The 557,419-nt window shown below is 38.6% G+C and overlaps 22 protein-coding genes and 1 pseudogene across 46 annotated transcripts in view; 6 read left to right on the top strand and 17 right to left on the bottom strand.

Annotated features, from left to right (window-relative positions):
• Nucleotides 1-14,586, top strand: part of jak3 (Janus kinase 3 (a protein tyrosine kinase, leukocyte)) — a 32,227-nt gene extending 17,641 nt beyond the window's left edge. For all 3 annotated transcript variants that reach the window (XM_077223615.1, XM_077223613.1, XM_077223614.1), the window contains exons 21-24: nt 1-164; nt 1,183-1,300; nt 1,509-1,622; nt 13,761-14,586. The exon at nt 1-164 is cut by the window's left edge and continues 9 nt beyond it. In XM_077223615.1, coding sequence (XP_077079730.1) covers nt 1-164; nt 1,183-1,300; nt 1,509-1,622; nt 13,761-13,880 — 516 coding nt within the window. In that variant the 3' untranslated portion in view covers nt 13,881-14,586. The remainder of the gene's footprint in view (nt 165-1,182; nt 1,301-1,508; nt 1,623-13,760) is intronic.
• A 13,662-nt stretch (nt 14,587-28,248) lies between these two features.
• LOC143732747 (N-acetyllactosaminide beta-1,3-N-acetylglucosaminyltransferase 3 pseudogene) lies at nt 28,249-29,404 on the bottom strand (annotated as a pseudogene).
• An 88,513-nt stretch (nt 29,405-117,917) lies between these two features.
• Nucleotides 117,918-133,430, bottom strand: LOC143731980 (N-acetyllactosaminide beta-1,3-N-acetylglucosaminyltransferase 3-like). The gene is made up of 2 exons (XM_077222600.1): nt 133,061-133,430; nt 117,918-121,032 (listed from the first exon to the last, which is right to left on the bottom strand). The coding sequence occupies exon 2, from the start codon at nt 121,022-121,024 to the stop codon at nt 119,870-119,872; it is 1,155 nt and encodes a 384-aa protein (XP_077078715.1). The 5' UTR covers nt 121,025-121,032; nt 133,061-133,430; the 3' UTR covers nt 117,918-119,869.
• An 897-nt stretch (nt 133,431-134,327) lies between these two features.
• LOC143732736 (low-density lipoprotein receptor-like) lies at nt 134,328-152,632 on the bottom strand. Of its 4 annotated transcripts, XR_013201165.1 has the most exons (14): nt 152,529-152,631; nt 150,865-151,215; nt 149,655-149,774; nt 149,102-149,227; nt 147,632-147,803; nt 147,322-147,537; nt 144,381-144,499; nt 143,135-143,274; nt 142,777-142,921; nt 141,258-141,368; nt 139,275-139,349; nt 138,349-138,503; nt 135,913-136,695; nt 134,328-135,794 (listed from the first exon to the last, which is right to left on the bottom strand). XR_013201165.1 is itself a non-coding variant. In XM_077224087.1 (13 exons), exons 1-13 carry the CDS (start codon nt 152,590-152,592, stop codon nt 136,681-136,683), a joined length of 1,809 nt encoding a protein of 602 aa, XP_077080202.1. In that variant the 5' UTR covers nt 152,593-152,632; the 3' UTR covers nt 135,905-136,680. The 4 variants fall into 4 exon arrangements, 2 of the variants coding, with proteins under 2 accessions (XP_077080202.1, XP_077080203.1); XR_013201166.1 differs by lacking the exon at nt 134,328-135,794 and having other exon boundaries at nt 135,905-136,695; nt 142,777-142,938; XM_077224087.1 differs by lacking the exon at nt 134,328-135,794 and having other exon boundaries at nt 135,905-136,695; nt 152,529-152,632.
• Nucleotides 152,633-154,233: 1,601 nt separating this feature from the next.
• On the top strand, nt 154,234-165,947 carry lonrf1 (LON peptidase N-terminal domain and ring finger 1). Its single transcript, XM_077223397.1, has 12 exons — nt 154,234-155,004; nt 156,289-156,404; nt 157,411-157,533; nt 159,091-159,291; nt 159,410-159,635; nt 160,030-160,138; nt 160,980-161,094; nt 161,561-161,682; nt 162,084-162,242; nt 162,333-162,495; nt 162,670-162,822; nt 164,374-165,947. The coding sequence occupies exons 1-12, from the start codon at nt 154,380-154,382 to the stop codon at nt 164,530-164,532; spliced, it is 2,271 nt and encodes a 756-aa protein (XP_077079512.1). The 5' UTR covers nt 154,234-154,379; the 3' UTR covers nt 164,533-165,947.
• A 365-nt stretch (nt 165,948-166,312) lies between these two features.
• On the bottom strand, nt 166,313-196,093 carry cabp4 (calcium binding protein 4). The gene is made up of 8 exons (XM_077222709.1): nt 195,967-196,093; nt 190,687-190,722; nt 190,414-190,606; nt 186,073-186,103; nt 173,428-173,571; nt 172,401-172,510; nt 172,095-172,242; nt 166,313-166,480 (listed from the first exon to the last, which is right to left on the bottom strand). Exons 2-8 carry the CDS (start codon nt 190,719-190,721, stop codon nt 166,452-166,454), a joined length of 690 nt encoding a protein of 229 aa, XP_077078824.1. The 5' UTR covers nt 190,722; nt 195,967-196,093; the 3' UTR covers nt 166,313-166,451.
• On the top strand, nt 166,694-282,383 carry doc2g (double C2-like domains, gamma). Of its 3 annotated transcripts, XM_077222706.1 has the most exons (12): nt 166,694-166,821; nt 166,933-167,033; nt 238,717-239,140; nt 239,832-239,911; nt 240,974-241,048; nt 249,106-249,215; nt 254,391-254,517; nt 254,652-254,708; nt 256,018-256,142; nt 276,475-276,556; nt 278,136-278,232; nt 280,261-282,158. In XM_077222706.1, exons 2-12 carry the CDS (start codon nt 167,007-167,009, stop codon nt 280,389-280,391), a joined length of 1,335 nt encoding a protein of 444 aa, XP_077078821.1. In that variant the 5' UTR covers nt 166,694-166,821; nt 166,933-167,006; the 3' UTR covers nt 280,392-282,158. The 3 variants fall into 3 exon arrangements, with proteins under 3 accessions (XP_077078821.1, XP_077078823.1, XP_077078822.1); XM_077222708.1 differs by lacking the exon at nt 276,475-276,556 and having other exon boundaries at nt 280,261-280,471; XM_077222707.1 differs by lacking the exons at nt 166,694-166,821; nt 166,933-167,033 and adding an exon at nt 236,543-236,794 and having other exon boundaries at nt 280,261-282,383.
• Nucleotides 282,268-288,453, bottom strand: serping1 (serpin peptidase inhibitor, clade G (C1 inhibitor), member 1). Its single transcript, XM_077222705.1, has 10 exons — nt 288,355-288,453; nt 287,976-288,024; nt 286,430-286,706; nt 285,983-286,324; nt 285,140-285,346; nt 284,908-285,051; nt 283,978-284,181; nt 283,749-283,888; nt 283,187-283,409; nt 282,268-282,686 (listed from the first exon to the last, which is right to left on the bottom strand). Exons 1-10 carry the CDS (start codon nt 288,390-288,392, stop codon nt 282,442-282,444), a joined length of 1,869 nt encoding a protein of 622 aa, XP_077078820.1. The 5' UTR covers nt 288,393-288,453; the 3' UTR covers nt 282,268-282,441.
• Nucleotides 288,454-293,310: 4,857 nt separating this feature from the next.
• igf3 (insulin-like growth factor 3) lies at nt 293,311-296,729 on the bottom strand. The gene is made up of 4 exons (XM_077223045.1): nt 296,522-296,729; nt 295,488-295,635; nt 294,466-294,626; nt 293,311-293,694 (listed from the first exon to the last, which is right to left on the bottom strand). The coding sequence occupies exons 1-4, from the start codon at nt 296,588-296,590 to the stop codon at nt 293,461-293,463; spliced, it is 612 nt and encodes a 203-aa protein (XP_077079160.1). The 5' UTR covers nt 296,591-296,729; the 3' UTR covers nt 293,311-293,460.
• A 473-nt stretch (nt 296,730-297,202) lies between these two features.
• On the bottom strand, nt 297,203-302,066 carry LOC143732223 (uncharacterized). 2 transcript variants are annotated; one of them, XM_077223038.1, is made up of 4 exons: nt 301,906-302,066; nt 299,475-300,115; nt 298,437-298,556; nt 297,203-297,851 (listed from the first exon to the last, which is right to left on the bottom strand). In XM_077223038.1, the coding sequence occupies exons 2-4, from the start codon at nt 300,081-300,083 to the stop codon at nt 297,519-297,521; spliced, it is 1,062 nt and encodes a 353-aa protein (XP_077079153.1). In that variant the 5' UTR covers nt 300,084-300,115; nt 301,906-302,066; the 3' UTR covers nt 297,203-297,518. The 2 variants fall into 2 exon arrangements, with proteins under 2 accessions (XP_077079153.1, XP_077079154.1); XM_077223039.1 differs by lacking the exon at nt 301,906-302,066 and adding an exon at nt 300,946-301,097.
• Nucleotides 302,067-303,142: 1,076 nt separating this feature from the next.
• Nucleotides 303,143-331,544, bottom strand: atp2b3a (ATPase plasma membrane Ca2+ transporting 3a). Of its 13 annotated transcripts, none has more exons than XM_077223032.1 (23): nt 330,962-331,423; nt 328,326-328,893; nt 325,889-326,086; nt 325,162-325,419; nt 323,696-323,821; nt 320,838-320,966; nt 320,482-320,547; nt 320,241-320,279; nt 318,990-319,154; nt 318,624-318,838; nt 318,235-318,477; nt 317,866-318,107; nt 316,704-316,938; nt 316,351-316,530; nt 315,669-315,756; nt 315,319-315,425; nt 314,700-314,891; nt 311,952-312,165; nt 311,577-311,788; nt 309,497-309,604; nt 309,209-309,391; nt 307,657-307,810; nt 303,143-304,245 (listed from the first exon to the last, which is right to left on the bottom strand). In XM_077223032.1, the coding sequence occupies exons 2-23, from the start codon at nt 328,531-328,533 to the stop codon at nt 304,220-304,222; spliced, it is 3,588 nt and encodes a 1,195-aa protein (XP_077079147.1). In that variant the 5' UTR covers nt 328,534-328,893; nt 330,962-331,423; the 3' UTR covers nt 303,143-304,219. The 13 variants fall into 13 exon arrangements, with proteins under 13 accessions (XP_077079147.1, XP_077079137.1, XP_077079146.1 ...); XM_077223022.1 differs by having other exon boundaries at nt 307,724-307,810; XM_077223031.1 differs by having other exon boundaries at nt 328,326-328,810; nt 330,962-331,420.
• Nucleotides 331,545-333,333: 1,789 nt separating this feature from the next.
• ugt5e1 (UDP glucuronosyltransferase 5 family, polypeptide E1) lies at nt 333,334-336,836 on the top strand. The gene is made up of 2 exons (XM_077223036.1): nt 333,334-333,605; nt 334,651-336,836. The coding sequence occupies exon 2, from the start codon at nt 334,654-334,656 to the stop codon at nt 336,247-336,249; it is 1,596 nt and encodes a 531-aa protein (XP_077079151.1). The 5' UTR covers nt 333,334-333,605; nt 334,651-334,653; the 3' UTR covers nt 336,250-336,836.
• Nucleotides 336,837-337,336: 500 nt separating this feature from the next.
• On the bottom strand, nt 337,337-345,719 carry dedd (death effector domain containing). Its single transcript, XM_077223037.1, has 5 exons — nt 345,544-345,719; nt 343,767-344,444; nt 343,543-343,647; nt 340,776-340,913; nt 337,337-339,355 (listed from the first exon to the last, which is right to left on the bottom strand). Exons 2-5 carry the CDS (start codon nt 344,326-344,328, stop codon nt 338,946-338,948), a joined length of 1,215 nt encoding a protein of 404 aa, XP_077079152.1. The 5' UTR covers nt 344,329-344,444; nt 345,544-345,719; the 3' UTR covers nt 337,337-338,945.
• An 88-nt stretch (nt 345,720-345,807) lies between these two features.
• Nucleotides 345,808-351,080, bottom strand: LOC143732224 (phospholipase A and acyltransferase 4-like). Of its 4 annotated transcripts, none has more exons than XM_077223043.1 (4): nt 350,978-351,080; nt 350,149-350,269; nt 347,189-347,508; nt 345,860-347,042 (listed from the first exon to the last, which is right to left on the bottom strand). In XM_077223043.1, the coding sequence occupies exons 1-4, from the start codon at nt 350,993-350,995 to the stop codon at nt 346,911-346,913; spliced, it is 591 nt and encodes a 196-aa protein (XP_077079158.1). In that variant the 5' UTR covers nt 350,996-351,080; the 3' UTR covers nt 345,860-346,910. The 4 variants fall into 4 exon arrangements, with proteins under 4 accessions (XP_077079157.1, XP_077079158.1, XP_077079159.1 ...); XM_077223044.1 differs by having other exon boundaries at nt 347,189-347,487; XM_077223042.1 differs by lacking the exon at nt 350,978-351,080 and having other exon boundaries at nt 345,808-347,042; nt 347,189-347,487; nt 350,149-350,426.
• A 144-nt stretch (nt 351,081-351,224) lies between these two features.
• On the bottom strand, nt 351,225-359,047 carry bgna (biglycan a). The gene is made up of 8 exons (XM_077224047.1): nt 358,857-359,047; nt 355,722-355,984; nt 353,976-354,088; nt 353,614-353,827; nt 353,307-353,417; nt 352,286-352,379; nt 351,990-352,128; nt 351,225-351,909 (listed from the first exon to the last, which is right to left on the bottom strand). The coding sequence occupies exons 2-8, from the start codon at nt 355,963-355,965 to the stop codon at nt 351,712-351,714; spliced, it is 1,113 nt and encodes a 370-aa protein (XP_077080162.1). The 5' UTR covers nt 355,966-355,984; nt 358,857-359,047; the 3' UTR covers nt 351,225-351,711.
• A 12,597-nt stretch (nt 359,048-371,644) lies between these two features.
• LOC143732035 (extracellular matrix protein 2) lies at nt 371,645-381,577 on the bottom strand. Its single transcript, XM_077222704.1, has 10 exons — nt 381,342-381,577; nt 380,568-380,699; nt 379,677-379,840; nt 378,249-378,783; nt 377,337-377,452; nt 376,528-376,660; nt 375,429-375,586; nt 375,102-375,241; nt 373,242-373,568; nt 371,645-372,441 (listed from the first exon to the last, which is right to left on the bottom strand). The coding sequence occupies exons 1-10, from the start codon at nt 381,493-381,495 to the stop codon at nt 372,261-372,263; spliced, it is 2,040 nt and encodes a 679-aa protein (XP_077078819.1). The 5' UTR covers nt 381,496-381,577; the 3' UTR covers nt 371,645-372,260.
• A 7,857-nt stretch (nt 381,578-389,434) lies between these two features.
• On the top strand, nt 389,435-399,188 carry tpk2 (thiamin pyrophosphokinase 2). Its single transcript, XM_077223651.1, has 8 exons — nt 389,435-389,658; nt 389,985-390,223; nt 391,567-391,630; nt 391,720-391,850; nt 397,621-397,739; nt 398,183-398,315; nt 398,583-398,679; nt 398,765-399,188. Exons 1-8 carry the CDS (start codon nt 389,595-389,597, stop codon nt 398,809-398,811), a joined length of 894 nt encoding a protein of 297 aa, XP_077079766.1. The 5' UTR covers nt 389,435-389,594; the 3' UTR covers nt 398,812-399,188.
• Nucleotides 399,003-404,081, bottom strand: rhoaa (ras homolog gene family, member Aa). Its single transcript, XM_077223653.1, has 5 exons — nt 404,024-404,081; nt 402,106-402,261; nt 401,181-401,301; nt 400,918-401,048; nt 399,003-400,708 (listed from the first exon to the last, which is right to left on the bottom strand). Exons 2-5 carry the CDS (start codon nt 402,259-402,261, stop codon nt 400,535-400,537), a joined length of 582 nt encoding a protein of 193 aa, XP_077079768.1. The 5' UTR covers nt 404,024-404,081; the 3' UTR covers nt 399,003-400,534.
• A 625-nt stretch (nt 404,082-404,706) lies between these two features.
• ndufb11 (NADH:ubiquinone oxidoreductase subunit B11) lies at nt 404,707-406,969 on the bottom strand. Its single transcript, XM_077223652.1, has 3 exons — nt 406,705-406,969; nt 406,066-406,199; nt 404,707-405,051 (listed from the first exon to the last, which is right to left on the bottom strand). The coding sequence occupies exons 1-3, from the start codon at nt 406,894-406,896 to the stop codon at nt 404,922-404,924; spliced, it is 456 nt and encodes a 151-aa protein (XP_077079767.1). The 5' UTR covers nt 406,897-406,969; the 3' UTR covers nt 404,707-404,921.
• A 775-nt stretch (nt 406,970-407,744) lies between these two features.
• def6a (DEF6 guanine nucleotide exchange factor a) lies at nt 407,745-421,143 on the bottom strand. Its single transcript, XM_077224606.1, has 11 exons — nt 420,915-421,143; nt 419,511-419,651; nt 419,038-419,217; nt 416,213-416,440; nt 414,777-414,923; nt 414,405-414,513; nt 412,229-412,527; nt 410,756-410,922; nt 409,672-409,870; nt 408,554-408,644; nt 407,745-408,185 (listed from the first exon to the last, which is right to left on the bottom strand). The coding sequence occupies exons 1-11, from the start codon at nt 421,008-421,010 to the stop codon at nt 408,001-408,003; spliced, it is 1,842 nt and encodes a 613-aa protein (XP_077080721.1). The 5' UTR covers nt 421,011-421,143; the 3' UTR covers nt 407,745-408,000.
• A 1,275-nt stretch (nt 421,144-422,418) lies between these two features.
• On the bottom strand, nt 422,419-438,078 carry sin3b (SIN3 transcription regulator family member B). Its single transcript, XM_077224102.1, has 19 exons — nt 437,533-438,078; nt 435,960-436,066; nt 435,715-435,868; nt 434,015-434,353; nt 432,722-432,874; nt 431,829-431,951; nt 431,617-431,706; nt 431,392-431,510; nt 431,064-431,274; nt 430,447-430,563; nt 430,126-430,364; nt 428,644-428,827; nt 426,976-427,669; nt 425,917-426,086; nt 424,969-425,142; nt 424,716-424,808; nt 424,479-424,570; nt 423,631-423,829; nt 422,419-423,454 (listed from the first exon to the last, which is right to left on the bottom strand). The coding sequence occupies exons 1-19, from the start codon at nt 437,641-437,643 to the stop codon at nt 423,221-423,223; spliced, it is 3,603 nt and encodes a 1,200-aa protein (XP_077080217.1). The 5' UTR covers nt 437,644-438,078; the 3' UTR covers nt 422,419-423,220.
• Nucleotides 438,079-438,642: 564 nt separating this feature from the next.
• On the bottom strand, nt 438,643-515,617 carry xpr1a (xenotropic and polytropic retrovirus receptor 1a). Its single transcript, XM_077222674.1, has 15 exons — nt 515,161-515,617; nt 509,280-509,331; nt 462,495-462,596; nt 458,813-459,033; nt 457,742-457,891; nt 457,464-457,547; nt 456,263-456,344; nt 455,913-456,100; nt 455,303-455,482; nt 453,148-453,316; nt 452,160-452,354; nt 444,724-444,890; nt 443,911-444,050; nt 442,869-443,090; nt 438,643-442,033 (listed from the first exon to the last, which is right to left on the bottom strand). Exons 1-15 carry the CDS (start codon nt 515,227-515,229, stop codon nt 441,976-441,978), a joined length of 2,079 nt encoding a protein of 692 aa, XP_077078789.1. The 5' UTR covers nt 515,230-515,617; the 3' UTR covers nt 438,643-441,975.
• Nucleotides 515,618-517,094: 1,477 nt separating this feature from the next.
• acbd6 (acyl-CoA binding domain containing 6) lies at nt 517,095-556,394 on the top strand. Of its 2 annotated transcripts, XM_077224527.1 has the most exons (8): nt 517,095-517,545; nt 518,186-518,250; nt 518,544-518,640; nt 520,398-520,480; nt 524,476-524,581; nt 531,064-531,153; nt 550,904-550,934; nt 555,938-556,394. In XM_077224527.1, exons 1-8 carry the CDS (start codon nt 517,270-517,272, stop codon nt 556,090-556,092), a joined length of 903 nt encoding a protein of 300 aa, XP_077080642.1. In that variant the 5' UTR covers nt 517,095-517,269; the 3' UTR covers nt 556,093-556,394. The 2 variants fall into 2 exon arrangements, with proteins under 2 accessions (XP_077080642.1, XP_077080643.1); XM_077224528.1 differs by lacking the exons at nt 531,064-531,153; nt 550,904-550,934; nt 555,938-556,394 and adding an exon at nt 530,068-530,299 and having other exon boundaries at nt 517,116-517,545.
• The last annotated feature ends 1,025 nt before the right edge of the window (nt 556,395-557,419 follow it).

Raw genomic sequence — 557,419 nt, 5'->3', positions numbered from 1 at the left:
TACTTGCAAAGTATGCGTTATGTTCACCGTGATCTAGCTGCTCGAAATGTCCTAGTTGCCAGCGATACACTGGTTAAAATCGCTGACTTTGGGCTTACGAAGATCATCCCAGTGGATAAAGAGTACTACCGTGTCACGCAGCCAGGAGAAAGCCCTATTTTCTGGTGACAATTACATCAAGCTCTTGGGAGTTCAGAAAGACAACATGATAACTGATTTGGGTAACACTACAATACAGGTGCACTAATATGCATTTTTTCTAATGCATATTAGACTAATGTACCGATAATCTTGAGTTAATGTGTGACTCATAAGATTCATCAACTGTCTGGTTACTGACATTCTTCAAAATATCTACTTTTGTGTTCAGCAGAAGAAAGAAATTCATACAGGTTTGAAACAACTTGAGGGAGTGTAAATGAAAACAGAATTTTTATTTTTGGGGTGAATTATTCCTTTAACACATTAATTTTCACTATAAGTTCATACTAGATGTTTATAGGGAATTAATCCATGATGACATATTTAATTAATAACAATTCATATATGACTTAATCTATTCATCGAATAGACTCTTTAACAGGTGCTGATGTGGCAATCATGTCTTAGTTCTTCATGAGTTATAGGCTACTGTACATTAACTCATTATCTGGGCATTAGTTAAGCAGGACATCATGCATATTAGTGCACCCGTATTATAAAGTGTTACCTTGATTTGTGTGCATTTAAACCAACAGTGAACATAGCACTGAATGTTAATGTTCTAATTGCGCAAATACTGTATATTATTTTACAAACAACAAGTACACATAAAGGCCAATTCACACTGTGCCGACAGAAAGCAACCGGGTTATTCTGTGTCAACTCAACCAGAGATTTTGATTTTAATTTACAAAAAAATTCTGGTAAAAGAAATGCATAAAGAAGAAAGCCAAAATGTTAAATGTCATGAATGTATATTTGCTGAGTAATCCACTACTTTGTAAAGGGGGGTCAAAATGACAATTTTCACCTGAGATTTGGAGCAAATTACAGGGGTATAAAAATGACTTTAGAAAGATGGAAACTTTATTCATATACATTATTTCATTTTTGCACAGAGATTGATTGGTCTATTAGTTAAATCTGTTTACTTAAGCAAACTTTGTTATACGTTTTTTCCATGTCCTGTTCCCTATTCAGGTATGCACCTGAATCCATTTCAGAACTGAAATTCTCCCACAAGTCAGATGTATGGAGTTTCGGCATTGTTCTACATGAGCTCTTATCTTACTGTGACATCAGTGGAAACCCCAAACGGGTGAGTAAATCAAACTCCATGTAATGATGCCACTATTGTATGAAGAGTGGATGAATGATTGTCACTGTGAGCTTCAATGGTCTCTTTTTGACATTTAATTTCAAATATTTATTTTTAATTCTGTCATGATTGTCTCACTGGACGTTGCCCCAAATCCTTTAATGTATTAACTTTATAAACCTGCTTTATTGTAAATCATTTCATGCAGTTGTGTATCCAGAAGATTGGAAGTTATGTCCAGAAATCATCCATGACCATCCATCTTCTTAATCTTCTCAAGAATAACTGGAGGTTACCGGCGCCACCACAGTGTCCACCAAAGGTACAAATAAAAACAGATTTGAATGCATTTGTATGGGTCACGTTAACCAATCGAATTTTAATACATTGTACATAGACAGCAAGTCCATGCAACAAACACAACCCCATTTCCATAAAAGTTGGAACATTTTGTAAATCAAAAATCTTTGATTTGTTAATTCTCTTGAATGTTTATTTAACTGACAAAAGTACAAAGAAAAGATTTCCAATGTTTCCACTGACCAAATTAATTACCTTTTTGATGGCACTGAATGAGAAACCATCATGCTACGGTGTTAAAATACAGCCACATGGGCTCGGGAGTTCTTTGGAAAACCGTTTTCACTTAACAGTCTGCCGCTGCATCAAGAAATGCCACTTGAGTCTCTGTTACGCAAGGAGAAAGCTATACATCTGTTCAATGCAGAGATCCTGCGGAGTTCTGGGCGTGAGCTCATCTCAGATGATCCAAAAGACAATGGAAATGTGGACTGTGCTCAGATGAGTCCACATTTCAGCTTGTTTTTGGGAAAAACTGACTTCGAGTTCTTAGTCCCTATAAGACGAAAAGGACCATCCAGACTTTCCTCAGCAACATGTGCAAAAGCAAACATCTGTCATGGTATAGGGGTGCATCAGTGCAAACGGCACGGGTGACTTGCATATGTGTGAAAGTACCATTGACGTTGAGGGATATATTTTGGGATTGTACAGAGACATATACTGCCATCAAGATTTTTCCTAGGAAGCAAGACATCCAGTATGGATGTCAAACACAGACTTTTGAGCTGATTTGTATCAGGCGAGATTGGGCAAAAATTCAACTTGCAAAAATGCAACAATTAGTATCCTCAAAACCTGAAAAATTAAAAAGTGTAATTAAAAGAGAGGTGATGTGACATAGGTGTAAACATGCCCCTGTCCCAACTTTTTTGGAGTGTGTTGCAGCCATCAAAACATATGTACAAGGAGTATGGTGAAACCAGAGCCATAGAGAGAAAGAGTTGCGACACTCCCATAGACTGCCATTGGAACTTTGGAATGCGTAAGTAACGCGTGTCGTGGAGCAGCCAATAGTTCCAAACACTGATAGTTCCAGCATTGAACCCCATTCATTTTCAGTGTTTCCGAAGTACGCTCGCTGGTAAATTAATGAAATTACTGTATTTTTTTACTTTTACACACATTAGCCGACCTCTCGTGAATCTAGTCAGTAGTTATATTTTATGTAGCCAGTTTTAGTTAATGTTTATTGGAAGATAATAGGTTAATTGCAGCTATAGCTTACGTGACACTAACGTTAGCTAACTTACGGTAACCTGATTTATATAATATATAATATTATTAATAATAATATTTTATATATATATATAATATTATATATAGGCTACATACACACACACACACACACACACACACACATACACACACACACACACACACACACACACACACACACTTGATTTCCATTACACGAGAGTAGATGTTAAAACTTCATGCTGATTTGTACTCTGCTTTCGCCAAGATAAGCACCAACTAAGACGTAGCTTTACACGCTAGTAACTCGCTAGCCGGTTAACGCGCCACCCGTGCGCTCAGTTATTTATTTTTTATTTTTTCTCTCGCGCGCCCGCGCGTCGGAGTTCATAAAAAGCCCAGGTGAGTAAGAATCAGTCAACAAACACGGTGAGTAATGTCTTGTCCTGTTATTGTCACCTGCACTTCATGTTACATGTTTAGCATAGCCTTCCCCGTCGGCAATATAGGGTTTATATGTGATAAATGCAAGGAGACAGTCAGGCTGACGGAGAAGATTTCAGAATTAGAAACACGCATCCAAACTTTAATTGAGGATAGTAAGTGTGCTAGAGCTTTAGATTCTACTTTGGATGCGCCTAGCATAGTGAACTCTTTACATGATTCGGTTCCGGCTGAATTATTGCCTGTGCAGCCAGGCAGATGGGTGACAGTGAGGGATCGCTCTAGTCACGGATCAAAAAACCACTCTTCCGTTCCGATTACCATAACAAATCGATTTGCCCCACTCAGTGAAACACCCACTGAGAATTCTGTTGATTGTGCCCTGGTAATTGGCGATTCTATTACACGGAACGTGAAAATAGGGACACCAGCCAACATAGTCACATGTTTGCCGGGAGCCAGAGCGCCTGACATCAAAGCAAATTTAAAAGTGCTGGCTAATGCTAATCGTAAATTCTCTAAGATTGTTATTCACGTCGGCACTAATGATGTTCGACTCCGCCAGTCGGAGATCACCAAAATTAATATTAAAGAGGTGTTTGAACTCGCAAGTACGATGTCAGGCACTGTAATTTGCTCTGGCCCCCTTCCTGTTCGAAGGAGTGATGAGATAGTTAGCAGATTGTCATCACTCAATGGCTGGCTGTCTAAGTGGTGTCCGCAAAATAATATAGAATTCATAGACAATTGGAAAAGTTTTTGGGGCAAACCTGACCTGTTGAAAAGAGATGGTATTCATCCCTCCTGGGATGGTGCTGCTCTTCTCTCTAGCAATTTGGCTCATAGTCTTAGAGACAAAACATGACAATCTGGGGATCAGGTCAGGAAGCAGACAAACTGGCTAAACCGACCGTCTGCTAGCGGCCTCGCGTCACCAAGGTCAGATAAATCCCATCACATAAAGCCTCTTTCACCTAGATATCATCATATAGAGACTGTGTCTGTTCCCCGAATTTGGAAATCCAAAAAACGTCCAAACCGATCTAAGGTTAAAAATGTAATTGATATTCAACAAATAAAAAATAGATATAATACAGATGAGCAAACGATAAAGCTTGGGTTGCTGAATATTCGATCCCTTACTTCAAAAGCACTCATAGTTAATGATATGATTTCAGATTATAACCTAGATGTGCTGTGTATGACAGAAACCTGGCTAAAACCAGACGATTACATTACTTTAAATGAGTCCACCCCGCATGATTACTGTTATAAACATGAACCTCGCCTGAAAGGCAAAGGGGGAGGTGTCGCTGTAATTTATAGTAATATTTTCAAAACCACTAAAAAATCTCGTTTAAAATATATTTCTTTTGAAGTGTTGGTGCTTAATGTAAAAATATATAATGTAAACGATAAATCAAGTTTGAGAATTCTGCTGGCAACTGTCTACAGGCCACCAGGGCACCATAAAGATTTTATCAAAGAATTTGCTGACTTTCTATCAGAATTAGTATTGACTGCAGATAAAGTCCTAATTGTTGGTGATTTTAATATACATGTAGATAATGGAAAAGATGCAATGGGATTGGCATTTAAAGACATTCTTAACTCTATTGGAGTTAGACAACACGTGTCAGGACCTACTCATTGTCGTAATCATACTCTAGATCTAATATTATCACATGGAATCAATGTTGATGCTGTTGAAATTCTGCAGCAGAGCGACGACATCTCAGATCATTATCTAGTCTCATGTAAATTACATTTAGCCAAGGCTGCAAAGCCAACTCCGTGTTACAAGTATGTTAGACCTATCACTTCTGCCACTAAAGATTGCTTTATCAATAATCTTCCTAATCAGTATCATCATCTCAGCATCCCAGATAGCTTAGAAGAACTTGATATTGCAACAGAAACTTTTAACTCTCTCCTTTCCAGCACTTTAGATACAGTTGCTCCGTTGCGCTTAAAGAAGATTAAAGAAAATAGTCCAACACCGTGGTACAACGAGCACACCCGGGCCCTTAAGAGAGCAGCCAGAAAAATGGAGCGCAACTGGAAGAAAACAAAACTAGAGGTATTTCGGATTTCATGGAAGGAGAGCTCGATTGCTTACAGAGAGGCTTTAAAAGCTGCTAAGTCTGCTTATTTTTCAACCCTATTAGAAGAAGATAAACATAATCCAAGGTATTTATTTGAAAGAGTGGCAACACTAACGAAAAAGAAAGCTTCAAGCCCAGAAGTTTCCAAGAAACACAGCAGTAATGACTTTATGAACTTCTTCACAGATAAGATTGATAATATTAGGGACAAAATTATAACTATGCAACCGTCTACTACAGCATCACATCAGGGAGTGCATTATAGTCTCCCCGAGGTAAAATTTGATTCATTTGTTGCCATAGGAGAGGAAGAATTTTGCAAACTCGTTAATTCATCTAAATCGACAACATGTATGTTAGACCCTATACCGACTAAACTACTGAAAGAGATGCTTCCAGAAGTCATAGATCCTCTTCTTAACATCATTAATTCATCTTTGTCTCTAGGATACGTACCAAAAACCTTTAAGCTGGCTATGATTAAACCGCTTGTTAAAAAAACGCAACTCGATCCTACAGAATTAGTCAATTACAGGCCGATCTCAAATCTACCTTTTCTGTCAAAGATACTAGAAAAGGCAGTATCTTCACAACTGTGTTCGTTTCTTAAAAGAAATGGTATCTGCGAGGATTTCCAGTCAGGATTTAGACCCCACCATAGCACTGAGACAGCTCTCATTAAAGTCACAAATGATTTGCTCTTATCATACGATCGTGGTTGTATCTCTCTATTAGTGTTACTTGATCTTAGAGCTGCATTTGACACCATTGAGCACAACATTCTCTTAAATAGACTAGAAAACTATGTTGGCATTAGTGGAATTGCATTAGCATGGTTTAAATCATATTTATCTGACCGCTGCCAGTTTGAAGCAGTAAATGAAGAGATGTCTTATCGATCACAAGTTCAGTATGGCGTACCACAAGGCTCAGTACTAGGCCCGTTGCTGTTCACTCTCTACATGCTACCTTTAGGAGATATCATTAGGAAACATGGAATTAGCTTTCACTGTTTTGCTGATGATACTCAGCTCTATATTTCTTCCAAACCTAACGAAACTCACCAATTCACAAAATTATCGGAATGCATAGTTGATATTAAAAATTGGATGACTAGTAATTTCCTACTACTAAATTCTGAAAAAACAGAGATTCTAATTATTGGGAAAAAAACTTCCACACGTAATAACCTAGAATACCGTCTAACACTGGATGGCTGCTCTGTTAAGTCTTCGCCGTCAGTTAGGAACCTGGGTGTGCTCTTTGATACCAATCTTTCATTTGAAAGTCATGTGTCTAGTGTCTGTAAAACCGCATTTTTCCATCTTAAAAATATATCTAAATTACGTCATATGCTCTCATTGACAAATGCGGAACAACTAGTTCATGCGTTCATGACATCAAGGCTAGATTATTGTAATGCTCTACTGGGTGGTTGCCCTGCACGCTTAATAAACAAACTACAGCTAGTCCAAAACGCAGCCGCTAGAGTTCTTACCAGAACCAGGAAGTACGACCATATTAGCCCGGTTCTGTCAACACTGCATTGGTTCCCTATTAAACATCGTATAAATTTTAAAATATTGCTGATTACTTACAAAGCACTAAATGGTTTAGCTCCGCAGTACTTGAGCGAGCTCTTAACGCATTATAGTCCTTCACGTCTATTGCGATCTCAAAACTCCGGCCAGTTGATAATACCTAGAATATCTAAATCGACTGCTGGCGGTAGATCCTTTTCCTATTTAGCACCAAAACTTTGGAACAATCTTCCTAACATTGTCCGGGAAGCAGACACAGTCTGTCAGTTCAAAGCTAGACTAAAAACACATCTCTTTGACCTAGCATTCACATAACACTCTATAGACTTCTATAATTTAATATTAGGCTGCTTAGATTAGGTCAGCCGGAACTGGGAACACTTCCCTCAAATCCTGATGTACTCGTTACATCATAAGAAGAATGGCATCTACGCTAATTTTAGTGTCTTTGTTTATCCCGAGGTTTTCCCGCAGCCTGCCGGATCCAGGCCGTTTCCAGATCTGACGAAGGACTTTCGCCTGGACCCGATGACAATGCAGTGCTGAAGTGCCAACTAGCCTCTCCCTATGGAGGATCCCTATACCACTCTACAGATAAAGAGTTGTGGAATTTTTCGGTTCGCGTACCTACCCAAAGTGATAAGATAAAATAAAAATTCTGCATCAAAATGTATAGACAAGTAGTTTGTTTAGGCATGGTTTGTAAGGAATTATAAACCTGCGCACATATATTCAAACGCACATAACTATAGAATCAATTCTTAATGCGCATGTGAACGCCATCAGCGTCTATCACAGGTTCACGTTTAAAGTCTGTTTAGAGAGAACGGTGTCGTCTTAGCGGCCCCTAATTTAATAACAAACTATCATTTAGATGGAAGTGAATCAATCAAAACTAACTTTAGCTGGAAAAAACATTTTTCAAGAGCCACTATAAAACCAAACCGATCTCTGTTACCTTAAATTATATTTTTATCTCTGTAAAGCTGCTTTGAAACAATCTACATTGTTAAAAGCGCTATATAAATGAGGATGACTTGACTTTACAGTAACCTATGCTTCCACTGGGGCCTTAATATGCAGTTTCAGTGGCAACGGTTCCGTATGGCATACCACCTACCGCAAAACACAATATCTGCCCAACCACCCGTCATTCACGCAATATACACAGGAACGTAATGATTGTAAATACTATACAACCTATACAAATAAACCAACAGTTGCTGCTGAGACCGAACCACAATCTCACAATCTCTCCGCAACCCAACCATACGCGCCAACCTGTTTGACTAAGGCTGTCGAGCCCCACTGGTGCATTAATATGCAGTTTCAGTGGCAACGGTTCCGTATGGCATACCACCTACCGCAAAACACAATATCTGCCCAACCACCCGTCATTCACGCAATATACACAGGAACGTAATGACTGTAAATACTATACAACCTATACAAATAACCAACAGACTCTTCAAGTTTTCAAGAATTCTACGAAACCGTAGCATGGCGGCCTGTACACAGCCAGCTAGAATCTTTCTGTCTCAACCACAGCCAGTTGCTGCTCCTTTCTGCTGCTTCAGATAAGTTCTTTACTGTTCGACGCAACTCGTGGCCACTGAATCCGACGTCTTTGAGGAACCGGGTTGTAGATTGTGCCAAAAAACTTGACAACCCACTTCCACTGGATAAAACTGGACTCTCCATCCTCGCTGTTCTGCTTCAGTGGCCAGATGAGCATACCGCAGTTTCTTCCTCTCATATGCCTCATCTACCGCATCCTCCCATGGCACTGTTAACTCTATCAGTTGAACAATGCGTGCTGATCCAGACCACCAAACAATATCTGGTCGTAGGTTAGTGGTGGCAATCTCAGGTGGAAAAATAAGCCGTTGATCAAGATCAACCAGCATGTTCCAGTCCCTTGCAGCTTCCAGTTGTCCTGGGCGAGAATTGGTGTTAGCACCTTTTCTTGGTGGTTGCTCGCCTGGGGCGGAGGAATATTGTCTTCTGCGTGTAATGTTTTGCTAGAACAGGCGGCAACTTATTGGTCATACTACGCTTGCCTTCCAATGCTAAAGCCAAACATCGCAATACTTGGTCATGGCGCCAAGTAAACCGACGTTGGCTAAGAGCCACCTTACATCCTGTCAAAATGTGCCTTAATGTGGCAGGTGATGAACACAAAGGACAAGAAGGATCCTCTTCTACCCAGAGGTTTAGGTTCTGCGGTGATGGGAGAACATCATATGTTGACTTAATAAGGAAACTGATCCTACTCTCTTCCATTGACCAAAGGTCTTGCCAGCCCATTTTGCGTTGTTCCACACTCTCCCAACTCATCCACTCTCCCTGCTTGGCCTGGGAAATGGCCTTTATACATCTCATCCTCTCCTCCTGCTTTCCCACCTCGTTGACTACCAGCGTCCTCCTTTGAGCTGGGCCTGCCTTGTGCCATTTAGGAGGAGCTAAACTGAGCCCAAAACCCCCTCTTCCATCCTGTACCTGTCCCACGATATCCCCAATTTGAAGGTCAGCCTTTGCCTCTACTACAGATTTCTTTGCTGACAACTTTCTACCAGTTTTTACCACAGGGGCTGCCTCCCTTACACATTTGTCGCGTGACTCTGCTAAAGTAATTTCCAGTCTGACCTTGGCACACTTAAACTCCTCGGTTAAAGCAGAGACTGGCAGCTGCAATACTCCTTTACTATAAAGTCCCACTCTGCTGAGGCAGCGTGGAACTCCCAACCATTTCCTGATGTATGAACTTATTAACGCTTCCAGCTTATCCACTGTTGTCAAAGAAACCTTGTACACAGTCAGTGGCCACAGCAACCTTGGCAGTAGACCTAACTGAAAGCACCAGAGTTTTAGTTTGCCTGGTAGAGCACAGCTGTTTATGCTCTTCAACCCTTCCACTGCTTGTCGTCTAACTTCTCCCACTCGAACTGTGTCCTTTAGATCCCCATCGTACCATCTCCCTAGACTCTTCACTGGCTTCTGAGAAACTGTTGGTATTGCCTCACCATTAATGAAGAATGTTTTATCTACTACCTTGCCTTTAATTATTGAGATGCTCCTTGATTTAGAGGGCTTAAATTGCATTAGTGCCCATTCAATATTATCTGTTAACTTTCCCAATAACTGATTAGTGCAGGCTACCGTTGTAGTCATGGTTGTCATGTCATTTATGTATGCTCTGATTGGTGGTAGTCGCATCCCAGAAGCCAAGCGCTCTCCTCCTACTACCCATTTTGATGCCCTAATGATTACTTCCATTGCCATGGTAAAAGCCAGTGGAGAAGTGGTGCATCCTGCCATTATTCCAACCTCTAAGCATTGCCATGTAGTGCTGAATTCTGGAGTTGAGAAACTAAATTGCAAATCTCCAAAATAGGCTTTCACTAAATTTGTTATCGACATCGGTACCCTGAAAAAATCAAATAATGCCCAAAGAAGCTATTGTGGCACTGAACCATATGCATTAGCCAAATCCAGGAATGTCACGTGGAGCTCCTTCCTCTCCTTTTTAGCTGATTGAATTCGTTGCCAGATAACACTGATGTGTTCTAAGCATCCTGAGAATCCTGGAATGCCCGCTTTTTGAACTGAAGTGTCAATGAAGCCATTCTTTAATAGGTAGGTTGACAATCTCTGAGCAATAATGCTGAAGAAAATCTTGCCTTCGACGTTTAATGGTGAAATAGGGCGAAACTGACTGATGCTTGTAGCATCTTTTTCTTTGGGTATAAAGACTCCCCCTGCTCGGCGCCATGCTCTAGGTACAACCTGCTTTTCCCAAGCCACTTTTATCAATTTCCACAGAATTCGTAGAACTCCTGAAGCACTCTTGTACACTCTGTACGGAACTTCATTAGGCCCTGGAGATGATGAAGCCCCTGCCTTTCTACCAACCTGCTCTATCTCTTTCCACTTAGGTGCACAGACCTCCATTTGGTATTCTGGTGGATTGACAGGTGGGATGTCTGACGGAATTGACATAGGCTCATGCCTTTTTGCATCTGTATGCGTTTCCTCCAAATATCTCTCTAGCTCAACCCTAGATGCTTTTAAAGTGCCATTCTTCTCACTGGTGAATAACTTCTTTACGAATTTGAATGGATCTTTATAGAAATTAGCCCTTGCACGCTCCTTCTTTTTGTAGTGTTTCCGTAGGCGCTCAGCTCTGCGTAATGTTGCAAGCTTATCTTTTATGGCCATTTGTAAGAGATTGAGTCCCTCCTTCTGACTTCGTTCCGCTCTTTTCCATTGCTTCCTCAGCTGTCTCCTTTCTCTAACTAACCCTTCAATTTTCTGCTGCCGTCTAGACAATCCAGGAGTAGTTTGTACTTTTTCCTTCCTTTTTTCCACACCAAACCTCTCACTTCCATATGCGTAAATGATGTCCCCAAATTTATCCAGCTTCTTTTCAACTGTACCAGTTAATCTTTACAATGCAAAACATAGATCTGTGTTAATCCGTGTCCCATGCAGTTTTCTCACAAGCTCTTGGCCATCTAACTCCAGGCCTATGTCCGTTGAGGTTCTTTTCTCTCTTATGCTGGTTAGTCTGACCGGGTTCACAAGAATCAATGGGTTCATCACTAACTGTGCAAACCCTCCTCTCCTCTATGACAGGGGTGCTGATATCCTGCGAATTGTGGTTTGCTTCCTGTCGCTGGATTTCATTCGACTGACTTGACTGACTTCGTAAGAAGTACTGATCAATGCAAGGCCCTTGTCCCTTCTCCCTCAAGCATTTCATTTTCCCTTGATGAATCTTCAAACCCCTGACCGTTGTGGCCTTGCTCCAGCCACAGACACAAGCTTGGAGTTCAATGGCTTTGCTAACTGCAGAACCTGAACTAGTCTTTTGTGAAGTACTCTCCATACTCATATCCGTTTCCATTCCAAAGTCGTTAACCATGTTGTCCACCATTGAGTCATCTTCCGCCCCTGCTCTCGCAGACTCTAGGGGTATTTTCCTCTTTAATTTTTCAGAAGCCTTGGGCGGGTGTCTCCAGCATCCTGTAAACACAGAGCTGGATACTGCCGACAAGGGTAGCTAACCCTTACCAGCCCCATTGGGCTCTCTTTCCTCCTGTCAGCTGTCTCTCCAGGCTGTCAAAAGGTCTTTCCCTTGTTGCCAGCAGCACTATTCACCGCAGTCACTGGACGTATCCAGATCTTCATGATTTCCATTACACGAGAGTAGATGTTAAAACTTCATGCTGATTTGTACTCGGCTTTCACCAAGATAAGCACCAACTAAGACGTAGCTTTACAGTAACCTATGCTTCTCCATCCATTTACGCTTCTTTCCATCTGGTGACGTGAATCTCCTTCTGTCTGGTGTTAATAGCTACAGTGTATTGCGCGTCAGCACACACAACGGCTGTAACCACAGTGCGGTCCCCCCATAACAACCCTCTGGATTGAACAGAGTAGGGAACATCTCTAGGGTCTTCAAGTGGGCACCTTCCGTCCTCAGTGTTTTGTCGACTAGCCCACGACACCTCAAGAGGGCTCGACAGTGACTCTGGCGTCCCAGAGTCACCCCCCTTGTATTGTACACACACACACACACACACACACACACACACACACACACACACACACACACACACAATTCATTTATTTAAATGGGTTAGGGTTATGTGTGTATATATGCATATTTGTCAAAATGTGTGTTTGTGTAATACATATAGGCCTACATAAATACACATGCATTCATATATATATATATATATATACATACACAATTAATATGTGTATGGGTTAGGGTTAGTTATGTGTGATTGAAATATTTATACATGTGTACTGTACACAGTGCATCGTATACATGTATTTGTGTGTGTTTTCTGATGAATGGTTTAGTCTATGATTAGGGTAGGATGAAGTGGTACATTAGCCATACTGAAATGAATCCCGTTAACAGTTATTTAGCTACGTATTTAGGAACATAGTTAATTCACTCATTAACTATCTCTCCGGTTTCATTTTATGAAGTTAATATTTACCGAACATTGCTGCAAATATAGTCGTTGCTTTCTACGTTATGGGAGCAGTCCATTTCCCTCCTAAATCATTCATTTGTACATGCACACCGTAATTATTTATGTTGTATGTTGGTTGGAATTCTGAACGGACCGCCACTGCAGACCTCTTTGCATGACCACGAAGGTAGGCTAATGGCTGAATCGGAATTTATAAGCAAGATCACGGATCAATAGCCTAATACAGCCCAGTTGTGCTAAAATAAATATCATGAGACGTCCATCATCAGATGAAAGCCGCTAAAGCCAGTGCTACTACACATGCAAACATGTACACTAAGCTTTTCCCTCCAAAAAAACCCTAAAACTTATCTAAGTAATATACAGAATGTTGTTGTCACCCTGCCTCTCCCAATGCAAAACTGACATTAACTAAATGCAATAATGCAGTAACAGCTGAAAAAGTACTTGGGTGTGTGTTTTATTTTATATTTACAGTTCAATAATGTAATCGCTGCTGTCTGTCCCATAGAAGAACATGACAGCCAGCGTATGTTTTGGAACTATTGGGGCTTACATGAACCACGTGACAGCCATAGCGGCGACATCAAAGCGTGTCGCAACTCTTTCTCTCTATGGCTCTGGGTGAAACTAACCAGGGAGCAATCAGTATCTAAGGAAACAGGAACTAAACTGCAAGGAAAACATAAGAAACACATTAACGAAAAAACAATAAAGTCTACATGACCCTGACACTAATGTAGTCAACTAATGTTAACAAATAAAACTTTATTGTAAAGTGTTACAATTTTTTTTTCAGGTGCACAATATTATGATGCAGTGTTGGGAGTTCAACAGCGAGGACAGACCGAGCTTCTCCACTATACAGGACCTTATTGAGAATATCCTGTTAGATGAGAGAGAGGGATGTAAGGGGTAAAGTCAGAGTAACCCTAAACAGACCACTTTATTTTTGACATACATGTATATTTAAAATATAATTGAGTAATTTTAGGACATTCTTACAGTAGTATTTTACTGTTTAGTACGTTGACCTTCAGACCATAGAACAGTTTGTATATTAGTAGTTTCCAGCACACTTACAGAGCTGGCACTATCCCTTTAATCATATTCCTTCATAAAATGCTTTGGATTTCCTCTGTCATGACAAAGAAATAGTCATAGTTAAGGCATCACTTTTTGTTGGTGGTGTTTTATTTTGCTGTGATGGTATTCAAAGCAGTTCTAATTAAGTGCAGTAAAAAATCAAACCAGTTTTTCCTGTATTTTTTCCTGTATAAGCACTCCCATAAAGAATATTCAAAACTGAAATAACCTGTCAGCCCACATCAAATGAACGTCAGATGTTTCTGGAGTGAATTTACAAAGCAGTATCTATTCCTGTCTTCATTTTCCATTGTAATTAGACAGTTCCTTAAAATAAGCAGAATTTGTTTTTGTGATGTGAAAGTGTAAAGTTGTCAAGAAAAGTGTCTAAAACCAGAGATACATATTTATCTTTGAACATCAGTTTTAATACAGTATCTCACATACAGCAAATGTATAATATTTTAATTATTGACTGGCTCCTAATCCTTCTATTGTCCTTAATTTTTATCTGTTTTCAGTAAACAATACCTTGGGTATTGAGGGTCTGAAGTCTCTTCAGTTCACCAAGGCTGCATTTATGTGATAAAAAAAACCACAAAAAAAAAGTTCATTGTGAACTATGAACTGTTTTGAAAAACACATATGAATACTTATGATTTTAATCTATTTTAAAATGTAATTTATTCCTGTGATGGCAAAGCTGAATTCTCAGCAAATCTGCATATGTGAATGATTTCTGAAGAAACATGTGACAAAATTCAGTTTTGCCTTCACAGGAATAAATTACATTTTAAAATATATTAAGACAAAAAAAACAGTTATTTAAAAAAATCATTAGAGATTAAAACTTTGTTTAAAAACATAAATATATGTTATGTCCTTGTCCTACAGTCTACCTGGCTTAAGCAGACGCAACAATATTTAAAGATTTAAAAAACTGGTCTGAGCCCTGCCTCAGCATTACAAATATCCAGGTCATTTTTTACAGGTTTATTTCAGCATTGACACACAATAACTTAACGGTTTCAGGAGCCACAAACTAGCCACAAACCAGTAGAAAACAGAGGGATGGCACCCACCTACTCACTTTTACACAATAGAGTAATGCAACCACAGGCATGCACAATAGTTTCTAAAACTGGGCTAGGCAGGACACAGATCACGCTTTTGAGAAAAGATTTCTCTTGACTTATAGTTCTGCTCTGCTTTTATGCTGGTTCCCTCCCGGTTGCTAAACGGGTCCAGCTGGGGGAGCAATCAGGCTTCCTGTCAGCGTGGAGGAGTGGAAGGAGAGCAGGAGACACAAAACAACAAAAGAAAGAGAACAAACCACAATACACCCTGCAGATATCACAAAATATACGTATCATATATGGTCTTCACACTTCAAAGACAGGACGGGTATTCAACACTTCAGGCAGCCACACCAAATGATGTCAGCTAGTCATTCGCCTAGCATCACAGAGAGTGAACTCAGAGCATGCAGCATGGACAACACTTCATACATGCAGTCAGAATGTGCCTGAGAGTCAAGCTACTTTCATCACCTAATACAGGTCCTTCTAAAAAAAAATTGCATATTGTGATAAAGTTCATTATTTTCCATAATGTAATGATAAAAATTAAACTTTCATATATTTTAGATTCATTGCACACCAACTGAAATATTTCAGGTCTTTTATTGTTTTAATACTGATGATTTTGGCATACAGCTCATGAAAACCCAAAATTCCTATCAAAAAATTAGCATATCATGAAAAGGGTCTCTAAACGAGCTATTAACCTAATCATCTGAATCAACTAATTAACTCTAAACACTTGCAAAAGATTCCTGAGGCTTTTAAAAACTCCCAGCCTGTTTCATTACTCAAAACCGCAATCATGGGTAAGACTGCCGACCTGACTGCTGTCCAGAAGGCCATCATTGACACCCTCAAGCAAGAGGGTAAGACACAGAAAGAAATTTCTGAACAAATAGGCTGTTCCCAGAGTGCTGTATCAAGGCACCTCAGTGGGAAGTCTGTGGGAAGGTAAAAGTGTGGCAAAAAACGAGAAGCACAACGCTGCACAACGAGAAGAGGTGACCGGACCCTGAGGAAGATTGTGGAGAAGGACCGATTCCAGACCTTGGGGGACCTGCGGAAGCAGTGGACTGAGTCTGGAGTAGAAACATCCAGAGCCACCGTGCACAGCCGTGTGCAGGAAATGGGCTACAGGTGCCGCATTCCCCAGGTCAAGCCACTTTTGAACCAGAAACAGCAGCAGAAGCGCCTGACCTGGGCTACAGAGAAGCAGCACTGGACTGTTGCTCAGTGGTCCAAATTCCTTTTTTCGGATGAAAGCAAATTTTGCATGTCATTCGGAAATCAAGGTGCCAGAGTCTGTAGAAAGACTGGGGAGAAGGAAATACCAAAATGCCTGAAGTCCAGTGTCAAGTACCCACAGTCAGCTGCTGGTGTTGGTCCACTGTGTTTTATCAAGGGCAGGGTCAATGCAACTAGCTATCAGGAGATTTTGGAGCACTTCATGCTTCCATCTGCTGAAAAGCTTTATGGAGATGAAGATTTCATTTTTTAGCACGACCTGGCACCTGCTCACAGTGCCAAAACCACTGGTAAATGGTTTACTGACCATGGTATTACTGTGCTCAAGTGGCCTGCCAACTCTCCTGACCTGAACCCCATAGAGAATCTGTGGGATATTGTGAAGAGAAAGTTGAGAGACGCAAGACCCAACACTCTGGATGAGCTTAAGGCCGCTATCGAAGCATCCTGGGCCTCCATAACACCTCAGCAGTGCCACAGGCTGATTGCCTCCATGCCATGCCGCATTAAAGCAGTCATTTCTGCAAAAGGATTCCCGACCAAGTATTGAGTGCATAACTGAACATAATGTGGCAGCTTGCGATCAGGAATTTACTACAAGGCCAGTTATGGCACTAAACTGGAATGAGATCGTCAAACAGTTAGAATAAATATACAATACAGATCGGCAACAAATGCGTCGTTATGGTTGTCAAAGAGACCCTCGTTCGCTGGAATGAGATCGTCCAACAGTTAGAATAAATATACAGTACAGATCGGCAACAAATGCGTCGTTATGGTTGTCAAAGAGACCCTCGTTCGCTGGAATGAGATCGTCCAACAGTTAGAGTGAAAGGTACAGATCGACGGTCGATGCCTCGTTCCAATAAAAGGCAGAGGAATGGTCGAAGACAGCTTGCAGAGGAGAATACAACTCAGTTCGGAAGCGCTCCAGTTCGAATGACTACCGGATGCAGGTAATCCTCACAGGACCATCAAATGGGTCGCATAAAGCCTAACAGCGCCCACAAAGCCTGCTGCAACACCTCCTGGCCCCCGTGTCACTGTAAAAATATAATACACATTTCAATTTAAGAAATCACCGTCTCGTGAACCTAACGTTAAAATAAGCTTAACATACCTGCGTATGGTAACTCGCCCCGCCCAGTGCACTTGATGGCGTGCCAATTATGGCCTCACATTAATAAATACTAGTTCGACGGGTCTAAAGTACTCCTCAGCCACACACTGTAAATCACATGAGTGTCAAATCACCCTTCCACACCAAACATTCATAATGAGACTTGCCACCAGTAGCTCTTACCTCCTGGACATAAACACGGCGCACAAGAAATGACGTCACTCCCAGGACCCAGAAAGACGCGCTTAATGATGTCAACCTCATCTCCTTTTATGTCCCTTGAACGTGCCGTATCCGCCCCTAATCACTATAAGGATTGATCGCATCACCACAATAATTATTTGAAGGTTGACTTTTTTTGTATTAAAAACACTTCTTTTATTGGTCGGATGAAATATGCTAATTTTTTGAGATAGGAATTGTGGGTTTTCATGAGCTGTATGCCAAAATCATCAGTATTAAAACAATAAAAGACCTGAAATATGTCAGTTGGTGTGCAATGAATCTAAAATATATGAAAGTGTAATTTTTATCATTACATTATGGAAAATAATGAACTTTATCACAAAATGCAAATTTTTTGAGAAGGACCTGTATGACTTATATTTTTTCCCATAATTATGTGCATTATAACCGAGTTAATATGTTACAAACTTACTCATGAGACTATTACAGTAATAAAGAGTTATGACTTGTTCAGGTTACACTTTCTTGGTTAGTTTGTTGTCATTAATTTGAATTTGATTTGTCATTCTGTTCAGATGTGTTCGATTAAATACCTTGTTTGACTATTGTATTTAAGTTCCTGTGTTCCTTAGTTGTCTGGTCACGTCTATGTTACAATTATGTTTTGTTTGCCTGCCTGGCTTTGAATATATTCACTTTAGATTATTAAAGTGTAGCAAAGTTCAGGGAAGAAGGTGGCGGGAACCGGCGAACATTCAAAATACTTTATTAAAATAAAACAAACACAAACCAAAAAGAACCGCCATCAGCCCCTCGCGGACGACTGCTGGCTACCAAAATAAAACATAAAAGAAACCGCCATCAGCCCCTCACGGACGACTGCTGGCTACCGAAAATAAAAATCAAACAAACAAAACACAGGCCTGTTCCTCTGTCGATCATCCACGTCGTCGCTCCTCCTTTATGCTTCCGCTCCTCCGTGAGAGATGATAGACCGGTGTGCTCACAGGTGACGCTGATTAACACTCGCACCACCGGCCTCGCGCCGTTCTCTCACGTCCTTCAGCCTCGTCCTGTTTGCCACAAAGACTTTTGAACTTGATTCCCTTATCTTTGTGCGTTTGTATACAGCCAAGTTGTGACGTATGCAATACCTGCTATAGGCCAGAACTGAGCAAAGTGCAAATAGCCTACTTTGCGAGTCTTGCACTACATAGCATCCCTTACAAAAAAAATATACATATTCTTCAAGTTCATTGCCTACAGAGCAGGCAACAAAGCAGGACTAACAACAGCAAGGGCCGACCTGCCCCAGGCCATCAAAGAGGCAAAGCAGTAACACGTTGCATGTGGCAGGGCATGCAAGCCATCACCAACTATAGGCCAACACCACCTGCATGTGACAGTCATACCTCCCTCCCAGACGTGCTGAACAACTACACGTTTTGAGGCACAGAATGACACCATGGCGAGGAAGATCAATCCTTCTTCCCGAATCTGACGACCAAGTAATGTACTGTGTACCACAGAAGGCTGCAGGACCAGACAACATTTCTGGCAAAGTGCTCAGAGGATGTGCTGAACAGCTGGCAGATGTTTTCACTGACATCTTTAATGTCAGTTGTTACGTCCATAGGGATGTAGTTTTTTTTTTTGTGTGTGATTTTGTATATGATGTGGGGCTTGTTTCTGTGTGCCTTGTGTTTGTTTCTGTGTTGCTCTTGCTCCTCCTAATGTCCACTTGACAGGATCAGGAGTGCCACCTGTTTCCTGACTTGTGTCAGACAAAAAGAACCTCAGATACTTTGATCTCCTGTGATATGGACACCACAAACACATACTGGCATTTGTCTCCACATCCCACAGAGTGAAGTTGCGGGAAAGCTTCCTTCCCTCCTGTCCTTCCTTAACATTTGTTCCTTCTCCCCCCACTTCTTTCCCTTTACACATTCTTCACTTCACTTAGAAAGATTATATAAAATTATAATGTTCTTTGTCAATATAAGTGAACTAACAGAGATGTTTGGTGTCATTTAAAATGTCTCAGTGCGACTGGTACAATGGTCTCATTTCCTCAGAAGTAAACCAAATAATAATAAGGGTTTAGAGATACTTTGCTTATTGGGTGTGCACTTTTCCCCAGGGTCCTTCCTCCAAACTACCTCCTGTTCCTCTACAAGGTGTGAACTCCCTCTGTCTATAACTCTAGTCAATGCAAATTCTTATTGTAAGTTAATTCCCCAAATTAGACTGAAGAGGCCAATAATGGGTTTTCCGTTTAGAGCAACAGAATGTTGTTAGACCAATCTAAATTCGGGTGAGCCTCAACCTCTGATTGCAGTATAAAATTTATTTCAGACCCAGGGGGATCCATACCACAATAAAACACACAGAGTAAAACATAAAAATACAAAACCTTCCACAATGTTCAGCGACTAACATACAGACATGTTCGCCAATGGTTCCACAGTCTGGAAGAAAATCTGATAGAATTTCATACAGGGCTAGCCAAAACTGTGATTAAGTCATTTTCTGACTCAGATACCCTACACATAAATCTGTACATCAGGTTATGTAAAACCGCAGAGCAGGTAGGTACCCCGGCACTGACTAACATATGGCTTGCACTGGAGCTTCTTGGAGCTCTTAGCAGCAGCCTCATGCTGTCATTTTAAGCCACTATGAGTTTTCTAATGCTGCCTAGCTTATAACGACACCACAGGTAGGCAGTATACAAAGGTGTACAATACTCTCTAAAGAGGGAGATCTTCACAGATACAGAGCATATGCTAAACTTACGACACAGCATGTTCGCTTGAGCATACAGCTTCCGACTCTGCCTATAAATATCCTTATCATCAGACAGGTCATTTGCAATAATATGGACCAAATATGTAATCTCTCTGGACACCTCAAGTGCAGCGCCAGACAGATAGAAGTCAGTAATGTTTGACTGTCTATCTTCTCTACTTCTGATAATCATGATCTTACTCTTTTTTTGCATTGTATATTATATCAAAATCAGCACCAGAATGTGTGCATATTCTCAGAAGCTATTGTAGACCAGCACTATATAGGCTAAAAATGACTAAATCATCAGCTACATAAGGTGATTAATTAGTGAGTCACCAACCCTACAACCTGTACCACATGTATTTAAAATCACAGACAAATCATCCATATACTGTACATATTAAAAAGAAAAGGGGACAGAATTCCACCCTGACGAACACGATTGGTCACTTGGAAGGGAACAGATGTTACATTTCACTCTTATTGTCTAATGCGAGTACCAATTAAACCAAGATTCTAATTAAAAAACCAGGGACCCCACTTTTAGGCAATTTTTTTAAAGGGGTGGTAAAACACATTTTTTCGAAGGCTTGATTCTGTTTGTGGGGTGCACTGTAACATGTGTTCATTATTATTATTATATTATTTTATCTTTATTCTACACTGACTGATAAGACTGATAAGACCGGACACCGTCAGGTCTAATTATCATATTGAGAGGACTCGAGCCTGCAGGCAAGGTACCTCCATGTTATAGAACCTAACAAATGTGGACAGCGAGGACCAGTCGGCCGCCGCACATATGTCTTGAATTGGCATTCCACTGGACCAGGCCCACGTATGCCAGAGAGATGGCATCCACTATCCATCTGGACAGTCTCTGCTTCATGATCAGTAACCCCTTGGTGCGACCGTCAAAGCATACAAAGAGCTGTTCTGACTGCCTAAACGGTGCAGAGCCCTCCAGATAGATTTTGTAGAGCTCTGACAGGACAGAGCAAATTAGCCTCCTCATCGTTTTCCGAGGGTGGAAGTGCTGACAATGTAATGACCTGCGCTCTGAACGGAGTTGAGAGCACCTTGGGTACGTAACCATGCCTTGGCTTGAGTGTGACCCTGGAGTCACCAACCCCAAATTCCAAGCAGGAAGGGCTCACAGCGAGTGCCTGTAAATCTCCCACTCGCTTGACTGATGCCAGGGCCAGCAGCAGAGCAGTTTTCATTGAAAGTGGTTTAAGATCAGCCTCAAAGATGCAGAGGCTCAAACGGGGGACCCTTCAGTGCCCCAAGTATCGTGGAGAGGTCCCAAGCCGGTATAGGAGGGGGCCGGGGGGGGGGGGGGGGGGAATTCATCCTCCTGGCTCCTTTAAGGAAACGAACAACAAGGTCGTTTCTGCCAAGTGACTGGCCAGCCACAGGAGCATGGTAAGCTGCTGGGGAGTGACCCGCATCCAGAAGCTCTTGTAGGAAGGAGAGTACCACTGACACCTCGCATGACTGGGGCTTCTGGTCCCAGGATACCCGTTGAGGGGCCACACATGGAGGGCCCATAAGTCGGGGCAAGGGTGCCAAATCGTCCCGTTAGCCTGCGTGAGGAGAACCCTCCTCACTGGCACCGGCCAGGGAGCAATGTCCATCATCTGCGCCAGCTCCGGAAACAACGCCTGGGTTTTCCATAGGGGATTACTAAGAGGACTGGGCATCTGCTTTCCTTGTTACGTCTGATGACCTGAGGGATCAAAGAGACTGGCGGGAATGCATATACAGGGCGTCTGGGCCAGCGCATCCCTGTTCTTCGAAAAGAACATTGCAAAATGAGTGTTGCTTTGACTTGCCGACTTGGCGAATATACTCCATATCAGACGAATCGTCTGTGGGTTGAGAGTCCAATCGCTCGTTGTCTCGAGATAGCATGTCCGCATAAAATTTTGGACACCCCGGACATGAGCAGCTCTCAGAGAGCGCAGGTTGGTTTGTGCCCAAAGGAAGAGTTTTCTGGTCATGACATACAGGTTGCCCGATCTGAGGCCGCCCAGGCGATTATATAGGACACAACTGACATATTGTAACATCTGGCCCTCTTCTTATCTGTGATTATATTCGCTGTAGCCTATGTTAAGATTTGACCAGTTAAACACAGCATAGTGATCAAGATGTATTCACAAGGGGCATCTATGGTGTACACTGTACATGTATGATTTACACTGTACATGTAAAGCGGGCCTGGGAGAGGTGTGCTCCCACGTGCAATAGACTCTGCTGTTAAACAGCTGGAAGACAAAAGCTGCACTGATGGGCCCAGACAGTAGGGACTTCCTCCTTTGAAAGCGGGCAAGGCTTTGTATGAAGATGGATCGGGAATATATTTCCAGAGGTGTCAAGTCCAGGGTCAGAAAGTAAAATTCCTCCTCAGTATTTTGTTCCAATCACCTGGATTTGCTAATTAGCACAGCTTTTCAGCCAGGAGATAGAACTAATTAGTGAAATGAGCTGGCTGAGTTAATGGGTGGAATAAACATATGGCAGGACTTTTACTTTCTGACCCCTGGAATTGACACCTCTGTTTATTTCTCAAATCCTGCAAAAAAGCATTGTGGTGTAAACAACAAAAGCCATTCAGGTTGTCCATCTTGGGAAAAAAGTGGGTGTGTCTGCAGCAGCTATAGAACAATTCTACAAGGCGCTGGATAATGCAACTCCAAACCCTTCAGAGAAGAGTAGTATCCTACACATATTGCCGCACTACTGTAAACAGTTTCAACCAAAGGTGGTGTCTCTGGGTCTACCGCAGCCCCTGACTGAGTTATACAGTGCTCAGAACCGGAAGCTGTCTCCCTCAGACATTGAGAAAAAATGTGATGCGGTATTCAATGATATGGAAGTCACACCAGAGCAGGTATAGTGGTATAGTGGCTCATCCGTCCTTTGGAAGTTAGTTCAGATAAGTACCGGTAACCTTTGTCATAGTGTCGTAGTACTGGTAAACTTTGTCTTTTTCATCTAGAAATAGAAGGCATCATGCTAGATATGTGGGCGTTTGTAAACGTTTATCTCTTCCTCCGGTGAAAATGTTGTTGCAAACGTAGCCGCCGCGTGTCTGTCGCTGTGTTTGGCAGGTGCTTGTGTGGGCGGTATAGAGAGAGCTAGGTAGACAGCCAGATAGCATAACGTTAGCATAGATAGCTAACAGCTAGATAAATAAATAGATAGAAATATATAGTAGGTAGATTGACAACGTAGAGTTGGTCGCACGTCAGAGGCGCCCGGGCCATTGGATGTGCAGTTGTCGCATATACTAACCTATCTATCTATATATCTGTCTATCTATCTATATCTAGTCTATCTATATCTATGTATTTATCTATAATCTGCGCTATCTGAATACTCTCGTCTACTACTCGTCTCTCTAGTCACTCTCAATGCTCTCAAGGCGGGCTTTGGTAAATTCTCTCCCCAAGGTGACGTAATGCAATGCATTGTGGGGGAAAGGCAAATTGTCTATACTCTTTGGTTTTAGCGAACGAGGGTCTCCTTGACGACCGGATCGATAGCGCGTTCACAGCCTTTGGTGACGCATCTAAATTTAGTCTTTAATAGAATTGACATTAAGACTTGAGTACAGTGGCGAGAAGCTACTGGTTTTGTCATTACTATTGTTTTATTATGAATATTATGTCACTGTGGATGTTGTTTGTAAATGTGTTTTCAGCATTTTGTTGTTTTGTAGTCTGAGATTACATTTTTATAGGACCACGCTGGGCTGACAGAGTTAAACAGAGTCAGCCAGTGAACGAATGTGATAGACTGATTCCTTCTGGCAGCATGTGATAAGTGTTTAATTGACAGACCATTACGTGAAATGTGTATTTGTGTGTTTGTTTGTATCTCATATCGGTTTCTCTTCCATTCAGAATTGGGGTTCCAGTATTAGCCAGAGTCCTGTGTGTGTTGGTGGTTCGGTTATCACAGCGGGTGATTTGGTGTTGTGTGGTGAGAGCACGAGTGGTTGCTGTGTTTATTGGACAGGCAAGATGAATCCCCCAATTCTGAAGTGATCATTTGTGTGTCTGTGTAACATGCTCCATGATTGAAGCGTTCCTTTTAATGTTTGTACATTAAAATATACCAGTTTTGTATTTTATTGTATGTATTGAGGAATAAAATCTGTGAAGATCCTTGTCTGATACCTGACTCAGCCACTATGAATCTGTGTGTCTTTACAATTTATCTGTGGGTCTCCGGCCAATTTCCGGGGTGGCGTAGTCGGTTTAGTGCCATAACTGGCATTGTAGTAAACTCTTGATCGCATATTGCCACAATTATTTTTCTAATTTTCAGATGGGGATGTGAACATCAACAAAAAGCCAGAGAGACGTATGAGGCTTACGCTGCATAACCTAATGCAGGACCTAATTGTTTGTGATGCCGGTCTCCCCATTGATACCTCCTGTCCCTACCTTGGAGCATCTCCAGATGCCTTGCTGTCCTGCTCCTGCTGAGGCAATGGTATTTTGGAAATCAAGTGCTCACACTGTGCCAAAGACCCCGGAGTCCTCAGTGCCACTGAAAAGAAACATTTCTGTATTGAGAACACAGATGGTACACATGCACTTAACAGAGATCATCAATACCACTACCATTCTACCATCTTCATTCTTTGTTTTCCGGGATTTTAAAAAATACTACATGATTTGTAAAGATTAAATATTTCAGAGATCCTAGTAGATCCTTGTAACGATTTGCGGAATGTTTTCTGCATTTTAATTACTGTATCATTACCCTTATTTAAACACCGTATTCAGTAGGCTTTAAATTAACTTTTACCAAATATTAAGATGTTAAAGTTCAGCCCATGAAGCGTTTATTAAATTGTCTTGAGTTAAAATTAAAACGTAATATCATTACGATAAATCATTGTACACGGACGCACTGTGTTTTGTTGTATGCACAGATTTTGAGGGTCATTTATAGAAAGATGTTTTCTTGTCTTTGTTTCGTGGCATTTTTAATTTAATAATATACATTTCAAGCATTGTGTGTGTGATTATCTTAAAGATACAACTTAAACTAAATAAGAGCATTGTTGAGTCGTGGTGTGAGAGTTGCATCTGTGCTGCTTCAAACACACAGATGTCTTCACATTTGGAATCTTTAAAACATATTTCTAGTTTTTGTTTTATACAAACAGATTTCTTTAAAAAGAAACAATGTTACAAACTTTGACAACATGTTTCATGTAAATGGACAAAAATGCTGATTGAATATTTTCGTATAAATGAGATTTAAAACGATTAAGTAGTTTTCTTTAAAAATTTCAACAATCTAAAGTTTTTCAACAGACGCTGTTTACTAAAAAATTATACTTTAGGTCACCGTTAAACAAAATCATTACAGCAATCTTCTAAAAGATAAATAGAATATACAAATGTATTAAAACTTTCAAGATTTAATTTAAACAATCTTTTCATTTAAAAGATCATATTTAAACTTTTACGATTAAGCTTTGAAATAAATTTAGTACGAACAAAACTTTCGCTCTGGAAAGTCGTTAGCAGACTAACATGTGACATGATGCACTGAGTCTCATCTGGGGTGCTTCTCATTTCTTATTTGTGCATCCTCGTTTCCTTTCCTCGCTTCCTTTCCTAGCGCCTCAGCTCCTCCCCCGGTAGGATGCTCGGGAAGGCTGCGAGGAAAGAAAATGAGGACGGAGGAATCGAATGAAAGCTTTTTTATACATTGGAATACTTGATCACTCGAGCTTCACTTCATAGCGTCATCAGCAGCGCTCAAAGGATCTGCCCTTATGTTGTTGAAGTTTGTTTATTTAAGAAATTCATAATGAATAATAATAAAGCAAGATACCCTGTTGAAATATGTGAGATGGGTTTATAAAAACAGCAAGGGTAAAGTACAAATTCAAATTATTGTCACCGATGTGAAGGGGGAGGAGATTGTATACGTGCGTCACGTTTAGTCAATAAAACACTTCCGCATAGGATACAGCTGTGTATCCTCGCTCATGACTCCTCTAAAAGCCTCCTCACTCCTCGATCCTCGACTCCTCACGGGGAAATTAGAGAATTGAGATGTCCTTCAAGATGGCTGTGCTTGATTGGTTTCCGGGTCATAGGATGGAGGACAGAGGAGCGAGGAGACGAGGAGGGATATTGAGAAGCACCCCTGGTCTGTCACCCTCTATCCTGAAGCTATCATTAATGATTGTCAAGGAACTTCTTTCTCTGAAGATGTGGTGGCGATCAGAAGGACCTTCTAAGCATCCCGTCAATGGGGACAACCTGAGGCATCACAGATTATAAATCTCTTCATTGTTGCTCTCTCTCTCTCTCTGAAGATATGTGGTGATTTTTCTTACAGAAAAAACTTAAGGAATTATTGAACATGTCAGATGGGTGAGATGACTTGACACTTTTCGAATTATTATACCCCTGATAAATAAAAATTATACTTTAATTTAAAGTCTTAAAAAAAACAAATATTCACAATGTTACATCCTGATCACTGAACACACCCCCCTCCCCTCTGACTCACAGACTGTCAAATGCTGGTGTGAGAGGCGCTTCAGGAAACACTCCCCAGACAGCAACATTGTGTCGTTCCAGATCCGGCCCACATCTGGTACACCTGGAATCCACACAGCCCAGATGTGGGCCAGATCTGGCCCAACACTATGTTGCTGTCTGGGTCAGGATCGCTTCAGGATCTTTTGTATTACAACTTTAAACTTATTGTATTTTTGTAAACCATATCATTCAATGCATTTCCAATGTCGCGTAAGGATCTAGCTCTTTATCTCGCTGAAAATGTAAGCTGTTTTATTGTGTGTGTGTGTGTGTGTGTGTGTGTGTGTGTGTGTGTGTGTGTGTGTGTGTGTGTGTGTGTGTGTGTGTGTGTGTGTGTGTATGCGTTTGTTATTCATCCTCATGATATGTTCTGTTAAATTTTTCCTTAATTTCATTATTAGAAAACCTCTTTTTCTCACTTCCACTGTCCCCAGCAGGGTGGGAGGGAGCTGATGCCTGCATGTGGCACACAGACCCAACCTGATGTCAGAGCTCAAAAATAACCCTCATGACCACCATTATAACGTCAAAATTCAAAAATTAATCAATGAACATATTATACTCACGAGGTCATAGACATTCCAATGGTCAATAGTCATACATTATTTTTATACCCGGAGGATAACCAAGGTCAAAGGTGACACTGGCATAGAGGGGTCAAGGTCATCGCTAGGGCACGACTTAGGTGGTCCGGGGGTCGGGGCAAAAAAGGGCAAGATGTCACCATCAATCATAGGATCATACATCATTTTGACACAAGGTGAATTGTAACACTACTCACACTCAGAAATGTAAAAGGCTTAATTTGTCTTTGCAGCAATCATTTAATGCTTTGTGTGCATGTGAATGCCAGTTAATCATATTACACTTAATATACTCTACTGATCAAATTAGATTTAAAAGGGCAAGATATAGATATTTCTATCTCCATAGAGAAGCCTTGAGAAGCACTCTCTGATTATTTAAAAACAAGCATGAAGACTACAACTACAATTGTTAAGAAAGGAATCAACCACTATTTTCATTTCAGTTAGTGCAATACACCACATCAATTTCAAAAGGCAATAATTTTACAAAACTACACTGTGGCACTTGAGTCATAATTTCAGTAATTAAAAACTATTTTAATCATATCGCTTCCACCAAGCAATTATATTTCCCTTAAAAATTTAATCATACACTCTTTTATTTTGTTTATGGGCTTACCAGAAGAGATGAATTTGTCTTTCCACATTGCAAATATGGGTTTTGTATTTCATCCCACATCACAAAAATCATGTGCGGCAGAAATCTGTGGACTAAAAGGATTTCTCTGTAATAGCAAGGGTGAAATTTGTCAACATTCCCAGCTGGGATGAGCAGACCAAGGGTTCTTACACCAAAGTGGGATGTAGGTTTGAGGCCAGCCTTTTCCAAACACATTCCCATGTAAACATCATCAATGGGCATAATAATTATAGAGTGAGACATGTTGTAGATTGTTCTGGCCGTGAAGCCTGAGAGTAGAAAGCCTCCTCCACCACAGTAAGGAGGATATATCTCAGACTCCTGAACCTGCACCGGGACAAAGTATTTACTTGAAGAGTATCTAGCAGGCTTTTCGTTCAGGAGGAGGTGCCCGGTAAAGAGATGTTTACTTCCATCATTGTCCTCTTGACCTTGAAGATACTCAATCATGTTAAACGTATTGGCAAAGACGTCATCGTCCCCGTTTAAGAGAAATCTAGCCTGTGGGCACCATCTTTCCATCCACTCTAAGAAAAGGATCTGCTTCAGTGTGAGGTTAAAGAATGAATCATTGAAGTCCCACTGTAAAATGTCCTTGTTCTCATTGTTCTCCAGCTTCAATAGCTTATTCATCCTGCGCTTCTCGAAGCCAGTTTTAGTTGTTCCGATTATGAAGACTCTACGGATCCACACACTTTTGTGCAGTCGTTCCTTAGCCCATGTTTTCCGCAGGACTTCTCGCCGCTCGTAGTTTTCTGGAGAACTCTTGATGACCAGCAGAAGGAAGACATCTGCAGAGTTCAGGGGTCCGCCACACTTATTAGGCAGGTCGAGCAGCATGGGAAAATTCCTACAGTGTCGGTAAAGCAGGAAATCTTGGATATGACCTGGCAGAGTAGAAAATCCAGCCACATTATAAGCCGACATATTCTGCTGACAATGTGAAGACAACGGCTGGGGAGTTTCAGATCTAGGCAAATGTATTTGATGACGAAGCATCTCATAGGTGTCTTTGCAATTTGATGTCACGTCGTCTTCAATGTCATTTTTGTTCATGATAATGAAGAGGCACACAGCACCTGTGAGACTTAACGCTATAGTCAGCATGTATTTCATTCTCCTCTTTCATTCGCACCTGTTTAAGAACAGAGACACAATTCAAAGTATGAACACAAAATTTCTCTCAATAAGGATTTTCATGTGTGTATATATATATATATATATATATACACATATACATACATATATACATATATATATATACATACATATACATTATATATATATATATATATATATATATATATATATATATATATATATATATATATATATATATATATATAAACACACCTTTATTTCAGACCCCGTCCCAAAATCCTAATTTTATGCTGTCCGAGAAACTTCTTTTGTGATCTGCAGAAGTCATACAGGTTTTAAAAAATCAACATGAGGATTATCAGAATTTCCATTTTTGTTTGAAAATGGATACACTGTGAGACACATTAATGTCCTTAAAGGGGTCATGAACTGAATTATTTTATCATTTTATAATGTCTCCTAGGATGCCCTTATAATGTCAGTATTATTTGTACATCAAAGATTTTCGTAATTTAGCAATAAATGCATTTTTCCTAGCCTGATTTTAGTCTCTGATTTGAACGCTCTGTTTGAAGGGACATGTCTGCAGTGAGACTTCAGTGTAAACATCCACTGCTGTGATTGGCTTACATGTTTGCATATGAAATAGCTAGCATAATTTTACTATGTTTTTACCATTACAGCTATCGAGATTAACAAATTGTGAGTATTTAAGTATTTAAAGCATTATATTTAGATATTTTCCCATCACATGAATGGTTGCAGTGATGAGAATTGATCAAATGACAGACAGTCTGTTGATCGCGTAAATAAAAAGATCTTATCATTGCAACACAATTTCTGCACTCTCACGAATGCTTTCACCAAATAACAATGCAAACACAATGTAAATAAAGTAAGAGCTTTGTTGTGCAGTGCAAAAGCGTCATTAATTTCATAACGAGTTTTGGCTAGTCTCCAGATAAACTCACGTTGTTTGATTGACTGCTTGGGCGAATGAAAAAGGATCGTTCTTGATCGCTTTCTGTATATATTTTAATCACAGTTTAAATACGATTATTTTCAACTTACTAAGAGAAACAATGTGAAGTTGATTGTTTAGTCAGTCACTGGCTTGATTTACAGATGCATAAACAGTATCGGTCATTGTCAGGTGACGTCACACTCGTGAAATTATGAGCGTAGCCGCCATTTGTAAGGTATCAATGCTGGTGTGTTCTGTTGGGAGAATTGTGTTGTTCATAAATGTGATAAAATGGTACGTTCTTGTTGTGTGATAGGCTGCAATAGTAAGTCTCACGACAGAAAGGGTCACAAACTAAAAGGGGAAAGGTTTTTTTTTAGCTTTTTTCACCATTTCAAGTGCAAGATCTGTAGACAACAACTTTGGCTGCAGTTGAGTAATATGTCAGACAATTTGTTTCATGATGATGAATTATTTTATTGGAAAAATGTTTCAGTTTTACTGTGTAAGGTATTGGTTTGTGTAATTAATACAATAAAGAAAAAAATGCATGAAAAGAGGGTAGTAGCCTATTCAAATTTATTTGACACGTTCAAAATAAACAAACCATCCTTTATCAGGCACTGATGATATACAGTTAACATGACATTATCATCATCATCATTACAGCAAACATACCTTTGCTGTTACTAGTGTTGTCGCAGTCCTTCGGTTGGAATATAAATAAATCCTGTACGTTACCCAGCCATTGCTGAAATGTCTGTGGGCTTCCATAGATTTATAGTTTTTAAATTGTTCACTCCTATATGCGCTTATACCATAAACAAGATAATTGACAATGTCTAAGTATGAGTATGGAGGTAGCAATGTGGGGTCAGCACTCCAACTTACTGCAGTCAGCTCATATGGATCTATGTTCAGAATGGATGACAATTTCTCCAAATATAGGTCCCAGGCATCTTTATCGAGTTTATCTCTGTACGGCCTTTTCTCAATTTTCTTTTGCTTCTCCAGGCTTGTGAGTTATATTTACTTATTATCTAGATAGTTATCTTATTAGTTGTCTTAGTGTTATCTTATTTACTTCTACTCCTGCAATCTCTTTAAAGGGTAACTAAACCCTAAACCAACTTTTTTTTGTTAATGATCTGTGAGAATGGGCCTTTATTAGTGCTGTTCATTGATTCAAGTAACTTTTTTGACATTTGGGTATAACGTGTTTTAATTCTACAATATATGGTGTAAAAACGTCTGAGTGCTGCCCTCTTCAGGTTGAACGGTGGCTACTGCAGTTGAATTTTCCTATTGGATGTTTGGGGTGGTTCGTGACGTAAGGGGTGGGTGGTGACTTAAGCAGGTTCAAGCTCACCACGCCCTTGGTACGAGCTACCACGCCCTTGGCAGTATAAAAACCATCTTGTTTCGTCAAAACCAGTTTCGACCGTCCCGAAATCTAAGCTGTTGTACCGAATCCCGAATCCTGCCCTGATTGTCCTCGAAAATTATTCTAAACAAAATCTTGAGTAGGCCTAGTTATTGTCTGATAAAACATTAAAAATTGTCTGTGGAGGTTGTGTCGTGAAGAGAGCGCAAGTTGCAGCAGCCGCGAGCTCACTGAATGAATGTGCAGGCAGTCTAAAGGAGTGATTGATTTGTCGCGGTACTGTGTGCCAAAAAATACTTCGGCAATGAACAATGGCTACATATTAGACTACACCCCTAAACTCTACTTTGCAGCGGCGTCTTGAGGTGAGTGATCATATTATCACAATTTATGGTTAGGCTAAAGTTTATCCTCTGGGGTCCACAAACGCGCAGGCTGCGTTTTTCATTTTGCTGGATTTTTTCACTAGCGGCTAAACATGAATATGCCTACATAGAGCGCACGCTATTGACATCAACTTGATAAAACTCATCGGATGCCGATTGCGATGCGCGAGTTAAGACCTCAGTTTGAGCCAGCGGCTCGAATTGATATGGCTCTCTGGCCCTGTGTCCACATTCAACATCCTCGACTCAAAATGACAGCTCTGTTGCAAAGTTACTTGCTTCACTTCAATCACTCTCCATTTGAGAGTCTGGCAGCAGCTGTCAATTAATCTCTCTGTGCGGGTCTCAGGTGCACGCCCTCCTGCTCAGCCCCGCCCTCGGTTCGTCCCCTCTATCTCCTCTGGGCTCTGCCCACTTCACCTGCTGTTAGCATTCCATTGACTCCCATTCATTTTGGCGTCACTCTGACAGTGAATTACTTTACATCTGAGGCGTCAAAAGACTTCATTTGTCCATCATTTATTTCTTAAGAAACACGAAAATGTATAAAAGGCTCCATTACTTTGTATCTTACGTTATGACCCCGTAGAAGTCGTTTTTGTAAAAATAGGCCAGCGATTTCGTCATAACCACGTGACTTTCTGTCGCACAATAGAGACATTACCGTATAGACAGGAGGAGAAGCTCGCAGGCAATCTTTTACTGTCTATGAGGCAATAGGGGGACATAGAGGCATAAAGTCAAGGGAGAAGCCCATAGATAGAGTCCATAAAAGCAACGGGACAAAATATTTCAACAACATTTTTGAGGAATTAGGTGATTCAGATTTGTCTTGGCACAGCTACTAGAAGATTTAAAACCGTCAGACTGTCGTCACGCTCAGTTTGAGCCTGCGCAGTCGCTCAGCCATCATGCAGGAGGTGCAATAATCGGGCTTTAGTCTTCTCCATTGAAATCAATGGGATCGCTGTGTCCTGGGTGAAGAGCAACTGCGCGCGACTGCAGAATCCGACACGTCCGCCTTGCGCTCGCGAGAGTTTTTTATGGAACGCGATCGGGGCCAATAGTCTTTAAGCGAAACGCGTGAAACTTGGCCGCGTCAACACGCACTGTTTGTTCGCGTTAACGCGTCAAAAAGCACAGTAGCCAATGAAATTGCTTTATTGGAGACTATATTTGCATATGTGACGCAATGGTACGTATGTCTCTGATTGGTATATACATATACAAACATCAGAAGTCATGTTTATTCATGAAGGATGTCGTAATGGTACACATATGCAAACATCAGACGTTATAATTGTTCATGAGGGATAATGCATTAGGCTTGTTTGAGATGCGCCTTGCCTCGCCTGAAATGTAGTCGAGAGTAGGCGGCTGCAGTGAGAGGAGGAGTGAAAAAAGCGCAGGCAAGCCGGACAGTTCTTGCTTCTCGCAGTGGATCTGACACCTGCGAGATCAATGATGGATATTGCGGGATTCACGGGATTCACGGTTGTGCACAGTGTGGCTTCTTCTTCTTCTTCTTGTAAGATTACGGCTGTGTATACGCTGCTGAGTGTATTACTGCCCTCCACAGGTCAAAGTTTGAACTAAATTCTTACATACAGTCCTGTGTCATGCAAGAATTGAAGAACTGCCTTGGAGATCAGTTTATGCCTGTCAGTGTCCAAACAAAGATAAAACAAAAAAAGCCTTAACTCCAAGTCCTGACAGTTTAAGGCGAGACACTACAGGTGAATAGGGTAAAATTTTTAAATAATAGATATCACCATGAAACCTCCTCAGTTGATTACTTGCATAAGTATATAAAAAAAATGTATTACAAGTTTTAAAAAATTTTATGTTTGATTATGCAAATTAGGCATTATCTCATTAAATATGCGCGATTTTGCATATATTTTCGGTAGATAGATCTGAACATATGATAAAGCCAGGTGCAAAATTCTTTTTTCATTTTGTTTACACACAAGATGAAAACAAAATTTCAGAGGGATTTCAGGATATATACTTTCATTACATAGGAAATCAAAATATACTGTTCATAGCCTTAAAAAATCGATTTTCGCCTTATTTTTTTTATTAAAATGTCACATAAATCAGGCCAGGAATGATTTATTAACAAATCCCTCTGAAAATATCTCCAGAATACTGCTAAGTGTATAACTGGAAAGTTTGGTGTACATAGGTGCTACACAGGCTGAGAAGTTTCTACTGGAGAATGACAAAAAACTCATTTTGAGAAAACGGCATTTAAAGATTTAAATAGGGGAATTTAATACATTTCTATTGGAAAACATTTTTCAAAAACAGAATAAATGCTCAGGCCCTTAGTAATAATAATATATAATATTTCAAGCTCATGAAAACTGATTATTTAATAACATGGCATGCATATAAGGCCTACAACGGCAGTAACTCAATTAATTAACATTGGTGTATCATGCACAAAGTTGCCGACAAAACCCACGCTGGACAGTTATGGACACAGAACAATACCAACAGTAGCTGTCACAGCTTTCTAAAGTCTAATGATCCATTCCAGCACCATATGTAGGTCCCTCTGACATCTCTTGCTGGTGCCTTTTCACTTTCTTGTCTGTGCTCACAAGTTTTCGTTTGCGTTTTGCACTTGCGGACTGAATGGCGTTTGCTTTGGACACCCTGAGCAGGTCTGCCTGCTTGATGGTGTTCACTGTAATAAGTGTGCTCTCCAGCCATAAGTTTGCCATCACATTAAGCATAGCTGAGGCACCCTCATTAAAAGTGGAGATGGCCATGCTTGCCGCTGCCTCGACCCTGTTCTTGCCTACAAAAACTGTTTTTGGGCAGCGGGCCCATATCACAGAATTGAGGCACTCATTTGCATTTTGTGTGCCACCATGCTGCATTCTTTGCAGCAAGCTATCACTTGACATGCGGTGATAAATGGGGAGAAGTTTCTGGCCCACCTCGTGGGATAGGTAGTTTGCAGTATGTCGTGTGTGGCTTTCGGGGGTCTCATTTTTGTCTTCTGCCCTCCGATACCAACACCAAGATGGATTGCACCTAGTATGTAATGGTGTTTCATTTGTTGACATGCAGTGGAGAAGGCCTGCCCATATCTCTGCTTTCATTGTTTCCAGTGACCCCTGGTTATTCAAAATTGCCCCCCTGTAATAATTTTGCAGTGTTTTGCATTTCTTTGCAGTCAGTTTCCCCAAACCCTTGCCTCCCAATTTGCGTTCGCCACTAAATTTTCTGAGCGCTGTGCCCATTCGCTTGTGAGCATGGTTTATACATTCCAGCTTTACAATCTCATGCCCAGGGTATGGGTTTAGTGACAGTACTTCCTTAAAAGCAGAGCTATCCCCATCTGAGAGCATCTCAGTGTACCGCAGCTGGTGGCGACTGACTGATCTAGCCCACATCCTCTTTGCTGCCTCTTGCTCCATTGCCTTACTAGACCCTGTGAAATTCTTTGCACAGTCAGTGTGCGTCTCCCTCCAGCTGTCAAATTCCTCCACAGTGATCTTCCCTTCATTCTTGGCACTTTGCTTTAGGACACAAGCATGACAGTAAGAGGATAAGACCTCAAAGTCAATGACAAGTCCTGTAAGAATGTCGATACAAACACCAATGCCATAATGGGAAGTGAAGCCTCTTTTTTGCCAGGTGCCATCAAAAGAGACACCAATGTTAATTACAGCATCAGCATCCTCCCTCAGCAACTCTGCCAACTCTGGATCAACGTCTGCATAGGCCTGTCTGATCTGCTCCCTAGTCTTGTGCAGTGACTCCAGTCCTCTCTCAATTTCCGCCACTAAGATTAAAATGCATGTTGTGTCAAGAACTGTTCCTTTTTTGTTGAGTTTATTGAAACAGTACATTTGAGTGGCAAATTTTTTTTTGAAAGGACCAGGGAGTAGACCATGCAGTCATAGCAGCCAATTGGACAAGCAAACAGTAAATGACTAAAGAATAAGGCCATCCTATGTTATACTATTATAACAGATTCATAATTGTGCGTGTATGTGATGCAGCCTACTGTTAATGTGTATGTGTATGTATGCGTGTGCGTGCGTGCGTGTGTGTGTGTGTGTGTGTGTGTGTGTGTGTGTGTGTTCCATCCAATAAAATATGTTCACTGTTACAACAACACTATGATAAATGTAACAGGTCATTAGACCTCCAAAATCAACATCCCTGTCCTATCCCTATTTCGAAAGCCTACCTGTGACTCTCTTGTCATGCCTCTGGTATGTTTTCAGGTGAAGGGAAGGGATCCCCAACACCTTGCTGACCTTCCTCATTGCTGCATATCCCATCCCTAATTCATGGGCTAAAAGCACCATGCGGACGTTCACGTCAAAAGCGACATCACCTCTCGTTTCGCTTTGCAGCCGTGTGGATGTGTAGATGCTTCGCCTATACACATTCTCCCCTTTGCAATTACTGCACTCTAGAAGCAAACTGCTACAAAATCCATGGTTCACTGGATCAATGTTAATAAATAGACTTGATGCAGCACAATTAGGGCACAAGAGATCATTTATTAATTCGTTCAGACGTGCGACATGCATAATCAGCCACTGCTGTGTCCCACAGTCAGCGGCACTGTCATTAAACCCACCCCGGTTTCCCAACGTCAGCTTACGGGCAGATGTGCTGCTTCCTGGTGTTTTTTCACCTAACCCATCTGATTGCTTTCCCTTTCCACATCTTGCAAAGCGCAATTGCCGTTTTTTTTTCCTTGAGATTTGCGGTGTTAGCGGCATTTTCGAAAGTCTCGCGGCAAGCTAAACACGGAAGTGTCAGAGTACACCACGTGATGCGTCTGAGCGAATCACGTTAGCAGAAACCAGCAGTAGCCAATGAGATTTCGTCATTAGCTTTAAATCCCCCTTTGGACATTCATGATTGGTTACTGATAGAAAGGAAATGCCCATATATGGGTTACACAGCGTTGTGCATGAGACCCAGAGCTTTCCAACGATACCGGTCATGACAGACTTCAGTAAACAGACGGAGCGCTGCATGTCGCGTTAGAATGCTAACTTCTTGGTGAATTCGGGAGAAACTTACTGGCGCAAGTAAACAAAATGTAATAAAATAAACATCTTAATGTATATTTTCAATGTTTTCTTTATAGCAGTTTGAAAGAACACACATTGAAGAAGTAAACTAGCCCAAAATCTCAAAACTGACCACTGCATAAAAAATCGATGTTTTTGCCTGCCGTGTCTCGCCTTAATAAAGAGTACATTTCTTTCTGCCCTATACTTTTTGCATTCCAGGAAAACATGCCCTACTGTCTCAAGACTCCCACATTCACACAAGCCAGAAACATGCTTCCCTACAATGCAAAAAGATTGATTTAACCCACAGTGCCCCAGTCTCAATCTGCACATTTTAACTGAGTCCCTGAGGGACAAAATGTTACATGAACATCTTTTCCTAACTTCAGGTTGTATAGAAAAGTAGTGTCCACCCCTAATTTCCTTTTCCCACCCTCTCTGCCATTCTTTTATTAAGCCCTCTTTAATTCTTTCTTTCAATTACACTCTCCCTAATAATACATGGGCATCTACTTTTCTTCCTAAGCTCTCCTTTGCAATGTTATCCACCCGTTCATTACCCCTCACCCCAGCATGACCGGGAACCCAGCAAAAACTGATGTTGCAAGTAAACCTAGTTCTAAAAACCACATTCAAGATGTCATTGACAATGTCAGGATGAGCTTTAGATTTTCCTACTTTTAAATTTTCTAGAGCACCTGCAGAGTCAGAGCAGATAATAACTTCTCTAGGTTTGACTTCCTCAATCCACCATAGAGCCCATAAAATTGCCATTAATTCAGTAGTGAGGACAGAGCTTTCATTAGAAGTACGCCAAACAATTTCCAACCCTAGCTGCTCCACATAGTCCCCAAATCCAGCTCTCCCACTAACTGGATCTCTAGATCCATCTGTAAAAATAATCATTGTGCTCCCAATAATTGAATTAAGATATTCCTCTATGTTTGGTGCCACTTCCCACTTATCTTTTCACTGAAGAAAACCAAGCTCAATATTCATTTTAGGCAGCACCCAATATGGTATAGGTAACCAACTTTTGTGCTCTACAATACCTCCCTGATCCATGCTCATCTTCCCTGCCCACTGATTTACTATGACAAAAGATGTATTGTATCTATTAGCTCCAGCAAACTCAGTCTCTTGCAACAGACACCTTCCTGGGAAGGTATGATTACACCCACTAAGTTTAACCCAGTACTGTATCCTCAACTTAATGCATTAATGCATCTGTAACCATAAGGGCATTTCTCCCATTTCAATGAGTAGGGCAGGGACTGGGGAAGTTCTAAAGGCCCCACAGCAAAGCCTCAAAGCCATTGCCTGCACAACAACCAACCTAGCCAGAACAGTTTTGGAAGCACATCCATACACAAAGCACCCATAATCTAGAGCAGATCTGATCATGGCCTGAAAAATTAGCAGCATCGTCTCCCTATTAGCCCTCCACTCACACCCAGCCAGACTTCTCATTACATTCAAAACTTTTTCACACTTCAACACAATTTTACCTATATGCACATCCCAAGTCATACGCTCTTCAAACCAAACACCTACAAATTTAAAAACCTTTACATTCTCCAATGGAGACCCATACATATATAGCCCTAGATTAGGTAACTTTCTTTTAAAACCAAATACCATATACTTAGTCTTAGAAACAGAGATTTTGAAGCCCCATGTTTTCCCCCATTCCTCTACCGATATTAACACTATTTGAATCTGTTTTAAAACAAACTCTACATTACGCTCCCTTTTCCAAATGTCCCCGTCATCTGCAAATAAAGATAACCCGAATCCTCTCTCTATTTTACCAAAGATATCATTAATCCTTATATTAAATAACACTGGACTAATTACACTTCCCTGTGGGGTTCCATTCTCTAAGCCCACAGTCTTTGAACTAACACTACCAACCTTTACTTGAATTGTTCTTTTCATTAAAAAATCCTTTATCCAATTACACAGTGTTGCTAATAAACTGGATGTAATTTAAGTTCTGTTGCTTTTAAATGAAAATAAATATAATGAACAAGACACCCAAAGTAGCCTACTTATTTGATTCCATTCCAAATAAGTGTTTATCAATAATTTTTATTTAATACAGACATAAGCTATGTGTTTTTTTGTTTTTATAATAAAATTACATTGCATAACCCATAGAGATCGCACTGTCAAAGAGTCTGGGAATATTCACACATAACGAGAGTTACGTATGTAACTGCGGTTCTATGAGTTCTGGATGACCGCCAGAGGCAGTGCTTCACACTGGATACTATCTCTCGTTGGAATGCATAGGTCGAGTCTAATACAAACAATGTCCCTCGTGACCAGGATGACTCGGGGCGCTCCCCTAGTTAAACCCCGTGACTTCCTGCAGACTGTTCCTACGGAATCTTCTCGCCTGACTCCGAGTGACAGAAAACTGTGGCGGTCATCCAGAACTCATAGAACCGCAGTTACATACGTAACTCACGTTCTATTTCGTTCTTCCTGACCGCCAGAGGCAGTGCTTCACACTGGATGACTTATAACAACAAGGTCACGAGGAGGTCCTACTCACCCTTAAGAGGAAGTTGAGGGTCCGGATAGGACAGCTGTTCCAATATTACCAGAAGCAGCCACATTTACCCTGTAGTATCTGGCAAAGGTATTTGTTGATGACCACGTAGCTGCTGCACAGATGTCACTTAGAAGGACCCCTTTTAATGCAGCCCAAAACGTTGATATGCCTCTTATTGAATGACATCTCACCCCCAAAGGCACTGGATATTTGTTAGATGTGTAAGCGTGGGTGATAACCTCAACTACCCAGTGCGACAATCTCTGCTTTGAGAGGGGCTGACCTCTTTTCGGGCCCCCTTAACAGAGAAAAAGTTGGTCTGATCTTCGAAAAACTTCCGTGGCCCTCAGATAGCCCTGGAGAGCTCTTACTGGGCACAGCAGTGTGCTTCCACTTCCTTCCAGCGTGTTTGACATTGGAGGATTAAACACTGCCAGCTCAATAGCCTGGTTTCTAAAAAGGGCAGAAAGCCGCTTGGGGAGAAATGCTGGGTGGGGCCATAACGTCATGACTGAGCCATCTGCGTTCCAACCCATACAGGATGTGTTAACTGACAACGCGTGGAGTTCACTCACCCACTTAGTTGAAGCAATGGCCAAGAGAAACAATGAGATCCACTTCAGCTCGCTCTGCTCTAAAGGTTCAAACGGAGGCAGTGTAAGAGACTTTAAGACTAGGCCCAGGTCCCATAAAGAAACCCTACTGGACTGAGGGGGGCGCAGTCACTGAGCACCTCTAAGAAACTGAGTAACAAAGGCATGAGAACCCAATTGCTGACCATCTATTCGTACGTGATATGCTGAAATTGGAGCCACATAAACTCTTAAGGTAGCAGCTGCTCTATTCTTTTCTAATAGTGACTGCAGAAAACGTAAAACCAGAGGAACAGGGCAGTATTCTGGGACCACTGCTTGCTCCCTACACCACTCAGAGAAAAGCTTCCATCGATAGGCATAAACACTCCTGGTGGAAGGTGCTCTAGAGTTCAATATGGTGTTCTGGACCCTTTGATCGCAGGCTCCAAAGAGTGGTTCCGGCCCCTCAGAGGCCACACCCAGAGCTGCAGGCGGTCTGGGTTTGGGTGCCAAATCTGACCCTCCAACTGCTGGAGGAGATCCTTTCTCCTGGGAAGGGTCCAAGGATCCATGTCTAGGAGCCTGTACATTAGGGTGCATCAAAAAACACAATTCTTGAATTTAGATATGTCTGGGTGCTAAAAGTGTTCCACTATATGTAGAAACAACAAATGCAAAATATTTTTCCAGTACATGATGATTTAGGGGTGCCACCGCACATCTGTTTTTGTTTGATAAAGTAGTTAACAGTGCTCAATGGCTGCCATGGAGATCTGAGGTTAACAATACTACAGCTCAAGAAAACTGAGGTGATCTTTCTGTTTGATGTGATCTTTCTGTGTTGGATATGTATTATTACAAATTACTATCATATCTGTAGCTGTGACCTAGCTTTCTTGGCCAGCATGAAGACTGACAGAGTGGCCACATTTGGTGTATTAGACAAAAAGGTGCAGCTCAAGGTGAAGCAGCGAGAGGAGCGTCAAGATGCCGCAGCAGCCAGGCAGTCCCGCTATGAAAAGAAGCTGGAGGAGATGAGAGCAATGTCCAGCTTGGAGTCGGAGAGTGATGAGGAGTCTGAGGAGGATACTAACACAGTCTATCCACCATCTGAGGGCGAACCATCCCACAAGCATAAGAAGACTGGAACAAACGTCTTCATTCCATATGACATCCTTAGCCCACCAAGTGTCGTGTCACTGGCTACAAGGTTGAAGATGTCACCAATGCAACAGGCTGCCTTCACGAGTGGTCTTGTTGCAGAGTCAGGCAGTGAATGTACACATCTCTCTGCATCTTACGCAACAGCTGACCGAGCAAGAGGCCAAGTGCTGGAGACAATCAGTGAGGAACAGCACAAGCATTGGACACCACCTCCATTGTGTACCCTACACTGGGACAGCAAGTTAACACCGATGCTCAGCAATGTGTGCCAGTTCGAGGAGCGTCTTACAGTGGTGGTTGGAGATGCAGAGCGGCTGAAACTGCTTGGTGTCCAGGCGTATCAGAAGCAGACCAATGAGGCATGTGGAGTGATCATTGCCCGGTTGACATGCAAGTTGCTGCAGGACTGATGCTGCGCTGACCAGGTAGTCAACATGACATTTGACACAACTGCTTCAAACACCGGCTATCTCACAGCAGCCTGCATTGCCATACAGCTCTCACTGGGCCAACCACTGCTTTGGTCTGGGTGCCGGCACCACATTGGTGAGGTCCTCCTGAACCAGGTTTTCACAGACCTGAAGGTGGAGTCATCATGCTCGCCAGAGGTGACCTTGTTCACACGTCTGAGAGAGAAATGGAACCTGTTACCACAAGAATCCAGCAGCCAATGGTCCCACTACATTCCTGGAAACACCGAGCAACCACTCCTGGGCAATTTACGTGCTGAACGTGTCAGGTGCGCAAAAGAAGTCACTGACCACAAGCGAGGTGACTACCATGAGTTTGTGCAGCTGTGTCTTGTGTTTCTGGATGCAGATGGCGAAGAGCAGACTGAAGTGACCTTCCGACGACCGGGAGCACTCCACAAGGCACGATGAATGGCCAACCTGCTCTATACTCTCAAGCTGGCTTTGATGGAGCAGCACATCGCGTTGCTTCCCCAGGGCACAATCACCACGCGGCAGCAGGTGCCGAAGATTCTGGCATTGGCCATTTTCATTACACACATCTATGCAAAGTGGTGGTTGACCTGCGAGAAAGCTGTAGATGCTGTCTGGAATGACCTGACACTGTACCACCACCTGCAGGCATACAAGGCTGTAGATGAGGGCATTGCAGCATCAGCGATCAAGGCGCTGGAGAGATATCGCTGGTACCTGACAGGTGAGATGCCACCCCTTGCTCTCTTCAGCAGCAAGGTGCCCAATAATGACAAGCGTGCACTTGCCAGAGCGATCTTGGAGCACAAGCCCGCTGATCTCCCCATGCACGTCCCTGAGCAGCGCTTTGGCACTGAAAAAACCCAGCAGCCATATCACCCTTTAGCCCAAGACTGGTTGCCCACTGAAGCTAAGCAGGGCTGAGCCTGGTTAGTACCTGGATGGGAGACCTCATGAGAAAACCAGGTTGCTGCTGGAAGAAGTGTTAGTGAGGCCAGCAGGGGGCGCTCACCCTGTGGTCTGTGTGGGTCCCAACGCCCCAGTAAAGTGACTGGGATACTATACTGTCAAAGAGCATCGTCCTTCGGATGAGACGTTAAACCGAGGTCCTAACTCTCTGTGGTCACAGAAAATCCCAGGATGTCTTTCGAAAGATTAGGGGTGTAACCCCGGCATCCTGGCCAAATTTGCCCTGTGGCCTCTGTCCATCATGGCCTCCTAATCATTCCCATATATATACTGATTGGCTTCATCACTCTGTCTCCTCTTCACCAGTAAGCTGGTGTGTGGTGGGCGTTCTGGTGCAATATGGCTGCCGTCACATCATCCAGGTGGATGCTGCGCATTGGTGGTGGTTGAGGAGATTTTCCTTTCCATGTAAAGCGCTTTGAGTGTCGAGAAAAGCGCTATATAAATGTAATGAATTATTATTTATATGTGTGTCCGACATCCGTCACTGCAGCACAAAATTCAGGGTAAGGCCACATGAACATGTCCATTGACCTCCATTCATTTTGTCTATCGGACAAATGAATGGAGAATCTTTAAAGTTGAATTCTGAGAAATGCCCAAGTTGCCCAAAGGGCAAACAAACAACTTTTACTTTGATAACCCTATAGAATATGTTAATGTATAAAAGTTCACTGTACTCAACATTTCCAGGTCAACTTTTTGGCAATTAGACTAAAAATTGCAAATTTTTCGAAATTTCGCCAAAGTTTATGTTTTTTTTATGTTAATTGGAACAAAATGCAATGCCAGCCAAATTGATATTTTTAAATTAAAATTTCCCATTCAAATTTGATGCACCCTACTGTACATCACTGGAAACTAAGGTCTCCTGTAAAAGGAGGCCCAATGGTATGACTGCTGCCGCCAACATACCTGTGAGCCTGAGGAAGCACCTGAATGGAAGTCTGGCCTGCCTCCGAAACTGTTGAAGGAGGAGTAGTATATTGTCCACTCGATGTCCTGATGGAGCGGCTTTCATCGACCGTGAGTCCAGCGTGAGACCTAGGAACCCCACAGACTGACTTGGAATTAATCGGCTCTTGCTGAAATTCACAGAAAGGCCCAGTCGAGTAATATGAGCGAGCAGCTGTGTGATTTCTAACACTGCCTGCTCCTGAGAGAGGGAGCAAAGGAGCCAGTCGTCCAAGTATGGAAGCACTTGTAGCCCTGTGGCTTGGATTGGAGCCAGTGCGGCCGCCATGCACCTGGTGAGGACTCGTGGCGACAGAGAAAGGCCGAATGGGAGGACGCGGAATTGATAGACCTGGTCCTGGAATGCAAATCGGAGGAACGGCCTGTGTTGAGGAGCAATTGGAACATGGAAGTAAGCAGTAAACCGTAGTAAACCAGTGCTGCTGCTTGACCGCCTGAAGAACATCGGTTATACGTAACATACGAAATGGTAAGATCTTCAGGAACTTGTTGAGGCCACGAAGGTCGATGGGCCTTACACCGCCTTCTTTCTTTGGAATGATGAAGTAAATGGAGAAGAACCCACCTAGCCGTTCTGACCAATCTACTGGTTCGATGGCACCTTTCTCTAGGAGTTGTGCTATCTCTTGTCTTAAGGCAAGTGAACTGTTGGGGTCTGAGACTACAGTCATCCTGACCCCTTTGAAAGTGGGCGGCCGCCGTCGGAACTGCAGCTTGTACCCTTGGGTTAGTGTTGATATAACCCATAGGTCAGAAGTTGTTGTTTCCCAGTAACTGAGCTGCTGATAAGAAAACTGTCCGACGGCCGGCCGCGGACCTTCAGGACCCACGTCCATGGCCTCTAGCATCCCTGGTGGGCCATTGGCCAGGTGCTCTACCCCTAGGGGCCTGAAATACTTGCTGACCCCGAGCCCGGGGCCGCTGAGCAGAATTTCCTAAGCGCGGTGATCTCGGAGGCTGGCCCCTGTGAACATCACCTGAGCGTGTTGAAAACGTAGAGCGTGGAAGTTCATACCCCCTAGAAGGCTGACTGTAATTTAAGTAAGCCTGTGGAACTCTCCTCAGGTCAGCAAACTGCTGCCTGGTCTGATTCAACTGGACACTACGCTCCAGTGTCTCCTGTGCAGCTGGCCCAAAGAGTTGCCCTGGAACTACTGGAAGGTCCCTTAGTGTTCTCCTACATGACCCAGACAGAGGTGATTGTGCAAGCCAGACTTGGCGGCGTGCTTGTGTGAGCGTTGACATCAGCCTTCCCAGCTCTCTTGTCATGAACGCTATTGCCTGAAGGGAGGCATCACTTAAGTTTTGGTTAAAAGGATTACTCCCTTATTATAGAAGGGATTGAGACAGGGCCAACATGAGATGGGAGAGAGAATTGCCAATGCGACCCATTCGTGCCGCTGTGTTATATGCCTGGATAAGATGATCATCTGTAATCCTACATTGAGGCCGGGGGCAACGAACATTAGGCCTCAATACCTCCTCTGGGGAAAGAACAAAAGAGGCAATAAGTGGATCAACCTTAGGCATCTGACCCAAGCCATAAATGTCTGCATCCTGCATTGCAGCCAATGCCCTGCTTGCACCAGTGGGGTGCGTAAGCGACCCAGCATCTTTGCGTGTGTTTGCGTGCGTTAGCCCAGCATCTTTGCAACTCCTTGATATAATCCTTTGATGATGGAATTGTAAGAGGAGAGGGTTGCGCTGAACCTCTGAAAAAAGCACTAGAAGAGGTTGCCACTGCAGGGGCTGTGTCAAGACCCAAGCGAGCCAATGCAGCCTGAAGCGCCTGCTTCACTAGCTCTTGTTCTGACTGTGGACCTTCTGCAGATCCATGACCAGCTTCCTGGGCGCCATCATGGGAGAATTGGTATTGATGATCAGATAAAATCTCCACTTCTCCATCAACATCATCATAGAATTGGCTCTGAGAAGCCGCCATTGAAAGGATATCCTCCTCCCCAATGGGCGACTCCATAGCAGGGGCTTCGACTGAGGATACTAGTCTCTTGCCCGGTTGCAACTTCATAAGCAATGACTTAATCTGAGCAAACTCAGCCGTCAGCACATCCACCTTCTTCCCTAAAGGGTCTTCCTTGGGTCTTTTACCAGCGGAAGCACCAGTTGATCCAGTATTTTTACGCTTACTTGTTGTTTTACGTGGTGGGGGTGGTGGTAGCAACTCCCCCAAAAGCCGTTCCACCATTGTTATCCTCGAAGTCCTCCACTCCCAAGACATGACGCTACAGTTCATGCAGGCATCTTCTGTGAGGCCCTGTTTAAGGTGTTCTAGGCCTAAACAGGAAGGGCAGCAGTTGTGCCCATCATCCGCCCGGAGAACAGCCATGCACAATGTGCAAGTATGAGGCAACTTTTCCATTCTGGTTCCGGAAGATATTTGGTAGGTCGAGCGGAATCACTCTGACTGTCACTGTCCTCAGCAAGCCAGAAAACTTACTAAAGAAATAATTTCTATACAATATATTACACACCACAATTATTGAAGTGCAAATGTAAATATACTACAAAAACCTATCCTATAATTATTGTGTGTATATTGTTATATATATATATTAGGGTTGGGCGGTATTATGGTAAAATCGTATACCGCGGGGTCTTAAAATAGCAACGGTATCAGTTTCAATACCGTCATTACCGGCACTTATACATGATATATAAATATAATTTATTGAATGCCTAAAAATGCTTATGTAGTTGTCATCAAGTGACAGTGTGGAGGAGAAAGAGAGAGAGAGAGAGAAGGGAGAGGTGGTAAATACTGACGAGGCAATTTGTAAATGTTGCAATAAAAAAGGTGACCGCGAGAGATGGAAACACCTCTAACCTAATGTCGCATCTCCGAAACAACAACCCACTCACTGCTGCGAGGATGCATTTTGCCCCGAGTTCATTAAATAAGCGCATTAGTTTATCTTTGTTAAAAAATTATAATGTTATTTTTTTTTTACATTGATAATGAAAACTGAACAGCACGAGTAAGATGGGATGCATCGGGAGTAAGACATTGACCACTTAATTAAGTTTCATTTTGTAAAAGGCCTTTCTTTAAAGTGAATTTCGTTTTGTATAAATTGTATCTTCATTTTAATATTTTTTTTTTTATCAACCAATTGCCTGGATTTAATAAATAAGAATCAAATATAGCAGACAACATAATCATGACATGCGCCGCGGTCACTTGCATTGAAATCTCATCATAAATTAACCGAAACTCAGTGTATGTCTCACAGACATGACAGATAGGCCTGTATCTAAATAAAGCTTGAAATTTCATCAAACGAAACAATTCAAAACGAAAAGAAATAGGCCACTCGCTGATTATTTAATCCATGATGTGCATTTCTCTCTATGGCGTTCATACGGAAATGGCGATCATCAAATTCATTAAACGAAACTATTCAAAATGAAAAGAAATAGGCTAGCCTACTCTCTGATTATGTAATACATGATGTGCATTTCTCTCTATCGTTAATTCACTATGGAGATGGCGATTCGTCAATTTCTCTAAACGAAACAATTCAAAAGGAAAAGAAATATAGGCAGCATATACTCTCTGATTAATCCATGATGTGCATTTCTCTCTATAGGCGCGTTCCCTACGGAGATATCAATCGTCAATTTCTTTAAACGATTCAAAACGAAAAGAAAAAGGCTAGCCTATACCTTCTGATTATGTAATCCATGATTTGAATTTCTCTCTATGCGCGTTCACTAGAAGATGGCGATCGTCAACTTAATCTTTGCAGCACCGACAGAAAAGTTGTATTAATAAAAATCAATGGACGCGTGTCACCGGATTTACAAATGCACTTCTTGCTTGTTGCTTGTTAATTTAATTTAAATTAATTAATAAAATGAATACTTTAATTGGCATAATTAAAATAATTATATATTATTAAGTGTCCCATTTTTGCTCATTTATAGATAGTATTTATCTACCACCCCCTCAGCACCTGGGTTAAAAAATGATTTGGCGCCACCATATTATAACGGCCCACGTATTAAAAATAGTCGAGTCTAAATAGGGCTCCGGCTCATAATTACATTTAATGCCGTCAGCCGGAATCAGACACAACGTGCACGGGACGGCTCTCCGCACCGCTTCACTAAAGATAGGTGCTAATTTTCAACGGACGCTGTGTCCAAGCCGCACCGTAATACAAAATAAAAGTAAATAAACACTGTAAATTTTAAAATAAACACCCTGTAAGGACTCCCAATTGTATTGCACACCAATATATCCTTGGTAGAAACCATAGACTGTAAGGTAAAAACCCAAAAATCAAGAACAATCACATCGGACAGGCAAATCACATGGTCTCGCGCATCCAGTCGCGTTGCTTCTGAAATGCTCCTGGTGTGAGTTGGCACCGCGAGGAGGACAGAATAAAATCTTGTTGGAGCCGTAATGCACTGCAGACGTGTGCAGTGTACAAAAAGGGTAAAGTCTAGAACAGTTCAGACGGTTCTCGTTTATAGTTATCTTATTCATAAGTGTTTAGAAAAACCCTGCACGAACGCTCAGTTACATAATCATCATTCAAATCACCGCTAGGGGGCTTGAGGTCATCATAGGGGGGGCTAAGCCCCCCCAAGCCCCCCCTTGATGCCGGGCCTGGGCACAAGCTTACCCTTCTCTTTTACAACAATACTACTGACAGCTGCAAGTTATTATGGCCCTTTCAACGAGCGAAAACACTCTGTCTAGCGACCAACACAATGCCAGGAAAACGACCCCAGCATAAATGTAAACAAACTCACCAGCCGTGCTTTATTTCATTATCAATGAATCCGTTGCAGCCTCTGGAGGACGCGCAGTCGCGAGACACCAACAAATGTTCTCTGTTGCGAAGCTGTGAAGAATTGATTCGAGTTATTTTTTTTTTTTTTTACATAATCTACGACCTGCATATGTGCACGCGAGAAGATTATAGGCAAAGTCTGCAGGAAGTCACGGGTTTAAACAGGGGAGCGCCCCGAGTCATCCTGGTCCCGAGGGACATTGTTTGTATTAGGCCGTTTCTCAATATGCGGTCTTGTCTGTACTTGTGTTCTTGTGGACTTGTGAAACGTCATCAGTCGCTGCCAAAGTACTGTCTCAATACACAAGTTTGCATTTTGGCAAGAACAGTTAAAAATCCCGGAAGTGTTCTTGACACGCCCATTTTACCGAGGATGCATCGGTTGGTAACTTGTGTGAACTTGACGGCAGAAATGTATCCCAGCATTCATTTCGGCATTCAAGGAAGGAGCGGGGAGCAGAAAGGCAGAACAACAGTAAGTCGTTTTTCTACAATTTTGTATGCTATTTCATCACTAAATTCATTTCTGAGAACATTTGATGCGAGAAATCTACTGTGTAGATTTCAAATATTGCCATTTTTATGAAAATTTATGGCGAATCGAAAATATGCTCAAACATTTTCGGTAGTGAAGAATCTCCATAAGCGCACGCGGGTGTAGCTAGTGAGCCAACCGGCCAGTCATGCTAAAAACCTGGCTGTTATCATCAATAATTCTTGTTATGTTTGGGTACTGAAGACGGCGCTGTGCGGGGGTATAGCGCAATACCAGCAAGAACACATCGCCTCAAACTGTCAGCAGCGTTCTGTGTGCTCGTCACCTTGTAAGTTCATTCTTCAAAGAACAACTAGCAAGAGCGTTCTCCCCAAGAACACAAGTCCGTTCTTTGCATTCTTGGTTTTGAGAAACAGCCCTAGACTCGACCTATGCATTGCAACGAGAGATAGTATCCAGTGTGAAGCACTGCCTCTGGCGGTCAGGAAGAACGGAATAGAACATATACACATAAAACATGATATCCGAGTTTTAAAATCAAACATTTTAAAAGAGAACAATACATCACGGTTGTTTAATCCAATCAACAGTAAGCTGTGTCGTCAGCAAGTCGTTTCCCATCATGCTTTTGATCAGCGCAGTCGGTGGAGAGCAACTGTGCGCGACTGCAGAATCCGACATGTGCGCGGACCGCTCTCGGACACATTTCTAATTTTTTTTAAACACATTTCTAACAGGCATGCATTACGCGCTGATCGGTTCTGCGCAGATTTTTCTCATCTCAAACAAGCCTAATCTGTCTGAACTTGAATAAACACACATCAGAAATCACTGATCACTGATAAGGCATTACAATAAATATGGTTACTTGCATGTTTGTGGCGTTGCTGGCATATCCATATTGTAAAAGTCGGTTTGCAAAGCCTGCGTCGAAATTGCGACTACCAAATAATCCACAGTGAAATGCACCGAATACAAACAAATAATGCACTGATGCTGAGACATTCACATTGTTGGGGGGGGGGGGGAAACACGTTCCTTGCATTAGGATTGTTTGGAAGGTAATGGTATTGATCCTGTTGTCGATCTTTTCTCGTTCTCATGTAACTATTCATTAACGCACAAGTGGGCGGAGCCAAAGACACGCTGATGTGACGTATGCATTGATATTTTATTTCAAAGGTGGTCGTTCGCTTCCCTGTGACATCAAAAGTCTCCACTTTTCAGATCCTGTAGTTTTCTAGCCTTGGTTACAATAAAAACAGTTTTTGGAATAACAAGGAACTTTGAGTTTTGAAACCTACAGGATATTTTTATAGTAGCTATAACGAATTCTTAACTGTCAAAAGATCAAGGAAAATTTGAATTATCAGTTCATGATCCCTTAAGTCTCTGCAACAAAATGAGGAAGGAGCACATGGTTGAATATCAGTTTCTTTGATCAAACACATGCAAGCCTGTGGATTAGGGAATGTTGAAACTCAACAACAAATGTAGAGCGCACTAAATATTAGTAAAAGACAACATCAGTATTTCCAGTGAATTTTATTGGGCCAACATTCTGTTACTTATTACCCAGCTGTCCAATCACTGAGGAGGGGCGGGACAAATAGCACACCGACCAATCACCATATCCTGCTTATTGTCCACCAAATTGTTTTTAGGCAACTGAAAATGCCAGGCATTCTTCTGAAAATGCTTTGCTGCAGGTGCTTCTATCAGCACTTCGGCAGCACAGCAGCTGTTTTTTTTTCAAGGCAAGTTTATTTATAGGCCTATCACATTTCATACACAATGGTAATTCGAAGTGCTTTACATAGAAGGAATTAAAATAATCAAAATAATTAAAACATATGCATATGAATTAAAAACATCATGCCTAAGAAATAAGAATAAGAATAAAAGTTGAGAATAAAAATTGATAATTACAACCGTTTTGAAAAAAAGGTTGATACATTAATAAAATGTAGTGCAATCAGTCTGACCCATAGACTGTAGAGTCGGTGGTTATAGCCATGGACACCCATAGACTGTAGAGTTGGCGGTTATAGCCGTGGACTATATCGGGCGGATGACGTGACGAAAAAAAAATATTTTAATTAAAACCGGGCGGGTGGCGGGCGGTTTCTAGTCTCGCGGCTGTCATCAGCAGCGCCTTGTATCAGCGGATGGTGGGCGGGTGCGGTTTTGAAAATTGGTCAAAAACGTTGGTGCGGATGGATGGTGGACGGATGATGAGTTCTGTGATGCGGTTGCGGATGAAATAATAGCTCATCCGCGCATCTCTAATAGACTGTAAAAAAATATGGACGTAGTGACCGTGATGTCGCCCGTAGGTTTCTGAAGAGCGTTTTTGAAGTCTAAAGTGGGCGGAGTCGGCTGTCGCCATCTTGGCAGCGTGTCACTCAATGGATACCAGACAATTCTGCTAAGATCAATGGTATGAGTGTGGCCACTATATCTTAGACGTTTTTAAATCTGAACTCCAAAAAGCAACGAAATTGTCAGACATCCATGAGTGCATGTTCACAGAGGAAAACAACTGAAGAACAGCGCTGGTTGTTCTTTCGATACTCGACAGCGAAGGAATCCAACGGCGTGGGCGAAGGTATAAGGCGTGTATTAAATTTGATGAAATAATCCCGAAAGAAGTATAAACACGGCAGAGATAAGTTGAGCAGCGGGAATTAGCTGAGGTTACATGACGCTAACAGAGAGCAGACAAAGGGCTAGACAGCAGCGCAATCCACCTGTCACTCAAGTGGCCACGCCCTTGATTATGCAGCATTTTAAGGCTTAATATAATTTAAAAGGATGAGTTATAAAAAAATTCACCCTCCTCACAGTTGTCATGAAGGGCAAAATTAGCTGTATAGACCAAAACAACTTTAGACACCAGCTGTAAACATATTATTTTCTACTGTAAAGTTGGGCTTTTTAGTACTTAGTAGAGTACAGAGTACCCTAGCAACCGTTTTGCAAGACCAATATCTCTGCATCAGAACATCGTATAGAGATGGGGGTTTGCTCTTTTGACTCATGCTAGCAAACAGGACTTGCTACATGCTACACATGCTAGCAGTGAATAGCTACATGCTAATATTGATTAGCTAAGTGCTAAATCCCTCTACAAACTCAACAGTAACCATGTTTGACAACTACCAACCACCTAGTAACACCATAGCAACCACCCAGATTACCCTAGCAACACCCTAGCAACCACCCAGAACACCCTAACAACTGCCTAGCAACGCCCTAGCAACCACCAGAAGACCCTAGCAACCACCTAGCAACACCATAGCAACCACCCAGAATACCCTAGCAACCGCCTAGCAACACCCTAGCAACCAACCAGAACACTCTAGCAACCGCCTAGCAACCACCCAGAATACCCTAGCAACCGCCTAGCAACACCATTGCAACCACCCAGAACACCATAGCAACCGCCTAGCAACACCCTAGCAACCACCCAGAATACCCTAGCAACCTCCTAGCAACACCATAGCAACTACCCTAGCAACACCCTAGCAACTGCCTAGCAGCACCCTAGCAACCACCCAGAACACCCTAGCAACCGCCTAGCAACACCATAGCAACCACCCAGAATACCCTGGCAACCGCCTAGCAACGCCCTAGCAACCGAGTGGCGAGTTTTGCCACTGCAAGCACCACTTCACATTTTCTTCTGGAAATGTACATTCTAGTTAGTGGTGCTTGCTGAAAGCAAGGCAACACTATTGTTATTGTCCATAGCAACCACCCAGAATACCCTAGCAACCGCCTAGCAACACCCTAGCAACCAACCAGAACACTCTAGCAACCGCCTAGCAACCACCCAGAATACCCTAGCAACCGCCTAGCAACACCATTGCAACCACCCAGAACACCATAGCAACCGCCTAGCAACACCCTAGCAACCACCCAGAATACCCTAGCAACCTCCTAGCAACACCATAGCAACTACCCTAGCAACACCCTAGCAACTGCCTAGCAGCACCCTAGCAACCACCCAGAACACCCTAGCAACCGCCTAGCAACACCATAGCAACCACCCAGAATACCCTGGCAACCGCCTAGCAACGCCCTAGCAACCGAGTGGCGAGTTTTGCCACTGCAAGCACCACTTCACATTTTCTTCTGGAAATGTACATTCTAGTTAGTGGTGCTTGCTGAAAGCAAGGCAACACTATTGTTATTGTCCATACTTATTATTCTTTTTAGTGGTGCTTGCCTATGGCAAAGCAACACTAGTGTTATTGTGCATACTTATTATTCTTATTCTTATTAGTGGTGCTTGCCTATGGCAAAGCAACACTAGTGTTATTGTGCATACTTATTATTAGTGGTGCTTGCCTATGGCAAAGCAACACTAGTGTTATTGTGCATACTTATTATTCTTATTCTTATTCTTATTCTTATTAGTGGTGCTTGCCTATGGCAAAGCAACACTAGTGTTATTGTGCATACTTATTATTCTTATTAGTGGTGCTTGCCTATGGCAAAGCAACACTAGTGTTATTGTGCATACTTATTATTAGTGGTGCTTGCCTATGGCAAAGCAACACTAGTGTTATTGTGCATACTTATTATTCTTATTAGTGGTGCTTGCCTATGGCAAAGCAACACTATTGTTATCTCACATACTTATTATTCTTATTCTTCTTATTCTTATTCTTCTGGCCACTTTTTGACGCGCTACTCCTCCCGCAGTTTTTGTCACAGAACCACGAATGAGGCGTCAAAACGGGAGCCTGTTCGGGAATGGTGTGCTATGACTTTTATAAGGGATCGGGGGTACGATGTTCGCCCCAGGGGCGAAAAACCGGCCGAAAAATCCCATAGACTTAACATTGCGTCAAACTTTGACGAGTCGTAGCTCGGAACGAGGATGTCGCAGAAACGTGTAATTTACCACATTTGAAGAGGCTGACAGACTCTGTAAGAACATACCACACAATGGGGTAAAAGTTGCACCCCTGGGGGGCAGGAGCTGCCCAAAGTTTCCCCATTGACTTACTATGGTGTATGTTGTTCCATGAAATGGGCCGTCCTACACCATAGAAACCGCTTTTATATTGAACATAACTCTGGATCACAGTGTCGTAGAGACAAAGGGGCGGGCTCATTTTACTCAGACAACCAATCAGTCTCTCAGGATCATTGTGAAGCTATCAAGCCACGCCCTAGCAACCATTTAGAGCACCTTAGCAACAACTCACATAGACTTCCATTGAAAGAGATCGAAGGGATATCTCTGGACTGAATTGTCATAGAAACATGAGGGTGGTCTCGTTTGACTCGGGGCAGCAAACAGCCAATCATGAATCACCTCAACACTTCCTAGCCACGCCCTAGCAACCATTGTCGAGCACCTTAGCAACCAAAATCCAAAGAGGGATATCTTCCATTCTGAATGTCACAGAGGCATGGGAGTTGGTTTATATCATTCATACTGACAAGCAGCCTTTGGAGTTTCATGATTGGCAGCTGCCAAGCCACTCCCTAGCAACCAAACAGAGTACCCTAGCAACCATTTTGCAAGACCTATATCTCTGCATCAAAACATCGTATAGAGATGGGGGTTGGTTTATACATTCACATTGACTTTGGAGCTTCATGATTGGCAGCTGCCAAGCCACTCCCTAGCAACCAAACATAGTACCCTAGCAACCGTTTTGCAAGACCTATATCTCTGCATCAAAACATCGTATAGAGATGGGGGTTGGCTCTTTTTACTCATGCTAGCAAACAGGACTTGCTACATGCTAAACATGCTAGCAGTGAATAGCTACATGCTAATATTGATTAGCTAAGTGCTAAATCATGCCAATAAAATGCTACAAACTCAACAGTAACCATCTTTGACAACTACCAACCACCTAGTAACACCATAGCAACCACCCAAATTACCCTAGCAACACCCTAGCAACCACCCAGAACACCCTAGCAACTGCCTAGCAACGCCCTAGCAACCACCCAGAACACCCTAGCAACCGCCTAGCAACCACCCAGGATACCCTAGCAACCGCCTAGCAACACCCTAGCAACCACTCAGAACACCCTAGCAACCACCTAGCAACACCCTAGCAACCACCCAAAACACCCTAGCAACCGCCTAGCAACACCCTGGCAACCATCCAGAATACCCTAGCAACCGCCTAGCAACACCCAGGCAACCACCCAGAACACCCTAGCAACCGCCTAGCAACGCCCTAGCAACCACCCAGAATACCCTAGCAACCGCCTAGCAACGCCCTAGCAACCACCCAGAATACCCTAGCAACCGCCAAGCAACACCATAGCAACCACCCAGAACACCCTAGCAACCACCTAGCAACCACCCAGAACACCCTAGCAATGCCCTAGCAACCACCCAAAATACCCTAGCAACCAACCAGAACACCCTAGCAACCACCCAAAACACCCTAGCAACCACTCAGAACACCTTAGCAATGCCCTAGCAACCACCTGAACAACATGAATAAGCCATATCTCAGCACCAGAACATAGTACAGACATGTTTGTTGCCTAGTATGCAATCATGTACCACACCCTAGCAACCGAGTGGCGAGTTTTGCCACTGCAAGCACCACTTCACATTTTCTTCTGGAAATGTACATTCTAGTATTGTGATTACTATTCACCTAGACAACTTCGGCACGCTACTCCTCCCGCAGCTTTTGTCGTAGACCCATGAATGAGGTGTCAAATCGACCGGTTCATTGAGGAGAGGTGTGCTATGTCTTTCCTAAGCGATCGGGTGTACGATGATCATCCGGCGGGCGATAAATCGGCCAAAAAAAGTCCCATAGACTTAACATTGGCACAAAATTTGTGAGATCATATCTTTTGACCAGGAGGTCATAGAGACTTGGGATTGGGCTCTTTTGACTCGGCATATCAAGAGGCCAATAAGTAGTGACATAATAACTTCATAGCCGTGCCCTAGCAACCACTTGGGGCACCCTAGCAACCATAAAACAACATTTACAAGCCATATTTCAGCTCCAGACAATAGTAGAAACATAGTCAGACTGTCAACTAGTCTTTAAATATCATCTCATAAACTGTATAAGCAGACCATAGCAACCATATAGAGTACCCTAGTAACCATACAAACACATGAATAAGCCATATCTCAGCTCCACAATATCGTACACACATGGTTGTTGGCTCGTATGCAATAATGTACCACACTCTAGCAACCGAGAGGCGAGTTTTGCCACTGCAAGCACCACTTCACATTTTCTTCTGGAAATGTACATTCTAGTTCTTATTCTTATTCTTCTGGCCACATTTTGACGCGCTACTCCTCCCGCAGATTTTGTCACAGACCCATGAATGAGGTGTCAAAATGTGCGGCCTGTTCGGGAATGGTGTGCTATGACTTTTATAAGGGATCGGGGGTACGATGTTCGCCCCAGGGGCGAAAAACCGGCCGAAAAATCCCATAGACTTAACATTGCGTCAAACTTTGACGAGTCGTAGCTCTGAACGAGGATGTCGCAGAAACGTGTAATTTACCACATTTGAAGAGGCTGACAGGCTCTGTAAGAACATACCACACAATGGGGTAAAAGTTGCACCCCTGGGGGGCAGGAGCAGCCCAAAGTTGCCCCATTGACTTACTATGGTGTAGGACGGCCCATGAAATGGGCCGTCCTACACAATAGAAACCGCTTTTATATTGAACATAACTCTGGATCAAAGTGTCATAGAGACAAAGGGGCAGGCTCATTTTACTCAGACGGCCAATCGGTCTCTCATGATCATTGTGAAGCTATCAACCCACGCCCTAGCAACCATTTAGAGCTCCTTAGCAACAAGTTCCATAGACTTCCATTGAAACAGATCATAGGGATATCTCAGGATATAAGAGTCATAGAAACATGAGGGTGGGCTCGTTTGACTCGGGGCAGCAAACAGCCAATCCTGAATCACCTCAACACATCCTAACCCCTCCCTAGCAACCATTGTCAAGCACCTTAGCAACAAAAATCCAAAGAGGGATATCTTCCATTCTGAATGTCACAAAGGCGTGGGAGTTGGTTTATATCATTCACACTGACAATCAGCCTTTTCAGTTTTATGACTGGCAGCTGCCAAGCCACTCCCTAGCAACCAAACAGAGCACCCTAGCAACCATTTTGCAAGACCTATATCTCTGTATCAGAACATCATATAGAGATGGGGTTAACACAAGTTTGACTCTGGGCAGCAAACAGCCAATCATGAATCATGTCAACACTTCCTTGCCCCTCCCTAGCAACCATTGTTGAGCACCTTAGCAACCAAAGTTCAAAGAAGGATACCTTCCATTCTAAATGTCACCGAGGCATGGGAGTTGGTTTATATCATTCACACTGACAATCAGTCTTTGGAGTTTCATGATTGGCAGCTGCCAAGGCACTCCCTAGCAACCAAACAGAGTACCCTAGCAACCATTTTTCAACACATATATCTCTGCATCAGAACATTGTATAGAGATGGGGGTTGGTTCTTTTGACTCATGCTAGCAAACAGGACTTCCAACATGCTACACATGCTAGCTGTGAATAGCTACATGCTAATAGCAATTAGGTAAGTGCTAAATCATGCCAAGAAAGTGCTAAGAACTCCAATAGTAACCATCTGTGACAGCTACCAACCACCTAGTAACATCATAGCAACCACCTAGAATACCTTAGCAACTGCCCAGAACACCCTAGCAACCACCCAAAATACCCTAGCAACTGCCTAGCAACACCATAACAACCACCCAGAATATCCTAGCAACCACCTAGCAACATCATAGCAACCACCCAGAACACCCTAGCAACCACCTAGCAACCTCATAGCAACCACCTAGCAACCCCATAGTAACCAACCAGAACACCCTAGCAACAACCTAGCAACCACCCAGAATACCCTAGCAACCACTTAGCAACACCATAACAACCACTCAAAACACCCTAGCAACCGCCTAGCAACCACCCAGAACACCCTAGCAACGCCCTAGCAACCACCCAGAATACCCTAGCAACCACCCAAAATCCCCTAGCAAAACCATAGCAACCACCAAGAACACCCTAGCAACCTCATAGCAACCACCTGAACAACATGAATAAGCCATATCTCAGCACCAGAACATCGTACAGACATGTTTGTTGGCTTGTATACAATCATGTACCACACCCTAGCAACCGAGCGGCGAGTTTTGCCACTGCAAGCAACACTTCACATTTGCTTCTGGAAATGTACATTCTAGTTAAGTTGGCTTGTGAGAGCCAACTTACTGAAATCCTATTTAAACTTATTATTATTATTATTCTTTTTATTACCACTAAAATTTTTGACTCTAACTCCTCCTAGAGCTTTAACTCTACAAACTCCAAACTGGGCTCAGACACTCAGACTGTTCTGACTTAGTGTGCTATATCTCTTCTAACTGATCGGACTTACGGTTTTCCTAAAAATGACGATCAATCTCGGAAAAAACTCCCATTGACTTAACATTGCGGAATGTTCAGATTTTCAAACTGGCCAACTGTCAAAAATTCAAATCTAAACTCCTTGAAGCCCTAGACTGAATCAAACTGCCATTCTATATACTATGAGCCATTGAGACTCATTTAAACTAATAAACTAATCTATCTATGACACTTTTCTATCTACACTTAAACTATTAAACTCATAATAAATTAATAAACTCTAAACTTGAACTCTTAGACTCATTTAAACTTATAAACTCTTAGACTCATAAACTCGTACACTTATAAACTCATACACTTATAAACTCATGAACTCTTACTCATTTAAACTTATAAACTCTAAACTCATAAACTAGTACACTTATAAACTCATGAATTCATACACTTATGAACTCTTAAACTCATAAATTAATAAACTCTGAACTCTTACTCATTTAAACTTATAAACACTAAACTCAAACTCGTACAATTATAAACTCATGAATTCATAAACTTATAAACTCTAAACTCATAAACTCATACACTTATAAACTCATGAACTCTTACTCATTTAAACTTATAAACTCTAAAATCATAAACTCATACACATATAAACTCATGAATTCATACACTTATGAACTCTTAAACTCATAAATTAATAAACTCTGAACTCTTACTCATTTAAACTTATAAACACTAAACTCAAACTCGTACAATTATAAACTCATGAATGCATAAACTTATAAACTCATGAATTCATACACTTGTGAACTCAAACTCAATTTAATAAACTCTGAACTCTTACTCATTTAAACTTATAAACTCTAAACTCATAAACTCGTACACTTATAAACTCATGAATTCATAAACTTATAAACTCTAAACTCATAAACTTGTACACTTATAAACTCATGAATTCATAACTTATGAATTCATAAACTTATAAACTCAAACTCATAAATTAATAAACTCTGAACTCTTACTCATTTAAACTCATAAACTTATGAACTCATGAATTCATACACTTATGAACTCAAGAATTCATAAACTTAACTCAAACTTAAAAACTCATGAATTCATACACTTATTAACTCAAACTCATAAATTAATAAACTCTGAACTCTTACTCATTTAAGCTTATAAACTCTAAACTCATAAACCCGTACACTTATAAACTCATGAATTCATACACTTATGAATTTTCATAAATTCATACACTTATGAACTTTTAAATTCATAAATAGTACACCCTAGCAACCACCCAGGACACCCTAGCAACCACCCAAAATACCTTACAACACCCTAGCAACACCATAGCAACCACCCAGAACACCCTAGCAACCACCCAAAATACCATCGAACACCCTAGCAACACCATAGCAACCATCCTAAATAGCGTAGAACACCCTAGGAACACCATAGCAACCACCCAGAACACCCTAGCAACCACCCAAAATACCTTAAAACACCCTAGCAACACCATAGTAACCCCCCATAATACCTTAAAACACCCTAGCAACACCATAGCAACCACCCAAAATACCCTAGAACACCCTAGCAACTGCATAGTAACCCCCAGAACACCCTAGCAACTGCCTAGCAACCACCCAGAACACCCTAGCAACCACCCAAAATACCTTAAATCACCCTAGCAACACCATAGCAACCACCCAAAATACCATAGAACACTCTAGCAACACCCTAGCAACCACTAGAAAACCCTAGCAACTGCATAGCAACCACCCAGAACACCCTAGCAACCACCCGAAATACCCTAGAACACCCTAGTAACACCATAGCAACCACCCAGAACACCCTAGAAAACACCCAAAATACCGTAAAACACCCTAACAACACCATAGCAACCACCCAAAATACCTTACAACACCCTAGCAACACCATAGCAACCACCCAGAACACCCTAGCAACCACCCAGAACACCCTAGCAACTAATATAAACTTCAAACTACTTTAAAATTCAAACTAAATTTAAACTTCAAACTACTTTAAACTTTAAACTAATTTAAACTTCTAACTACTTTTAACTTTAAACTAATTTAAACTTATTTAAACTTTAAACTAATTAAAACTATAAACTAATTTAAACTTCAAATTACTTTAAACTTCAAACTAATTTACATTTTAAACTAATTTACATATTAAACTAATGTAAACTTCAAACTACTTTAAAATTCTTTAAACTTTCTGGTCCAAACTTTCACAAGCCAACTTAAAGTTTGTCTCGACGAACTTTTTCTAGTTCTTCTTCTTCTTCTTCTTTTTCTTAACCAAAATTTTCTGACTCTAACTCCTCCTAGAGTTTTAACTCTACAAACTCCAAACTTGGGTCAGACCTTCAGACTGGTCTGACTCGAGTTGCTATATCTTTTCAGACTGATTTGACTTTCAGTTTTCTTAAAAATTAATATTAAAAACCATAAAAATCCCATTGACTTTCATTGCAACAGTTCAATTTGAGCCAAGGCTAAACTCCCTGAAGCCCTAGATTCAATTAAACAACCATTCTACAGTGTATGTACTAATGAACTTATCTATCTATCTATCTATCTATCTATCTATCTATCTATCTATCTATCTATCTATCTATCTATCTATCTATCTATCTATCTATCTATCTATCTATCTATCTATATAATAATCTTTCTTTCTTTCTAACTAATCTTTTTTCTTTCTAACTAATCTATCTATCTTTCTTTCTTTCTAAATAATTTTTCTTTCTTTCTTTCTTTCTTTCTTTCTTTCTTTCTTTCTTTCTTTCTTTCTTTCTTTCTTTCTTTCTTTCTTTCTACTTAATCTATCTTTCTTTCTAACTAAGCTATCTTTCTTTCTCTTTCTTTCTTTCTAACTAATCTTTCTTTCTAACTAATTCATCTTTCTTTCTTTCTAACTAATCCATCTTTCTTTCTAACTAATCTATCTATCTTTCTTTCTAACTAATATTTCTTTTTTCTAACAAATCCATCTTTCTTTCTAACTAATCTTTATTTTTTTCTAACTAATCTTTCTTTCTTTTTAACTAATCTATCTATCTTTCTTTGTAACTAATCTATCTATCTTTCTTTCTAACTAATCTTTCTTTATTTCTAATCAATCTATCTTTCTTTCTTTCTAACTAATCTATCTATCTTTCTAACTAATCCATCTTTCTTTCTTTCTTTCTTTCTTTCTAACTAATCCATCTTTCTTTCTAACTAATCTATCTATCTTTCTAACTAATATTTCTTTTTTTCTAACAAATCCATCTTTCTTTCTAACTAATCTTTATTTCTTTCTAACTAATCTTTATTTCTTTCTAACTAATCTATCTATCTTTCTTTGTTTCTAACTAATCTATCTATCTTTGTTTCTAACTAATCTATCTATCTTTCTTTCGAACTAATCTTCCTTTCTTTCTAACCAATCTATCTTTCTTTCTTTCTTTCTAACTAATCTATCTTTCTTTCTAACTAATCTATCTTTCTTTCTAACTAATCTACCTTTCTTTCTAACTAATATATCTTTCTTTCTTTCTAACTAATCTATCTTTCTTACTAATCTCTTTCTTTCTTTCTAACTAATCTTTCTTTCTTTCTTTCTACTTAATCTATCTACCTTTCTTTCTAACTAATCTATCTATCTTTCTTTCTAACAAACTATCTTTCTTTCTCTTTCTTTTTTCTAACTTATCTATCTTCCTTTATTTCAACCGAATCTTTCTTTCTAACTAATCCATCTTTCTTTCGTTCTTTCTTTTAACTAATACATCTTTCTTTCTAACTAATCTATCTTTTTTCTAACTAACCTTTCTTTTTTCTAACTAATCCATCTTTCTTTCTAACTAATCTTTCTTTCTTTCTAACTAATCTTTCTTTCTTTTTAACTAATCTATCTATCTTTCTTTCTAACTAATCTATCTTTCTTTCTAACTAATCTTTCTTTCTTTCTTTCTACTTAATATATCTATCTTTCTTTCTAACTAATCTATCTATCTTTCTTTCTAACTAATCTATCTTTCTTTCTTTCTCTTTCTTTCTTTCTTTCTTTCTACTTAGTCTATCTTTCTAACTAAGCTATCTTTCTTTCTCTTTCTTTCTTTCTAACTAATCCATCCATCTATCTATCTTTCTTTCTTTCTTTCTTTCTTTCTAACTAATCCATCTTTCTTTCCAACTAATCTATCTATCTTTCTTTCTAACTAATATTTCTTTTTTCTAACAAATCCATCTTTCTTTCTAATTAATCTTTATTTCTTTCTAACTAATCTTTATTTCTTTTTAACTAATCTATCTATCTTTCTTTCTAACTAATCTATCTATCTTTCTTTCTAACTAATCTATCTATCTTTCTTTCTAACTAATCTTTCTTTCTAACTAATCTATCTTTCTTTCTAACTAATCTATCTTTCTTTCTAACTAATCTATCTTTCTTTCTTTCTTTCTAACTAATCTTTCTTTCTTTCTTTCTTTCTTTCTACTTAATCTATCTTTCTTTCTACTTAATCTATATTTCTTTCCAACTAATCTATCTTTCTTTCTCTTCCTTTCTTTCTAACTAATCTTTCTTTCTTTCTTTCTAACTAATCTTTCTTTTTTTCTAACTAATCCATCTTTCTTTCTTTCTTTCTTTCTTTCTTTCTTTCTAACTAATCCATCTTTCTTTCTAACTAATCCATCTTTCCTTCTTTCTAACTATTTTTTCTTTTTTTCTAACAAATCCATCTTTCTTTCTAACTAATCTTTATTTCTTTCTAACTAATCTTTCTTTCTTTCTAACTAATCTATCTATCTGTCTTTCTTTCTAACTGATCTTTATTTCTTTCGAACTAATCTATCTATCTTTCTAACTAATCCATCTTTCTTTCTTTCTAACTAATCTTTCTTTCTTTCTAACTAATCTATCTATCTTTCTTTGTTTCTAACTAATCTTTCTTTCTTTCTAACTAATCTATCTTTCTTTCTTTCTAACTAATCTATCTTTCTTTCTTTCTAACTAATCTATCTTTCTTTCTTTCTAACTAATCCATCTTTCTTTCTAACAAATCCATCTTTCTTTCTAACTAATCTTTCTTTCTTTCTAACTAATCTATCTATCTATCTTTCTTTGTTTCGAACTAATCTTTCTTTCTTTCTAACTAATCTTTCTTTCTTTCTTTCTTTCTTTCTAACTAATCTATCTTTCTTTCTTTCTAACTAATCTATCTTTCTTTCTTTCTAACTAATCTATCTATCTTTCTTTCTAACTAATCTATCTATCTTTCTTTCTATCTAATCTATCTTTCTTTCTAACTAATCTATCTTTCTTTCTTTCTAACTAATCTATATTTCTTTCCAACTAATCTATCTATCTTTCTTTCTAACTAATCTTTCTTTTTTTCTAACAAATCAATCTTTCTTTCTAACTAATCTTTATTTCTTTCTAACTAATCTTTCTTTCTTTCTAACTAATCTATCTATCTTTCTTTGTTTCTAACTAATCTTTCTTTCTTTCTAACTAATCTATCTTTCTTTCTTTCTTACTTTCTAACTAATCCATCTTACTTTCTAACTAATCCATCTTTATTTCTTTCTAATCTATCTTTCTTTCTTTCTAACTAATCTTTCTTTCTAACTAATCTTTCTTTTATTGAAACCAATCTTTCTATCTATCTAACTAATCTTTCTTTTCTTTCTAACGTATCGTTTTCTTTCTAACTATTCTTTCTTTCTAACTAATCCATCTATCAAACTTCAAACTATTTTAAACTTCTTCAAACTCTCTGGTCCGGCTTTCTCAAGCCAACTTAAAGTTTGTCTCATCAAACTTTTTTTCTAGTTATTCTTCTTCTTCTGACCTCAAATTTCTGACTCTAACTCCGCATAGAGCTTTAACTCCACATACTTCAAACTCGGCTCGGACACTCAAACTGTTCTGACTCGGTGTGCTATATCTTTTTTAACTGATCGGACTTACGGTTTTCCTAAAAATTACGATCAAACTCGGAAAAAACTCCCATTGACTTAACATTGCGGAATGTTCAGATTTTCAAACTCCCCAACTGCCAAAAATTCAAATCTAAACTCCTTGAAGCCCTAGACTGAATCAAACTGCCATTCTGTATACTATACGAGCCATTGAGACTCATTTAAACTTATAAACTCATCTATCTATGACACTTATCTATTTACACTTAAACTATTAAACTTAATAAACTCTAAACTTGAACTCTTACACTCATTTAAACTTATAAACTCATGAATTCATACACTCATAAGTGAATTCATACACTTATAAACTCTTAAATATGTGTGTGTGTGTGTGTGTGTGTGTGTGTGTGTGTGTGTGTGTGTGTGTGTGTGTGTGTGTGTGTGTGTGTGTGTGTGTGTGTGTGTGTGTGTGTGAGCAAGTAACTGCCATTCTATATACTATGTGAGCAATTGAGACTCATTTACACTTATAAACTCATGAATTCATAGACTTATGAACTCTTAAACTCATAAATTAATAAACTCTAAACTCTTACTCATTTAAACTTATAAACTCTAAACTCATAAACTCATGCACTTATAAACTCATGAATTCATAACTTATGAACTCATGAATTCATAAACTTATAAACTCATACAATTATGAACTCATGTATTCATACACTTATGAACTCAAACTCATAAATTAATCAACTCTGAACTCTAGCAACTGCCTAACAACCACCCATAACACCCTAGCAACCACCCAAAATACCTTAAAACACCCTAGCAACCATTCTAAATAGCGTAGAACACCCTAGCAACACCATGGCAACCACCTAGAACACCCTAGCAACCACCCAAAATATCTTAAAACACCCTAGCAACACCATAGCAACCACCCAAAATACCCTAGAACACCCTAGCAACTGCCTAGCAACCACCCAGAACACCCTAACAACCACCCAAAATACCCTAAAACACCCTAGCAACACCATAGCAACCACCCAAAATACCCTAGAACACCCCAGTAACTGCCTAGCAAACCCCAGAACAACCTACCAACTGCCTAGCAACCACCCAGAACACCCTAGCAACCACCCAAAATACCTTAAATCACCTTAGCAACACCATAGCAACCACCCAAAATACCCTAGAACACCCTAGCAACCACCAGAACACCCTAGCAACTGCCTAGCAACCACCCAGAACACCCTAGCAACCAGCCAAAATACCTTAAATCACCCTAGCAACACTATAGCAACCACCCAAAATACCCTAGAACACCCTAGCAACCACCCAGAACACCCTATCAACCACCCAAAATACCTTAAAACATCCTAGCAACACCATAGCAACCACCCAAAAAAGCCTAGAACACCATTGCAACACCATAGCAACCATCCAAAATACCCTAGAACACCCTAGCAACCACCAGAACACCCTAGCAACTGCCTAGCAACCACCCAGAACACCCTAGCAACCACCCAAAATACCTTAAATCACCCTAGCAACACCATAGCAACCACCCAAAATACCCTAGAACACCCTAGCAACCACCCAGAAAACCCTAGCAACCACACAAAATACCTTAAAACATCCTAGCAACACCATAACAACCACCCAAAAAAGCCTAGAACACCATAGCAACCACCCAGAACACCCTAGCAACTGCCTAGCAACCACCCAGAACACCCTAGCAACCACCCAGAACACCCTAGCAACTAATATAAACTTCAAACTACTTTAAAATTCAAACTAATTTAAACTTTAAACTAATTTAAACTATAAACTAATTTAAACTTCAAACTACTTCAAACTTCAAACTACTTTTAACTTTAAACTAATTTAAACTTCTAACTACTTTTAACTTTAAACTAATTTAAACTTATTTAAACTTTAAACTAATTCAAACTATAAACTAATTTAAACTTCAAACTACTTTAAACTTCAAACTTATTTACACTTTACACTAATTTACATATTAAACTAATGTAAACTTCAAACTACTTTAAACTTCTTTAAACTTTCTGGTCCAAACTTTCACAAGCCAACTTAAAGTTTGTCTCGAAGAACTTTTTCTAGTTTAATTAATAGGTTTGTATAGAAACATTATAATGTTTCTGGCGACACACGCGACAGCGACCGTTTGCGACCGGTGGGGCGTGTCTGGCGACGCGACTAGATCTGTTTAACTTCATGCAAATGCAGAGCGACTTTCGGGAGCGACAACCAATAGGGGTGAAGTCAGTGGAGCGCGTCACTCTTCATTGCTGAGTCTGACCGAGGCAAATTGAACGAGAAGCTCATTTTAGCAGTCAGAAACTGTCCTATAGTTTATGATATATCTCCGTGTACATAAAGTGGTATTCACCGTCCGTGCCTCCGGAACCAAGATAGACCGGTATTTTCCCGTTTGCTGCAGTTAAATAGCCGCGATGGCAAAGAGCACTCACTGTTTCTCGTTCATCTTTAATATTATTATGCATTTTATGTACTGATTCCATTTAGACTTTTCCTTCCAAAATATTTGTTTGCAGCGGCAAGAAAACTTATATTGTTGTCTAAGATAGAGTTACATCCGTGAATGTCACTCACAAACATTACTAGGCAACCAGTAGGCCTAGTGGGAACGCCCTCCGGCGCAGCCACTGGCGACCTGCTTCACCGCCGCTGTATATCGCTAGGTTCTGTACTGTGAAGTCGCTTGTGGGCGTTCGTAGTGCTGTTTGGGGAGAACCTATCAGAGTATGACCCCGATTGGCCCATAGGTGGCGCTACAGCAACCAAAAGTACTAAATTGCTCATAACTCCTAGACCGTTTGACTTGGAATCAAGCTTTTTGCACCACTGTGTTCCTTGGCTCAAGACGGACAAGATGTTTATCTCAGATTCTCGATTTGAGCAACAAAAAAATTTGTTATGGCCGATTTTGTCCAAATCCTACTTTTGCGAACTAGTCCCTGGTTTTTTGCCTGATCGGAACCAGACCAGTCTAGGACAATTCTCTGGACTCTCTAGATCAATAATTATCAAAAAAAGTTGAACTTTGCCCTTTGGTTCACTGTAACAGGGTCGTTTAGAAAAGGGGGCGTGTCAAAATACACTCAAAAGCCTATAAATCATAAATAAAAACTCAGAACTTCACAGAAATTGGTGAGCATATGTGTCATAACATGGTGAAGAACCATGCAAAGTTTCATGGAGATCGGACCATAGGTGGCGCTATAACTGTTAAAAAGCTTCAAAACCATATATTTCCTATGGTAAATTGCCTGTATTAGCTGTAAATGGTCTTTTCCATCTACGATCATATAAAGTTCATATCATAATGTTTAAAACCATCATAAATCATTATAGAATGTGGCATATCATGGTAAATCATCCTATAACATGGTAAATCAAGGTAAACTAAGATAAAGCATGGTAAACTATGGTGAATCATGCTAGAATCATATTAAATCATACTAGAATGTGTTCAATTCTGGTAAACCATGCTAGAGAAGGGTAAATCATGGTGAATCATACTAAAACTTGGTATATCATGGTAAACTATGGTAAATCATGCTAGATTCATGGTAAATCATACTGGAACATGGTAAATCATGAAAAATCACACAAAAATTTGGTATATCATGGTAAATCATGCTAAAACAAGGTCTATTCCATCCATGATGTCAGTGGTTAAATGCTTGCTACATGAAACTTAATGTCTTTGATGCTTTTGAGCTTAACTGCCTTAACTGCCTTAACTGCTTGAACACCGCTAAATGCTGCTTGCAGCTTTAATATTATTTGTGTTTGCTATCACAAAGCTTTGGGTGTCTACAATGTTTATTTCCACTAGATGGCGCGTGTGTACTTCAACACTCATTTATTTCAGCAACTTTTAATCAGTTTAATCTGTACATTTTTATATTTCAACTATTTTATAATGCTTGTTGTGATTTATATACTCAACTGTTGTATATTTGAGCAATAATTATTCTTTCTAAGAGTTTTTTGGGTACATTTTATTTTGTTCCCATCGTGTCTTTGTATGTCACTTCCTGTTCTTGCCACGGAACAGAGTCAGAGCTGCGGTCGGAGTTTTACAATTCTGCTGATCATATAAAACATGATAAGTCATGCAATCAAGAAGCTTCAAGATGTAACCCCCTCTCTTAGCTCACAAGCAGGCAAAAGTGGTATAGATAGCAAGGTGACATTGATTAAATGTTGAAATTCCATCAGAATCATCATTTTGGTTGAGGTTGAAAATTCAGTGCTAAATAATATTGGATCAATGTTGAAAAATCAATGCTAAAATAATATTGGAACAATGTTGAAAATTCAATGTTAAAATAATATTGAATCAATGTTGATAATTCAATGTTTTTCAGTGTTGAAAAAACAAACATTGAATCAATGTTGATTTTTGGTCAGCTTAAATTTCTCCACTGGCAATTTGGTCTGTTGTAATACATAAATAAAATTGAACTTGAACTATTTATCAGATTAATGTTTCATTATTTCTTACCGTAGGCCTAGTAGCTTAGGGCTACTGCGCTGTTTTTGTCTTTGTCACAAAATGCCTTGTTTTTTTCTGAATGTGATATTTCCTGTTCCGTTTTGGGGCCATAAATAAATACATTTGCTTGTAAACTGAAGGATGTAATGACATTTTGATTAAAAAACATATTTAATGGTCTCTGTCTGAAAGGAGTCCTTTAAAAATTCAAGCATAGCACAAGCCTAATAAACTAGCATAGAATCTCGCTGTACATAAAGCAAGATTGATTTTATATCGTTTCTATGTTGATTCAATGTTAAATAACTGATTTAATTATGGTTGAAATGTCATTGATTTTATGACCATATTGATTGATTTTTCATCGTTGAAATAACATTATTTCAGGGTGCAAACCTGATGAAAAATCAATGTTAAATTTCAACATTGATTCAATGATCTTTGATCTTTTGGTTAATGCATTAACATTGATTCACTGTAGATTCAATGTTGGTCTGCTATCTGGGTATTTTCTGTTTATGTACGAGTTTAAAGTCATGTGTGTTTTCCATGACAGTATGACATGTTTTTGTTGTATATTCATCCTTTTAGTTCTACGGTGTTGATGTTGATGTATGAGTCCAGAGAGCATTAAACATCAGGTAAAAGAACCTCAGCCTTCGTGTTGTGACTAAGAGCGGTACATTATTAGTAGACTGCACGTCTGGCCATATCTATACAAAATACCATCACAAGTGATATATACAACTACATAATTTTAATTTGACTAGGAATTAGTCTCAAAAGAAACAATATGCTGTTGGGAGAGTGCTTTTATATTACCACAACAGTGTTCAGTGGATTAAATTAATTTACTAGATTAACGATCGATAAATTAAACTCACTCATACTGTCATAAATTAATAAAACGTCATTCGAATTTGACAAATAATCAATGTTCTTGTCCCTAGTCAACATAATGCAGGGGAAACTGTACAATGAACTGAAGCAGTACTAAACTTGCATCATAAAATTACACCACTCGAACTATAAATGTATGAATTAAACTCACTGAGATGTCGACAGTTTATTTTCCATGCATCATTTTATTATATCCATGTGTGGTTACAGTCAAATCATATTAAACAGTGAAATCGTCCTCGAACTCTTCTGTCCTGCCTGCACTCGAGACTGTGACGTGAGCTCGTGAAAATCGCTTCTCATTTGCATAAAGTTGAAATTTCTCAACTTTTGTCGCTTGACTCTTGTCGCTTGACACGCCCACATTCTGTCGCCATCGGTCAATGTCGCTCGTGTCGCCGGAAGTCGCCAGCGCTCCATTGAAATGAATGGGATCATGGGTGCTTCTCAATATCCCTCCTCGTCTCCTCGCTCCTCTGTCCTCCATCCTATGACCCGGAAACCGATCGAGCTCAGTCATCTTGAAGGACATCTCAATTCTCTAATTGCACCGCGAGGAGACGAGCATAGAGGAGTGAGGAGCTTCCAGAGGAGTCATGAGTAACGGTACTGATCCACTTGTCCGTGCGACACGAAGCGTGGTGTCGCACGCCTCTCCACATTTGTAAGTTGATGGGCGTTCCTCAAGTTTACCGCTATGGGCGTGGTTTTGACCCAGTGGCCAGTCTAGAACATAGGCCCCTCTATATCTGGAACTGGAATTATGACTAGTCAAAACTGATTTATGACTAGTACGGGAAGGAGTATTTAATGTTAAAACGGCTTGCCATAGCCCCTCGAGAGACTACTATTGGATAGACGCGTCGCGTTTGACGGATTCATTTGCATAAAGATGGGCATCGGCCAGCTTTTTGACGCGCAGCATTTTTCCAAATGAAGCGCCGCCTTCCCGGGATGGTTTGCGTGCGCGTTAAAGTCGCGTGACGTCACCCATAGGAATAATTCAAATTCAAATTTTTTATAAAGCACTGAATAAAACAACACAGTTGACCATAGTGCTGTACAAGCAGTAAAACAGTGAGCAGAGAAAAGACAAATAAAAAATATATCCATATATCTAAATAAGTAGTATAAACATCATAAAAAACATTAAACAACATATATTTATAAAAAAATGACACTAGCACCCTTCACACTTATCTTGATCGAACGCTATCATAAAAAAATATGTTTTCAGATGGCTTTTAAACTGACTGAGTGTAGGAAGATCCCTAATATATAAAGGTAAACTGTTCCATAGTTTAGGGGCTGCGACCGCAAATGCGCGATCCCCTCTAGTCTTCATCTTTGACCGAGGAACAACACGACGTTTTTTACTAATAAAGCGGAGTGCGGCGCGACTGAAGTGTCGCACTGACAAGTGGATCAGTAGCCTACCGTGAGGATACAAGGGTGTGTCCTTTGCGGAAGTGTTTTATTAACTAAACGTGATGCACGTATAAATTCTCCTCCCCCTTCACATCGGTCACAATTTATTTTAATTTATACTTTACCCTTGCAGTTTATATAAACCACACATCTCACATATTTAAACAGGGTATCTTGCTTATTATTATTTATTATGAATTTCTTAAATAAACAAACTTAAACAACATAAGGGCAGATCCTTTGAGCGCTGCTGATGACGCTATGAAGTGACGCTCGAGTGATGAAGTATTCCAATGTATAAAAAAAAGCTTTCATTCGGTTCCTCCGTCCTCATTTTCTTTCCTTGCGTCCTTCCCTCACAACCTACAGGGGGTGGAGCTGAGACGCGAGGAAAGGAAACGAGGATGCAGAAATAAGAATTGAGAAGCACTCCATGTCGCTTTGTCGCTGCGTGTCGCTGGCGGTGTGAACGGGGCTTTAGGTCTTGTCGAGCTGCGACTCTGCTTACATAGGCTACGTGTGAAATATGTGCGATAAACCCCCGCGCTGGGTTGCGCCTAGACGATATATCCAGAGATATTGTCAAAACGAGCATCAGCTATCAATATCAAGATGATTTAGCATGTCCAATTTATGCATTAAATTATTATTAGTATTATTGTATTAGCCTATCATTATTAGGGAAGGCTAATTTTATTATTTCAATAATTATTTATAATTCGAGGCTTCTGGTCATTCCTAGGATATCTAAGTCCACTAAAGGAGGGAGGGCGTTCTCACATTTAGCTCCTAAACTCTGGAATAGCCTTCCTGATATTGTTCGAGACTCAGACTCGCTGTCCCAGTTTAAAACTAGATTAAAGACGCATCTCTTTAACCAAGCATTCACTTAATGCTTAACCTTTAATACTACTGCTGAATCAGTTCGAATGCATTAACATTATGAACATCAGCTATGCTAATTATTTCCCATCTGCCTTTCTGCTGTTATCTCGGGACGCTAGTCCCGAGGTAAATAGCGTTCGTCAGCTCCAGTTTGATCCAGCCTCTCACGGAGACTTCAGATGCCCCAACGCCTGTGAAGAGACGACTCGACGCCTCTGAAGAGACGACTCAAAGCCGGCGATATGTTATGCCATAAATTACTACTTGATTAACTAACTGTATTTTTCTATGTACATTTCCGAAATGCACTTTCTGTAAAGCTGCTTTGAGACAATGTGTATTGTGAAAAGCGCTATACAAATAAATTTGAATTGAATTGAATTATTAAATTGATCTGTTATTATAATTAATTTGCCACGCAATAATTTCACAGCACATCACCTCAACGCGCGTGGGGATAATAAAATATTACATAGAAGCTTAGGCCTACTCCTCCTCAATGAAAATTGACTAAAACATTTGGGTCGATTACAATGAATTATAGGCATATAATGATGTCCGAACTCCGAACACTGCAATAATTAGTCATAATCAATGAATTTATTTCAAAAACATTGTTTAACAAATTAATAAAAGAGGCACGGTGTCTTGGAAGACGTGGGTAATAATTGGACAAACTGGAGGCAAGCAACAGTAATTTGTAGCTAGTTTGAACTACAGAACTTAAAGCTCTCCCTCTTTAAATTCGTCTTTTTTCTTTCCGTTTTTTCTTTATTATTTTTTTGCTGCAGATTGAACTGGTTAACATTCTGTTTTCGCGCAGGCGCAGTGAGGGAAAAAACACTGAGTTTAGGGCAATCGGTTCGTAGCTCTGCTTCAACTGTGCGATATAGTCACGAGGAGCGACCAAAATTTCTGACATTCATCCGACCATCCGAGTGCCGATCGGGATAGGTTAATCGCCTCTCGTTTCCTCCCTGTAGGCTACACTTCACGCGACAAACGACGCACGACAAAGCTGAAAATCGTCCAGACCCGAAAAAGAGTCGCACAAATCAGAATACGGCTCAAAATCGGACGAAAATCGCACAGTGTAGCCTACTTTAAGTAAAATATTATTTAGGTTACTGAACAATAATTTTTAAACTTACAATAATAGCCATTATAGCCTAAAAGTATAATAATTTGTGTAGGGAATTATCACATATTGTGTTTAAAAAAAGGTATGACACAGCATGACGAAGTTTCCAATAGCCTTACTTGAGCTCCATATAGGGACATTCTGTGCACGGTTCTTCCAGCGGAAAGTCATTTAGTGATTTTACGTTATCAAAGTCTATTATTGAAATATGTTTTTGGCTTTAATGATTGTATTGAGTGGTAACCATTTTATAAAAGTGTGCCTATAAACGACCTTCAGCTGTTTACAACACAGCACAGTGTCAATCGCAACTTACTTAAGAATCATCATAATGTCTATAAAAGAGCCCAACAGCACATCTTGTCTTCGCATTAGTTTCATTTTCTAAGAGCAACGGTCGAAACCCAAACTCATTTAAACGCATTTAAAATTAAAATACTGATATTTTTACCTATCTTTAAAATAAAAAACACACATTGTTTAGTTATAAAGAATGTTTTATCTTACCTGACAGTTAATTAGCTCCTTCTGATAACGTCAAAAGTAGACTAACATTTGAGTTTTTGTTGTTATATGTCGAAATACTGTATGCTTTAACAACCACCCCCACCCTGTATTCACTGCTGAAACTCTTTCTGCCTAATGTTGAAGAAATAAACTGTGGAGCCTCTAGGGTAGTTGCAGTTATCTAATAAAGGAATGTGGTTTAAAGATAGACAGAGGCAATGTCTCAAAACCTGATGTGCTGCCTTAGTTAATTAATAGGTTTGGATAGAAACATTAGAATGTAACCAAATTGATTTTTTCTATGATTCACAAAGAAACACAAATTTCTGTTAGTAACTCATAGAGAGGTTATTTATTTATTTTTAACCTTTTTAAATCAAAATATCATATTCATAATAGTCAGAGGTGGGTAACGAAGTACATTTAGGCCTACTTCGTTGCATTTACTTGAGTTTTTATTTTTAATTTTTTGGAGAAATTGTATTTTTAAGAGTAGGCCTAGCCTATTTAAGTGGGAACTTGTACTTACTTAAGTGGGAACTCGAGTACATTTCTAATGAAAAAACTGTAGGCCTACTTTTACTTCGTTACGTTGGGCCTCTCTTACTTTATTTTTAATGCAATACATGTTGTTAAATGTGTAGTTTATTCCAAGCGCGCTGTATCTTTTTTAAGGGCATGAGCGATGTTCAATTCACAAATGAATCACTCTTTTGAGTCGATTCAGTTCAAAGACTTCATCAAACATTTTTTATTTTTTTATTAAGCATTACAAAGCATTAAAGCAATACAGATAAACATGGAAAAAAACAAAACAAAAAATGACAACAAGATACATAGACACAAATAAGTTGCCAGGGTAACAAAAAACAAGAATGCAGATAGTTTTCAATGCTTTGGGATTAACAGAGCTTTGGATAGTTTCCATGTATCTGTCTAGATCATCTTAGAATAGAGAAAAGAGAGGTTTAGAGCCAGTAAATTTTTGCTTATGTAGGCTATGTGAAATTTAGATTTATACAAATTACACAAATTAATTATGTAATACTGTCCTGTTTTCTCTTTTGAGTAGTCAAACAAACAAAAGAAAACATCTTTAAAACAGAAAGAAAAGTCACTTACAAAATAAGATTGGTAAAAAATTAACAAATCTGACCAAAATTTGTCTGTGTGGGTACATTGCCGAAACAAGTTAATGACATCTTCCTCAGGAGATTGACAAAACAGCAGTTCACTTCAATGTCTGACTTACATCTCCTAAGAAAGGAAAATTAAATTTAATTTCTTTTACTTTATTGGTTAGCAAATACTTATGAGACAAAGACCACTTTTTCCCACGGTAAATTCTCTACAATATTATTCCAGTCTGGTATTACAAAAGGAATTGTTATTCTCTCTTTCTGGAAGAGAGCTCTGATTTTATCATTATTTTTTTTGCTGCTCTACAGAAAAGCATACATTTCCGATCATTGTGTCAGTTAGGTTCAGAGAGTAAGTAGGCTACATGGCCTTGGAAATGTAGAACCTTGCAACAGAAAAGATACTCCAGAGGGAATTGCATCGAAAACAATAGCATTCATTAGCAGTTATAGGAATTTTATATTTCTGTAAAAAATCTAAATAGTTGTAAAGTCTGCCCTATGAATTAAAAAAGCTGTCCAACTAAAATAATATCATTTTTGAACCAGTTGTCAAAAAAAAGTGACTTATTCTTGTAAAGAATATCATTATTGTTCCATAAGTAATATCTGTGTGGGGAAAAGTTGTGTTTGTGTATGAGGGACCATGCCTAGAGCATCTGCTTATGAAAGCTAGAAAGTTTGACAGGGATCTTTGTAACATTATAGTTACAAAGTAAGAGAAAATTCAGGCCACCTAATTTTAAGAAAATGTAATTAGGGATAATATTCCAAAGTGAGGAGGGATTATTAAGGGAATTTTTAAGCCAATTAATTTTAAAAGTGTTGTTTAAGGTAGTAAAATCTAAAAATTCCAACCCCCCCTGATTTAATGAATTCATCAGTACTGATTTCCTAATGAAGTGGGTTTTATTTCTCCAAACAAAATTATTTAACATGCTATCAACCTTTTTTAATGTTCCTTTATCAACCTCCAAGGAGAGAGCTGCATACCTTAGTCTCGACAATCCTTCAGCTTTAAAGAGTAGAATTCTTCCTCTTATAGACAAGTCTCTCTGCAGCCAAGAATTGAGTTTCCTTTGGGTTTTCATTATAAGAGGATCGAAATTTAGTTTACATTTTGTTTTTTGGTCTAATTAATTACAATTCCTAAGTATGTAACTTCGTTCACAGGGATATTGCATATAGAGGGAACATTACAGCTTTTAATTGACATTAACTCACCTGTGTTAATATTTAGATACAGACCCGAAGCTCTGGAAAAGGAATCAATCAATCTTAAAGCTTAAGGGATTTGAGAGGCATCATTCAAAAACAAAGTGGTGTCATCATCAGCCAGCTGGCTAATAATAATTTGTCTATTATCAATTGAAATACCTTGTAAATTACTGCTGGAAATATGTAGAGCTAAAAATTGTGAGGCAAGCAAGAATAAATATGGAGATATGGAGGCCTTGTCAAAAATCTAATCTTGGTAAGGTTCCGAATTTTAATTTAATAACACTATTATTATTTCTATACAAAGTCCTGATGGCTCTACAAAACGAATCTCCAAACCCATGGTATATGGAAATATGAAATTATGCTCAAGCAAGTCAAAGGCTTTGTAGAAGTCTATAAAAAGCAAATAACTATCATTAGGGATAAGATCCTCATAATCTAAAATATCTAGGACTATATTATTCGTAATGTGACGTTTTTCCATAAAACCTGATTGTGATTCATCGATAATATAGTTAAGGACATCTTTAATTCTTTTTGCTAAAATTAAAGCTAGAATTTTCTAATCATTATTCAAGAGGGTAATCGGTCTCCAATTTTCTAAACATTCTTTATATTTATTGGGTTTGGGTATCAAAGTGATGACCCCTTGACTCATGCTTCCTGGAAGTGCTTCCGATTCCAGACTTTCCTCAAACACTTTTACTAAGAAAGGGGATAAGCTCTCTGCAAACATCTTGTATAACTCAGAGGTTAAACCTGATCACAGCCGGGACTTTTATTATTTTTTAAACTCTTAATAGCCTGTAGAATTTCTGATTGGGATATATCATTATCACAAGCTTCTTTATCTTCTAAATGAATAACTTTATTTTGATTAATAGATTCAAAAAAGGATTCGGCTGAATTGTCACAATATCTTGATGTATACAAGTTATTATAGAATTTGGAGAAAAAAGAAGCTATTTCCCCAGGATTCTCCTGAACTCTATCATCTGTACGGAGAGGATCAACAGATGCATTCACAGCATTGGATCTTTACAAACTAAGAAAATAGGCTGAATTTTGCTCACCTTCTTCTAGCCACCTTTTTATGGATCTAACATAGGCTCCTTTAGCTTTGGATCTATACAGGTTATCTAATTTATTTTGTAGTTTGGAATTGAATATCTGTCAATGGTTCCTTAAATGAAATAGCAGATAGTTGTGAAAGAACTTCATCCTCTATTAATCTATTTTGCTTCACTATACTACTTACAAATTTTCTTAATAATTCATATTTTAAAAGCTCCCGGTTATGTCCATATGCTTTTTGTGATTTAGCCCTTTCCCAGTAAATTTGAATTAGTTCAATAATGTGTTGTTTGGTCCTTTCATATTTAAGGAGGGAGCTATTTAATTTGCATAGCGACTGTTTGCAGGCATTAATTGCAATATTTTGCAGAATAAGTCATTCAGAATTTTCCGTACATCTTCTCCTCGCTGCTCCTGAATACCGGACACTCGCAGATTCCACCTCCTTTTATAGGCATCCAGCTCCTCGCATTTATCACATAGCACGCAGTTTTCCCTTTCCAGTTCTTCCACCCTGTTCTATAACGAGCTCACCTTGCTTGATACCTCTTCAATTTGATTGCTCATAAACTCAAGTGCCTCAGTCACACTGTTTAACGAGGCCGTGTTGACTTGCCCAGTCGCCTCGAGGGATTGTATTCGATTCATAAATTCCAGTTGCATTTTTTCAACTCTGTCCAAAACTTCCATCAGGTTCGAATTGGAGGCCATCTGAATATCCGACGCCGCTCTTTCACCCAATTTTGACTTTTTGGCAGGTTGTCTAGGAGTTTCAGGTAGGGGAACTTTACCTCCTGATGTTTTATTAGCGTCATTCCCTTTGAGCGAGGCATCCAGAGATTTCCTTTCGTATGAATGCATGGCACCTCGAGTAGGCTTATCTTCTTCCATCGTGCTCGTTGAAAAGTTAGAAAAACGTAAGAACGAACAAAGACTTTCAAAGATCAGTAAAGAAATTATTACTTTGTGCCCTGTGCACTGAATCGTCTGAAGCGCTTTCAATTCACACTCGACTCAGAGTCGTAACAGGAAGATTTAAGAACATCAAGAGTGTTGGATGAAGTGGCCGTGGACCTACAATACGGTCTAGTGAAAGCAAATCTGCAAATGCATCATATTTTTGCCAGCGATGAAGATCTTTATTAGTTGAACATCTTCGTATGCTGTCTGTCACGAGGTGACGAATGAGAGACGGAACTAAAAAGTCCGTGGAGGGATGTTTCCACCCGGAGTGTTTTTAACTGAACACCAAACCGGTTTCGGTTGCGTCGCTACCATAGCAACAGCAGCCGCTGATGGCAAAGTGACAGCAGGTGCGGCACATTAAGTGGCTGTGTGACGATTGGGACAGGCCGCTTTTAGGAACAGATAAAAGCGAAACTTGGAGAGATCATGTGCGTGGGGTGGGATTGCTGCGGCATTCTAACTTTTCTTCTTGCTGAGAGAGACTGAGAGACTTCTGTGGGACAAATCGGCTGGTGAGATCGATCCGTGTGCAGGGAATCCGTTACGAAGAACTGGGTGACAGAGAACAGAGAGGCAGAGGGCGAAGTCATCTATGAACTATTATCGAGTTCACTTACTGGGGTGAAGATAAGTACCAACCTTCTACTGGCTGTATTATATGTGGTTTATACACGAAAAGATTATATATGAGGAGAGGTGACACGAGAAGCGGAGTCCAGACGCCTGAATGAGAAGACAGCTGTTTAGGATTTGTGATTGCAGTCGCTGAATTCTTCCGTTTTTCTACCCCTGCTGTCCAGAGCGAGGAGGTTGGCCGTGACCTTAAATATCACGGAGTGGATGAGAGTGCCTCGGGAGTTTTCTGAGGAAGAGATCAAGTGGAAACGGACTTTAAGACCACTGTATTCTGATACATTATTGATGCTGTTCTGGAGAACGGACGAAATCCAGTTACCCGCTGTTCTGAGTGTGTTCCATCTGAAGCACGCTGCATTTCGCCTCATCCTTGCTGTTGGGGAAAACGGAGGAAACTCAGGTATCTGTTGTTCTGAGTGTTGTATATCAAAAGCCGTTGTATTCTGATTCGTCACTGAGGCTGTCCTGGAGAACGGAGGGAATCCAGTTGTCTGCTGCCCTAAGTCTTTCCTATCTGACGCCCGATGCATTCTGTTTCATCATCGCTGTCATGGAGCACGGAGGAAGCCCAGGTATTTGTTGTCCTGAGTGTTGCACATCTAAAGCCTGCTGTATTCTGATTCATCATTGCAGTTGTGGAGAACGGAGGAAACCCAGGCATCTGTTGTTCTGAGTGCTGTATATCCAAAGCCTGTTGTATTCTGATTCATCATTGATGCTGTTCTGGGTGTTGAATATCTAAAGCCTGTTGTATTCTGATTCATCATTGATGCTGTTCTGGAGAACGGGGAAATCCAGTTACCTGTTGTTCTGAGTGTGTTCCATCTGAAGTCCGCTGCATTTGTCCCATCATTGCTGTTGTGGAGGACGGAGGAAAACTCAGGTACCCGTCGTTCTGAGCGTTGTGTATCTAAAGCCTGTTGTATTCTGATTCATCATTGATGCTGTTCTGGAGAACGGGGAAAATCCAGTTACTTGCTGTTCTGAGTGTTGAATACCCACAGCCTGTTGTAGTCTGATTCATCATTGATGCTGTTCTGGAGTACGGGGAAAATCCAGTTACCCGCTGTTCTGAGTGTGTCCCATCTGGAGTCCGCTGCATTGGTCTCATTATTGCTGCTGTGGAGAACGGAGGAAACTCAGGTACCCGTCGTTCTGAGTGTTGTGTATCTAAAGCCTGTTGTACTCTGATTCATTACTGATGCTGTTCTGGGGGACGGAGACAATCCAGTTACCTGCTGTTCGGAGTGGGTTCCGTCTGAGGCCGCTGCATTCTCGTCTCATCCTCGCTGTTCTGGGGAGTGGGAATAAACCCAGTTACCTGCTGTCCAGTCGACGCCCCTTATAGCCCTAAGCCTTCTGCATCGACGTATTGGGAAGACCAAACGTACGTGGAGTACCTTACCTGCTGATCAGTCGACGCTCCTTCACCTCCGTAAGCTTCCTGCACCTGTTGAACTAAGAAGAACCAACCGTATTGAGAGGACTTACCTGCTGCCTAGTTGACGCCCTTTTACAGCCCTAAGCCTTCTGCACCGACATATTGGGAAGACCAAACGTACGTGGAGTATCTACTTGCTGTCCAGTCGACGCTCCTTCGCAGCCATAAGCTTCCTACACCTGTTGTACTGAGAAGAACCAACCGTACCGAGAGTACTTACCTGCTGTCCAGTCGACGCCCTGTCACAGCCCTAAGCCTTCTGCACTGACGTATTGAGGAGACCAAACGTACGTGGAGTACATACTTGCTGTCCAGTCGACGCTCCTTCACAGCCGTAAGCTTCCTGCACTTGTTGTATTGAGAGCACCAACCGCACCGAGAGTACTTACCTGCTGGTCTAGTCGACGCCCCTTCAATAGCCGACTGCACTGCTCACTTACCTGCTGCCCCGCCGACGTCTCCTGCAGCCATTGGATGCCGAGAAAGAAGAAGTTTTAGATTAGGTTAAGATTTAGATTCAATTTTTACCCTCGTTGCTCTGCTTGGTTTCTGGTTTGCTCCTCAGTGGTACTGGCAAAAGGGAGGGGGTAGACTGAGTCGGCCCTCCCGACCTGTGACACTGTCTGTGAATGAATGATTCCACAGGAGGATACATTCGATTTAATTTCATTCAGGTAATACATTTTACAACCAAACAGATTATTACGCCACAATAGCACTACTACAAAGTATGACATTATCGTTTTTTTGGACATATACATTAATTTCAGAGGTGGGTAGAGTATCCAAAAACTGTTTTTTGGATACTTTACCCACCTCTGATAATAGTGAACAGTGAAAAGAACAGGCAGAACAGGCTTTTCTCTGCTGACGTACTTGAATGGAATTCTTCTATATACGAAGGGGGTAATCCATCAGCCAGAAACTGAAGCCTCCCTGGTGGCCGCCATTGTAGCAGAACTTCACCTGCTGTCAGCATTCCATTGACTCCCATACATTTTGGCGTCACTTTGACAGCGAATAACTTTACATCGGAGGCGTCCAAAGACTTCATTTGTCCATTATTTATTTCTAAAGAAACACAACAATTTATAAAAGGCTCCATTACTTTGTATCTTACGTTATGGCCCCGTAGAAGCCATTTTGTAAAAATAGGCTAGCTATTGCGTCATAACCACGCGACTCTCTGTCGCACATGAGAGAAATTACCGTATAGATAGGAGGAGAAGCTCGCAGGCAATCTTTTACTGTCTATGAGACAATCTGGGGGACATAGAGGCATAAAGTCAAGGGAGAAGCCCATCGATAGAGAGTCCATAAAAGCAAGCAGGTAGTCGGCAGGCGTGAATAACTTCTGAATAAGAAATCCACAATATAAAACATGTTGAGTAATTATATGTCCACCCTGCCTGCCATAGAGCGTGAAAGATACATCAACACACTTAATTTTGTCAATTTAAAAACATGCCCCTTCATTCTCCCAGCGTCAAATTGGTGTAACAACCCCACCCAGTGGTGTTATATATATTATAAGATATATTATAATGTATATTATAAGACATAATATATATATTTAAAGATGTTTACTTTCAAAAACGAAGTAAAATCATTCACTGGCTTACCATGGTTACTTAATGTCCGGGTAAGACACATCTGGCCACTGGGTGGGGTTGTTACACCAATTTGACGCAGGGAGAATGAAGGGGTACGTTTTTAAATTGACCAAATTAAGTTTGTGAACATATAATTACTTGACATGTTTAATCTTAGTGATTTATTTAGTTATTCAAGCTTGTCGGCTGTGTACGGACGTATAGTTTTGTAACGCTATTTTGTATTGAAGTCTATGGGAAGTCTTTTTTATTTTCCCCTAAAAGTGGGCGTGAATCTGTTCAGAGACATTCTCTGACGTTGCGCCGGTTGTGAGTTTGTGAGCTTGTAAACACAACACGTCCTTGGCTATGGTCAATGTGCTGCTGCTGCTGCTGGTGTCAGACAGCTGAATCATCCGTGTGAAATAAACTACATCTGATTGGTTAATAATAATCCTATGTCAGTATCTTGCCACGCTATTGGCTCGACTGATATAGTAGGCAACCGCGTTTGCCTGCATATTTACGATTGTGCACTATGATTTCGGGGGAAAATGTGCAATAAATGGGAGTGGCAACACTTTTCAAATTTTTGAGAATAAAACAACCGTCCCAACTTTACGAATTCAGGTTCTCCCTCCATGGGGATCATCGGTAACACTTTACAATACGGGTGCATTAATATGCATTAATTCATGTTTAACTAATGCACAGATAATCATGAGTTAATGTATGATTCATGAAGAACTAAACCATTAATTAATTATTACTGCATCAGCAACTAATAAAGAGTCTATATGATAAATAGATTAAGTAATACATGAATTGCTATTAATTCAATGTGTCATTGTGTATTAATTCCTTAATAACATATTTTATTAACTAATAGTGTAAATTAATGTGTTAATTACCACAATTAGTCAAAGTTATGCACTTCAACTACCAGTTGTCTGCTTTAATTAATGATTAGCTAATGATTTGCAAAGGTATGATTATGTTATGACTTTACTTGTTGAGGCACATCATTATTAACTAGTCATTTAGTAATTGTAGTAATTTACACATGAATTTGCACTAACAATGAAGTAATTAATCATGTATTAATGTGTACCTGTATTATCTGGAAGTTGAAATACAAGGCTTTGGCTCATTCTGGTAATTAACATATTAATTAACACTATTAGTTAAAAAAATGAGTTATTAGGGAATTAATTCACAATTACATATTTAATTAATAACAATTCATGTATGAACTAACCATACAGACTCTTAATTAGTTCCTAATGTGGTAATCATTAATGAATAGCTTAGATAATCATTAGTTACACATTAATTCAGTATTATCTGTGCATTAGCTAAGCATGAATTAATGCTTATTAGTGCACCCATATTGTAAAGTGTTACCGGATCATCCATTTAGAAAAGTAAAGCAGATACGGACCCTTTGTCCACCGTCTAATCGAGACACTGGCGGCTTCACTTCTCAAAGGGGCGCCGTCCATCTTTTTTTACAGTCTATGGTCCTTATTGGGAGTATTTTCCTGGCACCCCACCAGGGTGATGTAGTCGGATTAGTTTAAATTCTGATTCCTGTTTCCCTCCACTTGTTAATGCCACACATGAAAAGCTCTGCTCTGGCAACAAAGATACAGAAGATCCTGTACCAACAATTAATTATTGCATTGTAGTGCCTGACAATGTGCCCACTTCAATGTTACACAGAATTTTGTTTGCTGCAGGAGATGTGTTAGTCATGTACAAGACAGTCAGTTCAGGAACTTTAATTTCCCAGTTCTGTTCTGTTTCCATGCAGAGCAGCACATTTTTGCAAAATGTGTAATTTTGCTGCATGATTTACAGGTCTTGTTTAAAGCTGGGTGCTGCTTGGAATTTGCTAAATGGCTGCTGGAATCACAATGATAACATTTGTGTTCAGAATGTAAATTCATTTGACTCAGCTGCTTTTCTTATGTGCCTCTATGCACATTTATTTATTTTTTTCCTTGATTTTTTCCTGCAGTCTTTTAACTGATAATTCGGCAGGCTATGCAAATTCATTTGCATGTCCCATTGCATTTTCTACTTGTATTGCAACTGTCTAACTGTCACGGGTATCAGGCCAGCAGTATTCTCCTTCTGCATGAATCGCCAACAGGTAGTTCTCAATTGCAATTTCCAAATGAAATTGTAGGTTTGCCAGGACATTGTAAGTAGGAGGAAGATGAACTGCCATCCTCGTCACCGTGTGTTGTATAGTCACATAAATCAAGAGATCACATTCAGGTAACTCACATTTATCCTTGATGGACTCTGGACATAACTTCCAATCTTCTGGACACATAACAGAATGAAATAAAGCAGGTTTTTAAAGTTAATACATTAAAAGATTTGGAACAACATCCAGTGAATGTCTGATGACAGAATTAAGATTTTTTGATTTGAAAGTAAACATCAAAAAGTGACCATTGAAGCTCACGGTGACAATCGTTCATCCACTGCTCATACAGTAATGGCAATGCAAGACTGGAAAAACTTGAAGAACTGTAAAAGAGGCCTACTCTCTGAGAAAACAAAGGAAATTACCATTTGAACTCACTCTTATGTACCATTCGAGACGCAAGTCTTACCTCAGAATCATTCTAATCTACATCTCTTTGCCTCTACCCCCACTCTCTCTCCCTCGTGGTGAGATCACCCAAACTCACACAAGAGTCTATATGGTTTTAATGTGAACAATTGTCATACAGTTTTGTACATTTTTGGTATCATTTTAAATGTCTCAGTGCGACTGATACAAATGTCTCATTCCCAATAGGGGTGGAACGGTACACAGAAGTCACGGTTCCGTTCGGAACCCTCGGCAGGGTTGCCAACTCTCACGCATCTGGCGTGACACTCACATTCAGCTTCAATCTCACGGTCTCACGCTCAACAAAGAAATCTCACGCTAAATTAGACATTCTTCTGTACTGTATTTTTTTTCACTCATGTGCACTAATTTCCGAATTACTACTATAAACAAGTTCTGGCTCTTAACTACTCATTGGACTACCTCATTTTCTCACGCAGAGAAAAATCGCGGACAAAGAGGACACCGACAGACTAGACAGAGAAGGTTACTTTTGATATGGAACAAATTCTCAGCTGTCAGATTCTGTCAATATTTCCAACGTTTTGACGCTTTTAAATGTGACAATCGCTGTAGCGCGTCAGTTTAAACGGCACGTGATACAGTAGCCTACAACCCCCCGTCAACAAATCTCCCCGCCTAATTTGATCAGATCAATATATTTGTTTTCCTTAATTTTAATTAACACTAACTTTAGTCTTATCTGAATTATAAATAATTCATTTCTGTATAAAATAATACTACAATTAAAACACATTTGATTTTCTTTTTTAATCAATGTAGAATGTGTTACTTAAAAATAAACAGATTAGTACTCTGTTTGAGGACAAGAAATTTAAACCAATGCAAAATGATGAATGTCCAAAAGATGGCACCCACAGACTGATTTTAAATGGGTTGGATAAATAGATAAGATAACAGCTGTCATGACTCATGAATGTTTTGCTGGTCAAACCCCTCCCGATTATCTACAGCTCAGATCCAGAATTCTAAAGTGAAATAAAGTAGCGCTGTAATAATTATTTTATGAATTAACCAGAGAAAGAGAGAGAGACAGAGAGAGAGAGTGTGTGTGTGTGTGTGTGTGTGTGTGTGTGTGTGTGTGTGTGTGTGTGTGTGTGTGTGTGTGTGTGTGTGTGTGTGTGTGTGTGTGTGTGCGCGCGCGCGCAAGTAAGTAACCTAATATTGAAGCTTGTTGGTTTAATTAATTGTAACTGACTGGGAAACCGAAGTTTTCCCAAACTTGCGATCTTAAAGAGGCCGGCGGGCCTCTAACTCTTGTGGGTCGCCACCACTCGCCTTACTCGTCCTAGTGCTGCTATCTCTGACTCACTCAATGGACCGTCGTCGACTTGACAAAAAAACTGCTTAAGGTGGGGGTACAGACTATGTGTCCATAAAGAACCCGCGAATGTAACAGTAGTTCCGCATTACATTCATTAATTTGCACGTGAGTTTTATATTTATTTTTATACCATGTATTCTCAGTGTAAATTCATGCACAGAACCGTGACGCCCATACCGTTTCGGTTCAATACTAATACATGTATCGTTCCACCCCTAATTCGCAAAGAATTAAACCAAAAGGTAAGAAAGTTCTTAAGAGTTTAGAAATATCTTGCACACAGAAGGGGGTGACTTTCAAGCAAATGGTCCTTTGCACACAAAAGGTGTGATCTCCGAATGCAAATTACCATTGTTAGCACATGTTACCATGTGAAAGAGGTTCTGGCTATATAATGGAATGCAGCAAAAGGGCTCGGGGCCTTTCTGTATCTCAGATCAGCCCGTGAATGCTGAGAGTCGCCGAGACCAAGGTGTCACCACATTCCATCTGTCATCACAACTAGGTGGTTTTATAAGTCTCAAGGCCAATTCACACTGCACTGACAGAGGCAGACCAAAGTCGACACTCACCAGATTACAGCACGTCATGATGGCTTGTTTGTTAGAATTTTTGAATTCATCAAAGTAGATTATTACTTGGTTGTAACGAGTCAGCTCAGAGGGGAAATATTAATAATCAATATTAACTGGTTATGATTAATTATGAATATTTGGGTTAGTTAATTGTATTAACTTGATGTAGCTAACTTAATATTACAATCAATAAATCAGTTCGTCCAATGAACTCTTTTGATTATTCATTTATTCTAAGAAAAGTGGTATCTTCCATGGCTACATAAAATAATTATTTCTTAGCATGTACAGCGCTTTGAGCATGTAATAAGATCAAAATCGTAAAAGAGACGTTGTCTGCAAGTAGTGAATCAGAACCAAATACATATTGTGCACAAGTTTGATAAATCACAAACAAAACTAAACTAAACAAACATACATACATAAATACATAAATACATGTATAGGTAAAAGGGTGAGTGATAACATGGAACTGGAAACCGGAAAGGGAACTATGAAAAGAACCATCGGCTTATTTTCAAAGTACTTTGTTTAAATTGATACTTGCATTTGGTAGTGGGAACACTTCTTGAAGTTGTTGAAAATTGAAGCCGTTGATGGTTCCGTGAGTGTTCAAATGTGGGAGTTGGTTGAGAGTTCTCTCTCTCCATGAGCACATGGCTGGTGGAGTCAAGGCCTGGCCGGCTGTGGTCATAGCCTGCAGGGGCCATGAGCCGTTTGGGGGAGGGGGTCTCAGACACCCACCCGAAGTAAGCAGCCCGGATGTCCAGCAAAGCAAGAGTTGATCGTTGCCCGTTCAGTGACGGTAAGGTTGCAGTTTTCTGGATTGAAGAAAAGGCAGCCTGACTCCCTTTGGGAGCGTGAAAGCATGGCGGACGGTGTTGAGGCCGGATGAAAAAAACTAAGAGGGCGAGGTCACTGTGGACTCTCTCTAATAAAGCCTGAGAAAAAGTCCCACCTCTGAGCTTGCTTTACCAATGAGAAGGGTGGACTTTCTGACGGGAGTTTCCTCTGTGGGCAAGATTTTTGAGTCTTTGTCCTAAGTGTGGTTAGACCTGTGCCTTACCCTTTTTCTGTTCATTAATGCTCAGATAGATATAACAAATCCACACTGTATTCTAAGAGAAGGTGATGTACATCAAAGTGTGAGTCATTAAATGAAGATTAATTAGGTAGGAGACATGATACAGGTGAGGTTACATTGACCGTTGGTTGGTTGTATAATAAAATACATACCATAGTGTAGGAAAGATGTAAAATGTTTCTCCCAGCCTTAGGGGGGAGCTGTGTTCCATGAGTTTTGCACTGTGTGAGTGAGCCCTTATTCACATGTGTGGAGCTGTTGTTTGATTTAGTTTTATTTTCCTTGTGAAAAGGTAGGGAGGGTTTTCACTGTTCTCTGATACATCTATTTAATTTCTTTAATTGTATTGCTGTCACAGTGTCTGGTTTGTGTTTCCCCGGGTGTCACTAGAGATCCTCGTTTTCACGGTGTCCTTCACATTGACTACAATTCCCAGCATTCTGTCTGTCACTTATCACTGTTCATTACACTCAGCTGTTCCCTGTAATCATTGTCCCAGATGTTCATTGTTAGTCTTGTTAGATCTGTGTGTATATATTCCATGTCTGTGTCAGTATGTGTTACGGAGTCGTTGTTATTCGTCACTACACTTCTGGTCTGTGTTCTAACCTGTTTCTTGTTTTGTTTATTGTGTTTGGATTGCTAAAATGGACTTTGAACCCTGCCTGGATGACTATGAATTGGATTGCCCTAATAATAAATATGCTGCATTTGGATCTACCTGTTTTCCCGTGTGTTCCCGTGACAGAACGACTCCGTCCACAAATAGATCCAGCAGTATGGACTTTTGTGGATCTTCCCTAAATGCCGAGAAGGAGAGGAGGCAGCAGAGGGGGAATTCGCGGGTTGAAGAGATTCCCCCCCGTATGAACATTCATCAATGTTTTGCCTTATGGGCCCAGCTGACTGAGGAAGCCGCAGCGGCTAAGGCTTCAGCGAAATCTTCCATCAGAAATGGTGAGTCGTTTCTGGGGACTCGTCTGGCGAAGTTCTCCAGAACTCGGGGAGGTTGCAGGGGAGGAGGTGGTCGACAAGTTCCACGACACCGTCCTCCGCCTGGCGATTTTTCTGATCCGGAGCCGCCGGACTGGCCCAGCATAAGATCCTCGCCGCTGGTTCCGCCCAGCACAGGATCCTCGCTGTGGGCTCCGTCCAGCACAGGATCCTCGCTGTGGGCTCCGTCCAGCACAAGATCCTCGCCGCTGGTTCTGCCCAGCACAAGATCCTCGCCGCTGGTTCCGCCCAGCACTAGATCTTCGTCGCTGGTTCCGCCCAGCACAGGATCTTCGCCGCTGGTTTTGTCCAGCCCCGAGCCCTCACCGCTGGCACCGTCCAGCCCCGAGCTCTCACCACTGGCGCCGTCCAGCCCAGCGCCCTCTCGCACTCATGGACGGAGGAGGAGGAAGAGACACAGTCCATCTGCCCAGCCAGAGACCGCTCCGTCTGCCCAGTCAGAGACTATTCACGTTCCGTCTGCCCAGTCAGAGACTGTTCACGTTCCGTCTGCCCAGTCAGAGACTGTTCACGCTCCGTCTGCCCAGTCAGAGACTGTTCACGCTCCGTCTGCCCAGTCAGAGACTGTTCACGTCCCGTCCGCCCAGTCAGAGACTATTCAGGTCACATCTGCCCAGACAGAGACGGCTCACGCCACGTCTGCCCAGTCGGAGACAGATCGGGAGATGCCCATTCTCGTGGCCGGAGGGGCACTGATCGGCTATTTAGAGCGTCTAGCTCGGATCCTGGAGACGCCCTTCAGACCTTTAGTGTCTGCCGTTCCTGAGCCGGAGCCAGTGTCTGCCGTTCCTGAGCCGGAGCCAGTGTCTGCCGTTCCTGAGCCGGAGCCTGTGTCTGCCGTTCCTGAGCCGAAGCCAGTGTCTGTCGTTCCTGAGCCGGAGCCAGTGTCTGCCGTTCCTGAGCCGGAGCCAGTGTCTGCCGTTCCTGAGCCGGAGCCAGTGTCTGCCGTTCCTGAGCCGGAGCCAGTGTCTGTTCCAGAGCTGGAGCCAGTGTCTGCTGTTCCAAAGCCGGAGCCAGTGTCTGCTGTACCTGAGCCGGAGCCAGCATCTTTTCCTGAACCAGTGTTTTTTTCTGTGTTTGTGTCTGTTCTTGTGGCTGTTTCAGTTTTGGTGTCTGTTCCTGAGCTGGTGTCTGTTCCTGAGCCGGTGTCTGTTCCTGAGCCGGTGTCTGTTCCTGAGCCAGTGCCAGTGTCTGTTCCAGAGCCGGAGCCAGTGGCTGTTCTAGAGCAGGAGCCGGTGCCGTCTGTTCCAGAGCCGGAGCCAGTGTCTGTTCCAGAGCCGGAGCCAGTGTCTGTTCCAGAGCCGGAGCCAGTGTCTGTTCCAGAGCCGGAGCCAGTGTCTGTTCCAGAGCCGGAGCCAGTGTCTGTTCCAGAGCCGGAGCCAGTGTCTGTTCCAGAGCCGGAGCCAGTGTCTGTTCCAGAGCCGGAGCCAGTGTCTGTTCCAGAGCCGGAGCCAGTGTCTGTTCCAGAGCCGGAGCCAGTGTCTGTTCCTGAGCCGGAGCCAGTGTCTGTTCCTGAGCCGGAGCCAGTGTCTGTTCCTGAGCCGGAGCCAGTGTCTGTTCCTGAGCCGGAGCCAGTGTCTGTTCCTGAGCCGGAGCCAGTGTCTGTTCCTTTTCCTGAGCCGTGGTCGCCTGAGTGGTCGTCTTCGCTGCCATGGCCACCCGAAGGTGCTTCACCGCCCTGGCCGCCCGAGGGGTCTTCACCGCCCTGGCCGCCCGAGGGGTCTTCACCGCCCTGGCCGCCCGAGGGGTCTTCACCGCCCTGGCCGCCCGAGGGGTCTTCACCGCCCTGGCCGCCCGAGGGGTCTTCACCGCCCTGGCCGCCCGATGGGTCGTCTGCTTCGCCATGGCTGCCCGATGGGTCGTCTGCTTCGCCCTGGACGCCCGATGGGTCGTCTGCTTCGCCATGGCCGCCCGATGGACTGTCTGCTTCGCCCTGGCCGCCCGATGGACTGTCTGCTTCGCCCTGGCCGCCCGATAGACTCTCTGTTTTGCCCTGGTCCCCGGTTAAACCATCACCCCCTGTTTCGGTTCCCTTCCATGGACCTGGCCCACCAACCCTCCCCCTGATCCTCCACCATTCCACCTCCCTCCTGAACCCTTGTGTTTTGTTGTCGTGGAGCGTCTGGTAGCCGCTCCGTAGAGGGGGGGGGTTATGTCACAGTGTCTGGTTTGTGTTTCCCCGGGTGTCACTAGAGATCCTCGTTTTCACGGTGTCCTTCACATTGACTACAATTCCCAGCATTCTGTCTGTCACTTATCACTGTTCATTACACTCAGCTGTTCCCTGTAATCATTGTCCCAGATGTTCATTGTTAGTCTTGTTAGATCTGTGTGTATATATTCCATGTCTGTGTCAGTATGTGTTACGGAGTCGTTGTTATTCGTCACTACACTTCTGGTCTGTGTTCTAACCTGTTTCTTGTTTTGTTTATTGTGTTTGGATTGCTAAAATGGACTTTGAACCCTGCCTGGATGACTATGAATTGGATTGCCCTAATAATAAATATGCTGCATTTGGATCTACCTGTTTTCCCGTGTGTTCCCGTGACAATTGGCCATTCATGTTACTTGAAGAGGTGTATTGCTGTTGAAGATGTTGGCTGACATATATGTGTGAAGTTGTTTGTAATGGATGGTTTTGTATTTCTGATATTATTTAACGGGTTTTGGGTTCCATGTGGTGGGGTATATTTTTCTGTGTATATCTGTGATTTGAGGTTTAATATAACTGCAGCTAAGGCTATGTTTCGTTTTATAATTTTTTATGCATTTTTATTTTTGATATTGGTAACCAACAGTTTTATTTTCCTTGTGAAAAGTGGCTGATGCAGATAAAGAGCCCATAATAAAGCTCCACTAAAGTGACAACCACGATATTTATGTCCTCCTCATTCAACCAGCATCCCAACACAAGGCAGAGACATTTGGGGGAGCACACAGACGAAGAGGGTTACAATAGTATATACATAATAGTACACAAGACAGTAAATCATTCACACAGTTTCTGGGATGCAGATTCATTTATAGATCAGTTAGTCTACGATTAATGCAGCAAAGTCTGTATTAAAAACTGTTTCTGTCTTCCCATTGTCTCTCTCTTGCGCACGTGGCCACATTCCTTTGACAGCAATAAAAGCAACTTATCTGATCGTATCCATGGTAACACAAAAGCCCCCCTTGCACCCGCTAGGCCGGGGGATGGGGCCACAGGTCCCACCGTGAGCCTTAAAGATTATTTGTTAACCATAACAAATAATTGTGTCTGATTGGTCTCAGTTGCTACACGGTGCTGCTAGTGGCCCCACTCTGGCAGAACCAGTGTTGGTTCCCAGGGATGGTGCAGCTGCTGGCAACAGCCCTTGGCCAATTCCACTAAGAAGGGACCTCCTTTCCTAAGCAGAAGGGACAATCTGGCACCTTCAATCAGTCCCACCAGACAATCATTGACCCAGTTGCTACAAGTGGATATTTGTTGCTAAGCCCAAAGATTCTGTGTGTCCTGTAACATGTCGTTTAATTCATGAATCTTTACATGAGTTTAGAAAAAAGTGAAAGGTCCTGCTGCATACTGCATTTGATTTGGCTGTCACGGAATGAAAGGTGTGAGGACTCAAGTGTATGAACAATTGGTATATTTATTAAGTAATAAAAACTATACAAAACTACAAACAAAAACTCCCCGTGGGGGAAAACGAGGTAGACATCTGGCAGGAACAGGAAACACTAGGAACATAGACAATTAACCAGCACAGGACTGTAAACACAGGGAGACTAGGGAAGCAAACAAAAGAGGGTAACGAGGAAGGCAGGTGGGGCAAATTAAACAATCAGATAACAAGATGGGAGGGGCTAGACAATTGACATGAGAGCACATGGCACAAGGAAATACATGACAAGCCATGTGCTCACAACAAACCAGACTATACACAAACACATGACAAACCGGGAATGTCAGAGCTTTGTCACCAAACCAAGATATAAAATAGACAGAAGTGACAGAACCCTGACATTTTCTGCCACCATATAGGGAGAGGCCCTAGGAGTCTCAACAACTGAGGCTAAAGAAACAGGCATAACCAGGTCATCAGACTCTGCTGGTCCACAGACTGAAGACCTGTTGTAATAGGGCTTCAAAAGATTTATGTGACAGAGCTGGGTGGAACGCCTACGATTTGGTGTATAAAGTAAATAATTCAGGTCTGACACCTGCCGAACAATCCTATAGGGACCTGTGTATTTTGCCAGAAAAGGAGAATTGGCTATCGGCAATAATGGCAAAACCTGATCACAGGACTGAACACCCTTGGCTCAGCCCGACGGTGATACCAACTCTTCATTTTCTGTTGAACTTTAGTCAGGTTAGAAACAGGCTAGAAACAACCTACGACGAAAACCATTAACATAGTCCAACAAGTTAACAGGAGACTCAGCTAGAGGCCAACGAACTCTTTTGCCAAAAACCAAATCATTAGGTGAGAATCCTGTGCTCTCCTGGGTTACCTCTTGTGCTGCCAACATTAGCCATGGGAGCCCTTCCTCCCAGTCTCTGTTAAGCTCAACACAATAACCCCTGAGAAGCGACTTCAATGTCTGATGAAAACGCTCCAGAGCACCTTGGCTCTGGGTGTGATAAGCACTACTACGCTGATGTTTCACACGCAACTGCTCAAGCACCTCTCTGAACATGCGTGACACAAAATTAGAGCCTCTATCACTCTGTATAGTGTGAGGGATACCAAAGATGGAAATAAACTGGGAAAGGGCTTTCACCACCAATCTATTAGAGATTGTACGCAAAGCATAGGCAGCAGGGTTTCGGGGAGACTGACACATCACTGTCAGCATGTAAACACACCCTGACTTAGTTGGAGGCAATGGTCCCACACAATCAATTAACAAATGTTCAAATGGTTTCCCTATAGCTGGAATAGGGTAAAGTGGAGCTGGCTTTAACACTTGATTAGGCTTCCCCGTTAACTGGCATACATGGCACGTCTTAATGAAGCATGCCACATCCTTCTTTAGGCGAGGCCAATAGAAGTACTTCATAAGCCGATCATAGGTCTTTCTTACCCCCAAGTGCCCAGCTACATCCTCATGAGCTGTCTGTAGAACCAATTCTATAAACTTAAATGGCACTACCACTTGAAACACTTGGTCCTCAACCCCTTCGTCAGTGTGGGAAGACCACTTCCGGATCAACAACCCCTCCTGAAAAAAATAACCCTTCGCTGAACTGCGCAACTCCTCAGGTGGCAAAACCCCAACGAACAGATCTTTTAATGTCGCACTTCCTTTTGAGCTGCAACAAAATCACTATAGGAAAGAGAAGGAGGTAGATTAGAAAAAACAACAGACTTTAACTCCTTAGTCTGAGAAACATCATCATCAGACACACGGCTCATAGCCCGTGTCACTGCCAAAGCTGTAAAGACATCAGACAGATTCTGATGACTAACATCACGGTCAGCTGGAATAGAGGGATTATTCTTAACAACTACAGGGGGTGGTATATTACGCCAGACACGCTTTCCGACCAGATTGTTGCCCAAGAGGAGATGGACACCCTCTACAGGCAAAGAAGGGCGGACTATTGTTACTTCCCCCTGCACCAAACTAGACTGCAGATTAATCATGTGCAATGGAACAGAAACAATCTGTAACCCAATCCCCTGGACTAAAACATTGTTCCCAGTGCTCGAGTCAGTAGAAAAAGGCAAAACAGACTCCAAGATAAAGGACTCAGACGCCCCTGTGTCCCTAAGTATTTTAACTGGCACCTGGACAGAACTACCCACCAGTGAAACTAAGCCATCTGTAACAAAAGGAAAATAGCCATTTTCACCCGCTTCAACTGAATTAGCCCTACCGTTGCTCTCACTAGACCCAGCAAAGCTCAGGCCTGATAGCTGAAATGAAGTTACAACCACTACAGGTTTAGCTTCTGTCCCAGCCACCAAAACTTTAAAAGGTACACCTGACTCAGATACAGCAAGTGGGACACCCCTAACACCATCAGTACCATGTCTCTGTGACTTTTCCCCTTTAACACAGGACAGTCTTTTTTCTAGTGCCCCTTATCGAAGCTGTATCGACACACATCAGCATCCTTCTTAACTGGCAGATGTAAAAGCAGAAAACCCAGAATCTCTGCGAAAACTCACAGCACCCTTGCGTGTTTTATTAGTGTGTGAATCCATTCTACTCTGAGTAGGTGACCCAAATTAACCTAACAAAGAAGACCCCAAAACTCCATTGAAACGTCCAAAACGTTGTTTCGTTGTTACCAGGAACTGGTAAGCAGGCTCCTTCACACTGTTCTAACCTTGCCGAAGAGAAAGGAGCTTGCAATGTTTTCCCACCATCTGATGAGCGGAGGGGCAGGGAGATGGAAAAAGGAAGACACCCATTGCTTGCTGAGTCCTCAGTTGGCTGGTTCGTTCTGTCAAGGAATGGGTTTGTTGTGGAAAAATTAATATTTTAGTTTTCATTTAGACATTGTGTGGGTTTTCTTTCGGTTCAGTCATGTATTTCTCTTATGGAATGTATGCCTGTAGGCCACAGGAACAAAGACACACACACACATAAGCAAATGGTCAGACAGAGCCTCTGTATTTGTTAGCATGGGTGATCAGGAAAGACAAAGGGGTTGTCAGCCTTTTGACCGCACAGGTGTGAGGACAGTAACGCCCAGGGGGGTGGGGGGCTCACCTTCTTCAGAAAGACTAAGGGGTATTCAGCCTTTTGACCTCACAGATGTGAGGACAGTAAAGCCCAGAGAGAGGGGGCTAGAGGGTCCATTATGCTATTGTATTTCTAACTAACCAGCTAGATCTGGTTAGTCTGGGGTGAACGGAAAACTACAGGAGAAGGGGCTCTGGGGGAAGGGGTATAAAGTCTGTCTGCTTGCTGTGTGTGTCAGGTCTTGTTCCATCATAGGGTAGCTGCTACGGTGTGTTTTTGAACAACCCTCCTTTAAAAGAATAAACATATTTGAGTACAAATTGAATCCTGATGTCTCTTATGCTGTAATGCTGTTTGTTTAGTATTGTTTTTGCCACAACAGGTTGATGAAAGGTGCGAGGTAGTGATGTTACGTATGACACTGAAGCTTCGATGTGCGTATTGCACATGCGACGCAATTTCTATTGAAGTCCCGTATCTGTGTGTGTATTGGTTTCCCTGAGTCACGTGATCGATGACAAATGAAGCCTCACTTTCTGTCCAATCACGTGCGCGTTTCGCTTTGGGTGTCAGAAGGCTCGAACCCCAGATCTTAGGCCCTGTTTACACGAAGGGAAAACACAGATATTTCCCTGCGGTTTGGCTTCTCGTTTACATGAAAACCCCGTTTTTATCACAGATAACGATTATTTCTAAAAACTCCGGCCAAAGTGGAGATTTCTGAAAACGCCAGTTATGTGTTGCCGTGTCAACTGGGAGAAACGGGGTTTTAGGTTCTCTCTTGTCGATTCTGAGGATTCTGATTGGCTTGCATGGCTTTATCCTTCTCCCTACACTGCCGCCGATAGGTTTGGCATAGTTATGATGGCGCTCGCGGCGTATTTATGCGGGTTGTGTGCACGATGTTATTATTGAAAAAGGAGGGGGGGAAAATATTTGTTTTTCTAAATACCCGCCTATAAACGTAGCCTTACTTAAAGAGTCCTTGTTGGCTCAGTCTGGTTGATGGGTTTGTGAGGAGAGTGCTGTACTTTGAAAGTTAATCAATACATTACATTTAAATAACCAAAACTACTTATTTTTTGTTGTTGTTGTTGTTGTGTCTTTTTGTTTTTGTAAAATCTTTTTTTACCTTTGGTGCCTTTTAGGTATTATTATTGTTATTTGGTGTTAGGGTGGGCTTAGGGGAGAGGGTATAGGGTGTTGGTGTTTGGTGAAGGGTTTATTTGGCAACAGTCAAAAAAAGGAAGACTTTCCCTTTCTGGGAATATTTTGAGCTTATAGCTTCCAATGTATGCATTTCTAAAAAAGAAGAAGAAAAAAAATATTTATTTATTCATTATTTACATTTTTACTTATTTTATTGTTGTATTTTATGATTGTTTACCGTTGATGTGTCTTATATTCAGTCAATGTACATGTACAGTCACTCCCAATCATTTTTTTTCTCCTCACACTTCTGAGGTGGAAACCTTTGTCTTCTTTTGGACAGTGCTCTAGACCAGGTCAAACTAATGTATGTCTGATGTAATTGTAGAAGTGGATAAATACCTTACAGAGACAAACATACAAAGAGCTGAAGATCCACTTGAGTACTGGAGAATGCAGAAACATGTCTACCCCCATCTGTATACATTGGCATTACAGTTTCTTTGTACCTTCTGTACCCTGTGAAAGAGTCTTCTCTAAGGCTGGGGAAGTACTGTCTAAGAGGAGAGATAGACTCAGCACCAACACTGTGAAACAGCTTTTATTTCTTAATAAAAATAATTAAAACTTTATCACATTTCTGTCATACCTATCAGTTACATAAGCACTATCACTGCCAAGTGTCATAAGCACATCTAATAACAGATGATCCTATCCTGTGTGTGTGTGGATCCAATTGAACAACATTAACTTTCGATGGAGTTTCAAGACTGTCCAGTCATGCCAACAAGGCCTTGGGCCAAAAAAGAACAGTGGCCAGAGAACAACTCCTCCCCCTCCTCCCCCTGCTCCCCCCATAGTCCAGTAACAATGGTGCTCTGCTTTCCAGATAACGAGCCTCCACAAAGCAATTGGAGACTTAACCCACGTCTTTTGTTTGATGAAGATTTTGTTAACTTCCTATCTGCCCAAATCGACTTCTTTCTAGAAACAAACCAATCACCAGACACGAGCCACTCAAACCTGTGGGAGTCAATGAGAGCATATTTACGTGGTCAGATAATATCTTATAATGTAAACATGAACAGAAAACGGTCAGCATGCCTTAATGAGTTGATCTCTTTGATAGGGGACGTTGATCATAAAAATTCTGAGGCTCCATCTGCGGCTCTTTGTAAAGAGAGAATAGGTTTGTTAACAGAATTTGATACTCTCGCATCTGGAGTAGCTGAGGAGCTCTATCTTAAATCTCGTCAGGAATTTTGCGAGCATGGGAAACGAGCCAGCAAACTACTAAGCTATCAGCTAAGGCAATCCAAAGAGGCTGGATTTATAGCAGAGATTAACACTCCAGAAGGGATAAGCACAGATCAAAAAAGCATAAATAAACAATTCAGAAAATTCTATGAAGATCTCTACGCCACTGAAAATTGTGATAGCACTAAGTTAGCTCAGTTTTTCAATGGTTTCGAGATCCCAACCATAGGCCGACAAGACAGGGCAGATCTTGATAGTAACATTTCAGCAGCCGAAATTGATCGGGCAATTAAAAAAATGAAGAGCGGTAAAGCTCCGGGCCCGGATGGCTTCCCGATTAAACTAACCCCTCATTTAAAAATGTATATACCGAGGCATTGGAGCGTAAGACTCTCCCTCCCACAATGACCCAGGCCACTATCTCAGTCCTTTTTAAGAAAGGAAAAGACCCTCTGAATTGTGAGTCATTTCGGCCTGTGAGTCTACTGTGCTGCGATTACAAAATCTTGACCAAGGTTCTGGCAAGTAGATTGGAGTCTGTTATGCATACAGTGATACATCCAGATCAGACTGGTTTTATTACTGGGCGGCAGCTTTTTGGCAACATACGGAGGCTTTTTAATATTATTTACTCCCCGGAAACTCAACCTACAGCAGAGGTTTTGCTCTCCCTCGATGCTCATAAAGCGTTTGATCGGATTGAGTATGAGTATCTTTTTGCAACTCTGGGGAGGTTTGGTTTTGGACCAGCTTTTTGTTCGTGGATCAGGACCCTGTATGCTACCCTGCAGGCCTCCGTCCGTACTAATAAAATAATCTCCAACTATTTTCCTATAGGTAGGGGGACAAGACAGGGCTGTCCATTGAGCCCATTTCTGTTTGACCTCGCCATCGAACCACTAGCGGTTGCACTTAGGTGTGCCGAGGAGCTCACGGGTGTTATCAGGGGGGGCCAAAATCACAAACTGTCTCTATATGCGGACGACTTGATACTGTACCTGCCCGATCCTTGCACCTCTATTCCTAAGGCATTAGAAATTATCTCTAACTTTGGAGAGATTTCAGGCTACAAAATCAACCTTACTTAGAGTTTGCTCTTTCCTATTAACGACCAGGCTTGACAGATGTCTTTTGAGGCATATCAACTAAAGAAACTCGCGACACTTTTACTTATCTTGGCGTTTCAGTAACTAGCAAGTACAGGGATTTATTCAAGCATAACTTTAAACCAGCCCTGGAAAGGGCCAAACAGGCCATTTCCCGTAGGTCAGTGCTGCCTATATCACTTGCTGGCAGGGTTAATTCTGTCAAGATGATAATTATGCCCAGGTTTTTTTTTTTTTTAATACAATACCTGTTTTTATCCCAAAGTCTTTTTTCAAAGAGCTTGATAAATCTATTTCTATCTTTATCTGGAACAAGACCATCCCACGAATAAGGAGGTCACATCTGGAGAAACAGAAAGAGGCGGGAGGCTTGGCATTACCAAATTTTTTACAATATTACTGGCCAGCTAATATTCATAAATTAATATATTGGGTCTCTGCGTCTAACGAGGGGGGTGGACCTGTATGGGTTAAAATGGAACAACATTCCGCTCATCCGGTGTCCCTACCTTCTTTAGTATGTGCGCCATTGCCACTCAGTAAGCAGCGCCTTACAAATAATCTTATTGTGAGCGGCTCACTTCGAATATGGTCCCAATTCAGGACCCACTTCAAACATAGACAGGCTATGTCGTCTCTCCCAATCTCGGCCACCGCACTCTTTCCACCCTCACTCATGGATGCAGTATTTAAGTCATGGTCCAGGAATGGTCTGAAACAGGTGAAGGATCTTTTTAAAGATGGTGTGTTCATGTCCTTTGAGCAGCTGGTAAATGAGTGTAATATCCCCAGTTCACATTATTTCAGGTATCAGCAGGTGCGCGTCTTTGTTCGGAAACATTTCCCTTCCTTTCCGTTACTCTCGTCAAATAACTGGATAGAGGAGTGGTTGGAGGGGGATCTAAATCAAAGGGGAGGAGTTGGTAGTTTATATGAGGATATTCAGATGATTGCCTCGCCGTCACTTAGTCATATTAGGGCAGGATGGGAGGGAGAACTAGGATTTAGACTGTCGGACGACTCCTGGCAAAGCGCAATTAAGAGAATACATTCAACTTCTATTTGCATCAGACATGGTTTGCTTCAGTTTAAGGTGCTCCATAGGCTTCATTTATCTAGGAGTAAGCTTGCCAGGATATATCCAGATGTCGACCCGACTTGCTCCCGATGCCGTCAGGCTCCGGCTACCCTCTATCATATGTTCTGGGCTTGCCCAAAGTTAATACAGTTTTGGTCTTTAATTTTTGACACTTTTTCTTACATTTGTGACAGAGAGATAAGTCCTGCCTCTGAAATCGCAATATTTGGTGTGACACCTGCTGGGATGACAATATCTGGTGCACAATCAGACGCCATTGCGTTTTCATCTCTATTGGCCGGACGTCTTATTTTGCGCAATTGGAAGTCAGATATGCCTCCCACTAACAGGCGCTGGGTTGAGGATGTAATGGCACACTTGAAACTTGAGAAGTTGAAATACGCGATCAGGGAGATTTTATACGGTCTGGCAGCCATTTCTGGAGTATTTTAACTTACAATTTCCTGCTGGAAACACTGGGACATAATTAATTCACAAGCTCTGTAACATGTCAGGTTATTTTATTTTTATGATTTACACTGTCATTTATTATTATGTATGTTGGGGTTGCTGTATGGGGACTTGTTAAGTGTTTCATAAATGTTTCCAATTCAAAACTCAATAAAAATATTATAATAATAAACATAATTCCACACAGAACTCAACACTCCAGACCCCCAAATCACCAGTCTAATCTAGGGCCATAGATGGAGTGGGCTCCAGCCCAACTAAAGAAGAACGTTGTCAACGTTAGATAGTTTGGAAAAGACTGATTGGTTCAGAGATGGCACGGCTCGGAACCCACCAAGATAACGGCAGAGGTTGTTTGAACCCATGACAAATGATTTAAAACACACCTCCTCCTTTTTAAGGACCTTGGAACGACCCCAGGGTTGAAATCTCTTAAAACCACAGAGACTGAGACTTCACATATAAAATACACAAAATCATCCCAAAATAATTATTGACGGACTTCTAATCAAACATTCTTCAACTACATAATCCTATATTGTATCTACAACCTCTGTATGTGTCTATTATGCTTAGATCACATACAAGTCATGTAATTGTTATAACTATTAGATGTTTGAATGAAAGTGTGTCTTGATGATTCCTATCAGTACGATCATGTGTTGTTAATGCAGAAGATGGCTTGATTGAAATCTGTGTAAAATATTTGTGTTCTTATAATAGGAATCATGTCTAAACTGTACCTTCTGAACTCTCTGCTAGAGCTGAAGAGTAAAGAGATCACAGATAACGCATAATTTGGTGATGAGAGGTGAAGAAAATGCCACCTCTCAAATAAAGACAGTGCCTAATTGGTCAGAACTCATCCAGGAGGCTGGACAAACATTTGAGTTTAAAATCTTAGGACCCGAACAAAGCCAGAGCTGGCAGAGTTGAGTTGTGAAAGGAACACAAAGGAACACCCCAAAGGAACACAAAGACAAGCAAGTAGCCTCCAGACTCTTAAAGTTTTAAAGACTATTAAAGCTGCAGTCCGTAACTTTTTTGGGTTAAAAATTATCCAAAATAATAATAATAATAAAAAACATAACCAGCCAGTGTTCAAAAATATATTCTTGCCTTAGCTCGATTAAAAACGGTTAGCTTGTAATAATGATTTTAATTCCAGTGGTACTGGTGGATTTCCACGGGAAATTCGAGCATGTCTTTGCGTCACTACGTCACATCTGTACACATAAAGAAGGTGTTTCGGCTAGTAAGCTATATTGCGTGAGGATGTCGGAGGTGGACATTTTTGGGCTTTTCTCACAGCACTATAAATAATTAAACTTCCAGCAAACTTCCTGGTTCAAACGACAATCACCAGTGACAACTGGAGATTCACCAGTTGTAAAACCCAAAAGAATTCGGACTTCGGAGCGGTAAAAAAAGACTGCAACCAGGCCTACGCGAAAACAAGGATAAACATCGGCAGGGCTTTTGAAAGGTGGCGTGAACTCCGTGATTTGAAGAGGTTCAAAACGGACGCAGAGACCACTTTTTTTCTGTTGGACAGGTACGAATTTTCAATAGTTCAATTGTGTAACTAGCACACGCATTGTCGGAGGAACAGAGAAAGAGGAAACGGCAGACTGACCGAGCGAGGAGTCAGACACGAGTAAATATCGGACCTGCATTTTTAGAATGGAGAAAAAAACGAAGTGCGCGCGGTCGGAAGAGTCTAGAAAAAGGTAACGAGAATCTGACAGCGCGAGGAACCGGACAAGAGTCCTACTCGCTCAGGCTTTCACTGTTAAAGTTGATTCCTGCGATTATCATGAGAACAGTTGTCAATATCTCACAGAATTATCAGGACATAAATAATCCTACACGTTGTCAATAGTGTAAATGAGCACAATTTGCAAACTATTATGATAAATTGCAATAATTATGTCTAACAACATCATAATAACGGACATTGTTATGAAATAATGCGACGTACATGATGTAACTTTATTGATGTCATCTGGCATTTAGGCTCAGGTTAGCCTAACGCGGTAGGCTACTTTATTATTATAAAGTGGAGAGGCCGTGAGTGCAGATCATAGACTGGCACGCTCTGCATGAGTTGTATTTACGACAGTAACGTTAAATACAAGTACTCTACAGCGACTCTAGGGGTCGCTGTTTGACAAAAACGGAATTCCTGCATAGTGCTGCTTTAAGTCAAGCTCAAAATCTTTTTGAAAAATGCAACTTAAATGGGCGTGGATGGCTGTGAGAAGAAGGGAGGGAGTGGGTGTGGTGTGGCACGGCAGGGGAGAGGGGGAACTGTCATCAGCGGGCAATGGCCCATGCATATCGACTGTCACTAAAAATCTGTGGAGGACCAGGAGTGCCACTTAAAAATAAAATGAAGATTCAATATATCAATTTAATAAACATAAAAATTTATATAAATAAATCACTTTTAAATGCACAAATTAATAAACATTTTTAAAGTTGTTTATTTAATTCGTGTTTTAAATGTATTGCAATAAAACCATAAAACAATAAATAAATAAAAACATTTTAAATGTATAAATAAATAGACACATTTAAAATTGTTTATTTAATTCATGTTTCTAAACGTAGATTAATAAAACAATAAAAAGTACTTTAATAAATCATTTTAAAGTCACATGTTAAATCGCTTTTTTTTAAGCATTTGGCAAACCATTTCTCTATCTATTTGCCAAATGCTTTTCTTTGTCGGTTTGCCAAATGCTTTTCTTTATCCATTTGTCAATAGAGTTAAAAAATGCCATTGGACAGTACACACGTGGGAGCAACCAATCACCTTTCGCCTGTCTCCCACTTGTAAATGTAACACACACTGTCATTGGACAGTTAGAGAGACCATACGTCATAGCGGGAGTTTGAAGACGGGTTAGAGCATAGACATAATAAATACGTGGCCTATTGGCCACGGGAGCGTACGTCAACGGCGCCGCCATATTGCGGAGGGCAACTTTCCCATACCTCTCATACCGGGAATAGAGAAAAATGCACTTTTCGTGTGCTGCACAAATCGCCAAACAACTGAAAACAGGTCTCGAGGAATTACCTTTCACAAGCAAGACTGAACATTTGTTTCTGGTTGTATTTGGTCATGATATAATTAGTAATAGTAACGTTCAGAGGAGAAAGGCCGCAAAATTTTAAAATACTACTGTTATTGTGTCACGAAATGTGGTCTTAATAGTTTTTCAGTCGACAATGTGTCACGCTATACTGATCCAATGTTTCCTTCTCGTCTCGTGTTTATGTTGTGGTATGAAAGCATGTGTGTCGTGGGCGTGATTGTGTTGTCATTCCTTGATCCGCTCCAGCTGATCATCATCATTCATCACCAGCTATTGTTATTCTCCCTCACTGCTTAAATACTCACCGTCATCTCATTCCCTTTGTCAGATCGTTGTTTGATGTCCTGGGTGTCGGTGTTGAGTCTTGTTCCTGGTTTTCCCGTCATCGTGTTCCTGTGGATTGTCGTCTTGGTGTTGGATTGTTCGTCTCGTCTGGGCACTTCACTGCACAAGGATTCACCGCACTCTGACCATCGAAGTCCCTGCGTTACCTGTCCACACCCGTGTCTATCCTAAGCCTGTTTACTGTTCCTAATAAATATCATCGATTACTACATTTGCTTCCCGCTCTCTTTTTGCCGATCATGACAGAACGATCTGACCCTTCCAGGGAAGCAGAAGGAGAGACACCTACCTCGCTGGACGAGTTCATCCACCACAGCGTCATAAGAATGGACTCTCACAAGAGGAACATCAACGACACGGGTCGTGCGATTCAAGCTTTGGTAACGCAGGTGTCCGAGCTCACCCAGCAGGTCCAACTTCTTCGTGCTCCCACTGCGCCGCCCACACCAGCCGTTCCCCCCACACCACCGGATTTCTACGCGCAATCTGAGCCACGCCTACCGGTTCCGGAGCCCTATGCGCGTGAGTCAACTTACTGTCGTGCATTTCTGACAAGATGTTCCATGCATTTCGCACTACAGCCCAGAACGTTCCAGAGCGAACAAGCCAAGGTGGCTTTTGTCATCACGTTACTGACCGGAAAGGCGGCGTTATGGGGAACGGCGGTGTGGGAGAATCAAGACCCTTGCTGCGCCTCGTTCCAAACTCTCTCCGCAGAGATGAGACGAGTTTTTGACAGAGCCGCCGCGGGGAGAGAGGCCGCCAGGGTGCTGGCCGACCTTCGTCAGGGGGAGAGGTCGGTCTCGGACTTTTCCATCGAGTTCCGAACCCTGGCGGCCGAATGTCATTGGAACGAGGAGGCGCAGTGGGACATGTTCCTGCATGGGTTGGCTGACCGCGTCCAACGAGAGATCTACGCCCTGGACCTACCCACGTCGTTAAACGGTCTCATCGAGCTGGCACTACGGGTGGATGCGCGACTTTCCCGAGTCGGAGGCAGAGTGGCATCCAACCGTCCTCCTGGAGGGATTGAGGGACAACGGTCCAGCGGCAGGGACGTGGTCAGCCCCGTCTTCGATCACGAACCCATGCAGGTGGGTCGAGCTCGGCTTTCCCAGGAGGAGAGGGAGAGGCGGAGGTCCCAGGGCCTTTGCCTATATTGTGGAGGTTCGGGACATTTCGCATACAGCTGCCCGGTAAAAGGCCAAGCCCGATAGTAAGTATGAGGCTACTATCGGGTGGGATCTCCGCCGAGAAGACCTCATCCACATCTACACTCCTCCCGGTAAGACTGAGATGGTCAGCTCACCAGCACGATTGTCAGGCACTTCTGGACTCTGGGGCTGAAGGTAATTTTATGGACAGTATGCTTGCACACAAGTTTCAAATTCCACTCAGACCACTCACTCAGAAGATTGCTGTACACGCACTAAATGGCCAAGAACTTCCCACCATCTCATTCACCACTGAAGATATTACCCTCATCACTTCTGGAAATCACACCGAGACTATTTTTTTTTATATTCTGGATTCACCGTTGGCACCTGTCGTTCTTGGTCACCCCTGGCTCATCCGTCACAACCCCCGAGTGGACTGGCAGCACAAGGCTATACTGGAGTGGAGCAAGGAATGTCATAAGTCTTGTCTTGTGTCTGCATGTCCGTCTGTGCCTGTTTTTGTGTTTCAGGAGGAAGCAGGGGATCTGTCTAACGTGCCTGAGGAGTATCATGACCTGAAGGAAGTGTTCAGTAAGTCTAGGGCTGCTTCTCTCCCTCCTCATCGTCCCTATGACTGTGCAATAGAGTTAATGCCAGGTAAGTCTCCACCTAAAGGCAAGTTATACTCTCTTTCTATTCCAGAAAGGGAGGCTATGGAGAAATATATTTCTGATTCTCTGGCAACCAAATTCATCCGGCCTTCCTCTTCACCAGCTGGGGCGGGGTTCTTTTTTGTGGGGAAGAAGGATGGATCTCTGCGACCTTGTATTGATTACCGAGAGTTGAATAACATCACGGTAAAGAATACTTATCCTTTGCCGTTGATGTCTTCAGCCTTCGAGAGGTTGCAGGGAGCATCCATCTTCACGAAATTGGACTTACGTAACTGTGGCGAGGGACGGCCGAGGGACGTGAGAGAACGGCGCGAGGCCGGTGGTGCGATTGCTAATGAGCAACACCTGTATAGCACACCGGTCTCGCATCTCTCACGGAGGAGCGGAAGCATAAAGGGGGAGCGACGACATTAATGATCGAGAGAGGAACAGGCCTGATTTTAGTTGTTCTGGTTTTTGTATTTGTGTTTTATTTTAGCCAGCAGTCGTCCGCGAGGGGCTGCTGGCCGTTATGTTTATTTGTGGTAAGCGGTATTTTGGTTTGTTTATTTTATTTTAAATAAAGTATGTTTAATTGTTCGCCGGTTCCCGCCTCCTTCTTCCCTGAACATTGCTACAGTAACGCTTATCATTTGGTCCGCATCAGGGAGGGGGATGAATGGAAGACTGCGTTCAATACTCCCAGGGGTCACTTTGAATATTTGGTCATGCCGTTCGGGCTGTCCAACTCCCCAGCAGTCTTCCAGGCACTTGTCAATGACGTGTTGCGAGACATGATAGATCAATTCATATATGTTTACCTGGACGACATATTGATATTTTCCTCATCTCTCCAGGAACACGTGCAACACGTACAACAAGTGCTTCAGAGGTTGTTAGAGAATGGGCTTTTTGTCAAGGCGGAGAAATGCGAATTTCATGCACAGTCTGTTCCTTTTCTAGGACACATCATCTCGTCTGAGGGAATGCGTGTGGACCCTGACAAGGTTAAGGCTGTGGTAGAATGGCCAAGTCCAGATTCCCGTAAGGCCCAACAGAGGTTTCTGGGATTCGCCAATTTCTATCGGCGGTTCATTCGCAACTTCAGCCAGCTAGCCGCGCCTCTGACTGCCTTGACCTCCCCCGGAACTCCGTTCAGGTGGTCAGACACTGCCGAGGCGGTGTTTGCTAACCTCAAGAGCCGCTTTGTTTCAGCTCCCATCCTCGTTGCCCCTGACTATTCACGGCAGTTCGTGGTGGAGGTCGATGCGTCAGAGGTGGGGGTAGGAGCAGTTCTGTCCCAGCGCTCTCCCACAGACGATAAGATGCATCCTTGCGCGTTTTTTTCTCACCGTTTATCTCCAGCCGAACGCAATTACGACATTGGTAACAGGGAGTTGTTGGCAGTCAAGTTAGCGTTGGAAGAATGGCGACATTGGTTAGAGGGTTCGGGGGTACCTTTTATCGTCTGGACCGACCATAAGAACTTAGAGTACATCAGAACCGCCAAAAGATTGAACTCCAGGCAGGCTCGGTGGGCACTTTTTTTCGGTCGTTTTGATTTTTCTCTCTCGTACCGCCCGGGTTCTAAAAACATCAAACCCGATTCTTTGTCTCGTATTTTTGATCGCTCCGAACGCCCGTCTACTCCCGAGTGCATTTTACCGGAGACCCTATTTGTTTACACACTCGTATGGGAGATCGAATCGAAGGTCAAGAAGGCCTTAGAAGGGGTAACGCCTCCGCCCGAATGTCCACTGAGTCGGTCATTTGTGCCGGAGAGATTAAGGTCAGACGTCATCCGGTGTGGCCATTGTTCCAACATAGCTTGTCATCCAGGAGTCAATCGTACTAAGTTTTTAGTTAAGCAACGATTCTGGTGGCCACTTATGGCTCGTGATATCCACAGTTTTGTTTTGGATTGCTCGGTTTGTGCCACTAGTAAGACTTCCAATCGACCTCCAGATGGGCTCCTCCAACCGCTGCCAGTCCATTCGAGACCCTGGTCCTATATCGCTCTAGATTTTATCACCGCCCTCCCACCCTCCCAGGGTAACACTGTCGTTTTGACAGTAGTGGACCGGTTCTCGAAGGCGGCCCACTTTATTCCCTTACCCAAATTACCCTCAGCTAAGGAGACAGCGTTGACAGTCGTTGACCACGTCTTTCGCTTACATGGCCTCCCGATGGACGTGGTCTCTGACAGAGGACCCCAATTTGTGTCCAAATTTTGGCAAGAATTTTGTAAAGTACTGGGGCCGACGGTTAGTCTGTCTTCAGGGTTTCACCCTCAGAGCAATGGTCAGACCGAGAGAGCCAACCAAGATCTGGAGAGAGTGTTACGATGTTTGGTATCCAAGAATCCTTCCTCGTGGAGCCAACAACTGTCCATGGTGGAGTACGCCCACAATACCTTACCAGTGTCGGCCACGGGCCTCTCTCCGTTTGAGTGTAGTGTAGGTTACCAGCCACCAATTTTTCCCAGTCTGGAATCCGAGGTCGCGGTCCCTTCTGCTCACGCCTTCATCCAGAGGTGTCACCGCACTTGGACTAAAGCCCGTGAGACTTTACTCCAAGTGGGGGCGCGCACCAAGGCTAAGGCCGATCGCCACCGGTCGAAGCCTCCCGTATACGTCATCGGTCAAAAAGTGTCGCTTTCTACCAAGAACATTCCTCTCCGCTCCGTATCTAATAAGCTTGCTCCTAAATTTATTGGCCCGTTCACTGTCATCAAGATCATTAGTCCGGTGGCAGTCCGCATTAGTTTACCTCCTGCGTACAGGAGAATTCACCCCGTATTTCACGTTTCTAAGATTAAGCCCGTGTTTCATGCTCACATTAATCCGTCTGTCCCGGTCCCTCCCCCGCCGCGTCTCGTAGATGGGGAAACCACCTATTCGGTAAATCGGATTCTGGATTCTAGGCGGAGGGGGCGCGGATTCCAGTACTTGGTGGACTGGGAAGGTTACGGTCTGGAGGAGAGAAGTTCGGTACCTGCCAGAGACATTCTGGATCACTCCTTGATCGATGATTACAATCGACAGGTAAGGAGGTCTGAGAACGCCAGGAGGCGTTCTTAGGAGAGGGGTACTGTCACGCTATACTGATCCAATGTTTCCTTCTCGTCTCGTGTTTATGTTGTGGTATGAAAGCACGTGTGTAGTGGGCGTGATTGTGTTATCATTCCTTGATCCGCTATAGCTGATCATCATCATTCATCACCAGCTGTTGTTAATCTCCCTCACTGCTTAAATACTCACCGTCATCTCATTCCCTTTGTCAGATCGTTGTTTGATGTCCTGGGTGTCGGTGTTGAGTCTTGTTCCTGGTTTTCCCGTCATCGTGTTCCTGTGGATTGTCGTCTTGGTGTTGGATTGTTCGTCTCGTCTGGGCACTTCACTGCACAAGGATTCACCGCACTCTGACCATCGAAGTCCCTGCGTTACCTGTCCACACCCGTGTCTATCCTAAGCCTGTTTACTGTTCCTAATAAATATCATCGATTACTGCATTTGCTTCCCGCTCTCTTTTTGCCGATCATGACACAATGTAGTTGTTTAAAGCTCAGATCTGTGGTTTATTTAAAAATATAGCGCCTATTTAAAAATTTAATCGGACGTTTTCGGAGTTGTGAGATACAGGCGATCACCGGGCGCTCAGCGCTCATGTAGCTACCCCGCCTGGAACAGCCTTATCTCGGCTAGTGCTTCTGACGTTCTAAAGTTTCATAACTTTATATTTAGGCTATTTAACGTTGTATCCTGCTGTGTGTTTGACTGAATCATTTACTTTATTTCTTGTCTTGTATAGCTTTTTATACCTTTTAGGCTACTTATACTGTTATGATGGCTATTATCAATAAAACTGAAATTTAACAAAAAAGAGACAGGGTTGTGTCATTTTATTGTATATAGCCTATGTAGGAATATTTTAAAATATATAAATTATATTTGCATATTTATACATTATCTTCACTGTATGTAGGCCTACATAAAATAAAATGACAAATCTAATGTCAGTTTAATGATCAATATTATAATGTTCATATTTTTTTCATATTGTCTATATTATTCTGCAATTGATATTACATTGTATTTGCTGTTCTTATTATTATTGTTATTATAATATTATACCACTTGTGATTATCAATCTATTATAGTTATGCTATCATAGTCACTAACTTATTATTTTTTTACTGTCTATATACTGTAATTGATATTTCTTATTATATTGCTATTATTATAGTATTATACATAAACTATATGCTATTATCAATATTTGTATGATTGTTTTATTTTACTTATGATATTATATAACTATACTATCCATTACTATTTTATTTGCTGTATACTGTTTGTTTATTTTATTGACTAAACTATTTACTATTACTTCTCACTTTATCTTATATTTACTATTTGCATTTCACTGTAGTTGTACCATATCATATGTATAACCATAAAGCAGGCGCGTCGTTAGACATGGGCATTCGGGGCTTCAGCCCCGGATGTTTTTTTTATAGCCCCGGATCTCAAAAAAAATAATTTATGGATAATTATTATTTTTTTATAATTTTGTATTTATTAAAAAAAATGACCGGGTCTTTTAATCTATCCTTCGGAATCATGTATTAAAGACGATTAAAATGTGTTCAAGCAGATCAAAGTTACTATGGTTACTATGGTTACAGCATGCTTGCACTTAGAATGCGCACTAGAGGAGAGAGAGAGCCTGTAAGAGCCATCGGTTAACTTACAGCTTTAGGGCTCGACTGTCATTGTTGTTTGTGGCTTCTGGTGCAGGGGCGCAGATGGCACTAGGGACGGGGGGGACATGACCCCCCCAGATTCATAGTGACCCGATCCGTCCCCCGCCCTCACTATCCCTACGAAAGGCGACAAAAATCGGTAAAACAGAGGATTAACCAGTGTTTTCGCCAAGTACATTAGCCAAAGTAGTGTCCCGGCCCGCCGCTGCTTCAGAATCGGGTCGGGGCAGACGCGGACTGACACACAATAATAATCTACACCGGTCACCATTACTTTGTTTGTACCCACGTTCTCACAACACGCTGTTCTGTTGTCAATAAACACACGATGCCATCATGCCACCGACGTTTACACTCTCTTCTGGGTGTGTGCTACGACTCCTGAGTGACGTCGCCGGGGTCCTATGAGGAGCTGGTAGCTGCCTCAATCGTGCCTGTAGGGGCGGGCCGGTAACCATAGTGATCATATACAATCTATGACTGAGCTGAGTCGGTGATTTTCTGAACTGAAAAAAATCGACTGTATAAATGCCACATAAAGGCAATGAAGAGACAAAAAACAATCACCTCATTTTTTCCAAAACAAACAATGTAAGTATCCTATGCCTGTTGACTTTCCCAGATGTGGCAGATTAGATTTGTTAAGGGGAATAGCTAGTATGACAATAATGGCAAGAAGGCTTTTGCACTTAGTAAACACAGCAAAATGTGGAGAACATAACTATGCATTTAGGTGAGTGGACAGAGACAAATAATGAATGAACACAAAAAGAATGGTTGGATAAATCAAACAATTTATCGTCGTCAGGAAATAATGTTTTATCTTATCATTTAACCCATTGTACTGTATAAATTGACTGAGGTATGTTCACTGTCGTGTAAGCCACTATAAAAATAATCATAATAAGTAAATTTGTGTGGTGCAAGGTTTATGCAAACAACAAATAAAGGCCTAAATAAACTTTTGACATCCTCTTACAGCAGGAAATCTTGTTTTTTTCTATTGTATGGACTGGAGCAACGGAGGATATAGATTCTTAAATTATGGGCTATGAAAAACATTTCTTAATTTGTCATACATCATTTGAAAGATATTTCTAATCTATACATTGCAACAAACTTGTAATTAACACTTAAATTTAAAATTGAGTTATTCTTAGACATTTTTGAAATAGTAGTTTTAGCCATTAATTCTCAGGAATATGTTGTATTTCACATTGTTGTGAAATTCTATAGAGGTATTAGAGGGTTAACTGAAATTATAAGATTTAAAATGTTGTCCTCCTGGCCTGCAGGCGATTTCTGATGACAGTAAGGCAGGCCCTAGTCCAGAGGTCTTCAATCCTGCTCCTGGAGGGCCACAGTTTAGTTCCAACCTGCTTCAGCACACCTGCCTTTGTATATTCAAGCGATCCTGAAAAGCTTGATGAGCTGTGTGTTTCAGGTGTGTTTGATTAGGGTTGGAACTAAACTTTGCAGGACAGTGGCCCTCCAGGAGCAGGATTGAAGACCTCTGCCCTAGTCAGGCAAGTGAGGATCTGCAGGAGGGCAGCCACAAAACATACTTTGCTGAAGACATGAAGTTTTGGTGGGTGATTGGCATACTAGTCAAATAATAGTATGATCATGCATTGCTAGTGGTGATCAAGTAGGCCTTTGTTTACCTTTGTTCATTGTTGTTTATCCATGATTTCAAATAAGAATCCCCCAATGGCTTTTTAGTGCAAATCATTAGCCCAAATTACGCAAAGTAACTACTTGAGCACTAGTTAAAGCCCAAATTACGCAAAATAACGAATTTAGTTTAAATCATTTGCTGACAGCTTGGTCCCCCCCAGTTAAAAAATCCTATCTGCGCCACTGTTCTGGTGGTAGCTATTATGGACATTAGAGGGGGAAGGTATACTATATACTATATGAAGACTATAGTATAATGTGAGATAGAAATAAATATTTAAGTCGTTAAATTCAAGATCACGTAAACGTTTCCCTCCGCTGCGGCTGTCAGTCATTCTCCATTCTGCATTCAAACAGCGCGTCGCGTTCGGTTACGACAGACAACGATGAAACTCTCTCCAAGATGATTCAATGTTACTATTATTATACTTTATCGGTAGATAAAGCTCTATGGTTTCGCATAAAATGACTATCTTCCTGGACTGTATTGCTTTACCTTAATGTTCGTTTCTACCGTGTGTTAGATCACAACACTGGAGCACTATAATTCTTCTTCACGTGCACAGTAACTGAAATTTAAAACTGTTAAAAGAAAAGGCTCAATAAACTATTGCATAGATAGATACTGTTACAGTATAATACACTATGCATCGATATGCCTTTCCTTTGTGCTCTGAACTTTTCTGCGCGCTGTGACTCTGTGTTACTTCAAGCGCATCATTCTGAGCTCGAGATGCGCATAAGCGCTTTGTGCCGCACTGTATGAGTCTTTCATATTTAGCCTATACCATAATACTTTTGCGCAATGAAAGATTATTAATAGCCTTTTTTTGTTCTGTTCTACCCTATCTATCATATGTTGCTGCCTCATTAAACAGCTGTGCTATACATTTAAAAATGTCTTAATTTTATAGTAGATTATATATATAATAATTGATCTTTCTGATTTTTATCTTGTTTTTCATGAATGTATTTTACAACAATACAAAGAGCAATGTGTAACGTTTTACCTGATTTAGTGCTACACTTATTGTCTCTTTGTTCCCCACTAAATAATGTTTTTTTCTCTAAATGTTCAGATTTTATACAATTAATCTTTTTCTAGACTAAATTTTACTGAGTTATCCACTGATCTAGTTTATAATATAAATTTTGTCATAGGTTATGATCATATTTTTTTTTTTGATTTGTTGTTTTTATTTATAATGAAGTTGTCTGTATTAAGTAGATTGCGTTTGACACACAAAATAGTGATTATCAGTTCAACACACAGAGTTATAGAAATTCTACTAAAAAACTGCGCTGGTATTGGATCGGTATCGGTCGATACTCCGAATTTTTGGTATCGGATTGGATCGGTTCAGAAAAAATGGTATCGGGACATCCCTAATATTTTCTGGTTGGCTATTTCTAAGTTACCCAGGAGCTCTGTTGACATAGGCTTATCTTGATGAATTGAGTCGTTGAACACAGCAGGAGAGAACGCAACGTTAGCCAGCTAGCTAAAGCTCCGGTGGGAAATTATTAGCTAACGCTATTAATATTTTGATTAATATTTAATTAATATTTTTGACTCATGGCTGAAGTTAAGTGTCTCCAGCTCTCCCCAGGTTGGCAAAAAATGCATCTCAAACTGCATCAGATTGATGCTTTAAAATATGGAATATTTAAAATTTTCTTCCGGGGGTGCATGCCCCCCAACCCCCCTAGAGGGGTAATATCTTTCTCACCTTTTTCACCCCTGACGGATTTTCATGCCTGCTATAGTTCCTTTTCCAGACTTATACAAGCAGACTGTTGGACTGATTTATTTGTGTGTGTATATGTGTGTGTGTATAGATGAAGCTGTTACAGTTCTACAAATAAAGCATTCTATCTTTTTACCTATCAATTAAATTAGCTACAATTTGTCTCTGAGTAGAAGTAGTAGGCCTAGTTACTAAAAGCGGGGGTGGGTGGGTGGTGGGGACTGGGCTAAGCCCCCAATGTATCAAGACCCTAGCAACGCCCCTGCCATAAAGGATCCATCCGTTATCTTTGTAAAATTCTGCTAAAATCGGGTCAATCACAGAAAATGTTTTTTCCACAATAAGAAAACTTTATTTCATTTAATGTGAACATTAAATTAAATCTCAGTATGGGGGTCTTCACAATTCTTATCCAAGAATAAAAAGCCAAATAGCCTACATGACAAGCCTGACTTTTGACAATTCCTAATACATTTTTTTTATAAGTCTATCGAGATTTTAAATAACTGGAGATGAAACTTTTTGTACACCACATACAAACCACTGAAATCGGCTGATAAATGTAAAAACATTTTTGTTTTTATCCAGAAAAACCGCAGCTGTATTTATTTACTGCGCAGTCTTGCCCTCCGCAAAATGGCGGACGCGTTGACGTATCGCAGCAACATTCCAAAGCGGCCAAATGGGCGTCTATGTATTTCTTATAGGCTTGTTCGACTTGAACCAGCGCTGCAAAGTCCGATCGGTTTATGACATCAAAGTACCGCGAGAGCGATTAGAGAGCAGACGGCTCCTTATGCTTTTGAATCGCTCTCGCGGTACTTTGATGTCATCAACCGATCGGTCTTTGCAGCGCCGGTTCAAGTCGAACAAGCCTCTTGTCTATGGGTTAGAGTTGTTTTATGTAAGTCACGTGACATTTTACCTGTCCAACTTATGCCGAGTTCAGACTGCACGATTTTAGACCCGATTTTGGCTCGCCGACAGGTTTTGAGAAATCCCAGACAAATGCCCGAAATCACAGGCAAATCGGTGCTCGTTCACGCGAGTGACAATGTGAATGAGCAAAGACGCGATCTGAGAGAATCGCCGACGAGTCACCGACGCCTGGACCTGTCGGCGATTCACAATCCTGCTGTGTGAAAAGTGTTCTGACTGAAAACTACATCGGCGATGACCGACAGCCAATGAGAGAGCAGGATACAGGACAGCATGATGTTCAGGGAGGAGTTATAGACCAGAATATCAGTATTTTAATTAGATAGGCCTATATTTACAATTATATCAAACAGAAACAAAGCACAAACATTTGCATGGCCAGCAGCAACAGCAGGACATTTGTAAAATTATTTACAAACTCGCAAAACACAGTCCTTGCTCCCCTCGTCTTCCCAACCATTTCCTCCTGCATAAACTGTTTATTTTTCTAATTTTCGCTGCAAATCAGCGCACAGACAATTTGGATCGCAATCTTCTGGTAGGCTTTCATTTTTAATTACATTTTAAATCCGGTCTCACGCACGCGTGATATCTTCCGTTATCCTTATCACTTCTCGCGTTTGTTTGGTTGTGAAACGTTGTTTGCGGTCCAGGGAGAAGTTGTCGGCGATTCTTTCCGATTCTTTCGTAAAGTCATGCAGTGTAGGGATGGGGAAATGAAGCCTCGTGAAGCAATGAGCCTTTCCTATGGCCTTTCCCCTAACTGTTCCGGGAAAAGATTCAAAGCTTCGAGAGTGTCGAGAACAGCGCCATCTGGTGCTTATTTAAAATAAAGCAGCCAGAAGCCTTTCTCTGTCAGATGAAGCAACCACAACACACTCCATAGTTTCAATGTTATGTGTAAAAATAAAAAGCCTTACACGTTTGTGATTGATTTGTTCATTATTAAATAAATTATTTTACCCATTAAAGTGTGACAATAAAATATAAAATGAGCATATTATTTATTAAGATCTAATGTTGGCCTACTCTCTCTCTCTCTACACACACACACACACACACACACACACACACACACACACACACACACACACACACACACACACACACACACACACACACACACACACACACACACACACACACACATAGTGAATAAGGACATTGTGTGATAGGATCATCTGACACTTGGCAGTGATAGTGCTTATGTAACTGTAGGAATGGCAGAAAGGTGATAAAAATTAATTATTCTGTAATGCCAATGTATATAGATGGGGGTAGACATGTTTCTGCATTCTCCAGTATTCAAGTGGATCTTCAGCTCTTTGTATGTTTGTCTCTGTAAGGTATTTATCCACTTCTAGGATCGCATCAGAAGTGTCATTTGAGCTTGTTTGCGCTGGTCTACTGCACTGTCCAACAGAAGACAAAGGTTTCCACCTCAGAAGTGTGAGGATACATTTTTTTTGTTGGGAGTGACTACATACTATACAATACAATGATAAAAAATAAAAAAATAATAAATAAATAAATAAATATTTATTTTTTCTTATTCTTTTTTAGAAATGCATTCATTGGAAGCCATAAACTCAAAATATTCCCAGTTAGGGGAAGTCTTCCTTTTTTGGCTGTTGCCATTGCTGTAAATACAAACCCTTCACCAAACACCCAAATACCAAAACCAAATTACCAAAAAAAAACACCAAAAGTGCAACGATCTTACAAAAACAAAATTAAACAACAATAACAAAAGAATAATGAGTAGTTTTGGTTATTTAAATGTAATGTATTGATAAACTTTAAAAGTACAGCACTCTAGTCTCCTCACAAACCTAACAACCAGACTGAGCCAACAAGGACCTTCGAGCCTTCTGACACCCAAAGCGAAACGCGCACGTGATTGGACAGAAAGTGAAGGCTTGTTCGACTTGAACCGGCGCTGCGCAGACCGATCGGTTGATGACATCAAAGTACCGCGAGAGCGATTCAAAAGCATAAGGAGCCGTCTGCTCTCTAATCGCTCTCGCGGTACTTTGATGTCATCAACCGATCGGTCTGTGCAGCGCCGGTTCAAGTCGAACAAGCCTTGAGGCTTCGTTTGTCATCGATCACGTGACCTCTGGGAAACCAATACACACCCCAACACGGGGCTTCAATAGAAATTGCTTCGCTTTCGCAAAACGCACATCGAAGCTTCAGTGTCATACGTAACATCACTAATGCAGTGTCCTCCTGTCGCCGACATTACTCTTGGTAACCTCAAACCACGCCATCAAAAGGCAGAAAGGAGAACGTAAAAGGAAAGTATCACAATCATATTCAAAACCAAAAAGCAACAGGGTTATGACGGTAACAGAAAAGAATGAGCGTATTAAGAAACAACAAAGCAGAGCGCCAGGAAAACAAATTTCTGTGGACGCACAACCACAGGGACTTAACAAAAACAATAAACCTGCTTTCCATTGATGTCTTTCGTGGGTTAAATTGTTCACTGAGAACAAAGAATTTCTCTTTTTTCCTGTAACTTAAACTTGGGGGAGGAATTCATGATGTGAAGTACTTAAATGCTTGGCTTGGTTTTCTAAAAGCCTATTCATGGTCAAGTGTTAACAAAAAGCCTGCAAAAAGATCTGACATTATTTGAATTAAAAGTCTATAGTCTAGTTCTAACCTCTGGTTTTGCAGGCTGTACACTTTTGCCAAAATGAAACACCCAGAGTATTTAGGGGCCAAGCTCTGAATGGGCTGTAGCCCCTATTGGAATTGTTGTTGGTGTTCTTTATTTTTATTCCCTGTTCTAAAAAAATAAATAAATGTACACGTATACACCTGATTCCTCTCATCATGCTGATCACATTCAACATCTTACATAAGACTCCACCCATTATGAAAAGTATAGTATTCAGTTTTTTTCTAAAGTGGCAGCTTTAACTGAAGGTTCGCTAAAAGGATTAGTAAATTCTTCTTAACCTACACATTAGCACGGATAAACAGACCACAGAATAAGGTGGACTGCTACAAAGTTATCGACTACGCCAACCCAGGACCTATTTCCAAGGAAATGCCTTTCACATTAGAGCAAGGCTCACTGGCTCATTACAACGGAGTCAGGTATCAGACATGGGTTGAGTAGTATAAATAGAAAATTTTATTTACAATCAGTAAAAATATCCAATTTTATTTAACAACAAAAACACCAACAAATCAAAGAAATCAAATACACACACAGACATTAGGCTACCACTTCAGAATTGGGTACTTGCACTCGACAGGAAGGACACAGTAATCATACGTGCACACTCACACCACACCACGGCACGCCACACCTCACTATGAGAATAGCACAGACGCTATCAGACGCTTACAGGAAGACGCTTATCCTCTGCAGCTGACCGCCCCCAATTCTGAAGGAAAAATAAGACAGAATGACACAAAACACATATGCCAAAGCATTTATAAAAAATTTAAAAAAAACATTAATCAGGACGACATGAGTGGCGTGTGGTGATAGGCAGTGAACACTTGACCAGAAATTTTGGGGTTTGAATCCCATATGGTGAAATGTCCAAAATATTACTGATATGCTGAGTACATTCAAGACTGTATTTGGCTCTCTATTGAAACTGTTGCTTTCTGTCATTTGAATGTAACAAATCTTGTCTAAAAAATTTAATTCTCACTGTGAATATCACTTTTCATATCAAAACGGAAGTCTTGCCATCTCTGCAACACATTATGCTTAGCTACAGAATACTTGGCCCTGTGACTGCTGCTTACTATAGGCTATTTGTTTTTCTTTCATCTGGCCTAATTAGATGATGTTGTGTTTCCTTGAACAACATGTACTGAATTTTTTGAATGGCTGATGATTATATCAATTATACTGTCAGTATCTAAACAATCCTCCACCAAGAAAGAACAAAATATAACATTGTGTTGCACAAAACAAAAATCCTCATATTTTACAATCTTTGATGGTTCTTCCGTGTTGCATATAAAAAATAAAGATACATTGATGGAGTCTGACTCAAGTTTGGCTCAAATAAGTAAAGAAAAATATGTAAGTATTAACTAATGGATACTAAATCAATATGAAAATTACAAGTCATTTTATAAATAACAGCACAGCTGGTTATGACAATGGTGAGGTGCTACTGAAGTCTTTGTAAGAGTAAACTTAAGGGAACTGCTCTGAATGATTCAGTGAGTGAGTGAGTCCTACTTCAGTGGATCTCTGGTGCATAAAACAACAAAGCAAACTAAGAGATTAAAGATACATCTACACAACACCATGAAAAAATGCAAATGATACAGCATTTTATTACTATTTGACCTTTGAAGTTGGTATTCGCCTTTTATTAATACAAACATTTCTAGAAGAGAACAGGAGAGTTGTCACATTAACAAACTTTATCACGTCAAAACGTAGTCTATAAAAATAATTTGTCCTATTTATAATTTGAAAACACACATTAAAGCTTACTTGAACAGACACTTCTCTTTAAAATGACTTGCACGTGGTCCAGTGAATATTGCGATTCAGATTCGTGATTCTTGAAATGAAAAATTCAGATGAAGCATCTGAATTTGTGAACCGCTTTTATTCAAAAGAACTGAAATAATGAAAAGATTTTATCCTGCTGTACTTTGTTATAGTATAGCACCGTACTTCTTAAAACATTCATTGGTGTAAAAACCTTAATTTGCTTTTGCAGCCAGCAATCATTTAATGCATAGACTGTGTGCAAGTGAATGCCACTTCATATTACTCTTAATTAACTATCCTAATAAACTTACATTTAAAAAGGGAAAGATATAGATTTCTATCTCCATAAGCACTCTATAATTATTAAAAAGAAAGAATAAAAACCATAAAAACTACAACTTCTTCTGCTGAAAAATGAATCAACCACCCTTTTCATTTCGGCTAAAGTGTAATACAAAACACCAAATCATTTTCTTGAGAGGTGACAAGGTGTAGAGAAAAAGTTAATTCATTGATTAAAAACCAAATTGATTACATCAATTCCAGCAAGCTATTATCCTTTAAAATTAACCACACACCCTGTTCTTTTGTTTATGGGCTTCCCTGAAGAGAGGAATTTGTCTTTCCACATTGCAAATGTGGGTTTTGTATTTCATCCCACATCAAAAAAATCATGTGCGGCAGAAATCTGTGGACTAAAAGGATTTCTCTGTAATAGCAAGGGTGAAATTTGTCAACGTTCTCAGCTGGGACATGTAGACCAGCGGTTCTTACACCAAAGTGGGATGTAGGTTTGAGGCCAGCCTTTTCCAAACACATTCCCATGTAAACATCATCAATGGGCAGTATAATTATAGAGTGAGACATGTTGTAGATTGTTCTTGCCGTGAAGCCTGAGAGAAGAAAGCCTCCTCCACCACAGTAAGGAGGATATATCTCAGACTCCTGAACCTGCACCGGGACAAAGTATTTACTTGAAGAGTGTCTGATAGGCCCTACGTTCTGGATGAGGTGCCCGGTAAAGAGATGTTTACTTCCATCATTGTCCTCTTGACCTTGAAGATACTCAATCATGTTAAACGTATTGGCAAAGATGTCATCGTCCCCGTTTAAGAGAAATCTAGCCTGTGGGCACCATCTTTCCATCCACTCTAAGAAAAGGATCTGCTTCAGTGTGAGGTTAAAGAATGAATCATTGAAGTCCCACTGTAAAATGTCCTTGTTCTCATTGTTCTCCAGCTTCAATAGCTTATTCATCCTGCGCTTCTCGAAGCCAGTTTTAGTTGTTCCGATTATGAAGACTCTACGGATCCACACACTTTTGTGCAGTCGTTCCTTAGCCCATGTTTTCCGCAGGACTTCTCGCCGCTCGTAGTTTTCTGGAGAACTCTTGATGACCAGCAGAAGGAAGACATCTGCAGAGTTCAGGGGTCCGCCACACTTATTAGGCAGGTCGAGCAGCATGGGAAAATTCCTACAGTGTCGGTAAAGCAGGAAGTCTTGGATATGACCTGGCAGAGTAGAAAATCCAGCCACATTATAAGCCGACATATTTTGCTGACAATGTGAAGACAACGGCTGGAAAATTTTGGATCTGGGCAAATGGATTTGATGACGAAGCATCTCATAGGTGTCTTTGCTTTTTGATGTCACGTCGTCTTCAATGTCATTTTTGTTCATAATAATGAAGAGGCACACAGCACCTGTGAGAATTAATGCTAATGTCTCTCTGTTTTTCTTTCGCATCTTTGCATCTGTTTAGGAAAAGAGACACAATTCACAGTATGAACAAAAAAGTTCTCTCAACAAGGATTTTTCAGACATAATTACAAAATATGAATTCAAGGCTGGTCATGAAACTGGATTAATGAAAGGGACAGTTTAGCTAAAAATTTAAATTCTGTCATTTACTCGGAAGATATTTTATTGGGGGGTTGGATATATATATATATATATATATATATATATATATATATATATATATATATATAATCTTTATTACTATGATTATATAATGTGCAGAAGTTTTTTTTTTTTTTTGGTTGTTGTTTGGAATAATATATTGTCTATATAAAATATCTAATTTTGTGTACTGAACGGGGTTGGATTAACAGTCCCACTTTCATTATATCATGAATTGAAAATCATTACAATTACAAGTTATGTTTTGTAGAAAGAGATTTTTCATTTTGAACTCTATTCATATTTTATTCTGCTCTTCTCATGACAGCTGTATGAGACATGTAAAAGACAACTGTGTCTAATGTCAACAACGCGTATTTATACGAAATGTGTATTTTTCTTTTTTTTCTTTTTCGTATTTGTAGCACAATTTGTCACTCTGTTAAACTATTACAGTCAATCATGTGTAGAAGTTGTATCAGTGCTCTGTGCCCTGTGTGGATGTAGTTTTCATGTTCTGTTCCAGTGAAGCCCTGACAAAAAATAATCAACCCCAGTGTGTCACAGATAATGACTTTAAATGACCTAATTTCCGGAAAAGAACAGAATACCATGGTCGGATGCAAATTTCTGTACTGTTAACTGATTCGAAACTTGTGGGAAAGGAATCAACTGATTATCCGTATGACTATAAATACTAGTTCAAGTCAGGTTTAAAACAACATGAGGATTTTCAGAATTTCAGAACACACATCAACGTCCTTAAATTCTTGGCAACAAAATTTCTGGAGTTGATCATCTGTCTCAGATTCAATTGCATGCAGACCTTTGGTTTGAGGAATGTTGAAACTCAACAATAAAAATGCACTGCACTACACATGGAAACAACAGCACACAGGAGAACCTCAGCATTTCCAGCTTAAAACATTAAAAGTTTACAGGTCACATTTTGGGAACATTACAGGCCGAACATTCAGTATTGCTTATCATTAATAATCCTAAATTTATTTTTGGGAAAACATAACACTGTTATAAATTATATATAGAAGCTAGCAGCCAATAACTAATTTGCTCTTCATGCTTGGTTTTGGATTCACTATAATGACACTCCTAAATGATTTACACACCTTCAATTATTTCTCCCCTGATGAGAAAGTATGCAGTATAATTAGATTATATAATAGATTAGATAGATTATATTTTCCCATGAGGTGTGTAAATTTTTATATATTCAGCTCTGAACAAAAATTAAGAGACCACTACAAAATCAGCAATTTCTCTGGATCTACTATACTATAAAAAAAAAAATTTATATGAACTACTGACAACATTTCTTCCAAATTTCAAGTGAAAACTGCAGCAGCATCAGAAGAAAAGGACATCGTGTTTGCATTTATTGACAGATTGTGGACATCTACATCTGTGTAGTTCTTTGTTATAAATGCAGTTTATACATAATATCATGCGGCAGCAATTCAAGATGGTTTCCCAGCCACTGTAAAATCTGGGCTTATTTATTTATTTGTTTTATGAAACTTTTATCTAAATGGCCTGAGAACTTCAATGAATATCGAGTCAGTAAACATCAAGGCAGTTCACTAGTGTAATAGCGTAAGCTTCTGTTGTTGTACGTCACACGCATAGGTCACACGCATCACACACATGACCAGCGTCGGCAAATAGTGAGCCTATGTGTGACATAGCTCTACGCAATCACACTACGTTAACTGACTAGAGGCCCACAGAGAAGGAAATGAATAGTTGAAATAAAGTCGTTATTTTTGTTTGTTTTTGCGAACAAAAAGTATTCTCGTCGCTTGATAAACTTAAGATTGAGCCACTGTAGTCACTTGGACTATTTTAACGATGTCTTTAATAAATTTTCGGGGCTGGCAAGTTTCAATCCCTTAGAAGCCTATGGAGGAGTGATCCAGCTCTCAGATTTCAATAAAAATATCTTAATTCGTGTTCCGAAGATGAACGAAGGTCTTACGGGGTTGGAACAACATGAGGGTAAGTAATTACTGACAGAATTTTCATTTTTGGGTGAACTATCCCTTTAATGAATGAAAATAATAATTGTATACTTAAAGTTGATTTTACTGCACAAATGTAGTATCGTAGTATCTGTAAAATATTAGTGTTTAAAACTTTTTCATATTAAAAAATATATATAAATAATTTTTTTTTTTAAATTACCCACATATTACCAATAAGGTTTGTCAATTATGTGATGAATATTAGCCAGTTATTTAAAATGATTAGAAATTAATTAAATATTCAGGGATTGACTTGATGTGTACTTGTTTAGTGTAGAACCTACTGCACCTACCTAGGCATACTTGTTCATGCCTACCCTATACCAACAATATCTGTAATTAAATTATTATTCTTTTTTATAATAAGTGGCTGAGCCACCCTAATATTGAAATCCTAGAATCGCCGCTGCTATAGCCTATTTATTAAGACAGGCTTAACGGTGGCTCTGTTTATGCAACTGATCATATAAAAATAAAAAAAATAGCTTGCAGCAACATGGAAAAAAAGAACTATGAACTAATTCATTTTTTGGAACCGTCAACTTAGTTCAAAATTGTGAAGTATGAACTATGAACTGAACTAGTTCATTTTAAAATTTGTGAACTGAACTTTGAACTAGTTCATGCTTTCTTTCCCAACACTGTCATATTGATACACTAGCGTAGTCAGAATAGCGTCTCTGGGTGTGCATAAGAAAAACTGGGTATGCCACATTTTTTGTCAGATTAATGTGCAATTAATGTGATTAATTATTAGTGATTAATAATCACTAACTTTAGAGAATAGACTGGGCTGATGTGTAAAACTATAGTCAGGATCGGCACATAAACATAATACTATATAAAATATAACTCAGGGCTCAACATTAAGGCTTTACATGAGCTTGTCGTTCGAACAAGTAAATCGATCATACACTTGTCCAAGTACAAAAATTGCTTGTCCAGAAATTTTTTTTTTTTGTGTGTTGTAAATACAATTTATTCTGAAGCAATATTCTCATCAGTGTTCAGTCAGCTTTTACATAGGCTATGTAAATCTGCAAATCTGTTACCAATCAAATTAATTAATTTACACTGTGATACTACAACTGAGTTATTGAGTCATTTATTGAAATGATTCGTTCAAACGGCTGAATAGTTCAGGAATGGGGCAGTTGTTTAATCGGTCATTGATTCTTTGACTCAACTGATTCATTCAAAGCGCTGAATCATTCAGTAATGCAGTTATGTTTTCCGGTGAGATGCGCTGTGGTTCTATTCTGCTGTGATCTTTGTTTTGAACTATTTTTGCTGGTCAAATAGAACAAAAACATTCAATATTGTGTCTAAAATGTAAGTGACTTGATATTAACTATTGTTTATTGAACTGTCATATGAAATCAGTGTCACATTTTCTCAGCACTCGTGTGATTTTGCTTAACTGTATCATATGTTATAAATATAAAAACTCCACATTAATTTTTTAACCGCTGTATGTATGTTCATTAAGTTTGTTTGTGTGAACTGCGCTCATTGTTTCCATTTCTCCCCACGAGGCTGTGAGAGCCTCAACAGCACAACTTTATTAGCCTACCGTCAGACAGCGGCTGTTTGCGGATTGTTTGGCAGTCCAAATGTCGGCAGATATTTTTTTTTACGATAATAATTTAAACATTAAAATACATTTTAAATGTACACATATTGTAAGTAAACAACAATAGTCCAAGTTTAGAAAAACATTTTTATTAAGACTTTAAAAAATAATTCTGCATCTATTTTTAGGTTTGCCAGCTGCGACTGTGGGTGGCACCGGCACACCCTGGCATACCCGTGGCTACGCCTATGTATTGATAACAACAGACAAACACGGAAGGTTAACTGGGGTTAAAATTATGTTTTTTTTTAAAAGGTATAAATCATTTCTATCGACCTGAACATCAGAATAACGGATTATATAGAGCTGGGTAAGTCTGGAAAATCCACCATTCTCCTTCTGTTTAACTGGAAACTACACGGTTACTATCGTAACCTCAGTTCCCTGAGAGAGGGAACGAGTATTGCGTAGCTATACGCAGTGGGGAAACTCCTTTTCCTCGATTTACTGAAGCCTACATGTAAAACGCATTTGCAGCTGCACAGCTAGCACTCTGAGCGTCTGGCACTCTCATAGGATGTGCTGCAGCAACTGCACATCCAATGGCGCGGGCGACTCTGACGTGCGACCAATGAGCTAGCCCAACGTCAGAGCCCACCGAGGGGGCGTGGCCTAGCCTATATAGCCCCCCGAATTAGCCATTATAGCAGGTTTATACGACTGAAGCGACAACTTCACTAGTTACTATAGTGCGGCCGGCTACGCAATACTCGTTCCCTCTCTCAGGGAACTGAGGTTACGATAGTAACCGAGTAGTTCCCTTTCGAACGGTCACTTCGTATTGCATAGCTATACGCAGTGGTGACGCCATGCAAAACGCCGCACCCTAAGTAACTGGTTGCCCTGCAACTCAGGACCCCTGAGCTAACAGAACAAGCCAGAACCCAACAAATATATTTATATACATAACAGACCAGACACTGTCGGGCCTGAAAAATATATATGAGTCACTACAACTGACAGAGTATACTAACAAAACCAGACACCGTCGGGATTATTAGCACAATTTTATAACCGGCCTAAGCGGGTTTTATATATATATGTATATGATTATGCACAGTAATCTTTGTAGACAGGACCAGACACCGATGGGTCTTAATCATTGTCTGAATGTTTCCTGAAGAACTGAAAAGCTCTTAAACCTATTGTTGCGCCAGTGCAAGTCATGCAGATTTGAACAAAAAAAAATCAAGTGCAAATACAAAAATAAGACGAGTAAAGAAAACGGGGTATTTAATAATCACCCTTTATTTAAATATATGAACACAGAAACCCGCTGTTAACAGGTTAATGTCACATTTCCCATTCCATGACTAGTAAAATAATCGCAATTTACTCTGTAAAATAGCGTAATCCGCAGGGGGATGGACACGGAGATGGGTAAAAAGGTTGCAGATTGGGTTTAAGGGGGTCGCACACCGGACGAGAAGCGTAGCTCCGCGCTGCGTGTAGCACACCGGACACGCACTTTCTCAGTTTATGGCCAGCAATATTGTTATGTTTAAGGACATTATGAAATTAAGATAATGTCTGTACTATGTTATGATTATACTGTACAATTAAATACAATAATTGCTAAGTCTGCAGTCTGAACACTTTCCCTCAGTCAGAGCGCATCCGTTAACTGAATGAATTGAGAATCTCACCTGAAAATCCGAGCCGTTGCTGGGCGCTGCGCACAGACGCTGAATGGTGCCGTCGTTGTGTGTGTAAACTCGTCCTTCGGTGTGTGTAAAATCATACAAAATAATGTGTTCGAATTTTAAAGACGTGGCACTGCGCTTCTCGTCCGGTGTGCGACCCCCTTTAAGGTGCTGTTTTCTTTGAAGCCAAAGAACTCCCATACTGGCGAGCTTACTTTTCTCTGGTGTGGACAGTGTTTCACTCTCTCGCTCAGACGATATTCTTCTCAGAGTGGATGCGTGGGCTCGCTCTGCGTCTTCTTCTTATTTGATAAGTGTCAGCGGGTGCAATACAGCCACCAGGTGTAGGTCAACCAGGTTCTGGCGCTGGAGTATTTACGTGTCATGTTATCATAAGGGTCCTATTCATTTTAAACATTGTGGTTATCGCCAATACCGATATATTGTCACACTCTAAATTAACACAATGTCGATATTTCATGCTTTGAATACCACGATTATCGTCAATACAGGTATAATGCGACACCCCTACTTGACACCTATAGGGCAAACCTGACCCACTGATGTATAGGCCATAGAAATGGCATCCACTATCCATCTAGACAGTCCATCTTCAGGGCCCTAAGGACCGTGGAGAGGTCCCAAGGCGGCACCGAAGGGGGTCTGGAGGGGTTAATCCTCCTAGCGCCTTTCAGAAACCTTACCACCAGGTAATTTCTTCCCAGTTAGTGGCCAGCCACCAAAGCATGATGCGCTGCGATGGCTGCCAAATAAACTTTGAGCGTGGACGGGGTGCGGCCCGCGTCCAGTAGCTCCTGCAGAAAGGAGAGTACCACAGATACCTCAAATGGCTCTGAGTCTACTTGATTTTTCGAGCACCAGCTGGAAAAACCCGACCACTTCAAAGCATACAGGCGCAGAGTAGACGGGGCCATTGCTTCAGAGATAGTGCTCAAGATTCTGTCAGGAAGGACCCCGGGTACCCGTTTAGGGGCCACACATGGAGGGCCCATAAATCGGGTCGGGGATGCCATATCGTTCCGTTGGCCTGTGTGAGGAGATCCTTCCTCATTGGAACAGGCCAGGGGATCGTGTCTGACAACTGAACCAGCTCCGGAAACCACGGTCTGGATTTCCAGAGAGGAGCCACCAGAAGGACTGGGCATCTGCTCTCCCTGACCCGTTCGATGACCTGTGGGATCATCGAAAAAGGGGGAAAAGTATAAAGGGGGCGGCTGGGCAAGGGATGAGCCAGTGCGTCCCTTTTCTTCGAGAAGAACACCCTGCAGTGGGTGTTTGCTCTCGAAGCGAAAAGGTCGACTTCGGCCTCGCCAAACATCTCCCATATTAGACTGACCATCTGAGGGTTCAGGGACCACTCGCTTAGGGGAGCGTTGCCCCGTGAGAGCATATCCGCGCCCAGATTTTGGACGCCCGGGATGTGCGCTGCTCTCAGAGAGCTCAGACTGGCTTGTGCCCACAGGAGGAGTTCCCTCGCCATAGCATGCAGGTTGCCTGACCTGATGCCACCCTGGCGATTTATGTAGGCCACCACTGACATGTTGTCCGTACGGACTAGGACGTGGTGACCCCTGAGGTTTGAAAGAAAAGCTTTCAGGGCCGAACCAACTGCTTTCATTTCCAGACAATTGATATGTAAGCTCTGCTCCGTGCTCGACCAGAGGCCGGAGGCAGGCTTGCCCTCGTGCAGCGCTCCCCAACCTAGGTTGGACGCGTCTGTAAAAACCACCTTCCTCCTGGAAACTACCCCCATGGTCACCCCCATGTGGTACCAGTCCTGAGCCCGCCAGAGAATCGGTGTTCTTAAACACCTGTAATTCACCATAATGCGCAGGCTGTTTGACTGCCATGCATGGGTTGGCACACGGCGTTTCAGCCAGTGCTGCAGCGGGCGCATGCGCAGTAATCCCAAGTGGAGTACTGACGATGCAGCTGCCATTAGACCAAGCAGTTTCTGAAATTTCTTCAGAGGCGCGCACTCGTGCGCCCTGAATGCAGCCGCCAGTGTCTGTATAGAGAGCGCGCGCTCTTGAGTGAGCCGCGCTTTCATTGTCACCGAGTCTAAAACCGTGCCCAGAAGGACAACAGTCTGGCTGGGGGTCAGTTTGCTCTTGGTCACATTGATTGTGAGCCCCAGGTATTTTAGATGGCTGAGAATCAAATCCCTGTGAACTATCAGTTCGTCTCTCGACTGCGCCAGCACCAGCCAGTCGTCGAGATAATTCAGCACGCGCACTCCCTGACTTTTCAGTGGGGAGAGCGCTGCATCCATACATTTTGTGAATGTGCGGTGTGCCAGGGACAGACCGAACGGCAGAACAGTGTATTGATATGCCCTCCCCTCGAATCTCAAGAATGGCCTGTGACGAGGGTCGATCTGAATATGAAAATATGCATCTTTCAGATCCATTGTAACAAACCAATCACCCAGGCGAACTTGCGCGAGAATTCGTTTGAGTGTTAACATTTTGAAGTTAATTTTTTTGTTTAATCTTTTTAATCTTTAATTTTGAAGTTTAATCTTTAATTTCAAAGGCAGAATGTATATCACGCTCTGTATATCGTCCCCTTGGAATTATAAGGTTCTATCTGCGTTCTGAGCAGTTTTGAGATATTGAGCTTCAAAGTTTTTGCATTACATATAGGAAAATTTATATGGGGAACAAGTTTCTTTCAAACATGAAAATAACAGGGACCCTAAATGTATTCTAAATGTACAATATCAAAATCCTCTCAAATTTGTAAATGGGTTTTTTTGGAATGGGTCAAACGCAGATAGAACCTTCTAATTCTAAAAAAACACTTTTCGCTTAGAATTATAAGGTTCTATCTGCCAAAACATTATTTGAACATTAAATATAAAATTAATGTTGTAACAATGTCTCAACATGTGTTAGAAAGTAAAATTGTATCCTTTCTATGACATTTATTTCATATTTTTTAGCACTTCCATGTATTTAGGACATTTCAAATTAAGCAAGGTAGGTCTAAATATTTTGTCCAGTGCAGAATCTTAATTTTCGTTACCAATTTGGTGGGTAATTAAACACATTATTGCAGAAATTGTTACTTTAATCTTTCTTTTGTTTAGACAGAAAGCAGCTACTGTAATACATCTGAGCAGGACTTTATTCCAGCTAAAGTGGGCCAGGTGAAATGGCTTTCTCTCTAGACATCAGTATGGCTGAAATAACATGCTAACGTTTATTGTTGTAATTAAGACCCCATCAATGAAATTGTTAACTATTTGACCTTTAAGGCTTAAAATTGTAAAAATTAAGACATTTTAAGACTTTAAAAACTACAAGAAAATCGAAATGCTTCAGCAAATTAATTCATAAAGTTAAATAATCATTGAAAAATGATTCACTGACTATATGATCACAAAAAATGTCAGACTATTTTTTTAATCACACACACACACACACACTCTCTCTCTCTCACTCACACACACACAGTCACACACTTACACACACACACACAAACACACATTCACACACACACCAACACACTTTCACACACACACACACACACCAACACACTTTCACACACACACACACACACACACACACACACACACACACACACACACACACGCACACACACACACACACACACTCGCACACACACTCGCACACACACTCGCACACACACTCGCACACACACACACACACACACACACACACACACACACACACACACACACACACACACACACACTCGCACACACACACACACACACACCAACACACATTCACACACACACACACCAACACACTTTCACACACACACACACACACACACACACACACACACACACACACACACACACACACACACACACACACACACACACACACACACACACACACACACACACACACACACACACACACACACACTCACACACACACACACACACACACACACTCGCACACACACACACACACACACTCGCACACACACACACACACACACACACACACTCGCACACACACACTCACACACACACTCACACACACACACACACACTTTCACACACTTACACACACACACTTTCACACACTCGCGCACACACACACACTTGTATGTTAAATGTTTTTTTTTTAAATATTCATTTTACTCACTGCATATTTGTATAATTCAGATAATAATAACTATAATAATAATAGTTATTAATAATAACCTCATTCATAATTAATAATAATAACCAATACACTATAAAGAAAATGGCCAAATTGAAGCCACTTCATAACACTACACAATTTAGTGAATATTTAATTTACTGTAAATGTATAGCATTCTGCCTTTATGGGGTTTCTTTTTGTCTTCAAGGAAAAAGCCGGCGACATGACATATAAAGTTGATTCTGATTGGTCCTCTTCTGTGCATTCGAAGTGCTGATTGGCTCACGCAGATAGAACCTTATAGAGCCAAGTTAGAGTTCGATTTTGTAGATAGAACCTTTTTGTTTTTTCAATAAAAAGTCCCACAATGTACACAACTTAAAAAAAAACACATCACATAATGTAAATAAGTTGTCACAGAATAAGAATATGTGAATAACTCAATTTTGACAAAAATGTCAGATAGAACCTTATAATTCCAAGGGGACGATATGTTGCCTTATCGCTGGATATCCCAGAAAGTACAATTAAAGAATTGGATAAAATACTGTATGATTATATTTGGAGGAAAAAAACCCATTATCTCAAAAAAGATGTTATCACAGGATGTAGAGACCAAGGGGGTCTGGAAGTGTTGGATTTTCATACTATAAACAATACTTTTAAAATTAAATGGATTATAGAATTCTTGAAAAGCCCTGACAGCATCTGGAACGCTTTTCCATCATATTTGTTCAATACTCTTGGTGGCATAAATTTTCTACTGAAATGTAATTTTTCTATTGATAAAATTCCCTTTTAGCTGACTTCCACAAACAAGCTCTTCTATCTTGGATATTGATCTATAAACACAATTTTAGTCCACATAGATACTTTATTTGGAATAACAAAGAAATCCTTTATAAAAAGAAGTCTCTGTTTTGTCGGCCATGGTTTGATAGAGGAATTCTGTTGGTAGGACAGTTACTGAACAAAGATGGTTTGCTCATGTCATATTCAGAATTTCTTCAAAATTTTAACTTCCCAGTGACACCAAAAGAATACTCAGTAAGAAAAAATACACCAATAAATATATTAGAAATCAAATTTCGTGCTCAGTTACACCTGCTGCAAAGTGTTTTTGGTGTTCAACCATGGGTGATTTAAATTGGGAAAAGGCAAATACTACTATTTATAAATACTGTATTAATAATAAAATAAAAAAAGTTTCATTTAAAATTTTACATCAAATTTATCATGTTAAAGATACATTAAGAAGATTTAAGATAAACATAGAAGAGTCTTGTGTTTTTTGCCATCTATTAAGGAGACTATTTTTCATTTATTTTATCACTGTATATACACAAACAAATTTTGGTCTGATTTGGAAGAATAAATAATCACAAAATTAAACGTAAACATCAGATTCAATATTTTAATGTCATGTTATACTTTGATTCATGAGGTTTGTCCAAAAAAATAATTTTTGTTATTCAACTGTTTATCATCCTCGGAAAATACCATATTCACAAATGTAAATGGTCTAATTCACAACCTTGTTTTAAGGCATTTCATCTGGACTTTAAATCATATTACAAAACAATAGAAAACATGCAAAATATGAAGGCTATAAGAACATTTCATCTCCGGAAGGAACTGCATGATTTTTAATCTTTCCTTTCTATAATTATATTATGTTATTATCCTCTGGTCTGTACACTGTACATTTAATTTCTGTTGAGCAGATTACAGTATCTGTAGTGTTCTCTGTACCTATTGTCCTGTGTATTGTTCATAATAAAGTTCTTAAAAAAAAAAAAAAAACTATTTTGGCGTACATGCTACATGTAGCATGTTAATATTTAGTTAGGCCTATTTTAATTATCTACTTAGATAATCAATAATTTGCACTGAAATGCATTTTTAAAAAGGAAACTCCCATCTCCCAGCTAACTGTAAATAATGATTAAAAAAGCTTTGTTAGACACATTATTTAACTGTAGGCTACAACACATTGAAACAGCATTAATGTAGAGTAGCAGTTTGAGATGGATTGCAGAAGTAAAATCGTTAAAGAGGAAGTTTTAAAAAACCAAAGTTGTTGCACTTTACTGTCCGGATATCAAAACGTTATTATTATTGTTGTCTATTAATTTCAATATAAAGGGAACCGTAGTTATTTTCTCTCATTTACAAAACTGTTTCGTTCAATTTGACACACAATAGCTTACATAAGAGAATCATAATTTCAACATGGTAATACCATGTTAAAATTAAGAATAGCCCTTATTAGATTTAGCTATAAAACAGTAACAATACATTCTTGTCGTCGCATTAGGTTTGTTTTCTAACGGCAGCGATCGACAAAACGTAAACCAAAATTTGGTTGGAGTAAATAGTCACCTAAACGAAGCAGATAGAAACCATATTTATCTTACCTGATCGTTAACTTCGGACACCGTCTAAACAAGTAAGCCTATTTTAGGTTTTGTTCATGTCAAAAACCACCTCCACCCTGTATTCACTGCTCAAACTCTCTCCTCCTAACGAAGAAATAAACTTGAGCCTCTGTGGTACTGCTATCTCTCTAGAGGAAAGTGAAATCATTAAGAAAGAGAGTGTCTCAAAACCTGCTGTGCTGCCTACCTACACAGCATGATGACCAACACCATCAAGGTTGCCAGCTAACTGGTTAATCATTTGTTTAAACAAAAACAAAAAATGGTAAAAAAAAAAAAATGGAGATACTCAAACCCTTGCAAAAACGCTTTTCCTTTAAAACATGATTGCTCTGTGCAGTGTACTAACGTAATAAAATACTTTGAAACCTATATAATAAAAGCAATATACAATAAAGTGATTTCAGAAAAATTCAGCTTTGTTATATATTGGTCCTGGAACAACAATCCTGTGGATTCAGGAACATGTGGAACTAGGGGACATCTGTTTATACTAAAGTGAATGCAAGTTAAGTTACACAAAGAGGATGTGTAACAGGATGTGCATGCAGGAGCAATAGACCCCTCCCCTAAAGGGCCCCAAAAGTGAGACAGAAACCGTTTAAATTGAAAATCAAATAAGAGATGCTTCAGTAGACTTAATAAGCTGCCTTTGTATGGGAACAATTCATCACGTAATAAATTGCCTGCCTGTCTGCTAATCTTTAACATGTTTGCATCACATACTCATTTTGGAGTGGCTATCGGCCATGTAAACTGTGAAAATGACAGACTTCTCTCTGATGAAGTATGCTAGATTTCTCCAATCATTTGGTCCAATTAAACCCCACCCCTGCACACTGGCATTCATCTTCCTTTATTTCTGAGTGCAACTCCCACATCTTAAGATTCACTACACAACCGATGCAGAGCCAAATCCCAAATCTGTTTAAACTCATATTCACGTCACTATTCGGAAGACGTAACGATTTAGCTCAAAGGGACATAATAATAACTGATAACTTATGATTAATTATGAATATTTGGGTCAGTTAATTGGATTAACTTGATATAGCTAAATTAACAATACAATCAATTAATCAGTTCGTCCAATGAACTCTTTTGATTATTCATTTATTTAAAATGGTATCTTTCATTGCCACAGAAAAATAATTCTTTCTTAGCATGTACAGCACTTAGAGCATGTAACAAGATCAAGATCGTAAAATAAACTTTTGTTGCAAGCAGAGAATCAGAACCAAATACATATTGTGCACAAGTTTTATTAATAAAATCACAAAAACATAACTAACATACAAACAATTACACAAACTTGGGTAGATGGTAAATGACAGAATGAAACCGGAAATCAAATGAAGCCACGGAAAAGATTCATTGAACATGAAAAGAACCATCAGCTTATCATTTTAAGAGCACCTCATTAAATGTATACTTGCATGGCCTTTGCAGTGAAAGCATTTTTCGAAGTCCCAGAAAAAGGGTCTTGATGGTTCCGTGAGTATCAAACGTTGAAGTTGCAAGCGTTTTCTTCTCCGTTGGATGAAGAATATATGATGAACTTGCATGGTTAGTTCGACTCTGTTCTGGTTGAAAGTTCTCTCTCTCTCCATGAGTGCATGGCTTGTGAAAGGTCCCACCTCTCAGGGTTGGCTCGACCAATAAGAAAGGTGAAATTTCCAAGCGGGAGAATTTGATTTATGGATCTTTTGTTTCAAGCATGCTCATTTGCATGTGCAGCTGGATTGGTTGCTGATGAAGAAACTATGAAAGATTATGGTAATACTACTATGTTGTGCGGCTATCGACATATCATATACACGATCATTTCAATCTTCAAAGTACCAATTTATAAAGACCAAACAATATAAAAAAAATTATAGTATTAAAAGACACTACACAAGACAGTAAATTATCACACACAATGTCCTAAGATGCATGTTCATTTATAGATCAATTTATCTATAAATTAATGCAGGAAGGTCTGTAGGCCTTTCCTATGGCTTCCATCTTGAACACATGACCACATTTTTCACAGCAATAAAGCCAACTTATCTGATCGTAGTCATGGTAACCTAGACCCTTCTTGCCCTGGTTGGGGGGTTGGGACCATAGATCCCAGAGTGAGTTTTAACGATTATTTGTTACAAATAACACATAATTGTGTCTGATTTGTCTCAGTCGTTAGAAAGGAAATATCTCTCTCTCTACTTTGATTTCATCGTGACTTTACAGTGATTCAGAGGACATTCCACAATGTTCAGACTGATAACAAAATTGAAATTGTTCAGACAAAATATAGCATTTCGTTATAGCATTTTGAGATATATATGTATGTATATATACATATATATATATATATATATATATATATACACATCATGCACAGTTGTCCAAAACTAAAGCCACTGTCTCCAACTGAGCAAAGTTGTGACAACAAATCTGGTAAATATAACCTCTTTAATTTAAATATAACCTCTTTAAGTTAAAAACAAACCTGAAAACGTGACAACTTTTTCTTATTTTTGTTTAAATTAAGCAACTGCTCATGGACTGGACCTCCAGGATCACATGACCATAAAAAGCTTAACAACCTTGGGATTCAACAGCTCATCTTTCCACAGTCACCCTGTATTTCTGCAAAAATTGCCATTTGAAATTTGCCCTCAATGATGGCAAATCTATTTTAATGATTTACGAAGATCCAGGTTGACCACTTTCTCCAATACAGAGCCGAGATTACCGCCCTCTCATTTAAAAAACAATCACTAAATGCACACGCACACAAAAGAAAATAATAGGTTAAAAAATATAGTAAAAGTACAATTTCCAACCGATATAATTTATTTCACCAAGCCCAACATATGACGATACCATGGGTCATTAAAAGCATTCAAACCACCTTTTTTCAAACTCAAGACTGTACTATATATATAATCAGAAGAACTAAACCTGTTTTTAACACTAATTTAAAGTAAACAGGAAGTGATCCAAACCAAAAAATAAATTGCATTTTCTCCTCGCATAATAAATATAACACAACTATAAATCGAAGGCATTCCCAGCATCAGTGAATTTTAAAATAGAATATTTTCCTAACTGATTTTGTCTCTATGCGCACATGACAAAGGCAAGACAGAGATTGTCAACTTAAATGGTGAATGGAGATTATTCCCTTCACAAATTACAGCAGTATACACTAAACAGAACAACATCTTAAAACAAGTTCAAAACTAATAAACATCATGTAATAACTCACAGATCTGTTGTGTCACCTCATGATCAATTAATTATTGACATGGAGCTCCAAATACTATATATTTTACGTCAAATATGTCATATTTTGCGGTGATACACAAGTTAAAGGACTAAAAAGTCTGATACAGTGATAAGTGTATTTTTATACATGCTACACTGAGTTCAAATTCAGTTTGACTGGTGTTCTATATGATTATCAATCATAAATAGACATTTGGAAAAAATATAAGAGCATTTTTGGGGTTCACCAAGCAGGATGTTCTCATGGAATCCATCTGTCTGCCTGGGCGCTGTGATATCTACCACAGGAAGTGTGCAGCTCCCATTACAGGAAAACACCATCATCAATTTGAACCACCCTAAACACACAAGCAACATTATCTATGCAGATAAGCATGCATTTGAACATTTTAACAGGAAAATCAATATACAAAACAGTGTATACACCATATAGCAGCTGCTATTTGATAATAAATACGTTATAAAGAACACAGCAGAAACAAAATAACTGAATAATTGGGAGACAATAGCCATCAAAATTAAATTAATTGTTTCCTTAATGCATTCACTAATGAAGTATTATAATTAGGGTTGGGCGATATGGTCAAAAATATCACAATATTTTTTCCATATCATACTATATCAATATTTATCAAGTTATTCATTTACCATGTAATGTAATGTAATGGGGAAGGAAATGCTTTCCACATATTTGTTAGACCTTAAGAATGAATGTTAACATGTAAACTTGTTTGTTCACAATTAAACTCCAAAGAGTAGCAAACTTTTAATTTAGGATCCCAAATCTGCAAACAAGGAACTCCCGCACACTATCGGCACTTGCAAGTTAATATAAAAAAAAAAAAATCATGATGAAGGTCGTGAGACCGAAACATTGCTAATAAAAGTTTTTTAATATTAACTTGCAAGTGCTGATAGTGTGCGGGAGTTCCTAGTTTGCAGATTTGTCGACCTTTCTATTTGGTCTTCTTTTCCAACACACCTATCACCTGCAGGTGTGCGATGGTGTTTGTTAATTAATTTAGGGTCCCAAGAAATCCATTTTATTTTTCCCAAAATTCTGTTTTACTTTTTTTGGGGGGGATTTTGTGTTTTATGATTTAATAAAATTTTATAATTTAAATCAAGTTTTTAAAATGTTATCAATTGAAAATATAACAATTTACAAAACATTGCATTTTTATATTTTGCTAGAACAGAATTTTATAAATTAAAAACATGGATGAAAAAATATGACATTCCTTATATTACTTTGAGAAGTACATTTTAGTACACAGTAGTGATATATTTCCATCATAATTTCTTAAAGTTAAACCAAACTTTTATTTTGGTGGTTTGTTGTGAAGATCTTTCGGTTTTAGCTTCAGTTTCCATGTGCATTTGACAGTAGTATTTCTCAAATGAAAGGACGAAAAACTTGTGAAGTGACTCTCAAAGCAGCTCAGGAAATGAAGTTCATCTGTTCATATCCTCATATATTGTGCGAGTGTCACGTGTGTGAGCTTGGAGATGCTGCTCACTGCAGAGCAAATGGGTGGAGCTTAAGCATAGCTAGACATCCAGTGAGGAAAAGCAGAATGTAATTTGGGCCTAATGGGTGGAACTGCAATATCCAACCACAACTCTATCCCTCCACCCCATTAAATGTCCAGAGAGGTGGAGGTGGATGTCATTTGACTCTGCATTGAGCACCACTTTTGAGTTTGTGTATCAGACAAAACCGTCCCGTTCCTTCACACGCAGAAATCACTCATTAGCAACATGCACTGACTAGCTGTTGTCGCGTTTATTTCTGCTGTGTGATAGGCGGTCAGATTATTAATCCATATTGAGAAAAAATGTCTACAGCTTATCGTTATCGACGTAAATATTAATTGCATGTCAATATGATTTGTTTATTGCCCAGCCCTTTAATTGCAATACATTCATTTAAATTCATGGTAATTCCATTTTGAATGAATATTTTTTTTGTTTCTAATTGTGGCTCTTACTTTATGCTCGTGTACCACAGGTAGCTTGGATAACAGAAGAGGATCCTGGGATTCTTTAAGACTCACATCCCCAAGAAGAGAAAGAGAAGGAGAGGCACAGAATTCAGACCGCTGCCACCATAGCACCATCCCCACCAACAGCAAACTGATGATGACTAACAGAAAAAGTACAAATAAAGGTTATCAAGGGAACATCAGTCCAGACATTTCTAAAAAAAAATAATGAATGCATTAAAGGGGTCCTATTATGCTTTTTCAACTTTAGTTAGTGTGTAATGTTGCCGTTTGAGAATAAAATGATCTGCAAGGTTACAAAGCTCAAAGTCCACTTCAAAAGGAAGACATTTTATTTAACAGAATCCACTTTCCAAGAACTAAAATGCGTTTTCCCCGGGCTTTAGGAAGTCAAAAAATGTTACTTATTTAAATAATCCCCTCAAAAAAAAGGGATGAGGCCTGGTTGAGTTGCTGTTATGTCAAAGAGATGCTTTTTTTCCCACCCGTTTTCCAAAAATCAATTTATTTTAAACGCTGTTCCTGAACATTATAATCCCAAAGTTTATCTGTGTGCTGCACATTTTACAGAGAACAGCTTCCAGAACCTAAGAGAGTACAATGCCTGCTATGCATAAAAGCTTCTTCTGAAATGGAGCAGTTTTCATTTTATCAGGACAATCTGTCTGGATCACTTGTATGTCTCATTATTTGTAGTTGCATTTTCTATATTAACAATTACAATTATAAGTTTTATGTTGTTGCTACGATCTAAACAAAGGGCAAAGCTGGTGTTAACCATAGCTTTTGTAAGCTTTCACTTTTATAAAAGGCATGAAAGTACATTTAATACACCCCAAAAAGAAAATCAAGACTTCATAAAAAAGCATGATAGGGCCCCTTTAAGGTTGCAACAGAGAAGCTGAACCAACCGGTCAAAGACACAATCCATGGAAATGGTGAATCAGGAAGTGGGGTTCCTCTTCCTGACTGCAATGAACCTTTGTCTGAAAATGCAAAGCTAAAGTAAAACTAAAAGCAAGTAAAAAAAGAAAAAGGAAGGAAGGAACATTTTCGATTTTTGTTCTTGACACTGAAGGCTGTGCATACAATCAAATTCCACAAATGTATTTGCCACTTAGTTGAAGCCAGGCAAATTGCGAAACCTGAAGTGCTAAATGTGGACAATAATGCATCAAGACATTATAAACATTAACACCATGGATGCCTGTTAAGCTAATTTGAAACAATGTGGGTTGTGAATGGAGCTATAAAACTGACTTATAAAACTGAAAACAAGGCATAGAAAAAAAGAAAAAGCTTGAACAAATGCTGCTACACCCTTCACAATGCTGCTACATGAAACCATTTAGAAAAAGTAACAATTAGTCTCAGTCATCCTGCTATTGATCTCAAGTTTTGATTTCGTATGAGACCCTTTTCCAGTAATTGTTTAGGTGAGTACACAACTAACAGAAGTCAAAGGATGAAATCTGGTATGATAAGAATATCCTCCGTTTTGCAACTGAGAATCAACTGAGCATCTAGTCATCTGGTCTCTGTCCCTCTTATTTGGTTCTCCCAGTGCACTGTAGTGCTTCACAAGATCTGGAGGGCATTGCAGAAGACTAGATAATAAATTAAAATAAAATAAAATTCTAACAAATTAACTATTAGAAACCCTGGTATTCCCTTTTCAGCCTATGCCATGTCAATCATTCAGTATTTCATCAGATCCATGCATTTCGTCGTAATTTTAATACTCTTAAAGTCAGTTTTAAAATCACAGATTAGAACCAGTAGTTTAAAGCATAAAAAATAAACAAGGCTTGTACAAAATTAAATGCACACAAGACACTGTTGCAAAAAAAGAAGAAAAAAAAAAGGCAGAAGAGGTATTCACAGCTGAAGGGGGTGGATTGGAAACCACTGCTGCTTCAATGTATATGTAATGAGTGATTAATAATCAAGGATAAGCATTTCTACATAAATTATTTTTATATTCAATGAGTGATTCAAATATCCTTTTAATCATATGTTTGCTGTGATTAGCTGCTTTTAGGCACATTCTGATGTGACCATCAACATGTGTTGTCTATATATCTGTTTCTAGCTGACGAGTTAAGGGGTCCAACTATACGTGACTTCACCTGATTTACAGAATTGTACCTCTTTCATGTGCATTTCTCTAGAAACTAAAGTGAATAGTATTTGTACTTCTTCCTGAGGAGGGAATGTATTATCAGTATGTTTTGGTAGTTTGTCCTGATGATAGTTAGCTCGGGCCCTCTTCAACCTTGGTGCTTTTGTGTGTGCATTGGATATCTGTGCAGGTCTTGTATAGGAGCTATGGGATAGACAGACCCGAAGACGCCTTTCTCCGACCTCCGAGTCGAGGTCACGGCAGACCTAAATCTAGGAATCGTGCGACAACTATCTTGACTAATGGCGACATACTCTCCTATCTATGCATGTGTGGAAATTTGCTTAGACTACCGGTATATGTGTTCTTAGCCAATCAGAAACTGCAACCTGAAGCAAGGACGTAGCTTAGACCTTGGTGAAGGGTATAATTGCTGTGATCTTGTTTTTACAGCAAATGTCACAGCAAATGTGTGGACACATCAAATGCAGCATTTCAGCATGTTAAGATTCACAGCACCAATGAAACAGCATGTTAGAGCGCACACAGACTTTGGACTAAGCAACAAAAGGCGACTTGTAGCAACTACAGCATCAAATGTTACCAGAACATTGTGTTTGACATAGCAGGTGCTTACCTAACAAAAGAGCAAAATAAGTAAGATATGGTCTACTAAACAGTCAATTGTACCTCAGTCAGTAACTAAGAAGAACCTGGCATTATCAAGTTTACCACTAATGTACACACTACACAGACACAAATACTCACGTACCAAAGTTAGTCTGTTGTGGGTCAGAGCAAAGGAACTGAGGTTTTTCTGAGAAGAAATCTGTGACGCAGACTGACAAACAAACCTCCCCAGAGATACCGCATGCAGCATGACCTGAAGTTGCATGTGCAAACACACAGGTACAAACACATCAACACATAGAAAAATATTGAATTTCTCTCTATGTATTAGAGATATCAGTAAATTCAAACCATGTTTTGGTTTTTTCAGCTAATGCGATTAACCACAAATTATTTTGAATTTGTTGTAATAATCCCATTTTGTTTTATTACTATTTGTCACATTTCAGAATGAAAGTCATCAAAACTAATGGAAGTAAGGATTATTTAGGTGACCAAAAAAAATTGTACAGAAATCTGCACCCTCTATACATTCTCTTTGAAATTTAAGTTGTGAAATGCATCCTGGGATGTTTTTTTAAACACTACTGAATAAGCTGAATAAGTTCATGTGTATCATTTGAGGTTGGCATTTAAGATAATGGAAAACATAAATTCAGACAACTTATTAACAGCAGAGTAACACTTTATATAAGGACTCATTTGTTAACATGAACTAACAATGAGCAATATATTTTGTTACAGCATTTATTAACCATATCCTTGTTAATGTGTTTGTGTTAGTTCAGAGAGCATCAAAGGGTTAGTTAACCAAAAAATTTCCATTCTGACATCATATATGGCTACCCTCTACTGTCTGGTTACCAACAATATTAAAAAATATCTTCTTTTGTGTACAACAGAAGAAAGAAACTCGTACAGGTTTGGAACATAAGTGTGTGTAATTGATGACAGAATTTTTATTTTTGGGTGAACTAACCCTTTGATGCACTGTGAACTAGCATGATCATGAACCTTTAACTGATGGTAACAGATAGAACTTTTGATATTTAAAATGTATTAGTAAAAGTTGTAATTTACATTAAGATTTATAAATGCTGTACAAGTATTGTTCATTGTTATTTCATGTTAAAAAATGAAACCTTATTGGAAACTGTTACCACTAGTAGTGCAGGCTTGTATGTACGTGTAACACTAGATTGAGGTATTTTATTTATCTAAAAATATTTTTTGGCAAAAAAGGAAAACTACAGCTACAGGTTATTTTATTTAAAACAAAAAGCATTGTTAAGTGTTATTAACTATTTCTTTTGATATATTGCATGTTAAGATATACACACAACGAAGTATTCTTTTGTGAAAATTATCAAAAGCGCTGGTGGTGACTGGCAACTTTTTTTTTAAAGTTAATATTTCATTGGTTCTCTCATCTTCGCATGCATTCATAATTTCTTTATTTGACAGCCTGGCCAAAAACTATATCTGCACAATTTGACATTGTTTCATTGCATTATCACATATAACAATTGAATCCCACCACAACCATGCAATATACTTAGAAAATCTTAAATACATTTTTAATGTCATCTAAACAAAGGGTGAAGATTCTGAAGATATACATTTTTCTACATTTTTCTAACAGTGTAAATATTTTTGTCTACCTGCAGGCTGTAACAGTGGCTGAAGGATAACCAGCCCAGCTGGTGAAACGGATCCCAGTCTCTGAGACACCTGGAGCATTTTGCCGTTGTGCTTGTCTGCACTGCAGATGGATTTGGTAAATTGGTCACTCCAGTACACTCGACTCTGCAGGGCATATATATCTGAAATTCAGTACTACTCCATTATAAATGCCATTATGCATTTTATAATATTAATATTTCCATAAAAATCAAAACACATAATATGTGAATATGGACAATATAAAACAGAATGTCACAGTTTGTTTTCATTTTGTTGCTGTTATAAAATCAACTGTGGTCATTCGTAGTGAAATGAATTGCATGCATTGTTAAGTACCTCAAATACAGCCAGTCCGAATGGTTGATCCAGATAACCATTGGACTCTACAACTATCTTTCTATGTTGTCCATCAAATGCAACCCTTGATATTGTGCGCAGACCTGAGTCCGCCCAGTACAGCAGACCACGAGGGATATCTCAATGAGGAAAGAAAAATTATATCAATCAGCTTATTTATTAACTTTAACTTGACCAAAATAGATGACACAATTAATCTTTTATCAAACTCTTATCTTGTTTTCTAACTCTTATCTAGTTTTTCTTGTTTGATTAATGGATTAGTTTAAAGGGGTCATAAAATGGTAAAAAAGATTTTCCTTGATCTTTTGACATGCAAGAGGTCATTGTACTATAAAAATAACCTTTAAGTTTCAAATCTCAAAACTTCCTGGTTAGTCCAAAAATGGCTTTTATTGAAATCAAGCTCCGAAAACTACTCGTTTCTGATTTTGTCACATTATTACGTCAAGAAGAGCGACATCTTCTGTTTAGTCATCAGTAAGACTTAACAATGAGTTCCACTTTATTAAAACACGACATTGCAAATAACAATGAATAATTTTTTACTTTATCGAAACTATGAATAACCAATAAGAATGACAAACAATGGTATATTCATTCATTATTCAGTTTTCATGAAACACCGGAAGTTATCATTTGTCAATTATAACTGTGGTAACTTCAAGTAGCTAACTTAAACTTTATTTGCCACAACCAAGACATAGGCTATGAGCATATGTAATTCGTTTCAAATTGTTGACAAATGTTCAAACTATGTAACAAGATATTTTGTAACAAGATATTTTGTAACAAGATATTTTGTAACAGAACTCAGAGAACATTATAAAAAAATGCCGTTCATGACCTCTTTAAGGTTGAGTTTGGTTTCATTTATATAAAATAAAAATCTTGGAACAAAAAGTGATTAAGTAAAATGAGCAGGCTGGATCTCACAACTAAATTGCTCATGAGAACACACATATACTTAAATAAAATAGTTCTGAATCATTAAACATTTACTAATATATTATTAAAATCAAAAGTTGTATCAATTAACATTATTTAATGGACATGGGATGAAATGAACTAACACCAAACAGTTGTATTTATATTAGGAAACAAACTAAGATTAAAAATAACTAACAAATGTAGGCTACTTCTCACTGTTGTTTAATTTAATTTAATGCATTAACAAACATTAACCAATGGGACCTTTTTGTAAAGTGTTACAGAGAAGTCTAACCTAGGGAGATTGCGACAGGGGAACGTATGGATGAATATATCAATGATCTTCTGCTTGTCCCATCCAAACTGACTCGCTCAATTCTGGGAGACGCCCCACTCTCTGCCCAGAAGAGATAACTAGTGAAAGAAAAACAGGTTTAGAACACAAACTATTTCAAACAAACTAAGGGACACAAACAAAGATGTGCAGAAAAATAATATATTTCTGTGAGTCCATATAATGGAAGCAAAATGAAAACAACAACAATCCATAACACCTTAGGCGTTATATTTTACTTACTAAATCAGTAGCCGTGTTTCCATTACAGATTTCCGCAAAACTTTTGCAATATTTTCTATGTCGATAAAGAACTATTGGGAAATGACGCAGTTTCCATTAACTGATGTTATGCGACTAAAACGTCTTTTTTTTTAATCGCACGTTAAGTCATTCTAAAAATCATGGCAACAGATGTGGTAGGTTTACATATATCATATATCATGACACACATATCAGACACAAGGAGGCACAGGTGTTATCCAAGCATTAATGGCAAGGAAAGCCTCTTATAGCTACTTGTGAGCGGCACATATGTGTTTCTGTGTGTTTCTCCATCCTATCTGCTTCGAGGTCTTGATAAATTGAGGCATTTCTTTGTTGTTTAGAATCCAGTATTCCTGTAATTCTTTCGTCTTTTATGAGTTTAATTAAGAACTAATTTTCTGTCCAAACATACTGCATAAACTTTTTAAGAATGATCAAATTTTACGGACGCCAGGTGACCTGTAAATGCGGAAAATACTCCTTAAACTATAAACCATTGCTTCCAGGCAACTGTCAACTGTGGGTTCATGAGTTCATACTGTATGTAAATGTCAGCGCATTGTGAAACTCGCACTAGAAGTGATGGCCTAATTTCTAATGTCATGAAAACTCTATGCAGGTGGAAATAGCGATCTGATTTTACATAGGATGTAACAAAGGAGGTGTCAGATAAAGTTGCCCAATCTCTCTTTACATTTTTCTTATTGTTGCTTCAGGCAAATAGTCAGTTCATCATGCAAAATAGGACGAAATTGAAGAGAGAGGAGTTTTGATAAATCAGCTGGCTGATGATACAGCTCCTTCTTTCTTTCTTTCTAATCATGCTTGTCAAGTTCAGTCAGCAATTAAGTTATATCCAATTGATATCCAGTCAGGTCTTTGCCTTAAAAAGTTAATTGAATTGATATCCAGTCAGGTCTTTGCCTTAAATTTACAAAAGTTTAAACTGCTTTGAGTAACTGCCATGTTAAAGAATCGTGAGAAGGAAGCTCCTACTTATTTAGGTATAGATATTTCCTTGTTCCTCCTCTAGCACTATCAATATGAAAAGAGGTTATTGTGGGAGGTTTCTAAATTTATTCCCAAGCTTTTTTTATTAAATTTTCTGCAAAATGAGACAAGGTGTCTGTTAAAGAGAAGAACAAGCAACAGAACAGGTCAACACGGCAACATAGACCCTCACCAGCCAAGATTTCTATATTTATAAATAAAAAAAATGTTGTGTAGTTTTCCTTTACCGTATGAACATTTCATATTTGGTTTCTTACATTATGATAAAAGTATGGAGAATAAGGAATATACATTATTAATCTTGTGATACTTGTAAATTTCATATTCAGAAACCCTTTATCTGTAGTGCTTAAGGAATTAGATAACTATATAGTTACTATTATGGAGAGTACAAACAAATAAAGCTTTTAAAACTGTTATTATTTAATACATTTAAGATTTTTGAAATATCAAGGCCATTATTTTTTTCTTTCTTTTTCATTCATCTGTGTAGATTGTATTTACAGTATATGTAAATTCATGGCAGTTTTGTAATTGTTGTTTGTAGTGACAGTCAACTTCTGCATTACTTCTTGCGCTAATTTCTTCACAATGTGTGTCCGAAAACATAGTCCTCCTAACCCTATCCCAACCCATAATTTCTACCTGAAATCAGAGGGAAACGATAGGCGAACAAGAAAGGTGTAGTTGTCACATTCATTTGTTGTCTGGTCTTGTGTATGTTAACCTCGATGACGATTGTTAGATTTGTGATTCCCAGAGTGCTGTTCTTTGTTTTGGCCAGTGTTTTATTCCCCTTTTTTCTTTAGTTCTTATTTACCTATTGTTTAATTAAACACTCCTCTGCCTTTTCCTGGTTATTCTGTTACATTGTTTGTGTAAGAGATAAGATAACCAGGAAGAAAGAACAAGATGTACTACATCTGGCATGACCTGAGGTTGAGTAAATAATGAGAGAATTTTCACTTTTGGGTGGTGTATACCTTTAAAGACAACATGAAATCAATATTGACCATATATTTCATGAATAAATGTTATTGTGCACAATTCAACACTATAACATTATTCTATAGGGGAAAAAGAATTCTTTATTCTTATTATACTTCAAAATATTAGCACTTGTATTTATAATATAAAATATATTACATTGTATGTCATAATTATATTAATTGTGCAAGTATAATATTTTGAGGAGTTGCTAATATTTATATCAAATGACATTTAAGGAAGAATAGCAAAAGAATATTGACCTATAATATCCATCCACCATACTACTCAAATTTCTATGAAGTCCTGTCCTACATTCTTTTCCGGCAGATTTTTCTTTCTTCCTGGTTCACATTTATGCAACTTTTGCCCAGTTTCACAGACAAGGCTTAAGCCTAGTCCCAGACTAAAATGCATGTTTGAGCTATTTTAACCTAAACAATTTGCACTGACAAAATATGTCAGTGGCATTGTTTTGTCTCAAGACGCACACCAGAAATATTTTTTTTTCAAAGGAACATTTATAAAAGCTACTTAAATGTCCTAACTGAGCTAAGACCTGCTCTTGGCTTAATCTAATCCCTGTCTGTGAAACCAGGGCTATGCGATTTATATAGAGAAGACGACAGTATTTTACCCTAGCAGTGGCTGGACAGCAACTGCAGTAGGTCTGGAGAGTCCAGACACGAGCTGCCTTTGTTGGGAGTCATTCAGAGAGGCAACGTGTAAAGCATGAGTACTGGTGCTGACCCAGTACAGAAGCTGATGGATCCAGTCTACCACCAATCCCTGAACACCTATGGAGGCCTTTAAAAACACAGCCGGTCTATGGTCACTGGCGTCTAAAGACATTCTGAAATAGACAAAAACTGGCTTAAATTGTGTGTTTTGTGATAAAATGTATGAATATCATTTTCATTTTCTATTTAATCAATATGTCGCTGCACCTGTAGATGACGTCATTCTCTGGACTGGTCCAGTATAGCGTGTTATTTGCATTAAGTGCTGTAACAGGTCCTTGCGAGGCGCTTTTATACGTGATGTTTCTTTGCTCAGAGCCGCTGAGGTCCATCCACTTAACACCCTCATGAGTGCTGACCACCACATGACCAACAGCACCTGTACAAGACCAATCCCTCACCCGAATCAATGTTGTTACTGTTAACTAAAACTATTAAAAAAATCATTAACTGAAATAAAATAAAATACAAATATTTGATTACTAGAATTTAAAATCTAAATTAAAACGCAAATGCTGCCTTGAAAATTAACTGAAATAAAATAAACTATATAGTAAATACTAAAACTGAAAAAAAAATGACAGCTCAATATATGTATAAAAATTATAAAAATGACAAACACACAAACCAAAATTACAGATCCCTTAAAGGAAGGAATGGAGATGGAGGAAAAGTTATTTGTCAATGCTTTTGTGTTCCCCTGAGAAACTTTGTGTTCGCTCACAAAGAGCTCAAAAGGTTTTGCGAGCGAATGCAAAGTTTCTCAGGGGAACGCAAAACATTTGCGAGAGAACGCAAAAGCATTGACTTATTATTTTTCCTCCCATTTCATATTTTTTTCCACCACCACCATATCCCTTTAGGGGCACCGCACAAAATTACTAAAACTTAAGATAAAAAATAAAATGAAAACAGAAAACATAAACATATAAGCCAATTCAAAATATTAAGAAATAATATACACAACACAACCATTCAAAGGTTTGGGGTCGGTAGGATTGTTTTTATGTTTTTGAAATAAGTCTCTTATGGTTACAAAAGCTGCCATTATTTCTTTAAAATTACAGTAAAAACTGAAATATTGGGAAATATCATGTTTTATATTTCAATATATTTTACAATTTAAAAAATGTCAGCATCATTACTCCAGTCTTCAGTATCACACAATCATTCAGAAATCATTCTAATTTGTTTTCTAATTAAAACATTTTTGATAAAAAGAAAGTTCAAAAGAACAGCATTTATTTGAAATACAAACCTTTTAGAAGATTATAAAGTCTTTACTGTCACTTTTGATTAATTTAATGCATCCTTGCTGAATAAAAGTGTTACATTTCTTTAAAAGAAATCTTACTTTTGAATGGTAGTGTAATAGTATATAAATAAGGTAACGCTTTATTATATCCTCATTACACATTAATGTAATTGCTACAATAAAAAAAGATGCACAATTACAAGCATCTGACCCTAATCCAAACCCTATAATAAGTGAATGTTGTTAATTAATGTTACTCATTACTTAATTGTATAATTACACTATAACAAGGACACTATAGATTAAAAAATATCAAATGATCATAAATAATATCAAATTATCACTGATACACATGCAAAATATTAGAGATCTGCAATTTTGACTGTCTTTACAGGACAATTACATTCAAATAATCCTCTCACCTGTAGCTTTGCACTGTCCAGTCCCGGCGGTCAGTTCATACCCATCCTGACATTCACACGCAGGAGATTCATCGAGACTGCCGCAAATTTGATCACACACATCTGAATCAAGACAGTGGTCCACATCTAAAAGTGAAAAGTTAGTATTTGAGAGAAAAGTTAAACCTATTAATACTAAAAAAAAGTCAACAATGATTATTGGCATAACCAAAGAGAGGAGGATTACTAGCTTAGCTAATTTTATAGGTTTGGTTAAAAGTGTAATTAGTAAATTTTCCTGCAAAATTTTAAAACTGCAAAAAAAAAAAAATTTCATTTGACATGGAGTGGGTTGCCTCACAGGGGAGGAAATGTTTAGATCATATAAGCTGTTGAATACCATTTATTTTAGCTCGGGAACCACCCTGTTCTGGACGCTATTGCCCATGGGAAAAAAATAAGCTAATTACAGACAGTAAATAAAGCATTTCTACAATGGCGTTTCTAGAGCAACACTGTGCACTGGATCACATGATGTCATTTCTCCAGTTAACCTGTGTGAATCATTTCTCACCCTCACAGTGTGTGTCCGTGACCAGCCTCATTCCACTGGGGCAGTCACACATAAAGCCAAATGGCAGATCAATACACATGTGAGAACAGCCGCCATTATCGATCTCACATTCGTTTTGATCTACACAAAGACAGAAATAGAGAGTGAAAGAAAGACAAACATTGAATTATGAAACATTCATTCATTCATTAAGAAAAAAGAAGCTTCTTTCATAAAGCACTTTTCATACTGGTCTACATTACATATCATAGTCTATTTTTAAATAAATTAATACTTTTATTCAGCAAAGAGCAGTGTTATTTTAGTTTTTATTTAAGTTTGTTAAAAGAATTTTGAATTGGTAAATTTTTTAGTAATTTATTTTATGTTCTTTGGATATATAATAATAATAATAATATGAAAAATAATAAAGAATACTTTTTTCCTTTAGAATAATGTCATGGTGATGAATTGTGCACAATAACATTTAAAGTTTTTTTTTAAATACTGTTATTTAGGTTTAATTTTTTTTTTACTTTAGTTTTTTTTTTAAATTTAGTTCATAGTTTTATTTTAGTGCTTCAACATATTTCAATTTATTGCCAAGGCAACATTTCTAATTTTCATTTAGTTTAAGTTTTTCAACTAATATTCATATTTTATTTTAGCTTTATTTTAGTCAACAGAATTGTTTTTAATAGTTTTTAGTTAACAATGATAACCCTGATAAGGACACAGTAAATTGATCAAAAGTGATAGAACACATTTATAACTGGTTTCTATTTCAAATAAATGCTGTTGATTTCTCAAAGAATCCTGAAGAAAATGCATCACAGTTTCCACAAAATATTACGCAGTTTTCAAAATTGATAAGAAAGGTTTCTTGTGAAGCAAATCAGCATATTAGAAGGATTTCTGAAGGATCATGTGACAGTGAAGACTGGAGTAATGATGCTGAAAATTCAGCTTTCAAAATATATTTCAAAATATATTAACATAGAATACAGTTATTTTGAATTGTAATAAATTATAATATTTCACAATATTACTGTTTTTAATTTATCGAATAAATGCAGCTTTTGCGAGCATAAAAGACTTCTTTCAAAAACTCAATATAAAATATTATAAACTCCAACATTTTAACCAGTAGTGGAATACTATTTTTTTTATTAATATATAATAAAAATAACAATAAGCTGTATATATACGGCAGAAAAAAAATGCAACTCACCACAGTTCTCTTCATCGCTGTGATCTTCACAGTCAGGGGAGTGGTCACACCTCCATGAATTGGGCACACAGTGTCCATTAGCACATCTGAACTCTGACCTGGCGCATGTCTGTGGTTTAGATAGCGATGCGCATGCGTCTAACTGTTCATCTGCTCCATCTGAGCAGTCCAGCTTTCCATCACAAATGCTGCGGGCAGAAACGCAGTGCGCTGCTGCCACACAGTGGAAGGAGCCACTAGTGCAATTCAAACAGGAGATCTCATCGCTTCCGTCGCCACAGTGGTCCACACCATCACAGCGCTGATTCACAGGCACACATCTGCCATTATTACACACAAACTTTGGAAAACCTGCGAAAATAAAAACTGTTCTTTAGTTCTGAAAGATGAAAGAGGACAGTTAGAAATTTGAATAGCTTAAGACTATCACAGAAAAAATATTGTAAAATTAAAAAGTAAAATTGTGCAAGTAGGTGAATTAGGGTATTCTAGGACATTTCTTGCACTTTTGCCAATTTACTGTATTAAAAATATACACATTTAAAAAAAAACAGTTCATTCATATTTTTGATTTGGAAATAAGCGCAAGCTTAGATGTATTTTATGCTATTTTTATCCCGTCAATTGATAAAAAACAATGTTTGAAAATTTAAACATTAATTTTACTTTTTAATCTCGATTTTATTGCATGTATAACGCAAACATCTTCAGGGAAAAAAAAGCTTTCTTTATGACTTGTGATTTATGTTTCTGTCACAATAAACTTACACAAAACAGTTGCAACAAACTACTTAAGCTATGAAAGCCATTAGTTAAAGTTATAAACCTTAAAAGGTTTGTTGCAGCCAGTTGTGACCCGTTGATTATTTATTTTATGAGAGTTTGCTATACCTTAATACAAAACACAATAGATAGAAATTTAAATTCAGTTACGTTTTCTCCCATAAAAGCTTTTTTATAAATATCTTGGCATCATTTTTTTTATTGACTGAATGAATGTTTGAACTATTTATAATAATAAAATTACTTTTTGTACACTTGTTAGACCTTTCAGTAATGTCCAACCTGGTAAAACAAAAGAACTATATATGTGTGTGTGTGTGTGTGTGTGTGTGTGTGTGTGTGTGTGTGTGTGTGTGTGTGTGTGTGTGTGTATGTAAAAACATTCTAGAGTAAAAAAAACCAAGACAATCAGCCCTTTGTCCAAGTCCTATGGCTATGATGACATAAAAATAACCCAATTTAACTAGTTTTATATTTCCGATAAAATACGCAACATTATTAAGAGGTCACAAACATGTCTAGCGCCACTGTAACGTTACAGTGGGCTATTATCTCACGCATGCACGTGGAACCAACTTTGACACAATATCAAGGACAGGCTGTACGATGCTTGCAACATTCAAAATTAAATACAGTGATAGTATATTTAAAAGTGCACATGCTTGAAAGTAATTTAGTAAGTGAGAATATCTTTATATTTCGCGAGGAAACTCGGAACATCAGTTTGACAGAGCATGAGGCGTTCGATCCAATCATATGGCGTGACAGCGCCGCGTGCAACGTGAGGTCCAATAGGAAAGTGTGAACACTAGCGATGCCTTCAGACACATTAGGCACATTCATTTATAATCCTCTATCCACACATACAAATCATCCCTTACCTTCCGTTAAAGGAAAAAATGACACACAAGTCAACAGCAGTAGTAATGCACCAAGGTGTTCCATGCCTTGCTCAGCGTCCTCTAAACTGCGCTCTTGTCGCGAGGCAATTGCGTCATTTCCGCACTACAGATTATGTAGTCTCCCCAAGAGTTAAGTGACTCCAAAAAGTTTTAGGATACTAATGTATGAATCCCATTGCAAGATTAGAAAACAAAATATCAAACCAAATATATAATTTAAAAACACAAGGAAAAAGCTCACATTTAAGTGCAAAATTTCAAAATAAGACAGTTTGATTTTAAATTATAACACAATAGTACACTGTTAAACATGAAGACAAAAGATCTGTGAAAACGTGATGAACTACAGTTTTGGTTACTCTGATAGGAAACTTTAATTCTCATTATTCTGTCATGTACAAATATTTCCACTCATGTTAATGCATCCTTCATTATTTATAGGCTACACATTCGTATGGGCTGTATGCAGATGCACCTTTTCAATTCCTACAACATTTGTGCAATTCATGCACATCAAAATATTTTTCAGTAAAGCATAGTTCACATTTTAGAGTATTTATTTCTCTCTCTCTCTCTCTCTCTCTCTCTCTCTCTCTCTCTCTCTCTCTCTATCTCTCTCTCAATCTCTCGTATAGACTAGTATTTTTTTGTGTTTTTGTACAGTGTATTTATTGCAATTTCAATTCTGTTTCTATTCCTATTTATGTTTATTGCAGTGACGCCTCAGTTTTCCCCAGAGATTAAAATAGCATTCGGAGAACTGAGTTTATATATAGCCTACATCCATTAAATCAACGTTATCAGGTGGTTAAGTAATTTAAAAAGCAAAAAAGTCTAAATACAAAAATCAGCGATGCATATGATACGATACGATATGATATGATCTGCACGATGCACAAACACATACACACACACACACACACACACACACACACACACACACACACACACACACACACACACACACACACACACACACACACATATATATAGGCCCTATGCATATAATAAATAACAATTGCAAATACAGGATACATTACTAATTTTAAATCTCAAGCTTTTTTTATTTATTTATCTCTTTATTTATTGAATAGCGAGCATTGACGCATCCTTCTTTATTTTATAAAGTGATGAGGGACAAAATCATTTCCCCCGCCTAAATGACGCCTATGATATAGGCTACTGATGCTTTGCAAAGGGAAAATGCTATCAGACTTCTCTTGTACAATATGGAATTACGTATGTTCGTATGATTACATTAACAACCAACGTTGACCTATATATTACATGACTACCGACATTCCTACAGTCTTAACACCGTTGAGTAACATAGACCCAGACATTAACCTATATTCTAGACGCCCAGTCAACACACAAAAAAACCGCAGTTTACATTTGACAGGAAATTATTAATATCCTTTCTCGTAACCAGTAGGCCTATCAAACAACAGAATCACAATTCCTGATGTTAGCACAAGGAAAAGTCATGTAGCCTAAGTTTTCTTTTCTTCACTAAGACGCGCAGCATAAAAGTAAATAACACATGACAAGCTGATGATAACTGATGACACACTGACATTTTTTATTAAAATCCACGCATTCTTTCATAGACACAATCATACGTTACAAAACTCAGAGATTCGTGTTTTGTAATGCGCCTCAGCGGCCAATAGGCAAGCTCGCTAATGCTCACGTGATGACATTTTTACGTAACACTCGGACAAAACGACTGTATGTTTAAGAGCGCGACTCATAACGTTCTCTTGTACTTTGAACTGTAGGAATGCTTTTTTACTTATTATTTTTGTCAAATTAGTGGCGTATCTGTGGATGTCACTCGCAAGCATGTCGTTGCGAAGACTAGACCAAGAATATGCTTTGGAGGAAAGGGGAAGGTTTTTTATATCATCTGAAACAGAAGGCGACTGGGACGAGGAAAGCCATGTTGATCACCGTCAACTTGTTTTATTCAAAGCCGATGCTTTAGCTTCGGAAAATCGTCTTAAAGAGGCTGTCGATATGTTTTCCATGGCTCTCCGATATGGCCCTGTCCGGCCAGACCAGCTGAGCAGTTTAGTTGGATGCGTTCTGCGCAACTTCAAGAAGAAATCAGAAGATTCGACTGCAAAATGTGAGCCGAACTGGACACAGGATTGTGAATTTGACTGTCCTGGTTGTCATAGTTTCATAGCCGATCCCGTGACGGTGCCATGTGGACATACGTATTGCAGGAGATGTTTACAACATAGCACTTTTCCTAAATGTAAAGTGTGCAGTGAAGACATTGGGAGGAGGCCCGGGGAACCCCGATTGAATGTGATCTTATGTGGACTTTTAGAGAAGTGGTTCCCAGAAGACGTCAAAAGAACTAAATGTATAGGGGAAGCTGAAAACCTATTGAAGAGTACACAGTACGACGAAGCTATTACACTAACGAGTCAATTATTAGAAGCTGGTAAGTTCAAATCCTTCCGTGTTTCTAAATATACTTACTAATCTAATGCCAGGGGCAAGGTTACTAGATCACGACAACGTCGCCACATCTTATATTATTTATTAAAAGGGTGCGGGGTAAAAAGAGTTCAACTGACCAACATTTGGATTGACAGCCGTAACTTATGTATTAGCCCCGCCCTCCACGATCATGTAACTGGCGACTGGCTGTATTACAAAACGTGTTGGTAGGCGCATGCGCACTCGGCACGCGTTGTGTAAGGTAGGTCGTGACAGTGTTTTGTAATCTGAAGCAGTTTTATAATAACAACTAGATCAGTATGTAATATACACAATGTTCAGGTGTTTATTTAAGAGGGAGATGCCAATGGGTTGTCAAATGTCTTGTCTTGTAGCCTAAATAAAAAAAAAAGGTCTAAAAAAAAATATATATATATATATCTTTTTTTTTATATTCATTTATTTTATTCAAATGTTTCAATAAGACCAAATGGAAACTTGCATACAATAAAGTATATACAGTATATTGCATTTTCAGTCTCAGTGTCCCACCCGGACGACTTATTCCATCTGACCACTACAGGTCAATCTGTGGTCATTTTATTACTTTGGGTTTATTATAGTGTGTTTATATTTGTAGCAGTGGGTGTCATTCATTGGGGCACTGAAACGGGTGGTCCCTGATATATAAAACACAGTCTTTGACTCCCTTATTGAATAAATGTATATTTTGAGAATCATTTTTATTCTCTTTATCCAAATCAGTGGGAAAATATTAAATTTTAAGCATGACACATTTATTTTGTGTTTTTTTTATTTGCCTTGTTGAATCCTGAAAATCTACCACCATATCATCGTTGTTTAGTGACAGACGGGAAATATCTGATAATGTTGGTTCCATAATGGGTACACAACCTTCCAGTCGTTCTGAACAAAAATTACGACACTTCTTCTTTAATAATCCTTTGCCACATTGTGTTAGGGATACGTATCTTGATGAAAGTATTGGTTCCAGATCTGTAATGTCACTGTACATATTACAGAGACTGCGTAATCAGAGTGCGGCAGTCGCATCTCTTCTGTCACGTCCTCATTGCCCTTGTGAAAAAATGGCAGTGCTGCAGTGTCACATCCTTTCTCTTGTTCTTCTTGTGGCATTTCAATGCACTCCTTTTTTACTATGGAATCAGAAGTATTATGATTATTGTCACAATGCCTGTTTGACTGACTTAAAGCTTGGCTTTTGAGATTTGTCATGGTCTCTGATTCTTTCTCTTTCTCTCAGACTCTAGTAATGTGTGGGTGCAGGTGTGCCATGCCGAGGCTCAAAGAGGAAGGAAGCAGTACCGTAAGGCTTTGGAAAACTGGGAGTCCTGCCTGAATGCTGCCCCATCCCCAGAGGTACGTCTGTGGATTTTCCAAATGCGTACTGCCTGCAACTGCTACAGATGGCTAATTCATTTCAAAGTACATCAGGATGCTTTTACAAAATGTTATAGTTGCTGGATTGTAGCTTTAGAAACAGGTGGCAAACTCTATTCTACAATTTACCAAGTATCAATATACAGCCATAATTCAAAGGATCAGTGCTTTATGTTCAAGGCTCAAGTTTACGTTCAAAGCGTTGTTTTATTTTGAGGCTTTTGTTTTAGAAAAAATTGTCAGTTGCAATAATGGCTTGAAGCTATAATGCTATAATGTAACTCTATAACACTTTAATTTATATATACACTTTTGCTAGAAAACAGTGACATTAAATGCAAAACTGATTTGTTTACAATATTTATACCATTTTAACCAATGCTTTCAAGACTACTACAAGTTATTCTCACATTTCAACAGAGTCGTCTAGCTATATTACCCATATAGAGAATTTTACCATGTTAACATATTTAATTAGCAGATTTCACAACAACAATTCTGATTATGTCACAGAAAAGGACCATCCTTATTATTTAGCCCTGCTGTTGCTGCTTTTTTTCTTGACCATAAAGGAGTTTGAATGTTTTTCTTTTTCTGATCATTGCTATTCACTTGAATTTCAGCACCACCGCATATGACCTACATTTGTTAAATGAGCTCAATTTCTACTACAATTATTGTGGTGTTGTGTTGATATTGGAAAGCCCTGTGAGAGGATGTAGTTGTGTTAAGCACAGGATTAAGGTATACAGGATGTTTGCCAGGCTGACAAGTGAGATAAGGAGATACAGACAGGTAGGGATAAGGTAGAAATGTGGGTCACTCGAGTGTGTATTTATATTGTTGTGAGTCACAGTGTCTAGCTGTGCTATTAGCATTCATTCATAACATGACTAGATTCTCAGCCCCATTCTAGTCAGATTAACCCAAACAGCATCTGTACTACTGGAAGCTAAACTCACTCTGATCTGTCCCTCTCTTGCAGGGATATTTCCGGAAAGCAAAACTTCTCCAAGAGATGGGTCATGTGGATGAATCCCTGCAAGTCTTCCTTCAGTGTTTGGCATTGGATGAAAACTTCCATCAGGCCAAACAAGAGGTGGAAATGGTGAGATGAATTTCTCTGTTTTGGTACATAGTTATATTTCACTATCGATACTAAATTGTTATTTTTTTTGCCAACAATTAAACAAATAAATAAAAGTATAACAGAGTAAACCCCAGTTATATTATAAATAATAATTATATTAGTATATAATAATAATAATGATAATATAACTATACTAATAATATAATTATACAAATAATTATATTGTATTATGTTGTGTGTGTGTGTGTATATATATATATATATATATACCATTATATTTATATCTTTTTTTTTATATGTTTGCTGGTCTGATGTAAGTTACAAAATGGCTAACATTGCTTATAGCATCATTGATGCAGTCTTTATAACATGTTTTGCTACTTTGCTGTGGTTAAGGCCATCTAATATGGGAGCATGTTGGTTTATCAGCTTAACAGTAACTTTGCATTTTATATAAAGCCATTAGATTGGCACACTAGATATTGTCTCATGATAGCATTGATTCAGATTGATTCACTGGAAATGTTTCATGTTCAAGATACAGTTCTAGTTATTTGTGTCCTGAAAGCTCAACTTTTTGTAATGTGCTGTGGCCAAACTGATGTTTCATATCAGTGCTGGACCATAATTAAATTATATAAGATAATTATTACCAGTGAAGCTATGTGACTTTCTGCCTAAGCAAACATAAAGACGAGGAAAGTGCGCTGTGAGTGTTGCATAATCTGTGTATCTGAGTATGTGTGTGTGTGTGTACGTACAGACGGGCTTAAAACACATTCTCTTATGCAATTAAGTCCTTTGGCCTACATTAGGACTGAGAACAATTGTAAAGGGAAAATCATGATCTCCAAATGACATTAACTAAGATTAGTGTCTTAAGAGGCATAAACACTTGCTAGCAGCATCTTATTCTTGTGATCATTTTTTTCTGAATTTGTTTGCAAGATCATTTCAAACTCATATTAAATCAGTGGTCTCAAACTCTATTCCTGGAGGGCCAGAGCTCTGCACAGTTTTGCTCCAACCCTAATCAAACAAACCTGATTCAGCTAATCAAGGTCTTCAGGATTGCTAGAAACTTCCTTGCAGGTGTGAGTTTGAGCTGGTTGGAGCTAAACTGTGCAGAGCTGTGGCCCTCCAGGAATCGAGTTTGAGGCCACTGTATTAAACAGAACACAGGAAGATTAGTTGTGTACAGCCCGCACTACCATTCAAAGATTTATGAGGATTTCTAAAATGTTTTTGAAAGAAGTCTCTCATGTTATTCAAGGCAGTATTTGTTTATTCATAAACACAGTAAAAACGGTAATATTGTGAAATATTATTACAATTTAAAGTAACTCTTGATACATTAAAACATTTAATTGAATGTAAAATCCAGTTTAATTCTGAATAAAAGTATTCATTTCTGAAAAATAAATCTTACTGACTCCAAACTTTTCAAGGTCATATACAGTGTATGTGTATATATATATATATATATATATATATATATATATATATCTGCATTGTTTTCTAAACCTTTGTTAAAATACCCTTTGTTCTAAATTGATCTATCTTCTTCATCTTCAGATCTTGCATGACCTGTTGGCTCCCGCCTGTAATAATGTCAAGGTTGGATTGCGAGAGACAACCCACAGCTCTTCCTTTCACTTGCGCAGTAAAACCCTGGTGTCTGATGGCCAAAATCTAGACCAGCAGACCCAGTTGCAAGCTCAGCACCAGTCTGACACTCAGGCAGCATCTGGCCACCTTCTCTCTAAAACCTCAGAGGTATTCTGGTCATCTCTTCTTAGCACCTTTGCACCATGAACTTTTGAAATAAATCAGCGACATTGACAGAGACATTAGAACCTCTTAATACTTTAACACCTCATTTTCTTGTCTGCAGAAACCAGGTCGATCTGAAAGCCTGGAACGCTCCGGCCTGAGCAGAGCTCACTCCCTTCGTGCTCAAGGGATAGGGGGAGGTGTAGAGGAGGGGCTTAAAAGAGTTAGCTCCGCCCCCCAGTTGGGTGACCCAGAAAAAGGCGCGCTGCTAAAGAGGAAGCTGTCTATGTCTGATGCAGGGTCTAGCGTGGCTTACAGCCATGGCAGTAAATATAAAAAGCAAGTTGGTAAGTCGTTATGCCAACACAAGGACATGTAAAACTGCATGTTTAAACATTTTCACACATGTTAAAAAGCCAAGCAAATACTGTATTGACTGTACATCTGATCATTTTTATGACAGGCAAAAGCTAAATTGAAGCTGGTGGTTTTCCAATGACCCCAGTAAATCCAAAACCACCCTAATTATACAGGGCTTCCCTAGAATTATTAGTCGACTTAATTCAGGCAACCCACTGATTAGTCAATCTTTAAAAGATGTCGGTTTTCGAGTTTGCCTTATTTCCACTGGCACTGTGATCAGTATGCATTACTATCGTCGCTCGAAAATGTCTGCAGTTTGAGTTTGTCCTAGATAAAGCGGTGTCCTCATCTCTCTGCCCTTCAACCTCTCTCCTTCAGTGAGTGCCACTGCAGCTACTCCTGTGGTTACTGAGGAAACCAAGTCCTATCAAACCCTGCCAAAAGACCTGCTGGACCCAAATGATTTTGAGTGCTCTCTCTGTATGAGGTGAGGGAAGAGCGTGTTTTTAGAGTCAAATCGACTAAAAGTCCTATGAAAAAGAAAAGGAGAAACTGAAAATAATCAGCAGATTGTTTCTCCCATATATAAATTATAATGAAAAAAAAAAATATATATATATATATATATATATATATACAGTATATATATATAATTTTTTCCTTAAAAAACATTACATTTCTTGCAGATTCCCAATATATTTTTAATGTATTTGATTTTTTAATTTATTTTAATTTAATGTTATACCCATTAATATTTCAATAAGCAACTGAAATAAGCAAATTGGTTTATGAAAAAATATATTTTTATTTTACGGAAAAAAACTAAATTTCTTGCAGAATTCCCAATTATGTCAAATTTGATTCTTTTTAAAAAAAAATCTTAATATTTTATGTGATGTTAAAATTGTACTTAAAAGGAATGTATTCAATAGCAAATTAGTTTCTGCTTTAAATCGCAATTGGTTGCGGAAATCACACAATTTCACTGTTATTGGTATTGACTACTGCTAATTTGCTATTGTGATGACTGTGGTGCTGTCTACTGGTGATCGGACCTGAAATTAAGTGTAAACAGTGTCTTAGAATAGCTTCTCTTGAATTACTTGAAAGAGTGCACGTAAAGAAGGCAAATTAATGTAGCCTGTATTGTTTCCCTGAGAAAACAAAAAAGCCTCAGATGTCAGACATCTGTTCAACATCATAATGTTCATTATGTGCCAGTGAAAGTGTGCTTGCTTTCACCCTGTGTGAATTTTGCACCTCACTAAAATTGAAAGTGTCAGTCACTGTTTAATATAGCTCAACATCATCTCTTATCTCTTTTCTAGATTATTTTATCAACCCGTCACAACACCCTGTGGTCACACTTTCTGCAAAAACTGTCTGGAGCGCTGCCTAGACCACAATTCCCAGTGCCCTCTTTGCAAAGAAAGCCTGAAAGAGGTTTGTATCAACATCGTAGACTAGACTAGACATTCAAGTCATTATAATAGCGTTCAGGGCTCAACAATAAGGACTTTTTTTTTTTAAAACAAAATAAGTTTTATTATATAAATATAAATTGTATTAACTAATAAAATAGTATTTCATTTAATTTATTTAAATGTATTTATGTTTTAGCAGCATAGCTTTATAAATATGAAAAAAGTATTTACATTTTCATAATACATATTGTCCAAATATTACTGATTTATTTATAATGTTAATTCTTACTTTTGCTTCCAAGACTCACATTGACCTCAGGGTATTTGGTCGTCCTTATTGTTGTGCACTGACAGTATTTTTTTTAAGTAAACAACATCAAACTTTTTTTTTTGAAACTATTTGGGTGTTAGTAATTTTTTCTGTATTTCCCCTCCTCATCTCTCTCTTGTTGTTCTCTTCTTCCTCTTTTTTGTTTTTCATACAGTATCTTGCCTTTAGAAAGTACACAATCACAAAAGTGCTGGATGACATCATTAAGCAGTATCTATCCAAGGAACATTCAGAGAGATTGAAACTGCATGCAGAGGAAACAAAAGAGCTCTCAGAGTAAGTTTGCACAATTGCTTCATTAGTAGCTCATTCAATCAGATTCATCGTTTTGAGTGTTTCGTTTTGAACCGTTACTTAAATGTGAAGATGCTTTTCCACTGATGCCAGACTTAACATTCATTTATTATGCATAATCTTTTTTGTTTGAATCCATCAAGTTGTAATTACAAAGAGAAAAATAATTAAATGAGATGAAGTACCTTTCAATTGTAAAGTTTTTAATTCACCAAATTATATCACATTGTGATTTGTATTGTTACCATGCTATAAAATTACTCTGTTAAACTTAATTTTCAATCAACAAATTTCTCAAACACAAAGTCGTACACAGTCTTATCTACTCTAATATTAATCTTCAAATCACACTTAATCTCTTCTCTGTTATTTGTCTTCCCTAGTTTAACAAAGAATGTGCCCATCTTTGTTTGTACCATGGCCTACCCCACTGTGCCTTGCCCTCTTCATGTGTTTGAGCCACGATACCGTCTCATGATCCGACGCTGCATGGAAACTGGGACACGTCAGTTCGGCATGTGCATCAGCGACCCCCAGAAAGGGTAAGCGTGTGCTTATATATGTCCTCATTGGACGGTGAAGATTAAGTCTGTTGGATTACGTTACTGATTTTTATATTATGATATGTCAAGGTTTGTGGACTTCGGCTGCATGCTTCAAATCCGCAGCGTGCATTTCCTCCCAGACGGGCGCTCTGTCGTGGATACAATCGGTGGAAAGAGGTTTCGCGTCCTCTCACGCGGAGTAAAAGATGGATACTCTATTGCCAACATCAAGTATCTGGAGGATATGAAGGTACACACTTCCGTGGATTTTTAGATTACTGTAATGTACAGGAATGCAGGATAAGACTTGTTTTATTTCGAAACTTTATTTCCATATCCAGTTTGCCAACAGTTAAACTAAGCTGTAATTAAAGATATATTGTTAAAGAAAGATTGAGAATTTATCAATTTTGTGTGTTGGTAGGTAAACGATGAGGAAGAATTGGAAAAGCTACAAGTGTTACATGATCATGTGTACGACCAGGCCCGTAAATGGTTTCAGAACCTGGAGAACCGATTTCGGAACCAGATCCTGCAGCATTTTGGGCCAATGCCTGAGAGAGAGGCTGACATCCAGGTATTTCCTGCTTGCTTAATCCCTACTACTGAAAGAAGCCCCGCCCCCTTCCTTTCTTTGCCCTACAGCAGGCTGGGCGGGAGGAAGTAGGTCAAAGTGCATCAGGGTTGCGATTGCATAAGTGCATTTACATCATAAATGTGTCAGAAAGAACGGAAGTGAATTAGGCAGCTTTTGCAAACAATGTTTTCAGAAGAGGAATGGCATGCTTTGAATAATAATGGCGGGAGGTTGCTGTTGTGTAAGCTTCATGAACGTAACCATGTCCTGTCCTTTGATATCTAAATAAAAATGAGATCTTTACAGATACTTAAGGGACTTTTATCAGCATTTAGTTTAGCTGGCCTTTCTCTTTTACAAAAGAAAGCATTATATTTATGGGGCATGAGTCAAATTTTCCTTTATTTTTTTTAATTAAAAAAAGCTATGTACTATTTTCTATGTACTACAATTTTATCTAAAAATCATACTGACATTAAAAGTGCACCTCAGGAAGCATTATAAAATAATATAAAATAGCAGTTCATGACCCCTTTAGAACTAAAACAAGCTATTAAAAATAGTTTTCGTTCATTTAAATAAAATGTAATTAAATACAATATAAATATTACATGAGAAACTTAACACAATGGAAATTAGAAATACTTGTTTAGAAAATAAGTTGAAGTACTAAAATGACTAAAACTAAAACAAAATAGAAATAGAGATATATCTAAAAACAAATTAAAGTTACATAAGGACATAAAATAAAACCTATTTAAAAAAATGATTCAAAATATTAATAACTACAATAATAGTATACACAATTTGATGTAAGAATAGAGGAAATGAGCATGTACAACTAGATATCCAATAACGGGTGATACATTTCCGTTATCAACAGATAAAGATAAATGTAAATCGGCAAAGAACTGACATGGTAGGGATGTTGTACAATCTTAGGCCGTGTGTCCACCAAAGCGTTTTCAGGCTGGACGCTCTGCTGAAAACGCCTAGCTGTGGGCGCTTGAGAGCGTTTTGGCAGCGCTGCGTTTTTTCAGTTGAGACGATTCGTTGCTATGATACAGAATATCCGCAGCACAGTTTACTTGTAACTGATTTCGCAGATAATTTTGTTTCATACTAAAAATTTATTTTTCATCCATTTTGTTCGGTTAGCTCTGCTGGTTGACATCGTTGTACAGAAAGAATGTTGTTACAGTTGGTCGTGTGGTATTTGTCCCGCCCCTCCTCCACTGTGATTGGACGGCTGTGTAAAAAGTGACAGTGATGAGCGCAGCGCTTTACCCAAAGTTGAACATTTTTCAACTCTCGGCGACCAGTAAAATACGCCGGGCGCTCAGCGCTTGAGCGTTAAATACACGCTCAGCGCCTCGTTACGCTCATGGCGTTTAAAAAACGCGGCGCTCCCATTGAAAACAATTGGAATTTTACGCCAGCTGCGTGAAAAAACGCTTTGGTGGACACACGGCCTTAGGACATGACCCCCTTATTGTACTTAAATCAGCAGCCTGATCTTAAGACACTAAACACACTTTCTTTGTATTCCAGGCCACACCTAATGGTCCAGCGTGCTGTTGGTGGCTGCTAGCTGTTCTTCCTGTTGATCCACGCTACCAGCTGTCTGTCCTCTCCATGACAACACTAAAAGAACGCCTTGTTAAGATCCAACACATCCTCACCTACCTGCAGAACCTTCCCAGGGACTAAAGCTTCCACACAAACACACACAGAACTCCCTGTCACTCTGCTGGCCAACATGCAAACACTCAATGGTGCTGACTGACGAAGAACTAATGAGATTCCAAGGAGAACACCGAGCACAGATTTACATCTGTGTGCTTAGATGTAATTCATGCAGAGAGTAACAAGAACAAAGTGTTTATTGTTGTTTCATACCGATCTGTTAATCACCATCGGTTTTCTTTGTGTTCAAGATGAGTGTTAGACGACATCCCTTCCTGTAGTATTTATTGTTCAGCCGTCTGTCCACTTTCGTTTAGGAGAAACAATCTACTTAAAATTCTGTTTCTGTCAGGTGCCCGTAGCCTCCATACAGTGCTTTCGGGGCAGAAATGTTGCTGGAGAGCATTCCAACATTTTCAACATGATCATACTTTGTGTTTGTGTGTTGAAGTGGACAGGGAGCATCTACAAAAAAGTTCGGTACCAAGATAGAAGGCAGTTTTGATTATTAATAATTTAGAATTATCTTTTCTTCACTTAAAACTCTGGAGAAACAAAAGCAGAAATATTGCTTCTGAGCATCCATCCGAGCTTTCTTTCTTGACCTGTTAAGCACGCACAAGAGGTTGTTGTTGCACAACAACGGAGTTGCCTAAGACAGAAAACTCTGAAGATGCACTTGTATTTATTTGTTAGTTTTGCAATACTGGGCGTTAATGAAGCTTGCACAGTCCCTTTCTGTCTCAAAGTTTCAGCTCAGAGATGGGCACGATACTGTTAAGCGTAGGTTTATTTCATACTGAGGAAATAGTTAAGACTTCCAAATGTCTCAATAGTTTAGTTTCAGACGTATCATTCATGTTTGCTGTGGGTTTGCTTTCAAAAAAACAAAACAAAAAAAAAGCACGCCACCATATTGCAAGTGTCTCTTTTGGGTACAAGCTGCACTCTGTCCAATGCTTTAAAGGTCATTTTTGAGAATGAGGTTGAGATATTTATACACAAACAAATCACAAAGGGAAACTTGCAATATTTTGACAGATAAAAACAAACTATCGTTAGCTGCAACCAGCACCACACTGAAAGGAGACCCAGCAAGCATTCTGCATATTGACTGATTAATGCTAACTCACTAGCTCATACCTGTGTGGTGCTTGTTGTGTGCAGACTAAACTAACTTTTGCCTTATAATACCTTGTTGCATTCTGCTACTATGGTATAATGCGTCCGCTTGGGTTTTTGCACTCCTGTTGCCGGAGAACTAATTCTGTGGTTTAATTTACTTCATTCACCTCTTGGTCCTTTCAGTGTGTAAAATATGTCAAACAATGGCTGTTGTATGTAAATCATTTTGTTTTAAAAAATATAATTTTTTTACAGCTATGCTCAAATATTTAAGTTGTCAATTTTCAAATAAAATGCACATCTTTTTCATTGTATCTTTGTTAGTTTATTTATTTAAATTATCCATCTATTTTACAAACCGCTTTTCATATAGATGGGTTGTCGGAGCCTATGTAGGTCCGCAAGGAATATTATTATTATCCATCCATTTTTCAGACAACATGTCCTATTTAGGGACGCAGGAATACTGGAGCCTAATTTATTTTTATTAATTTTATCATCGTTATTCTTATCAGATAATAAAGATTATTATTATCGTTACCCTCCACGAAGTTGCAGCAACGTTACTGACTGGTTGTGCAACAACAGCTGTTTCAGAACTCCCAGATTTGTTGTCCCGTACTCCACTTACTATTTAGATAATCCACCATCCTCGATCAAACAAACAAGAACATTTTGACACAGTTTACGACCTTTATTGAATACAAATACTCTGTACAGTTCTACATAAATCTCAGCAGTTCATGCACACTGTATTTAACAACTTAACTGACAAGTTTGATGATTTCATGATTGAGCTCATATGGAAATCCATTCAGCTATCGGAGAGACAGCATCATGACAAACTCTGAAAGAAAACAGAGAAAAAACTGTCAGTTAATATAAAATATTGGTTCTGTCTAGTTTACTACGAGGCACACGCTTATAAGAGGCATTTCGAAATGAAAAGTGAATTCTGAAATGTCACTTGGGCGGTTCCGTACTAATCAACGGTATTCGTGTGAAAATGAAGCAAGCCTTTTTCAGAAGTTCATACACATCTATCCAATTCTTGAAAGCGGTAAACACACGTCATGTGGCTTTTCCCCACTCGAGCTCTAACGTTAGGCTAAGTCACCTTCCTGTGCTCCTCTTAGTTAGTTTATTTATAGAGATTAAACATGGAGGTAGCGGGAATTGTCTCCTGAGGTAATTGATTGAACAGTCAAGATCAACAAGTTCTTTCGTTTAACTTCTTTTTATATAACATCAAGTAAATATGAAGTTCACGACTTCACCCTTACAAATAATTTGATATAGAAAAAGTATGGATATTTGACGTGCTGTCCGAGGGGAAGGGCTCCAAGCTCCGAAGGTCCGAACCCAGCGGAGGGATGCTGGAAGACTGTCGTGGGAAAGAGGTAGGTTGGCTGTGTGCCTCCTCTCGAATTTTTTTTTTTTTTTAATAAACATCATGTAGAGACTAGCTGTTTCTGTTGCTCCACAGTTGGGGCAAACAGGTAAACAATTATAGACTTTATTCAGAGCAGCGCCATGGCATGACAGGAAAGCGAGACTGTGACGGATAGACTTGCCGTGTTTCAATGGCATCTGCTGTTAAAGAATGTATGAAGCTCCTAGATCAGTCCGGAGATTTTTGTCTACTGAATTTTTTTTGGAAAAATATTTTTGCAGTGGCAGAACAATCCAAAAACACAAAACAAAAGCAGATACCAGCCAGCAAGGGCCACATTTACTTCAAGGGAAAAGAGGGCTGCTGCGGTTTCATATGCTGGCCACTAGATGGCACTCTAGAGTTTTGCTATTGTTTTTAGAGACTTACGTTGGTTATTACTTTTATATTAGTGACTTAAGTTAAGTTGGCAGAGGTGGAAAGAGTAATAAAATATTCTACTCAAGTAAAAGTACTACTACTTCAATGAAATTTTACTTAAGTACAAGTAAAAGTACCGGTCTAAAAATCTACTCAAGTAAAAGTAAAAAGTGGCTCATTTAAAATTGACTCAGAGTAAAAGTTACTGAGTTACTTTTTTAACAGCGGGGGTGGGGTGGGGGACCCTCCCGTGTAGGGTTGTAATGGTATAAGATTTTCACAGTATGGTAACGTCTCAGAAAATATCACGGTTTACAGTATTAATCAATTGTTAAATAAATAAACTGTATGATTAAATTATGGGTATTATTATTATTTTCATCAGTTAAAATGACAGTTAAATTAATGAAAACAGGATTTTTTTTTGGTTGAACAATTACATTTTTTTATTAAAATTTCAATAAAACATGTCTAATCAATTAAATTCGATAATTAATAATGAATTAGATTAACACATTTTTAACATTAATAATTTATTAAAATGTTTAAGAATAATATTGTCCAATGAAATGTATTTTTTATTCAGAAAATTGATGTTTCTTTTTATTAGGGGTGTAACGATATTCGAACCAAACCGAAGAACCGCAATACAGAACCAACGATTCGAATGGCGATACTCTCATGGCGTTAAACCACTGTTTACATTTTTTTTTTTAGCTTTCTAAACCGAACCGAGACGTCAAAACCGTGGGAAAACCGAATAGTCAGTTTTGAGTATCATTACACCCCTACTTTTTATGATTTAATCCAAATATATTATCAAAAACGGTGGTAATCAAATGTAAATTTAAACTTGTGAATTTTTATTTTTTGGGGAAGCGCTGCAAAAACAGATTTACTAAATTAAACCATGGACAAAAAAAAAATATTCCTTTAAATAATGTTCAAATAAAATGTATTATTATTGTTGTTGTTATTATTATTTTGAGAAGTAGGCTACGTTCTATTGTATGCCTACAATAGTTATATATTTCTGTCATAATTTCTCCTAGTAAAACCGAACTTTTATTTTGATGGGTTGTAGTGAAGACCTGTTTGTGTATTTGACAATGGTTTTTCTCAAATACAATTATGAAAATGCTCATTAGGCGTTCACTCAGAACAACTCTGGAAATGTTCATGTATTCATATCCTCAAATTGTTTGTGAGACGCTGAAAACACCATGAACGTCACGAGTACTTCAGTATGTAGTAGACAAACGCAGCTCAGCAGAACAAATAGGGTTATATGTGCTCAGCTTAAATATTCACAGACCATGTCGCGATTGGATTTATTCTACTTTCCATGTATTCATCCATCCACTATTTTGCATGTTTTACGTGACATCTGCATTAAATGAATTCCATTTTCATGACTGGATTCCGGGATTCCCTTTGCATCACGTAAATCGGGACATACCTTTATCTGCAGGAGGGATGGTGTCCTATATCCTCTTTTAGCAGCCACTTTGAGTCCACATTTTTTGCAAATTGGATATCTATCCTCGAGGACAACCACGCTTTTTTTCTACTTTTCATACTGGCCATAATTCGCTTGGCGCTTAGCTTTCAGCTTCAGCTGGGTCTGCGTCACCTTTTTTGCGCGTTTGTTCTCCCGCCCTTCAATCAATTCAGTAGTTTCCGGAGTGTGTGATTTTTTTTCCCCCCCCCTTGTTTTATTATTTTTTACTCAGTAACGGATATGATTTCAAATGTAGCGAAGTACAATACTTCAAAGAAAACGTACTTAAGTAAAAGTAAAAGTACAGATTTTAAAAACTACTTTAAAAAGTAGAAGTACACAAAAAAACTACTCAATTACGTAACGCGAGTAAATGTAATTCGTTACTTTCCACCTCTGTAATGCCTGGCTCACACTACAGGAGTTTTAAAATCCTAACCGATTTTGAAATCTGATTGCACCACACACTTAAGGAGAATCTTTGCAGATTTTCTTCCCTCAAATCTTAAACATGCTCACACTACAAGATTTGAAAATCATGGCGCATCACACACTACAAAATGTTAATAAGATTATCATGCCAGATATGATTCCACCATGATGACATGATCTCACGCAAGCGATCGGAAGCGGAAAAGTGGATGTAAACTAAATATCTGTCCTTCAGATCAAGTCATATTTGAAAAATATGATGTGACCAACAAAAGCGAAATCTTTAAAAAAAATCATCCTTTTAACATTTAAGGATATTTCTAATGAATGGCGTCATCTCTATGAGGTGACGTGTCAGCTTCAGCGTTGCCTTGCCCATGCGCCGGAATGGGCAGCTGAGCGTTATAAAGTGGAGCTCAATGTTAAAATTAAATGTTAAAATAATTAACAGCTTGTTTCATTACATATATATTAGAATGAATCCGAATTTCTTTGTTAATTCAACGGAAATGAATGACTCACTCAAAGGCAGTCTCTTGCCGCCACCTAGTGGCCTAACTGTGTAACTGGACTGAGTGACAGCCTGTCTATAACACGCAGAGACGAGCAATGACGATGGTGAAATATCAGCAGAGCGCCTCTCGTTTGGTGAGATTACAGGATCGTAACTAACTGTTATATAACAATGATCTAACAAGCTTGTGTCAGGTTTATGTTCTGTTATACTATGTGGACCCTTATTTTGACACTGTATCTTCTGTTTACTCCACTTTCTTTTGTTTCGGTTTCATTACTGAACATGTACTAGTCTTCGTGCCTGCTGACAACAGTGTAACACTTTTATTTACCAATAAATAAAGATAATAAATAAAGATAATACCGCATATCCTTTTTTACAGTCTATGTGCATATCACGCTGATGAGTCACTCAAAATTACCTCATTCCTTCACCACGACAGCCCTACTTGTTTCTTATTGGCTATTGTGACAGGACTGACGTAATCACAATCTTGCTCATCCCGATAAATATCAAACATGTTTGATATGATCGGGGCGAGCCCGATTTGTGTGTGAGCAGATCGGGAGGTGCAAGATTCGATCTGTGAACGCCTCACATTACCAGATAATCTGCGCCGAACATCGTAACCGATCGAGGTCCTCGACAAGATATTTTCTCCGATTCTCGGCAGGGGGAAATCGGGCATAAATCGGCCTAAAACTCCTGTAGTGTGAGCCAGGCATAAGTTGGTTATTGTTTTGGCTGTTTGTTAAATTACACGTGCCTTTCTTTTGCTTGTTCAGTGCTCAGTGAATGTCTTGAGCTTTGATCTACTCTGCTCAATAGTCCAGAGAAAGACTTTTCAACTGTAAACTCATGCATCAGTTCCCATATGCCTGGTTCACACTACAGGAGTTTTAGGCCGATTAATGCCCGATTTCCCCCTTCCGAGAATCGGAGAAAATATCTTGTTGAGGACCTCGATCGGTTCCGATGTTCGGCGCAGATTATCTGGTAATGTGAGGCGTTCACAGATCGAATCTTGCACCTCCCGATCTGCTCTCACACAAATCGGGCTCACCCCGATCATATCAAACATGTTTGATATTTATCGGGATGAGCAAGATTGTGATTACGTCAATACTGTCACAATATCCAATAAGAAACAACGTTAACGTTATGGAATTTCCATTGAGGTAATTTTGAGTGACAACTGCGTGATATGCGGTATTATCTTCATTTATTTATTTATTGGTAAATAAATAAGTGTTACGCTGTTGTCAGCAGGCACGAGGACTAGTAAAGTGTTCAGTAATGAAACCGAAACTAAAAAAAGTGGAGTAAACAGAAGATGTCAAAATAAGGATCCACATAATATAATAACAGAACATAAACCTGACAATAAGCTTGTTATACAACAGTTAGTTCCGATCATCGAATCTCACCTAACGAGAGGCTTTCTGCTGATATTTCACCAGTATCATTGCTCGTCTCTGCGTGTTATAGACAGGCTGTCACTCAGTGTGCAGTTACACTTTTACGACACTAGGTGGCGGCAAGGCGCATGCCTTTGAGGGAGTCATTAAAACTGTTCATTCAACGGAAATGTAAAAAAATTCAGATTCATTCTAAGGTGTAATGAAACAAGCTGTTAATTATTTTAATATTTAATTTTAACTTTGAGCTCCACTTTATAAGGCTCAGCTGAGCAGCAATCCGGCGCATGGGTAACGCTGAAGCTGATGCGTCACTTCATAGAGATCAATGGCATTGAGTCATTGTATTGACCAGAGCTGACACCATTCATTAGAAATATCCTTAAATGTTAAAAGAATGATTTTTTTTTAAAGAGTTTGCTTTCCTTGGTCAAGGCAACCTTTGCACGATTATGACTTGATATGAAGGACAGATAGCCTATTTTGTTTACATCCACTTTTCCGCTTCCCATCTGTTGCGTGAGATCACGTGGTCATGGTGGAATCATATCAAGGCGCTTCCTCTGGCACGATAATCTTATTAACATTGTGTAGTGTGTGATGCGCCGCGATTTTCAAATCTTGTAGTGTGAGCATGTTTAAGATTTGAGGTAAGAAAATCTGCAAAGATTCTCCTTAAGTGTGTGGTGCAACCAGATTTCAAAATCGGTTAGGATTTTAAAACTCCTGTAGTGTGAGCCAGGCATTAGTACATATTCAAAAGCATTCTGCCTTCCTTACCATCAAAGTCCACGTTCCCATCTCCGTTGAGGTCGATGTCTGTCAGAATTTCTTCCAGTTCTCCTTTCTTCAGTTTCTCACCGAGCAACGTCTTTGTGGACTCTTTCAGCTCCTCAAAGGTGATTCGTCCATCACCGTCACAGTCAAACTAAGAGAGATATTCAGTTTCATGAAGATATAATATTATTTATAGGTTGGGAAAATATACAATATATCACGATTTGATGTTGGTGGGGTTTTGTTCTCTATTTAATGTACACTTCAAAGTGAGCTTCCTTTGAAGGCAACTTTAGAGTGTGTACTCACCTGTTTGAATGCACAGTGCATCTCCCTTAGACCGACCATATGAGCAGTCTCAGCCAACATCCTGGGCCCCATTAATTCACAGAAATCGTCAAAGTCCACATGACCACCCCCTACAAACACACACACACACACACACACACACACACACACACACACACACACACACATACATACATACATATCTTTACATTTAAACTGACATACACTACCGGTCAAAAGTTTAGAGTTGGTAAGATTTTTTAATGTTTTTGAAAAAGTCTCTTTCATCAAGGCTGCATTTATTCAATAAAAAGTAATATTGTGACATATTATTACCATTTAAAATAACTGTTAATATTAAAACTGTTATACAGGTCCTTCTAAAAAAATTAGCATATTGTGATAAAGTTCATTATTTTCCATAATGTAATGATAAAAATTAAACTTTCATATATTTTAGATTGATTGCACATCAACTGAAATATTTCAGGTCTTTTATTGTTTTAATACTGATGATTTTGGCATACAGCTCATGAAAACCCAAAATTCCTATCTCAAAAAATTAGCATATCATGAAAAGGGTCTCTAAACGAGCTATTAACCTAATCATCTGAATCAACTAATTAACTCTAAACACCTGCAAAAGATTCCTGAGGCTTTTAAAAACTCCCAGCCTGTTTCATTACTCAAAACCGCAATCATGGGTAAGACTGCCGACCTGACTGCTGTCCAGAAGGCCATCATCTCACCCCCCTAAACCTCACTCCCATCCGGGTCATGGCACCAATGTAACCCCCCTTCACCCGGGTCCCACTCAACCCGCTCTGAGCGGGCCTCGAACCCGGGTCTCCGGCTTGAGAGTCAGGTGCTCTAACAAGGAGGCTAAAGACTGCAGCCTCTAGCATCTGTCGCTAGAGAGCCTTTTGATATCAGAGGAGTGAGGTTTACTCACACAGCGACTACTAGCTGGCCTCCGTTACACTTAGGCAGTGTAGAATAGACACACAAATGACATCATCTGCAACTGTTTTCAAGCCTACACACTCACATTTCATTTTTATCTGCTGAATGATCTCAATCAGTTCCATCTCTGTTGGCATGTATCCCATGGTTCTCATGCAGTCTGCAACATCTTTGTAGTGCAAATACCCATCCTGGTCATAGTCAAACTCTTTGAATGCTACGTGGAGCTCTAAAGGGTAAAGAAATCACATTTAATCACATCGCCAACTTTTCTTCAACTAACTGGATATAGTATTCTGCTATTTGTAATATGTACATTTTATGAAACATTAATATTACAATTAATTTTTACATACAGAGTTTTTTCTAAATGGCTTCAAAGAAAGACTTAATTAAAGTGAGTGAGTGTGTGCAAATCTACTCTTTTATTGTGAGAAATATTAGTGGTGTTCTCATAATAATAATAAAACTTTTCCTAGTATAAGAGATAACTAGTTTAAAACACATTTATCCGTTTCCCCTCTTAAAATGGTGTGTTTGGTCTGTCCCATATTAGCGGTCTTGGTATCCTTATCTGTATCCAAATTGTATTTATTATTTTAGTAACTAAAATTAATTATTTTATCAGAATTTGTCATTAATTAAAATGTGCTACTTATCAATTTACACAGTTATTGAATTTTTATTAAAAATCTGAGTTTTATACTGTGTTTAGACAGGGTTTTGCAAACTGACTTTTGTAACAGGGTTGCTAACATTACAAATCTCCTATACAGTAAAATTAATTGAAAATTCAACATCTGAAGGTTTTCCTTTCACTGACCATTTTTGGAAAAACACAAAACATGAATGGATATATGATATAAGGGCTGCCTGATACTGAAGAAACATACTTGTTAAGTAATCCGATATTCAATGTGTGATACAATATTTCTTTTAGTGTGTAAAATCAACTTAAATAATATTTCATTATTTTTAAAAACAGAAAATGATATAACCAATATATATATATATATATATATATATATATATATATATATATATATATATATATATATATATATGTATCACATTCCTTCTCTTTTAGGGGTGGACAATTAGTTTAGTTATATACAGTGATTAGCATAAGTGAACACACCCATGCTAAAGTTGACTAAAAAGAGGAATAAAAAATCATCTTTTGGAAATTGATCTTAATGCCTTAATTAAAAAAAAATGAGGAAAAATCCAACCTTTAAGGACACCAATTTTCTTTGTTAATGAATAATGTATCGCAAATAAATAAATGTTCTTCCTTAAAATACAGGTTGCATAAGTCAGGACACCCCTAGAGGCAGGCAGATGTTTATTTTTAAAGGCCAGTTATTTCATGGATCCAGGATACTATGCATCCTGATAAAGTTCCCTTGGCCTTTGGAATTAAAATATCCCACATCATCACATACCCTTCACCATACCTAGAGATTGGCATGGTTTCATTTCAGTTAGCCTAATAGCTGGTTTGATTTGCATTGAGAGATGATCTTATGGAAAGTAAGATCACTGCCTTCGACACTGTGAATCATCAGATCCTTCTGTCCATCCTCTCATCACTGGGCATCAAAGGAACTTCCCTCCACTGGTTTGAGTCCTATCTCACAGGTAGGTCCTTCAGGGTTACATGGAGAGGCGAGGTATCCAAAGCACATCAACTGAACACAGGGGTTCCTCAGGGTTCAGTTCTTGGACCGCTCCTCTTTTCCATCTACACCACATCATTGGGACCAATCATACAGGCACATGGTTTCTCTTACCATTGCTATGCTGATGACACCCAGCTCTACCTCTCATTTCAACCAGATGATCCCACAGTAGCTACACGAATCTCAAGCTGTCTGGCGGACATCTCGGCATGGATGAAGGAACATCACCTGCAGCTCAACCTGGCAAAGACTGAGCTTCTCGTCCTCCCTGCAAGTCGTCTCTACAGCACGACTTCACTATCCAGCTAGAGTCATCCTCAATCACCCCATCAAGGTCGGTCAGAAATCTTGGAGTAATATTTGATGACCAGCTGACCTTCACAGACCACATTACAAAGATAGCTCGATCATGCAGGTTTGCAATGTATAACATCAGGAAGATCAGGCCTTTCCTAACTGAGCATGCAACACAACTTCTCGTCCAGGCCCTAGTTATTTCTAGGCTTGATTACTGCAATGCTCTTCTAGCTGGACTTCCATCATGTGTTACTAAACCTCTACAAATGATCCAGAATGCTCCAGCCCGCCTTGTCTTCAATGAGCCCAAAAGGGCTCACGTCACTCCTCTGTTCATCTCACTGCATTGGCTACCACTCGCTGCTCGCATCAAATTCAAAGCTTTGACGCTTACTTACAGATCTACCACAGACTCAGCTCCGTCCTACTTTCCCTCCCTACTACAAGTCTACGTCCCTACCAGAAGCCTACGATCGGCCAAGGAGCGACGGCTTGTGGTGCCATCTATGGGAATTTAACATAGGGGTGTCCTGACTTATGCAACCTGTATTTTAAAGAAGAACATTTATTTATTTACGATACATTATTCATTCACAAAGAAAATTGTTGTCCTTAAAGGTTTTATTTTTCCTCATTTTTTAAATTAAGGCATTAAGATCAATTTCCAAAAGGTGATTTTTTTTTTATTCCTCTTTTTAGTCAACTTTAGCATGGGTGTGTTCACTTATGCTAAGCACAGTAGTGCTTACTTCTCTATCCACTGTATGCCATTCAGGCCATCCTTAAAAATATTCTTGTTTGCCGTCACCCGGGCGACCCTGTCAATTTAGGACCGACCCAATTTTTTTTTTTTTCCCTTTTAGTCCGACCGACTTGCCGGTTGTAACTTGTGTTAAAGGGTTAGTTCACCCAAAAATGAAAATTAAGTCATTAATTACTCACCCCCATGCTGTACCAACCCCGTAAGACCTTCGTTCATCTTCGGAACACAAATGAAGATATTTTTGATTAAATCTGAGAGGTGGATCACTGCTACATAGGCTGCCAGAGGGAATGAAACTTGACGGCCCAGAAAGTCATTAAAGAACATGTTTAAATAATCCATGTGCCTACAGTGGCTCAACTATAAGTTTATCAAGCGACGAGACTACTTTTTTCCCGAAAAAAAAAAACATAATAACGACTTTATTCGACTATTCCTTTTCATTCCTTGTGGGCCTGAGACGAGAGTTCAAGAGATTTCCACGACGCATGCGCGAGAACTGAACAAGAAGTATTAGAAGAAGAACGTCCTCTTCTCAGTTCTCGCGCATGCGTCGTGGAAATCTCTTGAACTCTCGTCTCAGGCCCACAAGGAAGAAAAGGAATAGTCGAATAAAGTCGTTATTATGTTTTTTTTTTCGGGAAAAAAGTATTCTCGTCGCTTGATAAACTTATAGTTGAGCCACTGTAGGCACATGGAATATTTAAACATTTTCTTTAATGACTTTCTGGGCCGTCAAGTTTCATTCCCTCTGGCAGCCTATGTAGCAGTGATCCACCTCTCAGATTTAATCAAAAATATCTTCATTTGTGTTCCGAAGATGAACGAAGGTCTTACGGGGTTGGTACAGCATGGGGGTGAGTAATTAATGACTTAATTTTCATTTTTGGGTGAACTAACCCTTTAAGACCAGTGTTGGGAGTAACGCGTTGCAAAAGTAATGCATTACAGTAACATATTACTTTTTGCTGTAACGCAGTAGTGTAAGGCATTACTTATCAATTTTCAGTAATATTTTACTCGGTACATGTTCAGTAAGGCTTGCGTTACAACAGACTTTAGGTTTTAATTGTAAAACAAAAAACAGCAAGACCGCGAGACATTAACGAATGAAAAATGCAAGTAGGCTAAATTACCTGTTCGTGGTCAGTCAATAGCCGCGTGTGGTGTCCAAGTCTGTAAATAAAGACTAAATGGCAGCGTCTGATATATTTGTATAGCGATTTATTTTTTACAGGAGTGCCGTGAGGTATGATTTCGGCCTCTGTGCTCGCGCTGGCCAGAGGAAAAGCGGCTAATGGTGAAGATGGCATGAAGAAGACTATAAATTCGCGAGATGGACGTATGCGTATTAGGCTTTTTCTAAACAGTTAGGCTATGTTTATGTGGTATTTTTCATGTTTTCATCACGCAATCATATTTTTGATGCGGTGGTGACGCGTTCATGTAGCTTAAGGGCGGCGGCGCTCCCGATAAAGCACCTAAAAGCTGTCACAAAGAACCAGCAAAAGCAATGATTATGAATATGTCAAATAGGAGAAATTTTAATTGTTTATTAATAAAGTCAAGATGAAGTTGACGATGCTGACTCGCGATCTTCGCAGTAGTGAATGCACCAGAGAGAAATGCACATTTCATTTCATAAGCAGAGAGCAGTCTGTTTTCTTTCGTTTTGAATTGTTCTGTTTACAAGTAGACATTTCAATATAGATGTATTTTTCGAGTCCGTGAATGGCTATATACTTATACGCTGAGTTTCGGTTCATTTATGAGACGCGCTCCAGTTCACGCGCGCTTAAATCCAGGCAATTGGTTGACGAAACATTGATTAAAATTAAGATACAATTGATACAAAACGAAATTCACTTTAAAGAATGGCTTTGTGTGTGTAAGGTCTCTGTGAAAGTTGTAAAGCAGTCTTTTAGTGCCGCTTCAGAGCGGTCACGTCCATAACGGATAACTGTCACGTCTGTAACATTGTTTTTTCCTCATAAATGTGAACACGAAAAATAAAATAAAATGAATATTTTATGTTCTGTGGAGAGCCAACCCTTCTTCATCCGATTTGCGCAGTGTAATTCACAGAATTACAAAAAAAAAAATATCGTTGCCTCCTTAAAGTTAAAGATTTTTTGTCATGCATGAATGTCTATTTCCCTAATATTAAATATAAAACGCATGTGTAGACTGGTATTTTTCTAATGTCTGAACTCCTTTCAGGGAGGAGCCTATGGATAAACAGACATTTCAATATTTTGGTATTAATGCATTTTCTGAGAATTTATATTTCAAGTTTTGACTGCAAATGTCATGTCCATAAAGCTGGAATTCCCAAATTTTAAATAATTTATCCTCAACTAGTTTTGTGGTGTAGGTCTACGTATTTTATAATGTTAAGTTAACTTGAGATAATAGTAATTTAAAGATGTGGTAGCATTGGATCTGGACGGGAAGGATAACGCTGGGAGTTGGAAGGGGTGTGTCGCGATTCTGCAGGTTCGTGGATCTGAGTGTCGCGATTTCGGTTTCATATGATATGGCATATCGTTACAGCCCTAGTCATTTTAGAATGTTAAGTTCTACTCCTGTATAGTTATTTTGGTGAAAGTAACTCAAAAGTAATACAGGAGTAATGTAACGCATTACAATTCTGAGACAGTAATATCGTAAGGTAATGAATTACTTTTAAATAACAGTAACAAGTAATATATAATGTAGGCTATTACAGTTTGGGAGTAACTTGCACAACACTGGTTAAGACCGACCGATTATTTTTTTACTCTTCAAACAACTAATACAAATTAAATAAAATAATATTGATTATATTTTAGTTAGTATTGTGAAAGTTGCTTATGCCTACAGACAAACGTAGGCTACGTTCTTTCTTTTAAATAAAAACCCGTGCGCGGTCATCGTCATCTATGATTGTTTACACCATTGGTCTACGCATGTCACACTATGGCTTGTACATTCGCTTCGTTTCATTCACTGTTCGGCTTGTTAATGATTAGGGCTGAGTACCGAACTCGGTATTAAACGGGCCCCGGGGCTGAATTTCAGCCATTTCTATATATGATAATATTAAACCATTTGTCTGTGATGCACTTTTGCTATTCGCAGTCCAGAGAGAGAGAGAGAGAGAGAGAGCGATCTCTCACGCGGAGCCACAAGCGCTCACACATGACAGCCCTGCTTAATGAGTGACAATGAGGACAGAACTAAACATTCAAACGTGGTTACACTTTAGATCTGGGATATTATTCTAATTTTATTTTAGATTTCCAAGATTCAAAGATTAGAAAAAAAGATATTTGAGATGAAACCATTACAACTCATTCTGTCTAGCGCTACTTCCTTCCCTTCACAGCGATGCGCTGTCATTTCTTCCTAAAACCCAAACGTACCGTCAGAATCAGCACGATCGGTGATTGTTGTAAAATGCAGACTCTACTGTTGCTAAATTGTGGACGCGTTTAACCATTAAAAGAGCTATTAAAAGCACAAAAATCTGCGCAAGAGACGCTGTTCACGCGACGCGCGCTCCGAAATGGACTGCAAAGAGAGAAGAAAAGTATACTTAACTTTGGGCTTCATGTGCGGATCTAAACTATCAAATATTCATAAAATATAAACATGACCAGCTCTGAGATTCACTGAAACACATTTTATGTCTTAAATGGACGTAAATAGTTGGGAGAAAATGATGGTGCATCATTCACCTATTAGATCTGCACTCGGTCTTAAAGGGGCAGCGTCCAGGGACGTCACTAGGATTGGAAGACAGGGGGGGCTTAGCCCCCAGGGTATTTTTAACTTGCGTTTGCAAAATTTTTGCACTCACATCTAGAGCTACACTTATATCAACAACCAGTCAAGAAACCAAGATGTTAACAAGTAAAACGTGACAGACATATCCTCTTCTTTCCATTTCTACTGTGTTACAGAAAAGTTACTGTAATGTTAGCTTTTAGACATATCAAAGCTGCATGGGGAAATTTACTTAGGCCAGACTTTGCTCCTGATGAGTTATTCTATAAGCAATGACTGAAATGCTATCTGTCTCCTCATGTAAATGTATGATAAAGTAATAGCATACTGATCTAATTCCTCTCTATATAAGATAAGTTGTCCGCATAATGCTATTTAATTACACTAATTACTGTAACTGCACTGTGGATTGGTTCAATCAGATTGTAATTTCGCTGTGTAGTTTGGCTTGCATACAGTTTTACCCAAGAACCAGAATTTTAAGGTCATAGTGAAATTTGATTAGCTTGCTAAGTTAACCATTTCTTGCATTTTGCTACAGTTTTCCATAGCAAACCAAAATATCCCCTTTCCTTTTTACCTCAAGAAAACGTAGCTAAAGGTAAGCAGATAATTAAAAACAACTTACAATTTCACGCTGTATCAGAGCCATAGACAGGGCTTTATAATCAAAGAGGTCTTAAATTTGTGGGGGTGGGGGTTCAAATGTTATATTTCTCTGATATGTGCATTTCAAGACGTTTGAAGACCATAAAAAAAAGGATAAGAAATAGCTTTAAAAACATGTCAGCGGGCAGTAAATTATTTGTCAACACCTGCTCTCTCCTCATCTCCATCCTCCTTTCTTTTTTTCAGTCTTCTCATCTTGCCCTTTTTTCTTTCCCTCCTATAAAGCTGAGCTTTTTTAATTTACAAAAGGCTACAATTTGTATTATATTCTCAATATGTACACATTCATTATTAATCATGTGCCTAACATGATAAAAACGGCTATGTTAATGTTTATTGTCCCCTCACAATGACAGTAAACTAATTATTACATTAGGGCAGGCTAACGTTACATGAGTTACAAAGGCAGTTCATGTGGATGGCGAAATTAAACTAACGTTATATTAGTTTGCCAGATTATTTTTTGTAATTCGTTTAACATTTATAATGACCTAAAAGAACTGTCAAATATGAAACGATAAGTTTAGCCACTACTTACTTACATCTTATCTCGCAGTCGCACTTTATCGTTCACTGAAGCGTCGAGTTGCTCTGCTAAAATTTGAGGATTTCGCGCTCAGCAGCGTCTGTGAACATAAAGCCCGCCTACTTTGATTTGATTGGTCATCTCAAATATTCTGACATTGACGAGCAGTGACAGACCAATGAGGCTCAGATGAACACACACACCCTGTCCTCTGTTTCTGACGTGCTCTATGCTCGGCGCTGCTGCGGATTGAAGATGAAGAATGAGCTGAATCTGATTAACAAGACTGAAGCGAACACAAATTTGTGTATATTAATCAGCAAATTTTTAGGGGGGCTAGGCAGAAGTTTAGGGGGGCTAAAGCCCCCCTAAAAAGGGCCTAGTGACGTCCCTGGCAGCGTCTAAGGGCCCTTTCACACCTACCTTGTTTGGTCCGGACTTTCGGACTTTTCAGTTTGGTCCGAATCAAAATTGCAGGTGTGAAACCTCCCCCGGACCACGGTCCGGACCAAACAGATAAAATTTGGTCCGACGAAAAGAGGTAGTCTCGATCCGGATCAAACTGAACAAAGGTTTGGTTCGTTTATAGTGTGAAAGCATTTCTGTATGGTTCGGACTTTCAGACCTTTTACAGGAAGTTCCAGTGGTTCCCGCATAGCCGAAAAAACAGAAGATGGCAGGAAAAATGAGCCGTACGCACATGGGGAGAGGAGGAGACGAGGTTTTTAATTGAAGTATGGTCTGATGACATAATTAGAAGTCAACTGGAAAAAATTCACAAAAAAAAAGAGCTCGCATGATTGCTTGCAGTCTTCTCCTCCTTTCCTGCCGGCGACGATAAAATGTTCGCACGACGAGGACGTTCATTTGGCGAATTTGAACTAGCCTTGTGTATAGTTGGTGCTGCAGGTAATTATGCCATAAAAATAACAATACAGTTGCAACGATATGCGTCTGTTCATTCATAATGTCAAAGTTACCCGCCGCATTGACAACACGCTGACGTCAGACGCACGTCCATTTACAAACCAATCAATGTCGAGATGCAGCCCACATAGATGATGACGACAGGACGCAAGTATGTATGGAAGTAAAATAATGTCAAATGTTTTTGAAATAAAAAGCCTGTTGAATTGCACTACTTGGAAAAAAAATAGGTATTGCATTAACCACGCTTGCATTTTAATGCATTGTATTTTTAGGGCTTGCATTTTTATGGGCTGAAATTCAACATGGTTGAATATTTAAGCTGTGAATATTTCAATTAAAAACATTTCAAACACATTTTTATTATTAAAAATTCAATAATCCATATTCACCCTTCATATTTCACTTCCAAAATATTCTAACTGTTTAAAAATACAACCTATAATATTCAACAGGCAATTTTCGGTCCATTTTATTTCGCTTTGCAAATTCGCTTCTACAAATTCAGTGGTTCAAATTCGACCGTAAATTCAACATTGACGTCCAGAAACTGCAGGAAAAGCAGAAGATTGCCGAGCATACTCTCCATCTGCTGTTAGTCGATCTCACCAGCAGGGGGTGCAAGTGTGTTGTTGACGAAGACCAGCAAAATTAGAGCAAGTCATTCATTCATAAAACTCATTTACAGCAATGCAAGTTTATTTGTGATTATTATGACGGCTGTTTTTGTTAAATTCGGTGCCTTCACGGTTACGTTTCCTGTGTAGCCTACATGCATATTTCTCTACCGTGAACGAGATCATAATGTTATTCCCTGATGCGGATATACAGATCCAATGTTACATTTTTGAGGTCGACATATATTTCTCTTGGTTGTTTAGTTGCCTTAACTTTACATTGTGGCGATGTGCTGCATGCAGGCTATTAGGGTTTCCCTAAATACTTCAGGATTATCCTGCTAGACCTGTACAACGCTTAACGTAGCTTAATGGACTAGTGATGTAAAAGTCCAAACTCACAGGCAAGCAGATGGACTCAGAATAACGCGCACAGCTGAGCGTTTCCCAGTGATAGACTGGCATAAAGATGGCTTCATGTTGGACATTCGCACATTTAGGGACCGTCGCTAAAGTTTATACGACTTTGGTATACACGTTTCTAACTTCAATAGCATTTGAATAGAACGACTTACAGTCATAAAACCAACTGTAAAGTGTTCATGTAGTGTCAGGCATAATGTGCACCCTTTGGATTTTTGATATTTATTCAAATAAAGTTAAGTTTGCTATTGAAGTTAGAAACGTACATGGCAATGTTGTATGCAACTTTAGAGACGGTCCCTAAATGTGCGAATGTCAAGCCAATTTTACATTTAGTCATTTAGCAGACGCTTTTATCCAAAGCGATTTACAGTTAAACTAACAATAGGAGGACAACAATATGCAAGTGCTATGATCCCAGTTTAAGCTAATGCAATACACGTAGGCATTTTAGGACTTTATGACTTATATATAGGCTATATATACATACACACACACACACACACACATATATATATATATATATATATAGAGAGAGAGAGAGAGAGAGAGAGAATAGAATAGAAAGTGTTAGTATTAATTGATCAAGTGTTGATTTTATGCCAGTATAGGCTATATCACGAAACGCTCAGCATGAAACTTTGCGCGTAAAGTTTACAATCTGAGTCCATCTTCTTGCCTGTAGCCTATATAGTAGCCTACAGCCTACATCCCCAATAAGGTGCAAGATTGGTCTTTCATATCACTGTATGTGTTGAGCGTTTTGTCCCAACGGAAAGGTAATCCTTGAGTATGAGGTATTGAGGGAAACCGATTATAATCCTGTTCATGGTAGAGAAAGCTGATGACATGTAGAATACACAGGGAAAGTAACAATGAAGTTATTGAATGAAACACAAACACAGCTTTTGTGTGTTTATCTTTTCCGCATATACTGTCACAGATAATCATCAGAAAATTGCCTGTTGAATATTATGGGTTGTATTTTTAAACAGTTTGAATATTTTGGAAATGAAATATGAAGGGTGAATATGGATTTTTGAATTTTTAATAATGAAATGTTTGAAATGTTTTTAATTGAAATATTCACAGCTTAAATATTCAACCATGTTGAATTTCAGACCATTAAAAATGCAAGCCCTAAAAATACAATGGATTAAAATGCAAGCATGGTTAATGCAATGCCTATTTTTTTTTCAAGTAGTGCAATTCAACAGGCTTTTTATTTCAAACACATTTGACATTATTTTACTTCCATAAGTATGTCACGTAAAGTTCTTTAGTGCGCTCTCATAATTGCAGTGTGAAACCAAACCAAAACTTTCTTAAAGTATAAAATGTATCAAAATGTGAACTTTGGTTCGGACCTTGGTGCGGACTTTCAGGTGTGAAAACGCCCTAATAAACCTGCTGACGATTGAGCCGTTAATGCGAATCAAACAACAAAAGGCAGAGAAAATCACCCACAGCTCTTGAATGAATAACTTAAACTTTAATAAGCATTAATCTATCTATGATAAACTATGCAGTGTTATTTTACATTTGGTTACTAAATTAAATTTCTTTTCAGACAGAAACACTTAGGCCTACCTGAAAAGTAATTTTAGACCTTTCTGAAATTAAAGCACTGTGTATATAATTTGTATCTTTGTTTAATTGTATTCTTTTTTTGAACATGAGTTTGTACTTGTTTTTGCTTATCGTATCCTATCTCATGTATATAAAACAAAAAAGCCTGCACACTGCTGCATAACAAATAGCCTAGATATTTTATTCGTTTTGTTAAAGCATTGATTTTTCTTTTGCTATAGATATTTTACATTTCAAAATATAAAGCAAATGTTAATTATTACCCGAATGAAAAAAAAACACCAAAAAGAACCGATAAGAATACCGTTCAAGTACCGGATCGATAAGAGTTGGTAAGAGTAGTAATACCATTAGAACCTTAACGATACCCATCCCTAGTAATGATGCAGTAAATAAAATGTTCGCGGTCACCGTTGAAAGTCATATGGGTTTGGGCACCATAATAAATGCATTCTAAAAAATACATTAAAACATCTCGACACCGCTTTAACTTGGCACGAAGTTCTGGAAAAACTGTGCCCAGATTTTTTCCCCTCCTTCTCACCTGTCTAACGGTGATTGTGTCGACTGACCTGAAGGAAACCACTAAAATGTTGGTGGAGGAAACTCAAACTATTGAGGACGTCCTACAATTTGACCCTAAAATCAAAGTGGTTTCTTTTAAATTGAAATTTCAAAGTGAGCCACCACCTACGGCCTTTTTTTTTTTAAAACAAAAATGTGTTTTAGGTGGACGGATCAATACAGTACACAGAACATGTAGGATGTTGGAAAATAACAATGCCTTTTCTGTTAACCAAATGCCTTTTAATATTCGTAATTACTTCAATGCAAGTGAACATGCTCGCAATGAACATTGTTGTTGCTTAGTGACGTGTGTGTTCAAGTAAGCCAGAAATGCGCAGATTCTGCGCAATACGCTGTATTTAATATATCATCATGAGGACTCACGAGTTGCGTATTTGCGCTAAATTCGCGCAGATTTGGTTCCAAAGTTCATTTTTACCCTAATTTGGCGGGTTGGAGGGTGTTAATTTCAATCCCTGAATGTTGCACTCCTGTTTGTCATTGTGCACAAAACTTCATGCCAATAAATCATCAGAAATATTGCTTACTTGTGCGCGTCTCAAGCGCCCTCTTTGCGTTAGTCCTAATGCCTGTTAGTTGTCTGTGGGGAAAAAAAATGTAAATTTTTTTCCCCCATTAAATCTTGAAAAAAAAAAATATAGACCTACTCAAGCGCCCCCTTTTTTTTTTTTTTTGCTGTTACTGCAAACCAAAATATTTTTAAGGATGGCCTCACGATTCATGACAATACCAATTCATTTTGAATCAAATTTATTTGTGTCAGATGTTATTGAATTTTGTCAGTTGTACATCATATACTGAGTGTGTGCAGCATTTGTATTGTGTTCGTCTATGTGCTGTGCAGTGGCTCGGATATTAAATATTCATGTTTTGTACGTACCATCTAGTTCCTCTGGCAGTAAATCTCTGTCCTGGTGAAAGTAAATGTGTGTGAGAGAAAGAGAGAGAGAGAGAGAGGGCGATAGAAAGGTAGAGGGACAGAGAGATGAGAGAGAGCGAAATGACAGAGGAAAAAAAATGTGACACAAAAAACAGCTAAATATGGAAATTATTACAGCATGAGAGCTGAATCCTTAGAGACATCGCCCATTTTTAATCACTAATAACTGAGGTTTATGTTTGCACGCTTATCAAAGCTGCTCAGTGGCACAATGACGCATGGAGTGTGTGTGTGTGTGTGTGTGTGTGTGGGGTGGGGGGGGTTATAATTGGATTACACCATAACATGTCCTACCATGCCTCACGTCAACGCTTATACAAACAAAGAACGGGGAGAGATGCGGGGAAAAATTTAATAATTTTGCATAAATAAACTGCATAAAAGGTTAAGGGCCAACTTTTTTGGGGGGGAGATTAGTAGAGAAATGTTTTATAAATTATTATAAAATGTTATTGCTGTATTTGATAAATGGATATCATCACATGCACTTTTATTCAGATTCATGGACATAAGCATGGTTTAATATGATTAAATCTTACAAATACACATAAATGCAATACAAATACAGTAAATTTGACTTATTTTTAATTTTTTTTTACTTAAATACAAACAAATATACATGTCTGCTAGCACTTTCAGAAATGGATACACATGAATGTATGCACATTTATTAATTTTTGAGTTGCATGTGATTATTTTTTAAATGATCCAGTTCATTAGAATTTCTTCTGCCATGAAGCTTATGGCTTGACAGATTTTGCACTGTAGACTTTGAAGTAAAAATTATTTGCCACTACGTAACGGTAAAGCATGCAATTAATGAGCCACTACAGCTTCATGAAATAAAATTGCAAAAATTATGTTTTCAAACAGGTTTCCTGTCTTCCATTGGTCATTAAACAGATAGTCCTACCCAAAACTCATGCTATTGGTTTGTGTTTCCAAACACAAAGGCAGTGTGTGTTTCTATATCTGGTTGGTCTTTAAGTTTAAACAGATTAATATTTTTAAAGCACCATAGAGAATCTTTAAATTGCTGACTTATTTTTATTGCTGCGTCTAAAGTACTTTAACATCGAATGACATGCAGGGAGGTTTTAACTCCATACAATTTTGCGTGGCACCTAACTTTTTCTGCAGCTGTTTATTTCTGCTAAAAAAGAAGCGATTTTGACATCTACAGGGCATTGAAGGTACTATAAGCTTAATGCGGTACTATGCGTTTTGCTCTTACTCACCCAAACTTGTCAACAAGGCTACTTTACATGAATGCGAGTGCATTAGCAGGTAGAGGCTGAATCCCAGCTGTTTCATATTCGAGATGAGGATATCGGTGATGAGGCCAATGAAGTCTTTGAAGACTTTGACTTAACTTTACTTAACATTATTTTAATTATTTGATATATTGAAGAGACCTTTTGGAAGGATATTTGGTTACTTATGCTCTTTTTGAGCACTTGAGCTTAACTGCGTCCATTGTCCAACTGAACTAAATTATTATTATTTCTATAAAAAAACAAAACAACAGTGGAGGCGGTGACGCTGTGGCCAAATTATGTAATCGGTGTACAGCTGAACACCATGTAACAACGGTAACCGACTACCACAGCAAGCTTAATGGGTATACTACAACTTTTATAAGGCATAATTGATTTGTAAGGCTTTGCTAACTGAGAAATAGTTGCATTTGTGGTGCCCAAGGGCATTGCCGGCTTTCAAATGTTTCATTAACTGCATTTTTTGGACTTTTGGACCAAAGTCCCTAAAACACATATTTATTATTAAAAAATAATGCATTACTCAGAAGTCTCTGGAAGAGGGAGCCGTTATGCAACTTGTGAGTTGCTACAGGCTATTTACCCATAGATATATGCTAATAGGGTCCCTTGTCTATCTGTTTTTATTTCATTTTTCCCTCCAATCTGCCAAGCAGAAGCTATGGAGCTTTAGGCTGTGTGCATACATTGTTATATTTTCCAATTTGTGTCGGAGCACCTTTGTCTTGTTTGTCTCTTAGACTCTATCCATTATCTCTCTCTCTTTCTGTTCTTCAGTCTCTCTGTTTTCTGGCTGTTTCTTGCTCGCTGGCTCTCTGATCTCCAGATGTACTCGTGAAAATATAATCAAGCATCTCTGAGTTTAAATGACTATGATTCAGTGAATCGTGACAGATTCATAGCATCGGTTTTAACAGCAGGAGCAAGATGCTTGCTTAGGTCTGGGCTTCAGTGTACCAAAATAACTTGACTTGGCACTTGTTATTGACCTGATTGAAGAGGAAGGTGGTGCGTTGACAGGCGGCAATATTTTCTCTGCAGATATATCACAGATTATGAACCTGACCTTGTGCTAAATAAAGACGCATTGATCCTGGATATATGTGCTTGAATAATCCATAGGTCAAACAAACTAGCTAACATTAGACACCTATAAAAGTTTCACCTGTCTAAAACCATCTAGAATATAAATTAGTTTGCTGGTCTTATTTGGGCTCTCAGGGGGGTTTTAGAGTGGTTTTGTGCGCTTTTAAACTGGTCAGACTAGCAAAACCATGCAGCTTATCACCAGCTTGGCCAGAATAGGAGACCATTTTAAGCCAACTCAGACCTGCTTAGGATGGTTTAATTGTTTTTTTCCCAGTACCATGGTACAGCGATTGTATCAGTTGGTAATACCATGATTTCTGAATCAGTGTTGATATTGTAAACTAAAACTATTAAAAATCGCTTTTGATAATTGAAAACTGAAATCAAAAATGTAAATAAAATATAAATATATTAGATGAAAGCTTAAACTTAATTAACTTTAACTGGACAGTAAAGATGATAGCTACTAATTTAAGTACTAAAATTAAAACTGAAATAAAAAAATTAAAGCTAAATAGAAAATTAAATGTTTATATTAAAAACTAATAAAAATGAGAAAACAACAAAATTGATATGAAAACTGTAAATATTATTAAAGGGGTGGTAAAACACGATTTCACTTTTCTAACTTTAGCTAGTGTGAAATGTTGCTGTTTGAGCATAAACAACATCTGCAAAGTTACAATGCTCAAAGTTCAAAGCAAAGGGAGATATTTGCTTTTAAAGTAAAGGACTACAACAAACGGCTGGTAGGGACTACATGACATTCCTCCCGGGTTAGTGACATCAGCAACCCTAAAATGTACATAAACCCCCGGGACACGCAGTTCATGTTGAGAAGAGGAGAAGTTGTTGTATAGGAGTACATTTGTGAGTCAGCTCAAACTTTAGCATCCTTCTTTTTACATGCAATAAAAAGTCACTGTCTGTGCATCTCACAACAGTTCCTATACGAGCGATTTATAGATTATCCTGACAAAATAAGCTAATTCAAGATAGTTAACTCCACATCAGCAACATAAATTCATCAACTAACCATTCAGAGACGTCCTGTTGCATTCTACATGTTGTCACTTCTTCTTGAGTCTCTCCATCTTTGTCTGACTCTGTTTTAACATTAAAGGCAGAACAGTTTCTGTCATTTTAGTGTGTCTGCATGAGGTAATCGCAGCTGCTAACACACAAGAGCTCTTGAAACCCCGCCCTCTGAGGCAGCTCATTTGCATTTAAAGGGCCAGGCACAAAACGGTGCGTTTTTGCTAAACCTCAAAAAGTGACAACTTTAACATGCTATATAAAAATATCTGTGGGGTATTTTGTACTAAAACTTCACACACACACTCTGAGGACATCAGAGATTTATTTTACATCTTGTGAAAGGGTTATTTTACCACCCCTTTAAAGCAGATTCAAATGTCACTTATTCAAAACAATAACAAATACGTAGCTTGATGATGCTGTCAATGAGCGTGGAATAATGGAAGTTGTCATCTTACCCTTCACAGCTAATGGAAAGCAATCCGACGGGATTCAGGCAGTAATCTCTTTGATGGGTGAGCAAATGTATTAAAGTTTTATTAACGTTACAATGAAGCTGGCTGGGGCCAAGAGCCTGGGATAGTACTGCTCCTTTCGTTTTAATGGGGTTCCTTTACTATTAAAGTTTAACGTTTAACGTCCGCCTCCTTCCCTGAACTTTGTTAGTTAAGTTTGATCACTTAAATTCACATTATTTTATTTCACTGAAGTACCTTTGAGTAGCATGTACTGTAAATACCATGTTACATGAATATGGTAATCATTAAAAATACCATGGTATATAAAAGTAGCATTAGATACTTTTTTTTGTTATCCTAAACATTTAGATATTTACTAGACAAAACTAGCAAGGATAAATATAAAGATGTAGATTTACCTGTCCAAATAGAGAATTAAGGTACTGTGTATATGCTGCAGCAATAGCTGAATTCTGGCTCAAAGATCTACTGCTGCGTCGTTCTTGGCTGTCAGATGAGTCCCTGTGACCTGAGTTTTTCGAGTCTTTGGAGGAGTTACGAAGAGCAGAGCGTGGAGGATGAGCATCTGATGAGGATGAAGGGCCAGAGGAGCTGCAAAAGGGAGAGAAGATAGGTGGTGACCACACCACACATCACCTCGACCAATGCAATGATTTAGAGCCATCTCGTACCTTTCTTTTGAAGGGGTTTTACTCCTCTGAGACATGCTAGTAGATAACAAGGAGAGAGGGGAGATTTTAGATATTCAGAAATGTATATACCATTGTTCTTTCCCATCTCGTTTGCGAATTCGTCCACTTTGAAATTGTAGTTGTAACAATTATTGCAACCATGCCCAGTCCATTGACATTAACATGTATAAAACATAGTAGCAGCTTTCCTGCCAAGTTACTGCTGTTTTACCCTAGAGTTCAGTGGTTGTGCAGAGGCCTGATTCCTGTTGAAATGCCTGTTGGGTTACTTCCTGGCATTATAATAGTTAGAAAGGTCATAGGCTGGAATTACAATGACCGTTCCAAATGGCAACAGTTTGATGCTATTGTTTTATCTTTGTAGATTGGCTTCTTTTTGAAGAGAAGGACACACGGCATAATCAAACACATGCTAGCGGCAGATCCAAGAGGACGCACCGTTCCTCCGAGCGCTGAATTGGATTACAATGGAGGCCGACAGGCGCACTAGACAGCCTATAAATTACAATCAACAGTTTAATATACCCAAGCAAAGCAGCAAACCTCTGTCTGTCCTCTGCCCATCAAACAAGTCATTAAACCGAAATTGTCAACGGCTCCTTACAAGCAACAAGGATAAATTCAAAAAGAGCAAATTGTTCACATAAAAACATTATTTCTTAATGCCCTGGCGTTTTGATTCTGTAAAAATCAGTTGTCCTCCATTCAACATTTGGAAAAAAGAAATGTTAAATTAGAAAGGAAAATACCAAAAGAAATCTCTTTAATGTCTTAATGGTTTCTCTTAGACCATAATGATCTTACTTGAAGAGCAAAGTGTTGACTGATCAGATTTTTATCCTTAAAAAAGATCTCAGAAAGGTCTCAAATTAGTCCAAAACCAAATTATGCTAGACATTGTTATCCAGATATATAGAGTGGAATAGTCGGGTTCCAATAATCCCTTTCTTTTTTTCCATAGGGGAATTGAATTTTAAAGATAACTTAAGGCAATATACCCCAGGTTAATAGGGTAAAAATAAATTAACTAGATATCACCATACTTCTCTATTTTATTGATGACATTAAAGGGGACATAATACATGGAGTTTCTGCCAATCTCATGTTAATCTTGAGTACCATATATCCAAAGAGTCTTTAGTTTTATTAGATTTATAAAAGTCAGATCCGCTGTACCGAGTCTTTCCGAAAACAGGGAGGTCTTGGAGGCGTGCTGTGCAGCGCTGCCGACGGCTTCCAAAACGTATTGCCTACAAATCCGGAAGTAGGGTATTTGGCACAGAAATATTCCGTCATATGTCCCAACTTGTTTTTTTTTTTAAACTTTAGCCATGTTTAGCATGAGAATCCAACTGGATAAAGCCAGATTAATTTTTTTTAATCCCCATTTTTTTTACGAATAAAATGTATAAAATCAGGTGATTTGTATATGAACAAACCCCTCTGTAAAAACCTTCAGAATATGGATAGAATTAAACTGATGTTTAATTTGAGATTTCAGAAAAAACTCATTTTGAGAAAACGCCCTTTAAAGAAATGTATTGAAATGGAAATCTACATGCGCAAATGGATAAAGTGCAATAAAAGCACCAATTAAAAGGTTATTTTGGATGTTTTTCTTGAAACAAAACCTCATGGAAAGCAAAATAGCCCAAAATCTAAAAATTGACAGATGCATGGAAAAATATTTTTGCCTATAGATAAACCTACTGTGAGCTACAAGGTTATTAATTGATGGTATATGGTTTTGTTGAAGCCATCTTTTTTAATATTCATGTTCAACAGCAGAATTCCTGGTGCAAAACAACATTACCTGTGATTCTGCAATGAAATCTCCACCAATCAGAGAATTGCTACAAGCAAATCATGTCAAAATAAGTATTTAGTTCTCACCCACTTCCATGAAACCACCTATTTAAATAAATATTTTTATTTCTCCATCATTTTAAATGTAATTGTCAAACACAATGCTTTATGGGATTGCAGTTCTTTCTATCATTACGTTATACACAGTCTTGTACATTTGACTTTTTGTTAGTTTTTTTCTTTTCTTTTTTTCTTCAAATTAGAGTTTGTAATGTTGTAATTTACCTCTTAGCTAGGTGGTTGGCTTTCTGGCTTATAACTCTAACAAAGACTTTTTAAAATCCTTTTGGGAAAATTAAATATATATAAAAAAGTACTTCAGGAACCAAGGCCAAAGAAAAGTTGGGCAGCACTGTTGCATTCTACAGTTGATGTTGTCCATGGCAATGTATCAGTCCTAACATCCACGTAACCGTAACCGGTGCTACATTCACGTTTCTTGTATCATACAAACGCAAATTACGCCATATTGCTGCTGTTGATTGTAGTAAAAATGACCTCAGAGACCTTTAGTATTAGGCTAATATCACTGTAATATTGTCACGTTAATTGTTCGACATGTTGCTATTCTGATTGTTTTGTACGTTATGGACTTTTGTCTTAGAGGGAGCTTTAAATTAATATACTGTAGGTTACAAATATATTTAGTAATTTCCATTTAAATTGATATATCATGTCCACATATTTATTTATTTACCTTTATTATATCTCTTAAATTAAATAATTGAGTCAAAAGCAAGTCTTTGATAAATCAATATGTTGGCTCAATAAATTACATTTGAAGAAACTAGTTAAATAAAAGCTTAGGCTACTTTAGGAAATGTCTAATTAGTTTTTAGTCTTCACAGCCCAGTCACAGCAAACAGATTATTCATATTTGAATAGATGAGATGAACTAAAAGACGTGAGATCCTCCTGCTCTTGGTAATTTGGTGAATCTATTTTAGTGCATTAGTGACACTCACCAATTGGAAAAACCTGCCAGGCAAATCTACAAGAGTTATTAAACTAAGTGACCAATATCTGTCAATCAGCACGTTGACACGAGCAATTTCAGCTCCTAATTCTTTTAATTGGAATAATTTAACAGAGGAGTGGTGGGATAATTATGGAACTGATAGAATCGTCCAAGAGAGCCAAAGCTGTGCTGGGGCAAATTACGCTAAGATACCGATCCTTTTTGATGCGAGTTGTGATACACCGAAAGTAATTATTTCAAAAATTACATATGAGATGATTGGTTTGCTGGAATGTGACATCCTTGAACCTTGTTTTTTTATTTTTTTTATGGCAGCCACCTTTCAGAGCTGGCCTTCCAAAAATTACTGCATCTGACAGATGCAGATTAGATCAAACATGGACCTTCAAAGATAGAAATCTTTCGCACCCTGAAAGAATCAATCACATTGAGATATCTGTTCTAGGCAAGGACATCAGATACAGACTTTCAAATGGCTTTGTCTTACTGTTTGACAGGTGAATGCTATATGTTAGAACTTTGATAACCTTTTGTTACTTTTGTAATGTCAAATAATATAAAGTTATATTGATTTAAAGCAACCAATTGCAAGGAAATCGCCCCAAGAAAGGAAAGTCTTATCTAATTTCTACATTTATAAGCTTAATTATTTCAGTCGTTTGTTTGTCTTTATATATTACATCTATGTGGAAGTCCATTTTGACCTTAGAGTAATTTTTTTTTTAAATAAAACAATTATTAAAATTAAGTAAATGTTTATATTTGATCATGGTTATTTTATTTCTCCCAATTGTGACTTTATTATCTTGCAATCTGAATTTATCTCATATTTGCAACTTTATATCTCACAGCACGATTTTATATGTTGCAATTGTAACTTTATTTCTGGTAATTGCAACTTTATTTCTCATGATTTCAACTTCATATCTTGCAATTGACTTTATATCTTGCAATTCCATTTTTGTTTCTCATAATTGCAACTGTATTTCTCATGTTTAATACTTCATATCTCACAATTATGGCTTTTTTATCTCGCATAGCAAATTTGTTTCACAATCTCACTTTATTTCTCATTTAAACTTTATATTACAATTATTTGTTTTTTTACCCTGGCGGAAACAGGCTTCTATAGAAATGGGGACCAAATGTCCCACACGGATAGTAAAACCTTAAGGAAAATGGCTTAACGACATTTAGTATGTTTATTATGAATATGTAAAAAAGCAAGAACTGTGGGTTGGATTTAGAAATCATATCTAGGCATAGAAAATATCAATATCAATTTTAAAAACAACAGAAGTCAATTGAAAGTCCCCACCATGGTAGAAAAACATGCATACACTATACCATTCAAAAGTTTGATTTAAACTTTATTTTTTTTAAAGTCTCTTATGCTCGCCAAAGCATTTATTTGATAAAATACAGTAATATTGTAAAACATTATTACAATTCATAATAACTGTTTTCTATGTTAATATATTTTCAGATGTAATTTATTCCTGTGATGACTAAACTGTAATTCTCTATAGTCTTCAGTGTCACATGATCCTTCAGAAACCATTCTAATATGCTGATTTGGTGCTCAAGAAACATTTCTTATTATCAATTTTGAAAACAGTTTAATATTTTTGTGGAAACCATGATCAACTTTTTTCAGTATTCTTTGATGAATAGAAATTGTTTTAAAAAAGCAGTTAATTGATCTAGAATATTTTGCATGGGCTAAGGATGCATATTATAAAACGGTAAGTTGAAGCCCCTTTTTCACTATATCTGCCATGTTTTGTGATCTTCTCCTCGTATGATCCAAAACAAGGCCTTTGGCTCTAGATCAATCACAGATTGCAAGAACTTTCCTGGGTTACATCTGAAAACAAGCCACAGAACAATACCCATGGAATGTTCAGACTGGCGCGATCGATCCCCATTACCGATTTTGTGTCATGGCACTGAAATGAGGCTGCCTCCCTCCTTTGTCATTACAACCACGCAGCGATGGGATTTATCTTGCTCGGCCTGGCAGCCCCTGACAATCCACTATCAGTTGCTGTGTTTAGGGTAGCTGCTGTTTACACAAAAACACAACTTTACATCTGACTAACTGCATTCAAAGGCTCATCACTTCTCTTTGGCTGTCTTTCATGTCATTGACATCAACATTACTGTAATTATTCTGCAATTATGGTCTAACAGCTTCTCTTCCTGTCAGTTTCTGTACTAATACAGCAAAGCTTTTGAAAAAGATTGCCGCTATGGCTGTCACTATGTGCCTGATATGTTACTGTTGAATATGCTTTGTTGTCTGTGGCGTTTGAAGTCAATTAGGCACTTTAGCAACTGTGGGGAAAAAAATCTGCAAGAAAGAGATTATGCAAGTGACTCTAAAAACTTAAAACATTATATTTTCAGTTTACCTTCAGGATGAGAAGAGCAAAATGTACTGTCCAGAACCACTTGAGTCAATCTTTTAAAATCAATTCCTCCTCCTCTGAGAGAACGTGTGGATTGACTGTAAAAAGTGACCCTACACCCTCCTTTGATAATCCAAGTAGGTGATAATCTGTCTAAATATGTTTGGATTAGCATGTGAGATGAGCATGTTGATGATGTGTTTGGATTAAGCTGTGCAAGTGTTTCTGTGAATGTGACTGTTTGAATCAGACATATTGCTCTATATTTGTCTGTGATTGCATGTGTGCGTATAACAGATATCAGCATGGTTATAAAGCTTCTGGGGCTAGTTGTCACACAAGGCTGTCCCAGAAACTATACGATTTTGTCAAAAGTCCTAAAAACATAATTGTGTCATGATATTTTTATTAACTTATTTGATCTACTTCAAATGTTGACTACTGTATACACACACACACACACACACACACACACACACACACACACACACACACACACACACACACACACACACACACACACACACACACACACTTTATGTTGCTGCCTTATGTTAAACTACTTTAAATAAACTTTTTTCACATCAATCTACACTCCATGCCCCATAATGACAAAGCTAAAAACAGATTTGTGTTGCCAAAACAACTTTGCAAATTTATTAAAAAGGAAAAACTGAAATAAGTACACTGGTGTTCACAATCACACATTAGACAATCATGCGAATAACACAGAGTGACACACAAAAAGAAAAAGAATCACACAAGTAACAGCCGACAGGGACGTGACGGTCAACCTTGCTGTTGAATTTGCTTTATTTTTCATAATTTTTAAATCCTTTAAAAGACTGGTTCCATTGTGAACTTTTACTAACAACATCGCTAGCCATTGGGCCATGTTGTCTTGTCACAAAAGATCAATGAGTGTTAAATTAACCATTTTCTTTCTCCTGTCCAATGATGGTGGAAATGATCAATAACATTTCTTTGTAGCCAAGACTCTAATGTATGTGTCTATATAAAAATTGATCTTTACTAAAAAAGTATGACAGCAAGCCCTGGTCTCGCCTACACACTGTTTCTGTGCACTGTATACAGATACAGCAGTTGACCACTTCAGCCAGAGGTCCATAAGGCGAGTTTATCTGAGAGATTGATTCCAACTTCGTTCATGAAATGTGAATGAACACTTAACACAGCAGTGACAGCTTGCAAGGCTCATGAATGTAATTACAGCTCCAAATCGTGACATAAATAAGCTCAAGCTATTGCATATAATAAGGTAGTAATGAAGGCACAAATTTGGATCATGTATTTAGGAACAGTTTGGATACATCATTGCATGGACTTTTAATTAAGCCACAGAACTTAACCCTAGGGCAGAGTCTCATCTTGTTGTCTCGAAGATGATCATTAAAAACTTTAATTAAGATAAAAAATGGATGGTAATACAGTCGGGGTATTAATTCAAAGTTCATAATAAAGCTTTATAATAAAAAGTCACATAATTCAATCTCTAATTATGTGCCCACAGCAAAATATATAGCTGGCCAAGAAACACAAACAGTGCTCAGTGCTGTTTCTGTAGCTCTAAGGCTAGGAAAATGGTAGGAAAATGTAACAAAAAAATTTGCGGGATAACATACAGAGTAATGTACTATAGCCTACTTTACATTATGCATAATTGCCATCTGCATAATTATGCCAGATGGTTTTTAATGTTTTCCTTACTCTTAGAAAGGTCATGGGTTCACATTATTTCAAGATTATATTATACATGCATTCCAGGAGAGATGCTGTCATAGTCTATTACACCCAATTATGCTTACTGGGCTCTAAAAAGGCCTGATTTTGCGTTGCACATTTTCCTCGCATTTTTTTTTTTCAAAAGGCAAGTCAAGCAATAATATTTTTCGTGTGTGAGCTCCCAATAGATGTGGGCCATTTAAAACCGAGCAACAAAACCGGAGTCAGCAAATTGAACACACAGTGCTGATACATAAACTCCATATACAGAGAAAATGACAGATTCTCAGAATATCCATGGATTCATTCTTCAAAATCCAGTTAATGCAAGAAAGTTTTCCTTGCGTGGTACGCATCGCAGCGCGTGTTAATGTTTACATTTTAGTGGATAGCAGTGTTTTTATCCATGCGGGCTAAGGGTGAACATGGCCAGTTATTAGGGTTAAGGTGTGATGGTGTGGAATGCTAGAGGTGACTAATGATGCTGCATGAGCACATAATGGCAGCATTCAGCTTCATTAAACGTGGCTTTAAAAATCGCTAGACACACCAAAAAATAAGATGTCTCAAGCTGGCATGTGCATCAACTACTGGCCTTGCACACGGTGAGATGTATGAATAGGTCCAACACTCAAAAATAGACCATTGTCATACACACATTTTATTTTTTGGGATTTTTCTCCACCTGTTCCTTACAAATGCATACTGGGCCAATACAACTGAGCAAAGTTTTAATCGCTCAAATTTTTTAAATGTATACATTTTAGATACAAAGTTATACTCCATTTAATCTTGATACTTGTCGGAAAATGTCTAGGGTTACAACTGTAACCCTTGTTCCCTGAGAAGGGAACGAGACACTGCGTCGATACAACACTTTGGGGAATGTCCCCAGCGTAGAGCTCCTGAAGCATGAATGAAACTATTCCAATCCTGATTGGCGTTGCGTCATGACGTAACGTGACGGCATTCACAGAAGCTACAAAAGGACGCTGGCACACAACAGAGTTAGCTTTTGCGATGAAGCATCTGTTTAGATGCGGGAAACCCCTTCTTGGGCGACCCGAAGCACACCAGCAAATGGTCTGACTTCCGCCATGAAGAAGATCTCTAGACATAAATCTTGAGAGCTCTGACAGCGAAGATCAAATTAAGTCTTTCTTCATCCGCTGTCATGTGAAGTGGGAGATGAAAAGCCTGCAGTAACCGTAGGCCGTGCCACATTAGATGGCACTTTAGGCACATAGCCTGCCACTTTAGGCTCTTCTGCCTATCTGGGATGCAAGATAGCCTTAATATCGCCTGTATCAAACTCCAGGCACCCGTAAGATATAGAAAAGGGTCTGAAGATCTCTTACTCTCCTCAGAGAAGTAATGGCTAATAAAAAAAGCTACCTTGAGGGAGCAGACTCTAGAGGTTCGAAGGGGGCCTCAACCAGCCATTCGAGAACCACTGCCAGATCCCATGTGGGAACTCTGGGTGAGGGCCCTTTGGGAAGACATCAACTGGTCATACGTTTCTTCCATGGGGCTTGGAGGGTGAGACCTGCGACTCGGACCAGAGGAGTGTGGAAAGCCATAATCGCAGCCAAGTACACCTTGAGTGTGGACAGGGTAAGACCAGTAGAGAAGCGATCCTAGAGGAACTCCAGCGCTGAAGCCCCCGTGCAGTTAACTGGGACCACCTCACGCTCTCTACACCAAATGGTGAAAAATTCCATTTTAGGTCAAACATTTTCCTTTTGGAGGGAGTTCTAGAGCTGAGCATGGTCTCGACTACTCCTGCTGACAGGCCAGCCTCTCAGTACTAGGGGTGGAACGGTACACAGAAGTCACAGTTCGGTTCATACCTCGGTTCAGACATCACGGTTCGGTACGAGTTCAGTACAATGGAGGGAAAAGCAAAACAAAAATGCAGAAGGCAATTTTTTTTTAAATTGTGCATGTCTCAGGCTGTACCACCTAGTTTACTACTACATTTCTCTCTCTCTCTCTCTCTCTCTCTCTCTCTCTCTCTCTCTCTCTCTCTCTCTCTCTCTCCTCTCTCCTCTCTCCTCTCTCTGTATGGGTGTGGGGGGGCTGGATTAAAGGGAAAAAGAATTCTTAAACCTTGAAGTTTTATTAATAAAGTAAAGGCATAGAACCCGTTTATTTGTAGTGCATTGACAATATTTTCTATATAATTAGTTTATTAAAAAGACAAAAAGACCTTGATGTTTGTTAATTGTACCTGAATTAATTTAATTTTTCAGATCAATATATTTGTTTTCCTATGCAAAAACGATTGTGATCATCGTAGCTGGCCCACCTTTACAGGTTCTCTGCCCTGTCCCATCTGTGAGCCAGTGGCATTGCTCTCTACTCCTCTCTTCCTTCCAAGCACCAACCTTCTCCCTGGGCCAGCTCAAGGCTTGGTTACATCTCTCAACACTACAAGAGTTAGGTGGCTACAGTCGGTCATCAGATGGGCACCCCCCTGGATCTACCCCTGCAGACCACCACCCATCTGTAAGCCGTTTTTAGTCCTTCAACAGGTTTGCTCTGCCACCGCACCTCCCGCTGTATCCAGATCCAATTTGATGCTGTTTCCGCCTGTTCAGTGACATTACCTATCAGCCGTTTCCTGGCCATCCCTTCAATCCCCAACAATCCGAGTGTTCTCCAAAGCGACTGTCCCGCAAAACCTCTGCAGCCGACCTCTACTGGTAGATTCCAGGCCTTCCATCCTTTTTGCTGACTCTCGAGGATAAGGCCTTGATATTTTTTGAGCTTACGCTCATGTGCCTCCTCCATCCTTTCTTCCCAGGGTAAAGTTAACTCTATGAGCACCACCTGCTTGGTACCTCTAGACCAGAGTACAATATCTGGTCTGAGGCTAGTGAGTGCTATCTCCTCCGGGAATTTGAGCTGCTTTTTCAGGTCTGCCCGCATCTCCCAGTCATTTGCTGAGGCCAGGATCCCTCTGCTCCTCCGTACTGCTGCAGTGCTCTCTCCTGTCCTGACGAAATGGATAAAGTGGTGCCCATCAGAAAGCGGTTTACGATTCTTCCTTGCCTGTTCCACGCCATCCGCCAACCGAGACAGGATCTTATCATGACGCCACCGGAATTTCCCGTCTGCCAAACATGACTGGCATGCTGAAAGGACGTGTTCAAGATTGGCTGTCTTTCCACACAGCGTGCAGCTGGGGTTCTCTGCTATCCCCCAAATATGGAGGTTTGATGGGTTAGGCAGGACATCATAGACAGAACACATCAAGAACTTTATCCGATGTCCTTCCATGGTCCAGATCTCCTGCCACGTCAGGGCCCTTTCTTGCACGCCCTCCCACCTTGTCCAGGTGCCCTGTTTTTTCATATCAACAGCCTTGACATGCCGGGTTTCCTCCTCTACTTTACGGACCTCTCTCTGCACCATGCCGCAACGTTCTTTTGGGTCAGCTTTTTTCCAGCTTATTCTGGTGGAGCAACCCAGTCCAAGCCTGCCCAGAGCTACTGTCCCAACGATGTCAGCATGATGCAGTCGATCCTCAGCCTCCGTCATTGCTCTATTGGCTGACCATTTACGACCTGTCCTGACCACAATACCTGCTTGGCGTACTCTTTCGTCTTTGCTGTCTTCGCCATCATGGCCTGGCGTGTCTTTGTCATCTTATACTCCTCGACCACTGATGTTACTGGCAGCTGCAGCCTGCTGCCGTTGCTATACAAGCCAATGGAGCAAAAGCTTCTTGGGACGCCCAGCCACCTCCTCAAATAGGTGTTAATCCTCCTCTCCAATCCCTCGACGATAGAGACAGGTACCTCATAAACAAGCAATGGCCAGAGCAGCCTAGGAAGTACCCCGTGTTGGTAACCCCAGGCCTTATACTTGCCAGGTAGGCCACTCTTCTCTAGGGATGTCATCCAGGTATCTACTTGGATAATCATCTCCCGCACACTCTGCTTATCATTGAGATCTGCCCTGTACCATTTCCCCAAGCTCTTCACCGGTCTCTCTTGGACCGTTGGGATGATGGTATCTTTGATCCTGAAGCGGAACCGGTCCTGGATACGCCCCTTCTTCAACACCAGGCTTCTGGACTTTCCTGGTTTGAAATCCATCCTTGCCCAATTGGTGAGTTCAACCAGATCCTCCAAGATCCATCTCCCTTCAGGTACTGATTTTGCCGTGATGGTGAGGTCGACCATAAATGCTCTTATAGGTATCTGCGGGATGCCACTTGCCAACACTGCGCCTCGACGCAACTTCTCTGCTGATTTAACGAGAAGGTTCATCGCTGCTGAAAAAAAAATCACTGAGATTGTGCCCACCTCTAGCCTCTGCCATTCTGTGGTAAAGTCTCCACAGGAGAAGCGCATGTTGAAGTTGTCATAGTAACGCTGCAAGAGCTTCTGGAATCGCTCTGGGACATGGTAGGTCTTCAACGTCAAATGCACCTGCTTGTGGGGTATCGTCCCAAATGCATTTGTTAAATCCAGCCACAGAACTGCGAGGTCACCACGGTTCTTCTTTGCATCTTCGATAATCTTGGTGATCATGCTGGTGCGCTCAAGACAGCCTGCCACCCCTGGAACTCCCCCTTTTTGGACGGACGTGTCCATGTACCCGTTGTCCATCATAAAGGTAGTCAGTCTCTTCGCCAGAATCCCAAGAAAAATCTTGCCTTCAACATTAAGGAGTGAGATGGTACGGAATTGCTTAATCCCCATAGAGTTTTCTACCTTAGGGATGAAGCATCCCTCAGCGACCAGCCAACTATCAGCGAGGAAGTCCTTCTTCCATGCAACTCTCAGTAGCTTCCAAAGTCGTCTCTTGAGCCTTTCACAATAGTTGTAGACCTTATATGGAATGCCATTCGGCCCTGGGGCTGATTTTTCTCTGGCCTTCCTAAGAAAGGTGTTCACCTCCTGCCAGCTCGGTTCCTCAGCTCTAAAGGGGATAGCTGGTTCTGCTGGTTGTATGAGTCTCCATCTCCTCCAGGCTGTCCTCCCTTCTGGGGTCACTGTGGACCTGACGAAGGTGCTCCTCTACCTCCTCCTTTGTTGCTTTCAACTCCCCTGATCTTACATCGCCCAGATGTTTTGACAGATATTTGAAAGGATTCTTGGTGAAATCTGTCCTCTCCTTCATTCGTCGCTTCCTGTCCCTACGGTGACATTCAGCTCTTCGCAAGGTCTTAATGCGCTCCCTCAAGTTGTCACGGATTTCCTTGAGTGCTGGTCTCTCATCCCCTGCTGCTTCACGAAATGCCTTCCTCAGCCTCCGCAGATCCCCTCTAAGGATTGCTATTTCCTTTATGCGTCTGCTTTCCTTTGGGCGGGTGTTTGTTTTAGCCTTCAGCTCTTTCTTTCCGAAGCGATCAGCGCCTATGCTCCAAATAATGGAAGCCATAGCCTTGAGGTTCTTGCCCACATATCCTGCCAAGGCCGTTTCCAGCACGTGATCCACATCATGATCAAACCTCTCCCACTCCTTCCTTGCCACTGCAGCGGGCCAGTTCACTGATTCCTTTCAGGCCACTCCTACCCATATGTCCTGTCCAGGTCGTCTAATGTCCTGTGTACCCTTCATCTCTGTCTGGTGCTTTGTGTCCTCCGGCACATCAGTGATGCCGTTCCTACTCCCGTCTTCATCGTGTGCCTGGAGATTCGGGGGACTGTGGTTTGCCTCCTGCCCCGGCCTCTCCTCCATCTCACCAGGTTTCCCTGTGCGTTGCACATTATGTTCCGGTTGCAAGCACTTCATCTTTGACTGATGTATCTTCAGACCCCTCCCATTTTTACATATCTTACCACATCTGCAGACCAGGGATAAATCGTTTACCTGTTCCATAGTCGAAAATCCATCATGAGTGCTCATACCAAAGGTCTGTCCTGTGGGCCGATCATCCTCCCCCGTTCTCGCGGGGGGATAATTTTAATTAATTTTAATTAACATTAACTTTATTCTCATCTGAATTATAAAAAAATATTTCTTTATAAAATAATACTACCATTAAATACACATTTGATTTTCTTTTTTAATAAATGTAGAACGAATAACTTAAAAAGAAACAGTTTAGTGCTCTGTTTGAGGACAAGAAATGAAAACCAATGCAATATGATGAATGTCCAAAAGATGGCAGCCACAGACTGTTTTTAAATGGGTTGGATAAACAAATAAGATAACAACTGTCATGACTCATGAATGTTTTGCTTGTCAAACGGAAAAGATATATAGTTCAGATTTTTTTCCCTCCCGTTTATCTACAGCTCAGATCTAGAATTCTAAAGTGATATAAAGTAGCGCTGTAATATTTTTTTTATGAATTAACCAGAGAGAGAGATAGAGAGAGAGAGAGTGAGAGTGTGTGCGCACGCGCGCAAGTGAGTAACCTAATATTGAAGCTTGTTGGTTTAATTAGTTGTAACTGACTGTGAAACCGAAGTTTTCCTAAACTTGCGATCTTAAAGAGGCTGGCGGGTCCTCTACCACTTGGGTCGCCACCACCCACATTACTCGTCCTGGTGCTGCTATCTCTGACTCACTCACTGCTGGACCGTCGACCTGACAAAACACTGCCTAAAGCGGGGTATGTTTAATGGTAGTTCCGTATTACAATAATTCATTTGCATGCAAGTTTTGTTTATTTTTATACCGTGTATTCTCTGTGTAAATTCATGCACCGAACCGTGACCCCCGTACCTTTTCGGTTCAATACGAATACATGTACCGTTCCACCCCTACTCGGTACTGTGCCCCCTCAGGGGCCAGACCCACAGTTTCTATAACTCTGGCCGAGGGTGAAATATTGAGCCCTCTGCCTGCAACAGCAGGCCCCTCCTGATGGAGATATCCTATGGAGGACCCTCTAGGAGTGATATTATGTCTGAGAACCATGTTCAAGTCGGCCACAATGGGGCTACTAGACAGACCCCTTCGCGACGGCCCGTCTCCAGAACTCCCAGGAGCAGAGTGATCTGGGGAAATGCGTACAGGCGCCATCTCTGCCCACCCTGCACCATGACATCCAACCCCAGCGGTGCTGGATGCGTGAGAGAAAACCACAGTGGACAGTGTGTTGTTCTTAAGCAAACAGATCCACTTCCACTGGGCCAAACCTCTCGCATATCGACTCCACCACTTCATAGAGGGCGTGGTTTCAGACGCCCCTGATGGTTTAGATAGGACACCACTGACATATTGTCTCACATAAACGGGGTGACCATTGAGTTCCGGCAGGAAACTCTTCAGAGCTCAGAAAACCACCAACATCTCTAAGCAATTTATGTGCCAGGAAGAATGATGGTCCTGCCATAGACCACTCGTAAAGCGTCCGTCCATGACCGCGCCCCAGCCCGTGAGGAAGGCGTCTGTCAAAACGGCTTTCCAGTGACATGACGCTCGCAGCACGTGACCTTGGGACAGGAACCAAGGTTTCTTCCACACCTCCGTGTAACCCTGATAATGTGGAACGGGTTCCCCCCAGGGAAAACCACTTGGCTTTCAACCACTACTGCAGGGCCATCATGTGCAGCAGGCCAGATGGAATATCATTTTATGCTGCTGCCATGAGCACACTCTCTTTTTTGAAAATGTTTTACTGTGATGGCCTAGCCTAGCTTTACCCTGGTCACAGTGGATGGGCTCGATCCGTGCAGGCAACAGTTGTGCCCGCATCGTAACCGAGTCCCCCACCACCCAGAGGAACATAGTTCTCTGGGAATGTGCCAATACACTTTCTCGAGGCTGATTTCGGGTATTATTCGAGATTCTTGGTTCTCGGTCCCCTGAAGCGGCTCTCCGGCAGGGTTTGATTGAAAACGATTCTCGATATGCGGACGTGTAAGACTGGAAAAACTAGTTGAGGAACGACCACTCCTTGAGTGGACAAAGGACTCTGCTGAAAATTAACATTTGAACTCCCCTTCGTGCACTATTGAGACAAAGGTCTCACCTCCCTCATCCTAATCTACATTTCTTCCCCTATTCCTCCACTCTTGCAGAGAGATTACCCAAACTCACACAAGAATTTATATGGTTTAATGTGAATAATTATCATAGAGTATTATACATATTTAGTATCATTCAAAATATCTCAGGGTGACTGGTACAAGTGTCTCATTCCCAAATAAGTAAAACAAAAGGTAATAAGGTTTTTAAGAGTTTAGAGATAACTGACACACAAATGAATGTGGTCTCTAGACAAATGGTCTCCTACCCCCAAAAGGTGTAACCTCCGAATGCAAATATACATTGTTAGTATGTTTCCATGTGAAAAGTTTCTGTCTATATAATGAAGTGTAGCAAGGGGCTCAGGGCCTTTCTGTGCCTGAGATCAGTCCGTGAATGCTGAGAGTCGCCAAGATCATGTATTTCCTAATGCCAGGTTAACATTTCTCCCCTTTATTCCGGAGCATTTGATGTTTTGTATTGATTATTTTTTAACTGATTATGAAATTGTAATGATACATTTACCTGACATAATAAATTGTTACATTTGATTATTCTATCTTACTTTGACATTATTTTCATTAGAGTTAGGAATAGTCAAACATTCGCTCACATTTAATGATGCACAGATATGATTAAAACCTTTTTCAGATGAAATAACTAGTTAATACATATGAGGAAATGTATTGAATTTAATCAAAAATACTTTGCCGCGAGAAAAGACAGTAACGCGCAGAGACCTTCCGTGCTGGTCGGATGCCGGACTTTGGGCCGATCGAGCGCTAGTTTACAGACGCGAGCGCTGCCTGGCCATAAGCCTGGGGGGCAGACAGTGCAGCGTGCTTTCGCTGGAAACAGATGTGTCCTAAAGTGCACCTGACGACGGGATACAGACATAGATTTCCTGAGCAAAAACTTCAGAGGTCTTCACATAGCGACAGGACCTAAGCCGAAGCAGTCTTCAAGAATATAACAGTCCTCAGATCGGTTTTCTCTTTGGAAAGGGTCGGGGAAGAGTGTTGCTTTGACCCCCAGGCTTCCTCGGGTCGCAGGGGCAACCACTCATTCGCTGCTGCTTAAACTAGGAGCTCATCTCATAATGTGTACAGGTAGCCCCCTCGAGAACTGCCCATGCATGCTCTGCTCCCAGCTTAGTCTGATGATTATTTAATCTTTTTTAATTCCTCAGAATTAAATGCAGCCATAATAACCAGACAACTAAAACATGGTCTGATTTGTAAGCCCGACTCAATCGGCCTAATGGAGATTTTCCGATAGAACGGGTGAAGGTCTCAGCGTTTTACTGTCTTTCCCCGTGGCAAATAGGGGGAGCACGGTTCACAAAACCCACGGTTCGGTTCGTATCACGGTTTTAGGGTCACGGTTTTCGGTTCTGTACGGTTCTTGTTGTTATTTTTTACACTCCAGTAATGTACTTCAGCATATGATATAGGCTATAGCTTAATTATTCACAATTCAGGATACAGTATTAAAAAAAAATGTACATCATGTAATCATGCACAAACTGAATTTGACTTGACTTTAAGCACATTATTGAGACCATCTCTGAGGAAAGCTAGGTGACATTTTGATACAGCAAGAGAGCAGACATTGATGAAATGCTTTTGTTTATTTGGCAAAAAAGGAGATTGTGCATTGCTATCTCTACAGGGACTTATGTGCATTTTTAGCACACAAAGATTAAAATTAACTTGCATTTATCAAACTGTCAACGTCAGTGTAGCTCTTATAAAATGTTTATCTTTTAAAAGAAAAAGAGAGGAACTCTTAAAGCACTAAGTCAAAATATGTTACACACATAATTGCCTATAATGAGGCTATAACAATAGCAAAGGGCCAAAACCATAAAGTGAAACATAAGTTCAACCTCAACACAAAAACAGTATCAACAATGCTTCTATTCCCTGAGAGTGAGGATACATTTTTTTCACTGGAAATTAAAGTGCAGTATTTGGAAACATATGACTGGAGTTCTTATCTAAACTTAGTGTCATTGTATATATTTAGATATCATAGGTAACATGAAATCAAAGATGTTCCCACACACCGGACTTATACGATGCTGGCGCATCCTCCAACTCCGGTTAGCCTTCTTCATCTCTCCCACTTGCCACTTCTATACGTGACGAGACCTACAGCACCCAATACTCCACTTTTACTGTCTATAGGCTTGTTCGACTTGAACCGGCGCTGCACAGGCCGATCGGTTTATGACATCAAAGTACCGCGAGATTGACTGAAAAGCATATGGAGGCGTTGCTCTCGCGGTACTTTGATGTTATTCATCGATCGGTCTGTGCAGCACCGGTTCAAGTCGAACAAGCCTAGTATGCATGTCCATTGTCCAGACATCTCTTATTTCGCACGAAAAGTAAACACACTATCTGAGGTCAAGGGGCACGAGGTTACATTGGGCACGCGTCGAACCGTGCAACGCACACACGCACCGATCCGAGACAAGTGAACCGAACGGTTCGGATGTTTTTTCATGTACTCGTTATTTCATCTGACTCCATAAATGAAAAAGGTTTTAATATCTGTGCATCATTAAATGTGAGCGAATGTTTGACTATTCTTTTTAACTCTTTACTGAAAATAATGTCAGAGTCGATTGGAATAAAGTCAAATGTTTACAATTTATTATGTCAGGTAAATGTATCATGCCAATTTCAAAATAAGTTCAAAAATAATAAATACAAAACATCAAATGCTCTGGAATAAAGAGAAAAGATGCGAACCTGACATTAGAAAATTCATGAAGCGGAGTCTTAGTCACTTTCAGCATCACGGGCTAATTTGAGTTACAAAAAGCCCAGAGCCTCTTGGTGCATTTCATTATAATAGACAGACCTTCTTTTCACATGGAAACATTTGCTAACAATGAGAATTTCCATTCAGAGTTTACACCTTTGAGAGCAGGATGCCATTTGCCTGGAAGACACTCCCTCCTCTGTGTGCGAATTATCTCTAAACTCTTAAATACCTTATTACCTTTTGGTTTACTTCTTTGGGAATGAGACGTTTGTACCAGTCACACTGAGACATTTCAAATAATATCAAACATGCGTAATTCAGTATGATAATTATTCACATTAACCCATATAGATTTTTGGGTGAACTTCCGGTGATCCAAGCATGATAGAAAGAGCGAACGGGGGATCAAGGGAAAAAGATGTAGATTAGGATTGCTTAGGTGAGACTTGCGTCTCAAATGGTGCCCAAGAGAGAAATTCAAATGTTAATTTCCATTGTTTTCTCAGAGAGTTGCCCTCTCTTCTAGTTCTTCCAGTTTCTCCAGTCTTACAGTTTTCCCTCCTTGACCCCGTGGGTCAAATTCATATGAACACTTATGGGGTCACTGTAAGATGTTTGTTGTAATCCTTGAGATGTAACTCAAAAATTGTCTTTGCAATGTTAGCAACTGTAGAAGCTTTCAGAGGGGCGTTCACCTGCAGAACACCCAGTCTCATCAGGTGTAAGTAGCTTGAGTTCAGCAGGTGGATGAATGCGTTCAGGTTTTCTTCCTGTGGTTTAGCCCAGAATGTGAGCAAAGTTCATAGTCAATCTGGACCTTTGTGACTTGTTCAGTTGATGTGTCATTCCTTCATGGAGAAACTTCTGCTTCTGTGGCACCTTCCCCATGACGATAATCTGTCCCTTCTTGAGCAATCCTCTCACCTCCAATGGTGCGGTTGTCTGAGCAGACCTCAATGGGTTCTCATTGGTTCCACACTGCTTTGTGTGAGACACCTGAAAAGCATCTTAAATGGCCACTTCACGATTGAGCACTTATGAACTTAAAGCCGTAGGGAAATGCATAGGAACATAATACAACAAAGCAAAAACAATAAATCTCAAGGTTATATATGGTAGGGTGGTCCCTTTTTAAATATCCAATTCTTCACTACCACTGTGATGAAGTTAAATGGCAGTGCAATTTAAATATGGTTGGTCTGAGCTACTCAAAGGAAATGCAGCAAGAGGTCAGTGTAATCTAAACAATCAGATGGTTTGCATCTAAAATAGATGGTATGCATCAATACATCATGTAATAGTAATAATATTCAATCACAATTATGAAGAAATACATATATATATGGTGCATATATCTGCAAAAGGATTCCCGACCATGTATTGAGTGCATAACTGAACATAATTATTTGAAGGTAGACTTTTTTTTGTATTAAAAACACTTCTTTTATTGGTCGGATGAAATGTGCTAATTTTTTGAGATAGGAATTTTGGGTTTTCATGAGCTGTATGCCAAATTCATCAGTATATGTACAATAAAAGACCTGAAATATTTCAGTTGGTGTGCAATGAATCTAAAATATATGAAAGTTAAATTTTTATCATTACATTATGGAAAATAATGAACTTTATCACAATATGCTAATTTTTTTAGAAGGACCTGTATGTGTATATATATATATATATATATATATATATAATATATAAAATAAAATGCTCCAGGAGGCTCGGCGCGATTCTGTAACCCAGATCAGCCCGTGATGTGAAGTGTAAGCAAAACTTATATATATATATATATATATATATATATATATATATATATATATATATATATATATATACAGGTCCTTCTCAAAAAATTAGCATATTGTGATAAAGTTCATTATTATCCATAATGTAATGATAAAAATTAAAATTTCATATATTTTAGATTCAGTGCACACCAACTGAAATATTTCAGGTCTTTTATTGTTTTAATACTGATGATTTTGGCATACAGCTCATGAAAACCCAAAATTCCTATCTCAAAAAATTAGCATATCATGAAAAGGGTCTCTAAACGAGCTATTAACCTAATCATCTGAATCAACTAATTAACTCTAAACACCTGCAAAAGATTCCTGAGGCTTTTAAAAACTCCCAGCCTGTTTCATTACTCAAAACCGCAATCATGGGAAGACTGCCGACCTGACTGCTCTCCAGAAGGCCATCATTGACACCCTCAAGCAAGAGGGTAAGAAAGAAATTTCTGCACATATAGGCTGTTCCCAGAGTGCTGTATCAAGGCACCTCAGTGGGAAGTCTGTGGGAAGGGAAAAGTGTGGCAAAAAAACGCTGCACAACGAGAAGAGGTGACCGGACCCTGAGGAAGATTGTGGAGAAGGACCGATTCCAGACCTTGGGGGACCTGCGGAAGCAGTGGACTGAGTCTGGAGTAGAAACATCCAGAGCCACCGTGCACAGGCGTGTGCAGGAAATGGGCTACAGGTGCCGCATTTCCCAGGTCAAGCCACTTTTGAACCAGAAACAGCGGCAGAAGCGCCTGACCTGGGCTACAGAGAAGCAGCACTGGACTGTTGCTCAGTGGTCCAAAGTACTTTTTTTGGATGAAAGCAAATTTTGCATGTCATTCGGAAATCAAGGTGCCAGAGTCTGGAGGAAGACTGGGGAGAAGGAAATGCCAAAATGCCTGAAGTCCAGTGTCAAGTACCCACAGTCAGTGATGGTCTGGGGTGCCATGCCAGCGGCTGGTGTTGGTCCACTGTGTTTTATCAAGGGCAGGGTCAATGCAGCTAGCTATCAGGAGATTTTGGAGCACTTCATGCTTCCATCTGATTTCATTTTTCAGCACGACCTGGCACCTGCTCACAGTGCCAAAACCACTGGTAAATGGTTTACTGACCATGGTATTACTGTGCTCAATTGGCCTGCCAACTCTCCTGACCTGAACCCCATAGAGAATCTGTGGGATATTGTGAAGAGAAAGTTGAGAGACGCAAGACCCAACACTCTGGATGACCTTAAGGCCGCTATCGAAGCATCCTGGGCCTCCATAACACCTCAGCAGTGCCACAGGCTGATTGCCTCCATATCACGCTGAATTGAAGCAGTCATCTCTGCAAAAGGATTCCCGACCAAGTATTGAGTGCATAACTGAACATAATTATTTGAAGGTAGACTTTTTTTTGTATTAAAAACACTTCTTTTATTGGTCGGATGAAATGTGCTAATTTTTTGAGATAGGAATTTTGGGTTTTCATGAGCTGTATGCCAAATTCATCAGTATATGTACAATAAAAGACCTGAAATATTTCAGTTGGTGTGCAATGAATCTAAAATATATGAAAGTTAAATTTTTATCATTACATTATGGAAAATAATTAACTTTATCACAATATGCTAATTTTTTGAGAAGGACCTGTATGTATATATATATATATATATATATATATATATATATATATATATATATATATATATATATATATAATATATATAAAATAAAATGCACCAGCAGGCTCTGCGCGATTCTGTAACCCAGATCAGCCCGTGATGTGAAGTGTAAGCAACACTTTGCATCATGCATTTTATAATGTCAAGGTATTGGATCTTCTCTCTTTATTCCAGAGCATTTGATGTTTGTATCTATTATCTTTGAACTGATTATGCAATTGGCGTGATACATTTACCTGACATGATAAATTGTAAACTTGATTTTATTCTAATCGACTCTATTCTTTGTAACTCTTTACTGAAAATGATGTCAGTCAAACATTCGCTCACACTTAATGATGCACAGATAGCATTAAAACCTTTTTCATTTATAGATTTAGATGAAATAACGAGTAAATACATATGAGAAAATGTATTTCACTTAATCAAATTACTTTGCCACATGGAAAGACAGTAATGTGCAGAGACCTTCACCCGCTGATCGGATGCCTCCGTTGGGCCGATTGAGTCGGGCTTACATAGGCTGATATATTTAGCTCAAAGTCAGATATTCCACCATTTTAATTCATCAGAATTAAATGCAGCCATAATAAACAGACAAGTTGAACATGGTCTGAATGGTAGGCTGAATTAAAATATTTAGCTCAAAGTCAGATAATATTCCACCATTTTAATTCATTAGAATTAAATGCACACATAAACACCAGACAAGTGAAACTCCTCAAAGCCAGAAAATATTTATATTTGTATACGGATCTCGTAATCTACATGTTGCCTCGACAATGCAAGACACGAATCGTTCATAATATATATCGGCTCGGTCAATAGGCGCGAGGCTGAAACACCCGAAAGCACACGTCTTTTTCTTTTGCTGTATGCTTCAAGATATATCTCAATAAACACAGCCAGCACCCTCAAGAGCTGACTGTGCATGCCTTACATGATCCAAACAGTATCACACACAGATCGCGTGTCACCTCCCGAAGTTTAACGTGGGCAGGAAGCTTTCAGCTTTCAGCTATGCTTTTGGTAAAAATTCAAGTTCCCACAGGACAAACAACACCAAATAGGTCAGACAGTTGTACAAAGAGTGCTTGCTGAAGAACAAAAAGCTAACTCTGTTGGGTGCCAGCGTACCTTTGTAGCTTCCGTGTATGCTGTCACATGTAATGACGCAATGCCGATCAGGATTGGAATAGTTTAATTCATGATTCAGACGCGCTACGCTGGGGGCATTCCCCAAAGTGTCGTATCGAAAAAAGGGAACTATGGTAATATAAACAGTAATCATCACAAAACCATGGTTAATTTTTCTGAGGGGTGGTGAACAGCCTTATAAAAGTGAAAACTTACAAAAGCTACGGTTAACACTATATCAGCACTAATGTTGGCTAGCAGGCGAGCAGAGCCAAACAGCTTTGCCGTTTGTTTACATCATAGAAATAACATAACTTATAATTGTAACTGTTAATAGAAAACTCAACTAGAAATAAGACATAGTTGTGATCCATAAACAACAGATTGTCCCGACAAACAGGGAACTGCTCCATTTCAAGAGAAGCTTTTATGCGTAGCCTGCATTGTACTCTCTGTCTTTTTCTTTGTAGAAAAGTTAGAAGCTCAGACCAGGAGATGGTTTAGTTTTCCAAGCAGAAGTACTTTATTGCTTGTCGTTGCTGCAGTCATTCCAACATCGTCTGACTTCTTGAGTCAAACATTGTAATATATATACATTATAAGAGGGAGGGATTACATTGTGATGGTGTAAACTCGTATACAAGTTTAGGAACCTGTATTAAAAGAGAGAGGGAAAAACTTATTCAAACCCTGAGACTCCAGAACAGGAGTGACAGGACTCTCTCTTGCTAAGACAAAAGCTCGCGAGAGTCTCCAAGAGTTTCATTAACATGTTTCATTTAACTTACAATAGAAAGAAAACCCGTCTGACAGCTGTATATAGAGACACAGAATAAGACAGGAGTTTCGTGCTCCACAGCTGAATGCTAAATTCAATTTACAGAACTTTCTCAGTTTATATATGAAACTAAATTAAACATTTGACAAAGTTGTATTCCTTCAATTCCCCCTTTGGGAGTTCTAAATAACTCCCACACTATATACAAATTTAAACAATTAAAAATTCATTCTTGTAACTTGTGAAAGTTACAGGCACATAATGCACTCTGTGTTTGCTTTTCTGTAATTGCATGCTGACACAGAAAACAAACATGCATCAGGGTTTGTGAAGTTCTTACGGATAATAGTCTTTTCTGGTTGGAACTGTGATTTTCTCGTGAGAGGCGTGATTAATTTGTTGAATGAAGCACTTGATACTGTGGACGCATAGATAGTACGCCAGTAGAACAAACAACAACATGATTGCTATTTCCTTTATCCACAGCCAGGGTTTACCAATCAAGTTTCTGAACCATGAAGAATTATCTTCAGTCATCTTGTGTAATTTTGCTGAAAGATCAAGAATGTCTTGTTGGATTTTGTTCAAGTTCTCTGTTGGATCCATTAACCTGGTGCAGCACTCAGGTCCGATGATGCTGCAGGCTCCTCCTTGTGTTGAATCCAAGGCCACTCTGTTCTGTAAGATCATTATCTTGTGCGAAGCGAGAGTGTCTGTCATGTTACTGGTACGACAATCTTGATCATGTTGAAGGATGACTGAAGGTTTCGTATGTGAGTCTCTGCGTTGTGTATTTTTTTTTTTTCGTGAGAGTTGGTACGGCAGTGGGTCTAGTTGTTTTCTTGTGGCTTCATGCACAGATGACGAGCTCGGTGCGTATGGGTCCCAGACAGTCATCAAGTGGTGTCTGCACAGAATAAGAAAGAAAACAAAAGGCAGGAGAGCAGTATTTGTTCACACACTAGGGTTGTAAACTTTTCCGAGTCTGCTAGACAGTAGAGCAGTATTTGTTCAAACACTATGGTTGTAAACTTTTTCTAAGTCTGCTGTTTTTGTTCCATCTTTCCCTATTTCTTAATTCCTTTGACACCTAAAGAACAGTGAGGTAAGGATGGACTAGGATAGGGCCTATGAGGGAATCTTCACCGCAGAGTTTGACCCCGAAGCCTGTTGCATTCGGTTCTTCTCTGGGTTCCTCACTGGTTCCGTGTCCTAACCTATCCCTGTAGGTGGGGGAACAACTTTACAGTGTGACATTAGTCCAGGTTTTTCCTTCCCTGACACAATAATGCAGCTGCTGCAATCAACATCACTTAATGTGGTCCATGCCACTCTAATGGCTTGTTTCTGGATTACTTTCAATTACTTGAGCTGAACTGTCAACAAACAACTCAAATTCTGAATTCTCTATGGGAGTTTCTTTTACTTCCCTCGAAGGTGTGTATGTAAGCGTAACACAATCATGAGTCATTTCTACTTCAGCCTCTAACACAAATTCAGTCATTGCAGACATTATACATGAGGATGGGTTTGTGACAGATGCACGTTGTAAAACAATGTTCGGGGCTGTGGGGGTAGTTAACCAATTTCCCCAATGGGAGGAGGTGACAGAAGTTTCTTTTGTTTCATTCATCAGTGTGGACACTGCATGAAGGCATTTTACATTTACAGTCTGACCTAACATCATTACTGATGAAGGGCCTGTGCTGTAGCATAACATTTAAGGCTGTGAGTCTACTTAACTTGGTGTTCCCCAAAGGAAGGGTGAGACCGTCACTTTCCTTTTGTTCTATTTGTAGCAATGTTCAGGGAAGAAGGAGGCGGGAACCGGCGAACAATCAAAATAATCTTTATTTAAAATAAACCAAACAAACTAAAATACCGCGAGCAGCCCCTCACGGACGACTGCTGGCTTACCCAAAATAAACATAACGGCCAGCAGCCCCTTGCGGACGACTGCTGGCTAAAATAAAACACAAATACAAAAACCAAAACTCAACTAAAATACAGGCCTGTTCCTCTCTTGATCATCAACGTCGTCGCTCCCCCTTTATGCTTCCGCTCCTCCGTGAGGGATGCGAGACCGGTGTGCTTCACAGGTGCTGCTCATTAGCAATCGCACCACCGGCCTCGCGCCGTTCTCTCACGTCCCTCGGCCGTCCTGTACGCCACATACCCCCATCGCCCCTCACAGGCTGGGGGGTACCCACGAGCCTGTGTCTACTCCCCCCCACCCCCCCACCCCCGGCAGCGGCAATCCCTGGGGGGTATGGACCGACAAGCCGAGGGAAACGGAGACGGAAGCATGAGGAGCAACAGATCGAGAGAGGGTGAAAAAAAAATTGGTCCGGTTCCCACAACGCGCTGCAATCTGGTCCCCCACCAGCTGGGCGATCTCCTCCGTGGTGCCTGGCGGTGACGCTGGGTTGCCCTCGGTGGACGGCTCGACGCTCCTCCGCCGCCCGGTGGACGGCGACGGCTCCTTAGGCTCTAGGGCAGCCGGCAGGAGTCCCCCGCTCCCCGCTCCTCCCCTTCACTGGTGGACGGCAGCAGGCTCCGGCCCACGGCGAGCGGCGGCGACTCCCCCGCTCCCTCCCGGACGGCAGCCGCCCCTCCAACTCCCAGGCGGCCGGCAGCGAGCTCGACCGCCCCCCCCGGCAACTCACTCCAGCGCACCGCCTCGAGCGTCCATGGCCGCGAGTCCCCCGCTCCCTGCTCCTCCCCTACCCGGCGGATGGCAGCAGGCTCCGGCCCACGGCGAGCGGCGGCGACTCGCGCACCATGCTCGATGGCACCGCGGATTCCCCACAGCGGCGAGGACTCTCTGACAGCGCGTTCCTCCCTCTTCCCGGGTTTCGGCACCAGTGTAGCAATGTTCAGGGAAGGAGGAGGTGGGAACCGGCGAACAATCAAAATAATCTTTATTTAAAATAAACCAAACAAACTAAAATACCGCCAGCAGCCCCTCGCGGACGACTGCTGGCTTACCCAAAATAAACATAACGGCCAGCAGCCCCTCGCGGACGACTGCTGGCTAAAATAAAACACAAATACAAAAACCAAAACTCAACTAAAATACAGGCCTGTTCCTCTCTCGATCATCAACGTTGTCGCTCCCCCTTTATGCTTCCGCTCCTCCGTTAGAGATGCGAGACCGGTGTGCTTCACAGGTGCTGCTCATTAGCAATCGCACCACCGGCCTCGCGCCGTTCTCTCACGTCCCTCGGCCGTCCTGTTCGCCACACTATTAAACAAAAATAAGTCTTTCATCTTTGTTGTAAGTTACTGGGGAAATTAAGCACTGACGCCCAAATGACTAACACATCAACAAGCTGCCCAACGAGTTTAATGACGAGGGGACGGGCTGCTTCAGAGTAGCAAGCAGACTGAGTAGGAGCTGAGTAACATTGTTAACTTGGTTAAAGTTCTTTTTGTTTTTTCTACACTCTTTTCCCCAATGTCCATGTTTACCACAGTAATAACAACTGCTGCCCTCTCTCTTAGGACATTTGCGTTTCTGTTGATTCTCTGCGTTGACCTTAAAGGATGCTGCTGCAATTTTTACTTTTGCCTTGACATCAGAGTCTCTTTCCCAAGTAGCTAACCTGTCCAAGTTGTTTTGGAGGGTTCTAATGGACCATGTGACTTCTAAGAAAGGCAATGCTTTTGTATGCTCTGACAACAGACCATCAAACCATGTGCGAACTAGGGGACCATTATCTTCTAGCACCTTCTCTGAAGTGTCAGCTATATCTTTCTTCTGTACACAACTAGTGATCTTTGACCAGTCCATGTTTGGTCCAACAATGTTTTTCAACGCTTTCAGAACTCCCTCTCTCAGTTTATCTTTTCTGGCATGTTGTAGTTCAGAAGTAACAGCAGACTCAAAACTGTTGAATTCAGATTCAGTTAGAATTTGTGACATCAGCTGTGTGACTTCTGCCAACGACATGTCGTAAAGACGCATTTTACTGATCAATGCCCTTCTAAATTCAGAAAAATCTGTGCGTACTGAAGGTAAGCTTTGGGATAGTCTTTCTTAGTCTCTAGGTCCGAGTGCTTTGGCAACAGTTTGGTTTTGGACAACAGAAGAGTTGGGAGGAACACTTTCAGTTCCCTCAATTCCCTGAGATCTTCTTGCGACACATACCTTTACTGAATCTACAGGCTTATCAGTTAATGATGGGATGTCTACATCTGTTTCAAAGAATGCTTGTAAGTCAGGATAAATCTCATCTGACTGTTGGTCTTCTGAGTCACATTTGGTCGAGGCCTTGTTATGGCCCACCTTAGTGTACAATTGTTTGTTCTGTTCTTTTAATTTAGCTATACACCTAGATTGTTCTTGTTCAATGGATAAGCTAAATTCCATGTGACAGAAAATAATGCCTTTTATGTTTCTCTTCCTGATACATGCACCCAACACCTTCTTGCATTCTTCAATAGACCATACTTTTTCTGGGTAAATACCAAATTTCTTTCTCAAATCCAATCTGACTGACTCTGTCACTATGGAGTCCATCTGCTCCCTTAATAATGACCTGAACTCACTGTCTGTCCATAAAGGAGTAGCAAGATCACCTTTTTCTGTTGTGGGGATGTGATGGCTAAGACCACACCTGAATGAACATTTGAATTGGTTCTAGTTTATTTTTATTTTTTTTTGTAGGTAAAAATTGATATTTGTGTTTGATTTAAGGAATTAATGTTTTTGTTTTGGTCTATTTATGAATTTCTATGTAAATTGTCTGTTTAAATATAAGTTACCCCGACCTTGGAACTGGAGAAGCTACGTGGTCTCTTTAGTGGTTTAAATATCAAGGAGCAACAAAGTTCATAACCATTTATTTCTAGAGTGCACGCTAGAGTAAATGAAACCACAACCAAAATATGGGTTTAAAGTTTTATTTAAGTTTGTTATATGTATATCTTACCCATGGTTTCGCCAGGATCCATGACTGCAGCATGGAACGGTTTGGAATGAAAAGGGTGCGGCCTTTTCCTGGTGTCCTTTATATATCTCATGGGGAATTATGGGAAATGTAGTTTTTAGGACAATATGGGTTGGGGTCGTCTGTTAATTCACATGTTTAAAGGAGGTGTTTTGCGTATGAATGTTTAAGTGTATTTTCTTTATTGCTTTATGGTAAATGTTATTCTTATGTTCATTCGTGTCCGTGTATAGTTATATATATTTTTCCCTTTTATGTTTGATGTAATGGAATGAGAAGTCTTGTGATACCCCTTTAATTATCAAAATGGTTTGGTCTGGATTGTTAAAAGAGCTTCAATGTCTGTGGCTGAGTTAGTTCTGGTGAGGGATCCCTGAGAAACATCTGAGACCCAGAACTCAGTAATGTGCTGTTTTTGCCTCATTTATTAGTTAGTGGTTTTTTTTCCCCTTTATTTTTGCACAATGTGTGGCCAGCACTTAATTGTTACAGTCAATAAAATAACACTTTGTTGACTCCATGAATGTCTCCTGAAAATTTTATGGAAAGAACCTGACTGATTAGTCTAGCATTCGTTCTAAACATTGTTGTGTTTTCTTTGTTGCCAACACAAACAGACACTAAAACTTCTCTGATCCACAGAGGGTACACTAGTTAACACAGATTACTGTTGTTAATGCTAACCTTCTCTGCCTAAATCAAAGGATACACAAATTACTAGCAATTTATGCTAAAATCTTCCCTGCCTGAAAAAAACTTTTGCCACTTCCCTGGCAAAGCAGAGGATAAAACAATATTTACATGTACGTTAATCTTCCCTGCCTGAAAACAGAGGGTACAATATATTAGCACTTGATGCTAATCTTCCCTAACTTTAAAGAGGATAACACACTTCCCTGGCAATGCAGAGGGTAAAACAATATTAACATGTACGTTAATCTTCCCTGCCTGAAAAACAGAGGGTACAATATATAGCACTTGATGCTAATCTTCCCTAACTTTATAGAGGATAAAACACTTCCCTGGTAAAGCAGAGGGTAAACAGTATTAACATGTACGTTAATCTTCCCTGCCTGAAAAACAGAGGATACATTTCATCTCTAAAAGCAACTTTAGAGGATAACTTTGGTTAACCAAACTCTACAGCTGTTTATTAACTCTTCTTCTGACGGCGCAGAGGAATAACAGATTTGTACTGGTCTTCAGCGGTTCTTTGAATAGAGTGAAACTCACCAAATCGTTCGTTGTTCGGAAAATTTCCGCCTGGAAAACTCAGTCAGAGATCTTGGTTGAGCTTGGTTCTGGAACTCAGTCAGCTTTGTTGAGATTTTTGTTGAGATTCAGTTCTGGAACTCAGTCAGCTTTGTTGAGATCTTTGTTGAGATTCAGTTCTGGAACTCAGTTAGCTTTGTTGAGATCTTTGTTGAAGTCCAGTTCTGGATTCTGGTGAAGTTAATTCTATCCGGGTCACGGCACCATCTGTTGTGAACTTTTTCTTCGTAGAAAAGTTAGAAGCTCAGACCAGGAGACGGTGGAAGTTTTCCAAGCAGAAGTTCTTTATTGCTTGTCGTTGCTGCAGTCATTCCAACATCGTCTGACTTCTTGAGTCAAACATTGTAATATATATACATTATAAGAGGGAGGGATTACATTGTGATGGTGGAAACTCGTATACAAGTTTAGGAACCTGTATTAAAAGAGAGAGGGAAAAACTTATTCAAACCCTGAGACTCCAGAACAGGAGTGACAGGACTCTCTCTTGCTAAGACAAAAGCTCGCGAGAGTTTCATTAACATGTTTCATTTAACTTACAATAGAAAGAAAACCCATCTGACAGCTGTATATAGAGACACAGAATAAGACAGGAGTTTCGTGCACCACAGCTGAATGCTAAATTCAATTTACAGAACTTTCTCAGTTTATATATGAAACTAAATTAAACATTTGACAAAGTTGTATTCCTTCATCTCTTAGGTTCTGCAAGCTGTTCTTTGTAAAATTTGCAGCACACAGATAAATGTTGATGTTAACATATTTAGGAACAGTGTTTAAAATAAATGTTAATCTCTCTATGTTTGTCAGCCTTAGGAAGGACAAACAAATGAGTTTTGAAAACAGGGTAAACAAAACAGCGTCTCTTTGACAGCGACAACACTGTCTTCTCTAATGCAGCTCCACCAGGCCTCGTCACGTTTTTTTGCGTATTCCGCGGGAGGAGGTTATTTAAATAAGTTACATTGTGACTTCACAAGATCCGGAAAAACGTGTTGTAATCCAAACGAGTCGTTTGTTGTAGATCTTGGAAAGTGGATTCTGTTAAATAAAATATCTCCCTTTGAAGTGGACTTTGAGCTTTGTAACCTTGCAGATCTTTTTTATGCTCAAACAGCAAAATTACACAATAACTAAAGTTGCAAAAGTGAAAAAACATTATAGGACCACTTTAAGAGTGAAGTTCTCTTACACATTCTCACATTTACGTCTAGTTGTTGATGTTGTGCAAGTAATTTTTCAATGATGTTTGTAATGTTGATTTATGTCTCTATATGCCATTAATTTTTATCCCTCCTTCCTTCCTTCCTTCCTTCCTTCCTTCCTTCCTTCCTTCCTTCCTTCCTCTTGTTCTTTTTCACCTTCAGATCTCGTCTAAGGGCCTAAGGGTAATATCTGGCACACTTCATTTCTCTATTTCTAGCAGTATGCTGAATAGGGCCAACCTGTATTCTGTATATCTACATATACATACATGTACTTTTATCTCTGGTGTATATATTTGACATCTACTCTCGTGTAATGGAAATCATGAAGATCTGGATTCGTCCAGTGACTGCAGTGAATAGTACTGCTGGCAACAAGGGAAAGACCTTGTGACAGCCTGTAGAGACAGCTGACAGGGGGAAAGAGACCCCAATGGGGCTGGTAAGGGTTAGTTACCCTTGTCGCCAGTATCCAGCTCTTTGTTTACAGGATGCTGGAGACACCCGCCCAAGTAGGGCTGTCGCGATAACCGCAATATTGTAATACCGCGCTATTGACAAGCCAACCGCAGAGGAAGGAAAGCAACCGCAGAAACCGCGGCAACCGCAGTGTTCAGTTTTTTTTCTTTCTTTTTTTTCATAAGGCTGTGGCCTAGGTTCTTCTTTTACAATTTGTCACTGTGCATTTAATGTTAAATAAATTAATAATTATGCAAGAGTGTTACGTCATTTTCCCGCGAACCATTGTATCTCTATCTGGTTTTTCGTTTATTTTGAATAGGCCTACTGAAACAATGGCAGTCGCTCTCGTCCCAAAACCTAATGTCACGTCGCCAATTTGGGAACATTTCGGCTTTCAACCCAATGAAAAGGGCGAGCCAGCGAATTTAGATGAGCCGATATGCAAAATTTGCGGCAAAAAGGTTCCTGTGATACGTGGCAATACATCTAATTTGAGGTGTCATCTCGCTAACTGTCTTCCAGCCATTAATGCACAGCTGGCCCCTCAAGCATCAGGTCGCCGAGCAACATCAAAAAGAACAACTGAGACCGGTACCAGCTGACAGTTAGGAGTAGCTGAAGCCTTTGGGAAATCTATAAAATACAGCCGTGAAAGTATCAGGCATAAATGCGTTACAGCCGCTGTTACCCAGTATCTAGTTCAGGAGATGGTTCCATTCAACACGGTGGAGCAACCTGCATTCAAGTCAATGCTTCAAAAATTTGACAAGCAGTACGAGCTTATGAATGTCAACTACTTTTCTGCCACAACCGATATGTGGTCAAGTGTCAATATGACTCCTTATATGAGTCTAACAGTTCATTATCTCAGCATAGAATGGATTCTGAAATCACGTTGCCTCGAAACAGTGTTCATGCCCGAAAACCACACGTCCGACAATATTTTGGATGCTCTCCGGCACACATTTGAAGAGTGGTCCCTGGATGAGAAGAAGCTGGCCTGTATCACTACAAACAATGGGGCCAACATCGGTGCAGCAGTCAAAAAGTTGAACTGGCCGTGGCTGAACTGCTTTGGTCACAATTTACATTTGGCAGTTACAAACGCAATGGCAAGCGTCAAAGACCGCACAGCCCGAGCAATGTGCCTGTGTCACACACTGGTTAGTACATTTTCTCAAAGCTGGTTGAAGAGAAGAGATCTAGCGAAAGCACAAGCTGAACTTCAAATTCCTCAGCATGGCCTCATATTGGTAAGTTATCATTTAAACTATTTGCTAAAAATTAAACAAAAATAGCCTACTGTTAGCAATACTTGTCTGTTTCTGGATTTGATGTATTTTTCGTTTAAAATAAATATTTTGAAACGAAAATTATTTAAAAAGTTAACATTTATTGAAGAAAAAAACCTATTTAGGTTAACTTCAGCTCAATTTAATCTTCAGTCAAACCCGTCCTGAAACTCCTGACAGAAGATATGCTTAAACCATCATCCGAGGATACCACCTTAACATCGGACATAAAGCACAAAATGTGTAGTGTTCTACATAGGAAGTATGAACCAGCTGCCTTACAAAAACTTTTGGCAAAGGCGTATTGTTTAGATCCTCGAAATAGGGCCGATCATATCAATGACATGGAGACAAAATCCGAACTCATCGAAGAGATGGTGGGAGCGGAGGACGAAGAGACGGCTGTCCGTGCGTCAGAGGTTGGAGACGAAGTGCAAGCGGTGGTGCCACCTGCAGCAAAGAAAAAGACTCTTGGAGACCTGCTGAAGTCACGGACAACCTCCGCGTCAGCGCCCATACCCAAGAGCGCGAGCAGATAACGAGCTCACGTGCTATCTGCATGAGGAGTGCATCGACTCCAAGGCGAATCCACTGTCCTGGTGGCACGATAATCAGGCTAGATTTTCACTGCTGTCCAAAGTCGCACGCAAATACATGTGTATTTGTGCAACAAGCACACCGTCGGAAAGTGTTTTCAGTACTGTGGGGAATATTGTTACCCCCATGCGATCCTCCCTGAAACCACATAAGGTTAATATGTTGGTTTTCCTAGCACAAACAAGGACATGATAACCGAGGTCTAAATCGCATTCGTTAACGCTTAAGTTTAATCTCTGTATTTTCACAGGCATACACATTGGTTTCATGTGATAGCCTACTTTAAGAATTCTTTCGTTTTTCAAATTAGAAAAAGCCATTTTCTTATTACTTGTTTTCATGTGATTATTTAGAACTCTTTGATTTCTTTAATTTTTTTAATTGGAAAAGGCAAGTTCTTGTTGCTGTTTGGCATTAACAATAAACAAAATTTTTTTAAAACGTGTCTCTCTGTCAGTTACAAAGCAACAATATATAGGCTACTACATAACTCAACAATAGAGTTTTGTATGCAGTAAAATCAGGATAAATTAGGTTTGTAAAAAACAAAAAAACAAAAAAAACGGCGGTAATACCGCATATCGCGCTATTGAGCCACCCATAATAACCGCAAGGGAAATTCCTTAACCTCAACAGCCCTACGCCCAAGGCTTCTGAGAAATTAAAGAGAAAAATACCCCTAGAGTCTGCTTGAGCGGGGGCGGAAGATGACTCAATGTTGGACAACATGGTTAACGACTTTGGAATGGAAACGGATAGGAGTATGGAGAGTACTTCACAAAAGACTAGTTCAGGTTCTGCAGTTAGCAAAGTCATTGATCTCCGAGCTTGTGTCTGTGGCTGGAGCAAGGCGACAACGGTCAGGGGTTTGAAGATTCATCAGTACTTCTTACGAAGTCAGTCAAGTCAGTCGAATGAAATCCAGCAACAGGAAGCAAACCACAGTTCACAGGATATCAGCACCCCTGTCATAGAGGAGAGGAGGGTTTACACAGTTAGTAATGAACACATTGATACTTGTGAACCCGGTCAGACTAACCAGCGTAAGAGAGAAAAGAACCTCAACGGGCATAGGCCTGGAGTTAAATGGCCAAGAGCTTGTGAGAAAACTGCATGGGACACGGTTGACACAGATCTATGCTTTGCATTGGAAAGATTAACTGGTACAGTTGAAAAGAAGCTGGATAAATTTGGGGACATCATTTACGCATATGGAAGTGAGAGGTTTGGTGTGGAAAAAAGGAAGGAAAAAGTACAAACTACTCCTGCAGTCTCTAGACAGCAGCAGAAAATTGAAGGGTTAGGTAGAGAAAGGAGACAGCTGAGGAACCAATGGAAAAGAGCAGAACAAAGTCAGAAGGAGGGACTCAATCACTTACAAAGGGCCATAAAAGATAAGCTTGCAACATTACACAGAGCTGAGTGCCTACGGAAACGCTACAAAAAGGAGCATGCAAGGGCAAATTTCTATATAGACTCTTTCAAATTCGTAAAGAAGTTATTCACCAGTGAGAAAGCCTATTTTGGAGATTTGCAATTTAGTTTCTCAACTCCAGAATTCAGCACTACATGGCAATGCTTAGAGGTTGGAATAATGGCCATTTCTCCACTGGCTTTTACCATGGCAATGGAAGTAATCATTAGGGCATCAGGCCAAAATGGGTAGTAGGAGGAGAGCGCTTGGCTTCTGGGATGCGACTACCAACAATCAGAGCATACATGGATGACAAGCAGTGGAAGGGTTGAAGAGCATAAACAGCTGCGCTCTACCAGGCAAACTAAAACTCTGGTGCTTTCAGTTTGGTCTACTGCCGAGGTTGCTGTGGCCACTGACTGTGTACAAGGTTTCTTTGACAACAGTGGATAAGCTGGAAGCGTTAATAAGTTCATATATCAGGAAATGTTTGGGAGTTCCACGCTGCCTCAGCAGAGTGGGACTTTATAGTAAAGGAATATTGCACCTGCCAGTCTCTGCTTTAACCGAGGAGTTTAAGTGTTCCAAGGTCAGACTGGAAATTACCTTAGTAGAGTCACGCGACAAATGTGTAAGGGAGGCAGCACATGTGTTCAAAACTGGTAGAAAGTGGTCAGCAAAGAAATCTGTGGATGAAGCAAAGGCTGCCCTTCAAATTGGTGATATCGTGGGGCAGGTACAGCATGGAAGAGGGGGTTTTGGGCTCAGTTTAGCTCCTCCTAAATGGCACAAGCAGCCCCAGCTCAAAGGAAGAAGCTGGTAGTCAACGAGGTGCGAAAGCAGGAGGAGTGGATGAGGTGTATAAAGGCCATTTCCCAGGCCAAGCAGGGAGAGTGGATGAGATGGGACAACGCAAGATGGGCTGGCAAGACCTTTGGTCAATGGAAGAGAGTAGGATCAGTTTCCTTATCAGGTCAACATATGATGTTCTCCAATCACCACAGAACCTAAACCTCTGGGTAGGAGAGGATCCCTCTTGTCCTTTGTGTTCATCACCTGCCACATTAAGGCACATTTTGACAGGATGTAAGGTGGCTCTTAGCCAAGGTCGGTTTACTTGGCGCCATGACCAAGTACTCCGATGTTTGGCTTTAATATTGGAAGACAAGCATAACATGACCAAAAAGTTGCCACCTGTTCTAGCAAAACATTACACACAGAAGACAATATTTATCCGCCCAGGCGAGCAACCACTAAGAAAAGGTTTTAAACCAATTCTCGCCCAGGACAACTGGAAGCTGCTAGGGACTGGAAAATGCTGGCTGATCTTGATTAATGGCTTATTTTTCCACCTGAGATTGCCACCACTAACTTACGACCAGATATTGTTTTGTGGTCTGGATCAGCATGCATTGTTCAACTTGATAGAGTTAACAGTGCCATGGGAGGATGCTGTAGATGAGGAATATGAGAGGAAGAAACTGCGGTATGCTCAGCTGGCCACTGAAGCAGAACAGCGAGGATGGAGAGTCCGGGTTTATCCAGTGGAAGTGGGTTGTCGAGGATTTGTGGCACACTCCACAACCTGGTTCCTCAGAGACGTGTGGCCAAGAGTTGCGTCGCACAGTAAAGAACTTATCTGAAGCAGCAGAGAGGAGCAGCAACTGGCTGTGGTTGAGACGGAAAGATTCTGGCTGGCTGTGTACAGGCCGCCAAGCTACGGTTTCGAAGAATTCTTGAAAAACTAGAAGAGTCTGTTGGTTTATTTGTATAGTTTGCATAGTTATTACAGTTATTACGTTCCTGTGTATTTTGCGTGAATGAGAATTGGTGTTTGGATAGATATTGTTTTGCGGTAGTATGCCATACGGAACCGTTGCCACTGACCTGCTTTAACGTCGGCAGTAGGGCTCGAAAGCCTTAGTCAAACGGGTTGGCGCGTCTGGTCGGGTTGCGGAGAGATTGTGAGAGATTGTGGTTTGGTCACATGTGAACTATGAGGAAGGAGCAACCTCAGCAGCAGGAAGGATGTAAAGGTTAGTAAGCTGGGCTGAGTTGAGTGGGGGACGGAGGGGGGTGACTCTGGGACACCAGATTCACTGTCGAGCCCTCTTGAGGTGTCGTGAGCTAGTCGACGAAACCCTGAGGATGGAAGGTGCCCACTTGAAGACCCTAGAGATGTCCCCTACTCAGCTCAATCCAGACGGTTGTCATGGGGGGACCGCACTGTGGTTGCAGCTGTTGTGTGTGCTGACGAGCAAAATACACTACAGCTATTAACACCAGACAGAAGGAGATTCACATCACCATATGGAAAGAAGCGTAAATGGATGGAGAAGCATAGGTTACTGTAAAGCTACGTCTTAGTTGGTGCTTATCTTGGCGAAAGCCGAGTACAAATCAGCATGAAGTTTTAACATCTACTCTTGTGTAATGGAAATCATGAAAAAGGGGCAGAGCATGCTATCAATCACAGCCATGTCAGTTTCTCTGGCAAAACTAACCTATTATCAGTCATGTCAACAGCATGAAAAGCAAGGCCCCATTAGGGAGAAACAGGATCCAAACGAAGGAGTAATCAGACAAAAACAAGGGAAGGACGAAAGGTGGAAAAGAGGATGATGTATAAGAGAGAGCAAATGCAGCAAGGGGGAGAAGGTAAAGATGAAGAGGGAGGGAGAAATTGGGTCATTTTGAAACATAAAGTGGCTGAGTTGGCACCAAGCTGTGAGTGCTGTGGTTGGTTAGTCCCCAGCTCAGGATTATCCCTGGAGAGGGACTAATTTAAACCCATGAGTGAAGAGTTTACAGACAGAGTATGCATTGTGATAAATACTGCATAACTGCACACTGCTACGTGAGAGTTATGTAACTTCAAAGCCACAAAAGAAACTTCCCACTCCGTTATTTATTTTCCTCGACCCTGAAAAGTCCCTCAGTTTGAGCAAAATATCTTCAAAATTCTGGATCTTCAAAATTCTTGACCCATGCATCAATCCAAATTATAAATAACAAATTTTCTATTAAAATAATTATACCGCTGTTCTTTGTAAACAGTCTTGCTCTTGCAACATCTTCAAGAATAAATCATTTGTAATCTGTCTGAATGAATAAACTCTCTTTTATTGCATTGGTCTAGGGATAAATTACCTGTTATTTCAAAGAGTCACACTGATCAATTGAATAGTCTAATTATGATTGTTTAACTACCAGTGTTAATATCTGTATTTTTAATTAGAGCTGTTATGATGTTTGTGAACAACTTTTTGAGTGAATCTGATTCACTCATAATATACTCACTCAGTTGTTTGCCACCTACTGGTATAATGCTGATCAATGAATCATCTCAAAAAATAAATGAGTAGTTTATTGATAACATGGATTTCATATTTTAATATTATTATTTTTTATTTTATTAATTTTATTAATGTAATAATCTTTTATGATTCAAATAAATTTGTTGACAATTAAAAAAAAAATACAAATAGTCCATGTATAATCTCTCTTTTTATATCTTATATAAAAACCTTTAATCTAACAGTGCATGAAACGTTTCAAAATGGTTTTGAATAGCATGACACCATGCATGCCGTAGCCTATATTTCACGTCATGTCAATTAGCCAAATGTTGTACCTCACAGATACACGGATAGTTCAAACACTTTGCTAATTGAATCATTGCTTGACCAATCTATCATTATCCTTCTTTGAAGTTTTTCAAGACGTGTGCAATGCATCATCAACATACCACTTATGCTTCCATTTGGAACGCTGTTGATGAGTTATGACTGTTGTTGCATCCCACACAGTGCTTTCAGCTTTTCAGAGAGTGTGTTTTGTGAGGCAGTTGGGTACCTGGAAACTAGCTTGTCTCCCCCACAGCTGAACAGAAAGTCATGTCTGTTGAACTGAGGAAAGAGAGAATTTGGCACAGTTGTGCTTACTGGCTGTCAGGACTACAGATGAGACTGACAGAGGGCTAATAGGACCTGCCTGTCTATTATGAAAGAGAAAAAAGGAGGGAGAAATGCAGAAGCGGACATTCAAAGAGTCTCAAATTGACAGGCACTGTTATACTTTATCAGTATGTGAAGGTGAACGATGACAGGTCGATTCTTCTGAGATGAAAAACGGGAAACTAATGGCATGGTGTTCGGTGTATAAATAATACAGATTAATGTTGGTATCAAAATTTTCTAAATGCATGTTACAGATGTTATTTTGAACAAATCATACACTTGGATGTATGTCACAATACAGAAAAGATGTGGCTTTTCTAACTTTTATTACAGTATATTAACATTTTTAAAAATCAAGTCTTAAATTCAGCTAATTATAGGAAACCGTTGCCCGAATATCTAAACGCACTCTGTGTGTAATGTGTAAACTTAACACAAACCTTCTAATGACATGATTTCTTTTTTGTTTGTTTTTACCTTCGTAGGGCTGAGTAAATATGGTTAGAACTTTTACTGTTAGTCATTTTACATTAGTCATTAGTCATGTCACTCAAGACTCCCACCCAGCCTCCCTTAGAAAAGAGCGGGCAAGCTTGTACGTTTGAGGACAGAGACATATGTGCAAGGGCAACTGTAGAACATCCATCTATTCTCATCCCAGTGTATTAGGAGAAACAAGATATATTTACACACAAGATATATCTGTGCGAGAACCCTTTTCAGTTTGTGTATGTAAATCAAGGTGAATTCTTTCTGTCCCAATGCGAATGTAGAAACTAGCTCGGCCATAGCATTTGTAATGGGGGATGACAGGTTATTTGTACTGGTGTATCAGCCAGTGATTATTACTTATCTATGCGGTAAGAGAGAGTCAGCGCACCATCATCGGGTTTGTGCGTATGCGGCTCTTTCCAGTATGCTCATTTACCCTCTGTCTTTAACATATTCTGCGAATATTGATGAATATGCACCGGATATAAATTACAAACAGATAGGCAAATATCTTTTAAATGAGAGACAATCGCTTTGCTTCAGCAGATCCATCATTTATTGTTTGGTTTTCTAATGTCAGACAGCAAAAAATAGATTTTCATACATAATTCATTATTAACACACTCTATTATTTTGTATTTATGCATGTGCATTTATCACTGCAGTGTTGGATTTCTGCTATGAGTCATACTCGAGCATTTATTACTTTATATGCTAGGGATTTTAGGAACACGTTTCAGTGCTCTAATATCCATGTTACGGTACCTGCGACATGAGACATAGCCCATTGCACAATTGTACTGAGATTGTGACGGTTGACCTTCAGGTGACAAGGTGACCTTCAGCTCACCACTTTCAGCTCAAAAGCAGCAGTGTTTTTCTAGTTTCTAATTATTTTTGGAGACACATTACTAAATTGGTTTCAGCGGTGCACAAATTAGCGCCTATGCCAAAAAAAGCGTCAGTTTCAGACATATCATCTCTCAGTTCGCTAGCGTTTGTAGAATAAAGTGTTTTTCCTTTTCGTTTTTTTGGCATAACTGCTAAGCGTCATCTTTCTTGTCCCTCCCTTACCCTTCTATGAGTTCGTCATGAGGGGTTTACAGGACCTGACTGAGTTTGTTTTTGCTCCTCAGCAAGATTTCTTCTAAACTGAGCCAAGATATGTTATATCTGGGACTTAAATGAAGTCGAAATTCACACTCTCTATCTTCACTATGTAAGTCACATGCCAGCCTGTTATAAAACTGAATAAATAAACATGAATGTCCAGTTGTAAACAATGTATAGTACATTACATTTTTGAGTTTGCTATTCGTTTAAGGGTGGTATTGGTATAGGATTAAATGCTTTTAATAAAGTAGAATAATCAGCCAAAAAAAAAAACACTTTGCAGAGTGGGCTATACATTGTGATGACAGGAACTTTCTAAAACTGAGAATGATTTTCATGAAACACATTTTTTCTGACAGAACTCCTGAGGAGGCAGAACAGTAAAATATGAGTATATCTCTAGCATATCTCAGCACCAACTGGTCACGTACAAGCTTCCATGATGCTTTTTTTTCTCATTGTTTCCATAGTCAGTGCTTCAACAAAGCTTTGATGATGGTGGTTTTTGTGCAGTTTTTCTGTTAGAATAGATACTTTTTCCTGACTTAACATTCTTCTGCTTTTTCTTTAGGATTTATTGGATTCATTGGATTTATGATTAATAATATTAAAGTCCCCCTAAAAATCAGCTTTTTAATGTTGTTTATATGTCTATGTGGTGTTTTTAATATGCTTTAAGACCATGTGCAAATTCATAAGTCAACACCATTGCTGAGTATTTTCTCCTTAAAACTGCAGTAAAAAAAAAAAAACAGTCTCTAACCCGCGTTTTGAAATCACTGGTGTCTATGACGTCACAAACTATATTGTAAGTTGTAACCAATCACGTCAACATGCCGGTGGGCTTTAACATATCATTAACAGTGAACTAGCAGGGAAGTCTCAAGAGGAGCCAGGTTATCCAGGTATTTTTCTGTTAATATGATGCACTATATGCCTTACTCCACTGACGTTTTGAGTTGTTCAAAGCGTTTCTAAGGATGCTGATTTTTAGAAGGCAGCTGTCTGAGTCTGAGGTGGCGAACGGGAACATGGTTTTTGTAACATTAGTAACACATTATTAGCTGTTTGATAAAATAGTCAAGCAAAAGACTAACCATATTAATTACCGTTATGTGTCCGACGTTGTCAAGAGCGACACCATTGTTTACCTCAGTAAATTGACAGAGTGAATCTCTGAGCTGGTGCGAGTGAATGGAGGTTGGGCTAATTTGAATATTCATGGCTCCACATATACTAAATGAGGCAAGGGTGTAGAGAGAAATTTTTTTTGAGGCATGAAGAATTTTTATTCACAGGAAAATTTGATTAAATATGTTATTTTGGTGATTTGAGTAAGTTGCTTACGCTACGGGTAAAGTCATCTTTTCTCGAGATATGAAGCCATGCCCGTGGAATGCACCATTCTCCGCGAGGCTCCACTGACATATCTCCTCGACGATCTCCCAAGTGGACGGCGCCGCCGAGAAGGGGTACAAATCTATCCCCCCATGGAGGAGGCAGTTCCAGCGCACCTTTGTCCGCCCTCTGCGAGATGGCGCTCAAAGTCTGGCCTTCCGTCCAAAGCCTGCAGGACCACGTCAGCCCTTGTCGGCCGTGCATTCTCAGTCGCCGGACAGGCCGCGTCCGCCCTGCATTCTATGGCTGTTCTCCAGATCCTTCAGGCCGATCTCCTCCGTGAGTGGGATGAGAAAGGCCCGGATCCAGCTGCCATCACGGATTTGAGGAGCACGACGGACCTTTCCCTTCGCGCCACAAAATCCTGCGCGAAGCACTGCACCGCGTCCAGCTCAGCCGCAAACTTCGTAGCGACGACAGGGCGGCCGCCCTAGATTGCGCTCATCCAGCAATCACAGGCCGCCTCCCCCGCGGGGACCTCGACCTAAGATCTCGCTGAAGCCTGAGCACGCGAAGCCCTCCTAGCAACAGCAGTGAGGAAAAGACGGCTGGATCCCGCCGAGGCCAAACCACTGTCAAAGCTTTTTGCCCTGTAAGTCCCCTTAGTAAAGGCTACTGCAGAGATGTATTTGGTATTTGATACAACCGGCTCGCCTGCACACAACCGCCGTTTTTATGGCGACCCAGAGAAATCTAAAAAAGGGTATAATGTCTGGTTATCCGGCTCAGGCCGATGGTGTCATAAGTGTAGAAAATGTGCCCACATCTCAGTGTTCACTCCTACACATAAGCACTATATACCATGTCTCTCACTCTCACAGAGCCCACTCTCATAAAGCTGGCGAATGCCGCTCGAGTGTTAGATGTAGGAAACGTGCCCACAACTACGTGACCACGCCTACCCTCTGCCCGCTCTGTTGCACGGCCAAAGCAGCCTCATATCGGCCAGGTTATGAATGTAAGTTAAGTGCCCGCTCACGCTTACAAAAACACACCTCGCCCCAGGCACCGCTTGCGCTTCACAAAGTTTTCACAAAACGTTCCCCATTCAAAGCACCGAAGGCGTGCACCCCGCGCCCATACCTCCGGTTCAGTTTCCCGAGCCCACGAAGTATGGCGATCGGAACCCGGAGGCCATTCTGCCCCTAGCTATACATGTAAATACATTGGAAGCGATTCCAGGGATATTAGAGTGGGTGCTAACCACAATAAGTCATGGCTATTCACTACAATTCGCTCGCCGTCCCCCACGCTTTCGAGCACGGACCGAGACGAAAGTGAAAGTGGAAGTAGCACATCTACTTTGCGCAGAAATAGCCAAGCTCCTGTGCAAAGAGGCCATAGAACCGGTACCTCCTTCTCTGAGCGAGTCAGGCTTTTACAGCCGTTATTTTCTCGTGCCCAAGAAGGACGGAGCTCTCAGACCTATCTTAGATCTGAGATATTTGAAAAAAGCTCTCATGAGAAGACCGTTCAAAATGCTCACGACCAGACAAATTCTCGTGCAAATTCGCCCGAGAGACTGGTTTATCTCTCTTGATCTGAAAGATGCCTACTTTCAGATTCAGATAATACCCCGTCACAGGCCATTCTTGAGATTCGCATTCGACGGTCAGGTATATCAATACACCGTCCTCCCGCTCTGCCTGTCTTTAGCACCCCGTACATTTACGAAGTGCATGGACGCAGCACTCGCCCCCTTGAGAAATCAGGGCATGCGGATTCTGAACTATTTGGACGATTGGCTGATTCTGGCACAGTCAGAGATAGAACTCTTATTTCACAGAAAAGTGCTCCTCAGTCATCTAGAAAGCCTGGGTCTCACGGTCAACTGGACCAAGAGCGCATTACTGCCCAGTCAGTCAGTTTCCTTTCTGGGGATAGAACTGGACTCTGTGGCTATGACGGCTCGCTAATCGACACAGCGTGCGTCCCGTGTTCGACACCTAGCCGCGTCTTTCCAGAAGGGCAGCATCGCTTCTCTGAAAACGTTTCAGAGGATGCTGGGCTGTATGGCATCAGCTGCAGCGGTGCTCCAGCTGGGCCTACTGTGCATGCGCCAGCTACAACACTGGTTGAACGCTCGGAAGCCTCACCGGGCTTGGGCGTCCGGCTGCAGACAAATCAGAGTGACTCAGAGCTGCGTTTCAGCTCTGCAGCCCTGGTTAGCGGCCGACTGTTACCAGCGGGGAGTGACGATGGGGGCCGTCTCATACCGAAAGGTCATCTCAACGGACGCCTCCGACTTAGGTTGGGACGCTCTTTTCGAGGGCAGAACGGTCTTTGGCCTGTGGTCAGACCGAGAGAAACGCCTTCATATAAATTGTCTGGAGATGATAGTGGTCGAGAACACGCTGAAGCGCTTCCTCCCATTCATACGAGACCATCACGTTCTAGTCCGATCGGACAACATGTCATTGGTGACCTATGGGCACCGTCTGGGCAGTGTCAGATCCAGGAATCTCTGCGATCTGACGGAACCCCTCCTCGTATGGTCTCAGCACTTACTGCGCTCGCTGGGAGCTGCGCATGTGCCAGGCCATCTGAACGACGGACCAGACAGACTGTCCAGAGACAACGTTCCCCCAGGGGAATGGTCCCTGCACCCCCAGACAGTCCGGTTGCTATGGCGCCTTTTCGGCAAAGCGGAAGTCGACCTGTTTGTGTCAAAAGACAACGCTCACTGCCCGATGTTCTTTTCAAAGAACGAGGACGCGCTGGCCCAAATCTGGCCCAGCCGCCCACTTTATGCTTTCCCTCCGGTCTCACTGTTGCCACAGGTAATCAAGAGAATCAGGGAAATGCGCCACTCGGTGCTCGTTACAGCCCCGCGATGGGAGAACCAAGTCTGGTTCACGGAGCTGACGCGGCTGTCACGTACCCCTTGGCCGATTCCGGTGAGGAGAGATCTCCTCTCTGAAGCCTGCGGCTCAATCTGGCAGAGCACTGGTCTCGGCACGTATTTCCATTCATGACATTTGTGAGGCGGCGGGCTGGGCCTCCCCGTCCACATTTGTTAGGTTTTATAACCTGGAAGTTCCCGCCTTGCAGGCTAGACTTCTGTCAGCATGAGTGGGATGTACCTTCCGCCCAGATCTGACCGTGCGCAGACTACTCTCACGTGACTTAGCTCTCCTGGTTGAGCTGCACTATATGGGTTGATATGCTTTATATAGACCGGCAGTGCCACTCTGTATTTCCTATGAGTGCTTATGTATATATATATATATATATATATATACACAAGCGACTTTCGCTTCAGTCGATGAAAACCAGAGAGGCAGCCTCCGAGCCGTACTTTTATACGCTAAGCCACACCCATTCTTGCGCCCTCACTGGGTGTGACGTCACACCAGGCTCAGTGGTAGGGTGCTGCAGTTGCCGCAGGGCAGCCAATGAGCACGCTAGACAGCCTGCTCTAGGTACGCTGGCTGCTGCACTGCGTTGACAATAAAAACAAAATTAAGGATAATTTTTTGGCTTCATATCTCGAGAAAAGATGACTTTACCCGTAGCGTAAACAACTTACGCAATACTCGTTCCCTCTTCTAGAGAACCGAGGTTACGTACTTAACCAAGTACGTTTTAAGGAATAAGATTATTGACTACAGTGGGACTTTATGTTTTCACATGGATAGTTCAATTGCACAAATGTGTTTTTGTTTTTTTTTGGTCTATTGGTTACAAACACCTAGTTTAACCGAAATTAGAACTGTGAATTTGATCCTGCAAGCTAAATATTTGGTAGGCTAATTTGGTAAGCTACTAAATAAGTTATAATAATTTATATTATTATACATTTGATGATAATATCATCATATATTGTTGTTTAAACAAGTCAACACAATAAAATCACTCAGCCAAACACATATTTCATGAATTCATTTTTGTTTCATAATTGCTTTACCGAACATTTTCAATTCGAGAACCGAATCATACGATTCATTCGAAAACAAATAATTTAGTCCTAGACTGTGCCCGAAATCTCATACTCTCGAGTAGGTAATAATTTTGAATAAGTTATTTCCACATGACTGCTAAAAAATATATGTTCTATATAATGAATGTGTAGTATGACTGTAATCTGGACATACTACATGCCATGTTGTCATTATCATGTGACCTACCAGTGTTAGTTGCCTTGCTTCACTGCCATTCATAAATCCTCTCCCATGGCCTCATGGGATAGTAAAGTGTCCATCGTATGTCCATCTTATTCACAATTCAGAATTCAGAGTACTGTGAAAATTGAACATAGTTCTTTTGTCACATATTGTTTTTCGCCCTATATGTGATTTCGGATGCAGCATTTCTGAACATCATGGTGAGTGAATAATGTCAGAATATAAAAGGTTTGTTTTTAGGTTAAATATTCTTCTATGGTATTATGGCTCTACAGAAAGAGACTTCAAAAAATATTCACTTCAGTAGAATTCTGTGACAACTAGGCGTTCTGTTCTCTGCAGTTCTTTCTTGATCTTATCTTTTTACAAACTCACTATGCCTTTTTTATTTCACATACATCCTCCGTCTCTCTCTCTCTCTCTCTCTCTCTCTCTCTCTCTTTCTCTCTCATCTCAGCGCGGTCTCTCATTGTTAAATCTCAGCAGTACTGTGAGAGTGGCAGAGCAGTGAACACGGTGCGCAGAGAATTTATAGAAAACGTCACAACCGCACGAGAGAGAGAGAGAGAGAGAGAGAGAGAGTAGTGAGAGGGGAGGGAGAGTGTGAGAGGAGGACAGAGAACGAGGGAGGGTATATTGATACAAAACGACGGTAGTTTCTCTTCAGTGTGTGTGAGAGAGACCATGAGTGGAGACAAGATGGAGTGCTGGAACAGATGAAGACTGTCATTGGGTGAGTGTGTATGTGTGAATATTTGTCTGAATGCCTTTGTTTTTATCCACTTGATAATGCAGGTTTGTGTACCAGCTTGACCACCTGTTAGTGTGTGTGTGTGTGTGTGTGTGTGTGTGTGTGTGCCTATGTCCACATGCACACATCTGCGTGTCTGCTTGTGATTGTATGTTGCCTGCAGGTGTATTTTTATATGAGTGTACATTGGAACACATTTCTCTGTGTATGCGTGTGTTTATAAGTCATAGTGCACTAGTAGCTGTGTTTATCTGCACTTCTGCTTAACTCTGCGTATGATGTGTGTCTGGTTGTTCTCGCCAACATGTGTATGTTATGCAGCCTGACAGCCTTTGTGTGCACGTGACAGTGTTTTTTGTATCTTACTAGCCTCATGTGTTGAAATAACATCTGTATGTGCAAAGCACAAATATTATTGTTGATTTATGTTGTTTGTGCAACACGAGGCGAAGTAAAACTGTGTAGTACATTGTGTGTTTGATATTTTAGACTTACAATAACATTCATTAGTGTGGCATTGTCAGCAATCAGACAAAACAGAAAGGGAAAAAAACGTTGTTGTTCATAACAGTGCCATTTTATCTCGCTTATTCTATTTTTGGCTTGTTAGATGGTCTAGTTCACGAGAAAATAATTTTACGAACTACAGGTAAAGATGTGAAAAACAGAGATTGAAAGAGAATGTGTGAGACAGATAGATCGCACAGAAGAGGACTCGAATGAATCAGACTCTATATCTCTGTCCTTAGGGAAGTAGTGTAATCAAAACAGCCGCATTACTGGTAATGAAAGATATTATCAGCACAAAGTCTGTCACACGTCTTTATCCGTCTGGATCAGGGGCCGTGGGGCATTCTTCTGTTTCACTTGTGTCACACCAAATATTTCATTTTCAGTTTTGCTTAGGACAAAAATTGGCACCACAAAATTGTTTGGAATTGTGTAAGATGATAAAACATATTTTGAATTTAAGACATAGTTAATCAAAATTATTTACTCATCCTCATTTCTTTCCAAACCTGTACTTTTTTTTTTTTTTGAGAACATAAAAACAACATTTAGCAGACTGTCCAAGTTGCTTTTTCTCCACAATGAAATTCTAGGGAAATCACCTTTTTTTTTTTTTTTTTTTTTTTTTTTACATTTATTTGCAAGGATATTAATAGGGTAATTTAATATTTTTGGCAATTAACTAAGGGTAATTAACTATTTTGCTTTATTTTATTTTTAAAAGTTTAATTTTACATTTATTTTAAAGGAAGAGGGAAATTACCATTATATGGTCATTTTTAATTTTTTAAGTTTATTTATTTATGTATTATTCTTTTTAGGTTTTAATTTTTTAACCCATTATTCCTTAAGCTTTAAGTATAAAGCTCCCTTAATTAGATTTAAATTATTCTGAAAACAAGAAAGATTATTTGCTAATGGGTTAAGAAAAGTAAACATTAAAAAAATACTTAAACTTCAAAATTACAAACTTATTTCAAGAATATGTACCTTAAAACAAATCCATTATCTTACACAATTTTACTTCTCTTAAGGATCTGGTTTTAAGGATGTTTATATTTTGTAAGAAATCTAGACAAAAAAAAAAGACTCTTTTTGTGCTGTTTTTGGAATGGGAAGAATGTACAGGATGCTCCAATGGGTCCGTGTTATATTGTTTTTATTCCAATATATTTATATATTATTAATATCATATGATATTATTTGTATAAAACAGTTTTAGCATGGTTGTTAATTTAAAAAGTTATGTTGTTTTAAAAGCGCTTTCTCTCTCTCTCTCTCTCTCTCTCTCTCTCTCTCTCTCTCTCTCTCTCTCTCTCTCTCTCTCTCTCTCTCTCTCTCTCTCTCTCTCTCTCTCTCTCTCTCTCTCTCTCTCTCACACACAATCTCCACAGTTCTTTCCAGTGGTCCCGATGAGCGTCTCCAAACCACCTCCGCCCCAATCCCATTTCCCCCCCAGCAACCCTTCCTCCCATCTCTCCCTGCCTCCATCCTCCTCTTCCTCCCTCTCTCCCTCCTCCCCTCCCTCGGCTGCGGGTCCCCCCAGCCCCGCTGTGCCTCCCCCTCCCTCCCCGGTGAAGATCTCCATGCAGGAGCACTTTGCCATCAATGTGTGCCCCGGCCCCATCCTCCCCATCCCACAGATCTCAGACTTCTTCCCTCGTTTCCACGACTTCCCCATCACCCCCCTTCCTCCCCGGGAGAAGCAGATTTTAAAGGACAAAGACAAGGACGGAGAGGGGGACGGAGAGAAAGACCACAAGAGGGAAAGAGAGAAAGAGGAGAATGGAGAGTTCGTCGACTCGGATGACGATGACAGTGAGTTTGCCTCGTGGCTAGTGACTATTTCACGTTTATATCCCTTTGCACATATATTTTACGCTCCGCTCTTCTTCCAAGTAATCATTTTGCAGATGCATTTTTCACAAAGCTACTGACATCCCTGTGAAACGATCTGAGGGTTAAGTGCTTTTCTCAAGTACACAATGGTAATAGTACCTGGAGGAGTCCTTGTGGGTTTCGAACCTACAACCTGTGTCATTACTAGCCCAAATCTTTAACCACTAGACCACATCAGCCCAATCACTTTCTTTCATTGCATTCTTCTCTATTACATAACTCCCCACATAGATAAATCCATTGACATTTCTTTTTCTGGATTCCTTTTGTTTGACTGACTGATTTTATTCACCAGTAAGCAGCCAATGAGGCATGAGCTCTTCCCATCTGCCTGGACCTGCATCTCACACTGTTCAGTATTGATTGTTTTGTGTGGTGTTGGCCGGATTGGTGTGAGTGTGTGAAATAACTGAGGTACGCGATCGGAGTGTTAAATACTTAATTAGTCTCTGTAATGGTGCATAAACATTACAAGCCCTCTGTATGTGCACAGCCCTGATTAGGTCGTTACAGGCAAGACTGATTCCCTGCTTAGTCGTTTGGGTTGTTATAGGCCTCTATTTTTGCTAATGTGCGTGCAAGATATTAAGTTATTCTTTTTTTTTTTCAGCCTACCTGGGAACTCTGGAGTTCAACCTGCTATTTGACCAAGACAATAACTGCTTGCACTGCACCATCCACAAGGCCAAGGTAGGTTTAATCACACACAAACACTACTGGGTGTTTTTTCAACTATAGGCATTGTTGGGCTTGTGCACTTTTAAAAATAAACTCTCTTAAAGCACATCCACACTCTCACTCGTTCTCTTAATAATGTCTAAACGTTGACTTTTTTGTTATATTCTTCCGAATCGAATGAACATTTTCACCACATCTCCAATAATGTATTGTGTTGGAAATTGAAAATTATACACAGTAAAAATATTCTGATCACAAATTATATTTTTAAATTTCAACTTCATTTTTCTTCACAATGCAAACAGGTGCATTTGAAAAACCTCAAGAGAAATAAGCCAAAAAGTGTTTGTTGTGGTTAAAATGAATAGGAAACTGAATATCACAGATTATTTCACATTTTTTAGATCATAATGCAGTAGTTGTAGAATGTAATAATGTATATTTTAGTCATGGTCTGGGAAAAGAGTAGAATAAAAAAGAGTAGAATAATAAATAATAAAAACAAAAAGAAAAAAGTTGAAATCAACCACTGGAACATAAAATTGCCTATAGATGAAGAAACCATTTTGCACAATTGACATTTTGTGGCTTTTAGTCTTTACTAGGGTACTTCTTACAATTGAAATATTAACAAATTGCATAAATCTTTTTTAAAATGCTATTATTATTATATATATATATATATATATATATTACTCATTATGCAACCATTTGCAAAATATTGTCCAATAAAATGCTGTCTTTAATGAGTATGTCCATACCATTACTATTAAACAGTGAATTTACTAAACACAAAATGTACTTGCATATAATGTGCCAAATGAAAATAAAATATTTTATTTCATGGTTTATCTTCAGTAAGCAAAAAATAAACAAAAAAACTTAAGTTAAACAGTCTTGACTCTAATATCACACGTGTCAGTGCATTTGAGGATTCCCCTCTGGTCCAGACAGAGACAAAAGTGTGCATATTACTGGAAGGATATGATCTACCAACCTCTTACCCTGTCAGGACATGTGTGCACATCTTATGTGACATGAAGTCTATGTGCTTTTTTGTGTTTGTGCCCACAGGGACTGAAGGCCATGGACTCCAATGGACTGGCTGATCCATATGTGAAACTCCACCTCCTGCCTGGAGCAAGCAAGGTCACTGCAACCTTCTCACATGCACACAGCATGGTTAAACTCTCGCAGCACCATCAGCACAAGTTGTGATTCCCTGACACTCATGTACACACAGTTCAACACTTTCATTGCACAAAACACACAAGCTATGTGCGAATGCATCGCCGGCAGGGCCGCCTGTGAGCACTGAAGCTGTTCATTTGAAGAACGTGTGGTGGAAACTGGTGGATTCAGTATGTGCTTCAGCACTGAATTATTCTCGCTCTCATTTCCTCTGCATGTAACAAAGGCATTGCGCTCTAATCTGTTCAAAGGAGGACAGGCTGAGACAGGAGCAGCCAGAAGCGTCCTGTCTTCTCTCCAGCGGTTTTTACTCTTCTCCATCCTCCCGCGCTCTCGTCCACATCTCTGCCACTATCTATCTGTCTATCGCCACATGACCCACTTTGACCTTGGAATACCAACACAGTGTTGAGTGCAGGATGGGAGGGAGGGATGGAAAAGAGAGAGAGACAGATGAGGGGGGACAGCAGCAGGTGGTTGTCATGGAAACAGCACAGATTGTTACACGACTCACGTCAACAGAAAAGCGTATATATACAAGAGGGAAAAAGAAAGCGAAAAGCGTCACGTCTTGCGTATGCTTCCATGCACCAGCCTGGTAAATATCGGCCGCGGGGATTATACAGACCCATACCGAGCCGGAGGTGATGGACGTGTATACGTACGTTCACCCATCAGACGTACAGACACGCATGCAAGTACGTGGGTGTGCAGGCATTTAAAGGGCTCTCCTTTTGTCCTTTTACACGCTTCATGGTTTCATATGCATTCACATGCTATCTATTAAAGGAATAGTTCCTGAACAATTTGTCCTTTACTCACCCTCCTGTCTTGCAGTATGACTTTCCTTCTACTTTGGAAGATGAAAAGATCTGTTTTGTCCGTGCAATGAAAGTGAATGGTGACCATGGCTGCTTAACATGATTTTCAGTAATCAAGTCTTAAATTTCAATCTCTTCCTCACATCAAGCGTTGCATGGCTTCATAAGACTTGGAATATAGTGCATAAGTACACTTCCCCGCCAAAAAAAGTTGTTGTTTCTGTTTAAGTAGACAAATGCTTAACAGTCATTATTGCTGTGATTATTATGTTTCTAGTAGCATGTTATTTGTTTTGGCAACAGTTCTTCTAACCCTAATTGATGGAGTGTGTAGCTTTTCATTTCTTAAACAAACATGTAGGAAGACACATCATTGGCATATTCCAGGATCACAATGTCAAGATGCATCAGCTCAAATTGTGAAAGAATGTTTGGGAGGGAGCATTAAGAATCATTTTCACACATGAATTGGCTCCAGACCTTAAATTCTTTGAAAGTCTTTGGGATGTGCTGGAGGAAACTTTACAGAGCGCTCAACTCTTGCATTGTCAATACAAGATCTTGACCAAAATAGTATGCAACTCTTGATAGAATTTTTTTGTGTGATATTATTTCCATTCTTTCACACTGCGATCCGGATGAATCTTGACATTGTGGGACATCGTGTTATTAGGATGTGAAGAGACTTTCAACCAGCATAACAAAAAATGTTTCTATAACAAATCGCCTACCCTGCCTTTAATGTTTAACATTATACTAGTTGTCAAGATAAATGAATTGCAACTTAAATTAAATTATAAATTAAATCTCTTTTGAAACCACATGTCCAAGAATGTGAATGACAGCCGGCAGCACATAAATAAATACCATAATGTAAAATTAATCATTTTATGCACATTTACATGTGAACCATTTCCATTTACTTTTCCAATGAACACAAAATTGGCACATATTTTCGAGTACAAATGCACAGTGTTCGCATTTATTTGTCTATTAAACTACATATCAATTTGTGTCTTATATTGTGATCTCACTTTACAGCATATTTTTGTCCATTCATTTTGGAGACATGTTCTTAAATATGACACATTTATAACAAACACATACATACATACATACAAAGTCTTTAATCATCTCCTTATTTGATCATGTTTTATTAACCCAACTGTTCCACTATCTCGTATCTACTGAAGGTTCCCTCGATACCCATGCCTTTTCCGTGCCCCTTTGACTTACGCCAGGTACTAAAGCGAATTTGGTGTGTGCACCTGAAAAGAAAATACATGGTTCTACGTCTAAATAAACTCAATTCTTGTTGAGAAAAAGGAGACAGAAACATCCATTGTGAATGTGGAGGCCAAGCTTAGGTCAGTGGGGTCCACGGACACCCCTGGCTATCCCCTAGCTCCGGCCCTGGTGTGAAACCAGACCTTTCCTTCAGGGGGCGCCGAGTACAATTGCACTTGGACTCGGACCGCAGTAAACGTGCCCTGTGTGAAAGCCCACTAAAACTAAAGTGCTTTAAGTAATTAAAAAAATTATTAATTAACTATAAATATTAGTTTAAAACTGTTAATTGAAATACTGAAACTAAACCTGAAATAAAAATTAAAGCTAAAAATATATATTAAAAAAACAAATCAAAATGAACAAAAAAAATTTACTAAAACAAACTGAAATGAAAACTGAAAATATAAAAATTAAAGCTAAATCAATATATTAAAAAAATACTACAATAGCTAGTCTCCATCCACTTTCATATGGAAAACAGCATCCTGAACATTCATCAAAACGTCTCCTTTTATGTTTAACAGAAGAAAGTCTCACAGCTATAGGATGACATGGTGATTTTCAGGTTTTCAGAATCAGAATCAGTTTTGCATGAACTATCCCTTTAACAAACTTCCACTTGTGCTGGCACTCCATCAGTATCCCATAAAAAGTGCAGGAAGCAGAAGGATAAAAAAAGCGAGAGGGAGGGAGAGATTGTGGGGCTGGAGAGTGGCCCCTTCTTAGTTGAGTGTATGTGTGTGTGTCATCACACAGCATGGAGAATGAGATATCTGAGTCACACACTCTCTCCCAAGCTGCTGCTCTGGGAATCTCACTGCTCTGGGCCAGATGGAGAGAGGGAGAGGGGGAGAGAGAGAGAGAGAGGGAGAGATGGGGAGAGAGAGAGAGAGAGAGAGAGAGAGAGAGAGAGAGAGAGAGAGAGAGAGAGAGAGAGAGAGAGAGAGAGAGAGAGCGAGAGAGAGAGAGAGAGAAAGCGCTTTTAAAACAACATAACTTTCCAAATTAACAACCATGCTAAAACTGTTTTATACAAAAAATATCATATAATAATATATAAATATATTGGAATAAAAACAATATAACACGGACCCATTGGAGCATCCTGTACATTCTTCCCATTCCAAAAACAGCACAAAAAGAGTCTTTTTTTTGTGTAGATGTCTTACAAAAGGAATATGAGGATGAAATATTTAGAATAAAATGCGATAGCACCGATTTGGCAGGAGCAGAGAGAGACAGGTGAAACCATATGTTTTTGTAAAGATGAGATGTGAGTGAGGAAGTTGGAGAGAAAAAATAGATGCAAAACAGGGGTATTTAGCCATTTTTGTCAATTGGATAAATGCTTTTAGGGCTGAACCAGATCATGAGTGATCAACCAATAATTAGTTTTTATGGTTAATACAGTATTTACTGTTTTAAGTACCATGTTTTTAGTCCAATTAACATTTATGAAGCTTAAATAGCCAACAGGAAAATAAAGTTACCTTAGTTAAAGATTACAAGGGCCCATCAATTAAAAAAATAAATAAATGATGATGTGCATGGATAAATCATTTATAATAAATACTACAATATACCATAGAAAATAAGAATGGTCAATTTTGATTTCATGGTGACTCTAAATTGATCTTTCTAATCATAAAGAAATCTGGGGGAAAAAAGAAGGATCACAGTTTTCACAAAAAAATATTAAGCAGCTTTTTAACATGTTTAAATTAATAAAATGATATGTGTATATATGTATGTATGTATGTGTGTATATATATATATATATATGAGTTATTTTAATTTGTAATGTAATATTTCACAATTTTACTATTTTTACTGTATTTTGATCAAATAAATGCATTCTTGGTGAGCATAAGAAACTTTTTTCAACAACATCAAAAAATGTTACAGACCCCAAACTTTCGTAGTTTATGTAGGCCTATATGATATTATTTTAACGTACGAACCCAACACCATGTTTTGTACTGTTTGGTACTGTTTTATTGATTTAATTGCCAAATTAATATATTAAATGCTCAGTACCATAGTCTTACCATTTGACGTCATCACTGTACCACGGTACTGCCAGAGTATCCGTTTCAATTAAATCAATTGTGGTTTGAATGATGCATCTCTTCCTCATTCAAGTCCCAGTAGCTGTTTGCTCAGCTGGTGCTGTTTTAATGAATTGTTACATGTATTTTTTGCTGATGTCTGTTGGAATTAAAGTGTGTTTATTCATTTGCCGAGCATCCTCAGGGGGCGAGAGAGAGGATAGCCAAGCTAGGCTGGTTCCAGCGTCAAATGCAGCAGTGCAGAGAGTAGAGCAGAGAGAGAGAAAGAGAGAGAAATGAAATATGCAGAGAAGCAACATGTTCTTCAGGCAATGAATGACGTGGACTCGCTCTGTCAGGAAAGCAATTGCATGCGAGAGAGTCTGCGGTTTGGGAGATTGTGTTTGGGTCTTTACAGCCAGAGCGTTTCTTTGATTTAACACTAATTTGCTAAACGAGCTTTTGGAGGGTAATTGCCCAGTTTGGGGAGTTTAGTATGCATGTCAGGGTATTTGAAGTGCATGAGTATGGGGTGAGAGCTGATTTTTAGGGATGAAACGGAGGGAGTGTTGAACTGTGTGTGTGTGTGTGTATGTGGGGGTGGGTCAGATTTGGCCTACATTGTGGAGCAAATGTCCCCACAAGCAGTGGCATCGTTTTTGAGGGTGTACTGACTCACTCTGTGCTCTAGGCTGGATATGACATGACTAAAGGGGGGAAAACACTTTTTAACTTGCTTTGTAATGCTTTGTGTAAGAGTGGTACAGTTTTTGTGTAGTGTGAAAGGGGACTAGGGTACAAAACTTGACCTAATATGTAGTTGTTGTTGATGTTGTTGTTGTTTTTTAATATACTATGCGCAATTTCAACTGAACTTGACAGCCAGTGATCATCATGCATTTTCATTGTAAGGAAAAGAGCAGGTTTGACATTTTATTTTACAGAAAAAAGCTAAATGAATAAATGTAACTTTAATTTGCTTAATTTTAAAAGAAAGTTTTTTGGAAGTTGCATTTAAAATTGGCCTGATGCTTTTGCCCACAAGGATTGTAAAACATGAAATCACCTGCTTTGTGGTACTTATTATTATTTATAATTTATATTTATTTATCTATCATTCTATATAATTCTATCTTTTGTTCTATCTATCGATTGTTCTGTCTGTCCATCCATTCAGTCTTCATTTACATTTATTAATTTATCAGACATATTTTTTATTCAAAGCGACTTACAAATAAGGAATACAACCAGTGATTAATCTTAGAAGCAATAAATATGAGAAGTGCCAGTAATCCAAAGTTTGAGGTCTGTCTATCTATATAACAGTCTATCTGTCTGTCTATCTATCTATCTGTCTGTCTGGCATTTGATGTTCTGTCTAGCAATCTATCATCTGTCTTTCTGTCTGTCATTCTTTCATATCTTTCGATGGTTCTGTCTAGTGTTCTGTCTGTCTATCTGTCTGTCTGTCTGTTCTTTCATTCTATCATTTCTGTCTAGCGTACTGTCTATCTATATCTGTCTATCTAGAAAAATGTAAAAGGTTATTTTAGGGTTTTGGGTTAGTCTTATTTAAATGTAAATACACAGTAGATGTTTATAGAATGTCCTCATTTAGATACTGTAGCTACATAAACAAGTGTAAGTTTGTGAGTATGGGGGAGCAGATTTTAGGGTAAGACACAGAAGGGGTGATGATTTTGTGTGTGTGTGTAAGACAGAGGGGAGGTGAGCTGGGGAAAGCCTCCTGTCCTTTCTCTCCTCTGCAAAGTAGGTGAGCAGATGTCTGCCTTTCACCTGAGGGAGAAGAGATAAATGATGTTTCCTCCTCTGTCCTCCCTGACTGACTCTCTCTCTTCATCTTTCCCATTGTCATCTTTACCCAGATGAATCATGCCAATTCAAACTGGCGGCATGTGCCCTCTCAGATTTTGACCCAAGTAGTGGGTTTTTTGAAATTTGAAATCCAACTTACATAAAATTATTTGTATTAAATTATTATTATTTTAAATTTTGCAGGTAAAATAATGTCTGAAACACTGGCACATTCACATATCTAAATTTGGATCTTCTAGCTTAGTTCCACCTGAGTCTCACACTTTTTTAGCAATATAGCTAAAGAAAAGTTTTTCTTTTTTTGCATCTAATCTCAGCTTGGCCACAAAGGGACTACTCCTGTCACTGATGGGTACAATAAAAAAATTTCCAGCCATAAATATTTTTTACCCTGCATGATTGTTTTTTAGCATTATATTGTATTTTTTGGCCATTTGAAACTTTAGTTGTTTTTTTTTAATAGCATTTTTGTCTTTGTAGTTTTTTTATGAGTAATGATGTGCCATTTTTATTCTGTGCCCTAGGCAGGTGCAATGAGATAAGATTCCCGTGACAAAAAATAATGGTCTGTTCTCACTGAATACAAAAATGTGGTGCAAATTCACAGCCAATCAGAACATATTTGATGTTTAATGTGCTGTTATGCGTGGAACTGTATTTATAAATATTTATTTTATGTTCATACAAGATCAACGTAGATCCTCTAGTGCAACCTGTGATTGAGTGCTTTGTTCAAGGCCTTAACCACTACACCACCACCCACTTCACAAAACTAGCTCGACTGAGCAGCAGCCGATTCTAACATATTCTTTAAATTGAGAAACTATATACAGCAGTGGTAATTTCTGCACAGATGGAGCTTGGGGTGTTAATTATTCCCCCCAAAATACTGTTAGGTGGTGAAATGCAAAGTAATGTTTATTTTGGGCATGATTGTGCTTCTGGTTTAGTGGTGAGTTTAGTGCTCATTTTCTTCATTTAAGACGTACTGGGGTAATTTGGTGTAGTGGTTAAGACTCAGGCTGTTAACCGCAAGGTGTGTGGAGTGTGTGTTTAAGATTAATAACAGAAATTCATAAGCTAATAGCTACCCCACAAATAATTCTTACTTCAATTACTTTGAGAGTTACAAAAAATTATCCAGCTCAGTCTAAGATGCATCTTTCATGAAAAGGCAGAACATTTTGCTGTATGTGCTCATTGATATTTACAAAATAGATATTTAGACAGGGTTGCCAACTCTCACGTATTTGGCGTGAAACATACACTTTCAGGCTCTGTCTCACACTCACATGCCGGAAATCTCACGCCAAATTAAAAAAGCCAATGTGCTGCCCAGACCGTTTGGCATATGACATCAAGAATCAGTCGCTCTCCTTGGATTTTGATATCATACGCCATTCGTTCTGCGCAGCACCACATGAAGTCAAGCACACATATTGACAAAGTATGGCTTTTAATTAAACCAATGAAGATCTGTAACCATTTGATTAGACCAGTCTGTACTAATCACATTTCCCCCACACCGTTCAAGGTCACTATATATAAGCGGCCGACCCCCACATATGCGATGATCAACAAAGAAGTTTAGGCGGCATTGTGAAACGTAGCGTTTGTGCACATTCTGTTAAGTTACCAAATGTTTTGACAATCACAATACACTTATTGTGATGCAAGGTTTTTGTGTTTTTATTACAACCCGTATTGCAACCCTGCTTTAGAGAGCATAAGGTTTTTGGAGAGTGATGAATAGGAGAGGTCGTGCAATAGCCCTTATATGGAGATGGTTTGGGCATGTCTTATGCTAATTACTAACTGTGTGTGCACGCTCCCTCATTTACATTAATCTGGATTCATCAACATTAGACTGATGGTAAGAACAAGTTTATGTGCTTGCACAGCTGTTGTAAACCCAGCAGAAATTTTGCGTGAGCAGCTTTTCTACACACTTGTCTAGACCCAGAGTGTCTATTAATTAAATTCATTATCGTTCTCAATACACTCTACCTGTCTCTTTCAGGCAAACAAACTGCGCACTAAGACTTTAAAGAACACGCTGAATCCAGTGTGGAATGAGACGCTCATCTATCACGGCATTACGGCTGCTGACATGACCACCAAAACCCTCAGGTACAGTACCACCTCCATTTCCCATGATTCTCACCTGCATCCACCTATTTTTGGCTTTACTTCCACTGCTGAATTCACCCTTTGAATATATGGCTTTCTGTAAAATCCCACGAGTGTCTCCGTCCAGATTATTAATGACAGTGAGAACAATTTTGAGCCCCATTTGTGTGCTGTGCATGTGTGAATTTCATTACTTCATGATGTTCAGGTCAAGTCAACTCTTTGTCACACGGAGCGCATTGTGTGTGGGCATGTATGTATGTGCGCGTCTTTGACAGTATGTAGTGGCAGTCTCTGTGGTGCAATAACACACATTAGCCTTAAGGTAACACCCACACTTGGGTCTTACCTTCTGTGTAGAGGAATGCGACAATTTGAGCAATAAAACACAGAGGACAGAGTGAGATGGGGCAATTTCTCTACAAATGTAATAGAAACCCTTCTGATGTACAGCTGGGAAACAAACCTAGCAGGAGCTCTCTTAGGATGAGAGCGAGGGAGAGATAAAGAGAGAGTGAAGCTGTTTGCCTTACTTGTTCCACTTTTTGGCTGAGGCTGTGAATAATTCTAGTTTCATACAGAAATGTTTTTTAACTCGACCCCGATTTACCTCAGCACTGGAGAAATACCTTCAATCCAGAGATTTTTGCCTCCACAGTGAAACTGTTTAACACAGAAGCTTCTTGTAAATTAAAAATACAATTAGATGCATACATTCTGCCAAAAGTGACACAAGCCGAACTGTTTCTCGTGGCCGAACATGGATTCTTGCCACTTTTGAATCCCAAAGGATGAGTTTGATTTGATGATTCTTTACGCTCTGTTACGCTCTGTGACCATCATTCTGAAGAGCAGGTTGTTGGAGCCCAAGGCGTAGATGGAGTATGTCACCACGGGCAGCGTCAGCACCTTGTCACAGTGGCTGTGTCTGGGCTATGACAGCTGGCTAATCTCAGACCCGACTGCAGTCGTTCAGTGCAGGGAGAGGCGGCAGGGATGAATATTTTACGTATAAAATACCAGAGCAAGTATTTCCATATTTACTGTATTTCCTCCCATATGGTCCCCTGTCAATAAATGTCCTTTCTTTCATCAGCTTTTGTCATGTGAATGTCATTTCTCAATGAGAACAATGATTGCTGTTGGCAGGGACATTTTTTTTTAAGAATGTCTGCATTATTAATAGTGCTATTGTGGCATTAAATAAAAGCATCCTATGCTATTAGTCATTATCATAGCGGATGTCACGGAAGCATACAGTAGGTGTGTTCATTGTTTATTAGTAGACAGTGCGTGTTAAGCAGTGGTCTTTTAGGAGCCTGGCTGACAAATTTGTTTTGCCACATTTTAAAAACACCTTAACCAGATGTGACACATTTCCAGCGTCATTTTTCTGTGCTCACTGAAAGTGAAAAAGCATGATGCAACAATTGCAGCTAATCAGAGCAATTTCATGTTTAATGTATTTTGTGGAGAGGGATTTTAGAGCAATGAGATTTTGCTGTTGTTGGAGGAATTTGATTAATTGTAGTAAAATTAATCTTTGAATCTGTTCACAAGATGTAAAATCTTGTATTTGATGTCCACAGAGTGTGTATGTGAAGTTTTAGCTCGAAATACCCAACAGATAATTTTTACAGCATGTTTAAATTGTCACTTTTTGGGGCTGAGAAAAACGCGCCGTTTTAGTGTGTATCCCTTTAAATGCAAGTGAGCTGCTGCTCTCGGCACAGAGGGCGGAGCCTCATGAACTTGTTCTTCAGTGTCAGGACAATCTCATCTCATCTTTTTTATGAAGTTTATTGTACGTAAAATCACACAAAAGCGTAATTTTTACTCCAAAAAATCACTGTAAGAGCTGAAAAAACAGTATAAGAACTGCACATTAAAAACTCTCTCTCTCCCTTTCCCTATCATCAACATGCACAGCGAATTACAGAAAAACACTTGTTACAACTAACAGTAAACAAATATATACATACTTTATGCATTTTCAGTGTGTGCTTAAAAAACTGGTAAACTATATCCGTAAAACAACTCTGACGAACTGTAATAAAGTGCATGCTCTGCCTTTCTTTACTGCAGTGATCAGTAACGTTAGGCCTATCGATCCGTAAGCTGGATCACGAACAGTTGGTACAGATCCATCCTCGAGTAACAGCGGCAGTAAATGACGACTGCTATGTTCATTCTTACATCAAACAACAAAACACCTAAATCGCTTAGGAGACATTCTTGTCTACAGCTTCTCTGGTGTCGAAACAATGGTGGAATGTGTACAGCTCACTCAGGGCGGGTCTATGCTTAAACTGCAGTGTCCGTCAACAGTCGCGGGCGGGGCCTGTGCAAAAGTACGTCACATTGTCCAGAATCTGAGAACGGGTTGTTCTGAGACAGTGCTTATGATTTATGTGGATTTTAAAAAAAAGGACTGGGTGGATTTTATCATTAAAGGGGGGTTGTGTACACACATTGCCAACACACATTTATGTTCAAACCATGTAAAAGTGAATTTTGCATAATAGGTGCCGTCTTTACGGAAAAGTTTGCTGCGGCTGGTAAACACCTTTCCCTAACCTACTGTAAGTAAAGTAAACGTGACGTAACTAGAGTGCTGAATTGTAGAGCTTGTGCAAACATATCCTCGTTGCTATAAGAAGCTTTTCTTATGCTTTATTTTACAAAAATGCTTGCTGTTTTCTCAATTTTGTCATGCGTTTATTTTGTTTTTGAGAGCAAACCGTGCCGCACATATTTACATAATCTAACCATCGCTTTTAGCAGTGTGGGTGGCGTCAGATGTTCGATAACAGTTTATCACGGCTCACGTATTTCAATTTTCATTTTACTTCTAAACGAAGAATGAAAAATAACTTTGTTGTGAGAAAATCAGGGCCTTAACACTCTGTTTAGTTCCTGTCTCTATGAAGCTCCTGTCTCCGAAAAGCACCATTTTCTATGATTGGTCCGCTTCCAGCATGTTTTGGAAATGTTGCGGCCCTTACCATAACCATGCTAGATCCGAGGCGGAAAAAACTGTCTCTTGGACATGGCGACAGTACAGTATTTGTGCAACTCAACCAGGCCTTGGCCCCTTAATTTTGCGTTTACCTTGGGAGGGAATTATTTAAATGAGCTATTTGTGTTGGAAGAAAACTTAAGACTACAATCAAATTGTTTCAGGGAGTTCAGAAACAGCGCTTATTGATATAGAGAATAACTCCCTTTGGAGGGACTTTGTGCTTTGTAACATTGCAGACATTCTTCATTCTTCAACAGCAACATTATACACTAAAGAAAGTTTTTTAAAAGCATAATGGGTCCTCTTTAATAGGAAAATGAGTGTACTGGGCTTTAATTGGTAGCTGATATCATTAATCAAATTAGCATATGAAATACTTAAACATGTGAGAAACTTTGAATGACGAGCAGTAAAATTCTGCAGAAACCTGTGGAGCTTTCTGTGAAATCCTGCCGGCACAGATTTTGCGTGGGCCTGCCCATGACTCATCTGACTCACAGTTCAATGCTGAATAAACATTGAATACTACACATCTTCCGGATGTCCTGCATGTAGGTGACTTCCGTGTGCATGCAAACTCTTGACATAATCACAATGACTGACATTAATAAGGAAAAGCTCAACCCCGTGAGTAATACATAGCAGCTTCAGGAAGAATGATGAACTGGAAGTGTTATCCACCTCCACACGAGTGTGTGCATGTGTTTGTATAACCATTGTGTACACACCTGGCTGGAAGGAATGACTAATCCACAAAGCAATTATCCAAAAAGATCATGATGTCAGTGTCATCTGCTTACTGATCTTTAGGTGGACAATAACTTTATTCTAGTGTATTCTTTATTCTTTATTTTATTATTATGTGCTGTAAACCCAAAACAATCTCTGTTACTTTACTTTCCTATTATCACTGTAAAGCTGCTTTGAAACAGCCCATATTGTTAAAAGCGCTATATAAATGAAGGTGACTTGACTTAAGTGCAGGCTCTTGCTTTCTCGCTCTTTGACACCCACAATAACACTTCCGTTCTTTCTTTTCTACAATTGGCTATTTGTCTCCTCACCCTGGCAATTCTCCCTCTTATGTTTTCCTCAGTTTTTTCGCTGACGTAAAACTCATCTGTCTTTTCTTACATTGTGCACTATAAATTCCTCTTTTCTTATTCTGGTTATTGTTGTTGTTTCTTTTCCTTAATTCCCTCTTTCTCAGTGTCAATACTAGAGGTTGAATAATAATAATACATTTTGACGATTCAAGTAACTAAGGTGGGGTGAAAACAGATTTACTTAGATAAAATATTTTTTCATCAATATATTAATTTTAAAAACTATTTTATCTAATCTTATATACATTAACTAATTTTTTTTTAAATGTCACCTATTTCATGATGTCATCTATGAAGGTTTAAAGTAACACAACTGTGTTCATTTCAAGTCAGACATGATTAAAATTTGTGATGCGGTTCAGTGAGTCGGATGTTAATTCAGTAAGCAATCTGGTGGATTCAGTGATTCGATTGAAAGATTCAAAATAAATCTCTGCAGTTGTGGAGTCTTTTGACTCATTAAAGTGGATTAATTAAAAGAGATGGCTCATAAGTGTCAATTGAAATGAATCAAATAGACTCAGAATCAGACTACACTTGCACTGTATGCTATTTGTTTTTACACATGCATCTAGCAAGACAAGATAAGATTTTTTTTTCAGTGATCATGTCTTTTAAAGTATTATGATTAATTTAGATAGCAAACTCACAACTCAGATTTATTTAGTCTTAAATGCTGTTAAATCAGTAGCTCTGCCATTGAATATGCCATTCCATTTGCTCAATTCATATTCATAAGTCATTTGAATCTAAATTAATTTTGTCACTGGCACAAGCGTTAATTTTTCCTGATATCTGATCTTTTATCCGGACTAATTAAATGGTCAAAAATGATATTTTGGTCAACCTCTAGTCAATACCACCTTCTCAGTTCAGAGTCTCTTCTCTTGAGATATTCTCTTTCTCTCTGGCTGTGCGTGCAACATGCTTAACACATTCTGCCTTGAAGGTTGAGCCGAAGAGTTCTGAGTGCCATATCTCTCTCTCTCTCTCTCTCTCTCTCTCTCTCTCTCTCTCTCTCTCTCTCTCTCTCTCTCTCTCTTCCAGGTTGTGTGTGTGTGATATGGATCGTTTAGGACGGAATGAGTTCATAGGTGAAGTCAGGGTGGCGCTCAAGAAACTGAAGGAGGGAGAGAGCAAGAAATACTACATGGGCCTTGAGAGAATTGCACAGGTGTGTGTGTGTGGGTGTGTGTGAGAGAGCCATTGTGGCTGTTGTGAGGTTACGTCCAATTGGAATTTGTACAATGCATAATTTAGTGTTTGGGTATTTACTCTATTATTAATAACCTTTCTATGGTCTTACAGGCCCGGGAGGGTAACAGTCAGGCAGTGGATCCTGGTTCTCTTGTTGCCGAAGAGGAGGTAAAGATCAATAATTTCCATCCCATACTTGAGACCTCTGCACACTCCCTATTTACACTGAAACTGCACCAGAATATAGAACACTCACAATCAGGGTACAATGAGAATATAGGGCCCCAGGATAAAAGGGCCTGTTTTTTTATTATCTCAAATTTACCAATTATCCAAAGCACTATCCTGAACACTTGTTTGTCTCTTTGTACTGATAAACTGTCCTGCTCCATGAGGTTATCATATTCAGTGGCAAATAGCTGATTCTGAGGCAATTACTTTTAAAATAAGTTTTTAAATTTTTCATATCTATATCTATATATATATATATATCGCAATGAGAATTTCTTTAATTATATGTATATTTTAAGATAAGATTTTTGCCTGTACTAATATTGTGTACAGGGTTCACCTACTAAATATAGTATAAGTGGATATAAAAAGCCAAAAGATCATTTGTACATCCATTGCTGACAGTTTAATTAAGTATATACTTGCACTACTGTACAATATTACTATTAAAAAAAAACTGTTCTCAATTTAAGGTATGTAAAATGAATCGTATTCCTTTGATGCAAAGCTGAATTTTCAGCATCATTACTTCAATCTTCAGTGTCACATGATCCTTCAGAGATCATTTTTTACTATAATGTGCTGATTTGATGCTGAAAAAATATTTATTTTTATTATCAATGTTGAAAACAGTTCTGCTGCCTAATATTTTTCTGGAAACTGATTAATTTTTTTGCAGGATTCTTTGATGAATAGAAAGTTCAAAAGAACACCATTTATTTCAAATAGAAATAACATTTCAAAAGTAAGAGACTATACATGTCTTACTGTCGCTTTTGAGATAAAATAAATAAATAAATCTAAATAAAAAAATCTGACTGACCCCAAACTTTTAAATGTTAGTGTTTTTTGAGACAACATTCTTATAATTTTTGCCTGCCATTTTCATCTGTTACTGAAGGGGTTTAAGTATATACTTTAATGTTACTCAAAAATATCTTGCCATATCTTAAGTTTTTAAAACTTAAATAACTGTATATCAATACAGACACCTTTAAATGTCCTTTTTAATTAACTTTTTTATCATTTCTTTTCACACACATTTTGTTACTCCATCTATATACAATACAAATATTATTTTTTTCTGTCATCATTAGTTTAGATCCATAAAAACAGCCCCATTGTGGGTTTTAGCCCCATTGAACCCTACTGACATATATTGTTTAATTTATTGTTGATGGTCTGAATATTGATCAGTGGAAACAAGGCAACTGCAGACTGTCTATCTCTTTCTCTGTTTCTATAGCGTGGCCGTATCCTGGTCTCTCTGCTCTACTGCACAGAGAGGAGTTCTCTTGTTGTGGGAATTATTCGCTGTGCCCACCTGGCTGCCATGGATTCGAATGGCTACTCAGACCCCTTTGTCAAAATGTGAGTCTTTGTTTTAGTTTTTTTTCTGCCACGTTTTTTCAGGTTGGACAGTGGAAAAGTGACAGAAATTGATAAAAGAGGCGGATGGGGTTACACTTCCCTCTAGGCCAAAAATAAAGTGGAAGCTTTTAGTCCAAATGCCTATTTTGGCATTGTGAAAGTTACATAAAAAGCTAGCCAATCAAATTAAACCAGATTAAAAAAAGGCTTTCCAGCTTTGGGTGCAATATGTATCAGATCATCAAACGGACTGTCTTTTTGTGTCGTTTTGTTTTGTTGTTTTTTCAGAAGTTTGAGATTAGACCTGTGCTCTTTGTGTGATGATCTGAGCCTACAACCCCACACGAGTGAAGCTAATGTTGTAATCAGTACCTCAAAGCACCAATGTTGTTCAAATAGAGTTAAAGCAAATTAGCACAATCCCCAAGGCTCCTGTAGTGAGTCAACGGTGGGCATGATTATCATTTTCACAGCCTTTATTTAATTTGCACATTTATTAACATCAAAAAAGCAAGTTTTAACAAGCACAATTTTGTTTCATCCTTCCTTGAATCATTGCATAGCACAGCATCAGACGAACGAAAGTATGTGTAACTGCGTTATGACTCAATTCATTGGCATCTCCCTCCTCCTAGTTAGCATCATGGATTTCATTTCAGGGTGATTTATTTCTCTCTGTACCTCCGGGTTGATCATAATTTATCCCCCTGTGAGTTCTTGCGAAGAATAATTCAAAGTCCACCCACACAATAAGATTCTATTTGGAGGCTGAGAGAATTAATGGGGCATAGAGAAGGAAACAGAGTCCAGAGGCAAGCGTAAAGTCCCTCCAAAAAAAAAGTATCTTTGTTTCTTCTTCTTCTTCTTCTCAGCTTTAGCTTCCCACCCTCGGCTTGCCATCACAGCAATGCTCTTTTATCATTTGCCATACCTCTTCTTCTCGACTCTATCCATTCCTCGCTCTCTCTCTCCTCTCAAGTCTGATAAAGCATGCATAAATCTTGGACCACTCCTTTACTGTCGATGGGGTTCTGTTCATTCTTATCGTGGATGTATTTTGATGCGTAGTGTGATGGAGAGGAGCTTTTTTCCGCTATCTGCTCTGAGGAGATAGGATTTCCTTGTTTATCATGCCAGTTACAGGCCCTGATGGGCTCACTAGAGCATTGGAAATCTATTGTTGGAGAGTGGACTGCTTGTATACAGCAGGATAGACTGCTGGGAGTGTGCGTGTTCATTTGTGTGTGACAGGTTGCTTAGCGCTTGTTTAGGACTAGACTTGTCAATATAGTTTAGGATAAGGTGGAGATTTTGACTCTCTCTCATGACATGTATGACAGTATGGCAGAGGCTTATGTGGATGCTGGGTTGTTTGTGCATTGTGACCGCTGGACCAGATGTTATTTGTCTTTTTGTCCACTGAGGTTGATTCCAGTTATGGCTGGATTTAGCTTGACTTTATTGAAGCAGCACTCTCATTTTATTAGACTGGATTTTCTGCATCAGTCACTCTTGTCTTTTTAATAGCAATAAAGACTTTAATTGTAATTATTAAATGGATTCTAGAAAACTAACATAACATGTCAATAATGTGAAAAACAAGTGTTTTCAGTATCACTAATTAGCTAATTTATATAATGTATACGTATGTATATTATTATGATACGGGTCAGTAAGGCTTAAAAATAAAGATTTGTTTTTTGTTTAGATATTTGTAGTTTAGATAAATTTTTATATATTTTTATGTTTACATGATTTATATTTATATTTGTATTAACCATTTTCCTTTTGAAAAACAATTATAAAACCATAAAAATACTTTTTGTATATAAAAATATAAATAATATCTGGAAATTATTGTATATGACAGCTATATTTTTTGCTTATATTTTTTTATAAGTTTTTTTATATTTATAATTTTATTAAACATTTTAATTGTGAAAAACAATTACAGCTACAAAAAATATTATTACTATTACTAATTGATCTTTGTTCTTTTGAACTCATCATTGATCACAAAAATTACATATTTAAATTATCATATGAATATGCAAATTAACACCACCTCCACTAACTCACACAAGCTCAGAGGTCCACTGGTTGACGATCACACGTTGACGGGATTGGTTAAAAGGTAGTTTGTGACGTCAGAAACATCAGCGTTTTCAAACAGCATTTTGTGAGACTGTCTTTGGTTCACTTCAGTTTTAAGGAGAAAATACTCTGCAATGGTGTTTCCTGATGAATTTGTATATGGCTTGTCTTGAAGCATATTAAAAACACCGGATAGACATATACACAACATTAAAATCTTGATTTGCACCACAGGGGGACTGTGTCTCAGTCAAGTCATTCTCTCAGTGTCATCTCAACTTCATCAGCATCAGTCAGCTAACTCTCTCAGACTGGCCCCAGGTCAGCAGACCATCGTTATTGTTGAGTCCTGGACTGGCTTATTCTGTAATAGAGGGAACATGGAACTGGACACAAGTAGGGATTACGTGTAGAGGTGACTGGGGGCCAATCAATACTGTAGTCATTCCGTTGGAGGAAAGAGAAACGAAATCTCTAGATTTGGAGGGGGGCTGCTATTGACTGCTATTGTTTTTCTCTGTTGAGGTGTTTTTCTCAGACAACAGAGTGTCTGGTTTTTACAGAAGAAGCTTAGGCAGGGAAGCTAACTCAAACCTCTCTCTCTCTCTCTCTCTCTCTCTCCTCTCTGTATGTGAATGTAATCGCAACATCCAGGTTGCTAGAAGGAAGACCATTTGATCAATGTGCAGCTAAGGCAAGGCTACAGACATTTTCAGAGAAGTTCAGGAAAGAAATGTCTTTATCTGAGATGTATTTGAAACATTTCAAATGTAATTAACCAAGCGACTAATTTGTAGACGTAGCCTTTCTGTTCAATACAATTATTTTTTTAAAGCAATCATTGATTAGTTAATGGGTTAGTTAACCCACAAATGAAAATTCTGTCATTAATTGCACACCCTCATGTTGTTCCAAACATGTATGACATTCGTTCATCTTTGGAACACAAATGAAGATCTTTATGATGAAATCTGAGAGATTTCTGTCCCTCCATTGACAGCTACACAACTACCACTATGACGCTTCAAAACGTTCATAAAGAGATCGTAAAACTAATCCATATGAATTGAGCGGTTTTGTCCAAATTTTCGGAAGAGACCTGATCACTTCATATGATGAACAGATTAAATTGAAGCTTTAATTCACATATAAACATTGATCAGCGAACATAAACAGAAGCTCAACCGAACCAGCTGGGGTATATGCTGTATATGCGAGTTGATGAATGTTTCTATGTGAATAAAAGTCTAAATTAAATCTGTTCATCATATAAAGTGATCGAGTCTCTTAAGAAAATTTGGACAAAACTGCCCAATTCATATGGATCAGTTTTACGATCTCTTTATGAACTTTTTGAAGCATCAAAGTATCAGTTGCGTAGCTGTAAATCAGGGGTGGGGAACGTTGATCCTGGAGGGCCATTGTCCTGCAGAGTTTAGCTCCAACCGAGGGACAAAAATCTCTCAGATTTCATCAAAAAGATCTTCATTTGTGTTCTGAAGATGAACAAAAGTCTTACAGGTTTGGAACGACATGAGGGTGTGTAATTAATAACAGATTTTTTGGGAGTACTATCCCTTTAATTATCTTAAGGCAGAAGATTATGTGTGTGCAGAGGAAAACACTTTTGCACAAATTGCACAAATACCCTTTTTGGGAGATTATCTTATAATGATTATACTTTAAAGAGGTTTACTTTCATAGGCTGCAAAGATAGAAAAAAGAGTAAATTGATGACTTAAAAGTTGATGAAACATTTTGCAAACCATTTTACATCCATTATGTGATGCATTTTCTTGTGAAACAGAATATTCTATGACACTTGATTAAATCATGATCCCTTCATGACAGGTTATTACAAATTATTATTTTGTTGACATTAGCCAAAATGGAAAGATGTTTCAGAAGTAGAGTCTTGTTTAAAGATTATCATTTTTTTACCTTTAATAACATGCATCAGTAAATAGAACAGGAATGTTTATTAAAAAAGTAAATAGGGTAAATTCTTATCTCATGTTGCAGAAGCCTCTGTCACTTGGCTGCTATGATAGTGAACAAACACACCAACGGTAAATGGTAATCCAGCTGAGGCTAGCATTCATGAACGTTGGCCTTTCGGCAAATCAGTTAGCGTGAACATCACATAACATAATTAATATTCATGACTCAAGTACGCCTGGCACAATTGCGTTGAGCTGCTGACAGAAAGTAAACTTCCTGAGGAGCAAAGAAATGAACAACAGCAGAGAAGAAGAGCATCTTTTTGCCTTTTTGCATATTGTTTTTGTTTAAGTTCACATATATCTGCCTCTACAATGCTGTTTCTGGAAAGTTTAGTTTTATTCTTTCAAGTACTTTATCACATGAGTGTATCCGTAGCAACTAGTTATTTACAACTGATGATGTTTCTAATGTGTAGTTAGAGAGGCTGATGAGATGTAGATATGCCCCCACTTTTCAGATTGTGTGCACGCGTGTATGTGTGTGTATGCAATTATTATGAATGAGGCCCTGTAGAGTTCAGCTCTATTTTCATCTGGCCCTCGGCATCACCACATAATTAGAACAGACAAGGGGATGCAGATATTATTGCACATGCTCTAATTAATGTCATTACACGGGACACAATTTCAATAGTTCCGCTTTCATTTGAACTTGTGACGGCGAGACATTTAAGCTCACATTCGAATGTTTATTCAGACGCTTGTTGTCGTGCACAGACTTGAATGTGCCTTTTTCCCTAATTGCAGAAACGATTAAGTCAAATTGTAATTAGTGACTAATTCACAGATACATGGATGCAGGTGCACATTTAAGCTGAAGTGTGTAATATTCTGAATATTAAAATACCTTCCTATCTCAGTTTAATATGCAGAGTCAACTATAGCATGTTGATTTCTAGGAAAAATGTCAACATTGTTTCTTTCAGAACATTTCACTGTTTGTTTCATCAATCTAAGCATCCCAACAGCAACACTGGCTAAAGCAATGGCACTAGTTAGGGGCAGGACTGTCAGTTTGATTAATGCATCCAACATGGTAGTAATATGTACTTCATTTATTAAACAATCATTAATGAGAATTGCTCTACCATTCGGACCCCATTCAGTTTTGGGGTCAGTAAGATTTTTTTTTAAAGAAATGTATACTTTTTATTCTGCAAGGATAAATGAAATTGATCAAAAATTCAGTAAAGACTTGGCTTGACAAAAAAAAAAAATTCAAATAAACACAAAGTTCTGTCATGAAACTCTAGATGGCACAGGTTAATAGGTTCTTAAAGGGATAGTTCACCCAAAAATGAAAATTACCCATGATTTACTTAACCTCAAATCATCCTAGGTGTTATATATGACTTTCTTCTTTCAGACGAATACAATCTGAAATACATCAAAACGGCTCTGGGCGGTTAATAAATGCCTTCTGAAGTGAAGCGATGTGTTTGTGTAAGAAAAATATCCATTATAACATTATAAACTGAAATTACTAGCTTCTGACAGAGGGGCGTATGCATCGATTTACAGCGAAAGAGTAACTCCTGACCTGACGCATAACACATTGACGAAAGTGGAAGCGCAGAGGATAGAGATGCCGAAAGTTAGTTATTTTAGTTTTTAAAGTGTGAAATATGGATATTTTTTCTTACAAAAACCCATCGCTTTGCTTTAGAAGGCCGTTATTAACCCCCTGGAGTCGTAAGGATTAGTTTTATGATAGATGGATGGTTGCACTTTTTTGGACTTCAAAATCAGGACTGCTATTCACTATAAAGCTTGGAAGAGCAACGATATCTTTTAATGTTACTTTGATTGTGTTCATTTGAAAGAAGATAGTCATATACGTACACCTAGGATGGCTTAGGGCTGGGTAAATCATGGGTTCACGAGTTCACACTTACATACAATTAAAGGAAATAAAGTATGATACGTATTTGGCGTGCGGTCCGGGGGGAGGGCTCCGAGCTCGGAGTTTGGCCCGAACCCAGAGTACTTCCCCCTGTATGTAAAGTGGTTTAGGACTAGAAGAGTGGAGAAGGGGTGGTGGAGGGATGCTGCTTAACTGTCAGAGAAATGAGGTGAGACTGCTGAGTCTATATATACACATTTTAATCATGATTGTTGAGTGCTCTCCACCCGTGTTAATTATCTGAACGTGCTTCTCCCGAATTGGTTAATAAAAAATCATTTGTTGAGTGCTCTCCACCCATGTTAATTATCTGAACGTGCTTCTCCCGAACTTTGTTAATAAAACATCATTTCACGAGCTCACACTTATATACAATTAAAGGAAATAAAGTATAATGCGTATTTGGCGTGCTGTCCGGGGGGGGGCTCCGAGCTCGGAATTTGGCCCGAACCCAGAGTACTCCCCCAAAAAACTGGAGAGCAGAGGACAGCCGCCGGACTAGAGACCCCCCAAATGAGTGCCGAGTTTGGCGAGCTGGCGTCTCGTGTAAGGGTCTCGGCGCTTGGCCGGGAGGGCCCGTGGTGGCGGCTCACTGGGCTGGACTGACGGGCCCTGCTGACCTGAGGATAGGGAGCAATTGTAATTTGTAATGGCAAATTTAGGAGAGTTGTGCCTTCTTGATGGGAGCTGTTCGCGCAAATCACGGACCATAGATCGAGAGGCCCATGTAGCTTGTGGAGTGGCCTTGCTGGAAAAGAGGAAACGGGCAAGAGGAAAATGAGTACTCGACCGGGAGATTTTCTCACACTGCGTCGCTGGACGAAAGAGAAAACATAAGTGCTCTACCGGACAAGTTCTCACTGCGTCCGCTGGGACCAAAGCCTGCTGGGAACAACGAGAAAACAGGAAAAGAGAAAATGGGTACTCGACCGAGAGATTCTCACACTGCGTCGCTGGACGAAAGAGAATTTTTTTTTTTTATCCAATGAGGGTTTGGTGGGCTTTTTTAATATGGAACCGGTTGGTCCTGATATAGGTTCGGAAAGCGTCTGAGGACCATCTCCCGAGAGTTTGGATCTGCTGTTGGGAGAGGCCTTTTTGAGCCGCTGAAGTTGCTGCCCCGATACGGAAGGACTGGCTTGAAAAATCCTTTGGTGGAATGCCTGACTGTTGGAGAACGGATTTGAGGTGTTTCTGAAACCAGAAGCGTGTCACTGGTTTATTGGATTCGTCGGTGAACAGGGGTTCAAAAGGAGAATTAGCTTGGGAGCTTCTCCATTGCATGTATGCCAGAATTGACTGGTATGGTTGCATTGGCGACTGGAGGTTAAAAATGTAGATGAAATGACCTTTTTTGGTTTGGTCAGTCTTACTTTGCTTGATCAAGTATGAGATTGTTTCACCATCTAGTACTGACAAGTCTGAAATGGTGGGGTGGATTTTTGAGTCGAATTTGGAGGTGATAGCGAGTTCCGAGGATCTAAGAAAACCAAAGAAAGCTAGGGTGAACATGGCGTCAAGTGTGCGAGCGGTGTTGAGGGGCTGGTAGCTTGAGCGGAGTGTATGAATACATTTGGTGAGAATATCTAGCGTAATGGGTTGTCTGGCGTCGAGATGGGTGGGCTGGGATCTTTGGATCCCGACTTGCAGGCCCTTAACACTGTTAAGGGAGGAAATAAATGAGGTGATAGAAAGGAGAGAAAAATCAGGGAATGACATTCTATAAGAGCCGTGGAATGTTTTAAAGCATCTCCAAGCCGTTAAGTAGGATTGGAAGGTCCTGGGAGAAACTGCTTGGAGTATGGTGTCGAGCGATGCGTCGAGGAGGGGTTTTAGTGGGTGGGTTACGGGAAAATCAGCTCCGAATAGCGAGGTACTGGAGTTGGGAATTGGTCCGCCTCTGGAGCCAGCATCCTGAATTTCTGAAACAGAAAGCGAGACAGGGAGTCAGTGATTTGGTTTTCTGACCCTGGGACGTGTTTAGCTATTATAATGAATTGGTCGCAAGCTGATATCCACGTGAGGTGCCTTAGGAGTGGCATCAGAGCGGGTGAATGGGAACGACCTTTATTAATGCAATGCACTGTTGCGTCGTTGTCACAATGCACTAGAATGCTACTAGCAGACCATTCTTTTCCCCAAAGGAAAGCTGCTACCACGAGAGGGTAGAGCTCGAACAGGGCTGAGGATTGAGATGTACCCTGGAGCTGTGGTGGCCACGTAGACGCAAAACAGCGACCTTGGTAGAATCCCCCGAAACCGATTGAGGGGGCCGCGTTTGTGTACAATTGGATGTCAGTAGGGGACAAAACGAGATTGTTATAGAAAAAAGAAAGGCCGTTCCATTGTTTTAGAAATACTAACCATAACCCGAGTTTGTCGCGACATGCTTGGGTTATGGAAATAAGGTCCTCTAGTGAGTGAACGGAGGACGCGAGTGAGAGGAGGTGCGATATGAAGGAGCGGCCCTGCGGGATGATACGCATAGCGAATTTTAAATGGCCGAGCAGGGATAGGAGTTCGGGTTTTGAACATTCTGATTTTTCGAGGAGGGTGGATGAGACGAGAATTATTCGGTCGATTTTGTCTTTAGGTAGGGATGCTTGGAATTTGACTGAATCCAGGTTAATCCCTAGGAACTCGATAGAAGTTGCGGGGCCCATGGTTTTTTCCTGTGCGATGGGGATTCCAAGGTCGGAAAAAACGTTTTGGACCGTGACGAAGTGTGCGGCTGGGATGGCATTGGGAGGCGAGATTATTAGGAAATCATCTAGCAAGTGAATGAGGTGGGGAATGGCGTAGTTGTTTGTCAAAATCCAGCATACGGCTTCTGATAACATATCGAAAATGTTTGGACTGCTTTTGCATCCGAACGTCAAGCATACGGCAAAATAATATTTTCCGTGCCAGCAGACTCCAAATAAGTGCCATGAATCTGGGTGAATAGGCATTACTTTGAAAGCGGATGTAATGTCGAATTTAGCCAGCCAGGCACCCCGACCTGCGATTTTGATCAATTCGATTGCCTGATTTATGTTGTGGTATTTGAGTGAAAATTCATCGAGGGGGATTAAGCTGTATATGCTAGGGAACGAGGAATTGTGTGGAGCTGACAGGTCAATTATTAGGCGTTTTTTGCCCGAAAATTTCCTTGTAGCCACTCCGATGGGGCTAATACGAAACAGATTGAATGGAGGATCGTCGAACCGGCCGATCATGAAGCCTGACTCGACTTCTTTTTTGATCAGCTGGTCTACTACTTCGGGTTCTAAGGAGGCGGATTGAAGATTTTTGCATGTGATATTTTGCGAGAGCGGGCACTCTAGCCCAGGCTTAAAGCCGTTTTTTAGACCTGACAGCAAATAATCAGTAAATTCAGCGTTCGGGTGATGCGCTAGTTAAAGTGCATACGCGAAATATTTACTGGAGTCGACAAGTAATCTTTTGTTGTTTTTTCGCAGATTTGTACACTGGGTATATGATGCGGGCATGGGCGCCGCCACGAAAGCTACAGATATGCAAGAACCGGCAGCGCGGTCTACTACATTTGCCTGAATTGAAATGATTGCAGGGTTGTCGGTTTTCCACGAAAGAGGAGACTCTCCTCTCGGGGTCATAGTTTGCGCTGGTTGCTACGCGGGGCACGTAACTGGTGGATTTTGCGGTGCTTGTTCCTTAGCAGGAAAGAGATGAAGGGTTAACCTGCGGGCATGTTGATGTTGAGTGCGCCACTGATCTGCTGACGGCGCAAGAAATGTTTTTACATCCTAAAAACACCCTGCTGTGGAGATCCGGGTCGAGCACACCCCAGTAAGTCCACTGGTTCCACATGGCGACACGCACGGCACTTTTGGCTGAAAAAAGTTTGTGATAAGTGTAGAAGTGCCCTCCCCCATAGGACAGCGCGAGCTCGGCTATGATTGCCATATAATCATGCGTGTGAGTTGGTGTTTTTTAAAGTGACGGAGATATTCCCACAGTCTATTTGACGTTCTGGATCGGCTGCGGGAAGCATAGAGAGGAGGGAAGAGAGATCTACGTCCGCACCTGAAAGAATCTGTGCACGGATACTTTGGGAGACTGGTGGTGGTTCCATGGCGATGGAATTGGACAGGACGGGCATCGGATATGCTGTGAAAAGAGAATGTACAGACTTGGGTTGAATGAGAGAGCTGAGAAGGGTATGAGCCGGGGCTGAGAGTGTTGGCGGTGGCCTCACTGCTGGATTACCCGCTGGGGCTTGAAAAGGAAAGTTAGTTGTAGGATGAAAAGGATAGGAAGGGTGGTAGAAAGAAGAGTGGGCTTGCGGAGGAAGCTGAGGCAGGCTCGCACTCATCTCAGCCGCTGGAGCTGCAGGCCACTGGATGTGGGCGGGGTTGAAACCTGTTGGGTGAAACTGTTGAGAGGAGTGGGTTAGTGAAGCTAGCGGCGGTAGCCTCGCGCTAGCATCTGCTGCTGGAGCTGGAGGCCACTGGAAAGAAAAAGGGTTAAAAGCAGCATGAGAATGGAACTGAGAGGCTGTGGAAAATCCGCTGAGACCGGCTGCATGCGGCTCTGCTACGGCGGGAGCCGTGATGGAGGGCTGGGCCTCGTCAATGGGTGGGAGCTGGCCTGTAAAGGCCGAATCTGGGTCGCCGCCCAGGCTCGCTGAAGGCCTGTGACTCGGTGGGCGAATCGAGCCAGATCTAGTGCGGGAGGATGACGGTGGAGGCTGGGCTGGTGATTTTTGGGCCCTTCGGGCTTTGCTCTGACTGTGAGACTTTTGGGAGTGGTTAGCTGACTCCGTTAAAGTCACATACAGATCGTACAGCTCTGCTTTGTTCATCTTCCGCGAAGCCTGTATTTCTGAATTGCCCAGTGCTTGCCTCAAACCAGCCACGGTCCATTTCCCGATTGGTGGAATCGTCGGAACGGCCGAGCTGTATGAGGAGGCCGGGGAGGAAGGTGGAATCCTCGCCGGGGGCGGTGAAGAGTGGCCTCGACGTCTTGGTGAGCGTGGGGCTGATCGGGCCGGTGTACGTCCGCGTGAAGAAGCCTGGGGCTCTGTTGCAACGTCCGGCGTAGGGTGAAAGGTTGAGGGGCCGGCGTAATGGGAGGGCGCATCCGTGTCGATGATTAATCCTTCGTCGGAAGAGCTTGATTGTTGGGACATGGTAGCGGCTGGGAACCAGAACTAGTAGCTATGCTGCTAAACTGTCAGAGAAATGAGGTGAGACTGCTGAGTCTATATATACACATTTTAATCATGATTGTTGAGTGCTCTCCACCCGTGTTAATTATCTGAACGTGCTTCTCCTGAACTTTGTTAATAAAACATCATATAATTTTAATTTTTGGGTGAACTATTCCTTTAACTCCATCTGCTTGTAATCAAATCATTCTCTTTAGGGCACTGGTGATTGGTTCCTGGTGTATCCGTAGCCAATGAGCTTGCTTGCTCAACCTTCAAATACTTGGTAAGCATTTGCCTTAGCAGTGCAGCACGCTTTCAGAAACCCTTCACCTTCCCCAGCTCCACCTGTATAGATCTGCTATGGGTAATTCATGTACGCTAAATTTTACAGCAGCAGCAAGTCCCGTACAGCAGCAGCAGCAGCAGCTTCGTAGCAGATCTATTCTGCAAAAAAACAAATATATCAACATTGTCATATCCATTACCATGCCACACACTCCGAGAGTTGTCATGACGGAAATACTGTTCTTTTATACTTTATATTCATCAAAGAATTGTGATAAATCTGAATCACAGTTTCCACAAAAATATTAATCAGCACAACCGTTTTCAATTTTGCAAATAAATGTTTCTTGAGCAATAAATCAGCATATTAAAATGATTTCTGAAGGATCATTTGACACTGAAGACTGGAGGAATGATGCTGAAAATTCAGCTTTGCCATCACAGGAATAAATTGTATTTATTTGTAAACCATTTTAAATTATATTTAATTAGAAAAAAAATTGTAATACAAATCACTGTTTTTACTGTATTTTTGATCAAATAAATGCAGTCTTGGTGAGCATAAGTGCCTTCTTTCAATAACATTTAAAAAAATCTTACCCACCCTAAACTTTTGAACAGTAGTGAATTTTTATGTTTTAGACAATTATGCATGTCAAGTCAAGTCACATTTATTTATTTATATAGCGCTTTTTACAATACAGATTGTTTCAAAGCAGCTTTACAGAGATAACAGGAAAACAATGCAACAAAGTTTTTTGTAAAAAATTTATTAACTTAGTTCAGTTATCATATAATGGTGTCAATGCAGGCAGATCAATATTATTGTTGAATATTAAGTTAAATGTTAAATTTAATTTGAATGACAGCATGTGTGTAGTATAAATTCAATTTGGACATACTATATCCTACAGTAAATACTACCTGTTGGCATTGTCATGTGACCATTAATTGTAATGTGACCATAATCTGCATCATTGTTCCTCACCATTTATAAATATGATGACTCCCCCATTACCTTATCGGAAAGTAAAGTTTCCTTTGGATATACACTTCAATATCTGGGTGCTAGTGGTCAGACCCGTCGCTATGGGCGGGCAATAGGGGGCCGGGCCCGCCCCAAAAAATGCTTGATGAGGAGGTTCTGCTCGGAGAAACGCTTCCTCCCGCTGTACTGGGACTGGAGAGAGGACAGCGCCGCCTCCACTCAAAGTATCTGTGCGAGACGAGTGTATTTGCGTGCGTGTGTGTGTATGTGTGTGTCATTGCAATACATATCCCTCTGTTGACTGCTTTAAAATGCAATGTTTGAGAGATGTTTCTGGTGTTAAATCTAATATGTTGTAGTCAAGTGTTTTATGGATATTCATAACATTGCTTCTGTGTAATGTGGTGTAGGCTATAGGCTACCTGGTCATAGACATGGGTTTCTTGTATACAAAAAATACCGGATGCGCGCGCATCCAGGGGGCAAAAAAACGCTATCTGTTATGCCGAGTTCTGTAAAAGGACATTGTAATTAACGTAGATTTCGCATTGTTTGTAATTTCTTGTTGACTCAATAATAAACTGCAATTTCAGAGTTGGGTCTGTTTGTTTGTGTTTCATATTAATATAACATTATGTAAAACGTCCAACTGTTTACGAATCAAAATCCAGAAATACTGTGATGCATGAATGAATTATCATGTTAGACTAAGTTAATAATGTAATAGCCTCTATAGAGCCCGAATTTGCTTTTATATAAGTTAACCTTGTTTACGTTACTTTACGACCTGCAACATATCATGACTGCACACATATAACGTTACTTTACTGTAAATCAAAGATTTGACGATGGATTATGTGGGAAGTAGTAGGCCTCCGACCGTGGCGATTATATTAAAAAACTTACTCTCAGCAATGTTGAGATCTTAACGGTGTGGTGCCGAATTCTGACCCCCGCCAAATAATTACCCCCCTAGTATGGTAGGTTTAAGATTAGTTGTGGGGGAGGGGTTAGGATTAGGGGTGGGGTTAGGATTAGGCAATCAGATACTGATTTCAACGAGGGGGGTAATAATTTGGCGGGGAGTCAAAATTCGGCACAACACCGGATCCCTACGCAATACCTGACGATCTTTGGATTGTGGATGACAAGAAGTGGCCAGCAATTGTATGGCCTGATATATATATATATAATTGTCTAATTCAGACACCAAGTGTGTATACAAGAGAAATCATTAGAGCGTACAAATCCCTTGATGCATACAACTACATGCTATGTGGTCATGTGCAGCTCGTCAAATACTTTGATGCTGCACCGGATTTTTGCGTGTTGAGGTCAGATGTGCTCCCTAGTCAAAGGCAAGGCATTAAAGCCTGATGCCTGGGTGTATGTCCATAAGGGCCTTGGTTACATCCTTACGGCTAGCTGCAAATGCATGGCAGGGTACGTCTATCAAAATGTATCTGCCATCAGAAACTCTTTACTCCGGTACGAAGACCGCGGGTCTTTTGCCCCCTGGCTGCGTGCGCAAGCAGTGATGACGTCGCCGAGAAATCCAAGTATTGCTGTTGGCTATATGTTTAACGTGATGATTACGTGCTGTGCGACTAGAGTTGATTATTATTAATAAACATACTGTAGGCTAATAATAATTGTGCCCCCCCATACATTTCATATGTCCCCCTTAAAGGGTTAGTTCACCCAAAAATGAAAATGATGTCATTAAAGACTCACCCTCATGTCGCTCCAAGCATGTAAGACCTCCGTTCATCTTCAGAACACAGTTTAAAATATTTTAGATTTAGTCCGAGAGCTTTTTGTACGGTATACTGTCCTTGTCCAGAAAGGAAATAAAGACATCTTCAAAGTAGTCCATGTGACATCAGTGGGTTAGTTAGAATGTTTTGAAGCATCTGAAATACATTTTGGTCCAAAAAAAACAAAAACGATGACTTCATTCAGCATTGTATTGTCTTCCGGTTCTGTTGGGGATCCGCGTTCACGAGTCCGCAGTGACGCTGCTGACGTAAGACGCTGCTGACGTGTATCTGGTGCGTCCGTGTATTCGGGTTCAAATAAATATGGCTGGGCAAAAAAATGCAAGCCTTCTCTGTGTGGAAATCCTTAGACATGTTTGTGAAGATTGTTTTGTTTCCAGCGTGCGTCTCCCTCAGACTGTGAACGAAGCTCGGGCGCACCAGACACACGTCAGCAGCGTCTTACATCAGCGGACTCATGAACGCGGATCCACAACAGAACCGTTTTTGTTATTTTTGGACCAAAATTTATTTCCGATTCTTCAAAACATTCCAACGAACCCACTGATGTCACATGGACTACTTTGAAGATGTCTTTATTTCCTTTCTGGACAAGGACAGTATACCGTTCATACATTTTCAATGGAGGGACAGAAAGCTCTCGGACTAAATCTAAAATATCTTAAACTGTGTTCTGAAGATGAACGTGATGAAGGTCTTACGGGCTTGGAGCGACATGAGGGTGAGTCATTAATGACTTCATTTTCATTTTTGGGTGAACTAACCCTTTAAGACTGAGGTCTGGCGACGGGTCTGCTAGTGGTAGGTCATTCAGAAAATTTTATGGAATTTTAGGAATAATGTGTATTTGGATATCATTTCAGGATTTTTGAAAAAAAATAAAGTAGGGGAGTAGGCAGACTTGTACACAATTCCATTGGGTGGACACACAAATTACCTTTATATTTATGCATTTGGCAGAAGCAAAACAAGTTGCATTACATTTAAGGTATACATTTTATAAAGGCATGCATTGGCCCATGGAATCGAACCAATGACCTTGGCTTTGCTACTGTTGCTACAGGAATGATAATTACACGCACTAATTTAATGCTGCTTGCACTAATTACAAATGACACACTTCAGCTTTAATATGTAAATATTAAGTTAAATGTTTTTTTTCATGTTTTACCATGCCTGTTATGAACTGAACTTGCTTCAAGAAAGCAAGAAAATTTAGTTCACATATTGAAAATGTCGTTCTTATTGGTCTGAATTTGCCCTCACTACACAATGACTTCAAATACTCAAGACTGTCTCGTTGTAGGCGTAAACATTCTGTCCATGCTAAATTCCTTCTTTCATTCAGGATTGACGTTTGTCATTGTGGACAGGCTCCTCTAAGATGACAGTTATTCTTTTAATTATCAGATGACGACAGTTGTCTCCTTAGGGTTAGATCTGAAGTGAGCTCCATGGTGTCTAGAATGAAATTTCCTGCAGCTCTTCTTTAGAAGGACAGTGCCTCATGTTTAATGTAATAACATCTAACATTAGCATGTTTACCATCACCATCAGTTAGTTTTGCCTTTTAAATCAAGTTTATCCACTCTTTAACTCTTTCACACTGTGATAAATCAATTATATCTTTATCACAACTTTCTACGTAGTGTAGGGCCGTCTAACTCGATCCAATGGCGGTATTCGAATTAGCGGTGAAGGTCTTTGCGTGTTACTGTCTTTTCTCGTGGCAAAGTATTTTTGGTTAAATGCAATACATTTTATCTTATGTATTAACTCGTTTCATCTGACTCCATAAAATGAAAAGGTTTTTCAATGATATCTGTGCATCATTAAAAGTGAGCGAATGTTTGACTATTCCGTTTAACTCTTCAATGAAAACAATGTCAGAGTCAGTTAAAATAATCAAATGTAACAATTTATTATGTCAGGTAAATGTATCATGCCAATTTCATAATCAATTCAAAGATAATCGATACAAAACATCAAATGCTCTGGAATAGAGAGAAGATGCAAACCCGACTTTAAGAAATACATGAGGCTGAGAGGTCTTCCTCTCAGCCTCACGGACCGATCTGAAGTACAGAAAAGGCCCTGAGCTCTCGCTGCGTTTCATTATATACCCAGACCTCATTTCAAATCTAAACATCATTCACAGTGGAAATTTACCTGTAAGTCACCATTTGCTAGCAGTGGAAAATTAGCATTCAGTCAAATGGTCGAAGGTGTTAACTCAAAGACACACCCTCCAGTATTGGAGGGTGTGGAAGATATTTCTTAACTTCCTAAGAACTTTATTACCTTTTGGGTTTACTTCTTTGGGAATGAGACATTTTTACCAGTCGTACCGAGACATTTCAAATAATACCAAATATGTATAAAACTAGATCATAATCATTCACATTAAACCATTTAGATTCTTGTGTGAGTTTGGGAGATCTCTGCCAGGATGAAGAATTGGGGACAGAAATGTAGATTAGGATGAGGGAGGTGAGACCTTCGTTTCAATAGTGCATGAGGGGGAGTTCAAATGTTAATTTCCTTTGTTTTCTCAGATACCCCTTTTCCACCAAAGCATTTTGAGAGCCGGTTCGGAGCCGGTGCCTACTTGCGAACCGGTTCTTTGTGTTTCGACAGCCAAAGAACCGGTTCTCGGCCAGGAAAACTGGTTCCAAAGCGGCACCAACTCTTTGCTGGACTAGAACAAGAGAACCGTTCTTTTACCACGTCATGCTTACGGCGGGGCTGGAGGCGGGTTTAGATGTGTCCTAAACATATTTTCTGACCGCAAAGCCAGGAGAAACATTTGCAGAAACACGATGTAGCCTAGTCCACCATTGTAATTATTATGCTTGAAGTTGGCGCAAGCATTTCTAGCTTTTTGTAAATTTTATTTTTTTATTGAAAACATTATGTAAGCAAAGAAGAAAACAGTCAAAATATAGAACAAATAAACGGAAAGAAAAAAAGACACAAGACAGAGGTACATAACTAATCAGAAATGATTACATATCAAAGGAAAAGATTAAAAGACTTACTTATTTCAATTGTTTTTAAAGCCTTCATGGTACACAAGTTAGACATAATCCCAAAATAATGTACTTGCTAGCGTTTCTGTATGACGACGTACACAGTGACGTAACGATGTCGTTCGCTGGGCGCTCTAGTCAGTGGGAAAACAAACAGGTTCTGAGAAGGTTCGCAAGTTGAACCAACTCCGAACTAACTTTGAACCAGCACCAGTTCCGAACCAGTTCTTTTTTGGTGGAAAAGGGGTAAGAGAGTGGCCCTCTCTTAAAGTCCTTCAAGTTTTTCCAGTCTTACAGTAGGAACATGTCCCGGGCCCAGTGAGAAGTGGTCCCCAATAAGGTCCTCTATAGTGTAGTCTACTCATTAGGCCTGGGGTTCGGGAACACATCCAAAAATATAGTGAATTTAAATCTGAGTCTGTATAGACCAATTAATATCCAACACTTATTATGGGACATGTCAATAAAAAATTAATAGGATCACATTAAACAGCCATTAGAGATGCAAAATCATCCTGTCAGTGACATAAAACTTGTCACGCAGAAATAAAACATCATTAATATTCTGACTAAAAGTCATTATGTGAAAGTTACTGATTCATTTCTGATTGATATCCAGACATGTACCAGCAAATCAGTCAATTGATATCTAAAGATTGGCTAATTTTATATTGAATTACCGTTCAAGCATCTATTAATAGTTTCAATAGCGGGTCATTAGTCTATTGCATTTACATTTTACATTTTATTCATTTAGCTGACGCTTTTATCCAAAGCGACTTACAATTGCTATGTTTCAGAGGTCGTACGCATCTGGAGCAACTAGGGGTTAAGTGTCTTGCTCAGGGACACATTGGTGTCTGGCAGTGGATTCGAACCCGGGTCTCTCACACCAAAGGCATGTGTCTTATCCAGTGTGCCATCACCACCCACCACCTATTGGTTAACATCCAGTCGTAAATCATTTCTGGCACCAAACACACTCAGTGTTAAATGATAATCCGGCAATATTGTAATTCATTATAATGGAAACATCCAACGCGATTGCAAATATGATATTGCTTTTAATTTATTGCTTTTAGGTTGATATTAAAATAATAATTTAAGATGCAATTTTTACAGAAACATTGCCCATCTCTGAGCAATGCACAGTTGTGTAGTGAGAGTCGTTCTAGAATGATTTGTTCATTTAGATGAATCTTTTATATGAATTGTCTCAGAAGAATTAGTTCATTTTATCGTAACTGCGCATGCACAACACTTTCAATCCAAAGATGCATCTTTTTCGATCCAAAGACGCAGTAGGGAATTAGGATGTGAATTGTGAACAAATTATTTCTGTTTCTTATCATTTATCTTTGGCTGCATATATTCCTAATTTAGAATAAGATTGCGTATATGGACGTGTTCGGTTGAATTTGTCTATTGAAAATATAACATTTTAACTAAATTTTTTTCTGAATGAATTAGTGTTTTCTGTGTAATGAATGAATGATTCAGTTGATAAATAAATGACTATCGCTGAAAAAAACATAGTAGCATAGTACTCTTACTACAATATTTATCTTTCTATGGCAGAAATAGAAAGAATAGTTTGCATGGACGTGGTTCAGAATTCAGAAAATGTGAATATAATATAATAAATGATTAGATAATTTCTGATATATATTATTTACAAAATTCAATCCTGTTTGTCTAACACTGTTAATGTTGAATTATTTAAAGACCCCCTGTGGTGAAAATCAAGTTTTTAATGTTGTTTGTATGTTTATGTGGTGTTTTTAATATGCTTTAAGGCAAATCGCCGGTGTTCCTTGCGTCACAGACTTTGTAACCAATAATGTCAATGTGTGGGCGGGCTTTAGCATAACTCATTAACTGTGCTCTGAAACAGGGGAGTCTCAAGAGAAGCCAGATTTTCCCGGTATATTTTTCTGTTGATATGAAAAATTGGGTACATTTAGCAATATAACAGTTACGTAGCACGTGAATTATGTATATGATGTATATTATGATGTTATGATGAACCATATGCCTTTCTCCACTGACGATCTATGATGTTCAAAGCTTTTATAAGGATGCTGTATTTTAGAAGGTAGACTGAGATGGCGAGGAACATGGTTTGTGTAACATTTGCAACACATTATTAGCTGTTTGATAATATAGTCAAGCAAAAGGTTAATCATATTAATTACCGTTATGTCTCCGATGTTGTTAAGAGCAATACCTTTGTGCAGCGTTTACTACAGTAACTTGAGTAAAAGTTGATCGAGTGGATCTCTGAGAAGCACAACAGCCAGCATTTATCCAGACGTACGGTGTAGTCAAATGCGCTTTCGCCATTTTATAGAGCTAATTGAACTGAATTGCAGTTGCCTGATTTATTTAATTAATTTACCTAATCCGCCTCTAACAATGCAGATGTCATGTGCAAATTCACACCAGAATTTTTCTGTGAATCTTGTTTTTCAACCTTTAAGTGTTTAGATATATTCAACTGTACTATGTAACTGCTTTGGTTCGGATGCAGGTTCCACAACTCGTCGTATAGATTGCAATATGTCTCTTGCATCATATCCCCATGTGTTTTTTCACCTCACACGTCTCTCTATCTCTCTCCTCTGTAGCATGTTGTGTAGGTTGATATCTCCATGAATAATAAATGATACGTTCTGATTGATAATCCACTGATGACTCCATGAGCCACAGACCTTATGGATGCATCATCTGTCCTCTGACACCCTCTCAATCCATTCATTCCATCCATCCTCAATTAGAGATTATCTTCTCCCAGTCTGTAATAGACTGAATGAATAATCAAAAACAACACCCCACCATCACTACCTCACTCTACAAGGTCTCTCTCTCTCTCTCTCTCTCTCTCTCTCTCTCTAAAATTTGTCATGCTCTAAAATGAGCTCTTACACCCTTGCCTGTGTTTTTTTTTCTGTTTAGATTGTGTCGTGGATGTTTCGAGAGCTTTAGACAAACCAGGCTAATGATTTGCTTTGATGTTTTAGAAGTTATACAATTCTCACTGCAGAGCAATGATTCATTTCTGGTTATTTCTCTTTATCAGTATTTTGCAGCCTGACATGGGAAAAAAGTCAAAATACAAAACCTCAGTGAAGAAGAAGACTCTAAACCCAGAGTTTAACGAGGTCAGCTATTCCCATTAAAGGTGTAGTCACACAAAGCTGTATTAATTAATCATGAAAAAAGCTGATTCCTTTCCGTTTAAATTTGACTTATGATGAACCAATTTTTTATAATTATTATTATTTATTTATTTATTTGCAGCAGTTAGGCATTGCCACAAGTCACAGGTGAATGCAGTGGCAAATGAGAGGCATTTAAATTAAATAGATTCTATAGGTCTTATGAGCAAGTTTAAATTAGTCTTGATTTTTCTTTTTAATCAAAATGAAGAATCGCAATAAAAATATCAGGGGAAGATACTTAACAATTAGGATATTGTCGTTGCCATGCAGCCCTTTAGTCACTTTCGACTTTGTTCTATTCAGTTACATTCATATTCATGTGAACGTGGGTGAGTGGAAATGCAACCACAAGTGAAGAAGTTTCTTCACTGGCTGCATACCAAATTCAAGTTTGATGAACTTTGACATGAATTTGTATAATCATAGATTGATCTCTTGACTCAAAACATAACTTCAGCGTGGTTTGCAGTTTTGTGGCAAAGTAAAGTAGCTGGTATATATGACCATTTGTAATTTATTTTGTTTTGTTACTTACAGTTTTATGATTTATTTAAAAACAGAAGCCCTAGAATGTGACATCATGGGCCCTATCATACACCCAGTGTACAATACAGCGCCAGGCACGACGCGAGTGTGTTTTCCTAGTTTCAGCCCGACGCACTTATCATTTTCACGTCCTGCACCAAGTTGTTCAAATAGCAAATGCATTTGCGCCTATCTGTGCGCCCATGGGCGTGCTGGTGTGTTCAGGCAAATCGTTGGCCCGTTGCTATTTTGAGGCAACTGAAATAGACTGCGCCATTGACCAACTGAAACCTGGTCTCAAGTCAATCGGGCAATATGTTCTTTAAAGAGCACGTTTGTAATGTGCGCCTATAGGCGGGTCCACAATGCACGTACACTCTGCTTATTACACACACAGGGACGCGCAGCAGCACACAAACATTCCAAATATTAAAAATAAAAGGACTACGATGTAAATAAACGGAGCAATTCCAATAGGGTCCTCTCACCATCGGTGCTCGGGCCCTAAATATTATTATTGTGTACATAAAGATATGGTGGAATCTGGCTTGTCCCGTAGATGGTCTGCTCGCATGCTTTAGCCTCGCGCACGAGCAAATCCGTTTGGTCATTCCACTGTCAAATTCCGCCATGTAGCCTAAATGGCGAATCCATTTAAAAGGAATGGGAGATGAGACTCTAATTGGTTTATTACATGTAAAGCCCAAAACACATCCATTACTCATTAAGAGAATAGGAACAACCCTTTTAGAACATGCGCCGGGCGCGCCGACCATTTTTCCCGTCGTTAAACTAGCAAAAGTGGATTCGGACACGTCCACTTGCGCCATGCGCTTTAGACCAAACACTTAGATCGTTAAAATAGGGCCCCATATCTTGTTGCTCATAACTTTGCATGCTCAATGCTGAATGTGACCACACCTTCACTCAATGTGAATATAGATGTTGTGATGTTTCCCTCTGCCAACACTGATTAATGTCCTCTTCAACCCAGGAGTTTTCCTATGAAGTCCCACATGATCAGCTCGCCAAGAAAACCCTGGAGATTTCAGTCTGGGACTATGACCTGGGCATGAGCAATGACTTCATAGGTGAGTTTTACAAGCAAAATTATGTTTGTTGACTTAAGTAGAACAGAAACAATTATTTACGTACATGAAGAAAAATGCTGAAAGAATGATGAAAAAACCTTACCATTCAAATAACACCCGTTTATATGAAAGAATATATGTTCACCTTAAAAGTTGTGGGGCAATTAAAAATCTGAACTGGCCTGACTGGGCCAATAGATTTTTTTTTAGCCCTGATAAATTGAAGGGCACAGGTAAATGTGACATTTATTATAATGAGTTAATGTGAAGATCATTTAAAGTTCATTAAGTTGTTATTATTTTTAAAGGCTAATAAATGTTAAAATGTATTGCGTTCAATTATACTGTAATGCTGAATGGCTAAAACTAATGGCTAATATTGAGAGGGGGGGAAATCAATTTCATAGAGATGCCATTAAACAAATATTTGAAATGTTGGCTCTGTCTTTGTTTCTACATTAATTTGGAAATTAAATGTGAAATTACAATAAAAAAATATATAGTAATAACTTTGTTAGGTGCGATTAATCATGATTATGTACAGGAAAATCTGTGATTAATTTGTTTGACATCGCAAATTTACTGCCTTGGACAGAGCTTAACTTATTTTGATGTGAATCTTTCCTTTATGATGTGGTTGTTTTGATTCTTTGCTCTTGTACAACTGAATGGTACCGCTTGTATGTCTCTCATTTAAGCAGAATAAGAAAAGATCTAAACCTGTATGACTTTTCCTTTCATGGAGCATCAAAGAAGTTTAGCAGGAATGTCCACTTTCCATACAGAGAAGTGTGAAGAAATGAAGGGATATGAATAAACTGAGGCTTGTGAGAGACATCCAGGCATGAATGCACATGGAGGATGCAGGTCTCGGATTGACATGTGCAATGAAGCTTAGAATTTATTTAACATTTTCTTGGAACTTTTTTTTACCTGCTCCTGTCTATTTCCTTTCTTTTTCTTTCATTCGCCTTGGCGGGGATGTCATGCGTAGGGTTCATTTGTCATGACTTGCTCGTGGCCATGAAAATGCGGTATTGATGCGAGGTGTGTGTGTGTTTGTGTAGAAGTGATCGAAGCGGGGCAAAATCTCAGTACGTGAGGGGCCTGATGAAATGAAACACAGCTAGTGTCCACAAACACATACACATGCAATTTCAGCGCGAGTTCAGGTATTAGACTGGGCGACACGCTGAAGTGTCTAGACAAAGGTACTCAACTTCAGAAGCCAAGAGAGCCACAGTCAAACTACAACAGATGCAAAGCGCGCCGTGTGTGTGTGTGTGTGTGTGTGTGTGTGTGTGTGTGTGTGTGTTGTTTTTTTTAACTTTTTTTAAGCACTTACTTGATGCTTACTTTTTTCCCAAGGCAATTTTCCCAAATTTTAGAACTAGCAATAAAAAACGGTGTCAAACAATGTGTTTTTACTTAATAAAGAGATACAAGGATATTCACAAGCAAACTTATTTAATTTATTGCAATATAAAAAGTACACTAGGTATCAACATATTTCTGATTTAAACTATTTTAAATAATGTTCTTAGTCTTTCCTTCTTGTGACAGGGCAGCCCGAGAAAGAACCTACAAGAGTTTACATTGAATTAAATGCCGGAGACATATTAAGTCACCAAAATACCAATATTAACCAGGGAGGAAAAACTTCTAGTATCCCTGATACTACAGTATTATACTATACTATTAGATTTGTATTTTCTGTTTTTACTGTAATTTGTTTAGTTTTTGTCCATTTGTTGTGGTTCTCAATATTATTATTATGTCCATACATTTTTTTATAAAAATTTTATTTAATCTTTTGAGTCATTTTTGTACTTCTAAGTTATAATATATGAAAATGAAAAATTTTGGTAACTAGCTTAAATAAAAAAGTTACATTTATATCAGTTGGTTTATTTTATTTGAAGTAACAAATTTTCACCCTAGAATTTTTAAAAGAACGATAGATCTATTTTTAGATAGATAGATTTGGTATCCTATTGTTCTCTTTCTTTCTTTTTTTCTCTTTCTCAGGTGGAGTTGAATTGGGGATTAACGCAAAAGGAGACAGACTGAAACAGTGGTTTGAGTGTCTAAAATACAAAGGAAAGAAAGTGGAATACTGGCACACACTGACACAACAAGGAGCCGCTAGCAGTGACTAACACAGACAAGGAGACAATTCCCTGATAAGTAATACAAAAACAATGAAGTAATAATGATAAATAAATGCAATAATGCTCTGTCTGATGATGATGACATTCAATATTAATGCGTGAGAAAAAGCATAATAATCTATTGTACAGCTAAGTATCACATTCTTTTGTGATGAGAAAGAAGCAAGTGTGATCACAAGCCTGGATTGTGACGCACAAAGAATCGATCCCCTTTTTTTGGTCTATACGTCACTTATGTGAAATCGTACTGTGTTGTGACTATGCCAGAGGGGCTCATGCCATATTATAGTGTTATTGTTTATTACATGTAAAACGTGTAATAGCATCCTGGTGTTTGTTACAGTTGGTGGTGCCGTAATTTTGCACACTGTCAAAGCACAACACATCCAGCTGACTGTAAATGTCTATGTGTATCTATGTATTTGCCTTTTGTGATTTGTTACGTATGAAAGTTTACAGTCTCTTCCAGCCCGCCAAAAACAAGATGCACAGGAAAAGCACAAGGGACCTTTAATGCAATGAAAGAAAATCTCTGGATTTAAACGATCACTCAAGAACTGCCGCAGAACTAAACGACAGTCACCTCAACGATCTGCACAACGCGAATGTGTGTGCCTGTTGGTGTGTGTGTGTGTGTGTGTGTGTGTGTGTGTGTGTGTGTGTGTGTGTGTGTGTGTGTGTGTGTGTGTGTGTGTGTGTGTGTGTGTGTGTGTGTGTGTGTGTGTGTGTGTGTGTGTGTGTGTGTGTGTGTGTGTGTGAATGTGAATGACCCCAGTATATGTTTTTGTCTTTGTACGTAACTCTGTTGAATGTTTGTATAGTCTCCTACAAAAAAAGATTCGCTGATGCACAGACTTTCTCGCTTTCTCTCGAGCATCCTCTACTGGTTTAGAGGTGTAACTGCCAGGACAGTTCCAGTACGGAGGGTGAATCGCCTCTGGCAGGCCTCATTGCACAACTGCACACCCCATTAGGGCAATTAAATATGAGCAATCAAACAAAGCCTTTGATGGACAAAATACCTGTCAAAGGATGTCTACAAAAGAGTCAGAACACAAAAAGTTAAGCAATTAAAGGATGCACTTGCTTTGTAGTCCATCAGCTCTGTGAAATGATGCATGTTTCTTGACATGGGTGGGAATTTCATCTATAATTGTATCCCTGTGATTGCATTTATTAGCTATTAGATTCAAATCATTTACCACCTACCTGAATCTAATTTTCATCTGGTCTTGACATTTAATTGCACAACAACTTAATTCTGTCCTTCCATGGCTCTTTCCGCCATTCCTGACCTGGGGCTCTGCTTTTTTTTTAACAAGTGGGTTATCAAATGAATGGCCTAAACGGTGTGTAATTATCAAATGTTATTATAAGCAGCTGCATGCCAAGTGAATGTCACATATGCTTTGATGGACCACCAATCTGCAGTGCTTATGTTTGTCCTAATATCCATCATCGAGCCCATCTAAGGGTATTTGTTTTTGCTCAGTGAACTGGGACAATCTAGGCTACTTTTGATGAAACCGCATGCCATTTAGATAATGGACTGGCACCACCTGCCAGCCAAGATGGGACTCCAGGGGGAGCGTTAATGATCGAGGGGTCAAACTGAAAGGAGGATTATTCAAGTCTCACTCACTCGTCCTCATTGACTGTCTGTGTGGAACATGTGATGTGACTGCCATCGTGTGTCCGTCTCTGTAACTGCGTCTCAGAAATAAATTGGTGCAACAGTGGCTGTTGGAAATGAGAGCGAGTTTTGTGCGTTTGAGTCCTAGAACCTTTCATTCATGCAATGGATTTCTTGTCATGTAATGGAAAATGTTCCAAATAGAGTGAACAGTATTAACCCACGAATGCATGATGTAAAGTAAATCTTTAATGACAGAGATTCTGCATGCATTCTTATTCTATGCATAACATGATATTGTTAAATTTGCATTTGTTTATGATAAATGAATGAATGTACAACAGAAAGTTTCAGTATTTTTTTTGTGGCAGAACACTACTGTGATGTCTTTATCTCTCTCTTTTTTTATGGATCAATTACTCTTCCCATGAAAAGAGGAATGGCAGCCTCATCGTTCCACAGTATCAGAATGAAGGGCCGTAAAGCCGAGAATGTAGAGAAGGAGCGAGAAAAAGAAATGCTTGTGGCTGCGGCGGCCTCCACTCCCTTCTCCGTGAGCGAAAGAAAAGCTTTATGACGAACATCTGAGATGACTGATTCACCCGGAAACATTCCACACAAGTTAGGCTTTGAGAAGAGATCTGACAAACCTGAGGAAAGGAGAGGTGAGGAGAATTCTGTCATGATTTACTCATCCTCATTTTTTTCATGGAATACAAAATGAGAACTTGTATAGTGTACATGCTTCCTTTTTCCATACAATGCCAGTTCATTGTTGTCAGGCTCCGATAAGGACTAAAAAGCACCATAAAATGATCATAAACCTATGATAAAAGTGGTCCATTTGATTCTTACACTATTCCAAGTTATCTGAAGCCAGATCATAGCTTTATGTGAGAACGATTTTTTAGAAGATTTTCAGTGAATAACGACTTGTCAGGTCTCATTTCTGTCTTTTCCTCACACAAAGTTATCCTGTAGTGCATCATTTTTTGATAATATTTTCATTGTATGGAAAATAAAACTGTATATTTGTAAAGATATCTCCTACTGAGAGGGTTGGAATGACATGAAGATGCGTAAATGATGACAGAATTTTTACATTCTAGCTTGCCTCAGCATTTTGGAGTAAATAAAGCCACATTCTTACCCAGCTTCCCCAGTAAGTCCTCCAGTGGTGTGGTCTCTGTCAGTTTAATTATAGGCAGTGTGACCTCAGCAGTTTGGATTGTCATTTTGTTCATCTCGGAAACCATTTCTTCAATGGTTTTGTAGTTTATATTGTTCTCCATCAATAAGAAGTCCTTTTCTGACGGTGTGGGCGGGACTAGTATGTACAGGCTGTTTTTGCCTGTAAGAGGGAACTTTCCTACCTGGAGAAATAGTTCTGCAGTGTATGTGTTTGTATTTGTTCAAATACAGTGCATATGCTTGTTGTTCATTTTCAGGAAATTGTGCTATTTGTGCATTTTAAAATTGTATTTAAATTATTTATAATAAAATTAAAAATAATTTTAATTATTTTTAATCCTTTGTTATTTAGATTTTTATTTTTTGTTTATTCATTTTTAAATCAATTTAATTATATAATTTAAATTTTGTTCTTAATTTTCATAATTTTTATTTTTAATTTATCTATAGTTGGCTGATGATTAAACTACAAAGAAGATGGCGATTAGTGTAAAAACTTGTGCATTCATTGCAATACTTACCTCAGCCTTTACATTTTTGGAGTAGCCCATTTGAAGGCTGTATTTGGAGCTGTAGAGAGTCAGAACATCTTTGGCCTGATCAGAAAATGTAGTGAACTTTTCCCGTTTGTTTGTGGACTCAAATACTGTCTTCCATTTACCTGTAAAGCACAAAGAAACACTAACAGTCTCATAAAAATAAATAGGTAAAGTATTCAGAAGCTGGAATAGCGTCACTTTACTCACTTACCACTAAAGTAGGCAGCATTTAACAGAACAAACGAAGTGGAGGGATCCACCTCTGTAATTAACTCAGTGATTTTCTTGTTTGTCTTATCTGCCACCCATTCATTGATGAGCTTCACGTTTAGATCGCTGTCATTGGTCAGCTTTTGTGGCATGGCATCATAGAACTCCAGTGATTGGTTGATGAAAGCTTCTCCCAACTGTAGCTCTATATGGAAATAAAACTTTTCAGGGCTATGGACATGACAATCATGCAGCTATGCTATGACTACCTGCACTATTATATAGGCAGTATCAAAATGAAGTCCAGAATAAGTGATTCTGAATTAACTACTGCATTGCTGTTATTGAAGCATCACCCTAGAAGACCCTTGCGAAAAAGAAGTTCACTTACTTGTAATTTAAAGTATATTTGGTACCACTATTTTACTGTTTCCTTGTTACATGTAGTAAAAACTATAAATTAAGCATAATTACATGCAACTAACCCTAATCCTAAACCTATTCAACTTTAAAGTACACGTATTATGATGTTGACTAAAGCGCATGTAAAGGATTCAATTTTAATATTTGATATGTACATTTTGAATTTATTAAATTGTAACTTCACGATAACAAATGTGTAATTACAATAATATTTAAATCCATGACATACAAGTTACAAGAAAAATTACATTAAAGTATATTTTAGTTTACCATAAATTAATAGTTTAATTGCGGTGTAGCATCTTTCAAAGAAAATAGAATTATGTAAAATTTAAAAATGTATTTAAGTCCAACTTAAGTGGGTCAACAAAACTCTTAAGTTTAACTAACTGCATTTAATATAAATGTAAACTATAATATATTGTACATTTTCATTGAACATAACATGTAATTAACATTACATTCAGTTGTATGTAAGCCTAAGCCTATCAGTATGTTCTGTGTCTACCTGGGGAATAAAACATGGCAGAGGCCATTCTCAGCGTGTCCTTCATCACTTGTTTCAGATTTTTTATTTCAGAATGCGAGCAGGAGAATTTTGGAGGAAGCTTGAGAGCATCTTCCAACTGTGTCCTGGTCTCACCTCGAGCACCTTGCAAAGAGGGCAAGAGAAAGAAGAGGCTCAGCAGGTGAACAAGTACAATGTGTAGCCTTTTGTTGACTATGACGTTAATTCTTACCCAAAAGCAAGTTATAAAGAGCTACAGCAATGCTGACTGGGGAGAAGATCAAGTTGGTTTTGGGTTTTGAACCTTTAAGACCGCTGTATACAGAGGTGGAGAATTCTCTGAGTGATTCCTGCACGATTGCCCTCCCTGATCTGCTATCTGGATCCAAACAGGCCTCCCATGGGTCGGTGTGGCCAAGGCAGCGGGGTGGAGGAGGGGCTAAAAATTGAACAGTGGGAAAAGGTTACCTTGAAGAGAAAAATAAGTGATTTCATTCCAAAAGGATGTGATTTAAAATATAAAAATACCGTCTATGTGAATTCCAAGCTAAACGCTCTGCTCTGAAACTCATATTGTATCCATGCATCCAATATGAGTTTGCAAACATAAATTATAAACAGATATTCTTATATAACTATATATATATATCTATTTTAACTCATTATACTTTTTAACTAAATAAATAACTTATTTTTGAACTCCTAAATAGTAAGAATAATATTAAAGCACACAAGGATATACTAATTTTAAAATGAATTTTATTTATAAATTAAGTAAAATGTAAAAAATAAATAAAACAATTTTATAAATGTTCGTAATTAAATAATTTCTTTATTCCTAAAAAAAATGTAAGAATACTGTTAAAACAGAATTTATACACACATTTGATTTAAAACCATTTTTTTTTTTTTTATTGTTATATGTTAGAATATTAAAACTGACATAATTTATAAAAAACGGTAAAATTGATTTTAAAATGATTTTATTTTATTATTTTTACAAATAAAATGCGAGAATAATATTTAAACAGACAGAATTTATAAATATTTTTAAATAAGTGTCTAAACGGAGTACCTTGCACTTCCAGCTCCACCAACAGCGTCTTAGATGAGTCTGTTATGACACATTGGTACATCCCAGCGTCTTCCTCTCTGGTCTGACTAATTTTAATCGCCCAGTCCTGTTGGTCAGGCCTGGCGTCCCAGAAAACCCTCTGAGGTGTCAGGGCTCTCTCTTCTTGGCTGACTGTGTCTTTGTCCGGCTTGAGAAGCACCACACCTTCTTTCTCTCGTTTCCAGACAACAGGGGGTGATTTTGTTTCTCTGGAAGAGAGAAATTTGTCAACCTGGCATGGAAGCGTGACATCATTCATAGCTTCTACTTTGATGACCTGCCATTCCTGAAAACTTGGGGGTTCTGAGAAGAAAAAAGAGTTTAGTTTAATAATTGACTTCTGAGATAAAAAAAATCATCAATGAGATGTTTGACAAGCTCCTTTCACTGTTAAGAAAACCTTCAAACCTTCCACGCGTATCGTGAATGTTCTGCTCAACCTCACACGATCCTCTCCTTTATAGCCTTCCTGCACACACTTGTACTGTCCACTGTCAGTGGTATTTATGCTTCTGAGGTTGAAGATGTTACTCTTCTCCTCCAGTATGTGCTGCTGCTGTGTCTGATTAGACGTGAAGCTCCAGGTGTATGTAGAGTCAACCAGTGCAGGGGCGTCATCAGGAAGACAAGGAAGGGAAATACCGGAGTTTAGCAGGACAGTGATTTCGCAGGTAGACAGGGAAAGCTGAAGAAAGGGGAGATTGTAAAAGCACAGTATCATAAAAATGGTCCATATGTTAACTTTTGTGATATATAAGTTCTATGAAGCCAATACTGAACAGGCTGAAATTTTAATAATTTTACACTGAATAAAGTCAAGCTAGTTTGTAAAAACATGAGGGTGAGTAAAGGACAAGATTAAGTTTAGTTTATTTCAAAGGGGATATAGAATTCAGAAACCTTGTTAGCGACACTGGTGGCCATTAAGTGAACTGCAGCCAGCAACTTACCGCTCGTGCTCGCACTCGTGCACACGTGAAGAGACTGAAGTAACGTGATTCAAGGCCCGACATACTAACTCCGAAGTTATTTTTCGTTCTTCGCTTAGAAGTAAAAAGAAGTTGGAAATACCTTAGCAGCAATAAACTTCCCGACGCCGTCCACGCTGCTGAGAGCTGACTTCTCTCAATAACGAAATAATCACAACAAAATTACAGCATGGAGAAAGCAGCTTTTGAGAAATCATCAAATCAAAGCGATGTGATGATATGTTTGCACCAGCTCTGCAATGTACTGCCATCATGTCGACAGATGAGGTAATTAAAATTACAATATTACAGTTTGACAATAAGGCTATTAATCCCTTTTTGACACATTGGCATTACAGTCTTTTGGCATTATCCTCAACATTAAGCATTTGTTTCTTGTATAATAATGGAAAAGAGCCACTCGGAAGCGAGCATAAATGTAACATTGATTCTCCCGGCACAAATGTCTCGAATCCTTCACAATTGACATAAAAATGATCTAATGTCATTATATAGATGAGTGGTTCACACTGGCGGTGCAAATGCAACCAAGAAAACAGCCCTAAGGGGAAAATGTTGTTCTCAGGGGGACCGCCCAGATGGCTATCTCTGTGCCCCTTTCAAGTTACGAAAATGTTTCTCATGTTTTTAGTTTTAGTTAACTTCTATAAGAACCCTGGCCTGAAGAGGCACATGGACAAGGCTAGATCTGAAATGGAATACGACGGGTCATCCCGTGCGCTATCTTTGCTACGTTACGCAACGAGAATCTCGATTCATCCGATATCACGATGGGATGGTCCTAGCTTTTGACGCGATGCTGCTGCTCCTCCTATCCCAGCCCCCACCCCCCAAATCATTAATTAAGCATTAAAAATAGTCACTTGATTAATCACAATTTATTTTTCAAAAAACATGGAAACTTATTAATTGTTCTACTAAATAAAAAAAAAGGGTAAAACTCCTCATCTTAGTCATTTACTTACACCTGCACAGAGCAACAGAAAGATGCGGTACATAGTGTTGGATTCTGTCCTGGAGAGAAAAGAAAACCAATACTGCAAGTTATAGACACACACACACATCTAATGTTCACAATGCCTACTACATATGTCTCAGAAACATTCACAATATCTCTGAATAACCCTAAAAGTAAGCATAGAGCATGGCCAAAAAAAAAATTTCATAATAAATGTACTATTTATATATAGTAATGTGTAATGTATAATATATATATATATATATATATAATGTAATTAATAATAAATATATATATTATCAATTGCGAATATAAATGTATTGTAAGAAAAAGGAAAATAAATATAAAGCGCATTTCTTTGTAACCAATAAAGAAAAACAACTTACGCAGATATACTTTCAAATGGAAGAAGCTTCAAGCCCATGAAATCTCTCTCTGTTTGGCAGATCTGTCTAGTCCGCTTGCTGTTTTCTTCCCACTGATAATTGATAAATCATTACACAGATGTTTGCTAACATGTTGATTCTGTATTTACATAGATCCTGGATCAAAATCTGACTGATTTACGGAAAATCGCGTCCAAAGTCTCTTTAACAGATAAAAAAAATAAAACTGGGCCATGTTAGTTTTAAACAGCTAATGTAGAACAGTCAGTTGTTCATTGCATTAGCTCTAAATCAAATCCGAAAACACCATGATATTGTTTGCGCAGAGCATTGTAAATATATTTTCTATATAGGATAAATTTGTGACTTTCTTTTTTTTTTCTCATTTTACTGCATTTTTTGTTTTTTGGCCTATAAAAGGACCTTGAGAGGTAATTTCTCCTTTTTATTTGCACACAAGGTTAAGATTTTTCAGTCAGTTTTGTCTATTTACATGCTGTGACTTTTCCTGTGGAGCTGGGAGGTGACATATGAATAGATTGTTAAAATGCTAATTAATTCAAATGTTTCAGACCAATGCTTTCCGATAAAAATCTGCCATTTATGTCCCTTCACCTGTGTCTCAAAGTCATGAACATTTTTATTCCTTTTCTTGGGGTTTCTTTCTTCAAATACCATTTCACCAATGCTAATGATTATTGAATGCATTTCTGCATTTACAGAAATTTCAGTCCAACAAAAATAGGCAATGTTGCCCGGTCATTTTTTTGCAGAGCTAAAAGGGCATGTTTATCCTGACCACAGTGGCCCGGAGATTTGGTTCGTCTCCAGAACGGGAGAGTGAGCGCTGTTATCAGACTCTGACGCAGAAGGGAAAATTGAGTATTGTGATGCGAATGTATTTCTTATCTAAGACTGAAGCAGCTGTAAGTTTGTTTCAGCGTTATAAAACCATCTCCACCTCGCACATCTGAAAATAAAAAATGTGATGCTGATATCGCAAAAATGGTCAAGGCCTGGGAAACACTTTTGAAATACTACTCTGATGGTTACAGGTTTCAGCCTCTTCAAATCAAGAGTGACATGTACATGATATATTTATTTTAAAGTAGGCTAATACTTTTATTCAACAAGGATGCATTAAATTGGTCAAAGCGGTTAATGGTAAAAGTGAAATAAATGCTTTTTGTTCATCAAAGAATCATGGTGGAAAAAAATGATGACGGTTTCCACATAAAAAATAAGCAGCACAACGGTTTCCAACATTGATACTAAGAAATGTTTTGTGAGCATCAATTCTTCATATTAGAATGATTTCTGAATGATCAAAATCTGAAATGATAATATTTCACATTATTGCTGTTTTCACTATATTATTAATCAAATACATGCAGCCTTAGTGAACATAAGAGACTTCTATTAAAAGCATTATATATATCTTACCAACCTCAAACTTTTGACCAGTAGTGTAAGTGACCAGTTCAGCTCCAGTAGACTGGTAGATCCCCTGCAGTAATCAGTGGTGTTCTTAGATTATGAAAATCTCTTTGATATGCAAATAAGAAACAACTTCATAAAGTGATAAACTAAACAGACTCAATCTATGAGTCACTGTAACGTAATGATAACTTGTACATACATATTAAAGTGTGTGTGTGTGTGTGTGTGTGTGTGTGTGTGTGTGTGTGTGTGTGTGTGTGTGTGTGTGTGTGTGTGTGTGTGTGTGTGTGTGTGTGTGTGTGTGTGTGTGTGTGTGTGTGTGTGTGTGTTAAAAGGCTGCAGATTTGTCACCTGTGAAACTCCAGATAAACTCGAGCACCCCTCTTATCACTGCTCAAGGGCAGAGGAAGTGCGTTTACAGCTGGACAAACCTCATAGAACGATACATGACTAACTTTGTATCACTGAAGTGTTACATTAATTGAGTTACTCTCTTTAATGTATTTACATGCATCATCTCCTGTGCGCATGAAAAATCGGGGAGTAATTCCAGTATTATTTGTTTTACTCTGCTCTGTAATATTATGATGCTTTTTAATTTAAACATGTCTATTTTATCCCGTTTTTGTTGTAAGTTAACAAATGACGGATGCTAAAACTGTCACTGTAAATAATTTATTTTTAACAAAATAATTAAATATGAACATTTCAAGTATCTATTTAATGACTTCGTAAAAGCTGATTTTAGTATTTCTCTTTAATCATTTGGTGTGATCGTTTTGAAGCGGCGCTGTGCAGATCAGTCGGTGTATAAGAGAGAAGAGAAGCGGTTAGAGAGAAGACAGCTCTGTTTGCTTTCGAATCTCTCCCGCAGTACTTTTATGTCATACACCAATCGGTCTGCACAGCGCCACTTCAAGTCGAACACACCTAATTATGTGCCTGAAGCCGAATCCTATGTTCAGAAAATGATGCACTCTACGGAGCCCCTAAAGGGACATGGTGATGGAAAAAAATATGAGATGAGGGGGAAAAATATATTTCAAGGCTTTTGTGTTCTCTTGCAATTATATAGATGGGCAATTATATTATATTCGCAGGCATCAGGGAGCTGCCATCAATATTCAGGTTATTAAAATCGCTTTTGAATGCTAGCTCGCTTTTTACTTTATTATTCATGCAAGGCCAGTAGTTGGCGATGTCACTTTGTAAAGAAAGTGAAAAACACTTCCAAAGAAACACTTTGTATGCGCCTATAGACTGAATACATAATACGCATGCGCATGACATAACCGTTTTCACAAATTCATATTTTTTGTAGTTTACACAAATTCATATTTTTTGTAGTTTACACAGTCAGTAACAGTATCATTTTCAAAAACTTGAACTTTGAAACCCGATTTCAAAAATTTGTGTTTTCAGGCCTCCAAAACTGCGTTGTCGTGTAAATGAACGGCCAAAATGGCTAAAAAGTTTTCCTTTTTTAGCTGAAAACGGTGTCATCTAACCGCCCCCTTAGACTTGCTCTAAACACGATATTCTTAAGGCCTCATTATGCTTCTGCGTCAACTCTACGGCGTAGCTACGCCGTCACTCCTACAGCGTCGTGGCCATTTTATGATTCTGCGTTAGGTTGTGTTGCATCACGGTGCATCTGACCAATCACAGCCCTTGGGGTCTGTGTCGACTCGACGCATAGTTACAATTTTTTGGAGGTGCACGTTGAGCTACGGCGGGGGGGTCGGAGAGCGGTTTGTGGCGACGCATAGGGGTCTGCGGGGGTACGACAAAAAAATTCTTAATATAAGTATTCTAATTGTACAATTACAGTTGCCACTTACACTAAAAGATGGCAAATTTATAGTAGACTGGGAGTAAAAACACTCACAGTTCCCTTCATATTACTTAACCATGTAATACCACCAAAGACCCAAATCCAATATTACTGTTTTAAGCCAAACACTTTAGATATACGAAGACGGTGGACTCAAATACTATGAATGGGAGAAAGTGCAATAGTGGAATAAGTCCCACTTTCTAAATAAAAGAGCCAATTGCCATTTGGTAAAGTCATCACGTCATGCAGATGCCTTGAGAAGCTCTGGTTGCTACTAAAACAGAAAGTGCTTAGCGCATGCACATGTGCATTGGCTGGTCCAGCCAGAAAAGGGCAGTTTTTTGTTATGAATTGAGCTTTTAAAACAAAATGTATGACAATTGTTGTCAGATTTCATTGGTGATTTCAAATATAAAATTTAATTTAAAGACAGCCGCAGAGTGAAATGACTTGCCTAAAGGACTTTGTTTAAACATCTTTTTTTTTTTTCGCCCTGTCCTTGTTCTTCTTGCTTGTTTAACTCTATTATTGTTGCTGTGTGCTGCTCTCCTGCAATGTCAAAAATGCTTCAGCTTTGCTGACTGCACTCTTACTAAAGACCTTTGTGAAGAACATCCAAGTCATAACACCAAACTGCACCAATGCATACCAAAAAGAAACGTATTCCATGTTTAGAGAGTGATAACACACCAAGGCTGTGACGATATTATTTATTCACCATAATGTTCTTTTCTTAGAGGTCATTGGGACGATATCTAATAATCCAGAAAAACCTTAGAAACACCCAGCTTTCAGGATTCTACAGTTCTCTCTAAGATCTGGGGCCTCATTTATAAAATGCTGCATGGAAACCATCCTATATTTATCTTATGATCATTTCTCAAATGTGCGTACATGTGATTCAGAGAACAATCGTAAGCACAAAAAACATGCATACGCTTCTCTTCCAGAAGTGAAATTTATAAATCGCAAAAGATCTTGAAATTGTGCGCAGCTGAATGTTTTCTGTTCTCCACCTTGTAAACGCTGCCTAATTAATGTCATTAACATAAAGCACCAGTCTACGTTTTTCACATCAAACACCGTTTTTATGCTTATGACCGTTGGCGTGAATTGTAGCGTTCGCACACTTTAAGATCAAATCTGTGCGTACACACGTTTTATAAATGAGGCCACTGGAATCTGTCTCAGTGCATTGTTTAAACTGAAGCTGATTAGAAGAGGTTGGGAAATGATGGCCATTGTAAAATATTGCCATAAAAAGAAAAGCATGTTGTTTTTAAAAAAAAATTTAATTAGTTTCTTTCCAAATCTCCTTTCATTTGGATATTTCAAAAGTATTAGAAAAACCTAATCATACAGTAATATACAGACCATAAATAAAACATTTAAGAAAATATATTCCCTGATATCAGTAATCTTTCATAAAAACACGTCACATTTACATTCAAAATGACTTAAGCCATCAGTGTTCCCATACCGAGTCTTTCAAGTCTATAAGAGTAGCATACAAACTCTTTCAACTTGCACATTCAACTTACTTTGAACTCATTTACCCAAAACCAGAAGTCAATGCTAGGAGGGAAGCTGAAAACAAAATGGAAAAATACAATTCATGTCGTATTCGACAAATGTGAAACTAGTACAAGCCATGTTCACACACACACACACACACACACACACACACCCCGCTCTTCACTTTCATGGCATCTTGCCTTCTAATTTCTCTTAAATAGTCCTCAGTTTATACTTCTGCAAGGACGGAAAAGTCTTTCTTAGAAAAGGAAGATGATTCATAGAGTCCACGCAGATCCCAAAAAGAGCCATGACTATCGGATGTGGGGGATAAATGTTGGTCTTGATGTCATTCTCTCAGTGGAAGGATGTTGGTGTGTTGAAGGGGGTCGGTTGAGTGTGTTGGTGTTTAGTAATACTGAATCTCTGTTGTTCCACCGGGTTCCACTCGGGATTTCACCGAGTCTATGAGATACAGCTTCCACATCTCTCTTCATCCCTGCAAGCTTCTGGTATCGCCGCCGAAACAACTGCCAAAACTGATCTTCCTGCAACAAACAAAACGGAATTGTATACAATTTTCATGGAATTTGCTGGGTTTCAAAGTTGAAAGGTTTTACTTGCCTAAAAACATCCGGCAATATTCACACATGTGACTTTCTTTCTTCCATATAACACAAAAGGTTCATTTTTGAATTATATCTTAAACACTTTTCTTTTACGCAATCAAAATAAATGAGGACTGGTTATCAAGCTCCAGTCCAGAATAATAATAAAAAAATTACTATAAGGTATCATTTCATGATCAAGTTGTGATGATCACCCTCAATCGAACTTTAATGATGGGCTTCAGATAACATGAACAATTTAAATGACACTGTAATTTAATGGGCAAGAGTAACCACTGACCAGTATATATATATATTTTTAAACGTGTCCTTTTCACAGAAGAAAGGAAGTAAAATGGGCTAGTGAGTAAAAGACAATTTTAATTTTTCAACTATTCCTCTAAGAGGTCCTGGCAACCCACTGTCCTGCAGAGTTTAGTTCCAACCTCATTCAAACACCGGAAGCAGCTAATCGAGGTCTTCAGGATCGCTTGAAAATATGCATGCAGGTGAGCTGAAGCAGGTTGGAAATAATCTTCAGGTAGGCGAGTCTTCAGTCTTCTGTGGGCTTTTGTATGGCTTTGTAAGCTTGGAGAAGAGGTCTTCAACCCTGCTCCTGAAGACAAAGTTTTTTCCAACCTGCTTCACCTGCCAGTGTATTTTCAAGAAGTTAAATAGGATCTATGTCTCACTATAGAGTTGAAGTCTCACCAATGTCTGCTGCAGGGATGCAGGGACGTCACGGCGCACCCTCTTGGGTTTGGCACAGTACGATTCTAAATGCTGGAGGTCACATCCCCGCACGCAACACTGCTCGACGATCCCTTTCCCACGAGAGCGAGGACCGCCGCCACGAGCTGCTCCAGGTTTGCCTAACCACCAACAGACACAAAGGTTTTAATGCCAGTCATGTTTATAAGTGTTAGTTGTAACTGTTACAATGGGGTGAACACATACACTACCAATCAATTGCTTGGGGTCAGTACTTTTCTTTTAAAATAAATGAATTATTTTACTCCGCAAGTACCCATTAAATGAATGACAGCAAAGACTTGTATTTCAGAATTTCTATATCAAATCAATTCTTCTTTATTTTATTGAACTTTCACCTACAATTAGGAGTGAAAAGTCATTGACAAACAATACCAATTTTTGTGAAATTATTGAAATAAGAGTCACTGAGACCATGTCATAATGTTCTTTTTGAGAAAAGGAGTGAATGAGAACGAGAAACGTATCAAGGTGGCCTTGGATATGGAACAGGGTGAAAGGGCCTCAGTTAGTAGAAATAAAAAATGTTGATATCAACAACCGCAAATCAAGAGTACATGTGGGTGTGGTAAATTGTATTGTTATTAATGGAGTGTTTTATATCAATAACTATAACTTCAGGCCACCTACAACAGACGACAGTTGCTGTTTGCTATTGGTTGTTAGGGTGATTTGCATCAACACCATTATGATAAGGGCTTGACTTGATACCACTGTCTGTATCTTCAGGGCAAGGCCACTTTTAATACACTGATATTCATTGGTATGAATATGATATGATGTTGTGATTGAGATTAAAGATTTAGAGAAATGCAAGTTACTTCTATATCACTGTGTCCAGACAGAACTGTTTGTCCTTTGACCCACATGATCAGCACACACATCTTTGAAAACATTAGTTTCTGCAGTATCCAAATACAGGACATCAGAAATATAAGATGAAGATTGTAGGTGACTCTGACCTCTGTAAAAGCCACGGTCTCCACACACAAACTCCAGGTCAGCGACTAGTTCCCGTCCACAGCGTGCTTTGGCCGCCTCGCCAGCGTCTGGCAGAATCAGGACGCAGTACAGGGAGTAGAGGACGCACGCACTTCGCCAGCTGGGCACCTGCTTCAACAGAAACAACAAACTCTCAGCCAGCTGCATCTTATCAAAGAGATGCACTCCTTTTTGTCAAAGCAATGAATACAAGTTGTGACGCATGACGTTCTGAATACATTTTGTTCTGCAAATCACACTGAATTGAGAGCATGTGTAAAAAGTCACAATGGCAGTGCCCTGAAAGTTATAATTGCGCATGAAAAACCATTAATATTAATAGAAATGGTTATTTCAAGAACTGTTCACTAAAAGGTTCTTTGGGGAACCAAAAGTGGTTCTTCTATGGCATCGCTGTGAAGCCCACCTTTTGGAACCTTTATATTTAAGAGCGTAGAAGAACCAATTTGTGTTCCCCAAAGAACCTTTCAGTCAACATTTTAATAATCCATTGAACCTTTTTCCACTATAAAGAAGTTTTTGTGGAATGGTTCCATGGATGTTAAAGGTTCTTCATGGAACCGTTGATGCCAATTTATTTATTAGTGTACATATAATCTGCTGACTCAGAAAATGACTTTGCAAAAGCATTACAGATCTATATTTTCCTACAACCCACACGACAAAGCAACGTCATAATAGCTCCCTAACATACAAACCTGCATTGGAGGCAGTAATTGTTGGTCACAAAAAGGTAATTTGAGTCATCTATGCAAACTAGTCATTTAGTGCTAAAAAAGAGGAAAGTTGTTTTGACCAGCTTTTATGGATTCTAACCATCAGTGGAGTCTTTCTAAACACCTCAAAATAAAAAAGCAGCATGATGTGGTCTTTTTCCCCTAAATTCTTCATCCAGATAACATGCAACAGGTGTAATTGTCTTTAATTTGAAAGCCTGATCCTGGTGCATCCCGTTGCAATATGTGTTTGTAGGTAAGTGCATGAAGAGTCTTACCTTCAGCATGAATCCTCTTAGAATCTGAAGGCGTCTGGCATGGCAGGCTGGAAGTCCTTCTGATGGCATGTCTATTTTTTTATGGTTTGGTCTCTAAAGTGCTACTGACGTTCTTACTCCGGTGTGCTCTTATAGGAGGACAAGGAGGGGACGGGCCAACGGCACACACCCGCACACATCCTACCCTTCCCTCTACACACAGACGACACATAATCGCAAAGCTTGTCTTTTGCTGAAGACGCATGAAACTACAAAAGATATCTGATAAATAAACAACAGAAAATCAAAATTGACGTATCTATCTGAACATTTATAGCAAAGTAATGTAAAAGGGAGGTGGTGCAAGAATTTATCTGACAGATATTGTCCCTTTAGAGATCCTTCATTATGTGTAGGCATATATCATTTTGAATTGTCATCATTATCCTATAGAAGGCCGGTTTAGAGATTCCCTGCAGTATGACATTGAAATCCATCTTAAGAGTGACGACAACAGAGAAAGAAGTTATCAAGTATATCTCAGCAAGAAGCCGGTTAAGTGATTTTGGAGTGTGTGGGCTTCAACTAAAATGATAAAACAAAGGAACGCATTCACAGTCAATCACAGAATACACACTTAAAGATAAAATAGAGACAAAACGTTATGTTACCAGTCAGATGTGTGGGTACATTAATAGCCAATTCTTAGTTTGACACAAAACCTTTTTTATTTCAACCAATGAACCGACTGACATTTTAATTTTAGCAGCTAAAGTAAATCCAAACAGATTTTGTGATAACTGTGCCAAAGCAAAGTGCTAAATTATTCATTGTATTTATTGCACAAAAACATGTCTGGCAATTTTTTGACACTATTATTTTATTTAAATGACAATATTTAAATTAATTAACTTACTCAACCAAAGTTTTAGACATTTCTTCTGCTGCTCAAATGAAATTGTACGAGGAATTTTGATACCGCTTGAACAGACAAACATCTTTAGAAAAGTCTGATCCTCTAAATCTGATCCGTGGGCTTTGAGTTAAAGATGTTGAGGGCGGCTTCCTTCTGCCTCAGCCGAGCTCGTAAGTTGTTGATTCTCTCCTCCTGAGCCAACTGTTCAAAGTCAAAAGCAAAACAGCTCTCAGCTCTGGGAAGCACTGCGGCCTCTAAACGCTCATTGTCATCATCGTGCGCCTCTCTTTCTCCAGATGCTGCTTCAGGCTGCTCTGAGATGCTAGCCGATGCGTGGATGATCTGGGACTGCTGGAGGATATTGGGCTCCTGACTGGACTCTAGATCCTCAGGAGGTTTGGGTGGGCTAATCACTGACCTGGACTCTGAGGTTTCCTGTTAAATCAAACGCAAAGTTCTTTAATAATCATCAATTAGGGGGGGGGGGGGGGGGGGGGGGGGGTTCTGAAAGATTTCAAACACCACCAAATGACCAAATCACTTTTAAAATAATGAGCAATTTTTTTTTTTTTTACACAGATTTAAAGGTACTGTAAGGGATTTCAGTTATTTTGCCAGTGACCAAGCGATCCAGATTTAGCTGGTTAACGTGGTCTAGTTAGTCCCTGCTGGTAGATGTCATAACTACACCACTCTGAGGCTTTCTCCATTGACAGCCATTCAAAAGTAACCATGTATTCTAGAGAACTTTTAAAAATCTTTCTGGCTTAAGTAATTTGCTCAAAAACAAGAAATGCTACCAGGGGATGCCAACAAATAGCCAGGTAAAATGATTGACAGGCAGGCGGTGAACATTTGTTTTTCAATTAGTCAAAAAAACATTTCAGGACATATTTCAGTTCTCACAACATTTTTTGCATGGCATTCCAAAGCAAAAACATTTACAGCATCTTTAATCGTGTAAGATTAACATGCCCATCTTCAAGGCTTAAGTAGTAAAATAAAAGACTGAAGCTTGACCTTTTGACACTCTTTGCTAGTACAGTATTGCTCCGCCATTTCTTCAGAGACTTTGTGCAATTTTGGTGAAATGTGCGGGTTAATGTCAAGATCTGTAACTGGAGCCTGACCATCCTGAGTCTGTGGATTAGAAAGAGACATGCAACAATCGGAAATCAAATAAGAAACTGTTTCAAAGGCCTAAAGCAAATATTGCTCAATATAAAAAGTGAAGAGAATCACTAAACATTTTATTTTTCTGAACCTTTATAGCTACGTAATGTAAAAGTTCTCTTTAGAGATCTTTCATAATGTAAAAGCATATTTAACTGTGAATTGTCATTATTTTATTATATAACGATGCTTTCGAAATTCCTTGCAGAATGAAATTGAAATCATCTTAAAAGTGATGACAACGGAGAAAGAGGTTATAACAAGTATATTTCAGCAAGAAGCTGATTAAGTGATGGTCATATTTTTAAATATTTACTTTTAAATACTTCATATTTACTTTGAATATCAAAAAACTGGTTTGATTTAACTATCTACAGTTAATCTAAATAGGTTTTAATTTAAAAATAGTTTTTGAAATTTAAAGTTAATTTGTAACAATTAAAGAAACCTCATCTGAGAATTATTCCCTATTTATATAGCATTTAATACAATATAAATAGTTTGATAAAAATAACAATAATAATAAATACAATAATAAAATATTGTAAAATTCATCACCTATGAAACAAATTCAATTTTAGCTGTAAAGCAGCTCGACAGAAGACAATCCGGCTTAATTTAGTTAAATGTTGCTTTAAATCAGTTCAATAACTGAATAATGTTAGAGTTCATCAATTATGAAACTAGTTAAATTCAGCTATAAAGCAACTCTAGAGAAAATAATAGTTTTTCTCAAGTCAGTTCAGTGTTGATTCAGTTCAATAACAGTATCAATGTTGCAAAGTTAGTGTTGCTACTCAATTCAGTTCAAATTTTGGTCTCATCTGATAAGTGTAAGTGCAGTCCAGTACAATATTACTGAATATGAATTGTGAAATGTCCCACCTTGTTCTGTTGAGATCTGGGTAAAGGGTCCGGGAGCGGTTGTGCCGGACAACTAGGTGGAGTGTTTATCTGGTGCTGTTGACTGGGAGAAACCGGACACACACCTGAAGGTGTTGAGGGAGAGCTTTGCAGTCTCACTCGCCTGTAGCGTGACTTTCTCACTGACAGGAAGATCTGGCCGTTAAACACGATGATGGCATTTCGCTGAACAGAATCCCTGATGCTGGGAAACAAGGCCGCTTCACTCTCCAGCCCTGAAAACTGTATTTTGGGCTTATGTGTTTTTAAAATTGTTTTTAAGACCTTAAAGGCAGTGATGCTGGAACTCACAACAGGCAGCATAAACTGGCCTGGAGTTATTTTGGTGACCAGCGGCCTCTGGCCCTGTGGAAGTGTTTCTCTGCTGTCCTTGCCCACAGCCACTTCTTTTTCCCGAAGCTCAACCGGACAGATCCACGTCACTGTCTGCGGCATCTGTTTCTCTGATTCATGCTGAGACAGAGCGACACGGATCTTCCTGGCCGTGGAGCTGGACAGGGACTGCACTGGGATGTTTTTGACACATGTTCCTTTGGGAATGTAAACAACAATGTTCTCCATGCAGGACATGCTGAATCACGGAAGAGTTTGAACCTGTGGGACTGGTTGAATAAAGCATTCATATTACTGCAGTCTTCTATACGTCTCTGCATTTTATTATTACTAAACAACTAAATAGCCTACTCAACATACAGAGGTGGTAAACTAAAGACCTTAGCCCATAAACTTAAGTTCAATAAAATAGATTATAAAGAAAGTTTACCATTGTTACTAGCTTCATCCAACAGCCTTGCTACTTACGTTTTTTATTTAATTTTTTACTGCTACAATTAAAGGGGCTATATATAGGAATTTTCATGTATTAATGCCATTGGGTGAACAGCTTCTAACGAAGCTCAAAAAACTAGACCTTCCCCGACTTCCTATATTTTCTATGAAAGAATGTTGAGTTGACTGATTATGTAAAAGAGTCGGGACGTTTTCGCCAGGAAAATATCAGCCAAAATCCGAGAATGGCATTTTTGGACGATAATTTCCGGTGGCCAAAATTTCAGTGCATCCCCACAAACAGTATATAGTAGGCAGGGGCGCCGGTAGAAATTTTGGGCCCTATGAAAGAATATGAGGTTGTGCCCCCTACCGCACCCATTAATAAAATCGATCTCTGGGGGCCCCGAAAGTATGTGGGCCCTTAGAATCGTCCTAACTTTTCCCCCCTTACTGGCACCCCTGATAGGGTGACATCCCTTCCCGCTTTGCGTTGTACCGCACAGCATTTTCACCCCTTGTCCCGCACGTCGCATATTGAAAAAATGTCCCGCATTTTCATCAGTCTGTTGGTTTTTAATTATCGTATTAAGAAAATGCGCATGCGTTCTTTGCCTTTGTAAGAAAGCATTATATTTATTATTATTGCGGCGTAGTTTTTCACCTGTATTTAACAGCGCTTCGTCAGAAGTACAAATACAACAGCCGTTTTTAAAATCCTATTCAATGGTTGAAAAGACAGGAGTAAACACGGTCACTAGTGGGTGTGACGACTGTCAATCAAAATGTTGAGCGGTGATTAGTTCCATGTGGTCCCTGTCAGAAAACAAATGGATAATTCAGTAAATTAAAATTTTACAATGAAGCATAATGGCAACATAGCCTATTTAATATATTCTTAATATAAGACTGTCAATGAACTAATTTCATGTTGTTTTTTATTTATTTTGTAGGATTTTAGTTGGACTTGCAGAAATGTTTCAAAAATAGTTATCTGCATGATGCCTGCTGCCTTTGGGCTCATTGATGTTGAATTTAAATGTCATGTAAAATAAAGACGTTACATTGTGATGAAGGCTAATGGTGTTTTCTAGAAGGGACTAAAGAACAAAGTATTTTTATCAGCTGAAAGGCAAAATACAAATGTTTTTATTAAGTTAGATAGACATTATATAACAGTTTCAGGTTCTGTTTTAGTGTTGGTAACATGTCCCACATTTGGTTTGTTTGATGGTGGTCACCCTAGGCCTAGGGTCACGTTAAGTCCTCTTGTACGTTACGAGTGCAAGAGCACGAGCAGTAAATTGGCTGCAGTTCGCTTAACGGCCACCGGTGTCACCAATAATAATGGTTTCTAAATTCTACATATAAGTTAGCTCCTTTAAACAATAAACAACATGACAGAGTGACTGTAAAAGACAATCACTTTTAAAAACAATACTGTTTAACTTATTCAATAATTCAAGTGTTAACTGAAGGTATTTTGTCGGAAATTATCGTTACCATTTTGAATTTTGTGGATTTGTCATTAGGAAGTACCATAGAGTAGACAAAATTAAACAGGAAACGTTTAACGTTAACGTTACCAAATCAAACTAAAACCAAAAGTTGTCATATAAGTTACCTAAAATTGGTCACTTCAATTGCGGCAAAAGCGGTACAGTCATGTCTCCACAGCAAAGCTCACAAATGGAATTCATGTTTTGTTTTTCAATTAAATAAACCTGTTATCGAATATCTGCATGCACCCCTCTCTGCACTCAGCGGGGACTTCCGGAGAAAACTTCCGGAGTTTGGTCTTCAGTGTCAAAATAAAAGTCAATGTTAGACAAAAGTTAAAAGTAACTCGATATAGAAGCTGAAAAAAAGTAAACCAGCTGGTAAAGATGACATTAATTGTTCATTTAAAATATAAATCTTGTCATCTACCCCTTTACTCACAGTTTTAATCATTGTAAATAGCTATATTAGCGTCCACACCAATGCACGCTGCTGTTATGTCGTCTCACGCTTTAAATGCTTGATCTCGGGTGGATTCTTATTGACTGCAAGTGTTTATCATTCGTCAGCTGGAAAATATAATACAAACAGAAATGTAAAACAGGCAGTTTTCAATTAAATTTTTAAAAAGCAAACATTGTAGAATAGTTTTAATCTATCTACTATTTTTTTAACAAAAATATGTTATGTTTGTTTTAAATTGCAGTTGCATTAGCTTTTAATTAAAATCTGATGGATGGGACATTAAGTAACTTCAAATACTAAACCAATCTCTGGCAGAGTATGTACACTGTTCTAAGAAAGAACTGGAATAATGCAGTGAGATGCATAAATAAGTTTATGGTAAATGCACGTTTAGTTCATGTGTATGCAAGTATAAAAGAGAGATTAAGATTAAAGGGTTCCACATGATCTGATTTGGTCAAAAATATTTGCTTTTGTGTTTGAACATCTTTACCGATAAACAACATATTTTGGACACACAGAGGCCGTTTCAAACAGTTGAAAGTACTATTGACACTGACAGTATAATTTATATTTCCCCTCAAGTCTTTCCCCGTGTACGTTTCACAAGTTGGGCCTACAGTATTTCTTTTCCAACAACAATTGTTTTTTTGTTTTTTTTGTCCTTTAAGGGTTTGCTGATCTGCTTCACTGACATAATACACCATACTGTAGCCTATATACTACAATGTGGACAACCATCATCTTCGCGTACTGGAGATCTTTGATAAATGCAAGTCTATTTTCTTTCTTTTTGAACAGTGGAATATGTGTTTTCAGGAATGGGTGAGATGCTCTTTAAAGACAACATAATGCTCTTGCACTATTACCTATCATTTCCAGTAAGTATTGTAAGATTTTCCTCCAATGGTTCGATTTTATTTTATTTATGCTGCTGATATAAGTTATTTAATTTCATTTCCTTTTTTTTAATTGGAAATACACATCACACTCTAACACAGAAAACAGAGAGAGGGCCACGTGTGGAACCAATGAGAACATAGACACGGATTTTAACAACAGCAAACAAACAAACAAATACACATACATACATACTTACGTCATACATACAAACATAGTTATATAAAGCTAAACGATGAAGTATCATAATTGGAGTATAGCAACGGTAGTATTAATTGTTGTAGTTTTAGCAGAAATGTACCCACTATAATAATTGGAACAGTAATGTTAATTAAAAGGCGAAAGGAGTTACTTTTTTTCTTCTTCCCATTTGTACACTTTCTATAGGCTCACAGTCTTTTTAAAATCTTTAGTCAGAGTCCAATCCTACAAACACGTAGATCCGCCTAGTCATTTTGGGTACTTGTTCAAGTGCAACATACTGTATGTGAACATAATCGGTGACTTTCATGCGGAGCGGGATTGTCTTTGGGTCACACAAGATACTGTAAAGAACCACTGAAACAATTTGAAGCAGTGAATCTGTGATAGTGATAGGAACAAAGATTAGGTACAGAAACATCCTAACTGTTTCTCTGCCACACCAGTCCATCTGGCTGGCAGTCTCGACTCGCCGACCTCTGACCTTTCTTCAGAGGCACGTCTCCAAGCTGTGCAGAGGGCTCGCGGGGCAGGGGGCAACGTGCGGCGCCCCGTTGTCGCTCGAGCCCAGGTAGACGCGGCTCTCAGTGGCGTTGTTGTTGTAGTTGAGGGTGACCGGCAGACTCTGCTGCCTCAGCGGGCGGGACGGGTAGCGGGATCGCGGGGGCCTCTGGGGCTGAGAGTTAGGGACGGGGTGACGAAGCGCCACACGCACGTGGTTATGGTTGGAGCGTTCCGATTCGTCGTCCACGTCCGTCTCGTCGATCAGGGGGATGTTGTGGACCGAATCCGTGATGATGAACTCCGGGTGCGCCTGGAAGTCGTGAATGGAGTTCCGCGACTCCGGCCGCTCGATGCCGTCATACAGGGAGCTACGGAAAGCTTTCACCACCCGGATCTATACGTCAAGGGTGCGGGGTAGGAGATGTCAAAGGAGAGAAAATGGAGGGATCGAAAGGGACAGAGAGGTGGAGAGAAGTTTAGTCCCCCTTTTGCACTACTCGCACACTTTCAGCTAGCTGACCTGCGAGAGCTGAAAGTTTCACATCCAATAAGGCCTTTGGTGCAGTAGGCCTTTGAAAAGAAACAAAACTCCACAGCCATTCTATAGGCCTCTATAGAATGATGCCCAAAACATAATTGAAATCCAAGTTGTAATTACAAGAGGAAAAAGAAATCTCAAGAGACAGTCAAGCTAACACAAGACAGCAAACACAAATCGTTCCAATTCCATACATATCGAGAATATGGTCTGTCAAAGCAGCCTTAGCCCCCTGTCTGTTTTTCATTTAATACGTGGATCTAATGAATGACACACCAATTTCAGCTTCTTCTTTTTTAATGATAATTATCAAAAAGTTAGATTTCTTTTCTCTAACCTCTGATATAAGACATGTCGAATTAGTGAGCAAAAACAATTTACCAAATAAAAATAAATAAAATAATAAAAGACATGTTTGTCTGTGAAATTCAAAAGTAGAATTACAACTTTCACTGTTGCCAGTTCAATACCAGGTGATTCAAATTCATGGAACACTTAAGAAAAACAAAAAACACATGCGAACAAATGACAGTAAACACCAAAAGAAAAACAATGATTTTGAAGGCACACGCCACCATGTGGTACAAACACACACATACACACGGTGTACACGGTACACACACACACACACACACACACACACAGAAAACACGTTTAGAACATAAAAAGTGAGGTTTACACTACATGGCTGTGCACAGAATGCACAAACACAAAAACAACATATACAGGAAATAAAGACATGCGTATTCACATACTGTTGGTGTTGACAAACTCTGTAATACGGATTGAATATTCTTGAAAAAACAGATTGCATTAGTGTCTGTAAGCATTATTTATTGTTCTAACATCAGTTTTCTATTTGTTACATTTATAGGGTATATTTGTAAGTCTTTTTTTAAATCCACTTTCAATAATCAATGGAGAAAAAAATGATTTAACAAAGCAAGGTATCTTTGATTATATTAGCTCAGTCTAATATGAGGACATTTAGAGGTTCTTGATTGCCTTGTTGTTTTAGAAAGAAAAAGTAAAACCAAACTCTCTATGCCCTCAAAAGTATGAACACATTAAATGGGACTCGTCTCCCATGCAACCATGCACAATAATTCAAGTTTCCTCTTCTCGTTCATGCATGGCATGCAAGTACACATTCAATAGGAAAAGAAAGAAAATAAATCAGTAAAAACATTGATCAAATTGTTCCACATTCCTTTTTCTGATGTTCTCATCGTGTGCGATTCTACAACAGCCGTGGTGAAAATGCATCTTCTTGAAAAGAAACCATTCGCATGTGTGTGACCATGCATGTTGGACTGTCACATTCATCAGACAGGATTTTTTTCCCCGCTCTCCACATTCTACATGCATAGCCAAACCACGCTTGGGAATGACCACAAAGCAATGTGACTGACAGAGGGATGGGACTTCACAACATGGACACAACAGCACTTCTGCAGCTTTGTTTTTCCAAAGAGCCATTTGTTTTGTGATTTATGCTTAATTTAAAGCCGTTTTCTTTGCTACGCAGCAATGACAGTGTAAACTTTCGAGTATAAGGCCCAGAATTCATAATGGCATAATGGTTATGATAACAAAGAGGGGAAAAAAACAACATTAAAAATTAACTGCAGTGAGGATTCGGCTAGTCTTTTGTAATTCAGGCACTGGATGGAAAAACAGAAAAGGGATTGTGTTTGAAAAGCTCCAAACACATCGCATCAGAACTCCTCATGACAGACGGCAGGAGAAGGGAGGTGAAACAGAAGTTTGAAGGATGGAGGTCTAATCCTACAGCACAGTCATTTTCTTTTGTTGTGGCGTGACGGCCAAACAAAAGCTTTTGAGGAGCAGCCCTCTTGCGCAGCATCACCAAAGAATGTCTACATTATTTTGTGAAACTAGAACTGTAAAAATACTGAATAAAAGTCATTTAGCTGGATCTTTCCCTTCTCTGTTGGATTTAAGCTAAGATAACATAGCACAAAATGCTATAAGACGATGAAATGAAGTCAAGCACGAAAAAAGAACAACGGACTGACAGGACAGGATAAGACACTAAAATCGAAAGCGTACTCATACTTTCATTTTTAAAGGTTCATAAATAAAAGCAACTGAAGATTAACATTGAAGGGGAACTGATAATGAAACCGAGGGGGTACCAGCTGGGCTAATGCTTGCTGGCCTCTTTGAAGGGATTTGGAAATGCTAAGATGAAACTGTTTTCTTTAGACCACTGAAAAGATCGCTTCTGGTACCTGGAGGGCAATGTTGATGTTATACTTGCTGCATTAAACCCTCATATACAGATTGCAGTCTGTGAGAATGACTTTCAAGAAGAAGGTCCCCAAAACTAAAGCTGTTTTGTGACAATAAATCATAGTAGCAGAGAGTAAGAAATATTTTCTAATGTGAAGAAAATCAGGCATTAACAATTAGCAGGACATTTTCATTAGATGACAAGTGTGGCGGGTTATAACACGAAACCTGTGAAGAGAGAGAGGAGAATCTGAACATGACATGAGCAAAAGACATGGCACACCGCAAGTATACTTTTTGTCCTGAACGGGATAGAAAATGTTAGCGCTATTAATGCTAATATCCCTAATATGAAAATGGCAGCAGAAACCATTATGGGCTTATACTCGCAGGTTTACAACAGTCAACCATTGCTTTCGTCATTCCTATGTTGTCAGCTTTTGATTTAGGAAACACATTAAACATCTCCACTTTAGTTTCTCGATTTAGTTCAATTGTTGTTTGGCTCTTTCGAGTGAAATCCTGGTAGCCCTTTATGGCAACATTGATTTGAGGGTAAATTATTGGCAAATCAAGCATCGGGAGAATAAATAAAAAGGCAACAAGAAAAAGAAAACCATCTTGGCAGAATAAACAGCAAGAGCAAGAAATAAGTTATGAGGTAGCAAGGAAGGAGGAAGGAAAGAAAGAAAGAAACAAACAAACAAACTAATAAGCAAAACAAACTAAAAATGCACAAGTAGAGAGATGAAGCAGATGCTCTGATGATAATCTGCTCTCTCTCTCTCTCACACACACACACACACACACACACACACACACACACACACACACACACACACACACACACACACACACACAAACACACACACACACACACTCAACATTCAGCAGACTAGGTGCGTTTGAAGGCAGGCAACAATGCACGTGTGTGTGTGTGTTGGTATAAATGCTAAGCCATCTGAGTGCACGGGCTCTACGAGGTGCCGTTAACGGAATGTAAGGACTCACTCCCGGGGGCACCAGTTGCATTGGCAGTGGAGAGAACTACGTGAGAGGGAGTAGAATTATTGGTTACGTCATGGAGTTGGCTGAGCACTGAAGAGCGGCGTCTCACTGCACCCTGAAACGAACCACTTCTCTTGAAGGTACTCACTACCTCCATCTGCAGGAGAGAGAGAAGGATATCACACAGACAGGCGAATGAGCTCAATGAAATGAACAGGACTGGGGGTTTTAGGGAGGAACGTCTTGCAGGAAAAGCAACATTTCATAAATTGTTAATGAGCATGGTATGTTCGATGTTAAGGGTGTTTCTTCAACTATGAGCACTTTATTTATTTTATTTTATTTTTACCAATGGATTTAAATGTTGTTTTTGTTTTATGAAACTCGCATGAAAACTGGATTGGAATATAATTTAAAAACAAAAATGGTGTCATTTATCCTTGAAAGAAATTAAAATAGTCAAAGTGAAATATTTTTTTTTATTATACAGATTTTGATGGTACCTAAGTATTGGACTAATTTCTATCACAACCAACAATTTTCTCACTAGTAAAGTTAGCAAAAAGACAACAGTGTCAGTGAAAAGCATGCTTAAAATAATGAGAAATTTGAGTAAAGACAAAAATAAACAGAAACATTTTAGTGTTAAGTCTTATTTATTATGTTTTCTTATAATTTTCAATCAAACTGTAATTTTGTGAAATTTTTTTTTAGTAAGAATGTCTCCGGTACAAGTCTATCTGTGTGGAGTTTGCATGTTAGTCCCCATGTCAGTGTGGGTTTCTTCTGGGGGCTTCGGTTTTCCCCACAATCCAAAAACATGCAGTATAGGTGAATTGGAGACGTTAAATAGTCCGTAGGTGTGAATGTGTGTGTGTGTGTGTGTGTGTGAGTCCCAAGCAAAATCGCCGCCAAGAAAATTCATGGACGGTCTCTCGTGTATGGCAAGTACGATACGACTGAAATGGTTAATGAATTAATGAATTTAGAATACATAAACTGTTAAATTATAAATTAGACTTTGCAAGTCAAAAATGATTAAAATGTCATTTCCACCACAGAAGATGTGGAGATGGAGGAAATTACATTTGTTGGTTCAGAAAGTAAATCCAAAACTAAAGTGCCTACACTTGAAGAAACATTGAGAATAAAAACCACATTAATGTTTTAAAATTCTAAAAGGCCAATACTAGTTACCAAGTACTGACATAATACATGGAGATGCAAGTAGAAGACTGAATAAAACAGCGTGATAAAGCAGCAGAAAGAATAAAGGATGAAGTGAGGGAGAGAGAGACGTTAAGATTTACAACACAGAAAGCTTGTTAAATATTAATATTTCATCAATTTATAAAGGCTGGTGAAGAAAGAAAAATATGTTTGAGTTATGAGGAAAGTAAAGTTTGAAAAAAGTTCGCAAACTAGAGCATGTGGCACAGAAGGCATTTGGTATATTTTAAGGCAGTATGTGTCTAAGCGGGAACGGCTGTCCCTGTCAGAAACAATGCAAAAGCAACATTAAAACAGACAGGAAAACACGGAGACTGAACGTCACCTGAGTCTGAATTCGGTTGAGTCCTCGGAACCACAGGATCTGTCCTCGTCTCAGCTCTCTCTCGGCATGGTCAATCTCATCTTCATCCTCAGCTAGGTCTTCATCCATGATCTCGTGTGGAGCCGGCCCGTGGCCCGCTTCTTTCAGACACTTCAGATGATGAGTTGGCACTGATGCTATCACCTAGAAAAAAATACAGTAAAGTTAAACAAAAGCTGATATTTTTGAAACTCATTTTCTGTTTTTGATAGCATTTAGAATGGCAAAGCGGTCGACTACAGCACTTACCTGTCCCCAGACCAGCTCTGCCAATCCCACAAACAGGCACCAAAGCCACTGCTCCATATTTAAGGGGGAACAGCTAAAGGGTTTCCCACCAAACTGCACAATCACAATCTACAAATCACAAACAGTGGAACGGAGTGGAATGATTTTCTTTCATCTGTGTGTAAAGTACCAATGCAACAAAATATATGAATAAGGGAAAGTGTATATGTGAGTTGTTCCCATTTCTTTTAGGCTTTTTCAGCATTTTTGCTAGTTAAAACGTCCTTGCCGTGTAACAAATTAATAAAAAAATAAAAATTAAAAATGAATAGTTTATTTCTTAATTAATTTGAGGTCATTAAAATGGCATTTACATATTAAAATGTATGACTCATAATAATAATAATACAAGAATTAAAACAAGACTTAAAAAAAAAAAATTAAGATATTTACAATGTAAAAAAAAAAATATATATATATATATATATATATATATAGCACAACTATATAGCAAATCAGGGGCCGTATTCACAAAGAATTTTAAGGCTAAAAGTAGCTCCTAACTGGTGAATTTAGTAGCAACTCCTAAAAATAATGGGCGTGTCACTCCTAACTTTAGGACTCCTAATTTTTTTCACTAAAAGTAATTCACGAAGCATTTTAGCCCTAAAAGTAGCACCTAAATCTGGGAAAGCTTAAAAGAAGTCGAGAGGACTCCTAACTCACTAAGACCTATTCACAAAGGATTGTAGCGCATATCACCGCCTCGCAGTCGTCCGGGGTCCGCCAAACAAGCGGGAATGCTGCATTGATCTGCAAACAAATCTTCTCCTATGTCTCACGCTTAGTTTTACTTGATATCCCAGTGTTGAATTTCCCTTTTATTTTTATTTTTTTATTTTTTCAGCACCAACTGGGCCAGCAGCAGTAACTGATCCTGCGTCCAGTTGGGCTTTCTTTTTCGTTTTGGCGAGTTCATAATCCACCGTCATTCAACTATTACATTACTTCAATAGGAGCAACATTTACTTGCTTTAAGTAGTCTATTTAGGCTATGGAAGCTTGTTTCCGCCACAGAATGAAAAATAAAAAAGCTAATTGCTACTTTTTATCTCACAACTGCGACTTTATTTCTCACAATTCTGACTTCATATCTCGCAATGAGATAAAAAAGTCGCAATTATTTTAATTTATTTTTATTCAGTGGCGGAAACAAGCTTCTATACTAATAGGATGTCAATTAACCAAGCAAGTGTTAATGCAAGTGTCGTTTTTCATTATTAGGCAAGTGGCGGTTTCATTAGGGTATTAGGCTACCTTAATTTAATTGAATTGAATTCACCACTTTTCTCTCTCTTTCTGCCTTTTTAGAATTACACTTCACTGGGGCCTGCACAAACATGTCATTATATATGCATTTCGATGACATTACTATTATTATTTTGTGTAGGACACAGACATATTTAGATGTCGTAATTCCATGATTTGTTGCGTCTGTGTTATGTTCCGCATGATGGCCCTGTCATCTAACAACCAATCACCGTGATCATTGCGAGGAAACTCGTGCATGAGAATTGACGTCATCCATAGCAACGAAGACTCACTCTTAGTTTAGGAGTTGTCATTTTTCCTTACTAAGAGTAGGTCTGAAAGGCGTTGTGAATAACTTTTAAGAGAAAACTCCTAGCTAAAATATTTTAATGGGATTTAGGAGTACTCCTAGTGGTAAAATAAAATTCTTTGTGAATACGGCCCCAGCATATTAGAATGATTTCTGAAGGATCATGTGATACTGAAGACTGGAGTAATGATGCTGAGAATTCAGCTATCACAGAAATAAATTACATTTAAAAATATATTATAATAGAAAACAGTTTTACTATTTCACAATATTACTGTTTTTACTGTATTTTTGATCAAATAAATGCAGCTTTGGTGAGCATATGAGACTTCTTTCAAAACCATTTTAAAATCTTTTAAATATTCCAAACTAAGTAAGTAGCGGCAGTGTGCATATGGCATTTAATTTATAAAGATCAATTAACAAGTAGAAATGGAAATAAAATAATCTACATTTAAATATCTATTTGTATGCGTTCACCTGTATTGCAAAGGTCCCCAGCACGATTGAACAGAAGATGGGGTTTGAGAAGATTCCATCAAACACGTTCCTCTCTCCGTGGATCTTACGGGCATTGATCTCATTGAAGAGTTGCATGAGGACAAATGTGTTAAAGATGATGGTGTAATGTTCGGAGGGAGGAGAGTGAAGCGGAGCATTACGGCCGCTGTCTATATCAAAGATCCTCTCACCTGCACAAAAGGTCAGGGAAAGATGAAATTAATATCCAAAGACAATATACAATATCAACCAATACTGATAAATAAAAAAAACGGCAGATAAATGAGTATTATCCTTGTAGACGAAGAGAGAGAACAGAACTTGTGTATCCAACAAATACTGGTTGGAACGTACCTACGAACAGCAGAGTGAAGATGATGATAAGCTGGAAGACTGCATGTCCGAGGATGTTTTTCATCATGGTTCTAGATATGAGGGGGTTGTTTCGGCCGTAGGGCTTCCTCAGGAGCAGCGCTTCAGTGGGCGGCTCCGTGGCAAGAGCAAGAGAAGCAAACGTGTCCATGATCAGATTGACCCACAGCATCTGCACAGCCTTAAGGGGAGAATCCTACACACACACACACACACACACACACACACACACACACACACACACACACACACACACACACACACACACACACACACACCATAAATAAATAAAATCACAGATTAGATGTCAGGTTTTATATACTCTTTTTTGTATTCTATCCTCAATAGTTTGTGTTCAGTAAGATTTTTTTTTAATGTTTTAATAAGAAAATAGTAATATTCTGAAATATTCTAACAAATTAAAATATTGTTTTCTATTTTAATATATTTTAAAATGTAATTTATTCCTATGATGCCAAAGCTGAATTTTCATCATCATTACTCCAGTCTTCAGTGTCACATATATCCCGGATGAGCCCAGCAGTTTCAGAACAAGCAGCCTAATGGTAACAGAGTTGGACTGGTGACCCAAAGGTTGCTGGTGCGATTCCAGTACCGGCAGGAATATGACTGAGGTGTCCTTGAGCAAGGCACCTAACCCCCAATCGCTCCCCGGGCGCCACTCAAGGCTGCCCGCTGCTCCGGGTGTGTGTATCCACGTTTGCAGTGTGTGTGTGTTCACTACTCACTACTCTGCTCCTAATGGCCCTCATTTATCAAAAGTGCATACACCAAATTTCCAGCGTACACCTGGCGTACACCCAAAACCACGGTGACTTTGATATTTATCAATATGGACGTTGGCGTACGGCACGCTCAAATCCTACGCCAGGTCAGGAGGTGGTGTACATGTACGCACGTTTTGAGTTTGTGCGGAAATGCCCAGAAAAACAATTCCTAACACCGCAAAACGCACTGACAAACTAAAAGATATGAGGAGCTCTTTTCCAAAACGCGATAAACACCATTTTTAAAAATAAATTTGTATTTTATTTCTATTAATAAACTAGTGTTGTGTCTGCAAAGATGAAATTGATGATCACCATCTCCGTAGTGAACGCGCCTATAGAGAGAGTAGCCTATTTCTTTTCGTTTATAATTGTTTCGTTTAAAGACATTTCAAGCTTTCTTTATAGATATATTTCTCATGTCTGTGAGGCATATACTGAGTTTCGGTTAATTTGTGATGAGATGCGCTCCAGTTCACGTGCAATGCAAGGGACCGCGCCCGCGCCTCGATGTCATGACTCATGATTATATTGTCTGCTATTTGCTTCTTATTTATTAAATCCAGTCAATTGGTTGATGAAAAAAATATTAAAATTAAGGTACAATTTATACAAAACGAAATTCACTTTAAAGAAAGGCTTTCTACAAAACAAAACTTAATTAAGTGGCCAAAATCATGTCTAAGCATGTCTCCCGATATATTGCGCATCCTATCTTAGCCTATGTTCACTTTTCATAATCAACATAGATGGGGAAAAAATAACATTATTATTTTTTAACAAATATGAAACTAATTGCACTTAGTTATTGGCGACAACACGCCTAATAGTAGGCCTGAATATTGTTATTACTTTTTTCAAGTTCGGCACGAATTACTATTAGCCTAAATGTTTTACTAAATGATTTGAATGTATTTTTAACATTGTTGTATTTAAGGACTGTATTTGTGTGTTATTTTTAAATTATTTGTTTTATGTGGTGGACAATATTGGAACGTGACATTGGAAATATTTATTTTATTTTTACTATTTAATTTATTTTACTATTTATTTTGTTTGGCTTTTATTTATTTCATGCAGTTGCACTTATTTAATTTATATTAATTTATAGTATGAGTCCCCGATTATATGTTGCATGTTCTCTTCTTGTTGTTTTTGTTGTTGTTTTTTTAGACAAAAAATTGATGGATTTATAGCGTTTTGAAAAAACAATACAATTAACTTTGAATTTATCATCAACAATATTGTTGTTTGATTTAATAATAATTTTCATGATGGTGATGGTCTCGATCTCCAGAGAAGTGTCTCCTCTTTGCCGTCTTCCGTGTGTCCATGGCGTAAAATGAGGGTGTGGGGGAAGCGGATACTTGAATATATAGGGGCGTGTTATTCTAATGACGATCGTTTTCAGCCGCGGCATTTATCAAGGGCAGGTATTGCGTACACCTGGATTTCAAAGGTACGCACAGCTTCATAAATCAGGCGGTGAGAGGAGTGTAAGCATAATCTTACGCCAACATATACGCCCGTTTCTACGCAAGAATGATAAATGAGGGCCAATGTGTGTGCACTTTACTTGGATGGGTTAAATGCAGAGGTCAAATTCCAAGTATGGGTTACCATACTTGGCCGTCACTTTCACTTTCACATGATCCTTCAGAAATCATTCCAAAATGATGATTTAGTGCTCAAGAAACATTTCTTAATAATATCAATGTTAAAAACAGTAAGCTGTTTAATAATATTTTTTTTCAGGATTCTTTGATGAATAGAAGGTTCAAATAACAATATTTATTTGAAATAGAAATATTTTGTAATATTATAAATGTCTTTGCTTTTGATCCATTTAATGTGACCTTTCTGAATATAATACTTTTTTAAAATGTATTCTTCTATATGTATTAATAACCCCAAACTTTTGAATGGAAGTGTATGCATGTACCTGCGTGATGCAGGCACCTGTGAAGGCTACTATGACAGCCACCACATTCACAGTAAGCTGAAACTGTAAGAACTTGGAGATGCTGTCATACACGTTCCGTCCCCACATGACGGCCTTCACTATGCTTGAAAAGTTATCGTCCGTCAGGATGATGTCAGAGGCTTCCTTGGCCACATCTGTACCAGCAATGCCCTATGCAAATGGAGAATGAGCATTCACACATCTATAATTCTGGTTTGTTTCATTTTAATACTGAATTTTAAAATTCAAAATTACACCTGTTTTCACACTCGGTATATTACCATTCTGAATTTTCACAGTTGAATTTCTTTTATGAAATGCACTCCAGGTCATATGAACTTTTCAAATGAACTTGAAGTGTTGTTCGAAAGATGGCTTATAAACTAATCAAAGAAATAAATCTTATTCAAAGAAATAAACCTGTCAATCAAACCTGAGCCCCATCAAAACCTTAAGTTTTAATGCAATTTTCATGAAATGTCTCATATTTACATATTTTTTTTCATTTGGATTTATCATTACACTGCGTAACAGAACCTCAAAAATATATGGCCTTCTCGCAATTTTTCATATATATTTAATGGATGGATCTTCTCACCATTGCAAATCCCACATCAGCTTTCTTCAGAGCAGGCCCATCATTTGTGCCGTCACCGGTTACTGCAACCACCTGCCTTTGTTCCACAATGGTGCTGTCTATGATACCTGAACACAAGGCACACACGAAATAAACTTAAAAATCTTAATAATCGAGATCAAAACATCTGATCATCATCATCAACAACAAGAAAAGCACAGTATCTCTGCTCAAGTCAGCTTAAATGTCATCATCATGTCACTTTTTTATTGTACTGCATATGATTATGAGATAGTTCCAATAAGGATATAATGGAGATGTAATCGTCTTCAGAAGAACACGGGATGAACACAACTGAGGGAGAGACTCACCTTTGACAAGTGTGTGTTTGTCTGTGGGGGAAGAACGGGCAAGAACTCTGAGCTTGGGCCAAATTTTGTCAATGCGCTCTTGCTCAATCTGCAAAACATTTTAAAATAAAAATTAGATCTACACATTTTAGTTTGAGGATTGTAGGATTTTTTCAATGTTAAAAAAAGACTTATGTTCAACCAGAATGCATTGCTCAATGCTCAAGAAACATTTATTAATATTATCAATGTTGAAAACAGTTTTACTCATTAATATTTTTGTGGAAACTATAATACTGTTTTTTTTTGTTTGTTTTTTTGGATTTTTTGATGATTTGAAAGTTTAAAAGAACAGCATTTATTTGAAATATAAATCTTTTGTAACATTGTAAATGTCTTTACTGTCACTTTTGATCAATTTAATCCATCCTTTTCTGAATAAAATTATTAATTTCTTTTTTTTTTTAAACTTACTGACTACAAATGTCTGAACGGTAATTTATGTAACTACATATATCGTCACTCATCTAGATATTTTTCACTGGCTGTTGTCTATTCCATTTGAAATTTTGTGCATGTTGTGTCTTTAGAATTAATAAGGAATAAGGAAATAAGAACTAAATTAATAAGGCAATAAGGCAAATATTTTTAATAATAATTCCTGTATAAGGTCATAATTATAAAACCTGGAAGTACTGTATACCTCTCCTTTCTCGTTCCTAATTCGCCTATTGAATTCCTTCCCATCTATACACAGGAAGTCGTCGCCAGGACTGATGATGCCACACTTAGCAGCAATGGCACGTGCAGTGTTTATGTTGTCACCCGTCACCATACGCACAGTGATGCCAGCTTGTTGGCACTTTTTGATGGCATCTGGGACCTGATTGGAATTACAATTAGCAAACTAAAACAGATTTCGGCCTCATAAACAGCATCTTATTATCATAAAGGATTTTTTAGAGGTTAAAATGTAGGTGTAGTATCGTAGATAGGATAGATAGGAGAACTGCAAACAGAGGAAACAGACATCCAAGTATTTCTTGGACTGCATACCTCCGGTCGAACAGGGTCTTCAATGCCGACCACGGTGATACAGGTGAGATTGGAAACAATATCGATCTCGTTGTCCCAGGCTGGCATGGGGTCAGCTGGAAGCTCCCGATAAGCGATGCAAATCGTACGAAGGCCCTCGCATGCCATCGGTTCAATCACTTTCTTCACCATCTCATCTTTGTCCCGTGGCTTAAAAGAACGAACCTCACCGTCACGGGCTAAGATGAAGGAGCACCTGGGATGAAGGCAGAACTATTTAATTTTGTTTTACACTGCATTTTTTTGACAAAGACTGCACTGTTCATATTTACCCAAAAGCCATCTAGAAGGAGGTGAGGTGTAATTGTTACTTCCTTTTAACACTTACACTCTTTTATTTGACAAACTGCAGTCTGTACGTACTACTAATCTTCAGAAAAAGAAAACTTTGTTCAAAAAGGATTAATATCAAAATTAGTGGCAACATAAATGCCACATGCAGGACAAAAAGTGTAAACCTCAGACAATTCATATACTCTCCATTCTTCTCCACTCTTCCAGCAGTGTAGGGTTAAAATAGTCTCTGAATTCAATATGTATTGATATTGATTTTTTCTGTTCTATTTGGCACTATCCACAAATTAGGTTCAAATTAGGCCTTAAAGAAAGATAATCCTTAGCTTTAACTTTTTTTTAACAAATTGTCAGTGAAATAAGCTTAACCTTCACAAAATGTTGTTATTACAAAATCAGAACTTCAGTATCAGTTTTGAAAGAAGATTGTTGTGTTCACAAAGGCTGCATTATTTTATCAAAAATACAGTAAAAACTGTAATATTGTGTAATATTATTTCAATTTAAATAGCTTTTTTTGTGAATTTCTAATCCTTCAGAAATCATTGTAATATGATGATTTAGTGCTCAAGAAACATTTCTTATTATCATCACATTTAAAAATAGCTGGCCTGCTTGTTTAAGTGGGGAAACAGTGATACAGTGTTGTCTTAGAGATCTCAAACTAAACGTTTGAATGGTAGTATACATTGTGTAAATAAGTTTTAATACTTTTTAGTACATACAGACCTACATGTCATTTTACCATTACAACATAATTATTGTGATTTTAAAAAACACAGGTGGGACAAGCCAAAATCACCACATACACAAAGACAACAGAACTTACTTTTTGAGCAGGATCTCAGAGGCTCCTTTGCTGTATAAACGGAAGCTTCCGTCAGGCATCTGAATGACGGTGCTCATGGATTTTCTAACAGAATTAAAAGTGTAGACTTTATAGAGCTTCTCTTCAGGGATCTGCTCCCTCACAGCTTGGTAGTCCTGTTTCAGGTCCATCACAAGTGCCAGCAGAGCACACTCTGTCTTATTACCCACCTGTTTGGGCAGCCCACCTTCCTTATCTGCAGCCTAAGGGAAGAGGTGAAGAGAGAGGAAGGAATGGTGAATGAAAGGATGAAATGAGGGTTGTAAAACTTAGTAAAATCACTCCATTGGCGGCCTCTCTTGGTTTACTGCTTTAGTAAAAGCTTCTCACTATTATTTTAGAGGTGTAGGCGCAGTTCACGGCAATTGCACTGGTGACGAGCTCCAGTGTCCGGGGGTTAATCTGATCTGGTGTTGGGATGTCACGGAAGTGCTGGTCCAGTATATAAATCTGCACCACTGTCATCCGGTTTGTGGTGAGGGTCCCTGTTTTATCTGAGCAAATAGCCGTGGCATTGCCCATAGTCTCGCAGGCATCCAAATGACGCACCAGGTTATTGTCCTTCATCATTTTCTGTGGAAAGACATTGATATGAAGTATTAAAATGTTAAGAGCACTAGCCAATGTGAGTATGTGTGTAAATGACACTTCCATGGACTTGCAGATGCATTCTTCAACATAATGTTACAGAAAATGCCAGTTATTAATTTCTGACGAACCTTTACGGAATAGGCCAGTGATATGGTGACAGCCAGTGGCAAACCCTCTGGCACAGCCACCACCAGAACTGTAACTCCGATGATGAAGAATTTGACAAAGTACTGCACATAAATAGGTGTGCACTCCGTCAGCCACACCCGTCCCTGAATGACGAATGTTTCGATCACGAAGTACAGCATCAGGATAATCACAGTGATGGCGGACATCACCAGACCTGAAATAATGAATACATCTGATTGCTACGAAAGTAATAGCATACCTAGTAAGAGCCAAAAATTTATGACCAAATAACTGCAGACCAAAATGTACGCTACTGGAAGAACTTGACCTAAAACATCATAACAGCAGCCCCCCCCCCCCCCCACCTGCTTTCCCGATTTGCACTGCCAGCTTGGTGAGTTTGCCCTGAAGAACTGATTTCTCCTTCTTGGGCACACTGGTTTTTTTCTTCTCTTTCTCCTCCACTTCCCCACCTTCTGCACTCTTCAGAGGCTGCATCTCCATGGCAACAGCCTCATCCTGTTTCTTAGCTATAGTGGGTCAAAGAGACGAAGTGATCAGGCAGGCAGAATCACAGGTAACTGTTGGAAATGTTTAGAATGGCACTTACAATACTAGACACTATTTTGCGGTTTGTATATACACTGTATCCTGCTCACACTATCAATATTTGATCTGACTGACAAGACATTTTACAAAGTAATTCATTAAGATATGAAAACTTCGGACAATTGCAATAACCGGTAATTCTTTATATTTGAAAGCAGATAACCGATATATTGGCTGATAAATCTAAATTCAAACTTTTATATTATTTTTGAGAGCCTGATTACAAAAAAAGTCTCACCATTAAAAGCCATGTCCTAAACACTTAAACATAAATCAAACATATACAGTGCAGTAGCCCAGTTTGAACCAGTGTCAGTTTTAAACTGAATTTTACATTACTATGGTCAACTTTCCTTATCAAAGAAAAAAAATCTATTGCCTCTCAAATAATTTAAATAATACTTAAATAATGCAAATAAGTCATTGGACAACATTACTTGTGTATAAAGAATCAAAATACATGTGCCATGGATATATAAATTGGAATAGCCTTATGAAAATAATATGAGAAAAATAAAAGTGCTAGTTATTATTAATAATGCATCAATGTTTTTGAAAAAGAAACATCTAAAATTAAGCCTATACAACAGACCTGCACTGCACATGTTGCATTTAACTGTATTTCCTTTTCGAAGTGATTCCAATCATATTTCAAGCAATTCAAAACCAAGTATCTCAAATGAAGGAAAAATAAATTATTTATCAGCTTTAATATATCGATATAATTTATTATCGGTCGATACCGATATGCTGGCCAATATAATAGCAGGATGACACTCGTTACATACAAAGTAAGCTGAGCTCAAAGTGACAATGTACTGTTGCATGCAATGATTTGAAATGCTTGTTGTTACACTATTTCACATTCAACTTTGGAAAAAAATAGTAGGCAGTATACAGTGTATACTGTGCGGTATGTAGTATTTGATTCTGAAATAGCCTGTATAATGACTTCATCTCATCATAAATCTTTCTGAACTCAATTCTACATCAGTCTTGAAAGTCACCTTTATTTTGATTGTTCTCCAGGGTCCCATCTTGTTTTCCTGTGAAAGTTAATGCAGATATTTAAATAAAAACTACAAAATTTTGTTTCTGCTGCTTGAGGTCAATGTAGCTGACATGAGAGAACAATAAAGTGCATGAGAAAGAAAACATAAAACATGGAGGGATAAAATTTGACAGATATGGAGAGTTAAATCCAGGATGTCTGTTTATGAGTCTCTCTCTATTGTGAATGTCACCTACCATTTATGATGTTGTGTTCTTTGGCTTCAACACTGGGGAACTGCGTGGATGAATTACTATTGACCTCTGATAGAATTGTTGGACAGGACAAAAACGAAGGTGGTATGTAAAGACATAAAATAAAAACCTAAATGCTGAACAAAAACAATGACAAATCAACTCAAATGAGTGAGCAACATTTCTGAGTATTTCAGTGCATCGAAATAGAATTGACCCAGAACATTAGACATTTTGAATCTTGACAATTCTATGTGGGTATTCAAGCAAAAGGATTTTTCTTTTATAATGTTCATGTTTATTCATGCTCAGTTTTTAATCATATATAAAATATTTTCAAAGAACTGTCAGACACCAACCTTTCTTGCAGTCTTTCTTCTCTTCCTCTATCTCTCCGGCCCCCAGGAGGGTGAAGATGATTCCCGTTTGAGAGTTAACACCAACAGCGGTCACCACCATTTTCCCTGACCCCTCCATTACATGAGTGCCTGAAAATTGAGGGACACAGAGAAGACTTTTTACAGTAAATATTTTCATACCTATTCCCTTAAAAAGCCCATCAAACACCAGTTACCACTTTTCATACCAATACAAATTAAAATAGCTTATTGGCGCCATCTCGTGACTCAAAAAAGGTAGCAAGTGTCTTAAAGACTTCAATTTTAATTTTAATATATATTTTGAGCATAGAATAACTAAAAGCTCAGGTGTCTCCAGTTAGAGGATGTTTAATCTAAAACAATCAATAACAGGTACATGTCATCTTTTGTACAAGGATTTTAGGTATTAAAAGGTTTCATAAAAACCTTTAAATTCATATCCAACTAAAACCTAACTTGGTATTAGTAAAATGAGGTTAAGGGGAAATATAAGCCTATAAATGTTCATTCATTGTATGAGTCACAGATAACCTCCTCATGTAATGTATTTTGTTTGTTTGTTGTGCTCACATTAGCCCCTGCACTTGTCTAAACCAAGGATCAAAATTAAGGCTGAAGTCTCTTCCCTGGCCTTTCCTCTTAGTGTGTAATACAATTAAACTGAGCCAGATTGCTTCTTTGTTCCACGGTTCGCTGCACATTATTTTTTCTTTCTTTAATAGTATTTTTGTCTTGTTTTCTAGTAATAATAATAATAATAATTTGTAAAATTTATATAGCACTTTTCTGGGTACTCAAAGCACTTTACATGGAAGGGGGAATCTCCTCAACCATCAAACTAAACAATTAATGGTTACACTTTAAAATAAGGTTTCATTGGTTAACTACTTAACATGAAGTAAGAATGAACAAGCATTTATTAATCTTAGTTAATGTTCATTTCAGCATTCACTAATACAGAATTAAAATCAAAAGTTGTATTTGTTAACATTGGTTAATGCACTGTGAACTAACATTAACAAACAATGAACAACTGTATTTTTATTAACTAACATTAACAAAGATTAATAAATACTGTAACAAATGTATTGCTCATTGTTAGTTCCTGTAAGTTATTACATAAACTAATGTTAACGAATGAGACCTTATTGTAAAATGTTACCAAAAAAACTGCCTGAGAAGCGTTTATCCTACACTGTTGTTTTTAGTTTAAAGAATTACATCGAACAAACTTTAGTGATGTTTATGACTATTGCCAATGAGAGAAGATATGTTTCACAGGGATAAACAAGACAAAATTACTGATAAGACAATCATTTTTTGCAGCGTGCATTTCTTTCTTCACAACAGAAGCCTTCAAACATACATGTTGAGAAGAGCCGCCTCTCCGATTGTGACAGTGAAAATAATATGCGCTCCTTGGTGATTAATTACACAAGCTAATGAATGACAGAAAAAGCTTGTTAATAAAACAAGAAACAAGACAGTTCCATGGAGACTAGTTATTTTAAAGTTCAAAAATGTATAGCAAAAGATAATTACTGGGGTAACATGGAAATCTTAATTAAATAAAAAATAAATTTGAATTGAAATCAAATAAAATATAAAAATAAAAATAAATTGGTGACATGGATCATATGATGCCTTTGTACATAAGGTCAGAATTTCTTGCTTCCAATTTTAAAATGGTAGCAAAGCTGATGTGTATATTTTGTTATATATATGATGCTATATATTAATGGTATTTTGTAACATTATAAATGTCTTTACTGTCAATTTGTCTCTTTCCTTGCTGAATAAAAGTATTCATTTCTTCAACAAAAAAAAATCTGAGTGGTATAGCGTACATTTTTTAATTCACCGTTTCACTCAAATATTTGCTGAAAATATAGGTAAACCAAGTGATTCTGAATTGGACACTCAAGGAAGTTAATGATATTCTATTTTTTTTCTTTGCACAAATTAGTATTCATTATTCTCTGTTAAAGTCAATTTATTTCTGCAAGCCCATTCTAATCAGGTTACACATGCATTTTTCACATCAATGCCTAAAAGCTAGTTATGTTTCCATAGATTCCATTTCCCATTTTTCTTTCACACTTGATTATGTTGAGGTTGAGGTCGTGGGGTAGCGCTGTGTGTGTGGCCAAGCGGAGAAACAGATGCTTCTCTGGTGAGCTGTGATCATTAGGAAGAAGTGGCAGAGCAGGTCTCTGGAGGGCCGAACACAAATCTGAGCCCTTCTCCAGGAAGCAGAGATGAGGGAAGTAGCTGATTAACCTGTTTATCAGACCTCAGGGACATTATCTCATTAAACCAGTCAATGAGATTTAACCCAAGCACTGGGTAACCTGAGTGTTGAAGTATTGACAAAATACTTTGCGAGTACCCACCCCCCCAAACAGCAAATGGCTTCAATTTAGATGGATTGCAACAGTGTCATCCTAAATTAATTGATATTGGTGATTTTTTTTTTAACACAATAAAGACTTACAGTATACTATGCACACATAATGTCACCATGTAAGTAAAGGGAATAGTGCCCGTGGGATTAAGGGTCCTGCTCAAACAAACAAAACACCCTTTGCATGTTCAAACCTGCCTCCTTTTGGATTTTTAACCACTAGTCTCCTCCAATTATCTGTTTGCATCCCAAATCATCTGAATTCTTGAACAGATGGTTAATATCTTTCTGTATTTGGATGGTTCTGAAAAACCAGAACTATTTATGTAAAAAAAAAACACAAACATTCATCACAACCTATGGCCATATGGCCGACCCAGTCCACACAACCCCACCCAAACATATGTTCACTTACGTAACCTTCACTCCCTACCTGACAGCAGCATGGGATCCTTGTCGATGGATTTGCCTACGTGATCAGACTCTCCGGTGAGGGAGCTCTCATCGATCTTGAGGTCGTTCCCTTGGATGAGAACACCATCCGCAGGCAGGAGGTCGCCTATGGGACCCCAGAGTGACAGTAACAGATCAATTACATCTTAGCGGCTTTGAATACTACTTCCTCTAATGAATGAAATATTCAAAGGCATCTTCACATTTCCCTCTCTCCCTCTCCCTCTCTATTTTAACATTGGATAAAGCTAGGTTCAAACTCGTTATTCAATTTTGACGACAAATTAGGGTTAAAGTTTTTTACAGAAGGGATTTTGGATTCATCACTCAAATCTGAAAATAGTCTTTCCACTAGAAACAACACTATATTTTTATAACAACATAATAGCCCAAAATCTCAAACCTGACCGATCGATTTTGCCTGTAGTGTCTCGCTATATTAATAAAATATAACAATCATTCAATTAATTATTAAACCACCAAAAAAATGTATAATACCTTTTATTTCATTTTAGCATTTGTTTGTGGAAATGAAAATTGCATTTCAGGGTTACAGTTGTCGGCACGTCACTCAACAATAGGGGGCGTCACGTTTAGTTTAGGTGCATTTTTGTGAATTGTTCTTTTAAACTGGTTCTTTTAGTGAGCTGTTCCCCAAATCAGTCTGAACCAACTGAAGTCAGCACAGATATACTAGTTACTCAGTCAGACCTCACTTTCGGACGTGCCTGACAATCACTCCAACTCATTCAGTGCTCTAGTTATTCCAACAGTTCACTGAACTGAGAACAGTACGGACTGTCTGCCAAGGGTCATTAAGGGGGCGTAGCGTAAGCTTAAGTGAGAGTTGACGCCTCTCGCAGTTCAAAAAAATAGGGGAACAAACTCAAGCTCCTCTCTCCATTTCTTTTTAAGAATTCCCATTTTAGACTTCTAATTCGTGACCGAATTTGTTTTGCTCTATTTTCTGCGCTTCCACATTCATCAATACGTCAGACGTCGGGTCAGAGGTCACTCTTCCGCCAGAACTTGACTCGCATACGGCCGTTACCTGAAACCAGTGATTATAGTTTATAAAGTTATAAATATAGATTTTTTTTTACAAAAACGCATCGCTTCACTTCAGAAGGCCTTTATTAACCCCGTATGGATTACTTTTATGATGGATTGATGTGCTTTTTCGGGCATCAAAAAGCAAGGGACCATTTACTCCCATTATAAAACTTGGAAGAGCCAGGATATTATTTCCTGGGATATTTTTAATATAACTTTGAGTTTGGCTGAAAAAAGAAAGTCATATACACCTAGGACGGCTTGGGTGTCAGTAAATTATGGGATGATTTTTTATTTTTGGGTGAACCAACTCTTTAATTCAGAAACATTATTGCATGCAAGATGTCTTTTATAAAGAAACAGGTTGAGGAGACAGTTTTGAACTCTACTGACCATATTTGATTTGGGCAACATCCCCCACCACCATCTCAGCCACGGGGATTTGAATGACTGTGCCGTTCCGCACCACAGCGAAGCGTTGCTCCTGCTCGATGCGGCTCTGCAGGCCACGGAACTGCTTTTCTTTGCTCCAGTCATTAAACGCCGTCACCAGCACCACACAGAACACCGAAAGCAGGATAGCTGCACCCTCGATCCAGCCCGCCTCCGCCTCTCCCTCGTCCTCCGCACCTGCACTCACATTACTACATGCTGGAGAGAGAGAGAGAGAGAGAGAGAAAGAGAGAAAAGAGATGGAAAGGTAAAAATGTGTGGGAGGACAGGGAGTTTAAGTGTCTACTTGTGATCCTTTATGTTCTTTTATCTATCCATCCATCTCTCACTCCATTCCTTTTATTCTATCCATGCAACTATACTGGTACTTACACCCAGATATGGTCGAAAAGTAACAACACAAGATACACAAGATCCTATTAGAGACAAACATATGCTAAAATGTTATGAAATAAACACATGTACAAAGTTGGAGTGTTAGTTTTAGCAAATTAAAGGTCACCACACCTTTTAATGGGAAATTTAAATGAGGCTACGACATTAAACATCACGTTTTTCCTGAGCTTGCGATGACAGGACAGCAATCCTTGTTCTAAAACTGATAGATTTTGTTTTCATTTTTGATTATTTTTACTATTTTATCACTGAAAACTTAAGACCAAGTCACCTTCACTGTCCCCTCCAGGCGGCTGGTAAAAGGACAATCCGAGGGAAATAATGGCTGCAATTTCCAGGATTATAAGGGTAACATCCTGTAGAGCCTCCCACACGAGCTGAAGGAAGGTCTTGGGCTTCTTAGGAGGGATGAAGTTCATTCCAAACACCTGCCGACGTTTCTCCAAGTCTTCAGGATTGTCCGATAGTCCTTTTGAGAAGGAAAGATGGCAAGAAAAGTCATTGTTACCTCTAAAATTTTACTAACAGAAATTTAGTGACATTTAAAAGTTGGTATATTATGTCATTAAATTAAATGTAAAATACCCAGACCAAACTGTCCACTTGTAAAGCCTGAACCATTTTCACCATTTTTTTCCTCCAAATTTAACAGGATTTGTTTTAATGCAAAAATAGTAAATCCAAGAACATGTATACTGGTGTAAGGTGTGAAAAACCCTAAATTCATTCATTAATGGATTTTTTTCTCCATGCAAACGCTTTTGAGAACTTCCTGGATTCTCAGTCATCACTCAATTCTGTTAGCACCAATCCCTGACCTCTTATGGTGATAGGAGGGGAGGGAAGAGGACATTACAAGAGAACACAGGGCACAGATGGTTAAGTCAGTGTGTTTCGGATGCACCACAGGGTGTGATTTTTGGCAGCAAGACCCAGACAGACTGTCACACTCTCTGAATTCTCACACTGCCAATCATCACCTGCTGCCCTTGGCAACCTCTCATCTCCCATCAGAGCTTCCCTTTCACTCACTGTAAAGCCTAATTGAGTTACTGCAAAGGTTTGTAGGAAATCATTTCCCTAACTCATTCCAATTGCCCCAATTAATTTATTCAGTCTCTGTTCATGGCACAGTATACGCAAGAAAATTAAGACAACTAAGATACACCAATGCAATCCTCTTCCTACGGAATACCAGCATTGACAGATTTTTGCAGTACATCCAGCCCTCTCTTCTACTCTTTCATCTTTCCATCCATGCCCCTAAGCTTTTCTTTTTGTATCCCTGTCACGGTTTCTGAAGAGAGGTTTTTCAAAGAGCAGTATTAAAGGAGGAAAAAGAGCTTTACAATAAACTTAAAGTAACCTCGTCGTGGCTGCCAAATAGCGATGTAGGGAGACCGCATGACTTGGTCTGAAAGCAAGTGGTCGGAACAAGATGCGAATCAATGTGATTATCAGAGCGCAAAGTAGGATCATCTACCCAGAATAGCCACAGCAATAAAAGATTCAGAGCAAAATCATAAAATCATAATTAATAGTTAAACACAAATCTTAGCTAAATAAATTAACTAAACATTCCCTGCTGGTGGAATGACCAGCCTAACTCAACCCAAGCATTTTAAAGAAACGGCTAAAGATGCATATTTTAGGTAAACACGACCTATACTAACACTTTCTATTCTATGTATTTTTCCATTTATGAAATTTTTTTTTTTTGCTCTTTTGTTGGCTTAATTGCTTCTTTTGTTCTCTTCATTTGTAAGTCACTTTGGGTAAAAGCATTTGCTAAATGATGAAATGTAAAAGCAATATCAACTCTGTTATGCTCCATATCTTATAAAGCTATCTAATTAAACATGAAACTATGTTTGAAAAATCCCATGATGTTGTATAAAGGCACATTTCTGAAAAACTGGGACTTGAATTTCTCAAAACAAAAAACTGCTGCAAAGACAAAAACAGCTCTCGTCTGATAACATGGGCAATGTCTGCTTTCAAAAGCAGATAAAGGTGCCTGGCATTTGGTATTCTTTCTGTGAAGACAGGCTTGTTTTGAAAAGGAGTTTTAGTGAATATAAGTGCATCTGGATTTACAGGAATTCTGTCATTATTTACTCATCCTCTGGTGATTCCAAACCTGTATTACTGACTTTCTTCTATGCACCACAAAATATCTGAAGAACTGAACTGGTTGCTCTTTCACATGCAGTTGCAAAGAATGGGGACTTAGTTTTTCAAGCTTTAAATAGGACATGAAAGCCACATGATAGTAGTATCATTAAATGGTCCATCGAATTTTGTGCACTACATTGAAGTCTATAAAGGCTTAAATTTTGGTCCGTTCCTGACACAAAATTATTGTACGGCTACAGAAGACCGATTTGAATATGTTGCACAAGTCTAATGGACCACTTTTACGATACTTTTATGGTGCTTATGCAACTTTTCTGATAAAGGCCTCAGTCCCCATAGGGACTAACTGCATGGTACACAGCAATCAGTAAAATATTCCATCTGCTTTTCACGGAAGAAATAAAATCATACAGTTTTGAATGACCTGAGAGTGAGTAAAGGACCACTGAATTTTTACAATAGCTGAATACCTTCTTTAATTGCTGAAAATGTCTGTATGTTTCAAAATGCACGTGTGATCTTATGTAATTGAGCAAGAGATATGGTCACATTTCGAAACTAGTGCTACTCACCATCTGCAGGTGAAGTCTTGAGTCTGTGACAGATGGTTTCTGTATCTGTGTAGCTCTCCTGGATCTTCTGCAGGGCCTCGGGTCCCCTGAGCTCCATCAGTGAGCACAGCTCGTCCACTGTCATCCCGAAATCCCCCTCGTTGCCTCCTCTGTCCATCCCTGGCTTCTTAGGGTGGAACTCTACCGTGCTGTTGCCCAGATCCCCCATGATGGTGTGTTGGTTTTGGAAGACTGGCAGCTTTTTAGCAGACGCTATGAGCTAAGAGATGGGTACTTGGGAAAATGTGTTATCTCTTTTGTCCTATATATATTCGTCCTCACCTATTTCTAAGATGTTCTCTATGTAGTTCTCCATATTGAGACATGAATTGTCAGTTTGTTTGGGGATTTCTATTCTATGGTGTGGTAGCAGGGGTTCCCCTGAAATATCCCCCCATAAAGAAAAAATCAGCAAAAAAAGTGGTAGCCATTGTGCCAATCCATCTCTATGAAGACAAAATGAAGCAAGAGTTACTGATTATTAAACAATAAAGAGGATAGTGACACAGGAATAACGTCTGTAAATAACCTGAGGAACAAAAAGAAAAGGAAAGGAAAAAAAAGAATGTTAAACATTCATCTCTGAACTTGGTCAAACCAAAAACACTGACAGCTGTGAAATTTCAAGTGAGCAAGATGCCACCTTAACATCTTGAGACAAAATAGACACCTATACATGTATTTCTTGTAAAATTATGTTATAAAAAAATAAAACTAATCAAAAACATTATCGTAAAGATTTTTATTAAAGACAATGATTTGAGGAAAATTATTTGAAATCATAAAAAATATTTTTAAAAGTTTTTTTCAGGCTCAATCATAGGCTAATAAACATCATTGCAAAATATAACAGCTAGACAATGATTTGAGGGGGGACAAAAAACGTGATCCCACGTGAAATACTATAAAATTGCTTTTCAAATGCTATTTAATGGCTTTTCAACTATTTAAACAGTAAAACAATTATGAAACATTAGAAATCGAAAAGGCAACATACAAAAAAACAATTATTTTGGCTTACAGAAAGTTGAATAATGAGAATGAATTGTGAAAAATTTAAATTTAAGCATTTATGACAAGAATCTCCATCTCCTCGGTACAACTTTTCATCTTTCTGCCTTCATAATATATATGAACAGATAGTTCAATGTGTGTTAGTATAATTTTACTTATTGTTTAGTAATTGGGTACCCGGTATCTCCTAGGCTACTTAATATGTAAACCTACTTTTCCTAGATTAGCCTACATTATGAACATAGTTTACTGTTAGTTTTTTGTCCAATGGTATTGTTCAAAAGTCGACAAAATAATGATTTAAACTAAACGTCTCGAAATGTGGAGGTGGTATTTCTCACCGAGGAGTCACAGGTATAGGTAGTTTTGTGGGAAACAAGTAGGCAAGTGTTCATCGTGCACACCTACTGCAATGGATTGTTTACATAATATCCGATGGAAACCGTGGACAATTACTCTTTATCTAAACGCCTTTTGAAATACTCTCTCTTGATAAAAGCGTTGTATATGCGCGTCTCTCCCCAACCCATGTAGGCTACTTTACAGTACCGCCTCTCGACGCAAAATCTGCCTTCACTCAATCAGTACGAGACGCCTGCGCATGCGCACATAAACACTTGCCCAATCCCACTGCAGAACAGATTTACGAAGGCAACACCAGCCATCAGGCCTGCAATTTTGGATGACATTACAATCCGCTTGAGCTCTGCGCCTCCATTTCCCTGCTGTGACACTAACTTTACTGAACATTTAAACCCATAATCTGTGTGCGTGCCTCCTCATCTTTTATTAAAAATGTCCAGAAAATTCCTCAACAAACACGCTCTTTAAACAAGATGATGCCCTTTCCCGGTAACCTTCAGGAATCAGATGTTCACCTTGGTCCACTGTACAGCTGCTCAGAGCTTATGACAGAGCCTGTAGCATTTGTGTTATGATTTATTTCGGTTTAATCACGCATGAGGAAGGTAAATCAAATGTATATTAGAAGCATTTATAGGGGATTAAAATGTGATGCTGCACAAACTGACCAGACAGCAAGGTTACATACATCCACCACCTGCTTTTCAGTCTACCCAAAACTACTTTTTTTTTTTTTTTTACCTATACAGGTATACAGAAATTCACTGCTCTTAATTAAGTTTATAGAACTATAACGAACTACATGTTAGTATTGAGAATGCAAGTCCTGTTAAATTTCTGATTATAATACTGAATTATTATGAGTGATTATTTTTGTATTATTATTATTAGTCTACATATTTTTTTATTTAGGCTATATTGATTATTAACATTTTATTTTAAATACATTAAAACGATTGTTAAACAATCAGGTTTAATAGCTTCACTCATTGCAACAACAAAAAAAAGTCATATTGGTGAATAATATCTGCATAAATATGCTGGGCTGATGAAGATAATTTCCATGTAATGCTTCCCTACAGATATTATAATAATAAAGCACTTGAATTATACATTAGCAGACATTCGACTGCAACAAATAGACAAACACATAAAACATACCCTGCTGACACCTCAAGGCACTTGTGAACATGTATCCATGAACAAATATATTCACTCACCGCGCAGGCCATGCTCCAAGGACATTTCACGTTGAGACGGAAAATAAGCAGGAAAAACGGAATGATATCCAGCGATTTATCCTCAAATCATGCCCATCATGGAGAACACAAAAATGAAAGTCACATCATTTGACCTTTACGCTATTCCAAATGCAGATGATGCGCAACGGTGCAGAATAGAAATCAAATGAAGGGAGCAGGAGGCAACAGACGGTGGTGACCACTTCATCTTATGCGGAAGAAAACCTGAATGATGCAGATGAGATTGTACCATGTCCGCATTAATTAATCTGTTAAAAACGGCGTATTGTGCTGTCGGGAACGTAAAGGAGGGTCGTTTTGGTCACATCGTTGCTGTTTTTTTTGGCGCTGATTGATAGAGTGATGGGTGAAGGAGAGATGTGGGTCTACATGCTGATGATGCCGGTTTGACGCGCATCTCGCGGTGGTGATGATGGCAGCAGTAGCAGCATCCGAGCGCCGGAGGACGGGGGGTGGGGGAGGGGTGGGCGAATAACCTCGCTTCCCTCCCTCTCTCTCTCCGCAATCCTTTCCTTTTCCCGGTAAAGACGAATTCTACTATGGCGAAGGCTTGCTTTTAAATATTCATAACCCAGGCTTTTGCCTTAGGAAGGTAACCAAGCAAGGTAGCAACGAAACGTCAGCACGAGTAATCAATATTCATAAGCAGAACATTCGCCATTGGGTGGTTGTCACGATACGTTAGCATGATGTACTTAATATTCATAAGTAGAACATTCGCCATTGGGTGGTTTTCACGATACGGTAGACAGCATGATGTACAGTACATCATGAAACAGATATTCTGCATTAACGATTACCACGCAGCGTCAGCATGAATTTATTAATATCCATGTGCTAATTTTGCATGTTAGCACAGAATAATCACTACACGCGATAAAAAAGAAAAATTATAAAAATAATTTTAAAATATTTTGTTAAAAAATAATAAACTCTAGAGTCTAGATTGAGACAAAAATTGCCATTGTTAAGCCAACCATAATTAATTAACTAATATAATAACAATAAAATAAACAAAAATAAAATATTCGATATTGTTTGATGAATTTACTCTTTAATTCATTCCCCTGTCTCTCTCCCTCTCTTGGCTGGGTATCTGAGCATTAATTATTAAGCAAGTGCTCATGCAGTCTGCTGCCTGCTCCATTAATAAAACATCCAGACAAAGGATTTAAAAAAGAGAGAGCCTTGGTTTAATTAATATTCATTTCAGTTTCAAAGAGGCTAAACAAGAGGTTTGGGTGTTGTTGTTTTTTTTTTTTTTTGGTCAAAGAAAGCAGTATACCCGTAATATAAAGCTTTACCAGTAAATTTGAAGATTCATTGCTTTAGACTGATTTCAAAGGATCATTTTGGCCATGAAATAGGTCATACCAACTTGTGTTATGTAGTGGTTCAATTTGACCCATTTTGATTTGGTTAAGCTATGTTTTTATCTTGACTTTTTCAAACATTTTTCACTTATTTCAATACGTAAAAATATTTTGACAGCAACAGATGGTAATAATAAGCTATAATTTTTTTTTCTTTTTTTCAAGCTATGTGAAATCATATTTAACATGTTTTTCTTGATTTTTTTTTACTTTTTCTGCACACATACGTCGACACACAAACATATAAGTTGGTATTTATGGGCACTTTCCGTATACAAAATTAATTTTTATACTGTACAAACTGTATATTCTATCCCCTTACACTAACCCCACCCTAAACCTACCATTTACAGAAAGCTTTCTGCATTACATTTTCAAAAAAATCATTTATGATTTATGGGGATCCTCATGGGGTTAAAAGAAAAGTCCCCACAAGGATTTCAGATATTACCTTCTCTGTAGGGACATTTTGTCACCATAGCGTTACCAGGCCTTAGATTTCTAAGGCCAAGCTTGATGAAAGTAATGTCTTTTACAATGCACTGAGCTGTTATCAAACATAAGGACTGCATATTTAATAAGTGCCTTCTCACTCTGGTGAAAACAACTGCATACCCATACCAAATAAGATAGCCTATTGAACTGAAATTCTGAAAAACAAAGAGAAAATTGGAATTTTATTTTATCCAGTAGGATCTTTTTTTAAGAAAGCTCTTGTTTAGCTGGCTCCAAATTATGATATATTTTCATGATTGCACTCCTTTTGGATTATTTAACAAGTCAGAAGGGGAACACCTTTGCCAACACTTGTGTTTTGGTTCCATACTTTCTCGAAGGCATGTTTTCAAATAAAGGGTTTAACAAGAGTGGAATGTGCTGTATGTAATCCTCTAACATAATCTGTTTGTGGGCCTGCCCTTCTCGCTTTCTTTCCTTCTTCCACCAAACACATGATTTAGATCAAGCCCACTTTTGAGGCTAGGCTAAATAAACGAACAGAGGAAGTGCAAATCTGGACCAAAGTTCAACCTCACGCTGTTCCCGGATCTGATGTCTATGTTAGTCACCACTTTTAAAACAAGAAATATACAATGAAAACATAAGTGAAGGACCTTACTCACTCTTGGCAATACACTTCCACACGTTGTCTGCCAGATCAGGAATAAAAACCGCACAGTTGGGGCATCACACACCGCAAAACTTATCTTCAGGACATCGCCAAAGACAAGGTACAATGTCTCATTCTGCCTGTCTGTGTGGTTTAAACTGTTTCTTTTTGCAGTAGTAGTTCAATCAATGTAAATATCATTATAATAAATGGAGACTATATTGCACAATGTCATTCAGAACAATGTACACAGTATTTTTTATACAATGAGCTTCACAGTTGTACATTTACATATTTGTGCAAACCACTAAATTGCTTCCACTACTTAACAATACACAGGTTTTGATACTCAAGTCTTTGGTATACCAAAGTTTAATCTTGGATAAATAGCCTTTACATAACTATTTAGCATAGTCTACATGTGAGAGAAATATGCAATCAGTTAACTTTTAAAACTGTACATGATATCTTTCTTGAAGCAGGGTCAGGTCAGTGTGCAATGATTCTCTATAGAGACAAAACACAATAAATAAATAAATAAATCAATAAATAATGGAGAGACAAAAGAGATGAGATCATTGCCAAAGACTTAAAATAAGCATTGATATCCATTTGTAATCAAAAATGGAATAGGTAAAAACTCATTTTATATTATACAATGCAATATTATCAGAAAGAACCAGCATGTATCCATCTATTCATTTGGGTTTACAAAACAGAAAATTGAGAATCGATAAGATGATTGTACTTGATTTGTAATAATCAGTTTCTGAATTTAAGCAATGCTAATAATTAAAAGGGAAGTTCACCGTAAAAAAAGAAAACTCTGTCATCATTATTGTTAACCTGAACTTGTATGACTTTCTTCTGCAGAAGACAAAAAGTATATATATTTTGAAAGACCAAGTGGTCCAAATAACGTTCTACCGCTGTGAGGTTCATTTAATGGACCAAATACAATATGAAGCTGACTGAGTAGATGACAGAATTTTTACATTTTGGGTGAATTATCCCTTTAAAACACAAAATATAATAAGTCAGTTAACTTGGCATTATTTTCTAATTTACAAGCATAAGCACGTATGCTTTGATCTACAATTGCAAAAAGTAAAGTTGCAAAGCGTTTCCCAATCAAAATGATTGACTAATCAAACATACATTTACAGACAATGCTGCTGCATCCCTCAAACTTTATCCTTGTCTTTCTTTGGAGTCTCCCACCACTTTCCCTGGCTGGGAAGATCCTAGTGTACCCAGTGGATGGAAGCCACTGGCTTAACATGGACATTCTGCTACGAGAGCTTCATCACCGAGGTCACAAACTGACAGTGGTCCGTTCTGCCAACAGTTGGTACATCCCAGAGAACACCACACACTACACACCCATCACCGTCCATGTTGAGCACCTCAGCAGCCTGGAGGACCCGGAGTACATGGCGTCCTTTCTTAAGAGAAACATTGACATTCAAAGAGGGAAGGGATCACTTTGGTCATTCATTGCCCTGCAAAAAGAAATCATTACTCTTTTAGAAGAGTCTCACAGGTCTTCTGCTGAGATGGTGAGGGCCATCCTAGAAGATAAAAAGCTTATAAAAACACTCAAAGAGTCCAAGTATGATTTGATGTTAACTGATCCTGGTTTTGCAGGAGGGGTCATATTGGGCGTGCACTTGGGTCTACCAATGGTGTTCAACGTACGATGGATAACAAACGGAGAAGGGCACTTTGCAATTGCACCCTCACCGCTTTCTTACATCCCAACTATCGGATCCAGGGTGACGGACAAAATGAGCTTTGCGAATAAAATGAAAAATCTCTTGCATTTTGGAATCGGCCAATATATAGACCACATGCTCACAAGACCCCTCTATCAAGGAGTTGTCAGCAAATACATAGACCCGAATTCCAATGTATACACTCTGATCCAAGGAGCAGATTTGTGGCTCATGCGAGTCGATTTTGTATTCGAGTTCCCTCGTCCTACTATGCCCAACGTGGTCTACATTGGAGGCTTCCAGTGCAAACCATCCAAACCTCTACCAGATGAATTGGAGAGGTTTGTTCAGAGTTCTGGAGAGCATGGGGTGGTGATCATGTCTTTGGGTACTCTACTTGGAAGTCTGGTTCCTGACATATCTGAAGTTATCGCCTCTGCCTTCGCTCGCTTGCCGCAAAAGGTGATTTGGAGACACGTAGGGGAAAAGCCGTCTACGTTGGGCAAAAACACACTCATAGTGGAATGGTTGCCTCAGAACGACCTCCTAGGGCATCCTAAAACTAAAGCGTTTGTCACCCATGGAGGAACGAATGGAATCTATGAGGCTATATACCACAGCGTGCCGATGCTTGGACTCCCGCTCATCTTCGACCAATTCGACAACATGATTCGCCTGGAAGCCAGAGGGGTGGCTCAAGTGCTTGACGTCGCAGTCCTGGATGTAGATACCCTAACGCAAGCCCTGATGAATATCCTGGATGAAAATCAACCATACCAGAAGAACATGCACAGAATGTCAAGTCTACACCATGACACACCGCTCAAGCCAATGGACAGCGCCATCTTTTGGCTGGAGTTTGTCATGAGGCATAAGGGTGCGGCGCATTTACGCACAGAGTCCTACAAGCTTCCTTGGTATTCCTACCACTGCGCGGATGTGATAATGCTGATAGCGAGTTTGTTTACGGCAGTCTGTCTGCTCTTGGTCTTAATGAGCAAGGCTTTGCTGAAAGTTTTTGTCAGGAAAAGGAAAGCCAAAAAAGAGTGAAGATTTGCAGCAGAACTAAGCATAAGCAATGGAGCCATGGAGATGAATATGAATGCTAACTTTTTCCAGGTATTTGTAAGCCACCCTCTAGATTCCTACAGAATTGCGGTTTCTAAATAGCTTTTCCAAACCCACCCTTCATCAGCAATCGTAAAAAAAGAAGAAAAAAAAGGTAGTACTGCCCTAAATTTTAGTTTGAGACAATGTTGCTTGTTCAGGCAGTTTAAACAGCAATTATTTTCGGGAAATTTAATTTTGAATGGTTAACTTGGAATTTCAAAATCAATTAATGTGTTGCTAACAGTATATGTTAATGTTTTAAAAAAGGAACCCCAACAGATTGTGTTTTTCAATTTGTTTTATTGATTTGTACAGACATTGAATGAACCAGCTGTCTATTTTGCACGTAAATATTTCACTCAACACAACCATGGTCAACAAAAAAATAAAATTATTCAAAAATCAGAGTCATAATGTGACAGATGGCCGATGATGCCGAAGCTCCTACATTTTGGAATGGTGTATTACTGTATATGGTTACAATAGGTGAAATACTTTAGAGTAAAAAATAAAGTGCTCCGTCTTCATCTGTTCTACTGTATCACTTTGAGAATACTCTCATCTCACCTCTCCAAAAAGTAGCAATCCCATTTCTTTCTCTATGAAAAACAAAGTGTAAAAAAGGTTAGAAATGTCTAGATATTTCAAATCTACAGACCACAGCCCAATTGTCACTGTGTGATATTTAAGGGGATCAATGTCATATACATGCAAGATATAAAGACAAACACTTGAACACAATCAATAGAACATGTAACCTATATAATAGATACCAGTCTGTAACTTTGTTTAGTTCCATTAGGAAAACATTACAAAATGCTTTTCTTCCTTCTGTAATAATAATAATAATAATAATAATAATAATAATAATAATAATAATAGCAGTAATTGATCCACAGCTAACTTTTCTAAACATCTGTTCCACTCACCCCACGTCACCAATTTTCCTTTCAATATTTCAACAGTTTCATTATATCTTAACAGATTAAGGAAGAGAGAATGAAAAAGAGAGTTTAAAGAGAATGAATGTCTGGGAACAGCTTTGGTATTTTAAAAGTATAGCAAAAACATCTCAAGTCAGTCAAATTACACATCTTCCTGCGATTGCATGTTGCTCAGGCATTTTTGTTTCACTTCAGTCATGTAAAAACACAGGTTGCGCTTCAGGTTGGCACATTTTGTTTTATCTTTCTAGACTTGTTGGACAGAAGTTACAGCAAATTATTTCAACACAGAAACCCTGGCACAGTTGCTTGAATTCAAATGGTGGAATTGGAAATTATAAATATAGCATGTTAAAAAAAAACTATATAGTGAGATCTAAGTGAGGTCACATTTTAAACTAGTGATAACAGTTCAAATCTTTTTTCATTAGAACTCTCAGAACTACCAATTTTTTTTGATTGAACAAAAGCAGCCAATTTGTACCTTTGTGAAAATAAAAGGTACAGTCTTAATCAAACACTGCTGTCGAATGCATTCCAACTTTACAAAGGCATTTCTCTGTATTATACTGATGCAAAAAACTCTCTGCCCAGAAATTCAAACAAAAACAAACAATGAAGATTAATTTGAATGCTACATTTTGGTCTAAACATATATATCAATAGGCCTAGAGATTCCAAATGTCTAAATCCTTTTGGAAAATTCTGGGCAAAGAGCATCTATTAAGTTGTGAATTCAAACAAGAGCGAACATTTGCCAACGTTACTGGGTTTTTCCATAAACAAAAGAAAATTACAGGGACATGCATCAAAACACAAGCTGCAACAAAGCATATCATAAACCATTCTGAAAACCAATTCTCCATGCTCCAGAATCTTCAGATGTTCGACTACGCCCCCTTGTGAATTTTCTAAAACTAACCCAATTGTGCAATAACTTGCAATGATAAAACAGAAACAGAGAATATTTTCTTTTTTTACTAAAGTAGTCATGGTTCCAAAGTGAAGTGCAATGTTGGAGTGTGCCATGAAGATTTTGTGTGATTTCTCATATAAACTCTGTAGATTCTGCTTTGTGATTTTGTAATGAAAAGACTAAAAATGCAAGTTCACATCCAGAAGAACTTTAACATGGATGGTTAGACAACATTGACAGTGGAATTATTTCATAATGAGTTGAAGCAACGTGATGTTTTAAAGGCAAATCAGTCAATCAAACCTTATGCGACCTGTCCTTTTTGTTAAACTTTGAGGATAACATTTAATTTAACCAGGAGAATTTCACTAAGAGCAAATGGTTGTGCAACAAAACTTGAGGGAAATATAGCAAAAATAACCTAATTCACAAAAGCCTAAAAACAAAAGCATTAGTGTCAATTATGCAGGAATAAAGACAAAAGAAACTAAATGCCTTCTTTGTCCAAACCTTTTCCCCTTCATCTTTTATTTCCACAACTTGAGATACTCAAAATAAAATAGAAATAACGCAACTTTCCAGAACACTTTTAACACCTCTTTTCGTCCATATTGGCTAAAGATGCAAATCCCGGCCTCTAGTAGGTTATCTTTCTTTTAAGAGTCACTTCCTCTCTGTTTACATTCCTCACTCCTTCTTCCCCATGTATACCTTCTCATTAGTGTCCAATCTCTGGTTATCTGGGTCTCTTTGAATTTCCTCCACTTACCGAGTCACTAGGACAAGGGACCCTCCCTGCTTCCCATGCCCGCACCGGCACCCCCTGCCACCAGGTTCCTCAGCAACTTCCTCCTGCCAGCCTGGTAGTCTTCCTCATCTACGTTCACCAGGAGCTTAATGGCCTCGTGACCCACTGCCTGCTTCAGAGAGTCCGTGATGAAAACGCCCTTCAGGGCTTCCAATAGTGAACCGTTGATGTAGTCCCGCCAAAAGGCGTCCAGATAGGTCAGCTCTGAGAACTTGATGTCACATATGATGGAACCCAGGTCACGGGATTTGAGGATGGTGTTGGCCTGATTGAAACGCTCAAACTGCCTCTCCAGCGCCTCTTGTTTGTTGGAAAAGACATTGCCTTGTAGAGCTGACTCGTGCTGACAGTACTCCGCACGCACCCTCAGTCTTATGTCTGCAAGAGAAGGATGATTAGTTAAAAAGGTTTGTTTTACTGTATATCTGTAAGACTGGAAAAACTTGAAGGACTTTAAGAGAGGGCCACTCTCTGAGAAAAAGGAAATTAACATTTTAACTCCTCCTCATGCACTATTGAGACGAAGGTCTCACCTCCCTCATCCTAATCTACATTTCTCTCCCCCATTCTTCATCCTGGCAGAGATCTCCCAAACTCACACAAGAATCTAAATGGTTTAATGTGAATGATTATCATCTAGTTTTATACATATTTGGTATTATTTGAAATGTCTCGGTACGACTGGTACAAATGTCTCATTCCCAAAGAAGTAAACCCAAAAGGTAATAAAGTTCTTAGGAAGTTTAGAAATATCTTCCACACCCTCCAATACTGGAGGGTGTGTCTTTGAGTTAACACCTTCGACCATTTGACTGAATGCTAATTTTCCACTGCTAGCAAATGGTGACTTACGGGTAAAATTCCACTGTGAATGATGTTTAGATTTGAAATGAGGTCTGAGTATATAATGAAACGCAGCGAGAGCTCGGGGCCTTTTTCTATATCTGAGATCGGCCCGTGAGGCTGAGAGTTGCGAGACTCTCTGCCTCACGCATTTCTTGTCGGGTAAACTTTTTCCTCTTTGTTCTAGAGCATTTGATGTTTTGCATTGATTATCCTTGAATTGATTATGAAATTATAATGATACATTTACCTGACATATTAAATTGTGACATTTGATTATTCTAATTGACTTTGACATTATTTTCATTCAAGAGTTTAAAAGAACAGTAAAACATTTGCTCACATTTAATGATGCACGGATATCATTAAAGCCTTTTCATTTACGGAGTCAGATGAAATAACGAGAAAATACATATGAGAAAATGTATTGCATTTAACCAAAAATACTTTGCCGCGAGAAAAGACAGTAACACGCAAAGACCTTCACCGCTAATTCGAATACCGCCATTGGATTGAGTTAGACAGCCTTAATATCCATCTAAAAAAAATAAAAAATTGCTCAAATCTGCGCTCAAACAATCAAAAGAATATCATACATACCCCAAAATGGCAAGGCCTGGCTGAAATGGTCAGTTTCAATCTGATTGTCTGGCTTCAAAGCAACTTTCAAAAGGTTGCCAAGAGGTGAGATTTTGCATTAGATTTAATATACATATTCAAAAGTCGAGTTTGAGGGGAGTGTCGCCAAGTGGCCCGATCCGAATATGTCTTATTGCTTAAGCATGTAGATATGTTACAAATTCTTTTTTTATGGGTAAAATGGTGTAGTTATCATTTTACTAATATCTTAATCCACAGAGTCAAATTTTCTTGTTCAGCATAAAAAACATTGCCACTGTCATGTCAACCAGCATGCACCCTTTTTTTTTGTACTAGAGCAGATTTGTTCTCTTACCACAGGTCTGTTTTTCTCTGCAGTCAGCTGTTGTGTGAGATCTTTTCCTTTTCCTGGTCGGTGGAGGTGGGGTGGGTTTAACACGTGGTGGGCATACCTGGGGTCCTGATGGAGGACAGCAGATCAATGGCTGGGGTCCTGAGAAACAGAACATGATCAAAATCACTACCACAATGCCTGTCTTGTAGTACATGCCTTTACACTGATCACAATTAGGTTTAGGAGAAATAAATAAGGTGAAGATTTGGGATGATTTCCAGTTCAGATTTAGAAAAACATTTGTGTAAAAAATACTGTAAGCAGTTAAGGCTGGAATAACACTACACAGCTTTTGCCCCAATTTGCAGTCCGGACAAGTTGGTGCTAGTTTGGCCATATATGTGCTGTACTGTACAAATGTACAATATCAGAGGTCTTCAACCCCACTCCTGGGGACCCATCGCACAAAATGATTGGCAGGCAAAAAGCACCTCAAAAGTTCTGGTTGGCTAATCAAATAATTAGACGATAGTCCACAGCCCAGTTTTTGAAGTTAACAGAGTGACAGCAGGGCTCGCAAAATCACTAGCCCAACGTCCCAGGGCTATTGTGTTTTACAGTCGGGCTACCAACGGCCTACCCGACGGGCTATCTGAAATAGTGTAATCAAATTGCTACCTTTAATCACATTATTGACTAGTTATTTTAAGGAAAAATATGACCACGCAAGTTTTTAATCATGCTGATTTATCCGCAGCGCAATTTCTCATGAATCTCTGTGCCTGTTCTAAGAGAAACACATGATCAGTGGTGTAAGTTTGTTTTAAAAAGTGGGTGAGACAGGTGTGTGGGGGGGGATGTTGCTAATACAATGCAAAATCAGATATATGTACAATAACAATTTTAGAAAAAATTAGTCCGAGTGAAGACTGCAGGAGCCACAAGAGAACAACTGAATCCATGCAACTGATCGCAGCGGTCAATGAGCGCTCAGCTTGATTTCAAAAACAACAAATTTTAGCACTAGATTGTCTCTTATTTAGTAACAAACTAAATTAATGCTCTGCTAGTTAACTGGAGATGTTTTATTTATTTGTATTATTAGGTACATCCGTGCCTCGAAATGTTCAACAAAGTGGTGGGGACATGTCCCACCCATAAATTACGCCTATGCGCAATAAAAATTAAAGCTCCACTTTCACATGAATGCCTAACTTTGCATGTCAGACTGTTTGAATCCATGTGCTAACACACTATCACTGTAAAGCTGCTTTGAATCAAACAAATCTGCATGGTAAAAAGCGCTAGATAAATAAAGGTGACTTGACCATCATATATTCTGCTATAAACAGCATCAAATAATTAGAGCACCATTTACTTGCCTCAAAAAAAATCTGGTATTGTTCTTATTATTTATTGCTACACTTCAATATGTGAATTATTCCATCAGAAAATAAACACTTTTAGCGTTGTCAGACTTTAAAACAACGGAGCTGTGCACTTGTTGATATTTGTGTTTTGAAAAAGTTTTTGATTGATGTTTTGACTCCTAACCAATTTTCTACATTAAAAATTGCCTTTTTATTTGGGCTAGTAAAATTCATTTCGGGCTACCAAGATCTGAAGAGTGACTGCCCGAAGGACTACCAGCAATTTTGAAATTTTGCGAGCCCTGGACAGGTGTGATACTTCAGGTGTGATTAGAAAAAAAAACAAGGGATGCACAGACATTTTTTTAACCAAAAATATTTTTTCCCACCTAGGAGCACCAAGGTCATGGAGGACCAAAAAAATGAAACATGCTAGTCTTTCAGACGGGAAATTGTGAAGCGTCACAGACGCAGTGTCAGTTGTCTATGGCACACTACACGAGATAAAATTATTGATTCTTGGGTCCCAACTCGCATTAGCATTTACGAATCACCACAACACCCCTCATCAAATGGACTTTTCCAAAATCAGGCTGATTTCAAGTATAGTCTGAACCCGGCATAAGTCTGAGAGTGTATTTCATACACACAACGTGGATAAGCTCCAACAGATAAACATGTCAGCTGTGTGGATGCTAGGGCTGAGTCGACAATATTAATTTCTCTTTTTTTTAATCAATCTTGAGTTTGATTAACCAAGATTTTTTAATCTATGCTGTTTTAAGTTGGTGCGTGAACAAAACTGCACTAAATATTATTTATAGCATGCCTAGAATTTAAAAATTGCAATAAGTGCTTAGCATCTAATAATTGCAATAAGTGCCTAGCATCTAATAACTGCAATAAGCTTTGTGTTTTGTTACTTTTGGTATGACATGGAAAAAGTCTGGGCTTTCAAATTTTGTGAATTTTATAACGAAATTCAAACAAAAAATTTAATATTGGCAGTCTTTGACACCCTTTAATCTCTTCCTCTTTACTACTAATTACAGCATAAAAATGCTGAACAAACAGGCTTACAATACAGATGAAAGATGAATGGACATCAAAAGGTATGTTGAAAGAAACAGTACAACTTACTGAAATATATCATATCATCACTCAACCAGTTGACTAGTTTCAACTATGGAAAAAAATGTGTTCCATAAGTTAAATATGTTATTGGAGTGTTATTATTAAATTAAATTTAATTCATTAACTGATTATTACATTAAATGTATTATTAGTTTTCAGCTAAATAATACTTTAATTTTTTCTGTGTATCAGAAAAAAGTAAAAAAAATAATTTCAGTGCATCACTACCAAAAATGTTTACAGCACTAGCAAAAAGTCTAAAGCACAACCAAAGGAGGACACACCTGTTCTTCTGTGAGGAGTTCCCTGCTGGGCCTCTCCTGCTCCTCTGGGAGAAACATAACGGACTGACGTCTCCTCCAGATATTTATCCACTGGATCTGGGCACACTGGAAAATAATAAGCAACATATTACACCTTGCCAAAAAAGACAATAATCTGCTGTCATAAGCGGTGGATGAACTAGTGACACAAAATGAGGGTGAAAGTAAGTGACAAGATCTCAAACCTGTCTGTCTCTTGCGCAACGTGACGTACGGCAGCAGGTCATGGCGAGTGATGATGCGGAGCAGCTGAAGAACATGTCTGAAGTTTGTCTCATCACATCGCCCCTGACGCTCCAATGCAAGCAGGAAATCCCGGCCGCTTCGTATCCCTCCTCTCTCGTACTCGTCAATAACGTCCACAAAAAGGAAGGACAGCACACGCACATCACGGTGCGTCAGCTGAGCGCCCACAATATCAAACATGCGGTGAAGGGAGTAAAGCCCATACGCATCGTCCACAGCCTCCTCTGGCCACGGCTCCACCCGGCCAGACGCAGGTCTCCGAGACGAGGAGGAATTACTGCAGGACGCCGGAGCCAGTCGGCTCAGAGAGAGCGCAAGGGAGTTACCGTGAGTTGTTGCGGATGAGGATGCCGCAACCCAGCCTCTCCGAGGAGTGGACAGCCCGGAGCGGGAATACGAGTCTATCGGAGAACGAGAAATGTGTTGCCTGCCCTGACTAGATGAAGAGTTCTGTGGCAAAAGGAGGGCAGGGTTGGCATTCCCATGCTGCTGTGAGGTCATCACTCTTCGCTAGGCAGATGACGGGTGAGGGGGATGGCGGAAGGCCCTGTCAGCAGTGTGAAGCAGCTCGAACTCTGTCAACACACTCGGCCTGCGACTCTCACCTCCAACTTCAACTAGAAGAGAACAGAATTCATAGCATTAAGTCACTGACTCCACTACGGCATTATAGAGTCTTATTATGACATAATAATACATTCATAAATATTATAAACAGAGTAGGACAAATTATCAAATGACCTGGGTGAATTTTACACATATGTGAACAGATCTATTGCTCAACTGTGTATCTAGACTGCCATTGCTCAATCATGCAACACATAAAAATCATATGGTTGCACATCACATCTACATATAAAATCCTACAGATTATATATTCTGATATCATCTACATAAAACATACATATTTTATACTGATATAATGTCTACATAAAAAGCATACATATTATATATTCTGATCATTAAAACTTACAGATGCTATACTCTGATCACATCTACATATAAGGTTATAGTGTTTTTTTACTCTGATTTCAATACTACATATAAAATCAAACAGATGATATATTCTGTTGTCACATCTACAAACAAAACATACAGATTACCTATTCTTGTATCACATCGACACTTAAAACCATACTTAATGTATACTTTGATATGACATACAGTGCTTCAATTTAAGAACCTATATGACTAACTCCTGTAGCAAACTTGTATTTTAAGCCTGTTTGTTCAGTTTTGATCTACTATGTATAATATAGGTAACGTTAAAGGAGGACAGTTAAGTCACTGACCTGGTTAGCTTATAAATTAACGTCTAACAGGTTTAAAAGGATGAATATAAAGACAGCAGGATGCATTAAACATCACACCTCCATATAATCATGGCTTTAAAAATACTAACATAATGCTCTTTTCAAGACAAAAAACCCTAGTAAAAAGATTTATGAATAGGCAGTTAGAAATCAACAATCTCCTGAAATGTATCTGGACAGCTGTGTTAGCCTGCTTCTTAGCATACACAAGGAGGGGCTGTAGAACACAATGATATGTTAAGATTATATAAATTTTCTATGTTAATATTTCATTGCGATCCCTAATATTCCTAAACATACTTAAACGTTATCTGCTATTGATATAAACTTCGCTTAGCAACTGACTGCTGGCTTGCTAACGTCAACAGCGTGTAGCAACATTGAATGTATACAACTGTCTTACCTGTTTAATTTCATGAATCACTTTACAGACACGGTGACTCTGCTCAAAAGTGCGGTCTGGTCCTCATACATGTACAATAATCGTGTGTGGGGATAATTTAAACGGTTTGGTGAAGCTTGGTAATGAGCCCATTTTTTGTTCCTCTACTAAAATGTAGGTACATCCGGGACATGAGCAAGCGTGGGGCAACATCCGGGGAACGTAGGAAACGCTTGGTCTTTATCAAACCGACAATAAACTCTCGTGATGTGCATTTTTTTTAAATTATTCCTGTTCCGAATAAACCTACAAGAAAAAACGTTAATCAGAATAGGTATTTGTATGGAATACAAATATTTATTTTTTTAAATCATGAGAAACACAGCACTGCACAGCCCCTTTACATTATGAAAGATCACCATGGTAACCACATTTTCATCCAAAATACAATCGACTCACTAGCTATTGTTACTACTGCGAAATCTTAATAAATAAAAATAAGTTTATCTTCAAACCCAACACGCTGTTGTAATCTTGGCAATTTTGTTTAAAAAATTTTTTAATCAATTCTGGCTTTAATAAAGTCAATAATTCCAATAGTAAATTCTCTTTTAACAAATAGTCTATTCTAGGAAAATAGCCTTGGCTGCTGACTAAGTAGCAAAACAATGTACATGGCTATGGCGTAATTTAAAGCTATGCAGGCTATGCAGCTAATGATTTTTGCTTCCAAGAATCTTCTGTGAGGGTTAGTTTATGGTTATGAATATAGGTTCTTGAGGAAAAGACCTCCCTGCAATGCTCTGGAAAGGTTAGTTTTTGGCTACATAAAGAACCTAGAGTACTTTCTTAGACTGTTATTAATTGGTTCCCAAAAAACCAAACAAAAAAACAAACGGTAATAAGCTAACATTAGTGGAATGTTCTGTGTTTCCTGGGCATTAAAAGGGACGAGCCCTTAGATATTTCCCAGACATGCTGTTGTAACTGGCAATGTGTAAGCAGCAGCGAAATAAATAAATCTGCACTTGTCAAGCCATTCCATGGGGTCTAACATTTTTTTTAGAACTGTGGTGTTATCTACGGTAAATAGTAATGGTATGTGCCATATTAGTTAGAAATGTGAAGAAGATGTGAAAAAACATGTGAAAACCTTTAAAAAAACACTTCTTAGCTAAAATGATCATCTGGCTTATGGCTTAACAGATAAGTGGGTCTCCTGGCCTGACCACCTAAGAAGTGCCCAAAATCATTTTAAAACCAGCCAACAGGCCAGCCTGACCAGGGAGACCAAATAAGACCATTGAAGAGTGAAGAACCATTTCCATTGACATTAAACAGGAATCTTTTAAAACTGTTTTAACTCCAAGAGTGACGGGAAAATGTCCTTAGTGGAACTCAACACAATATTCTTGGGATAATGTGTAGATTGGCATTAATAATTCAGTATTCGATGGCACAAGGCTGCTAAATTGTTCAGTAGCGTCCTCACATTCCTTGTTTTTGGACTTCCCTGGGATCTGTTAAAACAAAGGAACCAATATAAACTTATGTCAAAATAACTAAAATGTACATGACACATAATGATGATGACCTTTATGATATACAGTTAAACTTGATATAAATGTACTTGATATATTACCTGATTGCACATGATTGAACTCACCTGATTGCACATAGCTTTTCCAGAGCGGACAAATGTGGCAAAGTGCTCACAATTAAATGTGAGGACTTTGTAAGTAAACTCCTTGTCAAGTAAAGCATCTCGTCGTCGTCTGATTTCATCCACAGGTGAAGGCTGGAGATTGTGTCGGGTATTGCTCACTAAAACACGAGCTCCTTTAGGTACGTTAACCTCAGACAAGAGCTGACGCCGTATCTTAGTTTCTCCAAGCAAAAGATCACCACAAACAGGGAAGACAGTCTGCAGAAACCCACGAAACGAGCTCATCACCTGACTTTCATCTGGTATGGAAAAAGCAAGTTCTGTATGAGAAAAAGTGTTGCCATAACGGTGATCAAGAATAGAAGAAATAAGAAATCAAGAGCCTAAGTGATTCAAGTAAAGCAGTTATAGAATAAAATTTACTGTATATAAAATTATGTTTAAATTCATTGCCTGAATTAGCCTTTACACATCACAGTAGGTTATATCCTCCTGAGACCCAGAAAAAAACATTTTTTGAATTTAGTAACTTCAGAGCATAAGAAAAAAACATTATTGATATGTTATGCCGTCCTCTGTAGTGGACACCAGGATTCATTCGTTTAAAAAATAAAAAGACATGAAATGACATGTGTAGGCAAAAACAATGGGATTTTTTTTTTCAGTAATCAATTTTTAGGTTTCAGGATTTTCTTAACCAAACTTTCTATAAAGATGATTCTCAAATATGTTATGAAAGATATAATGGAATGAACCGAGATATACCATTTTACTTTAGGCAATATTAAAATTGCCATACAGTTCCATTCAATGCAATGCATACACTGTATCTAATTTACATATAAATGTGTTTTCGGGGCAACATGTAATGAAAAAGAAGTGTAATAATGGGAGTAATAATTGCCAAAATTTTTATAATAATATCTAACGTTTCATAGGAATATTGATATATAATTTCGTTCCCTATTCACTTGTTGTGTCTCCCAAAATGCCTGAACATGATTAAATCCCTGGTGTCCATTGGACATGTATGAAATCAATGCCCTATTTTGTAACAGAAAGTAATGCTTTGATTAGAAACCCCATACCATTTCCCTGAGATGTTGATTTATGACAGACAATTTTAAAATTAGTCAGATTTAAATGATAATTACAAAACATTATCATATTTCCATAAGAGTGCTAATTTGATTACTGAATTATTGTCAGTCATTTTAAAAGACCAAGGAGAAGTTGTTGTCATGGTAAACCCCCAAAACATTTGGTATCTCTGAAAAGCCCTGAATGTGCTCTTTACAGGACATCCAGACTTAAGATAGTTCACCCAAAAATGAAAATCATCATTTACTCACCTTCATGTTGTTCCAAACCTGTGTGTAAACCTGTATGAGTTTCTTCTGTTGAAAACAAAAGAAGATATTTTAAAGAATGTTGGTAATCAAACATTTGGTGGTACCCATTGACTTCCATAGTAGGAAAAAATATATACAATGAAAGTCAATGGGTGCCGTCAGCTGTCTGAAAAACAACTTTCTTTAAAATATCTTCTTTTGTGTTCAACAGAAGAAAGAAAATCATACAGGTTTGGAACAATTTGAGGGTGAGTAAGTACTAAAGGGTGAACTATCCCTTTAAAACTGTGGCATGTATGGTGTCAGAAATTCACTAAAATACAGTGGACATAAGTCTATTCCTGGGTCCCAGCCTGCCAGGAGGATATAAGGTGACATTTGAACCTGTGTAGTTTATATATACAGCAGTGTAGGAGTTATAGCCTATATATATATATATATATATATATTATATGTAGGATATATATACCTTTCTTATGTAGGATTCTTAAATTTTTTTTAGTCTCCTCAATTTCAGACACATAAAATGTATGGTTACAAGTAGTCACAAAGGAATCTGCCACTATAGTATAGTATAGTATAGTATAGTATAGTATAGTATAGTATAGTAGCCTATAGTACAGTATAGTAGCCTATAGTATAGTATAGTATAAAAGTATCGTTATTTTTATAGAATTAGTATTATAGTATTAAAGGGTTAGTTCACCCAAAAATGAAAATGATGTCATTAATGACTCACCCTCATGTCGCTCCAAGCCCGTAAGACCTCCGTTCATCTTCAGAACACAGTTTAAGATATTTTAGATTTAGTCCGAGAGCTTTCTGTCCCTCCATTGAAAATGTATGAACGGTATACTGTCCTTGTCCAGAAAGGAAATAAAGACATCATCAAAGTAGTCCATGTGACATCAGTGGGTTAGTTAGAATGTTTTGAAGCATCGGAAATACATTTTGGTCCAAAAATAACAAAAACTACGACATTATTCAGCATTGTATTGTCTTCCGGTTCTGTTGTGGATCCGCGTTCAGTGACGCTGCTGACGTGTGTCTGGTGCGCCCGAGCTTCGTTTACAGTCTGAGGGAGACGCACGCTGGAAACAAAACAATCTTCACAAACATGTCTAAGGATTTCCACACAGAGGAAGACTTGCATTTTTTTGCCCAGCCATATTTATTTGAACCCGAATACACGGACACACCAGATACACGTCAGCAGCGTCTTACGTCATCAGCGTCACTGCGGACTCGTGAACGCGGATCCCCAACAGAACCGGAAGACAATACAATGCTGAATAAAGTAGTTTTGGTTATTTTTGGACCAAAATTTATTTCCGATGCTTCAAAACATTCTAGCTAACCCACTGATGTCACATGGACTACTTTGATGATGTCTTTATTTCCTTTCTGGACAAGGACAGTATAGCCTACTGTTCATACATTTTCAATGGAGGGACAGAAAGCTCTCGGACTAAATCTAAAATATCTTAAAATGTTCTGAAGATGAACGGAGGTCTTACGGGCTTGGAGCGACATGAGGGTGAGTCATTAATGACATCATTTTCATTTTTGGGTGAACTAACCCTTTAAAGTAAACGTTATCGTGCTTACCTGCAACAGCAAAGTGAATGACGTAACCATCTCCGTCATACACGCCCCAGTGTGAGTAGCCAATGGGGTACGAGAACTCGATCAAATCTCCGAATTTCGCGCTGGATACAACTTGCTCAACCTGTGCATGACAGTTCAGTCTGTCAAGATTCCTCCCGCTTACAGCTGTTACAGGTTTTAGAACAAGTTTGACCACATATGACGTCTGCATTCTTTTCAGGACGTAAATTATAACCATCGTTGTAGTGTCATAAGATTAAAGTAAAATAATTTATAATTCTTCAAAACACCCTAGATACGCAACTAGGTGCTTTAGCACCGGAGGGTCCTTTTCATAGTTCATAGAATTACTAGTTTCCTCTTTTTGGCGTGTTTGCACCGCAGGGACTGGGGACGTATTTAGTTAGGAACGCCTTTTGGGGGAACTAATGGCTAGTTCCTATAACTACCTGGTGCGAAAGCCTCCTTGTTGGAGAACGGTCTTAAAGCTACTTTCACATTAAATTCTAGCGGTAGTTACATATGAGTAAAAAGTAACCTAATTATCCTCAGCTGATTCCAAATAATTATATATATATATATATATATATATATATATATATATATATATATATATATATATATATATATATATATTCTAATAATAAATATTAAAATATTTTAAACAATTCTAATGGTTAGAATAGTTCGAATTAGTATGCTTAACATGTAGCCTAATTAATTTAGGTGACAAAATAATACATATTTTAGTAGTTTCTAGGCTTATTTTGAAATATTAATTCTTATCATCCACGTGTTGAGTTAATTCAGTAAATATTTGTAAACGTACCTGTTCTTTGTAGTCCATCTCTCGTGTTGTTTAGTCGTTAAGAGCAGAAACTATAAGCAAAAGGATTGAAATTCTTATGACAAGCCTTGTAGGCGTGGTCACACCACAGCTAGAAACAGCTCCACCTTCAAACCTACTGGCACCTCTTCAGGGTTATTATACAACTGAATGCACTTAGGATCTTTTTTTTCTTTTTTTTACAATAAAGTTAATTGAAGTTGACATTACAGAAAATAACCATGTCACCTTTAAGGTAGGCTGTCTTGTGATGGCATGATAAACATCCACAACACAATCCACTTTATTACAGTATTACCATGATGAATGAGTGACAATAAGCGTACAGAATGACAAACTGTGAATTTATCTTATTATTTAAAGATCCAATCCATGAAAACTAAGCAAATGAAACTGTTAATAGACATCTCAGAGAGTTAGTTAAGAAATAATAAATGCTGTATGTCAACTAAATTGAACAAAAAGGCATTTTTTGTGGAGTACAGATTCATTAATGTCAGCAGGGAATTACACACATAAATATTTTGAATGCACCGTTTTAATTTCGTTTACCAGTGGTTCTTGAAACCTTCGGTTTAAATGGAGTCCACGTTTCTTCTGAATTATGCCTCCATGGGAATGTTTATTCATCGTCTTCACTCAAATAATTGATGATATACACTAATTTTGGACACTATTTCCTTTTGTTCTCCTCCTGGATTGGTTTTGTGCATCTTTTATTTCTTGTAGTTGCCAAACTGTACAGCCATTTGGTCACTGACACAGCGGAAGGCAGCGGGCTGCACCTCCCAGTACCTGATCGGGTTGTCAAAGAGACTGATACCATTGTAGAACACCCTCTTCATCCCAAAACCTGTTGGGCAGAAGTCATCCACCCCAACATTGGTGATGTTGTTTGAATGGAGGTAGACAACCTGTAAGGAGAGTGTGGTTCAGTTTATTTAGTGTAAATGAACTAGAATCAGTCGAATTCTGTACACAAACTCAAGCACACCTGCAGATACTTCATATGAGGCAGACCACTGGGCACACCGGGCAGACGGTTGTTGTCAAGGTGCAGCTCCCTCAGGTTGGTGAGGTAGGATAAAGCACCGTGCTCAATGTGGCGAATCTGGTTACTGCCGAGTCCCAACCTAGACAAAGAGACAGAGGGGTTTTAACCACTAGAGGACACCCAAAGCAAAATTGATGTCATAATAAAGTCCATGTAAAAGTGTAACTGAAGGGAAATGTTTCATTGATCATACATATATTAATCACACCAAATAATTGGGAATGTGTAGGGTTTACCTTTGCAGCTGGGTGTACTGGCTGAGATCCACAAACTCAATGGCCTGAATCTGATTATTGTCCAAATGGAGCTCATGGAGACTACTGGGAAGGTCTGGCAAGAATGAAACACATACCATATGGAGTAGAATGAGTTGCATTGTATTTTAAACAATAAGGGGACACATTCCTTGAAGCAAAGAATTTTGTTTTCTGTAACAAAACACCTTTATTCTGTATGTATCCAGTAGGCCTGTGTAAATACATTACTCCAGTCTGCTGTGTCACATGATCCTTCAGAAATCATTCTAATATGCTGATTCGATACTCAGCTAGTATCAATGTTGAAAAGAGTTGTGCTTAATATTTTTTTTGGAACCTGTGATGTTTTTTTTCAGGATTTGTTGATGAATAAAAAAATTAAAAGAACAGCATTGAATCAAAAAATAAATATTTTCTAACTATATAAATCTTTGCTGACACTTTTTATCCATTGAACACATCCTTGCTGAATAAAAGTATTAATTTCTTTCAAAAAAGAACGGTAGTGTATATTGTTGCACAATATTTCTATGCTGTTCTTTTTTTAACTTTATTCATCAAAGAATCCTGAAATAAGTAGCCTAAAAATATTAAGCAGCACATCTGTTTCCAACATTGATGATAAATCAGCACATTAAAATAATTTCTGATGGATCATGTGACACTGACTGAAGACTAGAGTAATGCTGCTGAAAATTCAGCTTTACCTTCACAGGAATAAATTATCTTTTAAAGTATATTAAAATAGAAAATAATTATTTTAAATTGTAATAATATTTCACAGTATTACAAATAGTAATGCTTCCAAACTTTTGACAGGTACTGTATAATGTATTGTGTATACATACAATACTGCATTCTCATGAAACCATGAACTAATTAAACAATTTTTTTAAAAGCCAAAGATTAATGGCTGCAATAGCCTATATATATATAAAATTTATTTCAAAATAGTAAATTACTTAAATATACATTACATTTTAACCATCATTCACATTACCTTTGGGTACCCCAGTGAGTTTGGCTTCAGAAATGCGCAAGTAGTTCAGTTTAAGGCCCATAAATGCTCCAGGTTCGAAACCACTGTTCTGGAGAGGATTACGACCCATTTCTGCAAAATAAACCAGTGTTTGAGGCACAAATAGAGTATTTCGTTTTATTATGTACTAGAGCTTTTTATAAGTAAATGTTGTCAAAAAGCAGGCTTTACAGGACTATGTGAGCAACCATTAGGTGACATCATGAATCATATGATGTCATTAGCACAGCTATATACAGTATACACACAGACAAACACACAGTCTTACCAATGACATGCATGTTGTGGAGGCCTGAGAAGCTAAATGCCGGCACCTTCTTGATGTGATTGTCATGGATACGCAGCTCCACAAGAGATGGAGGCAGGTTTTTGGGGATGGAAATCAGAAGGTTGTGCGAGATGTATAACTTCTGCAAACGCTTCAAAGGAAGGAATGCCTTGGGATGAACTTTGGAGATTTGGTTGTATCTTAACACCAGGGCCTGAAACGGGACAGGGGCTATGAATCGTTGATAGGAATGCACAACATAAAGCACAATTTTGCATTTAGAAATTCAGTCACAAAATGACAGCAAATTTAATAATTATAATGCAAAATATAAAATAAATAGCCTATATGTTAGGTCTCACATAGAGGTTGGTCAGTCCCTTAAAGTCTCCCTCTCTAATCTCTGTGATCCTGTTGCTCTGCAGGTCCAACAGCAGTGTGTCTGAAGGAATATCGTACGGCACGTAACCTAACCCTGTTGGGGAATAATGCACAAACAAACAAAAATAGATATATTGATAGAAATAAGGTCTAAAAAAAAAATCAATATTGTGGATCAAATGTTGTTTATAGGCTTCTATGTTGCAGTGGTAATTCATATTTTCAGTGATAGTGGAAAACTCAACATGAAATCAGAATGAAAATATTTACTTTCTTAATACACATTCTGGTCTTATATTGTGGAATTTAATGGTACAAGTAATTCCAAAGAGAAAAAATGCTTGTCTACATAATTTTTTATTAAAATATGGTCTATTAACTTGCTCAGTCATACAAAAATAATCAATCAATCATGTCACATGATGCCTTTAGAAAGTATAGTAGGCAGCTCATTTAAAAACAACTTCTTCAGTTTTTACCATCTGAGTCTTTGGGTTACCAAGGTTCACTTGTAAACTTTTCAGCGGGCTGTAATTTTGGAAATGTTGGGTAATTCTCTAGGCTTCGGGACTCTGTGTGTTTGCTGTGCTCTGTTGTTGTGTGCTAGCATTCCCTCTGAGCTTCCCATATAATTAAGATGGAGCCAGATGACCATGGCTCCACGTAGCACATTACAATGTGGGGAGAGAGAAAAAGAGGAGAATAGCTGTATTTTATGAACTTCATAAAAGAGAGATAGAAGGGAGAGAGGGCAGCTGTGATTGGGTGGTACCTGGCATCCATAAAATTGTCCATTTGCTTTTAAATTCATCATCCCTGGTGAAACCGACATCATAGTTTATGGCACGTTTGCTGTACCGAGTAGAATAACCAGAACGTCTGTCTTCTCAGGTGACCGACCACACGCCACATGTGCTGTCTGATGTGGAAGGGCCAGATTAGCGGTGTGTCTGAATTGGTATCCGTTCTTGAGCTAAATTTGATCCTGATCTCATGCAAGACTTTGATGTGGATTTTAAAACCTGACATTTCTATTTAGCTTTCAGACAAAATTTCCTCCTCACTTTCCCTACTTTGAGCCATAACTTTTGATTTATTTATAATTATATACATATAACTTATAACTCATATTCATATCTTTGTGTTTCATACCACGTTCATTCATGCTACATTTTTTAAATATCATGGGGAAAATAACAGGCAGGTCTTTGAAGTTTTCTCGATGTAACAGGCTAGTAATTTTGGGATAAGATGGATGATATTAAGGGGATATCCTGTAACTCATTCCATACTAATCACTAACTAGTGTGACATCACTCTTTACACCAGTGGTTATCAACTGGTGAGTTGCTGCCCAAAAACGGGTCAAAAGTAGCCTATGTTCTGATAATTTTGTTGAAGAACAGTATTAAATAATAAATGCATAATTAATTTTATGATTGCTTAAAATTGCTATACTATATTTGGTACATATACAAAACAGCCCATGGTATTTTCAGTTTTCATATTCATCTGGTGCATGCCATAATTTTTCTTATTCTTGGGACTATATTTTTATTGTTCGGTTTTAAGGCCATTATGTTTACGTTTGTGCAGCAAACAATTTTGGCACTGCGTTGTCCCATGTCAAATGTGAGCCTAGAAGCAAAACCTCTCAGACTAAACAGTCATTATCTTGTCTGTCTATACCAAGACACCATCGCAAACACATATCATCTTAAGCCCACCTAAATCCGAGCACTGTACAACTCTGCGGTCGCACCGACAGCCAAACGGGCATGTGGGATGTTCAGGCTGGTATGGATCCGCAGCTGACCCTTCCTCCTGGTCCTTCATCATCATCATCAGCTCTTTCACATCAATGTCCTTGCCAAAGTCCCAGAATCCTTTCTGCTCAAAGGGAAGGGCGGAGGAGTCTAGTGGCAGGTGGGCAGTGCAGAGAAACAGGAAAGCCACACAGACGGACAACATGGCTGCTACGTTTATTAATCTGAAAAAAAGACAGAAAGACAGAAGAAGTACTAGAAGCAAACTTTAAAAATATGGCAGTACAATTGTTCTCCACACTTTTATAAAAAACATAAATGCTACTTTGCATCCTGATTCTGGTCAAATCCTTCATCCTGCGGTCTCATTAAGCTTTGAATATGCAGCCGCCTCGCTGACAGTCATAATAAACCAATCTGCTCTCCACATCGACAACGGGGAAAATATCTCATTGTAACTAAAACTTAAACATGAGACAGGGAAAGACTTGTTTGGGTCAGATGCATCAACGTGTGCAAATGTGTATTTTCGTAACCTGTCTTCATTTAAAGTTTTTTTTTTCTCCCAGAACGGGTGTAACATCATCTGAGTGTATTTTTGTGTCCTTTGTCCAGCTGAATTACAGCTGAAACCACACTGATGCAACGTCAGTAGGATATATATATATATTTAGCCCTTTTGGTGCATTTGATCATTTTCTTCTGCAGAAGAAACATGTGACAAATGTATATAATAAATGTAAATCAATAACGTGACTTGACTCACTAATAACACTAATGACTGATGCAGTTCCATCCTAGAAGAAAATTGAATTACTTAGATGGTACTCTTTCATAGCTGAGGGGATTTTTTTTTCATTTAAGTATCAACAATCTCAGATGTTTAGTCTGAAATTCCTTAGGAGATTCAAAAATGGAAATAAATTAGAAAATTGTTGACACAGTAAGACTATAAAGGTATAAAAGATTACATAGCTCAGATAATTTCATGAGTTCATATTCAAACTGACTTTTGATTGGTATCTTGGTAAATCGGAGCACAGTTGGTTAAATGATTTAGATCTCTTCTGAAATGATTTGAGGAGAGATTTTAGGATGTTTTTCTTAAATGTATGGTTGGCAGTTTTGTTTTATAAACAATTTCTGTTACACTGGTTAAAACTCTCTTCACATCCTGATAGCAATCAACAATAGAAGTGGCCTAAATGTTAAAACATGTACATGCATCTTCTGTGGAAGGCACAGGACCAAAAAATGTTCATCCAATCATTGCATTCGGTCCGAAAGCAATGATAGGATAGTCCTACCCCATACCTCCATGCACCCTGCTTACGCAGACATCACACGGCATCAGCGCGTTCTGTAAGTCTATCCAGAGTTATAGACAGACAGCCACCGAGCGCAGCAAACAAACAGCAGCTGCCTTTCACAGTTCCACCTGAACCAAAACAACTAGCTTATGCTGCGTTCACACCATGTCCTAACCGTAATTACGAGATGGCAACCCGTGATGTTGCTGTTCGAAGCTGTTCAAGTCTGTCAAGCTCAAGTCACTGTCAACGTTGAAATAAACCTGCAGATGTCAGGTGGTACAGGTCAGCGCTCTTTAAGTTGTTTACGTTCATTATATTGTAATGTTATTGTGCTTTGAGACAGGAGGTAATTTAACGTCATCTCTCATCTCGTGACGTTTTGCAGACTCTGCTGTGTGAGTTCATGTGTTTTGAAGGAGGCGTGACTTCGGAGACTCTCTGAATAGAGGGTGGGGTCTTACGCTTAGTTTTAAAGCTAGCTTGCTATTGCTAGCCTGTCTGAAATTGCCTACCCTACCTTTAAGAGAAAGTTTTGAGAAGAAAGCAAATCTCAATATGCTCGCCTTTTAATCTCATTATTGTCTAGGAGAAACAATTGAGATATATTAAAGATATTTCATATGTGATATTTTGCTATTTAGACTTAAAATAAAAGATAAATTGAATAAAATATAAATATTAGGTGAAAAAATAAACTTAAAAAACTTATATGAAAATTATAAATTTTGCCTTCAATAAAAGTTAAATAAAAATATAAAAAATAATAAAAATGACAAAAGGACTAAACAAAATAAAACTTAAACTCAAATTAAAAATGAAATCAAAGCTCATTCAAAATATAAAACTATATAAATAATAATAAAATAGCACTGCTTCATTTCAATGTGCATACACACTGATCCACATATTTTATTAGATTCTGTGAACGTCCAGATCCACAACTAGTTTTATTTTGTGCCACGTGTGTGTGTGTGTGTGGTTTTAAACTGCCTCTGAGCTCTTTCTCTCTCTCTCTAAATTCACTCCCACGCCCTTTACCACAGAATGGCAGGAGAACCACATTACTGGCAAGTTTAACAGATTGTTTTTGGAGAGACACCCTGGTTCATGCTCCGAAATAAAGACACTGAATGTACCAAAATCATATCCTCTTAAAATATGACAATAATGTTATGTAATAAACTGGAAGACCTAATTTAAAAACACATACAATGATGGTGCACAACCTGATTTTGACCACTGCCAGAACTATTCTATTAACAGTACAATAAAAGTACTAATGAATAAAATGTTATTTTCCCCTTTACCAGCTCTTAAAAGTTTTTGCCTTCGTCTTAAGCAGTCTGTAGCCACTTATGAGCCTGATGCAGATGAGTCTTTATTTCTTTAAAAAAATATATCTTATCGGACAACTAAGAATTTTAAGGTGTCTAGCTTTTTTCTTCAAAGATGTACATTATCAAAATTATGCCAAATGGTCATGCAAAGCTGATTTACATCGCATATTAGAGAGATGAGATGAGCTTATTAAAGACTACATTACTGAATGCTGTCAAGATTACAGAGTTGACGTGGATGATGAGTGACTCATAAAGCTGATGCCAACACAACATTTCTCAAGGATTTTTTCTTTTTTAAATGAGCTCAAAAAAGCTTTGTAAGCTTTTCAAAGAATGTAACTGGTCATAACAGAATCAGATGAATTAAGTTGCTGTGCATCAGGTGCACAAAACTGAACAGGGAACATGTCAGAAAGATAAATAAGATCATCAAAGCATCTTACCTGATGTGCAAGATTTATTCAGAGATGATTTCTTCTTTTTTGAGATGTCTGATGGCAAAAAAATTTATGATTTGATCATTGTTTTGGATGACTGTCTTTTAGGTCCTTGGCTGCCAGCAGTCACTCAGCACTGAACAGTACCTGCAGTTCAAAACACAGGACAGCTTGCAAAAAGAGGGAAAAAATTGTGTATTTGAGACATTCCCACTTATGTTGTCTTTCCCTCCCACTGTTTTCTCCTTCTTTTTAGGTGGTGAGAGAGAGAGAGCATGAGAGTTAGATAGTGTGAGTGTGTGGGCTGGTAATTCCACCAAAATACTATAGTTACCATAGTTATTGTTATACTTATTAAGACATTTCATTTGAAATCACGCTTTTTTGAACATTCAGGATACATATTATTAATAAAGTATCCATCCAAAAAACTTTAGTTTCTGCATATATAAATGAGATGTAATAAAATGGGACAAATAAGTGAATAGATTTAAAATGTGAAGTCGTTTTTCCTGTTAAACAGACCAATAATATTAACTAGAAATAGTAAAGTTTTGAAGACAAACTTTGATATTGGCTTTAGTCTAAGTGTTTAAATTAGTTTAAAGTTTTTAGGCCAATAATACATAGATAGATAGTGTTGTAATGTCTGTCTGTGTTCCCCCGGTCTTTGTGCTTTTGGTTCAGTCCTGTTCAGTTTTCCCGCTCCTCGTTTGTGTTAATGTATACCACGCCCCCTTGTTATCTTGTTTAGCTTGTTTGGCCTTGTATTTAAGCCCTGTGTTTCAGTCCAGTCTTTGTGAGTTAATAATGTTGTTGTTGTACCTTGATGTTGGTGGTTCTGTTCCTTAGTCTTGTGCCCTAGCCAGTGTCTTTATGTAGTTTGAGTTTATTAAATAAAGTGTGCTGCAATTGGATCCTGCTTCCTCCTTGCTTCCACCTCATCGTGACAGAAGAACTCACCGCCAATGGATCCAGCAGTTGTTAGCAACCAGGCCTTAAGGAAATTCCTATCATCTCTGTCTCAAGATGGCCAGCCCTTGGAGAGGTATGTGAGGGACTTTTTGGCGTGTTGTCATCTGGGAACGCTAAATGACGCCCAGCTCGTGGACCTGTTTTGTAGCGGGCTGGATTGGCACATCGCTCAAGTGATGCCGGAGGATCATACTGGCTGGACCCTGAAAGGGTTTGTTGATCTGGCCCTTTCCTTGGGCGGTTCGGCACTTGCAGAGCCTGAGTTTCCCCGTGTCACGCCAGTCAGCGGGTCTGACACCGGATCGGTCTATGGGCGTTCAGGGCTGATGTCCAGCTTGGCAGATTCCCCGCTAAGGTCCGTACGGTCTGCAAGGATCACCGTCCTGCCTGAATCTCGTCCCGTCAAACCAGTTCCAGAGCCCGTCCAGCCAGAGCCCGTCCAGCCAGAGCCCGTCCAGCCAGAGACCGTCCAGCCAGAGACCGTCCAGCCAGAGACCGTCCAGCCAGAGACCGTCCAGCCAGAGACCGTCCAGCCAGAGACCGTCCAGCCAGAGACCGTCCAGCCAGAGACCGTCCAGCCAGAGACCGTCCAGCCAGAGACCGTCCAGCCAGAGACCGTCCAGCCAGAGACCGTCCAGCCAGAGACCGTCCAGCCAGAGACCGTCCAGCCAGAGACCGTTCTCGTCACGTCTTCCCAGTCAGAGACTGATCACGCCACGCATGCGCCGCCTGAGCCCGCAGTGACCGCAACACTAGCCATTATGGCCACAGCCATGTGGTGTGTGTGGGCTACGCACACACTTGAGCCGGTGTCCGCTGATCCTGCGCCAGAGCCCGCTGATCCTGCGCCAGAGCCCGCTGATCCTGCGCCAGAGCCCGCTGATCCTGCGCCAGTCCTGTTCAGCCCAGAGTTTCCTTCACCGCTGGTCCTGCCCAGCCTAAAGCCCTCTTCACCGCTGGTTCTGCCTCTTTCTCCTGAGCCGGTGCCTTCTCCAGGCTACGACCCCGTAGCTACCCCCAAGAATTTTTTGGGGGGGGGCAGTAGGCCACCACCATGGCCACCCGAAGGGTCCTCTCCAGCATGGCCGCCCGAAGGGTCTTCACCGCCGTGGCCGCCCGAAGGGTCTTCACCGCCGTGGCCGCCCGAAGGGTCTTCACCGCCGTGGCCGCCCGAAGGGTCTTCACCGCCTTGGCCGCCCGAAGGGTCTTCACCGCCGTGGCCGCCCGAAGGGTCTTCACCGCCGTGGCCGCCCGAAAGGTCTTCACCGCCGTGGCCGCCCGAAGGGTCTTCACCGCCATGGCCGCCCGAGGGGTCTTCACCGCCGTGGCCGCCCGAAGGTTCTTCACCGCCGTGGCCGCCCGAAGGGTCTTCACCGCCCTGGACGCCCGAGGGGTCTTCACCGCCCTGGACGCCCGAGGGGTCTTCACCGCCCTGGACGCCCGAGGGTCCGACAGCTCCGCCCTGGACGCCCGAGGGTCCGACAGCTCCGCCCTGGACGCCCGAGGGTCCGACAGCTCCGCCCTGGACGCCCGAGGGTTCGACAGCTCCGCCCTGGATGCCCGAGGGTCCACAGCCTGCTCCGCCCTGGTCACGCCCTCAGCCTGCTCCGCCGTGGCCTCGCCCTCAGCCTGCTCCGTCGTGGACACGCCCACAGCCTGCTCCGCCCTGGCAGTCTGTTCGTCCAGCTCCGCCCATGTTCCATGGCCCAGGTCCGCCATCGCAAGACCCCGGTCCCGTTCCCTGCACGGACCTGGCCCGCCATCCCTCCCCCGGGACCGCCTCCGCTCCACCACCCTCCCGAACTATGTCTCTAGTTTTGATGGGCGTCGGGAGCCGCCCATAGAGGGGGGGCTATGTTGTAATGTCTGTCTGTGTTCCCCCGGTCTTTGTGCTTTTGGTTCAGTCCTGTTCAGTTTTCCCGCTCCTCGTTTGTGTTAATGTATACCACGCCCCCTTGTTATCTTGTTTAGCTTGTTTGGCCTTGTATTTAAGCCCTGTGTTTCAGTCCAGTCTTTGTGAGTTAATAATGTTGTTGTTGTACCTTGATGTTGGTGGTTCTGTTCCTTAGTCTTGTGCCCTAGCCAGTGTCTTTATGTAGTTTGAGTTTATTAAATAAAGTGTGCTGCAATTGGATCCTGCTTCCTCCTTGCTTCCACCTCATCGTGACAGATAGATAGATAGATAGATAGATAGATAGATAGATAGATAGATAGATAGATAGATAGATAGATAGATAGATAGATAGATAGATAGATAGATAGATAGATAGATAGATAGATAGATAGATAGATAGATAGATAGATAGATGGTTGGATGCTTTAAAATACATGTTATGTTTACATTGATCTCTGTTTGACATGCTAAGAGCCACAATGAATACATCTTGCCACAAACTTCCAGGTTTTCCCACCGAGACTGGTGTTACTCCAGGATATGCTCTTTTAATATAAGGAAGTTTTTCTTCATGGTTTAGGACACAGTCCACACCCTGGAAATGAAGAGCAGTCACAGAAATATATAGAAGAGAAGAGAAGAGAAGAGAAGAGAAGAGAAGAGAAGAGAAGAGAAGAGAAGAGAAGAGAAGAGAAGAGAAGAGAAGAGAAGAGAAGAGAAGAGAAGAGAAGAGAAGAGAAGAGAAGAGAAGAGAAGAGAAGAGAAGAGAAGAGAAGAGAAGAGAAGAGAAGAGAAGAGAAGAGAAGAGAAGAGAATCAATGTAGGGACGGCCCAAAGAAAATAAATCTGAGACAGAGTCCTGCTGTGAAGTAGAAAAAGAAGCACTTGTGGCAGCAAGTTACCACTTTAAGAGAAGAGTTTCTCTAGATAGAAATAGAGCAACCAGAGAGCGCCACTGCCCAGTGTGCTAGTGCTAGTCTAGTGTCATAATACAGACAGAATGATGAAAGTGCAACTCAGCACTGTGTTGATGCTCTGTGCTGTCTGTTTCTGTTAGAGTGATACTGCAGATATTAATTGTGTAACCTTAAATTTGCTAGTCCATTATTTTGTGTTATTTTATTTCACTAGTTGCAAATTGATTATTTTATATGGGAAAAAACAAACAGATGTTAAAAAATAATAATCTATTTAAGAAAATGTTTTTCATGCATTTTTATTTGTCTTAGTTTTATATAAATTTGTACAAGGTTATGTTTTGCTCCTGCCCCTTTAAGGCAGAGCGCGCTGGGAATAGAATAAACAGAGAGAAGAAAAGTGAGTTGTATGCGAGTTGTGAATTTCACCATTGTAACCCGTGTTTTATTTATTTTACCCACGGTGAAGAGACTGGAGTAAACGCCGATAAGGCATCAAGAAATAAGGGTTACAATTGCAACAGTTCAATAAGCAAGAAGTTAGCATCAAGTAATTTACATTTCAAACAAAAACTGACTAGTAAATCGATTAAAAAAAAGAAATCCGCCAATGAAAACAAGCCAAATGATCCAGAAAGTAGGGCTGTCAATACATTAGAATAATTATTTTGCAATTAATAAAAGATTTTGCATGCTGTTCCTTTTTAACGTTAATAAATAAATAAATATTTTTTAAAGTGATAGTTCACCCAAAAATGAAAATTCTGTCAGTTACTCACCCTCATGTTGTTCCAACCCCGTAAGACCTTCGTTCATCTTCGGAAGACAAATTAAGATATTTTTGATGAAATCTGAGAGGTGGATCACTCCTCCATAGATACTACTCCATAGGCTTCTTGAGGGATTGAACTTGCTGGCCTCGAAAAGTTATTAAAGACATCGTTAAAATAGTCCAAGTGACTACAGTGGCTCAATCTTAAGTTTATCAAACGACGAGAACATTTTTTGTGCGCAAAACCCCCCAAAAATAAAGATTTTATTTCAACTAAATGTGACTGAGTGAGTACGGATTCGGTATGGGGCGGAGCGTGTATATTTCACGCTATAAATAGCACGACAGCGACTAGACGGGATAACTTCCTGACGCTTTGACCTTTTCCGTCTCCTTCCGGCGTTGTGATCCCGAAGCCTCATAGCGAGCTGTGAGTGTGGCAGTTTTGTTCTAATACAAAGACGTTAGTATGTTTTTATTTTTTTATTTTATGTTAAATGCAGGGCGGAAGTCCTTGATGCAAGAGTGTGACCGCGTGTGGGTGATTTAAATGGGCTAGTGCCGAGCGCTGGATGCCGTGTTTAATCCATAGCCACGAATAATTCACCCAGTCTATATTTTACTCGTGGATTAGGACAGAGGTATGTGTGTGTTAGATTGTCTGGTTTGGTGTTAACATTTTATGTGTAATCATTTAATTATCAAACAATTCTGTAAGTTGTCGGTGTAATGATGTTGCATGGAATTTGTGTCAGAGGTCTATTTGGATCTGCATTTTAGATATTTATGGTTTATTTTGTGTTTATTTGGCAGATCCTCCTTTGTGGAGTCCTATGCACGTGGACCTCTGACGTCTAGGCCCTGCTGTTTTGTTTATGATTTATTTTTCTTTATAATAACCTTAAAGTTTGGGTTATATATTGATTTTCTGGTTTTGTTTCATTTATGGTTTCTTATTTTGTGTACTGATTATATTATTTGAGTTTGGTTTAGACCAACCGCTGTGTTTGGATGTGATATGTACAGTGGAGTGTTAACTTGTATGCCTTTGTGTTCTAGGAGCCAGCCTGTGTGGGAGTACTTCCTCTGGGGTCGTTTGGGCCTTTCCTTCACTGCAGCTGGTGTGATTTCCTGCACTGCATGCGTATTAATTTGGGAGTGTAGAGTGGTTGGTATTATGCACTGAATATGCTTTTAGACGTGATTTTTATACTCTTGAGAATTGTACACGTGTGGTGTGTGCTCTTAGGGCGGCGGGTCCGTGGCCAATGACTCTTCTTTATTTTCACACAGGCTTGGTCACTCCTATGGTAAGACTAGTGAATTGTGACATTTAATAATCAACCTAATGTCTATGTTGATTAAGTTTTATTGCTCCTTTTATAATAAACGCAACTAAAAGTGATTATTTATTCAGATGTTTATAACTCATTGCCAATAAAAGTTATTGAAGTTGAAGGTCACGTCTTCGTTCTTTTACCAACTAGGCCTACTGTTTGTTTGAACTTGGGTTGCTGTTATTTCCGTGGGTATATAACCCCGGTGGCGTAGTCTGGACTAGTGTGCCAATTGGACGCCACGGTTGCATCTGGCGTAGTCGGCAGGATTGCAGTTTTATTGTGTAAAGCGTGACCTCCAGGTGTATAGCTATTTTTTATATATATATATACTCAGCGGTTGGTGGTTTTTATTTTCTTTCTTTCTTTCTTTATAGAAGTGGCCTATCAACGGGAAGGTGTTTCGCCAGGAGATTGCTTCTAGGGAGGACGACGGAAGGAACTGTGCCTGGTGACCATGGACATGGAGTTGCAGGAGTTGTGGATTGATAATCAACGCCTTGTACAGGCTCAGACTGCTCCTACAAGAACCGAACACATTAACGTTGTTCCTGATATTCCCAGGCCTTCGGCTCAGTCTAATGGGTCCCATGATCGTTTGTTGTATGTGCCCAGGGAAAGGAAGTGCCCTATTTTTAGAGGTACTGTGGGAATTGGAATAGCCGAATGGGTAGAGGAGGTCCGCGCAAGTATGCGGGCCAGGGGTTTGATATCTGTTGATCAAGGTTACTTTATCTATGACCATTTGGAGGGGGAAGCCAAAAATTAAATTAAATATAGGTCTAGAGAAGAGAGAGAGAGGATCCAGAAAAGATTCTTTCTACCCTCCAAGAAATGTATGGGTGTTCTCAGTCTTATGTTGCATTGCAGGAGAAATTCTTTTCCCGTAAACAACTTGAGGGTGAATCATTGCGGGAGTATTCTCATGCTCTGTTTGGGCTTATAAATGAGGTGTTGGAAACTGCCCCCGATGCAATGCCTAATTCTGCTATATTGTTGAGAGACCAGTTTGTTGAACATGTGACTGACCCAGCCCTTAGAAGGGCACTGAAACAAATTGTCCGAGCCCATCCAAGCCATACACTTTTAGATATTCGTTAAGAGGCTATTCTTTGGGAGCGGGAAGGTATGTCTTTAGAGTGGCGGGCACGGAGTTATTCTGTGCCTTCATTGTGTGCTACGCAGGTATTTACTACATCAAATATCTCTAGTACCAGTAATTATCCGGCTGAAATTGCTGCAATAAAAGAACTGTTAAAACAACAACAAGCACAGTTAAACCAGCTGGGGGAACAGCTTTCCCATTGTACACCATTCTCCCAAACGGCCCCCTATGCATTGTAATCAAGTCGTGTGTAGGCGTTGTCAACAGCCTGGTCATTTTGCTAGCCGTTGCGACAATGAACGTGTTCAACCTTGATCACAGTCTCATTTCGGACAGGGGGTAGGATCCTAGCAGCAGCCCGTCAGTTATAGTATTAATGGGGGAGGGGTCAGGGTACCATGCCTTTTGGATACTGGATCAATGGTGTCCACGGTAACAGAACGTTTTTTTCCCCCAACATTATAGTGAACAGCTTCATTCTTGTAATTGGTTACAACTCAAAGCCGCTAATGGGCTCGATATACCCTATTTTGGTTATGCAGAAGCTAATGTTGAGGCTTTTGGAAAATGTATACCAAAGAAGGGGATCCTTGTGGTAAAAGACACCCCTGGTTTATTGTCAAAAACAAATATTCCAGGTGTTTTGGGAATGAACATTATTGGTGAGTGTTATGACTTGTTGTTCAGTCAGCATGGTGCTTCTCTTTTCAGTCTTCCATGTGTCCAGCAGGCCCCGAAGGGGTGGCAACAGGCTCTCCAGTTTTTTCATGATACTTCCTTGTCGGTTAGGCCCAACACCGGGATTGCAAGAGTTAGGGGTAGGTACCCTGCCCATCTACCAGGGGGCGCCGTGAAATTAGTGGCGGCTACCTGCTCTCAGCACCTTACTTATCAGTCTAAGACTGTTGTTTTTGAGCCATTTCCCAATGTCATGCTGCCTGCTGGGCTACTAGTGGTTCCTGCTGTGGTACAGATGTTTAAGGGTACCGCTTATGTTCCTGTGATTAACGTCGGTAGTGTTGATGCTCGAGTTCCTTCGCGCTGCGCCTTAGGGACGTTAAAGCCGGCACAAATAGTTAGCTTACCTGCAGGAGTTGAAGTGGTTCCCTTTCCACTGGGGGTGGGGAAAGTCCAGGCAACAGTCAGTATGCAACAAGGGCAAGTTGGTAAAGTGCAGCAGCTGATACAGTCAGTTGACTTTTCCGCCCTCTCTGATTCAGAGCAGAGTAAAGTTATTTCGTTATTGACAAAGTATCAGTCAGTGTTTGCGACCCATGAAGGCAATTTGGGTTGTACTACCCTTATTAGTCATGAGATCCCCTTAACTGATGAGGCCCCTGTACAACAAAGATATAGGCGCATCCCACCGGCTGAATATGATGCTGTGAAGGCACATATAAATCAATTTTAAGAAAGTCAGGTGATAAGGGAGAGTTGCAGCCCCTATGCATCGCCAATAGTCCTAGTGAAAAAGATGGTACCCTGTGGTTATGTGTGGATTATCGCCAGCTTAATCGCAGGACTCGGAGAGATGCTTTTCCCCTCCCTCGCATCGAGGAGTCCCTTGATGCTCTTTCAGGTGCCCGCTGGTTTTCAAACTTAGATCTGGCAAGCGGCTACAATCAGGTGCCTGTTGAAGAGAGGGATAAAAGTAAGACCGCTTTCTGTACCCCTTTTGGGCTCTTCGAATTTAATCGTATGCCCTTTGGGTTATGTAATGCACCAAGTAAATTTCAGCGACTCATGGAGCGCATGTTTGGGTCCCAGCACTTTCAAACTCTGTTGCTTTACTTTGACGATGTGATCGTATTTTCCAGTTCTATAGATCAGCATTTGGAACGTCTTGACAAGGTTTTGAGCCGGCTGCACCAAGAGGGTCTTAAGGTAAAGTTGGAAAAGTGTTGTTTCTTCCAGACTGAGGTCAAATACCTGGGACATGTGATATCCAATGAGGGAGTTGCGACCGACCCTGAGAAGATTGCCGTTGTAGCCAATTGGCCCCGACCAACGGATGTAGCAGCGCTAAGATCCTTTTTGGGGTTCTCGAGTTATTACAGACGATTTGTCAAAGATTTCTCAGTGATGGCGGCTCCCTTGTATCATCTGGTCGGAGAACTGGGTGGGAGTAAGAACAAAAAGGGCGGGGACCTGTGAACAGTGCTTGGACTGAGGCGTGTGAGAAGAGTTTTCAAGAACTGAAGGTACGTCTGACTACTCCTGTGTTAGCCTATGCTAATTTTTCATTGCCTTTTATCCTGGAAGTGGATGCTTGCCAGAATGGACTGGGAGCAAGTAGAACATTGAGTCGAACTTAGAAGAGGATGCCAAACTATAGTTCTATGAAGCTCGAGTTTCTTGCTCTGAAATGGGCAATGGCGGGGAAATTTCGAGAATATTAGCTGGGCCATAAGTGCATAGTTTGGACCGATAACAACCCCCTGAGTCATTTAAACACCGCAAAACTTGGAGCTACAGAGTTGCGGTGGGCAGCAAGAGTTGGAAGCGTTTGACTACACCATCCGGTATCGTCCAGGACGGGCCAATCGGAATGCAGATTCCTTGTCAAGACAACACTCCCCTGATATGGGATCTCTGCTGGACCAGGTTCTTCCAGGAACTTCGATTCCAGTACGGTTGGAGCAGGTAGTAGGTCAGACACCAGTCATTGCTTGCCAGTCAGAGATCTCTGTCTTACCATCTTATGCCATGAATGATATTGCTAAACTTCAACAAGATGACCCAATAATTGGTACCTTTTTTCAATTTTGGCAAAACAAACGAAGACCAGATCACTGGGAACGACAAGCATTGAGTAAGTCTGTATTGGAGTTGATGCGACAATGGGAACGTTTGGTGGAGAGAGAGGAGGTACTGTACCGTAGGACTTTTCGTCCTGATGGTGGAGAAGAGGTGCTGCAACTAGTATAGCCAGAATCTCTAGAGGGGGAAGTGTTACAGCAGTTACATCGGGGCACGGTCATCAAGGAATTGAGAGGACAACTGAGCTGGTTCGTTCGAGGAGTTACTGGCCTGGAATGTATAAAGCAGTTAAGAAGTGGTGTGGGGAATGTGAACATTGCACGCTGGCTAAACCAGCACATCCTCCCGTGAAGGCACCAATGGGACACCTGATTGATGCAAGACCAAACCAAATTCTAGCAATCGATTTTACTTTTCTGGAGCGTACAAGGGATGGGAAGGAGCAAGTACTAATAATGACGGATGTTTTCTCCAAATTTACGCAGGCAGTTCCAACCTATGACCAAAGTGCTTCCACGGTAGCAAATGTCCTGGTGAAGGAATGGTTTTGCCGGTTTGGGGTTCCAGCTCACATTCACTCAGACCAGGGTCGGAGTTTTGAAGGGGCATTGATACAACAACTTTGTGACCTGTATGGGATACAGAAGACCCGCACAACACCCTACCATCCTCAAGGCAACGGCCAACGTGAAGTGTTTAACAGAACACTGCATAGCCTTCTTTGTACACTTCCCAAGGCTGCTAAAGGGGACTGGCCTAAGTATTTGCCCCAATTATTGTTCTCTTACAATACTACCATGCATCAGACCACAGGCGAGTGCCCACATTTTGTAATGTTTGGCCAGGAACCTAATTTGCCAGTTGATTTTCTCCTTGGAAGAGTTCCACAGCCGACAGCAGGGACTGTAATGGATTGGATGGAGGAACATCGGGAGCGGTTGCAAGTGGCTTTTGATGGTGCACAGGAGAGGATTCGAGCGGCAGCACAGCTGAGGAAGGAGAGGCATGATCAGAAGGGTTACAGCTGCCATTTGAAAGAAGGTCAGTTGGTTTATCGAAGAGACTTCAGTAATCGAGGTAGAAATAAAATACAAGATGTCTGGAGTCCGACAAAATACACAATAATTCAAGCACCCACGGAAGGAGGAGTTCGTTTATTCCATAGCCCCTCCAGATAGACGTACACTGGTAAAAAGGGTACATCGTACTATGTTGAAACCGGTGCCTGATGTTTTGACTTTTTATCCCTCATGTATGGGTCCGGAGTCTTTGCAGCCTGAGAATATGGGAAGTGAAGAAGAAATGGAGGATGGACAATGGATTTGTGTCTCACTGCCAGAAGAGACTCCACCTGCTACCCTGCCCGTCCCAGCTGTGTCGTCCCCTGGCCGTGAAAAGCATATAATTGGTCCATTACATTCTGATGGCTCACAAGAGGCCTTATTAGTCATGAGATCCCCTTAACTGATGAGGCCCCTGTACGACAAAGATATAGGCGAATCCAACAGGCTGAATATGATGCTGTGAAGGCACATATAAATCAACTTTTAGAAAGTCAGGTGATAAGGGAGAGTTGCAGCTCTTTATTTATTTTTCATTATAATAACCTTAAAGTTTGGGTTATATATTGATTTTCTGGTTTTGTTTCATTAATGGTTTCTTATTTTGTGTACTGATTATATTATTTGAGTTTGGTTTAGACCAACCGCTGTGTTTGGATGTGATATGTACAGTGGAGTGTTAACTTATATTCCTTTGTGGCCTAGGAGCCAACCTGTGTGGGAGTACTTCCTCTCGGGTCGTTTGGGCCTTTCCTTCACTGCAGCTGGTGTGATTTCCTGCACTGCATGCGTATTGATTTGCTGTTATTTCCGTGGGTATATAACCCCGGTGGCGTAGTCGGGACGCCACGGTTGCATATTCATGTCCTTCTCTGTGGGCCTCGAGTCAGTTCACTAGTGTAAAAGGGTAGAGCTTCTGTTGTTGTACCTCACATGCATCACCCACATGACCAGCGTCGGCCAATAGTGAGCCTACATGTGACGTAGCTCTACGCAATTACATTAGTTTAATTGACTAGAGGCCCAAAGAGAAGGAAATGAATTGTTGAAATAAAATCGTTACTTATTTTTGTTTTTGCGCACAAAAAGTATTCTCGTCGCTTGATAAACTTAATATTGAGCCACTGTAGTCACTTGGACTATTTTAACGATGTCTTTAATAACTTTTCGAGGCCGGCAAGTTTCAATCCCTCAAGAAGCCTATGGACTAGTATGGAGGAGTGATCCAGCTCTCAGATTTCGAGATTTGTTTATTGTATTAATTTTCATGTATGCCTGTACGGTGAGTTTTATATAGTTATGTTTTTTTTTTTTGGCCAAATTGGTTTCGAACAGTTGTTGAATAAACAATTGAACTGACAAATTATGCCTGCCTTATGTTTGATTGACAATTTTATTGATCACTGAGATAGCACTGACTTGGAATTAAGTTGGTTCAATATAAAAATTAAATTTGAAAAAGTAGCTTTAGATGTAGTAAACTACTTTTGCCATATTGCTGTAGCGTAGCTTGCTACATTTCCCAGGGTGGTAGCTTCAGGGTAGTGAAGCTACATTTAATGTAGAGTAACTGCTAGCTTAGCTCACTACATTTTCTAAGTAGCTTGCCCAACACTGACTGTGACCTTGAGTGTCACAAAGGCGCCTTTTAAAAAAAAATATTATTTCATCAAAAATATCTTAATTCGTCTTCCGAAGATGAACGAAGGTCTTACGGGGTTAGAACAACATGAGGGTGAGTAAAAACTGACCGAATTTTCATTTTTGGGTGAACTATCCCTTAAGCTTTATACGTTTACCGCCGCCCCCTAGTGGACAAATGTGAAATTCAGATGCACTGAGCAGAACACACACTATGAGAATAAATGGTGAGAATAATTTATTCCTTGAGCAGAACTAAAGGACACAAGTGCCTCATTTTCACCAGAGATGTGCTTATAAAATTATAATAAATCTTTTTGATCCCAGATGAATTCTGTCGCCTCTCAACTTTATTGTAGTTTGTAAATAAGAGAATACAAACGTACAGACAACACAAAACTGAATTGTAAAAGTCAAAACCTTCTGCTACTGAAAACCATGTTAAAACATTATTAAAATAAAAAAAATATATGCAAAGCAGTTAAATAAAAAAATAGCAGTTTAATCAAAAAAATAAATAATGTATAAGCTGATATATATAAAATAACTATTGCATATACTTTAAAAAAAGAAGAAAGGAATCTTTGCACATTTTAAGTTTGATTTATAAAAAAATTAAATTGCAGACATACAGGTGTAAATAAAAACAATAAGACAGACATTAGATATGATAATGTAAAACAACTACAACAGACAAGTGCAACAGAAAAGATGCTCCATGTAAATGTAAATCTGCAAAACAGACCTCAACAAATCTGTTATGAGCACAGCAGATGCTAATGCTAATGTCAAACAACAAATGTCTGCAGTAGATTTTAATTGCAGTAAGGCACAAAAAAAATGCATGTGCATGTGTGGCCCCATTGCATCTGTATTGTTACTTCACTAAAATCTCTGAATTATGGCTTGAATTAAGATGCTCAGTAAACTCGAGGCTCTGTAAAGCTTTCATTTCTGGTGCTCTTCGTATCTCTGTGGCCGCAGAAGGACGCTCTGGTAGGTTTTGATGCAGGAGAAGGCTGTGGGGGGAATGAGGCGGCGGTCGATCAGGTTGTACTCCAGGTGAACAGACACCAGCAGGGAGTCCTCACGGGCCGTGGTGTCACACAATGAGTTCATAGTGATGTAGCTACAGGGAGAAGATCAGGGTAAAAAACACTCTCCATTATGAAGTTTAAGAAGACTATATGTGACCCTGGATGACAAAACCAGTCACATGGGTCATTTTTTTGAAATTGAGATTTTTACATCACATGAAAGCTGAATAAATAAGCTTTCCATAAATGTATGGTTGGTTAGGATAGGACAATATTTGGCTGAGATGCAACTATTTGAACATCTGGAATGTGAGGGTGCAAAAAAATCGAATCATTGAGAAAATCGCCTTTAAAGTTGTCCATTTATGTTCGCGATTGTGCTGCATTCACTCACAAAAATACATGTTTTATACATTTACGGTAGGACATTTACAAAATATCTTCATGGAACATGATCTTTACTTAATATCCTATTGATTTTTGGCATAACACAAAAATTGATAATTTTGACCCATACAATGTATTGTTGGCTATTCCCACAAATATACCCGTGCTGCTTAAGACTGGTTTTGTTATCCAGGTTCAAATATTTACTCCTATAAGTGGACAAAATAAATGTATATGTATAAACATACAAAGCAGTATGGCTTTTTTCCATGTAAATGTTGAGTAAACAAGATAGTAAAGTTTGTAGACAAACTTTGATGCAGGCTTAAGTCTGAAGGGATAGATAGATAGATAGATAGATAGATAGATAGATAGATAGATAGATAGATAGATAGATAGATAGATAGATAGATAGATAGATAGATAGATAGATAGATAGATAGATAGATAGATATATAGATAGATAGATAGATAGATAGATAGATAGATAGATAGATAGACTAACCTGATGTAGTTGTGGTTGAGTCTCAGGTGCTGCAGAGCCTTTAACTGTAGAATGCCTCGTGGGATGGATCTGAGTTGATTATGGTCCAACAGAAGTTCAGTCAGTGACTTGTACAGGCCCATGAAGGACACTTCATTTATCCCGTCTTCACGCAGACGGTTGTAAGACAGCTGAAGCGAGTCCAGACCAGGTCGCAGGTGGCCGAACACATAGCCAGGAATGCGCTCAATTTGGTTATGATGCAAGATGAGTTGCCGCAGACCAACCGGCAAGAAAGAGGGAACGTGAACAAGCTTATTATGGGAAAGGTCCAAATACTCCAGTTTTCTGTGGATAAAGACATTTTTGAAGATGATTCAAAACAGTTTTGAAATACTTTGTTATATATATAATGGCCTGGTTTCACAGACAGGGCTTAGATTAAGCTAGGATTTGGCCTTTTAAGGGTTACTTACTTCACCCAAAAATTCTCCAATGATTTACTCACCCTCAAGCCATCCCATGTGTATATGACTTTCTTCTTTCAGACGAATACAATCGGAGTTATAGTTAAAAATATCCTGGATTGTCTGAGCTTTATAATGGCAGTGAATGGGGGTTGAGATTTTGAAGTCCAAAAAAGTGCATGCATCCATCGTACTCCACACGGCTCCGAGGGGTTAATAAAGGCCTTCTGAAGCAAAGCGATGCGTTTGTGTAAGAAAAAATATCCATATTTATAACGTTCCGACAGAGGGCCGTACGCATCGATTTACAGTGAAAGAGTAACCCCTGACCTGACGCGTGATGTATTGATGAACCGGTCAGGAATTAGTGAAGTCAAATTTAATTTTTTAATATAACTCTTATTATAACTTGTGTTTGTCTGGGATGGCTTGAGGGTGAGTAAATCATGGGGTATTTTCATTGGGTGAACTATCCCTTTAAGTATTTTTTATCAACATGCCCTAGAAAAAAACATTACTGATGTGCATTTTGTTTCAAAACAATGGCAGTGACAAGTTTTAAGATATTTTAAGTTCTTAAAGCTCAAACATGCATTTTAGTCTGGGACTTAAGCCTTGTCTGTGAAACCGGTGGAATGAATTATATACTATATAATTAAATATTAAATTATGACAGTCCTTTCTAAAAGTGAAAGTGTATGTTTTTGTTCACAGTTTCACAAGCTAGATTCAAAGTCTTGGTGCCTGAACTCACAGCTCAACATATCATCAACCAACCTTACATTAATAAAAATAAAATAAAATGGTATTTTTATGTCTTTTTTTGTTATATTATTAAAGTTCGGAATATATAACTTTTTTTCATTGTATCTCCCACATTAAAATACACATAACCTTCAAAAGTTTAGTCAGTAAGATTTTTTGTTTTTGAAAGAAAAATGAAAGAAGAAAAATCCGAAAAGATGCATTATATTAATTAAAATAAGCATTAAATTGATTTCCCTTAAATATATAGACTGGAGTAATGGCTCCTGAAAATTTACCTTTGCCATCACAGGAATAAATTATATATTAAAATAGAAAACTGTTATTTTAAATTGTAATAATATTTCACAATATTACTGTATCTTTGATCAAATAATGTACAATTATGACTCTGTACATCAATAATGATTATTTGAATGTCTTTGCAATAAGCATCATAAAGTATGAATGCATATTAATATGGTACAATACAAATGTCTTTATAGTCTAGGTTTGAAATGCAATAAGTTTTATACAATTATGTAACTGCTTTATCTCTTTATCCAATAAGTAAGTGGTCCTGAACCTGTTTGTGTGCATTACAGTAACTGTCCACAAGATGGCACCTAACAGCAGAGAGAGAGAAAGTGAGAAAGAGATCTGAACTCACAGCAAGTGTATCCATGCTCTTGGGTGAATGCGGTCCTCTCGGATTCGGTTATGGCTAAGGTTCAGGACTCTCAGATTTGTGGTCTTGTTGAGGAGTCCTGAATGGACAACCTCTATCTTGTTGTCAGACAGATGCAGCTCCTGAAGTAGTTGCAAAATCAACAACGTTCCATTATCAATTGCACTCCAATTCTGCATTGTATAAACTCTCTAAATTTAAATGTCATTTTTTGGTCACCAAACTAAAATCTAGTGCTTTTTTTGCACAGTGTATATAGTATGTATGTTCTGCAACTTTAGTGCTTTTCAGACACAAAATGTGACTGACCTGTACTGATACAGGCAGACCCGAGGGAATAGCTCTGAATTTATTGTCATCCAGCCTGAGGTAAATCAGCCTCTTTAGAGGTTTGAAGGCCAGAGGAGAGACATTTCCATCATGGAAATAATTATCCTCTAAATCCAGTGTCAGCAGCTGTGACAGACCTGAGGAAGAAAACAAATAACATTAGACTGCCAGAAAATAGCAATTACTCTTAGTTTGTCAGTATTTACCTGTATTTCTTAGATTGAGTTTTCAGTTGTGTTTATTTACACTATTGTAAAAAAGTTTGGGGTCAGTAAGATTTTTTAATGTCTCTTATGCTCAAATATATTTGATCAAAATTACAGTAAAAACAGTAATATTGTGAAATAATATTACAATTAAAAACAACTGTTCATTTTAATATATTTTAAAATGTAATTTATTCCTGTGATGGAAATCCTTAATTTTCACATGATCCTTCAGAAATCATTCTAATATGCTGATTTGGTGCTCAAAAAATATTTCTTATTATTATCAATGTTGAAAACACCTGTGCTGCTTAATATTTCTGTGGAAAATGTAATACAAAGAAACAAATGAGACAATTGTTGATGAGAAAAGTTCAGACAAGTATGTCTCTTGGTTTGGGATTTCTTGCCTGTGTCTGGATTACCCTTTTGCCTGTGTTCCATGTCTGCCTGTTTGTTTGTTTGTTTGTTTGTTTGTTTGTTTGTTTGTTTGATTGGACTGTCTGTCTGTGTTTGACTTTGCACTATGGATTACGTGTTTGGATTGTCCCTATTAAATAAACTGCGTTTGGATTACCTCAACCTTCTTGTCTCAGAGCAGTACGTGACAATACTCTAGATTACTGGGTCTTTTCTCTTAGGAATTTTCTCTCCATTTAATCTCACTTCTGTCTATGAAGAAAACATTAAAAAGATTTTCTTGCCCTATAGTTAGTGTACCAAAAATCACTCGGGATAAAGCATCAACTAACTGAGAAGTAGATAAAGGTAATTTTAAAATGCCCAGATTAACCCCTAACATGAACAACAGATCTTTTACTGGACTTGAGTGTTGGATAGTGAGTTCATACGGACACTGTGGTTGTGTTTACCCTTAAAGCTGTGGGGAGTGAGACCACTGAGTTTATTATCGTTGATCTTCAGCTCCACCAGTGAGGGAGGGAGAGCCGGCACTTTAGTGAAGTTGTTTCCATCAAGGTTCAACCTCCTGAGCTTCGTCAAGTTCTGCAACAGGCCGAGAAGATACTCATAACACTGTCAAAGCCAGACTGGAAATATTTCAAAGCTTTCTGCAAGTCACAGAAGCAAAAGTTTCACAACACAGATACTCAGAGTTCATCTGGCATGAGGAACAGACATTTCCTGATCATGCTACCGAGCACAGGTAAACACTGAGGTGCAGTGAACATGTGAAAAAAACACTATTCTGCTCTGTGTCATATACATGTCACCTGTAACATCCTGTGCTTGGCGCCCAGTTGTAATGGCACACAGGTGAGAAAAAGGTAAAAAATTATTGCGTTTCTTTTTAAGGGGTAATATCTATTGGATGAAAATTCCTGTTCACTGCAGCAACCTGGTGAGAATTTTCTCGGTGATGTCAGACCCGATATCTTGCGAAAACACGTCAGCTACTTGCTAAATATCAAGCATGCACTGTGCGGCACCATAAGGCCTGATAACTCACCATTGTAACAGATAACAGCTCACAAAGCAGTCTATCCATTTTTGCAGATTTATATTGCTCAGAATATTATTAGAGTTTAAACAAAAATCACATGCATGTTTTTTTTTTAAACAAGCACAGCCATTGTTATGTGATCTTTAAGAAAACAAACAGAGTGAGATGTTGAGATGTTTCAGTACACTTGCTAATAAGGTTTTCTTGACTGCATCTCACCTGAAACACATCCAGTCCCAAAGAGAAATCATCCAGCTTGTTCTTGCTGAGGTCGAGCCACTCCAAGTTGGGAAGACCTGCTAGAGCATGCGCTGGGATCTTGCTGATTTTGTTATCTGCAAAACACCAGGAAGTCATGAGTAATATTCCACCTTTTTCTGGATCACGGTAAGCTCTGTTTGCACTTCTACAAATTCTCTGACGGACAAACAGTAAGACACTGCCAACATCTGTCAAACTCCAACACCTTTTCACCCTAAAAATGTATCTTTAAGGGGGGGGGGTCTATGTCTGAAAATAGGGGTCTATTTTCAGACTCTAGACCCCCTTTTAAAGATACATTTTTGTTTCACTGTCATTTGCACACCAAATAAATTTTTCATATGTTTTACACATAAATCTACAACAATCTAGTGAGTTTTATATAAATAGTTTCAAAAAAGTAATTTAATAATGTTAGAAAGAAACATCATATTCCACAATTCTGACTTTATATCCAATAACTGTGACTTAACATTTCACAATTTGTGGATGTCACAACATTTCTCACAATGTGACAAATATTTTTTTTTATCATATATATTTTATCCACTACCATGCAAAAGTTTGGGGTCAGTAAGATTTTTAAAGATTTTATTATATTCATCAAGAATAAACATTAAGCAGCACAACTGTTTTCAACGCTGTTAATAATAAGAAATGTTTATTGAGCAGCAATTTCTGATTTATGAAGTATCATGTGACACTGAAGACTGGAGTATATAAAGTATATATAGAGTATATATATATATATATATATAAAGTATGTATATACTGTATGTTTATATACAGTATGTATGATGATAATAAAAACAAATGTTTTTGTAGTGTACTATTAGCCCTCATGAGCAAGATGAACTGCTCTCACCTCACCTGCAAGAAAGAGACTCCTGACCCCTGGATCTCTGATGAAGGGCATTTGGGTAAGGCGAGTGTTGCCACAAGCGATAAGAGACTCTGAAAGCAAGCAGCCAGCTGGAAGAGACTCCATATGAACAGAGGTGTGGAAGACTGGACGGCCAATATCTCGATCCACCGGTCGCCCACTGGGGGCTGGCAGCGGCCTTCCAGCAGGCAGGAGCACAGATCTTCTCGTAGGAAGAGCAAAGGCTGGTTCTCCTCGTGGTGCAGCCGGTTTGAGTGTGGGCGGCATTACTCGTCTTTCGACTGCTACAGGGCGAACAGCAGATCTGAACACTGAAATACTGCTGTTATCATCGTCATTATCATCGCTGTCACTGTCGTCCTCCAGATAGTCGTCATCATCGTGGTCATCATTATCAAAATGGATTGGTCTCATATATTGATGTTCTCTGGGTATTAAAAGCGTCTTATGCAGTTTTACAGGATCCAGACTCAAAGTCACCTGGTTTTTCTTTACTTGCTTCTTAGGGACATTTGAGGATGGCTGAATAAAAAAGAACAATTAAAAGAGGTCAAATCTGCTTAACACTGTCAAGATTGTTTTGCTATTCTTAGCTGGTCTAGCTGACTGGTTTTATGTACTTTCATTTGTTAAAGGGGCATTCGGCAACTCTAGCTATTTCTTCGCTGATTTTCACTTTTGTTGTCGCATGTTTTTCTCAATGAGCTCCCCCTACAGCTGTGAGGTGTATATTTCACAACAATGTCGTAAAAAAAAACTCACTTACGGCACCGTCCTCCCCCTTTCTACCGCTGCTCATGTGCATTTGTTATTATTGGACCCGGCCAACTTTATCATGTGGAGCTATGTCTACCGAGGTGGGTAATACATCATACACATTGAGGGCGGCGTGTGTGTTAATGTCGAATTGCCGTAAAGCCGTTTGTGTTTCTCGCTCGTTCTCGCTTCTCACGAGACTTCCTATTTCCAACTTACCGGGACGTTCATCCTCATGTTGAAAGGTTGGTTTTCCCCCTGGGAACGCTGGGGGGAGCGGGGAAAGTCACCATTCTCACCAGAACAGGTTATTAAACCATCCAAATGATTTCTAAACGGTTTTATTAAGTTGAAATAGTTGCTGAATGCCCCTTTAAATCAACAGAGCACCAGATAAGCCAGATTTTCACAGACAAGGCTTAAAGCTAGTTGTTTTAACTAAGAGCACTGAAATATCTTAAAACATGTCAGTAGCATTGTTTTGTCCTAAGATGCACATCAGTAATGCTTTTTCTAAGACATGTTTTTATAAAAGCTACTTAAATGTCCTTATTGAACTAAGACCTAATGGCTTAATCTAAGCCCTATCTGTGAAACCAGGCCTGAATATGCTAAACCAGCACATACACATCTAAAGGCAAACATGCACATCTACATACTTCTTTCGCTGGTGCGGCCACCATCTTGTTCTTCTTTGGCTTCACCTTCAGAACCTCCGTCCCCACAGGTGGTTTTCCATTTCCTGTCAGTCTGTTTTTCAAGCTTGTTTTCCCCACAGAGGTTGGATTGGTCTTACTGGCCACAGACTTCAGGGTGTGTGAAGCTAGACGTGGTGTGGCAAAAAGAAAATCAGTACCCACCCCCAAGCATCCCACTCCCTTATGGCACCTTTCCCAGCACCACACTAAGAGCTGATGTTTCACATAATTCCCCACCTGCATCACCACAGGGAAGCCCACCTTTTCTTTAGCGTACTACAAATTCCTATTCCAACTACTATTTCATTGGAACGCCAAAAAACAATCAAAAAAGAATGGAACATATACTACCGTTCAAACATTTGGGGTCAGCAAGGTTAAATGAAAAGGATTTCTATTTCAAGTAAATGCTGCTCTTTTGAACGTTCTATGCATCAAAGAATCCTGAAAAAAATGTATCATGGTTTCCAGAAAAAATATTAAGCAGCACAACATAAAAATAAATATTTTTTTCTTATTAAATCAGCATATTAGAATGATTTCTGAAAGATTGTGTGACAGAGTAATTATATATATTTATATATAAAATGAAAACAGTTTTAAATTGTAATAATATTTCAACATATTACTATTTTTACTTTTTACTGTATTTTTGATCAAATAAATGCAGTAAAATGTTACAGACCCCAAAACTGTTGAACGGTAGGTAGAAATATAAAATAAAAGAATGTAGATGATGCAAGTATTAAAACGTGATGTTGTCACTCTGAGGGCGCAAGGACTTGACTGATCTCACATCAGTCAAGCAGACTGTGAATGCGCTGAGAAAGAGAGATATGGTGGTTTTCAAACCTGTGGCTGAGCAGGGGAAGGTTCGACAGCTCGCTGCTCCACCTTTACACAGGCACACATTGCAAGGCTCCGGAGACCAGACAGCACCCTCGAACAGAGAAATCCCATTCACCAAGCACTGGCTGCTAAACCCTGGGATATATCCACAGATACAGAATTTCAGAAAACAGCACAAAGTGGCTCCAACAAGTAATTGGGACACATAAAATGCATAAATGTCATTGCATTAGTATAAAGTAATATAATATAATAATACAACAAGTAATCGGGCACTTAAAATTAATTAATATCTTTGCATTTAATTTGTGGCAATAATAACATAATATAATATTAAAAATTATTTTTAGTGGATGTATGATGTCAGTTTCATTTAAGTTCACAATGGTGTAAATAGTTTAGCTTGAAAAGTGTGTGTTTGTGTTATCTGTCAAACAAATGCCACTTGATTTGATGTTTTGTAACGCAATGCAATGCAATAAAATGCAATGACATTCATACATTTTTAAGACTACTCATCTTAACTCAACATTACTCAGTATAACCACTTGGCGAATACAATTGTGCAATAGATATAAATATATAAATAATATGAGAAAAAAACTCTTCTTTTAAAATATCACTTTTTTTTTTGTTGTTGCTTAAATTGAATAACCACTTACTTTTCAACAGTAACAACTGCACAAAAAATACGAATACAAATATACATTTTAATATAAAATCACAATATTAGGAGATATTTTCTTACTTAAATGAAATGCTATATTCATTGCTCACCTAGAAGGGAAGGGTTATCATACTCAAGCACATCCTCTGCGGACGAGAAGCGCCTGGAGCTCCTCTGTCTCTCTCCTCTTCCCCTTTCTCGTTTTCCTTCAGCTGCTAAAAGATCTAAACACAGGCACAAACACAAAGCTAAAGATTTGTACATTGTGAATGTATGCTTGAGTCAGTTGAGGTCTGATCTGGCTGAGACAGCTGTCTCAATGACTCTGAGGGCTGCACCTTCTGAAAGGCCAGTTATATTCCCTGCCTCTGGAAATCATATTCAACCCATCCCTCTGAGAAAAAAAAAAGAAATGCAAAGGTGAGAGCAGAGAGTGAGGAAGGAATGGAACGGAAGCAGGGGAGTGAGAGGGAAAAAAGAAAAAGAAAACAGTTTCAACAAAGCGCCTCTTTCATTTGCCCTGAAGACCCACCAACCGCCTCTCCTTTCCCTCTCAACAAATGCCCATCGGTCCCCAGAGCCAAACAAACTATTAGAGCGTCCTTGAGCGGAAAAAAAAATCTTATCTTTGACACGATTTAATGTTCTGACGTCAATGGATGCACTTTCAGTGTGTGGGATTTCAGATTTGTGTTGATGAATAACATTCATTTAAGTCTCTCTTAATATGCAGGGTTTTTTTGTGCTTCACTGCAAGTGCGGGTTTGATGGAAGAGCAGAGAAGACATTGGACCATAGGGAGCCGTTGATATGAAAGCTAGCTTTGTTTGTTGAAGGGCCAACGGCACCACACTCCTGAGACATTCTTCAAGTTCCATTGCCTTTTGCAACGTTGCTTGACCATGCGGCCTCTTTCTGTTCAGTGTGGCCAGCTCACTGCATACAAGCACTGTTGCTATGACAACCACTTCATTCAATAACATTCCAATTTCTTTCTGCATGGTTTTATTATTCAAATCAGAAACTAAAATTACCTTAATACAATGTTTCGCCACGGTTCTCAGCTGTTGTGGGTTCAAGTTCAAGTCTTTTATTGTCAGATGCACAGAACAACACAAGGTTGAACTGGGCACTGAAATTCTTATGGCAAGACACCGCATAGCAAGTTGCAACCTGACATAGCATAAACATATAAATACAAACCTATAATACACATAAATACCTATCCTAAACTAGCCCATACTAACCAGAAAGTCCGGAGGGGTAACAGTAGTGCAATATTGCTGATTAAGTGCAAACAGTGAAAGTGACAGTGTGTAAAGTGACTAGACAGAAGGTGGAGAAAGAGAGATTGTCATTGTACATTTTGAAGCCTTATGGCCCTTGGGAAGATGCTGTTATCCAGTCTTCGTGTGCGGGACCGGATGCTTCGGTATCGCCTAATTATTATTAATTATTCTGTATTGTATCTTTTATTCTAAACTGTTTTAATTATTCTGATTTCTTTTGATTCTTTTAATTTCTTCTATGTAAAGCACTTTGAATTACGGTGCCATTGTGTATGAAATGCGCTCTATAAATATACTTGCCTTGCCTTGCCTACCGGAAGGCAGCGGGGTAAAAAGACTGAAGGATGGGTTGTAACAGTCTTTTAAAATCCTGCCAGCCTTCCTGAGGCATCGTGTGTGGTAGATGTCCTGTGGGTCGTTGCCAGGACGTTGCTATGTGGCTGCTTAATGGTCAGAGTCACAATAGTCATCCCTCAAAAAAAGTACATTTGTTAACAAAAATAACGGCACAATATATGTAACCATTTTGGATTAAAATATCCAGAAAACACAATAATGTTATATATTTTGTCCACTTGTGTTCCTACATTATCCCAAATGTTTCCAACAATGTTTAAAAGCAGAGAAATCAGCAATTTTAACCAGTGTAACGGCCCGTGTCATTGCGTCGCCTGTCAATGATGTAATATCTGCGTTACCCTCGATTTTTGGTTTTACTTCCGTAGAAACCATGCGACAAACATAGCAAAATCAGAAAGAGCTTTATTCATTTTCTCCACCAGAGAATATATTTTAAAATATTGCATGTCATTTACAAGTCATCTAGCTTTTATTAATATGATATTCTGATAATGATCTAGCTTACTGCAGTGTGCAAGAAGTGTCTCATAACAGCCACGAGCGAACACACAGAGTAACGTTATAACAACTTTCAGCACACTCAAACATATTTTAGTATGATTGCTTTGACTAAGTGAAACAGTGCTGCGTTACCCCACGATTTTAATTAGTTTTTCTCAGTCGCTTTGGTGCATATCTCACATCACTATTTACATTTGCACAACAGTTAGTTCAACCTCCACAACATTTAGTCATTTGTGCACATCATAGTAGCAGTTTCTCATTCCTTCCAACAAATTGCAAATGCTTTTGGACATGCATCAATTGCTTTCATACAACTCTCTGCTGTTTTATAACATTATCATTTGCTTATGTCATGTCAGTCAAAATTAACTATACTTGTGAATGCTGAATAGTCATTCCATATAAAACCAATAGTCCTCATTTCATTGCTTGAGTCATCACATACAAAAATGTGGAACTAGTTGTCAAAATCTTTCAAGCATATTTTACACAAAAAAAATCTTATTTTTCCCTGAAAATGTTTCCTAAATTGAACAATTTCTCTCAGATGAACCTATGTGGCCAGACAGAGAGGAACGTCTGGATGTGCATGAATGATTTACAGTGTTGTATGTTCAGTTCCAATATGTACTGCAATATTGTTTACAGTTGTGCACAGCTCTACCCAAAGGGAGTTTATGTTTGTTGTAAATAAGGGTGTATTTTGTCTTTTGCACAATGCTGTGAACAAATTAGAATTGCAAAGAGCATATGCCGTAAAAATGTGAAACATCCATATTCAGTGTCTTGTACTCAGTTACCTCACTAAATACAGTGATGTGTAACTTTACTGTAGTTTTCAAATGGCTGTGGAAATAGTATATAGTTCTGTCTTGGGCATTTTCAGGTAGTGTCACCAAGATCTGACTTTTTTGCATTGGAAAACATTTACAGAGTAAACTGTCATAATGAAAACATGACAAAGCCATTTGACTATCTTGTTCATACAGTTTTTCTCAGTCGCTTTGGTGCATTTCTTAGATCAAAGGTGCAATTCTTGATACTACTTGTACAAATTCCAAATCATCTAGTCACTTGTGCACAACATTAAAGCAATTTCTTATTCCTTTGAACAATTTGCAATTGCTTTTGTACATATTGCAATTGATAATGTACAAGTGTCAGCTTTTTTCCACATTTTCAAATGGTCATGTCATGTTGATCAAAATATAGTAGATGGTTCTCTGTTGAATAGTCTTACCCCTCAAAACATCTAGGCATTAGTTCCTTGCATAAGCCATTACATGCAAAATTGTTGAACTATTTGTCATAAACGGTCAAGCATAGTTTTACACAATTCTATTAGACCTTTTGTACAAAAACGTGAATTGGTGAATCGTGCAGGTGAAATTGACCCTCACTCATGAAGGAATGTAAAGTGTTAGTTCAACCAACAATCAACCAGTTGTCTAAATTGCTAAAAGGTACATCTCATGAATAATCAATTGGCAAGCATATATAGACAGACCACAACACATAGTTGCGAATTTCCAATAATGGATGGACCAGGAAACGAACAGGGTCAACAGCCAAGAGGAGGAAGAAGAGGAGCAAGGATGCGTGGTGGAAGGCAAAACAGATGAAGAGGCAGAAGAGGACATGGGCGCATATCTGATGACATAAGGGCCACTATTGTAGACCATGTTGTCAATCATGGCCTTACAATGGCTGAGGCGGGTCGAAGGGTGCAGCCGAATATTGGGAGATCAACCGTGTCCTCAATAGTTTGAACGTTTCGAAGAGAGAACAGGTATGCCCACCAATGTACAGTGCACTGATACTGTATATAAGCAGTATACTGTATACTTCCTACATATTACAGTAGTCCACTTGTATTTCACAGCATTCAGCTTACATGCACCCACCTGTATGTTTTACAGTAAAATGTGTATTCGCATAGTTTTTGTGTATGTGAAAGTGTGCGACGCATCACTGTATTTTCCCCCACATAGGACTGCTAGATTACCTCAAACTGGTGGCAGAGGACGCCTTTTCACACCTCAACAGGAGGAGGCTATTTGCACCATGGTCCGAGCAAACAATGCCATGAGACTCAGGGAAATACGAAGGACCATTATAGAAGACAACGATGTCTTTGAAAACATCTCAACCATCGACAGGGTGCTGCATAGAAACCAGATGAGTATGAAACAGCTGTACCGTGTACCATTCCAAAGGAATGAGGACAGAGTTAAGGAGCTACGGTACCAGTATGTACAGGTAAAACATATATCTATGTAACTACTTTACAGCAACATTTTATAGTGATATATAGTACAGTAAGCATAAACTGCACACATTTACATTGCTGTGGAAGGAACATGCAATATATGTACATTTTGTGTCACTCTTCCTTACCAAACCAAATTCAACTCTGTGTTATGGGATATAGCGTATAATGGAGTTGGAATCAAGTGAACCCTCTCACAACTTTGTATACGTGGATGAGGCTGGCTTCAAGCTGACCAAATGCAGAAGGCGGGGTCGGAATATCATCGGTCACAGAGCTACTGTGGATTTGCCAGGCCAACGGGGAGGAAATATCACCATGTGTGCTGCTATTTCGGAGCATGGTGTCCTAACCCATATCCCCCTTATAGGGCCATACAACACCCAGCACCTACTCAACTTTTTAGAGACTCTCTACAGGGCTCTCATCCCTGATGAGGAGAGGGGTCTGCTTAGAGAGGATTTGCCAAAGTATGTGGTCATTTGTGATAATGTGAGTTTCCATCGATCAAACATCATAAGGCAATGGTTTGTGACCCACCCGAGGATGCTCATATAATTCCTCCCACCTTATTTTCCATTCCTTGACCCAATTGAGGAGTTCTTTTCAGCATGGACGTGGAAGGTGTACGATCGTCAGCCACACACACAGATGACCCTGCTGGCTGCAATGGATGCAGCGTGAGGAAATCACAGTAGACTCCTGCAGAGGATGGATAAGGCATTCCAAAAGATTCTTTCCACGCTGCATTGCAAGGGAAAATATCCGGTGTGATGTGGATGAGAATATGTGGGCTGACAGACAGGAACGTCTGGATGTGTAGAGACAGCACTAGAACAGTGCTGCGGGCAAAGTTGTGCCTTAGGGGTGTTTCCTGTGTTTCTTTCTAATTTTTTTTTTCCTTTGTTCCCCTTGTCTTTTTCTTACTGTAAATTATTTTGTTTTTTTCTTTCAGAAAGTAGCACTAGTAAAAGCTGTGAAAAACAAAATCCTGTCCAGTCTCTTTCAATCAATAACCCACATACAGTAAAATTGATATATTTTACACAAATTGATATATGCCATAGAAGTGCAGCCTTGTGCATTTTGAATACAGTAACTGTCATCCAAACTGTAGCCTAAGTTTACATCAGGTAATACTGTCAAAGTACACAGTTACATTGACAATATGCCTTAACATTTTGATGACCTTGTTCGTGAACAATGACTCAATGACTTATCATTCTGATGACACTGACATGATCATTGGCATGAATATTTACTTTTGAGAGATGTACTAAGGATTTTTAGTGACTGACTAGCTTTAGAATAATATCTATTGTATATTGCAGTTTGTACAAATTGTTCTGAGAAATGCACTTATTATTTTGCACAGGTTAGGGATGATGTGAAAAATGCACCAAAGCGACTGAGAAAAACTGTAAAGTTCACGGAAGAAGGAGGCAGACGTTAAATGTAACTTTAATCGTAAAAAATATACATGAACAACAAAGCAAAAGAAGTGCATTATTTCAAGAAGAAAACAGCAGGAAAAGACTAATTTACCATGTGTACAGGAAGACTGGAATAACCTAAAGCATTTAAACCTCTTTTATCAGAATAAAGGCTTTTCAGAACATGGACCGTAATATGTGTTAGCTAACAACACATTAGCACACAAGTGTAAGCCTGTTGTGATTATATAAAATGTGTTTGGAGCAGGCTGGGACAAATAAGTCAATTAGTTCTGCTTAATTCTGTTTGCATCTCCTACACCCCAGTTTGTTATAGCCTTTCTTTATTTTTGTCTCCCACACAGAAAAGTATTAGGCAATTGGATGTAATACTCCCCCATTAGACATGGCCTGAGCTTCCTGTCTTTCTTTCAAAAATAAAAACTCTGAATGTTCGTGAAGACAAACAATCATTTTAAACAGGTAAACACGCCACCCACATCTTCCTGTCTTAGAGTTTACCTTGTATCTGCTCAGAGTCTGACCAAAAACAGGTTATACCAGATATAAATGACTCAAACAAATAACGCAGAAATCATTTTAGCACCATCCTTCAGCTGTGGTCCATTTCTGGAATGAGACTGTATGAAGACACTTCCAAAAATATGGTTTGATATACAATTGAACTAAGCAGACCTCAGACAGCAAACAGTCTAATGTGTTCATTTTCTTCATGACAACTTGAGAATCAGTGTTTACTTTTTCCCTAGAATTCCCCATCCGACCACACACTTGGCTGAAACCAAGCGTGTCGAGAACATGATAAATACCGCCAAGACTGTTTAGAGAACTCACACTGTAGAGAATGAAAAACATTTATATAGATAGATAGATAGATATACAGATAGATAGATAAAATGATAGATAGACAGATAGATAGATAAAACAATAGATAGATAGATAGATAGATAGATAGATAGATAGATAGATAGATAGATAGATAGATAGATAGATAGATAGATAGATAGATAGATAGAAAGACTGACAGACAAATAAAAAGAACAATAGATAGATAGATAGATAGATAGATAGATAGATAGATAGATAGATAGATAGATAGATAGATAGATAGATAGATAATACATGTATCTCTCCTGTTTATCTCTTCTCTAGCTGTGTATTTTGGAACAGTTTGCTTTTCTTGACTCATTAAAAAACCGCCTACGACTAGATAGTTCTCAGTCCTCTCTAACAACAGTGATTACTGTCTGTATATTATTAGTGCTCAGAGGGAGACTCGACCCCAAGTGTAATGCAACCAATACTTTTGTTGTCCCTCTCTCTCCCTATCTGTATCTGTAATGGATCTCTTTGTCAGTGTTTGGTTTAAAGTTGAACACAGTCAGTCGAACAAAAGCAGTAGAAAGCATGAGTGTATGTCGAGTCGACTGTATCTAATGCATCTTTGCCTTAGTATGGAGATGATACACAGCTTAGGGAGAAAAGCCACTGAAAGTTACACATATGCCCCTATTATATTTACAATGTGTAGTTTGTATATAAATCAGTTAAATCAATTGTTATCTAACATTCAATTGTTGGTTTTATATGATTATCAAGTCTATTAAAGAAAGTGTTTAAATTAATTCCAGGGGGCAAATATTAACCTTTAATATTAAATTATTAATAATATTATTAATAATAAAAATAATAAACCTAATTTCTGGCACTGGTAGTAAGAATAAATTACTTTTGTACTTATAGTGGCTATTTTGTTGGAAATTATGTTCAACATTTCACTGAGGTACATTATTAAATGACATGGAGCCTAGTGCAATCAACGTAAAAACCCAAAGATGAGCGAAAAAGTATGTAATGGGTCATGATATATTTTGTCATTCATATAAGGTTATTTTACGATGCTTACCTCATTGCTGTTACACTGTCACCTCATCTTCATCTGTATCTATTTACGTCTATTGTATCAAACACTTCATGATGGACAGCAACTCAGCAAGCACAAAGTATTTCACTTAAAGATTACTTATAAGAACTCATAAACTTACTAATGACCCAATTCACTGTAGGTGCAATCTCCACATAATAGCATTATAATTGAACAATAAACAGTTTTGCACTGTATATGGAGAACTAGCATGACTTTTGTATGTCTGGTCAGCTTCAGCCTTCGTTACAAAGTTATTTGAGTCCAGTAACATTAAAAGTGGCCTTTGTTTTTATCTTCATTCGCCCTCTAGTGGAGAAACACCTATGAGCAACACTCGTCATAGCCCTTCAAGAACTCGTAATAGAGCTCCAACCAATCAGCGCGCAGATCAAAAGCACCTGCCCCAATCAGGGCTCACATCAACAGGAAATGCAACAATGGAGGCGAGCATGAAGCCCGTGGGTGTGTGACAGCATGTCAACGTCAAGCACAAATCTACCAATATCATAAATCAGGGTTTCTGAACGGATAATTAACTGTAACACGTGTGAAATCGACAAATGGCTCCGTGGTCGGAGAAAATGCTACAACTCCTGCGTCGAATGAATAACTTTCATTTACCAGGTGGGGAAATAAATTGACAGAACAATACATTTGCATGTGATCCAGTGTGAATGGACAAGTCATGTATGGGTTGGTCTTTTTTAATTTTATTTATTGATCTGTAAAATACTTCGAAAAATCAATTTATACTGACAAAGATGACGAGCAATTACTAAAACATAATTATATTTGTAAAAATGTTGATATATATAAACACTTTTTAAAAGTTCTGTAATAATTGCCTGTATTCAAGGTGCAAGGAAAATAATTTATTACTGTGATATCACTGTGTTATTACATGTAAAAGGCATTTATTTACTTGACACCAGTGCATTATTTTATTCCAGGTTCTAGTTTAGAGAGCTGTCTACGTTTTGAGGTGGCTGGAGAACAGGTTGGATGGATTTCCCCCAAAGTAGCATCAGTTCTTGGTCGTTTTCCTTCTGTCTTCAGACCATATGGGAGCTCTATAACCTTCTGCTCCAGTGTTGACACTTTTGAGAGCAGATCAGTGGCTGTGGATGAGGTCTTGCAGGAGCTGAGAAGAGAGGCATCTTTCACCTGTCTAATAGGCTGGAGAGATGAGGTGAGACATCTATGGTTCATGCTAGATAGGTACCCATCTTCACCCTTACTCTTTAAGCATTTGTTTCAATTTGTTCCAGTGTCAGAAATAATGAGCAATATGTGTTTCAAGGGCTTCCAATATCATGTAACACAACACATCATGACATCAATTTACATTAAAAAATATGTTAAAGTGTCCCTATTATGCCTATTTTAAAAGTCTCCAACAATATATTTACATGGATCCTAGGCCAAAGAAACGTTATTTTCTCATAAAACTACATTGCAGCATCACCTCTTTTCTCACAGTGTCTGAAATGGTTTGATGAAGGATTCTGTCTCTCTAAACCCCTCCTTTCCGAAAGCCAACTCTGCTCTGATTGGTCAGATGGCCCAGTTTGTTGTGATTGCTCTACCACTTAGGTCGTGTGTCAGAAACAAAATTTCCATTAGCATATCTGAATGACAGGCCCAGTGGTTATCAAATTCTTCCAGGCCTCAGCTACAACTACAGTGTTTGAGGGCAGGTCAAAGTAGACGTTGTCCGTGAGCAGCCAATGAAGACCATAGGCAATTATTTGTTACAAACCTACGCAGGTTTCGAGCAGGAAGTAAGACTGTAATTACAGCAGACACGTTTTCGGCAGTTCAGAATCAGTTCTTTCTTTTGGAAGACAATAAGTATTTATCGTGAACTTTGATCTTTTAAACTTTGCAGACCTTTTACATTCAAAAACAGCTACAGGTCCTTCTCAAAAAATTTGCATATTGTGATAAGGTTCATTACTTTCCATAATGTAATGATAAAAATTAAACTTTCATATATTTTAGATTCATTGCACACCAACTAAAATATTTCAGGTCTTTTATTGTTTTAATACTGATGATTTTGGCATACAGCTCATGAAAACCCAAAATTCGTATCTCAAAAAATTAGCATATCATGAAAAGGGTCTCTAAACGAGCTCTTAACCTAATCATCTGAATCAACTAATTAACTCTAAACACCTGCAAAAGATTCCTGAGGCTTTTAAAAACTCCCAGCGTGTTTCATTACTCAAAACCGCAATCATGGGTAAGACTGCCGACCTGACTGCTGTCCAGAAGGCCATCATTGACACCCTAAAATATATGAAAGTTAAATTTGTATCATTACATTATAGAAAATAATGAACTTTATCACAATATGCAAATTTTTTGAGAAGGACCTGTATATTACACACTGCATGAAAGTTATATCTGAAAAAGCATAATGGGGCACTTTAAATAAAAAGCTCCAGAATAATTCACTACTTTAGCATACAGTAGCATTCACTATAGACCCTGATTCTTTTATATTTATAAGAGTGCATTTCTTTTCAGCAATACGCTGTGATGCCCAGGTATTGCGATCCTCCGCTGATGTATATGGAGAGAGCAGCTACAAGTATGTTAATAAAATATTAATTTCATGTTTCTACTTTGTCACAGACCAAGTGACACTTATAGCTGTTTATAAATAATGGTCAAACACAGGTCTGTTTGGAGTGAAACGGTACGGTGTCCATGTCAATGGCTACACTCGGGATTCAAGTGGCAATCTTAATATGTGGCTGGCTCGACGATCTCTGACCAAACAGACGTATCCAGGAAGACTGGACAACATGGTGATTTATTAATACACAAATTAATCAGTTCATAACGAGTGTAGTGCCACACCAAACTAACAACATTGGTTGAGCAAGAAGTTGAACCTCTCAAACATGCACTTCTGTTTAAACTTTTGGGGTCAGTATTTTTATTTATTTAAAGAAGACATTAATAGTTTTATTCAGCAAGGATGTATTTAATTGATCATAAGTGACTGTAAAGTAATTTATAATGTTACAAAGGATTTCTGTTTTAAATAAATGCTGTTCTGAATTGTTTATCAAAGAATAATGAAACCGTTTTCAACATTGATGATAATTAGAAATATTTCTTGAGCACCAAATCAGCATATTGGAATGATTTCTGAAGCATCATGTAAACTGAAGACCGGAGTTATAATGCTGAAAATCACAAAAATATATATAATATATATAAAACTGTTATTTTTACCCTCTGGTGCTGTTCATTGATTTTTGACCTAAAAAATCTAAAAAAAAAGATTTTATTTTTTTCATCAGAATGGTACAAAATAAAGGTTTTGACATTTGCTATGTGAACAAAAAAAATCATGGACCGTTAAAAGGTTAAATGGTCATGAAAAAAAAATCACACTTGTATTGTTCGCGGCCAAAAATTACCACAATGGAAATTAATGGGAGGGTGATTCAATCTATTGGAAACGTTTGGTACTGCGGACAAACAAAATCTTACTGAAAGCAAATTTTTTGAGATATCAACCTCAAATTTGGAACACAACTTGTTTACGTTTATGGCTTTGATTTAGGAAAATATATATTTCATATAAAATTGAAAATGGCATTTAAAAAAAATGTATACCTTTTTTGAAGTTCACTTTTTAAAACTTGTTTCACTTCAGCAATAATATGCCATGTGTCGTCTTTAAAAAAGAGACCAAACTTAAATCTGTGCTCCAACGCATTCAAGATTTATGAAATCTAATTTCCCCATCCATGCTCAAAACGTGAATAAATGGATTATAACTACTGCTTAAATATAATTTAGTATGGCGGCAAATCAATGCCAATAATAACCGAGCGCACAACTGATGTTGGCGCGCGCGGTAAATGACTTTCGCGAGAGAATAACAGATCTACACGCGAGGAAACGGGAACTCGCGAGCTCATTCATACTCTGCGCGCTCATGACATCTCCTTGTACGCAATACAAGCCCTCGCGCGCACGCATGATCATTTCACACGCTCTCGCGCGCACGCATGATCATTCCACACGCTCTCGCGCTTGATCTGCTCTCGCCTGCTGCTTTTGCTCGCTCGAACAATTTTATTTTTGACAGTTGAGGGGCGGGACTTCCTGTTTTAATAACCTCAAATGTCATTGGTTACTTCCCATTTTCCGGAAGTCAGTTGTGATTGGACACCTGTCCAATGACTCGTAGGCTAATTCACTTGACTTAAGACATCACTTAATTTGTCTTTTATTGTGGTTTATTAATGTGTAATGTGATTTAATGCATTGTTAATGTAGAATATATTCTAACCAGATACTTTATTAACAGAAAGTCTTACTAGTGTTTGCATTGTGTTGTTAAAGGGATACTCCACCAGTTTTTCTTAATAAACTATGTTATTCCCTTAACTAAGACGAGTTGATACATACCTCTCTCGTCTCAGTGCGTGCACTATATCGCTCTGTATTGCCGCAGAACTATGTTAGCACTTAGCTTAGCCCATGCATTAAATATGGGCCAAGCAGAGAAGCGACCAAACACTTCCACGTTTTCCCTATGTAAACACAGTTACTCGAGTAGTGTAACTTGACCTGGGCTGGTGACACAAAATAAACCGTTGCGCTTTTCTAAGCGTTTAAAATTGATGACTATATTGTATGGCGGAATTACCATAACAAGTGCTTTTGAGCACTTCGACTTGGCGCAATAATATCTTCACTCGTGAAAAGTCCTCTTACCGGCTCCCGCTTCCTCTCCCCCTCCCTCTGACATTTCCGTCAATACAACCAACGTGACATGCGCCGGCAGTAGTAGTTCGAGCGGAGTTGACGAAGTAACAGGTTGTTGGAAGCTAGTTTGTGTACAATAATGGTTAAAGCGTGCATCGTAAAGGGTTGTGAAAATAAGGAGAATGTACATAGTGCTGTCATTTTTCACCGAATTCCAACACACCACATACAGCGGAGAGCTTGGTTGAGTTATACGGTTTAAGGCTTATACTACATGTTTCTTTCTGAGCTCAGTCCTTATCTAAATAAAACAGTAACTTTTTATTTCCTGTCTCAGAAGCGCACTGATTTCACAGATATGTTACTCAGCTAAGGTTACTGACACTTCCAGGACAACTAAATACCATGCAAAAGTACACTTACAGCGTTGGGTGATGATCCTCTTTCTTGTGTAAGTGATCTGAATATTGTTGGTGTAGCCTCATCCTTTAGACGTGTTCCTGTGCAGGTATAGTCCTCCTTTGTGAAATGTTCGGAGCAAACACGCCACTTCTTCAGAGTCATCAATGGTGTTTTGGGATTCTTGTTCAAAGCAGCTAACCAAGCTCTCCGCTGTATGTGGTGTGTTGGAATTCGGTGAAAAATGACAGCACTATGTACATTCTCCTTATTTTCACAACCCTTTACGATGCAAGCTTTAACCATTATTGTACACAAACTAGCTTCCAACAACCCGTTACTTCGTCAACTCCGCTCGAACTACTACTGCCGGCGCATGTCACGTTGGTTGTATTGACGGAAATGTCAGAGGGAGGGGGAGAGGAAGCGGGAGCCGGTAAGAGGACTTTTCACGAGTGAAGATATTATTGCGCCAAGTCGAAGTGCTCAAAAGCACTTGTTATGGTATTCCGCCATACAATATAGTCATCAATTTTAAACGCTTAGAAAAGCGCAACGGTTTATTTTGTGTCACCAGCCCAGGTCAAGTTACACTACTCGAGTAACTGTGTTTACATAGGGAAAACGTGGAAGTGTTTGGTCGCTTCTCTGCTTGGCCCATATTTAATGCATGGGCTAAGCTAAGTGCTAACATAGTTTTGCGGCAATACAGAGCGATATAGTGCACGCACTGAGACGAGAGAGGTATGTATCAACTCGTCTTAGTTAAGGGAATAACATAGTTTAATAAGAAAAACTGGTGGAGTATCCCTTTAAGAGATATTTACAGACTGTAACAACACATTTCCATGGTTATTAGCATTGTAAATCTACCAAAATTCATATGTATTTTTACATTTTGTATTTATAACACTATCTAAAATATCTAAAAGAAATTGGAGAAAAATGTGAATGCAAAGTCATATTTGCTGTAGTTCACCACTACATTACCACTATACCCCCAACAGTTATTTACGTTTATCCAACCAAAATCAAATTGGATCTGAGAACCTCAGAATGTAAAAAGTAAAAATGTCCATTAAATAGTTGTAAATATAACAAGGGCTTTGAATAAAAGATAAATTAATTGTTTATATCAATAAGAAAGAGTTTTTGTGTAAGCTTTTTGTTTTCATCCTGTGTATTACTATTATGTCATTTTTGAGTGGTTTATTATATTTTATATTAAATGTAAAAGGGGTTCTGGCAGCATGAATGCCTTTTATTTTTTTAAGATAGGCTATGTTATGTTCAGATGGGTTGTAATCATTTATGCTGTGTGCTTGCCTCATACTTTCTCTTATTAAGTTGTTCTCACAACACATGCAAACAAAACGGCACTGTTTTTGAAGATGTCTTTATCACATTTCTGTCTTTATCACATGCTTGAACCTTACTAACTGAACAAATGTTACTGCAGGAAGTGGAGGAAAAAAAGAATGTTTTACACAAAACTCTTAGTGACTTGCATGCAGACACCCAACTATACACATTCATTTATAGATTTAACACTTAGTCCTGACCCTGGAGGATCATGTTCTGCAGAGTAAAGCTTGTTCTCATACACAGATATGGCCTATTTATGAATGAAATTCATGCATGTATTTGTCATTTAAACTGATGCAAACAGGGAAAGAGAGTAGAAAAGATGTATTAACCTGTCGCCCCCTCTAGTGGCCAGCATTAAGTATTACGGCCTTCATTGCTCAGATTACGCAAATCAATGGGATTTTTTGGGAAAGTAAGTCTGACCAGTTAGAAAAGATATAAGCGAGTCTAACCAGTCTGAAGGTCTGAGCCAAGTTTGGTGAAGCATTAAAGTTCTAGGCGGAGTCAATTTCTCACAATAATAATAATAATACTAATAATGTTTAAATATATGCTGGCTTTCTCAAGCCAACAAAATAAAGAAGACTCCCGAGACACATCGACCATTTCAGTATGTAATAAAATTGTATTAGTTTTATAATAAAACTAATAACATTTTAAAGGTATGTCGTGCTCTTAAACCGACATGATTTTAATTAATCCCAAACCCTGCTAATTTCGTCAGTATATTATACGTTCACTGATTCTAGCGTATCTCTTTTCTGTCTCTTTCTTTTCATGGTAATGAGGCAAATACAATGTAGCTTACAAAACGTTAGATGATTAAGATCACTATATAATGTTGTAATAGCTACTTTGCTGGATTTAAGATGGGTTTAATAATTTGCTGGGTTTAATATTGTTCATCTGTATTCGGTAGCAAATTCTGAAAAGGCATTTGTAAGCTATAATTAATGCTGTGTACTGTATCTTAACTTACAAAGCCAGAACCCCTTTTACATTTAATATAAAATATAATGAACCATTTATATTACGTAAAAATGCATAAGAATTTTGGTAGATTTACAATGCCAATAACCATGGAAATGCGTTGTTACAGTCTGTAAATATCTCTTAACAACACATTGCAATCACTAGCAAGACTTTCTGTTAATAAAGTATCTGGTAAGAATATATTCTACATTAACAATGCATTAAATCACATTACACATTAATAAACCACAATAAAAGACAAATTAAGTGATGTCTCAAATCAAGTGAATTACGAGTAATTGGACAGGCGTCCAATCACAACTGACTTCCGGAAAATGGGAAGTAACCAATGACATTTGAGGTTATTAAAACAGGAAGTCCCGCCCCTCGACTGTCAAAAATAAAATTGTTCGAGCGAGCAAAAGCAGCAGGCGAGAGCAGATCAAGCGCGAGAGCGTGTGGAATGATCATGCGCGCGCGGGAGGGCTTGTATTGCGTACAAGGAGATGTCATGAGCGCGCGCAGAGTATGAATGAGCTCGCGAGTTCCCGTTTCAACGCGTGTAGATCTGTTATTCTCTCGCGAAAGTTACCGCGCGCGCCAACATCAGTTTTGCGCTCGATTATTATTGGCATTGATTTGCCGCCATAATTTAGTACCATAAAATCCCCTAAAAATACAAAATATAAAATAAAAAACATTATCAAGCTAATATATAGTAGGTCTACAACCATTTCATTGAAATAATTTTTTTTTTCATTTTTGAACAGTACTGTACCAGAGGGTTAAATTGTAATATTGTTTCACAATATTATGTTTTTACTGTATTTTTTGATCAAATGCAGTCTTGGTGATCATTAGAGACGTTTAATAAACAATAAACCTTACCGACCCCAAACTTTTGAATGTTAGTGTAAAAAGCTATCAATATATAAACATATGGAGTAATAAATAAAGACTGCAAAATTGTAATTGTGTGCTATATAAATTACTACTGTCTTTTAGAAGTACATTAGCATATAGATGACCTCGAAGATAACAAAGATAACCACAAATCTCCAATTTTGATTTAATTGGGTTGATTTATAAAGGATTTGATTTATCCTACAGGCAGCTGGAGGACTGGCAGCAGGCTGTAGTGTAAGGCATACATTGGTAAAAGAGTGTGGAGAGGAGGCCTGCATCCCTCCAGGCCTGGCAGAGCAAGCGCGTCCCGTGGGAACTGTAAGGTGCATAATCCTTTCTTTTTTTTCATTTCTATCCCACTATTTCACTTAGGTCATTGAAAATAATTTAGAACCTTTTATGAAGCGAAAAAGCTATTGGTGGTAACTGATGATTTTTAAGATTAAAGATGCATGTTACCGTTTTTTCCTATTCAAAATCTTTCCCAGATACCAGGGTAGATTTAACTCTCTCAACTCTTTAGCAAAAGAGACTGATTAAATAGACAGAAATAGCCTCCAACTGGCAGGCTTCCAGAGAAATATTGCCAGCGCCTAAGCGAAGATGACCAGAATTCAAGTCTGGAAGATGTCACTGTGATCAAAGACATGAACGCCTGTTGTCACAGGCATAATTTCTGCCTGGAAACGGTTTACTATGTTTAGCTAAATTGAAAGACGTTCTGCAATCTTGAATCTTCAATTCATGCTTCCCTCTGTCTCTGTAGCTACACCTACGAAGATGACGAAGGAATATTTACCGAGTGTCAGTTTGTCTTTGATTTAGAGCTGCCTCTCAATTTTCAGCCTCATATTGGAGACGGAGAAGTGCAAGCATTTTACTACTATCCAATTGAGAAGGTAAATGTATCCCATTGATTTTAGGGTTGAATGCTATGTGATGTATTTTTTAAGATAAGCTGTAACAAAAGTTTGCTTTGACATAGATATCATTTTACATGTAGTAAATTGTATGCAAAAAAAAAAAAAATTCTGCATAGAAAATATCTCAGGCAGCTATATTTGAAGGGCGGTTTCTATATAAATGACAAAATGTGTGGAGTTTCCTAGATTAAGGGGTGGCACATCTTACCCCCCATTCTCCCCTGTCTGATGTGTTGTTCTCAGGTGAAAGATCTCCTGGTCAGTGAGGAGTTTAAGCCAAACTGTGCCATGGTGGTTCTGGACTTCCTCATCAGACACGCCATCATTGAGCCAGACTCAGGTTTGGTGTCAGATCACCTGGTAGAATTTGATAGTTTGTCATTTATTGTGAGAAAAACTGTAACCTGCGTTTCCTCTCATTTCAGAGCCCTATTATCACGAATTTGTGGCTGGATTGCACAGATCACTATAAAGACTGACTGGCGATGTGCAACTGGTCAACTTTCAAAAGATTGGTATTTATTTGATCTACCTCTGCTTTTAACTCCTGACATTGTCAGCATGTGTACTCGTTTACTGAAGTCCACATCTAGCTGGTGAAGAAATGAGGTATTTTACGCAAACATCAACTGGAGAAGAGACAAAATAAAGACCCAAGAAAAATTACCCTATAAGAATTTATTTTTTTCAATACATTTCAAAGAGTCTGTGGAAATCCCAAGATGCACTGGTATACAAAAGATAATTGATGCATCAAAGGCTCTTTTTTTCTTAGAATGAAATGCAGAATCTCTTCTAAGAAATTACTTGCATTTAATAATATGGCATTAAACAGCTCTTTCAAAATCACATTTCGCTACGGTTTTCCTTCTTTTTTCTTTTAAAACGTTTCAATTCTAAGATACTAGAATTTGTAAAATACGCAAAAAAGATATTGTATAAGCCAGTAGAATTTCACAAAAAAATATGAAAACATACAGTACAGGAGAAAAAGAAAACAAATGTGAGTGAAATGGAGGGAGTTTCTCATTTACACAGTGAGATAAATATTACTTTTATTTCTGCACACCAAATAAAAGCCTGTCATGCAGGCAAGAGGAATATGGGGGAAAATTAAGTTACTGTCACCTATTATAAAATATTGCCAAAATCGAACAGTGTCTTGACAGTCAACATACAGAGCTGCAGTTCTGCTTTGATAAAACCGAAGTTTCTTCTTCTTTTTTAATTACAATACATGAGCAAGCACATAAAATACTCACAAAAAAAGGTGAATTAGTATGATCATTGCTTAATGCATCTTACTTCGACTTTTATAGGCAAATGGCAAAAAAGTACAAGATATATATTTAAATCTTATTGAAATAAAGAATTGTAAGACTACCACTACTTTCCGCTATTTAAACCAGTGACTAAACCGTCAATTTTGCAAAAGGACAGGAGGGCACAGAGGAACCAGTTTTGTTAACCAACAATATTAGCATGTTAATGTAGGAAAAAAAGATCATTAAAAAGAAAATCGTAGTACGAAGGACAGGCATGAATGATTTACATAAGACGGCACTGGGTTCCTGGGAGGTTTATAAAGGGCATCATGGGAGTATTACGTTGCGTGGCCAATATCTTGAACCAAAAAAAACAACTCCCTGCTTGACATGTAGCACACATGATGTAGAGTACTAACTAATGCCTTTTACACCCTGAATAATGCACTTAGTGCCAAAAAAGGAATCTTTCTGGACCAAGTCGTTTGTTTCTGTTCTTGCTTACAGTGCTGATCTTAAAATCAGAAGATGTGCTATGGGGCAAAGAATACATCACTAGTAATCCCATCACAGTCGGTGATTGTGAGCCACTGTGAAACCACGCCAATCTTTATTTACCCTACAAATACATTATCCTTATGCTTGTGATCAGTCTGAAGGCTTAAAGGTCAACTAATCTTGATTTGAAAAAGGACTGATGGCCATAAAAATGTTTAAGTCCCTTTTTTGCCAGTGCAGTTGTCCCTACTATTTTCTGTAGTTTCCTTTGGCCTGGATTGAAAATGACCCTCCCTGACCCCCCCGAGTACATAATTAACACTAGGGGCGTTTCTTCCCTCTATTTGCAAACTTTTATAGCGCTTTCATTTTCCTCGGCCTAGTTTGGTTACCCCTTTCCCTCCCTCGTTCTTTCTTTTCATCTCTCGTTCTCTATAGCAAAGCGCAGGCATTCTTTTTGCCACGTTTTTTGGCTTGGAGCGCCGCTCTAGTGGCCATTTCAAAAACTTCCCTCACACCATCCTTAGTTTTAGCTGAACACTCAAGGTAGCCGAAGGCATTGATGCGGTTAGCCATGTCTCGCCCTTCCTCTGGTTTAACTGGTTCCTGTTCAAGGAAGAAATCATTGAAAGGGCATTAGTACACTTCTTTATCTCTAAATACAATATAATAACATTGAAACACAACCATTTTTCTCTTTAGTTCCATTATTTTTTTGTCATCTAACTTTTATGTTATTTCCATCTAAATATAGTGACTGTTTTATAAAAATCTGTATAATATCGGTTTAGAGTAGAAAGTGTTAGCTCACACACCTGTTTCATCTTCAGCAGCTCCCGTCGAGTGTGATCATCATTCCGTAAATCTTTTTTATTACCCACCAGAATTATTGGAACATTTGGACAGAAATGTTTTACCTCTGGCGTCCATTTTTCTGGGATATTCTCTGTGTAAACAGAACAAGGTTTTCAATACAGTGACCACAGCAATTTGGTCTTAGTATATCCATATAGTCTCAAAGTATTTAAAGCCTAAATTAGACTTGTATATAATTCATATTAAAGACGGATTATCTCACCCAAACTGTCAGGGCTGTCTATGGAAAAGCACATGAGGATGACATCAGTGTCTGGGTAGGACAGGGGCCGCAGCCTGTCGTAGTCCTCTTGTCCAGCTGTATCCCATAGAGCCAGTTCCACCTGACAACAAAATGATTAAAAATGATATTATCAGCATTACAATTTGTGTAAAAAGTTCAATAATTATTCAGTTTTTATTTATAATTACACTATCATTCCAAGGTTTGGGGTCAATAAGATTTTTCTAAAGAAATTAATACTTTTATTTAGCAAGGATGCATTAAATTGATCAAAAGTGACAGTAAAGACATTTATAATATTCACATAAGATTTCTATTTCAAATAAATACTGTTCCTTTGAGCTTTCCATTCATCAAAAGAATCCTGGATTTCCACAGAAATATTAAGCAGCACAACTGTTTTCAACATTGCTAATAGTAAGAAATGTTTCTTCAGCATCAAATCAGCATATTAGAATGATTTCTGAAGAATGACGTGACACTGAAGACTGGAGTAATGATGCTGAAAATTCAGCTTTGCATCACAGGAATAAATCACTCAATTTTAAAATCTATTAAAATAGAAAACTGTTATTTTAAATTGTAATAATATTTTACAATATTACTGTTTTCAATGATAAAATCCAGCCTTGGTGAGCATAAGAGACTTCTTTCAAAAAGATTTTAAAATCTTACTAACCCCGAGCTTATAAACAGTGTTTCATGTTATATATTGTATATTTTAACTATATTTCTATAATGTTATATAAATGTATGTATATTATAATTTGAGTTTGTCTTCTTACAACAGCATAAGACAATTACTCATTGTGGACCCAGAATAAACTGCATATAAGTTCAACTTCAAACTGCTCTAGAAGAGAAACATGTTCTGTAATAGTTTGATGTTAGAAGACAATCTCACCTGCTTGCCATCCACCTCAATATCAGCAACATAGTTCTCGAACACTGTGGGAACGTAGACCTCAGGAAACTGGTCTTTACTGAATACAATGAGTAAACACGTCTTTCCACATGCTCCATCTCCAACGATTACAAGCTTCTTACGAATTGCAGCCATCTGTCACACAAAATGGAAAGATCAGCCAATAATTACAGGAGGCAAGTGAATATTTTCAAACGTGAGACTAGAGTGGACTTAAAATGAACATGGTACCATTTAAAGCCACCTGTGTTAAAAAGAAGCCCAATATGTCTTATACTTCACATATTATTAAAACATGTATTTAATCAAAGAACTACTGATAGAAATGAACAATGGATTACAGTTCTGGAATTTGACATTCCTGAGCATCCATTCAACAATAACCTATCATCACTTGCTAAGTTGCTATAATTTTGTCCCCACAATGAAAATGAAAAGTGGGTGAAGCTCATAAATTAAAAGCTTGTGTTGTTAGCCCAATTAATTAAGTTAATGTCTAAGTGGGCATATTATGAACAATTTGGGGTCAATGGCGCATTCCTATACACCAACTTGACAAAAAAGTTATATTTATGAATTATAATTACAGACAGAGCATGAGCATCTTTTACAAAGAAGCCTATTAAATATTTACTGAATGTGGTTACAAATGTTTTTATTAGATTTTGTTGTTCTATTGGCAACTCCATATTCTTGTGAATTCCATGTTTTCAAATATTAAGATTGCGTTCATTCATCAACCAGTTTCATTACTGGATACTAAGAAGAATAGCTTCTTTAAGTGCTCTGAGTTAGAAAAATGTATTATTAAACAAGTTTGTGTTTAATTTGAATTCATCTATATATTTTATGTAGATATGAGGATTGTTAAATTTCACTGATATCTAAAAATCATTTATTAGAATAAAATGTTACAAAAAAAAGTATTTTATTTTAGCAGGGCAAGTAAACATTTTAACCACTTCTCTGATCAGGCCAGTAGAAAAATCGTTAGTGTTGAGCCTTGTAATAATATCAGATTGCATGTATTTATTAAGATAAATAGATTATTTTGAGTAAAATAAAAAACTAATTTATCTCATGCTTTGAATTTTTTATATTTAAAAATAAAACAACATGTGAGCTTATGTAGTACATGGTCTTATTAAGTAACTGACGCCTATATTCATATTTCAATACATAGTCAATCTGTACACCGTCACCGGGTTCTTATGTTATTATAGCACTGCAGCATGAAACTCCACACACACACCGCACCCTACTCACTGATACAAGTGTTTTGCCAAAATCTGTCACACATCGGATTAAATCAACCATTAAAACAGCTGAATGCAGTCAGGTCAACCTATGGCTATTGTCACTCAAGTAACCTTTTGTAGTTTAACATTGAGTCAAGCACTGATTCAACGAGACTGGAGTCTTAATTGGGAATAAAATAGACGTTAAAGGGGCTGGCTGCTATGTTGGAGAATAAACTAGAGATGGTGATTAAAACAGCCGCATGTCTGAGCCAAATGGATCAGTCCCCGGTTTACTCCCTATGCTAACTGGGACGCCTAATCTCACGCCCTAATAATTGTAACATTAGCACAATTTGGCTTTGATTCGACTGGATCCATAAATCAACACTTGTATTAGCCTTTCCTGACGTGTTACGGTCTTGATAATTGGACTTTAATACGATTATAGACTCATGTTCGGCACCTTGTTGTTCGTCCGTTTCCGTCATCATCACACTTAGCCTATTAGCACTAAGCTAGCCGCATATAAAAGGCATAGTTTTACTCAATGGACTGGTTTTAAAAAGGTTACTCGGCAATATTGGCTCTAGAACGTCTGGGAAATTAATGAACATATCGATTGTAAGTACCAGAGGTGTTTTTGTATGCGTATTTACCGTTTTCGTTACAGATGTCCTCGCTTTCTTTATCTTTCCTGTACGACCCCAAGGCCCCGCCCCGCAGACAGTGCCACGCCGCTAAGACACGCCCATTCACGATCGTTTCAACCAATCAAGAGGTAGAGACGTCCAAAAGCAGAAGAACAGCAACATATCTTTCGACTTATTAGTTCTTCTCTAATGTCGTTATTTAACTAATAATATAAATATGACATATTCCGGAAACAGTGTAATTTTTGAGGATACTACTGATGAGGTTAAATTGTCTTTTCTCTTGTATCTGTTTTCCCATTTTATTTGCTTGATTCGATAATTTACTATTTTCTTCATTTATTTTAAATTATATTTATTTATAATTTTGTTTTGAAAAGATCATCATTCATCATACTACTTTCTTACGAAAACAGAAAATAGAAATAAAGCTACAGATGAATACATTACTAAATAAGTAACAGTTGGAAAGTAACTAAAATGCCTATTTCTGATCATTTATCTTCCTGACTAATCCACATCCTGGTTTCTTATGTTTTCTGCAGTTTATATGCATAAAACTGCACCACAAAACACTTACTTTCAGTTGTTTTGTACATAATATAAATACTTTCGCTCTCTCGAACACTTCACCTTACACACTGTTCATAGTACAATCTATAAAATAATAATCATTAAATAAAACAACATACATTAACACTCAACTTTATTATTACACCCAAATGTTCGCAAATAAACTGTTAATTCTACAGTATCATTCCTTTTCAGGTATTAGATATACCAACTGACCACAATTTGAAAATATCACATACTACTGTATTATAACTTTTTTTTTATTATAGTTGAGGAGAGTCAAATGTACAATCAACACAAATTAACAGGATAATTATTGACAAAATGTTGTCTAGTCCTCTCCAGAGGATGGGAGAACAATCGTGCTTGGATCATAATAGTTTTCAGTCATGAGGGGAAGACCTTCAGCTTCCCGCTGTTTGATCAACCTTTCAGCTTCCCGGCGAGCCCACTGCCTCATACTGGAGCATAAAAACAGAAGACAGAAAGAGACAGATCATGTATATTATGATTAAAAGAAATGGCAAACCATTATTGCTTCAGAAAAAATAAAACAATGGAAAAAAAAAATACACACTTGGAGGTGAACCCAATCATCAACCAATTAACAGAGACTTTGCAATTCGGAGGCCTGTTTTTAAAGAAACAGTCAGAGCCCCCATTAATTTAAAATTAATTCCTTCAAAATGGCTGATTCATTCAGGAACAAAGCAGAAGTGACTGAGTGAGTCATTTAGTCATTCATTAAATGTATTTGTTCAAAAACACAGATTCATTCAGTAATAAAACTGAAACTCTGTTGCTCAGAGACAAACAGACAACATAGAGTGTAAAATATAAGTCACCTAATAGGCTACTAAGTTATTGTTCATTGAATTGTTGTGAAAAATATGTAAATCACATTTGCAATTGGCTGATATTAGGGAAAACAGCACATTTGCTCTTGTGATATTGGTTATAAATATTACAAACAAGACCTTATACACAGACTTTTTTGCACCATATCTTGGATTTTAGAAGCATTTTTATTAATTTTAGTGGCATTTTTGCCCCTGGTGTGTGTGTGGGCTGCGTGATGGCAGGGGACGGGCTCTTTTTCGACAGCAAGCTTCTTCTGCGAGGCCGGTTTCAAGTGAAACTTAGCAAAGGCCGCTACTGCCAATTGAGGTACGTCAAGATAGAAATAGAGTGCAATTGCATTGACATATAAGGAGCAAACTTTTCAAGCTTAAAAATAAACTTTTTTGGGTGGGGACTTCATCTTATGTCTAGTTGTTTGAAATCTATTAAACTAAAACAACAAAGTCAACAAGAATAAGATTCAAACAGATTAGACAGTCTATGCTGATAGTTTCTGTCTCCAACTTTTTTACTAAACAGCTACAATAGAGATGCACTGTATGTGTTATGGATGTTGGATCCTGATCAATTACTGGATTCTGTGCAAAATGTAGTCAGGTTATTCATGCACTTACCCGTGATCTGGTAAATAGTGGACGAAAGTGCCTCCGATTACAATGGCCACAGAAATGCCAAAGAAAAAGGCCAACCTCATGTTCCATTCATCCACAAATGGGTCATTATGATGGAAGCCATGGAAATCTGGATTCTGAAAAGACAGATAAACATTTACAATTTATAAACCTGCATTTATGGACTTAAACAAGTTAACATAATTGTTGAACAACACAAAGCTTATATAATAAAAGTAGGATTTGCAATATGACATTGCAATCACTGCAGGAAGACTATGACAGCTTAACAGAATAGAAAAAGTAGGATTTGCAATATGACATTGCAATCACTGCAGGAAGACTATGACAGCTTAACAGAATAGAAAAGGAAAGGACAGAATAGAATAAATGATTGCACAAAAACAAAAACAAAAACAGTGGAAACTTTAGCAGATACAGGTTTAAACATAATACAAAGCATAGAGAGACACACAATGGAGAAACTGGACTTGAGATCATGCAGTGCACGGTGTAAACATGAACAGGTACGTCAAACTTCAGAGAGTTTAGCCTAAGACTTCTAACATTAATCAAGCCACTAAGTAACCCAAGATTAATTCGTTCCCAAGCATCATACACATGTGTTTGTGTTCCTCTTACCTTGTCAAACGGGCTGACCTCTGCGTGTCCATGGCTGTCCTGAGCCGCGGGAGATAAGGACTGCAGATCAGATATAACCGCCGCGCCGGACGCGCTGGACTTCGGCGTCTGTGACACACAGCGGCTGCCGAGCGCCGAGCTCAAACGAACCCGGGACAGGGTGGGCCAGATTCGGCTCAGGCGTGAAGCCATTTCCACCGCTTTCTCTGTACGTAGAAGCTCTTTCGAGACAGCTTCTGTTCTAGGTTATTTTTTCCGGGTTAAAATGTGGTTTATCGGTTTGTTGGGGATCTTACCGCCATCTAGTGTCCCGGGTGTATCATAACACAATAACTATTGCTAAACAGCAGGTGTCTCTGTTTCACCAATCTAAACTGGTTCTGATACTATCGGTAAAATCAGCTTTGCAAAATAACATCTGATTGATTGGCTATTCTTGGAAACGCTTTATACTTATATTTTTAAAAACGATCTAGCAATATCTCCACTTCATGCATTATAAAATGTCTGTGCAGTATTTATTATTTTATTTATACCATTACAAACCCATGCGTGCAATATTCAGCTCACCATGTTCATATCTGATTTGACATTTATATCATATATTATCTGTACTGACCCATAACTCTCTACACATAAGCCTACATATTATTCTATACGAGTTAATCAGTAATTCTGTTTTGTTTTTTAGATTAATATTCTTTGAGTACCAGATGTTTGTTACAAATCCGTGAATGTAAGCACACTTGGCCTATACCTGAGGAATAGCTAAAACACTGTTTTTTTCTATCTATAGCTATCTATAAAGGAACGTGTGTGCCATGCAGTTGTCTTCATGGTTTTGTTATCTGACTGCAGAAGCAGGAAGTTCTCAAAACCACAGACGCTTCAGCTCTTCAACTTGTTCCTCCCTCTCAAGAAATCCCATTTACATGCATGAACATTTGCAAATCTTTTTGTCTCAGTTAAAAATGAACAAATTCTTATGCTAATAATTATACAACAAGTTCCTTTTTTTTAATTCACCACAATAAAAAATCTTGAAAAACGCATAATATTTATTCAGTGTACATCTTAGTCTACATAAAGCTTTTAGTCAATCAGATAATTAACAACTACAGTACAATACTTTTAAAACATGTGACAAAGTGTACAAAAACATTACTGTTTAACAAGCTATTAACAAATAAAGACAATATTAAAAAGCATGGCGTTTTTAACGGCATGAGCTCTTGGCACCTTTCACTCAAATCAGTCTTAGCCTCAGAAGAAAAAAAAAAAATATTTTTCTCAATGTTAAGGTATGTCCATGTCTCCATTTGTAGACAAACGCTTGTCAGATTCAAATCCTCCTCTGCTTTCCATGTTTTCTTTGCTTTCCTCATCCTGGTCATCCTGTTTCTGCTTCAGACGTAGTCCTGGATCCTTCTGTGAAGGGATGCGAAAGCTGGAAAAAGACCCACTTCCTGAGGACCTTTTTTCTACATGAAAACAAGGCAAGAAAATACTGGGAAGTTAGAGGGAGTTTATTGATTGTGAAATCAGCATACATGCTTAACAGTAAGCAAGGGGGATTTTTTTGTTATCTCTGAAACCACAGTGAAAACGAGTGATGCAGACCTAGACTGCATGCCACTCACTGTCTTTGCATTAACCTACTACCCTGAAAGCCAAGTTTAACAAAAATCTTGACGCAAAGAAGATTTATCAAAAATGATACATAGCATCAGTCAAATTCAAACCATAGAGAATTCAAGTTGTTGAGGTTATAGTCTTGTTAAAGGTAAACAGTGGGAGATGGACTGTGTTTTATGTCTTGAAATATGGGTAAATTAGTTAATATACATACCTCCTGGTCCAATAGGATGCATTAATCTGTTCATCTGAACGTTCCAATGTTTAACATTGGTGCTAGCCTGACGAAGCTTCCTTTGAGCAGCCTGCCAGGATACAAAGATACAGATTAACCGATTAACCAATCAATCAATCAATCAATCAGCTAGTTTAGTTGATTTGACGATTTCCACAACAATCACATTTACATAATCAGCTAATATCAGCATTAGCACACCAATTGACTGATAATGTAACACTTTACAAAAAGGTTTCATTTGTTAACATTAGTTAACTACATTACTACATGCACTAACAATGAAAAATACTTTTAATGCATTTATTAAACTCAATTCATGTTAATTGCAATTCACTAATACATCAATAAAATCAAATGTTGTACCTATAAATTAATATTTAATGATCCTGAGCTAACATGAACAAACATTTTCACTTTAATTTAACTAAAATTAATTGGTGCTGTAATAAATCTACTGTTTATTGTTAGTTAATGCATTAAATAATGTTAACTAATAAGAAGTTATTGAAAAGTGTTACCCTAGTAATATTACTAATGCAAATACTACCATTCAAAAGTTTGGGTCAGTAAGATTTAATTTTTTTGTAAGACATTTATTATTTTATTCAGCAAGGACACATTAAATTTATCAATAGTGACCATAACGACATATATAATGTTACAAAATATTTCTATTGCAAATAAATGCTTTTTTTATATTCATATTTTTATATATTTATATTCACTTTATATTCATCAAAAAATCTTGAAAAATCTAACACATTTCAACAAAAATATTGCGCAGCACACCTGTTTTCAACATTGATAATAATAAGAAATGTTTCTTGAGCAGCAAATCAGCATATTAGAATGATTTCTGAAGGATCATGTGACACTGAAGACTGGAGTAATGATGCTGAAAATTCACACAAAAATAAATTACATTTTAAAATATATTCAAATAGAAAACAGTTATTTAAAATCGTAATAATATTTTACATTATTAATGTTTTGATCAACATTAAAAAAAATTACCAACCACAAACTTTTTAATGGTACTTTAGGTCATTGAATTAAAAAACGTTTCTCAAACAAATGACCGTAGAGAAACTCACCACTACATCCTGGTCCACTCGGTGGCGATTGGCCCTGACCTCCTCCAGCTGTTTCTGTGCATCATCCAGAGATCGAGACTTGCTTTCCATTTCCTCTCTGAGCTCTTGTTTCTCCCGCTGGGCTCGCTGGATATACTCCTCCTGCTCCTCACGGAGGGACATGAGGGCCTTCATCTTCTCCTCTTCCTCAGCCAGTAGCCTGTAGCAATGAGGCAGCGAACAATCAAACACAACACAAGCTAAAAGAGACCTCTTTCAGCATAATGAATTGAGTGAAATTCTAAATTAAAAAATTAATACAAATTTCTATGATCCATGTTCTCCAGCATGATTTGAGAATTATCCAGAGAGCATTCTGCACTTCACTGAAGAACATCTGATCCTTTGTACAAAGGAGACGCATGATCAGTGTCACAAATTTGCTTTTTCATTTCATTTGTGACCTAGAAATACTGCAGAATCTTAAATAATTCTCATTCATTTTACACTGCCTCTTTCCAGAATCCTAAAATTTTAATTCCAGGTTTTGTATCCCAAATATACAATGTGGTCTCAGTCTTGTGCACTCAACTGTGTATTGCTATTCAAACTCTGTCAGACGTCATGCATATAAATGCAACAAGTATTTTGTGTACTATGGCTTTTTGCATGCATGCATTGTATAGTGAATAGATTTGAAACAGAAGTAGTGTCTCATTGTCTTTACTGAATTTGAAACAGGATTTAGTTTTCCTCTCAGAGAATATACACATAATCCATTTCTCTGAACAAAAATGTTCATGTTAATCGAGTCTCTTCTGTCCATTACTTCCTCTGGTAACTTCCTCTTGATTAATTTCTTCATAACCTCATGCAATGTAAGAGGGGAGAGCTTTTATACTATTATATTTCCTCCCTGAAGAGCATTGATGGGTTTCAGCATAATCGACACAACCCAGCAAATTTATTAGAAAAAAAAGGAAAATAGGGCACCACATAGTCTGCAGATGTGCCATTCAAAAGCATATAATATTATTATAACATCAGGGTGTTTGAAACTGATTATGGGTGTATTGCTCAACAGTGTTTGCGTGCTGCTGCTCACCGAGCCTGTGCGTAGCGGAAGGCTTCTTCGTCCTGCCTAGCTTTGATTTCCTGTTGTAAAGCCTCCTCTAGCCGCTGCTGCATGGCCTCCAGTTCTTTGATTCGTGTTCTCTGTCTCTCAGCCTCGGCCTCCTTCAATGCCATCTCTGCCTGCATGCTCGCCCGCGCCTGCACACAAACAAACAAACAGCGGTAGGATTCACAGTCTTATCTTTATCCATCTATCCATCAGAAATGAATTTAGAATGCTTTAATACAAATTGAGGTAACAAACATGATTCTTTAACATGATTTAAATCTGAAGTAGTGGAAATAGAATGAACAAATTCATAACTCTAATTTTTAACCTTTTTCAGTTTGTCAGGACAAATTTTTAATTATGACTAGACAAAAGCCTTGTTTGATAGTTTTGAAAATTTTAATGTTTATAGGGCTTACTAAAAGAGAACAGACAGATAGAACGATAGATAAAATGACAGACAGAATGATGGATTCAACGATAGATAGAACAATAGATAGACAGACAGACAGACTGTCAGACAGATAGATAGAATGATAGACAGACAGATAGAACAATAGATAGACAGACTGTCAGACAGATAGATAGAATGATGGACAGACAGATAGATAGAACGACACTGTCGACGGATAGAATGATAGAACGATAGACAGACAGAAAAACACTCAGATAGACAGAATGATAGATAGATAGATAGACAGACAGACAGATAGATAGAACAACATACAGACAAAGAGACAGATAGATAGAACGACACTGTCAGACAGATAGACAGACTGATAGAACGACAGACAGATAGACAGACACTGTCAGACAGATAGATAGACTGATAGAACGACAGACAGATAGACACTGTCAGACAGATAGATAGACTGATAGAACGACACACACTGTCAGACAGATAGACAGACTGATAGAACGACAGACAGATAGATAGACACTGTCAGACAGATAGATAGACTGATAGAACGACACACACTGTCAGACAGATAGACAGACTGATAGAACGACAGACACTGTCAGACAGATAGACAGACTGATAGAACGACAGACACTGTCAGACAGACTGATAGAACGACAGACACTGTCAGACAGATAGATAGACAGACTGATAGAACGACAGACACTATCAGAAAGATAGACAGACTGACAGAACGACAGACACTGTCAGAAAGATAGACAGACTGATAGAGCGACAGACACTGTCAGACAGATAGACAGACTGATAGAACGACAGACACTGTCAGACAGGCAGACTGATAGAACGACAGACAGACACTGTCAGACAGCTAGACAGACTGATAGAACGATAGAGACAGACAGACAGATAGACAGACAGAGTCAGACAGACTGATAGAACGATAGAGACAGACAGACAGATAGACAGACTGATAGAATGACAGATAGAACGATAGAGACAGACAGACAGACTCAGACAGATAGACAGATCCTCACCTCTTCAGCCTCTTTGAGCTGGATCTCCAGGGCCTGCTGGAGCTGTTCGTGCTGCTGTCGTCTGCGTAGTTCGTCCTGCTCCAGCAGTGCCTGTGCCTGTCTCTGCGCCTCCTTCAGCAGCTCCAGCTCCGCCATCTTCCTCTCGCGCTCCTCCTGCAGGGCCCGCAAGCGCTGCAGCTCCTGCTCCTTCGCCTCCCGCCTCTTCTCCCTCTGCTCCCGCTGATCACGCCGCTTCAGCTTCAGGTCTTTATGAAGAGACTTTTTACCCTCCACATGCAGCCGGATGGCTGTCTGGATAGCTGGCAGAAAATAAATATCATAATGCTAAATTTTACAATTTTGTGTTGCTAAAGTGTTCTGGGTGATTGATAGGGTATTTCTTACTGACCCAAGTCTAAAAAAGCCCACCCCCAAGAAACTGATATTCTGGGCCTGGTTTTTCAAAAGTAATCCACTAGGATTTTGGATAGCAGATTGGATCAAATCTTGAAAATGGGTTTTTCAAAAGAAAAAACGGATTACATAATCGGATTAGATCACGTAATCCAATCTTGGTTTTGATCCGGATCAAACCTTTAGTTTCGGTTTTTCAGAACTTTTTTGTAGGATTTGGATCACTTTGATCCAAAAAATCTGGATTAAACTGATCCGATCAGAAGGGTGGATTCAGCGTGGATTTCATGCCCAAAATGTAACGAAAACTTAAAAAATGTCTCAAATAATACTATATTTGGATCATGCAGTATCTTACAAGATATCCTATTTATTCTTGAGGTTTTAATTTTATTTGTTCATCCGTCAGGCTAAAGTGATCAAGTAGGCTTTAACGTATTCAGCCTCATAGGCCTACAGCAAAGTAGAAAGAGTTTGGCCTCATAAAATAATCCCCCAAACAGCTGTCAAAATTGACCAAAAACAATACATTTTATTCTGTCACTAATTGATATATATACTCATCACAATCGAAAATATTTTTGTTTTTAGAATATTTATTAGTGATGCATGCAATGATTACAAAATAACCAAAAAACTGCAAAGAATGGCAATCATTGATTTTTGAAATTCAAAACAAATCCAAATCAGAAATAGTGTTTAACTATTGCGTCCCTTGTTGCACGTCCTGTTTGCTCGTTCTGGCAGAGGAACAACTGACTCTGACCAAACTGCAGCAAACCAAGACCAGACTTGAGATCCGCCTCCTAAAGGCCACGCTCAGACAAGCTGGTCTCTCCACATCAGATGAGGAAGTCTGAAATTATTGTGGAGTATTTGACATTAAGTCTTTTTTTTAAATTCAATACATCTATATTTGAAACTTGTTATAAATATCCTCAATGTACAGTGTTTGTGTTGTAGGTCTCAGATGAGCGCACTGCTGGAAGAGGATGGTGTGGGGTTTTTCTTGTTTTTACTTTTTTTTTTAAATGTGTGTGTTTTCATTTCAAATAAAAATAAACTTATATTGACCCCACAGTGGCTATTCTACTTGTTGCTCTTTACATATCTATAGTTCTACATTGTGATTTCCCATCCTGTTTGAGCACTGGTTATCCAGATTTGGTGATCCTGAAAATTTCCTTTGATTTGATCCAATCCGATGTTGCTTTGAAAAACTGGCTCAAAAGTAAGCTGGGCTACATGATCACGGATCGCAAAAAAAAGGATAACTAAATCCGGATCAATTTTATCCGGATTAAACCTTTTGAAAAACCGGGCCCTGGTAAGTGTATGGGTTTTTTTCCACCTTTCCCCCCTATTCACCAAGTGAAGGTTACCCATGTAAGTTCAATCACACCTCTCAAGAAAAGGTTTCTCTGTGCAGTTTCAGTTTAGAAAGTCTAATGAACTGTCCTGTGAGTAAAAATGCAACCTTCGAAATGTCACAGGTTTCCACTGACAAAGGGTGTTTGAGCAGAAAACCACAGTGACAGTGACATTTTGTCACTGTTTACATTTTTTTCAAAAATGCATTTAAAGGTTACATAAAAACAAAGGCCAATTGTAAATGTAGTGAAAAGTGCCCTGAATGAACAAGGTGCCTCTTGAAGACAGGGGAAACTAGACAGGGAAATAAACATCTTTAAACTATCCTCAGAATTTACACAGTCACATTTGAGGCCAAACAAACAGAATACCTGACGAATGACCAAAAAGCCAAATCATATCTCATGCAGACCTGTAGTCCACTCCTGCCTCTGTTTGGTGTCAGATGCACTAAGTTCATAGGTCTTGGTGAGCGTCTTCAGACAGAACATGCACCTCTTCCCATCTCTGTCAGGAAGAATCTTAAAAACACAGCAGAGAAGCATTACACACATGACTGTGACCACCGCAGGAGGAAACATTCACTTTGAATTGTGTGCCCCGAGAGGGGAAACAACCTACTGCCCACAATTTCAATAACCAACTAATTATGCGGACAAGTTCCTTTCTAGAGTCTCTTATGTATTATTAGGAGGTGGCACTGATACTACTCCAATATCGAATAATGCTTTTTATTTTATTTCTAATAACAAACACATGCTAACAACATACACCTGCACCCTACCTCTACACAGCAGTTTCCGTCTAGCTGAATGTTGCCCTTGCGATCTTTGCGGTCCTCACTGGAGAAGTAAATTAAAGTGCTGGGTTTCAGGGTGAACCAACGCTCGGTCCAGTTTCTCCTCAACTGACCTTTTTTCCACAGATATCCCTGGTGTCAGGAAGCACAGCACGTTTATGAATCTCAATATCTCATCTCACACACCTATATGTCACATTAGCACACACACATTAGCACGCACACACACATTAGAGCACACACACAAAATAATTACCGGTATATGTAAATCGTGAATATATAGATACAAATCTGAATATATATTTAACCGCCTGAATATGTAGTTAAAAATTTGAATATATAAATATATATCTGAATATATTCATGTAAATCGTGAATATATAGTTATAACTCTGTATATATATATATGTAAATCTGAATATACACAGTTATAAGTCAGAATATATATTTATAAATCCTAAATATATAAATGCATATATTGTTTAGGGCCTGAATTTTAGCACAGGTTTCCCATAAGTTCCATGATTATAATGTGCTAAATTCTTTTAAACAATTATTCACTATAGCTGTGTGTAAAGTGCGTTCTCACGTATTTGAGTGCCAATCAAGTGCTAAAAAGTGATTTTGTTATCCTAGGTATTATTAACTGCCCAGAATTTTATGACTGTAATGAACATGAAGGTATGGACGCTTCTTTTCCACCACAGAATAAAAAAAGAAAAAAACTTTAAAATGTAATTGCTACTTTTCAACTCACAATTCTGACTTTTTTTTCTCACAATTTGGAGTTCATAAGTAACTCACAATTGCCAGATTATATCTCACAATTGTTGAGAAACCGAATCAGAATTGTGAGATGAAGTCACAATACCAGCTCATAATACCTAGGATATAAAATCGACTGCGGTTGGAAGATCCTTTTTCTTAATTAGCACCCAAATGCATTTACATTCAGCTCATTGCACATCAACACTGATCTCCAAGAGAGAGGGAAGATGCAGTTTGTGTAGTTTAAGTTTGTGAAATTACAGTCTGACAGCAGGATTTAAAATAACTGATTTGTTCTGTTCATCTGGATGAATTAGTTTACTCATTCAGCCTGCATGCTAGTAATTGCTTGGTGGAATTTAGCACATTACAAGCATGGAACTTGTAGGAATGATTAAACTTAGGTGCAATACCCACAATCCTGCACTAAAATTCAGGCCCTAATATATGCATTTATATATATAATCCATATACTACAATTTATTAATAAAATTTATTAATATTACAAATAAATGCTGTTCTTTTTAACTTTCTATTCATAAACAGACTTCTTTTATACACACGTTGGGTTTTCACGTTTTATGGGGAATAAAGTCACAAACAAAAATAAATAATTATTAAATAAGGTTAATATAAAAAGATAATGCTAATACCTCTTTCAGCACATCACCCACTATTTCCCGGTACACCTCCTCTATTGCCATGCTGATGGTTTCCTTGACAATGCCCCTCGTTAGTTTCCCAGAATTCATCATCTCCAGAAAGGCCCATACAGAGAAGCCATTCTGCTGAACAGAATCCTGGGAAGTGAAGTCCTCGAGTTCAACAAGGTTCAGCTCAACACTCATGGCCATGCATATCTTCTTGAGTAAATATTCAACCTGCGAAAAAAATATATATATATTTTCATGTGTTATTCTGTGAAGATAAGAGCAGCTATATGATGCTGCAGTTGTGCATTTTCCAACCAACCTAAAAATACCACATTCAAACAGGCACAATGCAAATGCTTGTTTGTTTTAATACTGAAATGATTACAATTGTATTGTAGCTATGAAGCACTCCATTCTCTCTTACTTCTCTTCCTTGAAACTGTCATTAGTTACATTATGATTTTACCAACAGTTGCAAAACGGGGCACAGGAAATCAACCAAGCTGCAAGAGAAGAAACAGCACAAGGGCGGTGGGAAAACACACACATTCAGCACAAACACATAAAAGAGAGAAAAAAACATTCGCCATGTAAATAGGCTACAGCAGCTCTGACATCTTCCCACTGACACCAAAATCACCCTCGTTTCCTGACAAAAGCTATTTAAAGCATATATGCATTTATTGGCAGTATTGCGCCGTTAACAATGAAAAGCAAACAAAATAAAGATGAACATGACAAACTACAAGTAGATTTGGCAGTATGATTATCAGAAACTGATAAACCGGCAGGGGTTTTGACGATTACCAGTTTCGGTTGAAGTGGAAAGAAAATGAAAATAGCATATAGTAAATGGTGGTCCTGTGGTTAGCAGCAGGTTTACAGGCGTTTGATGTGATTTAAACTCAAGTTGTAAGAAAGTTATCAGAGTCAAGAGACAGACAACCGTACAAAACATATGCTACTTTTAATAGGAGAAATATAGTAGCCCTAAAAGTATTTTTAGGTGTATTTGTAAGTAACACTTGAATGTCTTTGCATTAGATGTTCAATGTTAAACTAAGAGGGATCTGCAAATAAATGATGTTACAGCTTTTCTCAGAACTAGGTTCACATTTCTGAGGCATTTTTGCACTGTTAAAGGGGTGGTGATATAATGCCTTTTTCACAAGATGTAAAATAAGTCTCTGATGTCCCGAGTGTGTATGTGAAGTTTTGGCTCAAAATACCCCACAGATATTTATATAGCATGTTAAAATTGTCACTTTTTGAGGGTGAGCAAAAACACACCGTCTTTGTGTCTGTCCCTTTAAATGCAAATGAGCTGCTGCCTCCAGCCCACAGGGCGGAGCTACAACAGCTTGTGTCCTGAAAATTTCAAATGTTTTTTCTTTTATGTTCAAACTGAGTCAGACAAAGATGGAGACACTCAAGAAGTGAAAACATGTAGACAACATTTTCTCAAAATGAGTTTGTCATCCTACAGTACAAACATCTCAGCCTATGTAGCACCTATGTACACCAAACTTTCCAGTTATACACTCAGCAGTATTCTGAAGATATTTTCAGAGGGATTTGTTAAATCATTCCTAGACTGATTTTTTTGACATTTTAATTAAAAAAATATGGCAAAAATCGATTTTTTTTAAGGCTATGGACAGTATATTTTGATTTCCTAGGTAATGAAAGCATATATCCTGAAATCCCTCTGAAATTTATTTTTCCTCTTGTGTGTAAACAAAATGAAAAAATAAAATTTCACCTGGCTTTATCGTATGTTCAGGTCTATATACCGAAAATATATGCAACATTGTGCATATTTAACGAGATAATGCATAATTTGCATAATTAAACATACAAATTTCAAAAACGTGTAATACATTTTTTATATACTTGTGTAAGTAATCAACTGAGGAAGTTTCATGGTGATATCTATTATTTTAAAAATTTACCCTATTCACCTGTAGTGTCTCGCTTTAAAAGCAAATATCTCCCTTTGCTTTGAACTTTGAGCGTTGTGACTTTGCAGATGTTGTTTATGCTCAAACAGCAACATTACACACTAACTAAAGTTAGAAAAGTGAAATCATAATCAATCACCTCTTTAACCAATTAGACTAACCACAGGTGAAGTTCAACACATGAACTATTAACAAGATCCATTAACGTCTGACAACCAGAAAGTGTTGAAAATATTTTTGTCTTAATTTTGAACAATAAATCTGTTGTTTTATCATTTGAAATGTAGCAAACTTCCTTATCGTTAAGACAAATGCCACTTGGTTCGATATTTTACCAAATGCAATTAATTCATTTTTGAAAAGGAAGTTGCGATAGTCTTTTCATCTCTATTGTGATGTATATCCAAGTGAAATGGCTTCTCAAACAAGAAAAAAAAAAATCGAGGGCGGAACTGAATTTTGTTCATCGGGACTTGATTGGATCATTGGATGGCTGTGGTTTGCTATTGGTCGATCTCATGTGAGTGACAGGTTGTCCCACCCTCAAACCAGTAAACACATCATCAGAGAAGAGAAAAAATGTTACTGTTGTGCAAATTATGTGCACGGACACATCATTTATAATAAATAGAGCATATTTCATAAAAAGACAAGACCTGTCCATTTTGATATCAGATTTATTACATTAAGTGTGCCCATTAATATTTGGTGCCACTATTTAACAGCCTTCCAGGTAAAGAAACATAGAAAAACTGTGTACTGATGGGATTATTTAAGGCTTCTGAAAATTAATCTAAATGACAAATAAGATTTTTTTTACAGTACTTAATGCATCTCAGTACCTAAAATAAATCTGAATCTCACCTCATCAGGGATTATGACCAGTGGATATCTGTCCTCAGAGAGAAATATGAACAGACACCAGAGCCGGAAGGCATCTTTCCCAGGTAAAATGCTCTTTCCCTCAGGTCTATAGTTCTTCTTGGCAGTCAGAGTCCAGCAGAGCTCATCCACATTTTCTTTGATAAATGTGCCTTCCACCACCTTACAGAGACACAAACTCTGAAGTCAGAAACTATAGCATCAAGAAATGCAAGAATGTTAATGATAAATCATTGATGTGCGGCTGAGTTTATGATGAATGCCATATCGGCCATATACAAAAATAAATAAATAAATAAAAAAGTTGAAATTGCACTGATTCTGAGTGCTGGAGGAACATATATACCTTCATAGACATGCACAAACATATTGTCTTAAACAGAATGACATAAAAAGCATGTGTCTCAAAACAAAATGGCTACTAGTGTACGAGAATGTATAGCAAGGCTGTGTACCTTGTCCAGGATGTATTTATTGAGGTAGGGCATGTATCCCTGACTGGACACGGGACCGTCGTCATCGTCTCTGAAGTGTTCCTCGAGAGCCGCCGGATCGTGCGGGATCCCCAGAACTGTGTAAAGATTATGAGACAAGACCTGCAGAGCAACAGCACACATCTTAACATTCACCACTGGTCATAAATACACAAAACATTATAGTGGATTTCATTGATGCTTTTAGATGCATTCAGCCTTTCACAATTTTTAAATGCTAAATTCATAATTGGAAAATTACAAAAGAATGCAAAAGATTCTCACACTCTTCGACCCCACTTTATGTATAACTGAAAATCTACTTATCTTGAAGTGAGGCAGACCACAGGTAGAAGTATTTATCCATATTAATTTTTAGCATTCTCTGCTCTCAGAGGTTTGACTGAATTCATGATACTGGTATCATAACAAGTCATATTTATTTACTCATTAATGCTTTTAACAGGCAAGATTTTGACAAATTATTTGGTGTTAGATTCCAAAGCATCACTAATGCCCTTCCGGCAACAGCAGGGCTACATTGCATTACTTCTCTAACTTTGCTAAGGAACTTCTCTAAATGTTTCTTTGAAAATGACAGAGCTGTCAGTGTGGACTAGAGATGAGTAGATCAAACAAAGAGCCTGCTCTCACAGCACACATCCGGTGGCCACTGTTCTCAAATGAAGATTCAAAGTTGATCAGTTTGAGCCCATTTAGCGCTTCAGACCCACAATGCCCCATGGTCAGAGATGCCCCATTACAGCTGGTCATCTTGAGATATGGACTGGACTAAACCTAATCATGGGACTAAACTTAAGCAACAATCCGTACATCCAAGCAAAGCCAGCATCTGTACAAACATAAAGTTGACTGCACTATAATTAGCTTGATGAATACACAATTTTGCAAAACTAAACATGAAAGCATCAGTGAATCTCAGAAACCTCAAGCCCTATGAGATCAGGAATAATTTGCTTTTTAAAATGCATGAGAAAAAGAAAATAAATAATCTTGCACTTCCATAAAAATAATATTTAAATCTATGAATGTACAGATCTAAGGTAGGCTGCTTTTATAAATGAAATTTGAAACTGCATTTGAAAATGAAAAGCTGTGACCCAGATATTCAGCAAGTTCACCATGTGGCATATGGTATTTGCTCACACAGGAAACACATCGCAAGCAGTTAAAGCAAGTGTATGGCATTTTTAAAGCATAACATAGGAAGGAAAAAAAAATAACTTAATGTAATTCATTGATCCTTTTTCTCTCTCAGATCAAGGAATATATTTTTAAGACCTTGAGGTCAGAGCGCTGCATGGAACACCATTTTTTCAGCATCCTAAAGTTTCATCATAGTGCATTAATGAATTTGCAGCTCACCTTTAGTTGTGACTTGGACACCTTTCCACTCTTCTCCACATCTAGAGCGGTGAAAGCGTACCAAATGGACTTGAGCAGTTCTGAGCGCAAGTCCATGACTGTACCAATTTTACTCTCCGTTTTTCCTTTTTTCACTGCCTTCTCTTTTTTTCGCTCTGTCGTTCAAGGCCACCCACACCCACCGCACAAGTGTGCATCCTCCAACTGGCAAATGACACCCCCTGCTGGGCCAAAACTCAATCAAAAAGGAATAAAGTTCAGCAAATGTTTTGATTCGAACAGAATAAAGTCATCACAACAACAACAACAACAAAAAATATTGTAAATAAAAGTACTTTCTCATACATTAAAGACACTTGCTTTGGGGCAAATTAAGCCAAACTCACTTTAGATCTTGTAACTAACAAAGAGCCAAATCCTCTTTCTAAGTAAATCTACAGTTCATCTCAGGGTGTATTTATAAGCTCTGAAAGAAGAAGCACTCATTTGGCCCTATGATGCCAAGTAACTCTCTTAAAATTCGCTATCGGAAAAAATAACAAGGAACAAAAAAAAGAGTATACAAAAATAAATTTCACTCTTGAAAAGCGAAAGGGTTCTGAACTTGATTAAACCCTAAATGAAAGATGCTATCTTGCAACTTTTGAGCTCTACGAACCGTCAATCTGAAACTTAATATTATTCATAATAATAATAATAAATATATATATATATATATATATATATATATATATATAAACACTTTCTGGGTGAAAAAATGAACTCAGACAAGATATTTCACCCCAAAATCAACAGAAAAACTAAATAAAATAAAACTTGCTGAGAACTATCTAGCATTGTGACATTTTCAAGTTAAGCACATTCACCCACAACTCCTTAAAATAATGCATTTAATTCCTGCATCATTAAATGTATGCATCATGCTAGTATTTATTGTACCATATTTTATATATATTGTTTTTTTTTTATTTTTAAAACAAATCTAAATTCTTTTTATCATATACATTGTAAAATATAGTGTTACCATCATTTTAATGTCTTTGTGAAATATCTTACATGTACTTACTATAGTAATCTCAGTAAATTATGCAAAATTACAAGCTACTAACCCCTAACCCCAATTATAGAGTAAGTTCTTGTTGTTAATATTACTCCGTTCTTATTTGTATAACATTGTAACAAGGGTAACAAATAAAGTGCAACCAAAAATATGAATTTGATGGGGTGTGCTTAAATATCAGGAAAATAATGTCACAATGAAGTGAAATAAGACCCAGACACTGTTCAACTTTGGTTATTTCACAAATCTTCTCCCTGTCAAAACACAACTTATATGTACATTAAAAAAAACTGGTTTCCCACCATAGTATCTATAGATAGATTACTATTAAAAAGTAAAACCCCCAAAAAATAACAACATAAGATTGGATTATGTGACATTCTAAACTAAATGTACAATTTACTGATGCAAAGGTGAGAATCCAGCAAGAATCATAACCCGTTCTTTAAGAACTGCACAACTAGGTTGTTTATTTCGTGATAACTGATACAGGATAAATGTTATACATTCTTTTTTTCTTCAAAACACTGATATTTTGTCATTTTTCTGTTTTAATATGTAAAAATTACACCAAACAAAAGCAAGGATTTGGCGAGATTGATATGATACATGATCTGGATGTGTAACAAAATCGACTATAAATCATGAGCAGCGATTGACGGGCAACACTGGCAATCCTCTGTTCAGTTATAAGAGACGATGATAACAAAGAACACAAAACAGAACTAAAACGAGGACGTTACGGATAAGATGCCAGTGCGCGCCAGTGAAACATAATTCTTCCAAGTCATAATTCATAGCCAAGAAAATGCACACAGAATAATCTTTCTGCTGTATATATGCAATTGCTCGAGCTCTTAAGTCGACTGTACTGTACAAAAAGACTTACAGATGTTGTAGACATACTTTAAACCTAGTCTCTCAATACTTCAGTATAAACAAAACAAAACTGGTTTCAGGAGCTAAAAACTACAATGGACTTTCTTAAAAAGGAAAAGAAAAGTTTTTGACATTCACATTTCTGAAACGTCTGGTAACGGCATTGATCATGATGGACTAGTGTCGAGATGTGATGCTTTTCAATGAGGCATTCCCTCCTTTGAGGAGCTGTCTGTCCTCCTTAAACCCCTCCTGTCTGCTCGGCGTGATTCGGCCGAGCACGTTTAATCTCGGCCGTGAGAATGAGTGAGCGAGAAAGAGACAGAGAGAACGAGATCACAAAAATCCATCCCAAGGCTTGAGGTTGTTACGGTGAGGCGGGGGCCTTGCTGTTGTAGTGCACCTGGTACCTGTTGACATGTAAGCCTTTGACCTGCACGGACACACAGGTGGTCTTGCAGGGGATCATGTCCTCATCTTCTTCTCCCATGAGCCAGTCCTGCACGCCACGCTCGGCGGCGGGGGACACGTTATCGCTCAACCAGCCCCGGTGCCACTGTTCAAAGCGCTCGTGTTGAGCCCGTGCTACTCTGTGCTGGGACTAGAAGAGAGTTGGGACAAAATAAAGAATAAATACACTACAGTTCAAAAGTTTGGAGTCAGTAACGGTTAATATTTTTAGGTGCTGAAAGACTAGAATAAAAAATGTATATTGACTATAGAAAAGGTCAGGATATGTTTTTGTATTTTATTAGTAATTTTATTTGATCAACATACTCTCCGGGCCTTCACCAGAGCTCCTCGGCGGTACATGTAGTCTTCGGAGTTCATCACAAACACCATCTTGTGCGTGTTGAGTTTGAAACGGCAGTCCAGGTTCCCGGCTGTCTCCACACCCATCTTCCGATGCCACTCTCTCCGGCAGCGCATGGCTTCCACCTGCTTCAGCTGCCAGCCACGGAAATGCCTTAGATTCCTAAAGGGGAGACACACAGAGGACCAGAACAAACGTCAATCTACTTTCAACCGGCCAGAACAAATTCAGCATTTATAACATTTATATAAACCAATTTTTGGTTTGTTACAGTTATGTAACAGTGGTCTAGTATGAAAGATTGTTTCCACCACAAATTAAAAAAAAGATAATTGCAACATCTCACATTTCTGACTTTTTAATACGCAATTGCAAGATATATACCGTAGTCCGATTTGTGAGATTTAAAACTTGCAATTTGGAGAAAAAAAGGCTGAATTGCGAGATAAAAAGTTGCAATTATGTTTTAAAATTGTTCTATTCTGTGGTGGAAACAAGCTTTCATAGTGTAGGACTTCAAACTGAGACCTTGATTAATTTATTACAGAAACATTAGTGTCTGATAATTATGAGGGAATTTATGAGAGAAACCAAGTGGTATTGGGCTTGTGTACACCATGATCTGGGCCACCCCTCCAAATTAAATAAACAAAAATAATAATAATAATAATAATAATAATAATAATAGCAAAAGAAATAAAATAAAATCATTGCACCTTTAAAATAAGATATTGACTATTAACCATCTGGCTACAAGGGAAAGAATAGGCATAAACAGAGCAGGTTAAACATGTGCATAAATGTTTTTTACCTGGGTAGAAACACAGGCTTGAAGTAGTATCCTTCTGCCTGTGAGCACACAGACTCTGTCCCTATATACTGCTCCATGTAATTAGACAGGCTCTGAAACAACACAAAACACAGTTAATAATAATGCACTAGAAAACAACACTCCGGCCCCACCAAACCAGATTACCCCATTACATTAAAAGCTTCTAAGAAAAAAACAACCACAAACTATTTTCTGTTGTAAAAATTAGGTAGGTACCTGAACATCCAGCGGGTCATCACCCTGGGCCTCCTCCGTGTCCAGCAGCTCAATCGTTAAGGTTACCTGACCTTTGTTTTGAATGAACATGACCTGATAAGAGAAAGATTCAAGAAATTACAAACTAAAAGTAATTTCAAAACATGCATGACAATTTATACGATTAATGCAACTGAGGAGGTGAATATCAGATCTTAAATTAGATATCCATATAAATGTTGGTCATATATAGGTACAGCATTAGGTCAAGCACCTTGAAGCAGTTCTCTTCAGCCATGACTCTCTCCGCCTTCCATTGGTAACTGGCCTCCCAAGCGGCACGGACACACTGGGACGAGAGATTCCCACCGGCGGCCCCCCTCTTCCTCTCGGACAGGTACAGCTCAGTGACTTGCAGACACACCTCATCACTGACCAGGTGTTGAAGCTGCCAATCAGAGAGAAGAGCATGTTAACACCCAAATCACAGTAAAGGCTCTTTGGTGTATTTTGCGGGAATACAGAGACTCAGACTGTCACTCTTATGATTCTATAATAGTGATAAATAATTAATTGAAAAAAACTGAAAATCACCATTTGACCTCCCACAAAAAAACATCAGAACTTCACAAAAACGGACAGCATGTCACTTACAAGTCATAGAAATTGTTCTTTCCTTGCATATTAATTTATGACACTTTTTCTTTATTTCAGCTTTCAATATATGTGTATTACTCTTTTTGGGAACATTTCACAAATAAGGTCTCATTTGTTAACATTAGTTAATATACTTTTAGTGCATGTTAACTAATGTTAACAATGTAACATTATTGTAAAGTGTTACCCTCTTTTTTGTACTTAATATGAACCAGAACCAAAAACCAAGATCATTTTTAAAAAGTACACCAGCCATTAGGAAGAAGAGTTGTAAATTACTCTTGTTCATAATGGCTGGTTTTACTTTTTATAAATGATCTTGGTTTTTGGTTCTGGTTCATATTAAGTACAAAAAAGAGGGTAACACTTTACAATAATGTTACATTGTTAAGTAATTACCTCTCTGAGGTTTATTGCACCAAGTAATTTACTTGGTGCAATAAACCTTGACTAAAGTTATAATTGAACTTCAAGGGGAATACAAATGCACAGATTATGGCCTCTTTGAAAGTATACAAATTACCCCCAAATTCGTAGCTTTGTGCAATCCAACTCTCTGACTCACCTGTCTAACGATGTTCTGAATGAGCTTGTCAACGGTGAAGCCGATGTAAGCGTAGATGGTGAACATCTCTCTCAGCGTGTCCTCGTACTGCGTGGACTCCAGGTTTCCATCCAGTAGACTGCGTACCATGTCTAAGAATGCTGGGTAATATTCCTCTAACTCCACCTCACCTAATTTAACAGACATTACATATAAAAATTGGGAAAGAATGTTAACTTGGTTCTAAAACTAGACTTAACTATCGCAATGTGAATGTTACTTGCTTTCCATACAAAACTTGCTGCCACAATGCTAGGTGTAGGTGGAAGTCTTAATGGAAGTGCATTAGAGCTGCACATTATTGAAGAAAAGTGATACATGCGATAACTCATTAAATAATGCAATATACGATATAATGTACAAAACAAATATTGAATAATCAAATGTTAAAATAAAACTTTTGTCTTGTATGCATTAAATAAACACTGATTCTTATTAAAGCTACAAATTAAACACTGATTCTTATTAAAGCTATAAAAGTTATTCAGCAGTGAATGATTTTCTCTTGGTCTTTTGTTGTTAGATTAAAACTAATAACACAGATGGCAGCAGGTATATTAGGCTGCTGTCACTTTAAGAGCTAATGCACAGATCCAACATATTGTTACACACGCGTTTTCTTTCTAAACAGTTTACGTTCACTTAAGGCACTACCGGCTGTTTAAGTGTACACTCAACATGACGGATATTTTGACATCATTTTAGGTGTATTTGGCCATAAAAGCTGCGGAAGATAACGGAGTTCTGAAAGGCGTTGTCTGAAAGGTGTGTGGGAGTACTGCTTCGAGTTCTTTTCTGCAGCTTATTGCGCTCAACTCTTTTTAACGTTATGCACATCACACGTATATAACAGTCGTGCATCTTATTCTCTGCTATCCATCAACCTAAAATTTGACATTTACCTAACTTTTTGAAGTATTAAAATCATTCAGTTATCGCAAGCCATTGTGATATGCATATCGCGATATGTACATTTGTGATATTTTGATATATTGTGCAGCATTCAGGAAATCTACTCACTTGGCTGTTTTAGACGCAGCTCCATGGCGAGGTCATTAGCCTTTTCTCTTCGCCCCTCTCCCATGAGCAGCCGTTCCCGATTCTGCTCCGCCCTGTGTTCCAGTAACTGTCTCTCGGCTTGCCTGTAAACCTTCAGCAGCCGTGAGCAGAGGGTCTGGTGCAGCCTCAGGAAGAAGTACCAGTTATTATTGACGAAGAACAGGTTGTAGACTCCATCCAGCTCCTTCTGGTGCTCAGCTTCTGGGTCTCGCAGATCCACCACCTCTCCTTCTGGATTCATGCTGTGGGAGGCCATAGAGGTGTCCATGCTCTGAGGGGAAGTGCATCGTCTTCGTCTGGAATCGCCGTTTAACTGTTGTTGGCCGCCTGAAGCTGAGACTCCGCCTCCTGTGGCGGCGCCATCCTCACCCTCTGCCTCCTCGTCCGTAAACTCCTCAGTCTCGCTGAGCTCTCCACGACGGGCAAAAAAGAGGTCAGGAACGAAGTGCTGGATGATGCGCTTGATGTGGTCCTTGTCATCCTTGTGGATGGTGGGCTGCCGCTTGACATGGTAGATGATGAGGGAGGCGGCGTCCTCCAGGATCTGTTTGTCTTCATGAGTGAAGATCATGTGGGGCTCGCTGGTTAAACCTGTGCCCGAGCCGTCACGACCTTGCTGGCCAACGCCGCCCTCTTCTGTGCTCTGCTCCTGCCGCTGTGGATGGGGACAAAAGGGCTAGTAACAAGTTGTTATCTGCATGACACGCATGAGACTTTTGTAGCAAGTGACCTAATATGAGATTTTAGACGCTGTACTCTGTTCTTATTAAACAGGAATGCAGAATTAAAATATTAAAGAGAATATTTAATGTGTTCTTAATCTTGTATTTAAGCTTATTTTGACAATAAAGACAGATCGATGTGATTTTCCTAAATAATATTGGTATGTGGCTCTGCTGCTTTTTTGTCGTTTATCATTGAAGTGTAAAAACATTGACAAATAAATTAAAATGATATTATCAAATAAGTAAGAACCTAAGAAACACTCAAAATGAGGGATGCTAATAGGGATAAGAAGTAAAAAAAAATGGAATGTTGAAGATTGGGAAAATGCAATGATTTCTTATTGATCATGTATTTAAGTTTATTTAGACAATAAAGACAGATCTATGTGCAATTCCTAAATTAGATTGGTATGTGGCTCTGCTGCTACATGGAAATGTACTTTCATTTAAACCTATCAAAAAGATTAGTAATTTATCATCAAATTTTAAAAACATCGAAAAAAAATATTCTTACCTTTATTTGCCAAAATAACATTTATTCGGTCTATTGTGTTTTCCTACCTAATAAACATTCTTAAAGTTAGGGATGCTAAGAGGGATTAGAAGTAAAAAAATAAAAAAGGGATTTTAGAATATAAAGTTCTAAACAGAATAAAACAAGTAACTTGAGGTGTAGTAGAGTGGAATATTGCATGGTAAGGATACAAAAGAAAAAGGTGAATGAATAATGACATGACAACAATCTTGCAATTTTATATGCTTTTGACTTTCAAATCAAACGGCACTGACTGAATTAATGAGCAGAACTTCAACCATCACTGAACAGTTGTCAGTCACCCACAAGTTTAGTTCTAAATATAATTATGGGAAAAAGTTGCAGAAAAAGAAGAGCTGCTAAACTCACCTCATCATAGATGCTCTCTATTTCATTGAGAAGACTCTTGGATCGGAGGGCCTTCATGTCGTTCTGTTTGAAGTTGACACCCTGGTGGTCCAGTGATTTCAGATATGCCTTCTCGTATTGCTCTCTCCAGATTTTGTTGAAACCCTGCTGGGCCTCCCTCCACTCCTCCTCTTTAGCTTTCAACCTACGGCAAGAAAATCATCAACTTTTTCATCAAAATGCTTTTTTTCCTGCTAGACAGAGGAATTATTAAAAATGTATGAACACAAATGACTGCAAAATAGTAGGGGCGGCAGTGCACCTAAAAATTACAATCGTCATCTACGGTTTCCATTTTAGATGATCTCTCCCTTTAATTTAGCTGTCAAATGAACCTGTAGAGGTGCTTTAGTTATTAAAGTGTTTGTTCACACAAAAATGAAAATCAGTTACACACCCTCATGCTGCCCTAACACTCAAAGGATGAATCTCATTGGATCTCGTGGCTCAAGCAAGCAAGCATTAAATCCATTCATCATATAAAGCGATTGTGTCTCTTCAGAAGACTTAAACCGTTTGATACTTATAGATTTATTTTGCAATCTATTATAAAACAAATTTTTAAACCTTCATAGTTTTGGGTGAATAGATTTTCAATGGAGGTACAGAAATCTCTCAGATTTCAGACATTGTGTAGGAATTTCTCCCATCTAGTGGTGAAATTGTATTTTGCATTCAAACGAATTGTGCTCTCCAGCGCTTCACTTTTCCAAATGCATGTTGCATCTACGGTAGCTGTTATGTACCAAAAGGCTATGACAGGATGTCTTCTAATAACACTTCGTCGAGTTTTCCTTCGGGTGAACAGGTTTGTTATTTCAAACAAACTGCAACTTTATACAAAGAACAAACAAATGTTACAGTATGAATAATAACAATGCAATGCAGCCTTTTAAACTTGCTGGGGCAGTGACAAGCGCCTCTCACTGCTCTGCTCCTCCTTTTCCGCTCCTTTCAGTCACGTGATGCTGGCTCTAAACGAAAACGTGTTGTGGAAACGCGTTGGCCTAGTACTTTTTGACCCTCTCTGCTATTATAGTTTTTCAAGATGGTGGAACGACATGGAAGCCTCTGTGGACCTACCAGTCACATGTATATAAAGATAATAAATCCTTCGTTTACGAGGATAAGTCAGATAATTGGCAGAGGTATTTGTACACCATTGAGGACATAATTATGAATAAAAATATTGATTTTAGATAATAAAATACCTAAAAAACTACACATAGTCCCTTTAAAAATATTGTTTGCGTTCCGAAAATGAAATGAGTCTTATGGATTTGAAACGACATATAGGTGAGTAATCAATGACAATTTAAATTTCTGTGTGAACTATCCCTCTAAGGGGTTTTTAAGAGGCAGTGTGAGAGAGATGCAGGGGAGAAACAAGAAGAGAGAATTAAAAAGGAAAGAGAAAAAGAAAAATAAGATTTGTTTGTTAACCTTTTAAGTACAACAGGAACTGCAGTGGCTGGACTCCTCTTCAACCCCTCTATGATCTCTGGAGCCTTGTCACCATATATACGATAGACTGCACGACGCTGTATGACCTCAGAAGTTCCACCCAGGCAGTCGTCCAATCGGAAACGCTCTTGATCCTCTGGCGAAAGGCGTGATAGCTTCTTCTGCACGCTTTCCAAAACTCTTATCGTTGCCAAATTAGTCTCAAGCACAACATCCAGCTACAAGGTGTAAAAAAAAAATCAATATCCATCTCAACTTAAACGCTAAACCTCCTGATATTTTTCAAAAAGATAATCCTACCTCAAATCTCTCATCCTCACAGCGATGAAGTTGCTCTTCATATGGTGTTTTCTTAGAACTCACAAAAGTAGAGTCTTCAGACCAGGAAGGGAATGAGACCCAGGTATCATTCAGCACCTAAAACAAAACAATGAGCTTGAACCGCTTGTACTACCATCAGGTTTCTGACCCGGTGACTGAAGCCTCCATAGATGTTGTAGTATCTTATTGCTACTTTAAAGATGTCTGGAACACTAGCCACTTCAGATTTGGCATGAATATCTAGCTTATTATCTACAGATAAAATTACTGTTTACAAACAAGCATTCAGCGACGACACCTGTTTGGTGAGTGCGTGAGTACAATGGCCAATCACAGGTGTTTATACACACACACACACACACACACACACACACACACACACACACACACACACACACACACACACACACACACACACACACACACACACACACACACACACACACACACACACACACACACACACACACACACACACACAATATAATGTAACATGATTTTTTTTTTTATTGCTGCCATTGTAATAATTATAGTACAACTATTACATTGCTTGTATGACATCATAATTTTATCTATATCCAGTGAAAGTGCCGTACCTCTTTGCATATAGCAGTTCGGCCAGTGCATTTGGGCTGCTGGTAGGTCTTGGGCAGGGCTCTGTAGCTGGAACCCAGGCGTTTACAGGAGGCGTAATCCACTTCTCTGCCTCCAGCCTCCATATAGCGGTCGGAGAGGCCCGAAAGGGCATGAGACAGCTCTTTATCACCCAAAAATGACTTAAACTGGGTGTACAGTTCTGGAAACTTCCTACAGAATGAGACACCAGTGGAATAAGACTCATGAATGTCATATAAGGGCTGCAAAATGCAACATATGAAAACAAATAGGATTAAATAAACATGCCCTCATTTAAATCGGTCTTACCCCAAGAATGGAGTCACAAGCTGCAGGAGTTCGGCCCCTGAAACTACTTCCTGATTGAACAGGGCTATGCAGCGTAAGAAATTCTCATACACCTCCTGACTCTTGAGCAGGCGACGAACCTAAAAAGAGAAATAAATTAAATTGTTCAATGGTTGAAACTATGCAATATATCCTAAGGCAACGGCTGACTTGCTACCGCTTAGAACAACCGTCTATGAAACGCACCTTGTCAAAGAACGTGAATTCCCGCAGGACTCCATGTTTTCCTACAGCAGCAAAAGACGGGTCCTTGGAACATGAATACTTCATTTTTTTCTACATGGGTGAAAAGATAAATTGTTAAAAAAGTAACCCAAATATTTTGGGAGATATTTAAACTTTACAAGTCTTTCAGATACAGAGATAGGATCCTTGCATTGGCATGAGTGAACTCTGACCTTCAGAAGAGGGGTTAAGTGGGGCATCAGCATTGGTCTAGGTCTCTTCTTGCTTTGTTTATTCATTTCCTCTTCCTCTGCTCTCTTCAAATGGTCTTTGCCAGTCAAAGAACCTCCAGTGAACTGGAATCAGAGACATAGTCCATATAAAAATCACTTTACCCATAAAAAGTTTGGGGTCGGTAGGTTTTTTTGAAAAATGTTTTTGAAGGAAGACTCTTTTGCTCACTAATGCTGCATTTATTTAATACAAAAAACAGTAGTACTGTGAAGTCAAGTCAAGTCACCTTAATTTATATAGCGCTTTTAACAATATAGTTTGTTTCAAAGCAGCTTTACAGTGATAATATGAAATGAAAGTAACAGTGATTGTTTTGGCTTTACAGCAGCTCTAGAATAAAGTTATTGTCCAGCTAAAGTTAGTTTTGATTGATTCACTTCAGTTAACTTAGGGGCCGCTTAATATGTGAAATATTATTACAATTTAAAATGGTTGTTTTCCATTTAAATATATTTTAAGATGTAATTTATTTCCTTTGATGGCAAAGCTGAATTTTCAGCATTATTACTCTTCAGTGTCAAATGACGCATCACAAATCATTCTAATATGCTGATTTGGTGTTAAAACACATTTCTTATTATTATCATCATCAATGTTGAAAACAATTGTGCTGCATGTAATATTTTTGTGGAAAGTAAACTGTGATACAAAGTTAAAAAGAAAAGCATTTATTTGAAATAAAAATGCTTTGTAACATTATAAATGTATTTACTATCAATTAAATACAAAAAAAGTCTTACTGATCCCAAACTTTTAAATGGTGGTGTACACAAAGTGAAAGTGAAAGACAAAAGGCAAATTTTAAAAAGTACACAAAAGGTAATTTTCTAACCAGAGATCTCTTTGCATCAGGCAAAAACTGGCCAAACTCCGCAAGTAGATCCTCTTGACCTTTGAAAAGGCTTGCCACTTTAGAGAAAACCTCATCTTCGGTCATTCCTCCAGTGCTACGCCCTCTGCTCTCCTTCACCTCCAGCTGCTCCTTCTGCAGATGGACACAGGATGCCCAAAATCAATGAACATCGATAAGTTTACGAGATGGTAGGAAAACAGTCAGGAAAACAGTCCAAGAGCCCATTTCCTTTAGTGCTAGTAGGTGGTACCCTAGTCTCAGCCACAAGGCATAACACCCACACAGTCTGTTCATCGACCGTCTGATGCATACTTAATGAAAAACGCCAGACAATTGCTAAAAATCACAAGCTCCAATCTGATTGGCTTGCTGAAACTGAAGATACCCACAGGAACTGAATATTCCTACATATGGTTTGTTTTCTGATTTAATGTCTGAAATAAGGACTTCATACTTTTAGACTGACAGAAATTCAGATCCCATACAGACATTGTTTGCAGACCTAAATGCACATGAAGAAAAAAGAAATAGGTTTTGGCTTTTCATGTTGTTCAAACAATTTCCAGTCTTAAATGTGCCGTTGGTGATTCTCTGCAGAATTTTTTTTTTGTTTTTTTGTTTTTTTTTGCTGATTGAAAGTCTCCTCATATCCTAATAGCAATCACTCTGTTAAGCAGTCTAAATGTATTTTTATAAATATATGGAAGGCGTAGGACCATAAAATGTTCGTTCAATGCCTGCGTTCGGTCCGAACGGTCCTATAGCATGTCTTCCCTGTCAGTCAATGTGTGTTTGCATTCCATTGTGCAGGCTGTTCATGCAGACATAATAAGTCATCAGCGCTTTCACGTGCGCTGTGCAGACAGAGAGCGAGAATGGCAGGCAAGCAGCAACAACCTCACTTTCCTTCTGAACCGACAAGAAGTGGCACTGGCAAAGAATCTTCGATCTATATATCTTCATCGGAGCCAAGCAGAGTCTCATCGTAGAAACCCTGTCATGCCAGAAATATTATTACACACTGACAGGTTTTGCTTTTACTGCTATCAGGCTAGAGTTAGCATTTTCCCAGATGTCCTACAGCACCTTTAATGAGCGGTTCTTGGCCAAAAAATGCTGCATAGTGGACCAGACCTTATGTCGATAGTCAAAAGTCCAGCTCTGTGATATCAGTGGTAGCCTAATGGTTAAGAATCTGGGCTGGTAATACAAAAGGTTGTTGGTACGATCAAACCTAAAGAAAAACAGAACAAAAATGTGGTTTGCTCTCACCTGGTATGTATGTAGAATTTCCAAAAAGGACCTGTAGGTTTCTGGGTTGTCCAAAAATCGGTTTTTGATCTTATTGACGTAACTGATGGCGCTGTCAAACTCCACAGGACTAGGCTCTGATGTGGGAGGGGACACTGACGTGGTGGCCGGCTGTGATTGGCTGTCTCGGCTGGGCAGAGGAAGTGACAACCTGCTTGATTGTTCAGGAGGTCCAGATGATGAAGCGATGCTCTCAGGAGAGGTCACGGCTTCATTCTGAGCCGACCCCGCCTCAGCCAATGCTGACGAAGAGGCGCTAACCACAGGGCTGCCTGTGCTCCTTCCTGGTCCTGGAGAGACCTGAGGGCAAAGAGTAAGAACCATTTAACCAAAGTCTTACTTCAATATACCAAAAAAGACAACATCCCACATAGGTTCATTACATCACTTTTACACAAAACATAAAAGTCCTGTGTAAAAGTGAACTAGCATTCAAAAGTATCTCTCTAATGCGCACCAAGGATGCATTTATTTGACAAAAAATACAGTACAAACAGTAATATTGTGAAATTGTATTATTCACATGATTCTTCCGAAATCATTCTAATATACTGATTTGCAGCTCAAGAAACATTTTTTTAATTATTAATGTCGAAAACAGTTGTGCTGCTTCATATTTGTGAGTAAAACGTGATACTCGTTTTCATGATTCTTTGATGAACAGAATGTTCAAAAGAACAGCATAAAGAAATTGAAATCTTTTGTAACCCCATAACTGTTTTTACTGTCTGTTTTGATCAACTTAATGTATCCTTGCTACATAAAAGTATGAATTTCTTTTCTTTTTTAAACATTATAAACTGTATGTTGCATTTGAGAAAACATGGTATCAAACACTTTTACACTTAATTGGTTAAAGTTTAAAGGTATGAACTAAATTCATCCGAAACTGAATTAATCAAGCTAAAAATCTGAGAAAATATCCATAAAAGTGATACATAAATTGGAGGAATTATTATTATGCAATTACAACTATAACTGTTGACTATGACAATCAAAATTACATGCAAGCAGTAATAAACCTCTTGCAAATTTTCATGACGTAACTGTCCATGTATTCTTAAACACAAAGCTAATGTGATTGATTCAGCGGACTACTCCCCGACAGTCTATGTGGCACAACATCACCAAAGTGTGAACTCAAGGAAGCCAGTGAGGGGCCCATTTGAGATAGGGCCAAAGTCAACATGAAATATCAATATCAACCCTATTTACTCTCTTAATACACATTCCTGTTTTCCACATTCCACAATTCATCAGTGCACATTAATACAATGAAAATAAAAATATTTGTCTTTGCAATCACTCATTCAAATGTAATTACTTGTTCCGCCTCTTCTTTTCTGCCAGCAAGTCACTGTGGGCTATTTGAAAAGGCCAAACAGCTATTTAGGCATTGTTTTAGCAATCTTGCATTCTAGTATGGAATGCTTACTTTTTACAATCAATTCCCAATACATTAAGAAAAGTAAAAACCTGTCCTAAATGGGCTTTCTCCAAATATCTTGTTACACTCAAAAATGTCACAGAAGTAAAATTAGTTGTGAATTCAGTGATGAACTTTTCACAGTTGAAAAACTGAAACAAGCAGTGAAAATGAAGAACAAATCACAGACACCAATGCAAATAAGTAGTAAACTGTGATGCACCACAAGTTCTACCTGTGAGGGAAATGGGGACTGAAGAAATGCCATTCCATTCTTGGGAATTTCGATCCGATAGCCAGGAGGTAAAAAGGCATTAAAACCCAGGACAAGGTCAGGATGTCCATGGAAGAGCTGAGAAACTCTGTTGATAACACCTGGTGTGTCAATGCTGAGGATGGAGATATCAGAAAAACAATCATTCATTAATACTTTTTTTTAGTGCATTGGATCACATTTAAAGTCCACAGAAACTCACAAACCTTTGAGACTTAAACTCTTTCATGATATCCAGAAACTTATTGTATATTCCCGGATCATTTCCAAACCGTATTTTGACTTGGTCCAAGTAAGATAAGGCATCCTCCACCTGCAACAGGAATAAACCTTGTTTACCAAAATTATGTTTTCAAACAATGTAAAACACATTAGGCACCAACAGTGACAGAACGCTTACTGGTCTGATATGTAGTGTGGTGTTAACATGGTACAGTAAAGGTGTGGGATGGTAATAACATGCATTTACATCAGTAAATTAAAAAAAAAGAAAGAAAAAAGTATCATAGTCCAGGCATATTTTTGACATAGTACTGTAGCACTATAGTATTCATGGAAGTACCTGTAATATTAAGACAGAGATTAATGAATTTAACTACCATGGTTAGGATCAAAGTAATATGGCATTACCACAGTACTTTTTTCCAAGGTGCATAAACAAAATAATGTGGCGGTATATGGTACTTTTAGTACCTTTTTTTGGCTCGTGAAAGGACAGATGTGGGTCATCAAGTCCATTTCCAGTGAACGTTGAGCCCCATCCCATTGAATGACTTTGCATGTGCTTATACTATTAAAGTAATAGGCTTGATTGTCTACAATACATTCTTTGAATTATACAAAACCAGCACTTTTTATTTTAAAACCACTACACGCATAGAAAACGCAAGTTATTCGATTTTCCTCTGTGTTCAGAAGAACAAAAACCCACTGAGAAAAAAAGCACGCCTTAATAAACCTTAAAGAAAAAAAAAAATAACTGTTACAATGTCCCATACAACCAATATGATGCAAAAAAGTGACACAAAAACAAGCGGTCTAAAAGAAAAGCAGTCGGTTTATTTTCTCTTTGTATTTTTATTAATTTTTAGTGAGGAAAATAAAGGCTCACTGACTCTTTTAGCCTTGCTGCGTTAGCAGTAGTGCTAGTCACAACACACAACAACCCCGCTACGATTTCACAACAAAAACAAACAAAATGCGATTCAAACTGCTTTTTAACAGAAAATCCTTAAGTGATGCTTAACAGACACTTTTGATTTCTTTCAACGGTCAGGACAAAAACGAAAACGGACACATTTATGACAAAAGCAGGTGTTAGCTGAACAAACCCCCTTTCTTTTTCTTTCTCATCTACGTCAATTACATTAAAATAAACCGGCTTAATCTTAAACAAACCAGGCGTAACGTGTGATTTTTTGACGAAGCCACAGTACAAAAAATCGACCGGTTTTGGTTTTAACAAAGAACAGCGGTGAAAACACGACCGCGTAAAGGGAACATATTAGACTTTAATTCAGCAGATATACTTCCATCTTGTTTGACTGGTAAACTAGCATTGGTTTGACCAGGAATCGGTGCGTTAAGAGAATATAAATCGACTTTTCTAGCTTGAAATGGTGTAAAGAAGTGCGTAAGATTTTCAAATCCATTAACACACACTCAAGTGTGAATGCTTTGATATGCCCCATATGCATATGAACAGCACAGCACTTCCTAACACACACAATGCGTTATGAGAGAGAAGGAAACACATGCACTTGCTGCAATGCTCTTTACCTTTAGTTTCTGAAAGTGCTGCTGCTGGACTTGCTTCTGAACCACATAGGCCTTGTCTTGGATCTGGTTGATTTGCTTCGCAGTGCTGCTGTGAGCCTGAATTTTCGCCATAGTGCGTTTCCTTCTCCACCAACAGCCACCGAAGCCACGATGATTTACCGTCCCTCCGTTTTTGCAGGTTGTTCTGGCGTGCAAAAATCAGTTCGGTACTGGGGGCCACCCAGCTCTCTTCCCCCCACAAGTCCAGTCTACTTTACGGACGGCCACCCAGTTACTCCAGTATAGACTTCCAGCTCAATCCCGCAAGTGTTTCGAGACCTCTCAATCCCTACTAAAACTACAACATCAAGCGGAAGAATCAATAAGGAGTCCCCATCGATATCCACGAAGAGAACGATGAACAATGTATGTTTTTCCCCCCCTCCAATGATCGTATTATTTAAACAAATTGTGCATGTCTCTTTAAATTCGGCGGCAGCTGTGCGCTAGATCCTAGCGTCCGGAAACGGAGGGAGAGTTGTGGAGAATTAAAAAGCGCATGCGCACAAACCGAAAGAGGGCGGAGCGTACGGAATCTCAGCGGACGCATGCATGAATGAGATTCTGCACACGTTTTTGTTCGTCGGGCAAGTGTTGCAAAAAGTTGTTTTGCATCGATTTAAAATGCTTTTGACTGATTGATTGCTCTGATCAGTAATTTTGAAAAACTACAGGCTATATAACATGATAAAATATATTGTTTACAGAAATTAATTTAAATATGACAACTTTAGTTGCAAATGGAAAAATGTCCCATTGTTTCAAAAAAAAAAACATTTTAGTTATTATTTATTATTATATATTCGTGTATGAAGAATAAATTTTCTATACTACTCTTCATTATTGCAGCAGGGGAAAAGATAATGTCTAAAAGAGAAAAAAACTTGCATACAAATTGTATATTGTATACAAATTTAAAATCTTGCTTTAGTGAAACAATTTGGGTGTCATTGAAAAAAATTATTTTCCACCTATTCAAATATTGTCAGCACCAAAAAATATAGCTTATACTGAATGTATCAATTCCTTGAGTCAGTCTCTTGTTTGTGAATAAATAAGGCGGACACAAAATGAAGGTTTTAAAAATAAGCGTGGTTTATAAAACCCAAATATGACAGGATCACCAAAGTGTATACAGAAACACAAATGAGATCATCAGTGGAACCATAGGAATACACTCAACATTTACAAACTACTCTGTAAAAGGGGAAACTCTGAGACATCTTCATGTGTCTATTTAATCACAGAACCACAAGTTTTTCTATTTTTCTTTAAGTCTTAACAAACTCAAAAGTACAACCATCTACCAACTACAAACAATGTCACAGTCAAGTATTTCAGAAGGGATACAACATCAAGATAGGAAGATAGAAAAGATGCAGAGATATCAAGCACTTAACATCATGGGTGTAAGCAAGCAATCAAGTCAACATAGTTTATTTCCCCCCATGAAGAAATGATGTCAGGGCTTGTGTATTATTCTAGTTCTGTATTTGAAAAAGTAAAAAAGAAGAAAAAATACAAAATAAAACCCCTACATTTTGAGGGTTCATCTCATAATAGAACCCCTAGTTAGGGTGTTAATGAGAATGTTAACATGTCCCTTTCTTCTCCAAATCCTCCCAGCCACTCCTTATCAGAGTTCACAATCTCAACCCAAAACCACTGTCACTCAACAAGTCCTGTCAAATGGGCACAAACCCTGGGGATGAAAGTGTTACGAGTATAAATATACAGATAAAACCGATCACATTCCATATTCACTAAAGCATCTTAAGTTACACTATTTCGATAGAATTCACATATGTAAGACAGTGTGGGATTGTGGCTAATCAAAAATGCCCTTCATCTACCATAATACTGCTCATTTAAAGAAAAAGTCTCCAACTTGTACATAAATAATTAGTACAATAAATTAAACAACATTCTTTTCCACATTTCAAATGTAAAAAATTAAACTATTTACAGTGCAAAACAAAAGCAGCATGCAGGCAAGACAGTTGGCAATGCGTTACAAAAAGCACTGAATGGGGAAATTTGTGCTCAGCATCCTTTTATAAACGGCGATATTGGTTCAGAAATGTGGAAGAGTGTATAATTTCAAAAAGTTTTGTGTGCCACTCGGTAGTCCACTTAATTAAGGATTCAGTTAGTTCAGAGAGAACTAAAGACAGAGCAAAGTAAGACAGTGTGCCAAAAGGTCATTTTGAGAACGACAAGATTGAAATTTCAATAATATTATAGGACAAAAGGACTGCACAGTAACACAGTAACACTACACGTTCGAACGAGGATAGCACTCTATATTCTTTTGCAGCCACAAATCACATGTATTTTTCCCCTTCTTCTTTGATAGATTTGAATCTTTAAATTTTGCCTCAAATGTGTTTAAGCAAAACAATAAACTTAAAGTCAACTAAAATATGTTACTCACAAACACAATGCCTGCTATCTGTACATCTTTTTTTTCAGAAAGCAAGAACACTTTTCTTTTAAAGAGCAAATGAAACGGCAAATAAGAGTGATTGTGAAGACAAATCTTTCTTTTGATTAGATTTTAGTTACAGCTGAAAGATTGTGCTTGCAAAAATACATCAAAGCATGCTACTGAGAAAAGTATCAAAATGAACTAAATGCTGAAAAAAAGTAAAACATACATATCTGCTAAAAACAGCCCTGGTGTTTACGATTTTATGATGACAACAATAGATATTAATCATAATAAAAGTCATTCTGAGTTAAAATTACAGTATTCGCTCACTTCTATCAAAGCATTGTGATAAAAGAGGTGAAAAACACTCTCTTCTTTTAAATATGCTGTCTGAAATTCAGCGACCACATATGAAAATGCATGAAAGACAAGGTAGTTACACCTGTCTCGCAAAAAATGTACATTATAAATCATGTACAATCAAATTCTTTCATCAAAATGTAAAGAGGATTATAAAGATGTTGCCACACTCATGAAGCATACAAATAAATAAACTGTGACCATAGTTAAAGGGATCGTTCACTCAAAAATAAAAAGTAAAAATCTAACCAAATAGTACCCACATTCTTCAAAATATCTTTATGTTCAGCAAAAGAAAGAAATTCATCCAGGTTCGGAACAACTTGAGGGTGAGTAAATGATGACAGAATTGTTATTTTTGGGTGAACTATACCTTTAAGATGTTGGTAAAGAAAAAGATTTCATAAAATATATCTCCTCGACGCAAGTTAACTACTTTTTGATGCACAAAATCTCTTACGGTTTACCATAATACAAAACTGATATCACAACCGTAAGAAATATAATTGACTGGCAGTGGTTGCATTTCCTCTTTGGCTTGCAGTGGTTATGGCAATTGTTAATAAGTGATACAAAAAGCCATGTAGGAAACACATTCTGTGTCACTTCCCTTTAGTCTGCAATTTGGTGACAATTATTACTGAATCTTTTCAGTTTAGTGCATCATTACAATTAAAATAGTTCACAGAATCATCTGATCTTTTTCAGTGGGCAGCATTTCTTTTACCCAAATGATGACAGGTTTTCTTACAGTAGTTTCACTGGTTAAAGTGGGAGTATAAATAATAATTCTAACAGCAGTATTTAAACTTTTAGTTTAACATCAGCTATCACTCCCCAAAAGAAAACACACATGCACACATTCTCTCAAACACAAACCATACATGGCAAAAATATGACAGCTTTGATATCAAAGCAATGCATGTAAAAAAATTAAAAAATAAAATATATTTGCATATTAAATATGATGAAACAATAAAACACTATGTTTTTTATGGTAAGGAAATAACGAGCATTTCCAAACAGTGCCACCAGGGCCGTACTCTGATAAATGACAAAAAAAAAAAAAAAAAAAAAAAAAATGAAAGAAAAAAACGATTACCTACTATATATAACAAACAGTTAGTTGAGCTGTTGTTATTTCTAAATGTGTGCGGCTTGAGTCTGTGTACGATATTATATTATTCTTTCATATGATAACTTTCCTCCCTGTAGATCCTAGTTATTTTAAGTTTGTAAACAGTCATGTGCAGTAATATAGATTCAAAAACCTAAACAAATGTACAAAAATGTATCAATATAGAAGAACAAAATTAACAAATCTAATAAAAAAAGTACCTTGAGGAAAATTCCACACTTGGCTTTTCCGTGCCTGTGTATATATCGTTGTATGTGTGTGTCTGTGTTTGTACGATGTCACTGTTGTGTCCTGATATGTCTCACGGCTGTTTTTGTGCTTAACTCTGTCCACTACTCTGTCTTTGGATGGTATCTGTGAGTGCTGAAGTGAAATATGTGTGTATCTGTGTGTGTTTGAGATCAGGTGTGCTGAGGCAGCTCTGTGAGGAACCAATAGAAAGCAGAGACAGGTGGCGGGACAGTGCGATCTGGGTTCAGCTGAAGGCCTCATCGTCCGTATCCTCAATGAGCACCTTAGTATCCTTCTTAGACCTGTCAGAGAAACAGATGTAAACATTTCAAGCAGCTCTGAAAAGTCCCACTAACTGATCTCAAACGTTTAGATTCAGGGTTTTTTTAAATGAAATGAATGCATTTGTTTTTAGCAAGGATGCATTAATCAAAAGTTACAAGTTCTATATTTCAAATAAATGCTGTTCTTTTGAACATTCTATTAATCAAAGAATTCTGACAAAATGGTTTGCATAAAAACAGTAAGCAGCACAACTGTTTTCATCATTGATAATAAGAAATGCAGCAAATCAGCATATTCGAATGATTTCTGAAGATCATGTGACCCTGAAGCCTGGAGTAATGATAAATTATAAATAAATGACATTTTACAATATATTACAATCGACAACAGTTATTTTAAATTGTAAGAATATTTCTCAATGTTACTGCTTTTGAAACTATTTTTTATCAAATAAATGCAGAACAAATTTCTGCAAAAATATATATCTGTTAAATACACTGTACAAAGTGTTGACCTGCACTTTATATCAAATTCTATTTTAATTAGCAAATAATACTATTACCTAATCCAACCCTTAAATTTAGTTTTGTTTGTGCAACCTAATGCATTTAAATAGGTTCGGTGATGTTGATATATTAATATATTTAATAAAATAATATTTTTTATATAAACTTTTTTTTAGTGAATTGCATATTATGTTTGCAATGACTTATTTATTATAAATGTTATTAAAGTTATTTCATTAAGGGTTATCAGTCATTTAAATACAGACTAATTGCATAAAGGAGCACTAATCGGGGCTGCCTACCCAAAAACTGCTGAAATATGTCTATTATATCTATAATCTCTTACTGAGAGGACAGCAGGGGTCGTCGTAAGGACAGGCTGTAGCTCCGTTTCCAGCTCTTTTTGCCCTGTCTGTTCCGGACTCCATCCTCCTGGTCCATCATCTGCTCCAGCAGCGTCTGGTCGTCAGCGTTTAGAGGAGCCACCGAGATGTCTCGCACCGCTCGAAACTCACCGCAGTTATTCAGGTGCTCATTCTCAAGACGGAAGAAGTTCCACACAAAACGTCTACGGGGAGAACAAATGCAAAGAAAGAGAGAAGATTGAGTGAGTGAGAGTGAGAGAGTGATAGAGTGAGAGAGAGAGAGAGAGAGAGAGAGAGAGAGAGAGAGAGAGAGAGAGAGAGAGAGAGAGAGAGAGAGAGAGAGAGAGAGAGAGAAGTTCAGCATGTGTTTAATGCTCTACAACATAGTTTCCAATACTGGGCTTCGTGAGTTCATGAAAAACTAATTAAAGAGGCCATATTATGCCCTTTTACAATGTTTTGATTTTGTTTTCCTAGCACTGCTCTTTCCAGTCTGTCAGTAAAACTCTGTTTAGTTCCTGTCTCTACACTTCCTGATTGGTTGGCTGGATCAGTCTGATGTGATTGGCAGTTTTGGGTGTAATGCATTACCAAGTAATTAATTATTGTAATTTAATTACTTTAGGGATTACTCTTATTTTTTCTGTAATTTAATTCCAGTTATGTAACTGAATTAAATACTGTATAGACAATAACAATTCTATATAATACAATGGTGGATTAAACAACAAAATTGTAATGCAATACTTTTTAGAGAGAGCAAATAGTACAATAATCTAATTACGCTGTTGAAGATGTAATTGGTAGCTAGTAATTAATGACATTTTTAGAGTAACTCAACCAACACAAGTGATTGGTTAACCGCTTTGAGCATGTCATGTGACCATTAACTGACATCAGAGAACCATGAACATGCAAATGTGTAGTTAAAATCTCAGGGGGTACTTCAAGTAACTATTTTAGCTCAAAGGGATTTGGCTGATGAAAAGAACAGGGAATCCCTGTTCTACACAAACATCTCACCTAAACACTTCAAGAGGAGCTAAAATTGTAACCACGATGTCCTCGATGGAAGGAATGACAGTCATGGAAGTCAGAGAGATCTGCAGTGTCCAGGCGAAGCGCAGGATTACATCTTCTATGATGGCAGAGTAGTAGTAGGCCTAAAAGGAAAAAGGAAGTGACATCAAGACAGTTGGAGGTAACAGATAAATATCCCTGCTGACAGTTATAATAATATCCCTGCTGAAAAAAAATCTTAAACCAACCTAAGCTGGTTTGCTGCACTTGTCAGCAGGGGAGAACAGCTGGCTGAACTACTAAACCAGCTTAAAGGGATAGTTCACCCAAAAATGTTTATATCTGAATAAAAGCCTAAATTAAATCTGTTCATCATATAATGAAATTGTGTCTCTTCAGAAGAATTGGATTAAACAGTTCGATTAATATTGATTTCTTTTATGATCTCTTCATCAACATTTTTGAACCATCAGAGTTTTAGGTGAATTAATGGAGGGGGGAGAAACGTCTCAGATTTCATTAAAATATCTTCTAATTGTGTTATGAAGATGAAAGAAATTCGTATGGGTTTGGAACGACATGATGGCAAGTAATTGATGACAGATTTTTTTATTTTTGGGTGAACTATCCCATTAAGAGCAGCAAACCAGTTAGTTAGTTTGATTATTTTGCTTTGCTCCTTAGAAGGTTTGAACCAACAACACTGTGCTCACCAGAGCAGATCTTTGACCACTACATCACATCCCCCATGATGGACATAATACTGTTTTCAAGATGGCGTATTAAGATGGCAGATTATGTTTTGGCATATCTTACTTTATGTGGGTAAACAATCTCCTCTCTCAAGAAGGTATTCTCGCCTGCGTTGCGGTCGAAAAGACCCCAGTCCATCTTTAGGTCCCAGATCAGCGTGTAAAGTGAACTGACGACTGAAGACAGGACCAGCATGTAGAAAAACACCTCAGCGTCTGCATGTTTCTGATCTGAAACAGAGAAAGTCACAAGTGAATTTGACACTATGTCCACTAGAGGGAGACTGTTTACCATCCATCTTTCTACACTTTTGAGACTGTTTACATTACTAATGCCATTGTGTTTGTGGCTATTAATCTACGTAATTAAAAGGTCATTCACTTTTAAATTACCATGTCAAATACTAGTCTTTTTATATTAATTAAAACAATGGCATGATGACCAAAATGCACTTAGGTTAAAGTTACATGAACAATAAAAAATATTTTCATATACATTTGAATCTAGCCTGCACTTTTTTACTCCCCTTCTTTTTTTACTGATAAAAACTGATACATACATGTGTCCTACTATCTTTACCTTACATCACATTACCTGCTACACTACCATTAAACATTTCTCAGATCAATAGTCAATAAAAGGAAATCAATAGTTTTATGTATCAAGGATGCATTCAATTGATCAAAAGACATTTAAAATGTTTCAAAAGAAAATGTTTCAAATAAATGCTGTCCTTTTGAACTTTATTAATCAAAGAATTCTGAAATGTATCATGGTTTTCGCAAATATTTTAAGCAGCACAACCATTTTAAAAATTGATTATAATAAGAAATGTTTCTTTCTTATTAGCACCAAATCAGCATAATATAATGATTTCTGAAGGATCATGTGACACTTAAGACTGGAGTAATGATGCTGAAAATTCAGCTTTGCCATCACAGGAATAAATGACATTTTAAAATATATTAAAATAGAAAACAGTTATTTTTAATTGCAATAATATTTCACAATATTAAAGTTTAATAAATGCAACCTCGGTTAGCATACAAGACTTCTATTAAAATCTTACAGGCCTAAAACCTTTGAAAGGTAGTATATTTTTTAGCTATTTTTACATTGCTGTTCTCAAAAAATAATATTACATTGGATATAGTTCGACATCTTATCATTTATAACAAGTATATGAAGAAATCTACTTGTAATTTAAGACCAAAATTGCAATACAACCCTTAACATAAATAACCTTGAAGCAACTGCGTTTAATATAATCTGTTGAAAGGCAGAGGATAGAAGCTGTATGGGAAAAGGAATTAGCAACTAATATTGATGATGAGGCACAGGAGAGCATATGGAATCATGCCAAAAGATATTATTTTGCACAGGGGCAATACAATTCCAAAAAAAGAGTAGGCAGAACTGAAATATAAGAATAAGAGCTATCTTGCAGTACAACATTAGAGCATCAGTCTAAGTTAATAGAGGGCGAGACATTTATCAGATAGTGGAACAAGGCAGGTCTCAGGTCAGTGAATGGTTAAATCTCTTAGGCCTCAGACAGCAGACGGTGCTGAATCTGGAACAGGCCCATCCGTCTTAATAAAGCCTTTCACACGCTGCCATCCAGGCGCCAGGAAACCAGCGGAGGACATTTTTCGCCGGAACACATAATAGCCCTGTCCATACTATTTCAGAGTTGAGCTATGAGTGCTCATGCTGAATATGGTGTCCCTAGATTACCCATGATGCTCCAGAAGCTCACCTCAACAAGACACTTTAAGAGTGCAATGCAAGTCTAATCCCTTCACACTGGCCAGCGGCATTCTATAGATGCATCAACATTTGAGCTGATATTAGTCACCATAAAATCAAAATTGACGATTCTTTATTCTTTAATGGAATATTGCAGTATTTATTATAAATTATGTATTTGAGCATATCATTACTTTTTTTTTTAATTCATGTGCCCTCATAATCATTAATCAAAATAACTTCCCCTTCTTGCAGTAACATCTCTTTTATTCTCTGATGACAGTGACTGTGTTTGCTAGTGTGAGGGCGGGACAACCTGTCACTCACATGAGATTGACCAATAGCAAACCACAACCATCCAATCAATTCCAGATGGACAAAATCAAGTCACACTACATTTTTTCTTGTTTGAGAAGTCGTTTCACTAGGATATACAATAGTGAAGAAAAGACTATTGTAACTTCCGTTTCATGCCAACTTTTACAATACACTGCAACATATTTCTACATTTGATGCACATAATTATTATTAGTTTACCTTGACAATACCTTTTGCTCAACCTTACCCAACATCAAAGCTCCATCCCAAGATCATCTATGAAAACTAAGCTGTGAAGATGGATAATTCATGAATCTTCATAGCTTTGACATCTCATCTCTGAGAATATTAATATTTGACAGTCTAGATCTACATATCAATGCATATTTAGTATTAAAAAAAACAGTGTGCACTATGCATGTAAAGTTGAAGTTAGTTAATTAAAACAGCAGTCATTTAACATATAGAAGTCTTAAAGGTACTGTGATGGATTTTTTAAGGAATAAAATAGTAAACTGTATATCAGACTAACCATGATTCTAACATCTAAACCTTACTTCCCTTTTAGGCCTAACATTCTAAGACTTTGAAACACAATGTACAAAAATGTTTCGTTCTTTTTTGATTATGTCCATGGAAAATTGTGAAGTGCTGACACTGACAAAATCAAAAATATACTGTCATGTAATATAATTACATGACAGTATATTTATGTCATGTCAAAAATATAATATGTCATGATATATTGAGTAATCAACTGCCAGTAACAGAGGGTAAAAAGGTGGAGGCTTGCTTTTACAAATTGAACCAATCATATTGATAATGCATCGACATGTTAGTCATGACGATCTTATTTGTTGTGTCTGTCTCTATTCTATAAAAACTGTTGTATTCCATTTGCTGGTGGGATTCTCTGAGAAATGCTTGAGATCCTCTGGCCGTGATTAAAGCATATTCGAAGGCAATGTAGAAGTCTGTCGGTTATTATTGCTGCACAGCAAGTTAGTTAGGGGAGCAAGTTAGAGTTAGGGAACTTGGCTGTAGTCGATGTGTAGACTCGCTGGAGTATAGTTAGGGGACTCGGCTGCAGTCGACTGTAGACTCGCTGGAGTATAGTTAGGGGACTTGGCTGTAGTCGACTGTAGACTCGCTGGAGTATAGTTAGGGGACTTGGCTGTAGTCGACTGTAGACTCGCTGGAGTATAGTTAGGGGACTCGGCTGTAGTCGACTGTAGACTCGCTGGAGTATAGTTAGGGGACTCGGCTGCAGTCGACTGTAGACTCGCTGGAGTATAGTTAGGGGACTCGGCTGTAGTCGACTGTAGACTCGCTGGAGTATAGTTAGGGGACTCGGCTGTAGTCGACTGTAGACTCGCTGGAGTATAGTTAGGGGACTCGGCTGCAGTCGACTGTAGACTCGCTGGAGTATAGTTAGGGGACTCGGCTGTAGTCGACTGTAGACTCGCTGGAGTATAGTTAGGGGACTCGGCTGTAGTCGACTGTAGACTCGCTGGAGTATAGTTAGGGGACTTGGCTGCAGTCGACTGTAGACTCGCTGGAGTATAGTTAGGGGACTCGGCTGTAGTCGACTGTAGACTCGCTGGAGTATAGTTAGGGGACTCGGCTATACTCGACTGTAGACTCGCTGGAGTATAGTTAGGGGACTCGGCGATAGTCGACTGTAGACTCGCTGGAGTATAGTTAGGGGACTCGGCTGCAGTCGACTGTAGACTCGCTGGAGTATAGTTAGGGGACTCGGCGATAGTCGACTGTAGACTCGCTGGAGTATAGTTAGGGGACTCGGCTGTAGTCGACTGTAGACTCGCTGGAGTATAGTTAGGGGACTCGGCGTTAGTCGACTGTAGACTCGCTGGAGTATAGTTAGGGGACTCGGCTGCAGTCGACTGTAGACTCGCTGGAGTATAGTTAGGGGACTCGGCGATAGTCGACTGTAGACTCGCTGGAGTATAGTTAGGGGACTCGGCTGTAGTCGACTGTAGACTCGCTGGAGTATAGTTAGGGGACTCGGCGATTGTCGACTGTAGACTCGCTGGAGTATAGTTAGGGGACTCGGCTTCAGTCGACTGTAGACTCGCTGGAGTATAGTTAGGGGACTCGGCTGTAGTCGACTGTAGACTCGCTGGAGTATAGTTAGGGGACTCGGCGATAGTCGACTGTAGACTCGCTGGAGTATAGTTAGGGGACTCGGCTGTAGTCGACTGTAGACTCGCTGGAGTATAGTTAGGGGACTCGGCAGTAGTCGACTGTAGACTCGCTGGAGTATAGTTTGGGAACTTGGCTGTAGTCGATGTGTAGACTCGCTGGAGTATAGTTAGGGGACTCGGCTGCAGTCGACTGTAGACTCGCTGGAGTATAGTTAGGGGACTCGGCTGCAGTCGACTGTAGACTCGCTGGAGTATAGTTAGGGAACTCGGCTGAAGTCGACTATAGACTCGCTAGAGTATAAATATTTTAGTAAACTAACGTCGACTGTAGACGTTCGGGGATGTCGATTGTAGACGAGACCCAGGTAGAATTAGGTCAGATGCAAATAGAGAAAAGTCTACCACAGTACATGAGCACAAAAAGCCTGTGCAATTCAGAGGTCAGAGAGAAAATAGTCATGAATAAACAGAACAAAAAGCAATTTAGGGTGCAAGAAACATTGATTAAAATAAAATATAAAATAAAATAAATAATGCTACAAACGTAAACATGGTTCCTATAAAATGTTATCCTATATCTGAAACAATACTTTGATATTCAAAATATTTGGGCCATTATATTTTGCTGTAGTATAGTGTATCTTTGGGGCACTTGCAAGATAAATGGATGTATATTAGATACAGTAGGTCTGACAATATGAGATTAACGGTATTGACCAACAACCGTGCCAGTTTTGCCAATGAAAAGAAGTATTAGGCCATCATCGGCCATTAAAAAACCCATATTGGTCAACCACTACTGGTCACACTGAACTTTCGGTTTAACCTCATTAGGACATCAGAAGATTTAAGTAAACATGAACTGTGATGACCCAAACCCATTTCATCCTTTGAACATTGACAGCGTTTTTGTGTCTTTGGTAATAGAGTACAGATTGTGAAATAGAGTGTGTCACTCTCTGCACCTGACCACATGATGGTACAATGACAAAGAAAATAAAAAATAAACAAAATAATAGAATCGAAAGAACATCACGGAGTTTAAAGTTCAGGTATGTAAAGATATTCAATATTGACCACATGTGCTGTGATATTTGACTACATACAGCCATCTCTTGTCAATCATTCCTGCATACTTCATCTGAAGCATATGTATTCTTGGGTACATGTGGTCCACATGAAACGGTTTAAATCTGTGCAATGAAGCCATCAGGTAGGCGCATGTGTTCATGTACACATCTCTATAGCTCTCTAAGATGCTTGTTTTGATCAAAGATCCAGGTCTGATACCGAGGGAGAGAAAAAAAATCTAATCATTTTTTTTGCGGTTAAGAGCTTCATCATTATTCTAGCGATACGCTCACACTGTTCTGTCTCGCCACAGGCAGGCAATTACAGCTCAACCTCCTCTGGATAGTCCATTTTTGTTCATTTCCTCTTATTTTTTGCTCTCTTTCCCTCTCCTCTCATATTTCTCTCTCTCCCCTTTAATTGTTTTTCAGTGTTCACGTAGCATCTTTCCTTTAATCTCTGTTTGGATTTTGATCTGTCTTGTTGGATGCCATTGAGCTCTTCGCAATATAGCTTAAGCTCAGATTTGCATTTCTCATTAAAGTTTAAATTTAATCTTTGAGGATATCGACCCTCTACCATTTCTACAATCAGGACTACAATGAAATACAACACTAAAAACGTGTAACGGGGCTATTGATATGGGAACGGATAAAACAAATACACTTACCAATGCATAAATTGCCATTTCAATGCTAGTGTGCAAGGCAGGCAACAGATACAATTTAGACATCAAGATTTACAAATCACAACAATCTAAATTTGAACAATTAAGCCAAACCATGAGAAAATAGGCTGAAAAAAAAATGCTCTGACAGCTTATCATTACCCCGATCTCAATCTCACACACCTGTTTGGCTCGATGTTAATTTAAACATTAATTATGCTCAGGCATGTTACATTCCTTTGGAAATAGTTTACATGAAAACTAAAATAAATAGAATCCATAGACTCATTTATCAGGGCAGCTTACAGGCGTGAACATCATTTTCATTTAGGGCACAAATGATGGAGGTGATTTCTGATGCATTCATATATTAAACTGGCTCAGTGCCAGGAATGTCTCGAGGGAATCCTAATGAGTGCATTGAATGCATGGTGAGATTGTTGGGTTGAATGGGGCCTCTTTCACTCCTATATCACTGATACAGAGATGTCTCTAATACACACTGAATTCTGGACAGGCTGTCCACCAACATTTGGATATTTCGGAGTAGAATTCTGTTCAACGAAAACATAAATGCAGTGGCGTAAAATGCACCCATGCTTGATATTTAAACACTGACATTCAAGGGAACTACCCAGAAACGACTGTGTGTGCATATAAATAATGAAATGGATGAAACGGCTTAGCTGAGTGCTTTGAGATCGATTTTTGGCAAAAGTTGTCTTTTCCAAGAGATACGGGAAGGCATGGAGGCTGACTGTTTGATAAGAGAAAGTGAGGCAGCAGTCTTCGCACTTCAGATGGATTTCAGTGGCAGAATAATCAGACGGTAATTGTAGATAGAGATGAGGGATATGTCTAGAATCTTAATGCATGCTATTAAACTCTTCAAGACTTCATGTAAAACCGAATGCATGATAATTGCTGCGATTGAATGCAAAATGTGGTGTTTGGCAACATTTTATAAAGCAGGGTGGCTCTTTTTTAAATGCAATAAATGAAATTCCAACCTGTTTCTTTTAGGTACAATTCATCTCTAACATAACATTTAGATGTTTTCTCTTTGTGTTGCTATATAAACCAGTCTCTAACAGACAAGAACAGGCTCATTTTTTTCTTTCTCTGCTTTTCTCAAAATATGCTTTTGTTGCCTGTTCACCTGAATCTGTTGTAAGCAAACAATGGCAGCCAGGTGCTCTCTTTGTACTGAACATTTTACACTGAAGTCAGTGTTAGATTACAATGGCAATTTCCACAGAACAGTAAACATACAATGTATTCAGGATATAAAAAGCAAATATATAAATAAAAACACTGTTTCTTGTATAACCAAATCATTTTTTTACCCAGATTCCCTCGAGACAAAACTATTTTCAAGTGACATTCACCATTTTGAGCACAAACCTTCAGAGAGTTTTGTTTTTCAAGCTAATTATAATAATTATAATTGTAACATGCTTTGATATGTGAATGTTCTGGTCGCATGGTCACGTGATGTTTGCAGTTAACTGCCGATTGTTTGTTTTTACCTTTGTGAGTTCTGTAGAGGGCTGCAAATGTGACCACAAAGAAGGTGGTGGAGTATTTCCCAGCATTCACCAGGTGAGGGAAGGCCCTTCTGGTGTCACGGTAACGTCGCAGACACTGAACAAACCGCAGCCAGGCAGGCAGACAGTGGATGATGGCCCGAATTCCATAAGAGTAGCTGTTGCACCTTTCATCACCTTATTCCGGAGGAGAAACTTATGAATGCATGTTGATATTATCAAGAATATTCTCTCAATATTGCAGTAGAGTAATATTAAAACATATCCCAACATACTGGATTATTTGTATGTGTATTTCTACAAATTAAATGATGATTTTATAATATAGTTCAGGGCCCAACAATTAGGATTTTGTCATGCAAAATACAGTAAATTTTACATGTATACACAACATTATTAAATGAGAAAATTGTAAATTGTGCTAAGTAATTCTTACTAAAAAAGAAAAAAAGTTTATAAAAATGAACACATATTTTAACAAATATTTTTTGTTATCATATTTGCAACTAAATTACAAAACCTAGAACTAAAACTAAACGTATTTATCATATTTGCAACTAAAAATCCGATCTACTCATCTGACCAGGCCAGCAGAAAAAAGCCATAGTGTTGAGCCCTGTTGCTCACTTTCACTTTCTCTTGGTCTCTCTCACTCACTTTCCATCCTTTTCTTTCTCAGTATTTTCCAGGACTGAGCTGGTGTTACACATTTCTGCACCATTAGACAGCCGCTGATGTTCTGAATTTCCCGGTCCATTTCACATAAACTCCACTGAACCTGAAAAACTCCTATCTGTGCTGACACGGCCTGTGCAATCTTAATTGATATGCAAGCGCAGCTAATCGTAACCACCCATTAATCTACTGTTACATACAGTATAAGGTTGAAATTGGGATGGCTTAACATGAATGACTCTGTCTGTCAAAACTTGAATCAGTACATTAGATTGCTTCATTCTGTATCAATTACCATATGTAGCGGGAAGTAAGCCGCTACGATCTCCCCACTGCAGCTCCATGCTGTAATAACAGACCAGATACTCCAGATCTGTGAGCACAATGACCAGGGAATTGAGTTGATCCGCCAGCCAGAAGTCTGCAAACTCCACTCGGTGGAACGGGGCAGTGAACACACGGAACTGAGAAAATACAAACACAGGAAATGTGAATCATAACTATTCATACTGTATACAGTACATAAATTATAATCATTGTGGACAATAATAAACCGCAGAAGTCATCTGAGGTGCTTTTTCTCTCAGGATGAGGTGCTTCATGTAAAACATAGTGAACTCTATGAGACAGAGAGCGAAAGTCTTAATGAGAACTAAGCTGGCTGAAAGCAAATCAATGGGGTTTTTATTGTCTGATGATCTGCAATATCAACTCATTGACCTCACCAATAAAACACACTTAACTGTCTGTTATATGTGAGGATTGAGTTAGATGTGTTGCACCATTAATCCAGCACACTGTGCCTCACTTAGAAACGCATGACTACACATTTAGAAATCCTATCCAGCTGCCTAAGATTGAGAGATGAACATGAAAAAAGTAATAACCATTTGTTAATGCCAAAATAGGTTTTATGCCATGTTGAAGTTAAACTGTACCAGTATCTTTGCCTTCAAATTCAGAACATATTATTAATAATGTTAATATTTCAAATACAAAAAAAAGTTGCATAGTTACAAAAGAACATAATAATATATATACAAATATATTTAAAAAAGTAATTTAATTTTGATGACAAAGATGATAATTTTTATGCATGCACAAAGTCTTTCAACTTTAAAATTACACAATTATACAGTAAATAAATATATAATGTGAAGATAGATAGACATTGTTTTTTAATGTTATTCTGTGGCACACTCTATGCCATGAAATGAAATGTTCCTCTCTCAGCCTTCGGGGCTGTGCTGACATTTCCCAGCAACATACTTTTGCACTACACCGATCTATGCCATCATTCTCTTGAGGCTCAAATGCCAGTGAAAATCGATTTCTCCCCACACAAACTCTGATCAGTTATTTTTACCAAATGAAACAGGTGAAGGCAGTCCACAAAAAATGCTTTTAAGCATACAGGTCTGGATGTGAAGTACATTTCAAGGTTATACAGCTGTTTGTGCAATGCACAGCTTGAGTGTGACAGCGAGTTTGAGCTCTGGGAAGAAAGCCACCCACTGTTTGGCCATCAGTATGTGTCGGTTTTAATCTACAGGAAGTGTGTGTGTGTGTGTGTCTGCGTGTGCTCTAAGGAATAAGGCTCCAGTCTAGGTCAATTAGATGTAGGGAGGGCAGTGAGACAGAGGCAGGCGGCTGCTGATGGCTCCATCTCAATAATGATTGCACAGGCACAGTCTTCACATCCGCATAGATAGAGCAGCAATCTATTTTCCCTCACCTCACACAGAGACACGCATAATCGCACTTGTGTACACACACATACCTCATATTTTTTTTAAAAAGGAATTGATTTTTTCATTCAGCAATGACACATTCAATTGATCAAAAATGATCAATTTTAAATAAATTATAATAACTATTTCAAATAAATGCTGCTCTTTTGAACAAAGAATCCTGAAAAACATATCACAGTTTACACAAAAATATGAAGCAGCACAACTGTTTACAACATGGATGTTTCTTGACCATCAAATCAGCATATTAGAATGATTTCTGAAGGATCATGTGACACTAAAGACTGGAGAAATGATGCTGAAAATTCAGCATTGCATCACAGGAATAAATTAAATTTTAAAATATATTAAAATAGAAAACAGTTATTTTAAATTGTATTAATATTTCACACAATATTATCGTTTTTACTGTATTGCTGATCAAAGAACTGCCACCTTGGTGAGAAACAGACGTATTTCATAAAAATGCCCCTGTATCACATAGTGCTATAAAACAACACAGGATATGAAGATTTGGAATGCTGTTTGTAACCCACTTTACTTGAAATCTGACACATTTCTAAATTAAACAGGATATTTTGGGTGGAACTTTTTAAAATTCATCTGGAACTGATTGGATCATGAAAACTAGGCATTGCTATAATGTTTTGTTGCTATTAGAAAGGTTTCACGCATGTGCTGAAAAGATTTGTCTCTCACCAGAAGTTTGATGAGCCAGAAACGGGATTTGTAGTAGGCGGTTTTGAAGGGGTTGATGAGGAAGAGCAGCATAAAGCCATAGAGGATGAGGGGGTTCGCCTGCATAGGGAGCCAAGTGTAGTCCGCAAACAGACAGGAAAGGATGCTGAGACACCACAACACCCCCAAAAACCCTGCGATCTACAGCAAGAGAAAAGAGGAAAAGATTAAACTGAACATCAAGATTTTCAAAACTTGGAAGATTTCTTTCTTCCTTCCTGTTATTTCATCTGTCAAATAAATGCTGTTCTTTTGAATCATGGTTTCCACAAAATATTATTTTCAACATTGATAATAATAATAAATGTTTCTTGAGCATCAAATCAGCAGCTTAGAATGTTTTCTGAAGGATCATGTGACACTGAAGACTGGAGTAATGATGCTGAAAATTTAGCTTTACCATCACAGGAATAAATTACATTTTAAAACCCAAATATTTTAAATTGAACAATTACTATTTTGATCTTGGCAAGAATAAAAGACTTCTTTCAAAACTATTAAAAAATCGTACAGACTCCGAACTTTTAAACGGTCATTTATACAGAGACTTTCTGTAAAGTTTTCTTCTCACCTCAAACAGATGCTGATGTGAAAGATTGTTTCGAGGGTTCAGCTCAAAGATCAGCACATGATTGACACCCGCCTGCCTCCAGCCATAAGTGTTAATCCCCAAGAGAAAGAGAAACTGAATCAAAAGGAAACCGCCGCGGTAGATGCGCACCAGTGGCCAGATGTTCTGATTACGAATGAAAAAAGCACCTGAGAGGGAAAGATCAATCACACAGATGTATAAATTACTGCACTGTTCTATCATGAATGTATATTAGCAGAAAGGCTAGAATTTATACACTGGATAAGATAAAGATAATCAGGTATAGTTGGTATGTTGGTCTGAGTGTGCAACAAGGTTAAAAACTGTACCAGTAAGGACGAAGGCGACAGCTAGGACCATGAAGATCCCACAATACAGTCCCACACGGAAGGTGGTCCAGGCAGGTGCAGGCTGAGGTTGAGGAAAAAACAAAACTTGATCAATGCAATCACATTCAGGAACACAAGTAATGCATCTCAGTGCAGCTTTTCTATTATGCATTATTATTTAACTTTGCATTAGCAATTGCACATGGGCAAATATTAAAATAATGGTATATTTTAAGCCATGGCAAATTAACATTTCAAGTTGAGTGCGTTTAAAAAAATAATTAAGTAGATGACTTCAACTCAAACAACCTGGATGCTTTTAGTTTTACATGCGCATACATTTTTACACTTACGTCATGCAAAGTACAGGGGGGGCAAATAAATGATCCCAATTAAATGTAAAGCAGTATTCTATTCCTGCAATGTTTTGTACATGATGTTCCAGGCAAAGGTATATCTCTCCACCCACACTGCCTTTACAGGATTTACACAACTGTTACTGACCTAGAACTAAAAGTACTGCATTAAAAGAGACGGCAGATACTTTTTTCACATATTTTTCTTGGCTATCATGCTATTTTTTGACAAGCATGTTTGTTGTTTCCTAGGGGTTTTGCTTGAGTGTTTTGTATTTATAACTAAAATATTATACACAGACTTCATTGAAAGTCACTTTGACATATAAAATATCTTCGATTCAGACAATATTAAAGGTTAATCAAATATTTAATACAGAACACTCTTTTGGCCAGACTTTACAGTCACATAGACAATGATGTATGTGTAAAAACAATATAACAGTCAATAACATCTTATTTTTCATTAAAATGATTTCATCATATAAAGCGATTGAGTCTCTTCAGAAAGTTTGGACTAAACCGCTCAATTCATATGGATGAGTTTTACAATCTCTTTATGAACTTTTTGAAGCGTCGAAGTTGTAGTTGCGTTACTGTTGTCAATGGAGACGTACAACTCTCAGTTTTCATCAAAAGGATCTTAATTTGTGTTCCAAAGATGAACGCAAGTCTTATGGGTTTGACATGAGGGTGAGTAAATTGAGACAGAATTTTCATTTTTGGGTGAATTAACCCTTTAAAAGCTCTGAAGATAAACAAATAGCATCCAGTTGAAAGTCTGAGGTGTGCAATCACTAGGTTACACAATTTCTTTTTTTGTATATGTGAGTTTCTTTTGTCACCTGTGCTGCTCCAAGAGGTGGAACCCTCAGCCTCTTCATGGCCTTCTGACGGTCACCACCTTCCAGCTCTGTGGTCACCAGAGCCTAGGCACACGAGGGTCAAAGGTCAGACAGCACACTTTAGCTTGAAAATTTCTGATTTTAAGCTTCATTCTAATGCACTTTAGGGGTTTAAGCATCACTTACAGCAGCTACGGGAGTGTACAGTAACACCAATAGAATCTGATTATCTTACGAGCAGGAAGTCAAAAGTCTAAACGTGAAGACAGGCAGTCTACCTCGGTCTCAGAGATGAGCTGTGTGATCTTCTTACAGGTGTAGAATGGAGCCACCTCCACGTGCGCCACACGCCAATCGGCTCCACGCTGTGTATCCAGAATCTTATCATGTTTCTTCAGAATCTTACGGAATCCAGTGAAGTTCAGATTCTGTATGAGGTTTGGGTAAACCAGAATATGAAATTAAGTTACACATCTAACAACACAGAGAAAAGAGCAATCCTCTTTTTCTATATGTTGAGACAAGTCTACTCATTTATTTATTATTGCTATTTTCCACAATTTAGTATAATGTAATAAAATAATTAGACATTTTAGAGAAAAGTCATGAAAACAAATGAATATTCCAGCTCTTCGCTCTGGAAATCTGGTGCATCCTGGGATATTTTGTACGTTTTAACCGTATTAAAGCAGTCCACATGTGTGCTAGATACCTGTTGACTACTTTTCCTTCACTATCCATTTACAATTCACTTTGTAAAGAAATTCACAAGTAAGCACAACCAATATTTGGGTATGAAATTTATTTCAAGAATTTAATCGTAAACCTTTAGATCAGGGTTTTCCCAACCCTGGGAACTGGTTCATGAGTTAATGAAAATAATTGATGTAAAATAAAATAATTTGAAAATATAAACAAATCAAAATAAGACACTAAAAAAAGACGAAATATTTTATTGGTTTACCTGCATGTCATGTAAACAAACATCAGATGTGAATGTGTAATTAAATTGGCCAAAGAGGTTTGACTGACAAAAAAATTTGGGAAATCCCTGCGTTAAAATCATGAAAAACACAAATTAAGTCAACTGTTTCCAAACTGATGGAAGCTTGAAGAAATATGGACAAAAAAGAATATGGAAATAAGTATAACATTTGTAAAGTGCACAGGAATGAAGATAAAATGAATGAAAAGCCAGCTGAAAAGAGCAACATATGTTGAGCTTTGAGTGCACGAGCGGTGGTCTCGTCAACAGAAAAAAAAGAAGAAGTGTCAACAGAACCAGTCAGGAAAAGGTCAACTTTCAGAAGAGGAGACGAACAACAACAAAAACATGACAAATTTCAGACCTGGTAGTTCTGCAGGAGAATGAGGCTGAGGTAGAACTCGCTGAAGGCCAGCTGCAGGTCTTTGATGTTGCGATGTTTGTTGCGCTCCTTGTTGGACAAAGGCAACACCGTTTTGCGGCGACTGCGCAGCCCTGGAGCGTTGCTCTCTCGCTGGGCATCCAGAGACGACTGCAGCTCATTCTGCAAAGTTGCGAATCGCCGCTGCGCTTCAGCCAGTTTCTCTGTGAAGATCCAAAAAGAGAAGGAAATATAAATAAGTACGCCTTATTGATGATTATTATTTTATTTGATTTATGGTCTTTGAGAACAAACAAAATAGCAAACAAAAAACCCTGGGTGTACGCCAGGACGGAAAAAGACGATCTTGAAATGCATTAAGAACTATGTCTATTGAGGGACGTAAAGTCTGCTTGGCTTAAAACCCTGGAATGAGATGCACCAGAATCCATTTTGCATGATAAATAAATCCCTCAGTCTACCCATCATCTGGAAAGTAAAGCAGACAGATTTCCTGTCAGAGATGAGCTTCTTCCTGTAAGGATGATATCTCAGACAGCATTATCCGTGCTGGCCTGTGTCCCAGAACAGTTTGGTGAATAGGAGCTTGCTCGTCCATCTCACTTTCAGAGGAAGGAAGTGGGTATTAGGTTCAACAAGTAAATACTGGGAGCGTATGGGCTATAACCCTCAGGAAGAGAGGTCTGAGTCCAGGCTGAAAAGGAGAATGAGGAGATCTGCCACACTTTGTATCTACAAAGCTCACTTGTCCACTTTCTCAGGGATTTCTTCTAGAACTGCAACATTTTCACTGGTCCCAAAACTAAAAAATTATAAAATGTAAAATTTGTATGAAAGATCCTAATTTTAAAAAGTTCTTAATTTAAAAGCACATATTATTTAATTTTTTTGTTTATATTGTTTAAAGAATATTATTTATTATTTATATTCTTACACATAAATGTAACCTTTTTTTCCTTGAATGTTCTGGTTTTCTTTACAAGAACAGCTGACAATTTGGGTAACACTTTACAATAAGGTTTCATTTGTTAACATTAACAACATTTGTTAACATGAATGAAAAAATATTTCTACAGCATTTATTAATCTCAGTTAATGTTAATTTCAACATTTACTAACATGAACATTAAAATCGAAAGCTCTATCTGTTAGCATGAGTTAATGAACCTGAACTAACATGAACTAACAATGAACAGTAGTATTTTTATTAATTCAATGTTAAAAACATTAAAGGTGGGGTATGTGATTCTCTTTTTTGTCCATTTTTTTCAAAATAACTTGAAATCCTATTCCTAACCCACTTACAGCCACTGAGTTAGAAGCACTGAAATGAAAATTAAGCAATTTAATCATCTGTGGAACGGGCAGGACTCGAAAAACTCCAGCCAATCATTTCCAAGACCACCTGGAATCATTGGACAGTAAGTTCGTCAATCAAACGGTCGCACCACACACCCCTCCCCCCAGCACGCGTGACCCCCTTCGTGCGCATACTCAAAGCTCATGACGCATGCGCATCTCGTCAGTAAAGCCGGTTCCATGATCAGTAGTAAATCGTCATTACAATCTCTCGCGCATCTGAGTTTTCGCTCGTGCATGATTGCGCGTCAATGTTCTTCGAATGGGTGGAGTCAGAGCCAGCCTTGGAGGAAAGAAGGTAGGACCATTTGAATTGTGTATTTTCAAAATCTGCCGGTCGTTTTCCAAATCACATACCCCACCTTTAATAAGTACTGTAATGTATTCCTTACTGCTACGGCAAAACATTTCAACCAATTTTTACAGATGAAACCAAGGCAATCACAGGTCAAAACATGATTTATGTTGACAAACAGAATTTGCAAACAAATGTCACAGACAAAAATTGCAAAGCATTAAAAATGCATGTCCATAATAATAATAAAAAGCTAGATATATCACTGGCTGATATAGGGAATGTCCAGAATAAACATTGGCTGTGAATAGAAGATGTGTCCTTAGGATCAAATGAACGGCACAACCTCGTTTTCTTTCATGCCAATTTAAATGGTAGTCTATAATAGTCTGAATAAGTTCTGTGCTTCTGCAGGCTGAACGTGGCTAAGATGGTGCTAAGAATTGATGTGCTTAGCAGATCTCGTCCACTGGGACAGAGACTGCATGTACTGAAGGATTAGAAGCTATGTTGTTAATTCAGGACGACTCAGGGGGGAGGCAGGGGTCTCGGCCATAACACAGTCAGGGTCAACTAGACAGAATTAGTTATAGTGCTGTAACAGCGGCTGCCATCCTAATATTAATTTCAGTTTCTAGTTCATCAAATATGAGAATGCCTTCCATATCACTACATAAACCTTGAAAACAGGGCTGTGTATGCATGGACAACATTATCTGCAGAATTACATCATATATTGGCTAAATTAGCATTTATGTTTTTATTGACATCTTTCCTGATTTATCGTGTACTACTTTCTAGTGAAGGAAACTTTATCTAATTTTGCCCTTGTGGAAAAACATCCATGTGTTTTTCCAAAAGGACAAAATAAGATAAAGTATGGGGTCAGAGATTTTTCCAGCTAAGTGGACTTGCCAGCTTTCTTTGGCTGGGCAACTCGATTAGAGTTTATTTTGGTTTGACCGTCAAACCTGCAGCACTGAGGTAGTGAATGATTTTCAGTGGCAACTGGAGGATGAAAAGACTAAACCAAGATTATAAGCAGAATGAATGCTTTCCTTTCATGTTAAATTATTAATGTGCGTCTGCGTCTCTGTTTCAGTATAAATGCTGATCCCTCTGTCGCATCTCATTTTGAGATTTTAATTTTGAGCAGAATTAGCTATTGTTATATTCTCATTTATGATGCATGCTAACAATGCATCAACATGCAAACAAAGCGTTACTAAAATGCTTTTAATTTATGTCTGTTCTATCCACTAACCAGCCACTAGAGGCAGTAGAGATCAGACATTCTTTTTGCCCTGAAGTCAATGCAACAACACAGCTTGCAGTGTGCATTTATTATCAGTCCAAACATAGTTCTATTCCCCTTGACGCAAGTTAAACCGACTATGGCAGGCATTACATATTACATCATGTTCCCAAATAGTGCTGTACACCCTGACCTCATGCACAGGGAATCCCTTGACAGCATTTAGCAGGCCACTGCAGTTTAACCACACACAGTAAAGTTTGTTTCCACTTGTGCCATTTATGGGGTTACAGAGAGAATGCAATTATAGTAGCCAAACAGTTAGTATTATTTAAAGTTAAATATTACCGATCGTTAATGCTGAAAAAAAGCTTTCTTGTAATCCTCAAAAAAGTTCTATGACTGATTGATGGATACATGTACTTTTCCTGGAGAGATTGTTAATTAATGTATTGTATGTAAATTCTGTTACAATGAACGCTGTTCTTTTGAACTTCATAATTTTTTATCAAGGTTTCCACAAAAATATTAAGCAGCACAGCTGCTTTCAACTTTGATAATAATAAAGAATATTTCTTGAGATCCAAATCAGCATTTTAGAATGATTTCTGAAGGATCACGTGACTGGAGTAATGATGCTGAAAATTCAGCTTTGCCATCAAAATTATAAATTACATTTTAAAATGTATTAAAATAGACAACAGTTATTTTAATATATAAAATACAGTTTTCATGGCATGCATAGAAAACAATACCTGAATAGAATGTGTTGATCTTGGAAAGCTCCTTTTCGCATGTCTGAAAAAACTTCTCCTCAAACTTGGCATAGTACCTTTTGACGGTGTCTTCATCTGTGACTGAAAGACAAAAAATACAAGGTGTAAATCTATGTTCATTTTCATATTGAGCAGTGGGCACTAATCTACTCACACTAGAGATGTCCACATTACCATACACAGCTTCATCTTTATACAGACTCTTCAAGGCCAGAGGGAGTTATAAAACGAGTGCTTTGAGCTTTAAACAACCAGTCTAAATTCCAGATTTCAAATGCAATATAAGCATGTTTGTTAAAATGTACACAATAAAAGTTGATAAATATTCAAGGTTTAAATATGTTTTACAGTGCAGATGTCATTCTGCTGTCTTTTTATATTCAAATATGAAAATTAAAACAACTGATTGGCCACAAATTCCAAGATATTTTACGCCTGTGTATATTGTGCATAGTACCTGTCACTTGTCCATTTATGTAACACTTTAAAAATCAGCAAAAGGGTTATATAAATAAAACGTACTATGAAATGTATTAATCCATTTGCTCCATTTGAAGTTATCTGTTGTTCACACAAGTACGAGGCATCTATGCTCACTTTGGCTAAACAGAAATGTGTCCCTTTGCAAAATCAAACATTCACAAATAAGAGAGCCCGACACTATGTGACAGGGGTGCAAAACTCAGTTCCTGGAGGGCCATTTTACAAGATTCTTTGTATTTGGGAAATTTACTAGCAATTTCTGAGTGAAAATTCTTTCCACACTAATTTTGTTCCCAATGTGCTTTTGAAGATTTACAACAAAGAGCGAGAGAAATGACCCAGGATGAACTCTGACCCCTTGCGTCTCTCTGTGTGATGTATAGCAAAGAGAGAAAGAATAATTCTCTACAACCATGGACACCCGTGCTGTTCCCCTAACAGACACACTCAGCCCACATATAACTACGAAGCAACTTCACCACATTTCCAGTGTTCAGCATAAATTGGTAACATCTTAATGCACGTCCCTGGTGCTGCACAATTCATCCATGCATGTTATTCTAAAGAATAAAAGTTTGTGGTAACACTTTGTTTTAAGGTGACGTAGTTACACGTTACTACATGCACTTACCAGTAATAACAGTAAATTATGCATAATTACAAGTAACTAACCCTAACCCAACCGTAACTCTATAGTAAGTACATGTAATTAATTACTCAGTACTTATTTGAGGAAGTACAATGTAACTATGTCCCTTTCAAATAAAGTATAACCGAGTTTGTTTTTAAAGTCTTCCATCAAAATGTAACAGTCTACAAACATATAACTCCTTGTCTTTTCTGCTGATGATAAAGAGAGACTCCTGTGTGGGCAGGGATAAACAATAAAAACTATCATATAACATTCACAATCCAATCAAATCCCTATGGATAAAATCCATTTTCCATTGAATATTCAGTGCCACAAATGTGTCACATCACAAACATTAAATAAGACATACAGTTTTATGTAACTTTTAACAATATGGCAACAAATAGCACAGATTGTTAAAAGTAAAGCATGTATACTCATTATTCCTACGCCCCATGACGCTTTGCGCGAATTATGGGTGTAACTTCCGTTTAGCCGTAAACAATCAGTGAAACACTAGCTCTATGGACGCAATAAAATATATATATATATTAAACAATGACATTACATATTCTACTCACCCTTCAACCATTGCACATTAAAAGGACAATTAAAGTGTAAAAGCATCAAGGTACTTTCAACAGACCATGAATAATCTCAAAAGTGTGAATCTTTCCACAGCAAAATCGGACGGTTAAAATATCACTGTGATCATCTGTATGTAACATACGTTGCCTTAATATATATATATATTTTTATATATAGCTACTTCAGCATTGTGTGATACTATTTCAAAGTGATTTCAGTCATTTTGACCGATAATAAATTGTATTTACCTGTGAAAAGAAACTTGGAAAGAGACGTGAGGATTTTGGGAGGAATAATTAGAGATTCTTCGTGCATTCCAGTAAATTATTAATGGCATATATCGTAAATTAAACCGTTGAGAACAGACCACAAATGTGCAGTAAATGTTGACAATTTTCATACTATTACAGCAGAATGCAAAAGGAAAAAAGAAAATAATCATGAGGAAAAGAATGAAGACTGAAAAGAGCTCTTGCCATAGATATTCTTATAACATTTCACGTTAAAATACCAAGTGCTACAATATTCTCATGTTATTCTTAAATAAAACATGAAAGGAAACTGATAGCTCATTTAAGTCAAACTGACGGATAAGCTTTAATTGTAGAGCAACCTTATTATTTGAAATTATTCGTTTCAGTCTTTTTGAATGAAAGTTCATCAAACCGGAAGTGCCACCCATAATTCAAAACGCAGTAAGCTCGTCAGGAATAAGGTGGATACTCATTATGTTTCTGTTGTCACAGTAACAGAGGAAGCCATGTGTAATGTCTTTCCTGGTGTCTCCCTACTGTTTAAACCACGACAGCCCTCGTTAGCCTTACAATGCCTTTATGCCTCTGTCATGACGCGGACACAAAGGAACATGACTTCAGTAAGAGATAGACTTCAGAGAGGAGAAAAAGACCACACTGGAAAACAGTAAGATGTGCTACGTCATGTCTATATTGATTCTTGCCATTTTGTACGTATGCAAACACAATATAGGTGAAAGTGTGTGTGTATCAGTATCAACAACAATCAAACCCACCACCTTGGTGTCACTAGAGCCATGCTCTCCCAAGAATAGGGTTGCAAATGGGTGGATGAAATTTCCGGTAAATTTCTGGAAACTTTCCATGGGAGGTTAAGCTGCATGAGGAATTTTGGAAATAGCCCAATTTGGAAACTTAATGGGAATTTAGGGGAATTAAAGGAAATTCTTTGGAAATTTGGGTAATTTGTTAAAACTATAATTTGCATACAGAAATATAAAAATTTTTTTGGTCATATTCAGACATGCATGTAAACTAATACAAATTTTAAAAAATGACATTTTTGATTTATCTGTCAGTAGAACTTTAATCGATTCTTTCATTGAACAATAAAAAACATGAATGTTCAATAAAATACCCCCCCCCCCCCCCTTGCAATCTTTCAAATTTCCTGTTTATTTCCATTAATTCACGTTTGTTAATTGCCATGGAAAGTTTCCGACTTCGAAACCCTAACCAAGGACACAAAACGCAAAGAAAGAAAAAAGCTTTATGTTTTCTTTACTCTCATTCAGTTTTCTTTTGATGGAAGATAACCGTATAAAGCCTAATGTATTATTAAACTCAAAACTTTGCTAAAAAAGCTGTTGTACACAATCTACACCATGCTTTCTGTCATCTGATTGATAGTTTATAGCAAGTAAAAGGCCTTTTAGTTTATTTCTGAAACTGTCTGCCTTAAGGTTTCAAGATGAATTAAATGAACTAAAGCAATTTGGGTTTACTTGATTATCCATACATTATTTCAGAAGAAATGTGAGTATCAAACTATGATACATCAGGCTTTTGATTATACATCTCTCAATTATCATTGTATTGCATTGCTTTGTATGTTAACATGTACGCAAACTAGTTTTTTAGATTTTGTCTCATGGTTCAATAAACTGTTCAATTTCAATATATTTTTTTAAACTATTTTTTCATGTCAGGCTTGAGTTAAATTTTAAACTGATATCCAGAAAAACACTAGGCTTTATAATATTTGTACATTTTAACTATGGTTTTCTTTTCAACCTGTTTGGTTCCATCCATAAAACACATTAACTGTCAGTGCTTTCATTTAAAGAGTGAAGTACAGAACCCTGACATCAGCACACTTGTCCTGACTAAGGAACTTCCTGTGTCTTAAATCCAACACATAAATCCTGCATACCAATCCTATAAAGCTGCAACTAACACTTTTTTCATCTGGGGTTATCTCTCTCTCTCTCTGTGTCTGTGTCTGTGTCTGTGTCTCTGTCTCTATCATACCTCCCTTGACAGGCTCACATGAATATAACATTTTCCCTCTGGGTGCCTAGATTTACTAGAACTGACTGTGCTCTTGGATCAAGGGATCAGACTGTGTATTGTTTTACCCAAAAAGCCCTGCAGGAAGAGGATTTATCTGCCTTGCCTTTCGGAACAAAAAAAGCAAATGTTTCTTTTTACCCCAATTCTTTTCCATTAGGATTACATTGCAAGACTGGCAAGTTAAATTAAGCAAGTACATGATTTTACGTCGCAGAGAATGAGAGAGCGACGTATACCCTGTATTGTCCAGGCTGAGCGATATCATCTCTCATTAGAGGGCTACTGGTGGCGAGTGTGTGAACACAGCGATTGCTCGACCGACAGCTGAATGACCTCTCCTCATTTTACAATCCATTTAACCGCCTCAATGCTGTTTATCACCCTCGTCTTGCTGTTTGCATTGTCGCAGCGCTGCCAAACATGGGTGTGAGTCCCTTATCTCTCCGCTACATGGTGATCTCAATCATCGCAGTTGAATTAATCTGTACGCCTGGCGGCAATAAAAAGGCACAGGAAACGCTCTGTTGTTGGAGGCTTTTACGAGGGCCCATCATCCTGAGTAAATTAGAGGGGGTGATTATTCGCTCTCGCTGGCATGCTCTATTAAAAGGCTGAAGTGTGTGGGTGGGATTGCAGCAGGACAGCCGTGCGACGGAACCCGTTAAGCAGGAACGATGCATGCTGGGAAAGAGACACAAAGTGAAAACATGAAACGTAGCACATAAAAGCCTCTTACAGCCATCCGTTCGCCCCACCCCCCTGCCCCCTTGCTAAGTTCAACCAGACCCTCAGAGATGAAGGAGAACTCTTATAGCAGCCTCAGTCTCACCCTCCACCAGCTCTCGTCCCTCAAGCCACAATTAGCCCAGCCAATCAGGAAGCTTCTAGGATTGGGAGATGATTAGCAATGCACATTATTGAGTCTGGTACACCCAGAGCAGCCTCCATGTAAATAACATGTATAAAAGCAAAGTAAGCACGAGGGAGAAGCTCTTTCGAGGTCTCCGTCTAGACTCATTCATCAGAGAGCAGCTCAGCACATTGAGAGTGTAAATCTCGGTTTCTGAAGGGTTGGAGGCGGGGGCTGCGGGATTCCCGGCAGGATCCAGACCGGGTGAATGCATTAGGAAGTGGGGTGGATGACACAGATGGGATGTGAAATGGATGGTGGGATATGAAATCTGAGTTGGTCAGAGACATGATGCTGCCAAGGATTTGGTTAACAAAAATGACACAATGAAATATTCAGCTGTACATGTCATCCTGACAAGACACTTTTAGAAGGTTTCTGCTAGTTTCGGTTCACTTCTAGATATAGGGTGTGTCTAAATCAGCTCCCTATAGCGTCTGAGCTGGTGAATCAGCATATCGTGTTCACAAATTCGGAACTGGTAAGGACAGTAAAGGACGCTGGCTACACATTTGGACACTGACTGACACTCTATTTCTGGCAACGGGACAATACACAGAAACCTTATAAATAAATAAATAAAGACTGGAGTAATACATGTATTAGAACAGGAAAGCTTTTACCTGGGACACCTTCAATTATACAGTTTAGTTGTCATTATATTTATGTGTTAGTATGTAAAACTATTATGCTTTTATAATAGTGCATATTTTCATACAGTCTTTAAAATTCAATTAAAAAAATAAGAAAGAAAAACAATAGACAAAAGATACCTTAAAAAAAAGACTACATTGAAAGATAGGCACAGAACATGAATACAAAATAAATCCAAGGTTAAAAATAAACATTTTAACATTTCAAAAGTGGGATAATTGAGAATTCAAAAGACAAAAATGGGACACTGCTCTTGGCAAGTGTTTTTTTTATACCTTGGATAAATCAATGTATTCATTTTAAATTTCAGAGTTTGGGAATGTCTAATAATCATATTTTCCATGGCCTCATTTGAAAGCAGGTCCACTCAAGTATGTGAGCTGTCCGTGGTTCTGAAATTGTGTTCCAATTCCAGAACACTCTCAAAAACTCTGGTCTAAACTCTTTATTTAGAACAACACACTTTTGTACGACTATAATGAGACATTCCATTTCATTCTCGAAGAGAAAAGTTACATTTATGAAGGTATTCATGATTACACAGTTTGACCTAAATCTTTCAAAATGCATCACAGGAACCCTTAAAATAATAAGCCTCAAAGTGCACAACTATTTCAGTCTAAACTGTGTTCTAATCCTCCCAACCATTATTCTCAAGATATCAGATGGGAAGATCTGCTCCATGTCATCAAACTGACAGATCGACACGGATTCATTCCATTCACCAAGAATGTGACTTGACAGTAAACGCCTGTAAATAAGCAAACATAATTTGGGTGATTTACCCGACTCTAACATCTGCAGTCAGTTAGAGATCAGTACAGACAGGATATTCCCCTGTAATTGTGTTAGGGGTTCCTGGGCTGGAAACATTACATTAGAATTAATCGGGGAAGACTTTGTGACTAAGTGGCAAGTCCTAATCTACTTTTTTTTTTTTTTTTAATACATACAATTTTTTAGAAACATTGTTTAAACATTTTTTAGAAAGACTGGAGAGCTTATTCTTATTACCTAAACAGATTGAAGGACACATTAGCATGGAATCTCAGTGGAAATAGCAGAAAAAAGTTTAAGATGAGAACAGCAAACGCATCTCTAAAAAAGGATTGTCTGCCTATCTCCACACATAATCCCATAAAACACACAAAAATTATTCAGAGATTGCAGCCAGAGGTCTGTTTCATTCCGAGTGTTAAAATGTCTCTCTCTTTAGCTGATGCGTGAATAAAAAGCTGACGCTGAGATTGGCTGTGTGCCGAAACCCGCTGACCATCTCAGCTGTGAAGTTTTATCAGTCCAGCTCACAGTCAGACACAGGCCAGACGTCTGCATACCCTGCCATTAAAACAGCTTCATCACGGCCCTGTGAAGATTTCTCTCTCTCTCTGACTCACAGGAAGCTAGAAAGGTCACTGATAAAACCACCACTGAAGATTTGTCTCCTTGTTTAGCTCAGATATTTATTTTAAATGCCATAGGTTTAGCTTTACAATGAAAGTAAAACTCTGACAATTATACAGGTAGACTAATAATGTATGAACAGCATTTGAGTTGTCTTAGCTATGTTCACTGAATAAAATCATTGTCAACCTGCCAGGAAATACTCACATATTTAATAGAATAGAATAAAATAATAAAATAGAATAGACTAAAAATAAAATAGAATAAAATAAATAGATTAGAATATAACAGAATAGAATTATTTAGTTCTCTTAGTTATACGCTTCTTGAATTAATTATGACAAGAAGACATCGTCTACCTCAGCATGCATTCAGCAGCAAAGACATTTCACTTCACTTTCTGCACCAAAATGTACACTGTAAAAACTAACTAGTTCAGTTTACTTAATTACATTTTGCAAACTTGTTGCCTTAATTTAAGTAAGCATAAAGTAATTACATCAAGTTCTTCTTACTTAATCTATTTAAGTTTTGTCAACTTAATTCTATCTGTGATCTGAGGAAGTGTACTCCCAGAGTGCATTACTGCATGAATAAATTAATTGCTTTGTTTTACCATTTTTGGCTTTATTTTACCATTAAAATTGTATTTGCTATCGCTACTGGGGTTATACTGACAAGAGACAGCAAATACAATTGCAATGGTCTAATTAATTAAATTAATTTCAAAAAAACGTGTTACCATTGTCGTGGTTTGCATGCTGAATGTTGAACTCTGTGTGTGACAAGCAAAATTGCAAGATATTGTCAGAAATATAGAGGGATTATATCAACTCAATTAAAAGTTTATGCCATAAGTGTAAGAAGCAATTAAAATGTAAAAAGATCATTATTAAACATCATAGTTATGTTATACATCATAAATACATTCATTAAGAACATGGAAATAATTTAAGTTTAAATATATATAATATTTATTACTTCACTTCCTTTGAAATCAAATAACTGTGATTTCATGTTGCATCACTGCATCAATTGGAAGAAATCAGAATGATATCAATGAAGATCAAAGTGCCCAACCAAAGGGAACAATAATCACAATAATGGTGAGAAATCTTAGGTTGATTTTAGGAAATCAACATGAATTTATGAAGTCAACTTATGCGACGTTCTCCCAAAATGTTTAGTTGTATTGACAATAACATTCAAGATGACTGGAAAATGAGCGTATGCAACTAAGAAGAATGATGACTGCAGAAGTGGAAGAAATTAGTGAAAAGTCTATTAAGAATTGCCCCGCCTCAAAAACCATTTGCCCCGCCTGCTTTTATTTTTTATTATTATTTTTTTGCTTTGGCAGAATGGTACTCAAACCAGTCAAGTAATGTTTAATAGGGTTTTCTGAGTTATGAAGGCATAGCATGCAAACAGTACAGATTACTAATTTTTTTTAAGTAAGTTCAACACATTATCAGAGATTAAGTAAAGTTAACTAAATAACAGTTAGTAAGAACAATGTTAGATTTTAAAGTGTAGTAAGGGAGATACTTTTAGCCTTGTTTCACTTGGTTTTCTTCAAATGCAAAGTTTGGAACTGTTCGTACAAAGGCAGGTTCCTCTGTGACGCCACAGAGGTAATGTCACCTTTGAAAAGAGCAGAATGCAGCTTTCAATTATCTTCAGGCAACATTTCTCCAGGCCAAGAGGCTTATGAAACAAAAGACTTATTAATCCAGTCCCCAGCGGTGAGCTCTGTCCTTGGAATTAGCAGGGGTGCATATTTTAACACCTCTGTATGCAAGTGCTGTCTTTAATCTCTGGTAAATGTCAGAGAATAGAGCAAGTTTACAGACATTATAGAGATTTTTATGCTGATCTTCAAAAATACGAGTATATAAGACTCTTCGCCCTAGTATTATAGCCAATTCTAATGACACTGTAACATTAATGTTTAACAGCCATATATAAGGTATTAACATATGATCTTCATCTTAATTTTACAACTAATTAAGGCATAGCTATTAGCTTAATAAACTTTCTAATTCAGAGATTACTTTAATGAATAATGAGCTGATTTAAATGCGTTAGGCAGAAAGAGCATGAGTGGGTGGCTTAAATCATGTGACACGTTGCTACTATAATAGAAATCGCCATTGAAACACTCTCTGTTCTCTCTCTTCTCCTCAAACCCAAATAATGTGGCTCATTATCACATCCTCCCTTAAGTATCTTTGCAAAGACTGTAACCTGTTTATGGATACATTCCACTGCTCTGTCAGGCCCATTACACACACACAGGTGCCTATACATCTCTATTACAGGCGCGGAGGAAGAACAAGAGCTGGGTGGAAGCATTTTGACAGGATCTCAAGATATGAAGGACTACGATAATGCTTCAAGCCGGATACAGCGCCTCCAAAATTGGATCCAGATTTTTAGCAGATTTCCTACCTCGTATCCATCTAAAAGAAATTTAATCAATATTTGTAGTCCATTTTCTGGGAATAGAATATTCTAAGTTTATTTAGATGGATACTGGAAGAAACACTCTCAGAGCTAACAGATATGGACTAAAAGCTACAAATCGCTAATTATGATTTGTTTAAGAGTCCATGTTTAAGCAAATTATTAGAAAATGCTCAATCACTAAAGAAATGTCAATGTACCTGTTTCATCCAATCTACACTACCAGTGAGCATCTTTATATGACATTACATCACCCCACCATAATCAACAAAGCCATTTTATTTGCAGTCTAGACAGCTTCATAGATTTTAATACGATAGTTTTGTTTTAATTGGGTATTGAATGCACTTTTTAATGATACAATAATATTTTATGTTAGTGTAAGCCTGTTTATTTGTCCAATGAGGGTTTCCAATAATACAGGTGAAGGTCTCTGCGGGTTACTGTCTTTCCTTTTATGCAACACAACAAGATTAAATGGAACACATTTTTCTCATATGTATTGACTCGTTATTTCATCTGACTCCATAAATGAAAAGGGTTTTAATGATATCTGGGTATCATTAAAAGTGAGCGAATGTTTGATTATTCTTTTGAAACTCTTTAATTATGTTTTACCCGTTCAGATTAGGAAACTATGCAGCTTAGAGGTCCTCGCATCTTCTGCGGGTCTCACGATCACAATCTCGTCAGTTTCGTCACTAAAGGTTTTGACTAATATCTCAGACGGTCGGATTCACCCAAAACACAATCAGAGATACTTTTCTTTTAGTCCCCTTGAATTGCATACACTTGAACTTAATTCAATAGTTTTACTTTAGTAGAGGTTTTGGCCCTATTATAGGTATGAGTTGACCAACGATACTTTCCTCATAATAGTTTAGACTGGCCTCTTTAGACTGATCTCTCACGTACACTTATCTAAAGTTACATTAAATTAAGACAGAGGTAAAATAGACGTATCCAAATTTAGGCTGGTCAGGCATCACGTTAGCTACCCCTAAACGGAATGCCCCGTGTCTACAAAGCAAGTACACTTGAACTAGTTACAAAGTATTAGCCGTCGCCAATCTGACGCAGAATTGCGGGAGCATACAAATCCGATAATCTCCTTGGGAGAACAAACTCAAGAGTCAATCAGAGTAAAATCAAACGTTTACAATTTATTGACCAGGTAATGAAGCAATAATTCAAAATCCAATTCATGAGAATAAAAATCATCAGTTGATCATATCATAACAGAAATCGAGGAATTTGTAGAAAGTATTACCTGGCAATGAAAATGACACCCAGCGATTGTGTGGGCAGTCAACCTACAGACTCCCAGAACCTTTTGCCCATTTTCCTTATAAACCCAGATAATTCAATTTGCTTACCAAATGGTGGTGTCTGTCATTATAATTAGATTTGGTCCCCTAGTGAGGGGCTCACAACTGTGAGATCAGAATGGAGGATCTGGGGGAGGGAACACCTTAGAGGGACACACTACTTCTCATATTTTGTAACTTCTTTTAGCTTTCCATTATGGTTTGGAGAATGAGACCATTTTACCAGGCGCACTGAGATACTTTAAATGATACCAAACATGCATAGTTACTTATTTTGTACACATTTAACATTTCATGGGTTTTCAGTGAGTATCAGGTGAGCAGGAGAAGGGGGAGATTGTTCAAGTGAGGTGTGAGGTGTGATTTGCATTGTGCTGTGTTTCAGATGTTGCTGTTATATCATTATGCAAGGGAGGGTTCAAATGTTAATTCTCAGGAGAGTCTTTGTTTCCACCAGGGGTGGCCCAGACTTTTCGGCACCCGCCTTATATTAGTCAGAATGTTTTCACAAACCATAAAACTAATTGAAACACTCAATCCTCACGTTACACCTTACAGTCACATAATACGAAATTCAACATATATTACTTTCACAAAAAACACAATTACAAATTACAAGTTTACATTACACATATACCACGGTTTCAGTTAGTATACTTTGATTATTGATAAAGTGCATAATTAATTTCTAAGATTTTTGTTCATTTTTGTTCCATGTCATCACACTCTCACCCAATCCATCATCATTACCTGCCTTGTTCCAATACTTCATTTTATATACAAGATTAGCTTGAATAATGTTAATTTGTCTTTAATATTGAAGAAAAGACATATATAGGTAACCTCTGCGGTCATCTGTAAAACAGGAAAGCGCACCACGCTTTAGTCTTGTTACTGATGACAGTCTTAAGCTGTCTCACATCTATAGGGCAACTCAACGACACATTCAAACAGCGGTTAATGAGATGTCTCGCATTTCTGCCTCCTCAGGCCCTCTTGAGACCAAAACAAGACACACAGCAGCTGCTCCCTGTTTTCTGAAGACACTCCAATGTGTGTGTGTGTGTGTGAGAGAGAGAGAGAGAGAGAGAGAGAGAGAGAGAGAGAGAGAGAGAGAGAGAGAGAGAGAGAGAGAGACAGAGAGAGAGTGAGAAAGGGGCAGAGAGAGAGTGAGAAAGAGACAGAGAGAGAGAGAGAGAGAGACAGAGAGAGAGAGTGAGAAAGGGGCAGAGAGAGAGAGAGAGTGAGAAAGAGACAGAGAGAGAGAGTGAGAAAGAGACAGAGAGAGATAGGCATGTGCGTGTGTGTTTTTTCAGCATGTTGCATGCAATGTACATATCTAATCTAGTGTTTACACTGCAAAGGTGGCAAAGTGGCTGCATTTAAAGTGGCATATAAACAATAAGGGCATTTACACAGGCACATTTACAAAGAAATTGCAATGGCATAAATCCTTGATAATACTATTAATACTATTACACACACACACACACACACACACACACACACACACACACACACACACACACACACACACACACACACACACACACACACACACACGTTCACATATGACAATTTTAAGGCTGCTCTAATACTGCATTCACACAGAAGCAAAGCAACATCAGAACTGCAAAATTCCCCCAAAAAATCTGAGAAAAAAGCATTAGCAAGCGTAAAGTTACAAACACTCTTTTCACTGTTTTTCTGAGCTTTTTCAATTTCTCATCTAGTTTTGTCTGCAATAACTCTTTTCCCTCTTGGCTCTCAACGAAGGCGGTCGCATTTTCTCTCCCTCTCCCTCCCCTCGCCTCTCCTGCTTTGCTTCTCTCGTCACGTCTACTGTCTTGTACTTTGAGAGACCCTCGCTACACTGCTCTCCAAAACCAAGAAATTATGGATTTGATCAACTGGTCTCTCAACGCAATTGACACCATCTTCTCGACGAGAAGCTTGGGTTCGGGGGAACCTGACTGCCCTGCCGGGACGTTCGCAGCTGGCTACACGATGGACGCGTGGGAGAGGTGGCGGGTCGTGTGTCTGGCGGCTCTTTCCGTGGAGGACGTTGAAGATATCTACCTATTCGGCACCATGATAACAGGTCTTCTGCTGATTGGATTAGGCATTGCCCTGGTTTACCGAGGAACTAAGGAGACGGTGACAGCTGTCAAAAGCCCCGCAAGGCTGCCCGTGATGATTGAAGCGGTGGGCAGAGCTGTCTGCACTCAGACTGGGTCTATGAACCACAATATGGATAACATCATGGAGAAGCTCACAGCTTTGCAAAGGCAAATGGATCGTTTCAGAGACCAAAACGGACCAGGAGAATAGCCTGCATAAATTGAATGCGGCTACTCGCCCGAAGACCAAACAATCCCAATCTTATCTGTTTCGGCACCCCCCTACCAGCACTGGCCTTGGCCAAGGCCGCTGCTGGAACAACAACTCTCCCGGAAGAGCACTGCAGTGAGCCGCTCTTGCATTCCTTCCCCGACTCCTCAGACACCTGCTGATTGTTGACTCTGCCTGGGACATGATCAAGGTTGTCTCCATGGCAACTTGCTGTGTATCGCTATGACAATCCTGCGGACTGAGGCTCCTAGATTATGGTGCTGGCTTAGCGACTCTCTCCAGGCCTACACACACATGAACTTACACATACACAGATATGCACCTAACCCACACCCCATCCCACGCCTTCGCCGCTTCGTACCCCCAGTCTGACAGGCGGGTCTGTGACCAGCGCCATAATGGCTGCAGGACCGGATGCTGCTTGCCTGGGCTGGACTACCTCCATCCCCCACTCCCCACCATGTTGCAATGTCTTGTTTGTAGAGTGTACTGTTTATGTGCTAATGTTGCTGAGGTGTTTTTTCCTGTTCCCAGACTGTTCTCCTTACAGGAGCATAGTCTGGGGGTCGCCTTTTTTTTTCTCCTCACCTCTCCTCATGTCATGCTGTTTTTTTTGTTTTTCTCAAGTTGGCGCTGAATATAGCAGCCTCGGTAACACCTTATTACCAAAGCAAATTCCTTGTATGTGCACAACACTACTTGGCAATAAAAATTCTTGATTCTTAATAACATCATGCCAAAGAGCAATTTTATGTCATCTGTTTGTGAGACTGACATCGCTGTTATTGACCCGTCACTAGGCTCCTGCCGTTATACCTTGTAGCCATTAGCAACCGCCACGAGCAAAACGGCCTTTCAACCACCCAGCCAATTGCCTTCACATGAGTGTGTGTGCATGCATGCGAATGAGCAGGTGTTTGCTGTGTGTGTACATGCATTCCAGCATGTGTGTGTGGGAGTTGGAGCCGCAGCATTGCCGCTGTGTGGCATTTGTTTCTTTTGTGCGTGCAATGTTTCTTCATTTTTCAATTTTCCATAGGCGACGATGCATAACTAACATTTATCCGTATACAAAGAAGGCATAAATTTCACATTTCTTTCAGACAGAGCTTGTTGCAAGCAATCAGCAGGAAAACTAATCAATTCAGCTTTGATTGAGAAGGCCTCCTGCCTTTGTGTTGCCTGATATCCACCCGCCCATTGATTATGTATATCCCGTAATCAATAATACACACAACTATTACCGTTCACAGCACCATTACACAGCAAAGCATAATGAGATCAGACAAAATCTCCATCCCAATGTGTGAGATAATACCAGAGACTGGGAAACACATGATTTTATTGCCACTAATTACAAATAGAAACAAATAGTTGACATCTTACAGACCTCAAACTTTTGAACGGTAGAGTATGTTTTAAATGTTTTTTTAAAGAAGTTTCTTATGCTCACCAATGCTGCATTTATCAGTAAAAACAGTAATATTGTGAAATATTATTACAATTTAAAATACTATTTTCTATTTTAATATATGTTAAAATGTTATTCCTGTGATGGCAAAGTTGAATTTTCAGCATCATTACTCCAGTCTACAGAAATCATTCTAATATGTTGATTTGGTGCTCAAGAAACATTTCTTATTATTATCAATGTTGTGCTGCTTAATATTTTTTGTGGGAACCAGGATTTTTTTTGATAAATAGAAAGTTGATGAACAGCCTTTATTTTGTAACAATGTAAAAGTCTTTACTGTCGCTTTTTAGCAATTTAATGTGTACTTGCTGAATAAAAATATTCATTTCTCCAAGAAAAGAAAACTGAGGATCTCATTTTTTGTTTTACTTTCAACAGTTGTTGACAAAAGTCAGCTAAAGTTCCTGAAGATGCTGGAACACAGAAAACCTTTTAGCAGTACTCGTCTGCGGCGATATATGAGTGTGACTCTCACTTACAGCAGGTCGGCTGTAAAACGAGAAGGATTGTGGGTAAACCCTGTTGTCTGTGTTTCTTTCAGTGTATTGGGCTCATCTGTAATTCCTCGTGTTTTTCACACTGGTAATTACCAGAAGGCCTTTGTCTATTGTTACCGTGGATACCAGGTCATGTGACTAGCTGGAAGGGAGTGAGATGCATATATGAGGACCTGTGGGATATATGTGTGCGTGGATCTGAATATTTATCCATCCCTGTAAAAGCTCTTAGAGTGATGATGGGCCACATAACCTCCAGAGACACACCTCGCCCCTGTCAGCTCCGCCCTCTCGGCTTGGCCCCGCCCCCACCTTACCCCACACTGCATGAATGAAACCACTGTTGATCTCACATTCACCAGCACAATCTCGAAACAAAACACAATCTACAAAAACGTTTCTTGCTCATTAAAATCATCACCAACAATCCTTACTGGACCTAAATGTCAATGTGTTGAAGGAAAAGGCATTAGCCATGATGCTAAAAATAATAAGCAGCAATTACTTTTTTAGAAGATCACTATGTTTTTTTTCCATGAAAAGTTTGCCATGTTGGTAGCATAAAATCTTCTAAAGATATTCAGTTGCTTTTGAGGAACTTACATTTCGCATTTTATAATCAATCATTTTAAATGCTACAAATAAAATTAGGCATCACAACAACAGTATGAAAATGGAAAGCGGTAAAAGTTTGCTAAGCGGTAAATGAAGGCAAAGGTAATTTACAAGTAGAAATACAGAAAATTAGCATGCAGGATTAAATATTCTTTATATATTTCTGATATTCTGTACCCATCCAATATTGACATGTGGACAAGTATAATTAATAAAAAATAAAATTAAAAACATCAGTTAACCACTATGTCACTGATTGTACATCCATGCCCCTAAAAAGTATGTAAAAAAACCAGGCCGTGCTTGCTTACTTTACACAGTGATCAGTCAACCTCCTTCTGCAGAGGCCAGAATAAGCTGCAATGTGGATCAGACTTTATGCCGAAAATCAAAACACACAGAATCTGATGTTAGAGTAGATGAGGAAGACAGACCACCTGAAACTCAGGCGCCCTCAGAGCCCCATCTCCAGCAAAAACAACAGAAACACTCAGTTCCCCTCAATTGCTCTTGCTATTAATGAATAACAGAGAGACGCAGGGAAACAGAGAGAGACCCTAATTTGTATCAGCAGCTTTGCATTTAATTGTGCAGTGAACGGTGAAAATCACAGCAGGCTGCTCATTTAACAACTCTCTACAAAGCTCTATTTTTTAATGCCATAACCTTACGCTGTCTGTATTACAGGTGCTCACATCCATCACCACATATGAGTCAACCATTCAACCACCCAAACTAGCAGCTTTGAATCTTTCAGTACATTCAGGTCACTTTGTTGAGCATGAATGAAGAAGAAACATCAGATTATTCTGTTATAATCTACTCCATTGCTAAAAGAAATTTCTGTTATAATCTATAACTAAACTAAAAAAAACAACTATACATAATTAGTAGTCATCTAATCTTCTATTTTAAATCTATAAAAAGGAGATTTCAATTATCTCTTTTATCTGTTCCATCAGTAGCCTGCATTATTAACAGCGATCAGCAGAATAAATGGTCATGAAAAACTAAATTATGACTGTTTATAATGCAAAATTATTTACAAAAAATATAGGTGGACTACAGGGTAAAAAAGTAAAACCCGTAAAGTAAGGGTGCATTTACACAACGTAGTAAAAACGGAGGAAAAGTTTTTCGCATTTACAGGTCACCTGGTGTACGTAAAAGTTGATCATTCTTTCAAGAAGACGATGTATGTTTGGACAGAAGACGAGACAGAGTTCTTTATTAAACTCAAAAGACAAATGAATTACGGGAATACTGGATTCTAAACAAAGAAATGCCACAATTGATCAAAACCTTGAAACAGATAGGATGGAGAAACACACAGAAGGACCTCATACGTGCCGCTCACAAGTATAAAGGGCCTTCTTTTGCCATTACTGCTAGGATAACACACCTACCTGGTGACTGCAATATACGTAAACCTACCAACATCCATTGCTGAGAGAAAGAAAATTACGTTTGAGTCGCATAACATCGGTTAATGAAAAGTAGTTTTGCAATAGTTTTTTTTATCGACATTTAGAAAATATTGCTAAGGTTTTGTGCAAATATGTAATGGAAATCAGGCTAATGAAACTCCTTGTGATTTCAGTAATGTGTGATGTGGCCTTAGAGAATGAATGCAATGATTGTCTCTTGCCCCACAGCTATAGGTATAATGCTAATGTCATGACCTTAGTTATTGATTCCTCTGCTTGTAATGCCGACACACACACACACACACACACACGAACACACACGCACACACACACACACACTCTTGTTAAAGGCCTTACTCTCTGGAGTGATTTTAAATGACCAAAGACCGCAAACCCCCCACTCCGCCCCTTATTGGCAGGGCCCAAATGGAGATTGCCCGCTGTTAGGACAGGAATAAATCTGGCCCATAAATTGGTAGAATGGGCTGTAGTGAGTATGTAGGGGCATGTTTAGAATGGGGGCAGAGAGCCAGTAAAACCATTTGAGTATGTGTGTGTGCTTTAGCTTACCCGGTGAGCTGTCTATCACAGGGATTCAATTATTTTTGTTATGTCCCCACTGGACTGAGTGTAATCAGGAAGTCCTTGAGCCAATCTGACGTTTAATTAGATCAATGCGGAACTAAAGAGTAAGAGATAGTTAAATGTAGAAACAAGAGGGAGAGAAACTGAAGAAAGTCTATTTATAATCAAAAACAGAAGAATGAAAAATTGCTTCTTTCTCATTCAAAAGTTTGATCACATACATTACCGTTCAAAAGTTTGGGCTCAGATATTTAAAACGTTTTTGAAAGAAGTCACTTATGCTCACCAAGGCTGCATTTACAGCATTTGATCAAAAAGACAAACAGTAATATTGTAAAATGTTGTTACAATTTAAAATAACTGTTGTCTATTTGATTATATTTTAATGTAATTTAAATGTAATTTATTCCTGTGATGGCAAAGAATTTTTTGCATCATTAAATCAGTCTAATATGCTGATTTACCGCTCAAGAAACATGTCATATTAATATCAATGTTGAAAACATTGCTTAAAATTTTTGTGGGGATTAATAATTTTTCAGGATTCTTAGATAAATAGAAAGTTTAATAGAACAGCATTTATGTAAAATAGAAATCTTTAAACATTATTTAACATTTCTTTTTTAAAAAAGTGTAGTTTGCAAAAAAGTTCCACACTTGAGGGATAATTTGACTTTGACCAGTAAGCAACACTCTAGCAACAATCAAAAACACCCTAGTAACCATCCAGAACACTCTAGGAACCATCTAGGATAGCATAGCAACTCCCACAAGACAAGTTTTACACAGACAAGCAGTTAAAATGGTCTTCATCGAATGTAAAAATACATAATATATTCCAATTGTAACAAATATAAATTCAATTTTAATCAAATAACAATCATCTAATCTTCCCCTTTCAATCTATGAAATTTGTGTAACAGAAGGTGTGAAATGGAGATGAGTGATTTACATTATCTCTTTTATCTGGTCCATCAGTTCACCTGCATTAATAAGAGCAGTCAACAGTGATTCATCCAGATTTCCCATCAACATATGATACATGCAATCATGATGTGAACTCCTCTGGGTTATTTCACTGTGTTGAAAGGTCAGAAGGTCACTTATATGTGTGTGTGTGTGTGTGTGTGTGTGTGTGTGTGTGTGTGTGTGTGTGTGTGTGTGTGTGTGTGTGTGTGTGTGTGTGTGTGTGTGTGTGTGTGTGTGTGTGTGTGTGTGTGTGTGTGTGTGTGTGTGTAGGAGAAAATAAGCAATAGGGGAGGTAATAAACACATCACTGTGAACAATGGTGCTGGGTGAAAGAAAAAGAGAGCGAGAAGAACAGAGAGAGAGAGAGAGAGAGAGAGAGAGAGAGAGAGAGAGGCTCACTGTTTATTGCACTTCTACAGTCTGGACATAAAACAAAACAAACACACCCACACACACACACACACACAACAAGCACACACACACACACGATGAAAGTCAAGGACTGTGAGAGGGGAGAGTGAGTCCAGCCACTGAGCTCAAACACAATCGTTTCATCTACACATCTATCAATATATCTCTCTCTGCTCCCCTTTCTCTAATACTTCCAAGCCCTCTCTGTCATTTAAACACACAATGCATGCACAAACACATTATTTACACATAAAATATACCCAATGGTCATGCATAAACATTTTAAAGCAGGTTCGTTGAATAAACAGAATGATTTACTGCAGGCCTGAATCCTTCGAGCTCTACCAGTAAGATCTGCAATGCTTCTGCAATATATTGCAAGCATCTCACTATGAAGGCAACCAATGTAACATCAGAGCCTAAAACACTACGGCTGCATCCAAAATCACATACTTCCTTACTATATAGTAGGCAAAAAAGTATGCGACAAAAGTAGTATGTCAGAATTTACAGTACTGTACTTTACTATGAGGCCATGGGAGAGGATTAGTGAATGGCAGTGAAGTGACACAACTGACGCTGGTAGGTCACATGATTACAACACACACTCACACTATATAGAACATACTTTTTAGCAGTCGTGTAGTAATTACTTATTCACAATAATTACCTACTCAAGAGAATACGTGATTTCAGACACAGCCTATGATGGACTATGAAGGAATGCACACACTTCATTCTATTATTTTTTAAGTACTGTGAAACAGCATGAAGTTTGTTACGATAAATGTTTGAAAAGTAGTATGCTACACGGTTGTCACATGACTCCAATATGCTGCATGTTTAATTCAGCAAACATCATTGAAATAATGCAATATTTTTTGTAAAACTGTCTCAACTTTTGACAGTCCAATCAAATAATTATTCAAGAAAAAGACAACAGTAGATATTACTTTCAGATTTGTCACAACAGAAATGGAAGGTTAATACCAGTAGCCTTCATTGCATTGTACGATAAAAGTTTTTTATACTGTGCACTGCTGTATAATGTATAAAAAAAATATTTTCATTTATCTATAAACATGAATCCAATAATTTTTAAATATAAACATTTGACTGCAGGTACAATAATATTTTTCTTATTACATAAACAACTGATCTGATGTCATTACAGAATGTTAAAAAAATAAGCTTGACTGTTTATGACAACTAGGTCAACCATTTTAAATTTAATGATTTATGCAAGGAAATAATGCCTAGATGTTTTGGGTGGTAAGACTATTCAACAGGGCAACAGAAGGCTATAATATATTTTGATCAACATGACATAAGCAATTGATAATGTAGGAAACCATAGACATTTGCACATAATTGCATGAATGTACCAAAGCATTTGCAATCTGTTCAAAAGAATGAAAAAATGTTTTTTAAGCTTTTAAGTGATTAGATGATGTGGAGGTTGAATAAGTAGTTTTGAGAATTTCAGTTATGATCTGAGAAATGCACCAAAGAGAAACTGTAATGATATTAAGCCATGTGGAAAAAAATAAATTATACCCACAACCAGCAAACTGTTTCTCAATTAGCAGTATAAATGTTAGACAACTCCCAATGGATATTTCCTTGAAAATGGATGATGATAAAAAAATAAAACAATGAAATAAATTTTTGGCTGCCAGGTTCTTTGAGAGCCGCAGTGAGACTTCCTCCTATTGCTAAACAATTTTCTTAATGTCATACAAGCTGAACCAGTGAGTAGTTTACTCTCCTCTGGGTCATGGGTTTGCTGCCTTGCGCTGCACTGTGAACAGATCACAAGAGTTATCGGCGAGAACCACTCTCTGCTATTTCCAGCCGGCATCTCAATGCTCTCCTCAGCTGGCATGAAGCCCAGCCTTTTGCATTAAATTAACACACCAAATCCCTGCGAAAAAGAGCCAACATTAAAGTTAGCACCGCTCTCTATGTTCTTGTCCCAAACACGGTGAAGATTGCTTGGCAGTGCATTGCATTGCATTTCAGAATGCACAGAGAGACCTGTGATTTGCTTTAAGTTCAACACAGTACTGTGTACAGAAATTTATTATGCTAGAAATGATTGGCCAGAAGGGAGTGCAGAATGCATAAATTTACATGCATAATTAAGTTGATGCTACAGGTGTGACACTGATTTGAGGTCATTCATATCTGGGGCACAAATGGTACGGGAGGAGTTGCACAACAAAGTTTAATACTAAGGATTAAGAGTTTGTTTGTATTTGCTCACATTAGTTACAATTTACAAGAATGACTAAGTCCAATCAGCACAACAACACAGCAAACAGTTTTCACGTTTAGCAATTGAACGCTAGAAAGAGAGTGACAGTGATGGCTAATTTTACAAAAGCTCTTTGCTTTGGCTGGAATTTGCATAATTGCAGCACTTATCATGCCATCACATGGAGAGTGAACAGTTTCGCCCAGAAAGGACTGTCGGCATGGCAACAGAGGCAAGAGTTCAGCAGGGACGAGGCAAAGGAGGTGGAGAAAGGGGTGGAGAATTTGAAGGTGTGGCCGTGCGATAACAGTGGTGATTTCAAGAGAAAGAAAGACTGCCAAAACCAATAAAAAGCCCACTTTTACATGATAATTTGTTATACATTCAAATTGAGTTCAATTACATTTTTACTTTACTACATTTGTCCCTGTTTAGCTGTGAAAACTGGCGACCAACTGATGACATTAGAGGAAAAGATGACATATTTCAAACTTCATACCCTTGTTGACTCTATACCAGTGGAGAAAATGCAAATGAGATGAAAGGGAATGCAGTTAGGTATAAACTGTTTGGTTACCAACATTCTTTAAAATATTATATTTTGTGCTCTGCAGAAGAAAGTAATTGATACAGGTCTTGATCAACATGAAGGTGAGTACATGATGACATAATTTTCAGTTTTGGGTGAACTATCTCTTTAATGCTAATAATAACTCTTAGGGCTCTATTTTAACGATCTGAAACGCAAGTAACTTTGTAGGCGGGTCTTGGGCGCTGTTGCTATTTTACCGGCGGGATAAATGACTCTTGCGCCCGAAGCAAGTTTAAAAGGGGTTTGTCTGAAATAGCTTCATTATTCATAGGTGTGGTTTGTGCGTAACGGGAAATAAACCAATCAGAGCGTCATCCAACATACCCTTTAAGAGCAGGTGCGCATGTTGCATGGCGGATTGTTATTATTATGGCGCATTTAACAGGCGCGCTTCAGAATCGGTTCACAGCCGAGGAGATCGATGTTCTCGTCAGGGCCATAAAAGAAAGAGAAGTGACATTGGGGATGGGACAAACCCACCCAAAATTAGCTTCGGTTAAACATGCATATAATAATATGAGTAAATGTGTAAGCTAGATTTATGCCTATGTTTTCACATCTTCATGGACTCCACAATATTTTTTTTGGTCAGTGGCGGAATTGTTTTCTGGAACTGCAAAATAGCAGGGAATGTTTGCGCCGAAACACGCCTCCTTTTTGCGCCGACCCGCCCAGGGAGCGCAAGTTCACTTCCTAGTTTTCCGAGGTGCGTCTGTGTGGAGAGAAAAGCCCGCTTTGCGCGTGTGCAATATAGAAATGATACATGCATCAGTGTACAAAGCCATTTGCGCCGGGTGCAAAATAGGGCCCTTAGAGTGTGTTCCAGGGCTCTCAAGTGTCACGCATTGAGCGTGACAGTCACTCATTTCGGTATTTTGTCACGCTCTCCCGCCACACATTGTATTTCTCACGCTGAAAAACTATTTGTAATATATTTAATATGCCGCAACGCCCAAAACCCAATAATAGCCGCTCTCACTGTGGAACCGGCAGTAATCAAGCACGTCTCCTCTCGTGTTGTTTGTCGAGCTACACAATAGCTAATCAGAAAATAGCACTATTGTATCTGGGTAAGATTTAACGCAACAACCAATGACAAAAATGTATCGGATGTCACTCTTGCCTGTCTCCAAAACTTGAGAGCCCTGCTGTTCACACTTGTAGTTCGGTTCGCTTGGTTGGTCCGGACGAAAAAAACAAAAACATTTAGTCCTAGTCCGTTTAGCATTCAGATTGGCATTTTTTATCAACGAACCTAAAAGGCAAAGAGATATGTTCACAACCCGATTGGTTGGCTCTTATGACGTATTGCCTATTTTGAGACGGAACTTACCGAACATTCAAAACAATGCTGTGTGCTGGGATAAATGCGCTCGTTGAATGTGCGTAGCCTGCATATGATGGTATTTTGACCAGCTGAGAATGTGACCAGCTGACATCTTCCTGTTGTTGGTCTGTTCACATGTGTTTGGTCTGTGTTACGTTTATGTTTAATTTGAACCGCACCAGAGTTAGTTTGGAAGCGAATAAAGACTCATCTTTTCAGCGGTCATGGTTTGCTTGTTTGGTTCTCACCAGGGTTCGGATGGCAGCGTTCACACTAATTCAATTGACCTGCACTAACAGAGCAATCGTACCAGGGTTTGTTTTAATCAATCCAAACATGCCAAGCGTGTACACACCCTTAGATACATTAATACGGTGCAAGTGTGTCTTCCAAGTCCAAAATATCACAGAAGACAACATCTATTCCCTAAAAAGTTGGGCAGTGGCTGTGACCTACATTTCACCCAGAGTTCTTACTTTACTGAGAGTATAAACATAGTTTATAGCAGACCTCCAAAGCTCAGTTTACTGTCTAAATACTGCAGCGAGGTGAGTCATCCAACCAGACCGTGAATCAGAGAGCTGATTCTGGGCCTCTGTATCAGTAGCTACACACCGCCTACATAACTGATACCCTTAAGAGACCAAAACACCCCATAAAAAAGCCCATAAATCAAATAAACAAAGCACAAACCATAGTTTACACTGACAAGTGCAGCACAACGCTGTTCAAATTATATAATTACAGGGTGCACTTAAGACATGTAATCCTCTTTCCTTGATATGGACATAAGGTTCTGACTGTTATAAAGCAAAAGCTACTACTATAATAATAATTAAAGTCCCACTGTGGTGAAAATCTAGTTTTTAATGTTGTCTATATTTTTAATATGCTATCAAAACCATTGCTGAGTATTTTCTCTTTAAAACTGCAGTGATCTAAAGACGGTCTCAAAAATGCAGTTAATCGCAGATGTTTCTTACGTTACAAACTACCTTGTAACCAATCACGTCAATGTGCCGGCGGGCTTTAGGATATCATTAACAGCTGCAAAGCAGGGGAGTCTCAAGAGAAGTCAGGTTATCCTGGTATATTTTTCTGTTGATATGAAAAATCGGTTACTATTAGCAATATAGCGAGTGAATTATGTATGATGTATATTACGATGTTATGATGAACTGTCTGACTGAGGTGGCCAACGGGAACATGGTTTGTGTAACATTAGCAACATATTATTACACTTATACAATTATTGACTACAGGGGGACTTTAACATTTGAATAAGTCTATGAATAGCTTATAGCTGCCTCTCCATATTAAACTGGGATAGGAGAAAATATTTTAACATTGATAAAAACTTAACAACTTTAACTAGAAAAGGTTTCAGAATAAATTTCAGTAAATTTTAGCATCAGTCCAGGTAAATCAGCAGAAAGTCTAATGCCTATTTTATCCATCTATTAATCTGTACATTGACCCATCATATAATATCATATCATATCATATCATATCATCTATCAACCAAAACACAAAATCCATAATTTACTTAATTTTATTACATTACAGTACTTTACATGTCAGAAATGTGTATATTGACCCATCAAATCATCATCTATGAATCAAAAAACAAGAAAATCCCTACAGGTTGGAGAACACAATGACATTTTTGCTAAGGATACAAATATAAAATAAAATAAAATAGTATTTTTTTTTTTAAGTATCTAATTTCATTTGAATGAATCAGAGAACGAAGTGCAGAAACGTATAAAAAGGATGTGGTGTGGTGAGTAGTGATTAAAATTCAGCTTTATATAAATAAAATAAAATAAAATCAAGAACCAAAAAAACTTAAAATTATTTTTTTATTTTAATTTTAATAAATCACAGTGCAAAACGTATGAAAAAGCCTCAATTGTTAACTGGTGAATAATTCTTAAAAGAAAATGTATATGCACATTCAGTCTGTAGCATTTTGCTGATAACTCAAACACAAGAATGTAAAGGGAATGAAACGCAACATTCAATGCCATTTGAACTTAAAAATGTATAATTCTTGTGCTAAAGGTCCTTCATCCTTTGTTATGCAGGTACAAAAGTGATGGAATCAAGATTAGGGCTTGGAGGCTTGGAGGTTGAATGTAAATAAAAAGTGCTGGAGAGAGAAAGAGAGGAAAATAAATAAAGAGTCAGGTGAAGACAGGAGGAGGTGGGTTGCTTTTTTTTTTTAAAGCACTTACGATGTCAATCACTTTCAAGGCCACTTGCACAATATGTGAAACCGCTGTTACCAAGCAACGCTCCTGAGTGCCTGGATACTTACAGTAGCTCTCATCCATCAGCCAATCAGCAATCAATGCCGACATCCGCAGTCACAATGGACCCACTGACCTTTCAAAGCGTCTCTGCTGCGCTGCTACCTAAACATCCATACATGACAGCGCTACCTGTGCAGAATTTATCTTACAGAGCAGCCATCCATCTAAATATCCGATGAATATCCATCCATCAGTCAGTCCATACACCTGTCAATCATCCATCAGTCAAATAACAAGACCATCTCTACAGATTAAAAAAACAAACTGACATATTTGTATTATTATATTATATTATTTTAATCACAATATCTAGAATATAAAATGTAGGCATCAAAATAGAATACACAGTGGAAAAATGGATAACTGTTAGTAGTTCTGAAATCTGGAACTAAAAGAAGTTTACCGATATTATCTGCTTCCAATACCTGCTGAATCAGACCAGTTGCAATGAAAAAAATATATATTTATATATATATAAAAAATAAAACTGGCAAATACTGATATGATCACAGATACATCATGCATCCCTTGAATATGTCTTAAACATGAAGATAATTGTTCGCATCTTTATTCAACGAAATGAACAAAATTAAAAATCTATTTCTAAACAAATCCACATATTTCAAACATATCCTGCAAGCAATATCTCAGATGATTTACCTTTTCTCTATAAAGGAAAAACGGTCCCACTTTATATTAAGTGGCTTTAAGTACTATGTACTTACATTGAAATTAATAATTTGATACAATGGACTTATTGTGTATATACATGTTTTTACATTGTACTTATATTTTGAAAACAGCTGCATGTAATTACAGCTGTAATTAATTTATGTAATTACATTTGTAATTACACAGTTGACCCTTCCCTTACAAGGGAACTACACTGCGACCAAAATGGTCGCATATGCGACCTTTTGAAATGCCATTGCGACCCTAATTTTTAATGGGTCGCAAATGTATCACCGTTTGATTATTTTTGTACCTACCTAATGTTTTAGGCAATATGCTATGATTTACTATGAGCATTTATTAAAACAGAAATGTGTATTTTAAGAATACGTTTTATAACGCGCTCTGAGCATTCAACACATCAAGTTGGCTTCGCGGATTCGCGCTTGTTTAACTGAGAGAACGAGCAGAGAGAGTGAAAGCCCCAGTCGCGCGCGCGCTCTCTCTCCCTCCCTCGCTCATAATAATGAATTGAGTTGACTGAATATCTTTGAGAATACACGATGGTAAAAGGTCGGAAGACCGAAGTTTTTTTTTTTCTGAACTACCACTGGTTGTGAATTGTGCTAAAATAACGTTGCCTCATCTTCTCTGAAAAGCTTTCCACACATTCAGATGGCATAAACCACTCTTTCAATAAACAAAACAAAAAATCTATCTGGTGATGAAATGTTTTCTGTGTTGAGACAAATCTTGTGCGATGTCCTAAACTGCCTGGATAATCACACAACGTGTGCCGTGGTCCGTTAATGACACGTCCGATTCGCGAACTGACTCCTTTGAACCGATTCACTTTAATGAATGGTTAAAATAACAACTGATCTGTCCAACACTGAAGTCAAGAGTCATTCTAGAATGATTCATTCTTTCCAAGTAGAGCTATTCAAGTCATCTGGTGAAATTGTTTTTATATCGCAATATATATCGCAGAAAAATCAAATATGGCAATGTCATTTTTTTACCAATATCGTGCAGCCCTACTGTAAATTCTGTGGGCCTTCAATTGCAGGACTGTCCAAATTTGTAACTGCGTCAAAACAATTCAAACACGAATCATTGAAGCTTCACAATGACATATTTAATTTATTTTACTTTTCCTTAAGAGTTCAGAAGTCTGCCCATCTGTGCCAACCATAGCATGGTGAAATCCAAAAGAAATTAATTTAGCACTTTATTGTGTAGGCTACTGTATTTTCTATTGCAGTAAATCTATCCCAACCATTTTTAAAGAAAACAAGAAGGCATGTGTTTTAAAAGATGGAGAGTAAAATAAAAAGCACATCTGTATGCAATACAGTTTCACTATTGGTCATTATTATCCAGAGCGGCTTACTATATAAATAATTTGTGCGACCAAATCATGTTTTGCGCTAGTAACTGAAAAAGTTAGTAGCGCAAGTGCCACCAGTGGAAAATGTTAGTGTAGTTCCCTGCTTACACCTTAAGCTACCCTTAAACCTACCCATACCACCACACCTGACCCTAACCTTACCAGTATCACATCACATCACAGCAAAAGTGTTTTACAATAGACCCCTTTTCAGTTGGTAAACGTTTTTTTTGTTAGCTTGTTTTTTAACAATGACTGGAGAAAATCCGATTTTATCTTAATGTGCAAGGTCACTCACTGTCCAGGACCGCGATTGTTATTTGCAAAAGTTAATTTTAACAGACGTAACCAGATTGGCTGACCCGTACATGCTCAGGCAATGGATGGACGATCTGACAGGATTAACGTTAACGCTAGGCTCAGTCCTACACCTATCCGATAGAGAAACCGAGCGTAAAGACATACTGGGGTCATATAAATCTTTAGATGCCTATAACTATGTGATGAATGGTCATGTACAAGACTTGTGTGGTACGATCCGCAGTTCTGCCTAGCCAGAGCCAAGAAGACGTCAATGTAAAGAGTGACATTACGGTGCAATTTTAATGATGTGAATATTTTCTAGAAATAAAAATTCCAGATACAGCATATTCATTTTTCATTGATTCTTGCATCCAACAACACAACAAGATGACATTTAATAATAATAATAGTAATTTAAGCTCCTAATTATGTAGCCGAATCTGTGCTGGTTTGTATTGGCCGCCTGCAGTTTTCCCTTTGTTTTGCCTCCAGCTAGCGCCGTGACGTAATTGTGACGTCGGCTCGAAATTGGTCTATACAACCTGAACACAATAAGTACATTGTACTTATTTTTATTTGTAAGTACATAGTACTTAAAGCCACTTAATATAAAAAGGGACCGGAAAAACAAACCAGATAAGCCTCCTAGAAGTAATCTATACAATCATAATTTTAGGTGCCACATTTTTCTGGCATATGCTTCAGATTATTTCATCTTTCCACCTCGACAGATGCTGTGAGGAGGGTTGTTTCAATTAATAAACACAGGGAGAGGTCTAATGTACTCGCTCACCTACAAAAGAACAGAAACAGCCCTGTCACCGCTCATCTTTGTACTTTCATGCTGACAGCCCTCTGCTCCACCACTTTAGCAGACTAAACTATTCTCTAAACAGCCTGTGACAGCCACTGTGATGTGAGCTTCAGTGTGCGTTTGATCCGGCAGGTAGAGAGAAATCACAGCTCTGGAGGAAATCTCATTCTATCAGTAAGCCGTACGAGATCCGGAACATTAACACTGATGCTGGTGTAAACTTCAGACAGCCATTAGCACTAAGGGTATCAATAATGCAACGCATTAGCCCAGTATAGCAGGTGAAACGTAGAGACCTGCCACCTACTGCCGGGGTTTTATAAGGAGATATGACTACCCCATGCAGCTCAGGGGTCATAACAGCTACGCTAAGTGTTGTGTCAATAGCCTGACCAGAGGACATTAATCTCAACCAAAGTGTCTTGGCTACAGTTCAGTGAAGGAAAATACACAACCACAGCCAATAATAAGATAGAATACACAACTCAAAATGACAGTACACTCAAAAAAGCTGCTAAACTGAAGCATATATACACAACCGGCCACAAGTTTGGAGTTGGTACGATTTTTTCACGTTTTTGAAAGTATCTTATGCTTACCAAGCCTGCATTTATTTGATCATAAATACAGTAAAAACTGTAATATTATGAAATATTATCAAAAAAAAAATTCTAATTGGATATATTTTAAATGTAATTAATCCTGTGATGGCAAAGCTGAATTTTCAGAATCATTACTCCAGTCTTCAGTGTCACATGATCCTTCAGAAATCATTATAATATGCTGATGTGATGGTCAGAAAACATTTCTTATTATTATCATTGTTGAAAAAAGTTGTGCTGCCTAATATTTTTTTGAGAAACCGTGATACTTTTTTGTTTCCGGATTCATTGATGAATAGAAGGTTCAAAAGAACAGCATTTACTAGAAATAGTTTTTTTCTTTAAACAATGTAATAGTCACTTTTGTTCAATTTATCGCATCCTTGTAGAATACATTTCTTTTACATTTTTAACAAGTAATAAATCAAATGTAAATATCCAAATAAATTCCCAGTTGACCTGGCATTAAACCATGAACTTTGCAAACATTGGCAAATCTAGCGATTCTTCCGGATGAATTTATTGTAACCTTGAAAACTTTTTTCTCCCAGGGCAATAATAATCACCTGTGCAGCCTGACTCCTGAAAATTGCATGTAAGCCAGCCAATATGTTTGCAGCTTGGAATTTTAGGCTTTCTTGTCTATCTGAGACTGACTTTGAGATCACCTCATAAACCTTAAAACTAACACTGACTTATAAAACATTCAAATTCTTCTCTGATATACCAGTTCGATCATTTGATATCCAAGTTTCCTCAAGTTCTCAGGACTGGTTAGATTCAGCGTGTGACTTCGGAGATGTTAGCATTGCCGGTGTCTTGCCTATTGCAAGCTGCAGGCTGTTGATAAGGAGTGAAACCCTGGGCTTTTCTTTGAGGACAGTAATAAAGTGAGTAGCGGATACGCTCACACAGCCTGTCTGAGCTCTTTGTGTGACAGACAGATAGGGGAGAATGCTGCCAACAACAACGGATTAACAGGCATGAAATGGCCAACTTTAGAAACATAATTATTTGTTTTTTCTCTTTCTCTCCAATTCATCTGCAATATTGGGAACTTTTCAGAAATAGGGTGAAAAATACAACCTGATACTAAAAGGTTAGTATGCTCAGGGCAAAAATCATTCTAATATGATGATTTGGTGCTCAAGAAAAATTTCTTATTACTATCAATGTTAAACAGTAGTACTGCTTAATGTTTTTGTGGAAACGGTGATACATATTTTTCCAGCATTTTTTGATGAACAAAGTTCAAAAGAACATCATTTAGTAAATAGAAATCTTTTGTAACAATGTAAAAGTTTTTACTGTCACTTTTGATCAATTTAATGCAACCTTTTTGAAAAAAAAATGTGTAAACTGCATTTCAAATTTGAACAAGCACTTGTTCAAAGGTAAATACTCATGCCCATTGCCCAGTTGACCGTGCAATAAACCATGAACCTTGCAAACACTGACAAATACATATATTTTTCCTCGGAAGCATTTAATGGTTGAGGCTAAACCTTGAGTAAATGTTGAGGTTAACCTCAGCAGGTCAAACTAAATATTATATGACCTCTTTTATTTTATATGAGGTTTGAGGCTTTTTCCACCAAAAATTGAGACATGGTATCTGTGTGCTAATGTTTTTTTTTTTTTAAAGTGTACCTTATGTGTGGAAAGTGCTATTAATAACGTAAAAACGAAAAGGCACAAACATATATTCCATGTTGAAATGCACCCACTTTTCAGATTTTACATGCATTCTGACACAACGGCCAAAAATAAATTTCCTTGCTGAGTTCCACATAAATAAAATGATCTTCCCAGTGATTATCATCCTGTCATATCACACAGAAATGTTCGGCTCTGGAAGCTCCAGCTGTAGTTTACAGGGGTGATAAATGACAGATACTCGTTGGCACAAATCCAGTGGTGTCTTGACATCCAATAAAAAGCACCATCCAATAAAAAGCACTCATTATCCAAAACAACATCCACATGAGGTGGGATGCAGGGCACGAGGGATAAAGGAAAGTTGGGCTAGTAAATAAAACTCTGAATTTAACTTTGACAGGTGAGTCAATGTGACATAAACATGGTAAGTAAATGAAACCGCCATCATTAAAAGTCAAGTGCAGTATATTGTATACAATGTAGCATCCAATACAGTATGATAAATGTAACATGTGGTTACTGTTATTGTGGAGAGGAGAATAATCCTATTAGATGTGAAGAGGATTGCTGTGCCTGAGGAGGCGGCTAATTTTAGCATTCTTAATCAACACAACTGTTTTTCTAGCTGTCTGTCTGTCTCTCTCTCTCTCTCTCTCTCTCTGGGAGTATGAAGCTTGTTAACCATGTTCCATGATTCCAGGAAGTCATCTCTAAAAACACTTCTAACATTTATATCCTTTAACAACTCACAGGTTCAGTTCCAGCCATTCTTAACCAGACTTTATAGATGACCTGTAAACAGCACATGAGCAGAGATGCAAAGCTCTTGTCCGGTGTCATTCCTGAAGTTGTTTTGACACAGTACAGAGACATCCTGACTGTCTGGTGTTTGAATCCCTCTGCTAATGCCCTTAAGAGTTCCTCTTCCATCATCCTGACGCAGGGCCCTATATACGGGAATGCTTTGCTTGGCTTGATTTGATTATGAGCAATTTCCATGCTTAATTGAATAATACAACATTGACCTTGGCGGTTTCATTTATTTTTTCACAATGACTCCCGTTGTATGGTTAATATAATGCATGATGTAGAATTTCAGACATTGACCAAACCATTTTCCAAACCTTTTACCAAAGAAATGTAAAAAAGCGGAATGAATTACTATCCTTTTTCTGGCAGACTGAAAAGGTCACTTCAGGAATATCCCTGCAAAAATACAGTGGCTCTATTAATCATGACAGTATCCCAGACCAAATTAACATTTCATTTGCATACAGAATGCATGTTCATGCGCTTATATTTCTAATTATTTAACAAGTCATTAACAAGATTTACTCTCCTGACAAGAGCTTAATTTTCATAAAGAGTATGAATGTCATATTAAACCAGACATAAAAAGGTCAGACGTAATGTCACCTGTTACTTGAGGACGCTGGGCGATGTGGCTGAAAACTGTATCACGATATAAGTGTTTCATATCGGTCGATATCAATAATTATTGATATTTTTTATGACCTATTTAAAGGACCAGGAGACAAATATATTAGACTACATTTAAACATTTTTTATTTTAAACTTAACCTTCCTCTGATTATAATATATTAGCAGAAATGTCAACACAACCATGGAAAACATCAAATAATTAAAATGTAAACATAAGTCTAAAATCACAATGAACACTTAATTATCTCTTAAAATTAAGGTCTGTACTATGTTATAATTGTACTGTACAATTAAATACAATCGTTGCTACACTTTACCTCAGAGCGTCCGTCAACTGCATTAATTGAGAATCTCACCTATAAATCCGATAACATCAGCAATTTTCATTCAGTCAGCTCATTTTTGTGAATGAGTGTGTGTACACTCATAGAGAATAATGTGTTCGAATTTTAAAGACATGGCGCTATAAACTGAGAAAGTGGGTGCGCGTCCGGTGTGCGATACCTGTCCTAGACGCGATGCGGCACGGTGCTGCTGTTGTCCGGTGTATAACTGTTACGAATTTGCGTGGAAGCAAAGGCAGTAGGCGGATCTAAATGCAGCAGTTGACTTTAATTACAGGTTCAGACAAGATACTCTTGGTACGCACATTAAACATACATTCAATAACTGACCACGAACAAAAGAGCAGACAGGATTTAAATACACAGACGGGAAGAGGGAACAAGACACAGCTGGGGCAAATCAGAACACCGAGCGGGACCATACAACCTAACAAGACAACACACCTGAAACAAGGGACCTAATAATGACATGACTAGGATAACAGACTACAATTAACAAGGCACAAACTGAATAAAAGACCAAAGACAGAGAAACCACAAACCAGAAACATGACAAAATGAATAAACACCGTAACATTATCCCCCCCTTCCATAAGGCGCGACCCCGCGCCGAATGAACATCAAATAGGGGCGGGAGGGTGGGTGCCCTGGAGGCTGACGAGGGCGTGGCTTGCCCGGAACAGGAAGCCTCCAGGGCGGAGCAGGACGTGACGGCGGCCAGGGCGGAGCAGGATGAGGCGAAAGGCCAGGGCGGAGCAGGACGAGGCGAAGGCCAGGGCGGAGCAGGACGAGGCGAAGGCCAGGGTGGAGCATGGCGTGGCAAAGGCCAGGGCGGAGCATGGCGTGGCAAAGGCCAGGGCGGAGCATGGCGTGGCAAAGGCCAGGGCGGAGCATGGCGTGGCAAAGGCCAGGGTGGAGCATGGCGTGGCAAAGGCCAGGGTGGAGCATGGCGTGGCAAAGGCCAGGGTGGAGCATGGCGTGGCAAAGGCCAGGGTGGAGCATGGCGTGGCAAAGGCCATGGTGGAGCATGGCGTGGCAAAGGCCAGGGTGGAGCATGGCGTGGCAAAGGCCAGGGCGGAGCACGATGAGATGGTGGCCAGGTCGGAGCAGACTCAGACGAGGACCATGTCGACGTCGTCTCCATGGCCCTCACGGAGTACCTTCTGCCCCCCCCCAAAAAATACTTGGGGAAATCCTCGGGAGGAACCTCCAGGTGGTAGATGGGTTCCGGGCGGGCCTCCCGGAGCTTGAAGGGCGCAGGCAGGACGAGGCGCTGAGGCGGGGCCGGCAGGGCGAGGCGCAGAGGCGGGGCCGGCAGGGCGAGGCGCAGAGGCGGGGCCGGCAGGGCGAGGCGCAGAGGCGGGGCCGGCAGGGCGAGGCGCAGAGGCGGGGCCGGCAGGGCGAGGCGCAGAGGCGGGGCCGGCAGGGCGAGGCGCAGAGGCGGGGCCGGCAGGGCGAGGAGTCTGGGAACGCCCTCCGTAGCCTGGCGAAGCAAACGAGTCCTCCTCCTCCTTCTGCGACGACGCTTCACTGGGCTTGATTCACTACTGGACGTACTTGACTCGCTTGACTCGGCAGACTCGCTTGACTCGGCTGACTTGGCACTTGATTCACTTGACTTGGCACTTGATTCACTTGACTTGGCACTTGATTCACTTGACTTGGCACTTGATTCACTTGACTTGGCACTTGATTCACTTGACTTGGCACTTGATTCACTTGACTCGACACTTGATTCACTTGACTCGGCACTTGATTCACTTGACTCGGCACTTGATTCACTTGACTCGGCACTTGATTCACTTGACTCGGCACTTGATTCACTTGACTCGGCACTTGATTCACTTGACTCGGCACTTGACTCACCTGACTCGGCACTTGATTCACCTGACTCGGCACTTGACTCACCTGACTCGGAACTTGACTCACTTGACTCGGAACTTGACTCACTTGACTCGGAACTTGACTCACTTGACTCGGAACTTGACTCACTTGACTCACTTGACTCGGAACTTGACTCACTTGACTCGGAACTTGACTCGGAACTTGACTCACTTGACTCACTTGACTCACTTGACTCGGAACTTGACTCACTTGACTCACTTGACTCGGAACTTGACTCGGAACTTGACTCGGAACTTGACTCACTTGACTCACTTGACTCACTTGACTCACTTGACTCACAACTTGACTCGGAACTTGACTCGGAATTTGACTCGGAACTTGACTCGGAACTTGACTCGGAACTTGACTCGGAACTTGACTCGGAACTTGACTCGGAACTTGACTCGGAACTTGACTCGGAACTTGACTCGGAACTTGACTCGGAACTTGATTCACTTGACTCGGAACTTGACTCACTTGACTCGGAACTTGACTCGGAACTTGATTCACTTGACCCGGCGGCGCTTGACTCACTTGACTCGGCGGCGCTTGACTCACTTGACTCAGCGGCGCTTGACTCACTTGACTCGGCGGCGCTTGACTCACTTGACTCGGCGACACTTGACTCGGCGGCAATTGACTCGCTTGACTCGGGAAGCGCGGTCTCACTTGACTCGGCGGCACTTGACTCACTTGACTCGGGTTCGTCGAGGCTGAAGCGACGTGGGGGTTCGGAAGACAGAAGCTCAGCCATGTCGATCTCGGCAGGAAGAAGCTCAGGCATGTCGGTCTCGGCAGGAAGAAGCTCAGGCATGTCGTGGAAAGCGGGCTCGACTCGGTTCACGTGAAGCGCAGGCTCGTGGAGCGTGGTCTCGGTTGAGCAGCTGAAGTGAAGCGCGGGCGCGACCGGGCTGACGTTAAGCGCAGGCTCTCGCAGCTTCTCCTCCACGCCCACAGTAAACGGGGAACCGCTCCACAACAGGGCCAGGTCAACGTACCATTCTAAAGATCCGTGAGGACCAGGTTCGGGCATCAGAGACCGGAGTGGTTCCGATAATCCTCCGCGGAAGAAGATCTTCAAGCCGTGGGTGTTCATTTGCGCGAGATATGCCAGCTCGAGGAATTCTGCGACATAATCCTCGATGGCGCGATTCTCCTGGCGAAGACGGAGGATCTGGACATCAGGACTCCAGGTAGGCATGGCTGCTAGATCCTAGGGGGTCAGTTATTCTGTTACGAATTTGCGTGGAAGCAAAGGCAGTAGGCGGATCTAAATGCAGCAGTTGACTTTAATTACAGGTTCAGACAAGATACTCTTGGTACGCACATTAAACATACATTCAATAACTGACCACGAACAAAAGAGCAGACAGGATTTAAATACACAGACGGGAAGAGGGAACAAGACACAGCTGGGGCAAATCAGAACACCGAGCGGGACCATACAACCTAACAAGACAACACACCTGAAACAAGGGACCTAATAATGACATGACTAGGATAACAGACTACAATTAACAAGGCACAAACTGAATAAAAGACCAAAGACAGAGAAACCACAAACCAGAAACATGACAAAATGAATAAACACCGTAACAATAACGTGTGCAAGTGCAACCCCCTTTACATGACCGGCTGTTAGCATGTCACCCAGTACGTTGCTAGGTTACCAGAGAGTGAGTACATTTGTTAATGCAACCAAACTTGCAACAAAACTTTCTTCCGACGAAAAAAAATAATAATTATCGAACGTTTTATCGAACGCATTTTTTATTGATATTGATAACGTGTCTATCGCGATACATATCGTTATCGTTTTATCGCCCAGCCCTAGACAGTATTAATTTTTTGACATAACATTTTTGAAATTGAGAAATGCTGACTAAAAATTTTAATTAAAAAAAGATTACAGTATTATTTGGTTTTGTGGTCACGATTTGGTTTGTTTAATTGATTAGGATTTAAATGTTCACACACACACACACACACACACACACACACACACACACACACACACACACACACACACACACACACACACACACATATATAATTTAATACATGGAATAATAATAATATTTCTATATAATAAACTATTGTAAAATATAGTTTGTCTAATTAATAATATTAATCTAAATATGCAAATAAACTTGGTTGATTAATCTTTAATTAGACAAATAAATTTGTTTTAAAGTCACCATGAAATCAAAATGGCCAATTCTTGTTTATGGAATATTTCAGTATTTATTGTAACTGATTTATCCGTGCACATAATTTTTTTAAAAATTATTATTCATGTTACCTCATAATCTTTAATCAAAATATGTTCCCCTCCCTCTTACAATGACATCTCTTCTCTTCTCTAAAAATGCGTTTACGAGGGCGGGACAACCTGTCACTCACATGAGACTGACCAATATACTAAACCACAACCATCCAATCAATTCCCGATGGACAAAATCAAGTCCCGCCCAACATTTTTTCTTGTTCGAGAAGTTGTTTCACTTGGATATATAATGTATGTTACAATGGGGAAGAAAAGACTGACTTGCTGACTGAAAAAGGGATTTTATTCAGTATTTTATTTTAAATCATCCATAATGAATCTCTTAAATCTCACCTAATAAAGACACTGGTAAGCTACAGGCCTGTTAGACTGTAGTAAACACAATGAAGCCTAGTGAATGTTGCTAACGAATGTATTAAGTGAATCTGTAGTTCTCCTACATATCACTGATCCCGCCCCCACTCGTCTCACCATCAGATCTCTCCTTTTATCTACTTCTCCAACTCCCATCTACTTCCAACCTCCGTATCCATCGTTCCCTCCCCAGGGCTTGCGTGGGCCATCTGTACATAGCGTGAGACACTCTGGTGTTGGATTGCAATTAGGTTACAGTGGTAATTGGTGATTATTAATACTCATCTCGAATATATTACCCGCAAGCCGTGGATGCTGAAATATGAATGCATCCTCGGGTGAGAATGTAAATTGTGGATAATCATTCTTGCTAAAAAAAAGAATTACACAGTCACTCTGTGAAAGCTTTGCCAGCAGATGTTGAGGTGATCTATCAAAACATGCATATATAAAACATCTGACTTAATGAGACCAGATAATATTTACTTCAAATAATATACGTAATTAATGCCCTAAAAAACAAAACAAAAACATTTTACATATTGATTTACATACTGTCGCCTAAAAACATATACAGATCAAAGTTGTCTAACCAGAGATATTAATCACAATCATAAAATAATAACATGATAAAATAAGATAATAAAAAGCTTCAAAACACATCATGTCATTTACTTGTTCTGATGGTTGTGTAGTCTTTTATTTAATTTCCAATCCAATAAAGCTGGGGTTAAAATACTGAGGTGGGCCTGCATTGCACATCTTTACTTTGTGAATAATTCATAATTTAATATTAATCAAGCTGACCGGGAACAATAACCATCAATAATTCATATAGCCATTTCTCCTAGTGTGTCTGGCTTTTCAGAGAGCTCCTATATGATTTATATCAGAAGAAAAACATTTTTTAGAAAAAGATAACACCGTTTATTTGAGTGATTAAATAAAATGATAATTTTAAGTGAAATTATACAGGAGGACTGTTTTTGTGATCTTCATGTCATAGAGTTAGCTAATGAGAAGTACATTATAGTTGTTCATGTGTAAAGAAATGAGCCTTCCTTCTTTTTCTAATGTCAACCAATGCTTGTCAATGTCAACAGTTTCTCCAGTCTGTACTTTGCTCTAGGCTACAGTGCGACATAAAAGGATCCACACGCGCACATATATATATATATATAAAGGCAAATAGGCCAAGGTGACTGAATAGTTGAATAGTTGCATGAACACGACTAACAGGAAACCAGTTATCCTCTGTGAAACACAATTAGATTACAAAAGATTTTTTTTAAATCTACCATTTACCATAAAAATGTAAAAGTATCCTTGAATTTCCACAGTTGCAGGACGTCCTGTATAGATCTGCTCAATTTTCTCACATTGCTATGGGGGTGCTGGCACCTGTGAACTCCCTGGAGAGAAAGACCATTAGAATATAGATTAAAGATGAATGTGTTGAAGATCTCTCAGCAACACAATCTGTTCTGCTGAGACACACTAGAGACAGATCAACCAATCAAATTTCAGCTATCAAAGTGAAAGTGGAGATGCTGATGGATATAGTCTGTTTTTGGTAGCATAAAGGACAAGGGATGTCCCAGGATGACCTTATAGGGATGAAAAATGTGTGCATATTAAGATTATTTTATTAAATGAAACCACAATGGATGATTAATATCAAATGCAAAGTTCACAAATGAACAACTGTTCAACGGTTCAAAAGTATTCATTTTATAGAAATAATTTGATACAAAAAAATCCTAAATAAATGTATCAATGTTTCCACAGAAATATTAAGCAGCACAACGGTTTTCAAAATAAATTGATAATAATCAGAAATGTTTCTTAAACATCAAATCGGCATATTAGAATGAATTCTGAAGGATCATGTGACACTAAAGACTGGAATAATGATGCTGAAAATTCATCTTTGCCATCACAGGAAAAAATTACATTTTAAAATATATAACAAAAAATAAAAATCAGTTATTTTAAATTGTAATAATATTTCACAATATTACTGTTTTTACGCTTTTGTTTTATACATTGTTTAAATAAATGCAGCCTTGGTAAGCATAACAGACTTCTTTCAAAAACATCAAAAAATATCTTACCAAGGCCAAGCTTTTGAATTGTAGTGTAACCAGAGATCATAGCAAATAAGGCACCAAAACAAGAGGAAAATGTGCTTTTGTATGCGTAGCAGAGATTTGAAATACCTGAGCATATGGTATCACGGTTGCCTCCTATAGTTTTCTTTAGACCTCCTCCCTTCGATACAGCACCAGCATATGTGCGTGTGCATATAAACGAAAGGAAATGTGTGCAACAAAACAAACATTACAGAGTAGATTATGTTTCTATTTCCATGACAGCAAGAGAAAACGTAAAAAAAAAAAAAATTGTTTCAAGTTAGTTCAAAGAACTAATATGTCTATTCCATGGCTCATTTAAGTGAAGCCATAAATTAAAATCTAAAGACAAAGGTTTGATGACATAAGTGACGATTCTATCCCTTGCGTTTCAGAAACTGCTGCACTCAACCCGTAGTTTCTACATCAAGCGACGTCTCAAAAACCATTACATAAGAATAAGTATGTGCTAACGCTTTTAATAACATATCTTTCCATTTATCTTTATGGCAAACAATCTGCGGCTTCTGGATATTGAAACTGCAAGTCATAGATGCATCCATCAAATGCGGTCTTAGATGTTTAAAAGCTTAAGTGCACATTGTCAAATAAGACCTTGACTCCTGCTGCCTCCCACAACCTCCTGTCCTCCCCTCCCCCGTTCTTCATCTACTGCTGACAATCCCCCACACCGGTCGGCCTAGATGTAATTCACAGATGAATAATGGATGGACTTTCATCTCTCCTGGATTTGGGGTTCACTGCTCTAAGCTACTGTAGCTAAGGCACCTGCATTTAACATGAGATGTGGGATTCTCCTACAGTCCGCCTGACTGTATCTCTGTCTGACTGTGTGCTAGTTTCGGCACAGTCCATTCCTGCTTTTAAATGTTTCACCTCAGTAGGAGGAAGAGATATGTGATATCTTACTACGCAAACTCTTTTTTTCTTTCATAAATACCTGTCCCTCAGCAACCACCATTTCACTTAAATGCATCAAACTTCTCTTTTCAAATGCTTTTGGTATAAAAGCTTGCATTATTCTTAAAAGACAACATGAAATCAAAATTGATGCTATTTATTTTATGAAGAGTCCTTGATTCGAATCTGCAGGGTTTATCAGTGTACATTTCTCTAAATAAAAATATAAAGATTAACAACATAAAATATCCATAAAAATAATAAAAATAGGATAAAAAAAAGAAAAAGAAAGAAAGGAAGAATAAAATAAACCAAATCAAATTCTGAAATAAAAGTACCACTCTACATTATTTTTTCACTGAATATTCTGAACTTCCCACTGAATTCCTCGGAAATCTGTCACATGAAATAAGTTAAATGTGTTGTGAACGCAAGTTTATTTAACAGACAACATTTGAACCACTCATGTGGTTTTCCATCTTATAAACATCCCTCCCTAGCATAAATGTTTTCAAATACAGAACAAATTCACTACATTTACAATAAAAGTAATCCATGTTTATTTATGTCAGCGTTGATGCATTTCTTTCTCCACCAAGAAGGAAGTAAAAACAAACCAGCTAGTGCACAATTATCATAGTGCTCCACATCTGAGCGGCAGTCCATCAATAATGCAGAGTATGGGGGGTCTGGCGCCTGACTGATTCTGCCAAGCTAGCGGAACCCTTGAACGTGGCCCCTGCCTGGCCTCGTGTCCTTGGGCCAGCACAACCGGGGAACGGCGCACTCCCAAAGCTCCCCGATCGGAATCTGTGCTAATGAGAGCTTCTGCACCTCCACACGCATGACGAATAATAACAACAACAAGAAGTTAAAATAGCCTATCCCATGTCTGTCAACGGCAGGTTAAAACAGGGTGGAGGGAGACAAAACTAAAAATACACCTCCGCAACACAAGAGTAGCAAGTAGGAAAATACGCCACTATTATTTGTGCAACAGCTTTAATTAATTGGCTTACATGAACCTAGCATTCAAATGTTTTTAGGAAGGTTGTCCAGATGGTCAGTAAAATAGCTTATTCATACCTGATTAATTAGCAAACAAAGTAGTGAATGAAAGGCAAATGTAGTCAGTGCTTTTTGAATACATATTGAAAAGCATTGTATTCATTGTGGCATTTGTGCATCAAGTGTGCCTGAATAATTTAAATGGATAATAAAAAAAAACTGAGAACCAGACAATTTAGTCCTTCATAACACGTGTCTGTCAACTGTGTCCAGAGTGGAAGTTAGAGTATGATGCCGTTCGCTGCTCTTTGATCAGAACGAGCCCCAAACACTAATTACACTGACTGCTCTCTCAGCAGGCAACAAGCTGTTCACAGCTCTCCATGACAAGAGCCCTGCTCAGCTTTAAATGAGCTGTGTGAGCGGCATATACAACAAGCATGCATATATATAAATATATATATGTATATATATATATATTTTTTTTTTTATCGTCAACTATTCACCATTAAAAAAAAAATACAGTGACAACGTTTCAGGTGTAATTGGATGGTATTTTAATACCTGTATATTTTACTTTTAACCGGATATTTCCTTAAAGGTACACTAACTTTTTTATTAAAAATTAACTATTTAAATAATGAGTCAATGCATCTTCCAAAACGTATTTTGTCTTACTCTGATTCACTATGTTAATTCTATTACAAGTGTTTATATTTTAGGCCTGACGGGATGGTTTTCACAGGAAATTGCGTACATACGCCAATCACCCGTATGTGTCGCGTCATATCCGTAAATAGAGAAAAGAGCTAAAGCACAACCAAAACAATGTTCTTCCATAAAATACATGCAGTTTTGTTTGTTAACCGCCAGAGGGCCAAAAGTTACATAGAGTACCTTTAAGTGATATAATATTAATTTACCAATCTAATTGAAGCATCAAAATTTACTTTAAAATTTACAAATAACCACCATGACAATACAGGTGGCAATAACAAAAATGAGAAAAGTCAAATATAATCTATTGTGTCATACCGGAACTTCTGGGAATATCCTTTTAATTTTTTCACTGTAAATTATATGGGAATTTATAGTTTTTACATGCGATGTTCAACCATTTCAGCATATATGGTATGGTAATTTACAGTTAATCAATTAACAGGTTTTTACTTCAGCATTTCAACATTTTTTTTTCTGTAACTTACTAAATTACATTGCAAAAAAAGATCATTATTCAAATGCACTTGATTCAAATGTATGTGACCCCCAGATAGAAGATCCAAGGTCACCCAGTTCCCCTGCTTCCTGCTCTATATGGATCAGGACTCTAGATGGTTTCTTATGTCCCTGTGTTCATTGCAACCAGGAAGATCATTTCACCTCATCTCTCTCGCTCTATTGGATTATTGGAGCTGTGCCCGAGCAGCCAGCCAACCAAGAGCTCAACATATAGAGCAGAAGAAGATGCACACAATTGCCTTTCTGGCGGTATTGATTCAGCATCATTAAACCTTGAAAGGCTGGAGAATTCATTAGGAATGTGTCCTGAATCTTTCCATAAAAATACAGAGGCATAAAAAAAACAGATCTCAGACACTAGCCTATAGTCCATGAAAAAGACATCCAAAATAAACAGCAAAGTGTATACCAGAGAGCCAGTTTCCCACAATTTTCTATTTGCACTGTGGTCATAAACACTCTTTAAAATATAATAAGAAATAAAGATATAATAGTATATAATTTCTAGTCGTTTGCTGGCTTTAGCACATAAAAGAGCTGACAGCGGCACTAGCTTCACAAGCACAGCAAATCTCACTCATTGGACTTCATTCATAAAACATGAGCATAATGTTTTTTTTGGTGTAAATTGTACATATAAAACCATTCTGCCATACATTTTTTAATTTATGAAAGTGTTCATATTTTCAAAATCTTATTACGAAAATAAGACGCTCATTTTTACCATAAGTATATATAACAAAATTTATGAGTTAACTAAATGTGTGCTAACTGTGAAAATAAATTCACAAAAATGAACAAAAATGATTGAAAACAGCTGTGTAGTACATTTTACATTTTATTGCAGATCTGTTTGTGAATCCTAAAGAAAGTTTTCGGAAAGGTCCATTTACTTGCAAATTACTTTTTTCTGAATGTTTCATGAATTAGGCCTATAGTTGTGTATTACTGTAGTTATTTTTCTGAATTAATGCTCAATTGGTCAGGCCAAAGCAAAAGAAAGCAAGCAAGCAAGCTAGTCCTCATATTTACTTCAATGCTGTCTCGTCTTTAATTAAAACGGCAGGGCTCAGAAAAAAGACCCGCAGTGCAAGTTAAATACTCCATAAAAGTCTTAGAAGCACACAAAAGCCATTTAAATGCACTAACCTCAATTACATTTAAACTGATGAGTTTTAAGATGGCAAAGTTAAGCAGAGAGACATGACTACAATGTTATGAATCGCTCACTGATGTGAGTCAGATGACCTTTAGGTAACCATGGGCAGACCATTACTATTACAAACATATAGTGTCTTGGCAAACCCCTCTGGCTCAAATTCATATTTACACATGCTAATGAGCTTTGTTTGCCACAAATTTGCCATTTACTCTACTCACAAGTGATATGTTAGCATGTTGTTGAGCTAATGACCCAAAACTCAAATCAACTCAAAATAGTTTCATTTTCATTTTTAGTCAGACCAAATAACTTTTATCAATGCTTTTTGCCAGGTATAGATTCTGTATATCACTTAACTTGGATTCCTTTATTTATGCTTCCCTTTAAAGCATCTTAAAATGGAAGGCAGTACACGCCGGTTCACACCGAACTTGTTTTTGAGACATGTTTTTAAAAGTTTAACTTTTTATCATGTATCATGTGCGAGACGCTGCATAAGACATGAGGGGCGAGAGTGATGGTTAAAGACGTCCATCTAGCGCGTTTACATTGAAAAAGTAGCACAGTGGGATGGAAAAAATTATTCTGTGTGATTGGCCCCTAAGTTTGTCACAAATAAAGGGGTCTTGCAAAACGGTCCACAGATGATCTTTCATCCTCTGTCTTTCAAAGCATTTATAAAAACACTCACGTACATCAGTCCTGTTTCCGTGCTTGAACGCTTTAGCATACTGAGTCGATCTGTGTTCCTGACACTCTGAACTGCCCTTCTCTCAATATTGAGCCTTCAATATGACTCTATCAAATCAAACCAGAGAGAACGAGAAAGAGGGCCGTAATAACCCAATAAATTGCCTCCCTGGGGCACCAGTGTGTTCACAGAATATCAAAACTCCTCTTTCTTACACTGCAGAATGTGAAGGAAAAAAGCTTCCTCATAAATCTAGCAGCGGTAATTAGTGTTCCAGGGGAGGTTTATTTAATAAAATCATCACTTGATCTCAACAGACTTTGACATTGCAAAGCTGTATGTGAAAAAGTACTGCGTTAAGCCTCACAAATCACGTTAAGAGTTTTGATAGACACGAAACATAATAAAAAAGCCACATGACAGGTGCATCAATAAGTCTGTCTATTTTTCAGCTCTATTTTACTCTCTTTCATTCTCCATCAATCCACTTTTCCTACAGAGGGACATCAAAGCGGTTTAAAAAAGGAAGAGAGGAGGCCGCACCACAGCTGTGGCGATACTGGAAACTGTTTGAGGCTTCGAATGAATGCTGGGAAAGCGAGGAAGCCATTGATCTTTATGGATTAGTTCTGATCTGCTGGGTTTAGACACTGACATTACAATACCATATGCTGGCCACATTACCATTAAGATCTGAATTAGCTTAATTCTGTGCTTGCATGACATCACAACTGTAATTAAAGTAATAAAAAAAAATTAAAAAAGGGAAAATAGGCCATAAGCATGCACAATTCTATATTGAATATTGATCAATGTATCTATCCAATATCAATAAATTAGAAACACAACTTGTAATATTAGTCTATAACTGATAAGGTAAGCTATTGATATATTGTGCATCCCTAATTTATCACTAGTTTTATCATCATCCAGATAAAAAAAATTCGCTAATATGTGGGATGATTGAAATGATAAAGTTTAATACTTTGGGTTAGGGATTTGTTCAAATTTCCAGCCTAAGTATAAGGTTCTGAAAAAAAAAAATAATAATAATAATAATAAATATATTATATATATATAATACTTCATGTGTTTGTTTTGAGTAAATCACGTTCACATGCAACCTGTGTTTTAAAGTAATGTAAACCAGGGTGATTATATACAGGAAAGAGAATTTTGTATGCCAGTATGCAAAGCCCAGTTAAAATGCAGCTCAGGCTTTCCCTCTTTTCCACCCAAAACGTTTTCAACACAATAAATCTGTTATCCTGACGAACAGACATGCCAACTTTTCTTTCATTTCCCACCTCAACGGAACCCTGAACAAGGTCAAAATGGCCTGCCACACACACACAGTCTGACAGAGACATTCAAAAGCACTGACTGGAAAGAACATCTCTTCTTTAGTTTGACAGGACCTTACAAACACACACACACACACACACACACACACACACACACACACACACACACACACACACACACACACACACACACACACACACACACACACACACACACACACACACACACACACACACACACACACACACACACACACACACTCCTGAGGGCTGTTAGTTTTTAGTTCCCCGAAAGATGGATGCTAAACTGTGTGGACCTTTTACAGGTATCTGGCACTGTTATTAATGGCTTGCTTAGTCTTGTTTCTGGCTAAATAAACTGTCCTATTGCTCTTGACCCAGTTAACTGACTCATAGGACACTTTAGACTATAATTCACATCATATCATTTCATAGCACACAAAGCCTGTTGTGTCATGCTTTGCCATGTAATAACGCCAAATGAAACCAAGTCATAAAACAGCAAAATGATACACTGGCTAGAGGAGCGGATTCATAAAATACTTCAAAGATCATCAGTAATGCTTCCATCCAAACATTCAACTTGACATATACGCATACGCTACATAGGAGGCAAAAAGATTAATTTAAAAGTACTAGAACAACATCCTCACTTTGAGACTAAATGACCTGAAACCCAAGAACTTTGTTTACGTCTTTGCGACAGTGCTTTAGATAAACCATTTCCCCGCCACTCCCCGTCACCCTCACGCCTCATGTATTAATTATAGCTATGCCGAGCTGCCCCACTGTCTTGCAAAAGATGTGGCAGTGCTGAAATGCCCTCTATTTATAGTAGGGAGTTTGTTCTAGGGTGGTGGGGACGAGTACGGGATGGAAAAAGGGTTTGGTCGGTTACATGTTCAGAAGGGATTTTCCTTACCTTCTATGGACGGGGCCTGGTCCTGGGCCGCATACAGCATCTCCTTGAAAGCCTGTGTCAGAAAAATAGATACGATAATGATGAGATCACAGTCTTGGGGTACAGGTCAGAGGGGCAATGATGTACAGTATTCTTACACACTCCATTAAAGCAACTCGTTATGGCAAAGATGGTTCACTTGGCTGGATATGTAAGCTAATTGAGGTTACTTCAAATGCTGATCTAATATGCTATAAGGTCATTTAGCATGCTTTTGTAAATTTAAACATGAATATTAAACTCTTTGTGTGAAATGTCTTTCAGTTCTCTGGGAATATGCACCTGTTAGCATGTCATTAACCTTGAAGATAATGACAATCGCTGGACAATTATGCATGATCTGAATGATTCTTCAGAAAACATGTAACTTTATCCCAAAGGTAGATTCCCAAAGTTGATAGATTCCCCTTTAGGGCTGCCTCAGTAATTTGAATGCATTTCATTTCATGTCAGTGAGGTTATTCTCAGTAATGGGTGCGGTTTCATTCAAGATGGGAGATAATGCAGCATTATGAAAAAAGTGTAAAGCATCTTTAAGTTTAAATGTACATTTAAAAACATGATAGAATGTTTTTTCATGCAAAATGTGCAGTTATTGCAAAGTTAGGGGCAATTAAAAATTCATTAATTGGAATACTACATAAAAGTAAAAGGTACCAAAGCTATTTCAAAGGTCCTTCTATGTAAAATCAATACAATTTTGGAAACTTCCCCAGCTCAAATGTTAGATTTTTTTAATAAATTTTTTTTCACATAAATAGTGATGAAAGCCATTGGTGACTGTTAAAAAATGCGAAAAAGCACCTTTTTTGCCCCAGGTTTACATACATATATTGTGCACATTTTCAGTAGTCAAAAACCAAATGTTGTTCACTTTGCACACAGCTGATACTTATTGCATATAAAGGCGAATGTCTCAACAACAATTAATGTTGAAACTAGAAATGTATCTTGTTTCCCTCTATCAAAACAATTGCATACAACATGCCTCTCTCTTTTTTTCTTTTTTGTTACTAAAGTAAACAGATTTTAGTAACGGACCTACCTATCTCTGTGTAAAAATAAAATAATGATGCTGCCGTGTTTCTAATGTCATTTTGACCCCCTCTACAAAACAGTGAATTACTCAGAAAAATACATTTATGACATTTAATATTTTGGATACTTCATTTATGTATTTCTTTCACCACAAAAAAAAAAGGATCAAAATCAAGAAATTTAGCCAGGCACCTCTGGTTGTGTTGACATGGAACGACCCAAATAATATTTTTTACATGATTAAAACAAGGTAATTTAGCCAATCAAGCGAATTTTCTTTACCTGACAAAATATATTTTTACAATGTAGGATTACAGACTCACTTCTCTAAATAAATAAACAAATAAAAAGATCTATTGGATGTAGCCCACAAAAACATTTATCAGCACTCAGGGAGCGAAACATTATCTGGTGATTTTCTACACAAGCTCAAGTCAGTGCGGGGAACTGCTCAATATAACTCAATGTATAGCATAAATCGAAATGCATATCTTGGCACAACAAAAGACAAATCGCAATCAAGAACATTTATTTGCTAAGCAGAAGACATCCCTAGATGAAGCTAACCAAGACAATTAATGTAGGGCTGTATGGATGCTAGGAAGACTTCTTTTCACTATAAACAAATCTCACACTCAAGGTCAAAGCCTGGCCAGTGTGTCAGCCAATGAAATAAGAGAATCGCTGCATTGCCATGGCAATGATGATGATGACACAAAGGATAGACGTGCTCTCTGGAGTATTCAAGTTATACAACCAATAACTTAAACCAGGATACATGTGTGCACTATACATCTGCTCTTCCTTCAGAAATATGTGTATGCGTCTGTGTGAGATTTGGCCAGATCTTTGCGTCCAGCGAGCCTGACAGCAGATGTCATCCCAGTGGGAGAGGGAGCCCAAGTCGCTGTGTGTATATGTGTCTGTGTGTGTAAGTGTGTGTCAGTGCATGTGTGAACAGCAGGTCTGTGAAGTCAGCCAGCAAAGATCCATACATCCCAGCCAGTAAGCAGACCTACTGCTTTGAAGAATATACTGTATGCATGCTCAAAACAAGCTACATATTCTATATATAGGCCTATATATATATATATATATATATATATATACACAGGCAAGTATCACTAGATTGCTCATACTTAAGTGTTAGAGTTATTGATTTACTCTAAACCCATTCATTTAAGCTTAAAAACTTGTACTGTTCTGCCTCAGACATGAATTATACCTCAAATGATAATACTAATATTTTCCGACCAGTGGACAATAAAACAGGAAAAATAAATATTATACTGTAGATGTACTTTAAAAGAACGATCAAAGTCATATTTAGGGATCAAAAATATTTGTGGGTGCATGCATGGGTTCTATTGATTTTCCAATCTGCAAAAGCCCAACATTTCCTAATAACTAGCACTAGCAACCACATAGCACTAGCACACTAGCAACCACATAGCAACACACATTAATTTTCTCCACAAGGAAATTGATTATGAACAATAACTTAAAACTATTAAAGACAGACCTACTGTGAGCTACGAGGTCCATATTTGTTTCTGCTCAACTGTCTGCCTGCGTTATTTCTGGTTATTTTTTTAATGATCATTTCAACAGGAGAATTCCTGGTGAAAAACTAAATTACCCATGATTCTGTACAGAAAATTACACCAATCAGAGAGTTTAAAAAAGCAACACACTCCAAAATAGCTTTTTAGCTCCGTCCACTCCCATGAAGCACCGCAAATTATGTAATCTCCCTATGCTTTCAAAATATTTAAATACTCTATATTTGCATATTTTGCAATAAACGTATTACTTATACTAAAATATATTGTTTTTATGTATAATCAATGTTCGTAAATATTTATGCTGTTTCCAATGCTTCATGCGAGTGTAGTTCTTTCACTCACTTAAAGCCGTTAAGTACACATAGTTTTGTCTCAGTAGTTTTGTTCGATTTGTTTTGCTTCAAATCAAAGTTTGTAGATTCACCTCGTAGCTGATTGACTTGGTTCATGGCTTGTAACTTAACTTAAACAAAGACTTTTAAAAAATCCCTATGGGAGAAATGAATTTAAAAAAAAAAATCTGGAACCGGCGCTGCTGAATAAGGGGGCGGGGACTGATGCACTCTATTAGCAACTGCATAGCAACACCCTAGCAACGCCCATAAACGCACCATCTTTCTCACTCTCTCTTTCTCCTTTCTTAGTCAGTCTTAAAAGTCAAATAAAAGCGATTTAGCTATTTAATATGCACATCCCGAACTAAGTATGAATCCTAATTAATTTATCACTCAATCAGTTCGTCAATTTATCAACAGAAAGACTAAACGATTCATCAACCTTCTTTCACCCTTCTATTACTGCAATGCTCTTTCCATCTTAGCACAATTCACTAGATAATATTTTCAAGGTCATCCTTTAAATAGGCTATGTTATGTAAAGTATAAAACAATAAACATTTTGTATTGTTCAAAGTTTTAAGGGAAGGACTAGGTAAGGAAGTTTGGCCCTTTAAGAAGTTCATTCTTTGTCAGGTTCCTAAAGCCAGTTTATGGACTTTGGGTCTTATTGCGTAGAGCCTGTGCGGCTGCTTCACATTGACTTTCTGTGGCGCTGTCAGCCACAGGCGGCAAAGCAATACATGAGCAGAGCCAGTTATCATGGCTTAACTGCTCACAGAGGGACTTCAATGACCAAACATTAATAAATTCGGCTTTTCTTTGGGATACACTCTATAAGACAGAGCTGTATCGCATTGTATTAAATGTAGCTGAAAAGAGATGTTCGTCTTCATCTTGTAAATCAGAGCTTAGACTCTCACTACTGCACAATCTGTCACTGCATGTAAAAAATAGAGCCAGACAGTTTATTGATAAGGCTGTACAGTGCTGGGAAGGATATTGCCAATCATTTATCTGTGTCACATAAACAGTATAAACACAGTTCACAGATCCATTTAACATTCCCTGGTAGTGTCAAATGACAGGCTGAACATTATGAATTAAACTGTTTTCCATGAGTCCTTTGTCTTGTCCTTGACAGATCAAGCTGGAATCTCACTGCAGTCTGTTCACACATGCAAATTGGCACATGCGGCCAGTAACTGAGGTTTGACGGTGAAAGTCCCTCTGAAAAACAACTCGGATTAATCAACCTTAAGCGAAACAGATGCAACAGATATAGAGGCACCATGCCACTAAATCACTTGAGAATCTGCATGTATTTTCTATTAAATGGTCAAAAAGAATAATCAATCTGCCAAAATATGTGAAAACAAAGAATTACTACAGAATAGATAGGACAAATACATTTTGTTTACAATAGTCGCAGTAGTTCATGTTTGCCTGGGATCTCCATACGATTACAGATTCAGTGCTCCAGACAAAGGATTTCTCCTGCTTTGCGCCAAGACGCATGCTGAACCATCTGACCATCCACCATCACACAACAAATGCCATTGATTTATTGCCTTAATGTGCAGTCAATAATTTCACAGCACAGAAACACTAAATAAATCAACATGAGATTAAAATCTAGCTTGAAATCCTTCATTATTCAACAGTTTGAATGACCAGTTCAACATTTTTCCATCCACTGTTCCATCAAAACTAATTACATGACAGTCACTAATACTACTACAACTAATAATAATAATTCCTCAATTAATTTTAATTGAGAATGTTCTTGTGATTCATTTTAATTGATAATGAAATTGTTTTATTTTAGGCATAATTATATCCTCCTAACGCTGAGGCTTGATAGTGGGACATGTTATATTTAGTGATGGATATACCATGAATCTCTCGAAGCTCTTTCCTTTGTTCATAATTCATAAAACTAATGGTGGATGGAAACCATGGACTGAAGCTGTATTTAACCTTTTGCTAATTTAGAAAAATGTGTGCATTATTATACCTACTCTATGTTGTGGAAATTATGCAGACATTTCTTGCTATTTTTTAATGATATATTATATTATATTTAATTTACTGTATATACATTATATACAGCTTTAAAAAGAAAGAAAGAAAGATTTCTCAGCAGAAATACTCTAAGCTCTGACGCTCAGCAAATTAATTGATGCAGACATAAAGTGGGCGAGCAAGCTAATTACATGAAATGACCTTTCTGGCTTAATTCCAAAAAAATAAGAAGGAAAAAATAAAGGAAGAATTTAGGCGAGTTCACTTAATAAACTTTACAATTCTGTTTTATTGAAACAGAATTTATTATATAGATAGTTTATTATTATTATTGATTTAAGTGATTCTTCTTTGTGTCAAATGTGCAGGCAGGTGATTGGCAATGCTCCAGACAAGAAACCAGAATAAAATCAATAACTGAAATTTGTAAAAGGAACAATAAAAAACGTTAAACCATACAAAGATAAATAAAATTGTCCAGATGTAAAAGCTGCCAAAGGGTCCCTCATTAATACCAAATACCCAGAGGAGACAATTAATTATGAAATTATCATGTAGTAGGCTATGTATTGTGATTCTATACAAAAATAACAAAAAAGTGAATTTAGCAATTCATTATTTTCCAGAAACATCATTCCTCCACCTTATGTCTGCTACGATTTATTTTTTTAATACATACAGGTCATTTAACTTTAGCCTGTAACCAATTTTCTTTGCTTCCACATAATATTTACACTGTCCAAATCAAACAATCCACTGAAGTTTTGCTCCGCAAATCTGAACAGGCTTCTGGAACCTCCGAGTTGCTTCTCAATCTCTAGACTAGGACGCAACTACGGTATACATGCACCAAGTAAAATTCATACATAAATCTCTCACCTCGTATTGAATATATTGTTTCCTCCATTCTGGAGTAATATGGGCGGACAGGTGCTCCGCAAACTTCATGCTGGCGGAGCAGATATCCACAGACGGACTATAATAATATCCTCGGGTCGTGCAGCGGCTTCTTTGGGGCTTTTGTTATTTCTTGTCACTAAGTTACGGAGCCTCATGCGTTGCGTTGCTTTCCGCTCTGTCTAAATCAAGTCCGGTCTATCACAGTCCACTATTCCCCGGTCCCACATATTACCCCGTTCAAAGTAAAACCCGCAACTTAGGGACTAAAAGAAACCTCGTCCGACTCCCCAAAACAGGTGCCTGAATGACAGCGCTACAGCCTCGGTGCGGGCGAATCTGGGAGTGACTTTCTCTCTCCAGACTCTCTGGGCGTTCGTGAAGAAGCTGTTGTCCGCCATCAGCGCGCGCTGAGTGAGTGAGTGAGTGAGTGAAAGACGCATGTGCGTCACCGCGCACTGCGAAGCGCGTTTACAAATAGGCTTGTAGTTTAACTTTCTGTTCTTGTTGTATTCTAAAGCCTGGTTTCACAGACAGATTAAGTAAAACTTAGGCATATCATTTAAGACACTTTTGTTGACGTGTCTTAGAAAAAATAAAACATTACTGGTGTGCAGCTTGAGACAAAACAATGACACTGACATATTTTAAGATATGTTAGTGCAAGTTGCTTTCAGTTAAAACAGCTCTTGCAATTTAGACTAAACCTTGTCTGTGAAACCGGGAGTAAATACTCAAATGATTTCTTAATAGTTAAGAAGCTGTAAAAACAATTACAGTTTTAATAAGCCTATAATCTTGCATATATTTTTTTTAACATATTGTATATATGAACTTTCATATATATATATATATATGGTTAGACAATTATTTTTATTTGTTATAATATGATTATAGCTATGTTCATATAATTACGCACATGCTTATGACATAATTATGATATATTGATATAATAATTAGGCTATGCCAAAATTCTATAATTTAGCCAACATATTTTTTCCCAACTTGGTTGATGGCGGTGGTTTATTTCTTGGAAAAATAGACTTTTTATACCAAGCTGATCTACTTATCTCTATATTTAGCATACAAGAGAGCATAAACACTTTCAAAAAGTACAAAAACCATCACAAATTATCTCCTGATAGATATTAATCAGGATTAAAATGACATTAATGATTTAAATACACAATAAACAAAAAGAAACTAAAAATTAGACATCCAGCAGGCCATCTGTGCCCTTCACTCGTGTTTATGTTAAACCTATTTACTTACATTTTACTGATGTATTGCTTGCTGACTCAAGGCCACAGAGAGCTGATTTATGCCTACAGCTTTATGTTGTAATATTTTAGCAGACCGGGGTGGCTAATTTAGCTTCTGGGCAACCGTTTCGGATTACTACTGTTCTCCAACCAGAAATATATATACAAAATTACAGTTTTAAAAAATGTTTAAATTAAATATTTTATAAATCTAACAATTTATTTAAGTTAATGAGCAAGGGGGCATTGCACTGGCAGGAATAACAGTGAGATTCGTCTGGGAAAATGTGATTTGTGTGCCACCTAGTGGACAATGTTTGTATTGCAAAACTATGCGCATTAATCCTAACTAATGAAGAAATGAATATCAGGAACGGACCAGTAAAAAAAAGTTTGTTGTAAATGTAAATTACATTTTTGTAGCCCTTCTGAGTTTGACTTGAAATCCTGTCTGCGTTCTAAGTTCTCTGAAATTGCAATGGCCAATACTTCATGTTATGTCATATACAGTAAATCAAGATCTATAGTAATAGATGTAATAGATGATACGTCTATAGTTCGAGAACGGTTGCAATATTGATTTTGATTTCATTTCGTGCGTTTACTCTTCTGTAAAACGGTAGGACCTAAAAACCGGTCGCAGGACGCACTCGTGCCTCTTATTGTGACGTACAACTCACGGACCAATTCTCAAAACAAGTCCGACTGAATCGGATTACGGATAACGTACTGTAGCAGTCAACTGTCTGCGCTAGTTTGATTAGTAATCAATAATAATTAAAGCACAAATATTGTTGATTGTCCCTATAAGACATCTTCATTATCTTCAATGGCGTCCCGATCTCCGTCCTCCTCCCCAGACTCAGCGACAGGCTCCGGTACTGATCCAGCCCGGCCTGACACCGGAGAGCCGCTCGGTGGAGGATCCGACTCTGATTCAGATTTCGGATTAGGGAAGTGTGATTGTGGTGCTGCGGATACAGCGCTTCGATTAGACGGGGCAGATCTGGAGAATGAGTTCGAGGTGGCAGCGGACCGGGTCAGAGATCTCGCCCAGACAGCCAGCAGAGAGCAGCTGCTGTATCTGTACGCCAGGTTCAAACAGGTAAACTGAGCCTACTTGTCTTTTCTTTTAGTTTTTACCATATCTGATACTGTAAAATCATAATACATTCGAATGAGATCTCTCGCAACACGATACGAAGCGTTTAGATTATTTGTGATTATTTGATTACTTTTGATTCGATTTTTTATTTACTTATATATTTTTGGTTACACTTTATTGTAAGGTGTCATTGTTACAGTGTAATTACAAATTTAAGGGGTAATATAAATTAACAAAATGTACTTACTTTAGGGTCAGTGTAGGATTAGGGTTTGGTTTAGGCTTTGTTCGTGTAATTATGCAGAATTTACTGTAATTATGCAGAATTTACTGTTATTACTTTGGTAAGTACATGTCACATATGTAACAAGAAAACTGTAAAATAAAGCGTTACCATATTTTTTTAACAATGAATGATGGCTAATACAAAGTTATCCAAAATGTTATGTAGTAAAAATAACTAGTAGGCCTATTGTTGTTTTGAACTAAATTATAGTTCCCATGCTAAGTTTTGTAAATTCTGTCAGATGACCGTGCCTCTTGGTTATGGAGTCGAAAACATTGGACATTGGGATCAGTTATTTGAGCATTTGTCATTCTTTTTATTAAGTAAATATATTACTAAACTTATGTTTGACAGGTCAAAGTTGGAAAGTGCAATACAGCAAAACCTGGTTTCTTCGATTTCGAGGGTCAGAGAAAATGGTAAGACTCTTAACAATTCATGTTTCATGCTAAATCTGAATTTTGATTTGGGCTCATTTCATAGTTGACAGTGACATTTGTTGTCATTATAACTCCAGCCACCTGATTAGTACTATGAATATTGTTGGCTTTTATGACAAATTGCTTGTAATTTTTCCTAGTTAAGTTTTGTTAGTTAAAACCATCCTCTAAATGAATAAATATAAATCCACTTTGTGTCCAATAATATGAGCTTTTTGAGAAAAAAACAACAACTAATCTTTAAAGTCTGAGAGAGTGCTTCCTGTTTACAGGTCAGCATGGAAACAGCTGGGGGACATGAGTGCAGAGCAGGCCATGCAGGAGTACGTGTCCTGTGTACATGCCCTGGATCCGGAAGGCAGTGAGAAGGTAAATATTAAACTTACTGTAGGGGCAATTGCATAAGGGGATGGAAAACAAGGTTTTTCATTGGTCTTTTGCGATAAAATAGTTTGATGTACTATAATATTGATAATTGTGAATTGAAATTCACAAGTCCCAGTCCACCTATATAAGTTGTAGATTGACCGATTTGCATAGTATGGTTTTGAAAGATTGTCACTTGTCAACTTGGAGGTTGATTTTTTCCGCAAATAAAGCATGACATTAATTAGTATTTAACTTTTTTCATGCAAATAAACTATACTTCTAGTAAGTGGATCGGTGTGTTATGTTACTGCGTTACTGAATAACATGTCCAGAAGAGGGCAGTCTCTGATTGTGCAGTTGTTGTGGTTGTGCACTCCTGAAACAGGTAGTTCCCTTGGTTTTAATAACCCTTGTTTTTTTCTGATTATGCTCAAAAGATATCAGAAACAGAGTTAAAACATTTCTGGGGGTTTTTTTTCTTCCTATTGGAGCAGTAGATGTGTTATTCATATTCATGATATATTTCCTAGAGAATTATGCAATGATGTTTACGCAGGCTTTTATGCAGAAACTGTACAGTCCTGTTGAGTAGTTCACATCTGCACATGCTGCAGGCATTTTGAGTCGTAGTGCTTATGTGGGGAATGCAGGTTTAAGTCCAGCCTGCAACATGTTTTACACCAATCCTCCACCTTATTACCCTTTTCTCTCTTTCTTGTACATTACCTGTCACTCTGTGTAAAAAAAAAAAAAATGAAAGGTGGGGGGGCTTAATAAAAAATAATTTATACAGACCAACCACCTATAAATAAAATAAAATATCCCTATCTATCTATCTATCTATCTATCTATCTATCTATCTATCTATCTATCTATCTATCTATCTATCTATCTATCTATCTATCTATCTATCTATCTATCTTCCTGCTTTTTACCCATAATCCACATGTCAGAGCAGATACATTCCCCATACTACTGCAAGTGACCCAGTCTGACTGCCATCCAGACCAGCACAAAAGCACATAAACAAATTCCCCACCTTTCAGAATGAACTGATTGTGTTAGTGTGTTAAAAAGAAGGCAGGCAGCTCCATTACAATGTAGAGAAAGAGCCCTAGCGAGGGAGGAGAGACAATAGCTTGTTGCTGACCTCCTGTGCACTTCTGTTGTTACGTGCACCTGCTGTGGAAGTGGGGGGGGGGGGAGTGCACACATTTACGGTATTTTAATACAAGCCTGCTATTCAAACAGAAGTGCAGATGCAGCACTTTTCTGCCCTGAACTGTAATATTTTTTAGTCATTGAATTAAAATTGCTGTATAATAGAGCTGGCTGGCTGTACAAAGTAATTTTAATCTTTTCCTCAGTGAGTTCCACCAGAGCTTGAATATCCAGAGTCCTTTGTGCTCGCTCTCTTGCTGTTGCCAAGTGCTGTGCTGTCTGAAAAAAAGTGAATACAATAATGTCAAATATACAAAACCTGTCAAGTCTAGCAACATGTGCAATGTCCTGCCAGATTTCTGTCATATTTGAGCTCGATGGAGGCGTATTGTACGTTTCTCTTGTAAACTAAACTGAGAGTGACTACTATGGGCTACTGTTGTGTTTCTGTCTTTTTATATTAGTTCATGTCCTGTTTGTTCAGCAGGCGAGCGATTTCACTTTAGTTTTGTGGCTTTTCAGATGTTTAAGACCTTTAAATGGATCTCTAGGCTTCACTTGTGGGCATTGTGACAGTGTTCTGTTTCTTTTTTTAGTCGTCGGAGCGAAGGGGAGGCTATAATAGAACTGGATTCGGTGGGCCAGCGGTTAGCTCTCTATACCAGGAGGAAAAAATAAGGTAACAAGTCTTGCTTATGAATATGGTTATTTTATTGTAATTTTTTATTTGATCCAGTGATCACTCTTGCATCAGTGATGCATGATTCATTTTCCTGTTCAAGGAACTCATGGATACCAGACGCCCCGGTGCTTCTTCCAACGAGACAAATTAAGGGCTGAATTCACATGGTTTTACCTCTTAAATTAACAGTATTAGTATGCAAGCATAGGGGGTGAAGAGGCCTCAGGAAGCAGTGGAGTATAATTACTTTTTTATGATTATATCAATGATAGGAATGTAAAATGGATCCAGGCATGGATGGATAAAGAAATATATGGAAGTATCAATACAACAGGGGTTCGTTCCCCAAGTTGACGTGTCCCGGGAGAATGTGAGTCGTTCATTGGGGACGGAAAAGCAAAGAGGCAATTAACATCCCGTTCCCCCTCCTCTCCTCCCATTTGTCGCTCGCTGAGCGTCCCTTTTCGGGCGTGACCCAATCAGACCGCCATGCAGACTGCTTCAATGCGTTCCAATTTCCAAGCTCTGTGATTGAGAGCCCTCCTGCATATTCAAACCTCTCGTTAGCATTTGATTAGAGCGTCTTAATGGATTCTGCATTGCCCAATTGCCAATTCCAAAACCAGATGACCTGTGACTCCAGGACCATCTCATTATTTTATTATTTTTGCTCAAACTCACTTGAGAAACAACAGCTGCATAATCTCAAATTGCATAATCTTGTGCTTCTGCAGTGGTCGTGAATGAGGAAGCTTCATTCACTGTAGAATGCATGATAGATGAGTTGTTCTGTGACGCCTTGGAGAGAGATGAATCAGATTGATGTGGTCTGATTGATGGGAGCAGAGGTGTCAGTTTCAGAATATCGGGCTATTTTGGAGGGCAGTGTGTATGTGTCAGCTCTGCTCATCACTGATTGATGATGTTAAAGGGATAGTCCACCCAAAAAATGAAAAATCTGTCATGATTTACTCAGCCTCATGTCGTTACAAACATGTAGGACTTTCTTCTGTGGAACATAAAAGATGATATTATGAAGATTGTTGGTAACCAAACAGTTTCAGTGCCATTGTATGGACGAAAATACAATAAAAACTCAATGGGAATCAAAGTTTTCATTTTTTGGTGGACTATCCCTTTAACATTGCCTGGTGTGCAAAAAGGATTCGGGACAGATTCAGGCTGTAAACTTAAGAGTTGTTCATTATATTTTAATAACTATGTTTTAGTCTTTTAAGATTCCCCTGAATAATCTGCATTGAGGTCTGTGTGTGAAAACATGGACATAGGTCTTTTGTTTGGTCTCTCACTAGTCAGAAAACGTTGATCAAGCATTGTGGAATGACAGAGTAGCCAGTGACCTTCCCAGAATGCTCAGCGGCATCGCTGATGCCATGTCGTTTATCAGTGGGCCATTAATCAGGTGCAAGCGTGGGCTTGTGTGCGTGTGTGTACTCGGGCTTTAGGAGCACTGGCCAGCATCAGTCTGACGAATGAGCAGTTTTATTGATTAGTTGCCCCGGGAGACGGATGATGCCCACATGGCACAGACACGCTGGGTCACGGTAAGACCACAAACACTCACATATTCATCCTTATTTAAGGCCAGGTTTAGTGCACGGGTTTAGTTTAATGGGCATAAGCCATTTTCCATGTAAACAGTGGACGTTGGTGGACCATTACTTTTTTTTTTCTCTTTTTTTTAGGTACAGATTTGTTATTGAATTTGTATTATTTGATATGTTAGACAAACTATTTTATTATATAAATGTAAGATAGCAAGATCTTGTTGCTAATTTTAAACAAAGACATTTTTTGTTTACCCCATAAAATTCTGATTTGGGCCTGTCACAAAAGGTAACCTTCATGGATATAATAAAATAAAATAATACGATTATGGTTATGTCATAATTGTGACATAATCTGATGTCAAATTCATGTTACAAACTAGCTTCTTATATGCTGAATTTACAACCATGGTTCTCATTCTGACAAGATAGTTTTTTCCATAGATAGATAGATTTATTTTTTAATTTTATAAATTCTGCATATGTAACTGTAGTTTTGAAAATGATGAAATGTAGGATACACTTTTACCCAATCTAGCATGGCATTTTTTTAATTTTTTGATTACTTTAATTTATATATTTAAATAATTTATATTTAACTTTAATTTTAAAAATGACTAAATGTAGGATAAATTTATAACACTTGTCTTGTACCCATTCTAACATAGTAGTTTTTTTTTAATTAATACATTTTGTATATTTAACGTCAATTTAAAAAATCACCGAATGTAGGATAAATTTACAACCCTCTTATCCATTGTGACATATTTTTTAATTTGATAAATTTTTCCTACTTTAATAAAACAAAAAACGCTGATTTTTAAAAAAGAATTTCAGGCCCTTTTTTAACCTTATTTGTGGCTTCCACAATAAATGTTTTTGTCCTACTGTAAGTAATTCGTTGTGTTGTAGGGTGTCTTTCCATTTTTAAGCTGACGATATCCAGATCTATTTATCAATCAATAGAAATGATCCTTCAGCAATTAAACATCTATTAATGTGCCTAAACGATGTCAAATCTTGGCTAGCACAATTTTTTTTTTATCTTAAAATAACACGATTTCTTCCCTATAAAACTTTAGATATGGCTTTGTTCATGCATTTATTACTTCTCGGTTAGATTACTGCAACTCTCTATTCTGCGGTATTTTTAAATCTCAAATTGCTCGCCTCCAACTGGTCCAAAGTGCTGCTGCCAGATTTCTACAGAAAAGTCGTAAAATCGATCACATCACTCCAATTCTGAGGGCTTTTCATTGGCTGCCTATTCAGTTTTATATTTGTTCACAAAATCGTACATAACCAAGCTCCCATATATCTAGCTGAACTGCTGCATCCTTATACCCCCTCCAGAAGTCTTAAGATCAAGTGACTAGAACCTTCTTTTTGTCTCGCACTCCAGAGCTTTCTCTGTGGTTGAGCCACGGCTATGGAATAACCTGCCTTGAGATTAGATTAGACTGACACCTTCCCTGATGATTTTTAATTCTCTTAAAGATCTTTTTGAGGCATATCAAATTTAAGATGCTCTCAAAACATGCCAGACATAACATGCATCAAGTTTTTCACAAAATGAATGCATTTATTCTGTTGGTATCAGACTTTTCCCACCACTGTGTGTATATATCGAATATTTCTATTTTGTGTCAGTCTGTTGATTCTATGTATTAGAAATACTCTGACTGATTCTGTCTCAGAAATCAGTTCATTTAAAGTTGGCCAGCCTGTATTTCCTGTCTCTCTCAGGCACGGAGGTCCCGCCCGCTGCTAGTCTCATCTGCCCTGCCCTCTGTAATGAGAGTGAGGGGCGGCCATACAATAGAGCTCCAAATGCAATTAATCTGCCATCCTGCATGGGCAAGAGGGGCAGGGGTAAATCTCTTAATGAGATTTCTCCGACCAACTGTACCTCGTCCCCTATAACCCTTGTTCTTTCTCTCTCTCGATCTCTTGCTCTGCCCTGCCTGGTTCGGCCCAAATGCCACAAGGTGATTAGACAGGAAAATAATTAAAACTGCTGTGGTGAGCGCCAGCCTCTTGAGAATGCGCCACAGAGGTGGATGGACATGTGACCATGAGATGCCTGCCAGTAACATGATTTTTTTTTGCGGGATGCTGCACCTGTGCGCATCAGTTTGGCCCCGTTTAGCCTGGAATTATATTACATATATTTACAGGGTTCAGATTTTCTAGCAATAACCTTGACCCTGGTTATGTAACATTAAGAATAAGACTATTGGTTTCTTATTTCCTTACTGTGATTTAATGCTATTTCATCAGATGTTCTTTAATTCATTTCTATGACATTTCGTAAAGGGTTTTGTGTCATCATTTGGTGTCACGTGTAGCCTCTTGGAATTGCTCCGTTTATTATTGCTTGAAATTTTTTCAGGGTATTTTCTTTTTTGTTGTGTTTGACTTCAGGGAAGAGGACAAAAATATTTTCGACTACTGTCGAGAGAACAACATCGAACACATCAGCAAGGCCATCACCTCCAAGAAAGTGGACGTGAACACAAGGGACGAAGAGGTTGGCTTTTTCTTATATTTATACATTTTATAAATGTAGTAGTATTTTTTTATAGATTGATACATTTTTTAAATACTAAAAGTTAAGCATTTAACAGCATATTAGACTGAATTCTGAAGGATCATGTGACACTGAAGACTGGAGTATTGATGCTGAAAATGTAGCTTCTCCATCACAGAAATAAATTACATTTCAAAACATATTAAAACAGAAAATGGTTATTTTAATTTTTAATAATATTTCACAATAATTACTGTTTTACTGTATTTTTGATCAAATAAATGCAGCCTTGGTGAACATAAAAGACTTCTTTCAAAAACATGTATAAAAAAATTGCAAACTTTTGACCGTATAATTATTTTTATTTATTTACACGAGTAAAGTGAACCTGTTCAGTGTGTAGGGACCTTGTGAACCACAACCAGCTTTTTCACACTACTCTCTCTCTCTATCCATGTAAAGAGATCAGTCCTCGGTATTTCCCACATGGCTAAAACTCCAAAGGTCACTGGATGCACCATTCATCCTCTCATCCCATTTTTATTCATACATCACCGTGACCAACTGGCCCATTTCATTTCTTTCAGCACTGCAATTCTGAAAGTGGGGAACCAGTTGGCTCACCATCAGGTCAGCCAGATGGCAGCCTTTGTCAGTCCACCATTGTTCGCCTCGCTAGTGCAGTTCAACAGACGAACCAATAGAGGGCACTGGTGAATTGAAATCTGCTGTGTAGACTTTCAGGCCCAACCACACTGATTTACATGGGGATGTGAATTAGAGAAGAAAACTGGTGGAATATTTTAAATTCTAATATTTATTATAATCAATACGCTTTTTTGTTGTAGCTGTGGCATAGCCTATGTATGTAGTGTGCAGGTGTGTGTTTGAATCAGGCTTCCCTTCTCAATCCATTTCTTCTCATGCAATGAATGGCTTTCATGTAATTACATATATATATATATATATATATATATATATATATATATATATATATATATATATATATATATATATATATATATATATATCAAATGTAAATTTATGTCCCTGTTACACTTAATTTTCCTGGTTTTTATTTTGTATTACACTAACTAAGTAACTATGTAATGTTCTATTTAATAAATCTATTTAATAAAGTATACATTTCAACTAACACAAGTTAGTTTTTTAATGCATTTTTACATTTATTCCAAAATAATAACTAAAGTCAGAAACAATTTAAACAATACATATTATTTGTGAACTAATGTTCAGCTTTTCTTTTTAATAATCAACCTTTTTTCAGCAATATTAAAGCGTATACACTGGTCACAGACACGAAGTGTAATTTCAGCAAGCTGATTGTTCGCTAAAACCCCCCACAGTCATCATGTTTTCAGCCCATTTCAAGTTTGATTTTGACATGACATAAAGCTGTCATATCTAAGTGTCTGAGTTGTTTACTTAATTGTAATAAGTCTTCCCATTAACCCATCATTGTCTTCATTCAGGCCGCACACGAAAACAAGAGGCGGGATTTATTGCACAAACCAATCATATCCGATCATATACAATCATATCGCAATGGAGGCATTGCCTCCTCTCACGTGACTTTCCCCCCATCCATTCACAATTACCCCCACATCAAACTCACTGCACACTTTGGGGGTCTGTTAAAACTCAGTGGGCTCAGGGGAGGCAAGATCCCCACTGTAACTTTACCTGTGGGTGTCGCTGTTTTACAGTATTTACAAACAAATGACTTATACACTTTTTAATGGCACATTTTGTAATATTTGCATTGTTTTATTTTTGTAATATCGATTATCATCCAGGGAGAAACTGCCTCCCTTAGCTTGATTTTTCTGTGATCTTTCTCCAATGCTGCGCTACATGCTCAAGGTCACACCTGTGAGAAACAATGCCTTGCTTCTAGCCTGAAGCCCCAAACACTCACTCTAACTCACTACAGCATTAAGATGTGATGTACGTGGTACACACTCTGCTCTGAACATAATGCCATTTGATGTTTTCAGCAGAGGCTGTTGCCAATGGTTTAATTTGGGCTGAGATGAGCTTCATAGCTGCCATTTGACCTCCTACAGGTCGGCCCGTCTCTGCAGGGGTCAAATGCATTACCCTTAATGTACACTTGCAACTGGGTGCGGGGCAGTGGGGAAATAATCTCAGTGATGATGAGAATAGATCTGAAAAAAAGGGGAAACTTTGAGTTATTCAGGGGGGATGATAGTGGATTGTGAGCAGAGGAGTGCTGGGACCTGGGGGAAGTACCACACGCTTGACACTTCACTCCTGGAGAAATGGTAGAATGGACTGCATAACCATGGACACACGCTATTTATCAATTCCTATTATATTATAATATTAAAGACATTGGCCATTTTAAACTTATCCTGAGATATTCAGTTTATTAGTGAGATTTGTTTATTTTCAATGTGGGAAATTGATTACATTTTTTAATATCATTGTTCTAATAATATATTAAGTAATGAAAAACAATGGTATTAACATTAGAATAATATTTTCACTAGTGGTCTCAGTCTTTTGGCCCCCACTGCACAAATGTTAAACCATGATATTCTTGGAGTACCATGTATAAAACACGATGTAAAAATGGATCATTCAGTAGAACCACAGTATATTTCAAAGTACCACGATGATTTCCATCTCATACCATCACCCGACCAACACATGGTGTTTTTGTAAAATAATTTATTTCTGAATCGGGTCATGTTAAATCAAAACAACAGCATTCTAACCCATGCATTCATATCTGAAAATATAAGCATAGTGAGGAGCTTTTCAGTGTGAATTTAAATGTTTTTCTGCCGCTTTGTTATGCTATGCAATGGTGTTTCATGTTTTTTCTTTCTTATTGTAATTGCGATGTCTTAAATGACCCTGTGTGTCTACACACGCCTCCAACAGACACGAGCCCCTCCGCCTGAACAAAAGAGGGCCGGACTCATTTGTGCAAATGTCCCAAGAATTTCTTGCTTTTCTTTTCTCTCTCTGTTTGTGCCGGAGCTGCCCCATCAATTACAAGCAATTGAGCCGGCAGCTCTCCACCCTCTTTGGCAAGGACATTGTAAAGCAAGAGTTTTCCTATTCATCTGCACTGAGCCCTGTTCAATGCACCGCCCCGCAGTAGAGTCCATGGCTGTCACACTTAATCCAGAGCTCTCACACGGGACAGGAAGGTGTAATCAGTGGGATTTCTAGATCTTTGCGGTTTCTAGAGCTCTTCCGCTTAGTTGGACGGAATTGAAGAAGAGGATGTAGGTTTTTCCATGTGTTGGCTATCTTTGCTGAGACTGTCAATGCAAGGATGATTATAGCACTTTCTTTATTATTCACATCTGGTCAGAATTTCAAGAGATTAATGTCCTTGGTAAATATGCTTTAAAAACAATGTATACGCTACCATTCAAAAGTTAAGGGTCTCTAAGAAATATTATTACAATTTAAAATAACTTCTATTTGAATATATTTTAAAATGTCATTTTATTCCTGTGATGCAAAGCTGAATTTTCAGCATCATTACTCCCAGTCTTCAGTGTCAAATGATCCTTCAGAAATCAATATGCTGATTTGGTGCTTAAGAAACACTTCTTATTACTATCAATATTCAAAAGAGTAGTACTTCTTAATATTGTAGTGGAATTTCTTTTTTTGGGATTCTATGATGAATAGAAAGTTCAAAAGAACTAAAGACTTTTGTAACATTATAAATGCCTTTACTGTCACTTTTGTTCAATTTAATGCTTTCTTGCTGAATAAAAGTATTCATTTCTTTAAAGAATTTTTTAATGACCTCAAACTGGCCTCATTTTTATTATAATCATGTCTTTATAACTTGTAATGTGACTTTTTGTTTTGCCATTGCAACTTAGTTTTTTTGCAACTTTCACAATGTGACTTTTCTTAATTTAAACTTTCTCTCACAATTAACTTTTTTTTTATTTTTTACCATATCTAGAAGCGGTCCCACTTTATATTAAGTGGCTTTAAGTACTATTTACTATGTTACATAAACTAATAATTTAATACAATGGACTTATTGTTTACATACATGTTTTTACATTGTACTTATATTTTCAAAAATATCGGCATGTAATTACAGTTGTAATTAATGTATGTAATTACATTTGTAATTACACTGTTGACCCTTCCCTTAAACCTTAACCCACCCTTAAACCATACCCGTATCACACCTCAATAGCAGCAAAAGTGTTTTACAATACAACATGAACACAATAAGTACATTGTACATATTTTTTCAATGTAAGTACATTATACTTAAAGCCACTTAAAGCTGCAGTAGGGAGTTTTGAGAAAATGTTGACTTAGCCTGAAAATTTGAACAAGCACAACTTACAGGTCCAACCCCCTTGCTCTCTGCTGCGCTACAGTCCTCCCTCCACAGCTCCTCCCCCTCAGCGGAGCCTGCCGTGAACGCGCAGGCTAGTAAGCAGGACCACCGATGACGGCGGATTATAAACAGTTATGGAACATTCACTAATAGGGACGAAACATCAACAATATGCTTTACATTGACTATGGCCTGCCCATACTTTGACTACAAACTTGGTCCTCAAATCATTATGTATTTTGCAATACATGTAACTTTATAACGTTGCACTCTTTCTATAAGTTATAAATAGCTAGTAAGATAACGTTAAAGGATTAGTTCACTTTTAAAAAAAACTTTTGCTGATAATTTACTCACCCCCATGTCATCCAAGATGTCCATGTCTTTCTTTCTTCAGTCGAAAAGAAATGAAGGTTTTTGATGAAAACATTCCAGGCTTTTTCTCCATATAATGGACTTCAATAGGACACAAACGTTTCAAGGACCAAATGACAGTTTCAGTGCAGCTTCAAAGGGCTTTAAACGATACCAGACGATGAATAAGGGTCTTATCTAGCGAAACGATCGGTCATTTCAAAAATAACTCGTTCATCCAAATGAACGAATCTTTTTTCGAGTCATTTCGTTCGTTGAATGAACGAAATGACTCCGAAAAAGATTCGTTCAAAATGAACAAATCTTTTTTCGAGTCATTTCGTTCGTTGAATGAACGAAATGACTCGAAAAAAGATTCGTTCATTTGGATGAACGAGTTTGAACAGGAGAGTCACGAACGACGGTTCGCGCTGTGCAAGAGAGGGGTGATCAGCGCGTACACGAGCGTGATTGGCACTGCTAAGACATTCCTCCTGGCTCTAATTGGTTGTTTCTGACCGGGAGCGGTGTATTTCTGCAAATGGCAATAGGACCACAAGGAGGAGCCAGAGGAGCTTGATTTTTTCCACAGATTATCTGTCTCATATTCTACTGTCAGGACATAATGACAGTTTTAACAAATATTTGTTTACAAAAGTGACCTACTGGAGCTTTAATAGAAGGTGGGACCCCATAAGCTATGGTATTGTCATGGTACTGTGATAATAGCACCATGATTTTTTTTTTTTTATTCAAGCGCTGTGGATGCAGAGAATTGTTTGTCTTGGGAGGAGAGTGGGAGAAAAGAAAAATGTATGGCTATATCTCTGATGAAAATTTGACAAACAGTCCAGGGGACACCCTCAGCTCCAAAAAAAAGAAATCCTTGTGGTGTAAGGCTTCAGACTCCCTCATAAATATCAATTTTAACATGCAGCAGTGTAGATCAATATAATTTCAGCCATGGAATTCGACTTAAGGAGTTGGCTTTATCTAATTGGCCTTCACTGAAAAATGAACTCTGCAGGCTTGATAGGCACAAGGGGCTTCAGGCCTGGGGGGCGGCGCTGGTGATCAAGGGTCTACTCTCTTTTTGTCCCCAGAACCACATCAATCACTCCTAAAGAGTCTCCCGTCCCACTGCAATTTGTTTCTGGAGCGCCCAGGATCTTTCCCTCCCACAGTGCCCTTCTCTCTCGCTTGCACAGTGGCCAGAGAAGAACTCATCCTGTCAGCACGTCGTTAAATAGTTGGGTCTAAAGGCTCTGAGTTATAAATTGTTGTGCATAATTTATTTTTTTGGAGGAGAGAAATCTATTGTGAAGTTAACTTTATAGAGGTCCGCATAACAAAAGGGAATAAATGAATGTGTTGGGGTGAAGAGGGATTCATCCATCTGAAGGAGTCGACCCATAGGTTGTGTGGTCTGCAGACACGTCTATGGTTTTGGGTCGCAGAGGTCCTTCGCAAATACGGGCTGTTATTAAATATTCTACACGTCTCTTGGCTGGTGCTCATTTTTATGCTCTGAATCAAAGCCAGAAAGAGAGTTTATTAAATAACTGTATTTAAATCAGAGTAAGGGATTGAATTATGGGATCAAACTCCATAGATTGACTAAAAGACATATTATGCATTGTCTGCAGCAAAACCGAACCGAAAAATTTAAACTGTCTGCACAGATATTTTGCATTTGCATCCATCATGAATTTTTTCTTTTCTTTTATCGTAATAAATTATTTTTGTATTTCAGGGCCGAGCGCTCCTGCATTGGGCGTGTGATAGGGGCCACAAAGACCTGGTGTCTCTACTCTTGCAGAATAACGCTGATATCAATAGCCAGGTGAGTCTGTAAACACACATAAAGACATTCTGGCTGATAAAGATGACTAGATCATTTTCATGTTATAGCTGATTACCGACATGACGGCCAAAATGTATTTTGGCCATCAACAAACACAGGCTGACAAAAGGTGTTTGCACAATGGATTGCTGTGAACTGTATTTCAAGTGGGTTTATGTTCAATAAAATGGAATAAAACAAACAATATATTGACTTTTGAGACTAAGATTTAAATAATGTGAATAATTGATGGGCATGTCATGCAATTAATTTATTTAAAATCTATTTAAAAATAAATTCTTTAAAAAAAAGCCCTAATATCGACCAATGTTGGAACAAAATATGACGACAAATATATTATGTAAATTAGGGATGTGATATTAGTTTTTTTTTATTAATTGTGCATACTCATTTCCTAAACTTTTACATTTAGATAACCTTTTCCGTCATTTACATTTCCCTTTAGTTTATCTTTAAAAACACTAATAATTGCATTAAATGTCATCTTTAGCAAATCTCAAAATGAATATACATTTTTCATACATTTTTCATTTTTCACTGTACATAATGTGTATTCCTAACTTCTTGTAGCATTTAAAAGGAAAAAATAAATAAATAAAATGTAATATTTTAGTTTTTAGTGTTCAGGAGTGGCATATCAAGATGCTGATTAGACAGCATGATTATTGCACAGGTGTGCCTTAGGCTGGCCACAATAAAAGGCCACTCTAAAATGTGCAGTTTTACTGTATTGGGGGGGGCGGGGGGGTCCGAAAACCGTCAGTATCGGGTGTGACCTCCATTTGCCTTACGCAGTGCAACACATTTCCTTCACATAGAGTTGATCAGGTTGTTGATTATGGCCACGCTGTCATATACGCCGATTCAGAGCATCCCAAACATGCTCAATCGGTGACATGTCCGGCGAGTATGCTGGCCATGCAAGAACTGGGATGTTTTCAGCTTCCAGGAGTTGTGTACAGATGCAACATGGGGCTGTGCATTATCATGCTGCAAAATGCGGTGATGGTCATGGATGAATGGCATAACAATGGGCCTCAGGATCTCATCACGGTATCTCTGTGCATTCAAAATGCTATCAATAAAATGCACCTGTGTTCGTTGTCCATAACATACGCCTGCCCATACCATAAACCCACCGCCACCATGGGCCACTCGATCCACAATGTTGACATCAGCAAACCGCTCACCCACACGACGCCATGCACGCTGTCTGCCATCTGCCCTGTACAGTGAAAACCGGGATTCATCCGTGAAGAGTACACCTCTTCAAAGTGCCAGACGCCATCGCATGTGAGCATTTGCCCACTCAAGTCGGTTACGACGACGAACTGCAGTCAGGTCGAGACCCCGATGAGGACAACGAGCATACAGATGAGCTTCCCTGAGTCGGTTTCTGACAGTTTGTGCATAAATCCTTTGGTTATGCAAACCGATTGTTGCAGCAGCTGTCCGGGTGGCTGGTCTCAGACGATCTTGGAGCTGAAGATGCTGAATGTGGAGGTCCTGGGCTGGTGTGGTTACAAGCGGTCTGCGGTTGTGAGGCCGGTTGGATGTACTGCCAAATTCTCTGAAACGCCCTTGGAGACGGCTTATGGTAGACAAATGAACATTCAATTCACAGGCAATAGCTCTGGTGGACATTCCTGCAGTCAGCATGCCAATTTCACGCTCCCTCAAAACTTGCGACATCTGTGGCATTGTGCTGTGTAATAAAACTGCACATTTTAGAGTGGCCTTTTATTGTGGCCAGTAGGGCTGCAACTAACGATTATTTTAATACTCGATTAATCTGTCGATTATTTTTCAATTAATCGATGAATCGGATAAAAAATAAAATTTAAAAAAGCATTAATTTCCAAGCCTTTATTTAAAAACAGAACTGACAGTGCAAATTCACAGTGCAAAAAATCTTCAGAAAGTGCACAAACAGGTTGCTCCTTGAGCATCCCTGAGCTGTTAAAGGAATAATAAAAAAATTGACTAACAAACACATGTATGCTTTACATCTGCCAAATATATAGGCTTTTTAAAAATAAAGTGCACAAAATGTATATTTTTGTTTAAAGGGACCTGAGCTGTCAGAACAATAAATCATTTTATAAAAAATAAAGAAAAATACAAATCAGAAAACTTAACAGGATTTATTTGAACATCAGAACTTGTTCTCTACACTACACTCGGACACACTCACAAACTCTCACACTCACAGATGCACACGCTCACAAACTTGTGTTTTGTTTTGTTTTTTTGTCAAAGATGTTCTAAAAATGTTTGACATTATTTGACAAGCAAATGCACAAAAAAGACAAGTCTTTTTTGGACTTTTGCATGGATAATAGGTAATAATAATAGCAATAATAATAATTATAACAGAAGATAATATCTCTAGTGTATCCTAATATCAATTATAAATGCAATGTATATAAAATATAAATACAATATAAATAAATAAATAAAAACAATGGGTTGACCACCTCCTATGGTGTGTAATGTATTTTGCAGCTCAATCCTTTCCGAGCATATAAGTTTCTCTGAGTCATTTAGAGTAAAGATTGAAAAATTCAGTGCTGCAAATTGTGGAAAAAATATTCCCCTTGTAGTGGTGCTTGGGACAGACAAGAAAGTGTTTTCATCTTCTGTCTATCTGAATCAAATCACAGTCTGCTAATTCAGTGGTATGAATTTAATTGTTGTTTTTATTTATACTGTTGTCCATTTATCGAACTTCCATGCCTCTTATATTGTAATCATATATTACTATGTAGTATGTACCAATTTACTAATGCTCAGACAGTCTCTCTCGCACGCAGACACACACACGGTCTCTTTCGCGCTCTGTTGCTCGTGCGCAGTCTTCAGCCCCGTTCACACTACAAGCGACTTTGTCGCTGCATGTAGCCAGTGGCTGCCGATGAGGTCGCTAGTGGGCGTTCGCCCACTCCCCATTTGAAGTGAATGGTATCGTGTCGCTTGTAGTGTGAAAGGGGCTACACTCGGTCTCTTTCGCACACTGTCGCTCGCGCGCAGACACACTCGGTACCTCTCGCGCAATCTCGGACACACTCGACCTCTCTCGCGCTCGCGGAGTTCGCTTCGCTTTTGTCCAGTCCGGCACCTTATAGATCTGCTCCGCTCCGCTCTCAACTTTTTTTTATTTATACTCAAACATCTCTGCGAATTATTGACTGGCGTAATAATCGCGTGACACAACGAATCGATAATGAAATTCGTTGCCAACTATTTTAATATTCGATTTTAATCGATTTAATCGATTCGTTGTTGCAGCCCTAGTGGCCAGCCTAAGGCACACCTGTGCAATAATTATGCTGACTAATCAGCTTTATCAGCTTTAATCAGAATTAGACAGATTTGTGAACAATATTTGAGAGAAATAGGCCTTTTTTGTACAGATCTTTGCGTTCAGCTCATGAAAAATGGGGGCAAAAACAAAAGTATTGCGTTTAGAGGGGAATGGGATTGGGAAAGGTGCCCACAATGCTATCGGTTCCGACAGTATACAATTTTAATTAAGTCCATTTATCAGTTGTATATCATCAACATGAAAATAATTATAAGCTTATCAGCCAGAATTTTATTATTGGTGCATCCTTAGTGTATACACACGTACGCATTAGCTGTGTTAATGCTAGCTTTACTTCTTGAGTTACTACTGGTATTATTTGTGATTTCTTGGCATTCAGTACACTCGTTTTGAGGTAAATATGTATGAAGTCAATTTATGAGCTGAATACTGTGGACTTTTGTGTGGTTTGTATAGAAGTATATATTTTACTTTTCGATCCCAGAGCTAAAAGACCCTCATCATCACTAATCTGAGAGAACAGTGAACTGGGAATCCTCCATCCCTCCATCCCTGAGATTAGCAGCAGCTGTACTTTAATCATTTAGGGATATCGTATCGGCGTATTACGGTGGGCGTTAAGCAACACACTGTAAGCAGGTAGCTGTGTTTAAAAAAAACAATACAGGTCATAATGGCAGATTTGGCTTTGTCTTAAGCTGGCTGAATACTGCATTGGGAAATTAATACGGTGAAGTACAGTTATGCGGTCACTGGCTTGATCTGATTCTCGCTAAGACAAATCAATTGGAAGTAATCAGCCAAATTGTTTGCATTATACAACCCATATAATCAGAGCATTTGCAAATGACTCTCTCTTTTTTTTTTTTTTTGGTGGTGGTGGTGGTGGTGGTGGACCTTTATTGTGTGAGCAGAGCAAATGCTTGGCCTAGACGACAATCAAATCTCTTCTATTGTTGTTTTTTAACAGGGACACTAATGTGAAATCCCCACTAGAGCTACAATAGAGAACATAACGTCATATTATATGAAATAGACATTTTATCACTGGCTCTGTATAGCATATATAATCATATAAAGTTGTTGTGTGCGTAATAACACAAAATATGGTTACTGATTAATCAATTAAAAGAAAAAGAATATATATATATATATACGTAATCACCGGCCATTTTATTAGGTAAACCCATTCAACTGTTCGTTAACGCAAATATCTAATCATCCAATCACATGGCAGCCACTCAATGCATTTAGGCATGTGGACATGGTTAAGACGATCTACTGAAGTTCAAACGGAGCATCAGAATGGGAAAGAAAGGTGATTTAAGTGACTTTGGTTTTTGCATGGTCGTTGGTGTGTATATATATATATATTTGGATCATAGGTGCTCCCCTTACATGAAAACAGCCATGTATAGTCTACAGATGTCCTTCAAAGTTCTGTGCTGGGTTACTGCACTGACCAGCAGAAGGTGAATACTGCTGGACGACAGCAGGAGAATTACTGAGGGCAGATTTATTAAGTAGCGTTCAGGTGGCATGAGAGAAAATATGGCCGTGTTAAATCATGCTACTGCTCCTGCCAAAATTATTATCCTATGTTAATACTTTCAGGAAGTGTGATTTGATAGCAATATAAAACTTAGTAGCCACTCATTAGGTTCAAGTGTGAGCCATGACTGCGTTTGAAAAGAACACAACGAAACCACAAATCAGTTTTTGTGTATTTTCTTATTTATACTTTTTTTCAGGTACTTGTACATTGCACTGTGTTTACCAACTTACTTTGATTAAATCAAATCTAAGATCAAAGTTAACACATTATCTATGAAAAAAATTACAATAGACCTTCAGTGAATGATGGTTGGCGTTCACACATCTGTCCTGTGATCCGATTTCAGCTTAGTGTTAAATAAAGATAAAAGTGGTTTATATTTTTAATTTGTTGATTGAAAAGGGGGGAGGAGAGGGAAAAAATGCTATTATGTCTTCAATGAAAATTGTATTGAAATTAATCAGCTGATGGACGCGGTGGTCGTGGAGTGTGGTAGTTTAAATATCGTGGTGTTTCGGTGTAATCCTGGATCAAGAGAACCACAATAGGAGCAAAAAGTCCCCTTGTTCTCTCAGATTAGCTCATATGCCACCTGTCAACAGCCACCTGGACAACATCACAGCGACAATAAATATATTTAGTTCTCTCTGCATAATTGAACAGAACTGGGGCACGTGGGAGAGTTTAGGGGGACTCGTTTTCCCCTCTCTTAGAATGTAGTTCATGTGTGGCACAGTTATTTGTGTACTGGTAAAGTCTGTGTCTATGAGTTCATGCATCTGTTGTTTTCAATTGCACTGCAGACAAAGTAGAACACAGTCAAACATTAAACCCAATCTGCGTGTGTGTTTGTTATTGTGTGCTTGTGAATGCATTTAAGAGTCTATAGAGTATATGTGGTGTGATGCATCAAAAAGAATTCTCATTATAATCAAAGCTGTGAAAGCATCTGTTTTGATTTCGCCACGTCATACGTGGGTGTTTTTGCATGGTTCACTTCAGACATTCTGCTAATTATAATTAACTCTGTAACTACATATCAGCTAACTCTCATTAAACTATTAGTAGACTGTCTGCTTAATATCTACTAACTCTTTATTTTGATGCTTCCCAACAGACATTCAAATGACTATAAGTAACTTTGCAATTACATTTCAACTTATTCTAACACCAAACCTAAGTCTACTTAGTACTAATAGTCTAATGAGAGAGTTAGTTGAAAATTAGTTGCAAAGTTACTTACAGTTAGTAGAATGTCTATAATAGACCAAAAACTATTTTGTAACCAAAAACTACTGACCCTAAACTTTTGATTCTACACATGTTGTAGCAATGATAAAAAAAATAAAAATAAAATAAAAGGTTTTGCTATTCTGGGATAATACATAAAAAGTTGCATTTTTAAGCAATACAAGTTAGCACTCACAGCTGATTGGTCTGTGGACGTCTGCATTCAGAGGTGACATGCAACTTTGACGTTACCAATGTAGACAGCTTCACTCCGTTAATCCCGATCTGATGAAGGATCCAGTTTTCTGTTAATACTAGGGGTGTAACGATACCCTCATGTCACGATTCGATACATATCACGATACTGAACTCACGATACGATATTATTGTGATATTCCAAGACATATGATAAAAGGTTAACAAAAAAAGTAGTGTTGATTAAAATGCTAAATTTGTATTAGACTTGGGGTGTAAATGAATAGGATTGGATTTGGGGCTGGAAACCCAATGCACAGGACAATAGAGACACCAAAATAAAAATATTCATGATTCTGAAGCTGAAAATACAGAATTATTTTAGACGAATATGCTTTTACTCACTGGCTAGATATATTTAAAATAATCTAGGCCACTTTTTACTTGTAACATAAGACAATTGGCATTATCAGGACCCACAAATATTCCCCCATTGCATTATTATACATTATATTCAACATTATATATAATAGTTTAATGTAGTAATCACACTGAAACTCTGTAAACTAGATTTTTTTCACGCACAGTAATTTTCATTTTGGGTGAACTATACACAATACATATTGTCACTATCCATGATACATATTGTTGCATTTTTGTATTGCGATATATTGTGACATGATATATTGTTACACCCCTAGTTAATACCAAAAAGAACACAAACACCATTTATTAGAAATTTGATTCTAGGTGCTGGCCAAGCTCAACTCATTGCAATCATGCACCCACTAACTGAATCTTCGAATGGATGTTTACAAATAGTTCTGTTCAGTTAATGCATTCTTTATACATTCATTCAGGGGCTTTTTAAGTTATTTGCTTGTTAAGCAATCTAACAAACCGTTTCAGTGGCATGATCAGAAATTAGAGCTTGGAACTTAATGAGCTTAGCATCACAAAGCATGTTTTGAATCTCAACGGCCTGACTAATGAGCGCTTCTCTCAAGCAGAAGCAGGCAATAACACTTTTGGGGAAACTTCAAGTAAAATATAAAACATGATGATAATCATTTTGTGTACTGTATATTTTTGTATTGCTTGAAAGACAGCATTGTTGTGATATTTCATTGAGGATTCAGGTAAAGGATAAAATAAAATATTCATGCCCAAGTATGAAACTTCTACGATGAATTCAGCTCGAATCGCACATTCCAGTTATTGTTTTGCAGATATTTTCAGCCTTTAACATATTACTGTGTAAAATGGCAATTTTAGTATGCTATCCATTTGTGTATAAGCTTCATGCTTTTTAAGAAATTTTAGATTGTAGATTGACAATCTTCTATTGACTTGCATTAATAGAATGTTTTTCACCTAAGGATTCAGACACGATTATGTCATCATAATTTATTTATACGTAACGTGATTTTATTTATTGTGATCAAAGCCTAGAACCTAAGCATATCTAAAACTTTTATATTATGCTGCCTTGTAATCACTTAATTGCCTTCCAGAAATGCAAGTATGGGTTTTTTTGTTGTCCGTTTGTATTTTAACTTGTTTGCCAGTCAGATGTTTTTTGGACTTTTTTTAATTTAGCTTGAGCTACTCTTGTTTTTCTCTTTCTTTCTTTTCTTTATTGGTAATTCTCAGTTTTTCTCTCTTTCTCTCCTTTCTTTGTGTGTATTCTTATGAAAACAACATGATCCGTCAGCAGTGGAGGGTGAATCCCAGAGCCGCTGTGTCTAATTAATTCACTCCCCTTCCTGCACGGCTGCGCTGGCCACACGCTCTCAGTCCATCAGATTTAAATTCATAACTTAATTGAGGTCAGAGCCTGGAGCCGAGAGAACAAAAGGCCCTGGCGAGGACCAGGTAGATCAATAGTGATAAATATCTGCCTGTGCTACTAGTAGTTAATGGTGAAGAATAGTTTGGGACAGAGAAAGGATGCTGTTTATTTACAGGTAATTTTGTGGTGATGGAGAGATGTTTGTTTGTGCCGTAGGTTCCTGATTGCAGTTTTAAGGGTTTGATTTGGTTTTGCATAATGTCACCTGTTGTATAATTTTATTGTAAAGTGATGCATATGTAGTTGGAAATCCTACACATTAAGTAGGCTTGAAAAAATGTCAGTGTTTGACTTTCTTAATCCCAGCAACTGTTCAGAATTCCCTGTTGAGAACATTTTTACACATTCAGGTCCTTCTGCTGCTGCCACAGGTCCACTATAACAAATGGTTCCATCCTCCACGTCATAACAAATACCAGAGGCAATCTGTCATAAGATTGGCGAGGAGAGGCGTCCAATCGCCAGCTGCATGAGAATGGGGCTCAATGGAGGGATGGTTTAGCCGGATGGGGGTGAAACACCTGAGAGTCACACACTTTTACAGCTCAATCACTGGAGTTTTGCTTCTGATCTGAGGCTGGCTTTGCTTTACAAATCGCAATTATTGTAGGGTAACATTTGAAGCTAAGAGAAGCACTGCAGGGCAGTCAGTGATTTTGGTTTTGATTGCTAGTTTGGTGCATGTTGTGAAGTCCAAATCATTTTAGCGAATACAAAAAAAGCAATTTGTGTGAGTCCTTGTTTAAGAATGTTCAAAGAAGTCCTTACTCTGCTTTTTGCTTTTTATTTCGAAGTGAAACATGTTTTTATCACTGTTTTTCAAGTAGGTGAAAGAGATTTAATATAATTTTGGATCCAGTTTGACTCACAGCATTCTCCCCCGTTCACACCTGGTATTAAGATGCCTTTTGGCTGCAAGACCGCACTGAACGCTGCGAGTGTGTGTTAGAAATCAGGAATGCCGAGAGAACATTGTGCTTGGTACGTTTTTAGTCTTCAAACCAAACTTAAGTGTTCAGCCAACAAAGTTTAAATCCTGTCTGGCTAGCTCTCTTCCCATAATGTTTACACATTAAATCAGTAGGCTGAGAGTAGGCGGTCTTTTGTGGCTGTTCGAACACATTCGACCACATGAGCGTTTACACTACGAAAGCAATCCAGTCGAATGCATTTTCAACTACCTCTGGAAGTGGTCGAAAAAGTTGACAAGCTTGAAACGTTTTAAACCCCGTTTACATCTGTATTTAGTGTCGCCCAATTGTGATCCGATCGACCAAAACACATCTTAATACCACATGTAAACAGGGCCTAAGCCACTTTGAATAAAAGCATCTGGAAAATACACAAATGTAAATATGTTTAGGAAAAAACACTAGAGTGCTGCTGTAGAGTACACCAGATCGGCTTGCAAGATGCCCTGCACTTAAATCACACCATTCCGCACATATTTTTTGCAGCACCGACTGATTTGCATAATTCCTTTAGTGAATTGTGTGCTAAAATGCAAAAAGCACGTTAAAATAAACGACGCTATCAGCGGGCTCAATTCATTCTCATCGAAGTGTTTCATTCCAGCCGCGGGCAGCTTAACTCCTCTGATGAAAAGCCTCTCCAGAACCATCTGTTTCTCCCTCTTCCTGCCGCCTTGCCACAATACGTACACTCAACAGTTTTCTTCCTGTTTTCAAACCATCCACATAAATTGTGAAGGACATTAAAGCTGTCCACAGCTGTGTGCTGAGAAAGAGGGAGAGAGAGAGAGATTGAGCATATTTCCCAGCAGGGGCAGAACTTGCCCTGTGGTTTATTAGTTTTCCCCCCACAGCTATTTAGCTGCGCCTGCAACATTGATTTTCATATTAGAGCGGTTTATGCATTTATTTATTTTATGTATTTCTTTTTGAACTGCTCTGATGATCCTAGACTTGCCCATGGTAATTCTCTGCCACTCTTGGCCCATGTGAAATTGCTTAATGGATCCTAAGACGTCCCCTGGGGTGGACACTGAGATGCAGACACAGACGAGAGGGGGGCGGGACTGAATTCCACAGATGTGTTTCATTTTCATTTGCACTTCTTCTTAAATGCTTTGTGTTTACCCAAAGACTGTCAATGGGAAAAGAGAGTCACTAATTCAAAAAGAACAAAAACAAAACCCAGACAATGATTTAATGTGGTTGTAGGAAGGCGTGAGTGCTGGTTATGCAGCTGATTAACATACGTACTCTGTTGGGCATTAGAGAGAAGAGAGGTGAACGCTGCTCGTACTCGAGGATTGACTGTAAAAGAAAAAAAATCAATCAGTCGTGCTGCTACTAATCAATCTCCCTCTGAATATTACAGCCAACTTAAACAGCCCGTTCTCTTTAAGCATTTCTCTGGAATGTGTCTTTCTATATCTTTCCTGGTCTCTCTTTCCCTTGATGGGTGTTTTTTACTGCTAAGGCACAGATTTAAGTTAGGCTAGAAAACTGCATGCGAATATTGTCAGTGTGCTTCTTCTCAATTAAGGTGCATTTTTATTCACAGAAATAAGGATTTAGTGAAGGATTAAGCCTAAGTCCACGAGAGCCTGTGGTAAAATCACTGTAACTGTAACCAATGTTCATTCAATTATTACATTACAATAACTGCATACTTCAAATGTTTTATCCAATTCGATGCTTCTCCCAATTGACTTTTTGTCCAAAAAATCCTCAAATGTGTGGTGCTATTAAGATTTTTTTTTTTACTGCTCCGATCGCATTGGAGCTCACATGAGTTCTCATGACTGTAGATCAGACTGCCTCTGATGAAAAACAAACAAAAATCACGCTAGAGAACCAGCTGAAACCGTCGATCGTCCTCCATCTGTTTTTCTTCTCAAGTCACGTTTGATCTCGCGAGTCTCCGTTAGATCTCTTCTCACTGTGAAAATGTTACTACAATCGACAGGTGTGTGTGGTCTCGCGGTCTGGACGAATCTTCTAGTGTGTGCATTCTGAGGATTATAATGCTAAAAATTGGTTGAAACTGCCCTTATGTCTGTGGTTTCCCACAGTTTTAAAATCGATTAAGATTTGAAAATCGTCTAGTGTGTCCCAGGCCTAAGTCAAAAGAATGGTCCAAAAAGTTAAGAGAAGATATCATCGCCCTTCACAAACAAGGTACAGGATACAAAAACATAGCGAAGGCACTAAATGTTCCTAGAGACACCGTTGGAAGCATAGTCCGCAAGTTCAAAGTTAAAGGACCAGTGATTACACTACCAGGGCAGAAAAAGGAAGCTATCAACGGCTGCAAACAGATTTCTGAAAAGGCAGGTTCAGAAAACCCCCCGAGTGACTGCAAAAAACCAGTAAGACTTAGCACTGAGGTTTCTGCTTGCACAGTAAGGCACGTACTAAACGCATGCGGTTTCCATGCCAGAACTCCAAGACGTACACCACTACTGACCTAAAAGCACTAGAAAAGTGCTAAAAATCATATAAATAAGCCACAGAAGTTTTGGGATTCTGTTCTGGAGCAATTAAACAAAACTGCAACTTTTCGGCCTTATGGATCAGCGCTATGTCTGGAGGTAGAAGAATGAAGCATATGCTGGAAAGAACACTGTCTAAAGTTAAGCATGGTAGCGGTTCGGTGATGCTCTGGGGCTGCTTTGCATCTTCTGGCACTGCAAACCTGTAGGGTGTGGAAGGCAAGATGGATTCATTGAAGTATCAGGAAATCCTAGGAGAAAACGTCATTCCATCAGTGAGGAAGCTAAAGCTTGGACGACATTGGATCTTCCAACAGGACAATGAGCCCAAGCATACCTTAAATTCCACCAAGGCTTAGTTGCAGAAGAAGTCCTGGAAGATTCTACAGTGGCCATCACAGTCACCTGACTTATAGAAAATCTCTGGTGGGATTTGAAGAAGGCGGTTGCAGCACGCAAATCCAAGAATATTACTGTACGGGAGGCTATTGCTCGTGAGGAATGGGCTAAGATTCCTCATAAACACTGCCAGAAGCTGGTGTCTTGTTACACATCTCATTTGCAGCAGATCATAACAGCAAAAGGATGTTCTACTAAGTACTAAAGATGCTTGCCATGAAGGGGTTGACCAAATTATTCAACCAATTTTGAGACTGCAGTCTTTAAAAGTTGCATTTTCAGTTGAATTTGAGGGTAAACCACTTGAAACATTTGTTGTGCTGAACAATTTTAATTACTTGATTACTTTAATTACTTTTAATCACTTGTTTGATTTGTTCATCGCAAACATCAAAAAGTATGTAAGTTTTGCCAATGAACCTTGCAATGGGGGTTGAATCATTTTGATTACAACTGTAATTCATATGTAGACTGCATTAATACAGATTTGAATTGATGTGCATTCACATAGTGACATTTACAGTGGCTCAAAACCATCCAATCATGATTTCTGAGTCATAACTATCTGCTTTATAATATAGTATTATATCCACTATCTGCATTTTTGTTTTTTTATAATTGTTTGTGGTGTGATGGACACCTTCCACTGAACTCCTGTTTGTGAAGATGCGCTTGAGTGTTTTAAGATGTGTCTGTGAGGGAAACAGCCTGACCTGATGTTTACAGAGGGTTTGTCAAGGACATTTTGGGATTGAGTGATATGCACTGACAGGCTAACCCTCACACACACAGACTGGCTGGCAAGGTTAACACACTGCACACAGAGGTGAAATAGATTCAATTAGGAGCGGTCCACCCGCCTGATCCTTTTAACACAGCTTTCTCAACGAGAAAGTACCCTTGTGCGCACACTTAAATGGGTCATTCCTTCTTGTCTTCTTCATATTCCTCAATATATTGGTTACAATATTAAACATGCAATTTTTAAAAGTTCTAGTTACATTTTTGCCAGTTTTCTTTAATTACAGTATCACAAGTGAATATGGGGTGTGTTTTTTTTTCCTTACTTTCCTCCAGAATATTACATAAATTTTATATTATAGTTAGTGTTTCTCACTTTAAAACTTTCCATTCTGATATATACGGAATAGAGATGGATGGATGGATGGATGGATGGATGGATGGATGGATGGATGCTTGGATGCTTTCAAAGTTTTGGTTCAGTAAAAAAAATTTTTTACGTTTTTGAATGAAGTCGTCTTATGCTCACCAAGGCTGAATTTATTTAATCACAAATAAAGTAAAAAAAACAGTAATATTGCAAAATATTATTTAAATGTAAAATACTTATTTTCTATTTTAATGTTTTTTAAAATGTAATTAATTCCTGTGATGGTAAAGCTGAATTTTCAGTCTGCAGTGTCACATGATCCATCAGAAATCATTCTAATATGCTGATCTGCTGCTCAAGAAACATTTCTTACTATTTTTGGTGTTAAAATTAAGAATGTCCGAACTTGACTAGAGTATATTTCTCAAAATGTATTTAACCCTTTTATAGAAAAGTTCCTCAAATGATAATTCATTTTTAATAAACATTACAAAAGACACTGCATAACAGCAATCACCCATAAATGTTTCCTCTGTATAACTTAAACATCTTCAGTTCAATATGCAAAATAACAAGAACTGCTTTATTGTAATGAAGAGGGAACCCAGATATTCATAAATCTTGTATTCTATCTGTGTAAGACTGTAGGTGTTATGATCATGCATAGTGCTGCATTTTTTGCATGCTCTGATTAATGGCACCTGCTCATCATATGCGTATCTGCATATGAATGCCGTGTGGTTATATCGATTCACTCCTCTGTCTGTCCCTCTCTCCCCCTCCTGCGTACTGCCAGGGTCATTAAAAACCCCTGCGCTCCCTGCGTACAGTGATCATAAATCATAATTGCATGTGCATTTTTCCCCATTTGTTTAATGTTTCTGTCCGGGACAGCAGAAGGAAAGAAAGCGAGCGAGTGAGAGGGATAAAGAGAGAAAGGGTGTTCCTGGGAGAGATTTAGTCGTACTAGATAAAGCTGTGATGGTGGCTCCCAGTACACCTACCATATGCCGCAGAGAGCTGCCGGATTGTGCTGGTATGAAAACATGAAAGCTTTTAGTGACATGGTGGGCCAACTCCTGTTGTACCCTACAGATGGTATTAGTGGACTGTCTTTACCACAGACACCACAGAGACAGTACTTCTTTGCTCTGATACACTGTTCTTTTTCCTTTAATCTCTTCCTTCCTGTGTCTTTCCCTCCTGTGTTGTCATCAGTTTTGAGGTATTCCTTTTTGGGCTAATCGGATTGGACGATTCTCCCTGAGTGGGTTGGAATACATAGAATGTTAGTGACAGCAAAGAGAAGTGTTCTGGTACACGTTTAAATGATGCCCATCTCCAATTAATAAAAGAGTTTAGACTTTATAAGCTTGTACAAAAGTCTTATTTAATTAAAAATACTGTAAAAACAGTAATATTTTAAAATATTATAACAATTTAAAATAACTGCTTTCCTATGGAAGCCCTGAACCGCAAAATTCTAGCATTTCGAGATTAAAGTCGAAAATTTTTTAGTTTATACTAGTTTATACTTTATTCTCGAAATATTACAACTTTATTCTCGTGATGTTTCGATTTTAATCTCGAAATGTTTTGACTTTATTCTCAAAATATTTCAACTTTTAATCTCGAAATATTTCGACTTTATTCTCAAAATATTTCGAGATTAAAAGTCGACATATTTCTATTTTAACCTCGAAATGCTAGAATTTATTTATTTTTTCTGGCGGATTTTTTTTTTTTTTACATTGCAGTTAAGGGCTTCCGTAGCTTTCTATTTTAATATTTTTTTTTTTTTAAATTATATTATTTTTTTATTTATTTTTTTTGTTACATTTTCAGTAGCCATTATTCCAGTCTTCATAGTCACATGCTCCTTTATGAATTATTCTAATATGCTGATTTGCTGCTCAAGAATCATTTCTTCTTATCACAGTTGAAAATGTTTTTGTGGAAATAGTAATACATTTTAATATGATTCTTTTAATATGAAGTTTAAAAGAACAGCGTTTTGTTTGAAATGGAAGTTATTTATAACTTTATAAAATTGATTAATTCAATGTGTCCTTGCTGAATAGAAGTATTAATTTCTTTCAAAATAATCCCCAAACTTTTCAACGGTGGTGTATTTACTACGTACAAAAGTACAATGAATTGAAATTACTACTATTGTCAGCATAAAAACAAGAGTATAAAAAAATACAATTTCAATTTTGAATCACAGGTTTTCATCTCAGACTTTTGAAACTCACTGATTTTTCTGTCTTCCAGTGAAATAGTTTTTCAGTTTTTCACATTTTTATCTTTAAATAGGGATGTGAATTGGTTTTCTATATATATATTTATATATGGATTCTCTCACACATTTGGTGTGTCTCAGTGATATATTTGTTTTCTGCAACGAAAGGGAACCTAGAGGTCTAGTAGTTTCTCTCTATGTAGGTTCCTGATTAGGAGTTTGCTTGGTACAAAATGCTAGGCTGGCTTCTTACTTGACTTTTCCGCTTCTCCTATGAAAACCAAATGGAGGACAATCCAATTTATGCCTGATTCCATCAGTCTGCTCTAGAGACATTAGTCCCTGACCCCCACACACATAAATACATATAAACATGCGCTCACACATACATACATGAACACGCATGCACTCACACACAGAGCTGCATAGAGGACTTCAAATAAATGTGAACATTTATTTTATTCTATTGCAAAATTAGACTTTTTTTTTTGTAATATTTTTTTTTATTGGTTGAGTTGGATCAGATATAGAAAGCGAAGCATCCAGCAAGTGTCCAGTATACATATGAATTCCTTCTGTACACTTTCAAAAGCATCCCAGGATTGAACAGTGTACTTTAAAGATACGAGGATTTTGCTACTATTCTAAAACATAGGAAAAAGTGGTCTAAACTAGGTGTGAACAGACTAAATTTAACAGGTGTATGTCTCAATCCATTTCCCATGAGTCATAACAGTTTATGTGATAGCCAACCTGTTTGTCTGCTGTCCCGGTCCACACTGCCTCTTTTTGTCCATACACTGACAGCTGTGAACCAGAGCTCAGGGCCGATGCAGATGTTGCCTGCACACAAGATTAGTGAAAGAAGATTATGTTTCGTAAAGCCCTCACTGTTTAATTATGGCTATATGTATTTATGTGTATCTCCATATCCTTTGTCGGCCATTCTCATGAACATCCGCCACTCTATAATTTTATCTAGAAAGAAAGAGAGAGAATTTTACTTATTTTTACTTCTGATCTCTTAATATTTGTGTTCATGTGGGTAAAATCCATAAATATTGTCCTTAATTGACTAATTTCTATATATTTCCAATATGATTTTTTGTAGCAATGTTTCCCTTAAAATGATGTACCATGGTAACCACAGGTTTTGGCAGAATACCATAGTTAGCTATTGTTATAACTGTAAAATCAAACCCTTATTTATCATTATAGCATTTTCTATCATTTTAAGTATTTATTTTAATGAGTAGTGACTAGTTACCACCATTTTTATCACAGACGCAAAAATTACTGTGGTAATTATGGTAAAACCAATGTTTAAAACTGTTACTTCAGGTGAATATTAGGAAGGTTTTTTTAATACATATCAAATCATTTTGAAAGTTATTTTCACAAGAAAAAATATGTATTCATTACAGAAAAAGCTATTTCTGTTTGTGTTGTTGCATTTTATTATGTAAATAACTAGTATTCCTGGACTCTGTATCCTGTTCAGAGAGAAGTAACTGTATCAGAGAAAGGTGAGGAGAGAGACTGCATCAGTATTCTGTTCGTCTAGTGGGATTTTAACCGGCTAATCCAATCAGAGAGCCTCTGGAGTCTCTCTCTCGCCTCTCTGTAAACAATAGCATCTGACTCTGGGATCGTTTGAGAGCCCTGGCCCTGCTGCGGTGAAGATTTTTGTGTTTGGAACAATGGGATCAGACTTTAGCAGCACCTGATTGACAGGGCCATTCGCCATCTCTCTTACCTGGAGAAGTAATTTCACTCGGTCACAGCTTAAAAGAACGATGGCACCACTTTTGGATAATTATGGAAGCTTTTTTCCGCCACAGAATAAAAAATAAGGCAATTGCGACTTTTTATCGCACAATTCTGACTTTTTTCTCTCGCAATATAAACGAGATATAAACTGACAAAAAAACATCTCTCACAATTCTGTATTCTGACCTCTGAGAAAAGAAGAATTGCGAGAAAAAAAGTCAGAATTGTGACTTTATAACTGGCAATTGCGTCTATATCTCGCAATTCTGATATAATCTCGGATTTGCGTGTTATAAGGTCAGAATTGTGAGATATAAACTCGTAAAGAAAAGTCGCAATTATCTTTTAAATAGTTTTTTTTCCATGGGGGAAACAAGCGTCCATAGATAATAGATAATAGTGGTTTTAAAACCTACTGAGCTGCCTACTTAGACATAATTTTAAGGGATTATATAAAGTCTTCCGAATGTGAAGTCTGTATCAAAAAGTAATCCGCAAAATAGCCTGTTTTGCAGCATCATGTTTCCCAGAATGCATTGCGACATGTTCTAAGAAGGCAGTGAAAGAAACTTTACTATACCGCATTTTCCAGAATGTCACTTTTTTTAATATTTAAAATGTACTGCGACTTTATAAAGTGCACACATTTGGATTTGTGCTGAATAAGAGAGGTGTGTTAGCCAAAGTTTATTCATATAGCACATTTCCTACATGCTTTCGCTTTAAATTCATTTCGGCGTGGTGCATAATATAAATGTGGTTTATAATGAATGACACTGTAATTTATGTTTGCTTTATACTTATATTTTAGCGTTAAATTTGGATGTTTTGGAGTGTGGGGGACTGAAATCCACATTTGTAGTGATAATGTTTGTAAACGTTTCATTTTTACGTTTCAGTATTTTACATTATTTCTCAATGTAATAATAAAATGTGACTTGTAGACCTTATGTAGCCCTGCCACTTTTCATCGTCATACTCGTTGTGTTCTATCTTCCGGTTTGTATTTCCACAGCATGAATGAACCGCTCGTTGTAAAATCTTCCTGCTCTACTGACATCCGCTTCAAACATTACAATGCTCATGATAACTTTCGTTAACTACAAATAAGTAAATCCACTTCACCAGCTAATTACTCTTTGACAGCGATGCCATAGAAATATACAGAGCTACACAAAAACACAAGTTCAAACACAATATTCTAAAGATGGCTGTGCGCTTGTTTTTCTTTGGCGCATTAGGTTGATGCAACTAATCGATTTTTTTTTTCACTCAACAATGCAATTTTATTAAATTTATTAAAATGTATTCAAGTCTACATTGAAGGGGGACTTGAGCCATTTATAGAGATCAGGTATCAGAGAAACTTGGTCCTTTGAGGTGGGCTCTCTTGACTTGGGCCTGTAAACATCCACTTAGCAATACCCTAGCTCTTGAAGAATAAACATTTCATAAAAGTTCATACTAAAAAGTAACAGTAACAGTAAAAGTAGTAAGTAACAGTAAGACTATTTTCTTCAGTAGTTTTTGTTTTTGTTTTACGCTTCTTAGTGTTGCATTGTTAGCTTTTCAATAACAGTAAAGTCTACTTTCAGATGTCTAAACAATATGCAGGACCAAAAATATGTATTTGTGTATGTACCTGAATAGTAAATCCTCTGTACAAGAGTGTACAGTTGGCTAATGATATTGTCTATGAAGGGTAATGCAGGTTGATGTTGTGACAGAGAGACAAGCGTGCAACATGCCGTTCAATTCTCTCTGTAGTTCTCATTGGGGTCTGATGATCTCCACCAACCACCCAGCCAAAACAATAATGCCATTTATCATCATTATAAGGCTGAGAAGGCACATTGAACTGGCAATTATACCATCATTTGGCCTGACGACACGTCATCCGCAGAATTTCCTGACCCCTTGAGTGTTGCATTCCACTGGATTTATATCCACACACACGCAGGATCCTTAATCCCTAAATATTGCCCTAAATATGGCTTTCTCTGCATCGCACCTCTGAAAGCACAAGCCGTGTGGCAATTTGTCACCAGCACACCAGGCAGATTGGTCCTATTGTATAAGCATCTATTGTTGTGTGATGCACTCAGTCCCCGCGGCTAAACCATCCGACACGGCCCCAGCAGGGGACAATGAATAGATCATCCTAGACCTTTATACACATACAGCACGATGGCCTCATAGCCTTGTTGAGCACGCGGGTCAAAGGCTTGTTCATATTAAACTGGTTTATATATTCACCCAAACAAAGTCCTCAAGCTCCTCTGATCCTGGTTACTTGTTCAAAAGTCTGTTTTGGAGGTTAAAGGATCTGATTGTTTATCTGACAGGAAATCAATGTTTAATCTGTTCTCCTAATCCCTTCAAAGTCCAAATCACCTTTTTAGGTTCTATCATGTGGCGGTAGCTGAACTCAACAGGCAGGGTTTACACTTGAACATGTTTCTTTGTTTTGTGCTGCTTTTTGGAATTTTAAGTCATTATGGATAATAATTAGAAAGAGTCTGAAGAGTTTCACAAGAGTTGGAATGGTTTGATACTCAAAGCTCAAAACGTCTTTCTTTTTCTCTCACAGGATGATGAAGGACAGACAGCACTACACTATGGTAAGAACGCAACTACGCCATGGCAAGAAAAATCTTTATTCTTACAATTCAAATGCAAGTCATCTATGGTAAAGGAGTGGTTTGGGTTTAATGTATTTTTCACAGAATTGTGCATTAAAGGACACCAGATACTGATTACATGAAAATCCATCCACAGGAATTTCAACAATAACAAACTAATAAATTGTCAATAGAGACCAGTTTACACCTTAACTAACACTTTTTTGTTCTGAAGAATTAATGTAACTGTTTCAGCAAAACAAAAATTGTATTAAATTATTATTAATTAGTAATTTTAAACCATTTAGAATGTCTTGTCCAATAGACTTCCATGGTAAATGGATTTCTGTAAACGCACTTTTTGTTTGTTTTTCCAAAGTGAGGGACGAGTAATTTTATGAATGATCTTTTTTAACTACGGTTCAAACATTTTGGGTCGGTAAGCTTTTTAATTTTCAAAGTCTCTTAATCTCACCAAGGCTGGTGATTTGACATATTTTTATTTGATAAAAAATGCATTTAATACATTGCAAGTAATAATGTGAAATATTTGTACAATTTAAAATAATTGTTTTCTGTTAATATAGTTTAAAACGTATTTTATTCCAGTGATGCAACGCTGAATTTTCAGCATCATTACTCCAGTGTCACATGATGCTTCAGAAATCATTCTAATATTCTAATCAAATGTCCTGCTCAAGAAACATTTCTTATTATTATTAATATTAAATACAGTTCTGCTGCTGCTTAATATTTTTTTCTGGAAACTGATTTTTTTCAAGATTCTTTGATGAATAGAAAGTTTAAAAGAACAGTATTTATTTGAAATAGAAATATTCTGTAACATTATAAATGACTTAACTGTCACTATTGTTTGGAAATATTGACTCTTTTTGGTTGAAATCTCTATAAAATGATTTCTGAATTAAGTTCTTGTCCACCTGAGCTCACTTGTTACGGGAGAAAGGTGTATTTGTGTGTGAGTGTTGGAACATTTGTCCCCACAGCCACACGTGTGGTAAACAGGACCTGTAATAATCACCAGTTGTCCCAGAGGAAATCAACAGTGTTCCTCTGTCATGTGACACTGCACATGGGCGGCCTCCAGGCCCTTGTTCTCTATGTGTGTGTGTGTGTGTGTGTGTGTGTGTGTTTGCCATCTGTCCTGAGGTTGGTCGTGTGGCAGGGTAGACGCCTCAAGATGAGCACTCCTTAGGGAGGAGGAGCAGAAAAATGATGGGGGGGATGGGATATAAAAAAGTGACTAATAAACATAAGCGATGAACTCAGAGAGACGAATAGCACAGAATGAAAATTCATTTCCACCTCTCCCTGTGTGGGGCCATGCGGCTGACACATGATTAATTGAGGGGTTTACAGCACGCTGTAAATTGTTCTTCTTCTCTACGGCTCCCCAGAGGCGCGAGGGGCTTTACGGCCCAAGGACCCGCACGCGTGCCGAAAATAAAATACAGTAACAAAACAAAATTTTTTTTTTTTTGCTTCTTACTTAAAGTGATTGTTAACCCAAAAATTCTGTCATCATTTACTCACCCTCATATTGTTTTAGACCTGTATGACTTTCTTACTTGCATGGAATTCAAAAGAGATATTTCATACAGTGGAAGTAAATGGGGATTAAGGACAACCATGGTCACCATTCACTTTCATTGTATGGAAAATAGCAGCTTGGACATTCTGCAACTACTTTTGTGTTACACACAAGAAAAAAAGTCATATGAGTTTTAGAACAAAATGAAGGTGATTAAATGATGACCAATTGAAAAATTCCTTTCCTTGGTAGTGGAGCTTGCTAAAGAAGTATTTTTTTTTTTTTTTGTACATTTGCATTTAATCATTTAGCAAACACTTTTAACAAAAGCTCAGAAATGAGAAAAAAAGTACAAGCAATGTATTAATTCAGTAATTCTGAATTTTAAGAGTATTTTATTTTTATTTAATTTGATCACGTTTTAATTAAAAAATAATTTTACCTGCCATACAATAAACTTAAAAAACAACAAAAACACTGCCATTCAAAAGTTTGGGGTCGTATGATTTTGTTTTATTTTTTAAATAAATGTTACATTTTATTCAGCAAGGATGCATTAAATTGATCAAAAGTGACAGTAAATACTTTTACATTGTCACAAATGTTTTCTATTTCTTATAAATGCTTACTTTTTCAATTAATAAATGCTTAAAACATCATGGTTTCCACAAAAATATTAAGCAGCACGACTGTATTCATCATTTACAATAATAAGAAATGTTTCTTGAGCACCAGATCATCATATTAGAATGATTTCTGATGAATCATGTGACACTGAAGACTGGAGTAATGATGATGAAAATTCAGCTTTGCCATCACAGGAATAAATTACATTTTACAATATAGTAAAATAGAAAAAGTTATTTTAAATTGTAACAATATTTTACAATATTACTGCATTTTTGATCGAATAAGTGCAGCCTTTATGAGCATAAGAGACTTCTTTCAAAAACATTAAAAAAATCATACCGAACGCAAACATTTGAGCGATAGTATACAATTCAAGGTGGGACTCGAGCCATTTATAGAGATCAGATATCATAGAGACTGGATCCTCTTGAGGTGGGCTCTCTTGACTTGGGCCACGTAAACATCCGCTTAGCAATACCCTAGCAATCAAATGGCAACATGCACACTCTTGAAGAACATTCTTGTGCTTGCCTTCTCTTTCTCCCCCTCCTTCTTTCTTATCCTTTCTCTTCCCTCATTCTCTCCTGGTCGCGGGTCTGAGGTTAAAAGCCACTCTTGTCACTCAGGGTTTTCCTGCTGACATCAGCCACTCACCTAAGAGTAAGAATAAAGAGAGCATTTCCCTCCTTTTTAAAAGAAGCAGTAGTTGACACAGACGTGAAAAAGCACTCAAGCTTAGAGGATTGTCCCTGCATCAGCGTGGCAGGACACACTAACAGAGTTACAGAAGTGCTGGCCCTCCCTGCCCTGCAGCCTCCTAATGGGCCACAAACTGCCAATGGGGCACAAATGCAAGCGTGCTGCTCAACCACAGGTGCAGTCGTCATATGTACTGTAACAATTACTTTAAGTGTACGGGTGAGAAGACTGGGCTGGTTTAAATTCTTTTCAAAGTGTCATGGGGGTGTTGCTTAAGAACTGGTAGCATTTTAGTATCATTAAAATGACTATAATTGAGATACTATTATAGTTTTATTCATATTTTCAATTAGTTTTCATTTTAAAGTCCCCCTGTGGTGAAAATCAAGCTTTTGTTGTTTATATGTCTATGTGGTGTTTTTGATATGCTTTAAGACAAACCATGTGCAAATTCACAAGTCAACACCATTGCTGAGTATTTTCTCTTTAAAACTGAAAAAAGACAGTCTCAAAGACGCGGTTTGAAATCGCTGGAGGTTCTGACGTCACAAACTACCTTGTAACCAATCACGTCAATGTGTGATCATCAACGAGTGGATCTTTGAGCTGGTTTGAGGGAGTGGAGGCGGGGCTAATTTGCATATTCATAGAACTGTGTGTACTAAATGAGGCAAGTGTGTACTGTAGTTACATTCAAGCTATTTTAAGGAAAAAATGTCATTTTGGTGATCAAAGGTGAGTTTTAAGGGATACAATTATTGACTACAGGGGGACTTTAACATTTTCAGTATTCATTTTTAAGTTTTAGAAATTTTTGCATTTTGTAATATTTATATTTTTATTGTTTGTATTCATATTTATTTCAGTTTTTCTTTTAGTTATTTTAGAATATCAAGTTAAACTAAATGAAAGTTACTATAATAATAGTTAACTATATTAACGTTAGATTTTTAGTGATGTGGTACAATTGAATTTGAATTGATAAAATATTAGACAATTTTAACAAGAAAACACACACACACACACACACACATATATATATATATATATATATATATATATATATATATATACACATATATTATATAAACAAAAACCTTTTATGTTAGATGTGATTAATCACGATTAATTGCTACATTTTTTAATTAATAAAGATTACATTTTTCCTATTAATGATTTTAATAATTTGATGGATTTAGATTATTTTAAATGTTAATAGTCATGCATGTTGCATGTTATTATTATAAATCTTATATCATATTTGCGCAGAATAATTTCATCAGTTCAGCATTGCACTGTTAAAAAATTCAATTTGCAGTAAGAGAAAAAAGTTAATTTTGCGTAAAATAAGATGTATTGTTAAATTCTCTGAATTTTATTAAAATAAAAGGCATATAATTTGACATGAAAATAAGGTAAAAACACTTGCCTCTAATGCCTGCTACAGACTATGTGATTTCGGCAATCCTATAAGATCAATACAAATCACACTGTACAACATGGATCTAATAAACTGGGTACGACATGTATGTAGACTGTACGATGATGACACCTATTGAATCGTAGGCTACGACACAAGTTAGTATAGAAGAATAAAATGTCATCAGTATGCGCTAGTGGTAAACAAATAGAGCAAGATTAATCGCACTTTAACAATTGTGGTTTTTATGTGTGCTGAAATGTGGTCATAGCTAGGAAAAAGAGCCCAACTTGGCATGCAAATTTTATAAGTGGAGCTTGAGGTAAATAGTTTTAAGTTTTAGCGCCATGTCGAGTGCCATTTCATGTTGTATTTTTATTGGCTAGTCAGTAGATCTAGGTCACACTGAGATGAGCATACTAAATTTCAGACACTGTCAGAAAATCATCATGGGCTATCTTTGGTCGCAAGACCGTGACATTGGCTGTCTTTGAACCTCTCTCTCTCTGTACGACATAGGACCGCCGTTTTCTGACCACGGAAATTGCCACAATTGGTCATCTTTTGTCTTGGACAACCCAAAATCGTACAATGTATACCGGGCATAAAGTGCTGCTGTAGCAGTATGTGTGTGATAGACTCCCTTGCACAAAATACAAATAAACCCAACAGTATTTGAATGCTTCTTTCTTGTGTTCCTAGTCTCAGCCTGTGAGTTTGCAGAAATCGTCGAGTTACTCCTGAAGGCCGGAGCTGACCCGTCAATCAAAGATCAAGAAGGCTCCCTTCCAGAGGAGGTGACAGAGTCTAATGCCATCTCCTCTCTCCTGCGCCAGTATACTGCTCCGAAAGGCTAAATCTCACTCTGTGAAACCCAAAAATCAAACCAAAACCACATAATCACCTTCCTGTTAAAAGTTTATACAAACTGTGCTCCTTATCCAGATGGTACATGCTGTCAAACCAACAATAGTTCCCAAAATTAACTCAATCGGTTCAGCATTTTAGAACTATTCTAGTTCATTCCATTTGGCTGTGGAGCACCGATGTTATACTTTCAAACAGTTAAGTTCAGACACCCTGTCCTCCCTGTCCTAGAATGGTACATTCCAATGAATGTGTTACTGTTGTTACTATTAAAAACATGAAATCTCCTTAACATGGTGTCTCCTTTTTTTAAAACTTGTTTTCTAGAGTTCTTCTGCCATATGCATTGTTCTTTAATTATAGCATTACCAGAATCAGCACACATTTCTTTAGGAAGTCATTACAAAATGGTTTTATTTTTTGCATGAAGGTAGTGATTTTCAACTGCAATATATAGCAAGTTTGACAATAAAATGTACAATAGTGCTTCAGAATCATGGTATATGTCAAGCAATGTGCTGTATATTATATACAATAACATAGAAATGTTTTTTAAAAAACTGGGGGGAAACATTGAGGCATAAAACTTTGATAAGCACAATAATTGATAAGCTACCTGAATTGATGGATTGTAGAACCGCTTTTTGGTTCTCATTGGATCCAATATTAAATGTAGCACGATTATATGCTATATTAGTTTTGAGTCTATGGAGAGTTAATAGCATGAAGTACCTCTGATAATAGTCTTCATGTTGTTATCATTGAATTTTTGGCTATTTGAATCTTTAGGCTTCAAGAACACAAATATACTGGGTGACTTAGTATTTTTGAACATTTTCTAAACCACCAACAAATAGGAATCCTTACACTTTGTTTTACTCAACGCTAGCTAGAAATGTTGTGGGTAAAATCCAGTAATCTCAATAAGAATCCACAATTTTGTGTGTTCCACGTGAGATCGAAAAATTTCTCCATGCAGATTCCCCTCATGTTCAATCTGGTCACAGGAATATTCCATGTTGACCAACAGAATGATGCTTGTTTTGAAAGGGATGTAATTTTGCAAAAATAGCGGTTATATGACTTATTAAATAAAAAGGGGGCTTCAGTGGAGGAGTGAAAAACCTTAGCCTGGTTTTGGGCCTGCAGAGCTGCATCCCTCCTCGAGAGCAAGATCCTCTGCCAGTCACTTTAGTTATTCCATAGACAGGCAGGAATTATGGTATTGGTTTGTTTGTAAAGGCTGTTTGTCCCTTATTCCGGTAATTTCCATAAATCCGCTAGAGTTGGGGGAGGGTCAATGCCGCTGACGGCATC

This window comes from Siphateles boraxobius, unplaced genomic scaffold, assembly GCF_051911475.1.
Source record: "Siphateles boraxobius isolate OS27281-9 unplaced genomic scaffold, OSU_SipBor_1 9, whole genome shotgun sequence".
Lineage (NCBI taxonomy): Eukaryota > Metazoa > Chordata > Actinopteri > Cypriniformes > Leuciscidae > Siphateles > Siphateles boraxobius.
This window is presented reverse-complemented; position numbering and strand designations above follow the sequence as displayed.

What these genes read in the sequence shown, in the direction of transcription:
- LOC143731980 (XM_077222600.1), bottom strand. Translation starts at nt 121,024, where the DNA reads ATGCGAAAGAAAAACAGAGAGACATTAGCATTAATTCTCACAGGTGCT.
- LOC143732736 (XM_077224087.1), bottom strand. Translation starts at nt 152,592, where the DNA reads ATGGAACACCTTGGTGCATTACTACTGCTGTTGACTTGTGTGTCATTT. An exon ending in GCCACTGTTACAGCCTGCAG is followed by an intron (nt 141,369 to 142,776) that starts GTAGACAAAAAT and finishes ATGCAACTTCAG; the next exon opens with GTCATGCTGCATGCGGTATC. An exon ending in ATGGATTGTGTCTTTGACCG is followed by an intron (nt 138,504 to 139,274) that starts GTTGGTTCAGCT and finishes TTTTTCTGTTAG; the next exon opens with TCATCATCAGTTTGCTGTTG.
- lonrf1 (XM_077223397.1), top strand. Translation starts at nt 154,380, where the DNA reads ATGTCACTCGCAAGCATGTCGTTGCGAAGACTAGACCAAGAATATGCT. An exon ending in CCAAACAAGAGGTGGAAATG is followed by an intron (nt 157,534 to 159,090) that starts GTGAGATGAATT and finishes CTTCATCTTCAG; the next exon opens with ATCTTGCATGACCTGTTGGC. An exon ending in AGTATCTGGAGGATATGAAG is followed by an intron (nt 162,496 to 162,669) that starts GTACACACTTCC and finishes GTGTGTTGGTAG; the next exon opens with GTAAACGATGAGGAAGAATT.
- doc2g (XM_077222706.1), top strand. Translation starts at nt 167,007, where the DNA reads ATGCTGGAAGACTGTCGTGGGAAAGAG. An exon ending in CGACTCGGATGACGATGACA is followed by an intron (nt 239,141 to 239,831) that starts GTGAGTTTGCCT and finishes TTTTTTTTTCAG; the next exon opens with CCTACCTGGGAACTCTGGAG. An exon ending in CATGAGCAATGACTTCATAG is followed by an intron (nt 278,233 to 280,260) that starts GTGAGTTTTACA and finishes TCTCTTTCTCAG; the next exon opens with GTGGAGTTGAATTGGGGATT.
- cabp4 (XM_077222709.1), bottom strand. Translation starts at nt 190,721, where the DNA reads ATGTCTCAGAGGAGTAAAACCCCTTCAAAAGAAAG. An exon ending in TTAATTCTCTATTTGGACAG is followed by an intron (nt 186,104 to 190,413) that starts GTAAATCTACAT and finishes TACTTTCACCAG; the next exon opens with GACAGAGATTTACTGCCAGA. An exon ending in TGGGAACGTGGACTTTGATG is followed by an intron (nt 166,481 to 172,094) that starts GTAAGGAAGGCA and finishes GTTTTCTTTCAG; the next exon opens with AGTTTGTCATGATGCTGTCT.
- serping1 (XM_077222705.1), bottom strand. Translation starts at nt 288,392, where the DNA reads ATGGGCTTGAAGCTTCTTCCATTTGAAAGTATATCTGC. An exon ending in TTCTGTTGCTCTGTGCAGGT is followed by an intron (nt 286,707 to 287,975) that starts GTAAGTAAATGA and finishes CCCTTTCTTCAG; the next exon opens with CTTTCCCTGTCTACCTGCGA. An exon ending in AAATGCTGCCTACTTTAGTG is followed by an intron (nt 283,889 to 283,977) that starts GTAAGTGAGTAA and finishes TGTGCTTTACAG; the next exon opens with GTAAATGGAAGACAGTATTT.
- igf3 (XM_077223045.1), bottom strand. Translation starts at nt 296,590, where the DNA reads ATGCCATCAGAAGGACTTCCAGCCTGCCATGCCAGACGCCTTCAGATT. An exon ending in AGACCGTGGCTTTTACAGAG is followed by an intron (nt 294,627 to 295,487) that starts GTCAGAGTCACC and finishes GTTGGTGGTTAG; the next exon opens with GCAAACCTGGAGCAGCTCGT. An exon ending in CATCCCTGCAGCAGACATTG is followed by an intron (nt 293,695 to 294,465) that starts GTGAGACTTCAA and finishes TGTTTGTTGCAG; the next exon opens with GAAGATCAGTTTTGGCAGTT.
- LOC143732223 (XM_077223038.1), bottom strand. Translation starts at nt 300,083, where the DNA reads ATGTCCTGCATGGAGAACATTGTTGTTTACATTCCCAAAGGAACATGT. An exon ending in CCAGATCTCAACAGAACAAG is followed by an intron (nt 298,557 to 299,474) that starts GTGGGACATTTC and finishes TCTAATCCACAG; the next exon opens with ACTCAGGATGGTCAGGCTCC. An exon ending in CTAGCAAAGAGTGTCAAAAG is followed by an intron (nt 297,852 to 298,436) that starts GTCAAGCTTCAG and finishes TTGATTTAACAG; the next exon opens with GAAACCTCAGAGTCCAGGTC.
- atp2b3a (XM_077223022.1), bottom strand. Translation starts at nt 328,533, where the DNA reads ATGGGGGATCTGGGCAACAGCACGGTAGAGTTCCACCCTAAGAAGCCA. An exon ending in GAAGAAAGACTGCAAGAAAG is followed by an intron (nt 320,548 to 320,837) that starts GTTGGTGTCTGA and finishes CAATTCTATCAG; the next exon opens with AGGTCAATAGTAATTCATCC. An exon ending in TTAGGAACGAGAAAGGAGAG is followed by an intron (nt 315,757 to 316,350) that starts GTATACAGTACT and finishes AATGTTTTGCAG; the next exon opens with ATTGAGCAAGAGCGCATTGA.
- ugt5e1 (XM_077223036.1), top strand. Translation starts at nt 334,654, where the DNA reads ATGCTGCTGCATCCCTCAAACTTTATCCTTGTCTTTCTTTGGAGTCTC.
- dedd (XM_077223037.1), bottom strand. Translation starts at nt 344,328, where the DNA reads ATGACCTCACAGCAGCATGGGAATGCCAACCCTGCCCTCCTTTTGCCA. An exon ending in AACTCCTCACAGAAGAACAG is followed by an intron (nt 340,914 to 343,542) that starts GTGTGTCCTCCT and finishes TCTGTTTCTCAG; the next exon opens with GACCCCAGCCATTGATCTGC. An exon ending in CAGAGAAAAACAGACCTGTG is followed by an intron (nt 339,356 to 340,775) that starts GTAAGAGAACAA and finishes CTTCTCTTGCAG; the next exon opens with ACATAAGACTGAGGGTGCGT.
- LOC143732224 (XM_077223040.1), bottom strand. Translation starts at nt 350,386, where the DNA reads ATGGTTATAATTTACGTCCTGAAAAGAATGCAGACGTCATATGTGGTC. An exon ending in CATTCACTTTGCTGTTGCAG is followed by an intron (nt 347,509 to 350,148) that starts GTAAGCACGATA and finishes TTTCTCATACAG; the next exon opens with AACTTGCTTTTTCCATACCA. An exon ending in GAAAAGCTATGTGCAATCAG is followed by an intron (nt 347,043 to 347,188) that starts GTGAGTTCAATC and finishes TTGTTTTAACAG; the next exon opens with ATCCCAGGGAAGTCCAAAAA.
- bgna (XM_077224047.1), bottom strand. Translation starts at nt 355,965, where the DNA reads ATGTTGTCCGTCTGTGTGGCTTTCCTGTTTCTCTGCACTGCCCACCTG. An exon ending in CAGTACACCCAGCTGCAAAG is followed by an intron (nt 352,129 to 352,285) that starts GTAAACCCTACA and finishes CTCTTTGTCTAG; the next exon opens with GTTGGGACTCGGCAGTAACC. An exon ending in CTCATATGAAGTATCTGCAG is followed by an intron (nt 351,910 to 351,989) that starts GTGTGCTTGAGT and finishes CTCTCCTTACAG; the next exon opens with GTTGTCTACCTCCATTCAAA.
- LOC143732035 (XM_077222704.1), bottom strand. Translation starts at nt 381,495, where the DNA reads ATGTACAAATCTTTAGCTTTGTGTTTGTGCCTGTGTTTAGATCTTTTA. An exon ending in CTTCCCCTGCTCAGCCACAG is followed by an intron (nt 379,841 to 380,567) that starts GTTTGAAAACCA and finishes CACCACGTCTAG; the next exon opens with CTTCACACACCCTGAAGTCT. An exon ending in CAGGAGTCTCTTTCTTGCAG is followed by an intron (nt 377,453 to 378,248) that starts GTGAGGTGAGAG and finishes GGTGTTTTGCAG; the next exon opens with ATAACAAAATCAGCAAGATC.
- tpk2 (XM_077223651.1), top strand. Translation starts at nt 389,595, where the DNA reads ATGGCTCCGTGGTCGGAGAAAATGCTACAACTCCTGCGTCGAATGAAT. An exon ending in GAATAACTTTCATTTACCAG is followed by an intron (nt 389,659 to 389,984) that starts GTGGGGAAATAA and finishes ATTTTATTCCAG; the next exon opens with GTTCTAGTTTAGAGAGCTGT. An exon ending in CATCATTGAGCCAGACTCAG is followed by an intron (nt 398,680 to 398,764) that starts GTTTGGTGTCAG and finishes CTCTCATTTCAG; the next exon opens with AGCCCTATTATCACGAATTT.
- rhoaa (XM_077223653.1), bottom strand. Translation starts at nt 402,261, where the DNA reads ATGGCTGCAATTCGTAAGAAGCTTGTAATCGTTGGAGATGGAGCATGT. An exon ending in TTGAGGTGGATGGCAAGCAG is followed by an intron (nt 401,302 to 402,105) that starts GTGAGATTGTCT and finishes TTTTGTTGTCAG; the next exon opens with GTGGAACTGGCTCTATGGGA. An exon ending in AGACAGCCCTGACAGTTTGG is followed by an intron (nt 401,049 to 401,180) that starts GTGAGATAATCC and finishes CTGTTTACACAG; the next exon opens with AGAATATCCCAGAAAAATGG.
- ndufb11 (XM_077223652.1), bottom strand. Translation starts at nt 406,896, where the DNA reads ATGGCTTCACGCCTGAGCCGAATCTGGCCCACCCTGTCCCGGGTTCGT. An exon ending in AGGTCAGCCCGTTTGACAAG is followed by an intron (nt 406,200 to 406,704) that starts GTAAGAGGAACA and finishes CTGTCTTTTCAG; the next exon opens with AATCCAGATTTCCATGGCTT. An exon ending in CACTATTTACCAGATCACGG is followed by an intron (nt 405,052 to 406,065) that starts GTAAGTGCATGA and finishes TTTATGCTCCAG; the next exon opens with TATGAGGCAGTGGGCTCGCC.
- def6a (XM_077224606.1), bottom strand. Translation starts at nt 421,010, where the DNA reads ATGGACTTGCGCTCAGAACTGCTCAAGTCCATTTGGTACGCTTTCACC. An exon ending in TTCCGCTACGCACAGGCTCG is followed by an intron (nt 409,871 to 410,755) that starts GTGAGCAGCAGC and finishes TCATTGCTACAG; the next exon opens with GCTACTGGCTGAGGAAGAGG. An exon ending in GAGTGGACCAGGATGTAGTG is followed by an intron (nt 408,645 to 409,671) that starts GTGAGTTTCTCT and finishes GTATCCTGGCAG; the next exon opens with GCTGCTCAAAGGAAGCTTCG.
- sin3b (XM_077224102.1), bottom strand. Translation starts at nt 437,643, where the DNA reads ATGGCGAAAATTCAGGCTCACAGCAGCACTGCGAAGCAAATCAACCAG. An exon ending in ATGACCCGCTGGATGTTCAG is followed by an intron (nt 424,571 to 424,715) that starts GTACCTACCTAA and finishes GTGTTGTTTCAG; the next exon opens with AGCCTGTCTAATTACATGGA. An exon ending in AAGCCTGTGTTTCTACCCAG is followed by an intron (nt 423,830 to 424,478) that starts GTAAAAAACATT and finishes TCTCCCCTTTAG; the next exon opens with GAATCTAAGGCATTTCCGTG.
- xpr1a (XM_077222674.1), bottom strand. Translation starts at nt 515,229, where the DNA reads ATGAAGTTTGCGGAGCACCTGTCCGCCCATATTACTCCAGAATGGAGG. An exon ending in GATCAACACATTCTATTCAG is followed by an intron (nt 459,034 to 462,494) that starts GTATTGTTTTCT and finishes GGATCTTCACAG; the next exon opens with AGAAACTGGCTGAAGCGCAG. An exon ending in CCTCTACAGAACTCACAAAG is followed by an intron (nt 444,891 to 452,159) that starts GTAAAAACAAAC and finishes TCTCTGTTTCAG; the next exon opens with ATCAGAAACATGCAGACGCT.
- acbd6 (XM_077224527.1), top strand. Translation starts at nt 517,270, where the DNA reads ATGGCGTCCCGATCTCCGTCCTCCTCCCCAGACTCAGCGACAGGCTCC. An exon ending in TGAACACAAGGGACGAAGAG is followed by an intron (nt 524,582 to 531,063) that starts GTTGGCTTTTTC and finishes TTTGTATTTCAG; the next exon opens with GGCCGAGCGCTCCTGCATTG. An exon ending in ACAGACAGCACTACACTATG is followed by an intron (nt 550,935 to 555,937) that starts GTAAGAACGCAA and finishes TTGTGTTCCTAG; the next exon opens with TCTCAGCCTGTGAGTTTGCA.